The sequence below is a fragment of the Culex pipiens genome, chromosome 2, assembly GCF_016801865.2.
Source record: "Culex pipiens pallens isolate TS chromosome 2, TS_CPP_V2, whole genome shotgun sequence".
In the NCBI taxonomy this organism is placed as follows: Eukaryota; Metazoa; Arthropoda; class Insecta; order Diptera; family Culicidae; genus Culex; species Culex pipiens.
Genome location: NC_068938.1, coordinates 67292736 through 67806456, shown reverse-complemented (window position 1 = coordinate 67806456; position 513721 = coordinate 67292736). Strand labels below are relative to the sequence as shown.

Genomic DNA, 513721 nt, shown 5'->3' with positions numbered 1-513721 from the left:
GCACAGAACGCGCTTCCACCACTTAAATCCCACACAAATCCCCGCCTTCCCAGCTAAGCTTTCACAGTAACGGAGCTCGGCGCGCTCATCAACACCCCGCGGAATCCCGGTTCGGCCCGCTTTCTCGCGTGCGCCTGTTTCTACCCTAATCCAATTATTAGAAATTTATAAACCCCCGTCCCGAAACCGCTTTAGGCCCAATTACCGGACCCAATATCCCGCCGCGGTTTTGCAAGATTTATTTGTTGTTTCCCGGTTCAAAGCGCGCGCGCTCAAAGAGTTGGAGGACGAATCTTTCTCATCTCTCTGGAAGCTTCATGCACTGATAATCATCACACTTGGCGCCGTGCCGTGTGTGGGGTTTCGGGAAAACCTGAACGCCGTCGGGTTGTAATCCAATCCAGAAGTGAACAGCGAAGCGAACTTTTGGTGGATGAAGTTCGAGGGGAAGCGATATCGCGTGGCCAATCCGTTTGGCTCTTTTGGGGTAGTTACGGTCCAGACGGTGTGATGCCAGACGGTAGATGCAAGGTTTCGATGTTTTGGGGGATGTGGGGTTGAGTGGAGATGACGGTAGAACTCTGGATTGAGTTCCGTTTGTGGATTGGACTTTGATATAGATGAATCTTCTTGGTATGAGATCCTTCATATAAAATAGAAGATTTTACTGAGGGTACTAGCAATGTAATACCTTGATGATGCTTCTTGGAATGTGATCCTTCTTATGAAATTAATAGGTTTCACTGTAGATACTTGGAAATGTAGTACTTCAATGATCATCCAGGTACATGATCCTTCATATAAAATTAAAACATCTTTCATATACGAAGATTCAAGAAATCTAATACTTAAATGTAAGTCGTGGTATTCAAATGGACCTTCAAATACGAACAGAAGATTCTAGGAATCTTAAACTATAATGATGCTTCTTGGTATTTGGTCTCTCAAATACGATTACAAGAATTGACTGAATATACTAGGAATGTAATACTCCAATGATCTTTCTTGTTACTTAGTCCTTCGTATGGGATAAGAAGATCCGCTCGACCCCACAGTTCCCAGCAAATACAACTGCTTCAGTTGCAATTGACCAGCTAACCGCAGGCAATCGTCCTACCAAGAGGTAGTCCTCGCCGCTATCAGATCAAATGTCCTATCCGAATTCCGGTGTCCTTTCGAACAGGTCGGTCCTCCTCCGTCGTGCTCCAGATTCATTTCCAGTAATTAGGTGTCATATCCGGACACGAGACCGCCGGGTCATCGGAAAATTACTTCCGACGACGAGTTTACTTTGGGGCAAACAGCCCGTGGATGATGCAATTGCGCAGGGCATTGGCCTACGACACCCGGAGGGTAATTAAAATTTATGACTTTCCGATTCTAGGGGTGCGGTTTGTTGCCACACGACTTTCGAGTGTTGTCAACGGTGTTGTAGGGTTGGCCCCAGATAGTGACGCGTCTTTTGAAGTGACTACATGCTTTAAATAGAACTGTTTTAGTTTATGATTATTGCTGAAGATCTACAGTACTAAGTCGTATCGAGTTCGATTCTTCAACAAATTACAGATTTGGGAGGTCCAGTCTCTGACCATCCGTCACCAGCTTAATATGTGCATACTAAACGACAATTCCCTGCGATGCATGTCTAGATACACAAAGTTTATACTTTTCAATTACGACCACTTCGTCAATCAAGATTTTCTCCAGCCAACAACCATTGCATACATAATCCGACTCACAATTCCACCACCATTTGATAATTGAATTCGAAATTCTCGTCCTGCTCAGCTCAGAAGAGAGGCTTATCAACGGGCGATGTTGTGGCTCGATGAATACCAAAATCTGGCCAAATAATCGCCCCAGCAATTATGTCATCCCACGAAGTTTGTATCGCCGGACGATGATCGATTTTGCAATTGGTTGATCGAATAGCGAGAATACTGTGAGTCATTTCGCCGAAAGGACGTTCCGTCGAGTAGGGCATTTCTTCGAATAGAGTTTTATCCTTCATTGGACCGACATCAACTGTGAAGACCTTTTCGTCGAAATGTTGTTCTATTGAGTTGGTCGTTTCGCCGAATGGTCATTTCAACGAATTAATTTGTTATTTCAACAAAGGTTTTCGTTGCCTAGGTCTTTTCGCCGAATCAATTACATCGGCAAAAAGATCCATTTGGCTAAAATGATATTTTCGACGAAATGGCCTAGCAAATAGGTCGAAAATAGGCACATAAACCCCATCCAAAAACCCGCGTGGTCGACCGCGTTTAACGGTGATTTTGGTCAGCAGTTCTGTTGCTGTTGTTGTTGGCCCCCCGATTGGCAGTGAAGTCACGCAGCGTCGATTCGTCGTTGATTCGTCGCAGGCCTCTGGTCATTCTCTCTGGCTCGCAATGTACGCATTGCGCGATTTTCATAAACAGAGTTTTTATTCCACGTTGTCGTCGTCAGCTTGGGCAGTCAAACCGAAAAAAAACGGCAACACAAAGTTGGACGACATGTTTGTCACTCTGCATTATTACGATGTGGTACCAGCGAGGAAGTTATGTTGGGGATGGACTGGAAACAAACTACACGAGAGGTCACGCGATATGTCAAAGGAATGCCACACGTAGATACCGTTAAATTAAGTTGTGCACTGAAGACGCGCGGATTAACCACACGGTCTGCGTATTGAGGGGGGTTTTATGGGGCTGGACGGAGGTTTCAGGGTTAGCTTGGACAACTTCATTAGTGCAGCTGATGTCGAAATTTTCGGTGGATTGTGCCACGGAAGTTTCAAGTTTTTGTTGCGTTTTGAAGAAAAAAAACATGTTTCATTATAGTAAAACTCCGGAATCCAGTCAACTGGTTTTTTATGTTTACTTATTGTTGGTTTTCAAAATCAATTTTCGATTTTTTTTAATTTTGTGAAAATTTGTCAATTGATTCCTTTTGTCTTAATAAATCATTTCGCAACATTGATTTTTTTTCAATACGAATTTAGGGTTTGTTCAAATCAAAAAGCTACACAGCAAAAAAATTATTCTGTTGCGTGTAAAAAGCCTGGGTGTAAAATAGATTTTGCATTATTTTATGAAATTTCATGTAATATTACATATTTCTGAAATATGTAGCCATTTTGAAAAGTTGGTGTTGATTTATAAATAATTGAAAATATTGTTTTCGAAAAGATCGGAAAATTTCACGAATGTTTCATATTTTAACATTGTAAATCGAACCATTAGTTGCTAAGATATCGACGTTAGAAAATGGTGGGTTGTTTTGGTGAGACTTGGAAAACATCAATTTTCATGTTTTTAAACCTTTGCATGGCAATATCTCAGCAACTAAGGGTCGTATCAACAAAGTTCAAAAAAGCAAAATATAGAGAATTTTCTCAGCTTTTCAAAAATATTTTTAAAGTGGGCAAACATGTGCACTTATTTAAAAAAAACTGCGACTATTTTCAAAAATGTTACCTAAAAATTGCTATAACTTGTAAACGGTAAGTGCACCAAAATTTCACTAAAGTACTTTTTGATTGCAAATTTGGTATTACATCGAAAAATGAAGTTGACATTTTTATGAGACCAATATTTCGATTTTTTGAAAATATCAGTATTGATTTAAAAAATCATAACTCGGTCAAAGATTTTTTGCACAACCTGGAAATTTCTGATTTCTGATTTGATGTCCCCTAAAACACATAACAAAATATTGTTTTTTTTTTTTTGCAAAACAAGTTTTAGAGACAAAAAGTAAAATTAAAAATCACCAACAAAAATTTTACCGTGTATCATGTTTTTTCTTTGCTAACCTTATCCATACCTACAACTTTGCCCAAGACACCAAATCAATCAAAAAAATCCTTCAAAAGATACAGATTTTTGAATTTTCATACATCATTTTTGTATGGACAGCCTCTCATGCTCATGCTCATATATCATGTTTTAAGGACAGCTTCCAAATCTGTATGGAAAATTATATGGACAAACCAATCATGCAAAATGTCTCTTCTAGGCATACCGAAAGCACCAAAAAAGTTTCAGCCGGATTAAAAAATACAAAAATTAATACAAAAAAAACGATTTCGTAGAGAATTGCACATCTGGGAATGGGTACCTCTTTTTTGTGTAATTTTACTGCTAAAAATATGTTAATTCAAAACTATTCTAGTGTTTCGGCGCTTTTTCAGTTTAAATTGAGGTTATATTACACCATAGAGAGTAATTTTTGATTAAGTAAAATGTTTAAATTTTACACCATAGCTCATGTATTTAAAAAAAAGTCCACCCTCGTGTACTTTGATAACAGTCAGGAAAATTCGAAAAATAATATTAGCCTTTATTTAACTTTTAAAAATAATTTAAAAAAAACGTCACAGACTTTGATAGCTTTTGATAAAAACTTTTTTTTTATGATGAGGCAATGTTAAAAGCTAATTACTACATATTTTACACAAAATTTTTATTTTTTGAAAATACTCAAAATTACACAGAATCATGGTAATATTACATCTGGGAAAGGATACATCTTTTATGTCAGAAAAAAGGTGTAATTTTACTACTGGAAATATGTAATTTTACCACTTTTCTGGTGTAATGTCACTTTTTCAGTCTAAATTGAGGTAAAATTACATCATAAAAGAGGTAATATTCAACCTTCCAAAATTACAGCTTCCAAATTTACATTATTTTTACTGTGTAGTCTGCAATATGAGTTCAACCCTATGTGAAATTTTGTATTGATTTTTGAGGTAGTACAATTTTTAGTAGTTAATACTATTTTTTACATTTTTATTTCTTGAAAATAGTCGAAATTTATTTTTTTGCAATGTGGCGGTTTTAGGGAAAGAAAATTTTAGATTTCACCTGCTGTGTTTTTTTAAAATACTAGAAATTTCATAATTTGCAACATGAGTTTCAATCGATTTTCCACAAATTTTTCAGCAATTTATAGATTTCCATTGAATTACAATTTTTATTTTGGGTGGGAAAACAACTGTTTTTACAATTTGTAGTGTGAAATACATTTTTTTTACAAATTACCGTATTTTTTGGAAATACTCGAAATTTTAAATTTGCAAAATGGGTTTTGAATGAAAATAAATTTTGTATAGATTCCACTGTTTTGAAATTTTAGTGTAAAATACTTAAATTTTCACACAATACCGTATATTTCAAAAAAAAAACCAACGTGATGTTTTGTGTAGATTTCCACAGCATTAAATTTTTTTGTGAAAAAACCACAAAGTACTGTATTTTTTTGGAAAAAAGAAACTCACCTATTCATTATGTGCAATCAATCGGCATCAAATGATTAAAAAATATGAAAAGATTTTCCATGTTTTGCAATTTTATGTGTGAAAATCTTCACTCTTCTGATATTACTGAATTAAAAAAAAATCACTATTTATTACATAGGTTTCATACAAGGACACGAAATTTCAACATATTTTAAATTCTCAAATCCAATAAATCATCGAATTTCTTGAAAATACTGACATTTTTTAAAATACCGCATTTTTACATAAATTTTAGCATCCAGAAAATAATAATTCGAGATTACTTTTTCTAAACAACCAATGCGCCATGGGTTTCCTATGCACATAGGATCTTTTGAAAAAAGAGAAAATCTTTACCAAATTTCGCGTCGTTAAATTAATATCCATAATGAAAATTATGAAAATTTGAGTTTTAAAAAGTACGATAATTTCTGGAAATTTTAGTATTTAATGTTAACAGTAATTTACAAAAACTCTGAGAAAAAGTAAAAACCATTCCTGGATATTTATGGCACATTTTGAAGTGCCTTAGAAGACCTATCAAATGTATCAATGAATTTCATCAAGTTTTACCAAAATATGACCAATTTTAATAAATTTATTGACCAATTTTGATAGGATTTCACAACTGCGAGTTGCCTTAGGACCAAAGAGAGAGTTTTCCGGATACCATAAACCCCAAAAACAATAGCAAAATAGCACTCACCAAAAGTGGGTCTCGGCGGCTCGCCCTCCGCTCCTTCCTCCCCCCGCTGCAGCGACCACAGCGTCCTCAGCCACCGGTTCAGCTCCTCCTCGCTGTCAAACACAATGCTAAAGCAATCGTCGCGCGTGTACAGCGCGATCACGTGCTTCTTCGGGTCGTGCCCCTTGTTGATGTTGAAGCAGTTGCGCAGAATGATGCTGCGCTTCGCATGCACCGAGCTGTTCTTCACCCACGACTGCTTGAACTTCTTCTCACTGTCAAAGTACTCGAGCCGGGCGCTCTTGTTCGGCAGATCGTCGTACACCACAAAGTATTTTTTCTTGTTCGTCTTGAGCTTCCGGTGGTACCCGTGCAGCACCACGTTCAACTCGGCCGGAATGCCACCGGTGGAACCGGTTCCACCCGGAGCAACGCCAGCTCCGCCGTTCGACGACATGCTGCGGGCAAACGGAAGCAACCTCTTGGCGCTGCTAACGCCGGAAGCGAGCGCACTCTGGTGCTGCTGGTTCTGGCTTTGGTTCGGCGTACCCGGATTGTTGTTGTTGTTGATGGCGTTGCAGTTGTTGTTGTTGCTGGAACTTGACGAGGTCGCTGGTGAGGTGATGATAAGGTTGTTGTTGTTGCTGTTTGCGTTGCTAGTGAGTGTGGACATCGCGGCGGCAATTTTCCGCCACGGTGGCCCATGAGAACTGTTTGAATGTGACCGAGATGGCGGCGGCTTTTCCGAAGACGACGTCTTGATGGTCTGCAAAAGTAGAAGAGAGAGGAAAAGTACTTGATTACTCATTTGCCACACACAAACAGTCTAATTTCATCATACGATAGCGTTTGAATAATACGAGAGTGTGTGTCATTGACCTGAAAACCAAAGAAACAGACGGCGTGAAAATGCGATTAGTGGGTGTGAGGAGCAAAAGTATCATCATCGTATAAATAACGCAAAAAAGTAATTGAATCATACCGCGCACCATTACTAAGGAGAGCAACAGCTTAAGTCGCGCCAGACTACACGAAATTCTGCACGGTCGCACGGGCGTACTACAATGATGGGCCGTGGTGGACTGTGAGGTCTGGGTCTGGTCAGGGAGATTCACATGCACATATTTATGCTCTAGACAGTGCAGATTTGTAGGTCAACATTGTTTTGCGATTGTCTGAGAATGTTGAGGAATGAAAGGAATAGGACTTGTTTTGTCATTAACAATATTATTTTTTGTAAAATAAGCATTTTCAAATTTTGCTGGTCCAAATAACCTTCCAACAGTTTATCAAATCTAGAACCTTACGTTTCCTACCAGAGCAATTATCTACGAACTCGATATTTTTTATTTAATTTTATTTTTTGTATTTCTTTAATCCGGCTGAAACTTTTTTGGTGCCTTCGGTATGCCCAAAGAAGCCATTTTGCATCATTAGTTTGTCCATATAATTTTGCATACAAATTTGGCAGCTGTCCATAAAAAAATGATATATGAAAATTCAAAAATCTGTATCTTTTGAAGGAATTTTTTCACCGATTTGGTGTCTTCGGCAAAGTTGTATGTATGGATATGGACTACACTGTAAAAAATGATACACGCTAAAAAAATTTTTGGTGATTTATTATTTCACTTTTTGTCACTAAAACTTGATTTGCAAAAACAAAACACTTTTTTTTATATATGTTTTAGGGGACATAAAATGCCAACTTTTCAGAAATTTCCAGGTTGTGCAAAATTTGTTTGACCATGTAATGAATTTTTGAATCAATACTGATTTTTTTTCTTAAAGTCGAATTATTGGTCGCAAAAATTTGACAACTTCATTTTTCGATGTAAATTCGAATTTGCAATCAAAAAGTACTTCAGTGAAATTTTGATAAAGTGCACCGTTTTCAAGTTATAGCCATTTTTAGGTAACTTTTTTGAAAAAAGTCACAGTCATTAATTTTTTTTAACTAAGTGCCCATGTTTGCCCACCTTTGAAAAAAAAAATTTAAAAGCTGAGAAAATTCTCTAAATTTTGTTTTTTTTTACTTTGTTGATTCGACTTTAAGTTGCTAAGATATTGCCATGCATAGATTTAAAAACATGAAAATTGATGTTTTTTAAGTCTCACCCAAAAAATCCACAATTTTCTAATGTTGATATCTCAGCAACTAAAGGTCCGATTTTCAATGTTAAAACATGAAATATTCTTGAAATTTTACGATCTTTTCGAAAAAAAAATATTCTAAATTTTTTTTTTAAATCAAGACTAACATTTCAAAAGGGAGTAATATTGAATGTTTGGCCCTTTCGAAATGTAATGTTGATTTAAAAAAAAATCAAATATTTTTTTCGAAAAGGTCGGAAAATTTTACAAATGTTTTATATTTTAACTTTGAAAGTCGAACCATTAGTTGCTATGATATCGACAATAAGAATTGAAGGGTTGTTTGGTTGAGATTTAAACTTAAATTTTGTTTGTTTTTTTTTTTTTTTGTATAAATGTTTCTTTTTCTTAAAGGTGATGACGCGGTTTCGGACCTGCCGTAACAAGGCGGAGCAATTTCTGGCCCTTGGGGAGCTGACGATCAAGCACATCTACAAAGGATAAAATACTGTGATTTATTTATAAGCTTTTTATCTTTCTTTCACCTTTACTTTGCAATTTTAGCAAGTTTTTTTTAAATTTTTCTTGCTCTTGATCCAAAATGGATTATGATGTAACACACAGTTGAAAGTAACTCCAAAACTCTGTTAAGTACCTCATCAGAACTTTTTGTATCTTGATTATTCTCCAATAAAACCGAATTGAATTGAATATTCTTGAAGCCGCTTTATCTCAGCAACTAGTGATCCAATCTTCGATGTCTCTTAGACAAATTTATAGCAAATTTTCTGAACATTGAAAAAAAAATATATTTTCAGGAATGAACAATCATGGACACTATTTTATAAAAAATAAAAAAAAACTGGAATTTATCGGACAAAATTTAACTTTGAATGGCTATATTTTGAAAACTGTGCATTTAATCAAAAAAAAAAAGTGAAGTACTTTTCGATTGCAAATTCAATTTTACATAAAAAAAAATGAGACCAAAAAAATTTAAGTACAAGATTTCAATTTTTCACCAAAATCGCTATTTAAAAAACATAACGCGTCGGCAAAAATTTAAGTCCATACTTCAGAATTAAAAATGCGGGGTTTTGTACCCTTAAACCTCTGAAAAATTTCAAAAATTCAAAAATACAGATTTTCAGAAATTGAATTTTGTATGTATGTATGTATGTATTTGAACCCCCGTCTTGGCAGGACTTGGCCATGACCACAGTATATTTCAACTGAGACGGTTCGGTTAGTAACCAACATATATCTAAAGAACCTTTGAAGCGAATACCTTTCTCTGGCTAACGATTTCTTCTGAAATTGTACAGACATAGATCGGTAATGCAGATGACTTGGGCCAGGCAATCCACGACTCCCTCGTCCAGTTCATGAGTATATGAGATGGCCCTGGGATGTTTTAAAATTTAGACGGTGTTAGTAGTTATATAATGGTTTGATATGTTATACCTTGTGACATTATTTCGCGACTACGGATAAATTCAGTTCTAGAGCATTAAACTCCATGATGACCGTTTGGTTAGCGTCCCAGACCATCAATCCAAAGGTGTGAGTTCGAATCCCACCTGATTCTTAAAGGTTTTTTGTTTATATTCAAAGTTCAATTCCTGATTCCAATTTCAAGGGAACCGACCGAGATTTGATCCCTGAACCTTCTGCTTTGCAGGCAGAAGCCGCAACCATTAAGCCATGGAGCCAGTTCAGATTTTCAGAAATTGAATTTTTGTGAAAAAAAATAAATAAAAAATCATCAATTTTATTTCCGAGTGCATATTTTTCTACTACTATTTTACCTGCAACTTTGCCGAAGACAGCTGCCAAAAATGTATGAAGATTTGTCTGGGTTGACCAATGACACGAAATGGCTTTTTTTTTTGTGATAGGGAAGGCCCCCACAAAGTATGAGCCGAATATACAAATGCAGAAAACAAAAATGACCAAAATCGGCAGATTTCGTAGAGAATTGCTCAATTTAAACATTTTCAGAGAAGACTTAACAAAAATGTAATGATTTTATCATTTCGGTCCAAATAACCTTCAACCCCTTAACTGACCATAATCCTTCCTTTTATCAAATCTAGAACCTTACGTTTCCCACCAGCGATTTAGAACCCTTTCAAAGCAAAAACGCCGCCGTGGCATGCAGTGGCGCAATACTGAAAATTACAAATTTACATGTCATGTTGCAGTGCAGTGCTTGTTAAAATCCCATCATTTCGCCCCTAACGTCGTCCGGCTCGAGAAAGTGAACGCCGCGCGCTATCGTGTATGTTGTAATAACATGTAAATCAAGTCGCCCCCGGCTGTAATGGTTGTGAAAAAGGGGTCCTGAAACCTCCCGGTCGTGACCGTCTTTTTGTCAGGTACTTTGCATTTTTTGTTTCACCACTTCACCGCGACGATTGTGACAATCGTTACCGGCACGCGACAGGATGGAATTTTCCGTAAGCTTTCGGGGAGTTGTTTCAATGTGGGTCATTTAATTTGAAGTCATCATTCGGCGAATCGACCTTTTCGGCGAAATGACCCCCTCGCAGCTGGATTTGTGTGGACAGCTGTCCACGACCGACTTCTTCGCCTTGGAAGAAGCCGTTGAAGAACGCGCCGGGCTGACCACCTGCATCCGGCGTATACGGAGTTCACCTCAGGTTAATTGAATGCGACTTTGCGCGTTGCGTTACGTGTGTGTTTGCTGAAGAAAACGGGAACACAAACAGACTTGGTGGTGGTGGTGGTGGGGGCCAGCGAACTTTGGGAAAAAAGGGACACCCCCCTGGATTGGCGGACTCCGTAATTGGTAGCTACACCGGGCTGACAGGCGGCTGCCGCAGCAGGTCGTGACACATACCGAAATCAACGGTGTGGAACCGCCGTGTGTGTAAGTGGTGGCGCAGTGTCGTTGTTTTTGTTGTTGATATCTGTTTTGAATTAGTGGAGGGTTTTATGCGTAAACAAAACGTAAGAATGGTGCGAAGTTGCTTTGCATTGAAGGGAAATTAGAAGGTTCAGTGGAGTAAGCAATTGGGATTGAAATTTTTATGATGTAACACTTTTGCGCATCATTTAACATTTGAATTGAAATGCAATTCGATGTAAATTTGCAACAAATTACAACAAAAAACTTTTCAAAAATAATTTAGACAAGGTAATGTATTAGTTAAGTAACTCTGTAAAGATTTTTCAATTGATTATTAAATAACACGGCGGTCTACACAGCAAACAAATTCGAATGTCTTAAATATAACATTTTTATCATGTAATTTTACATCTCTTTAGACTGAAAGTGCCATTACATTACAACGGAATTGTGGTAAGTTAACATATTTTTAGAAGGAAAATTAAACATTTTTTCTGACACCAAAGACGTACTCATTCCCAGATTTATCGCCATGATTTTTATAACTGTGAACAGCAAAAAATACATCTTTTGTAAAAAAAAACCTCTCTTTTGTTGGAATGTTACGATAGCCTCAACAAAAACAATTAGCCCTCTTCAGTTATTTTTTTTTTTGACATTTTTGTTTTTCCGTTGTTTAATAGGTCATTTAGAGCAACTTTACACAGGAAACAAAATCATGGTAAAAATACATCTGGGAATCTTTTATGTTAGAAAAATGTATAATTTTACTTCTGAAAATGTGTTTTTTTTTCACTTTTCTGGTGTAATGCCACTTTTTTCAGTCTAAGTTGAGGTAAAATTACATTAAAACTATAAAAAGAAAATTAAACCTCCTTGATTTTTATATTTTTTTACTGTGTTGTTCTACGAAAAACTCTTGTTTTATGGTGCTCTAAGTTCATTTCTATGCAACATTTTAAAACGATTTTTATTTGTAGTATGGAGCTTGTTTTACAACCATTTTTCCTATTCCGTGTTTTTTTCCCAAATGATTTTTTAATTTTTTGTTTGTTACTTTTTAGTTAAAAAAAGGTTTATTTATAAGAGTTTAAATTTGCGGTCTAATTTTACTTCAAATTATTTGAAAAAAAAAATGCAAAACGTAAATTTACACATAATTCGAGGCAATATTACCATGATTTTTTAAATTGTGTATCTTAAAGTTGTATTTGTTGTCTAATAAAAGAATGTTCTCAGAATATTACCTAGAATTGTGTGTAAATTTAATTCTTACGTGTGTAATTGCATTTGCTTACATAAATTGTATTCATTTTATTTGTTCCATGTAAATTGGTGGTTTATTACTTCAAATAATAGGTAAGATTAAACTATTATTTTTCGATTTTTGAAGATTAAACTTTTTCTCTGTGTTTTTTAAAAGGTTAAATATGATACGTTGAACAAAAATGGATGGATAAATAATGTCTCTTTTAGGATATATGTTTACCTTAATGTAATTGGAATAAAAAAAACAAATACATCAAACCTTTTATAAATTTACAGATTTTCAGAGGTACACTTCACAGTGGTCCAGATCGCAAAATTCAGTGGAAAATTGATTTTCTGAATAATGATGAAGTTTTAGAGCTTTGGAGTCTTGAGAAGAGTTGTTGCAAATGGAAAGAGGCAACTTTTTGTTTGGTTGAAACTTAGGGTGGTTCGCGATTAGGGTGATTTTGAAAATCTAACTTTTCAGGAATATTTTTGGGATTTTTTTGTCATCTAGAAAGTTGTTGAATTTGCCAATCCAAGCATAAACATTTTATCTCGCAACCTACGCCTCCTACGACCAAATTTAGAGAAAGGATTTTAGCAAACCTTCAAAAATCAGGTTTATTTATGTAGCAATTCAGGGTTAAGTTTTACAGAAAATTGAAGTTCGGGACACTTTCAGAGCTCTAAAAAACAGACATTTATTATTTTTTGACATGTCAATTTGGACTTAAGGGTAAAAGGTTACAGCCATTTTATGGTAAAAAAGAAGAAAAATTTAAACTTGAATATATCTAAACTTTTTTTTTGGATAAGGTCTAATAAACAAATGTAAACATTGAGTTTATCCCGCTTACTCCGATGGGATTTGACAAAAAGTGCAAAAATTATACGCTCAATGTTTACATTTGTTTGTAGGACCTTATAAAAAAAAAGTCGAGATATAGAAAAGGCGCAGGTCTACATTATTATTTATAAATAATAATAATGTACATTCATTCAGTAAAATATATTATTGTGTGTTCAATCACAATCGTTGACTTTTCACCCCAATTTTAACGATCTGGACCACTGTATACTGATTTGACGCCAGGTATCCGGTTATGGAACGAAAAAATCAAAGCCTGCTATCAGAATGGACTGACGAATTTATCAAAATTGAGGACAACTAGTGAGTCGACACACATTTTTTCTGACACAAACTCTGGCAACAATTTCCCATGTAATATTGCCATAATTTTATATCAAGTATTTGTTACCTAAAACAAGTAAAAGCATTAAACCCAAGTTTTTTTTTAAATAATCAGAGTTCTCTTTTCCAATGCTACGTAAAAATAAAAATTGGTTTTTGGTGAGTAAATTATGAAACAAATTCTGCTTTTCACCACCTACATTTAAGGTCACCTCAAGTAATAAAAATATACCTTAAAAAATTAGCCACAATTTCTCATCGGCTATACAAATTATGGCGAAACTATACTGTTATAAAATTCAAGCAAAATTTGCCTAAAACCATCAACAATCATATTTACCGACCCATATATTCCGAGACCCCACACACACACACATGCAACGCATTCGCATTGTTGTCGCAAAACTTTTCCACACTCTCGCGGAAACGGATACCGTCCGGACCGGCGAAACCCCGGCCAACTTTTCCCATATAAAATTACCACCATAAATGTTTTGCCTTCCTCCGCGCGCGCGTTGGTTTGATTTGCGACGAGCAAAACAAGCGCATCCGAGCCAAAACAACCCCCACCCGCTTTTCCTGCGCCCATCAACTGCACCCTAGTAGTCAGTAGTACTATCTATAGGTTGACACACCGAACCACCCAAAGTGCAGTGATTCACGTGAAAAGCGCGCGCGCTTTGGTGACGAAGAAGTGGCCCGACCCTTTTCCCGAACCTTCTTCAACATCACGAGTAGTCTCTTTCAGCTCGAGGAGGAGGAGGAGGAAAACACTCGCAACTGCTGCGGTTGAAAATAAATTGAAAACAAAGTTTTGCGCCACTTGAGAATGTTCCTCAGGTTTGTTGCAAACAGGGGAAGTTCTCTGGGAATTCGATGATCATTTAAAGCAAAAAAGGCTATTTGTTGACATTGAGCCAGCGTAGCATAGTGGTAGCGTGCATGACAGTCTATCAAAGAGCTACGGTTCAATTCTCGAAAATTATCACATTTTTTGAGTCAAAATCTCTCCAGAGAACCACCCTTCTTCTCGACAACCAACTACTACAGCCACGGTGAAAGCTAGTAGACTCAAAAATAGGGCCACTTGGGCCAATTCGGGCCAAGAACCGACAAGTTCCGCAGAGCACACACACACAGGTCCTTGAGAACAGCACCACAATAAGCGCGCGCTGCTGAACCACTGAAACTTGTTGCGACTTGGCGTCGTCCAATTTCGCCCGAATGGAAACAAATCTTCAACGAATAGCTCGGGCCAAATTTTGCAAGGTTTCGCACGCACCGGCGCGCGGGCTTTGTCCGCGGATGGCACACGTGGCGAGGTGCGTGAGTTGCGAAAAAACGAAGCCGAGATGCGCGTCAAAGGTCTCTGCTAGACTAAGCAGGGGTGGTAAGAGGTTGTGAATTTAAATTCCTGAACCATTTGTTTTCAACATTAAACATTTTCGATTATTTTGGTGATTTTTTTTTTTTTTGGGCTGGAAATCCAGATATTCCAAATTTTGCCACCACCTTAGTTTAATTGAGGTTTTATGGTAGCATCTTAATTGCTTTATAGTTTTATTTAGGCGTTCACCGCAACCAATAAGCCAGAGCTAATTAGTAGGTTCTAGCATGGTTTTAAGGTTTGGACATAAAACCTTATGACAACAAAAGCCAAATGGCTTTCAATAAGGTTTTATGAAAGTTTTAAGAGAGTCTTGAAAACCCAACGGCAATGTCATGCCAAACGGTTTCATCACATGCTTCTTTAAAACCAAAGCTGTCAATTGCCATTAGGCATGCAAAAAGCTTACTTAAAACCATAAGCTTCTAAAAAGACATTTAACGCGGCAAATCAGCAATGGAAATTGATTGACCGCCATCTTGGTTAAAAAAATAGAAAAGTAATAAAAAATAAAATTTGTTTAAAACACACATTTCTGCTGAATTTCTGATATAATTAGCATAGCGTTAGAAGTTTTAATTTAATTTGTAAATTTTTCAAAAAGAATAGCAATAAAATATTTTTTTCATTAAAAACTGTAATAACAAAAGAGTTATTTCTCCACGCCTATCAATTAAATTTCAACCGCAGCTGAATTTGAGCCACAAATTGTAAGAAATAAGCTTTCTAATTATTTTAATTACCTACAATATCTATTATTTATCATCGCTAATTTTGCAAACCATCACCATTATCATTTGGCAAGAAGAAGTCTTATTTTTTGCCAGAATAAATACTATTTGGCATAAGACGTTTGAAGACGTATGAAATGTAATTTTTCCATAAGTCCTGACTAGATTTGACAAAGGTTTTATTAAGGCTTTGAGAAGGTTGTTAGGATTCAGTTGTTAAGCCTTGAACTCCTTTCTAGGTTTCATAAATAGGCCGTTACAACCTTTTGCGGAGGTCCTTTTGGGGTTTAAGAGGGGTTTATCGGGGTTCTGGGGAGTTTGTTACGACTCAGTGGTTTTAATGTAGGTTTTGGCTGATAGGTTTTATAGCGGTTGTAACAGCTAAGATAAAGCCTAAAATGTTACTTGGACGGTTAAGTTCTAATAAACAAAATATTTTTTTTTGGCTTTTCGGTGTTTTTGAAACCACCTTGCGTCATGAATATTCAAAAACACTCAAATAGAAAGTTAACCCTCTTCTGTTCAATTTTTTTTTGAAATTTTTTAATTTTCCCGTGTTTAGGAGGTCATTTTAAGCAACTTTTGTTGTACGAAAAACTTCACTTCTCTTGTTTAATGTTTTTCTTGTTTCATTTTTAGTTTTTTAATTTGCATTTATCTTGTTTAGTTTATGATTGTTTTTGGTAGTTCTCGGCCTATTCTACCATCTCCTATCATAACATTTTACCTATCTAATTTTTTCATGTTTTTACAGTCACTTTTTCAATTTTTGCTTGTTTTTAAAATTTTCTGCTATAAAATGGCAAAAAAATACTTCTTTTTACTTAAAATAAAGGAAATGTTAGTAAAAAAACACAGCCAAAGTTGACCCCTAAAAAAAGTACATTTTTAAAAACATTGGCAAAGTCACATAAAAAAAGTAAAACTTCCAAACCAAATTTTCTAATATTTTAACAGTTCTTCTTTCCAATGCTTTTTAAAGATCATAAAATTGGTTGAAAAATAGATTTTTGGCGGTTTTTTTTATCGAAGCCCGTCTGAAGGCGGGGTTGGGTTGTAGAGGGTTAAAAAGTTTATTGAACCTTTTCAAATAAAAGCTCCAGCATGTGAAACAAAGTCCCAGCACTGAAAATTTTATTATATTTCGGTTTTTCATTTTCATTTTTCGCTTAGAGGCGTAATCTGGTACATGACAAAAATTATCGCATAATATTTTCACATAATATAGGGGAAATGTTAGTAAGAAACAAAGCCAAAGTTGACCCCAGAAAAAAAAACATTTTTTTAAACATTGGCAAAGTCACATAAAACAATTAAAACTTCCAACCTTATAATTTTCTTTAATTTTAAGAATTCTCCTTATCAATGGTTTTTAATGATCAAAAATTGGTTTAAACATGGATTTTCGGCGAAATTTTAGATCGAAGCCCTCCTAGAGACGGGGTTGGGTTGTAGAGGGTTAAGAGTAAAGAGTAAAGAGGGTTAAGAATAAATAGTAAAGAGTAAAGAGTAAAGAGTAAAGAGTAAAGAGTAAAGAGTAAAGAGTAAAGAGTAAATAGTAAAGAGTAAAGAGTAAAGAGTAAAGAGTAAAGAGTAAAGAGTAAAGAGTAAAGAGTAAAGAGTAAAGAGTAAAGAGTAAAGAGTAAAGAGTAAAGAGTAAAGAGTAAAGAGTTAAGAGTTAAAAATTAAAAAATCAAAGTTAAGAGTGAAGAGTTAAGAATTAAAAGTTAAGAGTTTAACGTTAAAAGTTAGTTAAGTTAGTTTTTTTTTAATTTTTTTTAGTTTTTACATAATTTAGACATCCCTGACCCCTTTATGCGTAAAAGTAGCGAAGCCCCCACTTTTCGCTGAATCACCCCGGTCGATTGTGCGTAGCGTCGGAGACCTTCAAGCGCTCCCTCAACATTATTAGCGGATCAATTTTTGCGCAGGCCAAAGTGGCTCCGTGGGCTTTGTGTGCCCCTCAATGGAGATTTCGGCGCGATTTCTCTCGCTGCCGGAGGTTACACCGCATGGCAGCCACATTTCGCAACGTTTCTTGTGCTCTTTTCAATGGGATTTAAATTGAACGCGGCCAAAACAATGAGCGCGGTGCGTAGAAGTGCGTACTCTCCGAGGTCCATTTAAATTTGGCGAGCTTTTTTTTTTTTGCTGGTGTGTGCTTTTGTTGGAGTGCTCTGGCCGGAAATGGGCTGAAAACGGACTGGCTGGTCAAGGTTGGTTCAGTGGTGTGGGAAAAGTTTGGAGCGCGGATATCGTTGAGAGGTTCACTGAAGTGGGTTACGAAACTTGGTGCGTAAGTGGACTGTGGGTATACCGTTAGAAAAATATTGATGAATGGACTGCTCCGTCGAACGTCGAAATATAAAGATCCAACCAAGGCGTTTGACCTGTTTAAATTAGCTCAAAACAACAGTTTATGATTAACTCCTCAAGATACGAACCCACAAACAACCTCTCCGAATCCAAGAAACTGCGAAATGGCTTCCACGCGTAACCAATTAGGAATCAATTGCCAAACAGAACCGGTCCGCGCGATCGTTCGACCGTGACGACCAAGTCGTCGAATTAATATCCCAGAAAATGACATATCGTTAAAGCCTCGGCGCGGTCCACAGCGCGCTTATCAACCCCGTAGTAGTTCATCACTCCAACCCCATTAACGGCCACCGTACCTCACCCGTCCAATTAGATCGTTGAGCTTCCACTTGCCGAACTCATCTAAGAGGTGTGCTTTAAAATTCCAAACCACACCCCTCATCCTCGATACCTCCCCGCGCGCACTAATGAACTACGCACGTCTTTGGTTCAATGAGCAGAACCGAAATGATTTAATTCAATCTTCGAACCGGACTCCAGCCACCGTGACCTCCGAAAGCACCGAGACTTCCGAGCAAGACATTTCCCCCCCTCCTAACATTTATGGCGTGTTTAGAATTTGTGATAAGCGCTTATTAATTCGGTTGTGGTTCATAAATTTTGACCAGCCCCCCCGTTTCACTCCTCTAGCTTTCGGGCAGAACTCCAAGTCGTAGCTCTGCGGCCGGTTTGAAACAGAAAAAAAACCCCACAGAAAAAAGTGGTTAGCATTTAGCGCAAACGACGAATCGATGGAAATAAACCAATTTTAGTGTCGTTTTGCGTCCAGAGATCCCAGGAACCTGGAGGTCGCACCGGGACATCAAAACATCAAGCCACCTGAGCGGTGTGTGTTTACCAACAAAGACATCACACAAAAGCAGCTGTCGACTGGAAGCCGGAACCGGTTTTTCCACCCGGGAAAGGTCATCGTACGACGACCTTTGTATTTTGGCTTGTTTTCGGCGCGGCGAGGATTTGTTTAGCGACAGTGGTTTTATCTCACGCCACGTTTGGTCTTATCGCAGATAGCACCGGCGGTGGTGCGACGAATGTTTTCACGCGCGGATTTGAGTTGCGAGGTGGGTTTGAGATAAGCTGGGAGAGGACTGCAGCGTTTAGATTTTGGGCACATTAGTTAATCTTGAAGTGTTTTGGTATGTTATAGAGCTGCTGCTTAATCTTTAAGAAGATCAGAGATAGTCTACGATGCTCTCTGGGTATACTCCGAGATCAAGACTTGCAGACCTTTTAATTTTTACGGAAGTTAGGACGTAACTACCGAGAGTCTCCAGATGACCTGGTTCGTCCCAGCAATATGAAACATATCCCAGATGCAGGGTTGTTACGGAGAAGTCGAAAAAAAAATCCGCGCGAAATCCGCGCCATATAAAGAAACATATTTTCGCAACAAAAATACCGAAGAAATTCGTAATAATTTCATTTTTCATGAAAAAAATAAAGTAAATATTTGAGAACAAAAGTTAAACTCGTTTTATGTTTAAGGGCTACTTTGAAAGAAACGAAAACATCACAAACGTTTAAATTAAGATGTATTCAATAAATACAATTTTGAATCCAAATTCTAAGACATAATTTTGGCAAAAAAGAGATCAAATATATAAATAAAACATTTAGAAATTTATTTATAAAACGAAATAAAATGTATTCAAAAATTTTGACAAATTAAAAACAATCATAAAATACATAAACCCACTCCAAACAATTTAACAGTTTAAAAATTTAACAATTCAACAACTTAACAACTTAAAAACTTAACAATTTAACAGTTTAACATTTTAACATTTTAACATTTTAACATTTTGACATTTTAACATTTTAACATTTTAACATTTTAACATTTTAACATTTTAACATTTTAACATTTTAACATTTTAACATTTTAACATTTTAACATTTTAACATTTTAACATTTTAACATTTTAACATTTTAACATTTTAACATTTTAACATTTTAACATTTTAACATTTTAACATTTTAACATTTTAACATTTTAACATTTTAACATTTTAACATTTTAACATTTTAACATTTTAACATTTTAACATTTTAACATTTTAACATTTTAACATTTTAACAACTTAACATTTTAACATTTTAACATTTTAACATTTTAACATTTTAACATTTTAACATTTTAACATTTTAACATTTTAACATTTTAACATTTTAACATTTTAACATTTTAACATTTTAACATTTTAACATTTTAACATTTTAACATTTTAACATTTTAACATTTTAACATTTTAACATTTTAACATTTTAACATTTTAACATTTTAACATTTTAACATTTTAACATTTTAACATTTTAACATTTTAACATTTTAACATTTTAACATTTTAACATTTTAACATTTTAACATTTTAACATTTTAACATTTTAACATTTTAACATTTTAACATTTTAACATTTTAACATTTTAACATTTTAACATTTTAACATTTTAACATTTTAACATTTTAACATTTTAACATTTTAACATTTTAACATTTTAACATTTTAACATTTTAACATTTTAACATTTTAACATTTTAACAATTTAACAATTTAACAATTTAACAATTTAACCATTTAACAATTTAACAATTTAACAATTTAACAATTTAACAATTTAACAATTTAACAATTTAACAATCTAACAATTTAACAATTTAAGAATTTAACTATTTAACAATTTAACAATTTAACAATTTAACAATTTAACAATTAAACAATTTAACAATTTTACAAATTAACAAACTAACAAATTGACAAATTATCAAATGAATAAATTAACAAATTGCCAAATTACCAAATTAACAAATTAACAAATTAACAAATTACAAAATTAAAAAAATTAACAAAATAACAAATTAACAAATTAACAAATTTAAAAATTAACAAATTAACAAATTAACAAATTAACAAATTAACAAATTAACAAATTAACAAATTAACAAATTAACAAATTAACAAATTAACAAATTAACAAATTAACAAATTAACAAATAAACAAACTAACAAGCTAACAAATTAACAAATTAATAAATTAACAAATTAACAAATTAACAAATTAACAAATTAACAAATTAACAAATTAACAAATTAACAAATTAACAAATTAACAAATTAACAAATTAACAAATTAACAAATTAACAAATTAACAAATTAACAAATTAACAAATTAACAAATTAACAAATTAACAAATTAACAAATTAACAAATTAACAAATTAACAAATTAACAAATTAACAAATTAACAAATTAACAAATTAACAAATTAACAAATTAACAAATTAACAAATTAACAAATTAACAAATTAACAAATTAACAAATTAACAAATTAACAAATTAACAAATTAACAAATTAACAATTTAACAAATTAACAAATTAACAAATTAACAAAGTAACAAAGTAACAAATTAACAAATTAACAAATTTACAAATAAAAATATTAACAAATGAACAAATTAACAAATTAACAAACTAACAAACTAACAAATTAACAAATTAACAATTTAACAAATAAACAAATTAACAAATTAACAAATTAACATATTAACAAATTAACAAATTAACAAATAAACAAATAAACAAATAAACAAATAAACAAATAAACAAATAAACAAATAAACAAATTAACAAATTAACAAATTAACAAATTAACAAATTAACAAATTAACAAATTAACAAATTAACAAATTAACAAATTAACAAATTAACAAATTAACAAATTAACAAATTAACAAATTAACAAATTAACAAATTAACAAATTAACAAATTAACCAATTAACAAATTAACAAATGAACAAATTAACAAATTAATTAATTAAAAATTAGCAAATGAAGCATATAAGAAATTAAATGTTTGTTTTTTTGATTATTTTTAATGTTCAATTTTTTGAATTTTAAAATTTTGACCTTTTAAATTTTTGAATTCCCTTATTTTTGGAGTTTTTAATTTCAGATTTTTAAATTTTGCATTTAGAAATTTCAGATTTAAAACAAATTAATCTAAGTTTTTAATTTTTTTAAAAATAAAAAGCTATAAAAATCCCAATAATCATTTCTGTTACATCCAATGCAATTTCTATCTTCGGGAAAAGTTTTAAATATGAATCACTAGAATAAAAGTTGAATGTATCCAGTATAAAATAAACAATAAATAAGGTTAAATAACATGACTCGAAACTCAAAACAAAATCAATATTCTGATCCGTTAAGGCCGATGCAAATATTTAAAAAAGTTTTTGTCCCTCGGCCCTGACCGAGGTCAAGGGGGGGGCAAAAAAATAAAAAAATATAAAAATTTAAATAACTAGCCATAGTCTTCACAATTAAATGAAAAAAGTGTTTTAAAATGCATTTTACACTAGTTCAGTTGTTTTGCAATCATTAGTTTTCAAAAAATCTAAGACCTGACAAAAACAAAAATTGTATCGAAAAAAAAGATTTTGCATCGAAAATTTTCAAAAAATCTTAAGATTTTTTAATAAACCCAAACATGCTAAAAATGATTTTAAATGCAGAAGAATGTATTTTAATTTGATTTCAGTTGGTTGCACTTGAATTTTCATTGAAATTTTGAAGTTTATTGTAAAAATATTTTTTTGCCCCCTGATTTTTCGGGCCAATTTTGAAGGGGGGGGTGACAAAAACTTTTAAAAATATTTGTACCAGCCTAAGCAGATGTTAAAAAATCATTTGGATGTAGTAATAAATTTATTAAAGAAATCCTCAACAATACATTTTGAAAAATAAACGCTTTATGAAGATTATTTTGACGTTTCTTATTAGGAAAATACAAACATTTTCGGAAAACAATTCAATTTTGTTGCAGTAACAACACTTCTAAGATACAAATGATTCGAATTCCCTATAGCTTGGAAGTTATTTTATCTCTCTCAATTAATGTATTTATCAAAATTGCCATCCGCGCGATCCGCGCCGTCCGTAACAACCCTGCAGATGCTCTCTTCAACTATGCGAGTATGCTCCAAGTTCCAAAACTGCCAACCTCTAACTAGTTACGGAGGTAGACACAAAGACCTTAAATCCCGGATGTTTCAGATTACCTAGAATATACTCAGAGATCTCTAGTACAGTCGAATTCTTTACCTCTGGTGTAGTTAAATCAGTTTTGTTGAAGTTGCTAATTTAGCACACCAAGTAACAAGGAACAAGCTATCAAAACAGCATTCCAATCCGTACTCGACACATTAGTATACAATACGACCTTTATCTTACGGCATGGTTCTGCACAAATGGCACTACTTTTTATTTGTGCCACTAACCTCGACGACTAACGATAATGGGACGGGGGGTGCCCACTTCTTCCCAGTAAGACCCGTCGTCCAGTCCAGCCGTTCTCAGTTATTCAACCAACTCCCGGACTAATAAAGCGCTGAGTTACCGCGTTTCCGTAATCTGCCGCATTTGTTTATGCGTTCGACTTTGGTGTCTACCAGCACCCCTCTAATGACTAATTTTGCGCCTTCGTCCAAGGTCTTCTGACCATTATTGCCGCTGCGCGGTCATTAGTCGGCTGGCAGGTAAGTTACGATGTTTTTCGCTAGTTGGCGCAACCGCTAGAGAGAAAGACCGACGGCGCTGTGTTTGTTTTGACGCGTCTGTGACGCACAATCCGCGTGGTCCGACACTTACAAGTGTTACAATTCGGTGGAGACGTCTGTCAAGGCGTTGTCACCGTCACGTAGGTTTTGAAGGTACCGGCGCCGCCACCGATTGACAGTCGGTTCGAACTAGTCCAAGGATTTGGACACTGCGGGAGATATCGGATTACGCGCGGATTACGTTTGACATTTCACCGCTGAAGTGAGTACTTCGGTGAAACGCCATTCGACGAAACGACCCAGAACCTAGTTACCCAGATCGAACGGGATTAGCGGTGGCGCCACCGCGGCCACGACGAATCCGAACCCATTTGGAACGGTCAGCCGGAGGGCGCCAACGGGGACAAATCGTGATTAGCCCCGCGTGGTCAACCAGTCCAAGCCGGACTAGAGCTTATCGCGAGGGTGTTTTGCACGCCGCTGTAGTAGAACCCGCGCGCAGCAACTGGGGCCCGATGCATTAGACGTGGTCATGGCGTGCGATTATCAGCGTGAAGCGGCTGATTGTCGCGCGTTGTTTTGTTTTCTGGACGGATGAAGTTCGCGAACGAAACAAGCGCCGGCTGGTTCGCAGCTGATAAGGTCGGTGCGGTCATGTGATGGTCGCCACCGGGCGTTTTGCCACATAGTTATTGCGGGAACACAGGATTAGCGTTAAGGGCTAAGGGAGAGGTTTGGAGTTTTTTACACGAACAGCGATTTCTCGTAACAGGTTCCTTTTTTCGCGAAACCGGCCTGACAACTTGTAGACAACATTCTTACGTATCAGCTGCCCAAATATGAGCTTGATTGGTCTAATCTAGCCTTAGTTATTGTCTTTTTAGTAAATGGATTGAATAAATTAAGGACTAAGGGAATGGTTTGAAGTTTTTCAGTATACTTTAATTTTATCAAAAACGGTAATTTTTTTTCGCAAAATCGGCCTGACAACTTGTAGAAATCATTCTTACGCATCTACTACCCAAATATGAGCCTGATTGGTTTTGTCTAGCTTCAGATCTTATCTTTTCAGTGACAAGATTTTCAACAAAAGTCCAGATAACAGTCAATCTAAATATACAAATCTCGTTGATTCAAGGATCAACCACTACACAGAAATTCGATTCCCAACTTATCACCGTACACAACTTAGCCATAAAAGTCGCCTTGTACGGTTCGCAGCCAACCAACCAGCCAAATAGAGATCAAAAACTGTATCAGCAAACCGGCCAAGTAAACAAGTCAAAACGATAAAGCAACAACTTTATTCCATTCAGACAATCGTTCGAACGTCATTTGGAACCGCCCTCCCCTCTTCTCTTCCACCACGCTCCCAAGGGGGTTTGCGGAGCAGGTATTTATGCAAATGTGCCACCATCACACCATATCTACCGCGGAGTGGTGGTGGTGTTGTTGTGGAAAAGTTCAGAGCTCCGATGACGATGATGATGGCTCTCGTCGAACTCAGTCAAATTGTCTACGACCTCGGGGTGAAGCAAAAAAAAAAGTCGCTCGAGGTGTGGTCCTCCCCAGATGACAAGTTGTTTAGTCTGGGCCCGGAGCAGACCAATAAATTATCGTGTTTTCATTGTCGACTGCAGCGCAGGACACAGCACAGAAATATGGTTATTTTTGTTTCATATCGCCATCAGGGTTGATACCGACAACTCCACCGAGTTCTTGTAATGGCAAGTCATTGATCTGGGGGGAGGCTGCTTCTGAGGGTGGTTTCCAGCGGTACCCATAATTCAGCCATCAATCAGGTGCGATTGTGCTGAACAAACTGAACAACAACCACACGATCGACGATCGTCATTCAGGTTTTGTGCGATGTTTAACCAATTTTGCTTTGGTCCGAGTGTTCTTGTTTTGATCCGGCCAACCGAATTCGCTGTGTTGCGGTATGGCCACCGCTCGGACACGGATCTTTATCGATGCTAATGTGTCCGGGATCCGCAAAAAAAAAACGTGGCGGCGCGGAATGTGGTTTGAGGTACATTCCGAGCGATCCGGTTTTGGGACGGCGGGCGTGTAATTACGGTGCGCGATGTCGCCTCAAAGTTCGATTTTTTTCGATGTCCCCATAATTGGATAGCTATTGATCAATAGTGTACATGGTAGTTTTTATGTAGAGGAACTCAGCTTCAGAATCCTTGCTCCATATGAAGAAGTGTTTAAAAATTATTATTCCAGACACAGTATCAACAATTCCGATATTCAGATATAGGGGAATTATACCCATTTTAATCACTCTAAGCCATTCGACCGATTCTCATCACTTTTGCCGTTTTCCGCTATTAAATCAAAATTTTCAGGTGTATCAACAATGGAGAGTTGCTTGCTCACTTTTATTTGAACTATTTATTACTTTGGAACAGTCAAAAACACTTTATGGACGCTCTAATTCATTATCGAAGTGCTGATAGGCCGATAATAGAAATAGGCTGAGAAAGGGTATAGTTCCCCTACATTCGGATCTTCAGATGTGTCCGGATCTGTACTGGATATTCATAGAATCCGTGTTGAATTCAAATCAGCATCAATCTTAATCTTAAGTCAGACACATTTCAATCAGATTGATTGGACACTCAACCATCCTGATATTTCATTATTCAGTCACATGTATATTCAAAATTATTTGGATATTGAGATATCTGGATTTCAGGTGTGTCTTTAGATAAGTGTTCAATTCTAATATTTTTCCGGACACTTGGACAGCTGTTGATAATCGTAGGATTCCTAGATTAATAAGAATCAGTATCTTTTATATGGATTCTTAGATAAAAATTCTCATACTCAGATGTATTTAGTTCAATATCGATATTCAACCAAATATTCAAGAATCTATGCTCCAAATTCATGTAGTATATATCAGTAGCTGATATTTGGAGACACTTGGACAGCATCAAATAATAATCTTTAAAAGTACGAGAAACTCTTCCGGAATAAAGCTAAATATATAATATTTTCAGTTGCATCTGATTTTCCGACATCCGAATCTCCTATCTACCGGGCAGCTATCAAACAAGTACTGAAACACGCATAGGCATTGGGATGGTGTAAGCTTCGGTGACCCATTTCTACGCAGGACTGGCCGGGCGCGAGGTACCTCAGCTGAACCGACAAGCCCCACCCTAAACAACGTTTGAATCGATTGGATTCAAACGTTATTCAGAACTTCCGGACTCTTGCCAAACAGCATTCCTATTTACAATCATAGCTCACCAAGCCGCGATGGCCTAGTGGTTAGAATTTTCGCCTACTAATCCAAAGGACGGGGGATCGAACCCCGGCTCGAGCGACTTTGATTTTTCGTTTATGTTCAGATTTTTAGGTACATTCCAGACTCGATTATCCAAATCCTCGATTGTCCGATGTTTCGATTATCTGAAGGTTTGTATGAGGCTTCGGATAATCGAAACATGGACTTTTTTTCCTGGTTTTCGTTTTCTTGTGTTTAAAATCGAATTTTAGTTCTGCGACCCCATTTTAGTCAAATTTGAATAATTGATTGCTTATGTAACAAAATGTGTTTTTCAATATCTCATCATCGTTGGCCGCCATCTTGGATTCTAAATCATTTTTTCAATCTAATCTAATCTAATCAGACCCTAGCGCAGCCAATCTTTCGAAGGGATCCTGGAGAGTGCCTTAGGTTAGATGACGCCTAGCACTCTTCTTGTCATTTATTAACATTTGTAGTGCGCCATTGCATTAGAATGCATTGAAACATCACAAACGTTAAAGCGGCCAGGCCTACTGCGTAAAGCCGTATCACAGAGATGACTCGTAATTGGGTTGAGTTTGAGCACTGAGTGTTCGAACAACAACACAATTCTGAATCGACAGGGGAGGAAGAAGCGTGGGGACACACCACCATACGCTCCGAGATTTTGGTTGTATTCGTTGGGAGCACCATGCTAAGAAGGTTTGGTACTCCGGGACCCTCTGGGATGGGACATTGTATTTCCACGAATGCCCTGGACACTATTTGCCGTGGTTATAGCGCCACAACTCGCTCTGGATTCTAAATCATTTTTTCAAGGATCTAAACTAGACAATCAAAGAATAAGACAAAGAATTTTTTTTTCGTGATTCGATTACCCGGAGTAAAATTGTTCGAGGCCTTCTAATAATCGTGACCGTATTGAAAGAAAAATGCATTTTGAAATTTAATATGCATTTATCAATTCAAATTTGACCAAAATGGAGTCGCAGAACTCGAATTTCCGAAGGGCTTCGGATAATCGAGTCTGGACTGTATTTCTGTTTCCTTAACTTTATATATATTTCTGACCTTCAATCTTTGGAATTCCTAGATGTACACGGAAAAAAGTCAATTAATGAAATCAAGAATTGTGTTCATAAAGAGAAACACGAAGGAAAATTTTCACGATTATAGTGCAAATGCACCATACTCATGAATAAGATCTTTCGTGGTTCACGCATTCATGAACAACAATTGTCGATAACGGGAATTGTTTTTTTAAGTTTTTTTTTTTTTTCGGTGTATACGAATCATATCAAAGAGTTCAACTTTACGACTTCCGTATTTTGCCGGTATTCGAAATTAAGACATTCCTACACTCGGACAGCTTAAGGTGAAACGGGAAGGGAAGGTTATTGACAACAAGATTCGAGTTTTTGGAAGCACTTTAAAAGGAAAATGCCGTAACTTACGCTGAATAGGCCGATAGCAAGCAATCTGTCAAGTTCAGAAATTGATATAAGTTGAACCAAAGTTTTCCAAGAATTGGCGTTCCGTTTCACCTTAAGGATTGGAATACCTAGACGTTTAAATATCTTGAATCGCGAGAAGTTTTGATATATCTGATGTTAGGGTTACTAAATTTCCATATACAGCTATCAACCAAGACTTGAAGATACAGATTATAGAGAGTTGTCAATATCTCATTCTTAAAAGTAATTTCATATAAAATCTTCTCTACATGATCTCATGACAGAGTCCCATGAGCAGTAGACCAAGGTGGTCTTCCGAAGTGGATCCTTGGCTTTGTTATTACTCCTCACCATACCAACTCACGATGCAAGCAACCGTTCTCGCCACTTGTTCCATACACACAGAAACAAAAACCATGCAAATGATAGGCCCCACCAAAACGCAACAACAACAACAACAATTTAATCCCCTTGCCGAACAAGTCTCCTTCCACCAAAATATCGCACGAGTGCGAGTGAAACGCGAGCAACATTCGCGCGCGCTCTCTCTCTCTCACTCACGCCGCGGTCAGTTCGCGATGTTTTTTTTTCGGGTTGATGTTTCACAACAACAACAAAAAACCCGGCTTGAAACAGGCATGGGCTTGATGGTGGTGGTGGTGCTCGACGACGATGCGCGAATTTAGACAAAAATGTCAATGAACGGCGCCAAGGTTAGGCCCCGCGTCGCTTGTGTGCTACTTGATAAACAAATTAATAGTCATTCTAGAAACACACAAAATTCAGCGGCAGAGCTTCAGCCTTGAGGAAGTCGGTTCGAGGGTGAAGTAGGGAAATGAGGGGGAGGAAATCGAGCGGCATCTCAACACGCACGCATTTTTTCGGCGTTTTGGTGCGAGGTACGAATACAAGGAAGGAAATTTGGGAATGTGTGTATGTAGATTTGGGCAAAACTGAACACAAAACACACACTGAGAGATTGCTGAACGTTGCCGGTTGATAACGGAGAAGGTAGTGTTTTGATTGAGAAATGATGAAGAAATGAAGTTCTCCGTAAGGCTTGTTGTCAAATTACTAAAATGAACAGAATACTAAGTAACAACTGAATCGCTGACGTTTCCAAATTCTACAGTAGCATGATTATGATCAATAACGGCGCCTACCTTGTCCAATTGTAGATCTCAAGAAATTGGTAAAAATGTTAGTATCTCTATTCTACCCACTTTATCGAACTTCATTCAACTCGTTACTCACATTAAGGTTAACAATGTTCCCAAATTGGCTCTCCCAAAATCGATTGGTTGATCCAATGATCCTAATTCGTCCCGTATCCTTCACATTCTCAGAAGGTTATCATTTCGGCGGAAGTGACCTCCACACATCCACCCGAACAGAGGGGGCCGTAAATTTCGCTATCAATTCACCCCCAAAAAAAAGGTCAATCTTTATTTATAGGGAAAGCCGGCAATGTTCCGGAAAAATAGCTTATTTGGCGCCCAGACACCTCTCCTTTTGATGAACCTTCGCGCGCGGCTTCCTGGAAGGTATCGATGGCGAAAATCTGCACTCTTTTTTTCGGTTGGGGTCGCGGCGCAACTTTCGATTAGGGCCAAAACTCATCGAACAATCGAAAATCGAAAGGTCGCCGCGGAACTCAACCGTGGCCGATTGACGACCATAAACGCAACGCTACGCGCCTTCACGCCAAACTTAATCAAAGTAATTAGCGCCCAGGATATTGACACTTTGAAGTGGTTCGTGACCACGGATCTTGCTGGCCGCTCGTGTGCATCCACCGGTGCTAATTGGGCAATGAAGCTTTGGATTAGGTTTTGGACGCGAGCGTACAGGAAGTGCTACTGCTCGCAACGGCGGGGGGGGGGGGATTTTCTTAGGAATGCACCATGAGATGGTTTATGGCTTAGTTGAAGATTAAAGTTGAAGTTTTAGGGAAGTAAAACATGTAAACGAAACGAAACTATTGGCACTACGCCCCCCGGGGCATGGCCTTCCTCTAACGTGGGATTTCTGCTCCAGCGCCTCTGACGAGACAGGAGAAACCGGGACCGACGTTTTACTTCACCATCCGATAGAAGCTCAGTGGATAAGGCGGGAATCGAACCCGCGTCTCATAGCATCATCGGGATCGGCAGCCGAAGCCGCTACCCCTGCGCCACGAGACCCACAGTAAAACATGTGTGCACCATGAATCTACAAACTTTGTGGAGACCCTCTGTATGACCAAAGAAGCCATAATTTTTTCAAAAGCAATAATTTTTGAAGAAAAAAATAGGAGAAAGATTGACTTCAGTTTTTCATGTAAAATTCAATTTGCAATCGAGAAGAACTTTTTCTTATTTAGTGTTTAAAAATAGGAACATGTTTGATTTAAAAAAAAACGTCCATCTTTGTCCATTTTTGCAAATATTCTATTTCAATTAAATTTTTCTAGATTTTAAAATATGAATAATGTTTCAAAAGTCCCTAAATAGGGTTTTTTTTATCTTTTCAAATATTAGACTTGATTTTAAACCTTTGAAAATATTTTTTTCGGAGAATTCGAATCTTGACCTACCGTCTTCTAAAAAATAAGGTCTACTTGGATAACACTCAGAAAATCCCTATTTCATAAATTTTCATTCTTTGCAAGACTATATATCTCAGCAACTATTTGTCCGAATTTCGAAAGTACTAACAAAAATAGGAAAATCCTTAGCTATTCATTTTTTTCAGAAATTAATACAGACGGACACAATTTAAAAAAAAAACCAGAAAATTCCTTTTTTTATCTGAAAATGGTTACAACTTGAAAATTATGCCCTTCACCAAAAACATATTTTTTTTTAAATGCTAAGTACTTTTCAAACAATTTTGATTTTACATTAAAGGGTGACGTCAGAACTTTTTCTGTGTTAGATTCCAAGTTTATTTTCAAAAAAAAAAAAACAAATTTTCAAAAAAAAAATCATTGCTCGGCTCAAAATTTTTGCCCTATTTCCCTATGGCTCAATAATCTCATATCAAAAAAATTTAAAAGTAAAAAAAATGGGTAATTTATTGCGAAAAAAAGAGTTAAGGCCGATGCAAATATTTAAAAAAGTTTTTGTCCCTCGGCCCTGGCCGAGGTCAAGGGGGGGGGCTAAAAAATAAAAAAATAAAAAAAAAATTAAATAACAAGCCATAGTCTTCACATTTAAATGAAAAAAGTGTTTTAAAATGCATTTTACACTAGTTCAGTTGTTTTGCAATCATTAGTTTTCAAAAAATCTAAGATCTGACAAAAACAAAAATTGTATCGAAAAAAATGATTTTGCATCGAAAATTTTCCAAAAATCTTAAGATTTTTTAATAAACCCAAACATGCTAGCCGGGACCGTGGTGTAGGGGTAAGCGTGATTGCCTCTCACCCAGTCGGCCTGGGTTCGATCCCAGACGGTCCCGGTGGCATTTTTCGAGACGAGATTTGTCTGATCACGCCTTCCGTCGGAAGGGAAGTAAATGTTGGTCCCGGACTAACCTAAAAAAAAGGTTAGGTCGTTAGCTCACTTCAGGTGTAGGAGTCGTCTCCCTGGGTCCTGCCTCGGTGGAGTCGCTGGTAGGCAGTTGGACTAATAATCCAAAGGTCGTCAGTTCGAATCCCGGGGTGGATGGAAGCTAAGGTGTAAAAAGAGGTTTGCAATTGCCTCAACAATCAAGCCTTCGAACACCTAGTTTCGAGTAGGAATCTCGCAATCGAGAACGCCAAGGCAATGCTGTAGAGCGAATAATTTGATTTGATTTTGAAACATGCTAAAAATGATTTTAAACGCAGGAGAATGTATTTTAATTTGATTTCAGCTGGTTGCACTTGAATTTTCATTGAAATTTTGAAGTTTATTGCAAAAATATTTTTTTTGCCCCCTGATTTTTCGGGCCAATTTTGAAGGGGGGGGGGGTGACAAAAACTTTTAAAAATATTTGTACCAGCCTAATTTGAATAAAGTCCTCATAAATAATAACGACTTTGCCGAAGACACCAAATCGATCAGAAATTCTTCCAAAGAAGAACATATTTCCAATGTATTCGAAAGAACTGATTTTAAATTCCCGAACAAAAAATTGCTTTATTTTAGTCAATCAATGTAAGATGAATAGGGCTAGTGATTTTTAACGGCAAAAAAATCGAAATTTTGCGGCATGCCAATTACAAAACATTTGAATTTCACGGCAATTTCACGGTACTCTAAAAACTGCCCAAAATAAATGTAAAAATGAGATCTTTTTTTTTTTGAAATTTTGTTGGAGAATTTCCGTCAGTTAAAGTTATGATTCAGCAAATTTAATTTAATTTCATTGAGATAAGAAGTAGTAAAACAAGTGTTATAAAACTAACAATATATAAAACATTATTTGTTTTCCTAGGTTCAACAATAGAGGAATTCAAGCATTTGAATAAATTTTAGGCAAAACTCATAAAAGCAGTTGATATTTGCAGAAAATTATAATACATAGCAAATGCTCAACAAATAACTTTTTTGTGTGTTTTCTTTCATTGTAGTGTTAAATAATGTTCTTTTACAATCTTTTTGGAATTTTGAGGAAAAAATAAAATTAGCTGGAAATCAATTTCTGCGTTTCATACAATATTCTAATGAAAAATATCTTTAAATAATAGTTCTAAATCTGACAAGCAATATTTGTTTAGTTTGGAAACAACATCCGAAATGGTTGTTAAAAATCTTGTACAGTATTTGAAATAAAATAAATAATGCTTATTTCACGGTGCTTACACAATTTCACGGCCAGGGGCAAATTTCACGGATTACGCGGCTTCCGCGAAATCGCAAAAAATCACTAGTCCTAAGATGAATTATTCAACACAAATAATGTAAATGTCCACTGAATCTAATGTAAAAATACACCTGGAGAAAAATCAGCTCCCAAAATTGTGAACAATCGTTCATGGAATTCGGAACCACGAACAAAGTGTTCAAACTGATTTTTCTCCGTGCATCATTATGATTTATTTTGGTACATGATAAATAATGTAAATTTACATGATTTTTTTTAATTTTAATTTTTTACTTATTTTAGATGATTATGTCCATTAGGTAGTAGGATTTTTTTTTAATAAAAACAATTTACTTCAAGACTTTTGCACATTTTCATGTATAGAAGCAACTCAACTGTAGATATTTGACTCTACACTTTCTAGGGACCGCGTGGGTCAACGATAGCGGGAACCGTGGCAAATGGACGGAACGCCAGCTCCGATTCTCAGGGCCCAACCGGGGCACCCTCTCCTAGAACGCCAAGAACCAACCGAAACAACAACAGTCATCGTCGCGCCAAAAGCAGGCCAGCGCGAAATGCACACAGAAAACGCGAACCAAGAAATGTAAATTTATGTCTGTCTGTTTCCTGAGATTATTTTTATAAATAGGTGTATAATTTTTATTTTTTTTGCTCGCTTGGCTTTCGGATTCGGTTTCTCAGGAGCAGGACCGGACGCGCGGGAATCGGTGGTGGTGGCGAGAAGTGTAGATTTGATATATGCTATCGCCGGCCGCCGCCGCCGCCGACTCTCTGACAGAGCCGGGAACCGAGACGAAAGGTGGTTTGTTTACTTCTTGGGAAGTTTTTTTTTTTTTTTGCTTTATTTGTTATGTTTTTGGCGGTGGTCGGCGGTTTCTTCGTCGGGAGAGGTTAGCGATAATTGACTCGTGCATAAGAGGGCAAAAACAACAACTTAAGGGGAGGGACGGAGGATGTTTTGGTAGTCCGCGATCTTCTGTCTGGGTCGTGGGGACCGCCGCCAAGATCCGTGCGGTCCCCTTAGAGAAGTATATGATTTATAGTGGTAGAGTGTTGTCAAAATGAAGCAGCAGCAAAAAAATGCTCTGAACCCAAACAACAACAAGAGCGCTCGACGGCCACCGACGATGACGGCATTGAAATCGCTTGCAGACTTCGTGGTAATCCATCGCGGGAGTATGCGAAAGTTTGGTGCGCGATTTTGGAGACCTTTTTGGGGCGAAAACCGGACGGCAGGTAGTCGCGTCGTAGACGCCCAGATCTTGACCAACTTTGCGATGCTTTGGGATCGTGAGAGTTGCAAAATCTTGCGGATTTGGCGACAGACTACCTGGGGTAGTGTATATCGCGTCAGAAACTGACCAGTTGAGCTCTGTAGGCAGCGATTTCTCCGCCCCGGCCAAAAGGCGTGGTTGTGGTGCGTTATCTGGTTTAAGATTTATTGTCGGCTGGCTGGGGTCGGACAGAGTTGGACAAGGTTTTAGCACGCACTCTTTTGAAGCAGGAAGTGAACGTGGCAAATCGAAACAAATGGCCAGAGCTTGACTTTTGGATCGGTTGCTGGGAGCTTGTAGGTCGAATGTTGTTTGATATTTCCGCATTAATCGTCACGATCAAAATTTAGTAAAAAAGTTTGAAAAAGTAATTTTTTCAAGCCTATTTTCGGTATTTAAAAGGAGTTGGCAAAAGATCTCATACAGATAAATTTTAAGAAATGTTTCAGATCTTTTGCCAACTCCTTTTGAATATCAAAAGTAGGATTAAAAAAGACTTTTTTTTCTAAATTTAGATCGTAGAAGATTATGAAGCTTTGAATATAATATTTCTTTAATTATTTAAAGTTAGTATAAGTATGGAGTGTTGAAACATAAACATTTTTCTAGAAAATAAAGAAGCATTCCAATAGTTTGCTAAATATTGGTAAATTCAGATAACTATTTTTATTTTATTTTATTCCTTCATACGTATTAACGGACTACAGCAAAATAAAAATAATAGTGACTAGTGTCCATTTATTAGTACTGGCCTGAAGGAAAACCACAATAAAAAAGAAAACAATAATAAAAAACCTCAATAGATCTGAAAATCCAAATTGGCTACCTTTTATCAGCTGGCTAATTCAAAGTTACTAAATAACCTTTAGAGTTTAGCAACAATAAAATATGATCAAAAATAAAAATTAGACAAAATTTAAGAAAAATATATACAAAAACAAATAAACAGAATAAACTAAAAAACTAAAATATGTTTTAAGTGACAAAAAAAGACAATAAAAAGAGTCACAAAAGTTGCGAAATGAGAGTTAATTAGGTGACACTGAGAAAAACTAATTTTTCACAAAATTTAAACTTTAAGAGGCCGTATCTCTGAACATTTGTTGATTAATTTCACCTGAAGCTTTACCCAGTAATTTCGATTATTTTCCAAAAATCATTTCTTTTCTCTAAAAAAAAGATCAAATTTTTCCCAAAAAACCCTAACTTTGGTACAAGATTTTGCACCATCTTTAGCCGCAAAAGATGCCTTTTCAGTCCCCTAAATTAGGTAATTGCATTTTATTAAGTTTCAAATTATTGACTAAAATTGAATACTTGTAAAATCGATTGCAACTATTCACAAAGATTGTATAATGCCTAATTAAGCATTTTCAATTAAAAAAAAAAAGCATTTAAGTATTTCAACAAATTTGTAATTTGTGACCACAGATCGGTAAAAGACGTTTAAATTTTGTAAACAATATATTTTTATGAATTCATTGATATTAAGCAAATTTTTGATGGTAGCATAACTGCATTTTGCGATACTATTTGTTTCAAAATTTCGAAAATCTGGCTTTAACTTTGATTTTTTTGACCGACATCTACAAGAGCCGATGAATAAAAACTATAAATAAAATTTATACCTGCCTTATAAACACAAAAAAATCAAAGTTAAAAAAATAGGAAATTCTATTTTCAATGTTAAAAAGTCAAATTAAACAAGTTAACTGTTAAATTACATCAGTAAGCTTTAGCATGTATAACATTTCATTTGTAATTCCTTTGGTAACTCACACATTTTTGGTACAATTACATGACAAGAGAAAGATTCACACCTTATAATTTTCAACGTTCAAAATTTAAACATGTTTTTATTTGATGCCCAAAATCTAATAGAGCCATTTCTATATAAATTGAATAAACTGCAGGGTGATCACTCAAATCGCATTTTCAAATTCCCTTCTTTTCCAAAAAGCTCAAATAATAGGCATTTCTTATCTGAGAACGATTTCAAACAAAAAACTCTGTACAAGAAAAGTCATATCAACCACCGAAAAAAAAAATTGTAATAAATTTGAAAAAATCCAACTATTGCCAATTTTTGTAAACACAGAAACTGAACCACAAATAACTTTTTCAATTTTAGATTTTATATCGAAAACTGAAAACCAAGCATTATCTATAGAAGGTAATTTACCCATACTCACAAAAAAAGTTCAAGGGCAACATTGGAAAAAATATATTTGAAATAACTTGATAAATTTAGCTAAACAATTAAAAATATTTATAAAAAAAACCATTGCCAAACTCAAGTTAAAATCTGTTATCAAATATTCAATCTACCTATGTGACAAAATGAAAAAGAATCATCACTCTAAGCTGGGTCTTAGTCTCTATTTTTATTTTAGTTTTTCATTAACCTTACCCTTGTTGATAAAAACAAAAATTATTAGAAATCATATTCATATAAAATATTACATTTAGAGTAAGTAACTAAAGCAGAATTGAGTGAATTTAATTTGAAAATGGTACAAAATATTACAAAATTATTGAAGAGTTAAAATAATTTTTCAAACAGGTATGCTTGGAATTCCCGACTTTTCCCGACTTTTTGACAAAAAAATTTATAAATTCCCAACTTTTTCACGACTTTCCCGATATCCCGACTTGATTGACCACCCTAAATAAATCCATATTTATAACTTATTTTTTCCTGCCATTCTCGAATGACGTAACGATCTATTTTTCATCGCCAAAAATAACAGAACTGAAAAGTAAATTTAAGCACCTATTTGAGTGCTGAAAAGTTCAACTTTTCAGCACTATAAAACCTAAAAAACAACTTTTCAGCACTTGTATTAAAACGTAATACTTTTCGATACTGTTTTGGAGTAAAACCTCGTTGGATAACTGAACGACTCGCGGCGAAAAAAAAACTTCTTTTTACAACTTGTGGCATAAACTACATTTTCATGATGTACTAACAGCAAAATCACCAGCTCCTTTCAAACAGGATCCTTATGACCAATAAACCCTCAAGAAAACCAAACTTCCCCTCCTGAAAAAAACAAAGAACCATTCCTAGAATCCTCAACTTACGTAATTCTCTGAAATTGAGTAATCAGAACAAACACGACCTCCGCCGGACGGCGCTGCTACTGTTGCCCCTTCTCTGCTGGAAAACACAACTGCCAAAACTGCTGTTTCGAAAGCTCAGCTCGAAACCTCGTCGTCGAACATGCACACACGTGTGGACCCCACCGATTAAAACGTCGACTTCTGGTGTAATGCGACCGCCCACTTAATTAGGTTTCTTCTATTCAATTTCCAATTTATTAGCGCGGATCACGTAACAACGACTCGGAAGGGGGGTGGCGGCTTGTTTTGGGACACTTTTTTCAGTGCTGCCAATAAAATTGGATTCCTGGTTATTCTTCTTTCTTTTCCTAGTGTAAGGCTTTCCTGGGCACACTGGGAAAAATGTGTAGCGAATATAATCTTACGCAATCGTGTTTCGACCTTCTCGTTGAAGTGGATTAATACACTTTTATTTATTTTCTTCGATTTTTCCTCTCTGCTTTATTTTATTACCTCTATTTTGCTTCTTCTTAACTTTTTATAAATTGGTTTGCTACGCACCAACGCACTTTTTTTTCTTCTCTCGCTTGCCCAAGCCACAAATCACACTCTCTAGAGGGCTTACACAACGCCAATAAAAGCACTACACCTTCGATAAAACATCAAGCCATCTCCACACACAAGTACTGGCCAAGCTCCTGCAATCCCAACTACACTGAGCTTATTTCACACGTCAACTTCTTCGCTGTGTCACCCGGATTTTGCTTATCTTTCCTTTTTTGCTGCTTTATTTTTTATTTGTTCACACTTTTTGCTCCTTTTAGCTACCCTCTTTTAAATTTTACACATATTTTAACCCCCACAAACAACACAAGGAACAACTTTCCTTCAATCTTCCTTTTTTTTATGCTTTCTTTGAGGTTAAGTTATTTATTTTTTCCAGGCTCCTTATGGAATGGATGTGCTCCGCTCTTACGTACTCACATACAATCTTTCCAACTTTTTTTTCACTTCTTTTTCCTTCCTCAAGAAGAAGTTTGGACTTCAACTTTCGACAACACCAAAACAACGCCGCGGTTCTGAGGGCTGCTGTGTACTTTAATAAATCTTTTTTTTTTTTCTTACACCCTTCACTTTTTCACCTGCTGCAGTCCCACTATCAGTCGGTGAGGTTGTTTTCAAACTGGAATTTCAATTATTTTTAAGTTTTTTGCTTCTGCTGTTTTTATTTTTCGGGGCAAGTTTCATATCTGAAAGAAAAAAAGTGGGTGAAATTTTGTTCGCCCGCCGCTGTCAACCGGAATGTGAAAGGGTGAGGAACTTGCCGATCGAGTGTGTGCGATCGTGTTGAAATGTCGTTAATTTGTCGAATAATTTTTGAGCCGGGTAATTGCGCGCGAAAGTAGATCAACGCATTAATTGGGTGGGTTCGAAGCATTTTGATTAGTGGCGATCGAGGTTGGGACGAGGCCGTGTAATGAATACTTTAATGAAAGCAATACTTAAAGCTTTTTTTTTCATTAATATAAGCTAATGCTCAAAACATTGATTAACTCATATGAAAAGAGTATGAAATCAATTCATGAGCAAAAATCAAGACAAAAATATAAAAGAAATCGTCAACTTCCCACCTTTTTGCTTGCTATGAAGTGTTTTTTTTATCCTTTGAAGTTAAGCTTTCATAAAACAATGATCATGAGAAGAAGAAAAACCTTTTGAAAATGCATGGATTTTTTTTTCAACTTTTACCCTCACCACAGTAAAAAAAAATATTTCAATTTAGAAGGTTGAAAAAAGTGATGGTTGAGTAATTACATCTTTTTAGATGCAATTTTACCACAATTTATGTAAAATAAAGATGTAAATTTACATATTTTTAAAGGCTATATTACACATTTTTTGACACAAAATCTCTTAACATTTTCAAATGCAATTTTCATAAAGACAAGTTTCAAAGAAGAGAAGGGGTTAAATTTAAATTTACCCATGAAAATGTGTTATTTTACAACTTTTCTGGTGTAATGTCACGTTTTCAGTATGAATTGAGGTAAATTACATAATTAAAGAGGTAATATTCAACCTTCCAAAATTTACACAATTTTTTACTGTGTTTTTATTACAGTCGTCAAGGAACTGAATTTAATTTTGATGGTTGATTAATTTTTTGGTTGAATGTTGCTTTTTTCGATAGAACCCTACCTGAATTTATGTGAGATAAGTTAAATTACACATTAAAAAAACGTAAATTTACACAATTTTTGAGACCATAATAAACACTATTGCTGGCAAAAAATCTGTCCACATTCTCCGATGTAACAATTCAGGATTTTTTGTTGTGTATTGGGTCTATTGAACAGCTTCCAATCATTATAATTTGCGGGTATTGTACGTTTTATATTTTGATTTTATTTTTCGAATATTTAAAAAAGGAAAACCAAAACCTAAATATTCTGAAGATTCTTAATTGTCCAATGCCCTTTGAAAATCAAAAACTGATAACAAAATAAATGTTGACATTTTTTGGATTTACCTACTTTTTGAAAAAAAAATCCGGAGAACTAATCTCAATAAAACAATTTAAATTTTTGGGAAAATAGATCTTCACATATCATTTTTCAACTGGCTATTGTAATTGTTTTTTTTATTTTCAAATTATTTTTATTAACATTTAAAACTTCAAAAAGGAACCCAAATTTTGAAGAGATCTGTTTTTTAAAAAGATCCGTTAATTCATTATTCTAAGAAAGACATAATTTAAAAATCTTGAAAATTGAATAGACTGAAATAATAAAAATAATTCGCAAAAATAGTCCAATAGTTCAGCTTAAAAAACTGTTCAAATTTAGTTTTATGTTGAAGGAGTATTTTTTTCTAAAATAATTTTTAATATGTTGAAAAATATATAATTTATCGGGCAAATAACGATAACTTCTAACAGCACACTTAAAAAATATTTCTCCTACGTAATAAAAAATTAATAAAAGTTAAAAATAATCGAAAAATGGAATAGTTTTTTTTTGTTCAAATTTTTGATATTGATATTATATTAATATTTTGCATATTCCAAAAATCTTATCTCAGGTCCAAGGGTCCTGATTGCTCAAAATCAACCACTCCATTCGCGAGCACAAATAGCAGGCGACGCGATACTGCCCTGATGAATTCCTACTGTTTGTCACTTTCACACCATTCGCTTCGAGAGTGTTCGCTCTTCAAATCTCATTCTCTCTCTGATCGGCTCAGTCTCCGAACGGCTCAGACAGGCCGAACGTCACCGATCACGCTGAACTGAAAACATTTTTTCTCTGATGCGCTGCCTTTATCTCATTGATTTGGGTGGCCTAAAATCAATGTTATCAATTAAATTGTGCATTTATTTTGATTTCATAACATTATAGACACCATTCAAAGAAACTTCCACCAAGAAAAAATCAAATTGATGGCAAACTGAGGGCGTGAAGACAAAAAGACTGCCGCGCTGGCATTTTGTGGGAATGGCTCTTTGCTGAGCATGGTAGTGTGTGAGTGCGCTGAGTGAACAGTTCGGGCCATTCGCTGGTTGCTTGCGAGTATCATTCGCTCATGAATGCTAGCGGGTTAGAATAGGCGACGATTGGATAGGCGATGAATGAGTGGTTTCTGTTCATTGAACCGAAAATCAGGACCCTTGCTCAGGTCCAATATTAACCAGAGAAACAGATCGGAAACATTCAATAAAAAAATTGAGCCTAAAAAAATACCCCAGATTCAATTTTCGAATTAAAAAAAATAAGCTTTGTTTTTTATTAAAAATTAAAGAAACATTCTAATGCACTCAACATGTTTTTATTTTTATTGCTCAGGGGACAACAATAAACAACGTGGTTACTTTTTGGGAATTCTATTCACCCCCAAACAAATCAAAAATATACAAATAAAATATAAAAAAATCCAAAAAATTCAAATAATTCAAAAATTGCAAAAAAAATAAAATTTCTCTCAAAGTCAAAACTCATTTCAAATTATTACTATAACAAGTTTTGCGATTACTATTTTTTCTGTGAAAAAAATTAAAGTGAAAAGGATTCAATAAAAAAAATAACACACTTGCATTAGTTTCAAAATGATTTATTTTCTGATCTATTTATTTTAAGCAAAAACAATTTTTGGGGTAAACTGTATATAAAAATTTAACTTAAATTCAAAATATTTTGAAACAGACCACAACATGCAAAAATCGTTTATCAAAGCAGGAAACTGCATTTGAAATTGTTTTCAGTTGGTTGCACATCAATTTCCACAAATAATATTTTGTTTGCCCTCTGATTTTTCGGGCCAATATTGGAGGGGATGATATTGATGGGGACATTCACTTTGAAAATATTATCATTAAATCTGCATTAACATAATAAATATATTTTGTCTAATTTTATCTGAAATTAATAATTTCCACTCCGAAAACTGAACGGACTACAAAATTCTTCAAAATTATAAAAAAATATTTATTATCAAAATAATTTACCTATAAAAGCTTTAACTTCTTAACAAAAGTCAAAACTTAATTGATTTGGATTTTTGATGAGCAATTTTAAATTGATTATTACTTGAAACAGGATTGATAATTATTTGTAACAGGATTTAAATGTATTTTGTTATTATATCCTAAAAACGAGAACTTTTTAAGATTCTAAAAACAAAATCTATTATTATTTTACGCAAAATTAGTGCTTGTTTCGAAATTGATTGTAAAATTCCAAACATTTCAAGCCGTTTAACGATTTGAAACAGCCTCTTGAAAGCCAATAAAAATCAAAACATTAAAATTATTCCATCATTCGCGCAACCCACCCCACAGACACACACGCAACATTCCACCGTCCACAAGTCTCCCATTCACCACATTCACTTTTTTTTCCAGCCGATTGGTTGGTTCGATTGGAGGAACCCGCTACTTTGCGCGAACAGATTCAATTGCAGACACGATTTCAACGACGACGACGACAACAACCACGACTACCGGCACACACACACACACGACTGTCTTTCGTACTTTGCGCCTAGGTTTCGCAAAGTTTGTTTTTCTTCTTTTCTTCTATCTTTTGCTCCTATCACGCACATACTTCGTGTGGATTCGTGGCGAATAAAACAACAACAAAAACAATAACAACGACAGCAAAACGACGACACATTCAAGTCCAATCTGACGGGTGGGCAGTTTTTTTTCGTTCGTTAATTTCTTCTTGTCTTCTTGCTGCTTTTACTTTTTTTTCTGATAGTCACCCGATGTACATTCAACACCCCGCGGCAGCACATTCGCGATAATTCGCGAAAAAACCAACCCGCGGAGGCATCATGAGCAATTACCCCGAAAAAAAATCCGCTACCCACCACCACCACCAACACAAGCTTTCGCGATCAAAACATAACACACTCAAGCGCGCATAGCGATCGCACGCACGCGTTAAGTAGATTGTGCCCGCGCGCACACACACTTGCACTCTTGGCGATCTACCGGCACGATCGCGCCGATCGAAACCCGATAGTGCACGACGATCGGCGATGATCGTTGTTTGGGTGTGTGTGCGGCGGTGATCGCGCGAGGAATCGCTGGGACGAGCAGCAGCAGCAGCGGTGCCAGATTAATGGAGTTTTCAACGGTTTTGTTATCATTATGGATTATTTTTAATTAAAAAATAATAATTTAAAATGTATTGTTGAAATAAATTTCATTTTGATGAAGACATATCGACATAAGCGTAATTCACGAATATATGAAAAAAATCAAAAGTGTTTAATTTCGAGCGCATCAACCGAAATGTTCAATATGGCCCAAAAACTAGCCTTCGAAATTTGAGCTCATTTGGTTGGTCAATTCCTAGGGCTTTGGGTGTTCTATAAAGTTGTTCCCGGATTAAAACCTATCAGAAACTTAGGATTAGGAAAATTTTATAGGGTTTTGGAAAACTAAATGCTGTTCAGTATCTTGCGCATCATGATTCATTATCATATTGATTTGCACCTTTTTTTTGCGTTAAAACGGAACGGGACGCCAGTTCTTCGAAAACATCTGTTCAACTTGAATCAATTTCCTAACTCGACAGTGAAAAACAGAACTGAATTGTACATTTTAAGCTCAACTTTCAAAGTTCAAATGTAAAAAAGTATCACAAAACGCTTTATAAATTATTTCAGTTATGCTATTACAAAAAAAAATGCATAATATCAAATATTAAAGAGATTCAAAAGCCTTTTCTTTTTGAATAAAAATTCATAAATAAACGCTATGCAATGTGTTCTTGAAAATTTAGAATCAAAGTTTTTTTTTCAATTTAAATATCAATTTTTAGCCATAATTATGTAATAATTATATATCTCCCTGATTTTTTTTTTTTGGAGAACTATGAAATAACATTTATAATGGCCGTATTTCGATCAGGCATTTTTTTGGACAAAGGACAAATGTTTCAACAAGTCTATGTTATTAACTATAATTTAAAAAAAAAATTGGAGAAATACGCGCATTTTTTATAAAATGACTTTGAATTCGTCCAACAAGGATTACCAAAAAATACAACGTGTGCTGAAAAAATCAAGATTTGCGACGAGTTGATCCAATTCAAAGGGAAATTTCAGGAATTTTAAACAATGTTGAACATCCATGTGTTAAGTAAATTCACCGATCAAAACAAAAAATATTGAAAAATGTTACTTTTTGCAATTCCGTCATGAAACTACTTACTTTCACTGTCATTCTTGAACGATGAAATAGCCTACTTTTCTGTACCAAAAATAACAGAATCGAATAGCAACACTTTTCAAAATAAATGCTGAAAAGTTCTACTTTTCAGCACTGAAATGGGTGCTGAAAAGTTGAACTTTTCAGCACTTGTTTCGAAAAGTAACACTTTTCAATTTTTTTTTTGATTTAAACGATTTATTGACAAAATACATGAAAATTTGACTTAAAATTTCACTCAATGAGTGTTTTTCGGAATTGCAAAAAATGTTGTATGGAACTCGTTGCAAAACTTGATTTTTTCAGCACTCTTCGTATTTATCCAACTCGGTGAACCTCGTTGGATAAATGTACGACTCGTGCTGAAAAAATCCTCTTTTTGCAACTTGTTGCATAAACTACTATTTCAATACTTGTGTTAAAAAGTAGAACTTTTCAGCACTTGTATTGAAGGGAATTAATTTTCAATTATGTTATTTTTGGTAGTTAAAAGTAGGCCGTTTCGTCACTCGAGAATGTTAGGAAAAGTAAGTAGTTTCACGACGGAATTGCAAAAAAGTATTTTCAGTACTGTTTACTTTGACGATGAAAATTAGACCGTTTCATCATTCGGGAAAGATAGGAAAAGTAAGTAGTATCACAACGCAAAATGATAGTTATTTTATATCGACTGCAAAAAGAAAATTTTCTGTTTTTACTTTTTAAAGCTAAAAAATCATTATTTTTTTTGAGTTCAAAAGTTGTTTAAAAATTTATTTTTACTACAGATTGTATAAAATAAAAGTCATGGTAAAATCGAATTTAAAATAAAACTAAAATTCAATTAATTTAAATTCAAATACAAATACAAATTTTCAAGCTAAAACTCAAATTTAGCAAAAAACAACATCATTTAAAATAATTTCTACAGTTATTTCTAAATCGATTCGGCAAAAATGTGTAGTTTTGAATTTCATGTGGACAAAATGATTATTCCTTTATGCAGAAAATTAAAGAAAAAATAAAAAAAGGTGTCAAAACATGGAAATTTATTTGCTAAAACATTCGAAATCAAAAACAATCTATTTAAAATTTTCTTTTTGAACGATTTTTTTTTAATTTTTAATTTAAATCAAACTCGGCCCTTCAAAAATTTTGGATATTTCGAATAGCAGATAGAGAACAAACATAGATTTTGATTATTGAATATTGTTGGAAGTCTTTAAGTTAATTTATTTTATCGATTGTAACAACCAAATAATTACTATTTTTCCATGAAATTTAGAATAAAAATTGTTTCACACCGACTTTGTTGAAAGCAGAGGGAAGAATTTTAAAAAGTATGTTATTGCTAATTAATTGTTTATTTTGAAATAAATGCAAAGTAATTTAATTAAAAATCAATTATGGATTGCCATAATGAATTATTTTAGGTGCAAAATAGACGGAGAAACGAGGAAGCCCGTTTACCTTAAATTTAATTATCTGGACATTTTTGTGTTGGCATGAATATTTACAATTAAAAGTATTATTTTCAATCAATAATCTGAGTAAAATACACAACTTTTGTAACCTAACAGACCAATGCAAAAGTGCTTTTATGCTCTCATATCTTTAAACTTCAGGGTTATTTTTCCTTTTTTTAACATTAGGCATGAAATTATAATTTCTGTTGCGCCCCCAACACACTTCAATCTCAACCAGGGCCGAGTGACAAAAAAGTAAAACTTGTACTAGCCTAATTATGCAAAAAAAAACTATTAAAACTTGTCATTCCAGGTATACAGAAATACAAAGAAATTTCGCAAAATATTTAGATTTGACAAATACATAAATATTCAGAAAATGGAACAAATTGAATATCTTCATGAAAATATGTTTCATAACCAATTTCAAGGCTGATTTTCTATATATCGATTTTACAAGTTTTTTCAGTGATCATTTTAATCAATAAATTATTATACTATTAAAAAAAAACATTATTTAAATGATTGATTTCCAGACTAATTTTCTTTATCAGAAACACACAAAAAACGTATATTGAATACAAGAATATAAATTGTTGAATCGATACAAATTTTGAAAAAAATGACTGAAAATCTCATTTCTACTGTATGTTATTTTTGATTTAAGGTTCACTTGTTTGTTGATGCAAACCTTGAAGCTTGATCACTGATAAAAACATTTTTTCTTGGTGATCACTGTTGAATACAAGAAGTTTTATGACAAAAATCTCCCGGTAAATACATAATAATCATTGATTTTGAGTGGTGTTGCCTTTGCTAAAAGCCACTGATTTAGATACATGATAATAAACTTGAATTGTTAAAACAACACGCTACCACAAATCAATCTGATAACAAATCCAATCAAAACCGTTCAATTACTTCTCCGACCCACAAACATTCACAATCACCCCACACATAATCTGGCAATGCTGCTGCACCGCACCGAGAAGATTCACAGGTCCCGTTTTCTTCTGGTCTCTGTTCCGTTTTTGCTTCACATATTCTTCTTCGCCTTCTCCTTCCTCGTTTCTTCACCGTCGATTTGTTTTGTTTTCTTCTTTCCGCGCAACTTCCGCTAGCTCACACCACCACAACAGAGGCCGAAGATCGGCGATTGATTGCTGTTGTTTTTGTTGTTGTTGCTCTTCTTCGCCGGTCTTCGGTTAGTCGTCGTCGCCGTCGGCTATCGCTTTACTAACAACACTCACTAATGATAATTTCCCCCCCGAAAAAGAATAACGACAACCGCAATTATCGCGCTACTACTAACCAACAATAGTATATTGTACGACACAACACCCGCCGCCGACAACAAGCCGCGTTGCCGGAAATCCGGAAAATCCCGGCGAAACGTACCGACGTTTGTGTGTGTGTTTGACGTGGAAAAATCGCGCGCGCGAATCGACCCACACACAAAAACCCCGAAGAGAAAAACCGACACACAACACGTCAATCGGAGAGGCGGTAACTAACTAAAAACAAGAATTAAATTTGTTACGAATTAGAGGTGTCCGCGGGAATTTCATCGCGAGCACTCTCCCGTGAGCGAGTGAGCGGTGAGTATTCGCTCGCGAAACCGCGAGCACAATCAACAAAAACAGAGAATTTTTCAAACGGGAGAGTGAGAGCGAATCTCGCGAGAAAAAAAAGAGCATCACAAGGAGCGAAAAAACGTAAATATCAGCGTAAAAATGCCGAACACAATCAAAACAAACGAGGCCGCGCTCGTACAGCTGTATGTGTGCGTCTGTATGTGTCCGCAGATCGATTACGCGAAAGGATCGCAAAGTTGTTTTGCGGAGTGTGCGCGCATCAATAATATTTATTGGGTTCGAATCCAGTCGCGTACGGGGCAAAGCAAAAAAAAACAATCGTCTCCACCACGAAACGAGTTCGTTTCTTCGTCGTCGGGTGGAGAATGTGGCAATAAAAACAAACTACGTAATACATATTTCGCGGCACGAAGCATTCCTGCGAGAAAAAAGCACTCAACAGAGAGAGTGAGCATATTGATTCAAGAGTTTTCAAGAGTATCTCTCTCGCGCGCGCTCTCTCCCCCTTTTTATTGTTGGATAATTTGCGATTGATGCTCAGCGGCAGCGGCAGTGAGTAGTTTTGGGGTGGAAATTGGAAATTGTGTGTTTGGAATGCAAAGTGTGTGTATGTGTGTGCGCGAATCGGCCACGAAAGAGAAATCTCGAAGCATAACGAGAGTGTGGTGCACAGCAGAGCAGCGAGCGCTCGCGAACGTTTGAAGAAGAAAAAGAAGCAACGTTCGTACACCGTTCGTCACGAACGGGGTTCCCGATGAGGGGGAGATAACATGACATCGAACATTGGGATAATGATTGCAATATTTTAAACACTCATTGAAAAACTTGTATAATTGATTTTGAATGGTTTAGAATATATTGTATAACGTGTATACATCTTTTTACCGATTCGAATATCAGGACCACAGATCGGAAAAAGACTTGAATCTTCAGATAACATAATATGTTAATTATTTCATTGATATTTAGCAAATTTGTTTTTTCGAATTTTTTTATATGTTTTAGGGGACTAAAAACACATTTTCTGAGCTATATTCCATGATGCTGAAAAAACTGTTTAACAAACAATGTTGGTGATTTTCCTTGGAATAATTTTTATGTTTTCATAATAAAAAATGTACAAGTTCATTAATTTTTTCCTTAAGTTTCAAGTCTTTTTATAAATTTTGTTTAAAGACTTTACGAATTTCTCTTTTGAAACAAAGTAAACTTTAGTCTATCCTTTGAATTAGATTTTAGAAACATGGAACAACACCTAAATGAAAATATATTGTTTGAAGGTTTTGGGTTGGGATTTATCATTCTGCTTTTATAATTCTGAGAAATTTGGTTAACTTTCTTTCCCGTTCCAAATATATTTTTAAGGATCGGTTTTTTACATGAAAAAAAACATCTGTAAACAAAATTTGAGTTGAGTGTAGGAATGTTAATCATTGGATAACTGATTTTTTATCACAAGCCTATTTGAGATTGTTAATCTAAGCTTTGTCATTTTTTTCACTACATTAAAATTAAGATTTTTAAAGACAAAAGCATTAAACTGATATTGATAAATGTCGAAATTTTGTAAGACTTAAAAAAAGAATATGTCCTTTACCCATTTGAATTTCTTTGAGAGGTTTTTATTTATCCTTATAAAAAAAATCATAAAGTTTAAGTTTTCCTAAAGTTTTAGGCATCGTCCTTTTTAAAGATTCTTTGAAGCTTCTTGATATCAAGAATACAATTTGAGCAAGTTGGATCAAATATTGCGTCGAAACCAATTTCAGCACTAGCACCTGCCGGTTTTTTGCCTTTCTTACTGAAGAAAGGTATAGGTTTTTTTTATATTCCTCATCAGAAATTATAATTTAAAAAAAAATGTCCAACCCAATATCGCTTCCGAAAACTCCAACCTGGCCCGCAAGGCCAAAAGGTTGGGCACCCCTGGTATAGGAGACATGATTTTTTGAAAAATATCGAATTCGCAAAGTTATAGCTACTTATAGGATTTTTTTCATATTATCCTTAATTTTTTTGCATTTTTAAAATACTTCTTGAAAGAAAAACACCCCTGGAAAAAATATGAAATGGTGAGAAAATTTACAACAGTTTTCTCTCTGGAACTTTGAAAATCGAGCAATTAGTTTCTGAGATACAGCCTCACAAAGAATTCGAATCCATGAAAACTTTTTTTTTTTTCTATTTGTCACCTAATTAGCTTGTAATTTTCAACTAACGATATCTTGGAAACTAATGGTCCGATTTTCAATGTTAAAAATAAAACATTTGTGAAATTTTCAGATCTCCTCAATGAAAAAAAATCAAGATTGCCTTTCAAAAGGTCTTGAAAAACAGTATTTTCCTAATTAAAGGGGTTACATATATGTAGAAAATAAAAAAAAACTCATATTACAGAAAATTTAATAAATATCCACCATAAACATGATTTTCAATCACTCCCGAAAGTTTCGTGAAGATATTTCATGATACAACTGAGTAAGAGACAATTTAAGCAAAAAAAATTGCCATGCGCAAACCTGACTGTCAAACTTTGTGAGCGTTTTTCTCTAAACACAGTGTTGATTTACGGGTGCCACGATATCTCGAGATAGGATGGATAAAATTGGCTGAAATTTGAGGTGAAGATTCTCTAGATGTATCCCGTGTGCATGGCGATGCCCGATTTTAGAAATTAGCTCTTTAAAAAATACAAAAATCTATATCTGGCAATTTTTTATAGGAAAAACAGTAAAATATTTTTATATTTTCATATTTTATTAAAATCATCCTTTTGAAAATCGGCCTTTGTCATGCACACGGAACCGGTTGAACGAGTCTTCACCAAAATTCTGAGCCGATTTGGTCAAAGCAGTGTTGAGATATCGTGGCACCCGTTTTTTGAAACCGCTAACTTCAAATAGCTATATCTCGGCGAAGATACTACCAAATATCTTCAAATTTATGTTGGTAATAGTTCAAAATGTTTGTTTTGATGCTCCGGAAACAGATTTAAAAAAAATGTTGAGTGTGTGCTCATACCAATCCTTGACATTTTTGCTGATTAACATGTATGAAACCCCTTAATAGCCTAGTTTTTTTTAATGTTATGAAATGGATTTTTTTTTGAATATCATGAAAAAAGTAAACAAACCATTTCGTTACAACATTAACCATTATAAGCCTACAAAAAAGCACCGAACATAAGAGGGGGCCACAAGAAATTAACACCACATAAAGCAACTCGGCCTCTATTCATGCTCATCCCATTCAGAATCCGTACGTTTTTTTCTCCCTTCGACACCCTTCATTGGATCCTTTCTTTTCTTCCGCCACATCATTTGAATAGTTTCAAATTAGGGATATTTTCCCCCTCTTCCATCTTTGCTATAGTGGTGGCAAATAAGAAATAACTATCACCATTATTTGGTTATTTTTATGTTTTTTGCTGCCATCTAGGGGGACCCTCATTGTTGTCCAAGCAGATTCAACGCGGAACGCGGAAATGACTGTCTTCCAGGAAGGACAACAACAGAAAATCGAGCTTTTATTGTTGGATGATCCCTTTTTTTTTGTTCGCGCGACTGTTTGTTTCAGAAAAAAAACGCAATACCGAATCAAAACAAAAGGGATGCCCGGCTCATTCGGTTTGAAAAACTCGCGAAACCCATTGTTGGGTGATTTTCTTGAAACCGGGAGAGAAAAAAATACGGCAACTAAATAGGAAAAAGAAATGGCGTCTTTGGTCATTCTCGGAATTGGTTTTTAATTGGATTACGGACCAGTGGCTAGGCGAGAAAAAAAAACGGAAGAAAAGACGCTCACGAGTGATGGGTTTGTGGTGTTGTTGACTCATCAAATATCTAGGTTATTGCGTATTATTTACTTTTTTTGCTCCGCTGGAAGGATTATTTCGAAAACTCTCTTCCGCGGATTAACAGATGGCGCGAATCTCACAGCATTAAAACAGTGAAATATATTTATTGAAATCATTTGTAGCGCAATGGAGAACCTGCAAAAAACTATTCATCGGATTTAAATGTATTCTTCTAATAAATAATTAAATTGAATTATGCTTAATTCCATCAACAAAAAAACACAGAATTTGAATATATTTAGAATTTGTTCAGTTCAATTTATATATTCATATATTGTAAAAAAGAAGATATAAATTGAATTGAGCAAAACTAAATTTAATCCCTCTGTATTTTTGCTGCATATTTAAGGATAATTCAGAACAATTTAATTTTGATGAATAAAAGTTGAAAAATTGTTTTTTTTTTCATTTGCAGAAAAATATCAATTTTTGATTTCACCTAAAAAAAAACAAACAGTAATTGTCAAAAGAGCACGAAAATTCAGTAAATTCTTTGATATTTTTTTATTTAGTAATTTATTTATTTTATTTTTAATATATTGCAAATTTTGACAGTAGAGCAGTTGTCTACAAAATGAACCCTCTTTTAAATCTTAATTTTTATGCATTTTAAAAACCAGCTGAAACTTGTTGAGTACCTTGAGTATGCCAAAAGGAGCCATTTCGCATCATCAGTTTGTCCATTTGATTTTCCAAACAAATTTCGTATCTGTCCATACAATGGTAAGTTGGGTATCAAAAAAAAAAATTTAAAGGAATCTTTTGATCGATTCGGTGACTTCGGCAAATTTGTGTATATGGATGATGACTACACCGAAAAAAAATTATACACGGAAAAAAATTATAGACGAAAAAAAAATGTTAACTTTTAACTTAAAAAACAGCAAATTTCACAAAATATTCATTTTTAACATTGAAAACCGAACCATAATTTCCCAAGATATCGATGATAAAAAAAGGGCTTATTGAACAACAAAAGCAAAATGTAAAGAATTTAAAGCAACTTTAATGGTTAGGTTCAGTGATGGCTTGACTGCTATTTTTTTCAAATGTTAGCCCGTTGCAAATATTTTTCAAAGTTTATGTCACCCCCCCTCCTCTTCAAAGTCAGCCTGAATGATCAGGGGTCAAAAAAAAATATTTTTCGTAAAACTTCAAAAAAATTATGAATATTCAAGTTTTATTAACTGAAAACCAGTTAAAAAGCATTTTCCTGCATTTATAATCATATTTAACATTTTAAATTTTCATGAAAAAAAAATGTCCGTCAATGCATTTTGAAAACCGTCATGTAGTTTGAAAACTAATGATTGGAAAGCAACTGGATGCGAGTAAAATGAATTTAAAAACACTGTTTTCATTCAAATGTTGAAACCTTGGCTTGTAATTTATATTTTTATATTTATTTTTTGGCTTCTACGCCCCCCTTCCCCTCTCGACATTGGTCAAGGCCGAGGGACATAAACTTCAAAAAATATTTGCAACGGCCTTATATGCATTACTTTGTTACGTACAAAATATAAAAAAAAATATCTGAGATTTTTTTGTCGAGAAATACTACAAGAATGCATGCTACACAACCATAAAAATTGCCTCTTGAGTGATTGTGATAAAGATTAACATTGACACACAAAAGTATACATGACAAAAAGCGAATCAATATCATGTAAAAATTATGATAAATATCATGTAGATCTTATCTTACGTAAAATTGTAATGCGTTAAATTGCACAATCTGGTTTCGATTTTTTTATATATTTAACCCTCTAACGTCCTAAGTGTTTTCTATCAAATTGTTATTTTTGAAAACTGTTTACCGAATTGAATTAATTCTTCTTCACAATCTTTATTTGGATATTCAATGGTACCATTTAATGTTTTATCCAATATGTAATGATGAACCAGCCTGCTGCTGTCAGCCCCTCTTCCCCTCTCCCCCCTCCCTCAATTTGAAAAAAAGTATAACTTCAAGAAAATAAACCAAACAAAAAATGTTTTATTTGCATTCAATTATATCTTAATTTATGATGCCCAAAAAATAAGCAAGTGCTATTCCTTGTTTTGAAAGTTTTAAGATTTTTTAAAATAAACCTCAAGATTCGTTTTTCGAGATTTCGTCACACTGAAATAAAAAAAAAAGTACCGAATCTGGTACTTTTTTTTTATTTCAGTGTTGGTTAGTTCAATAAGATGACAAATTCAATTAAGGCCGTTGCAAATATTTTTCAAAGTTTATGTCGCCCCCCCCCTTCAAAATCGGTCCGAAAAATCAGGGGGCAAAAAAAATATTTTTTCAAAAAACTTCAAAATTTTAAAGGAAATAGAAGTCTAACCAACTGAAAACAATTAGAAATGCATTTTCCTGCATTCAAAATCATATTAAGCATGTCTGGGATCAATCAAAAATATTTTCAATTTTTGTGAAAATCCGCAAAAAGTCTCTTCAATACTTGCATATTTTGAACACTAATGATTGCAAAACAACTGGGCAGGTGTAAAATGTATTTTAAAACACTTGTTTCATTCAAATGTTGAGACCTGCCCCCCCCCCCCCCCCCTCGACCCGGACCAGGGTCGAGGGACATAAACTTCAAAAAATATTTGCAACGGCCTAAATGAAATCTAATAATTTCTTTAATTTATAAAAAAAAAAAAAACATTACAATGTATTTTCAGAAAAAGTTAATTGATTGCTTAAATTTAGAGAATTTGTGAATTTCCTGCAAAACGGGCAATATATTTTTACGGGAAAACCCTGAATTCACGGAATTTTCATCCAGGGACAAAAAATTGGCCGATCTAAGGGAATTTTCTCAGCCTTTCGATTTTGTTTTCACAGGTGGACAAACATGGGAACTGTTATTAAAAAATGGAAGACTGCGACTTGTTCCAAAAAAAGTGTCCAACAAATTAAAAAATAAATAAAAATAGTGTTTTTTTAAATCGTTTTTTAATCAGCAAATTTTTATAATCGTATATAATTTTTTTAGGTGTTGTCCTTATGCGTACCTATAACTTTGCCGAAAACGCCAAAACGATCAAAAAAAATTGTCGACTCATTTGATCTTTAGTTCCTTTAGTGAGATCATAAAAAAAACCCCAAAAAATCAAACAAACCGCAACATATAGTTAGTTTTTTTTTTTTTTTTTTTGGGATGGTGGTCCAGCCGCACATCGTTGATGTTGAAACCTCTAAACTGGGCCCTCGTCCTGTCACGTCCGTCAGTAGTCTTGTCGTACATTACAACTAGAATCAGATCTGCCAATGAATTAGTACACTTCGACCAAATAAACACTGACGCTGTATGGATCTGACTCTAGAATAAATGCACAGTTGAGTGTTATTCATAAGTCCAAAATGTTCAATTATTCATTTAAGTCCAAATATTCATTTGCTAACTACTTTGGATTGAAAATCTAAACTTTAATCTAAAAACCTCTAAACTTAATGTTCAAAAGTAAACGTTCCTTTAACTGTTGTAGTACTACTTCTATCAAAAACAATTAAAATGTATGAACTGATATACAAATAGGATAGAAATCGCGATTTGAAAAAGAAATGACCATTTACGTCAAAAGATCCGTAGTTCCTCGATTCGCAACAATGGTCGATACAACCATAATCCGAAAACCGTTAGTTCAACAGATCAACGAATTTTGTCCGATATCATTACATTATTGATTGATCGAGACTCTATGGACAATTTGACATAAAAGAATGCCTAGTATTCTACATCAATCAAAGTTTATTGACAGCATTACTCTTACTTAACAATTGCAACTAAATTTATCATCAAATAGATTTGGAAACGATACAGATTTATTTTAAATGCTAATGCTAAGCAACAAATCAATTGTACTATCCTGAAGTCCCAACCTAAATCCCACATTGTGATAGTGAAAAAGTCACAGAAGCAGCGGTGTCTTGTGCAATTGTGATATTTTCACTATCGGAGAACTACCTAGTTCACGAAGACAGCTTATCGGTCAACGCTTAAGCCCTGGGGCTGCGACAAAGCGAGTTCTCGTAGCATGAAGTGGTGTCCATAGTGCTTATAAAAAATAATGTATACCCAAATTTCAACTAATGCACTAGGATCAAATCATGCCCCTTGACTTTACAAGGCCCAGGGAAATCGCAACATATAGTTAGTTGCAATCAAAAACAAACTGCCATTGAATTAAACAAGAATTGCCTTTTTTGAGAAAGTTCATGGCTGCATTATGTCTACTTCCAAAGACATACAAAACTTCCAAACTGATTTCCTTTTCCTGCACCAAAACTAATCACACTTTTCACAATCCACTTTTCACTAAAATTTTTCCCAGCCTCTTGTTTTTTTTCCTTGTTCTACGCAGCACTTGCAGCCATCCCTCAGCTCAGACACAAACATAAATCCCCCAGGAAAATCCTTTCTTCCTGCCATCACTTCCCGCAACACGTGCCAGTTCATCCCTGCCCATCTCCCAACTTCACCAAATCCCCCAGAACTCTTGCTCTGTCTCAAGGTCAACGCTACGCGGCCATCATCTCCCGGCGGTGTGCGCGCTTTATTGTGAGGCCCCAAGCCTTGCAAACATCATCCTGCCGACTACGACGCCGAAGTCTGTCTGTAGTACATATCCTGGCGAACATAAAGGACGCTCGGCGCGACGACGCAGGGAACAAGCCACGAAAGAGAGAGGAGCACCAGTTGAGTCCCCTCCCTAACAAACAAGGCAACGTCGTCGTCTTGTTCAGTTTAATTGCGTTTTAATGTTTGCGGAACTATCTTGGCGAAATTGCCGGGCTATAAAAACAAGTCGCGAACAAAATGGGTCTTCACGCTTCCAGCACGGTAATTGGAGGTCGTAACTCGACGTTCTTCAGGTATTGCACTAAACCGGGAATTAAAACCGGGAGGTTCCTCTCACTTGCAGCATCCACGTAGGACTGACCCAGAAAAGCTGAAGTCCTGGTACGGCCGAACTCATTCAGTTCTGGGTCGTCAATCAACACCCAACTCTCCCCCACCCTCCAAGCAAACTCTCTCACCTATGTACAAAACTCCGCTGCAGCAAGGATTGTCGCGTCTGTGGTCAGGACCGAACCGGCCATGTACAACAACTCCCGCCGTCGTCCTTTGTTCACACGTGTGCGCGGCACTTGGGGGTGGTTTGTGAGGGATGCAGCAAGTTCAATACCAGCATAAAATTCGAGTGCATCTCGGTGTGAAAGGGTTCGGCTTATTTACCGAGCATTTCGGAGTACACAAAATGTGCAGTGTGGCAACAGTAGCAGCGTCGTTTGAAGTTCAGGAATGCGTAGTACGGTCCTAACGAGGTGTGTTTGAGCGAGTACATGAATATCACCGGATTTCGGGCAAAATACGCACCTGAAAAATGAAGAGGGAAAAAACAACGAGTTAAAATTGAGGTAGTCTTTGTTGAGAAAGGGTAAATACGGGAAATCCACGTCGTTGTGAGCAATCCGAATAAAAATAGTATTATTCAATTTTTTTGTCATCCTTTTGTAAAAACAATTGGGTAATTCTCCGCCAACTCACACAGCAGTTGCCCCGATCCTTCTCCGATTTGCGTGAAACTTTGTCCTAAGGGGTAATGTTTGTCCAGGATCACGAATCCGAGCACCATTTTTCGATATCTCGTGAGGTAAGGACGGTACGGTACCTATCCATTTTTGAACGTTCGAAAAAAAACATGTTTTCCAATAATTTTCAATCTGAATTGGTGATGATTCGGAAATCTGGTAAAATGGACATTTATGTAAAATTGGAATTGCCTGATTTGACGGCGTACTCAGAATTCCGAAAAACGTATTTTTCATCGAAAAAAACACAAAAATATTTTCAAAAATTCTGCCATTTACTGTTACTCAACGAATTGAATTTGTAGAACATGTTATTTTATGGAAAATTTAATATACTTTTCGAATCTGCAATAATCCAGACAGGTATTTGTTTTATTAGGAGCAAAATTATTGATTTTAAAATTTAGTTTTTTTTTTGTAAATTTGCAGAGTAATTTTTTAAAGTGTAACACATAAGGGGTTTGCTTGTAACCGTCACGAGTTATCAATAATTTATAAAAAAAAAGTTTAAAAAAGTTAGTTTTAACGTTTTTTTTGTTTTGTCGCTCGTGTCTGTCGCGGGTGACCTTGAACGGCCATGATCAACGACAACAAAATATTTCAAAACTTTGTACATCAACTGTTTTGTAACTGTCTGCTCTATAACAATGTAAAACATTGTTACACTCTAAAAACTAACCCACCAAAGTTAGAAAAAACACGAAATTTAAAAATGAAAATTTTTGTTCTGAATGAAAAATATAGGTTATTGCAGATTTTTAAAGTACATTAAATTTCTCATAAAATGAAATGAAATGGGTGCTGACAAGTTCGACTTTTCAGTACGTGTATCGTTAACGTTTTGATGTTAACGAAAAATCGACTAAACATTGGCATAACTCAACCAATCGGGATGATTCTTGTTTCCAGTGATTTGTAAGAGTGTCTATATGATCCTATAATTTTGTAGAACTCGATTTGATTTGATTGTTCTGTTTTCGGCAGCATTCTTCCCAGCTCGAAAATCAAAAATGACTGTGTACTAGGGTGACAAGAAAAATTGAAAATTTTGGGAAATCTGAAGAGATACCCCCTGGATCGATTCTTTAGGCAATAATAAGTTACTGTGCCAATTTTGAGCCAAATCGGTTAAGGTTAAGGGGTCGCTTTTTATCGTTGAAGTTTATATGGGGAAAATCGCTAAAATGTATGGGGGAAAACATCGCTTCAGGATTTTGGCAGCAGGTGGCGCAGGTCTCGCCCAAAATTGTCCAAGTGTGAGATTCTTGTAGGAAATTTAATTTCCTACAACTTTGTCGAAGGGTGCAAGAAGATCCGAGTTGATCCTGATGAGTTATTAGCAATGCGATGAAAAGAAATTGGCTTATATACTTGAAAGAATATAAGGGGTATATAAGAAGTATATAGAAAAATACTTTTTACTAGAAATATCAACAAAAATCAGGATCAACTCGGATCGTTTTGCACCCTTCGACAAAGTTGTAGGAAATTAAATTTCCTACAAGAATCTCACACTTGGACAATTTTGGGCGAGACCCGCGCCACCTGGCAGAAAAATACTAAAACGATGTTTTTCTGCATACATTTTTGCGATTTTTCCCATATAAATTTCAACGTTAAAAAGCGACCCCGTAACATTAACCGATTTGGCTCAAAATTTGCACAGATTCTTATTATTGCCTAAGGAATCGAATCAGAGGGTATCCCTGATGTCGAATTTTTTTATTGTCACCCTACTGTGTACTCGAAGAAAGTATGGTCCTATCTTGCTCCTGGTAAAAGATATAGCTTATTGAAAACTGGCCTAAAACTCGATTTATATACATTATAGACCAGTTTTGAGCACCCTGTATCTTTTGCCAGGAGCAAGACAGGACCATAATTTCCTCGATTTGAACACTATTTTAATAGCTTATCAAATAGCAGAAAAAAGAAAATTACAAAAATCAAATAATAATAGTTTTCCCATTTAAATTCCCATAAATTGAAATGCTTTACAGAAAGCCGATTCTGGTCAGATCACTCCCTAAATTTAGGAGGTTCTTTTAAGGCCTGATCGTAACCAGAAAATGTCCGTTTCTGCATATCAAGCCACAATTTTTGCGACTTAAAAGCTCATAGTTTAATTTATAATTCAGGGCTGTGGAGTCGGAGTCGGAGCCAGAAACGGAGTCGGAGTCGGTGGAGTCGGGTCTTGTTGGGGACCTGGAGTCGGAGTCGGAGTCGTCAAAACTCGAACAGCTGGAGTCGGAGCCGAAAATTTCTGATAACCCGGAGTTGGAGTCGGAGTTATCTTAAATTCAATAAAAATTATGATTTTTTATTGTTTAGTATTTGCTATAAAACAGCTTCATTTACAAAAATTTTTATATTTTTTTTGTTTTTCAAGTCGCTTAATCTGCGTTGCCATTTTTCATTTTTTAGAGATCTATGATCAAACCTGTTAACCCACTCTTACCGAAGTATGTAGTATCCTAACTGAAAAAATAATAAACAATACTGGTTTTCTAGTCAGAAATATTTAATTGATTCTTGACTGTTTCTTTTGCCTATATTTATGTACACTTTCAAAAAAAGTTACGAGGTACATAATAAGATAAAAAAATAATAATCACTTTTATGGAAATTGGAAAAAATCACTAACAGTATAACACTTCCAACAAATAATTGACGATTGTAACAATCTATTACTTTTAACTCAACATGCGCATCCTTAGGCAAACTATTTTGATATTGTTGCAAATTATCGTTGAACAAATCTTAAGATTTCAGGATAGGATAGGATTTCAAGATAAAACAAAAATAATACAAAATGATAAGATTTTAATGTTACACACTGCATGTACAATTTTTGTAAACACAAAAAAAGTTGCAACCGACGGGATTCATACCCAGCACCAACAGTGAGGACTGGCGCCTTAGCCCGCTCAGCCATCAGACCGATGAAGAATGGAGAGGATACACGCATATATGAGCTTGACATTTCGGTCAAGTAGGTTTCCCATAGGGACGTGGCGTTACATCGTGCTGCCATCTGGTTTTTTTAAGTGCAAGAGTGTAAAAGTGCTGAGTCATCGTCTAAAAATAGACGGCGTCCTATCTCGCCCAGCAAAATGAAGTCGATAAAGTAGTCGGTTTCGGTGAGAAAAAGTGGAAAACGTGGTCTAAAAATAGCGACGCCATCCCCCTATACTGATGGGTTACATATGTCAGGGTGTAATATTACATATTACATTTCATGAAATAACGCAACATTTATTTTACACCCAGGCCTTTTACACGCAGCTGGATTACTACTTTTTTTGCTGTGTAAATGTAATTGGATATTCTAACAATGGATTTGGCAAGAGAAGTAAAAATTAAAAAAAAAACCTTCGAGATTTGCTAAGGAAAAGAAAAGAAATAGAAAAACCTTGAAACTAAATCACAGTTTGTTTTGTCTGTTGACGTCGAAAAACTTCGCTGCACAAGGCAGCTTATCCGTTGTAGTTGTACTTCATCATCAGCTCACTAAGAGCTTGGAATTGATCTGCCTTGTTCCGGCAGGCACGAAAACGCGTAAGAATCTCTCCAGCAAGAGCGAAAAACACGGGAAGCGTGAAGTGTTCATCACCGGTAACTTCAGCTCGTCCCGGGGAGTACCGGCCCCAGAAGCGGCTACTCTAGCGTACGAAACTCCCCAACTGGGAGGGAACGCTGGTTTGGACACGCCTCGTTTTAAATATATAGACAATTTAAAAAATATAAATAAGTCTAAAATTTTAGGTAAAACATTTTCTAGGTCACGGATATTTGAAAAGGACCCCTTAAGCGTCCTTACCACGAAGATTTTTTTAGATACATTGATTTGTAATAATAATCTTCTTCATGGCTGATGTCCATGTACGTCTTAAAAATCAATGGAGCTTTAAAATATAGTTTCGTTTAAAATTGTTGTTTAAAAAACAAGGTAACTTTGATATTGATTTGCAAATTTAATTTATAAGTTTAATCGATCATTAAGGCCAGCTTTCTTTAAAGAATCATTCAAAAAATAACAATTTAATATTTTAGCTTAAGTTTAATGTCAATTTGAGGTTAAGTAAATACATCCAAATTTTCTTAACAATTTTTTTTCTAAAAATACCTTCAAAACTAGAGATATTTACTTATTTTGGTTTCATTAACGTATAAAACTTGTAAAACTAGAAAAAAAATTTCCGAATTTTCACTCAGAGAGTTTTTATCAATAGTTAACTAATTTTGAAACATTTAAAAATGTGTGGAGTCAGAGGCGGAGTCGGAGCCAACATTTTTTTGAAAGCTGGAGTCGGAGTCGGCTAGAGTTGGTAGGCCGGAGTTGGAGTCGGTTGTAGCTGAAAGCCGGAGCCGGAGTCGGAGTCAGCTAATCTCAGAAAGCCGGAGTCGGAGTCGTTTGAAATATGGCCCGACTCCGCAGCTCTGGTTTATATAAATAATTTTAGAAAAGACTCAAAAAATCAAAAATTTTGATAAGTTTTAAAGAAAACCATCTAGAACAGTTCTTCTACAGACATAGATTTATCACAACTAACAGTTACTATTTGCACAAGAATTCATCATCAATCTTGTAGAATTCACTACCAGTGAGTGTCTTGGTCACACAAAATTCTCCCATCTTGTCCCATGGTTTTCCAAGAGGATTACTTCAAGTGCTCTTTCAAGCACTTGCATAGAATGTTGCGTTTTTGATACCTATATAAGCCTTTCGATAGTGGACAACGGTTAGTAGTTGATCACATTACTCCAGTAAAGTCAAGTCAATCCATAACCATGGCTAAAATTATTGTACTAACGGTTTGTGCCCTTATTGGATTAACTTCTGGTAAGTTTAAGCTTTGAATAACTGCAATTCCCCGAAGTTGTACTAAAACCCTGCTTTATTCCCTAAAGGTGCCAGCCTGTCTCGAGTGTTCAAAATCGTCGGTGGCTTCCAGGTCGAAATCGCCGACTTTCCCTACCAGGTGTCGCTGCAGCGCAACAGCCGTCACCACTGCGGGGGATCCATCATCGACGCGGGCTGGATCCTGACGGCAGCCCACTGTACGGCGAATAAAGACGCCACCATCTACGGGGTCCGCGTGGGTTCGTCGGAACATGCCACCGGCGGACAGTTGGTTTCGGTGAAGGCGGTTCACAGGCATCCGGAGTACAACAGTGGCAACTTTGAGTTTGATTTTAGTCTGGTGGAGCTGGGTGAGGCTGTGGAGTTTGGCGAAGGTGTTCAACCGATCGATCTGGTTGAGGTTGAACCTTCCGATGAGGAGTTGTCTTTGGTGTCTGGATGGGGTGATACGAGATCGTTGGAAGAATCTCGAGATTTTCTACGAGCTGTGGTGGTTCCGATGGTGAACCGTACCGAGTGTGCTGAAGCTAATAAGGATATTTTGCCGGTGACGGAGAGTATGATCTGTGCGGGATATGTCGAGGAAGGTGGTAAGGATGCCTGCCAGGGGGATAGTGGTGGTCCACTGGTTGTGGATGGGCAGCTGGCGGGAGTTGTGTCCTGGGGAAATGACTGCGCTAAGCCCGGATATCCGGGAGTGTACTCGAATGTAGCGTACGTCAGGGATTGGATCCGGGAAGTTGCTAGCGTTTAAGATTTGATGTAGTTTATAGAAACAATAAAATTAATTTTGAATTTTTTTACAAGCTATTTCAATATTCTGTTTTAAATTCCTTCATTGCTCCGAATAACCCCATAAATCCACTCTCAACCACGACAGCTTCAAATCTACGCACATATCTGGCCATGGCCAGTGGCTCTCTAAACTGGAAGTTGCTCCTTCAAATGGCCGAGAAACGCCACCACCACAGCTGACTGTTCGAAATAGCTGAAATAGTTTATCGCATTCCTGAGGCGTTCAATCATGATTGGCGGCTGCTGCCGTGGCTTGATCTGGTCTAAGGTGACAGGTATGGTAGTAAAATTAGTATAACACCACACATTTAGGGCTGTTAGCTTTAGTGACCAATAATTAAGTTTCATGTTGCAAAACTGGTTCTTTTGCAGTATACTTATTATTTTGATAATTAAGATAATCAAAGAATCCTGGTTTTGCTGCAATTTAAAAAATACCAATGACCTGTATTATTTTTTTCCCTTTAATTTTGAACTTTTTTTTTGCTGAACTTCGCCAATCCCGCTATTGAGCAAAATTTTTCTAATGCGCAATTTTTGGCCTCCGATTCCTGCCTGCCCAAAATCACCTCAACACAAGCAAACCGGTACAACTTGTAATGTGTTTGCGCACAAACACGCAAATAACGCACCGCCGATGGTGTTGGTGTTTTCCAGGTGGGCGGCCACCACGGGGTGTTGTTTTTGCTGGGGGGAGAGTTGTTGCTTGCCAATTCGATACAACATTGTTTATCCACCACCCCGCCAAACTTGTGTGTGTCGGATGCAAACAACGTACGCAAGCAGGCACGCACGCCCACGCCGCACATTGTTGTAAGGTCGCACCGCCAAAATTACACCGGGTTTTATGAATGACGCGACTTTGCAATCGATTGAGGGAGGAATAAGGTGGGGGAACAGTTAGATATGAGGTCAGGGATAAAACCGCTCTGAAAATAATCCAGATTTTTGCTGCTGCAAAAAAAAATACACTGAACGAGATATTTTTGAAAAAAAAACCTCACTCGTTAAAATTCATTTCCAAATAATTCAAAACAAATTGACTCATAAAATCTGTATGTAATTGTCTGTAGACATACGTCATACATGAACACAGTGAAGAGTAATTTAGACGGAGAGGAGTTAATTAGTTGAGTGAGCTGTGATCGTTTTAGCATTTTGTTTACTATTAGTTCGTACATTAGCTATCCCAGTGAAGCTTGTTAATTGTTGTTATTTTTAGACATTCGAACAAATGTTTACATTACAGTTTGTGCACTCAGCATGCTTAAAATAGACTGGGTTGTAAACAGAAGTCTAAAATTAAAATCAAAAACTGAAATTGTCTGTTGATTTGAGAGCCCGTAATTTCAACCGTTTGATTATGCTAACATATCGATACTCGTGGTAGATTTTTGATTGAGACGAAAAGCAAACAAAGCTATTGACATTGCAATTTTTTAAAAACTCGTATGGAAACAAACAATATTTTACTTGTTTCGATAGTAAAACTCAATATAGTCCGTAAACCTCGATTATCCGTAAAGTTCGATTATCCGAAGGTTTGTATAAGACTTCGGATAGTCGAATCACGAACAAAAAAAAATTTTCGATTTTTTTTTCTTACTTTAAACATCAAATTCGAGTTCTGCAAGCCCATTTTAGTTAAATATATTTCATCATCTCCATTTTTGCCGCCATCTTGATTTGAAACATGCCAAATCACTTTAGAATAGTTTAAGGGCCATGCTTCAGTATCAACAATCAAAAATAAGACAACGCAAAACTTTTTTTTGGTAATTTGGTATTCCAAAGTGAAATTTTTCCAGGACTTCGGATAATCGAGTTTGGACTGTACTAAACTACTAAACAATGTAAAACTTAGGATAGTTTAAGAAGTTTAATGTTGTACAACTCGTTTGAAGTGGCAAAAGTGGTACCGTCAGTGGGGGTGACTATGGGTCAAAAAACGATACACCTCTCGTATTTTCTTAATAACAAAAACAATTTAAAGAACATCGAAAATCTTTCAACGTAGATTTGTTCTTAGATAGTTTACTAACATTTTCCCAAAATATGGTGGATTTTGATGAACACTACCTTAAATGCCAATTGTTTGAAAATTGACCCAATCTCACCCCTTAGAGGGGGTGACATTGGGTCAAATGAAACTAAAATGATGCTCAAATACAAAGACATGGTAAAAACAAGTCATCCAACAGTGTTTCTTGTTCGAGGGAATCGTATTGACACGCTACAATGTTTGAAGTGGAGATTTTCAAATATTTGGATAGTTTTCGAGCAATTATAACAAAAATATTAGAAAAATGATTTTACGAGAGGTCAATTTGGGCAAAAACGTACCCCAACTTTAGACAGTTGCCAAAATGACAGGATTTGTTCTAGGAACGAGATTTTTTCAGCGAAGTCATCTTAAGATGTCCCCTACACAACCATTTCAACAGAATTCATTTTCATTGAGAAGAACCTGAGAAATGGTAAAATCCGTAAAAAAACACTTTGACCCAATCTCACCCCCCAAACCCAATGTCACCCCCACTGACGGTACATTAAAAGAATAAAAAAAAAACAAAAATACATATTTTTCATGCCTGGTCAAATCCAAGACAAGTATTAAGAGCACTATTTAACTTCAAATTTTGACATCACTTTAAAGATTTAAATCTGTTACTGAATAACTCTAGGAAAAACTACAGAGCTGTATTTCTTAATGCAAAAAAAAATATCAAAATGCTTTTTGCATAATTTTATTAGAAGGCTAGATATTTTTTAAATATAATTATGCAGGATTGCCATACAATATTTTTCTGAACAGTCGAAAAAGATGTTGTTTTATATGTGAGCAATTCTCTGAGATTTCGGTCATTCGATTTTTTTTGTATTTTTTAATCCGGCTGAAACTTTTTTGGTGCCTTCGGTATGCCCAAAGAAGCCATTTTGCATCATTAGTTTGTCCATATAATTTTCCATACAAATTTGGTAGCTGTCCATACAAAAATGATATGTGAAAATTCAAAAATCTGTATCTTTTGAAGGAATTTTTTGATCGATTTGGTGTCTTCAGCAAAGTTGTAGGTATGGATATGGACTACACTGAAAAAAAATGATACACGGTAAAAAAAATTTGGTGATTTTTTTATTTAACTTTTTGTCACTAAAACTTGATTTGCAAAAAAACACTATTTTTAATTTTTTTTATTTTTTGATATGTTTTAGAGGACATAAAATGCCAACTTATCAGGAATTTCCAGAATGGGCAAAAAATCTTTGACCGAGTTATGATTTTTTGAATCAATACAGATTTTTAAAAAAAATTGAAATATTGGTCGCAAAAATTTTTCAACTTCATTTTTCGATGTAAAATCGAATTTGCAATCAAAAAGTACTTTAGTGAATTTTTGATAAAGTGCACCGTTTTCAAGTTATAGTCATTTTTAGGTAACTTTTTTGAAAATAGTCGCAGTTTTTCATTTTTTAAAAATAGTGCCCATGTTTGCCCACCTTTGAAAAATATATTTTTGAAAAGCTGAGAAAATTCTCTATATTTTGCTTCTTCGGACTTTGTTGGTACGACTCTTAGTTGCTGAGATATTGCCATGCAAAGGTTAAAAAACAGGAAAATTGATGTTTTCTAAGTCTCACCCAAACAACTCACCATTTTCTAATGTCGATATTTCAGCAACTATAGGTCCGATTTACAATGTTAAAAGATGAAACATTCGTGAAATTTTCCGATCTTTTCGAAAAAAATATTTTCAAAAATTTAAAATCAAGACTAACATTTCAAACGGGCCAAACATTCAATATTACGCCCATTAGAAATGTTAGTCTTGATTTTAAATGTTTGAAAATATTTTTTTCGAAAAGATCGGAAAATTTCACGAATGTTTCATGTTTTAACATTGTAAATCGGACCTATAGTTGCTGAGATATCGACATTAGAAAATGTTGGGTTGTTTGGGTGAGACTTAGAAAACATCAATTTTCCTGTTTTTTAGCCTTTGCATAGCAATATCTCAGCAACTATGGGTCGCATCAACAAAGTCCGAAGAAGCAAAATATAGAGAATTTTCTCAGCTTTTCAAAAATATTTTTTTCAAAGGTGGGCAAACATGGGCACTATTTAAAAAAAATGAAAAACTGCGACTATTTTCAAAAAAGTTACCTAAAAATGACTATAACTTGAAAACGGTGCACTTTATCAAAAATTCACTAAAGTACTTTTTGATTGCAAATTCGATTTTACATCGAAAAATGAAGTTGAAAAAATTTTGCGACCAATATTTCAATTTTTTTTAAAAATCTGTGTTGATTCAAAAAATCATAACTCGGTCAAAGATTTTTTGCCCATTCTGGAAATTTCTGATAAGTTGGCATTTTATGTCCTCTAAAACATATCAAAAAATAAAAAAAATTAAAAATAGTGTTTTTTTGCAAATCAAGTTTTAGTGACAAAAAGTTAAATAAAAAAATCACCAAATTTTTTTTACCGTGTATCATTTTTTTTCAGTGTAGTCCATATCCATACCTACAACTTTGCTGAAGACACCAAATCGATCAAAAAATTCCTTCAAAAGATACAGATTTTTGAATTTTCACATATCATTTTTGTATGGACAGCTACCAAATTTGTATGGAAAATTATATGGACAAACTAATGATGCAAAATGGCTTCTTTGGGCATACCGAAGGCACCAAAAAAGTTTCAGCCGGATTAAAAAATACAAAAATTAAAATTAAAGAAAAAAGACCAATTCCGTAGAGAACTGCTCATGTTATAGGTCGGAAATGTTTAAAATGATTGTTTACACAGCCAAAACATGATGCTAATATTACATCTAGAAATAGTGACAGACATTCTCAATTTTACAAGGTATTTGCAATGAAAATTAAAGTTGTACACAGTAAAAAAAATGTGTAATTTTTGGCAGGTGTACAATTTTAAGGTTTATTATTACCTTTTTCATGATGTAATATTACCTAAATTTAGACTGAAAACATGACATTATGCACAGCAAAAAAAAGTTGAATTTTGGAAGGTTGAAAATTTGGTAGGTTGAATATTCCCTCTTTTTTGAGTAATATTACATGAAAAATGTGTAAAAATGTGAGCCTGATGAATATTCATCAAAAACTGAAGGCTATTCATCAATTCCTGATGTAAAATTACACATTTTTTTCGACACAAAATCTGTCATCATTTCCTGATGAATATTACCATCATTTTTTTTTCTGTGTACCGGAAAAGATGTAAGTTTAAACATTTTCCATCGTAAAATAAAAAAAAATCTGACATAAAGGATGTTCTCTTTCTCAGATTAATATTATCCAGGTTTTTTTCACTGTGCAGTCAATAATTACGTTTTTGGGAAATTTTTAAAGAGGGAGGGGATAAGTATCAGTTATAGCATTAAAAACGGAACCTAAAGTATCAAAGATCTCGCGATTTGAAAAAAAAATGAAAGTAAATAAGATGACACTGACACAAAAGAAAATTATAGGAAATTTACCCAGTTTTTCAAACAGAATGTTGCTTTTCCTTCATGGCGTATTTTTGATGTACAAAAACTGAACATTTTTCAAAACAAATCATCTTAAAAAGCCAATACGTTACTTGAAAACGATGCACTTTAACGAAAAATGTGCGCTGTCAATTTTGATTGCAAATTAGCAACAATTTTTTTAATTTTTTGACAATATTTTCAAAAATCATCATTTAATCAAAATATACTCGGTACTAGATTTTTAATTATTTTTTTTTCTGTATCGCAAAATATACCTTTTTGTCCCCTTAAACATATTAAAAAAATAAAAAATTGAAAAAAATACTTATTTTGGGGATCCTTATTTTAGTGATAAGAATAAAAATAATAAAAAAAATCGGGAGATTTAATAACCTGCAATTTTTATAAATCCCTTCTCAAGATATAAAGTTTGGAATATTCACATGACCATTTTGATCATTTTTTTATTGACCAGCCTAATAATCAAAAATGGCTTATTTTGACAGTTGGAATGCATGGACAAAGTTTCATCCATTTTAAAAGAGATTCAAAAAAATCGTTGAAAAAAAAACCTAAATGCCAACACCTTAAAAACATCACGTTTTTCGCGCCCATTTCTGTCACCTGAAACCAGAAACCAAACCCGGTCGCACGACGACCCAGCCCCAGACGAAAACAAACCATTACGCAACGCGCGCGCGGTGGAATTCATTCACAATTATCGAACCGGAAGTCGACTCTTGTTGCGGTTCTGCAGCAGCAGCAGCCCCATTACCAGTACAACATGCAGCCAGCAGACTACGATAACACGACGGCGACGACGACGATAAAGACAAACAGAGAGAGAAAGAAAGAGAGGTGAGAGATGTCGCTGAGTTCGACCCTGGCTTCCTGTTGTTGTTTTTGAACAAGTTGGGGATGCTCACTCTCTTGAAATTCCTTCGATTTTTTTTTGCGTGTGTGTATTTGTGGCATGGCAAATGTATGACGCAGTTGAAATTATGAGAAGAAAAACATTACCCCCGGAGTCTCTAGATTGGTGAGTGCTCCACCACACCAATACTACCACAGAGCTTAAAATGAGCTCCCCCTTTTTGCTCCACTCACCAACACAGCGGAACCCTCCTACACGACCTAGTCAAAACAAGAAATTTTGTTCTGCGCGGGAATCAAAACAACGACGTAATAGCCACCATCGCACAAATACACCCGCAAGTGGGGAGCTCTCGCACGACCACTGTCGCAATACCGTTAAGGCGCAGCACTGCTGCGTGAGTGGCGCGCTCTTAAGGGACAGGTGCAAAACAAACCCCCCGCCCGTGCCCTCATCCCTTAACCGACCAACCCCCCCTTTTCAGCTTGCGTGTGTGTGTGTGTGTGTTCAGGGTGTAGTACTCCACCCAAAAACATAACTCGAACTGCTGAAGAAGCGAGAAAAAAAATAGTTTGTGGAAAAGGTATTCAGACGTACACACAAACACTAGGATACATACAGAAGCACAACCCGACGCGGCTGACCTTGTTTGTCTGCTTGCTGTTCCTTGGCCAGCGATGTATCGTCGGTGAAAGAGAGACTGTTGTGTTGTGTGCAATTTGTGTGATGGTTTTTTGAACACGCGGTCGATTCTTGGGGTTTGTTTTTGAGGGTTTATCGGCATGAGGTGAGGAATCAAAATGTGCAGCTAAATAAACTCTGATAAAAATATTTTTGTTTTGTTAAAAGAAAGGTTAAAAAACTAGATACTCGATTACTCGAAGCCTCCATTAGCCGAAGTTTTGATTATCTGGAGTTCGAAGGATTCTGAGACTTAGGATAGTCGAATAATGAGCAAAATGTTGTTTTCGTTTTTTTTTTGTTTTCTCACCTTTAACATAAAATTTGAGTTTGCGACCTTTTTATCAAATTTAAACAGTTGATTGCCTATTAAATTACAAAATGCATTTTTCCAATATTTCATCATCGCCATTTTGGCCGCCATCTTGGATTTAAAAATTCTAAATCACTTGACCGTAGTTCATGGGTACTTGAGCTCGACAATAACAAAATATGACAACGAAAAAAATGTTCTTTTTGTGATTCGATTATCCGAAGTAAAATTTTCCGAGGCATTCGGAAAATTGAGTCTGGACTGTACAAATATTTCAAAATCGATAAAATATGATATGTTACTGATATTTTTCTAAAATGGCGGTTATGAAAAAAATTGTAAATAATTTAAAATTTTACAATAAAAAGAGGGTTAACCCTTTCAGACCATAGGTCGTCAAATTGTCCCAAAAATGTTTAATTTTTTTAACCAGCCTTTAATTTTCGTACGGTTCTCATTTTCTTATTTTACCTAAAATATTTTTTTTTCGAAATTTTAGCCTAAAAGGATTAAATCCCACTCAAATATTACTTAATTTTCAAATTCCGATATCTCAGGAAATAGGTAATGGTTGAATTTCCCATATCTATCCAATATCTAAATGAATTTAAAAAGTCGATATTTTGATACTTAGCCAAAATTCTGAAAAAAAAATCAGATGCAATGAGCAAAAGAAGAATTTATTTATTTATTTTTTTGTCTGAAAAAGTAGTTTGTTGAAAAGTTTACGTACCTTAAACCCTAAACAAAATAACGTAATTTTTTACTAACTTGGATTTTCAGAATTTGAAATATAACAACGCAAGATTTCGTAAAGATTTTCATCACATTGTAGTTTTTAGTGTAAAAAACTTAAATTTGCACACTTAAATTTTTTGTGTTTGAAAATATTCAATTTTATATTTTTTGGCATTTTTGTTTTTCAAATACTAAAATTTCCACGTATTTTTGACAAAAATTAAATTTTGATGATTTCAAATCTGGAGTTTTTTTTTAAAAAAAAAGCTCCAATTAACCAAATTTTCAGTTTTTGCTTTTTGTAAATTTGAAGAAAGAAATAAGCATTTTCAAAATATTAAGATATTTTGTGAAAATTTGTATTTTAAGCTTCAAAATCCGAATTAATAAAAATCTATGCAAATTTTATGCATCCCATATTGAAAATTAAGAAAATATTAGTATTTAAAAAAAATACGGTATTTTGTGGTAATTGGACTAATTTATAAAGCAATTCCAGCTCAGATCAGGATTTTTTCTGATACTTTTGTACCCGACCCTCTCCGATTTCTATGAAACTTTGTAGACTTGTTATCCTAGGTTTATATAAGCCATTTTTGTGTATATGGAGCCAACTGTACTCGAAAATAACATTTAAGAAGGGCGTAAGTTATTTTTTAAGGGCGTAAATATTTTTGTATTTTGTAATTTAAAAAAATACTGTATCTCGAAGCCGTTGCATCGTATCAAAAAGTGATCAAAGACAAACTTGTAGGAAATTACAAAAAATACACTGAAATAAAAATACACACCATTTCTATGAGATTTTAAAAGTTAAATTTTAAGGTGATGTCGCGATTTTTTTTTCGTTCAAAATTTTTGAGGAAATACCCTAAGATGTTACAAAAAGACTCACGAAAAATGCAGGATGGTATGTCGTAAAATCGCGATAACTCGTGATGTTTATAAGCAAACCCCTTATGTTTAAATATCAAAATTTTTGTAATTGTCTGCTCTACAACTTTGTAGAACATTGCCTAAAAAATAACCCTGCAAAGTTGAAAAAACATGAAATTTTAAAATGAAAAATTTTGTTCCAAATGAAAAATGACCTTTCTGGGTCAATTTAGATTCGAAAACTACATTAAATTTCCTTTAAAATGACATGTTCCAACATTTTTTAAAGTTCAGTAACGGAAAATGGGTTTTTAAAACTCTTTTAGTGTTTTTTTCGATGAAAAATACGTTTTTTCGAAATTCAGAGTACACCATCAAATCGGGCGTCCAATTTTACATAAAAAGTTCCTTTGACATCAAATTTATATCTCATCACCGTTTCAGGCTGCAAATTATTGAAAACATGTCTTTTTTGCATGTTCAATAATGAAAGAGGTCCCTCCGTCACGAGATATCAAAAAACGGACCTCGGACCTCGGAAAGTTTCACGCAAATCGAAGAGGAGTCGGGGCAACTTTTCCCGATTTCGTGTGAGTTGGTAGAGAATTACCCATAGAATAAATACAAGAACCCTCAGACGTAAAACATAATTCTTAGTTATAACTTTTCATAATAGCATAAACTTATTAAAAACTGTTCTATTTAAGCGAGTTCAAACAAACTTTTCCACAACCCTCCCACAGTAGATCGAAGCATCGCCTCGCAGTACTTTTAATTATTGAACTCTCCATCTCTCTCCGCTCCCGCTGCAGATATTTCGATTTCCAGACAAAGAAAGCCATCGAGACAGCCATTTTTCGTTCAAATTCCCCAGAGTCGGTTGATCATCAGAGGGAAAACCCGGTGGGGTTCGAGTCCTGAGGTGGGCGGGCAGAACTTTCGTACTTTTTATTTCGTCTAGCCTGCATCAATCGCTGAGGATGCTGCTGCGACGCAATTGCAGCCTTGTGCAGCTTTTATATATGCACAATCCTAGAACAGAATATAATGTGCAATCTCGTCGTCTATTCTCGGTGGTCGTCACGGTGATGCACCCACACACCATCATCTGCAGGTCGTAGTTGCACTTTTATGTGTACGAGTCTCGCTCGGTAAATATGTGATCCTGACCCAATTTCTACCGAGAGGAGCAGCTCTCGCCTCACCGTTATCTCGGGCGCAGTTTCACCTATGTGCAGTATTGTGCAGCAGCAGTTGCAGTTGAGATATTGATTGCCGAGTCCGATTTTTTGCTGCTCATTTTGCTCACACAAAAGTGCACAATGCATCACGCGGGTTGAATCCGAGGGGGGAGGTGGTCCAGAGTAGGAGGGGGAATGCACACGTGTCGGGGTTGGCCCCATTTTGCATTCGCTACAATTTCCGACATCCATTAAGGACTCCCTCGGTTTGAAGGGTTAGTAAAGCGGGGGGGGAGGTGAAAGTTAATAGTCGTAGTAAATAGTAAATATCCTGATCGGAAGGTGTATCTACGCGGCAACAACAACAGCAACGATACTGTGTGCTGTGCTTTTGTGGAAATTCTCGGAAACTTTCATTGACTGGCGTCGTGTGCTATCTGGAACGGATGTAGAGAGTGGTTTATCTTGTATCGCGCTGTACTGTTGCATAATGCGTCGGTACAATGATAAATTATTCCTCGGCAAAGTGATTTCCTTAAACTGATTTGCGGGAAATTTAGAAATCGGTTACGTGCTTTGCTTGAAGTAAATTTATTAAAATTAGAACCAAAATGTATTTAAAAATGAGGAGTAATGACAACCAAGAAAAAAAACATATTAAAGTTAGTTTGAATTATTTAAAATGATTATTTTGCAATTTTTATATACTGTTGTTTTTTTTTAACATTTTAAGGCCGTTGCAAATTTTTTTTTAAGTTTATGTCCTTCGACTCTGATCAAAGTCGAAAAGCGGAAAGGGGGGGATAAAATTTAAAAAAAGTAAAAAAAAAAAAATTACAGGTCACAGTGTCAACATTTGAATAAAAAAAGTGTTTTTAAATGCATTATACACCTGTCCAGTTGTTTTGCAATCATTAATTACCTAAATTTCTATGTATTGAGAAAATTTTATTTTTGCGAGAAAAAAAAGTTTTTGAGGTGATGTACATTGTAATTTCATAAAAGTTCAAAATATTTTTAAACGAGCCCAAACATGCTAAATATTATCATCGAAGCAAAAAAGGGCATTTTCGATTGTTCTCAGTTGCTTAGATTTCTATCAATTTCGAAGCAAAGAGTTTCACACAATGCTTTATAAAAAATAATGTAGGTATTTATTAAAATATTTATGTACGTATTTTTTTGATCTATGGTCCCTCACTCAAAATGTGCAAGAAGTCCAAAATGTCACATTTGACTTAAAATGCAAGAATAAATGTTACACAATATATTTTAAATACTTAAAAATCAACTGTACAAGTTTTTTTCAATGAAAAATTTTAATTTTCAGCAATAATTATTTTTTGCCCCCCAATGTTAAACAATGAAACTATTATAAAATGTTATGCTCTTTCCTAGAAAAATAAACAAACAAATATTTTTTAGAATCAAAAAATTATTTCGAAAGGACTAAAACATTTTTTTTTTTTTTTATGTTGGGCTAAATTTTAAATTTTGAAATTAGTTTTATAGAAAGGAGGAAAAATTACAAAAGTTTCATTTTTTAGCAATGAAAATTGCACAAATAGTATCCGAGATATCGCGAGTTAAAAAATTAGGACTAAAACGATGAAACAGAGAAAAACTCGTTTTCACAAATTTAAATTTTAAAGGGTTGTACCTCAGCAACTAGATGTCCGATAAAAAAAAATCAAAATGGATAATTAAAGGAAGTTTGCTAAGCTTTTCAAGAATATTTTTTGCATAAAGGCTTTAAAGTATTTTTATAAGCTGAATAAACTGTTTTTTTTTGATAAATTTTACTTTAAAATGTCCAGATATCTTAAAAAAAATGGTGCGCTTTATCCAAAAATATGTAATGTCACTTTTGATTGCCAACCCGGGCAGACGGTAACAACAAAATTCATGCCATTTCAATAACAAATACTGTTAAAATAACAGAAAGTGTTATGGAATCTTCTTGTAAAATCAATTTTTGCATAAGGGTTTAATAACAGTTTATGTTATCATAACAACTTTTGTCGGATTAGTTTTTTTTTTTTTTTTTTTAGGAGGGTGGTCCAGCCGCACATCGTTGATGTTGAAACCTCTAAACTGGGCCCTCGTCCTGTCACGTCTGTCAGCAGTCTTGTCGTTCATTACAACTAGAATCAGATCTGCCAATGAATTAGTACACTTCGACCAAATAAACACTGACGCTGTATGGATCTGACTCTAGAACAAATTCACAGTTGTGTGTTATTCATAAGTCCAACTTATTCAATTATTCATTTAAGTCCAAATATTCATTTGCTAACTGCTTTGGATTGAAAATCTAAATTTTAATCTAAAATCCTCTAAACTTAATGTTCAAAACTAAACGTTCCTTTATCTGTTGTAGAACTACTTCTATCAAAAAACTATAAAAATTTGTGAACTGATATACATTTAGGATAGAAATCGCGATTTGAAAAAGAAATGACCATTTACGTCAAAAGATCCGTAGTTCCTCGATTCGCAACAATGGTCAATACAACCATAATCCGAAAACCGTTAGTTCAACAGATCAACGAATTTTGTCCGATATCATTACATTATTGATTGATCGAGACTCTATGGACAATTTTTCATAAAAGAATGCCTAGTATTCTACATGAATAAAAGTTTATTGACAGCATTACTCTAACTTAACAATTGCAACTAAATTTAACATCAAAAAGATTAGGAAAGCATACAGATTTATTTTAAATGCTAATGCTAAGCAACAAATCAATTGTACTATCCTGAAGTCCCAACCTAAATCCCACATTGTGATGGTGAAAAAGTCACAGAAGCAGCGGTGTCTTGTGCAATTGTGATATTTTCACTATCGGAGAACTACCTAGTTCACGAAGACAGCTTATCGGTCAACGCTTAAGCTCTGGGGCTGCGCCAAAGCGAGTTCTCGTAGCATGAAGTGGTGTCCATAGTGCTTATAAAAAAGAATTTATACCCAAATTTTAACTAATGCACTAGGATCAAATCATGCCCCTTGACTTTACAAGGCCCAGGGAAAAAAATTAATTTTTTTTTAAATTAAAAAAAGCACGACATGTAATCTGCATAATTTATGTAACGGCGTAATTTTATATTTAAGGGTGCACAGTAACCAAGGAAGTTGTTGTCTTCTTTTACCAAAATTTTCAAACTTACGGACCCAATCCTGCAAAAATCTCTTAGTAAAAATGGTCAAACTTTGTTGTAAATTACTATGAAGACAGTAATTTAGGGGATGAATAAAAAATTATATCGAAAGTTCCCGTAGTATTGAAGATACTAAAATGTCTGTAACAGAAATCTGGGTGCAAAAGCTATGGTTGATGTGTACCGTTAAATTAAGTTTGACGAATAAATCGTTGAGAGCCAGAATTTCACAACACTTGAAAGAAAAAAAAAATTATAAAAAATTTTAAGCATTCGGAAAATTGAATTGCAATCATTATTTTCAAAAAATGTAAGATTGAAAAAAAAAACATTTAAGCGAACAAAACTCTTGTTCATCCAAAATTAACTAAAATTCCAATTATTTTTGAAAAATCAAGAATATGCTCAATTAGAGGTGGGCAAAAAAGAGCGAGCCGCTCAATGCGCCGGTTCACTAAAAAGAGCAAACGAACCATGGTTAAAAAAAGAGCCGTGGTTCTTTTTGAAACTCTTTCAATTTTTGAACCTGTGCCTTTTCAAGATTATAAACTCTAATTCATTGAATTTCCAACAATTTGTACTGTTTATTTTATTTTTGAGAATTGAAAATGTAATTTCAAATATTTCAATGCTTTTAAATTAATGTCAAATTTGTCAAAATTGTCCCACGGTGCTCTCTTTCAAGTTATTTTAGATAAAAAAGGCTAACTAAAGCGGGGCTTATTCAACTTTTAAGAACTGAATCGACATGCTTCATTAGCGGGTAGTCTATTGCAACTTCTACATAAATTTACATTAAAAGACTCCTCATAGCACATGTGCCAATATTTGAACAACACATACATGTTTTAAAACCAAAATTTTCAGTTTTTCAAGTTTTCTTGGAAATTACTTAAAAGTTAAGCTGACTGAATTTCCAAAAAAAAACCTTTTACAAATTTAAATACATATAAATTTGAGGTTTTCAAATGCAAGGAAAATTTCTTAGTTCCTAGTTTTTAAAAATCAAATATAATAGCATAAAACACGATGCTTTGAAATAGCCTTTTCATCCAAATTTTGAAAAAGAGCAAAAGAGCCATTCAAAAGAGCCGCTCATTTTAAAGAGCGAGCGAAAAAGAGCGGCTCCTAAAAAAGAGCGGTTTTGCCCACCTCTACTCAAAATGATTCCAAACGTAGAGGAATGCATTTATTATCGATTTCAGCTGATTGCACTTAAATTTCCATTGATATTTTGAAGTTTTTTGCCATGATTTTCGAGCCAATTATTAATAATGGGGGGTGGGGAGGGTAGCGAAAAAAGCTTTGCAAAATACTTGCACCAGCCTTATTCCTCCGATTTTCAACATGTTGTGTGCCTTAATCCTGAAAGCCTGAATTTCCAAAAATGTTTGATGGAAGTTTTGACGATATTTACTAGTTTCACTCACTTTGAAACATGTGAAACTGTGTCCTAAAATGGGGATCAAAACATTAATAAATCATAAGTTTTTTATCAACAAAAAATAAAATAAAATGGCACAAAAAAGTTTAAAATAAACTTAAATTATGAAAAATATAAAATCACATTACAAGTGTTCAACGGGCCAATTTACATGCTTATTCAAAATGGGTCCGCGGGCCACAAAAAATCAACTCGCGGGCCACGTTTGGCTCGCGGGCCATACTTTGGTCACCCCTGGTATAAGTAATCCATAAAAATTTACAGGTTATGCAGCACCAACTTTTAATGGACTGACCAAAATGTATGAAAACATTGAAGTTGATTAAAAATATTGTTAAGCCATTACATACATTTTTCAAAGTTAATGTCACCCCTTACAAATTATATTTGAAAAAAAAATGCGCAGCGGCCTAAAACAATTTCAATGTTTGTCTTTCTGGAATATTGGGACATCGACAAAATAGATGGTTTTTTGTATTATTTCAACTTTCCATGCTTAAAAAGAAAATTCAGCTCTATATTGGAATCGCAAAGACCACACCCGACACGGAAGCTCATCCAAATCTCAGCTAAAATGACCCGTACCGAATCCACCGCACCGTTAAACCCCTACACTGCAAAACCATCATCATCCTATAATACCTACAACAACACTCCAGGCCGGCCGAGCCATCTTCTCATGAAACAACAACAACACCGACGACGGAGCATAACGGCACACAACGGGGTCGACCACAAAAAGGATATTTGGATTTCCGGTTTGACCAACCAACCCACCTCCCGTTCAGAAACCACCTACCCCCCTTTGTATATGTGTTTGTACATGTTTTTTTTGTTCGTCCTGGGCGGTGTGTACGCAAACTTTCGTAATTGAAAATAACGCTTATTAGTGCGGTGTTCTGCTCTCAGCCCGTGTGTGTGTGTGTGGTTGATACAAACTAACGTTCGTGGTGGAGGAGAAGGGGGACGGTCCTTAAGGGACGTACCGGCGTAAAGGGAAGTCATATTTTCTTCCGCCGGATGTAGGTGGAGTAGTAGTACTGATACTACTGGTTGGCTGCTGCGGCAGGACCAGGTCGTCGTATTCCGTTTGCGCTCCATTTGATCGATACAATTGAATCAACGGTCCATTATCTCGTATTAGTAGGGCGGCGAATGTGGGCGCGCTCGGATGCGGATGTAATTGGTTCGTAGGGTTCTTTGAAAGAAAAGCAGATTTTTTCGTGAGGTTTCGTGATGGGTTAATGTTTTTTTCGTTTTCTAAATTTTGAAATCTTATCTAAATCGCTGCAGATTTTTACTTCAGAGTAATTCCAGCTCAAAACAGGTTATTTAAGGCACTTTTTTTATCAAACTCTCTCCGATTTCAATAAAACTATCTAGCCATACTGTCCTACGATTATATAAGCCATTTTTGTTGCATTCGAGAATGTTATTTAAGCAGGGCGTATGTTATTTAAATATTTTTAAATTTCTTAATTCATATATTTAATAATTTCGCAGTACACCCAAACGATGGTCGCCTCATTTTGCTACAAATCTGATTGTATTGCAGAAAAAATCTAAGCAGAACGAGGTTGGAACTATTAACTTCTTGGTTGTTGATCCGACACACTACCACCGCGCCTTGATGAAATGTGAGAGACAGAGAACCAACATATTCTTCTCTCTGAAGTGTTGCTCGGAGACGCGCCAGCATTATATGTATTGGTGAGAACTGCAGATCGCTGACATGTTAACAAACAGGCAAAATTGATATACGGGCTTGCTGCAAAATCTGCTATAAAAGGTAGCATTTTTTGTAGCAAATCCACTATGACAGATTCTGATATATATTTTTCCTGTGGGTGTATCAATCATCGTATCAAAGAGTGGTTAAAAAAACAAACTTGTAGGAAATCTGAGGGCCTTAAAGTTCACTGAAAGGAAAAAAAAACGCGCAGCTTCATTCAGATTTTTTGATTAAAAAAAAGACAAAAAGTCTCACAAAAAAATGCAGAACTGAGCACCCATACTGAAAAAAATACAAACATCATTCATAAAAAATCAGATTTTTTTTAGGTTAGGTTGTCTTAACCTCACCATTTTGAAAACCCGCTCATGGAAATCGATTCTCTAGACAATTTTACACAAAAAATATAATATTTTTTTATATTTTGGAGCTTTGGTGTCTTGAGAAGAGTTGTTGGAAATGGGAAGAGGCAACTTTTGTCTTGGTTGAAAATTAGAGTGGTTCACGATTTGGGTGTTTTGATAATCTAACTTTCCAGGAATATTTTTGAGATTTTTGTTGTCTTCTAGAAAGTTGTTGGGCTTTCCAATACAAGCAACTTTTTCGAAGACACCAGAATTTTATTTCGCCTTCTACGACCAAATTTAGAGAAAGCATCTAAAAACTTTAATAAAATCAGCTTTGAAAATGCTTTGAGCCATTTTAGATCTCTATACAGCAATTCCATTTGAAAAGAGCCAAAACAAAAAACAAATGATCTCCGATCGGGCACAATTTTATCTAGGGGTTCCTTGGCCAAAATAATTAGTCCTGTATCTTTTTGTTTGGCCATTAGGGTGACCTACATCGTGCTAGGGTGGTTCAAAAAATGGCAATTTTCATATTTTTTCTAAAAAAAACACTTTTTCCAAAAAATCATATCTCTGCGTCATTTTATTCACTTTTAGCTGCCTTAGACGCAAAAGAAAGGTGATAAGTTTGGCTATTTGGGAAAAAATAGTAAGAAGTTTCAAAAATCTGGCTAAACATTTGAAAAAGTCGTATGAAAATTTAAAATGGCGTTTTGACCGTGTCTGGACCAAAGAGCCTATGTCTGAAAATATTTTTATCGGATTCCTCGAAAAATGTTACATAACATATCAAAAAAATGGCGATGTAGAACCGTACGTTTTTGAGATATGATTTTTTGAAAATAAAAACTGAGTTTTTTGACGCACCACGCGCAAAAACAGGAAAAACGACAAAAAAACAACTTTTTCCACTAAAACTGCGATAATTTAAAATTTCAGCGATGACCTATACATGTTTGGGTATCAAAAGTTGCGTCTTTCAATTACGAAAAAATAACACTCCTAATTTAAAAATGTCTCATTTTCAATGAAAAAGTGTAGGTATGAGACCACCCTAATGAAGTTCAAAAAAATTCCAGTTATATGTTTTTCTACGTAATTTTTCCACTAAATCTGAATCTTCCCTCAGAATTGAGCCAAAGTATAAAAATAACGAGTTTTGGTTGTATATTGGGATTCTATGGGAAATAAGGAAGGTCATATTTAGAGTGATTTCATAACTTTTCCTGAAAAAAACCTCTAATGGTGATTCGTACATTCTCAAATAGATGGCTCAGGAACGAATTTTGATTAATTCACATTCAGAGGAACATAAAATTCTTCTAAATTTCTGAGTAACCTACTTCTATGAAGACCACGAAGCAACAAATGGCACTCTGTAGTCACCAATTTACCAGATTTCAATTCTCAGCGGAAACATTCAATTACAGAGTCACCAACTGGGCCTTTCCTTCCCGATAATGCGTATCATTACGTAACCGGTTCGTAAATGGAGGACAAAATTAAAGGGGACAACAACATTAACCCATACCTTGAAAATCGTTAAAGTTTGTTAAATTTCCCCAAATTACGCCCCTATGGTACCTCGATTCCACTCGGAGCCATGTTTTAATCTACTCCACCGTCCAACAAAAACCAAACACTAAATGGCCCAAAATGAAAATAACTAAATAACATTATTTTCCACTACCGTCCTGGTCGGCTTTGAAGGAGGAGGACGGAAAATCCTTCCCCGAAAGAATTTTACGCTTCATCAGAGTAATTTTAATCCCGGGAGAGTATGAAAGGGGGGGGGGCGAAGATTTTATCTAGCTCTCCAAGAATGGCATCCACCGGAATGGTAGTGATAGCCTCGGTCTCTCTACACACAACGTTTTTTTTTTTTTTTAGTTCCTCGGGTGTACATTTATGTAAGAGCAAACGACTAAATTTAGGAGCGACCGTCGTGGCCAGGTAAAACCCGGTAGATTCCTTGCCGAAACTTTTCCGTTTGCCCGCCGGCTGTGGGACTCCTGCTCGGCGCTAGACTGACTTTTTTTGAGCTGCTACTGGCTGGGTGAAATTTTCCCCCGCTAGATTCACTTTAAAGTGTGGAAAAGGTAGATTTTACCTTCTCTCTAGAGCCAAGGCAAACATCGTCCTCGTCGTCGCTCTGATGATGATAATGAAAATCATGAAAATGGTGCAAAAAAACGCGCGGCAACAGTTTGCCGGGGACTTCCTTTGGGATTTGCTCTTACACGACGTGGAGTGGATTACGGCTTTAACTTTTAAGGTTCTGGCTTTAAAGAGTTTAGCAAGAGATTGAAAAAGACACCTACCTTTGAAGTATTCTCGAGCCGACCTAACTTTTGAATGTCAACACCACAAAACAACTACCACGCACTCAGCTCAAATCTTGTAACATTCTTAACCACAAGTAAATTTAGCTACTTTTACTTTTTATTTTCCCCGGTTGATCTTATGAACACTCTTTCACAAACACTTTACACCCTTAACACTTATGCTTTCTTCACATAAATCTAGCTTACGGAAAATATACACACTCTATCTTTTTCTTAACCGCTACTGCAAGGAATTTTCGTTGTTTGAGGTTGATCGAGCTGCTGCGTTGGCAAATTGCGTTTACTACTGTTGTTGAAGTTGTTCAGTTTTGTGGTCACATTCCCCTGCTTTGACGGGATCGCCAAATTCCAGATGAACACGTTTTTCGAGTCGGATTCTTTGTTCAATAATACTACTGGTTACTAATTGTCTTTTACTGATGAATCTGAAATGGAAACAAACATTATTGCGTTAGTTTACATTAGATTTAGAAAGGGTTGCTAACCCTTTTGAAGAAGATAAAAAGGCACATTTTTTCAACAGTGATACTATGTTAAGGCTGGTACAAATTTTATATTAAGTTTTTGTCCATGGCGAAATTTGAAGCCTTAATTTGAAAAAGGTGATATGTAGTATTACAAAATGCTTAAAACATCATCACAGTTACGATACTTTAAAAAATTTGCAAAATATCAATAAACTAGTATTTTTTTTCATGGGGTATGGATACCCTATTTGCCAAAGTCAGGATGAAAATTTTATAAGAGATTTTTTAGCGATTTTTTAGTCTAATAATTTCACGTTTAGTTTTTTTTCCAAAAGACGAGCAAATTTTTATGAGATTAAATAGCTAATCAAACTCATATAGATTTAGTAATCTTTTTGGTATATTCAAATCTTAAAAAAAAGAAAATTTTTATGTTATTCAAAATATTTAACTCATCTTTTAAAAATCTTCAAATCTTATTTTAAACAAGGATAAATATCTATGAATTTCATACCCTTTCTTAAAAATTTACACTTCTATTTACAATCATCAAAAAAAAAATTAATCTTCATTTTTTTTCAAGAAAAACTCTGTAAAAAGTCATAAACTAAAAAAAAAAAACAAAGCAGAAAACAAAAAACCAAATGCAATTACCACAAAACATAAAACAAAAACAAACACAAAACTCAGACTCACGAGCGCTACCGAGAGCGGCGGAGAGTTGCTCTCAGCAGCTCGGATTTCAAGAGAGAGAGAGAAATGTTTCACGCGAGAGCGCTAGAATTCCAACACTGATTTACAATTGATTTAACATGTTTTTTTCTTTAATGGAAATTTAAATTTAGTTTATTTTTTTTGCTCCCAATTTTTGAAAGGTTTTTTTTAATTAAATTATTTTAACAATATCAGAAACACAAAATGAAATAAAATTGTGTTGACATTTCAAACTAGAGGTGAGCAAAAAAAAGAGCGAGCCGCTCAAAGAGCCGAATCACTAAAAAGAGCGAACGAACCGTGGCTCACAAAAAAAAGAACCACGGTTCTTTTTTAAACACCGGTCTTTTGAAAGAACCGTTTCAACATGGCATGATTTTTGTTATAAATTTATATATTTAATGAATTTCAAAAAAAAATTAATCTCAAAAGTAAATGGTTTTCTAATTCAGAAAAACAACATGAAAAAAACTTTACATTGTACAATTCTAGAGTTTTTTTAACCTTCGGGAAGTCGCGTGTTTTCGCCTTTCTTACAAGTACCCTTACAAACTGTGTACAAAGTACACGTACGCGACCTCCGGTGGGTTAAAAAGGACCAATAAGCTGTTGTCTTTCATATGTTTATAGGACCTTTTCAAAAACAACTCCAGAATTGATTGTACATTAAAGTATTACCCGAATACAAATTTGAGCATTTCAAATTGCATAATTTGTAAAATATTACCAAAAATCTACTAAATAGTTTAGAGATTTTGGAAAAAAAATAAATCCTTTTGTCCGATTAAACTTTAGCACTCATAAACTTTATAGAATAAATCAGAATGTAGAAAAGATTTTCAGAATATTTTCTCCAAATAAAATATCAGCATTAGTTCAATTCTTGCAGAGATACACACAATTTTAAAATTAATAGCAATTTTTCCAGCATCTTAGATTTAAGTTTCGATGCCATTCAATTACTTGAATGAACCAAGACGAATGGTTTTCAAGGGCATCTTCTCGCTTTCAGTTTTAATTTTTTTTATCAAATAATTTATTAAAGTCCAATAAGAAATAACTTATAAAATCACACGATTTAAAAAAAAACCTTTTCATCCAAATTTTGAAAAAGAGCAAAAGAGCCGTTGAAAAAAGCTGTTTTTTTAATGAGCGAACGAAAATGAGCGGCTCTTAAAAAGAGCGGTTTTGCCCACCTCTATTTCAAACCCCAATCTTGATAGTTTTTTTTTCAGAACTGTTTTTGAACAAAAAAAAACTTTCCTATTTTTACACACATTTTTTCGTTTTGCCCTTGAATGAGTTTCGTTGGTACACGAAGAAAAATGAGTATTGAAAATAGTGAACAAGCGTTCATAAAAATGGGAAACACAAGCAAAATGTTCAAACTCCATGGTGCGTTTTTGAAAAACGTATCATGAAATTTAAATACTTTTTTCCGTGGTTTCTAATGTCAGGAACTCTTGTTCACGGTTTTGGGAACTCACTTGGATCATTAAGGCGTATCAGATAGAATTTTGATATTTGAACAGTTTTCTACGAAATCGGTCTTTTTTTAGAAATTTATTTTTTGTATTTTTTAATCCGACTGAAACTTTTTTGGTGCCTACGGTATGCCCAAACAAGCCATTTAGCATCATATGTTTGTCCATATTATTTTCCATACAAATTTGGCAGCTGTCCATACAAAAACGACGTATGAAAATTCAAAAATCTGTATCTTTTGAAGGAATTTTTTGATCAATTTGGTGTCTTCGGCAAAGTTGTAGGTATGGACTACACTGGACTACACTGGAAAAAAAAATGATACACGGTAAAAAAAAAATTGGTGATTTTTTTATTTAACTTTTTATCACTAAAACTTGATTTGATATGTTTTAGAGGACATGAAATGCCAACTTTTCAGAAATTTCCAGGTTGTGCAAAAAATCTTTGACCGAGTTATGATTTTTTTAATCAATACTGATTTTTTCAAAAAATCAAAATATTGGTCGCAAAAATGTTTCAACTTCATTTTTCGATGTAAAATCAAATTTGCAATCAAAAAGTACTCAAGTGAAATTTTGATAAAGTGCACCGTTTTCAAGTTATAGCCATTTTTAGGTAACTTTTTTGAAAATAGTCGCAGTTTTTCATTTTTTTAAATTAGTGCACATGTTTGCCCACTCTTGAAAAAAATATTTTTGAAAAGCTGAGAAAATTCTCTATATTTTGCTTTTTTGAACTTTGTTGATACGACCTTTAGTTGCTGAGATATTGCCATGCAAAGGTTTAAAAACATGAAAATTGATGTTTTCCAAGTCTCACCCAAACAACCCACCATTTTCTAACGTCGATATCTCAGCAACTAATGGTCCGATTTACAATGTTAAAATATGAAACATTCGTAAAATTTTCCGATCTTTTCGAAAAAAAATATTTTCAAAATTTTGAAATCAAGACTAACATTTCGAAAGGGCCAAATATCCAATATTACGCCCTTTTAAAATGTTAGTCTTGGTTTAAAAATTTCCAGTACAGTACAAATTCCAGTTCAAATATCGTATGCATTGATTATCCTCGAGAATTTGACCAAAAAAATGTTGCTAAACAAGTTTTAATTTAATTTGAAAATTGATTAAAGTTTCGATTTATTAGACAATATTTTTGATGGTTTTCAGTGAATCAAAACTATTGAAGACATTGTTTTATATCTTCCTGAAAAAGAATGTAATTTGAACTTTACTCAAAAAAGTATATCCTTTTCTAATTTATGCAGTAAAGAAGTCAAAGCAACGGACTGAACAAAAAAAATAAAGCAAAAAGTTTAACTAATAAAGATTTATCTTTTCCAGCAACCCACTATACACCCACTTTCATATCTTTCATTTACGCATTTACTATAGTTACTACAACACAACATTGTAGTGGCGGCACGTTACAACTCTTCGTATACGCGCGCTCACCTTCTCGTCACACTCGTTGGCGAGAAGATTGTAAACAAGAACAGGTTCATCACACCAAGCCGAGCCTGCCTACCCGGCCGCACAGGGAGAATGCAGTTATTACCTACTTCCTGATGTGCATTCTTACCCTTTTAAAAGAGGTGTGCCGATGCGTACGCGTACGATGTGCGTAAATTGCACTTTTCTTTGTGCTTGGAGAAGGTATTGTGCACTGCGGCAAACTTTTCCAAAACTAAAAAAAGTAGATTTTTCGAACATCGATTTCTCATCTAGGATTTTAGGAAATGCACAATCAATTTGCATAACATACTCAGCAACCTCTCAATTGTCAAATATCCAGTGCAGATAACTAATCGATACCTAATCCAGATCTAATAAAACTGGTCCAGCTCGCTTCAGTCCGCCTGGTAGATACAGGAGAGGACACAACACATTGCATTCATTAGCAGCATGCCCGACTTGGTTTCGGGGTCCAGAGTCCAACGTGCAGTACGTTGGGCTAGGTCATGTGTAAATTCACCGTCGTCGTAGTCGCAGTCGTTCTGTTCTGCGCTGTGTGTACACTTGCCGAACCAAGCCAAAGGGAGGGCGGAAGGGGGTTGGGTACCAACTCTACACACAACAAACATGCATTTTGCATTTTGCAGTCTGTTGTAGTTTGTAGTAATAGGCCGAACGAAAAAAGAAGCAGGGGAAGGGAGGTCGATGCAGTGGGGGAAGGTGGTGCAGACTGCAGCTAGACATGCAGGTCGACGCCGACGATGACGACGATGACTACGGCGTAGTAGTTTTCGTGTTTATTTTTGTTTCGTGTGCAGCAGCCACCCACCCACCGCCAACTCACCCACCTCCGGCCGTAAAAAGCACTTTAGAAGGGAAAAAACAGAGACGCGAGCGCGTCGTCGAGAATGCACCGGAATGTGCATGTGCATCGTACCGCAATGTATCGAAGAATCGTTGACCGCGCGCGTGTTTCGAAAAAGAAAATAGCGACCAGAAAACGCAAACACCTTAATCGAATTAGGGTATGTACGAGTGTGGGTTTGTATGGATCACTTTTTTTCTCAAGAAGACAAATATTGTAAAGTTCTTGCGCATTAACCGGAATCTCATATAATATATTTACTCCAGAAATTCACTTGAAAATTGGATAAGGGTTTATTCCAATCTTGACCTTCTAGACCCACCTTCACGTATCCATATCGACTCAGATTCAAATTCTGAGAAAATGTCTGTATGAGTGGACGCCAGACGGATGACGCAGAAATTTTGTTGTCACTCGATTTTCTCGGAAAGTATTGAAGTCTCGTGATTTTTTTTTTATTTTTTTTTTTTTTTTGAAAGTCATACATTTCCCGAGCAGACGAAAATAACCTAGGCATTTTTTGATATTATAAAGTACTAGGCCAATAACATTTTATGTTATTTATAACAAGATTTGGTATTCGTCGTTATGATTTTTTTTTTTGTTACATATTAGACTGTTATAGTAATAACAGACTAATAACATTTTTTGTTATTCTTCGAGCAAATCTTTGTTATTATTTTTTTGTTATTTTAACAACTAATCCGATCATCCCAATAACTTTTAACGGTATTCTTCGATAACACAAAATGTTATTCCCAAGTTGTTTTGGCTTTCAACCAACATCAGACCAATAACAAATTTTGTTATGATAACATAAACTGTTATTTAACTCTTATGCAAGAATTGATGTTTTGAGAAGATGCCATAACACATTATGTTAATTTAACAGTATTTGTTTTTGAAATTGCATGAATTTTGTTATTACCGTCTGCACGGGTTAAGCAAAATACTTCAATAGTTACGATACCAAACAATTTTAGTATACTGTTGACTTTCAGGTAATCACAACAGTTGCGGTTCGAAAGTCGTAAATCAAAACTTTAACATTCATGCGCATGAAAGAGAAAAAGAAAACCTCAAAAATAAATATCCAGGAAACTCAGCTTTTCTATAAAAACAAAACCCTTATCGTGAACCATCCTTATTTCTTCATCCTAAATCTGGTAGATTATGGTTTATCTTTATTCTGTCGGGCGCTTGAAAAATCTGGCATTTTCATATTTATCTAGCAACCTGGCAACACTGGTCAAAACCACTGGAAAAAATATGTTTACCTTTAAAACACAATTTACAAAAAAAAGTTATTGGAAGCTTTATGATTCGATTTATATAAAATACTTCTAAAAAAGCAAAGCAATCCACTTTAATGACCCCCGGGTCTTTTGTGGGCTCTGTTGCAAGTTTCTACTCATTTCTAGGCGTTCGAAGGTTATGTGTGGTAAGTCACTCAAAACTTCTTTTACGCTAATGGACCGACGTTTTACTTCCCCATCCGATAGAAGGCGTGATCAGGCAAATTTCGTCTCGAAAAATGCCACCGGGTCCGCCTGGGATTGAACTCAGGCCATACTGGGGTGAGAGGCTACCACGCTAACCACTGCGCCACCGGACCCGGCATGCTTCTATTGAGATTAAAAAAAATTAAAGAATTTCGCTATTTTTCAAGAGATTTTTTGTTTATTTGATTCATTTTATTGTCCATGGATTCCGATCCGAAAATTGATTTTATTTATATTTTTTAATTAGGTTCAAACTTTGTGGCGTCCTTCCCTATGCCCGAAGGAGGCATTTTGTGACATTGACTGTCCATTCGGGTGCCCAGAAAAAATGACCTTCTGCTCCACAAGCGGAAAACGGTTTATTGAGTTATTTTGAACATATGTGCCAATTTTGAGCGATATTGGTCGCCGGGAACCGTGGTGTAGGGGTAAGCGTGGTTGCCTCTCACCCAGTCGGCCTGGGTTCGATCCCAGACGGTCCCGGTGGCATTTTTCGAGACGAGATTTGTCTGATCACGCCTTCCATCGGACGGGAAGTAAATGTTGGCCCGGACTAACCTAAAAAGGTTAGGTCGTTAGCTCAGTCCAGGTGTAGGAGTCGTCTCCCTGGGTCCTGTCTCGGTGAAGTCGCTGGTAGACAGTTGGACTAACAATCCAAAGGTCGTCAGTTCGAATCCCGGGGTGGATGGAAGCTAAGGTGTAAAAAGAGGTTTGCAATTGCCTCAATAATCAAGCCTTCGAACACTTAGTTTCAAGTTGGAATCTCGCAATCGAGAACGCCAAGGCAATGCTGTAGAGCGAATAATTTGATTTTTTTTTTTTTTGTTGAGGATAGCCCATTAATAACCGAGCCTGAAGCTGGTGAAAAAAATGTTTTTCATACAAAAATATCTTTTTTAAATCACTAATAACTTTTCAGGATCCAGTTTTACAGCTGTGGTATGTTATACAAAGTTGTAGTGCATTAAATTTTCAATGAGAATCTCACTTTTGGGAATGTTTGGATGGAAGTAGCGCATCGTGCAGACCGAACCGTAAGAAAATTGACTTTTCCATACAATATTTCGATTTATTCCATACAAACTTCACCTTTGAGTATCAAATGGGTAAATGTTACCCGATTTTGCTTATTTTTAGCCCAGAACTTAAAATAGCCCAAGGAACAATATTCAGCTTGTTGAGCGATGTTGTTGTTGTTGATTTTATTAGGGGAACTTTAACCCTATGGGTCATTCGAAATTGTTGAGCGAGGTTTTGAGAAAAAGTCCTGTATTTTGGGCACCCTACTGTCCATTAGGGTGACAAGAAAAATGAAAATTTTGGAAAATCGTAGGAGATACCCCCTGGCTCGATTCTTTAGGTAAAAATAAGTAACTGTGAAAATGTTGAGCCAAATCGGTTTAGGGGTAAGGGTTGCTTTTTATCGATGAAGTTTGTATGAGAAATTTCTAAAAAAAATTATGGTATGTATGTATGTATGTATGTAATGTATGTGTGTAATGTATGTATGGTGAGATTCTTATGTCAAATTTTATGACAAACAACTTTGTCGAAGACTGCAAAACGATCCGATTCGATTAATTTTGCCTAAGAAATTAAATCAGATATCATCCATGATATCGTTTTTTTTTTTCTTGTCACCCAACTGTCCATACAAAAATGGTACGTAAATATTCAAAAATCTGTAACTTTTGAAGGAACACAGAAAAAAAAATGCCGGTCACAGAAATTCAATTTGCCAAGATCTGTATTTTTATTTTTTGATTTTTTCCATATGTTTTACGGGACAAATAGCGCAACTATGGTTTTTTTTTTTTTGGAAGGTCAAATAAACCAAATTTTAAGTTTTTGCTTTTTGGGTGTTTTTTAATACCCCTGACTCAAGGCGGTTTCAAAAACACCCAAAAAGCAAAAACTGAAAATTTGGTTTATTGGACCTTTTTTAAAAAAAAACTCCAGAACTTTTGATCCATATAAAAGTATAGACTTAAAAATTTGCCGTCGAGTTATAATTTTTTGAAAAATTTTGTTTTTTGGAAAAAAGCTAAAGTGAAAAAAACATTTGTAATGAAATTAGTAATGTGTAATTTAAATGTAAAATACAGACTATTTGATAAAGTGCACCATTTTCAAGATATAGCCACATAAAGATTAATTTTAACTGAAAAATTCCCGGTTTTCTACTTTTCAAATAGTGTACCGGATTGTCTAATCCAGAAAAAAAAAATTCAAAAAATTCAGAGAATTTCCAAAATTGCCTAACAGACATCGAAGATTGGACCTCTCTGGTTTCTAAAATTCAGCAAATAAAAGTAAAAAAGAAAATTGAAGTCTCAGCAAGACATTCCCACATTATCTAATGCCAATATCTTAACAACTAATGGTCCAATTTTTAATGTTGAAAAATGAAAGATTTGTGAAATTTTATGATCCTTTTGAAAAAAAATATATGAAAAAAAATATATTGAAAATTTTGGAATTCAGACTAACATTTCAAAAAGGCCACGACCTTTTCAATAAAAATAATAACAAAATGGTTTCTTTTGACAAAGTGAATTTATGGACAAAGTTTCAATCTAAAAAAAAAATAAGAAAATTTGACGTAGAGAGTTCTTTACTTACTATTTTATATCCAACTTACAAATACTTTAAATAAAAAGTAACCGTAAAACAACACTCCCAATAGAACTGTTTGAATCGGTTTTAAGTTATTGAATACAAATTTTTAAACTGTTTTTTTTTTAATTAGATATATGATTCAAAACATCGTCCCAAGCCCCACTCGCTAAAGTACAAAATGTTCCAGATCGTTTAATCGGTGCATGTGCAATAAAGGTAAGGCAGCACAGGCAAAGGTACTCCTCGTCGTCGTCGGTCGCAGCAAACCGTGAGTTACTATTACATGGTCTCGCCGTCATTGCATTGGCCTCCCCAGACGATGACGATGACGGCGGGGCGGTTACTGATAAGTGGTGCCCCTCAGCGAGAGAGAGAGGCAGAAACATGCAACGTTTTCATTAGCTCTCCTACTGCACAAATTGAAGGTGGGCAGGTGGGGGGTGTGGGGGTGGGGGATTGCATTTATGAATGGTTTTACGCTATACGATGATCCGGGGGACTTTGAGCTGCATTTTGCGCTTTTTGATGGGGCTTCATTTGGCTGTCCCGTGCACTGTGGGGTAGGTTTTAATCCAGTCTTTGGAAATTTAAGGGGAATTGGGTTCTTTTACTATTTCTGCCAAGTAAATAGACCAAATGTCACAATAAAAATAAATATGAAATAATATGACTTTTAATCCTCAAAACAATGAATAAATGTATTTTCAAGCAACATTATACAAAAATTAGAAAAAAAAAATTAAGCATAATGTTCAAATTGTTACAAAAATAAGACTGTCCTACAAAACTCCAAAAATTCATGAACAAGTTTCCCCCAATATCCTCTAAAACTGCAATAACGATGCACTTCGGTGCACTGCACTTCCCTTTTTTGCTTTAAATGAATAAATTTATGCACTCTTGGGTCGTTTAATGCTTCTTTAGAAAATTCTATATGAAGAAATAAAACGGTTATTAATTTCCAATCTACCATTATTTCTTCTTCTTTTTTCTTGCTCCAGCCCTTCCTCTGGATTAATTACGTTGTAGAATCATCAAACCACAACACAAAAAAAAACGCAATCAACGAGCCGTAGCCAATATGTAAACAAACACCAATCGTCGTCTCTGGGTGCAGTGTTGTTTAAAAACTTCTTTTCCATTTTCTGCAAACGTCGTTACGTCGTGTTTTGCATAACAGCCTCACTCTCTCTATCTCTCCCCTCGTTGGGCGCCATTAATTGTGTGTATTTTTGTGGTCACATTCCTGGAATGCCCTCAACCCACCTTCTCTCTTCGGTGGGTGGTGAGTTCCAACAGTCCCCCACTTTGGAGTTGTTTGGGTTGGCGGAGCCCAAAACAGAGAGTGTCAATAGTGGTAGTAGTACTAGTGTTGTGGTAAACGAGCAGTGGCACCAATACACTGGAACATCCGCACCCAAACAGTCCCCTACCACCAATACTAGCGCACGGAGATTCCGCGGTATCGCGTGGCGCGCGCACTCGCACTTGGAATTTTCCTCCGGGTGTACGACGGCGGCGAGCAAAACATTGGAGCTGAAGGGGAGTAATCCACCGTAAAGGGTGCGACGTCTAAACATTACTTTTAATAGTTAACTTTTAAACCTACCTTCATCCACCATTAATTACCAATAGCTTAAAGGACCTTTGAAAAAAAAAACTCTAGATAGGGGAAATATACCCTTTCTAATCAAACACCTATCTTCGTCATATGAAGAGTTTGATGCTCGATTAAAGCTCCAAAAATACTATTTAGGCTATAAACTTACCAGCAACAGCACCGCCTCGAGTAAGCACGCAAATTTATGCCATTTACTGGCCAAAAAGATCAAATTTAATGCACTTTTGATCATAATTTCTATTTTGCGAGACCATTTCTCATCATTTTGGTGGCACACACATCCACACGCAAGATGAGAGGTTAACTGCTTAACGAAAGTCGCCATCAATATCTTTTCACTTGCGCTAACGATTTCAAAGCGCTTAAGATATAAAATTGCTTCCAACTACCGGCAACATGTTCTTTTGCACATTAGTTAGTCACTCACTTGAAAAATAATCCCGAAACATGTAAATAATTAGCAAGCGCCATCAAAAAAACAAACGCGCCAAGTCTTTTGACGTTTGACTTTTGACGACCCATTCCAATCGAAGGCTGAAGAAAACCGAGCGAGAAGCGAAGGCAAATAAAGAACAAAGGGTGGCCACCAACACCACCAGCAGCGCCTGTTGGAGTGAGCCAGTGATGCCAGGAAATTTTCTCTATAAATGCTGCTTTTTGTGAATGTTCGCTTAAAATTTCATCAATTTTGGCAGCCTAAGCAGACCCAAAAGAGCGCGGTTAAAAAAAAGAACTAAGCTGAAAATAGGAAAATGGGCGTGGCCCAATGAACTCGACTGATTAGAATGAATTGGGATTTTTTTTAATGCTTGTAAAAGGAATAGCATAACTTTTAATAAAAGTGAAAATAAACAGAAATGTTCACAAAAAGTTGCTCTACTCGTTGGTGTACTTGGTTTTAGTAAATTTCAAGGAACACTCCAGATTATCCAGCATCATTCAAACACGACCGCTTATTAGGCTTAAAATGGGTATATTACCCCTAGTTTTTGAATGAATTGGTTAAAACCCAACACGAACACGCAATAACAAATCTTTTAAATTTTGGTTATGTTTTTAAAAGATTCATATTGTTTATATTTTAGAACATAAAAATAATTCAAGTTGATAAATTCATATTTTTTCAAACATTTTTTTACTATCCACTCCCATTTCCGTCACTAGTAAATTTTTGCTTTCCAGATTTTCCCATATTTAATTTTGAATTATGTCCTGGAAACTCTAGTCATACACTATAGCTCAAAAGTTGTCACTTTTTGTCCGCTAAAACATATAAACAAATGAAAAAAATTGTATACCTATTTTTTGTTGTCCTGGGCAATACCTTCAACTTTGCCGAAGACACCGAATCCATCAGAAAATTCCCTCCCAAGATTTAGATACAGGTTTTATTCTTTTTTTTTTGCCTTATTTGAACCAAAGTTTCATCCAAATCCAAATCTTGCATGATTATTTTTTCAGAGAAGTATTATTTTAAAAACCTCTTAAGCTATTAGGTTGTGTTCCAGTTCCAGTCCACTATTGAGAATGTTACAGAATTTATTACACCGTCACTGGAAATTTCAATTTTTTTTCAAGCTCGGAAAATTTCGAAAATATGAAATTTTGAGATTTTCGGAAATATGAAATTTTAAGATTTTTTTGGTGTATGTAAACCCTTTGACTTTTTATCACTAAAAGTTGGATTCCTGAAAACGTTTATCGATTTTTTATAAATTTTAAAATCTGGTTCCGGATCTAGTTGAAGAAAAATAAAGGTTTTTCAAAAATATAGTAAAAACCAGCAATTTTTTTAATCCTTTTCAAAACCCAAATCGCATTTTAAAAATACTTCTTGATGGAAAAGTACCTCCAATAATATAGTTTTGCAAAGCTGAGATAATTTCCTATAATGTTGTCTCTGAGACTTTGAAAATCGGGCAATTAATTTTTGAGAGCCTAACCAAGAAATCGAATCGATGAAAATTAGTTTTTCTACAAGTGTCACCTAATTGTAATTTTCAACTGACGATATCTTGAAAACTATTGTTTCGATTCTCAATGTTAAAAATGAAACCTTTGTGAAATTTTCTTATCTTTTCGAAAAAAAATTAAAATATTAAAATTAAGCATCAAGCAAAATTTGAGAAAGTCTATGAACAGACATTTTTCCTTATTTCATAGAATATGAAATAAGGAAAAATCGAGCCAAACATTTCATTAGGGCACAAAACCAAAAACCGCGATTCGAGAAAATCGCTTGCAAAAAGTGGACAGCTTGTTTCAATTCCTATTTAAAAAAAGAAGCTTGACTGATGGTATTTTTACTTATGATACGATAAAACACATCATTATCCTCAACTCTGCTTGAATGCTTCTTCATTTTTGTTGATTTTCGCAATAAAACTCATAATTTAAAAAAATCTCGTTATTAGGCCCTTTTAACTTTCTAACTGTTGTTCATAATGGGCCCTTTCTAGATGCAATTTCGAAGAGAATTGAAAGGGCACTAAAGCGCTGTCATCCGATTGTTGTGTTGAGTGATGTTTATGGGACCTTTTGTTCAGTTAGAAATAATGAGGAATTCAGCGAACATTATGTTAATTGGTGAAGTTTTGTGATCGAATGGTGAGAATAAGGCATGTGAAACATAAAAATTCTTCAAAGGTGTACTGAACAGCATCCGCGGGACCGTATTAAATATTGTGTTTCGACGAAGTTTTTTTCTGCAGATATCTTTGGTGAAACGTAAACCAAACGTTGTTTTGAAGTGAATTAGTGTTAAGAATGTATGAAAAGTTCACTTCATAACATAGAAAGTTCCTCAACTACGAAAAACTAACAAAAAAGAAAAGGGCATAATTCTAGAGTTTTTTTTGAAAAGGTCCTATAAACAAAATTTTAATTTTTTGCTTTTTGAGTGTTTTTAGAACCGCCTTGAGTCAGGGGTATTCAAAAACACCCAAAAAGCAAAAAGTGAAAATTGTGTTTATAGGACCTTTTCAAAAAAAACTCGAGAATTGAACTTTTTTTCTGGTTCGGAGTGAAAATTGTTATGTGCCCTTTTGAGTTTTTGATTTTTTCAATAGGAAATTGTTTGTTATCAATCTGATTCTTGGAGGGCATGTAGGGAGTGTACTAATGAATGGAATAGTGGAATAATCCCGAATGTTTACGTTTTGGTTTTGTGCCCTAATGAAATGTTTGGCTCGAAATGTCTGTTCGCAGACCACTTTTTTTTTTAATTTTCGATGTTTTCATTGAAAAGATCAGAAAATTTCTAAAGAGTTTCAGTTTTTTCAACATTGAATATCGAAACAATAGTTTCGAAGATATAGTCAGTCGAAAATGGCAATTACAAAAACTCATTTTCATCAATTTTAGTTCTTTATGAAGCTGTATCTCAGAAACTAATTGTTCGATTCACAAAGTCTCGGAGAGAAAATCTTAGAAAACGCTTTTTGTAATTTTCACATAGGGAATGTATGGACAATGTTTCATCCAAATAAAAAAATACAAATTTAAAAATCGAGAAATAAATTTGCGAAAACCTGGAGATTTCCTCACTTTACAATTTTTGATATTTTGAAAGTATTGAAATGTTTTTCTTAACACTTTAAGACCCAATAACGCCTTTAAACGGACTTCGTGCTCAAATGTTACCAACAAAAAAAAATTCAAACCAATTTTTAAACTTTTAAAAAGTCTACGGTCAAAGCACATTCATCTTGTATCGACCGCACTAATCTGCCTGAAATTTTTAGGGGTTGTTTGTACATATAAAACTAGCATCTGGCCATGAACATATAAATGAATGAAGAAAAACATAAAACAAAAGATATAATGTTTTTTTAGAGCAAAAAAATGCACAAAAAAACATCATTAACACATGAAAATATAAAACTTTAGTGGTAGCGTTGTATCTTTACCGATAGAAGTTACATATCGGACTTGTTAGGACTAACTCCAAACCAGCACCATTTGTTCAAAATGGAGCAGACCAGTCAAAAACTTTCAAAAATGTTTTGCAAATAGCTTAGTGTAATTGACGTACTTTATAAGTCTAGGCTAGAGTTAAAATCGAAATCAAACTATGCAGAAACCTTTTAAGAGTAGGGAAATGTGCTCGATTAAACACTTTTCTCAACCGTCCACAAGAACAGTTCCCTCTGAGTATTGCGAAGCACTTCTTCGCTGAGCAAACTAGTCCACTTTCTGGGCTAGCTGGTTAAGGCCCACACAAACGCTGCGAAGCCACCAGCAATAAAAATAATAACATTGCGCAATATAACATACAATTGCTTGAATTTCAAAGTTCAAATATGAAATTCAGTAAAACATTGTCACAAATAAGTTGTTTACAGTAACAAACTTCAATAAAACAAAATCCAACCGAATAACCACGCACTTTTCTGCTCCACTTCGAGCAGGCAAAAAAAAAAAGTGCCCAACATTCTCCCATGAATTCCAAATCAGTCAAAATGGTTCATTTCCTCGTTCAACTCCGTATTTCGGCTGTACATTGCGTGTTGATTTTTTCTCTTCGAGCTTCGCTTTCGACATCATTCTGAGGCTCGATCTTGAACTGCTTTTCCCTCGCTCGCTGGGTTGAGGCCACTCCAAATTTTACGATTTTCCCAGAAACGCAATTACAAGGCTTTTTTTCGGCCGTCGTCTTTTAGTGATGCTTTTTTTCTCTCTTTTTGAGGGGCCTAAGCATGAGATAACTCGTATGGACGCGCGTTTGATTACATAAAGTACTTCTATAGGGGGAACGCTTGAACTTACCTTTTCCAAGTTCTCTTTTTTTGTTGCTAAATCCAGATGGACAGTTTCTTTTCCCCACACAGTCACTATTCGGTGGAGGTCCTCCGCCGAGGACGTCCCAATTCACAGGCTCGGACTTGGCCACAATTCCACAAACACAGGGTAGCACACAATCACACACACACGAATATACGAGGTTGCCTCTTTTTGTGCTGCTTGCTTCTTCTGCTAGATTGGATCAAAACAAAAATAGCCATTCATTTCCCGGAACGAAAACAACAACACCGACTTGGGCGGCAACGGCGAACGACGACAACGACGACGGCAAAGGGCTTGTTTTGAAGCTTGCAGAATGGTGATACGCACGGAGGAGGGTGCACAGGGTGGCGACTTATTTTCACGTTATACTTTTTTTTTATATTACACAGAAAAAAAAGTTGAATTTTGGAAGGTTGATAATTTGTTGGGTTGAATATTACCTCTTTGTTGAGTAATATTACATAAAAAAATGTGTGAAAATGTAAATTTGATGAAAATTACACTCTTTTTTTGACACAAAATCTGTCATCATTTTCTGATGAATAATACCATCATTTTTTTCTGTGTATTTCAACAACATATTCCCCGATCCTCTAATCTAATCTAACCCTAGCGCAGCCATCCTTTTGCAAGCATCTTAGGAAAGGTTGAGGTAATTATTATTTTATAAACGGCCAGGCCAACTGCGTAAAGTTGACCGCGAAGATGATTCGTTGAAACAAAATTCTAGACTTATTGTTATTAGGCTGGTACAAATTTTATTTAAAGTTTTTGTCGCCCCACCCTTCAAAATTGGCCCGAAAAATCGGGTGGCAAAAATATATTTTTTCAAAAAACTTAAAAATTTCAAAGGAAATTTAAGTGCAATCAGCTGAAATCAATTTAAAATGCATTCCCTTGCGTTTAGAATCATTTTTAGCATATTTGGGTTGATTTAAAGAAAATTGAACTTTTGAAAAGTTTCGATCTTTAGTATCGCAAAAAGTTATATTTCGTTGAAATTTTTGTTTTCGTCAAATCTTACCTATTTTGAAAATTAATGATTGCAAAACAACTGAACTAGGGTAAAATGCATTTTAAAAAACTTTTTGCATTCAATGTTGAGACTATGGCTTTTTATTTCAATTTTTATATTTTTTTGAAACATTTTTGGTGCCTTTGGTATGCCCAAAAAAGCCATTTTGATCATTAGTTTGTCCATATAACTTTCCATACAAATTTGGCAGCTGTCCATACAAAAATGATGTATGAAAATTCAAAAATCTGTATCTTTTAAAGGATTTTTTTGATCGATTTGGTAAAGTTGTAGGTATGGATAAGAACAACACTGAAAAAAATTATACACGATAAAAAAAATTAGGGTGATTTTAATTTAACTTTTTGTCACTAAAACTTGATTTGCAAAAAAAACACTATTTTAATTTTTTTATTATATTTTATATGTTTTAGGGAACATCATATGCCAACTTTTCAGAAATTTACAGGTTGTGCAAAAAATCTTTGACCGAGTTATGAGTTTTTCAATCAATACTGATTTTTTTTTAAATCGAAATATTGGTAGCAAATTTTTTTCAAATTCATTTTTCGATGATTTTTAGGTAACTTTTTTGAAAATCGTAGCAGTTTTTCATTTTTTTAGATTAGTGCACATGTTTGCCCACTTTTGAAAAAAATATTTTTGAAAAGCTAAGAAAATTCTCTATATTTTGCTTTTTTGAACTTTGTTGATACGACCCTTAGTTGCTGAGATATTGACATGCAAAGGTTTAAAAACAGAAAAATTGATGTTTTCTTAGTCTTACCCAAAAAAAACTCACCATTTTCTAACGTCGATATCTCAGCAACTAACCGATTAACAATGTTAAAATATGAAACACTCGTGAAATTTTCCGATCTTTTCGAAAACAATATTTTTAATTTCCGTACTGTTTGATACATAAGTAGTCTCGGATTTATTTGTTCTCATTTTCAAAAATTAGCTGTTCTTTTATTTTGAAAACAGAATTCATTCAAATTTCTCAACCTTCTTTCAAACATGAAAAAAATGATTTTTTAAAGAATTTTCTCGAGATTTGGGGTTGTGTCGATCATTAGTTGTTCGTGTTTTTTTTTTGTAAGAGGTTTTTCAAAAACTTTTGTTCGTTTAAGTTTTTCTTCGAACATAAATAGTTCTTTGCTAATAAAATTAGCTTTGAATTATGTTAAACTTGAGAAACTTTTGAAAATTATATTATTTGTGAGGCTCGATTTTATGAAATCAAAAATCATCTTTACAAAAAAATCTCAGGGATTTTTCATCATTGCGGTAATAGAACCTGAAAAGTTTAAAAATCGTTGTGTGTTTGTGAGTTGTATTTCTTTCTCCAAAGGAAATAGTTATTTGAGTCCTTTAATTATTTTTGCTTTGTTAAAAAAAGATCATTCAAGATTGATTTCTGTGACGTAATATTATGTTGTGAAAAATTTAATCATCAATATGGAAACTATTAAAATTTCAAAAAAAGAACTTTACGGATCAGCCAAAAAAAATCTGTGATTTTTATGCAATGGATAAACAAGTTTCACTCTTCTAAATGAGTCGACACCCTGCGATTTTGGAAAATAATAACAAATTAGTTGGATTCTTATTAGAATTTTATAAATGGAATTTCATTACAATCATAACAGTTTATTACAAAACATGAAAAGAAACTAATATTTTTCACTTGGAATGCTTTTTAAATATTGAGAAGTTTCTGCAGCCAAATTAGATTTATTTTTACTCTAAATACTGGAAGAGTGACGGTGACCTTCTTAAAAGAAGTTTTTATTATTTCAACAATTATTGTTTTTTTAACAGCTGAAGTTTTACATTATTTTGCGCAATAACAAAAACATTACCAATCGCACTGCTTCTACACTGCTGACAGCTTGCTCTTCGAGGTTCAAAACATTGCCACAAACCAGGCCAGGCCACCCATATTTTTTTCTTCCTCCCTGCTTCCAAGAGGGCAAAATCAAAACAAACCCGTTCCGTCACCATCGACGTCGACGTCGTCGTTTCGCAATCCACACTATCCAGTGGAAAACAATAATCTGGCCACTAACAATAGCACGGCCAACACACAATCAAAACAAATTTCACCTTTTTTTTACTTCAAAGCAAAACCCCTCACTCTTCTCTTGTTTTTCACACTCAACTTTTTTTATTTTCTTTGCTTTCCTCGACTTTTTTTTCGGAAAAATGCGCCAATCACGCAAAAACAAGCACAAATCGCACCCAAATTCACAGAAAATCACCGCGAAACGCGCGAACCGCACCGCGACCGCCGGCGGTGACCGCAAACGAACCGGAAGGTGGCCAACTGGAGCCGGAAGTGACCCCGGGAACCATGTGTTTTGATAAATCCGTCGAGCAGTACGAGTTCTACGACGACGAGTTAAATGCGTCCATCTTGACTTTGCACCCAGAGAAACGTGAGTGAGTGATGGTGGTAGTGGTGTGCTGGTGGTGTGTGTGTGACGTCGACGCAAATTGATGACAAAAGTAGGGATGTCTGATAGCGATGCGAAAAGGCACTCAAAACTAACAAACAAAGGGTGCATCCTGCTCGTTTTGTTAGTTTACACATTATTGGCCCATTTACATTGTTTTGCTTTAAAGGAGTTCATATTTACATTAGGAACCAGCAGGATAGACTCTTTTTTTTACACTGACATTGGCCTATTTACATTGTTTTCGTTGACTTTTAGGTGACACATCTTCTTAGATCTATTTACATTGATATGCTTGATTTCTAGAGTTTTTTTTTTTTTTTGAATAGGTCCCATAAACATATCTAGAGTTTTTTTTTAAAGGACCTATAAGCTATTTTCTTTCATATGTTTTTAGGTCCTTTTAAAAAAAAACTCTAAATATGAAACACAATAGCTTATAGGACCTTTTAAAAAACTCTAGATTTTTATTTTGATTTTTTGAAAGTGATTTTTGTTTTTTTTAAGTCCCTTTTCGCATCTCTATTAGACATCTCTACTACAAAAGTGAGTGCCATCCGCGCCTGAGATGAGTGACCGAGTGCTGACATGGGGGCAGCGCTGCCAAACAATTTGTTTTTCAGTGAGACTTGTGCACGCTTGTGCGAGTAGTGCTTATTTTGGGTGAAAATTTCCAAACAAAATGCCAAATTGAATACACTCAAACTCGATGGTTTGACACCAACTGGTGTCAAACGAACGGTGTCACTTTTTAGTTTGACACCCCTTTTACACGGAGTTTACACACACTATTAAACGTTTGTTTCGATAGTTTGCGTAAGCGCCGTGTAAAAAGTGACAGTTCGTCACTTTTTAGTTTGACTCTGACCAACCGACGGGGTATAAACTAAAATAGTGTCAAACGAAAAAGTGACCTACCACCAAGGGTTGAGTGTACACTGAAACCCGATGGTTTGACACTAACTGCTGTCAAATCAGTTTGATACCCATTTTACACGTAGCTCAACACACACAACAATGTGTTTGTTTTAATATTCACGTGAGCTCCGTGTAAAAAATGACAGTTCGGCACTCTGTAGTTTGACTTTGTCGAACCATCGGGGTACAAACCAAAAAGTCTCAAACGAAAAAGTGACAATCCACCGGCTTGAGTATATTCAAAAAAGGATTTTCTCTTGAATTTTGTTATCGCTTTGGTGTCTTGGGAAAATTTGTAGGTCATGGTCATGGTCTTTTATCACTTTCAAAAACATTTTTTTGATTTATTTTAATTTTGTTTTGTTTAAAATTGTATTGTAATTGTTTTTGTCGGTAGCATATAAATACTCTTATATCCCTTATATTATATAACCTAGAAAAAAATGGTCGTTGCAAGTTTTTTTTAAATTTCAATTTTCTCAACACAGCAATATATTTTTAAAAATCAATGAGGCACGAACGAGGGCACGAATAAATTTATTTATATAACGAAGTTTGGATTCAAATCTCCTTTACAAAAAAAAACAACAATTATTTGCAGTTGTGCACTTTTTTTTCAAACATTTTACAAAATATTTTAAAATGACTTTGAACTTAAACAAAACTTAAAAAGTGTATTACTATTGAATAGTTTTCAATTCGTTATTCAAAAAAAAAATGTTTGAAATAATGAAGTTTATGAAAAAATATGTTTTGCTGTTTTCTTGACCCATTTTGAGATTTTTATTTGCAGCAATCTTTATTTTCAGTACGTTAATTTGCTTTTATATGCTTTTTCAAACAAAACCTGATTACTGAAAAGTTTTTCTGAAAAAAAAATATTAGTTTTACTGTACTCATTTATTAAAAACGTTACTTAATCCACCCTTAGGTGGTTGGCGCCTTCCTCACATTTAAAGGGTGCTATCCAAAATAGACACAAAATGGCGGTGTTTTTCAGTGTTTTATCAATTTGACTCATTATTCATACCACTAGATTGGGTAGTCAGATCTTCATATTGCAGGGCACTTATGTGCTTACAACTTATGATAGGGTAGTCCGATCTTCAGTCCAATTCGTGCTCGTTGAAAAGATTTTTTAATTACCTATCCAAAGATAGGTCGCATGAATGTTATGAGATGAGATGAGATGATCATGAGACCTGGCCTCCAAAAAGTGCGTAAATAACACTTCAGTGCTTATAACTTTTGATAGGGTTGTCAGATCTTCAATGTCTTGGACGCGTTTAAAAGGTCTTTTGATTCCCTATCCAACGATAGGTTGCATGAGAGATCCGGACAACGTTTTCATCAAAATATCTGAGATCCGGCCTCCAAAAGGTGCATAAATAACACTTAAGTGCTTATAACTTTTGATAGGGTTGTCAGATCTTCAATGTCTTGGACGCGTTGGAAAGGTATTTTAAATTTTTTCTAGCATGACGGGTTTTCTTACAAAAACCACCCTTTTTACAATATTCCGAACTTTAGTCAAAATGGTTTTTTTAGCATAACTTTTGAAGTACTTAACTAAACTAAAATTTTTAATAGCGACTTATGGGACCCCAAGACGGATCGAATGAGACCAAAACGGTCCAAATCGGTTCAGCCAGTGCCGAGATAATCCAGTGCAAATTTTTTTGATGAACATCCCACCACACACACAGACATTTGCTCAGAATTTGATTCTGAGTCGATATGTATACATTAAGGTGGGTCTAGGAGGTCAAATTAAGAATTTCGTTTTTCGAGTGATTTTATAGCCTTTCCTCAGTAAAGTGAGGAAGGCAAAAATCAATTTAATCAAGATCCTCAGAATGACCTTTAAATTTAGTATTTTTGTTTATATTTAGACACCAATCCAAGTATTTATTATTTATTTTGCAGCGCAATTTTTCAGTTTATCAAATTCAAGCCTAAAAAATTAAAACATAAAAAAATTACAAAGTTTTATTGTAATAGCGAAGAAAAAACAACTAAATGTTTGTTATTAAATATTTGTTATAACATTTTAAAATGTGATCTAAAACTATATTTTTTAATTTAGACACAAAATTTCATAAACAGCTTTAAGGGCCGGTCATAGAACTTTTTTGAAACGTCGTCGCGGGCCGGATGAAATGGCTTCACAGGCCGGACGTTGGGCAGGCCTGATGTAGCCCATCAGTGTGGGAAACTTACTTGACCGAAATATCAGGCTAATATAGGCGTTCATCCTTTCCAATTTTCATCGGTCTGATGGCCGAGCAGGCTTAGGCGCCAGTCCTCTTTGGTGGTGCTGGGTTTGAATCCCGTAGGTTGCAACTTAATATATGTGTAAAAAATTGGTTCATGCCATGTGTCATACTAAGTGTCTTTTTCACATGCATTTCACCATGCTTTTTCATGCGAAATATTTTTTTACAATTTCTTTTTTTTTTTTTGAAGTGCAGACCTTTACGGCTAATTGTCGAAAGACAATTGAGAGGCTGTGACTAGAATCTTGTCTAAAACGAGGTAAGTTGAACAATGAGTTTAATTCATTAGATGATTCACTATCTTATCATACAAGCATTGAAGTTGGATGATTGTAGGATGCTGTGCAATGATATTGTTTTATAAGGATAAGTTTACTTATTATAAGTCAAAATTAAATCAATTTTCACCTAAAATCACTCTACTAAGTTTCAAATACTAAACCTGCAAGTACAGAGTGGATTCGCTTAAATTTCGCTAGTTTGAGTGTCTGATAATTCAAATTCACTCAAACGTCAACATCAGTTGTCAAACTGACTTTTAAATTTCAACCCCATTGTAAGTCGATTCCTGAGCAAGTGGTTTAGAGCATTTGACAGCTGTCAGTTTATTTTTTATTTTTTGATTCGCTATTTCTAGTACAGTTTTTTTCGAATTAGCGAATCTACCCTGTACGGTACAATAAATTGAAATGAACGGCGTCATAGAAGGATTATCTTGAAACTAGTGGAATGCCCACTGTCGATAGTTGATTGAAATTCCCAATTATGTACACACGTTTGAGATTACTACTTCAAGTGACACTTGATTAAACTTGTGAGTCCAATAACAATTCATAAATCCACTTCCAGCATGCTCTTGAAATTGCAAAAAAAAATGCTACCATGAATAATAATAAAAAAAAAATCATTGGTTATTTCTTTGGTTTTAATATTCCCGAAAAAAAACATAAAAAAGTTATTTTGATTTGAATTTAAGACGCCTTTCATTCCAAAAGTCCGATAGAAATGTTCTTTGGAATTATTATTTTTTTACTTGTGTCCCGTTGGTAAAAAGTGACGAACTGTCACTTTTTACACAGAACTCACACTTACTATCAAACCAATCGAAAAAGGATGTCAAATTAAAAAGTGACCCAGTTCGTTTGACAACAATTGGTGTCCAACTATTGGGGTTTCAGTGTATATGCAAAGTAATCAGATTCCTTCCTTAAAACAAAATTTTAAAAAAATCTCGACTTTTCTAAAATCAATCAAATTGAAATACACATGATTTTAAGTCACAACAAATTATAAAAAATCTTCAAAACGATTTTTGTGAATTTCGCTGTGAAACAAACAATAAGTTATCTTAATGCAGCAGTAAATTTTACGTTTAAAATATTTTTTTACGATCAAATTGTTCGCTCTACAACATTGCCTTGACGTTCTCGATTGCGGAATTCCTACTCGAAACTAGAGGGCTTTTGTTAATTTGATTAGGTTAACCGCGGTGGATTTTCTTGAAATAATTCGAACTGTCAAAAATCCACCAAAGCATCTACCACATTGATCGCACAAAAATCTGTGGTAGAAAAGTATCCACCGGTAAATGCTTTGGTGGATTTTTGACAGTTCGAATTATTTCAAGAAAATCCACCGCGGTTAACCAAATCAAATTAACAAAAGCCCTTAGGTGTCCGAAGGCTTGACTGTAAAGCGGTATACGCACTTCGGAAGGAACCGGTCAAGAAAAAAAATCAAATGGGCAGCAGCGGCAGCGAAAGCAAGCCAGAGAGGGTGAAGAAAAGCTCCATGAAATCGCTCTCTCTCCTTTGTTCTGCTGTTCGTAAATCTGTTTCTTGACCCCTTTCCTTCCGATCAGCATACTAGCCTTAAACCTCCATTGCAAACCTCTATTTAAAAAAAAATAAATAAATAATAAGAGTTTTAATGCTAAGTTTTTTCCTATTTTTTATGTACGGCCCGTGATTCTGCGGAAAATAAATCGATTGGCCCTCAATACTCATTTGGCTGAGGATCGTAAAACGAAGTTTCACAAAAATTAAAGATGGGTCTTGTGAGTTGGAGGTTCCCAATGATTGTAAACTAAATAAAAATATTTTAAAAAACTAAAATTAACCCTCTACTGCCCAATAGCTTTTTTTTAATTTTAATTTTTCCCATGTTTAGGAGGTCATTTAGAGCAACTTTTGTTCTACGAAAAATTTTACTTCCCTTTTTTATGTTTTTCTTGTTTTATTTTTAGTGTTTCAATTTGCATTTATCTTGTTAATTTTATGTTTGTTTTTGGTAGTATTTGGCTTATTCTAACACACCATTCTAATGGCACCATTATCATTTAAATGGTAAAAAAAATGCGTAGAGGCATAGTCTGGGACACTGCATTACTACATAATTCTTTTCACTTAAAATATAGGAAATGTTAGTAAAAAACACAGCAAGTTGACCCCTAAAACATGGCATTGGTAAAAACAATGACAAAGTCACATAAAACAAATAAAATTTCAACCCGGAAAGTTTTCTAAAATTTTAAGAGTTCTTTTTTCAATGCTTTTTAAAGGTCAAAAATTGGTTGAAAATTGATTTTTGGCGATTTTTTCAAATCGAAGCCCGTCTAAAAGCGGGGTTGGGTTGTAGAGGGCTAAAAAAAATCATTATGAATTTATTTGAATATTTTGGTTGACATATTCAGATTTTGGAATCCATAATTGATTTGTTTTTTTGTTTTATCTTGTGTGCAACCATCGATCTATACTTTTAGAACTTCAATATCCTTTTAAACAAAACGTGTCGGCACTCTCCAATTTTTTCCATCATAACCGATGGATTCCCGATTGGAATTACCTCAAGTATGTACTCGAACAAATATTGCACGCAATTTGGCTCCCTATAAAAGCCATCCGGTTATCAGTACCGAACCATCATTCGATCAACTTCCTCTCGTCCGGTAAACCGAATCCAACGCAATGGCCAAGTTATTAGTGTTGACCACCTGTGCCCTTCTGGGCTTAACATCTGGTAAGTTTTAATATCTTTATAAATTTATTATTTTTTTTAAATTCATAAATCTTGTTTCCAATTCCAGGTGCCTCCCTCAAGTCCACCTTGATGCCGAGCTTTTCTCGCGCAGGGAAAATCGTCGGAGGGTTCCAGATCGACGTCGTCGACGTCCCGTACCAGGTGTCGCTGCAGCGCAATAACCGTCACCACTGCGGCGGATCGATTATCGACGAGAGATGGGTGCTGACGGCGGCCCACTGTACGGAGAATACCAACGCCGGTATCTACAGTGTGCGCGTCGGTTCGTCGGAACACGCCACCGGAGGGCAGCTGGTCCCGGTGAAGGCCGTCCACAACCATCCGGACTATGATCGCGAGGTCACCGAGTTTGACTTTTGCTTGCTGGAGTTGGGCGAGCGTTTGGAGTATGGCCACCGCGTTCAACCGGTTGATCTGGTGCGGGACGAACCGGCTGACGAGAGTCAGTCGCTGGTTTCCGGCTGGGGAGACACGAGATCGTTGGAGGAATCCACCGATATCCTGAGGGGTGTTTTAGTTCCGTTGGTGAACCGCGAGGAATGTGCCGAAGCTTACCAGAAGCTTGGTATGTCGGTTACGGAGAGCATGATCTGCGCTGGATTCGCCAAGGAAGGAGGCAAGGACGCCTGCCAAGGAGACAGCGGTGGTCCCCTGGTCGTGGACGGTCAACTGGCTGGAGTAGTTTCCTGGGGAAAGGGTTGCGCTGAACCTGGATATCCGGGAATTTACTCCAACGTAGCGTACGTCCGCGATTGGATCAAAAAGGTGGCCAAGGTTTAAAACCCCAATAAAGTCTTAAAATTTAAATCAATTTGTTTGAATTTCTCATCCGAAATGCGGCAACCCGCGCGAAATGAGCCTTAATTTATGCTTTCCGTACTGCACATTTGCTTTGAGTCACTCAAAAAGCTCCCACGAGGGTTCTCATTTCTTCCCCCGCGACGACGTCGAACTCACGTACACACTCTTGCCATTTAAGGGATGTTTTTTGGTTAACTCGTGGAAAAGGAGGGACTGGGGAAAACTCAGTATGACGCCCATTTTAACGGCTAAAGGGGACGGAAGAAACCGTTGGAGAGGGAAAATTTGAAAAATGGGTTCTTTTATAACGATTATGAATCTCCTACTCACTTTTTAAATGAAATCACGAGGAATGTGACAAAGCGAGAAATAAAAAAAAACTACGAAAAAAAACCAGAGTTTTATTTTTAAAAAAAAGCTCCTATAAACATATGAAAGCAATAGCTTATAGGACCTTTGAATAAAAATTAAAAAAAAAACTCTATAAATGATCAAATTTTTATAATCGATTTAAGCTGTTTAGAGTACATTTATAAACAAATGTAAACAAGGGGTAAACCTGTGTCATATTTTATAACCTTAAAAAATGTAATAATGTGTATGCATAAAATGCTGAAATTAGTATGACCCAATCTCACCCCCAAAACCTTATGTCACTCCTGATGACTAGAGCGTTCAATTTCCCGGGGTTACATATTTCCCGGGAAACGAGAAACTTTCAACAGATTTCCCAAGAATTCCCGGGAAATTTTTAAATTATCGTAAATTATTCTGAATCTGCTTCTGGTGAACATTTTTCAGCAAAATTATATAGAAAAGCATGTTTTTTGGTCAAAATAAGTATTAGGATCAATTAATGGCTTGACTGCTTGTAAAATCATACAACTTTCAGCAAGTGTATTAATTTTCTAATTTGATATGCTGAGTTTCAAATCGTACCAAATTAAAAAAATGTTATTCGTATTTTTTGTTGAGAAGTATATATTTTTTAAATCAAAATGTTTGGACAGTGTAGAATATCCATGCTCAACAACGAGAATATGTTTAAGAATAACATTGACAAATGAAGTTGATTATAAAAAAATCATAAAAAATTATGTCTTTCATGGCAAATAACTTTTTCAAGAATAAGTCTTGCTGGTTTCAGCATATGAATAAACAGATAATTATTGAATTTACCCTAAAAATCTAACTTCTCGTGCAACACTATTTCATGAAGTCACAACTTTAAGTTTTAAAATATTTAAAGCGAGTTTTATTTAAATATACTTGCATTCTTTTGGCACCTTTAATATGATAAGAAGTTGTTTTTTAATGATTTTTATATGATTTCTTAAATGGTTTTTGTTACATGCATGGTATTCCATGGTATGATTATGATTGGTTTACAGTTGATTAGACCATTACAATTTTGAAGTTTTTTTTTTATAAAAAAAATGTTTTGCTTCTTGATTTGTTGGGTTAATTTTGCAAAAAGGGGTCCTTATTTTATTGTCACAATTCAACCATCTGACAAGTTGGCATTAATCTCTTTCTTTTTTGTTTAATCATTTTATTTCTTCCATTCCATTAAATTATGTCTCAATTTTAGCTAAGAATGATTTGTTGAAAATAGTTGTAATGTTCATCAAACCATTCTTAACTTATTCAGTTTTAATTCTGGTATGCAATAATGTATTTTTTACGAAGATCAATTAGAAAATAACTAAAAGAAAAGTTGATCTCAGACAACAACACTTGAGTTTGAAACTATAGGACAGCAGGGTGCTTAGCCGAAAAGTAAGTCGATTTCGAAAATTTAAGCTTAATTTAAAAAAAAACTCAAAAATAAATAAAATTTTGAGGTAAAATAACCAAAAAATCATGACCTACCCAAACCGGATACGCGACGCAGTATCCTCTCCTCCGAGGACGCCCGATTAAAAACGCAATAAAAATATTCCCGTTTCCGCACATCCTTTTCCCGATCGTATACATGTACAAGCCTCCGCACACAATGAAACCTCTTTTTTTCTATTAAGTAAAAGAGGTTAGTGCAAAAATTGCGTCTCAGCATTTTTTTTTGCCACAGACCACAACGCGGTCGCGTCACCAAAGTGCCATAATTCGTCTGTACATATTGCATACATTTGGGTGCCTTACACACTGACAGGCGCGCCCGAAAGTATGCCCGTGTTGGTGCGAGGACTTTCCGCCTAGCGTTATGCTATCCGCGTAAAGGTATGCTTCCAGGCGTTGCGTTGTGTTTGTGGGTGTGTGTGCGTTTTGTAAGAGATGGACCGTAAAATGTTTCTTTCTCTTCTTTTTTTAAGGACGACATTCGGCCGGATGTTGGTTGATGTTGTGACGGGACGAAGCGACGAGTGGCAACATTATCTAGGACAAATCGCGTATAAATAGCGCACGCCGATCAATCGATACTAATTAATTTCCCATTTGTCACACTCCGGTGGGCTTGGGTGGTCAGTGTTAGGTTTTTTAGGATGTTAATTTGTCGACACTCAGGTGTCACAGATGAAGTGACCTACTTGAAGCAGCTGGGATTGAAGTAATTTGGTAGGAAATTCTACTAAAATATAGGCATATAATATTTCAAACTGTAACAAAAATGACTATTTTGCGGGCACTCTGGGGCTTATTGAGCTTAATTGAACGGAACAGTACACAGCAAAAAATCCGAAGGTAAAATCGCATGCACATCTCCTTCGTCAAAAAAGACACTTAATATTACACACACTAAAAAAAGTTGCAATCGAAGGGATTCAAACCCAGCACCAACAGTAAGGACTGGCGCCTAAGCCCGGATAAACGCATATATGAGCTTGAGATTTCGGTCAAGTAGGTTTCCCATACTGATGGACTACATATTTCAGGGTGTAATATTACATAGAATTTCATAAAATAATGCAAAATTTATTTTACACCCAGGCCGATTAGCCTTTGTGTTTTGATTGGGATATAACCCGCAAAAAGATTTTTTTTAAATGGCGATTTTAGAAGCACTTTGGCCAATAATACAATTAATTTCAACATCGTGTAAGCCAGATACTTGCGCTTAGGCCTATTGCCAAGAAAAAAAACCTGTACAGAGCACCAGAGTGCTCAAAACTTCAATGTTATACAGTCCAAACTCGAAGTTTCGATTATCCGAAGTTCGATTATCCGAAGGTTTGTATTGAACTTTAAATAATAGAATCAGGAACAAAAAAAAAATGTTTCGTTTTTTTTGTTTTTAACATCAAATTTATGTTCTGCGACCCCATTTTAGTCAAAGTCAAGTCAAGTCGATGGCCTATAAAATAGCAAAATGCATTTTTTTTTTCAATATTTCGTCAACGACATATTGGCCGCCATCTTGGATTTAAAAATTTTAAATCACTTTAGCGTAGTTTAGAGGTCATACTAAAGCTCGACAATCAAAAATAAGTTTTTTTTTCGTGAATCGATTATCCCAAGTCATTTTTTTCCGAGGCCTTCGGATAATCGAGTCTGGACTGTGTATGAATTTTAACCTGTAAATTGCAGTTTTTCGATTTTTTTTAAATAGTGCCCATGAGTGACTCTATTTAACTCAATGATATGAACAAAATTGCATCAAAATGACTTTTTCATTCATTAGTGTTAACATATTTATGTTCAAAATGCTTTTTGGCACGTTTTCTACCATCTTTTATTTAACAAAAAAGTTACGGAATACAGTCCAAACTCGATTATTCAAAACCTCGATTATCCGAAGGTTTGTATGGGACTTCGGATAATCTAATCACAAACAAAAAACATATGTTTTTCGTTTTTTTCTATTTTCTTGTTTTTAACATCAAATTCGAATTATGTGACCCAATTTTAGTCACATTTTTTTTTTTTTTTTTTTTTTTTTTTCTTGGATGGCCCACCTCTAACCCATACACAGTTTTTGTAGCATGGAAGGTTTACGAGCAGATATCTTTCGATAATTCGTCGTTCGTGTTTTGAGAGTGTCCTTTAATCTTAACTCTACTTCCGTGTATGCCCATCCTTATCTCTCGTATCTTATCTCAAGGCGCTCTTACAAATCCTATGTCGAGTCTTTTATTAATCAGATTGCAGCACTTTATCCATTTAGGGTATTGGAACCATTTGCTATTCCACACGCATATGAGCACATAGGGTTAAACCGCGCCCAGATTCGCGTTACTTTTGATCAGGTTTATCATATGCGGCCCAAAGTGATCCCATGCGAATGCGTACCGATAATGAAGATGGCCGACTGTCATAACGTGCTCTTCCTCACAGTACCATCGTGGGTCACTTCTACTCCAACGGCCGTTGCCGTACAAACTCCTTGCAGCTCCGTTTGAACTCGTTTATATTGCTCGTCATCTTTGCTGCCTCTGGAAGCTGGTTGTAAAGTTTAAAACCTTTGTAAAACAGCGAGTTCTGCGTACACGCCTTCCTCCAAATCTGCAATCTGATATCGTCAGCTCCTCTAGTGTCGTGCTCATGGATATCCCTTCCGCATACCATGGCTTCCGTCAAGTATTGTGGTGCCATCCTTTCCTTCACACGAAAAACAAAGACTAGTGTGTTGTATTCAATCCGTTGCTTCACCGACATCCACTGCAGACATTCCAGCATGCTCCGTCTCGGTGTCAGTCTATCACATCTAAGGATGAGCCGCATGATTTTGCTCTGGAGAACTTGCATCCTCTTCAGTTGCCGTTGTGTTGCCAAGAACAAGATCGATGAGCAGTAGTCGAAGTGCGGTGCGATCAGCGAGTTGTACAACTGAACCTTTGTCTCTGCTGTCAAGTAACGATTAATCCGGCACAAGACGCCAAACTTCCGCGCTGCCTTCCGAATGGTGTAGTCAATGTGCTCGTTGAAATTCAGCTTTTCATCCAGCATGACCCCGAGGTATTTCATTGTAGTTACCCGCTCCACGTTTCCACCATCCATCTGTACACTCCTTCTACACTCGTTGGTCTGCCGTGTCGTCACCACCATGCACTTTGTCTTCGCAATGTTCAGCTGCAGCTTCTTCCACTTCAACCATTCTGAGAACCGGCCCAACTCTTCGTTCATGACATCAAAACATTCATCAAAACTGTCACCAACCACAAACAGGACCGTGTCATCGGCGAACAGGTTCACCTGTACTCTCTTTAGCGCTTGTTTGATGTCGTTTATGTAGAGGATAAATAATAGTGGCCCTAGCACGCTTCCTTGCGGTACACCGAGGTCCACTGCTGTTTCCGCTGAGACTGCGTCGTTGTACTTCGTGACCTGCTTCCGGTTTTCTAGGTAACTGCCGAACCATTTCAAGACCGTTCCGCGAATCCCGCTTTTCCTCAGCACACTTAACAACTTAGTCCGGTCAATGGTTTCGAACGCCCGCTTCAAGTCTACGAAGACTGACAGAACAATGTTTCCTTTTTCGATACACTGCTTCCACTTCAGCAACAGGAGATTCAAAGCCGACTCGCACGAATGATGCTTTCGGAAGCCGGATTGCTCTTTCAGCAGAACACCCGTTCGGTCTATGAACGCCGCAAGTTGTTCCTTCACGATCGTTTCCATTACCTTCTCATACAGCGGCAGCATGTTGATAGGTCTGTGATCTTCAGGTTTCTTGGATTTTGAAATTTTCGGGATGGGAATTACCAAGGTCTTTTTCCATGCGTCCGGGAATTCACCTCGTGACAGCGATTTGTTGACGATGTCCAGTAAGTCCACAGCAACAACGTCCAAAGCGTCCACCATTACCCGTTTCGTGACGTTTTCAACCCCAGCACAGTCCTTCAGTGATCGTACCGTTTCCTTAAGCTTGCTCATTGTTATTGGGTGAAACTCACACAACAGCTCCTCCGGTTCCGTCCTTCCTTCCTCCGGCGTAAACGTCGTTGCTGGAATCCCTGCATTTATCTCCTCCACACTCCGCACAAAGAAGTTATTGAGAAGCCTTGCCGTTTCCGCATCCCCCCGTGGCTTTCCAAACACTATCTCCATCGGCGGCTGTCCGCCTGGCTGGATCAGCGATTTCAAACACCGCCAAAGCTTCTTTGAATCTCCGCCGCAGCTCCTTATGTCTTCGTTGACCGATGAGTTCTTTGATGTGCGGATTTGTTTAACGTAGCGGTTTCTGCTAATCTTATACATATCCCAGTCCGTGGCCGCCTTGGTGACTTTATACTTCCGGTAGGCGTTATCTCTCAATGTTTTCAGCGTTCTAAGGTGATCACCGTACCAGTCGTTCGGGTTTGCACGTTCGTCAACGCGGACGTCAACGAGGCTTCCAACTGCTGCTACCATTACTGTATCAAACTGCTCTCCCGCTTCGTTCACTGATACCGTTGGATCCGATCGACTCCGGTTTGAACGCAGGGCCTCTTGCAGCTTCGCTTTAGAATACCGACTCCAGCTAAGACGTGTCTTTTTCCGCTCGGCGAGATGTACGCTGCTTATTGTGGTGCTGATACTGATGGTTTCGTGGTCGGATATTTTAAGCTCCTCTAAAACACGTGCATTTCCACCCTCCACGTTTGTGAACACGAGGTCAATCATTGTGCTGCTACTCGGCCCGACGCGGGTCGGTTCTGTAACTAACTGCTTCATCCCCAAAGCCTCCGTGACGTTTTTCAGTTCTCGTGAATAACCTTGCTCGTTCCACCGAATGTTGAAGTCTCCGGCGAATACGTTTGCTCGTTCGTCCACAAAAACGCCCCTGAGCCACGTTTCTAGGCTGTCGACGAAAGTAGCGTCGCTGCTGCTCGGTGAGTGGTAGACTCCTCCATAGATACCGTTCAGGGTTGGGCTCTTGATGTCGATTGCGAGGAACCAGTTGTCACCAGCCACGAAATTTGATATCGTCTCAAAATCAATCCGATCATCCACGTACATTGAGACTCCTCCCGTGTGAGCTGACCTGGACAAACAATCACTTCTCCTGTAGTTCTCAATCTCGTACTCGTCAAGATCATGTTGTGAAGTCAAGTGCGTTTCTGTCAATATCACCAGTTTCGGCTTGTTCTGCTCGATTATCACCCTAAGCTCGTCAAAGTGTGTCCTCATGCCCGCTACGTTCATATACAGTATTTCTCCTACGTGTTGTGGTTGCTACAGTGTATAGTCAACAAGCTTATTTCGCCTTCCCTGCTGCTTCCTGTACACCGGACACTCACTGCTCCACACTGCATGGTTCACGTCGATGTCAGCATTCCTCTCCTTCCTTAGCTTCTCACAATTTGAACACTTTTCACTCTCCGCCTTACAATCCTTCAACTCGTGCGCTCCACTGCAGATCGGACAGGTGATAACGGCGGCTTTACAGTCGGCTCCTTTGTGGTTAAACCCGTTGCACTTGAAGCACCTAAGTACCTGTAGTCCATCGAAGACACGACAACGCTTCCAGCCGCAGTTCACTTTTCCAGCGTCCAATACCTTAAAGTAGGTTTCTGCGTCTAACTCAACTATTGCGTTGTTGTTGTCGTAGCTCCACTTTTCGTTTCGATAGCTCCTGCACAGTTTGAAGTGTTTCAGGCTGGCAAACGAATCGTTGTGGTCCATCAACGTCTCACGCAGTTCGTCCTCCTCCAACTCATCAGGCATGCCGATAATCTTGATGGTCGGTTTCAAGGTATCCCGAAGTCGTACGTCGTACCGTTCTCCAAGCTGCTTCTTGACGTTCTCCTGCAGTACCTGAACGGAAGCCTCATCCTTCAATGCAACAACAACTTCGCCATTTTTGTTTGTGTAAACACGCTGGACGTTCAGATTTTTGGAACTGACATTTTTCTGCACTTCCATCCGGGCGTTCTCAACCTCAACTCCTTCCTTTGGCTTGATAACAACGATCGGATCCGGCTTCTTGCTTTGTTTCTCTTTCTGCTCCTCTTCCGTCATCACAACTCTCTGCTGCACCACCTTCGCAAAGCTCGTTTTTGGAGTAACGAACTCTGTCACTGTGTCTCCCGCTTCTCCTTCTTTTCTTTTCTTCGATTCACCGTCCTCCGCTTCTTCAGCTTTCCTTTTCTTCGACTCTGATCGAGTCTGAACACGGTTTCCGGTTCCTTTCTTGTTGTCACTCACTGTTGAAGTCTTTTTGTCACGCACTAATTCCTCACGCACGATTTTCCGCACAGCCGATTCAAAGTTTTTCACCAGCCCTCTGGCACCACTGTAAACGTCTAGAACGTTTGACAGTCACCAAAACCTCGAAGAGCCCACGCATTAGTATGTGTGAAGAGCCCACCATAAACAATGCATTGGATAGAGAATGTGCATTAGTATGTGTGAAGAGCCCACCATCAACAAAGCTTTGGATGAAGTAGTATTGGTGTATTCTGATTGTTTACATCAAAATAGGGAAATGGCGAACGCTAAAGAGGTTAACCAAAAATAATATTTTTGTGTAAATTTATTACAAAATTCGGTTGAAGTGGTCACGCGAGTGGGTCTCGTGGCGCAGGGGTAGCGGCTTCGGCTGCCGATCCCGATGATGCTATGAGACGCGGGTTCGATTCCCGCCTTATCCACTGAGCTTCTATCGGATGGTGAAGTAAAACGTCGGTCCCGGTTTCTCCTGTCTCGTCAGAGGCGCTGGAGCAGAAATCCCACGTTAGAGGAAGGCCATGCCCCGGGGGGCGTAGTGCCAATAGTTTCGTTTCGGTCACGCGAGTGGTCCTGTTTATCTACGGCAGATTTCCGGACATATTATGTGTGTGTATGAGGCCGGAGTCGAAGGAGCTCTTGAATCGGATGGCGGAATGAGCAGCCGGAGAAGCAGAACTAGTTTTAACCAATTTAAAGCAAAAATCCGATTCGACCGGAAAAATCTGGGACCGGGGATCGAAAATTTCCACTTGGAAGTAACATTCATTAAAGAGTCCTGGACATGCAGCAAGGGTAACGTGTAAAAAAAACATAATTTAAAAAACGTCTCTGCACCTTGTTTATTTTTCAAATTCTGACAGTAGACACCGTGGTTTTCTTCTTTGTTTTCTTGATGTTCGTTATCGAATATTTTGGTTTCATAAACATGGCGGCAGTGACAGAGGGCTGCATCACACACAAGGACAGAATTCGGTAGCTTCGACAGCACCTCGATTTTTTCTGCCGTCTCGCGAGGCAAGCAGTCTACGTGTATTGGCCGTCGACACTTGCCAAAACAATGCACACACTGGACTGTATCGTCAACAGGCAGAGAGCACTGCGCGCACGGACCATTCTTCCCTCCACCCTTCCCTTCGCCCGTATCCATCGCGGCGGGTATTGTGCCGGGGAGACAAACAAACACAGAATTATGGAGAGGGATACTTAGCTTCGGAGTTTTGGCAGATTTATCCCGTCGAAAATCCTTGGCTAGTCACCGTCCTGCGACTTAACTCCAGTGTCCACTTGCACGATGCAGCTTCTTCGACAGGTATTAAATAATTTTGGTCTTCACACTGAACTATGACACACTTAAAAAGACACTTATATCGCGGGTCATTTAAAATGCAACCGTTCAATTGAATACAACAACACATTTTAATGTTTGATTGCCTTTTAAATTAAAAAAAATGCATATTTTTAGTATTTTATTATCGCCATTTTGACCGACATCTTTTGTTTTAAAATTCTAAATCACATATTTAAGCTCAACAATAAAAAAAAACAATTTTTTTTTCGTGATTCTATTATCCGATGTTTTGATTATCCGAAGTGAAATTTTGCCAATGCTTCGGATAATCGAGTCTGGACTCCCAGTCACGAAATATTCTAGCAGTGCTGGTTTTGCTAGAATGCTGTAAGAATATCCAGCTCTGTGAGCACTCTGCTAGAATCCTGCTAGAACGTCGTGACTGGGCTGTAGTGCCTGTAGTGCTTAAAATGTTTCTTAGGGAGCATTCTTTTATTACGTAACGCAGTTGGGGGGTCGGAGGCCGTGTTACGCTCCATACAAAATTTTTAAAAATTGTATGGAAATTTTGTTACGGGGGGAGGGGGCGGCAGGGGGTTGTAAAACCCGATTTTTGCGTTACGTAATAAAAGAACGCTCCCTTAGTAGAAATTTAAGCTAATAACTTTTCAGCAAAATATCAAAAAAATAAGATATCTTCGGGAAAGTTGTTCTAAATTTAACGAAGGTTCCACATCTGAGAATTCGTCGCTAACATTTCAATAAGCGCTATGTCTCACGCAAAGCCTATGTTTATGTCGCTTTTTGAAATGTTAGCGACGAATTGATAAAGATTGGACGACTATTGCGCCGTCCACAGATAAAAAACTGAAACAGTTGCTTTTCTCCATACATTTCACAGTACAGAATTGGCACAAGCCACAATTACCTTGCAATAACCATGTTCTGGGAGCTAGGTGGAAGATTGACAAGTGTCTAATTAGTAAAACAATCAATAATTGACCAACAGTGACGATTCAAGGTGCCTCGGGAAAGATGCTTGTGGGGAACCTCGGAACGGCGGACGAATAAAACGACCGGAATTAACTTTACTAAACTTGGTTTATTTTGCAACGATCCGAATAGCGCGATAGGAAATGCTAGAGTGACGTTTGTTGGTTTTTGCTACCAAGGTGTAGCAACAATGAGGTGGGCACTACACGACGCGTGGGAACCACCACAGGGCTCCCCCCAGTTACACGAGGAATCGGACACGATGTCCCGAAGGTGTAACTTTAGTTTTGGCGTCTTCGTCTGGGCTTTGGTCGTGGTACTCGGTGGAGTTGAATGCTGGTTTGATCCTGTCGATGGCTATGCGCTTCTCCTTGCCACCGATGCGGACATCGAAGAACTTGCTGCTTCGGTTGACGACCTCGTAAGGTCCCTCGTACGGTTGCTGCAACGGCCGCTTGACGTGGTCAACTCGAACGAACACAAAGTCGCAAGTGGTCAGGTCCTTCGGCACAAATACCTTGGGCTTTGCGTGGTTGCTACCGCCAACAGGTGCGAGTTGTTGGAGAGTTTGCTTAAGCGAACGGACGAACTCCGAGCGGTCCACTTCCCCTCGCGCCGGCGCTTCGAAAAACTCACCAGGCAGCTTCAGCGTTTGACCGTACACCATTTCGGCAGAGGTGCATTTCATGTCCTCCCGGAAGGACGATCGAAGCCCCAAGAGAATCAACGGAAGTTTGTCGCTCCAGTGTTTCGAGTCCACACACATGATAGCAGCTTTCATCGTCCTGTGGAAGCGCTCGACCATGCCGTTCGCCTGAGGGTGATACGCTGTTGTCCGAATGCGTTTAATTCCCAAGAGCTGGCTCAGTTCCCGGAACAGTTCGGATTCGAACTGTCGACCTTGATCGGTTGTTATGGTTTCCGGAATGCCAAAGCGAGATATCCATCCAGTGAGCAGTGCTTGAGCAACGGTTTCTGCTGTCATGTCGACCAACGGGACAGCCTCTGGCCATCTTGTGAATCTATCGATCATTGTCAGGACGTAGCGGTTTCCGTTGGATGTCGGGAGTGGTCCGACAAGATCGATGTGCACGTGTTGGAATCTGCTCTTGGGAATGGCGAAGCTCTGCAGCGGCGAAGATGTGTGTCGATGGACCTTTGAACGCTGACAGCCATCGCAAGACTGCACGTACTTCCGCACGTCCTTGTGCATCGACGGCCAGACGAATCGATCACCCAGCAGTTTGCGGCTTCCTCGGACTCCTGGATGGGACACCTTGTGCAGCGTGTCGAGAATCATACAGCGAAGTTTCTCGGGGATGTAAGGGCGGACTCGACCTTCTGGGGATACATCACAGTAGATTTGCGCTTGTGTACCCGGTAGCGGCTTCGGCTCCAACTTGAGGGATGAACGACCATCGTTGAGCAGCCGCTTCAGCTCTTCATCGTTGATCTGTTCCGCTGCAACCTCCTCAAAGTTCACCGAACTGGGAAACGCGATGGTTGCCACACGAGACAGGGCGTCTGCGACTTCGTTCTTGCTACCGCTGACGTGCTGGACATCCGAAGTGAACTGAGAAATGTACCGAAGGTACCGTTCCTCGTGTGGTAGGTGGTTGTTGCTTGTAGATCCCAGTGCTTGAGTCAGCGGCCGATGATCGGTGAAGATGGTGAACGATCGCCCTTCGACCAAGTACCTGAAGTACTGCACAGCCAGCTTCATTGCGGTTAGTTCTCTTCCGAAGGTTGAATATCTGGTTTGCGCTTCAGAGAACTTCTGCGAGAAGAAGCCAAGAGGAGCCCATCGGCCGTGTTCAAACTGCTGCAGCACGGCGCCGGCCGACGTGTTCGACGCATCGACCATCAAACTCAGCCGTTTTGTTGGGTCCGGGTAGTGCAGGAGGGCTGCGCTGGCGATGCTCTGCTTGCAGTTGACGAAGGCAGCCCGTGCTTCGTCACACCACTCGAGTTTTCTTGTGTCGTTCTTGCGGTTTCCAGGTATGAGCTTTCGCAGGGCAGCTTGTTCATCTGTGGCGTGAGGAAGGAACCGTTTGTAGCCGTTGATCAGAGCGAGAAACCGACGGAGTTCCTTGACGGTACCTGGCAGTTTGTAGTCTTGAAGCGCTTGAACTCGTTCGGGTAGAGGTCGCAGCCCATCCTTGTTCACGAGATACCCGAGGAACTCAACTTCACGCTGCGCGAACCGGCATTTAGCAGGGTTGATGACCAGACCATTTTTGTGCAGACGTTCCAGGACGCACCGAATGTGATCGCGATGTTGATCTTCGTTGGCTGAGGCGATGCAAATATCGTCAACAAAAACGGTCACAAAATCAAGATCCCCAAAAATCTTGTGCATGAAGCGTTGGAACGTCTGCGACGCGTTACATAATCCGAACTGCATTCTTGTAAATTCGAACAGCCCGAAGGGCGTGATCACCGCAGTCTTCGGGATGTCGCACGGTTCTACGGGAATTTGGTGGTAGGCCCGCTCCAAATCCAAGGTGGTGAATATGGACTTACCGTGTAACGCGTTGAGAAGGTCATGGATGTGTGGAACTGGGTATCGGTCCGGCACCGTCACGGCATTCAGACGTCGGTAGTCGCCGACGAATCTCCAAGCTCCGTTCTTCTTCAACACGCAGTGCAGTGGGCTGGCCCAGGAGCTGCTCGAGTGACGGCATATTCCCAGTTCAAGCATCGTCTCGAATTCTTGTTTGGCCGCCTGCAGTTTATCTGGAGGAAGTCGACGGCTCTTACAGGACAGCGGGGGACCTTTAGTCTGGATGTGGTGAGTGACATCGTGTTGAACTTCCGAGCGAATCGTGGACGGAAGTGTCACATCGCGGAATTCATCCAGCAGATCCTTGAACGGATGATCAGCGAGCACCGTCGTCACGTTGTACACCGTCGGCGTTGCCAATCCAGCGATTGAGTGAAGCTTGGTGGTCGAGTCGACTAGTCGACGCCTTTTTAGGTCGACGACGATCCCAAAATGCGCTAGAAAGTCAGCTCCGATTATGGGTGCACTCACATCAGCGATCACAAAATTCCAACTGAATCTACGGCGCAGACCCAGGTCGGTTGTGACGAAGCGTTGTCCAAAAGTCCGAATGACCGTTCCGTTAGCAGCGTGCAACTGCCACTGGGTTGAACTGCCTTGTTTTTCCTTGGTTGTGGCCGGGACAATAGAAAGGTCCGACCCGGTATCGATCAGGAAGCGCGTGTTTGCGGTCCGATCGAAGATGATAAGACGGCTGCTACTCGATTTCGTTCCCATCTCCGCCGTCTCGAGTGAGAAGGAATCTAGTTTTTTGAGCTGTATCGGCAGGGGGAACGGCACTGTTGGGCCGCGTCTCGGAACTTGCGATGGTACCAGCAAATCTCTTGCGAGGACGACTGCGAAGCGCTGCGGCGCCGCGACGGGGAGCGAGATCTTCCTCGGTTCGGATTTGCTTCTAATCGTCGCAGTTGGCTGCTTAGGGCGGCAATTTGAGCTTCCAGGTCCTGTACGCTTGTTGGAGCAGCTTGTTGCGTCGCAGCCACCTGCGGACCGGCGACGTCGATCATCTTGTCGGCCATGGCAGCGAGCTCGTCGAGCTTGGCGTTGGACACCGCGAGGACCGTTCGAATGTTGACTGGCATCCGCTGCAGGAAGAGCATCCTCATCAATCCAGCGCTCACGTTCAGGCCCGTGGATAGATCTTGCATTTTGGCAAGAAGATGCGACGGACGGGCGTCTCCGAGATCGCAGGAATTGAGCAGCTTCTCGAACTTTTCCTCGGCCGACAACTCGAAGTGGGCGATCAGGCGCGCCTTGACCGCCGGGTATTTGTTCTCTGCTGGGGGGTTCGCGACGATGTCGGAAATGTGTCGCAGAACTGTTTGGTCCACCTTGGAGATAATGTGGTAGTACATCGTTTGGTCGGAAGTTACACCAGCGAGCGCGAACTGGGCCTCCGCTTAAGCGAACCACATGAGCGGGTCCGTCTTCCAAAACTCCGGCAATTTCACGGCGACAGCGGCGACAGAAGTCGGAGACGCTGGAAGCGAGACGTTCGAACCGGGAAGCGTCATTTTTGCATCCAAGATGGCGGACGGCAGCAGAGTTTCCACGAAGAAAAACGCGTTTTTTTCGGTATTTTGCGCAACGAAGAAATTGATTTCCGTTACATTCGCGACGGTGGTCACCAGTGTGGGGAACCTCGGAACGGCGGACGAATAAAACGACCGGAATTAACTTAACTAAACTTGGTTTATTTTGCAACGATCCGAATAGCGCGATAGGAAGTGCTAGAGTGACGTTTGTTGGTTTTTGCTACCAAGGTGTAGCAACAATGAGGTGGGCACTACACGACTCGTGGGAACCACCACATGCTAAAAGCGGAGACTAAAAACGAATGAGAGTTGGAATAGAAAGATATTGCAAGCTGTAAAATAGATAAAAGGAAATGCAAAAGGTTAGTATTAAAACATAATTTACACATTGAAACGCTTTTTGGTATTTGTCGTGAAAGAGTAATTAAAACAACTATTTTATATAAAAGTAAATTTAAATTCATTTTATTTTTATTCAGTACTCAGTTTGTAACAGTAAAGAGAATATAAATCTGTATATTTGTACAATGGTACACAAGAGAGCCCTTATTGTTCCGTTTTGTAACAAACGTCTAACGTTGTCACCTTGATTTGATCATTTTTCAACGTATTTTTTTTTCTTTTTCGGCCGTTTCGGCTCTTTACAACATGGTATCGGTACGGTACCGATTTATTTATTACTTGGTTTCAGTTGAAAACGCCTCTTGGAAGCTGTAATTGAATGTCAAAGTGCTGATATGCCAACAATAGGCTTCTAGCGGATTCCTAACGCCTAATGTCTAGTGTGGAATTCATTGGTATTGCGTAATTGAGCTTCTGTAACGAGCCACAGTCTTGAAAGTAAAACAACAAAATGTGTAGTGTGTGTGTGTGTTTGTATTACCGTGGGAGATTCCATCACACGAAAGGAAAAACAAAACGATCTTCTCATAAACTGAACAAAAAAAATCAGAACTTGTCCAAGAAGTAACAATCGATGGTAATGGTAACATAAAATGAAAAAAGTGAAAATAGTGATAACTGGTAAGCAACGAATAACAAAATCTGCCCACTCTCTACAGGTAGAACAGCTTATCGTTCAGCACCTCGTCCGGATTGCGCTTCACGGATTGGCCAATCAGGTAGGCCATCTTGTGGGCGTACTGACAGCAGGCCGGCACGCGCACACTTCCGGGCCAGTTGTAGTACAGGTAGCACAGCTTGTAGCTCAACCGCTGCAGCACGTCCGGGCTGTAGTCGGGCTGGTTGTGCACCACGATGTAGTGCGTCGGCGAAACGCTGCCCTGCCGCACGGACTGCGGCACCAGGAAGTAATCAAAGTGGTTGCGCCGCGTCACCGTGTGGTCCAGCACCGTGCCCGGGTTCGGGTTGTCCAGGTTCGATTGGCCGTCAATCTGTAAGGAACAACAACTTGGTCATAAGTGAAGAAATCGAATCTTCGAGAGGGAAAACTCACCCGGAACATTCGGGTGTTGATGCGCTTCTGAACCACGATGAAGGCCAGCTCCGGACAGTAGTTTGGTTCGACCAGCTTGCACGCCTCCATCAGCTGCGGGATCTCGTATTCGGAGCACATTCGCAGCTGACCGTCGCCGACGCCGTCTCTGGTGGTGGGAATTTTTTTTTTTGTTAATTTTAAATTTGTTTAGATTTTTGTTTTCCATTTGTTTTCAATTATGCAATGTCTTTGAGAATACTTTCCCGAATAGCAATTTTGCATCTATAGTTCGTCAATGCAAATCTTCATATTGTGGTTTCGGTAAAAAATCGATTTTTTGCGGCGACTTCTCCGACACTACGCTTCGCAAACTTATCAACTTCATTTCTGAGTGTAACGATATGTTGTGCTGAAACGTCACTGACAACATTTTGTCGCTCTGGCACCAAATCGAAACGAGCGATTTCAACTCTCGCCGCACTTTTTCTCTCCGCATTTTTTTTGCAAAATAAATAGCATCAGTGCTTGCGTGTTGCCGTCGGATGTTTTGGATGATAATGATGGGCATTTTTGAAGATAAAAATAGTACATATTTTATTTGTTTTTTTATTAAATAAACAAAAAAAATGTTTCATCCCTCGACAAAAAATTTCGCCAATCAAAACAACATGGAGGAATCATAACAAACTTGGCTACACTCTGTTCGGGTAATACCAAATAAAGCTTGGCAGAAAAAGGCGGAGAGAAAAAGTGCGGCGAGAGTGGAAATCGCTCGATTCGGTTTAGTGCCAGAGCGACAATACAATTTCAATATTTCAATTAACAAATTGTAGTAAAGTGTATTTTACAACTTTACAGTTGTTTTGCAATAATTAGTTTCAAAAAATGTATGTTCCGGCGATACAAAATTAGGCGAAAAAAAAACTTTCGACGGTGCTGACACTGACATTTCACTAAAAATACAACATGCTGCGAATCAAAACAATACCTTCTACATTCACAAGTTACTTTCCATTCTCACATTGGCGCGCCCCTTTGTTTAGCCGTCGCGATTCTGACCCTACGCTGGTCAAAGCATTACGAGCCGTTTCCACAAGCTAGGTCACAATTTTTCATCATGTGAAGGTTAGAAAATAGGACACTTGCAAGGAACCAAGATGTTCTCTACATGTGTGTTAACCGAAAAGGTATCGACCCTTGGCCTGCGTGTGATTTTTGGGTCTTTTCAATCATTTTTTTTAAGAATAAAGCCTTACATTTGAAAATCATTAAAATAATTGTTTAAGCCCTTTTAAAATATTAGTCTTGAACCTAAAACTTTGAAATAATATTATTTAAAAAAGCAGGAAATTTGTCAAAAGTTTATTTTTTTAAACATTGAAAATCGAACCAATAATTTCAAAGATATCGTCGGTTGAAAAATGAAGCAATTCTCAACCAAAGACGGAAATTGATTTTATTTGTATTTTTTTATTTGGCTCAAACTTTGTGGGGACCTTCCCTATGACCAAAGAAGCTATTTTGTGTCATTGGTTCACCCATACAAGTCTCCATCCAATTATGGCAGCTCTCCATACAAAAATGGTACGTAAATATTTAAAAATCTGTTAGTTTTGAGTGAATTTTCTGATCAATCTTCGGCAAAGTTGTAGGTATTGTTGAGGACTATTGAGAAAAAATAGGTTCAAGGAAAAAAATGCTGATTTTTTGTTAATTTTTTTTTTTACAAAAACTCAATTTCCCAAAATGCGTATTTTTTTATTTTCGAGATTTTTTGATATGTTTTTGGGGACAAACACCCGAAACTTTTGAGCCATAGACAAGTAAGGTCAAAAAATCTGCCGCCGAGCTATGATTTTTTGAAAAAATAGTGATATTTGGGAAACGAAATCTCATGCAAAATTTGTTTGTACCTAATTTTTTCTATACATAATTGAATTTGCAATCGAATGTTAAAACATGAAACATTCGTGAAATTTTCTGATCTTTCCGAAAACTATATTTTGAAAATTTTTGAATCAAGACATACATTTTAAAAGGGTCAAACATTCAATATTACGCCCTTTTGAAATGTTAGTAAAAGTAAATTTTTCCCTGTTCCTGAGGGGAACACCCGTGAACAGTATCGGGGCCGGCATTTACAAAGCGGTTTCAGTGACAGTTTATTAATCAACTTAATGTTAACATGTTAAGGTTAATGTTTACATTCCATAGGTTGTCTTCCTAAGATGTCGCGATAAGGTCCAGTTTGTGACGGTACTACCTTCCCTTTACTAAGCAATCGAATCCAGAAGGGAAAAGATCACCAGTTGTGTTGGTCCGAGCCGGGATTTGAACCCCGATCTATCGCTTACGAGGCGGAAGCGTTACCACTGGGCTACGTGGCTCGGTGACTTAAAATCAAAGAGCGCTTAAAACATGACTTCAAAGAATTTAGAAAAATATCTAGGAAAACGCTTAAAAAAATTAAGTTCCCTTCTAAATTTTGTAAATTTTGATATTGATTTTTATAATCAATGCTGATGTATCCAGTTTTCAGTATTTAACTGTTTTAATTTTTTTCAATGAAAAATTTAGATTGATAAGATTCCATGTTTTACAACTAACTTTATGCGAAATGTTCGAAGAGACAAATTCTTTAAATTCTTTAATTTGATTTTTTTTTTTTTTTGGGAGGGTGGTCCAGCCGCACATCGTTGATGTTGAAACCTCTAAACTGGGCCCTCGTTCTGTCACGTCCGTCAGTAGTCTTGTCGTACATTACAACTAGAATCAGATCTAGCAATGAATTAGTACACTTCGACCAAATAAACACTGACGCTGTATGGATCTGACTCTAGAATAAATGCACAGTTGTGTGTTATTCATAAGTCCAACTTATTCAATTATTCATTTAAGTCCAAATATTCATTTGCGGATAACTACCTAACTTGAATTGAATACAAGATTTAAAGTAACCTATCCGAAAGCTACTCTTATCTCAAATCTCCGAAATTTTAATTAATAGCCAAAAACAACGTTTCTTTTAAAACCTGTCTGGAGTCTTTTAAAAAACAAAAAAAAAAAAAAAAGAATAACAGTTCATATTTTACAAGTCGTGAATTGAAAAAGAGACGACCATTTGATCGTCAGAATTCCAGTAGATCCTCGATTCGCAACAATGGTCGATACAATCATAATCCGACAACCGTTAGTTCAACAGATCAACGAACTTAGTCCGATATCATTTCACTATTGATTGATCGAGACTCTACGGAAATTTTGACAAATCATATGCTACTTGAATGAAAATCACCGATTCTGATAGAATTACTAAATTCCTTGTTACTAATTTTGTCCCTAAATAACTAAAAGCAAAGTATTAAAAGTTGATATTTATAGTTAAAATCCTAAATTCTACAAAAACTAAATTTTTAAAAACCCGCATCCTAACCTGACACCAACATTAAGATAGGGAAAAATCACATATGTAGCGGTTCATTGTACAAATCGAGCCTAACATTTCATTAGGGCACAAAACCAAAAACCGCGATTCGAGAAAATCGCTGGCAAAAAGTGGACAACTTGTTTCAATTCCTATTTAAAAAGAAAGCTTGACTGGTGGTATTTTTACTGATGATACGATAAAACACATCATTATCCTCAACTCTGCTTTAATGCTTTAATGGGCCCTTTTAACTTTCCAACTGTTGTTCATAATGGGCCCTTTCTTAATGCAATTTCGAAAAGAACTGAAAGGGCACTAAAGCGCTGTCACCTGATTGTTGTTTTTAATGATGTTTATGGGCCTTTTTGTTTAGTTAGAAATAATGAGGAATTCAGCGGAAATTTTGATAATTTGTGAAGTTTTGTGATCTAATGGTGTAGATAATGTATGTGAAACATAAAAATTCTTCAAAAGTGTACTGAACAGCAGCCGCAGGCCGTATTAAATATTGTATTTCGACGAAGTTTTTTTCTGCAGAAATCCTTGGTGAAACGTAAACCAAACTTTGTTTTGAAGTGAATTAGTGTTAAGAATGTATGAAAAGTTCACTTTATAACATAGAAAGTTCCTTAACCACGAAAAACTAACGAAAAAGAAAAGGGCACAATTGAACTTTTTTTCTGGTTTGGAGTGAACATTGTTATGTGCCCTTTTGTTTTTTTGATTTTTTCAATAGGAAATTGTTTGCTATCAATCTGATTCTTGGAGGGCATGTAGGGTGTGTTTTAATGAATGGAATAGTGGAATAATCCCAAATGTTTACGTTTTGGTTTTGTGCCCTAATGAAATGTTTGGCTCGAAATGTGATATTTCCACTATCGGAGAACCTCCTTGTCTCGATGACAGCTTACCGGCCATCGATTAAGCCCTGAGACTGCGCCAAAGTGGGTTCTCGCAGCATGAAGTGGTGTCCATGCGTAAAAATGGAAGCTTCAGCAATATACTGAACACTTCGATTTTAATTCCACATCGAATCAAATCATACTCTTTGCCAAACAAGTATCAAACCTATGACACTCATTATGACAAAGCCCAGGGTTAAATTCTTTAATTTGAAAATTGACTTTTTGACAAAAAATCACGAATTCCAGATTTTTCCCCGATTTTTTGTGGATTTTGGCGAATTCCCGACTATTTCCCGATTTCTCGATTTGAGTGGCCCTGGCCACCCTACGCTGCCTTCTTGTTTCACCTCGAAATTTGAAAAAATCGAGCAAGATTTCCCAAAAAAAAAAAAACACACATTTTTAATAACTCGGCCGCAACACTTTTGTCCATACTTTTCTATTGCTCAATAGTGGCATTTTTTTATGAAAGTCCCACACAAAGTTTGATCCAAATAAAAAAAATCACGAAATCGCCGATTTCGTAGAGAATTGCACTTGCAAAATTTCTGCTGTTGACATAGAAAACGCAAGCTTGATAAAAAAAAACAGAAATTTAAATCTAGAAAAGCAAATTGCTAAAATAATTTAATCTAGAAAATAACTCAAATTTTTCAAGAAAGCGAAGGATCTTCAAAAATAATTAATTTAAATCTTAACTTAAATTAATCATTTTCACGAAGTTTAAGCGATTTTTCCCCTTCGTAGAACTAACTTATTACAAAAACTCACCTGAAGATGATAATCTTCTGCGGCAGCACCCCGTTCAGCTTCTCGTACGCGCGCAGCGACTTCTCCAGCGAGGCACACAACCCGTTCATAAACTCCTCCTTCTTGCTCTGGATGCAGGCGCGCGAGTACCAACGCGTGTACTCCCCGTTCAGCGACGCCACAAACGCCGACACCGAGTTGCTCTTCTGCTTCGGATCGTGGTAGGTGTCGATTCCGGCGATCATCACGTTCTGGAAGGGGATCTTGATGCTCCACAGCGTTCCGCCCAGTTTGCAGTTCATCTGGAGTAGGATCTTCTGGACGATAGCGCGGTTTTTGGCCTCGTTGGCGAGCGTTCGCGCGTTGATGACCTGGGACGGGACGGGGATTTCCGAGCAGCAGATTCGCTTGATGGCGGCGTACCGGTCGTCGCGGGACGTCGGGCAGATGATGACGACGATTTGGGTGTCTTGGCGGATTTTGGTGCGCAGGAGTTGCACGTACAGTTCGGTTTTGTCGGTGGGCAGGACTTCGATGGCGGGGGTGTCCACTTCGATTCCCATGGGGCGACAGCTGCGCTGCACGCAGTCCATGAAGGACTTGGCGATCTTCATGTCCTTGTTGGTGTGCACGAGCAGCCACTTGCGGATTGGGATGGCGCTGAGCATGTTGCTGCTCGTGACGGCTCGGTTGAAGTCGCCGGCCTTGCCGACGCCGACCTGGGCGTTGCCAAAGATGACTTTTTCCTCCTCGAAGGCGCGGCCCTTCATGACGAGCGGTTCCATGTCCAGCTTGAGGCCCCAGACTTCGAGAATTTCGCGCGCCTCCTTGTTTTGGTTGACGTTGTAGCAAAACTGGCGCATACTGTTGAGTCGTTGGTTCGGGGAGACCCGCGTGAAGGCCGCAATGTCACGCATCACCTTGAAGTCGTTGCGCATCTCGTCGGTGAGTCCGGTCAGGTAGCTAATCTCCGGAATAAGGCACATCATCAGCTCCTGCGGTTTGTCCTGGCCGGCGATGCGACGCTCCTTGCGGTGAATCAGCAGCGGCTGTTTCAGATCGTGGATTGTGATGTTGTACTGTTGCTTGTAGTACTCGACGTACGAGATTTGCTGCTGCCGGTTGCTGGACATGAACGTCATCGTCGGGTTCTGGTCGAAGATGATGTCGTCGATGCGGTACGTTTTGTTATTGTACCGGGTCAGGATGACGGCCCCGAGCAGTGACTTGGTGACGAGGTTCTTCCAGTCGCTTGGATTGCTTTTGGCGATTGTACGGATGTGGTCCAGCACGGTGGTCTGCAGCAGAACGCGATGCGAAACGTCCAGGTTCAGCATCAACCCACCTTCGTACTCATCGACGGCGCTCACGTAACCCGGCCAGATTTCCAGCCGATGCTGTGGGATGAGCTTCGGCGCCGACGGATCGAAGTTCTTCCGACCCATCTCTATCATCTTAAGCACCTTCATAATGCGCTGGAAGAGAATGTTGTAGAACTGGATGTTCTCCGACATTCGTTGCTTCCGTTTGTACATCAACCGAATCGTGACCGTGTGCCCGTCGACTTCGTTTTCCGACTGCAGAATTGTTTCCACGTTGGGCAACTTCTTCGGCAGGAACAGCTTAACCCCGTCAAACGTCTTGGCGTTCCCGATCACCTCTCGATGCTGGTTGATGTACTTCGATCGCGCCACCTTCGAATCTACTTCCGGGTTGAAGCGCACCTCGTACTCGTACAGACCACGATCCGGATCGCACGCAATCCTAATGTAGTTGGTCATGAGCTGAACCGGAGTGCCCTTCGTTCCCATCCGCTTCACCGGTTCCCGCTCCACCGTCTGCACCGTTTCGGCGATCGTAATCTGAGACATTTGCTCCGTCAGTTGAGTCTTGCTCTCGTCGCTCACGCTCGGCTCGTCCGCTCGAGTGTTCATCAACTGCTGCATGAACCGACCACGACCCGCCCCCAGAATCGACACGGCCGGCGCCGACGAAATCGTACTCGCCGAATCATCCGCCACCGTCGGAACCGACCGCCCGGACTCCAACGGCTGCTTCAACAGTCCCTGAATAAACTGGGCCCGACCACGCCCCGAAAGGGTCGGCCCAACGTTCGACGACACAACACTTGCCTGATTGTCCGACTCCGACGAGTCCAACCCGCTCGTTCCGATCGTCGGAACGCTGCCAGCCTGCTGGCCACGGCCGATGATTTTGCGCTGCGAGTTCGGTGTCGTCTCCGGCGTGCGCGTCTGGAAGCCGGTGTCGGCCGAAGCTTCCGCACTGGTCCCGCCGGAACCTCGGTCTTCCGACGAGCTGGACTGGCTCAGCAGCGTCCGCACCAGGTTCAACCGGGAAGACATCGCTGCGCAGATTCAGTGGCACTGGGGGAAGGGAGCGAAAAGGTTTGTTTTGATTTGAAAACAAAGGTGACGTCAACCGCATGTTTTGCAAAAAATCCAAGAAGGCGATCACTTCCACCGATTTGTCTCAATTTTCACCCCCAAAATTCACAAAATCCAACAAATCTTACCTTAAAAACTATTCGAGCGGTGGTTCCTTCTCGAATATTCGTCAGAAATGGTAAAATTTCATCCAAAGTCTTGTTTTTTCACGAAAAAACTTTTAGACTCCTTCGCGATGAAAGAAGTTCAACAACTCAAAGGAAAGCAGCGCAGCGTTGCCAGTCGGTGACAAATTTGTGCGGGTGCGAGGGTTTGTGTGTGTTGGTGAGTTCCACCCGAGGAAGGGGCACTCAATTTGCACGTTCACCGAAAGTTGATCAAAATGAAGAGAGAAAAGAAAAACTGACGCACAGTGGGGCAAAGTATGAATAAAAGCATGAATTTTTTATTTATAATTTTTTATCGATTTCGACGCCAACATTTCAAAAAGCATTATGTATTTACAAACCATGCGTTTTGAGAAAAACGCATTTGAATGTTGAGCATCCATTTTCAATTCCCATTTTATTGCGCGTATTGAGAAAATATCAGTTTTGGTGATTTTCTTGTAGGGGTCTCAAAGATACGAGCGCAAGCGTTTTTTCAATTGATCGCAGCAATCGTTTAGATTTTTACTTTTTATTGCTGTCAGTTCAGCTCAACTTTTATGCTCAATTTTGTTCGTGTTGATAGCGATCATTTCAGTTGGTAAGCGTTTTAAAATGAAAATCAAATTTACTATTTAATAAGTAACTTCTTTTTTCTATTGCAGGGATTATGTTTGATTTAAATTTGAATTTGATTATCCAGCCTCATGCCTCTTCGCAACAATGGGAGCCCCTAATAATGTAACACAGTTAGGGGGAGGGGGTAGGGGTCGAAGACTTTGTTAGGCTTTGGAAATCGGATGTGGCCACTGGGAAACATGGGAACCGGTCCAGGAGACGAAATTATACACTTAAGACACTCTCCATTCAAATTTAAGAAGTTTTATGCGTCGCATGACCACGCTGTTTCCTAAATACGGTTCTTGATGTGGCCTCCGAAGATCTTGGAAGCTGTTTTAATGGTCTATTCTTGCGGCATTTTGAATTATTATTGGTTAAAAAAATTGAATTAGTTTTCGTATGAATGAAAAAATAAAAAAAATAAATAAATAAAGTCAACAAAATAACTCGTACTTCGGTTTGTGAGATGGGATTTTTTTTATCATATTCTGTTTCTGTTTCTGAGTAAAAAACGAAGCTTTTGATGGTTTGCATGGAACCATGTTTCTGCGAATTTTTGGGTCCATTTTCCCCATCGTATTGCGCCTCTTAGCGCCCTAAAAAAACGACTGGCCTTCAAACAGGTCTTCAAGGAGGGTCCCGTTAGGGCATGAGTATTCCTGGGTAGCCGGTTCACCAACGAGGGGGAAGCCTGCCCGACGGAGCCAACAACGCTCGCTGTGCCTCCATCCGACCTGGTACGAAGACCACCAGTCGGCCTCGAAGGTCTCATAATCCGGCACCGGTACGTAGGCCACCAACTAAGCCGGCCGCGAAGGTCGTGGAGCCGCAGATTCCGTCTCCAAAAACCAAAAATCAGTCAACTGCAGCTAAAACCAACAAGCAATCGAAAGCCAGCACCATAAGTTCCAACTATTTTTTTCAGATTGACAATCAACATGATTTTATAATTTTCGTCTTGGCCTACTTTTTTGCCTTCTCTACAGGTTTTCCCATTGCGACGATATCTTTCTGCGGCGATTAATTAGAGCGCAGGATTCTAATTTTTCTCGAAATTATTAATAATATAAAAGCAAAATAAGATGTTCTAATGATAACAAACGATGAAAAACGTTGCTTTTATTGATACTTGATCATCCAAATTCAATAAAACATTATTTCCGTCGTTTTATTTGAGAAAAACAAACATAACTCCTTTTGCAATCCCCAACGTCTATATCACCCTGCTGTCATTGAGGGGGACGCTTTGTTATGATTCGTTTTTCTTCGCCGAATGTACATGGCGCTTTGTTCATGATGATTTTTTTTCGTCACGAGGTTTATGTAGTCTTTTGTTTGACAGGTTGACAGGGCTATATAAACAGGGACTGCTGATGGCAGAGATTTTGTTTATGTTACTTTATTTAAAATCATGATTAAACAGACTTTACTGAAGTAACTTTTGCTCATTTTTGGTGGAAAGGTAGCTTATTAGGAGTACTTTCAGAATATGCAATAACCCGGAAAGTGTCAAAATGTACATGATGCCTTTTGAAATGTTACCGTCGATTTAGCATATCGAGAAATTGATTGCCGTATTTCATTTAATTTATCAAGAGTAAAAATTATCAATTCTTGTTACTATTGAAATTTGATATCAATATTTTACTGGTATTTTTGTATTCCTTTAGCATGAGCAGATCAGCACAAACAAAACAAGTAAATACTAAATAGAATATCTCAAAATTGAAAAAAGACTTTTAGCCAATTGAATTTACCTCAAAAATCAAGATCAATGGAATCAATATGGCGGACCTTCCCATGTTCCCACAATCGAGAAATTAAAAGTGAGAGTGTGTGCAACATGGAGTTAAACTTTCTGTGCAGTTGCTGTGAAGGTCTCCATGGCACTTCGAAAAGTTTAACTCCATGTTGCACGCACACACTCTCACTTTTAATTTCTCGATAGAGCTTTATGACGTTTCGCGTACGCACACTAGTGCACCATTTGATTTTGCTGGCTGACACAATTTAACCTCACTTTATTTTCGTGTACGTACACGCAATACATACGTACGTAGATTGCTCTATCGATAAATTAAAAGTGAGAGTGTGTGCGTGCAACATGGAGTTAATCTTTTCAAAGTGCCATGGAAATCTTCACAGCAACTTCACAGAAAGTTTAACTCCATGTTGCACACACTCTCACTTTTAATTTCTCGATATCTCGAGATTGGATGGACCAAATTGGCTGAAATTCGGGGTGAAGTCTCTCAAGGCCTATACCGTGTGCATAACGAAACTCGATTTTGAGATTTTGGTTTTTTTCAAAAAATAAATAAAAATTAAAATTACGATATTCTATGTGAAAAGCATTGAATTTTTTTTTTCGTTTTTTTTTCAAATAAACTATTTCAAAACAGGCCTTTGTCATGCAACCAGTACCGGTTTAAGAGTCTGTACCAAAATGTTGAGCCGATTTGTTCAAATCAGTGTTGATATATCGTGGCACCCGTTTTTTTAACTTAAAAAAAAACTATATCTCGACAATAATGCAACCAAATGTCTTTAAATTTATTTTAGTTAAAATGTATAATTTTTTGCCCTGAAAACAGATTTAAAAAAAGTTTAAGCGTATGTTCATACCAACTCTATACATTTTTTCCGATTTACTTGTATGTAACCTCTTAAATCAAGGTTTATATTCAAAACTTTTGCTTAATTTCCATGAAGTCCCTTTTTGTATTGTATGATTGTACCTAACTTACCTTCTACTGCCCACTTTTTTTAAACAAATTATTATTTTTCATTCGAGTAAATTTAAGAAACTTCTGTTTAAAAAAAAAAAACTTTAATTCTCTTGTTTTATAGATCTGTATATATTTTTAATATTTGAATATTCATTTATATCCAAGGCTTTACCTAAATACTTTTTTTTAAACAAAAATGAGCAAACAAAATCTATACGAAATCGGCTGATTTCGACCACTTTTTTGTATTTTATGTTTTGGCTTCCCTATAACCAAAGAAGCCATTTTTGCCTTCCTCACCTTACTGAGGAAAGGCTATAAAATCACTCGAAAAATGAACTTCTTAATTTGACCTCGTAGACCCACCTTCACGTATACCTATCGACTCAGAATCAAATTCTGAGCAAATGTCTGTGTGTGTGTGTGTAGGGATGTAGGTCTGTGCACCAAAAAATATGCACTCGATTATCTCAGCACTGGCTTAACCGATTTGGACCGTTTTGGTCTCATTCGATTCGTCTTGGGGTCCCATAAGTCCCTATTGAAAATTATGAAGTTTAGTAAAGTACTTCAAAAGTTATGCTAAAAAAACGATTTTGGCGTATGTCCGGAAGATTGTAAAAAGGGTGGTTTTTGTAAGAAACCCTGTCATGTTATACATTTTCAGAAAGGTATTAAAAAGACCTTTCCAATGAGCCCAAAACATTGAAGATCTGATAACCCTATCAAAAGTTATTAGCACTTAAGTGTTATTTATACACTTTTTGGAGGCCGGATCTCAGATATTTCAATGAAAATGATGTCCGGGTCCATCATGCGACCCATTGTTAGTTAGATAATCGAAAGACCTTTCAAATGAGCCTAAAACATCAAGGATCTGACAATCCTATCAAAAGTTATTGACACTTAAGTGTTATTTATACACTTTTTGGAGGCCGGATCTCAGATATTTCAGTAAAAATGATGTCCGGGTCCATCATGCGACCCATCGTTAGTTAGATAATCGAAAAACCTTTCAAATGAGCCTAAAACATCAAGGATCTGACAATCCTATCAAAAGTTATTGGCACTTAAGTGTTATTTATACACTTTTTGGAGGCCGGATCTCAGATATTTCAGTAAAAATGATGTCCGGGTCCATCATGCGACCCATCGTTAGTTAGATAACCGAAAGACCTTTCAAATGAGCCTAAAACATCAAGGATCTGACAACCCTATTAAAAGTTATTGGCACTTAAGTGTTATTTATACACTTTTTAGAGGTTTGATTTCAGATATTGTGATAAAAATATTGTCTGAATCTTCCATGCGAACTATCGTTGGATAGGTTTTTTTTATCAGACCTTGCCGATGAGCCAGAAATATTGATGGTCTGCGAGCCATATCAAAAGAAATGAGTAATAAAGTTGATTTGTTAAACATGTTAAGGGGGAATGTTGCTATTTTTACTGAATGTATTGACTTTATGAATATGAGGAAGGCACCAACCACCTAAAGGTGGATTAAGTAACGTTTTTGTCATTGGTTCACAAATTTTCGTGTTGGCCGTGTGGATCAATCGGACCGCGCACTGGACTAACAATCCAGAGGTCACCGGTTCGAATCCCGCGGCGGGCGCTCTAAAATTCTTTGTGTAAATATGGGTATCCGGCGCCGTCGCTCCGTGCCATACTTTCATACACTTAGGAGCCCAGGGCGGCGAAGTCCTTGTAGATAAAAAGGAAGACACTAGTGGTTGGTACTAGCAATGGTGGCCGACAGCTATAAAGTCAACTTCGTTTTTTTTTTTCACAAATTTTCATACAATTTTGGCAGCTGTCAATACAAAAATGGTATGTAAATATTCGAAAATCGCTTTTGATGGAATTTTGTGATCGATTTGGTGTCTTCGGCAAAGTTGTAGGAAGCAATAGGTAAGTACACGAACTTTTTTTGACGATTTTCAAATTAACTTTTCCTCACTTACCTTACTGAGAAAAAGGCTATAAAATCACTCGAAAAATTAACTTCTTAGCTTGAACACCTAGACCCACCTTCACGTATACATATCGACTCAGGAACACAATCTGAGAAAATGTCTTTGTTTGTGGTGGGATGTTGATAAAAGAATTGACACTCGATTATCTCGGCACTGGCTGAACCGATTTTGTCCGTTTTGGACTCTTTCGATCCGTCTGGGACCCCAAGTCGCTATTGAAAATTATAAAGTTTAGCTAAGTACTTCACAAGTTTTGTTAAAAAACTATTTTGGCTAAAGTTTCAAATATTGTAAAAAGGAAGATTTTTGTAAGAAAATCCGTTATGTTATACATTTTTAAAAAGATAACTAAAATACCAATGAGTCCAAAATATTAAAGATCTGCCAACCCTATCAAAGTCAGCACTTAAGTGTTATTTATACACTTTTTTGCTGCCGGATCTCAGATATTTTGATGAAAACGTTGTCCGGATCTATGATACAACCTATTTTTTTTCTTCATAAAATTATTTTTATTAGGTCCTTTTCGGTGCTGGGACCTGGTTAGGACCGAGTCGGCTGATACAACCTATCGCGGGATGGGTAATCAAAAAACCTTTCTAACGCGTCCAAATACACTCAGCCTCCGGTGTTTGGTCACTTATTCGTTTGACGCTTTTTTTTAGGTTGGTAACCCGTTGGTTGGTGAAAGTAAAAAGTGACGAACTCTCACTTTTTACACGGTGCTCACGCACACTATCAAAATAAACGTTTGGTAGTGTGTGTAAAAGGGGTGTCAAACTAAGAAGTGACCCGTTTGTTTGACTACAGCTGGTGTCAAACCATCAGGGTTTGAGTGTAGTGTAGATCTGACAACTCTATCGGAAGATCACTTCATAATTTTTAGAGATGAATCTTAAATGTTTTGATGAAAATGACTTTTGAGAGTTTTTTAATTCGACTACTGGCGAATTAGCCAGCATTGCATATAGCGGAAATTCTTATTAGCGAATTTCGAATTAAAGAATCTACTCTGTAAAAATGTCCTAAAACAAATCAGGAAAGTGGTCAACTGCCGTTTAAAGGGAAGAGACTAAGTCGGTTGAATCACTTACCTTACTTTGTGCACAGTTTGTATAAGGATGTTTGTAAGGGAGATCGAAAAATGCGACTTTCCGAAGGTTAAAAGCAATCCAGGCGAGGAATAAATTAAATATTTACTGTTTTCAAATTGAAACCACGTGTTTCTTATGTCAATACTGGAAGAACACTAACGGTGGTAAATGTATCGCAAGAGAACACAAAGAAAGTCGAATCGAAAGTGAGATACCTTTTGTTTGAAAAAATCTATTGTTTTCAAAAGAACAAAACAAAACTGAACCATACTGCTACCATTGCGGTCAATAGGTCAGTTGTGGATGGCGATGAGTACGAGGAGGTGGACACGTTGGTGTACTTTAGACCGCTTAAGACCGCACCAGAAACATTCGGTTTCGTCTCCACGCTGGAACTGTAACGCTGCTCGAAGCTGACGATTTACAAAACACTGATTCGACCTGATTGTCCTCTACACTGGAGGAACAGAGACGATGTGACAGCAGAACAATCGTGCCCTTGGAGTTTTCGAACGGAAATTGCTACGAACGATCTTCGGCGGAATGTTGAAGACTGCGCTTGGAGATTTAATTTTTTTTAATTTTTAAAAGAAGTTGGATTTTTCGGATAGTGACAAACTAATAACATCAGCTTTCGCTTGAGAATGTGTTTACGTTTTATTCTTGTTACCTTCATTTCTTTCTGATTCACAATCAGCTAAAAATAGTTAATGGATTTTACTCGCTTGTCCTCGCGCGCACACGCACCTTCTTTGATTTTCATCCAAGTTTTTTTCTTTCATGAATTTTCCTTTTCCTTCACTGTTATGCGTCTCTAATTATATACATTTTTACAAAAACGGGTCAAATTACACAATTATAACAAAAAAGTGGATTTGTTCTTTCTTTCTGTTTTTTTTTACATTGGGCAAGAAACAATAAAACGGTGAATCGAGAGAAGCACGGAAGCAAGATTGGCGATTAGTTTTTAAACTTGTGTGTTTTCCTTTTTAGCGCCATTGTTAATGTTTTTTCCTTGTTTTAAGATTGGTTGGGTTTAGTGAAATTACAATTCTCTTCTTCTTCTTCTCGCTAAGTGGTAGACAAAAAAACAACAGATTAAAATATAGCACGGATACAAGTGTGTGGGTTTCACTGATTCTTTCTTCTTCTTTTGCTTCTATGTAGGAGGATAAATAGTGTAGCTTAATAAAATGGTTTAAAAACTTTTCTTTCTCTCTATACGATTAGGAAGACATTCTGATCTCTCACGCAGCTGTCTCACTCGACCCCTCCCCCCTCATTTGCTGGACCCTCCAAGCGGGAGGGAGGGACACCCTTTTCTCTCATCTTTCTCCCTTTTGCATTAGTGGCGATTTTTGCTGTTTCTAGTTATTTAGCGCGACGCTTTTTAAAATATTCGAATAAACGTTGCCCACGGAACATTCACAGGCTAAAATCTAGCGTTGCAAAGGGTTAGGACAAGGCAGGCCAGCCCTGACCCCTTCCAACTTGTCCTTAAAATGAAACTTTATGAAGAAACTCCTTTTTTTTCGGGAGGAAATCCGCCGTTGCTGCCTGCATGGTTCTGCGTGTGTGTGCAATTATCCTAAAACTCCTCGTCCCACCCGGACAGATCGTCCGGCGGTGGACCGTCCGGATCGGCCGGGTAGTCGTCAAAGTTGGCCGTGTCGACGACGCTCTGCACCTTGGGCAGGATCGGCGGCGGAAGGGTACGGTTCCGGAGGCCCTCCCAGTAGAACCCGTCGAACCACCTAAAAGAAGTTTTTTTATTGTAAATCCGTAATTTTCAAACTCTCAAAAAAAAAGTCTCACTTGTGCTTCTGAATTTCGCTGATGCCGCCCCGCTGGTAGCCGAGCCGCTCCGTCGGGTTGTCCCGGCACAGCTTCTTGATGAGGGCGCTCGCGTTCCGGGTGATGTTGCGCGGGAACTCGATCGCGTCGATGCCCTTCAGGATGATGTTGTACGTGCGCATCGGGTCGGCGCCGGTGAACGGAGGGGTGCCTGGGAAGGTGCAGAAAAGGCAAGCATGATTAATGTTGTACAGAGAAAGAATTAACACTCGGTCATCCAATGCCCGCTGGCCGGCAGCGAAATTCTGGGAAAGTACACTTTGTATCAGGCAGAGTAAAAGTTATACAGGAAATTTTATTTTCTACAAGTTTGACCAACAGTGCAAATTATCTGAGCTGATTCTTCTATCAGCCATAATCTTATCGACGATAATTCATATAAAATATCTTATAAATATTGACTTATTGAAACCAAATCCTGTTAAACTTTTGTGCAGTCCCAAAGATGATATTTTTTTTTAGATAATGTTGTAAGATTCAATGTATAAGTATAAATACTAAACAATTTTCACAAAATACTGTATTTTTCATAATTTGCAAAATGCTAACGATGCATAATTTTGTATGCATTTTAAATTTATTACAGTTTTTTGTTTGTTAAATACTAAATTTTTCACAAAATACCGTACTTTATTAACGACTCAAAATTTCAAATTTGAATAATGGGTATCGATGCGATGTGAATGCGATTTTTTGTAAGCATTTATATTGTTTTAGAGTTTTTGGAATAACATAAAAAAAAAATATAAATTACTCAAATTTTCGTAATTTACAATATGCAGCATGATGCGAAATGCATTTTCCCTTTATTAGAGTTCTTTAATTGTAAAATACTCATTTGTTTTCAAAAAAGTACCGTATAAAATATCAAATTCAGATAATTTACAACATCAAGCTATGAAATTTCTTTTTATGAGTTTTTTTTTGCAAATAAAAAACCAAAATTTCATCAAGACACAGTAATTAAAAAAATAATGTTAGTTTTTTTTATGAAATATTAAGTTATAAGGCCGTTGCAAATATTTTTCAAAGTTTATGTCACCCCCCCCCCCCCCCCCCTTCAAAAATGGTCTGAAAAATCAGGGGGCAAACATTTTTTTTTCTCCAAAAAACTTCAAAATTTCAGAAGTCTAATCAACTGAAAACAATCTAAAATGCATTTTTCTGCATTGATAACCATATTTAGCATGTTTGGGCTTGTTTAAAAATGTTTTGAATTTTTATGAAATTCCAATGTACAGCACCGCAAAAATTTTATTTTTCGCAGAAAATATTTTTTCGTGAATACTTAGAAATATTGGAAACTAATGATGGCAAAACAACTGGACAGGTGTAGAATGCATTTTAAAACACTTTTTTCATTAAAATGTTGAAACTATGGCTCGCAATTTCATTTTTTTATTTTTTCGACTTTAGTCAGAGTCGAGGGACATTAACTTCAAAAAATATTTGCAACGGCCATATATTTTGCTAAAATTTTAGTATTTAAAAAAAATCTAAAAAGAAGAAAATGTTTACAAAACTTCGCATTGTTTGATATTGCAAATTAAAAAAAAAATAGTTTTTTTTTCATATTATAAGGTATTTTGTGAAAATTTTAAAATGGTTTACAAACACTCCAAAACAGTAAAAATGCACATCGAATTTAGCATCGATTAATATTGCAAATTATGAATATTTTAATATTTATATCGAACACTGTATTTTGAAAGAAATAAGTTTTTTGAAAGAATAAATAAATACAGTACTTGTTCGGTAACTGGTCTGAGAACGTAGCCCAGTCACCGAATGGTGCTCGCTAACTGGGCTGAACGAAAAATAACGAGGGGACCACCGATGCATAATATTTTGCAAATAAAATATAAAATAAATTTTACTCACATTTATTTACAATGCTTACTTTTCATATTTCTCTAATTGTGACTTGAAATTACATAAAAGTTTGAAAAAAGTTTTTTTTTATTATTGAACATGCTTTTGCATCCATTAACCCCTCGGTCATTTCGGTTTGTTTTGGTTTTTTGACGTTTGTCTGCCTTTTAACTGGGCTAAGGCCCAGTTATCGAGCACCCAGTTAAAAAGCAACCCAGTTAAACAACGCCCAGTTACAACTATTCTAGAGTTTTTTTTTATTAGGTCCTATAAACATATGAAAGACAATAGTTTATTGGTCCTTTTAAAAAAAAAAACTCTAGTATTGTAAATATTTTTCAAGCTACAAAAACTAAGGAAAACTTTTAAAAATATGTGTACCTTATTAGGCTGGAAAATGAATTACAACATTTGAAATCGTTTGATACTCATACTACAACATTTTAAATTCGAGTATTTGCATAAAATACGGTATTTCGTGAAAATTATAATATTTTATTCAAAAATCTATAAAACAACAAAAATGCCTATCGTATTTTGAATTTTGAAATGCTCATGATAAATTTATAAAAAAATAGTCTTTTTCAAATAAATACGTTTAAAAAAAAATCGTTTTTTTAATAAAAATTTGAGTATTTTAATAAAATACGGTATTTTGTGAAAATTATGGGTAATTTACCAAAACAATACCTTTCAAAAAATAAAAATGCATACTAAATTTCGCATCGATTGAACCCCCATTAAAAATTTTATTTTCATGAAAAACGGTGTTTTGTGGAAATTTTGGTATTTAAGAATAACAACTTTAATAAAGTACTTAAAATACATTGTTAAGGGGTTACATACATGCACAAAATTTTAAAAAAAAATTTTACGGTAAATTTGTTAAATACATTTTAAAGAGAGCAACGGACGATTAAAGCTTGAAATTTTCCATCGGAAAAGCGAACTGTCAAACTCTCAGAGCGTTTTTCTCAAAACAATGATTTTAAATATTTACGGGTGGCACGATATCCAATATTGGAATTTTGGTGTATGTAACCCCCTAACGTTTATTTTTGTATGTTTGAACTAATAGGACACTTTTAGACTTTATGTAAATTTTGAATTTTTGGACCACAGTTTGGAAAAAAGACATAAATTTTAGAAAAAAAATTCCATAAATTTATTGAAATTTTGCTCTACACTGTTGAAGGCTGGACTTGAAATTTGAAAGTTAGTTTTTTTTTGCCAAAGTCAAACAACTTTTTTCCATGTTAAAAAAAGATCTTTAATTGAAAATTGGCAACACTGTCATATAAATTTTTATCAACCCCACTGAGAATTTTGGCTCGAGCCTCGAGTCGATCTGGCTAGAGATCGAGCCTGAATCAAGTCGAGGCTCGAGCCAAAGTTTTCAGTGAGACGTTGAAACGTAGCTAAAAAGATGCCATTTTTGTTATAACAACTACACTGCCGTTCTACGCATAATTGTCCCATGTCAGTTTTGGACGATTTTAACTTTATGACATTTTTAAGTCCAGTTTGATTTGTACTTTAAGAAAAACACATAAAATCTGGTACTTTGTTTGGAAACTCATTAAAAACAACACCAAGTCTGTTTGTCCCATCGTTAAACTTCTACGCATAATTGTCCCACCAAGTATTTTCTAACATGGAATTATTAGTTTTACTAAGCATTATGTTTTGTTTACCTGTTGTATAGCAAGAGAATCAAAAATAAGGGTGATAAACTGCTAACTGGGGCGATTAGGGACACATAGGGCGAATAGGAACCCACGGGACAATTATGCGTAGAAACACAGAAATCGGTCGAAAAATTTCAATCGCGTTTTTCTCAGTTGCACTTTTTTGAACATGGGACAATTATGCGTAGAACGGCAGTACAGCTTTGCTGAATTGATGTCTCAAAAAGATTTTTTTTTTCCAAAAATACAGATTCTCAAATATTTCAACAGCTTTTTTAATGGAAAGCTGCCAAAATTGTCTACTTTGCTCTTAGCAAAGGTACGCACAAAGTTTTATTCAAATCAATAAATACAAAAAAAAAATTTAAAAAAGTTGCTTGTTTATGGGAAAATAGCTCATACGGCCTTTTAAAGAATTTAGATTACTAACTAGTCCTCATTTTTTAATCGACGATTCTTGGAAACTATTGATCCAATTTTCAATGTAAAAAGATCCTTTGAAAAATTTTCTCCTGAAAAAATATTTTTATATTTTCAAAATCACGACTAACATTTCCAAAGGACTTAAACACAATATGTTTCCCTTTTTTAAATGCAAAGATGGCACCACTTTTCACATCAAAAAATTAAACAAAAAATCGAGAAAGGGACTTTTGTTCAAAACCTTGCTTCGCAAGCTGAATATTGTCCCTGGTCAATTTTATTCCTTTTGAGCAAATTTGGTCAACATTTACCCAATAAAGTTTTAATAGGATTTATTTTTTAAATATGGAGAAACTAGTTTGTCTACGATGTTATCAGCAGGTGAGTTTTTCATAGAAAATCTAATGCTTTGTCCAACATTACAAAGCTGGACAACTTGATCCTGACAAGTTATTAGCGATTTAAAAAGTTATTTTTGAAGGACATTTAATTTTTCGCCAGCAACAGACCAAACACAGCTGAACATAGAAAATATAACATAGAATCGTTGGAAATTACAACCCACCTGTGAGCAGCTCAAACATCAGCACTCCCAGCGACCAGTAGTCGGCGCTGATGTCATGGCCTCGGTTGAGAATCACTTCCGGTGCGACGTACTCGGGCGTGCCGCAGAAGGTCCAGGTTTTTCGCCCTGAAAACGAGTAAATTTATGCGTTACTACCTAGAAGTTTTCGGATCAAGATTAATCTTCCATACCAGACTGCAGCTTCTTGGCGAAGCCAAAGTCCACCAGCTTGACGTAGCCGGACACGTCCAGCAGCAGGTTCTCCGGCTTCAGATCGCGGTAGATGATGTTGCGCGAGTGCAGATAGTCGAACGCCTCGACCACGCACGCCGTGTAGAAGCGCGTCGTCCCGTCGTCAAAGTGGCCCCGATCGCGCAGGATCGTCCACAGCTCGCCACCCAGGCAGCTCTCCATCAGCATGTACAGATACTTGCGATCCTTGAACGTCTTGAACAGCTTCACGATGAAGTCGCTGTTGGCCTGTTTCAGAAAAAAACGAGAGTTTAGTTGCGGTGATCGTTGATGATCTTTCCAGGGTGATCGTACCTCGCTCATGATCTCCTTCTCGGACATGATGTGCTGCTGCTGGCGGGTTTCCACGATCTGAGACTTTTTCATCTGCTTCAGCGCGAACGATCGCGCTTTTTCTTGGGCCAGCTGAACCAACTCGACACGGCCGAAACCGCCCACGCCGAGGGTGGCGATCACGCGCAGGTCGGACAGTCGTACGTCGCGGAACTCCTCGTAGATCCTGGCAAGAAACAAGAATTCAGGTTATGATCGTGGAAATGGTGATCGTGGCAGAAATGACATGAACAGAATACTTACGAACTCCTCAAGAATTAAGATTGCTTGGAATTGGATGAAAGGTATGATCGGATCGTTCTTAAAGTCTACGTCGGAGCACCACGATCTACTTACTTCTTTCTCTCGCTGACGGCGTCATCATTGTAGCGGTTCTTGATCTCGTCCAGGTTCGAGATCAGCTGGTTGAACGTGTCCCGATCGATGACCAGACAGGTCACGCCCTCCGGCGAGTCACAGATGATGTTGGCCGTTCGAAGATCATCCCTGAAATCAACGAAAGGCATCTTCAATCTCTACCAAACCCAAAATCAATTCAAGACCTTACCCTTGCAGTGCCTTCTCGCCGAAAAAGTCGCCCTTGCCCAGAGTTCGGATGAACTTTTCCTCGTGGGTGGTGTCCTGGCGGATGGTGACGCGCACCTGCCCCTTCGAGATGATGAAGAACGTGTCGCCGCGGGCGCCCTGCCGGATGATGTAGTCGCCCTTCTGGTAGTAGCACTCCTCCAGGACGTCGGAAATCTTGCACAGCGTGTCCTCCGGCAGGTTCTTGAAGATGGGAACGCTGTGAAGAAATAAGAAAACGAATGGATTTCAATAAGTAAAATTTGATTTGTAGTTGTTATTATCTTCGTAAAATAAAAACAAAGTTTTAAATTTATTCAATTGTTGAATTGCTTTTGATTTATTTGAAACATGATTTGATTTAATGTGATAACCATTCTTTATGTCCATATTAATATTTTTTGATAAACAAGCCAATGTAATTCGAGAGTTGTTAATTCAGAAGTTATGAAAATATTAAAACAAATTCTGTACCGTAATCTGGGGTGAATCGGGACTACAGTCTGAATAGGGACAGCAGTTTTTAGAGCACTTTAAGCTTTTAAATTTGGAAATGGGTGTACACATTTTGTTGGCCTGAGTCTGTTCTAACCGAAACCAACCAGAAAAATCAAAATACTGTGCTCCAACATGGTTAAAACTGCTGTCCCAATTCGCCCCATGTGTCCCGATTGACCCCAGTTTACGGTACCTAAAGTAGGGGTTTTTATGAACTACTTAAATCTAAAAATATCTAAGCAAATATCCCTAATTTGATCGACTTCCTATTCCCCGAATTCCCGAAACGGACTTTGTTTGTATTTTTTATTTGGTTCAAACTTTTTGGGGGCCTTCCTTATGACCAAAGAAGCCAGTTTGTGTTATTGGTTCACCCATAGTCTTCATACAATTTTTAATATTTTAGGGGACAAAAACTCGCAACTTTTGTGCCATAGAGAATATGAGCAAGTAAAAATGCTTGTTGGAAGAAAATATGTTTTTTGGAAAAATAATTAAATCCTGTGCTATTTTTTTACTATGGTTATTATTGTAAAATCTTATTTGCAAGAAAAGTATTTTACACAAATTTCAATAAACTGCACCGTTTTCGGGATATGGCTTTATACTAAAAATTTGTAGTTTGTTATTTTTTTAAATTGTGTTTATGAGTAAAACATTTCGAAAAATATTTTTTTTTGGGAAGTTCGGAAAATTTCCGAAAATTTCGCCTAGAAAATATTGAAGAGTGAACCTCTGGTTTCTGATACAAGGCGGATAAAAAAAGTAAAATTGAAGTTTTTTTAAAGTCCCATCCAGCGATTGAAGAATCAGTATCAAAAGAAAATCTTTTGCCGCTCATCATGAGAAAAAATCGGAAGGGAAAGGGAACATGGCTCTCCTCTCTTGCGCACGAAAAATCGGTTAAAAGAAACTCAAAAAATCATCAACTTGATTATTCGGTGGAACATCAAGATAAAATGCAAGAAAAAATGCCCAATTTGAACCAGTTCACCTAAAAATCCTTCAAGTGTGTAAAGGCAACTTTTTCCACGAGAATCAGTGCATGACGTCGGTGGCCACTGTTTTAAGGTCCATGTAAAACGAGTAGTCGTGCTCCCAAAATGCCACTTGAAACATCAAACAAAACTAAAAATATGAAACCGGTGTTAACACAAAAAAAAACTCCCCGAGAGGCGGTGAAAACCTACCCGCTGCTACTCTGGCGGCACTTTCGCCTTCAAAATCAACCTGTTATTACATCAACAAAAATAAAAACCTACTTTTACTCCTTTTTGTGTGCGTGCTTCCGATATTCCGATGTTTTTAAACATTGATTAATTTTTTTATTTTGAAATTAATTCGTTTTAAATATTATATTCATTTTTAAGGGATTTTTCTTCTTCTGTCAGATAGGACTTTTCGGCGGCCATAAATCAAGTGGACATTAAGTAGCAATCAGTTCGCGTTGTGCTCAGCTTATAATCCATCTTGGCATGCGTAGACAACCAGGCGCAAGTAGAGTCGAGATGCGCTCCCAGCGAAAAGTGGTCCCTAATCGGTGTGGCCATTCACTTTTTTCCTCCGGACCAAAATTTTAATCGCTTCTGGTTTTTGTACGAAAATTGTCCCATCATTATTTATCTTTCTCTAATGTGGAAGTCGAGCATTTCTCTACCTGCAAAACTTTGTATCGAGAAACCAGTTCGAATCTCCCTTTTAAAGTAGTTGGAGAGTCGTTAGAGTCATTAGAGCTGAATGTTCCGAAAGGGTTGAGTCTTGGGCCAGCAATGAATGATTGCAAATTGTAAGTTACGTCGCGCGAATGAGGCGTTAATTTCTGCGTGCTGTGGCCGGCCGGCAGGCGGAATGTAGGAAGAAGAAGGCTTGCCCACTAGTTTTTTACGTGGAGGAACGCGGCTTAGATTAGTCATTAGTTAATACAAGGAGGAGAATTTTAAATGCCAACTTGAAAAGTGAATGTAATTTATGGGGTGAACAAAAGTTACGAACCAGGAAGAGATATTTGGTGAGGCTGGTGTGGGAGCTGCTAGGATGTTATTTAAATCAAAACAAGTTTTATTTATTATATTTGAGGGTTTCATGATGAGATTTCATCATTTGTTTTTTGATTTTTTTTTAATTTTCATAATTTTACCATTTTTTTTGTATTTTTGTATTTTTGTATTTTTGTATTTTTGTATTTTTGTATTTTTGTATTTTTGTATTTTTGTATTTTTGTATTTTTGTATTTTTGTATTTTTGTATTTTTGTATTTTTGTATTTTTGTATTTTTGTATTTTTGTATTTTTGTATTTTTGTATTTTTGTATTTTTGTATTTTTGTATTTTTGTATTTTTGTATTTTTGTATTTTTGTATTTTTGTATTTTTGTATTTTTGTATTTTTGTATTTTTGTATTTTTGTATTTTTGTATTTTTGTATTTTTGTATTTTTGTATTTTTGTATTTTTGTATTTTTGTACCGCTATTTTTTTTATACAATGATCACGATTTGCTCAATCCGTTTTCACACATCATCAGACCATCTGTTACCTTGAAAGTCTCAGTACAGTTGTAAACGACCCTCCATAAATCTTGCCATATAAATTTCATGAGCCCTATTGGCGGGCACAATTGTGCCATAAAACTGTATTTTACCACTCAATAACACACACACCAGTTGCTAAAATGTCTTCACCACCTCTTGCAACGCGATCCGTTTTGGGCCCGCAGAATTATCATCGCTCGATGATCTTCGCCAGACAACCACGAAACAGTTGGCACCACACTTCTTCACACTCATTGTGGCCGCCGCAGCGATTGTTTTGTGAATTGTATTCGCGCATGATCGCACCTCAATTACAATCTGCTTAATTCAATTACGGTTTCACCAACACCACTCTGAAGCCTCGTTGATCGGGCAAGGAATGTGAAGCACTACACTCAGTGGTGTTGCTAAAAAGCGAGCGAGTATGAACAGAAAAAAAACTTGAGATTCGATCAGATTTGAACCGAAGCTCTTTGATTGGAAGTCAATCACTTTATCGCTGGACCACAGTTGCTTGTTGTTGATTGAATGGATTGAATCGTTTCTTCTGATCAGTTACAAGAATGCTGAGCGCATTAAGCTCGCATTGAATGTTCGAAATGCTTGGATTCTTTGTTTTAATTTAACAGTCACATTCGTTGTTAAAGATATTTTGTTTGGGTGTAGTTTCAAATTTCTTAAGTTTTGAACATATTTTTTCTTAAGTTTTGAGCATAATTTTTTGTCGGAAACTGAGTATAATACCTCTTTTCACGACCATTATCTAGATTTGCACTCGAAACGCCTTGACGAGAGTCGAAGAACTCAAAAAAGAAGATGAAGTGTGGTACCATAATGTACCCAGGCTCAGGTCGGCCAAGAATCGGCCAGATCACCATCGATCTTGGGGCGGCTTGATTGATCATGGCGAAACACTCTCGTAGTGGAGTGGTGGTCATTCTCTCCTTCTTCAAGTCATACAAAAAAAAATACTGGGGTTGAGCAAACCACTGAAAATCGGGTGATTGACACCGATTGATACCATTTTCCCAACGAGATTGCTGATTTTATGAAGTACCCCCTCAATGCAATGACAAAACGGTATCTGTTTCGCGAATTATGCCCCAGCTGTGTTGGGCCAAGCTCATTAGCACCAACGAGCTGAAGAAACCACAGCAAATAATGATAGCAAACATTATTTTGCCGCGCGTTTTCTGGGTTTTTTTTTTACTTGTTTGGCGCCTTAAGTACGTGAGAATTGCCGTTGTTCGACGGGGTGGTCATTATGATTGATTTGCCGATGATTACTGACTCGGGGTGTAATGAACTCGACAAAGCTGGCAGTTTAATTGATCAACGATGAGCTGGTGAATACTAAACAATGATCGTTTGTTGACCTGGTTTGATTTGAACAATTTTCAATGTTGGAATTCCTTTTTTTCAAGTAAGATGAGCTTAGAACCTCTAATTCTGCGACTGTAAACAACGAGAACCCGCGAATTGAAGATACCGTTCCACATGATTTGCCTTTCGATTCGACGAAAATGTATTTCAAATGCATATCTAGCGATGTACGTAATGGTATTTTCAGCAGACATTACCTTTCAAATATACATCATTAGACCTTACTAAGTAATAAAAACAATTGTTAGCTTTAGAGCGTCCAATTTCCCGTCCCGGGAAAAAAAATCCCAGGAATTCCCGGGATTTCCCGGAAAAAAAATCCCGTTTCCCGGAAAATTTGTAAATTTCCCGGGAATTCCCGAAATGCAAGCGGAAGTACAAATTTTCCTGTCTGTTTGGCAACATTTTTTTTTGAAATTATACAAAAAATAATTATTTCAAAACTGATTTATTTTATTCATTTCAATCTACTATTCATATTGAACTAATAAATTTCATGTTAAGGTTTAATTCAGATAGTATTTATTTTTGAAGCATTCATAACTAGGGATATTGTTTGCTTGCATGTTAGGCAACAAAAATTACGCTATTCCGGAATGAATATTAACTTTTTTATTTCTGACAACCTATTTTAACGTTTCTTTTTGTAATATAATTTAAAAATAAGATATTTACCTCTTCCAGCCAAGATTAAATTTGAGATTTGTTCAATAATTTTTATTACCTTTACCAAATTGGATTGATATAATTTTTTTTCTAAAAAAGGGTTGTGCGAGACAAATTTGTTTAAAAGTATTCGAGAAATGACAGTTTGAAGTTATACATTTATGAAGTACGTGAGCTACCAAGGGCGTAAGTAATATGGAAAAATATCGATAAATTTCTACCAGTTGTACACAATGAAAATTATTACACTTAACTAAAATCATACCATAAATGAAACCATGAAAAATCGTTAGAAAACAACTTCGTATAATATGAAATTTACCCAAAGAATGCAACCATATTTTAAAAACTCGCTTCATATATTTGAAAACTTTGAGTTGTGATTTCATAAAATAGTATTTCAAGTAAAAAAGCGCTACAAATTAGATTTTTAAGGCAAATTCAATTATTATCTATTTATTCACATCGTGAAAATACTTGTTCTGGTATAAGTTATTTGCCATGATTAACATTATTTCTGCATGATTTGGAGCATAGATTTTCACTGTTCAAACACTAAGATTAAAAAAATACTTCTCAACAAAAAATACTAATTATATTTTTTTTGTTTAGTACGATTTAAAAATAGAAAATATACATATTTTCTCAAAGTTGGATGATTTTTTACAAGCAGTCAAGCCATTAATTGATCCTCACACTTATTTGAGCATTAAAGTTGCTTTTCTATACAATTGTGTTGCAAAATATTGATCAGAAACAAGATCAGAATAATTTTTCGTTAAATTTCAGATTTCCCGGGAATTCCCGGGATTCCCGTTTCCCGGGAATTTTGTAACCCCGGGAAATTTGACGCTCTAGTTAGCTTCATTCAGTATTGCTGTATTATCAACATCATCTCTTGAATTGAAAAAAAAGTTCTGTGTGATAGGCTTTTCCCAAATCCCACTCATCTTTAGGAACAGTTTAAAAATCGTACTCTGACAGTAGCTCATAGTAAACCGTTTAACGAAATTTATCATGGTGAATATTGCACTTAATTTCTCGTTTTACAATCGACCAATTATGACTGATGATCGAGAAAATCTCAATATGAAAATTCAAAGATTTATATATTTTTTTAAGCATTAGCAGTAGCATTTGGAAGACGCCCCGCCACCGGAAGGCTCCACAACGCTTATCCCACTGTTTGGTGTGGTTGTATTAGACACTCATCCGGAACAATAGTCCAACACGGGAGATACCATGTCTTCATCTTTTGATGAATGTGTAATACTACCCAGGTCATAAGGGGGTCCTGGCCGGGTCCAAACTATCCTCAGTAATGGGAAGGATCGTTAGTAAACACCTACCTAAAGTGCGCTTAGTGGTATAGATGTTAATAGGAGAGGTAGAAACCTAGGATACACCTCGAAAGGCGTTGCGGGTTGGTTGTAACAGTATTCCTAATTCCAGTCTAGGCTCACTAAGTCGCCATGGCCTAGTGGTTAGCATTTTTGCTTACCAATCCAAAAGACGGGGGTTCGAACCCCGCCTCTAGCGACTTTGATTTTTCGTTCATATTCAGCATTTCAAGTATTTCTATGTCCTTAACTTTCTCGATGGGAGCAGATGGGAATCGAACCCAGAACCATTTGCTTACAAAGTAAACGCCGTGACCATTCAGCCACAGCTGCTCCTATTTAACAATTTTTAAAGCATTGAAAAATTGTAAGATTTCTAAAATTTCACCAAATTACATATTAAAAAAACATCAAGAAAATTAAAAAAAAATCAAAACTTTTATAAATTAAAAAAAATTTAAATTATTTTCATTTTAAGGCAATTTCAAAAATATTTTGTTTTAAAAATTAAATGCTATGCTATGCTATCCTGAAATTGGAAAAAAATAAAGGCAAAACAATGTTTGATGCCATTGAGGAGCGTTCTTTTAAAACGTAACGCAAAGAAATGGAACTTCGACCCATCCCTTCCCCCCCAACTGCATTACGTAATAAACGAACGCTCCCTGGAATGTTTTTAATTTTCATAAAACTTTAAAATTTTTAAAGGATATAAAATTCCTTTAATTAAAAAAAAAAATGTTGATGTTTTAAAAATTTCTGATGCTTCTAAAAAAATTTATATTCTAAAATTCAAAAAAAGAATTAATGTTTTTAAAATTTTCTAAATGTTAAAGATTTCTTGAAATTCATAATTTAATTCAATATTAAAGTTTTTGAAAACTTAAAATGTTAAAAAACGAAAATTTATGATAATATACTGAATTTGTTTATGTTTTTGAAATGTTTGATGATTTTAAAATGTTTCATGTATCCTATTTTTTAAATTTTTGAAGCTTTTAAATTTTTTAAATGTTTCAAAAAATTTAAATTTTGATTTTTTTTTTAACTTTTGGAGCTTTTGATTTTTATTTACTTTTTCACATTTTAATTTTTTTGATATTTTTATGTTTTTAAATTTTTTAATGATTTGAAATATTTGAAATTCTTGATGTATGGAAAATGTTTGATTCCCAAAATTTTAAAACTATAAATTTTGTAAAAAGGTTAAATTTCTTATAAGTTTTAAAATTTTGATTTTTTTCTATTTTTTTGATGTTACAAAAACTTAAAATATTGTTAAAATTCATGATGTCTTAAAATTGTTCATGGTTTTAAAGTAGGGTACTAAAGCCAGCATGTAAATTTTTATATGAAACGGTAAAAAAAAACGAATAAAAAGCATTTGTCGTCACTTTTTTTTTCATTTTAATGCAAACAAATAAATTTACAAGGCAACATTTTTTCGATGCATCAACTACGGTCCCCTTGGAACGAGCTGTCAAGAACGAAGTTATTTTTCTCAATTGATTTAAAAAACCAATTTTAAATCCTTTGCGGTCGTACATAGGGTCATTGTACTCAGAAAAAGCTTTTTTGTTGTGAACAATAATATCACAAATTTAAGCTTAATTTTAGGACCCAATTTTCGAGAAGTTTTTTATTTCTCTACATTTAATATATTTATATTTTTTCATGTTTTTGAAATTTGCATTGCTTTATTTAAATTTTTGAAATTGCTGTAACAAATTTCGATCGTTATTTCTTGATCCACGATCGATATTTCTCGATTTGAAAATTTCTATCGTAATTTTTCGATTGTAAGTAGCAATTTGTCGAAGGTATATCGAGATTTGACGATGATAGATCGTAATCTTTCTAGAAGTTTGTTTGTTTACAATCGCAGATTCGCCCTGTTGAAGTTTTACTACGGAAATATAAATTTTTAATTTGGAAATCTAGCCGACTTAAAAACATATTTGCAGAATAACACTCTTCCGTGGAATCTTCATCGCCATCGTTACGCTACCTCATTCATATGCAACAGAATAAGCCAATTTGACAACTCTAATAGCTACTATTAACGTTCCATAAATCATCCACCTATCTTCACACCCAAGCCACCACATATTTACTGTGTGAGAGTTCTGCCTCGCCAGCTGAATTGTTGCTGCTGCTGCTCCACTTAAACGCCACATTCCACCACAAAGTATTTTTTCGATTCACCTTTCTTCTCAACTCTAAAACCAGTGCGAAGTTCACTAGTCTCGTGTGAATCGCTTTGAAAACCTCCTATGCTCTTATGCTAAAAACAATGATGATGCATCGTCGAAGCATTGCAAAAGTTATGAAGAGTAGCACTTAATACATCGTACTTGTTGCATCACTTACTTACTTGCAGCAGCGGTATCTCGGCGAGGCTCATCTGCTTTTGATTTATTCAATACCAGAGGTCGGAGATACCGGTACGCAGATAAGTGCCACCACACGCCACCAGTTAATATCTATTACGGCAGGTCTAGACGAAGATCTTCGTACGGCGTCGTCGGTAGCACAGCGAGTTAGCTAATCTAGACGACCCGGTACGCACGTGTAGACGCTCGTAGGGTAGTTTGTCAATTGTTGATACTTGATCGCTTCCGTTGACACCTTATACCTTGAAGTATGCAAGTCAGGTCGACGAGCACACTTCTCAATGAGTAGTGAATTGAATGGGCAAATTTTCAAACAACGCTGAAGTATCGGAGATGGCACACTAAAACAAACCAGCTGGTAATAATTATTGTGAACGCAAACATTGTAAGATGACCGATGACTTAATGCTTTGCAAACAATAGATTTGAGTGCGTTAACAGGCTGCGAACTCTACAGTGATAACACCTCAAATCACTCGTTAAAGTCACGATAACATCTGAATCGCTAATCTCGGCTATCATAATGAATACAAACAGCTGCAAAGTGGCACTCAGTCATGGATGAATTCATACTTTTGTCATATCCGAAGATCTTCACACTGTTCAAGACACCCGCAAAAGCTCTTGAATGAAGTCATTGCTCGTCCAAATGACCCACAACTTCCGTCAGCATCAAACTGGCTTGAAGGTGGGCATATCGCTACCATTAACCTCCCACAATTCTAACTCTAGCCGCACGCGAAAAGATCATAAAACTGCCAAAAAAATCTGATCTTCGCGCGGCATCCTCCACTTTGGAGTTTCCGTTTTGTTGACTCATAACGTAATTGGCCGAACCGGAATACAATCCCCCTTGCTCTTGAGAGAATCTAAGAGTATATCTAAGGTAGTGCCCCCAAAAAACAAAGCCTAAGGTCAAAGTGCCCGTAACTGCTGAGTTTGCTAGACGGTGCGACGACTTAGGAAGGCGAATCACAACGGCGTTATGAGTGGATATTAACGGCCGAAAATCACATGGTCAAGGTCTTGTGGAGTGTACTTTAAGCAATCAGCAGGTTTGCGTACATAATGATGTGGCAGACGTGATCGGGTTGAAAAAGATACTTTGGCTGGGATAGGGTAGTGAACATCAAAATGATTAACGCATTAATTGAGTTGATATCCCAGTAACACCTTGATAATATGTTTGAATTAATAGAACTAAAATAAAGTGTGTAGCAATTGATTTTTTATATTTTTTTCGTGATTGTCTTTCGAAAGATATATTTTGTACTGTACATTGAAATAGTACGTTCTTTCTACATTTTAATTCTAAGTTCGTGGGATTTGCTTTCAAAACAATATGTGTTCACAACACATTAGCAATTTCACACAGTCAGTTCTCACTGAGTCCAGGAATGTCTTTCATGAAATAATTCTCCTGCATAGAAATCAGCAACTTTAATTTGCTCCGATTCTTCCATCATCTTTAGAAAGCCATAAAACCGAGATGAATGGCCTGAACGGCGTAAGTTCTTCTACTTATTTTTCTAGCGGAACTCTCGGATCATTGCGAATCGGATTGTTCTCGCGGGGTCTGGGGCCGTCCATTGGTTCTGGGAATGTGCGACCACATGCTTTCATTTTCACCCCCTTCCCCGGGGGGAGCAATTTATTATGACGGTGCTATGGGAACCTCGATGTGTTGTGGGAAACTTGCACACTGCAATTGTTTCTTTTTTTTTCAACTCAAAAGCTCAACCATTTGGAGATCAATTACCCCGCGGGTCGAGTCGCGCCGCTTGATGTTCACAATAAAAGAGGGGCTTTGATACGCAAATTATAGGCTTTTATCGAAGTTATTACAAGTTTTTATTTTATTTTCTGCGTGTTTTTCGCAGCCTAATTAGAGCCGTTTCTCTTTATGGATCCTAATTGGAGCTAATCAGCCGTTTGCTTCAGATGAGTAGGAAGTTGGATAAATAGCGGTAGAAACAAGCCGAAAAAAATACAAAACAACCGGATCAACCAGCGAGTTACATGTCACACAGATTGGTGATATATGAAAATCCGATTACGCAACGGATGAGTTCGTGAAAGTTGCCTCCTCGAATGACCACGGTCGATGGCACCTGCCTTAAAAAAAGATAATGACGAGCGCACCACTCTCTGGGATGACCTTCGAAGGTGATTAAACTGATGATGAGCGGGAAAAGCGGAGCGAAATCAGCTTTTTATTGGCAGTAGGAGTAATTATATCACTGTTTTTGCAATCAAGCTGTTTTTTTGCCTGCTAACTACTATTTCTTGATTAAAGTCACTCTCACTCTTGCGAATGAAAGTTAAATTTTTAGAAACCTCTAAACAAAAATTGGAACTGAACGAAAAGTAAAAGTTTAAAATTATTATATATTTATTTTACTAAATGGGTCATTCCATCTCAACTGTGCACGAAAAAGTGCAAATTTGAAAACTACCCTCTCCGATCCTGCTCAAATTTGGCAGAGCTGTTGATACTATCAAAACATGCAAGAATCCCGAATTTCATCCAAATCGGACCACCCCCTCCATTTTTGTACCTCCCCAAAAAATCGACTTTTTGGCGATTTTTGACCAAACCTCCTAGTTTCAAACGGCGATAGCGATATCGTGCACTTATTGTTCAGTGTTACTAACAAGATTAATTGCATTTTCCTGCTCGCTCCGTCGGAATCCAATTCTGCCCTTTACTGTGTGTCGTTATTGCTCTGTCCTGTGGGTTAGCACTGAAATTCACTTCATTCATTTTTTTTGAGCAGATAAACATTCGCGATTAAACTCCAGTTTCCTAAAGTGTTATACAGTTAATTTTTGCCCAATTTGATTGAGATTATTTATGATGAAATATTATTTCAATAAATGACCAGGTAGCAGTTCGACGTCGTCGTGCTATCTTGTCGCACCCGCCATTTCGACGTTCCGGGAAAAACGCGTTTTAATGTTTGACCTTGAATAAACAAAAACTAGAGCACGCAATGTAGACAATAACAAACACGTTTTGTTTGGCTGACCATTCTGTGCATTGTCCTGAAGTTTGGTTGAAGTTGATTGCTGGAGTCCCGAGTTATAATTACAAATGTTTACGGTAGTCTAACTTGTACGTGCGTCAAGCGCGTTCTGACTTGGAATCCCTTTGGCCAATTGTCACACTTGCATCAATTTTCAGGAAGTGACAAGATAGCACGACAAGATTGAAACTACTTTCATATGAAAAGTGACAAAAAAATTCGAAGCTTTTTTGATTTTCATTGAATATCTCAGGATTGAAATCGAATTTTGGGGATCTGTAAAGGTCAAAAGGTGAGGCATTGTGAGCTGCACAAAATGGCGTTCTTATCTCAATTTGGCCCAAAATGCACGTACGACAAGTTAGCACGACGGCGACGAGTTATTGATCAGCCCACCTGTGTGCTTCTAGCAGATGCGGCGAATGAAGCTGATGTAGGTAATCTCGAAAACACAAAACTTTAAAATCCGATATCTCTGGAACGAAACATATTCATTTCTGTCGATAACTGATTCTTATGTAAAATTGGCCGGGGAACACGATGGTGAGGTCAAATAAAAAAAAATAAGCTGGGGTGTTTTGAGATACGGCCGTTTAAAGTTTTCAATTGCGCAATACAGGTAGAAAAAATAAATTAATCAACATTTTGATCACGGAAATGGATTCTACGTCCAATTTCCTTCAAAATTGAGTCTAAGACTGACTCTCTAAGATTTGTGGTTCCTGAGTTATCGTTGTTTGAAACTAGGAGGTTTGCTCAAAAATCGCCAAAAAGTCGATTTTTTGGGGAGGTACAAAAATGGAGGGGGTGGTCCAATTTCGATGAAATTCGGGATTCTTGCATGTTTTGATAGTATCAACAGCCCTGCCAAATTTGAGCAGGATCGGAGAGGGTAATTTTCAAATGCTGTTCCGCTTCAGATGGAATGACCCTAATGAAATATCCACTTCACAAAGATTTAAAAGATTTATTTATATTCAGGGATTCCACGTCAAACCAACAGGAACCAGATCAAAAGTGCTTCGATTTGGCTCAAATTTCGCATGGGAGGTCCTTGGCCAAAATATTTAGACCCGTATTTTTTCGATTAGCGATTAGGGTGGTCCTATCCGAAATAGGGTAGCTAGCCATGTTTCAAAAGAAGTTGCGCTTTTAATACAGAAAAAAAATTATATAGAACTTGCATCGGTCTAACTTGAAAATGGTGCACGATATCAAAATTCATGTTAAGAGCGAGTTTTTTACCAATGTGTAACAGGTCGTATCGAAGTGCTCCGATTTGGATGAAACTTTCAGCGTTTGTTTGTCTATTCATGAAAGAACTCATGCCAAATATGAGCCCTCTACGACAAAGGGAAGTGGGTTAAAACGGGCTTTGAAGTTTGAAGTCGAAAAAACATAAAAAAATCTTAAAATTTCTCGCATTTCCGTAAAACTTCATCAATTCCAACTCTCTAAGATGCATTCGAAAGGTCTTTTGAAGCACTTCAAAACGTGTCATAGACATCCAGGACTGGTTTATTTTTTTCTTATAGCTTTTGCAAATTACTGTTAAAAATTGATTTTTTTAAAACCTCAATATCTTTTTGCAACCTCCAACACCCATACTCCCACAGGTCAAAAGAAAGGTAATGTCATGGACTATAAGCCTACGGTATTAACTTTTTGGCCAGTCGCAGTTTTTCTCATAGTTTTTCGATTTTTCTATAACAAACATTTTACAACGTTAGTTACTGCCCTGTAGGCCGCCATAGCGGCTTTTTTGTCTCAATTTTGTCATATTCGGAATCCTCGTAAAATTTCACGAATGTTAGAAGTATTGGAAAAATGTTTTTTTTTTATGTTTTTTCGACCTCAAACTTTCAAATCGGAGCACCTCGATACGACCTCTAGAACAAACCGAGCAATATTTACAAATACTGCCTCTTAAGTTCTTTTCGATTGCAAAAAATGGCTTTTTTTTTGTTGGAAAAAATGACTTTTTTCCACAGTTTTCGAAAATCATGAAATGGCAACACTGTCAAATGAATTTCGACCAACTTGTGCCATTCCTCAAAAGATAACCTTTTTTGTCATAAAGAAATATAAAAAAGAGAATTCCCAAGAATTCTTATTTTTCACAATATTTTTTTGTGTGTCAAAATATAAAAATTAGTATTTTTTTCAAGAGTGTTATTTTTTTCTGGTAAGTCTTGAGCAAAGCAACCTACAACTTTGCCGATTGATCAGAAAATCCGTTTCAAGATACAGATTTTTGAAAATTTTAACAGTCTTTTGTTTGGACAGCTGCCAACTTTGCATGGATACTTGTATGGACGAACTGATGATGCAAAATATCTTGTTTGGTCATAGAAAAGGTACACACAAATATTCATTTAAATAAAAAAAATACAAAAAAACTATAAATTTGCTCATTCTTGGGAGAATTGCTAAGAACCTGCTATGGAAGAATCTTCATCAAAAGAAAATCTTTTGACGCTCATCAAGAGAAAAAATCGGAAGAGTACCTGGCCCTCATCTTTCGCGCACGGAAAATTGGTAAAATGAAACTGAAAAAATCATCACCGGGATTTTTCGGCGGAACATCTATTTCACTACTAAACTTGCAGGTGTAATGTCACACGTCCAAAAATTATCTGTAACTATTCGTAGATGAACAATGTTTGTAAACAAATCAATTTAAGTGGTACCAACAATGAAATTCACAAAAAATCTTCAACAGATTGATTTTTCGAAAAGTTCGGGAGCGATTTTCTTTTGCGTGTTTCGTCTCCTCTCTCTTTCGCGGTTAAAGAAAGTTCGCAAGCGAAAAAGATTTTTTTGCCTCTTTTCCATGCTTAAAAAAAACAATAAAGAAATTTGTAGATTTGTTCACCAACATTACAATTTTTTTACATAATATATGCTCAAATTTATAATAAAAATCAATTCAATGGATTTTTAATTTTACAGTTGATTTTGCCATTTTGTCCCCTAGTTTTTTGTTTCTCCGTTTTTAGAGTTAATCACAATATTGGAGAGCTGAACAAATTAAGTATAACCATGGCATGAATAATTTTAATCGCAAAAAAAATGATGCCCAAAAAAACTAGAACAAAAGCTCACCTCTTGAGGAAGTCGGAGTACTCGGCCTGGCGGATCAGCCCGGTGCGCATCATGATCGTCTGGAAGCATTGCCGCTCGACGGCCCACAGCTTGCAGTCGGTGGCCGCGGTGATGGTCGCCGTCCGCTGGCAGTGGTACAGGATGGCCAGCTCGCCGAGCACCTTGGCCCCGGACAGCGTCGACAGGTACTTGCCCTCGCGGGACACCTCGACGCGGCCCTCTGGATTTGGGGGAAAAAAGGAAAAGGCGAATTAAAATTGATGACTACATCAAAGATTAGATCGATGAGGAAGCAGATGATTGACATGGGCTGGGGCGGTGATGTTTTATTGAATAATAAACATTTGGAAGAACAACATAATCTCCGGAATTGATTCAGGAAATGACCGCTCACGAAGTAGGTGACCGCGGATTGGCCACACCGACCGGTTGTCGGAAGCTGATTGAGTTGTTAGTAGATTGTTTTATTTAAATAATTAAGCTATAGAAAAATACAAAATAATGATGAAATTTCGTAAAAAGATCAGCTATAATTTAAAAAAATATAAAGTAAATATAAAAAATATAATATAACTACTTTTTGTGAAAATTTCATTAACGAAGAACTTAACTTAAGGCTCTGGAAGGCATCATTCCAGATCGACCATTTGGCAGCCATGTTTGTTTTAGAAAAACACTCGAATCTTGATTCAGAATGTTTCAATCAAAAAATGGTTTTCTTTGTGTTGTTTGTAGAAGCATTTTACATATAGTGATTATTTTTTCATATCAATTTACTATTTCTGGACCCTGAATTCAGAACCATTATTGACAGTCATTGCCACAAGAGTGAAGGGCACCTTCTACGACCTTAAGATAAAATTAATCGATTAGTAGAATTTAAATAATTTATGATTGTTATTTCATAACTTTAAATGGATTATGAAATAGTAGTTTATGCAACCTCCTTTTTGCGATTTGTCATGCCATCATCACTTGAGTGCAAAATGTCACACACACGTAATGTTATGGAATGAAGCGCGCTAAACTCCACCAAAAGGTTCCAACTTCTCCTCTCTTTACATCAAAACTGACAAACTTGCAGTTGATAAACTTTACGCGATTACGTAATGACGCCGGGCACGTATGTTTATCTTTTTTCTTAAAACGTTGTCGTTACTTGCTCACACACACACACGTGATGGTCTATTAAGTTTGCTTATAAATGTGCGAACTTAATTTGGCACAACCTGCCACGCCATGACGAACGACTCTGAGGAAGTTTTCTGCACCAAAGCCGTCGCCGCCGCCGTCACAGTGTCAAGTCACAGAGACCCAAGGTAAGGGTAGAATAATGGCAACGCGTTATGTCTGTCGGTTGACATTTACGGAGCACTGACGGGAGGTGGCGTCTTGGGCAGTTCACGGTTCGCTGAGTAGTACTCTTGGTAGCTGTTGTGGTATCGTGTCGCATTATCACTTTTACGAGAGTTTTCAAATCAACTGTTGATTGTAGCAATTTTTGTATTAAATGTCTACAATTTAAGAAAATTTGTGAAATTTTAAGGAAGTACTACCAAAAATACTACCAAGAGTTTTTTTTTATGTAAGGTCCTGCAGATTATGGAATTCCCCATGTATATATGATCTTTTCAAATAAAACTCTAGAAATTGAATTAAAATTCACATGAGCTAAGAAAGCACACCCACAACAAGCCACTAGGTCCAAGACCGGTGGAGGTGACCGGGCCTGGAGGAAATGTCTATTATGTCTACGCGCGATGATGGCTATGATGGGCGTATCGCACCTCCCGCCTGAAGGCGTTTGTCATTTTTAGCGAGACTTAAGTGGTGGCGAATGTATGTCAAAGATGTCCTTCGTGGTACTCAGCGCGGTGGATCGTTGATCACATCACTAGGAAATGAATTAATTAATGGCGTTTGTATAATCGAGTACAATGGCAACATGTTGCCATTGATAGTGATTCTGAAAAAAGGGTTACTTAAAATGATTACAGGGTTCAACAAATATTTATGTTCGAATTTGTTGGCAAACCTCAATTTTATTTATATTTATTTTATTTTTATTCTTTTTATAAAGTGAAAAACAAGAAATATTTTTTTATTAAATATTTTTACAATAGGCATTTTGAGGCTAATATTTTCAAATAATATTTTTTTTTATTAAACATTCACTTCATAAAGAAAAAGCACACAAGCAAAAAAAAATTAATATTTTGTTGATAGAACTGCTCGTTACAGGTAACCCAAAAGGGTTTAGTTTTTTAGAAAAATGAGTTTTTCTTAGTGTCATATAATTAGACTAGGGTGGTTCAAATAATGAAATCTTGAAAATTCCGGACTCGATTGTCACAAGGCCTCGGAAAAAATTCACTTCGACTAATAGAATCAGGAAAAAAAATGTTTGTTGTTGTCTTATTTTTAACACTGGAACGCCCAACGCATGTCCAACTTACACGGACGCCCAAGCCTCCCAAAAAAGGTGGAACGGTAACTTCAACTCGCTGGTTCTCGGGCATGATGACAAGAATGACAGATTTGATCAAATTAAGTTCTGCAAAGTTCAAGAAATATCTAGACATCCTAACAAATCACTGGAAAGAAGAATCATCTTGATTGGTTGAGTTATGGCCGAGAACCAGCGAGTTGAAGTTACCGTTCCAACTTTTTTGGAGCCTTGGGCGTTGGAATGTTAATTGTTGAGCTTGAATATGACTCCAAACATGCTCTAAAGTTATTTAGAATTTTAAAATCCAAGATGGCGGTGTTCAAATACAGAGCAAATGTATATGTAGAGCGTCCAATTTCCCGACCCGGGAAAAATTTCCCGGGAATTCCCGGGATTTAAAAAAAAATATTTCCCGTTTTCCTGGAAATTTGTAAATTTCCCGGGAATTCCTGAAATTCAAGTGGAAGTATACACTTTACTAACTAACTTTTGCATTTCAAGGTTTATTTCAGTTAAGGTTTATTTCTGAAGCATTCACAACTGTAAATTATTCTTGCTTGTTTATTAGGCAACACAATGAAAATGAACTATTTTTGGAGACTTTTTTGACAAAAAATGTTGTTATATAATTGTAAAATGAGATATAAAACCCCTTGAGGCCAACATCCACATTGAAATTTGTTAACCATGCCATGACCAAATTGGATGAAAAATGAATTGATATCATTACATTTTTTGGAGGGGGTTTTGCAAGAAGAATTTGGTTAATAGTATTCGGGAAATTAATGTTTGACTTTATAACGCAAATGAGCTAAGAGCGTTAATATGAAAAACATGTATCTTTTCATTAAACCCCCCCCCCCCCCCCCAGCATGGATTTTACTCACTCTCCAAACACTTTGACTAAAATAAATACTTCTCAACAAAAAATACTAATGATATTTTTTTAATTGACAGCATATAGAATTAGAAAATTTAAATATTTTCTCAAAGTTTATGATTTTTTACAAGCAGTTAATTGATTCTCTTACTCATTTTAACCATTAAAGTAGCTGTTTTATACAGTTTTGTTGCAAAATATTAATCAGATGCAGGATCACAGTAACTTTTGATAAATTTTAAATTTCCAGGGAATTCACGGGATTTTCCGGGAATTATGTAAACCCGGGAAATTTGACGCTCTATGTATATGGTATGCTAAAAGCATTGTTGCGATTTTGAGCGCTCACCCGCTCATGAGCGAGCATTTTTCGCTCATTCGTAAGGAGGAGCGCTACGCGAGCTGGCTCACATTTGCTCCTGCTCACGTTTGCTCAAAAAAAATATGAGCGAAAATGCTCATTGCTCGCGCTCGCGCTTATTTTTGCTCATTGAGCAAAATGAGCGGTCTTTTTGTTACCTGTAATAACATTTTTTTTTTTCAGCGAGCTTTGCTGCTGTTTTTTTATTGAGGCTGGAATAGGATAATCTCAATAATATTGGGTGAAGATATTTTTTATAAATTTTGTTTTGAAGCCACTTTGAAGCTTGTTTAGGAGTCAGAGTTTTGATGACAAATTAGGATTTTCATCGTTATCTGAAGAAATAATCCGATTTATAAAAATAAAATTGATAAAAGAGTAACACGTGAAGGTCAACTATTAAATAAAACTGATAGCATCTTTTTTTAAATCGTGAACCCCATCTTGTTTAATCAATTATTTGTAAATAATTATGCATAACTAATGTCAAATCTGTGTCTTAGATGAATTTCAATAAACTTTCTTATTTATAGAAATCTATTCCAAACAAGTAAATAAATAAATGAACAATTAGTCTGCCCACAAGCCCACAATTATGTTTTTATATTAAAAAAAATCAATTGTCTTCCTGTTAACAGCTTATTTAAGACCTAAAAATGCCGTCTTTAAAGTTTAGTCTAATTATGAAAGTTAAAATAATAAGCTAAAAAGAGTATCTGGAATTCTAAGCAAATGTGTCTTGATTGCAAATCAGCTATTTTTCATTGACCGGGAATTTAATGAAAACTAGTATTTTTAATTATAAAACTCTAAAAAATACTATTCTGACAACATTAGATGAGTACATGCCCCTTTTTCGTGATGAAATTATCTCAGGAATGTGAAATGAGCTTCAAAAGTGGCAATCCAATTGGCCTGTGCGAGATTCACCAACAATACTAAATATCTACCTACTTTGCTGATGAGCGCTCATTGAGCGCGAGCGCATGCGATGAGCATGAGCGAGCACGAGCTACCTGATAAGTCCTCATGCTCATGAATGAGCGAGCACGGATTTTAGCTCGCTCGCTCATTCGCAACCCTAGCTAAAAGGCATTCAACAACTCCAATTTTAATGCAAGAAAATAAAAAAAGCTCATTTAATTTTTTGTTAATGATTTGATTATTAAAAGTCCTATACAAACCATCGGATAATTGAACTTCGGATATTCGAAACTTCGGAAAACTGGCCTGTATTGGTTGAATTCTTATTATTGAAAAATTAAACTTTTTTGAAAATTTCTGCTGTTTTCAATAAAAATAATTATTATTTTAAATTAAGACTTACATTTGAAAAAGTCCAAAATCAGTATTTAGAAATGTTGATATTGATTTTGAAATGATTGTATTTGAAAAGAACAGCAAATTCCACAAAAGTTTCATATTTTAACATGCAAAACGATCCAATATTTTCCTAAATAGTGTCATTTGAAAAATAAGGTATCACTGAGAAAAAAAATTCATTTGCACAAAATTTCAATTTTGGGAGGCTGTATCTCAGCAACCAGCAAATTGATCAATGTAGTCTTAGAAAGGAAAATTTTAGGATTTGTTCTCAGCTATTCGAAAATATTTTTTGCTGGTGGTTTTTCCTCATGAAATATTTTAAAAATTCAACAAAATGTACGAAATGTATTTTTCAATAACCTGAACCAAGAAACCCGTGCAATTTATCAAGAGGGTTTGAAAGTCAAATTTCAAATTTGTTTTGCAACTATGAAAAAAGTTTAAATTTGGTGTGACCATATGATCGATATTTTCAAAATATAAATGATTTTTGTATTTTTTTAGGAGAGTCATACCATCCTGCATTTTTCGTGAGTCTTTTTGTAACATCTTAGGCTATTTCTTCAAAAATGTTGACAAAAAAAATCGTGACGTCACCTTTAAATTTAACTTTTAGGCTTAAAAATCTAAAAATCTCATAAAAGTGGTGTGTATTTTTATTTCAGTGTATTTTTTCAGAAAGTCCATCCAATTTCCTTCAAGTTTGTCTTTGACCACTTTTTGATACGATGCAACGGATTCGAGATACAGTAATTTTTAAATTACAAAATTCAAAAATATTTAAATAACTTACGCCCTTCTCAAATGTTATTTTCGAGTACAAGTGGCTCCATATACACAAAAATGGCTTATATAGGCCTAGGATAACATGTGTACAAAGTTTCATTGAAATCGGCGAGGGTCGAGTACAAAAGTACCAGAAAAATTCCCGATTTGAGCTGGAATTGCTCTATAATAGAATCTTTCGATTTTTTCACATTTAACAATCAGCATTCCTTCCAAATGATTTCCATTAATTTAACGCAACAACAAAACACAACCCAGCTAAAATAATAAATAGTCCTACCTTACCGACTGTCAAAACACGGAAACATTGCGCAAAACGTCCAAACGTGAGAAGCGCCCATAAACAAGTCGCGCGAAAAATTCCACCCCAACCCCATCGAGCTCAATCGCGGACCACCCGCAAAGGGGGGAAGCCGCTTCCACTGGTCACCTGGCAATAACCATTCGTCCACGTGTAATAAATCGCTTCAAGTGTCGAAAGCCCACTTCTACTGAACAGTCAGGTTGGTTGGTTGTTTACGATTTACGCTCAATTTGCGCTATTTACTCATCAACAATTACAACATCTCTTCCTCTTTTTTTCGTTTCTTTCGTCCAAGTCGAAACTTCACAAACTGTAAAATTAAATTGAAGGCAATTTCTCTTCGACAAACCTTAAACGAGGGGGGCTTCTTCAAAGCCCCGTGGCCGGCGTTCCAAATTTTCCGGTTGCCCAAGATTTGGTTTGCGTTTATTTTGCTTTTTTTTGAACGAACGCGCATAAATTTTGCCCATCATTAAGTAGGTATTGCAAGTGTGCCACTAATAAGTGCAAATTTGTTGTTTTGATGGGGAAAACATGCCAAACCGATGACGACCGGCACACGATGCAATTGGTGTTGTGATTGCAAATTGGGGAAATTACAGAATTGTGTTTACTTCCATTACGGTGTGTTGTAAAAACAGTGGAGAAAATGGAAACAACACTAGTTGTGGTGATTTACGTAATCTAATTATTTATTTGGTTTTGTAATGCTTTCGGATGAAAGTGGTCTGACTTATATGTTTTTCAAACAATTGAAATATGATATAGTTACAGTTCGAGTTTTGCTTTCATTTCTAGATTTGATTTTAGAAATTCAGGTGAAGATCAGATTATTTACAAAAATACTATTTATTGGAGAATTCTAAAACCCTTTTTCCGCATTTGTTGATAGTTAATATTTTGAGCCCCAAAAAAAATGCCAATTCCAGCCAATTCAAAAATTGAAAACAAAAATTGAAAAAAAAGGTAAAACAAATTTAAATTCAACTAAAAGAATTTATATTCCAACTATCAATATCTAACATAAAAGTTTTCACTGTTAATATAATTTTGCATACCTCGTCAAGTAACATCCATAAAGAGGTATCCAATTACAAAAAATCTCCACAGCCCCCCATACACAGAAAAAAAAGTTGAATTTTGAAATGTTGAAAATTTGGTAGGTTGAATATTAACTCTAAAAAAATGTGTAAAAAGGTGAACCTGATGAATATTCATCAAAAACTGATGAAAATTCATCATTTTCTGGGGTAAAATTAATCATTTTTTTTGCCACCAAATCTGTCACCATTTCTGATGAATATTACCATCATTTTTTTTTCTGTGTATAATCCAACCGTTTAACACCGCGAGCGAGGTCGTTCCAAATGCTTGGGCTCTTACGTTCCGGGCGTTCCCTTTATGGGTTGTACTCAATTCAGTCTTGAGTCGAGAGGTGGTGATAATCCAGTTGTAACGCGTTTAAATTGTTGTTTTAAGATTTAAACAAAAAAAATAAACGACTGGCTCTCGTTCGCAACAAATAGAAAAAAAATATCTACTTTAAAGCGAAACTTAGACCGGGTTGGAGAGTTCGGTTGCCAATCGGTTTCAGTTTCGGCATTTTAGGAGAGGCAAATACTTAACTATACGCTAGGTGCCCCGGGGGTGGTCATTAAAGTTAATCGCCATGGTTAAACTTTTCCGCTGAGCTTCTGAGCTACGACGAAGCGGTTCCAACGTGCATCAGCTAATTACAGTGTAAACAAAGTAAATTTTAGCAAAGCAGGTGCCGCTGCTGCACCAAAAAAACCGTTGCGTTGGTTTGCATAAAATTGCTGGAATTACATCGTAACGGATGTTTTTTGACAGGAAGGTCGTCGTCCCACTAACTCATTTGGTTTGAAAACGTTTTAACTGCGCCAGTCACCCACATTTATGGTTTACATCTTTTATGAATCATTGCACTCTGTTGAACACAGTTGGTTAAGGTAATATTTCTTGACAAAAGCATTCTTTAAAGCTCACTCAATTAGCATTCATCGGTAGGCAAAGCCACAAAGAGTGAACAAAAAAACCGTTTCTCGCTTCTAGTCAGAAAACCTTTACGGCATATTAATGCGATGATGACAAGTGTTTGTGAGTGTCAGTCAGGGAATAACACAGTCAGTGCACTGCGAAGGATCTAGCAAGATGTATGATTCGCATAATATTAGTTGAGAGCTCTACCCGAGATGGTGGTAAAGGTATTCAATTATAACTGTCAGTAACAGAAGGCAAATGGAATTGAATCGTCAAGTTTGTGAATCATGCTTTGAAATGTTGTTTCAAGTTATGGTGCTACAAGTGTCACAATAGATGTCGTTAGTTTTTGTAAGTATCTCTTTGTTGATCGGGAAAAAATATGTCACTCAATTTTTGGAACATAGCTATGTTTTATAAAAAACAAAAGTATATTTTTTGTTGGGTTAGCAATTCTCAAAATTTAGATTATTAATCATACTAAAAGTTTCTTTGATTTTTTTTTCTTCAAAGGTTAAAAGTGCTACTAGGACATGATTCTGAGAAGTTAAAAAAAAATTGTAACTTGCATATCAATTGGTTTATCTTTACCGATTCAGCTCAAAATTGCGTTTCCTCAGTTTACCACCTTTTTGTCAAACACCCATGTTCATTAGTAAGTAAAAGTAAATCTTTCCCAGTTCCTGAGGGGAACACCCTTGAAGAGTATCAGGGCCGGCATTTACAAAGCGGATTCAGTGGCAGTTTCATTCTCAACTTAATGTTAACATGTTAAGGTTAATGTTAACATTCCATAGGTCGCCTCCCTAAGGTGTCGTGATAAGGTCCAGTTTGTGACGATACACTACCTTCCCTTTACTAAGCAATCGATTCCAGAAGGGAAAAGATGACGTGATCATGTTTATTAGGGTATTCAAAAAATACTGCTTGGATCCAAATAAAAAAAAAGTTCTTTGTTTTTTTTACCGTGGGCAGTTGCTAGTATTTTTGAACATCTTTGTTTTATATAGAAAGCATAAGCATAAGCATAGGTGCCCACCCGCAGTTGCTACTCCGTTATTGACCAGGACCTCCAGAAGTTACATCCACGAGCCGTGGAAGATGAGTGGGTGCTATCTTTCCTCGCTTCGCAACTTCTCAAAGGCCCCTATCATGCTGATCAATACCGGCGCCGGCCACGACCAGTGGTAGAGTCACGGGGAAGTGGATGGGAATGTTAGTCCGATACTTGAGTGATAGAGACCGCCCAATCGACTGCATCTCCGACAAAGTATCACATTAGTTTTGAGGGGGTTAGTAGATGGGTATGAGGTCAGGATTCACGAGTGGCAGTGATGTGACCATGAGCATTTTGTTTATCGGTTTAAAAATTTAAATCTTAGGCAGCCGGCTGCGGAAAGATAAATTATTGATTAGTTAGAAAGTTTTTTAAATCGAACGCGTGCCAACCGAGCAGTAGTGCTATGGGCTGGACTTATCAGTATATATTTACTAATTGTACAATTTAGATAACGCGTGCAAATTTCAAAATTAGTAAATAAAAAACGCTTTACTCTTCATAAATTCGATAGTTTGATGAGTTAATACTAGAACTGCCAGTTGGAATAAATTATTACGATCCACGATTATCAACAAAAAGAAAACAGGACACTACGTAACCGATTCTAATGAAATTAAAACAATAACTTAAACGAACTAACTAACATCTTTGTTTTATATAGAAATGTAAAAAATGCCGAATCTTTATGCTTAATTTTCAGAAAATTAAAGCAAAAAATATTTAAAACAACACCCAGAATTGAGCATCGTCATACGAGAGGATAAAGAGCACGGTTCGGTAGTAAAACGGTACTGTGTGCGGACGGAGAGGATAAATCCCGAAATTACAGAGAGTACTTTACTCATGGGATCATTTTCCAAAAAATGTCACCTATCAAAAAAAAAAAAAAGTACCGGTACCGAGACTCGAACCCAAGACCTTCGGCTTATTGAACCGTGCCTTTGCCGTATGGGCCACCATAGGGGGATGGCGTCGCTATTTTTAGACCACGTTTTCCACTTTTTCTCATCGAAACCGACTACTTTATCGACTTCATTTTGCTGGGCGAGATAGGACGCCGTCTATTTTTAGACGATGACTCAGCACTTTTCCACTCTTGCACTTAAAAAAACCAGATGGCAGCACGATGTAACGCCACGTCCCTATGGTTCGGTGACTAAGTGGCGGTCATTTGTCCATATAAGCCACTCAATAGGATGAACTGTTTTAATGAACGAATGAACACGCGAGAGGTTTTTACTCTCGCAAAATAGTACTTTCCTCACGTTTCTTTTCGGGAGGACTATCCCCTCGGTCTTTAACTTTGGGTGAATGATTGATGAAAAAGGTCTAATGCAAAAAGGTCAAAAGAACAAAAGTTCTTAGGGACAAAAGGTTGAAAGTGGCCAACATTTTGAATGGCCAAAAGTCCGAAAATGACAAAAAAATATTAAACTTGGTCATTTTTTTTTTTAATATTTTCGAAGCATTTTTGTGAGTTCAACAAATGAACAGTTCTTTTAAATGTTTTCTGATTTAAAAAGTTATATGGAAGCATTTTGAAATAATTTCGTATTATAAATGTATTTTTGAATAGTTTATTAAACAAGATGCGTTTTTTTTTATTTTAGCAATTCTTCATTTCAATTTACATTTTTCTTTATCAGTTATTGTTTTGTGAGTTTTTTTTTATTATTTTTTTCAAAAATCAGCAGTTCCCAAAACAGTTTTTGAGACAAAATCCTGAATTTGAGCATATTTCAAATAAAGTCATAATCTTAGAATAAAGTTGTATGAAATTCTGTATTTTGAGAAGGGATTTTTGATCGATTTGGTGTTCTCGGCAAAGTTGAAGGCTATGATTATTAGGGTTATGATCTTCTGAGCGTGGTGCAAAATCTGGTTTGGGAGACACGATTTTTTGAAAAAATGTTTTTTTGAAAGTATCAAAAACTTGGAAAAAATACATTTTTGCCTGCCTGATATAACTGGGTTTAAGCAAAATCGATTCGAATACTTTGTGAGGCAGTAACTATTTGCTAAACTATTTTCAAAGTTCCAGGAGAATTGTAGTAAATCTCAAAAATATTTTTTTCGCATTGCATTTCGTGCAGGAAGTATTATCAAAATACAAAAAAAAACAAAATTATTGAATTCTTTTTTATTTTAGAGCAGCTATAACTTTAAAATGGTACATTTTATCCAAAAAAAAATGTATTTTTTTCGAATTTGCAATTGCAAATTTGTTTTTGCTTTGAAAAAATGTTTTTTTTTGTTCGGGTTTTTGATTTTAATTAGAAAACACGAATTTTTCAAATACTCATTTTTTTCTGTGTGGACAATGTCTCATCCAAATAAAAAAAATAACGAAAAGTCGATTTGCTAAATCGTAGAGAACCACTAAGCTGTAAAATTTCTGATGCTCAAACTTCAGGAGTCCTCATTTTTGATTCAAAGATTTAAAATCATCCACTCATCCCCAATCAGATTGCTTGAACCGTCAAGCCGCAACCAATCGTGAGCTATCACGATTCGCAAGCAGCCAGCATTTGGTTCGATCACTTCTCACAGCTGATCAGAGTGAGTGAGAGAGAGATAAAGTGCAGAAGAGAGAGTATGCAGTAGCGATTAAGTGGCAGTGACAAACGGTAGGAATTTATCAGAGTAGACTTGCGTCGCGTCTGATTAGTGCTCGCGAGTGAAGGAGTGGATTTTGAACAACAATTTTTGCTTGATTTCAATTAAAAAGGAAGGAGTAAAATTTGATGTTTCAAAAATTATCATTTTAGCCATTGCAACAATAATTAGAAGTTTTTTCTGTTTTAAATGCGCTGCATTATTTTTTAAGCTTAAAATATACATTGATATATTAATTTTTGCAGCCAAAAGCTTTAATAAACATAAGCATTGAAATTAAAATCAATATCAACCTTGTATGAAACCACGAAATCAAATGAACCTCTTGACAATGTTCTTACATTATTTCCGTGCAATCCCATCAACCGTTTCACCACCCTTCATTAACTCATTAACCTTTGTCAGTATGCACATTGCATATTAATTAACTTAAGCAGAAGGTTTAAACTACGTGTGTACTTGTTCCATCAAGTGTGTGCGTTTGATGTCGTGTTGCACCGATGCACTAGACATTGAAATAACAAAAAGGCTGTAATGAGTACACAAACCTGAAGATATGTTGTAATCGCGCCACTTGGTATGTGGTAAAGTGTTGCCAGTTGGCCATTTTTCGCCAAGGGGTTGACCATTTGTGAGGGTATTATAATAAAAAAAATGTGGACCGTTGTGGACTTCGTACTCATTAAACAGGTCGACATGCAAATTGGGTACTTGAGTGTCATCAGTTAGCCTCAAATGGAGATCGATTGCCTCCCGTCCAGGTGAGGTTATGTAAACTGATGGCTCCGCGTATTAGTGCGCACGATAATCGTCTCGATGGACATAATATCGATGATGCTTGGAGTTGATTGATGCTCGTTGATGGATATTAGCCGCAGAAGGCCACAAACCACATACTTTATCTGCGTCGACGAGATTCAGTAGCCACGCGTTGGTTACCCTATATATCTCGCAAGTACAGGAAGCTACGGCAACTGTAAAGCCAAAGCCGCAAACGGTGCAGTCGTCTAACCAGTCATAAATTTGCTCAGGCAACACATAAATACCCTGATCACCCAGTTGTGGTTGGCGACCGCCGCGGCCGTAGACTGATTGTTGTCAACACCGAATTGGCTCGAGCGCGATGTAAAAGTGAGCCATAAAATTAGAAGTCGCAGACACTTTGCCACAAATCCAAACAAACCGCAAACGGCATCTCTTCCGCGTACTTCTCCAAGTCGAAGGGGGAGCTATTGATTTGCAGAAGTTCCTGCTGGTCGTCGGTCGGCCTGTTGAGCTACACAAGGAAACCAATAACTAGATCTTGATCTGACGTGACTTGACGGTTTGGATCACCGATTCACCAATAGGTACCGCAACAAGGTATGGGCTCCGTTGGTGGTTACCGGTGAAGGAGATTGTTTCAGGAATTTAGGTTTCTGGTCTTGGATTGAGTACCTACAGTGTTTTTTTCTTCTTCAAATTGTGGCTGCTATTTGGAGCGTCCTCCTCTGAATTGTGAAGGGTGCAAACTACAACCACACACACTCACGAGCTTAAACTAATTTGGTACGAATAGCGGCGCAAACTTGAGTGGGTTTTGTGTACTAAATTGGCTCCAATTTTAAGCTGCTTGAAATTGAACGATGTGGTTTGAAGAAGAAGCGCCTCAGGGAGTCGGTGCCATGCTCTATTTTGTACAGGTGCAATTTGGTGGTTGTGAACGGTACTGAACTTTGGTTTTTCTTAAACAAATTAAAGGTTAACTTTGCCAGAGTTTACTGTGTTGAAACTAGTTCTAAAATTTGAACCCTTTGCTTCCCAGAGTCGCCAAAATGGCACTTCAATTCATCCTCTAACAGAAAGATGGAAAAAAACTAGAGAAAATGAAATAAAATCATCAATAAATCAGAAAAGGAGTAAAACAGATGCAAAAAAGACCTATGATTATACTAGTATGTAAATCACTTCTCTGACGGATTGTTGTTAAACGTTTCGCTTCAAAGAATGCAGTCACCTACACTCTCACACCGTTATCAGTAGAAGGTTAGAAGCTTGTGCAATGTTTGCAATGTAATTCGAACTGTCGATCGAGCAAGATGAGGGTGCCGTTCTGGTAGGTTTTATTTCAAAATAATTTTACAAATTTGTTACAAGAATTTTCCCCCTGTTTAGGTTTCTGCTGTTGTGCTTCCAGTCATCTCTTGCTACCGAAATCATCTACAAAAACCACTCATGTGTACCGTCCACGTACTCCAAGATGTGTATCCTGGAGAATTTTCACTACGTTGAGGAAGAAACGCACGTGATCCATAGCTTTCCCGCGAACCTTCATTACGTCCGAATCACCCGCGAAACTCGATCCGTTAAAGGTCCGGTAAGGATCTTCGATGTCAACGCCAAGTTACACACAATGCTTGGCCGACCTGCAATCCTGGAAATGCAAGGACATGCCATGTGGCACTTTGAACTACCTCGAGCACTTCAACAGGGAATTTTCCCAAAATTATACATCCCGAACTTGACGGTGGAACCCGGGACGGAATAAACTTGGAAGTGCTGCTCCTAGGCGATAATTACATCAATAGCATAGATCCAACCACGTTCCAGAATCTCACAAAGCTGAGAATTCTAAACTTAGGTCACAACTACCTCACCAAGGTCGCCCTGAACATCTACCCGAAAAGCCTAACCCAGCTGAATCTGTTCAGCTGCAAAATCAAGTCCCTCAACTACGGCCATCTGTACTACCCCGCGATGGAGGTGCTCAACATCGAGCAAAACAAGCTGACGTCGATCGATGGTTCAGCGTTGATGCTCGCCATGCCAAAACTTAAAATGATACGAATCGGTTGGAACCTTTTCGAACGGGAAGAACTCCAGGAAGCATTCGAGCAGTTCCGGCGGCACAACATCAGCATCCGTGACGAAGCGGACGAGGTAGCTTGCTACTTCAACGAGCAGGTCGTCGAAGGAGTTTGCATTGCGGACCACGAGCCACCGAGGGGTCTCATGCGGGAGATTCTGATGACCGTGGTGGTGATTGTGGTTGCGATTGCGTTGGGGGCGACGCTGCGGTGGGGGTTTATTTCAATGAAGGCCAGTGTGTGAGATAAGACGAGTGCTTGTTTTGTGAATTTATGGAAAATAAACAATGATTTTCATGGAAATGAAATGTGAGTTAAGATTACATTCCTAGAATGAGTATCATAGACCTAAATAAGTTTAAAGTTAACCCTCAAGCCCAATTTCGATTTGTTATATTTTGAGCGAGCAACTTTTGTTTAAAGATTCCTTTGTGGACCATCATTCAGAAAGGTACTCCTGGATTTTAGCTCCTGAAAAGTGCTTAAAAAGTGCAAAAATGCCTCAGGGCAAGAAAAAGAGGCGGTCCTCACCAGCAGGATCGGCAGATTTGAAGAAGCTAAAGAATGCCGAAGCGCTACCTGCAAAGCCAGGCAGTTTGAGCAAGGACGCTCAAAATTCGTCTGGAAACCAGTTTGCTACCCTCCCTGTGGACGTGAGCGAGAAGGAAGAATTTGAACGACGGGAAAAGTTGCCACCCATTTTTGTGAAAACATCGTCATCGGATTCGGTGCGAAAGTGGCTGACCGGGTTTATCAAATCTGGTGCTTTACGAGCTTCCATTCGCTTGTGTGCTGATGGACTCAAAATTCTGGTACCTACCAGAAAGGATTACAACTACGTTCGGGATTTCCTGAACAACACAAAGATTGAATACTACAGCCATGACGATCCAGGTAAACGCCCCATGAAACAGGTCCTCCGTGGCTTGTACGACATGGATGTGAGTGTGCTGAAAGAAGAGCTCAAAACTCTTAAGTTGAACGTGATCGAAGTCTTCAAGATGACGAGACACAACAAGGACATCAAGTATCGTGATCAACTGTACCTGGTTCATCTCGAGAGAGGATCGACAACGCCGTCTGAGCTGAAAGCAGTTCGGGCTATTTTCAACATCATCGTGACTTGGGAACGTTATCGTCCAGTGCACCGTGACGTGACACAGTGTTCGAACTGCTTGCAGTTTGGACATGGTGGAAGGAACTGTTTCATCAAGAGTCGTTGTGCAACCTGCGGAGGTGAGCACAAAACACAAGCTTGCGAAACAATCAACGAGAACATCGAAGCCAAATGCTTCAATTGCGGCGGCGACCATTCTACCAAGAATCAAAGCTGCCCAAAACGAGCTGAGTTTGTAAAAATTCGGCAGCAAGCGACGACGAGGCACCAACCAAATCGTCGCAAAACACCACCAGCATACACGGACGTGGATTTTCCTGCTTTGGCGTCACCTGGAACGGGATCTGTTCGAGTGGTTCCAAATCTGCAGCCATTGCCGTTGAATCAGCGGCAAAGAGTTGCAGAGCATACAACACCTCCAGGCTTCAGTCAGCAACCGAGGGAAAACCAACCAACATCAACGGGTGAAGGCAGTAGTGACCTGTTTTCACCACAAGAACTTCTGAACATTTTCATCGAGATGACAACAACTCTGCGTGGGTGCAAAACTCGCCAGGAACAAGTAAGAACTCTTGGAGCATTCATCTTAAAATACAGTTCGTAGTTTACTCGTTCTAATGATTTTGAATATTTCAATGAATTTATTTTTTTAGTTTTAGGTTAGGATTAGCTGTTAAAGTGATTTTTTTTTCTTTTTTACCCAAATGTATTCAATTCAATGCAATAATGTAAAACAATTTGAAGCAAATAAATAAATGTGATCAGTTAATAATAAAACGAAAAATACAACAAAGATGAAGAGCATTAGGCCATACCACTTAGCATGTAAAAGAAATGTTATTATTATAAGAATGTTCAATAAAGACATATTTAATTTCAAAAAAAAAAAAAAAAACTTTTGTTTAAAGAAAAATTTTACTTCTCATGTTTTCCTTGTTTAATATTTGGTATTTAAATTTGCATTTATCTTGTTTAGTATTTGTTTGTTTTTGATTGTATTTGACTTATTCCAGCAAATCAATACCTATTGCCTTTTTAGTTTATATTTTTCATATTTTTACAGTGCCTTTAATTTTTGTTGTCTGTTTGCATGGATTTAGATTTCAAATGATCAATAAAAATATTCTTTGGATTGTCAAGATCTATTTTTAATACGTTTTAGTCGACTAAATGTACCAACTTTTGGCGGACGTTTTTATTTTGGCCAAGTTATAGCAAAAAAAAAATCCAAACATTAACTTTTTAGGCGTTATTGGAAATTTGAATTTTTTAAAGAGATTACAAAATTATGTTCAATTGAATTATGAGGGCTAATTGAGAATAACTTTAAAATTTGTATTTTTCCTCATTTTCATTCTTTGCAAGGCCACAATTCTACAACCAAAGGGATCAAACGGATCGTTGATAAACAGAAATGAAAATAATATTATAGAATTAAATAAATGATACACTTATTTATTAGCTACTATCAAACCTGACGACTAATTTAAGTATTTTTAATTTTTCGTAAATATAAAAACTTCAAAAGAATAAATCACTTTTCGCCGATTAAAGATTTTGAACAAAAGTTTCCCTGACTCAGAGCAGACTCTTGGGTGAAAAGGCGTCATTCATAGATTACGTACACAGAAAAAAATCATGATAATATTACGTCTGGGAAGGGGTACATCTTTTATGTCACAAAAAATGTGTAATTTTACCTCTGAATATGTGTCATTTTACCACTTTTCTGGTGTAAAATCACTTTTTAGGTCTAAATTGAGGTAAAACTACTTGTAGAGCGTCCGATTTCCTGGGGTTACAAAATTCCTGGGAAACACAAATTTCCCGGGAAATCCGGGAAATTAATAAAAAAAATATTCTGATCCTGTGTCTGATTAATATTTTGCAACAGAATTGTATAGAACAGCAACTTTAATGGTCAAAATGAGTGTGAGGAATGGCTTGACTGCTTGTAAAAAATCATGCAATACTAAGAAAATATATAAATTTTCTAATTGTTTATGCTGTCTTTCAAATCGTACCAAATCAAAGAAAATATTGCTACTTTCGGTTGAGAAGTGTTTTTTTATCAATGTATTTGGACAGTGAAAATCTATGCTCCACAACAATAAAATTGCTTTTAAACTTGTCTCAGTTACCATAAAGTTGAAATGGAAAATAATCAAGCAGAAATAATGTTTTTCATAGCAAATAACTTATTCAAAAAAAAAAAAACTAAAAATCAAATTTCTAGCGCTATTTAACTTGAAACACTAATTCATGAAATAACAACTCAAAGTTTTAAAATATTTGAAGCGAGTTTTTGAAATATGGTTGCATTCTTTGGGTAAATTTCAAATGATACGAAGTTTTAATGATTTTTCATGGTTCAATTTATGGTATAATTTTAGTTATTAGGTTACATGGCCTAATAAATTAATAAGATAAAAAAATTTAACTCTCTTATACCCTTAGTATCTCACGTGCTTCATAAATTTATAACTTCAAACAGTAATTTCTCGAATACTTTAAAAAAACAACCCTTTTTGAAAAAATGAATTGTATCAATTCAATTTTCATTCAATTTGGTCAGATAAAACAAAAATGGTAAACAAACCTCAGTTTTCATCTTGGCCGGAAGAGGTGAATATCTTGTTTTCAAATGATATAACAAAAAATTCGTTAAAATAGCGTAATTTTTGTCGCCCAATATATGAGCTTAGTTCTGAATGCTTCAAAAATAAATATTATCTGAATTAAACCTTGACATGAAATTTACAGACAAGCTGATCAGTTCAATGTGAACAGTAGATTGAATTGAATAAAATCAAATCAGGTTCTCTAATTATTATTTTATGTATAAATTCAAAACATTGGTGCCAATTAGGTAGGAAAATGTATACTTTCGCTTGTTTTTCGGGAATTATTTTTTTCCGGGGAATCCCGGGAATTCCCGGGTTTTTTTTCCCAGGACGGGAAATTGGACGCTATAATAACATCATAAAAGAGGTTATATTCAACCTTCCAAAATTACACCTTCCAAATTTACACAATTTTTATTGTTTAGGGTGGAGAAGTCAACAATGAGAAACTTTTAGTTTTTCACTTTAAATGGTGTGTATTTTTTCATCAGCATTTTAAAATGATTTTTCATAGCAATTTGTGTCTTTTAAAGGGTTCTAACATTGATCAAAATATGAGATAGATCCGAGATTTAAAGCCAAAGTTATTCAACTGTCTCAGTGTACACTAACTTGACAGGAGCAATGAGACAGGTTAGGAACAATGAGACACTCAACGGAAATCAACACTTCTCTAGCAAAACATCATGTTTTTGTATTGTTTCGTTGCAGGTGCTTTTTGTTAAATTTTGACCGATTTATGCGTGACATAATTTATGGATGACGCCTCATCATGGTAACAAACAATCTAATGGGAATGCGTTAATCTTTTATGTCAGCAAAAATGTGTAATTTACATCTGAAAGTTCGTAAATTTACCGCTGTTCTATAGTAAACAATTTTTTCAGCATAAATTGAGATAATATTACATCATAAAAGAGGTAATATCAATCCGTTAAATTTAACACTTTCCAAATCTACACAACTTTTCACTGTGTACTTTATGGATAACGCCTTAGCGTAGAAGTTCATTTAAGTTTTATGAAAATAACTTTTAGACCAGCCGTGTCACTTTATCAAAATTTCACTTAATAACTTTTTGGTTGTCAATTCTGTTTTAAAGTTCAAAGATGAATTCCTATTTTTTTTAACATTTCAAATTCATGTAAAATGTAAAAAGGGAAAAAATTCAGTCTGGTAATTTTATCAAAAAACTCTATTTTGGGATAAAAATATAAAAAGGGATTTTTCCGGTGTACCAACCATAACCAATATATGCATAACATTTTTGTAAGGATACGACCTTAATGGGAATGGAGACTTGTACAAAGAAACCAATGATGCACAATAACTTAATTGAGGTTTAGGAATCGATGGACAAGTATCATACGAATAAAAAAAAACAATGAAAAGTTGATTAGGGAAAATTTAGAGCATTTCAAGTTAAAAAATAATTTAATCAATTTAAAGTTTTTGTTAAGATTTTTGATAAAATTATTTTGAAAAGTATAAAATAACATATACAATTATTCGTGCTCAGTTCATAATTCATCTTATATTATTAGGCCAATTTGGCAAATTTAATTAATTACCTGTAACCAATTCTTCCATTTATTATTTCTTAAAACATTGACAAAGAGTTAGGTGTAACAGGCAGCGATTAATGGCTAATTTAATCTTAGTTGTCGGATTTTCAATACTGTCAAAGACAGATGTAACAATCCACAAAACGCATAACATTATGAAAAATATTCCTGCAAAAAAATTAAATGATTGAACATGAAATTTTCGAAAAAAAAGCACATGCTAGTTAGGTTATTAGTAGAGCTTTTAAGGAAAACTATGTTAAAGTTCGACAAAACTAGCTGAATGTTTGAAAATTTAATTTTCTAATTTGAATGTCTCGGGACCAAACTGACGATTTTTTGAACCACCCTATTTCGGATAGGAGCATTCAATCGCTAAACACAAAAAAATACGGGTCTTATTATTTTGGCCAAGGAATTCCCATGCCAAATTTGAGCCAAATGGGAGAAATTTAAATTTGGAGACTTCTTGTTTGACTTGGAATCGCCAATAATTTTGTTTACAGACTTGAGGTAGACCTGACAGGAAGAAAGTCGATTCAGAGACATCCAAGGCCAACATTTCTGGATTTTGGTTTGGAAATTTGGTATTTTTCCGATTGCCTCTTATTATAAGTGGTTCGTTTGAATAACTTTGAATGTAACTGCATTTTAAATCAGTCATCGTTTTCTTTTAAAATTAATTGGAATTCTATTTCAAAAATTACTTAAAATAAATCAGGATAATTCCTCCCAGTCACTTATTACAATATTTAAATCCATAACAGCGAGTAAAAACTTTTAAAATGTATTTTAATTTGATTTTTTAAACCTGTATTATTTGATTCAGCATTAAACTGAAAGCTTTTTGTAGCAAAAATATTTCTAAATGATGAAAAACTTCGTATATTCCTTCAAGCTATCAATTTGTCTTCATTACCATCGACAAACTGTTAAAAAAAACCCGCCACTCATAAAAACGTTAATCTCTCCTTTTCTCCTCCCTGCTCAAGGGCACACTCACACACTCACCTTTCTCCGTACCCTTGAAAATGAGTGTGGCCCACTTAAAGGCTCAGTGTCTCGTTTTTTGTTGTTGTTGTTGCTCTCTTCAAGTTCGCGCCTTTCGGCAGCAGAAACAGAAAGCGAAATTAAATTAAGTCACTCTGCCGCAGCAAGCGACGAACCCCCGACCGACACTCATTAAACAATTTTCGCTTTCGCTAATTGGTAATCGCGCGCGCTCTCAAATGTGCGGCAGCGGCAATAAATGAACGCGTATTCGTCATTAATTCGGCGAGGTGTTGATTGTTTGGTTGTTGAGGATAAGTTTTTTTTTCCACTTTTCCACAGAAACACATTCGATGTGTTTACTTACAAAAAGCTCTGCCATAAAAGCTCCGTTTTAGCCGAAGCTTGCAATTACCTGAAAAGAGAGGAAAAGGAGAAAATTGGGTTATTAACAAAAGCACTGTATTTTGTTCAGGATCAAACAATTATTTTGGCGGACACCAAATCGAAACGATTTTTGGCGTTTCAACGGATCGTGAGTGTGCGCGATTTAGCGAAAGTTGAACAAATTTCGCGCGATGAGTTGGACTTGTTTGCTGATGGATTAAATCAAACAGCACTTTTCGAATGCATGATGAATTATTTGAAATTGAGACTAATGGTTGGAATTAGTTGGTGTGTTTGAGATGTTTTAGTTAGCGAGTTTTTAAGGATAAATCAATCTTGGATAAATGCCAAATTGGCACGGAAGATGTTTGGTTTTATTGTATTTTGAGACAATAAAATTTTATGTTATTTATAACAGGATTTGTTATTCGTCGTTATGATTTTTCTGTCATTGGAATGTTATTGTAATAACAGACTAATAACATTTTAAGTTATTCTTCGAACAAATCTTTGTTATTATTTTTTGTTATTTTAACAACTAATCCGATCATCCCAATAACAACTGGAGTTATTCTTCCATAACAAAAAATGTTATTCCCAAGTTGTTTTGGCTTTCAACCGATATCAGACCAATAACAAATTTTGTTATGATAACCATAAACTGTTATTAAACTCTTATGCAAAAATTGATTTTTTAAGAAGATTCCATAACATTTCTGTTATTTTAACAGTTTTTGTTATTGAAATGACATGAATTTTGTTATTACTCGGGAATATCAAATATTTCTAACTCTATATCGTGCTTTTAGAACGTGCCTAGACTGGCAGAATCCCTTCACTTTCCATAAATCAAAGCGTGAAATGTCACTGCATTCCATTTTTTATATTCTGAAAGCACAAGACACACCGCTAATGACTGCCTCTATGCAAATTACGTCAACACCCTACACCCTACAAATAGTATACACAAACATTTCTTTCGTCACACCACCAGAAGGTAACACATACACAACCTCCTTGTATTGATTAGACCTCGTAGAATTATCAAGACCCCTTCACCCATCCGCTACTGGCCCAGTTTGCTGCCATAACTCAACTCTCACTCATAAAACCCATTCAATGTTTGCCCCCATTCTTAATGGCTATACCCTCGTCGTGTGGTCAGCTTGGAGGTTATTGGTTCATTCATGCACCTATCATTAATTTCCCTCCAATACACATGCGCAAGCAAACACGCTTCTGATCTAATGCATGCAACTCAAGGGTTGAGCTTTTTTTGTTTGCTGTGAAAAAGAACAACAACAAAAAAGGTGGTCAAGAACGCCAAGGTCTTCCCCCTCTGATTTCAGTGAGTTGTTGGATCGGAAACCAATTCACCTTTTTGCGTGAAAATTGGTCCGGTGGCCCTGCACACCGGACGGTGATTTTTGCCTAATTATGCGATGTCCGGTTCTTGGTGCACTTATTTGCGAAAAAACGCGAAAAAAGAATCGTCGAACAAATTGCGGCCAAGATAGCTGAAAAGAGTTGGGGCAAAATAGACTCAGCTGTAACAAAAATTTTACGATATTTAGCTAAGTCACATTTTTAATGAAACTATCAAGGAAAATTTTGAAAGATACCAAAATTTATAACATAAAAGTATCAAACTGTGTCCATTTCACCCCACCGATCCCACCCCACCGATCCCACCCCCTTTCTGAACCGGTTCCCTCTATCGGACGGAAGTGTCGAAGCGTGCTCGTCGAAGAACTTGATTGGAGTGCCCTTTTGGCGTTTCGGAGACGGAATGGAATCGGCCGAATCCGGATTGGGGGACGGGGAGGGAACTGTCATTTGCAATGCTGGCGACTCTCATTGCATGCAGGCAGTCTGTGGCGCCCAGCAATAAGACTCTCGATGAGGTAAAGTAGGAAAAAAGGTTGCATAAATTATCTATAGTGTTTGCACAAAACTTTCCCCTTTTTTCCTGTTGAAGTGATGTCTGATGGAGTGCAGTGTGATAATACCTTGTGTTTAAATCGAAATTGTTTGTTTGTTTGATATTAAACGATATTTCAAAAAAATAGTTAAAAATTAGCACAAAGACAACAATTAGTTTTGGGATTTTTTTAAAATACAATATAACATAAATTTAAAAATGCTGAGCAATATTGAAAACCTCATTTAATGCACAGAAACTGTGCTCATTGCAATAGATTTTGTTAAGAAAAATCCTCTCCAAATTCAGTATATTTTATTTGCTTTTTGTATTTTTTTGTTGGAATTAAATTTTGCAGGGACATTCTCTTTGATCTATGAAGTCATTTTGCATCGTTAAATCTTTCTTACAATTATTCTACAAATTTGAGAACTCATATAAAATTTGCATGGATCACAGTAAAAAATAATGTAAAATTGGAAGGTGTAATTTAGAAATGTTGAATATAACCTCTTTTATGATGTAATTTTACCTCAATTTAGACTGAAAAAGTGACATTACAACAGAAAAGTGGTAAAATTACACATTTTCAGAGGTAAAATTACGCACTTTTTGTGACATAAAAAATTTACCCCTTCCCAGATGTAATATAACAATGAATTTTTTTTATGTTTACTAAAAATTGTTTAGGGGACTAAAAAGACATCTTTTAAACCATTGTTCGGTGCAAAAACGGTTATAGGAAATATGTATTTTTGGACTGTTTTTTTTAAGCATAAATATGGCCATAAAGTATCACATTTCAAAGCAAAACGAATTTGCAATCAAAAAGTTCTTTCCATTTGATAAAATTGACCGATTTCAACAAATTGCTGCTTTTAGTTATGAATTCCGTTTTTTTAGATTTTTTAAATTAAAAAATATTTTTTGAGAAAATAGTACCTACAAAAAAGTATGTATGTAAAGCAGAGAAAATTTCCTAAAAATTTCGCTCTGGAACTTTGAAATTCGGGAAATCGCTTTCTGAGATACAGCCTCACTACAAAATCGAATCGATGAAAATGAATTTCTCTATGTTTCACCCAAATAGCCTATAATTTTTAATTGAAGATATATTGGAAACTATTGGTCCGATTTTCAATGTTTAAAATTTAAACTTTGGCGAACTTATCTTTTCAATAAAAATAATTTAAAAATTTAAAAATCAAACTTATTTTCAGAAAATGTATTATTTCGTAAGTTATAAAACGTCCATTATGAAAGGGTGGTTTTCTCTTGAATGATTACTCCAAAGTGTTGGGTTTGACTGTCCAAAACGTTCTGATTTTATTGTGATCGAAAAGTCCCCCAGAGCCTCACACACGAGGTGCTGAGGTTTTGCTTACTGAGCATTAATTGAGCTACTTGTTTTAATCGCGGCGAGGTAAACGAAGTTTAGTTTTGTTCGCAGTTCGGGTTTCTGTTGTCGGCTGTGCTGACGATGTTGGTAGCGTCGATCAATTATGCGGAAAGCAATTTCCGTAACTCGTATTTTAGACCATGTTTTTTTTTATAGTTGTATGGAAAAGATCAGTCAATTTCGTAAAAGTTTTAATTATTAACACTGGAACGCCCAACGCATGTCCAACTTACACGGACGCCCAAGCCTCCCAAAAAAGTTGGAACGGTAACTTCAACTCGCTGGTTCTCGGGCATAACTCAACCAATCGGGGAGATTCTTGTTTCCAGTGATTTGTAAGAATGTCTAGATGATCCTAAAATTTTGCAGAACTTGATTTGAACAAATCTGTAATTTCTGCGACCGAAAACATCGTTCCAACTTTTTTAAAACAACAGCCTCCGCGGAATTTTTGGCAAATTTTTTTTTACACGCGAAAAAAAAAGTTGGAACGATGTTTTTGATCGCAAAAATTACAGATTTGATCAAATTGAGTTCTGCAAAGTTCTAGGATCATCTAGACATCCTAACAAATCACTGGAAAAAAGAATTGTCTTGATTGGGTGAGTTATGCTCGAGAACCAGCGAGTTGAAGTTACCGTTCCAACTTTTTTGGAGCCTTGGGCGTTGGAATGTTAACATTGAAAATCGAATCAATTGTTTCAAAATATTGTCAATTAGGCTAATTAGGTGACATTTAGAAAAAAACATTCTCATCGATTTGATTTTTTTGTGAGGTAAGGTAAGGGTAAGGTGAGGTTGTATATCTGAGAGACTAATTTTGCTTTTTAAAAAATGATTTTTCATATTTTATTTTTGTCCAGATTTTTGGTATTGGCTTTGATATTGACATGTACAAGTTTTTCTGCACGAACAAATAATGGTTAAACAACTGAAAGTTTATGTTATGATTATGATAGTTAAATAATGATAATATTTTCCATAACATCCTAATAGATGGAGTCAATCAAATAGTAAACAAATTACAAATAACAAAGGACAATTGCCTACACCAATATCAAATCAATTGCAGTAATGACAGCAACCGGCGAAAATTCGCAAACTTTCTACAAAATCACTACCAATCACTCGCAGTGACGCAAATGAATCGCACACAAAACAACCCTCCATTCGGACTAACGTAATTTCACACAACTCTTCTGAGGCAAAACCCCGAAACCAAATATGCAATTACACCTCATTTGTGCGTTGCTTGCCGGTGGCGTGCAAATCGAAAAATTCCTGCCCAAAAATCATCGCAGCATGATTCACGCACGCGCGCCGATCTGACCTTGCCCGCCACCACTTCCACGATGTTGAAGCTTTCCCTTGCGCGTTCGATGAAAATCAATCAACTGCATCAGCAGAGCAGCAAGCAGAAGAGTGAAAAATGCTAAACGCAAAACCAATCGATTAATGAGCGTGTGCACACGCGGATTGTCCGCGCCGCCGCCGAGGAGGAGGTCTTTCGTTTTTGCAGCACTGCAACAATTGGCGAAATCTTTGGGAAATCAGGTGATTTTTGGAAATTCACAAATAAAAGAAAACCATTTAAAAATAGCTTTAAAAAAAAAGAAAAAAAAATTTAGAAGGCAATTTTTCATATTAAAGAAAAAACAAACAGAATTCTTGAAAAAATAAAACGGGTTTTAAACCGTTTAGTCAATAAATTAAATATTTTAAGTTTTAACTTTTCCGCAGAGAATCCAATCTTGCAGGCAAATCCTCCACAAAAAGGGGCAAAAGTTTCGCTTTCATTCACTTTGCCTAGGCGCTTGCAATTTCAGTTCAAAGTCTTTGATTGACCCCGATTTGTGTGTGTGTTGTTGAGTTGTTGAACATCTGACAAGCTGAATGGAAAATGCAGCCTGGCAGACTCTTCACTGTTTCTTCTTCCTTCATTAGAAAAACCAACAAACTGTGGGTGGTGAAGAGGGGGAGGGGAGGCTGGGAAATCGCGGGCGCGCTTCATATTCCGCTGTTCGATTGCATAAAAACAAATCAAAGCGCGAAGAAAGAGGCAATGCGTTTGCAGTTTGAGTGTTGGTTTTGTAAAACCAACACAAGCCAGTCCGATGAAGTGCAATGTGTGCGCACAAGAAGCATGAAAATGAAAACAAATTCGAAAACAAAAGTGATGGGCAAATGATTTGAGACAGCCTTTTTATTGAGAACTAATAGATGTGTTAAAAGTTGACTGCGCAATTAATGATTTAGTCTTCAGTTGTCTATATTTGAAGTTAAGCAACTGTTTTTTTTATTCAATTCAGTTCAAATAGTGTTTATTCCTGCTACAGGATACTACATTTGCAAGTAAGAGATATGGATAAGATATTAGCAGAGAAACTGTTAAGTCTCTGCAGGGATGTTATGTAAATTTAGCTTCAAGAATTTTTTTTCAGAATTTTGAGTACGCCATCAAATCAGGCGTCCAATTTTACATAAAAGTCTCTTTGACACCAAATTTCCATCTCATCACCGTTTTAGGCTGCAAATAATTGAAAAACACCTCTTTTTTCGCATGTTCAAAAATAGAAGGGGTCGTACCGCCCCTCCGTCATGAGATATAAAAAAAAGGACCTCGGATTCGTGATCAGGGACAAAAGTTACTCCTTAGGACAAAGTTTCACGCAAATCGAAGAGGGGTTGGGGCAACTTTTCCCAATTTCGTGTGAGTTGGTAGAGAATCACCCAGCTTTTAAAACACAAATTGAGTTTGTAATCACTAAACCAAACACTGTAAAGAAATACAATATGGATGAAGATAAATTTAAATAAAATTGAAGTCAAATTGAAGTCAAATGAACATTAAGTCCCTCCCTTTTAAAAAAACATAATTCAAATATTTAAATGTTCAACATCAAAGCATACATATAAATTTTGTTTCCTTCAAATGAAAACTACTGATCAAACAATATTGCAAAATGTTCGCAACCTGTAAAATGAATCTTATCGAATTTATGTGATATTCTAAATTTAACAAACTTTTAATGAAAAATAGTAAAATTAAAATAAACCAAAACATAAACGTTTGAAAATAGTTTATGCAACAAGTTGCAAAATGAAAATGTTTACAGCACGAGTCGGAAATTTATCCAAAGAGGCTTTTTGCTTACTACAATACTAGGAAAATTAGATAAAATCACATAGGAGTAATTCGGGTTTGATTGGCAGAATCTATTTCCATCCAATATGCAGATTCACACCATTTTTTTTTGAAAATCTTTTTAGAGGGTGCTCCTTTCCTGTTCCATTTTTCAAGTTAGTGAAGTTTTTGGCTAGAAAGCCAAATTAGAATTTGAAATGTCTTACTGGCCAAATTAGGAAAATAGCATGGTTTTTACTTTTAAAGTCCATTTCAAATTTTATCTTTTAAAATGAGGGGACAATACAAATAATTTCTGACTAATATTAAAATTTTCGTTTAAAAAGCTTGTTAAAAATATTATGTTGATACATAATTCAGAATACTTTGTATAATTGTTTGCTCTGTTAAAGATTAGATAAAAAAAATCACCCATGACCTATCCCTTTTTCTTGTTTTCAAGTCCTTTTTTATTTAAAAGGTATTTCATTTTTTCTGTAATTATCACTGGATTTGCACTGAATTTCGTCTCTAAAAATAAGTAAGTTAAAATAAGATAAATAATACAAAAAAGCAATTAAACTTTTGATTTTGATTTGAAAAAAAAAAATGCAGTTATGTTTTTATTTAATTGATTCTAAATATTATTTTTTAGGTAGCAAACCAACGTTATAAATAAAACAATTCAAGTAGCAACATAATTTAGTCAAAATATTCCATTTATCAGAAGGAGAAACTTTGGAGGAATCTGGTAAATGTTATAGATTATGTAAAGACTTTGTTAATTAAACATCCACCGGTTAGCGACAGTCGTTTTTGATTGGTTCTCGATCAATTTACAAATTATTTATTTCAAATGTTTAAATTTGTTTATTAGCATATCCTTAAGTTACGCTGATAGACAAAAATATATTATAGACATCGATATCTTAATTCTTAAGAAAAATCCAAGGGGTTTCCTGCATCGTGTCAGACTGGTCACTAATCCGGAATTACTTGGAATTTGAGCAAGTAATTCTGTAATCCCGGATTTACTGAGTAATTCCAGAGTAATCCTGGTAATTCCTACTAATCCCAGTAATCCGGGTAATTCCCTGATTCTTGTTTGTGAAAACATACTTCAGAAAATAATAAAATAATAAAAAATAACTGTTAAAAAGATAATTTCGATAAACCTTTTATAATTCTATTTATTGCCTATTAATTTTCATGTATGAAACCAAAGTTACAGCTAGTACGGGATCATTCGGATTTTGAGTTAGTAATTCAGTAATTCCAGAATTACCCCGCAATTCTGCAGTAATTCCTGTAATTCTGGAATTACCTAGTAATTCCGTAGTAATTCGAGTAATTCCATAGTTACTCAGTAATTGGTGTATTTCCCATTAATTCAAGTAACTACTAGTAATTCTTTAAAGGTAAATCGGCAGAATGCATTTTGCTTTTCCTTGATGCTTTTTATGGTTGTAAGAAGTACAGAACGGATTCGAAATGTCCGCCAATTTATATGCTCTCTAATTCAAATGTATTCGGATGAAAAACACTCAAACGTCAAAATCAGTTGTCAAACTGACGTTGATGTTTACCACATTATTCGATGATTTCCAAGTAGGGCGTCCAATTTTCCCGGGTTTTGAGTTTACCGGAAAACTGAAAAAATAAATTTTTGAAAACGTAATAAAATCTATGTTTTCTTTATATAAGTTATGTTTTTAAAATCAAACTATTAGCTCAATACTATTAAAATCAATCTAAACAGGGATAGCACTTTTAGATAGTTTTGAAGATTTTTTTTGTTCTTTGTTGTGCTTTGAATTTTAAATGCACTCAAACGCCAAAATCAGTTTTCAAAATGATGTTGATATTTACCCAATTGTTCGATGATTTCCAAGCAGGACGTCAAATTTTCCCAGGTTTTGAATTTCCCGGAAAACGGGAAAAATATTTATTCACGGGAAGTTTTTAGTTTTTGAAAAAGTCATAAAATCTATGTTTTCTTTATATTTGTTATGTTTTTCAAGCTTTAAATTTATAGAATTAGCTCAATACTATTAATATCAATCGAAACAAGGATAGCAGTTTTTAGATAGCTTAACATTCCAACGCCCAAGGCTTAAAAAAGTTGGAACGGTAACTTCAACTCGCTGGTTCTCGAGCATTACTCAACCAATCAAGATGATTCTTCTTTCCAGTGATTTGTTAGATGTTTAGATGATTATAGAACTTTGCAGAACTTAATTCGATCAAATCTGTAATTTTTGCGATCAAAAACATCGTTCCAACTTTTTTTTTCGCGTGTAAAAAAAAATCGCCAAAAATTCCGCGGCGGCAGTCGTTTTAAAAAAGGTGGAACGATGTTTTTGATCGCAAAAATTACAGATTTGATCTAATTAAGTTCTGCACAATTTTAGGATCATCTAGACATTCTTACAAATCACTGGAAACAAGAATCCGTCCCGATTGGTTGAGTAATGCCCGAGAACCAGTGAGTTGAAGTTACTGTTCCTCCTTTTTTGGGAGGCTTGGGCGTCTGTGTAAGTTGGACATGCGTTGGGCGTTCCAGTGTTAAACAAATTTTTGCTGTTCTCTGTTGTGCTTTGAATTTTATATGCACCACATTTCTAATTCAAATTAAATAAGTATCTTATAAATATTTATTTTTTATTTATTTCTATATGACATGAATAAAACAGCTTGAAAATTGATTTAAGATGTCTAAAAACAAAAATGACAACAAATAAAATGGTACCAATTTATGTAAAATTTTAGAAAAGTTTAAACTTATTAATTGTAATACTAATGTAATTTCCAGGCCAGATTATGATTTTTGTTTAATTCCGGAAATTCCCCGTACAACATATAAAAATCCCGGGAATTTTGTGCCGGGAATTCCCGGGATGGACGTACTATTGCCAAGCACGTGGTTTTGTGCATTTGACAGCTGTCATTCGATCCAATTCTCAATATGCTGGAAGCTAGGCAGTAATTCCAAGTTATTTTTATAAATTTGAGCAATTCTGCGTGGTTTCTGGAAATCCCAAGTAATTCTGGGAAATCAAAGTAATTCATGACATTTTGCCAGTAATCCTGGTAATTCCATTTAGACTGGTCAGTAATCCTTGATGCTGGAAACCCCTTGGAAAAATCAATGAACTCGAAAAAAAGTAAACTATATTATCAATTAAAACAAGATCTCAAAGAAAATTATCCAAGGTATTTAAAATCAAATATTTTAATTTCATTCATCAAAATTTGATTATTTGCGCCTAATGTTGGCATATCGGCACTTCGGCGTTCGAATAAAGCTTTTAAAATGTTTTTTTTTTTTAAATAAATCTAGTGATAAATGGCATAAGAGGAAATGAGCAAGCAAATTTCTATCAAACGTTTTGCAAAATAGTTTGTTCATATAGTGATTGAATAATTCACATTCTCAGATATTAACACTAAAATGCTCGGGTAGTCATTCAAACCCCATATTTGTCCCCCCCCTGAAAGTTAAAAATATAGACAAATCTGGATCTTTTGCATCCGGAAGCATCCAAATTGGTCAATTCTACCAAAAGTTATAAGATTTTCAAGAAAAAAATAGGGGTCAAATGACTACCCGAGCATTTGAGTGTTAATAAAACAGCCACATTTCCGCTTGTAAGCGAAGAAAGTTGGAAAAGTATTTTGTACTTGTAAATGTGGCAATCCTTAATTGATTTTTTAGAGGCGATATCATTTTGAAAAATATTATAAGAAAGTACATTGCCGGAGTTTTTTTTAAAGGTCGAATAAACCAAATTTCCAGTTTTTGCTTTTTGGGTGTTTTTTAATACCCCTGACTCAAGGCGGTTTCAAAAACACCCAAAAAGCAAAAACTGGAAATTTGGTTTATTGGACCATTTAAAAAAAAAACTTCAGATTTGATTTTCGGTAGCATCAATTTCGTAAAATCTTTCGTACAAAGCAAACCAATTTCGATGCCGTGTACATCACAACACGACCATTAAACACACCGAACCCCACGCACGCGCGCTCACACACATTGGCGAGGCACTCGACAAACTGCTTCTAGTCATGCGCCGCGATTTGTTTTGCGTGCTTTAATGCTATTGGAAAGCTCCACCCCCGCGCACGTGAAATTGAAACTTTGCCAACGTTTCATAATTTGTGGCGCTATTTTTTAACTCTCCGTGTTATACTTTGTTTTGGTTTAAAGTAACGCTAAATTAGTTTTGTTACGTTTAATCATTTGTAAACTTTTTACGTATTAAATTTATACTCAACAAACTACAAACAAGTCATCAAGACTTCAAAACTTCAAAACAAGAAGATAAAAAACTCTCTTCTAGGAAGCAGATCTAATTTTGAAATTCAATATGCCATTTTTTCTCAAAAGTTAGTCATAAATAATGCACAACAAAACACGAATGACTCATCGCTGGTGGTGCAGTCTTGCAAACAGCAAATCACAGATATTGGAAGACAAGAGGCGTTCGCTTCCGAAGAAGGAGGAGTAACAACTTGACCTCGTTCGACCACAAACCGGTAGCTCTGCTCCTTCCGAGAAGGATGATGATTCATTTTGGTTTCGGTTTGAGATTTTGGATGAATCAGATTTAAATTTTGAAATCATTTTCATCTTTGCAGATATTTTGGCTACAATTAGAAGTTTGACGGAATGCAAAAAAAGCAAACAAATGTTTTTTTTATGATTTTAAAATTGAAGTAAATTTATTTAGCTCAGTTTTCAAAATTGTCCAACTCGATTGAATTGAAAATTCCCAAATTGAAAGGTAGCTGAGGGGTGTATTTCCCTTGCGGCTATTTCTTTATTTTTCGAAAAAATAAAACTGGGCGGAGTTGCTGCCGGTCGCCGCCGCCGGTTCGTCTTGGTGTAATTTTCAAATTACTGGAAATAATCACCGTACTTGAATTGGCGGCGGTAGCCGGCAGCCTGGAAGGAAAAAGGCTTGGCTAATATGTTTGAGCTAGTGTCTGCGCTGAGAGTGGAGCTGTTGCAGCAGCAGCAGCTTCGAATGCACGCTGAAATTATGCAATTTTTCAATAATGATCACCTCCCTAACCAATTAATGTGTGTTGTTTTGGGTTGGCAACGCCGCAGTGTGATCAATTTCTTAGCAGGGGGTCAATAAATTAAGGGTTATTTGGCTTCATTTGTTGCAATTTCATGACGTGATGTGAACTTAATTCAAAATAATAATTTATTAACACGTAACTTGACAATCCTGGTCATTTCGCTGTTAAATCCTCGAAATAACGCATCTTGATCCTACACCCAAACGAAAGATTTCTGACAATTCATGTCCTGTACCATTCATAGCATTTATTGACAAACAATGCGCTCGCCTAATCTTATTCGCAGCGTTGGCTTGCTGGCGAGAGAACACTAAAGCAACGTTTGGTTGCTACTAAAAGTTAGGGGAGAGTGGGGAGACTTGATCCCTGGGGACACTTGATCCCAAGCCTGTATCTCGACAGCATGTGGGTAAAACAAATAGCTTTGTTCTAGAAAGTTGTGCGAATTTGACTAAAACTCATTGTAGAAAACAAAGAAAAAAATTAAAAAACGTTAAGATTGAGTTACACACATTTTTCTAAAAAGTGCTGCAAAAAACTTCCAAGAGATCTTTTTTCTTTGTTTTGATAAGTATAGAAAACACTCAAAAATTATCCAAAAAAATATTTTCATACATGAATTGTTTGATAAACATATCAACTCCAAAACCCTTACGCATTTGACGTTAAATTTATCGTCATTCTATTTTTACAATCAATTGTTTAAAAAAGTGCGTTTAGGGAGACTTGATCCCTGCATTTTTACAGTCACTGGAATCAGCCTCAAGATTAAATAATTGGGCTGGGTTTTCGTATATAGTTTCCTTTAGTATAGTTGTACATAACTTACTGCAGTTTGAACCATTTTTGAAAATTTTTGTAAACAAAAATTTTCAGCTTTTGTAAACATGCTCAATTTTGGTCTAAAAAAGAAAATTTTAAGTTTTAAAATATTTTGCATGCTAAACTTGTTATATTTTGAACACAAACGTACAGGTTAAATGTGAAATTGCTGTAACTTATAGAAAAATTAGAAGTTTGGATGAATAAGAAACATTTTGCTTAAGATTTCTTCAAAATGTTGAAAGGGGGATCAAATTACCCCCAACATTTTGAAAAAGCCAGTTTAAAATATTTTTTTAAAACGCTTGGCATGATTCGAAGGGTTTATCTGATGAAATACCCTTATCAGCTAAACATAGTTGAATGTTTAAGCTTTCAATTCATGTAAAAAGTTCATAGTTTTGTGAGAAATTGACAGAGTTATGTGCGATACAAAAAAAAGGGATCAAGTCTCCCCACTCTCCCCTATACTGGAGCGTTTGGTACGGTATGTCCACGCATTCTTCCTCCCCTGTAAATTCTGTGCAATATGGCTGGCCGCTTTGTTTGGTATACTTTTTCAGGTTTTGCTTGTTAGATTGTTGTTGAAATCAAAATAAAGCGGCCAGCCCCATTGCGCAGTGTTTACCGCAGAGAGGACTTTGAGAACGGATCACATTTCACAGAATCCACAGGGGAGGAAGAATGCGTGGACATACCGCAACAAACTCTGAGCCACAAGCAAGCCATCGTAGTACTGTTCAAAGGACAGATTTTTTTTTTGTTTTGATTTGTGATGTCGGAGCAAGTGACAACCTTGTCTGAGCGTTTTATTTGCCATTTTGGTGTAAAACTGTAGGTGTTCAAAGTAAACTGCACACAGCTTTGATTGCCGCCAATAAATCATATGGCAAAAGGGATAAATTATACACCTTTCACTTTATTTGCCACCCTTGCTCGCTTGTCTGCTGAAGGCAAGGCAGTTATGGTTTTATGACGCCGTTTTTTTGCTGCTCAGAAACCCATCTTGGGTCGACTAATCGAGTCTGCTCTTTTTTGTGTTCGTCTCGGTTATAACCTTTCTTCAAGGTAACCCGTTTTTGCAGCGATTTTCCGGTTCATTCGGGTTTAATTTGATCGGCTACGGAGAAGACTTGGATGTTTCTATTAATATCGAACAACTGAATTAAGTTGCAACGTTCGCCATAAAACTCAAAGGGCGCGATCGAATCTAATTATTGTTCACAACCAGCTATAAAAGTGGTTTATTTGCAGAAGAAAGTGGTTCTTCAAGGTAAGCTTTCCAACAACTGATCAATTGATTAGCCGGAGTTGAAGGAAAGCTGGAAAAACTCGACCCTTCTTTGTCACGCGTCACTTTTCCCTGTAAAAAATTGACAACAACTGAAAACGGACGGACACACCTTTCTACTCGATCACCTTGGCCCTTGACGGTTGATATGGGTTGCTTCGATCACGGCCTACTCTACACGAACACAGTCAGTATGCCATTCCCTGTACCTTAAACAACAACTACGGCGGCGGCGGTTCGTAAATCTAGCATTAGCTCGCATTTTAATCAAGCTGTGCAAATCTTGGAAAGTGGGTCTAGCGACTTTGTGTTTGTGCTTAGAGTAAAACACGATTAAAAAGTCAACCGCTTTGTGACAGACCTTTAAGTTGTAGGAGTAGAGATTGTTGTGGTGTTTACAAGAGGTGTACGATCGATTGAAAGGTTTGGAATTAAGGGTAGGACAGGGTAGACTTGGAAGTAATGAACTTCAAAGCACTCAATAATTAAGGTATGGGCGAGGAACAAGGGTTGCTTGTTAGTCTTTACTTTTCTTGATTTGTGATATCTTGTCGCACGTCACTTTTTGACGTTACAAGAAAAACGGGTTTCAATGTTTACCTTGAATAAACAAAAAATAGAGCACGCAATGTAAACAATAACAAACACGTTTTGTTTGGCAGACTTTTGTGCATTGGAGGATGCACGAAGTGGTTTGTTTACGTTTTTTGGCACCCTCAGCAAACGTCAAACCATACAAAATTGCTGCCGGATCTTTTCCGGGAGAGATCCGGACAAATATCCGCCAGCCATTTGTACTGATTTGACATTTGCTGATGGTGCCCAAAAGTTTGGTAATGTTACTGCTTGCAAAAGACATTTGTCCCGAAGTTTGATTGAATTTGGTTTGGATTTTCGGTTCAAAGATCAGAAACCACTCACTCATCGCCGAGCGAATGTTTGCCGACTGGAACTCGCAACCATTCGCGAGCAAACATATCTCTCAGGCTGCCAGCGACTTGTTCAATCTCTTCACCTAGTGACACTCATATTTCGTGAATATCTTTGCCCACTCCGTCCGTCGACCCGAGTAACACACGAATATGTTCAGAGAGGAGAGAATCTAACAAAATACCAGCTCGGCGCCGTTATTGGCCTACACTACTTGTTAAATGTGTCTTTGATGATTTGTTATCAACAAAATTGCAAAACATTTTTGATAACATTGATTTTAAGCAGATTAATAAATGAATAAATGAACCATTCGCTGTACTACCCGAATAGAGTGAGAGCGAGAGCAAAGAGAGAGTATTCAGTAGCGATCGGTGTGGAAGTGACAAACGGTAGGAAACGGCTAGAGCAGTTTTTCGTCGCGAACGATTTGTGGTGTCGCGAGTGAATGATTCTTTCAAGAACAATCAGGACCCTTGCACGGAGTTTCTACAGTTTTTGTTGATTATTTCAGGATGAAAATCGACTTTCAGGGATCTGTACTGCCCATGTTCGCATAAATGTCCCATATGCAAAAACAGCAAGCTGAGAAAAATGCATTTGAAGTTTGTCCCATACATAAGGCTACGTGTTAAGTTTTCACGAAAAAAACTCGATTTCCTCCTGATTTCTAGAACAAAGTACTGGATGTTGAACCAAACTGCATCAATAACTCGAAATCGATGAAAATGCATATGGGACATTTATGCGATCAGGGGCAGTGTAAAGGTCAACAGGTGAGGCATTGAAACCACAAAAAAATGCGTTTTAGCTCAATTTGGCAATAGAAATGCAACAAGATAGCACGATTACGACTATATGCTATCTTTGATTAACAGGAAATTTTGGAAATACCTTGAATTGACTGCCATTACTGTTGCCACAAGCTTACCTGGAAGAAGAAAAAAGTAAAAAGAAACATTAATTGAGTTGACCAGTTATAATCGCAACAACATAACATCGAATATGAACGACCTTAATTAACATGTGGAGCACGCTTTCAACACATTTGCTCGAAATTGATTTCGGCGAAATGTCATTCCATTGCAACCGATTTTTATTGCTGCTCATTGCAAAAAGTCAACTTCGCCAACCTTGTGCCGCTACGCGTTGTGTGTGGCCAGCTCGCTTCTTTGGAAGGCATAAAACACCATCTCAGATTAAAGCTCGTACTAAAGTGGCTTAATTTCATCTCAATTTGCCACTTTAACTGGCACAAATCTCCGCGTCGGAAGTCGCTAGACAAAAAGAAGCAAGTAATGTGTGCAATTGAACAAAGCAACAAAAAAATCCTTCAACTGTGAAATTTGACGGAGAGAGATCCCGGCAGGGAGGTGTTTAACCGGGGTCTCGAAAGTAAAAGTATCATCTGTGATTTTTTTTTCTTTCTTCGATGTTATTATTGCTCAGACTACCGCTGTTAAGAGAAAACGCACGTGTACGTGAGGAAATCAAGTGTAGGAGCAAAAACAACGTGTAGTTGCAGGTGAAAAAAAGGAAACTTGAAGAAGCAAAAAGTAACATTCATAAGCACCCCTCGGAGAGAGATTTTTTGGTGAGGAGAAAAAAAGGAAACTTTGAACAGTTTGATGGAATTTGACCGACTGGGGGGTCAAATCATTATACTGAATTAAAAAAAAAATCTTGTTTTTATTAGATATGCCGGAAATCAATTCAAATTTTAAGGCCACGTGGTTTATATTCGATCCCTTATGAGTTCTTGCCTTCTCGTTGGCCGCCAGCTTCTCTGCCATTCTGAAAAGGGGTAATTGGGAGCAACATAAAACAAGTCTATACTTTCCCATAATTTCACTGCCGGCCATGTCATTTATGTAGAGAATACGACCAACAGGAAACTAATAACAAACAAAAACATTCGTGGCAGAATTGATGTTGATAACAAAAAGGTTCTTTTGCAGACTTTTTCATTCTTTAAGGTGTTTTGGCATCACTGCAATTGTTTACGAGAGAAAATGTTGACGTTCACTGAAGATCAGATTTACACCAAAAAGCGTTGAATCCAACCATTTTCGCACAAGACCACGCTTCAACCATCGCGCCGTGTAAACAGCCCGGAACACATTGGCTGGATTCTGGCCAAAAACGCATCCAATGTGTAACTTTTGATTTGGCGGTAGCCGCCTGGTGGCAAAAATTGAAACCTTTTGGATAGCGGGAATATTGTGCTGCCACCTGTTGTTGAATAGATATAACTTGTTTTCTTTATGTTTTCATCAAAAAAAGATTAAATTTCAAAACATTTATTTAAACAAAATATTGGTGCTGAATTATTACAAATTATAACACACTTGTGAACACTTCGGACGCTATCAGTATCCGAAGCGAGACGCACGTAGCCAACCCTATAACACGGCCAGCTGGTTCGTCGTCGTATGATTTGATGAAGGCACAGTGCAGATTCTGGAGGGTACGGCCATTTGACGCGGAAGGAATCTACTGTGCTGGCAGCACATCCGCAGCATTCAGCAACATGGCTCCGGTTGTCGTGGTCGGCATTGTTGTATCGAGAAAGTCAAACACCTGGTTTGGTACCGGACAATCAAGTAATTAATGTCCATACAGCTGGCCACCAGGGCCACGTTGGCCAGGATTAGGATCATGGCCAGGTACCAGAACGCCAACAGCGACTGCTTGTTGTGCTCAGCGTTGAGAGCGCCACGAGCAGGTACCCTGAGGCGATCCGTACGCGAGCACTAGCAGGCAACCTCGGATCTGAAAGTAACAGAAAATATTGAAATTTTTTATAAGAACAAAATCAACTCAAACCTACCTCGCTCCCGAATTGTCCCGCCTCGGATTAGTTCTCCGAAGCTTCCGGTTCTTCCTTGTCGTTGGCGTCGTCTGTCCTTTTGATCGCGTCGGTCTACTCGTCATCGCAGATCGGATCAGACACTTCATTCGACTGGACGGGGTGGCCCGGTGCTCCCACGAATCGCGATTCCGCACTCGAGGACGGCGGAAGGTGCCACCTACGGGCCAGGGAACGGCACTTTCCCACCGCTCGAGCTGCTGCTGCTGTGGTGGTCTGATCATGATGCCGGCACAGGCTCGATATTGTTGCTGCGGAGGTGGTACTTATTCGGGCGGTCCGTACGTCGGACATCCGTTCTAGACGGGCTGCGGCTGCGCAGAAGTGAGTTGCGCGTCTGTTTGCTACGACGGCGGCGGAGGTTTAACTTTGTCATTACGAATGGTGCGTTGCATGATCGGTAAAGGACGAGCAACAGGTTGGGGGTCGTTGGCTGGAGCTGCAATTTCCGGTCGGTTCGGGCTGCTGTGTAAAGAAGCGAATTAACAAAAAGTGCGACATTTTCAAGAACAACATCTAACTTACTGTGCGTTCTCAAGTCGCAACGGGCTTCCGACGGTGATGTGGCGCCGCTGGCCGGCGCTGGAACCACAACTATATGTCCGGCGGGTCTTATTCTCTTGGTACTCTCTTGGCTGCTCGTTGTTGTGCTGCAGCGACCGGGACGGTTGCTTTGCGGTCTTCAGAATGTGGAAGCTGGAGCGGACGCTTCGTTCCTGTAGAAGAAAGGCACATCTTTCAAAAACCATCTCAATGACCCCAAGTGAACTAACCATTTTCTCGCGGGCGGCCGGATCAACCCGCACAATCAACTCGAACTCGATTTCGTCCGCCCACTAGAATAGCTGTTTGATGGCGAACCGCGCACGGCCTTCCCAGCTCCAACAGGTCTCTGGGCGATCGTTCCGGTGGCGATGGCAGGACCACGTCACGACCAAACAGAAGCACGTCCTCGATCTTGTTGTTGCTCGCGGCCAATTACGATGAGTTGTTCAGCGTCTAGAAGATCGTGCGACCTCCGAGACTGCCAGATTTGCGCTGGTCCATCTTCAGTGAAATTCCTTCTTATCCGATTGTGACGTTTTCTTCCTCGACGGTGGTGTACAAACTGAGTTGAGCACCAACTGGCGGCATCGAAAAATTTCTTATCGTAGATTGAGCTGCAAGCGATTAGTTCGCCAACAATCCGTGGTCACCGTTGTAATGGGATCTGTTTGTTGTCAGCTTTCGACGTAGTGGCCACCAAAGCGATCGTTCTCGCCGGTTCGCCGTCCTCGGCTGAACTATTCCGTGTTTACTTGGTGCATGTTTTGCGAGCACCGCTCTGCAGCTCTTCCTCGTCAACGTCGTCGCTCTTCCTGGCCAAGTCGTCGTCGTCGTCGAGTGCGGTTTTCCTTTCATAACAAACTTTGGTGCGTTTCAGAGATCATGGTCCTGGTTATTCCGTTCGGCATAACATTGCAACTCAGCCCGGATCATGATTCAGCCTCGTCCGTCATCGTGGCCATGCTTGTGTTGTAGGCCGTTTCTCCAACAGATGTTGCCGTGCTGGACGGCCGTGCGCCAGATGTCACGACACTTGTATAGTATTTATCTATGAGAGGTGGGGAGGGTAGAGAAATTACCAACTTTTTAAAAATCGCGCTAATAAAGCAAGCCGAATTTTTTTTCGGAGGAAAAACTCACCGAGTTCCGCTTCATTTAGTTTAATGATTCCATCCCATCCGGTTACACGTAATGTGTCCAAAACTGCCTCAGATCGACGATCTTCACAGAAAGTCCTGCGTAATGGGCGGATTCTCATTCGGAAGTCCGGGCAGATTGTGCTGGAACCTGACGTCAGCTTCGACGGCCTCTCTCGCATTCCTGAAAAAAAAAACAAAAATAAATCAAATCCCTTCCAAGCCAATCCAGTTTAGCGAACCTACCTTCACCGTATCTTTCATATGTGCGGTTGACCTGCGAGATTCGGGAACCGGAGCAGTCCTGGTGTGCCGCAGAGAAGTTCTCCTCCTCGGAGGGTTGAGTCATAGTTAGATCGCGACCAAGAAATTGGGACTGGGACAGCGGACGGTCCGAGTGTCGTTGGAATTGTGCAGTTAGCCCTGGAAATAGCTCTTTTTGTTGTGTCCCGACCCGTCCCAGGGCGACCCTGTTTGAGATAGCCGGCTGGTAGGACTCGGGACGAGAAATGAGCGCGAGCTGCACAGGGACCGGCCCCGGCGGGAACACTTTGTTGGTTGACGGGTTCTGGAGAAAAAAATAGCAGCAAAGTTTTAAAGAATTAACTGGGCCGTTAACAAAATGACTTTTCAGTCAAATTAAATGCCAAACATGCAAAATACTCACATAACAAAGAAATAACTGGGGAATTTGCTGCTTTATGATGACACGTGTTTTTTTTTAGATCTGACGTCTAAGTCCCAGACAAGTGGCGACACCCAACGGCAACTTCAGTGAAGCTGGCAAAATAAAAATTTACACATTGGATGGCTTTTTGAGCAAAAACCAGCTCAATGTGTAGAATCGGCACATCGATTTCAGAACAACGCGGTGTACACATTCGATGTGTCAGATCGACACATTTTGGTTGTAACTTTTATCTTCAGTGTTTATTCGCGATTAAAAGCTCAAAAATTCCGGCAGATGGCGCAAAGCATCGAAGAATGACGATTCAAATTTTCGCTGTGCGGTTACATAGGGGAACTATACCCTTTCTCAGCCTATTTCTATTATCGGCCTATCAGCACTTTGATCATGAATTACAGCTTTCATAAAGTGTTTTTGACTGTTCCAAAGTAATATATAGCACAAATAAAAGTGAGCAAGCAACTCTCCATTGTTGATACATCTGAAAATGTTGATTTAATAGCGGTAAATGGCAAAAGTGATGACAATTGGTCGAATGGCTTAGAGTGATTAGAATGGGTATATTTCCCCTAGGAAAGCAAACTTAAAATTGATTTTACAGCTCTTAGAACAACTTTTGAGAAAAAATTCAAGCAGTGCGAGTGTAAACTTTTTGCCCTCTATCAATTAACGCAATAAAAATAATTTTGAAAAAAAATAATTTTGAAAAAATAATATGGTTTAAAATGATAGAGCATCAAAAGTTAACAAAGTATCAGCTCGAATTTTTGAATTTTAACGGTTTACTACAATTTAGGTACTCTAAGGTCAAATTTGGGCACCCATCACACAACTCTGCATCAACCTTTATCGCCCACACGTAACCGTTGGTGAATTTGGCAATCTAGGACACCCTCGGGGACCTTTCTAACCCAGTTGTGACCCAAGCACACACACTTTTTTCGTCATTCCTTGCCGTTGTCACATGGCTTTCGGGCCCAATTAGTGCCGTAAACGCGGTTTCGCTTCTGCACCCGCCGGTAGATACCTATTAAATTGTGCCACCACACAGTTGGGACCCTCTGGCCATCTATCAATTTGAGGTTCGTCGCCGTTGTGCTAGCTTGTCATAAATGGATTTTGAGTGTATGCTTCAAAAAACCCAAATCAACGATTGAGTCAAAAGAGCACGAACACCACAAACTCTCCAGGTTGTTTGACCGTTTTGCAAACATGCCGCCAATTTGGCCAAACAGTACTATCTTCTATCGGCGGGGCCAAGACAACGCGCCGCCATCAGCGACGGTGACGATGATCGGTCAAACAGGGCACCACGCGAATGGCCAAAATGTCGTAATCAAAGTGCCTTACGGCGATTTCGCCCCGGCTTGTACAAGTTAATATAATATATAAACATGGCACGTAACGTTGGACGATCTTTAGTGAGGGGCGGGCGAATTTAGCGACATTTTGGACATCTTGAACATGCCGTTGACGTTGTCGCCGCTGGGAAACTATCCAGGGATTGATTGTGTAGTTTGGACCCGTAGAATGGTGATGCGATTTGCGAATACGTAATGATCCGTGTTTATTACTTTGAGTTTCCAACACAAAAACCAGTTCTGAAACAAACTTTCTCCCTTAAGATCCACCCACAAGGGACTTCCGACATCGAAATGGCTACAATCAACTTCGGTAATGTTTATGCCACGTTCCACGGGGTAGCATAATATCAGCATAAAACACACTCTCAAGTATAAACCGGGCTGGGGTGCAGCCGGTTATCGATTACGCAAAAAACTTGGAAGTCAGAGTGCCGGTTGCATCGAGTGTAGGGCTCCACGGGATGTTGGCGAAAGTACGCAATCTAGCGGGGCTCATGAAAGGGAGGCTTATGATATCATAAGTCATATGAACATGCATGATGAAGAAGCTGTGTTCACCCACATGAAAAAATTTGTCAAATCAAATAAAAAAAAAACTTTTTATAACAGATTTTGCAACAAGCTATATTAATTTGTTCATGTGTAAATGTTTGCGATCTGTGATCCTCACCAATATATCTTATCTTATGACCCGTTTTCGAGTAACTGGTCAGAAAGCAGAATATTGTTATATTCTGTCCCTCTCATGTGTCATCAAGCGCTCCATGGCAATCAAGTAATTGGGATGTGCGACCAAACGTCGATAGGACAAAAGATCCAATGTGGAGAAAGGGAAACGAAATCTGAAATATTTTTGTTAATTTTCTAACATCGAATACATATGTTTAAAAATGTGCTGAAATTGGCAGACATCGAAAATATGCTTATAAAATGTATTTTCTCACAGCTAATTCGTATTTTTGTGAATTTTTCTATTCTTTCAATAACGAGCAGTAATTTCAAATAAATAGCATAATTTGCAAACTATTTGCTTGAGAGTATTGTTATTCCTTAAAACATAATTTTTGTAATAATATTGATTGTGAGTAATTTCATTCTAGTGACTTTTCCATTCTTTCAAACCGAATGCAATAAAAAAGAAATCGTCGAATTTCTTGAATAGTTTTGTCATACTTTTGTATATATTTTTTAATATTTTTCAAAATAACCTGTTTTTGACTTATATTCAATTCAATTTGTGATATTATTAGAATTTAGCAGTTCTGTTCCAGGATGTCACATTTGCAATTCAGAGATTTGGAGAACCTTTCAACGGAGATCAGGGATGCAGGGAGGGTACATATTTCTACGTTTATATTTTGCTAGCTAGGTGCTCTTTTGACGCTATATTTTTGTGAGTTTTCCCATTATTTCAAATATAAGCAGTTTTTAAAAAAAAGTATTGCTCCTTCTAACATATTTTATTCCACCATTCAGTTTTTTTTTTGCAATATTTGTTTTCATTCTTTAAAAAAATGTAAGTTTAGGTATTTCATTCCTTCAAACAAGATCAATTCTTTCAAAATAAAGTTGCACATTAAAATAATTTGTGATTTTTTTAATTTATTAAGAACAAACTATTCTTGATTGTTGAAATAGTTTTGTGAGTTGTTCCATTCTTGCAAACATGAGTAGTTGTTTAAATGAAGTCGTACTTATACAATATTTTGTGAGTTTATCCATTCTACAAAAATAAACTATTCTAGATTTTTTGTGACATTTTCTATTTTTCAAACATAAGCAATTAAAAAATGAGAAAAAGTCTGACTTCTTAAATTATTTTTCTAGCCTTCTTAAATCAGCTTTTGATGGTTTTAGTTTGGGATGGGATAAACAAAAAGAAACCTGTTGTCAAAATGAACGCTTCTGTTAATCTAAACCAGATCTTTCACAGTTGGATAAAATGGAATGAATTGTAATTTCAATTTGAAAAAAAATCTGTTATTTTAATTTGGGACCATCCATAAATCACCTGGACACTTTTTAGAAAATCTCAAACCCTCCCCCCTCTCAAACTTTCCACGTGGTTTATGGATGCCCCTTTTTGCAAATTGTAAATTGCACCTAAAGTTGACTTATCATCAATTTCAGTTCGAATACAGTTATGAAAAGTGCTTTGTGGTGAAATCATGCAATGAACAGCTAAATAGATCAAATTCTTACATCAAATTCTCCAAAGTAAGTAACAGAGTTAAGTAAAAGTTGGAAATTAGAATAAATAGCGATCTATTGTGTAAGAAAAAAATTAAGGAAAGGTCCTATAAACAAAATTTTGATTTTTGCTTTTTGGGTTGTTTAGAATACCCCTGACTGAAGTCGATTATAAAACCACACAAAATGCAAAAAATAAAAAGTGTGTTTATAGAACTTTAAAAAAATACTCTATATTTCATTGTTTTCACAAGCAATTAGTTCTAGAAGTAAAATCAAACACTGTTTGTAAACAAAAAATCAAACAAAGAAAAAGTCAATCGCACCGAGTTGAATCACAACATCAAGAAGAATTTAAAAAGTTTTAAGCTACCTTGATGACAGACTGCTTGATGATTATATTCGATTCAAAATATTCTTTCAAATGACAAAAGAAATACAAGCCAAAATGATCAAAATAGAAGTGTTATTAACTGAAAACCGTTCAAAATGACATTTCATAGCTGTTTTTAATATTCATACATTTAGGCTCATTTTAAAATATTTGTTTAAAGGTAAACAAAATATTTTGAATTACTTTTGACTTTTGTCCTTTCGATCTTTTGGCATTCGACCTTTGTAGACCTTTCGAGCTGTCTATCGACATTTTGTCGTACATTCAAGAAATTGATGGTTCAATCCTAGTTCTGTCAAAAAAATCTGCGTTTATGTTAATTTTGAATTTTTGGACCACGGATTGGAAGAAGACATACATTTTCGAGGGAAAAAATATTTTCAAAAATTCATTGATGATTTTGTGATAGTTTTTGATGCATCTCCCTTGGACGAAAATGAAAGATGATTTGCTGAGCTTTCACGGAAAAATAGTTGAAAAGTTTGAAAACGATTGCCATTTATGGTAGAGTCCATCAAATTACTCCATATTTTGGGAAAATTTTAGTAAACTATTTAAGAACAATTCTACGACAAAAGATTTTCGATGTAACAGGAGCGCAACCGTTCCTGCAGCTGGACAGCGTACGGTTCCAGTGGATAATTCTGCGTTCCCTCCTGGATGGTGACGCTCTTTTGCCAGCGTGGTCGCTTCTGGTAGTGGCAATGCGGCGCAGCAAGAAGTCACCGGTGAAGATCTCTTCACTCTGCCAGAGTTCTTTACTCTCGCAGGTGAGATGATGACGCGGTTCCGGACCTGCCGTAATAAGGCGGAGCAATTTATGGCGCTCGGCGAACTCATGATTAAGTACATCTACAATAGATAACTTTTGACTGTGATCTAGTTTTAAGCCTTCCTTCTCTCTATCCCTTTCCTTAGCAATTTAGTAAGTTTTTTTTTAATTTTTCTTACTTTTGATTATGCCTTATTTAACATTTCTTATTGCTCAAAAATGATTCATGATGCAAAACACAGCTGAAATGAACTTAAAAACTCTGTAATGTACGTAAAACTAACTTATTGTAACTTGATTATTCACCAATAAAACTGAATTGAATTGAAAGATTTTCGATGTTATTTAAATTGTTTTTGTTAATAAGAAATTACGGTTTATCGTTTTTGAACCATAGTCACCCACACTGACGGTACCAAAAGTTTCATCTTTCAAATACAAAAGTAAACAAATTTTCGTTTTTCCGTCATAAATAATTAAAAATTGAAAGAAGTCTTTTCTCACCGTAATTTTGAGCTCATATAACTGCAAATTCAACATCAAATAATCCGTAACTTATATAACACTCTACTACGATAGGAGATTCTAGTCCCCACAACCACCAACTTTGCCTATTCCCAGTACGAAACCCAACTCTTCATCATCCCAAATCACGCACATTCAACTTTTACCGACCGCTCGTGAGATTTCCCATTTGCAATTAATCAAAATTGATGCATGATTCGCTGCTCATTATCCTCTCTTCTTGAAGCCGCAGAAAAACAAAAACACATTCACCACCCCCTCAGCATCTCTCCTCTTCGGGGGGGCTCATCTTTTCCTCGACTATCGTCGATGGGAAATCAATTTCCATGAGGCTGCACGATCAATGCAATGGTGGACGCTGGTCGCAGCATAAAATAATGTAATATGATCGAAGATGTTTGGCGGGAGGTGACTTAACGCCTGCGAGGACGTAACCACCGCGATCGATGATGGATTGGACAAACGAAAGTAAAAGTAGGCAATTCGCGCAACCGAGGGGCCGGTCGGAGTGCAGTTCAGGGACATTGAAAAGTAAAAGGATTCTTCGCGATGCAGCTAGAGAGGGGTTTGTTTTCCGCAAATGAGGAGATATTTTAGTGAAGAAGAGACTTGGAGGCACGATTTCTGGTTGATTGTGTATTGATTTCGATGCATTTGAAAAAAAATAATAGCTTCATCTTGTAACAACTTTATCTACGTAACTTTGATTCATTACTCTAAAAATAAAATAGTGACACAATTACCCTATCCACTGCTCGCACTCTTCAGTATGATTTATGACCCAGCATCCCATTAGGGTGAATATTAATGAACCAGTTCTTCGCGTACAGCTGGGCATACTACAGTGTTGCAACCTGGACCGGAATCCGCCGCGACAAACCTGGCCCATAATCGTTTTTACCTTTATTTGTTTGTTACTCTTCCCTAATGTACATCCACCCATCTCGAGTAACTTTTTGCTGCCGTAAAAAAAACTTGTAACAAGCTCCCACTTTTGTTCGTACACCACAAGCTGATGAAAACGACATCCGCTTCTTGGCGACAGTTTTTTTTTGTCATCTCTCTATTCCGTCGCTCCAATCAGCACGTGGTCGTTGAAAGCGAAAAAAAAGGTAGAGACATGTTGTACCTTCTTATCGCATTGTTGAACATCGGACACCTCCGTGACGTCTGGTTGTTCCGTCTATCAACTTGTCACGCGACGTTCTGCCAATCTATCTGGTTGAACCCCAAACCTGAAGATGACCTGCCTCAAATTACCGCATCCAAGCACATCGGAAGAAGAAAAAGTCCCAACGAGGTTGGAATTGCATAATCGCGCTGCACCTCGGACTCATCTCTACGAGGCACGTGACGTGACAAAAACTGCACACGCTACACAGAAAAAAAAAATCCGGTAAATTTACATCATTTATGATGTACCAAAAGTGCACGTCATTAATGATGCTTATTTACATCAACTTCAACTGAAATTTACATGCCTTCCGACGTAAACGCAACGAACAGTCAACCATTCGAAAACTTGTAAATTTCCGATGAAAATGATGTAAATTTACCAAAGCAAAAAAAATTTTACTCCGTTGAATTTTAAATCCGATGTAAATTTCAAATGCTTCTATGGCCAAATGTGGTTTTTTTATCCTTTCTGATCAAATCAAGCACTTGACTTCATTCAAAGAGTACTTATTTTTGATCATAAAAGACAAAAGTGAATGATTCTAAACTACATTGGGCTAAGAGCTTGAAAAGTAGTATCAGATTTTAAATTCAACGGAGTAATATAAAAGTATAGGAAAAAAGCTTATCAAACTGTGAATTTATCTCTGCGAGATTGACTTAAAATGAAAAAAAAATGCAATACTTACAGCTGATGTAGTCAAGATGATATTAACCCTACAGTAATCATCAGATCCAAATCTCATACGTGCGGGATCTTTCTCAGTGGCTTGTGCCGGAGGCCGTACATCGACACGCTTCTGGTCCTTGTGCCGTAGGGCAAGATGCCCATCATGTTTGGCGCGCTCTTCACCGTATCGATAAATTCATCCATCTGAGGAAGGCGGAAACGGATGGCAGCTAGTGGTTGTTGGTTTGAAGCACGAAACCGTCGAGTTTCGATTCGGCAACACGTATTAGACGGAGGTGGCAGCAGCCAGGATCTACAACAAAATACAATATTAATTACGTTTGATGTCGTTCAACAATTCGTCCCACCTGAATAAATGAGACCAACAGCGTCATAGTGCCTCCAGCATCGTGAAGGTTTCGTCGGTGGTAACCAAATCCAGACTCGTTTGAGCATCTTGGTCCTATATAACGGTTCGGTGCCGTGTGCTCCTCAGCCGATCGGTCATTGAGCACTCCATCGCCATCACTGCATAAAAAAAGACATTTAAAAAATAAATAAATAGCAAATCTAAAAGGATTTTACCTTGATCAACAGTTTGCGGACTTTCCATTAGTGGCCGCGTACTGCGGCGAGGTAAATTTTCACGAATCGGCCACGTTCAGGTTGACAGAGCTAGTTCCGGACAGATCGTCTTTATCTGAGGCGTGCACCTTTGTGCCGTGATCCAGCAAAAGCTATATTATCAGGAAACGGTTATACTCGATGCAACATCGGCCGTCACCGGAATGTGGGTTATCCGTCGTGTCCAAATCACCTTCCTTGGCCGCAACAGGCCGCAACCAGCGTGAGACCCTCCAAAGTTTGCACTCGATCTTATTTTTTATTATTTTTGTTTACTTTGATGGTAACCATCCAGCTTCAGACGTTTAGTTGGAGTTGCGTGTAATCAAAATTGGGTATTGCAAGGGGCTACTTTTTCTAGAGAAACACTATCGTACATAAACTACGTGGCCTTCAAATTTGAAATCGGCACTTTAAAAAAATCGATATTTTTATTAATTTATTGATTTTTTTTACAATTTTAAGAGTAGTATGACTGTTACAATGTATTCAGCATTTTTTGATACTTTTTGTTTAAAAATAAAAATAAAATTAGCCTCCTCGACCCTTATAACCCGACCATGGCCGAGAGACAAAAAGTTTAATTTAAATTTGTACCAAACAGGTTTTTTGCAATTTTGAAAATTGAGGGAACTCCCTGAGAAAAAATAACTTTATTTTGAGTCTTAGCTTGAGTATGTTACTCACGTTTAGAGTACATAATGAAAGCAACCAAACTAAGTTTGAGTCAACAGTGTACAAACACTCCTGAGCGTGCAGCTGTCAAATTCGCTCTTTCTGTCCTGCTTGCACCATGAATGACAAAGAAGGAAGATTCCACTAAACGTTGACAGCTCAGTCATAATCATTTGCCGCGATCAGTTGAAACTGCTTATCAATCTGCAAAAAAATAATGCTGAATTCGGGAAAAGTAGCAGCAAATCGTCCTTTTTCTGATTCGTGCCGTGCTAGAAACGCCAGATCAAAATGCAGTTGCACGTTCGTGGACTGAACACTCACGTCCTAGAGGTCGGACCCCGGGAAACCATCCAAGATGTACCAAGGTAAAGCTCGCCGCCCTGGAGTGCATCGAGGAACCGGCCCAGCTGGTGCTGTCCTGCGAGGGCATGCTGCTCGCCCACGACTCGCTCGTGTCCACCCCCGGCTCGGCCGAACTCGACCTGACCGTGCCGCTGCTCGGTGGTAAGGTACACGGTTCGCTGGCCCGTGCCGGCAATGTCGGGCCAAACGCCGAAGGTCGAGAAGAAGGAAAAGAAAAAGAAGACCGGCCGTGCCAAGCGCCGCATCCAGTACAACCGCAACTTTGCCAACGTGGTGCAGGCCTTCGGTCGCGCGGTCCGAACGCCAACTCGACGTAAGCAGCTCTGTGTGTGAGTGTGGGTGGGATTTGTGGCTTGTTTGATTCCTTGCGAAGGTGAAGGAAGAAAAGGCGAGAATAAAATGAAGAAATGAAACGCCCTTTTGGAGGTAAATGAAAATAGAAATAATTTGCTTACCAAATAATAATTGTCGGCGAAAATCACAGGGTATTTGTATCGCGTCAATCTCTCCAGACTACGGAGGTCTGGCAAGGCGTTGTCCCAGTCCCCCTTGCCCCGCACCACACGGGCCACGACAACTCAGCAGCTGCGGTGCGGCTAGAGGAGGCGAAGACCGACGAAGGGTGAACAGGTGTCGTGAGGAAGCGGTAGACACGGTGGCACAATCCGCCGTAATGCTGGGACTATGTGGAGGAAGCGGAATGACGAGAACCGGAATCGGAAGTCTGGCGGAGCATCACCGTATCGAGCCACCGCGGGAAAGAGCATGAGCAATCGCGTAGACAGCACAGTGAGTAAAAAAAAGATGATAAAGGCAGGTGCATCTAGGTCTAGGGAAGAAATTGGGTGTAAATTATACGACAAGTACGGGGAACCCGGTTGACAGTTATCTGGTTCCGAACACCGCTTTTGAGCAACTGGGTAAAACTGGACTTTTTAATTGTGAACTAATGTAACAACTCAAGCAAAACATTGTGGATTTGTAAACAAATAGTACATCTTATCCCTTCAGTGGATGTTTACTTTAAGAATGAGCTCTTTGTTTACAGATCCACATTGGTCCATTCACAATGTTTAGCTTGAACTATTGATGTTTAATGCTTACCAATGTTGTTATTTAGCAATCAACTTTATTCAGAAACCGCTCTCCGGATTCTCCGCGGAGTACGGCCACAACATCCGCTGACCATTGTTTGCCGACTGTCGTGAAAATCGTTTTGCCACTAATGACATTTATCTAGTTTGTTTGGACTAAAATAGAGCGTTTTACCGTTTCATTTGATACGAAAACACTTTCACTGAACTTCGCACCAAGCGCACCAAGCATTAACAACAAATGAACTGATTTGTTTTTGTGAGCTGTCACTCGCAAAACAATTGAACTTTAAATTTACATGTTTTTCAAATTTTAAATTCCACAAATATACATCATAAGTGCATTTACATGCTTTTCAACTTTCAAATTTGTGACGAGCAAAAAACAAAAGTTCCACTTGAATGAAGTTCAAGCATTACGTTGAATCTGACTTTACATGAAGGCTCTTTAAATGCAATACATCTATTTACAATGAATTTCAAAATTACATTGAGCATGTTTACGTTCAAAACAAGGTTTCAGTGTCGGGTAAATTTACATTTTTTTTTCTGTGTAGATCCCCTAGACGTAACTTTCACTTTTATACGGCGAGATAACTCCCAGACGACGACGGGGGCAGGCAGGTTACAAAATTCAAATCGGAAACCAATTACCATCTCTCTGGTTGACGACTCCAACTTGGGGACTCATCGTTGGTATTCCTCGGACGACTTCGTCGTCGTCGAGCAGGTCCAAACATTAAAAATGCCAAAAACAGGCTTCCTCATACATAAACCGTCGTCGTTGGTCACATGCCGAATGAAAACGGAAGATGCCATCCTTCCGAGATGTACGACTCCCTACGGCGCATCATTTTGGCAAGGCCGGGTCCAACACGGAAAAGCGTGTTTTGTCATTACCTAAATGGCGCGCGCGATAATCTTACTCTTCGTCACTTTTCGCTGGGAAATCGCGCGCGCGGAATGATGTAAACACACGAAGTCGAGGTATTCCGCGAAGTTGGCAAGAAGAAAGTGTCACAATTAACGGCTGCCGTCGACGACACGTCTTCAATGGGGACTTAAGTAGCTGCGAAGAGGCTGCTAATGTGGTGATGATTTGCAAGTTGGGATTTGCCGGGTTATGCCCGGCGGAGTTACTAGGAAGAGGTTAGTCGGTTGAACTTGCGTAACGGTTGACGTTGATGCATTGCATTTGTTGTAACTCACAATCGGGACAAGTTTTGCATCCAGTTTGAACAACCTGCAGGTCGTGGGGATATCTCTGGACAAATACTATTGAAAACCCAGTACATTTCAGAAGTAGACCCCAATGATCTTAATGTTACCAAGAGGTTTTGAGGATATCTCTTGATTTTGATATCACTAGAGTAAACTTGGTAGAATCATGTTAAACTATGCGACAGACTCTAAGATCTTTATTCCAGGATACCTTGGGTGAACCAGAACATCCCAATATAGTGGACTATAGAGTTCATAGTGTTAGCAAAAGGTTGTGGGGACAGCTCTGAATATATAGCATGATCGTAAACTTGATGCCCGCCCGTGTGGATCAATCGGACCGCGCACTGGACTCACAATCCAGAGGTTGCCGGTTCGAATCCCGCGGCGGGCGCTCTAAAATTCTTTGTGTAAATATGGGTATTCGGCGCCGTCGCTCCGTGCACTAGCAATGGTGGCCGACAGCTATAAAGTCAACTTCGTTTTTTTCGTAAACTTGATAGAATTGGGTTGTTACGAAGTTCTGGATTCCAAAACACTTTGGATAACCTAGAATATACGAAAAGTGGACCTTAAAGGTCATAGTGTTACCAAAGATAATGGTAACACTAGTAGATATGTACCAATATCGAAAACAACACTAACCAATCATACCACATTCCTAAAGTTCAGTTTAGGAGTTGAAACGTAAAACTGAATTACATGGAGAATTGAGTATTAAACCAAAGATCCAACAACTCTACAAAGATCACTCAACCACCTGCGAATTCATCGAAACGCCCCCCCGCAGAGCTGGTTGACCTCCAGATCCCCCATACAAATAAACAAAGAATTCCAACTCCGCTTGATCCTTCACATCTACAACAGGATGTCAATACGCTAGCACCACCACCAACTCCGATCTCTGCCAATCAATTCCGAACCCCCAACTTATGCGATGCCCGCGATAAGGGTCCACCGCATCCAATTAGGTGAACTTTCCATATTGGTGCCGCGCGCAGTCCGATTCGTGCAACGAGACTAAGGCCAAAACCGGTCCGAACCAAAACAAAACCACGCTGATAAAACGTCGACGACATGCAACCTCTTTAAAGGTAACGCGCGACCAATATGACATAAGCGAGTTCAGGCCGAGGCTATAAATTTCCGATTTCCATCTTGGCAATGCAAGGGGGTTTCGAGCGAAAAAACGTTCAGCGACTCGAGTTGAGGATAATCGTTGCGCGCAGGATGGCCTCTCAGAACCAGAATCGCACAGCGATCACGGAAGTGTCAATGACTTTGGGTGCGTTAAACCGAGAAGAGCGTTGAACTTTGCGAATTTGAGGGTTAGCTCGGGGGTAACGAGTCGTTAAGTTTACAATTGGGTCTTTACGGGTTTGTCACGATTTGTTGTAGAAGCAAATTGTACTCGTTTTGATCACCTAGGTCTTGGATTGGGTAGAGTTCTTGCATGATTTTCGTACCTACGGGCAACCTGGTACTTGTACACAGGAGATGCAAATCGATCATCTGTCATCCTTCAAGAAGTCGCGTTTCTGGGCATTCCTCACAAATGATTCACTGGCGCGACTGCCGAAAGGTTAATTAATAGCATCATAACACAACACAAGGTATGATAGATTTGGGAACCCTGAACATGATGCCGGTAAAAAGATTGCTGAAGATAATTCTAAGCATTTATACCCAAATTAACAATGTTGTTTATCGGCAGAGAATTCATTAAAAATTAATTCTGTCGATTGGAGCGTGTTCAGGGAGTCCAAATCCATCATACCTTGATAAAACTGAAATATTTACTGACATTAACTTCATAAATGTCGAGTTGTGTAATCTGTACACTCACGTGAATAAGTTTGTTTGAAAGAATGGTAATACCACAAATACTGACGCTTAGATGGGGATTCTTAACGATTGTAGGGACACTTCGCATAGACGCCCTTGTTTCCAACAAGAGAATCATAATTTTAAATGACAGCTTGTTGTCCGTCACACAACTCAAGTAACAACAAGCAGATTTCAGATCTTACCTTCATTCTCGTTGTCGTACACCTCTTCAAGATTTCCATAAATCGGTTCGGCGTTCAGGTTGCCCGTACGTCGCTTCCGGGCGTACGTATGCACGCCCGGAACGATGTTCTGGTGAACAACGGCGGCAGCAGCAGCCGCAACGCTACTACTGCTAGTTGGGATTCGTGGCGCCGGAAGTGGTGGCGGAACGGGACGTTCCTCGGGTGTCGGAACGAGGAACGAATCGGCGGAATCCGAGCTCGAAGAGCTACCCTGCTGGCGACGGTTCGAGCGGGAGCGACTTCGGAACAGCTTCTTGAAGGAGGAGGAGGAGGAAGCTGAGGAGTTGGATTTGGAGGATGAGGGGGAAGATTGGGATTGGTAGGGGGAGGGAGGTTCCGAGTCGCGGTAGCTGAAGCTGTCGTATTCGGACGTTTCGGAGGAGTCCTTGTTGAAGTGGTTTTTAAGGAGGGCGCGGGGGAACTTGGTTCCGGCGGAGATGGTGTTGTACAGCATCTTGCCGAAGCCGACCTTTTTGTTCTTTTTGGAACGGTCCGAGTCGGTGGATCGTGGGAGTAGGTCCGCCGGGATGTCGTCCAGGATGGGACGTCCCTTGACGCTCTTGTTGCGGGACAGGGTGGCGGTCGCTTTCGGGATATTCCGGAAGGACTTGTCGTCCTCGCGGTAGATTTGCGAGCAGAGATCGCTGGAGGAGCGGTAGCCGGTCATGCGATCGCCGATCGAGAGATTGCTTTCGCTGTCGTCACTGCCGCGCCGAAAGTCCGGAAAGGTCGAGATCGACTCGAGAGACTTAGAATTTTTACTATCACAGTAGGGGGCGCCGCTAGGTTTATATCTAGAGTTGGTTTTGGTTGGTGCGGCGTTGGCAGGAAATCCGTAGCTTCGTTGGTGATCGGAGAACTCGTCGATCGGCTTCTGTTGGCGGACTTTCTCTTTCAAGCGCTGAAAGACGTCCCGACGGTCCAGCGTCCTGGGGCGGTACATGTCGGTGGACCCGCCCGGCTGGACCGCTACCGTGTTGGATCGCTTGAGGGCGACCCCTTTGGGGGCACCCGGCGACGGTCCACGGAAGCTCTCCGACGAGGCGATGTTGGCGTACATGCGGTACTCTTTGGATGCTGGCGAATGCTGTGGTAGCTGATGCTGCAGCCGGTAACCATTGTGACCTGGCACTGCTATAGGAGGCAGTGGCCTGTGCGTGTTGGCGAACGGTTTCCGGGAGCTGTGAGGTCGTATCGTGTCCAAATTCTCCTCCGAGTAGCTGGGTTCCTTCAGCTCGTCCCACTCCGGAAACTGGCGGTTCCGGATGCGGCGTATCGTGGACGGTCGGTAGCCATTCAAGGCCTTCAGTACAGTGCTGCTACGCTTCAGCGCTTGCGCATCATCCTCATCCTCGTCGGGCAGACCCTCGTCGTCCTCGTCCAGCTCCCGGAACGGCGTCAACTTGCCCGTGTCCTCCCGGGTCCCCGGAAGCACGTGGTGACTCTCGATCAACGAGTTCATACTCGACTGCACCTTGTCCCAGTTGGCCTCGTACAGCGCCCCCATCGCACTGTTCTGCTCCAGCGAGAGGCTCGCCTCGATCGCCCTGCCCGGATGATGTTTGATACGCATTTTCGTTTCGTTTCTTCGTTATCTTCTCACTCACTCTCTTTCACTCTCCCAAAAAACAAAAAAAAAACTCTTCTCAAAATCAATGTTGTCACTTTGCGGTCTTCATCGTGTAATTCCTCTTCCAATTCTTAATCACGACCAGCGTCTATTGCAGCCCATTTTGTTCGGAATGCCGTTGACTCCGCAATATCTGCTGCTGCTTCTTGCAAAATTTGCTCATCGATTTTTCGTTTCGTTCACGCGCACAGTTCGCGTAACACTGAATCGATCTTTTCACGCTCGCTGACTAAATCGGCTAGACAATGGAAACACAGCACAAACACCATCAATAAACGACACGAAGAATTCACAACAAACACGCGCACATACTGCTGCTGCTGACTTCTTCTCTATTGTTGTTGCCCCACACACAGCATTTCTAATTAATTCCACGCGTTGTTTTACGTGGAGAGAGAGGCGCTCGGATCAAGTTTCTTCCAGTAAAACAAAAAAAAAGATCTAACCTAACCTAACATTTCGCAGAGTTGCGCAGAAGCTTCTGTTGTTTTTGTTTTTTTTCGACTTTTTTTGCAAATTGATTGATCCGAAACGGTGAAGTGATTTTCATTAATTAGCCGGTTCAGTTCTTCCAGCAGAGTGTTTGGAAGAGGTGGACGGTAATTGGTGAGCATGGTGTGAAGCTGGGAGCCAAGTTTTTTTTGTTGCTGTTTATCGTTGAGTGACTTTAGAATGCGGCAGTCGATTGGTGGATTGGTAGAATGTTATCTGGACAGGTTTTGAATTGGCCGGTTGGACATGTTTATTAGGTGAAGGGGTGTCGAGATTCTCTTGTGTGGTGTTTGATGACTTTGTTTAGAATGTTTCGGTCTATTTTTGTACTCACAAAATTATGGAATAAACATAAAACAAACACATTGATATTTTTTTGGTAAAAAATATTTTTCAAGCATTACACTAATTTTTAACTATTTATTATATTTTTTGAAATATTTTACAAATTGAATTGCTATAAGGAGAAAAAAGAGTTCAAATCCCATGGTACATTTTTGAAAAACGTACTACTGCTGGTTTTATCAACATTTCCAGAAAGTCGGGAAAAGTCTGGAATTAGCCAAATTCAGCGAAAAATCGATGAAAAATTGGGAATTTCTGATTTAATATAAGACACATTCCGCCGTGACGTTGCAACGCTTTGACTTTTCTTTTTTCAGTATTTCGGCTGTAACTCAAAAAATAAATTGAAAAGGTACATATGTTATTACAGATTCGGAAAGTACATTAAATTTCCTACAAGAAACAATGTTGAAACATTATTTTAAGCGAATATTCTGTTTTTGAGAGGGGAATATGTAGCGTGACGTTGCAACGCGTGACTTTTTCTCAATCCTGACCCAATTCATGTTTTGCCACAAACTCTGCTCTGTTAAACGGCAAATTTCGAATGCAATCACTAGTTTTGAGAAAAAATCAAACCTCGATTTTTAAAGACCGCTTACATTTCGTGACGTTGCAACGCTCTGTTTTTGAAAACAGGATTTTCGTTGCGTTGCAACGTCACGAAATTTTAATTTCAAAATAAATCATAGTTTTTGTTAGTTTGAACAACTGTAGGTTAAGATTTTATTATAAGACATTAACAGACAGTACAAGGACATGTGAATTGATTGTCCCGCCTACGTTAGACCCCCCCCCCCCCTCTATACCGCTTTCACAGTTGCAGTGCGATTTACGAAGTTTTCCAAAGCGTTTTCAATGTAAAAAGAAATATTTATATTATTCCATTATCACGAAGGACACCCCCCCCCCTCTCCCCTCCTCTATTCATGTAATGGAGCGTCCATGCATTACGTAACGGCATAATGTCAAGGGGAGGGGGGGTGTTCGAGGATTTACACAAAAAATGTATCGGCAATGTATTACCAGGGGGTGGAGGGGGTCTAAACATATAAATGTTTTGTTACGTAATGCAAGAACGCTCCCTTAATATTTTAATGGTTTTGGGCTATTTACAAAACACGTGGAAGTTTTAGAAGGGAGGTGAAAAGCTTCAAGTTTTCAGGAGGGCTGAAATTTATAAATAAAGTGCCCATATCGTTTGTTGATGGCCCCTAAGGGGTGATCTGCAAACAACGTAACTTATTTTGTTGACTTTTGTGCTTTTTAAATTAAATTTGAGGAAATAATAAAACTGTTTACCTGCGCAACATAACATTTTGAATTGCGAACAACTAAACGTTGCATACAACTTATTTAGGTAAGGGTTCGTCCAACAACAAAGTGACAAAAGTTTGTAAAAAAAAACGAACCACTGTAAATTGGCCTACATAAGGGTGTGGAATAAAAAAATCGTTGCATTGTATTAGAATGAACCCTCACGTAAACGTTTATCATAAAGGGGCCATCCAGTATCTACGTGATTCCTTTTTGAAAGTTTTAGAATCCTCCCTCCCCCTCCTTGTGAACATCGATTTATTTAGATTTGTTCAACAAGTTTCATAAAATACCTACTTTTATTCGAGTTGCATACAAACTTAAGTAACGGAATTTGTGAATGACCCATGTACAATTCTTCTGTAAATATGCTCGGAAACATTATATAAAAAATATATAATATTTAGTATCCTTTTATTTTCAAAAACCAACTACGCATACACCTTTTTTGCCTAATATGATTTAAAATTTCGTGACGTTGCAACGCAAACTTAAACCTGTTGTAACTTTGGATCTAGACAACCAATTTAGTCGCTCTAGGTTGCATTTGAAAGCTCTTTCCAAGTAAAAAGAGCATCCGAATTATCAAAATGATTGAATGTTTAGTTTTCTGTTGGCATAAACAACTGTCCCTTTTTCGTGACGTTGCAACGCAATAAAATGGTAAACTTACACTAATTTGAAAAAATACTTAACTTAAGATTAACTGCAGATCCATGACATTTCCGTTTAGTACATCTAAAAACCTACAAAATGCTATAAAAAGGATAACACAGTCCAACAAGATTTTGTCTCTGAGACGAGTATATGTGTTCCTAGTAGATTTTTGCCTGCTGAATCCGAATCCGGGTCCAGAATTGCTCCAAATGGTCCCAATTTTGAGATACACCCGTTTGAAATGTTAGTTTAGGCCAAAATAAGCTACTTTGTCGACTATTTTACAAAAGAAATATTGAATAAACAAATAAACCAATACATGTATCTTAAAGTTCACGTTTTCCCCTTTCTGGAACACCCCTGGTTTTCAAAATTTGATTGTTTCTACGCATATTTATATCCATTTTAAAATTATATTTTCAGTTGGTTCTCATTCAAGTTTTTCCAACTTGCATGCAAGTCAAATTCTAATTTTAAAATGGCTATAAATATGCGTAGAAACAATCAAATTTTAAAAACCAGGGATGTTTCAGAAAGGGAAGAACGTGAACTTTAAGATACATGTATTGGTTTATTTGTTTATTCAATAGTTCTTTTGTAAAATAGTCGACAAAGTAGCTAATTTTGGCCTAAACTAACATTTCAAACGGGTGTATCTCAAAATTGGGACCATTTGGAGCAATTCTGGACCCGGATTCGGATTCAGCAGGCAAAAATCTACTAGGAACACATATTCTCGTCTCAGAGACAAGAAACATTTGATTTTTTGTTGAACTGTGTAATTTTTGGATTTTATTTCGCTGAAAACTAGGAGTTTTCAGAAAAATGTTTTAAAACGATGATTTTATCACAAATTGATGCATAACTTAACCAACCTGTACATAATGATATTCAAAAGATCAATTAATGAAAACCATGATTTTTGAAGCTTCAAGTAGTCTAGAATCGAGTAAAAATATCCAAATAGGTCATATACGCTTTTCAAAATTTCATCCTAAGGTTTACATTGCCGGAGAATGTGTCATTAATAGTTGGAAATCCAAAGCATACTTCTTTGAAAATTATTTTTGGTTCATATTGGTTTTTAAAGATATAGAATAACTTTTAAATCAATGTTCCTCATTTCGTTTTGAGCACTTCACAATTTGAGATTCTTTAGTTTTCAATGGTGCACATCAACCAGATGTACCTAAGTTGTTGTTACAAGCATTTTACTCAAGGGTCCTGATTGCTCCAAAAATACTCTGTTACTCATGATCACAAATCGAACGCGACAAAAACTGTTCTGACCGTTTCCTATCGTTTGTCACTTCCACACCAATCGCTACTGAATACTCTCTCTTTGCTCTCCCTCTCACTACAATCGGGTAGTACAGCGAATGGCTCAGAGAGGCTGATTGCGCTTTGTCGCTCAACACAGAAAAAAATCAATTCCCGTAATCGTGAATTAAGTTCACGAATGTGAGATCCACGAAGGAATTTATTCATGAGTATGGTGCATTTGCACCATAAACGTGAATATATTCCTTCGTGGTTCTCATAATCGTGAACTGACTTCACGGTTTCGAGAATTGATTTTTTTCTGTGAAAGTTGACTCATTTTGATCATTTTTAAACTACTTAATATCAATGTTATCAAAACTGTTTTGCAATTTTATTGATAAAACAACATCAAAGACACATTTGACAGCAATTTCCACAATGCCATATATAAATTAACGACAAACTGTAGTAGCACAGACCAAGTGAGCGTCTCGATGGTATTTTGTGACTCGGACGGAGTAAGTAAAGAACTTCACGAAGTATATTTGTAGCGCTGGGTGAAGCTATTGACCAAGACACCGGCAGCTAGCGAGTCATGTTAGCTCGCGAATGGTTGCGCACTTCATTTAGCGTTCGTTTATGAGTGCGTGATTTCTGATCTTTGAACCGAAAATCAAGACCCTTGGTTATAAGTGACATTCCAGTTTGACAGATTTACTGTTACTGATTTCTCAGCAATGTTTTCGTTCATTGCCGAATTTCAGCAAAAGTGATGATTATTGAATCACATTCAGTTGTTTATTCTACTGAAATGGCAATCCAAAATGTGTTGTGTCATGTTATGTACAATCTCACGTGACTAAAAAGAACAAATGAATTAAAAAAAGATGTTTAAAGTGTCTTGTTAAAGATTGGTGAACAAAATGTATAGTTGACATAAGAATAATAAAAATAAAGTACAAGTGCTGATTTCTGTTTTTTTAACAAAAAATATGCAATGTTGTTTCACCTTTTTAAACATTCTGTTAATTTTAAGTTTTTGCTGCATGAGCATCAAACAATTAATTATTACTCATACAGTTTTTTTTTCTATTTCCAGTCACTTTCAAGCAGGGTTACCAGGTCAAAATTTCAAAAGCTGGCAAAGTATCGATAAAAAAATCTGGAAAAATCTGGCAGAAGAAAATCTAATAGTTTTTAATGGTAAAGGGGAAGGAATATATTAATAGAAAAGTTTGTAGAAGTTAGATTTACGGCCACAAAATTGATGAATTGCCATTTTCTTTTAGAAAAAAACATTCTAAATTTTTCGATTTTCATTTAAATTCGTTCATTTTAATCAAAAAGTTGTTCAAAATGGCCATAAAGTGAAAAATCTAGCAAAATCTGTCAATATCTGGCACAGAGAAGGATGGATCTTTCTTCTGGCTGACACTTGAAAAATCTGGCATTCCCAGATTTATCAGGCAACCTGGCAACCCTGCTTTCAGGCGCAGTCACTTTTCTTTTCTAAAAATACATCACAGAAGGAAAACCTCCCAGATAAAAGTAAAAATTTAAGAAAAAAGTCTGGCCAATGCAAATTTTAATTGAAGTTAATGATTCCCTCTCCTTCGAAATTTTCCCAAAAAAAAAACGGGCAAAAAATACTTATACTAAAACACTAAATTTCCAAGGCTGTAGCTAGTAAAAGATTGTAAACTATTTAGAATACGTTGTATAACGTTTATTTTGCAATTACAGTAAAATTTTGATATTTAAGACCACAGAACGGATGAAATCGTGCAACCTTAAAAATTAAAATATTTGCATGTATTTTATGCAATTTTCTATTTTTGTGGTGGTAGAAAAACTAATATAATTGTAATTGATTGTTTATTTGTGACGAGAGCCTGTTAGTTTACAACTTTTTATCAGGTTAAGGAGGTAACTTTAAGATAGAAAACGGAGATAAATAAACCAACCAAATGGTTCCAAATAATGTATAAAAATTTTTAGTGATACTTTATTAAATTTAGTTTCTGCCCCCCATCTTCGACCTCGATCAGAACCGTGAGATGAAAACTTTTAATGAAATTTGTACTATCCTTAGTAGTTTTACAAAGAAAAAGAAAACAGATCAGGTCTCATCTTTAGTTGAAGAGTTCCTAATCGTCCCAAATTGGTTCAATCCGTTACAATTAAAGCCACTTTGTGCATCTTCAGTACCCTTTCCATCACATAATTAAGAACCAATCAGCTCCGGTTGAACACCGCGTAAATCTCCCATTTGACCGAGTTTCTAACGGGCTTCCTCGCGCCGCCTATCGACGGACATCAGCTGCGCCGTGTCGAAATCCCTTCAAACTATTTCACTCCATCCCCAGTTCACCTTGTCGGTCCAGCTTGGCCAGACCCATTAATGTGATGTTTTCATAATTTCAAGTCGATTTGCATTAATCGCCCGTTCCGCCGCTTCCGTCCCGTTCTCTCTTCAAAGTCCGTGCGCGTCTTGAGCGTTCGCGCTCAAATTCCTCAAGCTTAAGCCACATTTTTTTCGCAAATTTCGCGCCCAGTCACGGCGTGTTCTATTCGGTGGCCCCAAAATGAGACGACGAGGGGCTTGCCAATGCTGGCAAGCCTTTGTTGACATTCAAGCGTTCGACGATATCGCGAGGTTCTCCGCTACCTTGAACCAATCGCGGCTGCAGATAGGACACGTTGTGCTTGCGCTGTCTTGCAGCCAGGGTTTGACGGTAGCCGTGCAGTCGCGCTTTGTTCTTCGTCAGTCAAGTGATAAAACGGACAAGTCCGTGATATCTGGAGCGCATCTTGGCGCGCAGCGCATTGTTCCACACACGGTCGTAACTTTCAAACTGGATAACATTATCCGTATGAGGGGGGTTCGTCAAGTGGTCAAACTTTCTCCCTTAAAAGGAACCATAAAACATTTGCGAGGTTTCCCAAATCGGGCGGTTCGCTGAATTCGGCGACCTAACCTCAATGTGTCGCTGTGGAGTCAACGACGTGACAAAGTCTGCACCCATCAAGTAACAATTTAAAAGCTGATGTGGTAATTGAACAGAGTCTCCGCAAACAGGTGCGGCGCCACCGCATTCCAAAACGTTAAGGTTAAGGGATGAGTGACGCGCACGCGGCCCATCAAAAACTGAACGAATGACAGAGCTTCATGGCTGTTTGATTCGGATTGCATCAATTTATATTGATGACTGGTCGATAAAGCGGCGTACAAGTCCCATTAATAATAGTAATCAACGGTCACCACTATAATTGGCCGCGTGCGATTGTCTTTTGCGTCATGCTCAAGGTACCTCCTGAGTACACCTCCGCTAGGTTTTCAGGTTCAAGTTCGTGCGTTACGTGCGAATTATGAGTCCATGTTTTATGGTTTTGGACGTGGAATTCATCGCGTGTTGACATTGAAGGCTGGTTTTGGGGAAGCGAGGTTTAACTAAAAGCCTCTGTAAGTTAGTCAAATTTTAAATAAAACGATCCGATAACCGAGAATCGCTCAGACATGCTACCTTCACCAAGCGGTCAATACCTCTCGAAAACGTCTGTATCTGGATCTGGCCTTAACATTTCCTTTGCACGCGATTCTCCCTAAAAACGCATGCTAAATGCACCCCAATGAGAGATCCCAGACATCAAATACCACTTGATATTTCAGGTCGACTAGTTCAAGACAACGCAACGCAACTGAGCTATTCTCTGAGATTTCGTTCATTCATTTTTTTTGTATTTTTTTATCCGGCTGAAACTTTTTTGGTGCTTTCAGTATGCCCAATGAATCCATTTTGCATCATCAGTTTGTCCATATAATTTTCCATACAAATTTAATAGCTGTCCATACAAAAATGATATATGAAAATTCAAAAATCTGTATCTTTTGAAGGAATTTTTTGATCGATTTGGTGTCTTCCGCAAAGTTGTAAGTATGGGTATGGACTACACTGAAAAAAAAAATGATACACGGTAAACAATGTTTTGGCGATTTTTTATTTAACTTTTTGGCACTTAAACTTGATTTGCAAAAAAAAAACACTATTTTTATTGTTTTTATTTTTTGAAATGTTTAAGGTGACATAAAATGCCAACTTTTCAGAAATTTCCAGAATGTGGAAAAAATCTTTGACCGAGTTATGAATTTTTGATTCAATTGTTTTTCAAAAAATCGAAATGCTGGTCCCAACAAAATTTTCAACTTCATATTTCGATGTAAAATTGAATTTGCAATCAAACAAAACTTTAGTTAGATAAATTGAACCGTTTTCAAGTTTTAGTCATTTTTAGGTAACTTTTTTGAAAATAGTCGGAGCTATTCATTTTTTTAAATTAGAGCTGATGTTTGCCCAATTTAAAAAAAAAAAAAAAAATTGATAAGCTGAGAAAATTCTCTTTTTTGATTTTTTTTTTTGAATTTTTGAATTTTGTTGATACGACCCTTAGTTGCTGAGATATTGCCATGCAAAGGTTTAAAAACAGGAAAATTGATGTTTCCTAAGTCTCACCCCAAAAAAAAAAACACACAATTTTCTAACGTCGATATCTCAGCAACTTATGGTCTGATTTTCAATGTTAAAATATGAAACATTCGTGAAATTTGCCGATCTTTCCGAAAACTAACATTTCATAAAGGCGTAATATTGAATGTTTGACCCTTTTTTAATATAAGTCTTGATTCAAAAATGAATTTATTTTGAGTTCGGAAAGATCGGAAAATTTTACGAATGTTTCATAATTTAACATTGAAAATCGGACCATTAGTTGCTGAGATATCGAAATCAGAAAACTATGGGTTGATAGGGTGAGACTAAGAAAACATAAATTTTCATGTTTTTAAACCTTTGCATGGCAATATCTCAACAACTAAAGGTCGTATCAACAAAGTTGAAAAAAAAAGCAAAATATAGAGAATTTTTTCAGCTCTTCAAAAATCTTTTTTTAAAAAGTAGACGATCTCAAAAATCTCAATCTTGAATCTTAAAAAATGAATAGCTGCGACTTTTTTCAAAAAAGATACCTGAAAATGGAAATAACTTGAAAACGGTGCACTTTATCAAAATTTCACTTGAGTAATTTTTGATTTCAAATTTGATTTTACATCGAAAAATGAAGTTGAAAAATTTTTGCGACCAAAATTTCGATTTTTTTTAAATTCAGTATTGATTCAAAAAATCAGAACTCGGTCAAAGATTTTTTGCACATTCTGGAAATTTCTGAAAAGTTGGCATTTGACCGATTCTTAGCACTTGTTTACCAAACAGTCATTTTTTCAAGTTGAACTTTGGATGGTTCTGATAATTTAATGTTTTCCAACTATTTGAACAACACAAAAAACATATTTCCACACCAAAGTTCCTATTCTAAACATATCTGTGAGCAAAAGTTGTAAAATGTATAAACGCTGGTTTTTTTTAATTTTCCCAACTTTTTTTAAATAATTCCTCAAATTAATGGATGGAATGCAGATATTTCATCATTCTAAACGGAATTTTATAGTAAAATGACTCTTTTATACGCCCTCTTATTGACAAGAGCAGATTCTGTAGGTATAAAATTATACAGGACATTTAAAAAGGGGGTATATGGAAGCGTTGTCCCGTCACGAAAAATGACAATTGTTTAAATTGCAATAGTTCGTGAAATCGGATTTGCATCATATTTTGGATTTTCTTCGTACTCGAAAAACCCTTTGAAATGCTTATTAGAAATCGGAAATTGGTCAAAAGGAACCAGAGTTACGACTGACGCAAGTTTGCGTTGTCCCGTCACGCCAATTTTTTGGTCAAGGTACGAATTCAAAAAAAGGTGCTCATTTGTCGTGTCTAGAAGCAAATCGTGTAACAGGCCAGTTTTTGATCGATCTAGACTAAATCGACACTCTTAAATCCAAATTTTCCTGAGTCTCAAAGGGAAGCGAGGTATTCAAGATGGCGTCTAATATGGCGGCTGAATGGAAAAACCACCATGAAAGGATTTTCTAGCTTCGCCATATTGGCCGACATCTTGGATTGCACATTCCCTGAGTACTCTGGAGTATTTTATGGCTCATATTCGAGTTCAGCGACCCCAAATTAGTTAAATTTGACCCGTTGATTGCCTGTTACAACCCTGAGAAAAAAAAAACAAACTTTCTAGCTTCGCCATATGGCCGCCATTTTGGAATGTGCAATTCCTGCACATTCCCTGAGTATTTTGGAATATTCTAGGGCTCATATTCGAGTTCAGCAAACCTTTGATCAATTTGACCTGTTCATTGCCAGTTACATTTCTTTATAAAATATCGAATAATCTAGCACCGCCATATTGGCCGCCATCTTGGATTTCACATTCCCTGAATACTTTGGAGTATTCTAGGAGTCATATTCGAGCTCAGCGACCCTAAGTTAGTTAAAGTTGACTAGTCAGTAGAGATTTTCACAATTGCTTCATTTCGTGACGGGACAACGCGAGCAAAACCCTCCTTTGCAAAATATTTGCGTTGTCCCGTCACGAAAAGTACCTGTCAAATCAACAAAATTTGACGAAATTGGGTGATCCAGGAAGCAAAATCTTCGTTTTTCATTTTAGAAACAACTGTAGAAAAAGGTTTTTCCAAAAACTTACTAGGAGAGCAGAGTTCTTCACTTTTGTGTATCAAAAATCAAAATGATCCAATTGTACACAGAAAAAAAAATCATGGTAAAATTACATCTGGGAAGGGGTACATTTTTTATGTCAGAAAAAATGTGTAATTTTACCTCTGAAAATGTGTAATTTTACCACTATTCTGTTGTAATGTCACTTTTTCAGTCTAAATTGAGGTAAAATTCCATCATAAAAGAGGTAATATTCAACCTTCCAAAATTACACCTTCCAAATTTACACAATTTTTTTCTGTGTACGATGTTGTCCCGTCACGCTACATTTGTATCTCACTTGACTCAAACTTTGTGTTTTAAAATGTTTGCTGGAGTGAATCTTATTGTAAATTTAATGTACTTTCCAAATTTGTATAAATATTGGTACCTTTTCCCACAGATTTTAAAGTTATTAGCAAAAAAACTGAAATCATATGCGTACAAACGTTGTCCTGTCACGAAAGAATCGGTCATTTGATGTCCCTTAAAACATATATAAAAAAATAATGCTTTTTTTTTGCAAATCAAGTTTAAGTGACAAAAAGTTAAATTAAAAATCACCAACACATTTTTTTACCGTGTATCATTTTTTTTCAGTGTATTCCTTATCCATACCTACAACTTTGCTGAAAACACCAAATCGATCAAAAATTCCTTCAAAAGATACAGATTTTTGAATTTTCATAAGTCATTTTTGTATGGACAGCTGCCAAATTTGTATGGATAATTATATGGACAAATTAATGATGCAAAATGGCTTCTTTGGGCATACCGAGGGCACCAAATAAGTTTCAGCCGGATAAAAAATACAAAAAATAAAAACAAAAAAAAGACATATTTCGTAGAAAATTGCTCAACTGTCAGAGTTCTTCCATTTGAGTGCCCCAACAGAGATTCACCCTTTCGATTTCATCTCAATCCGGAGTTTGGAGGTGCACCAGCTGCTGCAGTGCAGCTGCGCCACTAAATAATTCCGATCCAGGTCAAGCTGGCCGCGTCTTCCAGCTGTGTGGCTTTGTTGTTCTCCTCCTCCTGCTCCCAATCATTGAGTTCAATCTCCGGTCCAGAAATGCAAATCCCAAAGGGTCAAAAGGGTGCCAATTGAGCTGATAAGAAGATTACGGCGGCTGGGAAGTTCCGCGTAGGCCAAGCGTCACGTGGCAGACCTCGGCTATTCCAATTTTGAAGAGTCCTCGAAGCGCGAGCGCACGAGTGCGAAATTGTTGCATTCCAAGTTGAGTGGCAATTAGGGTTTGCTACAGCGGCGACTTGGAATTCCACTCGTTCTCGAGTGAGAATCTCTTGATCATTATGGAGGTGGTTTCATCTGCTTGACGCCTGGTTGAGCTGATTCAGTTGTGCAAATGCTGCAGAAGAATGTTGTGGTCGTCGACTATTTGTCAACAAGTGGTCAATAGAAATCGATTGAAGATGCTGTGTACAGTTATTGAGATTCAATAGTGAATAGCTACGATACAGTTACCTTCAATAAATTGATCAATGTCCGGTAACAGTCAGAAGTGAGAAAATTCAATTTCCATGAAAAGTTTGACAGCTTTTCTGACATTGAGGTACAGAAGACGAAGTTCTGACAAAATAATGGATACCAGCGATTGAAGGATTATCATCAAAAGAGTTTCACTGAGTACTCATTGAGAGATAAATTTCGCAGATAGAACGTCATTCTCTCTTTAGCTCGTTTTTCAAACTCAAAAGCTGATATTCTGATATTAGAAGTAACCCCAGCCACAGAGAGTTAAAGTGCCCGTTCGAGCACTTTTAAATCATTCACCCTCATCGTTGTCGTCGTCGCGTTGTGTTTGAATTAGCCGAGAGCGTGATTTCGATTATTCCGCTGACATTTGAAACCGCGAACCAAACCCCGGGTTTGCTCACAGAACCTGTTTGGTTGTGGTTTAGTGTGCGGCTCTAGTTGGTATGAAATCTATTTCGTCTTACTAGACTGGGTTGATCAGGTTTTGCCGAGTGCAAAAACAAATTCAACAAAAAGCCGAGTTGTTTTTCAGCTGGAAATTGCCTAAGATGCGTGCTAATCAAATTTTAAACAACAACAAAATTAATGCACGTCACTCAAACTTTAGGGAAATCCCCTTTGTTGAAGAAGATTCAGGCCACCTAGTTGAGTCGGTTCACGTTACAAGCTCTGTGCAGTTATGCTGTTTAAGCGTTAAAACAAAATCCGAAAATCCAATCTCGATGACCAGATGTTGTTTTCGGGTTAGGCTTCATCATCTTTCTTTAGCTGCGAAAAATAATAGGTGCAATCGATGTTTAGTGACTTGGAAAATGTTAAGTCTTCACAGGTTGAAGTGGAGCTTGTCGTGAGCGGGTTTTTGATGAACTTCGATTAGTTTATGAACATCCGAGGTGCGGTACTCACGACTTAAAGATATACTAGACCACTTTTAAAAACATTGACATGAGATGAAAAAGCTATTCAAATATCACATTCTTTCATGTCAATTACAGAGCGATTTTCTACAATCCTCCAAAATCAATGAAGAACGGTGAAATCAACACGATTTAATCGGTATGATTTCAAACTTCATTTCTCAACAAAGCGAAACACAATATCATCGTGAAACGAAAGCGTCCAACACTCCAAAACAAACTTAATTCAAATGCACTCCTCTGTCCACTTGAAACAATATTGCACCGCAAACAATGTGTACTCTCTACTACATTTCAGACGACCTCCTCTAGATCAGCGGTTTCGGCCGTCGCTCATCGTCCTCATTAGCATCTCTATTCTCAATTGGCCATCGAAAGATTGTTGCCCACATGTCGTTGTTTGCAAACACATACACACAATGAACCACATAGAGCCATAAAACAAAAATACGACACTCTTGATTCAATGATGTTGAAAATGTTGCAAGAATGCACACTATAAATCATTGCAGCAAAGTGCATGAAAAAGTGTTGGAAAATATGCATCTTGCACGCGAAATGGCTAATAAAAAGCAATCGACACCTGCGCAACCTTCACACATGATTTTACCAAGAAGTAATTATTGTCTGTTAGATTACACTCTTTAATTCTTGAAAATTTAGGAGGAGTATAACTAGAATACATACATCATCATTGGTTTTTGCATGCTGGTAATACAAAACGGGCATGTAAATGATCGAAAATATATTTTATGTATCTTGAGAAAGGATTCCTGATCGGTTTGGTGTCTTCGGCAAAGTTGTAGGTTATGTTTAGGAAATATCAGAAAAATATAGATAAACCGGAAAAAGCCGTTTTTTTATTTTACTTATAATTTAATACTCAAAATAAGTATTTTTAAATTGTCGGTTATTTTTGTGTTGCCGGACTAAAAAAGACAGCTTTTGTACTTGAAATTTCAAAATCAGAAAATACTTTTTTTGTGAATTCAACGTTTATTGATAAAACGAAATATCCTACCCCATCCTAATCACAACCTACTTAGCCGAATACACCTAATCGCTTTTCAGCATATATATTTTGTATAACAAATTTCGGTTCGTTTGATACCCATATCGAAAATTTGGAAAATTTGAGTATTTTCGAAAAAAATACGGTATTTTGTAAAAAATTTAGTACTTTAAAAAAAAACCTAAATGAAGTGAAAAAGCATACAAAATTCCACTTTGCTTGATACCCATATTGCAAATTTTGAAAATTTTATTATTTTCGAAGCAAATTCGGTATTATGTGATTTTTTGGTTTTTTATAACAAAAAAAACTAAAAAAAACCTAATGAAGGGAAAAAGCATACAACATTTCGCTTTGTTTGATATCCCTATTGAAATTTAAGAAAATTTGAGTAGTTAAAAAAAAACGGTATTTTGTGAACAATTTTGAGTATTTATACCAGGGGTGACCAAAGTATGGCCCGCAGGCCAAACGTGGCCCGCGAGGTGGTTATTTGTGGCCCGCGGACTTATTTTGAATGATCATGTCTACTTGTTATGTGATCTTATACTTTTCCAAATTTAAGGTTTTTTTTTACTTTTTTATGCTAACCTTTTTTATTTTTTGTTAATAAAAAACTAATGATTTATCAATATTTTGACCCCCATTTTGGGACACAAATATTTCGTTCAAAAATCTTAATAATTTAAACAATTTCACACGTTTCAATGAGTGGAACTAGTAAATATCGTTAAAACTTTCATCAAACATTTTTGGAAATATTTATAAAATTTAATACCAAATAAAACACATTCAAATTTGACTTAGGCAGAAATCTTTAATAATTGCAAAAATATAAGAATTCTATATTGATTTGAAAATCATGATGACTTCCATCTGATTCAGCCAGACAAAATGTTGAAATCGGAGGAATAAGGCTGTTGCAAATATTTTACACTGCTTTTGTCGATCAACCCTCCCCTCCACCCATTATAAAAAAATGGCTCGAAATATTAGGGGCAATAATACTTCTTCAAAAAACTTCATAAAATCATTGAAAATTTAATTTCAGTCAGTTGAAATCAATTAGAATCATTTTAGCATGTTCGGGTTTATGAAAAATTAATATGAATTTTAGTGATTTTTTTATAAATAAATGTTTGTTCGCTAAAATGTTTTTTTGTCGAATTTAGGTACTAAACAAATGATTTTGATTTGATTTGATTTGATGTGATAACCAATTGGGCCACAAGGATGACCTATGTAGCGGTTGCCTAGAATTACAGTGGCTCAGACTTAAAGGGAGCATCTTCAAATTACTGCCGTATGAAGGGCCAAAAGGGGTTGTTTGGACGCGAACAAGCAAAATCACTCACGGTGTTCTCAGGGGGAGAGAATCTCCTTCCGAGGTACTAAACAAATGATTGTTATTTAACTTTACGGGTGAATAAAACATGTTCTAGCATTTTTTCATTGAAATGTTGAAATTCTGACTCTAAACGATATTTCATGAGCCACATTTAATTTATACATAAAATTACGTCGTTGCATTAACTATTTAGACATGTACACCATTTTTGAAATCCAAAAACAAAATTTTACAATGTTATTGAAAACTCAAGTACATTCAGTTCTTTTCTATTATTTGTTTTCTAAAAAATTACTTATATTTTCTAGTATTTTCTTGTCTTTGAAATTAAATTATCCTAACTTATTTTTTTATATCAATTTCCTATTTTGCAAATTTGGCCCGCAAGCTCATTTGAGCTTCAAATTTGGCCCGGCCTCCAAAAACACTCCTGATTTATACTCTTAGTGAAAGCATTGAAAATTTAACATGATTTGGAAGAATTAAGTCGATTTTAGAAAGATTTGAAAAATGAGTTATCGTCCATTATCGGTGATAAGATTATCGCCAATAGAATTATCGAAATAACAATAACGTTAGATTATAGTTATCGATGAAGATGATCCAAAATAAGGTTAAAATTTTAAGTTTGGACTAATTTTTAAATGTTCTGAATTTTTCATTTTACTGTCAATAATCTCGCTAAACGTTTAATTTGGCAACAAAAATAGTGTGCGTAAAAAAAATTATGTGTTAACATATCGCGAACGTGCGGTTTTGTTATCAAATAACACCGTCTTCATTGTTGTCAACAGGATTTTCTTAATTTTGATTAAAAAAAAAATAATAACAGGAAACTTTGCTGAACAAAAGTAGCTTGGGCAAATAAAAGAAAAAACTTAATGTTGCCAAGAAAAGTATAAAAAAGCAATCTTCCATTGTCCGAAACATAAATCATTGGTAAAGATTTGCATCACAATTTCAGAAATAACTTCATGATGCAATTCCTTTCCTTTTTCCCCTCCAACTAAGCCTGCAAACTGCACTCACGTGTGTGTGCGTGCGATCGCCACTGGCGCAAACTTTGTTGCAACTTAGTTTTGACCACCCTTTAGCTTTACGTGACTGTGGTTTTAGTCCGACACCCTCCGCTAATTGGACGTTTTGCTTTGCAAAATAAGTTTGATTTTTGTAGGCGCGCGCGCGTGCCGACGGGGGCAAAACCACGTGCCCATGAGCATAATTTGCGTTATTTAAGTTTGCCCGGTTGCGGAATTGAGGAAGGTTGCTAACCATTTAGAGTTTTTTGACAAAGAACTTTGTCCTAAGGGCACTGTCTACGGGTGTCAATCCAAAATTTCGCGAAGCGAAAGTGTAACGATTTCTGTAATTGTTTGAACGCTTATATCTTCCACCCAATTCAAGCAATCTGCATGCTTTATCCACCAAACGAAAGGGGAAGTCTTAAATTGCAAGTAGACTACCTCACAAAGTTGATGAAACTTTGTTAAAATATTCAAAAGTTAAGATGAAAATAAAAAATGAATGCAGGAAAAATCCCGGCTGCTGATTGGCTGAGAGCACATTACAAATTTTGCCTTGCCTCCTGCTTTCGTGAAACTGTCACGCGAGAATGTTGCACCACTGTTGCCACATTTCATGCGAACTATTTAAGCTAGCACTTAGCCTCAGAAAATTTCAGTGCCTTCCGTGGTTTCATCAAAGACGGATCCACGGTGGTAATTTTATTGCTCACACACACACACACGCACACATTGAAAGACACAGTTTGTGCACTACATTGGGAGGAATTCTGTTCTAATGAAGATTGTTATGACGGTCACCCGAAAACCAGAATGATTTAGGGCAATGGAATTGGGACCAATCTGGTAGGACATTGGCCACACCCGGAGTGGCCAGTGCCTTGGGGAAGGTTCTACCGGGGGGACATCAATCGAACCATACGACTTGGGGCAATATGGGTATCAAAATTCATGGTTTTTAAAACTGGTAATGAAAATGGCCATTTTAACCGGATTGACCACACCCGGAGTGGATAGTGCCCTCGGGAAGGTTCTACCGGGGAGACATTAATCGAACCATACGTCTTGGGGCAATATGGGTATAAAAATTCATAGTTTTTGAAACTGGTAATGAAAATTGCCATTTTGGCAGGATTGGCCACACCCGGAGTGGCCACACTCGGAGTGGCCAGTGCCCTCGGGAAGGTTTTACCGGGGGGACATTAATCGAACCATAAGACTTGGGGCAATATTGGTATAAAAATTCATGGTTTTTGAAACTGTTAATGAAAATGGCCATTTAAACCGGATTGACCACACCCGGAGTGGCCAGTGCCCTCGGGAAGGTTCTACCGGGGGACAATAATCGAACCATACGACTTGGGGCAATATGGGTATCAAAATTCATGGTTTTTGAAACTGTTAATGAAAATGGCCATTTTAACCGGATTGACCACACCCGGAGTGGCCAGTGCCCTCGGGAAGGTTCTACCGGGGGACATTAATCGAACCATACGACTTGGGGCAATATGGGTATCAAAATTCATGGTTTTTGAAACTGGTAATGAAAATTGCCATTTTGACCGGATTTGCCACACCCGGAGTGGCCACACCCGGAGTGGCCAGTGCCCTCGGGAAGGTTCTACCGGGGGGACATTAATCGAACCATAAGACTTGGGACAATATTGGTATCAAAATTCATGGTTTTTGAAACTGTTAATGAAAATGGCCATTTTAACCGGATTGAGCACACCCGGAGTGGCCAGTGCCCTGGGGAAGGTTCTACCAGGGGGACATTAATCGAACCATGCGACTTGATGCAATATGGGTATCAATCAGCATACCCATATTACCCCTAGTCGTATAGTTCGGTAAATGTCCCCCCGGTAGGACCTTCCTCCAAGGCAATGGCCACTCCGGTTGAGGCCAATCCCGTCAAAATGGTCATTTTCATTACAAGTTTCAAAAACCATGATTTTTGATACCCATATTGCCCCAAGTCGTATGGTTCGATTAATGCCCCCCCTGTAGAACCTTCCGCAGGGCAATGGCCACTCCGGGTGTGGCCAATCCGGCCAAAATGGCCATTTTCATTACCAGTATCAAAAACCATGAATTTTGATACCCATATTGCCCCAAGTCGCATGGTTCGATAAATGTCTTCCCGGGAGAACCTCCCTGAGGGCACCGGCCACTCCAGGTTGTGGCCAATCCTGTCAAAATGGCCATTTTCATTACCAGTATCAAAAACCATGAATTTTGATACCCATATTGCCCCAAGTCGCATGGTTCGATAAAAGTCCCCGGTAGAACCTTCCCTCAGGGCAATGGCCACTCCGGGTGTGGCCAATCCTGCCAAAATGGCCATTTTCATTACCAGTATCAAAAACCATGAATTTTGATACCCATATTGCCCCAAGTCGCATGGTTCGATAAATGTCTTCCCGGGAGAACCTCCCTGAGGGCACCGGCCACTCCAGGTTGTGGCCAATCCTGTCAAAATGGCCATTTTCATTACCAGTATCAAAAACCATGAATTTTGATACCCATATTGCCCCAAGTCGCATGGTTCGATAAATGTCCCCCCGGTAGAACCTTCCCCAGAGCACTGGCCACTCCGGGTGTGGCCAATATCCTACCAGATTGGTCCCAACCCCATTGCCCTAAATCATTCTGGTTTTCGGGTGACCGTCCAACAATCTTTATAAGAACAGAATTCCTCTCAAGTTGGTGCACAACCTGTGTCTATCAATGTGTGGATGTGTGTGTCTGAGCAATAAAATTACCACCGTGGATCCGTCTTTGATGAAACCACGGAAGGCACTGAAATTTTCTGAGGCTATCTGTTAGCTTAAATAGTTCGCATGAAATGTGGCAACATGGTGCAAATTTTGCCTTGCCTCCTGCTTTCGTGAAACTGTCACGCGAGAATGTTGCACCACTGTTGCCACATTTCATGCGAACTATTTAAGCTAGCACTTAGCCTCAGAAAATTTCAGTGCCTTCCGTGGTTTCATCAAAGACGGATCCACGGTGGTAATTTTATTGCTCACACACACACACGCACACATTGAAAGACACAGTTTGTGCACTACATTGGGAGGAATTCTGTTCTAATGAAGATTGTTATGATGGTCACCGGACAACCAGAATGATTTGGGGCAATGGGGTTGGGACCAATCTGGTAGGACATTGGCCACACCCGGAGTGACCAGTGCCTTGGGGAAGGTTCTACCGGGGGGACATTTATCGAACCATGCGACTTGGGGCAATATGGGTATCAAAATTCATGGTTTTTGATACTGGTAATGAAAATGGCCATTTTGGCAGGATTGGCCACACCCGGAGTGGCCATTGCCCTGAGGGAAAGTTCAACCGGGGACTTTTATCGAACCATGCGACTTGGGCCAATATGGGTATCAAAATTCATGGTTTTTGATACTGGTAATGAAAATGGCCATTTTGACAGGATTGGCCACAACCTGGAGTGGCCGGTGCCCTCAGGGAGGTTCTCCCGGGAAGACATTTATCGAACCATGCGACTTGGGGCAATATGGGTATCAAAATTCATGGTTTTTGATACTGGTAATGAAAATGGCCATTTTGACAGGATTGGCCACAACCTGGAGTGGCCGGTGCCCTCAGGGAGGTTCTCCCGGGAAGACATTTATCGAACCATGCGACTTGGGGCAATATGGGTATCAAAATTCATGGTTTTTGATACTGGTAATGAAAATGGCCATTTTGGCAGGATTGGCCACACCCGGAGTGGCCATTGCCCTGAGGGAAGGTTCTACCGGGGACTTTTATCGAACCATGCGACTTGGGGCAATATGGGTATCAAAATTCATGGTTTTTGATACTGGTAATGAAAATGGCCATTTTGACAGGATTGGCCACAACCTGGAGTGGCCGGTGCCCTCAGGGAGGTTCTCCCAGGAAGACATTTATCGAACCATGCGACTTGAGGCAATATGGGTATCAAAATTCATGGTTTTTGATACTGGTAATGAAAACGGCCATTTTGGCAGGATTGGCCACACCCGGAGTGGCCATTGCCCTGAGGGAAGGTTCAACCGGGGACTTTTATCGAACCATGCGACTTGGGGCAATATTGGTATCAAAATTCATGGTTTTGATACTGGTAATGAAAATGGCCATTTTGACAGGATTGGCCATTGCCCTGAGGGAAGGTTCTACCGGGGACATTTATCGAACCATGTGACCTGGGGCAATGTCATTTTTGAGACTGAAATGAAATTTGCCATTTCGATAGTGGTTGTAAGGTCCATGATTTCCGGATGCCGTTTTTTCTGGGGGGGGATAGACATTTTCCGAACCATACTTGTTTTGGCAATAGTTTCGTTTTCTGGCAATTTATTTTCACAGAGATGGCAATGATTGAAGACATTAAATTAGTATTAATTATTAAGGATTAAATAAATTGGGTCCTAAAACGAAGCTTAGATTGCTGATATTATTGTTTACAGCGATAAACCTTTTTTTTCTGAGTACAATAACCCTTTGTACGACCACAAAGAGTTTAAAATGGATATTTAAATCAATTTTGAAAAATTAATCTCGCGGTCCTTCTTGACAGAAAAGCTCCTACTTGACAGCTCGTTCCAAGGGAACCACAGTTGATCCATCGAAAAAATGTTGTCTTGTCAAAAAAAAATTGCATTAAAATGAAAAAAAGTGATCAGAAATGGTTTTTAATCGTGTTTTTAACCGTTGTACATAAAAATTGACATAGGGTTTTAGTATCCAATTGGCAAAGAATTAAAAAAATATGAATAACAATAGAATGATTTTTTAGAGTTTTGTACAAAGTTCTTTGTCTTATTGGTCATGTAGAACATAACCACCTGCACCTTTTTTAGTTTAGCTAATTAATGCACTTTTGTGTAAGAGAAGCGCTCGCACAAAAAGGTCCAAGTTTTCGACACACGTTCTGCGGCCGAGCAAATCAACCGTTTCGAAGAGGGTAACGCTTTGCGGTGGTGTCACAATGCACCCCCAATTGACCGCATATCCGTTCAATTGAAGTGGCTCCCAAAGTGCGACCTTCTTTCAACGGATTGAAACGGAAATTGGGTGGAAGGGTGCCCTAAGTGATCAGCGCAATAACACACTTTGCCCAAATCAGGTCTGAATCACCTGAGAGAGCGCACGAACTTGATCGATTTAACGCATGACTTAGCGGGATCGGAGCCGAAGCCGGTTGACTTGGGTTGACTTTTGCACAGAACGTGTCGGCGTTTGCCTTCCACAGTTAGGTTAGCTCACCTCACAGAGCTTACACCAACTGAGAGTTTAGCATGAAATTGCGTCTCCAAGATGGATGTATTACGATAAAAAAATCTGACAGAAAATTATTTTGCATAATTTGCAGAGGGCTACTTATTAGCAATTTTCTATTACCCTTAATACCCTTTAACAGTGTTCCCAGTTTTTCAGAATGTCTTTCAAATATTCATCTTATAATATTTTTAATTTGTTGTTTTATTGGTTACGATAGCCTGTTAGTATAAACTGTGTACCAATTCGTGGATTTAATAAATTTTATTCAAAAGAATATGGGTCATTCCAGGTCAAACTTGGAGGGAACGTCCCAAGTTTGGTGCTGATTGGACCATCCCTCTATTTTTGGCACCGCCCTCTTTGTTGAAAATTTTCTAAAAAAAACTTTTTTTCTTTTAATCATAACTTGAGCAAAAGAATTTCTACAGGTTGCATTTTATAGAAAATTGTCCAAGGAATTCGATTAAAAGAAAATTTTAACCCTAAAATGCCCCCTTATATTATATTTTAACGTTTTGAGTATAAAAATTCTGTTTTGACTGATTCCTTATATTTTTATTTGTTTTATTTTATCACCATCGTGTTCCCCATACTATTTTACATAGTAATCAATGTAAACCTCAAACTAAAATGAACTATTGGTGAGAAACAGCGATCTCACTGAAAAAAGTTTGATGTTGCGCAGCACTCTGTCCTATGAATTCAAATCCAAAATTACACCATGTACTTCCGAGTGCAGCGCAAAATCATTTTTTTTCAGTAAAATCGCTGTATCTCGCCAATAGTTCATTTTAGTTTGAGGTCAACATTGAATTTTATGGAAAATTGTCTGGGGAACACGATGGTGATAAAATAAAATAAATAAAAATATAAGAAATTGGTCAAAACTGAATTTTAATGTTTTAAACGTTAAAATATAATATTAGGGGCATTTAAAGGTTAAAGTTTTATTTTTAACGAATTCCTTGGACAATTTTCTATAAAGTACAACCTTTTGCTCAAATAGTTACAAAGTTGTGATTAAAAGAAAAAAAAGTTTTTTAAAAAAATGTCAAAAAAGAGGGCGGTACCAAAAAATAGAGGAATGGTCCAATCAGCACCAAACTTGGGATTTCTGTTAACCTCTGTTAACAATCAATAGATGAACGTTCCCTACAAGTTTGGTCCAAATCGGTGAAGGTCGAGTCCAAAAGTGCACCCAGTTGACCTAGAATGACTCATATTTTTGTTAAAACAAATTTCTTGCAAACAAATCCGTATTTCCTGTGAGTTTTTCGATTAAAAAAAAACCAAAACAAGGTCTGATTTTTTTTAAATGTTGAAAAGTTTCCTATGTTTTTTTAAATCTATCTTTGATGGTCTGTAATAATTCATAAACAAATTTGACTTTAAAAATGATTTATTTTTTAAGTTAATGCCCCTTGCAAAACTGTCTCCAAAAATCCAGGGCTATTTTATTCAGAAAAAAAACCCTAAATTTTTATGAAAATAGAAGTGAAATTGACTGAAATCGTTCAAAACACCTTTTTAATAGCTGATTTGCAATATTTATGCATATAGGCTCAACTTTCGATCTTTTGTCCATTCGACTTTTGGCATTCGACCTTTTGTCATCCTTTGGAATAACTTTTCAAATAAAATTGATGTTTTATCATTTGATAGTTGTCGTCTTGTCAAATAAGAAAGATATCATTTTTAACAAAAAAAAAACAAATTTATACATTGGGTTACCATGGTAACTATCAAGCTACATGGTGTCTAACCATTAACATTTTGTCGAATAAGTTTAAAAAAAATACTCTCAAAGAAAGTTAATCTCACAGGCATAACATTACATATGTCTGGTTGATATTTAAGTAAACAAACAAAAACCTACTGCAAAGTGATAAAAACAAGCATAATGAGTCGTTCGGACACCTCAGCCGATCCCTTCCACGATAATCCCAAGTCAAGTGTCCTACAGATAACATCTACACCAACTCCAATCCACTCATCTCATCATGACTGTCCCTGACAGCAGTCACTTACACTGCACGGCCCGCACTTCACAAACAACAACAACTCTCTTCAAGCCATGCAGTAATTCAACTCCCAAAGGGCAAAACCTCAACCGCGTCCAGCTTTGCACGTCACTTCGGTAGCCTTGACTTCGGTGTCGTCTAGCTTCCAGCTCCTTCCTCCGTTCACCGTAGACCTCCTCTTCCAACAACTTCTTCTTCGTCTACGCGACGCAGTCTTCGCACTTTCAAACTCCAGGCCTTATCTTCGGCTCTGTTGTCTTCCTTTCCAAACCTGGGATACCTTCGGCAGAGCCACAATCACTGCTTCGCGACTTGGAGCTATCGCGGACTTGAAGGTTTCACTAGTACTGTTACTATAATTGTCGATTAACTTTCACACTGCGTAGCCGTTTGAAGAAGTCGTCGAAGACGATCGGTTGTTGTTTTCCCTAAACAAGCCATCCGTGTAGACAAAACAGCGGATCTTCACAGCGTTGCGGTGTGCCAAATGTGACACCGATTTCTTTATACTGGAAGAAACTTGATCCGAGCGATACCCATTGATCACCATGGGTTTGATTTTCTCCCAAATCAGGTTTTCCTTCGAAACTTACACTCGGAGATAGCGCAAAAAAGGGAAAACACCGCTCGAAATTGGGGGTTGATTTACATAATAAGGGGGTCTCTTTCAAGGGGTGCGGAGAAACTCCACGCGATCCCGCCGAAAAGGCCTTGAAGAGGTCGGACTCGATCGCTCCTGTTACCATAAATTAACGACAATCCGAAGCGAACAACCGAATAAAACAGGAATCCCGCGCCGTCTGACTCTACCGCACAAGTCTTTGTGTCAGACGTCTGAACACTACCTTGAGGTGTCTTGCACACACGCGTACGCGATCAGACAGCCGATCTTGTCTGCGGAGTCTGCTACACCCGCGCGACTTGACGACAACACGAAACTTGCACCAAAAAAAGGAGTCCGCTCGCGGAGATTCAACGACCCTAATCCGACGGAGTTCCGCACTCAACTGCGGGTGCGCGCGATCACAACAAAACATCAACAAAACAAGATCCAACGTGTGTTCGCACTTCGCAGACGACGAAGCAGGCTCTGAGAGAGCGGAGAGAGTGAGCGCAAACAGCTGTTTTGTGCAGCGAAGCGGGCTCCGCACGTGGTTTGAGGTCGGAACGAGCTCAAACGAGAGTGAGAGTTTTGTTTTTTTCGGAGAAGTTCGGACTCCCGAAGGTGAGGGAGAGGCTGTCGGTCAGTTGCATTTCGAACACGCGAATCGTGACGGAGTTTGACGGCGCAAAAGGGAGCATGTGGACATGGGTTTTCGTTCAAGCATGATAAGACTCCGGAGCTGGGTCGTGTCGGAATGGGTTCGGCGGGGAAAACGCTTTCCGAATTGTGTTTTGTTCGGCTTAAATTGTTCGATTAGGGCGGAAAACAGGCGTGTGCGTGTTTGGAAAATTTGTTTCGATTGCTGCATTTTTTCATGCGATTGTGGAGTTTTGTTAGCTCATTGATTTTTTTTTATTTTGGCATAAATTAATTCGATTAGTTTTGACATGTTAACATTAATTCAGTTCGTTTAAGTTAATTAATGGGTCAATATAATGAAGTTGCAATCAGTTCACATGACCTTGATTTACTTTAACTGGAATGTGCTTCAGAAAATAAATAAATCAAGCAAAATAACATAAATGGGCCATGTGACACTTCAAATATCGTGAGATTATCCAGATATTTACTCAACAACTCGTGGCTCGTGTCTTCGACAAGATCCTACACGGAAAAAAGTAAATTCTCGATGAATTTCTCATGAATAAATTGAATAAAATTCACGAACCGAATTCACGATTACGGGAATTGTTTTTTTCTGTGTAAATGGAAAACTATTTTTATTACCAAAAATGCTTTGCGGGTGAATTTTTTGATAAATGCTGTTATTTTAATGCACTGATCTAAGGAAATTGTTGAATATCATAGGATTAGTACTTCCATCCCGGGAATTCCTGGGACAATATTACACCGGCATCTGGAGCAAATTAGGACGAAAGAAACAATTTAAGACAGGAGTCAAAGCTAAACATAAACATTTGCAAAATTTTACATAGATTGGTATCTGGGTGATGAATAGAGAGAATGCGTAACGTGATTATCGAATGATCCCACTTTGTTTACATCTACAAAGTAGGAGGCTGTTCAAGCACAAGCATGACTTTTTTCTTACTATTAAATGAGCTGTTTTATAATCAATAGTATATATGTCTTATTTTGTCTAGTTTTTGACATTTTTGGATGGAAAATTGTGTGTTTTCAAGTTTGGATCGGTTAGAAGAGGTTTTTCTTTTTTACGGATGACGAAGAACTGCGGCGAAGGGTGTCATTCTGCGATGTCCCAGATAAATTCCATGGCTGATTTAAGAATCCCACAGCTCTTCCTGGTCCAGCGAAAAAACATCGCTAAATCTAGCGAAGCTGATCCAACAATCAGAGAAGATTATCACTAAACCAGGTTTTCAAACAAAATCAAACAATAAATATAGCTTTTAGGTGGATACAGCCATTCATAATTATTAAAAATGACCATCTCGTTTTCTTTTTTATGATTTGTTGACTTCATCTCCAAGTCCTCAGAAGCCACACATTTTTCATTCTTGCAAAAAAAAAAACAACGATAATAATACTCTCTACTTTTGGCGAACAGTCAATTGGTTCCACTTTGACAGTTCAAAATTGAGGCCGTTATGCGAACCACTATTCTGCACCCAGATTGGTATCATTTTATTTATTTTCATTTCTTGTATTTTAAAGACAGATTCAAAGAAATGTTTAAACTTTTGTGGTCATGTCAAATAAAAAACATAATTATAGAAAGATGTTATAACGAAACTTTTTTAATTTTAATCACATTTAATTAAAATTGTGGTTCATTTAAAATCCCAAAAACAATAAATAACAAAAAAATATAATTATTATTGCATAAGCTTTTACAAAAATCTGCTGTCCTTGTTTAGCTTGAAGTGTAGATCATCAATCAACGGTAATGAGCGAATTCTATGATTTTAAGTTAAAAAAAAAAACATAACAAATATAATGGAACAAAGATTTTATGACTGTTCCAATTTTACAAACATTAATCATACGGCACTTCATACGCAGGATACTGGATTTTGAAGGTTACTATTGTTTTATGTTTTATGTTTTATGTTTTATGTTTTATGTTTTATGTTTTATGTTTTATGTTTTATGTTTTATGTTTTATGTTTTATGTTTTATGTTTTATGTTTTATGTTTTATGTTTTATGTTTTATGTTTTATGTTTTATGTTTTATGTTTTATGTTTTATGTTTTATGTTTTATGTTTTATGTTTTATGTTTTATGTTTTATGTTTTATGTTTTATGTTTTATGTTTTATGTTTTATGTTTTATGTTTTATGTTTTATGTTTTATGTTTTATGTTTTATTTTTTATGTTTTATGTTTTATGTTTTATGTTTTATGTTTTATGTTTTATGTTTTATGTTTTATGTTTTATGTTTTATGTTTTATGTTTTATGTTTTATGTTTTATGTTTTATGTTTTATGTTTTATGTTTTATGTTTTATGTTTTATGTTTTATGTTTTATGTTTTATGTTTTATGTTTTATGTTTTATGTTTTATTTTTTATGTTTTATGTTTTATGTTTTATGTTTTATGTTTTATGTTTTATGTTTTATGTTTTATGTTTTATGTTTTATGTTTTATGTTTTATGTTTTATGTTTTATGTTTTATGTTTTATGTTTTATGGTTTATGTTTTATGTTTTATGTTTTATGTTTTATGTTTTATGTTTTATGTTTTATGTTTTATGTTTTATGTTTTATGTTTTATGTTTTATGTTTTATGTTTTATGTTTTATGTTTTATTTTTTATGTTTTATGTTTTATGTTTTATGTTTTATGTTTTATGTTTTATGTTTTATGTTTTATGTTTTATGTTTTATGTTTTATGTTTTATGTTTTATGTTTTATGTTTTATGTTTTATGTTTTATGTTTTATGTTTTATGTTTTATGTTTTATGTTTTATGTTTTATGTTTTATGTTTTATGTTTTATGTTTTATGTTTTATGTTTTATGTTTTTAGTTTTTAGTTTTTAGTTTTTAGTTTTTAGTTTTTAGTTTTTAGTTTTTAGTTTTTAGTTTTTAGTTTTTAGTTTTTAGTTTTTAGTTTTTAGTTTTTAGTTTTTAGTTTTTAGTTTTTAGTTTTTAGTTTTTAGTTTTTAGTTTTTAGTTTTTAGTTTTTAGTTTTTAGTTTTTAGTTTTTAGTTTTTAGTTTTTAGTTTTTAGTTTTTAGTTTTTAGTTTTTAGTTTTTAGTTTTTAGTTTTTAGTTTTTAGTTTTGAGTTTTTAGTTTTTAGTTTTTAGTTTTTAGTTTTTAGTTTTTAGTTTTTAGTTTTTAGTTTTTAGTTTTTAGTTTTTAGTTTTTAGTTTTTAGTTTTTAGTTTTTAGTTTTTAGTTTTTAGTTTTTAGTTTTTAGTTTTTAGTTTTTAGTTTTTAGTTTTTAGTTTTTAGTTTTTAGTTTTTAGTTTTTAGTTTTTAGTTTTTAGTTTTTAGTTTTTAGTTTTTAGTTTTTAGTTTTTAGTTTTTAGTTTTTAGTTTTTAGTTTTTAGTTTTTAGTTTTTAGTTTTTAGTTTTTAGTTTTTAGTTTTTAGTTTTTTAGTTTTTAGTTTTTAGTTTTTAGTTTTTAGTTTTTAGTTTTTAGTTTTTAGTTTTTAGTTTTTAGTTTTTAGTTTTTAGTTTTTAGTTTTTAGTTTTTAGTTTTTAGTTTTTAGTTTTTAGTTTTTAGTTTTTAGTTTTTAGTTTTTAGTTTTTAGTTTTTAGTTTTTAGTTTTTAGTTTTTAGTTTTTAGTTTTTAGTTTTTAGTTTTTAGTTTTTAGTTTTTAGTTTTTAGTTTTTAGTTTTTAGTTTTTAGTTTTTAGTTTTTAGTTTTTAGTTTTTAGTTTTTAGTTTTTAGTTTTTAGTTTTTAGTTTTTAGTTTTTAGTTTTTAGTTTTTAGTTTTTAGTTTTTAGTTTTTAGTTTTTAGTTTTTAGTTTTTAGTTTTTAGTTTTAAGTTTTTTATTTTTTTAGAAACTAAAATCGTTTAAAAACACCAATCATGTTTTATTTAAAAAGATCATTTGCATCCCCAACCAAAACTCATCTTCGCGAATACCTTGAAATTTGCGCATTCTTTCAACAACTAAAACACGTTCTAATTTTACGGATAACCACTGCTCGCGCGCACGAACCAAGTTCGATAGAAATCCATGTCGCCGCTCATTCAAATCAAAACCATCGTCGAACAAAACTTGGTGATTCGATTCTTCCATTTCCTGCGACCTTCCAAACCGGCCAGTTCTTTTAGGTTGTTCTTTTTTCCTCAATCTGCCAGGTAAAATAGAGTGGAAGGACTCTTACACAATGGGAAGAACAACTTTGGACGCGACTCAAAGGTGCTTCCAGGCTCAAGGACGTGCGCGAGACTTCGATGAAGCGACGAACCGCTCTCTAGATTGGTTTCCCATGCAAATCAAGAAGTAATCACACCAGAAAATGGACAAATTGGCTGTGAGCAAAAATAATCAAAGTCACTAATGTAGTATTTCGCGAACCTCCAAAAAGTCAGAGGCCACAGCTCAGAACTCTGCCCAGATCGCGCCACAATGCATTCATGTTTTTAAGTGCGGTACAAGAAGTCTACAGTGAGTGAGAAGAAATCTACGCTGGACAACCTTCAAAAGTCCAAGCTCTTCGTGCTGTGCGTCGTTCCCAAGCAGTTCAATGCGCGTATGATTACTGTCTCTATTTCTGTACATCGAAACATGAACGATTCGCTGAAAAGTGAATGGATTCGTGGCGTTGTGTGCGAGGGAGGGTCTTGGAACGAAAAAGGTGCAGGTGGTTATGTTACACATGACCAGTATGACAAAGAACTTAGCAGAAAAGCTTTTAAAATTAAGTAATTTTGTTGAATTATGCGAAATGATTGATGATTGCGAAATGCGAAATGATTGAAATGATTTCCCAGGGTTGACCAAGCGGGCTTATATTGGCTTAGAATGGAGACGGATGTCCCGCCCCTTTGCGCCGGTTATCCCATTCCTACGTCATTCGCTTTTTGATGCACTGGTGGGAATGGGAAGTCGTAAAGGCAGCATTTTTGCCAACGATTTTCATTCCATCGTCATCGTTCGAACCGACAACATCGTAGCAGCAGCAGCAGCAGCGGAAAAAAATCAACGACTGGAGGAAATCAAGAGCGAGCTCCAAGAAGAAGAGCGTGTGCGTGAAATTGCTGCCAAAACGACGTCGAAGGAGAAAAACAAGGCCTACTTGGATGGACGCTCGAGAAGATGGCCACAAAAATCAACTTCTGCTGCAATTTAACAAAATGGCGCTTTTCAGCGCCAACGAAAAATTCACGAAAGAGTTATTGTTTCAAATGATTCATGCACTGCTTTTGGTGCAGTTTTAAAGCTTTTGACGCTTGGCGTTTAAATTAATTTAAATATTTCCTCCAAAATTTTCATTTTAAAATAATTTAACGAATATTAGCAATTTTCGCTTGCAAGTGTCCACGGTCAATCGATAGCAGTTGGCCTTGAACAAGCAAGCGCGTGCTTTGACCCACGCAAAAAATCTTTCCGCTCTCTGATTGGCTGTTTTGTTTTGCCGTGGAGTCGTGAAGGCAGCATTTTTGCCAACGATTTTCATTCCATCGTCATCGTTCGAACCGACAACATCGTAGCAGCAGCAGCAGCAGCGGAAAAAAATCAACGACTGGAGGAAATCAAGAGCGAGCTCCGAGAAGAAGAGCGTGTGCGTGAAATTGCTGCCAAAACGACGTCGAAGGAGAAAAACAAGGCCGACTTGGATGGACGCTCGAGAAGATGGCCACAAAAATCAACTTCTGCTGCAATTTAACAAAATGGCGCTTTTCAGCGCCAACGAAAAATTCACGAAAGAGTTATTGTTTCAAATGATTCATGCACTGCTTTTGGTGCAGTTTTAAAGCTTTTGACGCTTGGCGTTTAAATTAATTTAAATATTTCCTCCAAAATTTTCATTTTAAATTTTTTTTACGAATATTAGCAATTTTCGCTTGCATGTGTCCACGGTCAATCGACCGCAGTTGGCCTTGAACAAGCAAGCGCGTGCTTTGACCCACGCAAAAAATCTTTCCGCTCTCTGATTGGCTGTTTTGTTTTGCCGTGGAGTCGTGAAGGCAGCATTTTTGCCAACGATTTTCATTCCATCGTCATCGTTCGAACCGACAACATCGTAGCAGCAGCAGCAGCAGCGGAAAAAAAATCAACGACTGGAGGAAATCAAGAGCGAGCTCCGAGAAGAAGAGCGCGTGCGTGAAATTGCTGCCAAAACGACGTCGAAGGAGAAAAACAAGGCCGACTTGGATGGACGCTCGAGAAGATGGCCACAAAAATCTACTTCTGCTGCAATTTAACAAAATGGCGCTTTTCAGCGCCAACGAAAAATTCACGAAAGAGTTATTGTTTCAAATGATTCATGCACTGCTTTTGGTGCAGTTTTAAAGCTTTTGACGCTTGGCGTTTAAATTAATTTAAATATTTCCTCCAAAATTTTCATTTTAAAATAATTTAACGAATATTAACAATTTTCGCTTGCAAGTGTCCACGGTCAATCGATCGCAGTTGGCCTTGGCCACGCAAAAAATCTTTCCGCTCTCTGATTGGCTGTTTTGTTTTGCCGTGGAGTCGTGAAGGCAGCATTTTTGCCAACGAATTTCATTCCATCGTCATCGTTCGAACCGACAACATCGTAGCAGCAGCAGCAGCAGCGGAAAAAAAATCAACGACTGGAGGAAATCAAGAGCGAGCTCCGAGAAGTAGAAACACGCCAGCGTGTGCGTGAAATTGCTGCCAAAACGACGTCGAAGGAGAAAAACAAGGCCGACTTGGATGGACGCTCGAGAAGATGGCCACAAAAATCAACTTCTGCTGCAATTTAACAAAATGGCGCTTTTCAGCGCCAACCAAAAATTCACGAAAGAGTTATTGTTTCGAATGATTCATGCACTACTTTTGGTGCAGTTTTAAAGCTTTTGACGCTTGGCGTTTAAATTAATTTAAATATTTCCTCCAAAATTTTCATTTTAAAATAATTTAACGAATATTAACAATTTTCGCTTGCAAGTGTCCACGGTCAATCGATCGCAGTTGGCCTTGAACAAGCAAGCGCGTGCTTTGACCCACGCAAAAAATCTTTCCACTCTCTGATTGGCTGTTTTGTTTTGCCGTGGAGTCGTGAAGGCAGCATTTTTGCCAACGATTTTCATTCCATCGTCATCGTTCGAACCGACAACATCGTAGCAGCAGCAGCAGCAGCAGCGGAAAAAATCAACGACTGGAGGAAATCAAGAGCGAGCTCCGAGAAGAAGAGCGTGTGCGTGAAATTGCTGCCAAAACGACGTCGAAGGAGAAAAACAAGGCCGACTTGGATGGACGCTCGAGAAGATGGCCACAAAAATCAACTTCTGCTGCAATTTAACAAAATGGCGCTTTTCAGCGCCAACGAAAAATTCACGAGAGAGTTATTGTTTCGAATGATTCATGCACTGCTTTTGGTGCAGTTTTAAAGCTTTTGACGCTTGGCGTTTAAATTAATTAAAATATTTCCTCCAATATTTTCATTTTAAAAAAATTTAACGAATATTAGCAATTTTCGCTTGCAAGTGTCCACGGTCAATCGATCGCAGTTGGCCTTGATTAAGCAAGCGCGTGCTTCGACCTACGCAAAAAATTTTTCCACTCTCTGATTGGCTGTTTTGTTTTGCCGTGGAGTCGTGAAGGCAGCATTTTTGCCAACGATTTTCATTCCATCGTCATCGTTCGAACCGACAACATCGTAGCAGCAGCAGCAGCAGCGGAAAAAAAATGAACGACTGGAGGAAATCAAGAGCGAGCTCCGAGAAGAAGAAACACGCCAGCGTGTGCGTGAAATTGCTGCCAAAACGACGTCGAATGAGAAAAACAAGGCCTACTTGGATGGACGCTCGAGAAGATGGTCACAAAAATCAACTTCTGCTGCAATTTAACAAAATGGCGCTTTTCAGCGCCAACGAAAAAATCACGAAAGAGTTATTGTTTCGAATGATTCATGCACTGCTTTTGGTGCAGTTTTAAAGCTTTTGACGCTTGGCGTTTAAATTAATTTAAATATTTCCTCCAAAATTTTCATTTAAAAAAAATTAACGAATATTAGCAATTTTCGCTTGCAAGTGTCCACGGTCAATCGATCGCAGTTGGCCTTGGCCACGCAAAAAATCTTTCCGCTCTCTGATTGGCTGTTTTGTTTTGCCGTGGAGTCGTGAAGGCAGCATTTTTGCCAACGATTTTCATTCCATCGTCATCGTTCGAACCGACAACATCGTAGCAGCAGCAGCAGCAGCGGAAAAAAAAAATCAACGACTGGAGGAAATCAAGAGCGAGCTCCGAGAAGAAGAAACACGCCAGCGTGTGCGTGAAATTGCTGCCAAAACGACGTCGAAGGAGAAAAACAAGGCCGACTTGGATGGACGCTCGAGAAGATGGTCACAAAAATCAACTTCTGCTGCAATTTAACAAAATGGCGCTTTTCAGCGCCAACGAAAAAATCACGAAAGAGTTATTGTTTCGAATGATTCATGCACTACTTTTGGTGCAGTTTTAAAGCTTTTGACGCTTGGCGTTTAAATTAATTTAAATATTTCCTCCAAAATTTTCATTTTAAAAAAATTTAACGAATATTAGCAATTTTCGCTTGCAAGTGTCCACGGTCAATCGATCGCAGTTGGCCTTGAACAAGCAAGCGCGTGCTTTGACCCACGCAAAAAATCTTTCCGCTCTCTGATTGGCTGTTTTGTTTTGCCGTGGAGTCGTGAAGGCAGCATTTTTGCCAACGATTTTCATTCCATCGTCATCGTTCGAACCGACAACATCGTAGCAGCAGCAGCAGCAGCGGAAAAAAAATCAACGACTGGAGGAAATCAAGAGCGAGCTCCGAGAAGAAGAGCGCGTGCGTGAAATTGCTGCCAAAACGACGTCGAAGGAGAAAAACAAGGCCGACTTGGATGGACGCTCGAGAAGATGGCCACAAAAATCTACTTCTGCTGCAATTTAACAAAATGGCGCTTTTCAGCGCCAACGAAAAATTCACGAAAGAGTTATTGTTTCAAATGATTCATGCACTGCTTTTGGTGCAGTTTTAAAGCTTTTGACGCTTGGCGTTTAAATTAATTTAAATATTTCCTCCAAAATTTTCATTTTAAAATAATTTAACGAATATTAACAATTTTCGCTTGCAAGTGTCCACGGTCAATCGATCGCAGTTGGCCTTGGCCACGCAAAAAATCTTTCCGCTCTCTGATTGGCTGTTTTGTTTTGCCGTGGAGTCGTGAAGGCAGCATTTTTGCCAACGATTTTCATTCCATCGTCATCGTTCGAACCGACAACATCGTAGCAGCAGCAGCAGCAGCGGAAAAAAAATCAACGACTGGAGGAAATCAAGAGCGAGCTCCGAGAAGAAGAAACACGCCAGCGTGTGCGTGAAATTGCTGCCAAAACGACGTCGAAGGAGAAAAACAAGGCCGACTTGGATGGACGCTCGAGAAGATGGTCACAAAAATCAACTTCTGCTGCAATTTAACAAAATGGCGCTTTTCAGCGCCAACGAAAAAATCACGAAAGAGTTATTGTTTCGAATGATTCATGCACTACTTTTGGTGCAGTTTTAAAGCTTTTGACGCTTGGCGTTTAAATTAATTTAAATATTTCCTCCAAAATTTTCATTTTCAATTTTTTTTACGAATATTAGCAATTTTCGCTTGCATGTGTCCACGGTCAATCGACCGCAGTTGGCCTTGAACAAGCAAGCGCGTGCTTTGACCCACGCAAAAAATCTTTCCGCTCTCTGATTGGCTGTTTTGTTTTGCCGTGGAGTCGTGAAGGCAGCATTTTTGCCAACGATTTTCATTCCATCGTCATCGTTCGAACCGACAACATCGTAGCAGCAGCAGCAGCAGCGGAAAAAAAATCAACGACTGGAGGAAATCAAGAGCGAGCTCCGAGAAGAAGAGCGCGTGCGTGAAATTGCTGCCAAAACGACGTCGAAGGAGAAAAACAAGGCCGACTTGGATGGACGCTCGAGAAGATGGCCACAAAAATCTACTTCTGCTGCAATTTAACAAAATGGCGCTTTTCAGCGCCAACGAAAAATTCACGAAAGAGTTATTGTTTCAAATGATTCATGCACTGCTTTTGGTGCAGTTTTAAAGCTTTTGACGCTTGGCGTTTAAATTAATTTAAATATTTCCTCCAAAATTTTCATTTTAAAATAATTTAACGAATATTAACAATTTTCGCTTGCAAGTGTCCACGGTCAATCGATCGCAGTTGGCCTTGGCCACGCAAAAAATCTTTCCGCTCTCTGATTGGCTGTTTTGTTTTGCCGTGGAGTCGTGAAGGCAGCATTTTTGCCAACGATTTTCATTCCATCGTCATCGTTCGAACCGACAACATCGTAGCAGCAGCAGCAGCAGCGGAAAAAAAATCAACGACTGGAGGAAATCAAGAGCGAGCTCCGAGAAGTAGAAACACGCCAGCGTGTGCGTGAAATTGCTGCCAAAACGACGTCGAAGGAGAAAAACAAGGCCGACTTGGATGGACGCTCGAGAAGATGGCCACAAAAATCAACTTCTGCTGCAATTTAACAAAATGGCGCTTTTCAGCGCCAACCAAAAATTCACGAAAGAGTTATTGTTTCGAATGATTCATGCACTACTTTTGGTGCAGTTTTAAAGCTTTTGACGCTTGGCGTTTAAATTAATTTAAATATTTCCTCCAAAATTTTCATTTTAAAATAATTTAACGAATATTAACAATTTTCGCTTGCAAGTGTCCACGGTCAATCGATCGCAGTTGGCCTTGAACAAGCAAGCGCGTGCTTTGACCCACGCAAAAAATCTTTCCACTCTCTGATTGGCTGTTTTGTTTTGCCGTGGAGTCGTGAAGGCAGCATTTTTGCCAACGATTTTCATTCCATCGTCATCGTTCGAACCGACAACATCGTAGCAGCAGCAGCAGCAGCAGCGGAAAAAATCAACGACTGGAGGAAATCAAGAGCGAGCTCCGAGAAGAAGAGCGTGTGCGTGAAATTGCTGCCAAAACGACGTCGAAGGAGAAAAACAAGGCCGACTTGGATGGACGCTCGAGAAGATGGCCACAAAAATCAACTTCTGCTGCAATTTAACAAAATGGCGCTTTTCAGCGCCAACGAAAAATTCACGAAAGAGTTATTGTTTCGAATGATTCATGCACTGCTTTTGGTGCAGTTTTAAAGCTTTTGACGCTTGGCGTTTAAATTAATTAAAATATTTCCTCCAATATTTTCATTTTAAAAAAATTTAACGAATATTAGCAATTTTCGCTTGCAAGTGTCCACGGTCAATCGATCGCAGTTGGCCTTGATTAAGCAAGCGCGTGCTTCGACCTACGCAAAAAATTTTTCCACTCTCTGATTGGCTGTTTTGTTTTGCCGTGGAGTCGTGAAGGCAGCATTTTTGCCAACGATTTTCATTCCATCGTCATCGTTCGAACCGACAACATCGTAGCAGCAGCAGCAGCAGCGGAAAAAAAATGAACGACTGGAGGAAATCAAGAGCGAGCTCCGAGAAGAAGAAACACGCCAGCGTGTGCGTGAAATTGCTGCCAAAACGACGTCGAAGGAGAAAAACAAGGCCTACTTGGATGGACGCTCGAGAAGATGGTCACAAAAATCAACTTCTGCTGCAATTTAACAAAATGGCGCTTTTCAGCGCCAACGAAAAAATCACGAAAGAGTTATTGTTTCGAATGATTCATGCACTGCTTTTGGTGCAGTTTTAAAGCTTTTGACGCTTGGCGTTTAAATTAATTTAAATATTTCCTCCAAAATTTTCATTTAAAAAAAATTAACGAATATTAGCAATTTTCGCTTGCAAGTGTCCACGGTCAATCGATCGCAGTTGGCCTTGGCCACGCAAAAAATCTTTCCGCTCTCTGATTGGCTGTTTTGTTTTGCCGTGGAGTCGTGAAGGCAGCATTTTTGCCAACGATTTTCATTCCATCGTCATCGTTCGAACCGACAACATCGTAGCAGCAGCAGCAGCAGCGGAAAAAAATCAACGACTGGAGGAAATCAAGAGCGAGCTCCGAGAAGAAGAAACACGCCAGCGTGTGCGTGAAATTGCTGCCAAAACGACGTCGAAGGAGAAAAACAAGGCCTACTTGGATGGACGCTCGAGAAGATGGTCACAAAAATCAACTTCTGCTGCAATTTAACAAAATGGCGCTTTTCAGCGCCAACGAAAAAATCACGAAAGAGTTATTGTTTCGAATGATTCATGCACTGCTTTTGGTGCAGTTTTAAAGCTTTTGACGCTTGGCGTTTAAATTAATTTAAATATTTCCTCCAAAATTTTCATTTAAAAAAAATTAACGAATATTAGCAATTTTCGCTTGCAAGTGTCCACGGTCAATCGATCGCAGTTGGCCTTGAACAAGCAAGCGCGTGCTTTGACCCACGCAAAAAATCTTTCCGCTCTCTGATTGGCTGTTTTGTTTTGCCGTGGAGTCGTGAAGGCAGCATTTTTGCCAACGATTTTCATTCCATCGTCATCGTTCGAACCGACAACATCGTAGCAGCAGCAGCAGCAGCAGCGGAAAAAATCAACGACTGGAGGAAATCAAGAGCGAGCTCCGAGAAGAAGAGCGTGTGCGTGAAATTGCTGCCAAAACGACGTCGAAGGAGAAAAACAAGGCCGACTTGGATGGACGCTCGAGAAGATGGCCACAAAAATCAACTTCTGCTGCAATTTAACAAAATGGCGCTTTTCAGCGCCAACGAAAAATTCACGAAAGAGTTATTGTTTCGAATGATTCATGCACTGCTTTTGGTGCAGTTTTAAAGCTTTTGACGCTTGGCGTTTAAATTAATTAAAATATTTCCTCCAATATTTTCATTTTAAAAAAATTTAACGAATATTAGCAATTTTCGCTTGCAAGTGTCCACGGTCAATCGATCGCAGTTGGCCTTGATTAAGCAAGCGCGTGCTTCGACCTACGCAAAAAATTTTTCCACTCTCTGATTGGCTGTTTTGTTTTGCCGTGGAGTCGTGAAGGCAGCATTTTTGCCAACGATTTTCATTCCATCGTCATCGTTCGAACCGACAACATCGTAGCAGCAGCAGCAGCAGCGGAAAAAAAATGAACGACTGGAGGAAATCAAGAGCGAGCTCCGAGAAGAAGAAACACGCCAGCGTGTGCGTGAAATTGCTGCCAAAACGACGTCGAAGGAGAAAAACAAGGCCTACTTGGATGGACGCTCGAGAAGATGGTCACAAAAATCAACTTCTGCTGCAATTTAACAAAATGGCGCTTTTCAGCGCCAACGAAAAAATCACGAAAGAGTTATTGTTTCGAATGATTCATGCACTGCTTTTGGTGCAGTTTTAAAGCTTTTGACGCTTGGCGTTTAAATTAATTTAAATATTTCCTCCAAAATTTTCATTTTAAAAAAATTTAACGAATATTAGCAATTTTCGCTTGCAAGTGTCCACGGTCAATCGATCGCAGTTGGCCTTGAACAAGCAAGCGCGTGCTTCGACCTACGCAAAAAATTCTTTCCACTCTCTGATTGGCTGTTTTGTTTTGCCGTGGAGTCGTGAAGGCAGCATTTTTGCCAACGATTTTCATTCCATCGTCATCGTTCGAACCGACAACATCGTAGCAGCAGCAGCAGCAGCAGCAGCAGCGGAAAAAATCAACGACTGGAGGAAATCAAGAGCGAGCTCCGAGAAGAAGAAACACGCCAGCGTGTGCGTGAAATTGCTGCCAAAACGACGTCGAAGGAGAAAAACAAGGCCTACTTGGATGGACGCTCGAGAAGATGGTCACAAAAATCAACTTCTGCTGCAATTTAACAAAATGGCGCTTTTCAGCGCCAACGAAAAAATCACGAAAGAGTTATTGTTTCGAATGATTCATGCACTGCTTTTGGTGCAGTTTTAAAGCTTTTGACGCTTGGCGTTTAAATTAATTTAAATATTTCCTCCAAAATTTTCATTTAAAAAAAATTAACGAATATTAGCAATTTTCGCTTGCAAGTGTCCACGGTCAATCGATCGCAGTTGGCCTTGAACAAGCAAGCGCGTGCTTTGACCCACGCAAAAAATCTTTCCGCTCTCTGATTGGCTGTTTTGTTTTGCCGTGGAGTCGTGAAGGCAGCATTTTTGCCAACGATTTTCATTCCATCGCCATCGTTCGAACCGACAACATCGTAGCAGCAGCAGCAGCAGCGGAAAAAAATCAACGACTGGAGGAAATCAAGAGCGAGCTCCGAGAAGAAGAGCGTGTGCGTGAAATTGCTGCCAAAACGACGTCGAAGGAGAAAAACAAGGCCGACTTGGATGGACGCTCGAGAAGATGGCCACAAAAATCTACTTCTGCTGCAATTTAACAAAATGGCGCTTTTCAGCGCCAACGAAAAATTCACGAAAGAGTTATTGTTTCAAATGATTCATGCACTGCTTTTGGTGCAGTTTTAAAGCTTTTGACGCTTGGCGTTTAAATTAATTTAAATATTTCCTCCAAAATTTTCATTTTAAAATAATTTAACGAATATTAACAATTTTCGCTTGCAAGTGTCCACGGTCAATCGATCGCAGTTGGCCTTGGCCACGCAAAAAATCTTTCCGCTCTCTGATTGGCTGTTTTGTTTTGCCGTGGAGTCGTGAAGGCAGCATTTTTGCCAACGATTTTCATTCCATCGTCATCGTTCGAACCGACAACATCGTAGCAGCAGCAGCAGCAGCAGCGGAAAAAAAATCAACGACTGGAGGAAATCAAGAGCGAGCTCCGAGAAGAAGAGCGCGTGCGTGAAATTGCTGCCAAAACGACGTCGAAGGAGAAAAACAAGGCCGACTTGGATGGACGCTCGAGAAGATGGCCACAAAAATCTACTTCTGCTGCAATTTAACAAAATGGCGCTTTTCAGCGCCAACGAAAAATTCACGAAAGAGTTATTGTTTCAAATGATTCATGCACTGCTTTTGGTGCAGTTTTAAAGCTTTTGACGCTTGGCGTTTAAATTAATTTAAATATTTCCTCCAAAATTTTCATTTTAAAATAATTTAACGAATATTAACAATTTTCGCTTGCAAGTGTCCACGGTCAATCGATCGCAGTTGGCCTTGGCCACGCAAAAAATCTTTCCGCTCTCTGATTGGCTGTTTTGTTTTGCCGTGGAGTCGTGAAGGCAGCATTTTTGCCAACGATTTTCATTCCATCGTCATCGTTCGAACCGACAACATCGTAGCAGCAGCAGCAGCAGCGGAAAAAAAATCAACGACTGGAGGAAATCAAGAGCGAGCTCCGAGAAGTAGAAACACGCCAGCGTGTGCGTGAAATTGCTGCCAAAACGACGTCGAAGGAGAAAAACAAGGCCGACTTGGATGGACGCTCGAGAAGATGGCCACAAAAATCTACTTCTGCTGCAATTTAACAAAATGGCGCTTTTCAGCGCCAACGAAAAATTCACGAAAGAGTTATTGTTTCAAATGATTCATGCACTGCTTTTGGTGCAGTTTTAAAGCTTTTGACGCTTGGCGTTTAAATTAATTTAAATATTTCCTCCAAAATTTTCATTTAAAAAAAATTAACGAATATTAGCAATTTTCGCTTGCAAGTGTCCACGGTCAATCGATCGCAGTTGGCCTTGAACAAGCAAGCGCGTGCTTCGACCTACGCAAAAAATTTTTCCACTCTCTGATTGGCTGTTTTGTTTTGCCGTGGAGTCGTGAAGGCAGCATTTTTGCCAACGATTTTCATTCCATCGTCATCGTTCGAACCGACAACATCGTAGCAGCAGCAGCAGCAGCGGAAAAAAAATGAACGACTGGAGGAAATCAAGAGCGAGCTCCGAGAAGAAGAAACACGCCAGCGTGTGCGTGAAATTGCTGCCAAAACGACGTCGAAGGAGAAAAACAAGGCCTACTTGGATGGACGCTCGAGAAGATGGTCACAAAAATCAACTTCTGCTGCAATTTAACAAAATGGCGCTTTTCAGCGCCAACGAAAAAATCACGAAAGAGTTATTGTTTCGAATGATTCATGCACTGCTTTTGGTGCAGTTTTAAAGCTTTTGACGCTTGGCGTTTAAATTAATTTAAATATTTCCTCCAAAATTTTCATTTAAAAAAAATTAACGAATATTAGCAATTTTCGCTTGCAAGTGTCCACGGTCAATCGATCGCAGTTGGCCTTGGCCACGCAAAAAATCTTTCCGCTCTCTGATTGGCTGTTTTGTTTTGCCGTGGAGTCGTGAAGGCAGCATTTTTGCCAACGATTTTCATTCCATCGTCATCGTTCGAACCGACAACATCGTAGCAGCAGCAGCAGCAGCGGAAAAAAATCAACGACTGGAGGAAATCAAGAGCGAGCTCCGAGAAGAAGAAACACGCCAGCGTGTGCGTGAAATTGCTGCCAAAACGACGTCGAAGGAGAAAAACAAGGCCTACTTGGATGGACGCTCGAGAAGATGGTCACAAAAATCAACTTCTGCTGCAATTTAACAAAATGGCGCTTTTCAGCGCCAACGAAAAAATCACGAAAGAGTTATTGTTTCGAATGATTCATGCACTGCTTTTGGTGCAGTTTTAAAGCTTTTGACGCTTGGCGTTTAAATTAATTTAAATATTTCCTCCAAAATTTTCATTTAAAAAAAATTAACGAATATTAGCAATTTTCGCTTGCAAGTGTCCACGGTCAATCGATCGCAGTTGGCCTTGAACAAGCAAGCGCGTGCTTTGACCCACGCAAAAAATCTTTCCGCTCTCTGATTGGCTGTTTTGTTTTGCCGTGGAGTCGTGAAGGCAGCATTTTTGCCAACGATTTTCATTCCATCGTCATCGTTCGAACCGACAACATCGTAGCAGCAGCAGCAGCAGCGGAAAAAAAAATCAACGACTGGAGGAAATCAAGAGCGAGCTCCGAGAAGAAGAAACACGCCAGCGTGTGCGTGAAATTGCTGCCAAAACGACGTCGAAGGAGAAAAACAAGGCCGACTTGGATGGACGCTCGAGAAGATGGTCACAAAAATCAACTTCTGCTGCAATTTAACAAAATGGCGCTTTTCAGCGCCAACGAAAAAATCACGAAAGAGTTATTGTTTCGAATGATTCATGCACTACTTTTGGTGCAGTTTTAAAGCTTTTGACGCTTGGCGTTTAAATTAATTTAAATATTTCCTCCAAAATTTTCATTTTAAAAAAATTTAACGAATATTAGCAATTTTCGCTTGCAAGTGTCCACGGTCAATCGATCGCAGTTGGCCTTGAACAAGCAAGCGCGTGCTTTGACCCACGCAAAAAATCTTTCCGCTCTCTGATTGGCTGTTTTGTTTTGCCGTGGAGTCGTGAAGGCAGCATTTTTGCCAACGATTTTCATTCCATCGTCATCGTTCGAACCGACAACATCGTAGCAGCAGCAGCAGCAGCGGAAAAAAAATCAACGACTGGAGGAAATCAAGAGCGAGCTCCGAGAAGAAGAGCGCGTGCGTGAAATTGCTGCCAAAACGACGTCGAAGGAGAAAAACAAGGCCGACTTGGATGGACGCTCGAGAAGATGGCCACAAAAATCTACTTCTGCTGCAATTTAACAAAATGGCGCTTTTCAGCGCCAACGAAAAATTCACGAAAGAGTTATTGTTTCAAATGATTCATGCACTGCTTTTGGTGCAGTTTTAAAGCTTTTGACGCTTGGCGTTTAAATTAATTTAAATATTTCCTCCAAAATTTTCATTTTAAAATAATTTAACGAATATTAACAATTTTCGCTTGCAAGTGTCCACGGTCAATCGATCGCAGTTGGCCTTGGCCACGCAAAAAATCTTTCCGCTCTCTGATTGGCTGTTTTGTTTTGCCGTGGAGTCGTGAAGGCAGCATTTTTGCCAACGATTTTCATTCCATCGTCATCGTTCGAACCGACAACATCGTAGCAGCAGCAGCAGCAGCGGAAAAAAAATCAACGACTGGAGGAAATCAAGAGCGAGCTCCGAGAAGTAGAAACACGCCAGCGTGTGCGTGAAATTGCTGCCAAAACGACGTCGAAGGAGAAAAACAAGGCCGACTTGGATGGACGCTCGAGAAGATGGCCACAAAAATCAACTTCTGCTGCAATTTAACAAAATGGCGCTTTTCAGCGCCAACCAAAAATTCACGAAAGAGTTATTGTTTCGAATGATTCATGCACTACTTTTGGTGCAGTTTTAAAGCTTTTGACGCTTGGCGTTTAAATTAATTTAAATATTTCCTCCAAAATTTTCATTTTAAAATAATTTAACGAATATTAACAATTTTCGCTTGCAAGTGTCCACGGTCAATCGATCGCAGTTGGCCTTGAACAAGCAAGCGCGTGCTTTGACCCACGCAAAAAATCTTTCCACTCTCTGATTGGCTGTTTTGTTTTGCCGTGGAGTCGTGAAGGCAGCATTTTTGCCAACGATTTTCATTCCATCGTCATCGTTCGAACCGACAACATCGTAGCAGCAGCAGCAGCAGCAGCGGAAAAAATCAACGACTGGAGGAAATCAAGAGCGAGCTCCGAGAAGAAGAGCGTGTGCGTGAAATTGCTGCCAAAACGACGTCGAAGGAGAAAAACAAGGCCGACTTGGATGGACGCTCGAGAAGATGGCCACAAAAATCAACTTCTGCTGCAATTTAACAAAATGGCGCTTTTCAGCGCCAACGAAAAATTCACGAAAGAGTTATTGTTTCGAATGATTCATGCACTGCTTTTGGTGCAGTTTTAAAGCTTTTGACGCTTGGCGTTTAAATTAATTAAAATATTTCCTCCAATATTTTCATTTTAAAAAAATTTAACGAATATTAGCAATTTTCGCTTGCAAGTGTCCACGGTCAATCGATCGCAGTTGGCCTTGATTAAGCAAGCGCGTGCTTCGACCTACGCAAAAAATTTTTCCACTCTCTGATTGGCTGTTTTGTTTTGCCGTGGAGTCGTGAAGGCAGCATTTTTGCCAACGATTTTCATTCCATCGTCATCGTTCGAACCGACAACATCGTAGCAGCAGCAGCAGCAGCGGAAAAAAAATGAACGACTGGAGGAAATCAAGAGCGAGCTCCGAGAAGAAGAAACACGCCAGCGTGTGCGTGAAATTGCTGCCAAAACGACGTCGAAGGAGAAAAACAAGGCCTACTTGGATGGACGCTCGAGAAGATGGTCACAAAAATCAACTTCTGCTGCAATTTAACAAAATGGCGCTTTTCAGCGCCAACGAAAAAATCACGAAAGAGTTATTGTTTCGAATGATTCATGCACTGCTTTTGGTGCAGTTTTAAAGCTTTTGACGCTTGGCGTTTAAATTAATTTAAATATTTCCTCCAAAATTTTCATTTAAAAAAAATTAACGAATATTAGCAATTTTCGCTTGCAAGTGTCCACGGTCAATCGATCGCAGTTGGCCTTGGCCACGCAAAAAATCTTTCCGCTCTCTGATTGGCTGTTTTGTTTTGCCGTGGAGTCGTGAAGGCAGCATTTTTGCCAACGATTTTCATTCCATCGTCATCGTTCGAACCGACAACATCGTAGCAGCAGCAGCAGCAGCGGAAAAAAATCAACGACTGGAGGAAATCAAGAGCGAGCTCCGAGAAGAAGAAACACGCCAGCGTGTGCGTGAAATTGCTGCCAAAACGACGTCGAAGGAGAAAAACAAGGCCTACTTGGATGGACGCTCGAGAAGATGGTCACAAAAATCAACTTCTGCTGCAATTTAACAAAATGGCGCTTTTCAGCGCCAACGAAAAAATCACGAAAGAGTTATTGTTTCGAATGATTCATGCACTGCTTTTGGTGCAGTTTTAAAGCTTTTGACGCTTGGCGTTTAAATTAATTTAAATATTTCCTCCAAAATTTTCATTTAAAAAAAATTAACGAATATTAGCAATTTTCGCTTGCAAGTGTCCACGGTCAATCGATCGCAGTTGGCCTTGAACAAGCAAGCGCGTGCTTTGACCCACGCAAAAAATCTTTCCGCTCTCTGATTGGCTGTTTTGTTTTGCCGTGGAGTCGTGAAGGCAGCATTTTTGCCAACGATTTTCATTCCATCGTCATCGTTCGAACCGACAACATCGTAGCAGCAGCAGCAGCAGCAGCGGAAAAAATCAACGACTGGAGGAAATCAAGAGCGAGCTCCGAGAAGAAGAGCGTGTGCGTGAAATTGCTGCCAAAACGACGTCGAAGGAGAAAAACAAGGCCGACTTGGATGGACGCTCGAGAAGATGGCCACAAAAATCAACTTCTGCTGCAATTTAACAAAATGGCGCTTTTCAGCGCCAACGAAAAATTCACGAAAGAGTTATTGTTTCGAATGATTCATGCACTGCTTTTGGTGCAGTTTTAAAGCTTTTGACGCTTGGCGTTTAAATTAATTAAAATATTTCCTCCAATATTTTCATTTTAAAAAAATTTAACGAATATTAGCAATTTTCGCTTGCAAGTGTCCACGGTCAATCGATCGCAGTTGGCCTTGATTAAGCAAGCGCGTGCTTCGACCTACGCAAAAAATTTTTCCACTCTCTGATTGGCTGTTTTGTTTTGCCGTGGAGTCGTGAAGGCAGCATTTTTGCCAACGATTTTCATTCCATCGTCATCGTTCGAACCGACAACATCGTAGCAGCAGCAGCAGCAGCGGAAAAAAAATGAACGACTGGAGGAAATCAAGAGCGAGCTCCGAGAAGAAGAAACACGCCAGCGTGTGCGTGAAATTGCTGCCAAAACGACGTCGAAGGAGAAAAACAAGGCCTACTTGGATGGACGCTCGAGAAGATGGTCACAAAAATCAACTTCTGCTGCAATTTAACAAAATGGCGCTTTTCAGCGCCAACGAAAAAATCACGAAAGAGTTATTGTTTCGAATGATTCATGCACTGCTTTTGGTGCAGTTTTAAAGCTTTTGACGCTTGGCGTTTAAATTAATTTAAATATTTCCTCCAAAATTTTCATTTTAAAAAAATTTAACGAATATTAGCAATTTTCGCTTGCAAGTGTCCACGGTCAATCGATCGCAGTTGGCCTTGAACAAGCAAGCGCGTGCTTCGACCTACGCAAAAAATTCTTTCCACTCTCTGATTGGCTGTTTTGTTTTGCCGTGGAGTCGTGAAGGCAGCATTTTTGCCAACGATTTTCATTCCATCGTCATCGTTCGAACCGACAACATCGTAGCAGCAGCAGCAGCAGCAGCAGCAGCGGAAAAAATCAACGACTGGAGGAAATCAAGAGCGAGCTCCGAGAAGAAGAAACACGCCAGCGTGTGCGTGAAATTGCTGCCAAAACGACGTCGAAGGAGAAAAACAAGGCCTACTTGGATGGACGCTCGAGAAGATGGTCACAAAAATCAACTTCTGCTGCAATTTAACAAAATGGCGCTTTTCAGCGCCAACGAAAAAATCACGAAAGAGTTATTGTTTCGAATGATTCATGCACTGCTTTTGGTGCAGTTTTAAAGCTTTTGACGCTTGGCGTTTAAATTAATTTAAATATTTCCTCCAAAATTTTCATTTAAAAAAAATTAACGAATATTAGCAATTTTCGCTTGCAAGTGTCCACGGTCAATCGATCGCAGTTGGCCTTGAACAAGCAAGCGCGTGCTTTGACCCACGCAAAAAATCTTTCCGCTCTCTGATTGGCTGTTTTGTTTTGCCGTGGAGTCGTGAAGGCAGCATTTTTGCCAACGATTTTCATTCCATCGCCATCGTTCGAACCGACAACATCGTAGCAGCAGCAGCAGCAGCGGAAAAAAATCAACGACTGGAGGAAATCAAGAGCGAGCTCCGAGAAGAAGAGCGTGTGCGTGAAATTGCTGCCAAAACGACGTCGAAGGAGAAAAACAAGGCCGACTTGGATGGACGCTCGAGAAGATGGCCACAAAAATCTACTTCTGCTGCAATTTAACAAAATGGCGCTTTTCAGCGCCAACGAAAAATTCACGAAAGAGTTATTGTTTCAAATGATTCATGCACTGCTTTTGGTGCAGTTTTAAAGCTTTTGACGCTTGGCGTTTAAATTAATTTAAATATTTCCTCCAAAATTTTCATTTTAAAATAATTTAACGAATATTAACAATTTTCGCTTGCAAGTGTCCACGGTCAATCGATCGCAGTTGGCCTTGGCCACGCAAAAAATCTTTCCGCTCTCTGATTGGCTGTTTTGTTTTGCCGTGGAGTCGTGAAGGCAGCATTTTTGCCAACGATTTTCATTCCATCGTCATCGTTCGAACCGACAACATCGTAGCAGCAGCAGCAGCAGCGGAAAAAAAATCAACGACTGGAGGAAATCAAGAGCGAGCTCCGAGAAGAAGAGCGCGTGCGTGAAATTGCTGCCAAAACGACGTCGAAGGAGAAAAACAAGGCCGACTTGGATGGACGCTCGAGAAGATGGCCACAAAAATCTACTTCTGCTGCAATTTAACAAAATGGCGCTTTTCAGCGCCAACGAAAAATTCACGAAAGAGTTATTGTTTCAAATGATTCATGCACTGCTTTTGGTGCAGTTTTAAAGCTTTTGACGCTTGGCGTTTAAATTAATTTAAATATTTCCTCCAAAATTTTCATTTTAAAATAATTTAACGAATATTAACAATTTTCGCTTGCAAGTGTCCACGGTCAATCGATCGCAGTTGGCCTTGGCCACGCAAAAAATCTTTCCGCTCTCTGATTGGCTGTTTTGTTTTGCCGTGGAGTCGTGAAGGCAGCATTTTTGCCAACGATTTTCATTCCATCGTCATCGTTCGAACCGACAACATCGTAGCAGCAGCAGCAGCAGCGGAAAAAAAATCAACGACTGGAGGAAATCAAGAGCGAGCTCCGAGAAGTAGAAACACGCCAGCGTGTGCGTGAAATTGCTGCCAAAACGACGTCGAAGGAGAAAAACAAGGCCGACTTGGATGGACGCTCGAGAAGATGGTCACAAAAATCAACTTCTGCTGCAATTTAACAAAATGGCGCTTTTCAGCGCCAACGAAAAAATCACGAAAGAGTTATTGTTTCGAATGATTCATGCACTGCTTTTGGTGCAGTTTTAAAGCTTTTGACGCTTGGCGTTTAAATTAATTTAAATATTTCCTCCAAAATTTTCATTTAAAAAAAATTAACGAATATTAGCAATTTTCGCTTGCAAGTGTCCACGGTCAATCGATCGCAGTTGGCCTTGAACAAGCAAGCGCGTGCTTTGACCCACGCAAAAAATCTTTCCGCTCTCTGATTGGCTGTTTTGTTTTGCCGTGGAGTCGTGAAGGCAGCATTTTTGCCAACGATTTTCATTCCATCGTCATCGTTCGAACCGACAACATCGTAGCAGCAGCAGCAGCAGCAGCGGAAAAAATCAACGACTGGAGGAAATCAAGAGCGAGCTCCGAGAAGAAGAGCGTGTGCGTGAAATTGCTGCCAAAACGACGTCGAAGGAGAAAAACAAGGCCGACTTGGATGGACGCTCGAGAAGATGGCCACAAAAATCAACTTCTGCTGCAATTTAACAAAATGGCGCTTTTCAGCGCCAACGAAAAATTCACGAAAGAGTTATTGTTTCGAATGATTCATGCACTGCTTTTGGTGCAGTTTTAAAGCTTTTGACGCTTGGCGTTTAAATTAATTAAAATATTTCCTCCAATATTTTCATTTTAAAAAAATTTAACGAATATTAGCAATTTTCGCTTGCAAGTGTCCACGGTCAATCGATCGCAGTTGGCCTTGATTAAGCAAGCGCGTGCTTCGACCTACGCAAAAAATTTTTCCACTCTCTGATTGGCTGTTTTGTTTTGCCGTGGAGTCGTGAAGGCAGCATTTTTGCCAACGATTTTCATTCCATCGTCATCGTTCGAACCGACAACATCGTAGCAGCAGCAGCAGCAGCGGAAAAAAAATGAACGACTGGAGGAAATCAAGAGCGAGCTCCGAGAAGAAGAAACACGCCAGCGTGTGCGTGAAATTGCTGCCAAAACGACGTCGAAGGAGAAAAACAAGGCCTACTTGGATGGACGCTCGAGAAGATGGTCACAAAAATCAACTTCTGCTGCAATTTAACAAAATGGCGCTTTTCAGCGCCAACGAAAAAATCACGAAAGAGTTATTGTTTCGAATGATTCATGCACTGCTTTTGGTGCAGTTTTAAAGCTTTTGACGCTTGGCGTTTAAATTAATTTAAATATTTCCTCCAAAATTTTCATTTTAAAAAAATTTAACGAATATTAGCAATTTTCGCTTGCAAGTGTCCACGGTCAATCGATCGCAGTTGGCCTTGAACAAGCAAGCGCGTGCTTCGACCTACGCAAAAAATTCTTTCCACTCTCTGATTGGCTGTTTTGTTTTGCCGTGGAGTCGTGAAGGCAGCATTTTTGCCAACGATTTTCATTCCATCGTCATCGTTCGAACCGACAACATCGTAGCAGCAGCAGCAGCAGCAGCAGCAGCGGAAAAAATCAACGACTGGAGGAAATCAAGAGCGAGCTCCGAGAAGAAGAAACACGCCAGCGTGTGCGTGAAATTGCTGCCAAAACGACGTCGAAGGAGAAAAACAAGGCCTACTTGGATGGACGCTCGAGAAGATGGTCACAAAAATCAACTTCTGCTGCAATTTAACAAAATGGCGCTTTTCAGCGCCAACGAAAAAATCACGAAAGAGTTTTTGTTTCGAATGATTCATGCACTGCTTTTGGTGCAGTTTTAAAGCTTTTGACGCTTGGCGTTTAAATTAATTTAAATATTTCCTCCAAAATTTTCATTTAAAAAAAATTAACGAATATTAGCAATTTTCGCTTGCAAGTGTCCACGGTCAATCGATCGCAGTTGGCCTTGAACAAGCAAGCGCGTGCTTTGACCCACGCAAAAAATCTTTCCGCTCTCTGATTGGCTGTTTTGTTTTGCCGTGGAGTCGTGAAGGCAGCATTTTTGCCAACGATTTTCATTCCATCGCCATCGTTCGAACCGACAACATCGTAGCAGCAGCAGCAGCAGCGGAAAAAAATCAACGACTGGAGGAAATCAAGAGCGAGCTCCGAGAAGAAGAGCGTGTGCGTGAAATTGCTGCCAAAACGACGTCGAAGGAGAAAAACAAGGCCGACTTGGATGGACGCTCGAGAAGATGGCCACAAAAATCAACTTCTGCTGCAATTTAACAAAATGGCGCTTTTCAGCGCCAACGAAAAATTCACGAAAGAGTTATTGTTTCAAATGATTCATGCACTGCTTTTGGTGCAGTTTTAAAGCTTTTGACGCTTGGCGTTTAAATTAATTTAAATATTTCCTCCAAAATTTTCATTTTAAATTTTTTTTACGAATATTAGCAATTTTCGCTTGCATGTGTCCACGGTCAATCGACCGCAGTTGGCCTTGAACAAGCAAGCGCGTGCTTTGACCCACGCAAAAAATCTTTCCGCTCTCTGATTGGCTGTTTTGTTTTGCCGTGGAGTCGTGAAGGCAGCATTTTTGCCAACGATTTTCATTCCATCGTCATCGTCAACGATCGCAGTTGAGCCTTGAACAATTGCTCAAAATCATATGGTTCGGTAAATGTCCTCCCGGGAGAACCTCCCTAAGGGTACCGGCCACTCCAGGTTGTGGCCAATACTGTCAAAATGGTATTTTTCATAACCAGTATTTAAAAACATGAATTTTGATACCCATATTGCCAAAAATCGTATGGTTCGCTTAATGTCCTCCCGAGAGAACCTCCCTGAGGGCACCAGCCACTCCAGGTTGTGGCCAATACTGTCAAAATGGCCATTTTCATTACCAGTATTGAAAACCAAGAAGTTTGATACCCATATTGCCCAAAATCGTATGGTTCTGTTAATGTCCTCCCGGGAGAACCTCCCTGAGGGCACCGGCCACTCCAGGTTGTGGCCAATACTGTCAAAATGGCCATTTTCATCACCAGTATCAAAATCCAAGAAGTTTGATACCCATATTGTCCCCTCTCGTATGGCCTTCCATCGGAACACCCCTGAGGGTTCTGGCCACTCCGGGTCTTGTGGCCAGAATATTCCGGCTGGCCTGCCTCCGCTTGGGCTGCTCCTTGCTCCAGGCCAGCTGCTTTTCGGCCAACTGCTTCTGGGCCTCCAGGCCATCTGCTTCCAGGTCCAGGTTGTTGTTTACTCCTCGGCGTCCAACGATAGAATGATTTCCCTAGGCTGATCGAGTGGGGTTTATATTGGCTCGAAAATTCCACGCAACAGTGCCTTGTTGCGTTGCAGACCCCTTCCCCAGTACCAAGCATGCAACATTTTCGTAACGCGCGACATTTTTCGTTTTTCTGGATTGACACCTCACCAGAATAGAGCCCTTAGGACAAAGTTCTTTGTCAAAACATCACAGATCTATCGATTTTGAGAAACACAACTACCGAAGGTGTCTTTCTAGTACGGCATGCAAGCGTGAATAAACTGTAAAAAAAAATCATGGTAATATAACATTTGTGTAAAATTACATTGAAAGGATGTAAATTTGCATAATTTTTAACTGTGTAGTTCGGAAGCAACTCATTAGCAAAATTTGTGCTTGTCTATAGGCTTGGCGGCTCGTACCAATCGGTAAAGTTCCGACCATGTTGCGCCGACATTTAAGTCATGTTCAGGGGAGACGCAACATCAGCATGTTTGCATGCTTTTTTATGCTGCCTCATCGTAATGGCACCGGCCTCGCCTGGTTTCCGCAATAATTTGCATTTTTGGTTTTATCATTGATTCAATGTTGAAGATATCACAAGGCAAGGTATTGGTCAGTCTAGCGTAAAATGAATTGAGCTGTTTTGTGTTGTGCGGTCATAAATTTCATTTGATGCCATTAGACCCTGGGGAGTGAGGCGGGTGGGTGGAATCCGAGAAAGATGGCAGATTAATCAGCTATCGAGAAGATATCGCGTTACGTAATGAGAAACACCAGGCGCCGGTAGACGGAGTGCCACGTGGACTGGAAACTTGAGATGCTTGCCAGGTGATACGGATTAGGTTAATTAGCTGTTCAGCAATTTATATTATTACTTATCCTTCGGCATTTTAGCTTTGTTGATGTTTGCGGTGAGTCGCGAATTTTAATATTCGATTATTGCGATATTGAATTTAAATTTAATTCATATTCAAAGTAAAAAACTGTCAACTATATTTTGCAAACAATCTTAAATTAAAATATTTCCCACGAGTTATGCAACTCAAGAATGCATCTCCACTAAAAATAACTACCTCGCCGCAGCTAATGCCAACAGTCAAGTTCCAAATCAAACCAAATTGAATAATAACCCGTGCGAAGGATCGGAAGCCTCCATTAGCCAGCAAACTATCCAACATCATACGGCGAACGCTTCCTGGTGGCATTTGCAGCATCCCCTTCACCGTAGAGATCTATTCAATAGCTGTACGGCTGCAAAAGCTCAAGTTCATAGAAAGCGAAAAATCCTCTCTCGTAACAAATGGTTCTATCGGCGCTTTTCATCACTCACATTTTTCACCAATCCTTCGACTTTGGTTGGTTTCTTCGCAAAGATCGCGCTTGATGTATCGCGCTGTAGATGATCATCTCACGATTCTATTGGCTTAAGGTTAGACAAACGTTACTGCCAACAACGGTTGAGTCATTTAGCATCCAGTGTTAATTTATGAACCACACGGAGCTTTCTTCACTTCCTCTTCGCTAACTGCGAAAAGCAAACTGTCTTGGGACGTCAAAAATGAAAAGAAAAATGCAGCGAGGAAGGTGCGAGGTGTAAGCTTTGCAAACAAGACGATAAAATAATCGTCAACCATTACTTAAGCACCAAGATAGCATCAACTTAGTCACGACCGAGAGCTACCCAACGCGATACACTCTGCGAGTTGTACCCACATCACTAACTGTTTAAACCCCCAAAGGTAGACAACCCACCTTGCAGAAAAGCTAGCTTTCGAGCTTGCCATCCACAAACGTAGAGCTTTTTTCGCACTCACCTTCCATAACGTAGACTATGCTGCCCACATCGCCCTCCTTGATGATCAAGCTGCCGGCGCCGTACTGTACCGGGTACATGCAGTCCACGATCTCGCGGATCTGCGTCATCTCCAGGTTCTTCATGAAGTCATTGTCCAGGATGGCGGATTTGATAATTTCGCGGGATCTGTGGCGGAGAAAATTGACTTATTAGTACAAACTTAATTATTTTTTTTTTAAATAAATCAGTAGTAAGTAGCAAACGTCAAGACTGATATTTAAATGAAGAGCAGTTCCAGAGAGAAGGGAAATACTCTTTGGCTGTTCTCCAGTATTTCACAACAAATAAACTTTTTCAATTTATTCATTATTTTATTTGGATGAAACTTTGTCAATCGATTCCTTAGGTCCAAATAAGTCATTTTGCATCATTAGTTTTTTCATAAAAGTCTAAAAAAAAGTGCCAGCTTTATTTGAGCTTTGGGGAATGACGGAGTTTAGTTTTCTCCATGTTGTAATTAAAAATAAAGAGATTTTGGAAAGTATTGGAATTTTAGCCGAAAAAGCTATCAAAAATCGTTCTTGTATTTAAAATTTGATTTGGAATCAAAAAGCACTACTTTGAATTTTACTTTGAACCGTTTTCGAGTTTAAGTCATTTTTAAGTTAAATTTGTTTTTGAAAATTGTCTATTTCATTTTTTTGAAAGCTGATCAAATTCTCTACCATTTTCTTTTATGGAGATTGCAGATTCAACCTTCGGTTGCTAAGATATAGTCTTGCAAAGAATTAAAATTACGAAAAAAATAGTTTTTTCAGATGCTACCCATTCCGCTATCAACCTTTTTAAGTAACAATTTTCAGATTTTTATAATCACGACTTACATTTCAAATGGGTTAAAACTGCATAATTTTACCCTTTTGAAATGAATGTCGTTTTTTTAATTTGTAAGTATTTATTACAAAGGGTTAACTTTTTAACTTTTTAAAATTTACATATTTTTCACTTTTAAACATTACAATTCTAATTAATTTTACAAATATTTTGTATTTCTTTCATCTAAATTGATTTTATAATCTTTAAAAATTTTCTGTAAGTTTTTTGAAAACTTTTTCTTACTCTTGTCTATTCTATAGTTATAAGTAATAATTTTTCGATTGAATTATGATGTAAAACACAGCTGCAAGGAACACCAAAACTCTGTTATGTACCTAAATGAACTCATTGTAACTAGATTATTCACAAATAAAACCGAATTGAAAAAAAAAATAATCATGAAAATTTCAATGTTGTCATCGTTTGAAAATATGACTATTTTTGTTTTGGAAAATTAATCTTAGAAAACTGAATAGCAAATAAATTTGGTTACTTATTACCCAAATTTGCGTTTGAAGTTAGTTTTTTTTTAGTTTTCACAATTTGTTCACAATTCTTTTGCTAGTTAGAATGATTTTTTTTTGGTAATTTGTAAATGCAAGAAAAATCAAACAAAACAATTAATAAGTCATACATTAAAAAACATATATATTGTTTCGTCACTGTTATTTTCTAAATATATTTAGAAAATAACAGTGACGAAACAAAATGAAATAAAAAGTAATGTCAGGGTGGTCACTTATCCGGAACTTCAAATAATAGGATTTTCTCACAAAAAAAAACTGAATTTACGAGCCACGGTTTTAACATTTGAATGAAAAAAGAGTTTAAAAATGCATTATACACCTGTCCAGTTGTTTTGCAATCATTAGTTTCTAAAATACCTAAGTATTGACGAAAATTTATTTTTTACCAAAAATAAAGTTTTTGCGGTGCTGTACATTGGAATTTCATAAAAAAAATTAAAATATTTTAAATCCAGCCCAAACATACTAAATATGATTATCAATGCAGAAAAGTGCGTTTTAGATTAATTTCAATTTATTTGACTTTTAAATTCATTAAAATTTTGAAGTTTTTTAATATTTTGTTTGCCCCTGATTTTTTGGACTAATTTTGAAGAGGGGGAGGGGGTTGGGTGGCAACAGAAACTTTGAAAAATATTTGCAACGGCTCAACAACCACCAAAAATAATTTCTTAATATATTTAAAAAAAACTATTAACAATTTTAATAAAAATAGATAAATAACAATAAATTTAAAAAAACTACTTGAACAAACTAAAATAATAAAATAACATTTTAATTCATTTCAAACGTAGCCAAACATTAAGTTTCTGTTTCTTAATTGCAAACAGTTAAAAATAAGAAATTTTTTTAGATTTTTTTGAAAGTAATCTGATGGCAGTTTTCAAATCAGTCAAAATATCGCGAATATGTTCATGCAAATACATATATTCATCATGTTTTCTTTGTAATGTTGTGTTTTTGATATTTAATTCTTAAAATACATTTTGGATTTTCAATTAAACATTGTTTAAATATTTTCAATTTTATTTCAATGGAAAATCCAGTTTAATAAAAACTTTTCCTCTAACCTAATGCGACAGTTTTCAAGACACTTATTCTTGAAATTCTGGAGTCTTTTTGATCATTTTCACAAATTATTATTTTTTAGTTAGGCCGTTGCAAATATTTTTCAAAGTTTATTGCGCCCTCCCCCCTTCAAAATTAGTCTGAAAAATCAGGGGGCAAAAAAAATAATTTCCAAAAAACTTCAATATTTCCATGAAGTCTAATCAACTGAAAACAATCTGAAATGCATTTTTCTGCATTGATAATCATATTTAGCATGTTTGGGCTTGTTTAAAAAAGTTTTGTTTTTTTTTGAAATTACAATGTACAGCACCGCAAAAAAATATTTTTCGCAAAAAATAAAATTTTCGTGAATACTTAGATATTTTGGAAACTAATCATGTCAAAACAACTGGACAGGTGTATAATGCATTTTAGAACACTTTTTTCATTAAAATGTTGAAACCATGGCTCGTAATTTCAATTTTTATACTTTTTTATTTTGTTGCTTCCCCTCGACTTTGGTCAGAGTCGAGGGACATTAACTTAAAAAATATTTGCAACGGCCTTATTTTCAAAAAGCAAATTTTTTTTTCAATAGCCTTTCATTGAACACGAGAAAAATTAGTATTGTATTTGCTAGTCAGATTTTTCCGTTAAATAAAAATAACTCTTTTTTACATTTTTAAGACCAAACCCATAAAATGTTAAAAAGCTAGGGTGCCCAAAGTTTTTGAATGAAGCTCACATCAGCTGACTGACTGACAAAAAATAGTATTTATAAATAACATGTATTTTAATAGTAGTTTATGCAACAAGTTGCAAAAAAAGGATTTTTTCAGCACGAGTCGTACATTTATCCAACGAGGTTCACCGAGTTGGATAAATACGACAAGTGCTGAACAAATCAAGTTTTGCAACGAGTTCCTTACAACATTTTTTGCAATTCCGAGAAACACCCATTGAGTTAAACTTTAAGTCAAATTTTAATGTATTTTGTCAATAAAACGTTTACATCAAAAAAATGTTGAAAAGTGCTACTTTTCGAAACAAGTGCTGAAAAGTTCAACTTTTCAGCACCCATTTCAGTGCTGAAAAGTAGAACTTTTCAGCATTTATTTTGAAAAGTGTTACTATTCGATTCTGTTATTTTTGGTACAGAAAAGTAGGCTTTTTCGTCGTTCAAGAATGACAGGAAAAGTAAGTAGTTTCAGGACGGAATTGCAAAAAGAAATTTTCGTCATTTTAATATGTAGTCAAGATCAGAAAATTACATTTTTCCAACAGTTAGGTTTAAAACGCTCCTTAAGTTTGTAGTTTAATTTTATTGAAAAGTGAACAAAACACCACAAAATTATCAATTTTCAACAAAAAATTCAAACTCTAGAATTTTTCCCGAATTTTTCGCGGATTTTGGCAAATTCCAGACTTATAAACAAAACTTAAAAAAATATTTTCGAGACAAAAAATAAAGATTTTGCTCTCTTAAATATTGTTTTTTTTATTTGTCAAGTGTTGAATTAAATGGAAAATGATATGTACTTGAAGAATCTGCAGTAACCTACAGAAACATTTTTTTCGGTTAGTGCACAATTTTTCATGCCGAAATTTCATGTTTTGCTGAAAAATCAATTTCAATTTACATTAAATTCTTGTTTCACTACGCTAACCAGAATGCAAACATCTCGTAGAACAAGTCTACGAAGAGGAAATTCGTGGGCGATTGGTTTAGTATTCATTCATAAGAGGTATTAGCTTTTCTCACGCTCTTTACAGTGAGCCTTCGTGTAGAACTGTGCTTGATGGACATCTTAAAAAGTTGTTTTTTTTAATCATGCAATTTCAATGAAAAAATTATTGGATTTTGACGATTATATATAAACAGTTTTGAATCTAATCAAAACGAAGCCTCACTGTGAAAATTTGCTAATCACGTTCCGTCGCGCCAACAGGTGAAGGTCCTTCTGGTATCGCAAATATTAAACTATTCATCGAGTTGGGGCTCGTTTGATATGCGGTATACCTTCGAGCCGTTAGATAGGCGATCCTGTTAGACGTGCAGAGACCCCCAGCCAACTTGAGGATGTGGGCCGTGCCAACTTTGCGATAAGCGTAATGGGTATTGAAATTGAAGAATGTTTAGCTGAAAGCTTGACAATGCTTTGAAATTGGCGTATTATTGGAAATATTGAAGGTTGGATTTAATGCACGACTCTAAAATTGTTTTCAAGTCAATAGCAGATCTTGGCATCATGCCAGGGGTGACGACCCGCTAGTGCAAGATTAAAATATCATCGGATTACAACTTTCAGATCGTGTAATTTTAAGTCGCGTGAGTGTCGCGAGCGTGCGCCGATGTTAATTACATTGTTTGCATTTAACGCAACCACGCGCACACAAATTAAATATCGATTAGTTTAATCGCTTCCCAGACGACGCTCAGGACAAACCAGGCCAACTTGTGTCGTGCTTGGAATCCACACGGATTGTCACGGATAGCCGTAAAAGGTCTGATTATGATGAGTGGGCTGAACCATTGAGAGGTCCCCGACTTGTAATTGCAGCTTAGAATTAATATTACGACAGCTATTACCTCTTTGCATGAAGGTATGGCGAGAAAGGAATGCCGGAGTTCTCACCGGTGTGTGACGGGTCAATGGAAACAAATTGATTAGAAACATTCGTTTGTCACGCGATGAACAACCACGCCACTTCATCAATATCCGTGCACGATTAAAATTCAAGATCTTCAATTTAACATCAACTTTAAATAAACAAATTCTAACCTATTGATCGTTTTATTAATTGTTCAAATAGTTCGTTAAAAAAAACTCTGTTGTTATTTCTTTAAAAATATTTTTACACAAAATTAAAAAAAAAATCCAAAATACGTGTCTAATTTCAATCAAATTGGCTATCATTTTTTTCAACGTTCAACAAATAAAAACCAAATAAAGCCCTAAACAAGGTCACAAACCATTCAGCGTTACATTGCCCTAACCTTCTCACCAACTCGATGATCCTGTCTGCTCCCACGACCCACAGAGTTGGGGCGCGAAACAATCAATCATAAAATTAGCAATCATTAGCACCCCGGTGCGAGATCTGGCATGGCGTGGTACAAGAACAAGAACATTTTCACAACTCCGTGACATCTACTTCACACCATCTGTCTGTCTGGAGATCTCGTCGACGGCGAAAGCCCACACAACTCCCAGACGACGACGGACCGTCTGTACCTTCCAGCTATAGAACTCCGCGGAGGCCCAAGTTGACTCAGGTCGCGGCCCAAGTCGCGCGATCCCATTCTTCACCTTTTTATGGCTCTCGTGCGCATTTTACAACCATAAAATCTGCCCCCGTATTTGTAGTGCACTCAGTTGCATAGAGAATCAACGAAGACCTCGAAAAAAATCAAAACTTTTAAATAGGCAACTGAGTGTAACCCCACACGCGACATGACTGTAACAACACCTTTGGACCTCAATGTATCAAATAGGAGGGGTTTGACAACCCCGGCGCGCGGTGCTGTCATCTGGAGGAGGAGGAGTCGCTGGTGATCGAGCATGTTACGCGAATTGCATTTTGCTAATTCATATTCATACACTTTGGCGAGCGCATTTGCATGCCCCTCGTCGCGGACTCAACTCCAGCACCGGCAGTCGCGACTTGTCACCGTAAAATAGCCCTAACATTTTCATTAGCCAAAGCACACATACGAACTTTCATACACAGACAAACACGCTGGACTTGATGTTCATAAGATAATTTGAAACGGCGTTCAAATTGTTGGATTTTTTGTAAAATTAAACAGTTATCCTGCAACTCTTCAAACCGACATTTGTAAAATTGTACTGTAATTGCATACCAAATTGTATCCAAGCCACACAATTTTTGACAGATCTCACCTCAAATCTCACCGTGTCTTGTCGTGGAAAATGTGGGCGATAAAACATCATTGTTATTAACCCTGTGAGCCCCAACCAGCAGCTAATCGCTCGGTGGAAAACATCACGGTCGTAAAATTCATCATTCGGGCACATTTCCATAAACCCACGTGGGCCCACTCACAGGGATCACAGCAAACGATTAGCGGCAAGTGTTTCATTTGCCTATGAATCGCTACCACACTCATCTATAATCGTTAAAATGTCGTAAAGCAGCGTTTTGCCTTTTTGCAGATCATTTGTCGGTATGATTTAGTGGCGGCAGATTTTACTTTCATTTGATTGTTGGCATTTAAATGCAGGGAAAAAGAATGTTTTGCCCTGCATGTGTCATCCAAAAGTGTTGAGAAAGGGTTACATTTTTTATTCTTTGAAACTTTTTAAGTTATTGATATTCTACAAAAAACATTGTCTAGTTTAAAATACAAATTAAAAATTTACACTGGAATTTAAAATCAAAAAATGGAACATGATGTTATTTGATGCTGAAATGGTTTTAAAAGCATTATCAAAACACTCAAAGTGCGGGATTCGGACATTTGCTTGTTTACATGTTTAATCAAGTCTAATTTTAGGGGATTTCAGATTCTTTTTCAATAAATCAAAAATTCTTAGCATGTTTAGTATTTTTTTTAAAGTTTATGTCGCCTCCCTTCAAATTGGTCTGAAAAAAAAGGGGGCAAAAAAAATATTTTTCAAAAAAACTTCAAAATTTCCATGAAAATAGAAGTCTAATTAACAAAAAACAATCTAAAATGCATTTTTCTGCATTGATAATCATATTTAGCATGTTTGGGCTTGTTTAAAAATGTTTTGAATTTTTATGAAATTCCAATGTACAGCACCGCAAAAATTATATTTTTCGCAAAAAATAAAATTTCCGTCAATACTTAGATATTTTGGAAACTAATGATGCATCACACAACTGGACAGGTGTATAATGCATTTTAAAACACTTTTTCATTAAAATGTTAAAACCATGGCTCGTAATTTCAATTTTTATACTTTTTTTTGCAACGGCCTCACTATTAAAATCAATCGTAAACATGCACAAAACAAGCATTGATAACTTAAAATATACACATTTTTTGGTGAATCGAAGCAACATTGGAAGATGCACTTAATTTGTTTATTAAATTGACTGCACATTTCCACACATAAATCAAGTAGTAAACTTGGTTCAATAGCTAAACAGTCCAGACTCGATTATCCGAAGGCCTTGGCGAAATTAAACTTCAGATAATTGAAACTTCGGATGATCGGATCAAAGAATTTTTTTTGCTGTAATTTTTTTACTCTAAAGTGATTTAGAATTTTTGAATTTAAGATAGTGTCAAAATGGTGGTGCTGACATATTGAAAATAAGCATTTCGTAATTTTACTGTAACTATTAAAATTCGACTAAAATGGGGTCGCTGAACTCGAATTTAATGTTTAAAGTAATACAAATAAAAAAAAAACGAAATCTTTTTTTTGTTTGTGATTCGATTATCCGAAGTCCCATACAAACCTTCGTATAACCGAAACTTCGGATAATGTAGTCTGGACTGTATTACCATAATAATGTTAATCTGACTTTTTAACTAACAACAATGTATTGCTAAATTCATAAAAAAATATGTCTAATTTCTGTAGATGATGTAACTATTTCAAATTTCGAAACATATTTTAAAAAATTTTTTAAAAAAACTGTAAAAGAAATCATTATGCTAACTGAATTCACAAATTTCTGCAAATGTACAATTTTTTTGTTATAATAATTGGGGAAGTTCACGTATCTTTGGCTGATTAAGGATACGGTTCTATTTTCATCCATGTGCAAAATTTTTGATAGAAACCTGCTTGCTCACTTTCTATATGCTATTCATTACTTGATTTCAGTTGGAAATGTGTTTAGGTGCACGACGAAAATAAATGATGAATAAATGTGAAATAAAATTTTATAAAATTGGAAGAAAAAAAAATCTATGGAAATATTTTTTCAATTATATGTAAAAGAAAACAGATTTCAAAATGTTGATTTATCAAAAATAATGTTTTCACATAATTGGGTTGAGTAGTAAATTTTAAATAGTCCTGGTTCAAATTGATGCGATTTTTTTTTATTCAGGAGGCTGTTTAAATCCATATCCTGTCCCATTTTCAGCAGATTTAAGATTCTTGGATCAAAAATTCGCTTTATTTTTTCTTAATATACCGTTATCAGGGGTGACATTGGGTCTGGGGGTGAGATTGGGTCATATAAAAATCATACAAAAATGAGGAAATTTGTATGACCCAATGTCACCCCTTTTCAATTGAAATAACAAGTTCAAAAAATCTTTCTTCTTTTTTGAGAATTTGTAATTTAAACTATGAAACAAATTATCAATAAACTAATGCAAAATTATGAAGAAAAACTAACTACAAAATAAATCAAATGTGAACATAAATCAAGTAGTAAACTTAGTCCAATAGCTTTATTACCATAATAATGTTTACCTATCCATTTTACGAACAAACTAAAAATTATTGATTTCTGAATTCATTTAAAATGTATGTGGGTAATTCTCTACCAACTCACACGAAATCGGGAAAAGTTGCCCCGACCCCTCTTCGATTTGCGTGAAACTTTGTCCTTAGGGGTAACTTTTGTCCCTGATCACGAGTCCGAGGTCCATTTTTTGATATCTCGGGACGGAGGGACGGTACGACCCCTTTCATTTTTGAACAAGCGAGAAAAGAGGTGTTTTTCAATAATTTGCAGCCTGAAACGAAATTTGGTGTCAAAGAGACTTTTATTTAAAATTAGACGCCCGATTTGATGGCGTACTCAGAATTCCGAAAAAAACGTATTTTTCATCGAAAAAAACACTAAAAAAGTTTTAAAAACTTTGCCATTTTCCGTTACTTGACTGTAAAAAAATTTGAACATGTAATTTTAATGGAAATTTAATGTACTTTACGAATCTACATTGACTTAGAAGGGTAATTTTTTCATTTAGAACAAAATTTTTCATTTTAAAATTTCGTGTTTTTTCTAACTTTGCAGGGTTATTTTTTAGAGTGTAATAATGTTCTACAAAGTTGTAGAGCAGACAATTATAAAAATTTTGATATATATACATAAGGGGTTTGCTCATAAACATCACGAGTTATTGCGATTTTACGAAAAAAAGATTTGAAAAAGTTACATTTTGCATTTCTCTTTGTTTCGTCGTCCGTGTCTGTCGCGAGGTACGATGAACGGTCATGATCAATGACGACCAACTTTTTCAAATTTTTTTTTCGTAAAATCGCGATAACTCGTGACACAAAATCTGTCACCATTACCTGTTGAATATTACCATTACCATTTTTTCTGTGTACGTAACGCAGTTGGGGGGCGGGGTCTAAGGTTTTATTTTTTTAAGTTGTATGGAAATTTTGATACGTATGAGGGGGAATATTCATCAGGGAATTGTGACAGATTTTGTGTCAAAATAAATAAATGTGTAATATTACATAAAGAACTGGAAAATTTTCATCAGTTGTTGGTGATTTTTCATTAAGTACACATTTTTACAAAGTTTCTAGGCAATAATATTGCTCAATAAAAAATTTCAACCTTCAAAAATTCAACTTTTTTTTCGGTGCAGTTCGATAAAAATAAATTATTTGCTACATGCCAAATGGCAGTTTTGACAGATTAGAGCTGCTGAAATCAAGCAAATGTCTCGCTGACAAGTGGGACGACACGTGCGGGATTAAAACTGTCTGTCTTTTGCATGCTACAGTCCAACCCACAATTTTAACACAAGCCGCAGACTGGTGGAAAACTAGACTCAGTCAGATAGTTGAAATGTCGCGGCCACCTCCAATGTGCCCTGCAGCTGATTGATTGCTGGCTGGCGGTGCTTATTGCTGCAGTTTTAGGTTTTAAGAGGGCGCTTCGGGCGCCTAGACTGCGACTGCTAATTGAACCATTCTACGACTTAACGGGCGTGCGTTATGGAAATTTGTTATTAAAAGCACACCTGAATGTTTATGGGACGGCCGGTTGAAACCGATTGCGATCAGCGTTATTGGGGCTTAATTAATGGTCGACGACCGGCGGTTGACTGAAGTGTGATCGCTGTTGGCATTTGAGAAACTGACGTTACATTTTTGAGTCAAATTCTAAACCTAAATCAACTCGAGGGTTTCGGACAAGTTAAATTTTAACGATTAGTGTAATAACGCATTTGTTAGTAATGATGCTTCTCCAAAAACCTCCCAAAATAGCATCAGCTGGACCACACGCGGCCGATCTCTCTAAGTATAGCTTACAGTGACGTCTTCGGGATCTTGATCAGGTCGCCCTGCATGCCGGCCAGCGACGACAGCGGTTCCGCGCTGATGGCCTGCCGCTTCATGCGTGGCTCGGCGTTGACCGGCGGCAGCACCCGGGTGTTCTCGACGCCCGGCGACCACGCGTCGAACGTGTCCTCCGAGCAGCGCTTCTCGATGAGGGCCTTCGTAATGGGGCGCACCTTAAACGAGCGGGTTTTGGGTGGGTTAGTTTTTGGAAAAGGGGGTTTTCTACGGTGTCCCAAAATACGATTTTTCCATATAGTTGTCGGTAGAAATTAAAAATATTTGATGAATTTCTCGAATGACTATTTATAAATAAAATTTCGTATTTTGGAACAAAAAGAAAGACAAAGAGTACTACTCACCACCTGTCTAAACTTGTCGATTTCATTCTGCAGCTCATCGATCCGATCGTCCTTACTGAGCGACTCCTTCTGCACGTAGATCAGATTGTTCGACAGCCGAATCACCTTCTGGTTGAGCTCCCTGATCTGCAGGTCCTTTTCCTTCACCTCCTTCTGCAGCTTCTGCAGCAGATCCTCCAAGTTCCCCGTCCCATTCTCGTCCGCCTTTCCACCACCATTAAGCTTAAAGTTCGGCGGCACCGACAGGTCGCTCTTGTTGCTCTGGTAGTACTCCTTCAGCTTGCGGTACTCGTTGTTCAGGTACCGGATGCTGATGTCCCGGTCACGTACGTCCTTCTCCAGGTCCACCAGTTGCTCATTCTTCTCACGCAGCGTTTCGTACACCTCGCGGAGTTCACGCCGCAGCGATAGGACCGTGTCCTCGATGGCCCGGTGGTCAACCTTGACTTGGCTGCCATTGTTTTTACCGGTGGGGGTGCCATTCTTGCTGCCGGCCAGACCCGCCGTGGCTGACTTTGAAGAGGCCATCTTGGGGCCGCCCGAAGAGGGTTTGCGCTACTGGGTGAGGTGAAATCGATGACTGGTCTTTAACTTTTTTTGCGGAGATGTCACTTGGCTTGATCACAGTTCAGCAATCTTCGGCGAACAAGACGTGAATATTTATCCCTTACTGGGGCGGCACATTATAACTTCATTAACATGCGACGACATTGGGCTTTGCGTTTCTTCGATTTTATTGCTGTTTTTTCTGATTTCACTGTTTTTTCTGTTCTTCTTTGCACTTATCACTTCATTTTCAACGAGATCTGCTGTTGAGGATATTAATTATTGATGAGCAGTTTGTAGAAGGTTGAGCTTTGCGGTCCCCTCTGGATCTACCCGTACTGACATCAAAGGATATTGTCAAAAAATATATTTGAAAATGTACTTAAGTTCTATTAACCAGCAGTAACATTTTCAACCAAGGATCAACTATACGAAAAAGCCATTGGATGTGTAATTTTCTACTCAAAGATTTCAGCACAGTGACAGATGATGAGTAGTTTCGTATTTACCCTTAATCATGTACCTGTCAAAGCGAGGTAACCTTCCCATAAATTCAGCAGTTATTTTACTTCAATCAGATAAAGAGCTACAAAAAACTTGAAATAATGACAACATCGAACATCGGACGCTGACATTAAGCTTTTTCGGAAACTGCTTAAGCCAGTTGTAACGAATATCTCTGATGTATCAAGTACTACTTCTGTTTGTCTCTGGTAACACTGGATCACCCCAGTACTTGTCGTCCACATATCAAATTTCAGCTATCTTTCTCGCCGGATCGCAACTGTCCGCTTCAATCCGATCAGCCGTCGAGCAGCACCTTTCGAAAATCGCCCCCAGAGAAGCCCGGGTTGATCATGTTCCTCCAAAAACGGTGCCGCAAGAGTGACACCTTCGCAACAATAAAGTACACCTTTTAATCTACATTTTACGCTAATTACACGCTTTGGGTCCGGTTTTGGGCCCCCAGGCGGCAGGTGAAAATTTTGGGTTTATTTTTATGGGATTCGCACAGCAAATTGTGCGGCTGTCATTGCGGCCGAGATTCCTCGTAATCCGTCGTGGAACTGCGCGTGGGTTGCTTTTTGCGCAGGTTTTATTCTGGGAGTGACAGTGACTTTGACAATGATTGCCGAGCAAATTGAAATAAGTCAGTGATCAACCCATCACGTGCGTTTTTGGACAGTGGAAGTTGTCGGTTTGTTCATAAATTTTAACAGTTTTGGACAGTCGCTAGTGAAAGTAAGTTGAAATTTACCAGTGAAAAAAAACTTTGAGGTGGTTGAAAGGACCAACCACATTGATATGAAAAAAAATATTATCCAAAATTATCACATCTGGAACCGAATTTTGTAAAATACTTGAGTACCCATATTTTAAAATTAACGTAGCACATCTATAAATTGTATGACTCATCTAGGAGTAAGACCCATCTAACATTAGGCCGCACGAAGGATCCAGATAACATTTTCATCTAAATAAATAGATCTGGTATAAATATCTTTTGATCACACATTTGTCCTACGTTAAATTTTGTATTTTTTCAGTTATAATGACCAAATTACTGCATTGATTATATAAATTGGAAAATATAAACAAAATTGATTTCTTGTTTTATTGTTTTTTCGTTTCTTTTCGTTAGGCCGTTGCAAATATTTTTCAAAGGTTATGTCCCTTCTAAAATGGTCCAAAAAATCAGAGGGCAAAAAATATTTTTCTAAAAAATCATGAAAATTTCAATGGAAATAGAAGTCTAATCAACTGAAAACAATCTAAAATGCCATATTCTGCATTGATAATCATTTTTAGCATGTTTGGGCCCGTTTTAAAATATTTTGAGCTTTTGTGGAATTTCAATGTTTTTTCTCGCAAAAAATTAAAAAATTGTCAATACTTAGAATTTTTTGAAACTTTTGATAGCAAAACCACTGGACAGATGTGTAATGCATTTCAAAACACTTTTTTCAACCGTGGCCTGTTATTTCAATTTTTTAACTATTTTTGTCAAAAGATGTCATTTTGAATCACTAGGTTTTCATAAAAAGGTTTCATACAAAATTGTTTTCAATGTTAAAAAAATAAACTTTTGTGAAATTTTCGAAAATTTTCGAAATTTTAAATCTATATCAATATTTGAAAATGTCAAACATAGGTGTTTTCAGCCCTTTCAGGAGGTGACTCTTGATTTTAATAATTCGAAATTATGTTTAAAGTATTTTCACGAGGTGGAAAATTAGGGCGAATTAGGAGATATGAAAAAAACTATTTTTTCACAAAATTTAAAATTTATCAGCTTATACAACAATGACAAAACTTGAAAATTGTAGGAAACTCTTCCTTACTTTTTGTAGCGGTTCTATTCCTTAATACAGTATTTTTAAATTGCAAAAAACTGAATATTTTTCGAAAGTTTTCATCTTTAAATGCCTTTACCTTGAAAATTGAGCACTTTATCAAACAAGTAATAAAGTCGCTGTAAAATGAAAAATTTACTTTGCATCTACAAATGATTTTTTTTAGCTTGTTTGAAAATATTTTATTTTTTTACAGAAATTTATTTTTTTCCAATTTTTTTCGGTCTAGATTTTGCACTTTAGATGTATTTTTAGTCCCAAAATAAAAAAATAAAAGTCGAAATCTAAAAATACATTGTTAAAGGAATTAAACTTTTAGTGAATTAAAGCAAAAATTGAAAAAAATCGGGATTTCTGTTCAATTTACCTATTTTTTCTGAACAGTCCCAACCAAAACCTTCAACTTAGCCGAAGAAACCAAATCGTTCTGAAAATCCCCTCTCAAGATAATAATGTTCGAACATTTATGTCGACATGTCGATTTTGTATGCACATGCCTCAAAGTTGTATGGATATTTGTATGGAGAAACTATTGATGCTAGATGGCTTTTTTGACAAAGAGAATGTATTGACAAAGTTTAGTCCAAATAAACAAAATAAAAAAGGTATGCGAAAACTCATGAGTTGAGTGTCTAAGGCTCGGGGCGGAAGCAAAAAACATATTATTTTTTAAATTTCAATCGCATTTTCTAAATTTAGAAAAAGAAATTATCACAAAATGCTTTTCTATATTATTACAGTAATATTACTAACAAAAGATTTGCAATATATCAATTAGCTTATCAAAAAAAATTCTTTAGTTTTATGTCTGTTTCCAAAAAAACTAAATTTGCAAATAGTCCAAAAGTACCTATTTTGCTAAAAAAAAAACAGAAAAAAGATAAATAATTTATTTTTTTTTACAATCAATGAAAATTTCAATTTTAAATCAATAACAGGCAAAAACTTCAAATAAAATTTTCCACAGCCTAAGGCCGATGCAAATATTTTCTAAAGTTGCAAAAGATAGAAAAAAAAATTATAAACATTTAAACAACAGCCAGAATTTCAACATTTCAATGCAAAAAGGCAAAGAAAATGCAGGGGGGGAGGGTGCTGAGATTGAACTTCAGCTTGTCATTTAAATTACGGGGTTTAAATGTCGCTAGAAAAAAAGTATTAGAAATTATATGCCAATTTATCAGGTATAGCAGAAAAAAAAAACTTTCAAGCATTTTCCAAAGATAAAAACATCTCAAAAAATTAGGGGGCTAAAGATTTCCAGTTCCAGTTAAAAAAAAAAAAATCAAGTGCAGTAACTGAAACTATTTAGAGTATATTTACCTACAATTTATATGTGATGCGTCATGTTACATTGAAATAGTTTTTTTTTTTCATAATTTTGTGTAAACCCTGGACTTAAAATTTAAAAATATCTGCAGTGACCTAAGGAGTTCTAACAATGTTAATATTAGAGATTTTATTTATTACAATTGACAGAAACAGTTTCAACATAATTATACCTACACAAATCGTAATTGGAAGAAATGAGACAAGCACACTTTTAACTCTATCGCTCTTTCTTAAAAATCCAATTATATTTATTTTATATGCAAGGGTATTTTTTTAAATTAAAATTTTCATCAAACATTTTTCCTAGACCGCTTCAGCTTTTAAAGAACCCTAGCTTACCTGCAGTGCCAAAAGTTTATGCACTCCTGATATAGACAGTCAGTCTTGGTTTCAAAACGCTAATATGATTTTTTTTGACATTTTAGAATTGAAAAGTTTTATTACAATTTTGGCTTGTTAGGACATCGGCAACTATGAGCCTACGTTTCTGAGTTGCTTATGTTTCAATGGAATTTTCTTTTCTACGAAAAGCTTTTTGCAGCATAAGTTATACAAATTTGATTACATTCATTTTTAGTACACAATAGATCAAATATTCAAAAAAGGTTTACTTATCTAGGAGTGATGAGTTCTTTTGATCACAAATTTTATTTTGTGACGTACTGGTTTAAAGATCAAGATGTTTAGATCCTAACCTCAATAATATTTACTAACGTCTTTTATGCCCATTAATCTTGGGAAAATTTCAAGGAAGAAACGCATTTCAAACTGAAAAAAATCAGCAAAATTTTACGACGCAGACAATTTTCATAATTTATGGAGTGCTTTCCTCGCACAAATGATTTAAATAATCATCTCGTCACCGTTGAGATGCTCCAAATTTCGCGGATATTTTTCCACTTGAAAGGCCAAACGCTGCGCGGCTCGCTAAACGTTTACATCGTTCCGCAACGATTTAGAATCGCCACTTTGTGCGGCAGAGAGTGAGTAGCGTACGATTGATGGTGTTGTTTGCTTTAATCACAGCTATATTTCAGCCACACCTTCAAACAAATTCTCAGAAAGATTCAAATATGAATTTTATTGGAGAAAAAATTTAAACAATAATTAGTAGATTTTACTTTTTGAACCTACTGTCAACTAATCACATTGAAAATATTTTTTTTTTAAACAGTTGATTTTACTCAATTTTACTGTGCAGCACTCTCTGTTTTTTCACCCACAAGTCAGCGCAAGATTAATTGCGTTTTTCGCGGGCCATCTGTGATCCGGTGTGAAATTTCGAATTTGGCGCGATATTTTCTTTATTTGCGTTTTGAGGGGAGGGGGTGAAAAACGGGATAAAGACGGTGTGTTTATGTTTACTTTAATTCGAAGCGTCAGCGGATGAAAATCTTGGCAGCACATCACACGGTGGCCACCGGGTGGTGACGAAAGGTGTTTATGTCCGGCCACCCCAGGGAAGCATTTGCTGTTTTGAAGTCGAGTCGGATGACAGATTTTGATAGTCTAGATGTTAATTTTTATTGCATAGAATGTAATTGAATAATTTTGTTTTGACATTAACGTAAATTATAGGCGTAATTGTAGGTTTTCTGGACTTTTGACCGAAATTCAGGGTTACTAAACTTGCTAAGCTTACAAAAATTTTGAATAAGTGTTTATAAAATTTTCCGATGAATCATGATTATTTTCATTTCCTGCTAATTTGACGACCTTCACGAAACTCGACACTTCGACAGGATACCTTGTGGGCAAAAAAATAAAAAGAACACAAAAATTTCAATTTACTGCACCACCGGAAATGGGTCGGAAACCTTCACGCTATTAAGAACTTAATTTTAACGACCCGCTCAATTTCCTTTGGCACGACACCCGATCTCGGTCGTATGTGATCTTTGCGCAGATTTATCCAGCGGAAAATGGTAATATAATTTTGGCCGTCCCCAAAGCTGCCATAAATCGTGTCACAAATAGCAAACCCCTCACTTCAAAACTGTCCAAAAAGTGACTGGCTTCGCTTCGTCATCTGGGACAAAATAATTGGGTAAATCTGTTTTGGCAGGTCGTTCTGCGCCAAAAAAACACCCCGACCGATCCTTGAAACAATAATCCACAAACAATCCCCGGCAAGCAAAAAACACAGAGTCTGCCACGACCCATAACGAGAACTAATTTCCTCCGAAACTGAGAGTGAAAACCCACGTCAACTTCAAGAGTGGAGCTCAAGACACGCCAACATTATAATTAATGGGCTACCCGATGCGGTACGAACGCACAGTACTGTTCATCAACAACACCCCCTCCCCTCTCTGCTGGAGACGTTCCGTAACGGGGTTGACCCCGGTGCGAAACCTTAGAAAGATCACTTTCAGCGCAGCTACCGTACTTGATCAACACTATTGGCAGAATCAGCAAGCCTCAGCGGGTGACTAATCCGCGGAGCCGGGGACCTTGAGGTGATCGATTCTTTACTCGTCTAAACCTTAGGCTTGCAAAAAAACGAGTTCTGTGCGAGCGACCCTGTTTTGTGGTCCCGCGCAATAATCGGATTACCCAAGGAGTCAGCCCTGACTTATCAACGGCACGGTACCGGCGATTGATGGACTGACAGTTTTAGTGCTACTGACAGCTGATGAATGTTTAATCAATACGGGCGCTCGGGCGAGGTGACGGAGTGCGGCGGAGCGAATTGTTGTAAGCTGTCAGTCAGCTGAAGAATTGTCAACAATTCGCTTGTACTAGAAAGTGTACGTCAGTATTAAAAAAAAAACTATTGATACATTAGGTATTTTTTTATCTTCATACGAATTTAAGTTTTTTCGAAACTGCCCATCATTAAAAAATTGCTTTTGTCCAATTTTGTCAAAATCTAAATTTTTGCTCCACGTTGTAGAAGAACGTGGGAAAGACCTCAGCAGCAGCGGTTTGCTGATGATTGGAAATGTATTCCACTCCGCATCTTTTCCCCTAAATTTTGAATTTTATCCTGGATGTCCAACTTGGTAACAACGTTTTGATTTTTAATGTTTAGTTTCATTTTCCCCCTAAATGATTATTTATTGCCCATTTTACATTTACACACCTCATCATAACTGATCTGGAGCATTTGGTACGGTATGTCCACACATCGTTCCTCCCCTGTGAAATGTGACCCATTTACAGATCTGTATCTGCGGTTAATGCAACGCAGTAGGCCTTGCTACATCAATTTTTGCAATACATTTGCGGGGTTCCTTGAAAAGGACGAGGACTTGGGGTGTAATATAATCACAAGTTCATCCAGGATGCTTGTATTCGATTTTAGATTAGATTAGGTTGGATGCATCTTCTGTAACTTAAATTTTATTCAAATTGTCTTAAGTTTTCCTATAGGACAAATTTGATAAAGATATGTCACAACAGACGAATCTTATTTTTTTTTTGCTTTTTCAAAATCGAAAATAGGTTGAAAAATTGTTATCCAACCCCTTAGACTTGTTTTTTAAATGTTGATTTTACACGTTCCGTGTGACTTTGCCAATGTTATGAATTAAAAAAATGTTTTAGATCAACTTTGACCGTTTTCAAATATAATCACATATCTACAATGTTTGTTTATACCCCAAACTTTGTTTTGACGCAATTTGTTTGCAACTTATAAAATAATCGATTCCATTTTAAGGCAAAAATGTGAAAAAAAACAAACAAACAAAAAAATATGAAAAAGCGACTGAAAAATTAAAAAAAAAACAAAACAAAACGGTTAAACACTATCATTTAAAACAAAAACTGGATAAATCAAAGAAAAATATTATAAATGGGTAATTCTCTACCAACTCACACGAAATCGGGAAAGGTTGCCCCGACCCCTCTTCGATTTGCGTGAAACTTTGTCCTAAGGGGTAACTTTTGTCCCTGATCACGAATCCGAGGTCCGTTTTTTGATATCTCGTGACGGAGGGGCGGTTCGACCCCTTCCATTTTTGAACATGCGAAAAAAGAGGTGTTTTTCAATAATTTTCAGCCTGAAACGGTGATGAGATAGAAATTTGGTGTCAAAGGGACTTTTATGTAAAATTAGACGCCCGATTTGATGGCGTACTCAGAATTCCGAAAAAACGTATTTTTCATCGAAAAAAACACTAAAAAGTTTTAAAAATTTTCCCATTTTCAGTAACTCGACTGTAAAATTTTTTGGAACATGTCATTTAATGGGAAATTTAATGTACTTTTCGAATCTACATTGACCCAGAAGGGTCATTTTTTCATTTAGAACAAAATTTTTCATTTTAAAATTTCGTGTTTTTTCTAACTTTGCAGGGTTATTTTTTAGAGTGTAACAATGTTCTACAAAATTGTAGAGCAGACTATAACAAAAATTTTGATATATAGACATAAGGGGTTTGCTTATAAACATCACGAGTTATCGCGATTTTACGAAAAAAAAGTTTTGAAAAAGTTACTTTTTGCGTTTCTCTTTGTTTCGTCGTCCGTGTCTGTCGCGGGTGACCATGAACGGCCATGACCGATGACGACCAACTTTTTCAAAACTTTTTTTTCGTAAAATCGCGATAACTCGTGATGTTTATAAGCAAACCCCTTATGTCTATATATCAAAAATTTTGTTATAGTCTGTTCTACAACTTTGTAGAACATTGTTACACTCTAAAAAATAACCCTGCAAAGTTAGAAAAAACACGAAATTTTAAAATGAAAAATTTTGTTCTAAATGAAAAAATTACCCTTCTGGGTCAATGTAGATTCGAAAAGTACATTAAATTTCCCATTAAATAACATGTTCCAAAAAATGTTACAGTCAAGTAACGGAAAATGGGAAAATTTTTAAAACTTTTTTATGGTGTTTTTTTTTGATGAAAAATACGTTTTTTCGGAATTCTGAGTACGCCATCAAATCGGGCGTCTAATTTTACATAAAAGTCCCTTTGACAACAAATTTCTATCTCATCACCGTTTCAGGCTGCAAATTATTGAAAAACACCTCTTTTTTCGCATGTTCAAAAATGGAAGGGGTCGTACCGCCCCTCCGTCACGAGATATCAAAAAACGGTTCTCGGATTTGCGATCAGGGACAAAAGTTACCCCTTAGGACAAAGTTTCACGCAAATCGAAGAGGGGTCGGGGCAACTGCTGTGTGAGTTGGCGGAGAATTACCCTGAAACAAAAATACACGCCACATCTATGACATTTTTTGATTTTTAAGTCTAAAACTTAAATTTAAAGGTGATGTCACGATTTTTTTTCGTTCAAAATTTTTGAGGAAATAGCCTAAAATTTTACCAAAAGACTGACGAAAAATGCAGGATGGTATGTCTCTCCTAAAAAAATACAAAAATCATTTACTAAAACAGTTTTTTTGAAAAGTGGTCTAAACGTCAAATTTTTTAAAAACCGGTAGTGGCAATCGATTCTCTAGCCAATCTATATATATAAAAAATTTCGACGGTTTTGTTCGAACGCGAATCAGTTCAATACGGAGCGTCGGATCAAGGCGCTCTTTGTTGCGTTGGGTTCGTAAAAGCCCAAAGAAGGTTCTTACGCCAAGAAATTTCCACTTTGGCCACTCTGGAACCGATTCCGGAAAATCTGCAGATTGTATGGAAAAAGTTGCGTAAAATCTAATTTTGATCATAGGAGGCTGAACAAGGAAAAAGCTAAAAACGTCAACAAACGAAAAAAGGAAAAGACGAAGTTTTTCGGGTACGGCTTGTTTTACATAAAAGTCTCCATATTGACTATTGTCCTATGTCCAATCCTTGGGAAGATACAGCGGTTTTAAAAATAAAAATGTTGAAAAAACGGGTTTTTTTTTGGTGGTTTTTGGCAATTTCTATATGACAGACTTGGTTTTTCAGTCTCGTAAATATTTTTACCGGAAAGCTCGTCCAATTTCCCATAAGTTTGTTTTTGACAGCATTTCAATTGGATGTAAGGGCTTACAGATATAACTACATTGCTAATAACTGAAAATAGAATATTTTTTTCAGTGTGGTAGAAACCTGGATAGTAAATTTGCTTACGTAAATATAAAAACGAGTCAAATCAAAAAGCTGTTACAGGCAAACTTATGGGAAATTCTCAAAAATTTTGAACGAAAAAAATCGTGACATCACCTTTAAATTTAAATTTAGGCTTAAAAATCAAAAAATCTCACAGATAAGGCGTGTATTTTTGTTTTAGTGTATTTTTTTCAGAAAGCCCGTCCAATTTTCTACAAGTTTGTCTTTGACCACTTTTTGATACGACGTAACGGCTTCGAGATACAGTAATTTTTAAATTACAAAATACAAAAATATTTAAATACCTTACGCCCTTCTTAAATGTTATTTTCGAGTATTATTTGCTCCATATACACAAAAATGGCTTATATAGGCCTAGGATAACATGTGTACAAAGTTTCATTGAAATCGGAGAGGGTCGGGTACAAAAGTACCAGAAAAAATCCTGATTTGAGCTGGAATTGCTCTATAAAATTATCGATTTAAATCGCATTTTATACTGAATTCGAAGCACGAATCACAAGTTTTCCTATTTTACATAAAATTTGTTCAACTGAAATTGCCTATAAATTTTGAGATTTTTTTTAATTGTGTTTCAAATACACATATTATTTATTATTTACAAACTTTTTTAACCTTCTCCTAGAGGAAAATTGTTTTCCGATTAAAAATCATGTTCATTGAGAAAATCATGACACTTTGAGAAGTTTAAAATAATGACTTTCATCAACAGTTTCTTAACTATAGTTAACTAACTTTTTAAACTTGTCAAAATTTTATGAAAAGTTCTTCTTGAGGTACTTTGAACACTTCTATACCACGGTCAGTATGTTTCTAAACCATTCCTTACGTATTTTAATTGTAGGTACTCTTCATCTTGCGGAAAAATCGCAAACCTATCAAAGTCACCCCGGCAATCAAAGTCACCCCGTTTTACGGTACCTATAATGTTTGTTTATACCCTAATTTGTTTGCAACTTATAAAATAATCGATTCCATTTAAAGGTAAAAATGTGACAAATAAAGAAAAAAGTGAAAAAGTGACTAAAAAAATTAAAAACAAAAAACATAATGAGTAATTGGGGTTTATAGAACAGGCATAACACTTTCAATGAAAACAAAAACTGGATAAATCTTAGAAAAATATTATAAATAAACGAAGAAAAACTTTAAACAAGAACAATTTTCGTAAAATAATTGAGGGTAGAATATTTCTATAATATTTGTTCAAAAGAACTATCAATATTATTCACTCGGAAAACAGGGTGTTTAAAGCTCCTTAAAATATGTGTATCATTTAAAAAGTTATATTCACATTGAATAATAAATTTACCTCGACCAATTTTAATTAAAATTGTCCCCAGCTGTTTCCATGTCCAAAAAAACTCTTCCCCCATGGATTCTCAGAATCTGCAGGTAATCCCACTAATTGCATGTGAACCCAAATCGGATTTCACCTCCCCTCGAGCACAAAACCCCCCTGCTGGGTTCGAAATTAATCTGCGCGGATGTTCTTTCACCGCGCCTGCACGACAACTTGCTCGGCGAAACAAATTGCCCCAATTATCATTATCTCGTGAGTTGCATCGGGCCGGAATTGCATTCTCGAAATAGTTGCAAGACCGAAGTCTGTTTGGCGATAAATTTCCCCGCGTGTTTGTCGCAAAGTCGCCGCGTGTTCGGGAGATTATTTCGACATCAAAACATGTCATCATTATTTTGAACACAGTTTTTTTCTGGTGCTCTCGTTGATGTTCGACAAATCGGCACGGCGCATGCAAGATTTTCTTTTTTTTCGCAAACTGGTTCAAAGAGTCACGTGGCGCAGTGTGGGTGGAAGTGGCAGGAAGCATAAACAAATCTGATTTTGGGAAAATGGAGCATCTTTGCGAGAAATTTTCTCATTATTTTTGACACTGTGAAAATTTAGTCAGTTTTTCTATTTGCTTCCAAATGAGTTACTCTTTCACAGTTTCAATTAAAATCATGTCATAAAAGTTTGAATTTCTGAAACATGAAAACAAAATATTTAAAACAAGATTCCCACGGTTTCGTCACCACGTGACGTTTCAATGAACATTTTCATAAGAGCGAAGATCATCACTTCTTCGTTTCCTTTTTATTTCAACGAAAGGAAATTAACAAAAAATATGAACCAAGTCGCTAAAAATAAGCTCACTGTTTACGATTATGTGTGCATCAACACGGTCTGTCAGTACACAAAAGTACTCAGCCAGCCAGTTGGCCGGCCGGCCGGCTTGATGCCACAGAATGAAAAATGAAAAATCAGTGAAAATCTCGTAAACGAAAGTGAAAATAGATTTGTTTTGTTGATGGTTGGTTTTTGGTTAGACCGATCGAAACTTGTACTTGTTTAGTGAGTAATGATTGATTTTTCGCAAAAGGAATTTTCAAGTTCTTGCTCCCAAACAGGTGTTCAATTGCCGAATTGCCCTTCCTCACCTTCGATCGTTACTTTCAAGCAAATGTTTTGGCGAACTTCCCAACTCATCGTTCATCGCAGTCCTACGGGGGGATCAGCAATACGTTACAAATGTGACTTGTTTGAACTGCCTCTGCCTCTGTGTCAGTCAGCCAGTCAGGGTTTTGTGTTTAATTAGTTTCTGTCGTTTGCCAAACTTTGTTGATTTTGCTGTAGGACTTTGTTTAGGAGTGGTTATTTTTGAACGATGCCGCAGCATCAGAATGAGCGATGGTTTTTGGTGGCGAGGTCTTTGAACTTTGCGAGCGACGAAACACAATGACTTCACAGTCAGAACAAGTTTATCGCACTGTTTGTGTTGATGTATTAGGTTTCGCAGAGCTAATGGTGAAACGCAGATACGATTGTTTATGATTAATTTCTTCGTGTTCGCACTCGTTCGTCACTCGAACAATTCTCACAATGATCGATGATCAAAGCTAATACAATGGAATATTTATAATATTACATTCGGGAATGTTGACAGATTTTGTGTCGAAAAATTGAACAATTACCTCTAAAAATTAGAAAATTTACACATTTTTTTATGTCGTTTTTACTTATTCTATATGAGTTTATATAAAATACATCGAAAAGAGGTATCATTTAATCATCATTTCTACAAACATCCAAATGGAAACATAATTTCTGGATTTTTTTTCAAGAAGTCCAATAATAAACAAATTGTTTGCTAATGGGTGTTTTTAAAGCAATTGTTTGTTAAAACAATTTTTTTTATTTACATTTTATATTCAAGTTATATTTGCAGTTTTTTTTATATTTATATTTTATTGCAAAGAACTCATAACTATGTTATCGATTGATGACTTCTATAATCTGATAAACAATTGGTTTGAATCTGGCAATCATATTTTAAACGTTTATATAACTTTGCATTTTACACAATTTTCTGTTTATTGTGTAATTTCTTGGTTCAAAACAGTTCTCAACTCTTGAAAACACATTAAACAATCTAAGAGAGGATTAAAACTTAAGCCATATACATAAAAAATAAATGAAAAGTATAATGTTTAGTATACAGCAACTCCTTATGAAAGTTTAAAAACAAAATTTAATTCGAACGTTGTTGCGAAAAATGTTTCAATAATCACAGACTACTGTGTCAGAAAATCGTGCTGAGTGGTCATATTCTTGGTGGCCAACAAGTTTGAACCTTTTGAAAAACTCTTCCACTGAACTCTTCCAGTCGGATAAATATAACAAGTGTTGACAGAATCGAGTTTGCAACAAATTCCATACATTTTTTTTTGCAATTCGGATATATACCTAATATATCCGAATTGCAAAAAAAAAAATGTATGGAATTTGTTGCAAACTCGATTCTGTCAACACTTGTTATATTTATCCGACTCAGCAGAACCTGAACTGAAATGAACACAAAGTTGCTGAAGCTTATCATAAATTTGATCAATAAAACCAAACAATAAAAAGTATGTTTTTTGGAATATTGAATGTTTGATCCTTTTGAAATGTTTGTCTTGATTCCAAAATTTTAATGTTTTTAAAAAAGATCATTATATTTCACAAATGTTTCATTTTTCAACATTGAAAATTGGACCATTTTTTAATTCTTTATTTTTTTTAATCATTAGTTGCTGAGGTATAGGTATTAGGAAATGTGGAAATATTTGGATTAGACTTAAATAACATAAATTTTCTGGTTTATGTTTCTTTAATTCGCTGTATTTCAGCAACCAGGGGTCCAGTCTTCAATATCTTTTAGGTAATTTTATTACACTTTTAAGAAATAAAAATTTTCAGGAATGGACCATCATGGACCATTAAAAATTGAAAAACATGAATTATTCAGTTAAAATTGAACTATAAGTGGCTATATCTTTAAAACGGGACTAGAGTGTCCAATTTCCCTGGGTTACAAAATTCCAGGGAAACGGGAAACTTCAACAAATATCTCGGGAAATATGAAATTTATCGAAAATTGATCTGATCCTTGTTCTGAATATTATTTTGCAATAATTATCAATGGTAAAAATAAGTGTGAGGATCAATTATAAATTTTATAAATTTATTAGCTTTTTTCCGACCAAATATGAAAAAAAATTATAAGTATTTTTTTGTTAAGAAGTAGCTATTATTCTTTCACTGTGTTGGGACAGTGAGTAATATGAATCCATGCTCCAAAACTATAACATTGCTTTTAAATTTGTCTCTGTGACTAGCTTGAGAGAATATAATAAAGATTAACACTTGTAGCCCCAATGGGTCAAAAAAGTTGGAAATGCAATTTCACCGACTCATACAACTCTTGGAAAAAAAGTTGGAAATGCCTTTTTTATTGTAACTTAGAGTAGACGCATCTGTTTTGCATCTACCTTGTTGTAGGTGATTTTTGACATCCTTCCGGATCGAATGCAACAAGAATAATGAGATACAGCCGGATGAAGTTGCATTTCCAACTTTTTTGACCCCCTTGGAGCTTCGCGTAAGTTTTGACCCCGTTGGTGCTACAAGTGTTAATATTGATGATCAAGTTGAAATGAAAAAAAAACAATAATAAAGAGAATATGTTTATGTGAAAAATATTTTTTTTCAGAACAAATCTTACTGGTTTGAACTCATGAATAAATAGATAAGCATTAAATTTGTCTTAAAAATAGCTTATTTCACTTGAAATGCCATTTTTAGCAATCACAACTTAAATATTTGGAGCGAGTTTTTGAAATATTTTTGGGCAACTATTTTATATAACAAAAAGTAGTTTTCCTATGATTTTTCAATGATGTAGCTTGATAAATGACATCTGTTAATAAAAATTTAAGCAAAAAAGTAGTTTAGTAGTTTCATATTTAAACCTCTTATGCCCTTAGCAGCTCTAGTTCTCTATAAATTTTCAACTCTGAACTGTTATTTCTCGATCACTTTTAAACAAATTAATCTGTGGAGGGATACTTTACTTTCAAATGGTATAACAACAAATTTTCCTTTAAAAACATTCAAATTTGAAATTGGTAAATTTTTCAATTGAATTTACTGTTATTTACTTCAGCTTGAATTTCGAGAATTCCCGAGAAGTTTACAAATTTCCTGGGCAACGGAAAATATTTTTTTCGGGAAATCCCGGGATTTTCTTCCTGGGACGGGAAATTGAACGCTCTTACGGGACACTTTATCAAGAGATCTGTTAAGTATTTTTCGATTTACTTGAATTTTGAATTTACTCAAGTCAATATTCAATTTTCTGAAGTCAACATTAAATTAACTGAAGTTTAAAAATAATTACTAAAACTTCTTATTAAAAAAAACACATTTTTCAGAAAATCATGCTTCTCAATGGTTAAAAAAATGTGGATTTTGGGAAATTGAATTAAAAAAGCTTAATTTAAAAATTGGAATTTTTCCGTATACCTATTTTTTCCTGAATAGTTCCCATAAATACCTACAACTTTGCAGAAGACACCAAATCGATCAGAAAATTCCTTTAAAGTTACAGACTTTCGAATATTAACGTACCTTTTTTGTATGAACAGCTGCCAAAAGAGTAAGAAGACTTGTATGGGTGAACCAATGACACAAAATGGCTTCTTTGGTCATAGGGAAGGACCCCACAAAGTTTGAGCCCAATAACAAATATAAGTAAAATCCATTTCCAGGTTTGGTGGAGAATTGCTCATATGAACTATGCCTATTTATGTTAACTTCTGTAATCTTGCAAATGGATTTAAAAAATAAAAATAAGATCCCTTCCATAACTCAACCCCGGTGGTTTTCAATCCAACTGCTTGTTGAATAGGCTTCATAGTATAAAAAATTAAGCAAGATCAATGATTTTCAAAAGTTGCTCAAAATAACCTCCTGAACAAGGAAACATAAAATATTAAAAAACGTCAAATTTGTAAAATTCTTTAAAATCTTTCTATCCATATCTTCCAAGAGATAAAATCGCAAATTGCACAATTCAATTCGCTGCTGACGTTAAAACTGCTGCTGCTGCGTATGTGTCAATAGGGTGTAATATCAAAATCGATTTTCCAGCACAGAAATTTTTTAGTTCCTTTTGGGGTCCTAAACAACTCTCCAAAGTTTGGGAACGATTGGTTTAGTCCTCACTTTGCGCAAAGCGATTCAATTTTCCATATAAATTTGTATGGGAAAACCCATTTTTTTGGATTTTGATATTTATAAAATCCACGTTTCACGCTGTACTAAAACCGGATTCATTTTCGGATGCTCTTGAAGGTGCTCTACAACTTTCCCGAAGAGTGTATGGTGCTAGTTTGTCCCTGAAAGAAGATACAGCGTCCTCAAAACTCGTCTAAAACGTGATTTTCGAGCAAATAACACGTTTTAGACGAGTTTTGAACACGCTGTATCTTTTTTTAGGAGCAAGTTAGCACCATACTCTCTTCGGGAAAGTTGTAGAGCACCTTCCAGAGCATCCGAATATGAATCCGGTTTTAGTACAGCGTGAAACGTGGATTTTATAAATATCAAAATAAAAAAAAATGGTTTTTCCCATACAAATTTATATGGAAAATTGAAATGCTTTGCGCAAAGTGAGGACTAAACCAATCGTTCCCAAACTTTGGGGAGTTGTTTAGGACCCCAAAAGGAACTGAAAACTTGCTGTGCTGGAAAATCGATTTTGATATTACACCCTAATGAACCATGTCTATTTAAATTATCTTCTGCAATCGTGAAAAATAATTTAAAAAAAGAAATCAAATCTAAAATATTGACCCTTCATAACTGAAATGAAATTTAAATGCATGTAAAAATGCATATGAAAATACTAGAAATAAAAGAAGAAAAACATAGAACAAGAGACGCAAGAAAAATATGGGACAAAAGTTGCTCACAATAATTTCCTGAACAAGGAAAAAAATATAAATTAACTGTAAAAACTTTGTGTAACTTTGAGTAAAAAGCGTAAAATTTGTAAAATCGCAAATTGCACAATTCAATTTGCTGCTGACGTTAAAACTGCTCTGCTGCGTATGTGTCAACCTGGCCTGCCAGCAATACATCACCCGGAGAATGCACCTGTCCGGTGCGCATGACTTGTTGTGATGTATGCTCTCCTCGCTGATGCATTCTCGCAACTGTTTCTTCACCAGCGCAGAACTAGTTTTAATCTGTTGCCTAGAATCGCGCGCGAGCTAGTTACCCTTAAGCAGTGAGTAACAGCTGGACCAGTTTTTGTCCTCCCCAAATTCGTTCTGACTTGGTTCTGAGTCATGCTGAACGCCGGCTTTGACTGACGCTGAATGCGTGATGCGTTGATTGACAATATGTTTTATGAAAGTTGAAACTGACCATTTGTGAGGCACGACGAGTTGCTCTCGCCATATTGCCGCTGCTAAGTTGAAGTGCCTTATTGGTGGCTTGGCTCAGAATAGAATCACTCAGCATAATCTGAAACTTCAAGTGGTTGGATTTGCTCAAGTGACTTGAACGATATTTGTTTTTCACGATCAAAGGTATAATTAGTTTGAGTTATGGATTTTCAAATGACTCAAATGTCATTTCGCAAAATTGCCTTTCAGATCATTTGAACAAACAATCAATTATGGCGTCAAATTTCTCAATTATGTTGTCCACCCTGAATCGTTACAATCCGAATCCATGTGTAAGGTACCTGTTTTCCAAACAGTGTTTACAACCCGCTATAACAAAAAACTTGTCAAGGCAGTCAATTACCACTTTCCGGGCAAAATTCATTAATCTTGGCCAAACCCCGCTCGCGGTTGACATTTTCGATAGGCAATCTCTGGCTAGTTTTTCGCCACTTTGATCTTCCTATTAGATGCCGCAAAATTAATTCGATCCAACCCTGAAATCTACTTCGCGCCTGAGTTCCATTAATATTTGTGTCAAATTCACCTGAGGGATTATAAAATACAAGTTTTTTTTGGCACGTTTCAAATTGACGCCATAAACCGCAGAACAGTAAAACTTCGATGGTTTGATAGTGAATTTACAAAATAAAATTAAAAATTTCAAACTATTGGGATTCTACTGTACCTCCACAAGTAATTCTTCTGAGCTGGTTTAAAAACTTCAAGGATCCCACCAGATCTCCCCTTAGATTGCAGAATGATTTGTACCATCATTACGGGCCCACAGCTAGTCACCTTAATCCCATTTTTGGAGCCGCCTTTGAGGTCCGGTGCCGGGAGGTTAAAAAATAGGTTCCCAAAAGTGCATCTGCTGCAATTGCGCGTGATTCAAGGCGGCGTACAAGCCGAAAACAATGACGGGATGTGTTCATTAAAGTAATGGTCGGCCATTTTTTAAAACTCCAACGATAAAAATTGCGCTCCAGGGCGGCGGAAATCACCCGCGTGTGCAGACAAAATATAAGTTGAATTTGCAGTCGTGGAAAAAGGAACAAATTAAATGGGCAAGGTTAATGGTAAAAGTTATGACTGTTAATTTTCATGAATTTAACCATTTTTGTCGGAAAGGTGTGCAAAAATCAAAAAAATCAAACCATCCACATTAACGACCCCCGGGTCTTTTGTGGTCTCTATTGCAAGTTTCTGCTCGAACCTAGGAGTCCGAATGCTTGAATGGGGAGAGCACCCAAACCTCTTTCTACTCCAAGGAACCTTCCATCCCAGTGTTTGAACTGACGACCTTTGGATTGCGAGTCCAACCGCCGCCAGCGATTCCACCGGAGTAGGCTTGGTTTGGTGTGTTGTTTGTACTTATGGCATGGAGACGACTCCTACACCTGGAATGACTTAACGGCCTAACAACCAAGGCCGGGACCGACATTTTACTTCCTCATCCGATGGAAGGTTGGAGCAGATGGGAATCGAACCCAGAATCATCCGCTTACAAAGCGGACAGCGTAACCATTCGGCCACGCACTGCCACTGTGTGCTGGGAACTTAAATAAATCTGAAGGTGAGTCATTTAAAAATATCTACCTTACCCTTTTATTTGGTTTTTTGTAATTTTTTTGGATATTTTTTTCTAAAGAAATTACTCAAAATCTTGGGTTTATCCAACAACCCTCAACCGAAGCTGACCAATCCCCGTAATTACCGCGCGCGACACTCGTGTGCCCTGCAACAAACACCGTCATCAGCGTCACGCCAACCATTAGCCGCGGTTCTAATTGATATAATCTCATTTGCGGTAATTTCTCACGCCACTCCAGGCGTTAGTCGTGTTGGCCTGCTCCATTGACGATCTCGTTATAGATGGTCCCCAGCCTCACACGCACTTTTGCACTGAACAAAATTCAAACATTGAATTTCACTCAAGATTCGTTAAATTTTGCGTGAAATTCATGTAAATTTACATGGTTTTGAATTTTGGCATTTTCCACAGTATTTTTCACTGTGCCGCACTCCGCGGTATTCCGAAGGGTCATTATCGTATCTCCTGCCAGCCAGGGTTGTGACAGACAACATACCAACCTGTGGTCCACAAGTCTCGTGCCGCACAGCGCGCTTGCAATAGCTCAATTTGCAAGCTTTCGACACCTGGAGGAATTTGGTGGACCGCCACCACCTTAGGCCTAAGGCTGAATATTGCTCGAATCTTGACCTTCTATCGTAATTGGAACGTTTTAAAATTTAGTGTCCAAGTGCTTCCCCGCGCACTAATTGGACACTCGATAAAGTGTTTGAAAGAGGAATTGTACACTCAGTTGCATTAAAAAGCCGAGTTAAACTCAAATGAAATTGGAATCAATTTTGCCGCAAACAGCTAGTAAAAACTCTTCGTATGACAGTAAGCAAGAGAGTAACTCTCTTTTCTCTCGTTCCCTTTACTTTACTCTCTTTTCACTTCAGAGAGCACAACAGGCATAAAGAGAAATCTCCGCAAACTCACTCAGTAGTTGCCCCAATCTCGTGACGGAGGGGCGGTACGACCCCTTCCATTTTTGAACATGCGAAAAAAGAGGTGTTTTTCAATAATTTGCAGCTTGAAACGGTGATGAGATAGAAATTTGGTGTCAAAAGGACTTTTATGTAAAATTGTATTGTACGCCCGATTTGATGGCGTACTCAGAATACCGAAAAAACGTGTTTTTCATCGGAAAAAACACTAAAAAAGTTTTAAAAACTCTGCTAATTTCCGTCAACTGTAAAAAAATATGGAACATGTCATTATAAGGTAAATTTAATGTACTTTTCGAATCTTCATTGACATTTAGAACAAATTTTTTCATTTAAAAATTTCATGTTATTTTTAACTTTGCAGGGTTATTTTTTAGAGTGTAACAAGGTTCTACAAAATTGTAGAGCAGACAATTACAAAAAAATTGATATATAAACATAAGGGGTTTGATTAAAAACATTACGAGTAATCGCGATTTTACGAAAAAAAGTTTTGAAAAAGTTGGTCGTCCTTGATCATGGCCGTTCATGGTCACTCGCGACAAACACGGACAACAAAACAAAGAGAAACGCAAAAAGTAACCTTTTCAAAACTTTTTTTTCGTAAAATCGCGATATCTCGTGATGTTTTTAAGCAAACCCCTTATGTTCATATTAACAATTTTTGTAATTGTCTGCTCTGCAACTTTTTAGAACATTGTTACACTCTAAAAAATAGCCCTACAAAGTTAGAAAAAACACGAAATTTTAAAATGAAAAATGTTGTTCAAAATGAAAAAATGACCCTTCTGGGTCCATGTAGATTCGAAAAGTACATTAAATTTACCTTAAAATGACAAGTTCCAATTTTTTTTACAGTCGAGTAACGGAAAATGGCAGAGTTTTTAAAACTTTTTTAGTGTTTTTTTTTTCGATGAAAAACATGTTTTTTTTCGGAATTCTGAGTACGCCCGATTCCATGTGAGTTGGTAGAGAGTTACCCAAAGAGAAATGAGAATTACTCTTTTGCTCACTGTCATGTACACGGAGAAAAATCAGATCCCAACATTGCGAACATGTGTTCATGAAATTCGGAACCACGAAGAAAGTGTTCAAATTGCAAGTAACATGGAATTTGAACACTTTGTTCGTGGTTCTGAATTTTATCAACGCTTGTTCACGATTCAGGGAACCAATTTTTCTCCGTGTACTTGGACGAAAAAGCGTGTTATGTCAAAATTATTTGTTTTGTTTGATATTTTATTCAAAAAAAAAAAAAATTGGGCTTTTCAAGATATCTTTTCAAGTTTTTATTATAATAAGCATGCCGGCTACTCAAATTACTAAAACATCTGTAACGACCTGATACAACTTCATAACTCGTTCAGGGCAAACATTACGTCGAGCTCCATTCGAGCGAAAATAATCGTAAAAGTTTACGAACTTGATCGCATTTTGAGTGGCATTCGCGGGCGGGATTAGCGAAATGGCATCATTTTCACGAAAATAAAAAAAGTGTACCCAGATCAACAGCTTTTATAGACTGGAACTGGTCCATCTCGAGCTCGAGTTTTGCTTACGAGCCGTTTTAATGGTTTGTTGCCACTTTTTATGGGCGTTTCGCTACAAATTGATGATTTGAAATTGTGGTCAATTTCATATGACTTTGGTTGGTGGAGTGGAAAGATCATTTATTTGCGTTTAGCTGAAGATTAGATTGCATTAAAATATGTTGGAAGGCTAGAGTAGATGTCAATTAATTTTAATAAAAACTATCACAATGAACCCATCAAAAGATTAAAATTTGAATTGGTGAAATTGAAACTTCTCCAAAAACATCGACATTTGCCTGTCATTTCCCTTATATCTCACAAAAGAAACAAGAGAGGCCTGTCTCTTTTGATTTTTCCTCTCATTTTTTGCTCAGTGAAATTATAACGCGATCACAATGTAATTTCATACAATCTGATATTAAAATCAACTACAGTTTTGACATTTGTTCCAAAGAACGATCAAAACTCATTACGATCAAGGTGAGATTCTACACATGGCACAACATTGCTGATCTCTGTCCCGCCCAGCGCGCTCCAGGCTCTCCACGAAACATATTTATTAAAATAGTTAGAAGAGCCTGCAAAAATGCTTTATGTATGCTAAGTATAGCCCTCCGCGTTGATTTATAGCGCTTTATGCGCAACTCTAAAACAAACTAAATAACTAAATTGTCTGTTATGCAATCGCAATTTGTTCGACAAATTCCTCTGGAAAAGCAGCCCCTCGTTGACGAAGGTCGCCGGAGACCCCCCGAAGCTGACGAGGGGGCCGCACCGCACTAGATTGTCGCGTCTATTCCATTGGAAACCATGCAGCCGTCAGGCGTTAATTATGCCGATGAAATATGGCCGTTTCCCAGTTTTTTTGCTCTCTTGCCAATCGATAAGCTCAAACTAAGCGCACGAGTTACTTGGATTAGGGAACTTCTCACACATTTATCTCTAAAAAAATTGAGATTTCAGCTAATATAAAATATTTATTCGATATCCCAGTAGAAACAGTTCTTGCAATGTCTCGTGTTCCAAATTTCGTCTCCTTCTCGTTACAGAGGCTCCCTAACACAAGTCCACGAACCAAGAGACAGTTCGTCTTAATTCATGCTAATTTATTCCCGCGGCTCAGACGACGTCATTCTTACGCCGCGACCGCTTAATTGTCACTTGTCTGGTGGTGGAGTCCAAAGACTTCAAACGGTGGTGGACCAATAATCCAATTTAGGCCCAGCTCCAAAACAAACATTGTACGCACTACACAACGAGTATCTTTTTACCTATAGAGTGTGGTGGCTATTTAATGTGTGGGGACTTGTTTGAAAAGTAATATTTAGTTTGAAGCAAACATGGAAGTCGTGGGACGCATCCGTCAAATATTTGCGTTCACTTTAGCCGTGGTGGTGATACTTTGTATGCGCAACTCAGCTTTTTTTTTCAAAGTTCTTCAGAAATTTATACAAATATCGAGATATGAAACAATTTGTTAAGAGAGGAATCATTCGATAAACCATTTTAAAAATAAAACAGTTATTGTAGCACCCAGAACTGGGCATCAGCATTTGAGAGGATAAAGAGCACGATTCGGTAGTAAAATGGTACAGTCATCCCTCTTATTCGGAACAGTTTACAGATCGACCAATGTTCAAAAAATTATAGAATATCGTTAATTTAACTTAATGATTCGCTTTTAACTTCATTTGAAGGCTTTTCTTGCAATGTTTCGAATGCTGTATCGAACAACTGCAAATTTTAACTTTTATATCAAGTTTTTGAAGAAAAACTTTGACCCATGAAATCCACAAATTCGGAACACTTTTTTCATACGGATGTAAACAAACTTTGGATCTCTCCAGGAGTACATATTTGTAACATAATAATGACTTCACACACTTAAACCAATGAAACTCAAGCTTAGTGATGTTTTATACAGGGTCTGATAACTTTTTTTTTGTCAAAATAATAGTTAAATTCAGGTGTTCCACAATTGTGGGAGGCACAATAACATCCCACAATTATGGAACAGGCAATTTGGAGGCAGTGTTTTGCTACTCAGTATGAAAGAGTCTTGAAATGAAGTTTTTTGGTAGAAAAGTTCTACTTTTACTAGTGAAATAGCAAGAGAATGTCCAAATGAAGGTCCTAAAAATAGTAGGGTCGACAAACAAGTTCCAGTGAACGAATGAACACGTGAAAGGACTATACTCTCGCAAAATAGCACTTTCCTCACGTTTCTTTTCGTGAGGACTATCCCCTCGTTCTTTAACTTTGGGTGAAGCTATGATGGAAATTGCATCTCAATCTAACTCCAAGGAAGTTGGATATTTGAAACAGTTTCAGAAAATCTAGAAACAGTGCCCAGAATTTTCGATTTTAAATGAAAAGGCCTCAAATGAGTGAAAACGAACAACCATCAAATATTTTCTAAAACTATTGGCAATTTTGTCAATACAATATTTTGGCTTCTACTGAATTTCCAGATTTCAATTTTGACATGACAAAAATGTGCCCTACTGGTTTTCGTTTCTAAAACTGAAACATTCTACAAATTATAAAAAAATAAAATAATTTACTCTAACGAACATTACAAAAAACAATCGTCTACTTTTAATTGTAGGATTTGACCTCCATCCCATCCAGCAATGGCTTTTGAAAAATGTTCAATGATTGGCCATTTAGACTGATCATGAGAAAATGAATGTATAAATGGAGTGTCAAAATTTAAATAAAAACATTTATTTGGTTTTTATGCTCTAGCATTCCAATGTTGCTAAGTTAACATATTATTTGAAATTCGCTTTTGTTTTTTTTATAAATTATTCATATTTATAATCTAAACTCTCCAGAAAAAAAAATCCAATTAGTAAAAAGTGCAACTTATGAAAAGTTTGGATAATAGTGAAAAATCTTAATTTAAATTGCTGTCAGTTTTACTTTGTTTACTAGAAGTGTTTTTACCAACAAAATTGATATTTGTTACAGAATGAGAAAGCAAAAAAAAAATGCATTTTTTCAGCACTACATTCCAGGGATAATCTCTGGCTTGAAAAAAGTTTCAAATATATAAGAAAAATCTCAAAACCTGAAATAAAAATTCTCAAAAATATTCTTGAAAAATTAAAATATGTCTCATATTTTTTTCTAAAGCTTCAACGTTTTATAGAAAGTCTAAGAACAATGAATTTAAAACTGTTCAATGAATTAATATTAATATTTCTATGCTACAATTAATTTATTTCGGAAACTTGACCTTTTTGATATTTTTTTTATTAAGAAGATATGCGTAAATCATGTTTTTAACCAGTTTTGAACGCATTTTTACAGAAACAATTATCAATCTGTTTTGAACTTTAAAAAGGTCAAAGTACAAAAAGATAAGGTACTTTCGCATACTCAAACGCTTTGCTAAGCCGAAGTTTATCCAAATAAAATTAAACTGTGGAGTTTTTTTGGGCATTATTTTCATTTATTTTCATTCACCTTTAATTAAAAAAAAAAACCTTACTTAATCCACCTTTAGGTGATTGGTGCCTTCCTCGCATATTTTTATCAAAATATCTGAGATCCGGACTCAAACATGTTTATTAAAAACACTAAAGTACTTATAACTTTTGATAGGGTTGTCAGATCTTCAATCTTTTGGGCTTGTTGGAAAGGTTTTTTGATTACCTTTTCTCAAATATTTTGATTCATCAAAATATTTGAGATCCGGCCTCAAAAAAGTGTTTAAATAACACTTAAGTGCTCATAACTCTTGATGGGATTGTCAGATCTTTCATCTTTTGAACGCGTTGGAAAGATCTTTCAAATAACAATATATAGCATGATGGGGGGCGTTCTTACAAAAACCACCCTTTTTTACAATATTTCAAACTCTAGCCAAATCGTTTTTTTTAGCATAACTTTTGAAGTACTTTTCTAAACTTCATAATATTAACTAAGGTCTTGTGGGAACCCAAGACGGATCGAATGAGATTAAAACGGTCCAAATCGTTCCAGCAAGTCCGGAGATAATCGTGTGCATAGTTTTCGGTGCACAGACTCACATCCAGACACACGCACAAGCATTTGTTCAGATTTTGATTATGAGTCGATAGGTATACGTGAAGGTGGGTCTACGAGGTCAAATAAAGAAGTTCATTTTTCGGGTGATTTTATAGCCTTTCCTCATTGAGGTGAGGAAGGCAAAAACGGAATTAGGACCCATTTATGCTGCGAAAAAAAAAAGTCCAGCCCTAACATTTTATTCCATCTAAATTCTGTCAACTCCGTTAACCCATAAACGTTTTTAGCAACCCAATAACAATAACGCACCACATAAGCGGCTGTTCCCTTTAAGACATAATTCGCCGGAATCCGAACGCCGAAAAAAAAATCGTGCCCAAACCCCTCGCGGCCATCGCCGGCCTTGAGGTGGAACCAAAACAAAAACTCGACCCAAATTAGTGGAACTTCTCACTGCCTTTTGGCTTCTGTCCGCTGTCATTGACATTAAGCTGTTTTAGGGAGCGGACTGTTTCAGCCTAATAAGTGAGTCATGACGGGGCGATTTTGATCAGCAGCTGAAACTTGAGGAACCGTTTCACGCGCCAGAATCAAGAACTTTGCCGGACCACGATCTGGTCATTTGTATGCAAAACTGCTACGCTAGCTTAAAGGACTACCTCACACTACTAGAGTTTGTGTGTGTTACGTCTTTTAGTGGTGGTGATTTCCTTGAATTTTGATTAAACGAATTTTAATTCGGCTCTGAGTGGAACGACGCTTGCAGTTTCATTCACGAATACTATCAAAATCTCACCTAGTTCCTTACTGGAGACGCTGGGTCTACCTGGACGAAACACACCCACTCAATGGATTCAACTCACTCAAAGTTTATGTCGACCTGTAATCACACACCAATATAAGCGAGAAAATAAAGTGTATCACGCCAGCTTTGCGACGAAAAGTCTACCGAGGATCACTTTTCAGTAGTGGTGCAGGCGATTGCTGTAGATCGGCCGTTGGCGTGCGTAATTAGCATTTCTTCCCTGAGTCGATAACGAGATCGGGTTTCACCGTTCGCCATTCACTACAACCGCATCGGTATAGTGTCTCGTGAATGTGACTTAAGCCGAAGTTATGCGACCGTTGATACCGGTTACAACAGAAGCAGCAGGAGGTGCTAGACTAAATCGATTTAAAGGATTTCAGATAAATTGGGTAGATAGGCAAGTCGAAACTTATCTTAGTAAGCTTATTTATTGGGGTAATCGGTTAAGCACCTTTATGGCTTTTAATTTGTATCTAAATTTAGTTGCAAGCCAACAAGATATTTAAAAATAAAACATTATTCAGACAGATTAGCCAATCCTGAATATTTAACACCTGTAAAATTTGTATAGTAACAATAAAAGATGAGAATATATAAAGAGATGTAAAATATCAAAACATTTTCTATCTCGATAATAGAACAAAAAAAAACAAGACAATAAATTCCTAAATAATTGAGACTCTAATCAAATTAATATAAATTTATTTATGCTTAGCACATGGTTTCCAGGGATTTGATACTAAAATTATTTAAGGGCAAAACTTTTCACAAAGTTGATTTTTTTGAACATTGAGAATCGAACAAACAGTTTCCGAGGCATTGGTCAATAGGAAAATTGAGTCAAATTGGATGACACTGAGAAAAAAAAGCATTTTTCCAAATTTAAACTTCAAAAGGCTGTATTTCTGCAACCAGCTGTTCGCTCAAATTAAGCCCTATAAAAAATTTTGGAAATTTTGTGAGCTTTTGCGAAAAAAATATTTGCTTGCACGTTTTTCCTTCATAATAATATTTTTTTTCAGATTGGATTAAAAAATGCATGAGAACAGTTTTCATGCAGATTTGCAGCAACATGGAGCGACCACCGTTAGAGTGTATCCAAACCAATCAAAAAGTAAACCAAAAGTAAACCAAAAGTAAACAAAAACTGGTATTATTTTCCGTGAACAATTGTTTTTGTTTTGAAAAAGAACCATTGAAAAAACCAAATGAACATTATTTTTTCCTAATTCCAAATGGACAATGTTTTAAGTTGTTTTTTAACTGAATAAAAAAAATGCATTTCGAAAGTCGATTTGATAAAACGTACACCCACAATAGAAAGCCGAGAGTATTACATTTCCACAATCTAATGCATAAACAAACCTTTCGCGGATGAACGACCACGATATTGTGTTCATTTGTATATTGAAATGGTTCGTCCTATAGTCTCGATATCGATATCACTTTCTTTTTGTTATGTGAACTTTTTTGAAGATGAACCCATGAGAATAATTAACCCATCAGAAATGAACTTTGGTTCATTTTTTGTTTTCTAACTTCCTTTCGAAATCTTAAAAAGAAATTTGAAATCTAGAATATTATGAATTCCTTTGAGCAACTCTCTACCAAAACCGGAAATGGATTTTATTTGTATTTTTTTTTATTTGGCTCAAACTTTGTGGGGGCCTTCCCTATGACCAAAGAAGCTTTTTGTGTCACCCATACAAGTCTCCATACAATTTTGGTTGCTGTCCATACAAAAATGGTACGCAAATATTTAAACAGCATTTACTTTTGAGTGAATTAGTGTCTTCGGCAAAGTTATAGGTATTGTTGAGGACTATTGAGAAAAAATAGGTACACGGAAAACAAATTGACTATTTTTTAACAACTTTTGAAGCATAGAGAAGGTCAAAAAAATCTGCCGCTGAGTTATAATTTTTTGAAAAAATAGTGATTTCTTGATAAAAAAAACTCAAAAAAAAATTTGACGTATTTTTTTATGTAAAATTGAATTTGCAATCGAAAAGTACTTTACAGATTTTTGTATAAAGGGCCCCGTTTTCAAGCCACCGAAAGTTTAATTTTAGCTATTTTTCAGTTTTTTTAAATAGTGACCATCCCTGAAAATATATTTTTTTAAAGTTCAGAAAATTTGTTATAACATTGTCTCGGAGACATTGAAGATTGGACCTCAGGTTGCTGAGATACAGCGGCTCAAAGAAAAAGAAACAGGAAAATTGTCTTGAAAATTGTAGTTTTTGAAGTCTCACCCAAACAATCCTCCATTTTCTTATGTCGATATCTCAGCAACTAATGGTCCGATTTTCAATGTTAAAACATGAAACATTAGTGAAATTGTCCGATCTTTTCGAAAACAATATTTTGATTTTTTTAAATCAAGACTAACATTTCAAACGGGCGTTATATTGAATGTTTGGACCTTTTAAAATGTTAATCTTGATTCAAAAATTTAAAAATATTGTTATCGAAAAGATTAGAAAATTTTACGAATGTTTAATTATTTAACATTGAAAATCGGACAATTAGTTGCTAAGATATGGACTTTAGAAAAAAGTGGGTTGTTTGGGTGAGACTTATTTCACCATGACATCAATTAATCAAATTTCGTGGGAATTTCACGGGACTAAGGAAAAACTAAAATATCAGAAATGGTCTAATTTTTAAGATAAAACAAGATTTTAAAGGCTAAATCGTTTAACATTGAAAACCTAGTTTGAATCTTCAATATTCTTTTGGAATTCTACCTATATAATAAAATTTTTGTCTAATTGTTATTATACGGAATTTACCTACACAGCAAAAAATTGTGTAATTTTGGAAGGTGTAATTTTAGAAGGTTGAATATTACCTTTTTTATGATGTAATTTTACCTCAATTAAGACTGAAAAAGTGACATTACACCAGAATAGTGGTAAAATTACACATTTTCAGAGGTAAAATTACACATTTTTTCTGACATAAAAGATGTACTCCTTCCCAGATGTAATATTACCATGATTCTTTTTTCTGTGTAGCACATTACACATTATCATTAGTTTAAAAAACATGAGTTGTCACGAAAAAAAAAGTGAAAATCACTCTTTGTTGAACTGTACATGGAAATTTCACTAATATTCAAAATGATTTCAAACGAACCCAGTTGTGCTACAAGTAACAATAAAAACCTGTAGGAAAAATTATTTCCAGTTAATTGCAGTTCTATTATACAAAACATTTCAACGTATTTTTAAAATAAACTAATTTTGTCCCTGAAGATGAAAAGAAAACTAAATATGAAATGTGATTTTTTTTATATTAAGCAAAGGTATCTTTATGCATTTTTACAGTAACATCAGAGGCGTACTAAGGCCGGGTGTCACCCGGGGCGGGCTGCCCGGTGTCACCCCTCACCCCCCCCCCCTTCTCACACCCCCCTTTCTAGGTTTAATCCCACCAAACTTATGTCACCTTTTTTTTTCTTACAAACTGGAATTCTAAATAATATTCTGCAATGAGCAAAAATCTTGAAATATAAAAATAACAAATATTTTTAATAATGAAAATTAAACTTTTTATATTAAAGCAAAGACTTTTTCAAAAAGTGTTTATAATTTGATTTCTTTCTCATATGCAAATACACGTATTATAATTATCGAAATAATTATATCGAAGAACTAGTTCAAAAAAGAAGATATCATTCAGCTCGGCGATTTTCCTTATAAATAACAGATTTTTTTAAAATGAAAAATATTCAGAAAATATGTTGTGTCATCAAATACACAATACATTATTTTTATCGTTTGATAGTGTTTACACAGAATATTCTTTTCATCAAAATCAAAATCATTTTTCTTAAAATTTAGAAAGATTAAAAATTCATACGCTCAATAAAAATATTTGAATTTAATTAATTTTTTAAGTAAAACGTTATGCTTTTTAAATGATGCATTTATTTTCAGAAAATTGTTCGATACGAGATTGAAAAATTCGTAAATTTTGAATGCTGATTTAAATTCAAATATTTATTTTGAAAAAAAAATGCGCGGTATTTGTATTCTCTAAAAATTTTGTTATGATAAATATTTGTTTAATAATTATAAGACATGACATTTGTTCAAGCTTTATAAATCTTTTTCCAAAGGGAACAAATTTAATAAAGCAAACTGATTTGATTTAATATATATAATGTATATCCGTAATTAAAAAACCATCTATTCCATATTTTCCAAAATCTTTGGATGCTAAAATAATTGTCAGTTTAAACTTAAAAAGAATTAGAATAAATTAAAGCTAAGCAAAATATTTTAAGCGGTTAAGGGTAGGATATTTTGAAACGTAAATTTCCCGTTATTTTTTTTAGACAAGACACTTTTAAGTTTTTTTTCTAAGAACCAGTGGCGTACTAAGGGGGGGGGCGGCGGGGGCGGCCCGCCCCGGGTGTCACCCATCTTGGGGTGACACCCGAGCTGATGGGGTAACACCTGACTCGGACGAAGAAAAAAATATAATTGACCTAAAATGTGTTCATAAAAAAATCATCAAGTATCTAACTAATATAAACAAAACATACAAGTTAAATTTTCTGAAACATTCATTTTAGATGGGGGTGACACGCAAAAGTAACACTCATGTTTTAGAATATGTTTACATAGTATGTACATAGCCGGGACCGTGGTGTAGGGGTAAGCGTGATTGCCTCTCACCCAGTCGGCCTGGGTTCGATCCCAGACGGTCCCGGTGGCATTTTTCGAGACGAGATTTGTCTGATCACGCCTTCCGTCGAACGGGAAGTAAATGTTGGCCCCGGACTAACCTTAAATAAAAGGTTAGGTCGTTAGCTCAGTCCAGGTGTAGCAGTCGTCTCCCTGGGTCCTGTCTCGGTGGAGTCGCTTGTAGGCAGTTGGACTAACAATCCAAAGGTCGTCAGTTCGAATCCCGGGGCAGATGGAAGCTAAGGTGTAAAAAGAGGTTTGCAATTGCCTCAACAATCAAGCCTTCGGACACTTAGTTTCGAGTAGGAATCTCGCAATCGAGAACGCCAAGGCAAAGCTGTAGAGCGAATAATTTGATTTTGATTTTTTTACATAGTATACTTATAATAATGAAGTTAAGTATTCACAGTTAGTAAAAGTGCATGTTTATATGAAGACTGAAGACTTCAAAAATTTAATTTTCAGGTGTGACACCCGATCATCAAATAAAGAAATTTTGATTAAGATACTAATATGTAAGGGGTGTCACCCCTATATTATAAATGTACAAGCTTATAAAAAGAGTTAAATGGAAAATGTTTTCTCATAAAAATGTTCTTGTGACAAACCACTCTTGAGTTTGATTTTTTTTAATTTTCTCGGAATGTGGGTTTATTTTTGTTTTCTTCGGCAATGTATCAATTGAAAGCAAAAATAATAAAAAATATTTTGAATTGAAAAATAATAAAACAACTGTTTGCTATCAAAACTGGAAGCTAATAAAAGGGTGCAGAAAACGGCAAATTATTTTCATGACAATCAGAGATGGAGTAGTCGCCAAAAAAACTTTTTCGCTTGCGAACTTTCATCACCTGGAGCCGAAACACGCAAGAGAAAATTGCCCTTGAACTTAAAAAAAATAATCAATTGAAGATTTTTTTGTGAGTTTGATTGTTAGCAACATTTATATTATTTTATATCGTTTTACTTACATACATTGTTACTCTACGAAATGAGACAAGCCATTTTTCGACGTATGAAGTTACATCTGAAAGTGTAGTAATGAAATCGGTGTTTCACCGAACGGACTGATGTTTTTTTGGTTACACTTACCGATCTTTCGTGCACGATTAAGAAGAGCCATGTTCCTTTTCGATTTTTTTTTATTTGAACATGTACTTTTATTCATGTATTCAACTATTTTATATAAAAATCACCGTAATTCTTTTAGGAAGGTCAAAGTATAACCTAACAGTAGATACAGTTTCAACCGCAGATCCGTTTGAAAATGTGTTTAACATTTTGAACAATATTTGATTATATTTATTATTCTTTAGTAAAACTTCACATTTTGCACAACCTTTGATATGATTTTTAGATTTAATTCAATGTTTTAAATTTTAATATTTAACAAGATTTACGTTCGTCTCAATCCCTTTTCATAAATTTCCGTCTAGTAAAATTTCCTGTGCAAAAAATAATTGTTATTCAATTCGATACTTTAATTCAATTAAGTTTAAGGTTTGTTTCACCGAATTTTTGGAAAGTAATCTATTTTTCAGTTTTACAAATATGTTTGTACAGAAATCCCATTTTTAAAGAAACATTTTATTTACTACTCTTTTCAATTTGAATGAGTATTGAAACATACATTTAAACAACAAAATCTTAAAAAAATAAATTTAATCAAAAATTACATCAGAGAAATTTATGTTTTGCAAAACAATGCATATTATGATGTTTTTCGAAATTCAGTGTTTAATTGCAGAAAAAAATCCAAATATTTTTTTTTCTAAATCTAAACGATCTGACTGGAAGAAAACACACGCTTTTCAATAAATAAATATTCCAGCTAAATCTTTACTAGGCAATAATAAGAGATACAAAACAATCTTAACGTTACCATTGTTTTCTTTTTCATTAAATTGACAGAGAATATTTAAAATTGAAAATTCTTAAAAAATATATTTAATTGGATTCTTGAGTATTTTTTGTACCAAATTTTATCATTTCATAATTATTAATAAAAGATAAAAAAAGATAAGGAATAAACATACAAATTATATGAAATATAATTTTATCATCTTTTTTTTTGTTATTCGGGTAGTAGAATTTTACATGAAAATAATAATTTTGATGGGAAATTTAACGACAATTTCAAATAGGTACGAAAAATCCGAATTCGTTTCCTAAACAACATTTATTAGGATTATGATTTTTTTTTGTTTATAATGATTAAAATTTGTCACTCCTACTTGTTAGATAGTATTGATTTCAGATAGATACACATGATTCGAGATATTATTTGCAAAATATAGATTTAAAAATATCGCCATTTGTTAGGTTAATTTAAATTTGTTTATTGTTTATTATTTTCAGTGTTGCAAATGAGTGATAAAAAAGCTATCAATAGATTATCTCTGCACCAAAAATATCCGAGAGTATAGCGGCCGTCACTATAGCTTGTGAGATCTCTTCTTGTGTCTCGTGATTCCCAGCGATGTCATTCTCTCTCTCTATCACTCTTCCCCTTTTCCTCGACCATGCGCTCTCACCGCTGAGTCTCTCAATATCTCCGAAAACTGCAATGAGAAAACGCGAGATGGCGATTAGGAGCCGACCACGCATGACGTCCCGTTAAACTGCGTCTGCGAAATTGGTTTTGTGGCGGCTTTTGTGGTTAAACGCTGTTGCGGTAGGATGATCGTGGAAGCGGGAATAAGAGAGAAAACGAAAATGTCAATCGCGAGTGGGTAAATACGAAAACGTGTTCGGCTATGTTCGGCGCTGAGAGTTTCAATGAAGAGAGAAGAGCAGTTGTATTTGAGGCATGAATATTCAGGCGAGATAATTGTAGTTGCTGAGAGCTGATATTTTGATATTTTAACAACCCTGATTATTTTTGTTTCAATGAAATTGTTTTATCGAACTTTCCTTCGACCGAGCACTAACGGCCACGTTTTAAATTTTATTTTAAAAATTGTCAGGCAGATCCGAATGGGTCCACAGAACTATGATTTTGAAATTAATAAAATTTACTTTTTGAATATACTTAGAATCTATGTTTCAACAAAGGAAATATTTTTTTTCCATTATCTTCCCTTCACTTATATTTTTTAGTTTTTAACGTTTAATAAATCTTTTTGGAAAATGTGCTAATGCTTATTCAATATTTTCAGAATACTCATAAATATATTAGGTATTAAAATGTAACTGTAGTAACTGTCTCATTTTTTTTTATTAAATTTCATATTTTTTATTATTTTTGTTTATAAAAGCACTTATTCATCATTTTCCTAAACAACTTCATAAGAAGAATCCTAAATGGGCCGGATTCCACAGTAATCTTAAGACCAGCCCGCAAGACCAACGTGCAAGTCTCTATATAATTTTAGCAACTGTCCATACAAAAATTGTAAGTTAGAGTAAGACTCGGCAAGAGTGCCCAACAACCTTTTCAAACCCTATTATAATTGAAATAAACAAAAAAAAAGCATCCATGCCAAAAACGTTGGATATTTGAACAAATATCTTAAATTATGATCAATTAAAAATATAAATAAACGAAACATTAAACTACTTGTCACAAAAACCAGTTTGATATTTTCACATGCAATTTAGTTGAAAACAGCACCGTAAATCAAAAAAGGTAGAGTAATCGGCAATTACATTAAAATACAGAATGCGCAATCTTTGCTAGTATTGTTGCCGTTCTTCTAGATTATATGAAAATCCTTGTATTCGATTTTTTTTTTGTTTTAGATTAAAGTAAATTTAAGTTAATCAAAAACACATTTTTTGATTTTATGAAAGAGATAGTCAAAAAAATTAATGGCGGTATGATACAAAATGCGATTTTAAAAAAATATTAGGATGTTCTCATAGCACTTTCAAAAGCTGTTTTTTTTTGTTTTTATTTTCAAAATAATTATATAGTAAACTTAACTATTGTTCACGCGGCGGGCGCTCTAAAAATCTTTGTGTAAATATGGGTATTCGGCGCCGTCGCTCCGTGCCATACTTTCATACACTTAGGAGCCCAGGGTGGCGAAGTCCTTGTAGATAAAAGGAAGACACTAGTGGTTGGTACTAGCAATGGTGGCCGACAGCTATAAAGTCAACTTCGTTTTTTCGTTAACTATTGTAAAGTTTTTAGAAATTTACTAAAAGGCATTATTTTAAAGTTTAAGGCAATAAAGGACCAATGCAATTTTTTTAAAGCAGTCCCAAGTATGTACATTTTTGTTGATTTGAATAGAAATGAACTTACTTAAGATTTTGGGAATTTTAAAATTCAAAATAGCAAAGGTATTTTCATGTTTTTTTCAAATACCTTTCATTTTTCACTAGAAGTTTTTTCTCAATGTTTTTTGTCAGAAAGGTTATATCTCAACTATTATTTGTCTGATTTTTTCAAATTCTGCAAGAAGTGTTTCCATAAATGGGCACTCTCTTGAAAAATGAAAAAAATACTTATTTTTCTGAAATTAAATAAATAAAATGAATTAAGTTGTTTGACATGCGTTGGGTGTTCCAGTGTTAAAATAAAGCTTTAAATATTAAATATATATATATATTTGTTCATTTGAAAATCAGATTTTTTATAATATTAAAAATACAAATACAAAGATGCGTGAGTTGACTCCATTCTTTTTGTGAGTGTTTTCAAGTCAAGGCAATATTGATATATTGACAAATATTGAAATGTGAATCTACCTCTACCTTCAGTCTTAAGAACAAAAATAAGGTTCTATAATGTTTCAGCAAAATTAAACCAAATATGAATGAAACTAATTAACGCTTTTCAAGGAACATTCAAGGCAAAATGTCTCAAGTATTTGGATTCAGTGTTAACCAGTTTTTTTTTTTTTAATTTCTGATGTTTTGATTGATGGAAAAACATGCATCAAAAATATTTGCACAATAAAAAAATAACATTTCAATTCTCATTTAAAGACATCACCGAGTTTTTAATCTTTCCGGAATCAATTTTTAATTTATAACATAATTAAAAATAAACTTTTAAATGTGTATTTTAAAAAATTAAACCATTTTATGATTTTTGAACAAACTGTTTTTTTTTTAAATAAACAAATATATTTAAAGCAAAAAAATAAAAATTAAATTATTGGTTGAAATAAAATTCATTGATAGTTGAAAAATTTACCCTTTTTGTGTTTTTCCGTTTTTAATATTTTGAAAACTTAATAGAAAATTATTGAGCATTTTTATTTGATTAACAAATTTTCAATTTGAAGTTTTATGTTAACACTGGAACACCCAACGCATGTCAAACTTACACGGACGCCCAACGGCAACTTCTACTCGCTGGTTCTTGTGCATAATTCAATCAATTTGGACGATTCTTTTTTTCTTTTTTGATTTTGAGCGCAATTTGAGCGTTTAAAAAAATCGCTCAAAATTCCGCGGGGCAAAAAACAAACTTGGAATGATGTTTTCGATCGCAAAGAATACAGATTTTATCAAACTTATTGTTGATCAATTGTTGGAATGTTTAAAAAAAACTAGTGAAATGTCAGTCCAAAAATGTTTTTTTTATCTGCAGTTCTTAGAAAAAAAACTTAAAAGTGTCTTGTCTAAAAAAAATAACGGGAAATTTACGTTTCAAAATATCCTACCCTTAACCGCTTAAAATATTTTGCTTAGCTTTAATTTATTCTAATTCTTTTTAAGTTTAAACTGACAATTATTTTAGCATCCAAAGATTTTGGAAAATATGGAATAGATGGTTTTTTAATTACGGATATACATTATATATATTAAATCAAATCAGTTTGCTTTATTAAATTTGTTCCCTTTGGAAAAAGATTTATAAAGCTTGAACAAATGTCATGTCTTATAATTATTAAACAAATATTTATCATAACAAAATTTTTAGAGAATACTAATACCGCGCATTTTTTTTTTCAAAATAAATATTTGAATTTAAATCAGCATTCAAAATTTACGAATTTTTCAATCTCGTATCGAACAATTTTCTGAAAATAAATGCATCATTTAAAAAGCATAACGTTTTACTTAAAAAATTAATGAAATTAAAATATTTTTATTGAGCGTATGAATTTTTAATCTTTCTAAATTTTAAGGAAAATGATTTTGATTTTGATGAAAAGAATATTCTGTGTAAACACTATCAAACGATAAAAATAATGTATTGTGTATTTGATGACACAACATATTTTCTGAATATTTTTCATTTTAAAAAAATCTGTTATTTATAAGGAAAATCGCCGAGCTGAATGATATCTTCTTTTTTGAACTAGTTCTTCGATATAATTATTTCGATAATTATAATACGTGTATTTGCATATGAGAAAGAAATCAAATTATAAACACTTTTTGAAAAAGTCTTTGCTTTAATATAAAAAGTTTAATTTTCATTATTAAAAATATTTGTTATTTTTATATTTCAAGATTTTTGCTCATTGCAGAATATTATTTAGAATTCCAGTTTGTAAGAAAAAAAAAGGTGACATAAGTTTGGTGGGATTAAACCTAGAAAGGGGGGTGTGAGAAGGGGGGGGGGGGTGAGGGGTGACACCGGGCAGCCCGCCCCGGGTGACACCCGGCCTTAGTACGCCTCTGCTAAGAACTGCAGATAAAAAAAACATTTTTGGACTTTCTTGAATTGAAATTTTTGACACCAGATAAACTGACATTTCACTAGTTTTTTTTAAACATTCCAACAATTGATCAACAATAAGTTTGATAAAATCTGTATTCTTTGCGATCGAAAACATCATTCCAAGTTTGTTTTTTGCCCCGCGGAATTTTGAGCGATTTTTTTAAACGCTCAAATTGCGCTCAAAATCAAAAAAGAAAAAAAGAATCGTCCAAATTGATTGAATTATGCACAAGAACCAGCGAGTAGAAGTTGCCGTTGGGCGTCCGTGTAAGTTTGACATGCGTTGGGTGTTCCAGTGTTAACATAAAACTTCAAATTGAAAATTTGTTAATCAAATAAAAATGCTCAATAATTTTCTATTAAGTTTTCAAAATATTAAAAACGGAAAAACACAAAAAGGGTAAATTTTTCAACTATCAATGAATTTTATTTCAACCAATAATTTAATTTTTATTTTTTTGCTTTAAATATATTTGTTTATTTAAAAAAAAAACAGTTTGTTCAAAAATCATAAAATGGTTTAATTTTTTAAAATACACATTTAAAAGTTTATTTTTAATTATGTTATAAATTAAAAATTGATTCCGGAAAGATTAAAAACTCGGTGATGTCTTTAAATGAGAATTGAAATGTTATTTTTTTATTGTGCAAATATTTTTGATGCATGTTTTTCCATCAATCAAAACATCAGAAATTAAAAAAAAAAACTGGTTAACACTGAATCCAAATACTTGAGACATTTTGCCTTGAATGTTCCTTGAAAAGCGTTAATTAGTTTCATTCATATTTGGTTTAATTTTGCTGAAACATTATAGAACCTTATTTTTGTTCTTAAGACTGAAGGTAGAGGTAGATTCACATTTCAATATTTGTCAATATATCAATATTGCCTTGACTTGAAAACACTCACAAAAAGAATGGAGTCAACTCACGCATCTTTGTATTTGTATTTTTAATATTATAAAAAATCTGATTTTCAAATGAACAAATATATATATATATTTAATATTTAAAGCTTTATTTTAACACTGGAACACCCAACGCATGTCAAACAACTTAATTCATTTTATTTATTTAATTTCAGAAAAATAAGTATTTTTTTCATTTTTCAAGAGAGTGCCCATTTATGGAAACACTTCTTGCAGAATTTGAAAAAATCAGACAAATAATAGTTGAGATATAACCTTTCTGACAAAAAACATTGAGAAAAAACTTCTAGTGAAAAATGAAAGGTATTTGAAAAAAACATGAAAATACCTTTGCTATTTTGAATTTTAAAATTCCCAAAATCTTAAGTAAGTTCATTTCTATTCAAATCAACAAAAATGTACATACTTGGGACTGCTTTAAAAAAATTGCATTGGTCCTTTATTGCCTTAAACTTTAAAATAATGCCTTTTAGTAAATTTCTAAAAACTTTACAATAGTTAACGAAAAAACGAAGTTGACTTTATAGCTGTCGGCCACCATTGCTAGTACCAACCACTAGTGTCTTCCTTTTATCTACAAGGACTTCGCCACCCTGGGCTCCTAAGTGTATGAAAGTATGGCACGGAGCGACGGCGCCGAATACCCATATTTACACAAAGATTTTTAGAGCGCCCGCCGCGTGAACAATAGTTAAGTTTACTATATAATTATTTTGAAAATAAAAACAAAAAAAAACAGCTTTTGAAAGTGCTATGAGAACATCCTAATATTTTTTTAAAATCGCATTTTGTATCATACCGCCATTAATTTTTTTGACTATCTCTTTCATAAAATCAAAAAATGTGTTTTTGATTAACTTAAATTTACTTTAATCTAAAACAAAAAAAAAATCGAATACAAGGATTTTCATATAATCTAGAAGAACGGCAACAATACTAGCAAAGATTGCGCATTCTGTATTTTAATGTAATTGCCGATTACTCTACCTTTTTTGATTTACGGTGCTGTTTTCAACTAAATTGCATGTGAAAATATCAAACTGGTTTTTGTGACAAGTAGTTTAATGTTTCGTTTATTTATATTTTTAATTGATCATAATTTAAGATATTTGTTCAAATATCCAACGTTTTTGGCATGGATGCTTTTTTTTTGTTTATTTCAATTATAATAGGGTTTGAAAAGGTTGTTGGGCACTCTTGCCGAGTCTTACTCTAACTTACAATTTTTGTATGGACAGTTGCTAAAATTATATAGAGACTTGCACGTTGGTCTTGCGGGCTGGTCTTAAGATTACTGTGGAATCCGGCCCATTTAGGATTCTTCTTATGAAGTTGTTTAGGAAAATGATGAATAAGTGCTTTTATAAACAAAAATAATAAAAAATATGAAATTTAATAAAAAAAAATGAGACAGTTACTACAGTTACATTTTAATACCTAATATATTTATGAGTATTCGGAAAATATTGAATAAGCATTAGCACATTTTCCAAAAAGATTTATTAAACGTTAAAAACTAAAAAATATAAGTGAAGGGAAGATAATGGAAAAAAAATATTTCCTTTGTTGAAACATAGATTCTAACTATATTCAAAAAGTAAATTTTATTAATTTCAAAATCATAGTTCTGTGGACCCATTCGGATCTGCCTGACAATTTTTAAAATAAAATTTAAAACGTGGCCGTTAGTGCTCGGTCGAAGGAAAGTTCGATAAAACAATTTCATTGAAACAAAAATAATAAACAATAAACAAATTTAAATTAACCTAACAAATGGCGATATTTTTAAATCTATATTTTGCAAATAATATCTCGAATCATGTGTATCTATCTGAAATCAATACTATCTAACAAGTAGGAGTTACAAATTTTAATCATTATAAACAAAAAAAAATCATAATCCTAATAAATGTTGTTTAGGAAACGAATTCGGATTTTTCGTACCTATTTGAAATTGTCGTTAAATTTCCCATCAAAATTATTATTTTCATGTAAAATTCTACTACCCGAATAACAAAAAAAAAGATGATAAAATTATATTTCATATAATTTGTATGTTTATTCCTTATCTTTTTTTATCTTTTATTAATAATTATGAAATGATAAAATTTGGTACAAAAAATACTCAAGAATCCAATTAAATATATTTTTTAAGAATTTTCAATTTTAAATATTCTCTGTCAATTTAATGAAAAAGAAAACAATGGTAACGTTAAGATTGTTTTGTATCTCTTATTATTGCCTAGTAAAGATTTAGCTGGAATATTTATTTATTGAAAAGCGTGTGTTTTCTTCCAGTCAGATCGTTTAGATTTAGAAAAAAAAATATTTGGATTTTTTTCTGCAATTAAACACTGAATTTCGAAAAACATCATAATATGCATTGTTTTGCAAAACATAAATTTCTCTGATGTAATTTTTGATTAAATTTATTTTTTTAAGATTTTGTTGTTTAAATGTATGTTTCAATACTCATTCAAATTGAAAAGAGTAGTAAATAAAATGTTTCTTTAAAAATGGGATTTCTGTACAAACATATTTGTAAAACTGAAAAATAGATTACTTTCCAAAAATTCGGTGAAACAAACCTTAAACTTAATTGAATTAAAGTATCGAATTGAATAACAATTATTTTTTGCACAGGAAATTTTACTAGACGGAAATTTATGAAAAGGGATTGAGACGAACGTAAATCTTGTTAAATATTAAAATTTAAAACATTGAATTAAATCTAAAAATCATATCAAAGGTTGTGCAAAATGTGAAGTTTTACTAAAGAATAATAAATATAATCAAATATTGTTCAAAATGTTAAACACATTTTCAAACGGATCTGCGGTTGAAACTGTATCTACTGTTAGGTTATACTTTGACCTTCCTAAAAGAATTACGGTGATTTTTATATAAAATAGTTGAATACATGAATAAAAGTACATGTTCAAATAAAAAAAAATCGAAAAGGAACATGGCTCTTCTTAATCGTGCACGAAAGATCGGTAAGTGTAACCAAAAAAACATCAGTCCGTTCGGTGAAACACCGATTTCATTACTACACTTTCAGATGTAACTTCATACGTCGAAAAATGGCTTGTCTCATTTCGTAGAGTAACAATGTATGTAAGTAAAACGATATAAAATAATATAAATGTTGCTAACAATCAAACTCACAAAAAAATCTTCAATTGATTATTTTTTTTAAGTTCAAGGGCAATTTTCTCTTGCGTGTTTCGGCTCCAGGTGATGAAAGTTCGCAAGCGAAAAAGTTTTTTTGGCGACTACTCCATCTCTGATTGTCATGAAAATAATTTGCCGTTTTCTGCACCCTTTTATTAGCTTCCAGTTTTGATAGCAAACAGTTGTTTTATTATTTTTCAATTCAAAATATTTTTTATTATTTTTGCTTTCAATTGATACATTGCCGAAGAAAACAAAAATAAACCCACATTCCGAGAAAATTAAAAAAAATCAAACTCAAGAGTGGTTTGTCACAAGAACATTTTTATGAGAAAACATTTTCCATTTAACTCTTTTTATAAGCTTGTACATTTATAATATAGGGGTGACACCCCTTACATATTAGTATCTTAATCAAAATTTCTTTATTTGATGATCGGGTGTCACACCTGAAAATTAAATTTTTGAAGTCTTCAGTCTTCATATAAACATGCACTTTTACTAACTGTGAATACTTAACTTCATTATTATAAGTATACTATGTAAAAAAATCAAAATCAAATTATTCGCTCTACAGCTTTGCCTTGGCGTTCTCGATTGCGAGATTCCTACTCGAAACTAAGTGTCCGAAGGCTTGATTGTTGAGGCAATTGCAAACCTCTTTTTACACCTTAGCTTCCATCTGCCCCGGGATTCGAACTGACGACCTTTGGATTGTTAGTCCAACTGCCTACAAGCGACTCCACCGAGACAGGACCCAGGGAGACGACTGCTACACCTGGACTGAGCTAACGACCTAACCTTTTATTTAAGGTTAGTCCGGGGCCAACATTTACTTCCCGTTCGACGGAAGGCGTGATCAGACAAATCTCGTCTCGAAAAATGCCACCGGGACCGTCTGGGATCGAACCCAGGCCGACTGGGTGAGAGGCAATCACGCTTACCCCTACACCACGGTCCCGGCTATGTACATACTATGTAAACATATTCTAAAACATGAGTGTTACTTTTGCGTGTCACCCCCATCTAAAATGAATGTTTCAGAAAATTTAACTTGTATGTTTTGTTTATATTAGTTAGATACTTGATGATTTTTTTATGAACACATTTTAGGTCAATTATATTTTTTTCTTCGTCCGAGTCAGGTGTTACCCCATCAGCTCGGGTGTCACCCCAAGATGGGTGACACCCGGGGCGGGCCGCCCCCGCCGCCCCCCCCTTAGTACGCCACTGAGTAACATGCTACTGTGAAAAAATGCAAAACATCAATAAAGCCTTAAATACCCCGGAGTATATTTCTAATTTTGGTTCCAAAACTTAAAATGAAAAAAAAATATAAGTGTGCCATCACAATTTTAAACGGTAAAATGAACAAAATACAATGTTCACAGTTGATTGTTCCAATGAAAATTTATATTTTTAGCTTAGCTCCATATTTATTGATTTACGAAAATCCGATATTTAACGGAAAATTGCAATTTTTGAATAGTGAAGTTATAAGAATAAGATTGAAAGTATACAAAATTAGGTACATTTAGAAATGAATTATTCGAAAATAAACTGGGAAAAACCATCGAAAATATAGAAAAACATTTTTTTGTATTGGTCCATGAAACAAAAAAAAAACGAAGTATTTTGCAATAGCATAAACTTTTGAAAAATTGAACTTTTTGTAAAGACATTTTTTTCTGATATTGTTCAAAGATTTTTTGATTTCTTTTTGTTCCTGCTGTGAATTCAAATTGAAATTTCTTGTTGTTAATTCTAGAAAAGCTTTGCAAGCACCCAACAATTCTTCTCAAATATTTTTTTCCTTTTGAGAATCGATTCAGATCTCAATCTTTCGCAAATTATCTCTTTTTCAAACACGCTATTTTCATACAATCGTTCACTTGACCAGTCAAACCAGCTTAATCTAAGCTCTTTTCAGCAGTGATTGATCAGCTCTAGGCTCTAAGTTTCCAAAAAACAACAATACCCGGCACGTAGAAAAGCTTTCCGGCGATTTATCTTATCACCACACCTCTAAATTCCACTCCACGAATTGTCCCGCGTAAACTGATGGGAGTTTATCGCCGGCGTGACCTACTTAACAAGCTCCAATCGGTACTTAGAACCGGTACAACACCAGGTAGCTCTAGTTATGTTTGTCAAAACCCTCAAGCACGTGCTTCTCCGTGAGGTGACAAAAAGGAAGCTAAAATTAGCCGAGTTTGCGCGCCCACTTGAGTACGTTTCGCGCGTTACTCTCACTCTGGTGATAGTGATTGATTGATGGAAGGACGCTGAAATCTCCCCCCTCAGACAAGCTACGGTCCATTGTTGGATGGTAATGATCTGGGGCTTTTGACGGCTGATGACGGGCCTGATGATAATTATCAATCGAGTGAGTTCACCAGTAGCTGAACATGCCACATTTCCCATTCAAAACAAGCTGGTCAATATCCGGCTGTCGTTGCAAAATCTTAGTAGTTTGATGTAAAGTCGAGTGATCTCTTGGCACTAATGAGTTTTGAACTAAAACTTTGTTGTGAATCAACTCTGATCCAAAATTCCCCTGTGTCAAGCGAGCACCACCCCAACTAGCCGAACATGATCAAGTGCTACGGTCTACCGGAAAGCCGACAGCTCGAAACATGGTTCGGCGACACCACCAGCTTGCGCGCACCGGTCACTAATTATTACTTCAACGAATATTAACGATCGATCGACCGGTCTTCGTCGACCGTCATCGGGAGGAAACCGGCCATGACAGAGACCGACCGGGCCCAGCCAAAAAATCAAAATTAATCGATTCCGACGGACCGCCAACGGCGGCAGCAACCCTTCCGATATCCCAGATGTCAGTACTTCAGCTCAAGCGGGTAGATCCGTAGGGGACAGTGACAAAGTTGACGCGTTGTTGCGGTCGCGATGTCGACTTTTTGGTCGACGTTAACACATACACGAACACACACACTTAATGCTGCAGGTTGTAGAGCACGGACAGCCCAGTTCTCGACGAAGGTGATTGAAGGTTCACCAGCAGGCACCGCACATGACACACTCAAACTACGCACTCTTGGCTAGGCTGCTTGCAGATCATTGTTCACGACGGGCGACCTTGGCCTCTACCCGAGGCGATGTTCACGGAAGCACCTTGTCGGAGATTCCCACCAACACTTCCCACGAGGTCACTTCCCTCCTAAACACCCGAAAAAGCTTCACAACCTTCCAAAAAGAACCGCACGTAACTGAACACCTTGAGAAACGTAAAGTCGACTTGGACTATGAGTTGACCATAAAAAAAAAACAAAAACACTCAGCAGCACTGTAGACCAAGTCGAGGCGCGCGCGCACGACCGACGAACGACTGCTCTGCGTAATGACTGCGTGTTCTCGGGACGAAATCTTGTTTTGAACTGAACTGTCGATGGGGCCCGTCGTCGACGTCGGGACTAAAAAATTAAGCAAAAAAAAAAGGCGAGCGCCAAAATCATTGAGCGCGGCTTTGGTATTAAAAGGACTAGGGTAAGGTGGGCTATTTATGGAACAAAAGTAGAGTTATTAAGATTCATCATCACGTTTAAATTAACGATAGCTAGATAAGTAGATTAGAATCTCTGAGTAATTTTTCAATCAAACGAATAAACATATTTTGAAATCTTCAACATCAAGCATAACATCTCAAAATGACTAAAACATTAACTTTGAAAAAATTTCAACAAGAAAATTTCAATGAAAATAGTAGTGTGATCAACTGTAGTGAGTCCATCCCGAAAATTCCCAGGACAAAATTCTCGGGACTATTCTTAAACCAGGAATTCCCGAATCTCGGGATTTTTTTTATATTTTATCACAGGTTTTCAGAAATTTAAAAAAAAGTAATACAATTTGGTCTGGAACACAATTGAATACTTAGTAATATCAGCATGAATTTGGCATATATGGGAAAATTTATTTCAATATTTTCTTTGCTATTATTAATGATTTCAAATTGATTTTTTTGTTTTATAATTTCAGGACAATGTATCGAATTAAGACAGCTATTTAAACCTTTTTTTTACATAATTTTTTGATTTTTTTTATTTGTTTCGGTTAAAACATGAACAGAATAAAACAATAAGCCCACCGATTTCCATTTTTTTTACTCTAAAACTTCCTACTGTAATTTAGACTGTAGTCCCGATGTTTCACAGTTGGCGGTACTGACATCAAAATCATTTGTAAAATATGTGTTGCATAAAATATCAAATTCTAAAAATTCTTTTTTAGACATTTCAAAAACATTGTATTGTACCTCTAGCCATATAAAAAAGAAACTTATATAATTTTAATTACACTGGTTAAAAATTGTGGTTCATTTTAAATTCGAAGCAGCGCAACTTAATCACCGAACCCTGGTGGCCGATAGGGCAAAGGTACGGATCACCATGCCGAAGGTTGGGTTCTTGGGTTCGAGTCTCGGTATCGGCACTTTTTGTTTTGAAAGATGAACTTTTTTGGAAAATGAACCCATGAGTATAGTATTCTCGGTAACCATTTTACTACCAAACCGTGCTCTTTATCCTCTCGTATGCCGATATCCAGTTCTGGGTGTATAAACTGATATCTTTGTTAGATTGTAGTTTAGATTATCACCAAATAATAGTATTGAGCAAATTCTATGATTTTAAGCTTGAAAGTCATATTAAATATACTGAAAACATGGATTTTATGACTTTTTCAAAAATATCCCGAGATTCCGGGAATTCCCAGGATTTCAAAAATATTTCTCCCGTTTCCAGGGAAATTCAAAACACGAGAAAATTGGACGCCCTAATCAACTTACAACAGTTTGATAAACTTTTTCCTACATTGTTTTCCATTTTAAAGTACATCGTCAGTGGGGGTGACCATGGGTCAAAAAACGAAACACCTCTAGTCATTTCTAAATAACGGAAACAATTTGAATTTCATCGAAAAAATTACCGTCTGATTGTTTTTAGATAGTTTACTAACATTTTTTTACAGTTTGGTGGAATTTGTTGAACTCTACCTTAAATGCCAAATGATTGAAAATTTACCAAATCCCTTAGAGGCGTTTACATTGGGTCAAATGACACTAAAATAATGCTCAAATCTAAAGTAAGGATCTAACTGTATTAATTGTGTGAGGGAATCGCAATTTAAATAAAAAATAAAAGGTTGATATTTGGAGCGCGTCATTTTTGGCCAAAAATTAACCTTAAAATTTAGACGGCTGCCAAAATGATAAGTATTGTTCTAGGAACAAGATTTTTTCAGCTAAGTCATATTGTTCTCGCTCTACAGCATTTCCTTGACGCTCTCTTTTCCAAACCTCTTTTTACACCTAGCTCCCATCCACCCCGGGATTCGAACTGACGACATGTGGAGTCCAACTGCCTACCAGCGACTCGGACTGAGCTAACGACCTAAACTCTAGGTTAGACTGGGGTCAAATCTCGTCTCGAAAAATACTACCGATCGAACCCAGTTCAACTGTGATGTCCCCCTACACAACCCTTTATGTTTTATTGTAAAGAACCTGATAAATGGCAAATCCGTTAAAAATCACCGTGACTCAATCTTTCTCCCATATCGAATGTAACCCGCACTGACGGTACTTGAACTCATTTTCATTTTTTTTATTTTTGACAGGAATGCACATGATGCAATCATGATGTCCCGCTCGTGTGGATCAATCGCACCGCGCACTGGACTCTCAATCCAGAGGTCGCCAGTTCGAATCCCGCGGCGGGCGCTCTAAAATTCTTTGTGTAAATATGGGTATTCGGCGCCGTCGCTCCGTGCCATACTTTCATACACTTAGGAGCCCAGGGCGGCGAAGTCCCTGTAGATTAAAAAGGAAGACACTAGTGGTTGGTACTAGCAATGGTGGCCGACAGCTATAAAGTCAACTTCGTTTTCGTTCGCACATGATGCAGATTGATTCTTGTTTAATGCATTTCATTATTCTTTTTTAGTTGTTATTGAATATTGATATTGAAATCTTAACTTCAAAGTCTCAGTATTTATTTTGTATTAGGGTAAAGCTCAACTAGAGACGAGGACGCAAAACAGTTAATTTATTTTCTACAGTGAATTGTTGTTGTTGTTACTTTACTAAGGGTGTTACTTTATGTTACTTTACTAAGGGTCCTGATATTAATTCATGCGTTAGTAACAAAGTGTAAATTTGATAATAAAAAATTCCATTCAAAAATAGTGTACTTATCAAAAATGCTTGATCAAAATTGGCTTAAATCAGTTTTCTTATGAGCATTGAACGATTTTTCGAAGAATTCTCCGAGAATGTCAGTAAACTTGGTCCTTTCTGTCCCAAACATCTTAAATATCTTCACAAGTATTCGGTTACTACAGTTATAGTAAGTCAGATTCACATTCAATTGAAGCCATTGGAAATTTTATTTCAAGTTTCGGTTACTCCTTTCCACTTCAAAATTTCCCCAAAATGTCAGGAGGCAACAAAAACTAATTAGAATTTTAATTTTCATTGAAAAAACTTTTGAAATCGATTTTAAACTACTCAGAATACACTGTGTTGGCACACTAAAAACGTCAAGATTGTAATTTTTTATCAGTTAAATCAGATCTAGAACTTCAGCATGATTCTAAACATCTTCTAGTGAGTTCTTTGCATTACTTTGGTTTGCAAAAAATATTTTCATAAATTCATTGATATTTTACTATTTGCTGATAGTAGAATAACTGTAATGATTTTGTGACACTTTTTGTTTTAATAATTCGAAAATTGAGCTTTAATTTGAAAAAAAAATCAGAGCCGAAGGACAAAACTATGAATGAAATTTGTACCACGCTTATAAAATGAAAAAAAGATTAATTTTTTGGTTGTTGTAAAATTTTAAATATTGTGGCTTCATAATATTTTAAAAATACTATTACGCTTGATAAAAAAACCAAAATAAGAGGACAAAAGCAATGCTCTTTTGTTGAAACTGTTTTTTGAAAATCAAGATACAAATCATATTGTTACCGAAATAATGTATCTAATTTAGTTGATTTGAAATGATTCGAAAAAATTTGTTAAAAGTTGCAAGCAAGCTGATTTCAAATAAGTTGATAAAACGAAGCAAGTCAGTGCAAATAACAGCACCACCTACCCTACAATCGCGACTTGAAACTTGAATTATGTCACGACAAGCCAGAGAGAGCGAGCTCGGCTCGGCGCGAGGAGAACTTGTGGTTGGTCTCTCGACGATCTTGTCTCTGCGTCGTGTCGGCTATGTTGTTCGCTCGTGGTTTAAAATCCTCAGGAGAATTTAAGGAGAGAACAAGTTGTTCGTAAAAACAAACACACACACATTTTCGCGATCGATGAATGAGAGGAATATTGTTTCTGATTGATGGCGATCGGACGTCGGATGTCGGAACCGAACGCAGACTTCGGACGCGATTTGCGTAAAAGTGTGAGTGGCTTGTTGTGCGTGTTTAGGTGCGTGCATTGGCTACTAATCGATCATAGAAAAGTGCTGTGGATATTCGATATTATTATGATGGAGGGGCTTATGAAATGGGCGTTAGAAACTAATGGTTTGTTGTTGAAAAGGTATTGGCGATAGAGTCGTTATTGTGGACAATGCATTTGTATAATACAGTAACGACTTTTGAAGAACCGAAAAACATTAAATTATTCAATCGGATATTTATCAACACGATTGCAAAACAAGTTAAACTGTAATAAATTGAAGATAAAAACATTTCCAAATCATGATATTTACGAGCTGTCAGAAAAGTCTGTGACTTGTGGTATAAGCTGCCATCGATATGGAATCCGGGCGTCGATTGAAATATTACGAGTCGCTGAAGATTTCAACGAAAAGGCAGCAGCGGCGTTCATATTTGGAAGTGCTCTCGGAAGATAAGTGAAAAATATTGATTGTTTGCTGCAAATAACGCAAATAAGTACGTTGTTTACGATGAAGATCGATTTTGGAGGCTTGTGCTTGTGCTTTTGAAGCAAAAATCAAATATTTTTTATCTTCAAAATAAATTGCAAACAATTGGCTGCAAACTGACTTTCGTGCAAAGATCGAAATCATGCACATCAGAAAATCACAAGACTTCGAAGTTTGGACAGAGAGGCCAAACAAATCAATTGATCAATTGATTGGCGTTTAGTGACTTTTTTAATAAATTGCTTTATTTGTTGCTCCAAATTCAGGTCAAACTGGTTTGTGTCGGTAAGTAAAAGTATCGTTATTTCAAATGAATATTTTTCCAAAGTTTCTTAGAATTTAGATTGATCAAGTAATATCTCGAATAGATCGTGACCAGAAGCTTATGACAGTTGAAATTTGGGTCAACTTTTGCTTTGACAGTCATTATGCAACTCAAATTTAGAAAAAAAATTACTCCAGATAATGTGACAAGCTCTCGCGTTTTTCAATTTAGGATTATGAGGTACACGCTACATCATTACCTCTACTAGTCGTAGGCGAATGTTTTAAGCTAAAAAAAAATAAAGAGTCGAGCAGGTCCAGCGACGAAAAATCGTGCAGAAATGAGACGAGTACTCTGAGCCGCGGCGGCCGTCCGCGTTGACTGACAGGTGATTTACATTAGCTTAAGGAGCGTGTTTGATTTCAGGATTTTGGTCGTGCTCGGCGGGTTTTAACTCGATCGAGAGGAACATGTTTTTTTTCTCTTCGTAAAGTGAATTTTACCGTTGTTAAATGCAAGTTTCGGAAAAGTCATAAAATCTGCATAAATAAATATTTGAAAATTTCAAACTGATGCTCATCCAGCAAATTTGCAAATCCATTTGGCTTCGTCAACATTGAGTCGGCAATTGATCTCGATTTTCCCCTACCCCCAAAAACAAGTCAGGATTGACGTATTTGTCCCCACAATATTGGCGATGACGTCCACGGGATGCAATTAAGAGACCCGGCTCGAACCAGTTTCTTCCGGGGCCGGCGGGCAAACATAGGCCGGTGCTGGGTGTGTGTGGCTAATTGAATAATTGATATTTGGTTCGTGACTGAAATCGGGAGAATCGAAAGGGTTGAAATAAAAACTAAATCGAGCTTGACGTGTGACTGCTACTTACATACTGATGGTGAAGAACAAGAGAGCGTAAATAGTGACGATCGTTGCACTTACCTGTGAAATGAGAAGAAAATAATAGATTTAGTAATTAACATGGGAATGGAATGCAAACAAGATGCAATTGATGATATAAGATATTTGTAGCAATTACGTTTGTCTAGCAAATTAGTACCTGAATAATTTAAAATGACCTTGTTTCAAAAGCTTTATAATATGGATAAACTAGTTGAAATACACAGCAAAAAAAAAAAACAGTTGGTTGAAAATTTTATGACATCATATTACCTCTTTTTTGATATAATGTAAAAATTGTAATCACACTCTATGTGTAAATTTATTCATTTTAAGAGGTGCTATTCTGCATTTTTTTCTGAATTGAAATCTGTCAACATTCACTGACGTAACCTTGATTTTTTTAATGTGTATTAAAAATTGACTAAAAAGAAATTCTTTTAAAAAAATATAAAATAATAGTTTTCATAGAACGATTGGCAATATTCAAAACATGGAAGTTCACACACAGTAAAAAAAAGTGTGTAAATTTGGAAGGTTGAAAATTACCTCTTTTATGATGTAATTTTCAAGGTTGTTAATCGATAAAATTATCATTGATAATATTATCGTATGACGTTAACGATAATGATTATCGTCGGGATAATCTATCGTTATCGTTATTTCTACAATTCTATCGACGATAATCTTGTGTCAAGTGTCCACGTGGTTTATGGATGGTCCCTTCACAAAATACCGTATTTCTTCGAATTTTTTTCACAATTTGCAATATGGGAATGATACGAAGCGAAATTTTGAATGCTTTTCCAATTTATTTGAGTTTTTTTCCGAAAAATACTAAAATATTTCCAAAATACCGTATTTTGTCGGAAATACTCAAATTTTCAAAATTTGCAATATCAAACGAACTGAAATTACGTATGCTTTTTCAATTTATTAGAGTTTTTTTTGGAAAATAATTTATACTACAAAGTTACATTACACAAAAAGGTGGTAAAATTACACCCTTTCAGAGTTAAAATTACACATTTTTTCGACATGACGGATGTACCCCTTCCCAAATGTAACAATGCCATGATTTTTTTTACTGTGCAGTAGAATTGTCCAAAATATCGAAAATTGAGTGTTAGAGTGATTTGACTGAAAACTCTTGTTATGCTTTATCTAGAAATGACACTTTGAATAAACTGCTTGTACAGTAAAAAAATTAAATCTAGAGCAATTCTCTACAAAATCGGCCGATTTCGACCATTTTTATGTTTTGTATTTTTTTTATTTAGCTCAAACTTTGTGGGGGCTTTCCATATGACCAAAGAAGCTCTTTTGTGTCATTGGTTCACCCATACAAGTCTCCATACAATTTTGGCTGCTCTCCATACAAAAATGGTACGTAAATATTGAAACAGCTGTAACTTTTGAGTGAATTTTCTGATCAAGTCTTCGGCAAAGTTGTAGGTATTGTTGAGGACTATAAAAAAAAAAAATAGGTACACGGAAAAAAAGTTGCAGATTGTTAATCAACTTTTTTTTTCACAAAAATTCAATTTCCCAAAGTAAGTATTTTTGATTTTCGAGATTTTTTGAAATGTTTTAGGGGACAAAAACCCGCAACTTTTGAGCCATACAGAAACATGGTCAAAAAATCTGCCGCTAAGTTATGATTTTTTGAAAAAATGCTGATTTTTGGAAAAAAAATCGAAATTTTATGCAAAAACAAATTTGACGTAATTTACAGATGTAAAATTGAATTTCCAATCGAAAAGTACTCTACAATTTTTTTGATAAAGGGCTCTGTTTTCAAGATATAGCCACCAAAAGTGAAGTTTTTCGATTTTTAAAAATAGTGACCATGAGTGATCATTTCTAAAAATATATTTATTTTGAAAAATTCAGAAAATTTGCGATAAAATTGTCTAAGAGTCATTGAAGATTGGACCTCGGGTTGCTAAGATACAGCCACTTTGAGAAAAAGAAACACGAAAATTGAAGTTTTCTAAGTCCCACCCAAACAACCCACCATTTTCTAATGTCGATATCTCAGCAACTAATATGTAGTCCGATTTCAATGTTAAAACATGAAACATTCGCGAAATTTTCCGATCTTTTCGAAAAAAAAATTAAAATAAATTAAATCAAGACTAGCATTTTAAATGGGCATAATATTCAATGTTTGGCCCCCAATTAAACATTTTTTCTAACTTAAAAGATGTACCCCTTCCCAGATGCAATATTACCATGATTTTTCTTAAAGTGTTCTCTACAAATTGAATCGGATCCATCATCTATCAAATATAAGAAAATTCCTCTTACTCCCAGAAATGTAGACTGAACAACATCATAATTTTAGTAGGCATCTACAATTTTGATATTATTTCAAACTGAAGTATTGAAATTGAACCATCCATGAGTTTTTTTAACCCTGCTCTACTACTGTCCGACACTCCAAAAACGTTCAATCGTTTTTCAGCGCTGCCCGAGTTGAAAATGAGTTGGCAATAAAATCTGCGAATTTATCGATATTCGAAGTAAGCAGACTAAAACAGTCTACATGTCAGTCGTATATTCTGATCTGGTTAAAGTTAAATATTTGTGGCGTGGTGTTCCGACTTTGTACTCTTCTTCAACTCCTGGAGGCTATCCGCAAAGACAAAGAAGGCCAACCCTCTTGCATCACCATCTTTTATTTTAACCAAGCTTCCAGATCATCGCTCGGACCCCAAATCAAGCCCCCTCGTAATTCAAGCTGAAGTCCCCCTGTCACAACAGCAAGTCCCCCCCTCGCCCCAGGCAATTGCTGTGAAATCAGAAAATCACCATGATTCTCCACCATCAGAGAGATGTCCTCTCGGCGGCGGCAATTATAATCCGGTATCCCCAGGACGAGAGTTACAATTTCGTCGGAGGTCGCTCAAGGAGATCACACGCGTTGTTGGCCGACGCCGCCGGTTCCCGCACTCAAAGGGAGCCGATAATTTATGTGGCCAGAATTGGCCAGGGCCCCTGTCGTTGGGCACCTCGTGAATTGCTGGATTTAACTGGGCAGCTTGCGGTTGGGGCTGGTTTTTTGGACTGTGCGATGCAATCTACCCCCGTTCAGTGAATTATAGCTTTATTTCGTGTGCCCACAGGTGATTAAAGTGCACCGCGGTCAACCTGCGAACTTGCTGGGGGGATCTGAGGTCTTGGCAGGGTACCTCTTTATTTATGAACTGTCCGGCCAAATCGTCGTCGTCCAAGACGGAGGACTCTTCGCCCCGGTTCGCTCCAGTTGTTCGGATGAATATGTGGCATACCATACAGCTCCTCACGGGGGGAGTGATAATAATGAGGGTTGTTAAGTTTTATGTAGTGTACATTTTTGATTGAATACGTTCGTAAACATTGGTTTAATTGTGGGAATTATTTATTGCGAGCCTTTTCTTTCCTTCTTTAATAACCATAAATGAGAGAAATATTGTGTAACCCATCACGGGGCGACACGGTTCTCGACATTCTTTGGAAGCTTAATTATTGCCTTTTTGTGCAAGGACAATCTTATGTGGCTTTGAAATATGACGCAATAAAATTATATAAAAAAGAAATCTGCAAAATATGCATAATTTAAATAAGAGAACTGACCAATACGCCTTGTAGTTTAAATACATAGCAAAAAATCCGATGGTAAAATTACACACAAAATTTTGCAAACTAAAAAAAAAGTTGCAACCGACGGGATTATAACCAAACACCAACAGTGAGGACTGGCGCTTTATTCCGCTCGACCATTGGAACGATGCAGAAAGGATAGGATAAATGCATATATGAGCTTGACATTTCGGTCAAGTAGGTTTCCTATACTGATGGACTACATATTTCAGGGTGTAATATTACATAGAATTTCATAAAATAATGCACAAATTATTTTACCCTGAGGATTTTTACACGCAGCTGGATTACTACTTTTATTGATGTGGCACCTATTCCGGATTATTCCAGATATGCTAGCCAAAACTAACTGTTCATAATTCATATGAACCCATAGAAACCCAGAATATGATTAAAATCAGTAAAATATTCGACTCAATTCTGAGTGCTGATTCCGATTAAAAGTGCAAAATTACATGGAAAAAAAAGTTGGACAATTTTTAAACTTTGTTAGCGCATTTTTTTTTCTTGAAAATTCGATATTTTGAAACATATATCTCGAGTTTAAAGAAAAAATACCCTCTCCTGAACTTTTTCACTATTTGTAGTGGTTTCAACCACTACAACCTGGTGCACACATAGGGGCAGGGGAGGCAGAATGGACCATGGGGGCAGAACGGACCACCCTTGGTTTTGGGCTTTAGAATGGATTTAGACCAACTGTAAGGCAACAGTCTTATAAAGGACGTCAAATAGCATCACCATACCGAAAACGACGTTTGAATTCATTGTATTTTTCGAATTATGAGCAAAACACGGCGTGTTTTCTAGAACAACCTTATCAGGAAAAAATAGTCATCGCTACTTTCAAATATGTCTTATAGGAAATTTTCTCAGCTTTCCAATGCTTCTAAGAGTGAAATGTTTCATCGAGAAATTTCTGAGATATCTTTATTTTAAGTTTTTTGTTTAAAAATCCTTCATCATTTATTGAAAACTTTTTAAAAACAATTCAGAAAATTAGTCAAATGATGTGTTTTATGTGTCATTTACTCATCAAAATAGGCAAAATAAGACAAGAAACAAATTTGTAGAATGTTGCAAATCGCTAAACATTTTTAAAATTATATTTTAAATGAGTTTTGAACTTGTGGAGTTTATTCAGTAATTAGAATTATAAAACCGTATTTAAATGAAAATTTTACTACAATTAATAGATTATTACATAATTTTGTAAACATATATCACTTGTCTGCTTTAATTTGGCTGATACTACCAATTTTTTACAGGTGTGAGATTGTTATTGCATTTTTATGAATAAATATGATATTTCCTTATTTTTATCTCCAGGATTTAACCATTAACCAGTAACATAGATACAAAACATGATTTTAAATCGGAAATGTACTACAAATTACTGTTGCATGCTTCAAAAGTCATATTTTCATAGGTTTAAAGTAAATATATATATTTTTTAATTTTTTTTCTGTTGAATGTATCATTTAAAATTTTGTGTTTCAACTGAGAATGTTGAAAACACCTTCATAAACATTTTTTTGGTTGAAACAAAAATAAAATATTAATTTTAACAAAATATCAAACAGAAGCCTCCATTACAAGCTATTTGAACAAAACTCAAGATACTTGTAAAACGTTCTTAAAACAGATAAGGCTTCTAAAACATTGCTGATTACTTGATCATTTCATAAAAAAACTAAAAAAACCTTTCATACTCATGAAAAGTATTTCTCCTGAAACTCAACACAGTAATTTGTAGTTCAATTTCGAGTAAATAACATGTTTTGGTATCCATGCAACTGGTTATGTTTGTTTAAGGAAATATGATATTTATTCATAAAAACCTATACTCTTAACAATCTCAAACCTGCAAAAATTTCGATTATACATATCAGCTAAATCCAAACTAAATCAGAGCAGACGGCTGATATTTTTACACATTTTTTTGTAATAATCTATTAATTCTTGTTAACATATAATTAAATACGGATTTCTGATTTTTATTTCTGAGTAAATTCCGCATATTCAGAAACTCAATTAAATCTTAATTTTTAAAATATTTAGTAATTTTCAGCTTTTTACAAAGTTGTTTCTTGTTTAATTTTGCACATTTTCATGAGTAAATGACACATAAAACACGTAATTTGACAAGTTTCCTAAACTGTTATTTAAAAGTTTCCAATAAAGGATGAAGGATTTTAAAACAAAGAACTTAAAATAAAGATATCTCAGAAATTTCTCGATGAAACATTTCGCTCTTAGAAGCATTGGAAAGCTGAGAAAATTTCCTATAAGACACATTTGAAAGTAGCAATGACTATTTTTTCTCCTTAAGGTTGCCCAGAAAACACACCGTGAAAATGTAAATTTATTGACAAAACCACGCAAATGTTGTTTATTTCGAGGTTCTTAAATAAGCTTTCTAAAAAGTTAGATTGTTTGAAAAAGTTTGCTCAATGCTTATAACGTTACTAGATGCTACTGTGTTAAAGTTAAAATCCACTTGGGGGCAGAATGGACCACCCTTTTCCTGCCTTATAAAAACAATCAAAAGTTAAAAAATTTGAGCTAAATGGATTATTTTACTCCTGGTAGCTTCACAAATCACGTTTAATGCAACAAAAGTTGATTTTTTAGTTGTTTCGACGCTTAGTTGCAAAAATAGTGTATTTTTTCTACATATTTACACGATGTTCAAAAATCTTTGTATCTAAGTATACAACATTAAAGGGAACATTCCAAAGCATAAGCCTACTACAATGGATTCATAAATTTTTAGGTTTTTCTATGGTTTTTGGTGCATTTCCCTTAGGCGGTCCATTTGGCTTTCAAAATTTCACTTTTTCTACCGTCAAATGCTAAAAAGTAAAAGTTCATGCATTCCCTCGAGTGCAAAAACAGCAAGCTGAGAAAAACGCATGACATGTTTATCCCACACATGAGATGAGGTGAGGTGTTTAAAAAAAATAATCAATACCAACATTTCAAAAGGCCCTTTTAAGATGTTAGTCTTGATTTTTTTAAATATTGTTTTCAAAAAGATCGGAAAATTTCACGAATGTTTAATGTTTTAACATTGAAAATCGGACCATAAGTTGCTGGGATATTGTAATTTAGAAAATGGTGGATTGATTGGGTGAGACTTAAAAAACTTAAATTTTCATTTTTCTTTTCCTTTAAGCCGCTGTATCTCAGCAACCAGAGGTCCAATCTTCAATGTCTCTTAGACAATTTTATAGCAAATTTTCTGAACTTAAAAAAAAACTATTTTTAGAAAGGGTCACTTATGGTCACTATTTTTTTAAATCGCAAAACTGCAAATATTTCGTTAAAATCAAACTTTCGGTGACTATATCTTGAAAACGGGGCCCGGGGTACTTTTCGATTTCAAATTCAATTTTACATTAAAAAATAGGTAATTTTTTTTTGTATTTAATTTTGATTTTTTCCGGAAATCACAATTTTTTACAAAATTCATAACTTGGCGGCAGATTTTTTAACTATAATTCTCTATGGCTATGCCGGGTCCGGTGGTTTAGTGGTAGAGTGGTACCCCAGTAAGGCCTGGGTTCAATCCCAGACGGACCCCTGAAACATATCAAAAATCTCGAAAATCAAAAAAAAATACGTATTTTGGGGAATTGAGTTTTTGTGAACAAAAAAGTTTATCAAAAAATCGGCAAAAAAATTTCCGTGTACTTATTTTTTTCTCAATAGTCCTCAACAAAACCTACAACTTTGCCGAAGACACCAAATTGATCAGAAAATTAACTCAAAAGTAACAGAGTTTTGAATATTTACGTACCATTTTTGTATGGACAGCTGCCAAAATTATATGGAGACTTGTATGGGTGACACAAAATAGCTTCTTTGGTCATAAAGAAGGTCCCCACAAAGTTTGAGCCAAATAAAAAATTACAAAAAATAAAAAAAGATCGAAATCGGCCGATTTCGTAGATAATTGTCTATTTCAATATTTTTTGACCCTCCCCTTGACTATAGTCAGAGAAAGGGAAATAAACTTCGAAAAAAATTAGCATAGGCCTAAAAATTGCAAATTACACCTACAGTTTTTCAAAAATATTTACGAAAAGCAGAATTTCAATTCAATTCATGTTTATTTTTTATGCTGATCAAAATACAATTTGCAGAAAGCAGAATTTTTTTTCTAATACAAAAGTAGAAATTCATTTATCTCATTTACTAAAAGGGTTTTTATTGAAAAGTTTTACTAATAAAAACATCAGCAATTGAAATTTATTTTATAACGTTTTTAAGCCGTGATAAAGGACTGTCATGATGAAACGAAGTTCTACTATAGCCGTAGTGGCGTCCAAGAAATAGCTGCAAGAATCAACTTGAATAGTTGTCAACACTTTATTTCATTTTTGATTTTCAGAAAACTATTTTTCATGTTAGCTTGCACATTTTGTTTCCAGGTGGTTATCAGTATGTGTTTGAATTTATTATTTTAAAAATTTGACGACTTTTGAATTGCCGATCGACCGAGCCACTCAGCTGGTTATCAATTCTGATTAAATGTAAAGTTTTAAATAAGCAATTAAAAATTTGCACTCAATTCCGTGAAACGTAAGCCCAACCAATTCTCACCCTCATCACCATAAACTAGCCCGATTTCGTGAAAAGTGCCCATAAAGTTTTCGAGCTGCGCCATCGAGGGCAACACCAAAAAAAAAAGCTCTGCTCCTCCTCAGGCTCCTCCCCAAATCCAAGTCCGGTCAAGGCGAGAAACTTTATAAATTTTGCCCCCAACCAGAACCGGGGCGTGCGCGCAATGGTCCATAAAAATGCACCTTATTCGCGGAAAGAAATTATTGAAACTTGCCAATTTATTCGCTTCGAGTTGAGGGGAGGGCGATAAATTTCGGAAATAAATGAAATCATAAAGGCGAAAATAAAAATTATCCGGCTAAATTATGGGATCACGGGAATAAAAATAAAAATTTGCTCCGCGGTGACCAAAATAAGTGCTGCTCAAAGGACTCACCGAATGGTGAAGGGTTTTTGCGCTCTTATCGTTCAAAATTTACGAACTAGCCAGACTCACTGGAGGCTAGAGCGCTGTTTGGCTCCCGGGGGGAAAACGCCAAGCTTTAAAGCTGAATCACGACGGTAAGGTGTCCTCGCGGGATCTACCGTTTAGGTCGTTTGTAGGGGAGGTTGGGGAAATTTTTCACTGGAGATATTTTTAACTATTAAAAAATCAAAATTTAACTATTTAAATTAATGGTTTTGCCACATTAAAAATACGTAAAATAACTAGAAAATACAGAAAAAACAGACAGAGGTCATGGAAGTAAAGAAAGGACTTCCAACCTCCCCTAAACCTGACATGCACTTGGGAGTCGATTTTGACGTCTTAATTAGCCCCCATGTGGTTATGTGAGCGCGTACTCCAACCAGTACAGCAATGGATTAAGAGCGGCAGCTCAGCTCAGGACGATTTACTTTAATTGAAGTTATGTTGCACTTGTCCGAACTACTGGCAAGGTTAAAGTTTTTTTATGTTCTGCACACGCAGTGGTGCTCTTTTAAATGGGCAGGTTTTTGTGAACTCTGCATCGTAAACTAGCAAACTTTAATGGGTAATGCCAATGTTGAATGTTGATCTTTTGAAAAGTTTTTTTTTCGGAATGGGACGGAATTTGTATGCGGGGAAGTTTTATGGATATAGGCTAATTTTGCGGTTGAATTGATTAAATGGACGCGTTTTGAGAGCAGGTATGTGAATTTATTAGTTGTGATGGAAAGCTGGTTATGTTAATTTTGAGGTTATGGTTTGCTGACTATATTTTTATTAATCTGGAAATAAGATGTTCTCAGTTACTCTATAAGATATGTTTTCCTACTTTAAACAGTCAACGATATTTAACACTGATCCCGATACAATTCGCACGCGTTCGGTGTGATAATGTCTCCCGGTCGCACGACACGAAATTAAAATATCAAAAAGCCACACCCAAGAGATAACGTCAAAACTTAATTACAGTCCCCTTCTCGCCAAGACCGTTTTATGACGGCTTGCGATAATTCGAGAAAAATAAAGACCTCTCAAAACCGACTAACCAGCGCCAGCGCTCGATGTGTTAATAAATAACAGGTTTTTCCAACGCGAAACCCATGTGAAATTAACGTGTCAAAGGTTCTTGTTGTGGTTGATTTTTCCTCCGCTTGGGGCAACCTGTCGACCTGTGGTAATAATGATACATGCCAACTGCAGGTTTCCTTTCCTAGTTGTGTGCACGCGGCGGTGACCCCTTCTCGGACGCGATTCCCATCGATCGCAGATGAAGATATTGATTCGACACGCAGTCCTTTTTGAAACACTGCTGCAATTGTGTACAATTGGTAATGAACTGCTTGCGCAACTGTTTTTGTTGACCGATTTCTCCGACGTGAACTACAAGCTTAATGAAGACCTAATCAAGTTTGGGGACGACTTCAACGTGTCAAGTGGTGTGGTTTTGTGCCACATCTGCAACTGCGACAACCCTGGTCATCAGGTCACACGCTGCGGTTTCCGAAGAGGTGGCCACAGATGGCCACAATGTCCCCATTTGGGAGGTACTCCGGAGCGGTAAGGATGCGGATCACGTCCATTAAATTATTGTCCATTGCTTAATGAGAGGTATATCGAATTACGAGTCGAGTCGAGACGCGTTTTTCTTCACTTTTTTTTCTCTTGTCGTGAAGATCCCTTTTTGGGACCTCCGGAGGGCACACGACGGCGCGGACGACGCCTAAAGTTAAGTGAAATTTAATTGCCGGTTTTCCTGGCGCAACTGCGCACGTCTCCGAGGGTGATGAAGTATCGGGAAATTTATGACCCGCCGTGGTTCGTGGTGACGAATTATAGCTTATTAACGTCCGAAATCGGGGAGGGCAGGCTTTATTGTGTGATTAATATATCACCAAGGTTGGCGATACCTCAAGCGATTAATTAAAGCCATCAACCTCATAAACTATTTGCGCAAACAGACCGTCTAGAAATTGATCCGCTTAACCGGGCGATCACATTCTAGATCAATTAAAAGCTAATTCATTCAATGATACAAACCCAACTTGTCGTCTCGCCGCGAGACCTGCAATGCAATTCAATATCCATTCAGTTAGATAGAGTTGCTGCGAACCAATTCATTCAAGATTCAAGCGCGTGTGCAGCAACATCAGTGCAACACACACATTAAATATACGTTTGTCGCAAGAAGACACCACCCCTCTGCAGAGCGCAACGTAGTTGAAGTGCAGTGCCATCTGTTAGACGCTAGGGAAAGTTAAGCGTTTGTTGCGTTGCGTCAGCGTTGGCGATGACTGTGATGATGTCATGCGACAGAAGCAGTGGAAATTGTAGTTACCAGTACTTTGATGGTCTTGTTGCAAAGTTAGAGTGGAAAATCAAAGTACAAACCTGAAATCTAGATTAAATTTTCAAAAGGTCCTATCTGCATAGGAAACCCATGAGGGATAGGTTGTTTTGAAAATTTAATCTAGAAATGAGAGTAAAAAATAAAAGATTTGTTAGAAATTTGGTGTATGTGTTTTGACAGGCTTCTTAAAATTAAGACCTTTTGATAAGCAGAATTGAGTGATTCGACAGAAACGTGCACGCATCCTGGTGGCGAGTAGAAGCACTACGCGACGATGTTCGGAATGACAGCGTGCTTGGAAATATTAATTTTTTTGCAGTTTTTGATTTTTATTTCATTTAAATATTTTTTTAACATCGATGAAAGTTATTGTAAAGTGTGGCAATTGCAAAAACGAATCGAATGATGTATAAATCATAGGGGCTGAGTTAATTTTTCATGCTTTTTTCCTCGAATTTACCAAAAAGCTCTTTTGAAAAATTGATTTAAATAAGATTTAATTGATTGATAATGCTCCTTATGTGTGTATTATTGATAGAACAGACTATTAGAGTCATATTACAGCATAATTACAATAATTTTCTTAAAAAATGACCAGTTATTCGAATTTTTCCAAAAAAATCCAAAAAAACACCATAAAGCTTTTTTAAGATCAATATTTTGGTCAAACAGGAATAAAAGTAATGTTTTAACACTTTTACATTACATTTGATAATTACTTTCAACTTTTGCAACATATAACTCAAGTTATCCAAAATATCGATTATCTTTTTAGAAAAATCGTCTAAATAAAATACCACTCAAAATTAATCGCTACAATTCACCACGCATTATGATCGTTAGCGAAATTGCCACACTTTGCCATAACCCACTTTTCCTAAAATGTTTGATTTTTCATTATAAACGCATTTTTTCCCTTAAAACTGCTCAAAATGTATGGGGGCTGTCATTCCGAACACCGCTGGAACAACAGCGAACCTAGCGGAAAAAATGTCGTCGAATTCTTCAATACGATTTCACGGGTTTTAAACGCAATGGTAGATTTGCAAGAAAGTGATAGCTTCCATTTAAGGCTCTGGAAGGCATCATTTGGCGGCCATGTTTGTTTTAGAAAAACATTCAAATCTCGGATTTGTTTTCAAAAGGACGTAAGAGCCATTGGTAACCTAGGACCTTTTTGCATCGGTATTCGACCTACTTACGAAACACCAATTTTAAAAATGCGGGTGTGGGGGAGCGTCATCCGGACACTCGTGCTTTCACCCGTTTCGATTTTTGTATGTTTTTGTGGGTGCTAGTTGGGTAATTTTCGTATAATATTTGGGTATGGCTGAGGCAAGGGGGCGCTTTCAGGCTTTTGGTTTTCTCTACCCTGGTAGATCGTGAGTCTGTTTGGATTTGTATAAGATAATGGTTTCTGGGGGGGGGTGGGGTGGGGGGGTAGTATGGGTTGGGTTTCGTAGCCGGGTGGTGGGGCTGGGCTTGGACGTTGGGCGGCTCCAGTTTCCGATGTCCTGCTTGGCCTGGACCATCAGGGAAACAGTCCAGGGCCCCTAGAGTATAGGACACCGTCGTACGGCTTTAACCTTGCGGTACCCCATTATTTTGTTTTGGGCCAATCCTAGCCTGCAGTGTTGGGTGTGCGTGGGGGGGTTGTTGATGGGTTATATCTTATTGTCGGGCGGGTGGGTTTGTGGATGAAAAGTCAGGCCTATAATGGTTGTCCTGGGGGCAGTTGTCTTTCTGGGCGGTGAGGCAGTTTGATGGGTTATTACGGGTAAAGCAATGTGATCTGTTAAGCTATTCAAATTAAAGAAGTGAAAGTTTTTCATAAACCTTAAATGCATTATGAAATAAGCTAATTTATTTAATTGCGCAGCACAAATACAACTTCATAATTAGTTTTTTTGGTTAGGAAAAAAAAAACAATAAAACCGCGGCACGAAAAATAAATACAATATTTTTTAATTTCTTCCCCGGAAAAAATACAACGGATAATCGAATCTTGAGATAATCGAATCAAGACATTTTTCCGCTGTCTAATATTTGATTGTTGAACTTAAATATGACCCCTAGACTACGCTAAATGATTAAGAATTTTTAATTCCAAGATGGCGATGATGTGATATTGAAATAATCGCATTTTGTTTTTTAATATCAAAATATTAAATTTGACTAAAATGGGGTCTCAGAACTCGAATTTATGTTAAAAACAAGGAATTAAAAAAAATAACGAAAAAACATTTTGTTCGTGATTCGATTATCCGAAGTCCCACACAAACCTCCAGATAATCGAACTTCGGATAATCGAAACTTCGGATAATCGAGTCTCCAGATAATTTTTCAACAAATCAATTTCAATAATATGTTAAAGCCTGATTGATGGTTTTTCAACCTATGCAATACTTTTTTATAAATTTTGCTAAATTATCAATTAAATAGCAATGTTTTAAGTAACTAAGCTGCAATTGATAGCCGTAGTAAAAAATGAGAGGAACAAATAAAATATTATGGTTATATAAGGTAAGAAAGCATACTGAGCTTGGTAAAAAAAATGTTCAAAAAACATCAAGAGATACTAATTAAGAAACTTATAATAGTTTCAAAAGTAATATAACTGATTAATAAAACATGATTGATTTGGTTATAATCATTGTGGAATTTCATCAATTATTGAAATATTGATAAATTGGATTTTTTGAATACTCCAAATTGTCATAATTTTCTCAATGAAAACGAGTTCGAATCGAGAAACGGACTGCTTCATCAGATTTTTGGACAATAAGACCTTAAGAACTGTTGAAATTAGTTTTTAATTAAAACGTTTTAAGTGTTATTGTAACAACATTTGAAATATTAGCAATTTTAAGGCATTTTCAACAGAACAAGTTTTTAGTAAAAGCGGTTTTTTAATTATGTTACAAACTTAGTTTTGAATGGAACTTAAATTTAAAGCATTTGATAAATCAAATATGGAATCATCAAGTTACATAATATCCAATTTATTTGGATTTTATTTAAAGTAAACAAACTTAGTCGTTCGAACTTTAAACTGTGCATTTTTCAAATGAAACATTTAAGTGACTATCAAAGTTACCCCACACAGTTAAAAAAAATATAGTAATATTTATTACTTCTGAGAGTGATAAACTTGTATCAAAAAATTGTAATTTGGCATCGGGAACTGGTGAAATTTTGATCACTTTTTTTTAATTTCCAATTTTTAAAGGTAAAATTACTCAATAAATAGGTAATATTCAACAAATCAAATTTCAACTTATGAACATTATTTTTTACTGTGCAAGGTATTCTTTTTATTTTTTTTCCTTAAATACGTGCCCAAAAAGCGTTATTTTGGTCTAATTTTACAGGGACAACCATCGACCAATGACTCTCCTATTTTTTTAATTAAAATCACAAAATCGAAGGATCGACAAGTCGTCAGGTCGCTTTTACGTTGCGCGATGTACGCTGCACGTGAAGGTTGGTCTGCTGTTTTTTGTTAACATTTAATGCTACACGCAAAACTGCCAATGCGAATTTTCTGACCATTGGCACCAAATTCTTGAACATTGGATGGTCATAAACGATCATGCGCATTCGATGTTCAAAGCGCGTTGACCATCCGATGTTCAAAATGCTTTTTGGCAATTTGACAACTCGTTTCAATGTGTGCGTGCCATCGCACGCAATTTTTTGATGTTTCCCCTATTCACCACTGGCGGCGCCACTGTTCGTTGCAGCTTCCAGATTAGTTCCGCTTTTTGCCACCAGGTGGATTTATTCGATACCCCAGGACGCAAACCAAATATCACCAGAGAATATTTATCAAAACAGACCATTTCTGTTGCCGTTAAACCAAAATTCAAACTAAATCAATCAAAATTAACATAAAATCACGATCGAATTAGTTTATTTTTTGATTTTACAGAACAAATTGGCTGTTTCGATAAATATTTCTCCTAAGAGAGAAAATAAGTTATCGAAAACACACAGCACCTTTTTTTATTCGTTATAAATTAATACATCAATTTTCTTTTAATTTTATAAAAAGTTACTCAACCTTTTACAATGTTTCTCAGTTGTTTGGTCATCCCTACGACACCACGAGTCACGAGCCTGTTGGCGGCAGTTTCAGATCACGCAGGATCAGCTTGCGCTTGCAGTCGATCAAGTTGGCTGCGATTTTCGTGTCTTTGAGCCGGTGATTTCCTCGAGGACCCTAGCTTCGGTATTGTCGCCGGTTCCCCGAATCGGCGACGACTTGAACCTCCTGAGGGCGCTGGAGTTTGCATCGACGGACCAGCAACACACACGCACGCGCACACACTACTTCATGTGCTCGTAGTTCGTCTGGGTCAATCGTCGTAACCATGCTTTTAGGCAAAACCCGGACCCCAGCATGGATCCGTTCGGCCAGGTTCGCGATCGTAGCTGTTGAAGGTGTGACAATGCATACCGCGCTCGGGAAGGTTCGCATGAGCGGTGATCCGACGGCTGTGCCGCAATCGTTAGTTGGAGCGCAGCGATAATCGTTGCCGGCCAGGACGGCGAATTCTGAATAGGCTTCTAGAGCGACGCCTCGGTGAAGGACTGCGAAAGCGGTGATAGATCGGCTGTGAACTGGACTTGCATTCACTCGGTGGAGGTGAGGAGACTGCCGACGGCAAAAGGGCTTCGACGTCGGTAAGACGAACTTGCTCGATACGATTCAGGTCCAGTCGTCGCGAGTAGTGGTCAACGGACTAACGTGGTTATCAACGCCGGGTGGATTCCCTTTGGATTCACTCGTAGAAATGTTTGGCTCCGAGTTCATGCTGAAAATCAATTATGTCATTAAAGTTTTATCGGGGAAAATACATTCAATCTTACCAAGAATATGCCCCGGGGATGCAGCTCGTGATCGTGAATACATCAAGATCGTATCTTGTTTTCGCACAGCACGCAGTGGCATAGCTCGGCACGCTTCAATCTGGTGCATTCAACTCCACCAAGTACTCCAAACCCACCTTCGGTCCCTCCTTGAAACGGTCAATGGTGATCTGCAACTCGGTTTAATTTCGTTCTCCAAAGTCCGGATTCCGATGGAAGAGATCCGGCCGGTCCCGTTTGCGATCGGCTGTTGAAATTACGTCGTCGCGATCCGCGCTCGGGACGAGGGGTTGCGCGAGCGGTGATCCCGACAGCTGAGCGGATCAAGAAGACTTTTGCCGTACGGAGGATTCAGACTTGATGTTCATCCGGTCGTGGAGGGTCAGCTGCTTGGGCGAATCAGCATCACTCGGGACTGGCAGGAGTTACCTTCGTCGCGATTGAAGGGGAAACGGAGCGCTCGTCAAAGTGCTTTTCGAACAGCACCTCTTGCAGGTCCTTGACCTTGTTGCTGTTGTTATCGCACACTTTGTGCAAGTTTGGCAACACCTGGCCGGGGCGATCCACGATCGCTTCGCACATTAGAATGACGCTCGCGGCCTTGGTGTCGTTCAACACCTCCGCACCAACTCGTAGCTCGGGTTGCATTTCATGGCGCAACATGGCGACTGATTTTGTTATCCATGCAGGTGGAACAGGTTCGCCGGCGCAAAATGCAATTGACCTGTTGATAAAAAGAAGTTATTTTTCAAATTACACTCATTTAACTTGGACACATACACTTGTTTGTCAGAGCGGTAATCTTCCGGGACGTGTTTTCATCGGTTCTGGTGCTTCCGGCCGGTAATGTGCGTCAACAACTTGACCATCATACCCAAGTGTACGTGAAGTGGTCATCCGTGCAACCTGCAGCTTAAAAATGCACCCCTCCGGCTGCGGAATAAGAACAAAAAAGCAATTTTTCTTCAAAAGATTATTTTTTCACTTGCACAGTTGAGTTGAGACAACAATTTTGACTTCACTTCAAAATACCACACTTTTACTGGTTCGTTCCTGTACTCCAGAATAATGTGGACAGATGACCTACCCGGAACCTGCTTGCCAGTTCCGCTCAGATTCTAAATCTTCTTCACGCGTACCTTTTGTTTGACAGCAAGCACTTTAAATCTCACAACTTGGCACACGGCACATCCATACACATAGAGAACAGGAACCACTTTTGGCTTAGCAAACGGCGATAGTTCCGGTGATCCCGCGGAACTCCGTAAATCCCAACCGACCGATGCGAGAAGGAAAAATAACAACGGGAAAAATGTGAAACGTCAAGCTGGTCCAACAAGAAGAGTCGGCTATTTTAAAAAGGATGAAGAAGAGTTTTTTCGCTTGGCAGTGGCGGAAAGCAAACATAACGCATACTAAGATAAAAAGTAAATCGTATGATCGAGAGTGTGGCTGTGTTTGTGATTTGTTAAACGCTTTGAACATCTGATGTTCAGAGTTTTGAACATCGGATGGGTTAAGGCGAGTGAGCATCCAATTAGGTTTTACGCCGACTCGATTTGGAGGTTAGAAAGGAGTGCACTGTTTACATGGACTTAGCACAGTTCGATGCGGTCGTCGATTTTGTTCGGGAAAATTCGTCGACAATCGACGAAGACCATGTAAACAGTGCACGCGAGCTGTCAAATGACGTCACGGTGTAAAACCTAATGGTCACCGGAATATCTTTGCGTGTAGTTCTTTTGTTTTCCTCTGTTGTGCTGGTGTAGGTGGATAAATTAAGGTCTTTATACATATCGATTAAGATATATTCTAGAAACAAGGTTGGAAATCACTGACCTACAACTTTCTTGAAGACACCAAATCGATCAGAAAAAACTCATCTCAGAGTATAGATTGTCTAAGACCTTCAAAGAACTTTAGAATGTACAGCCCGAAAATGCTGAGCTGCGTTGGTTCTTGGAAATAAGTGGAATGTTGCTTTGGGTGTTTGAAAACTGCGGTCTACTAAATAAGCTTTTCTTTAAAAAAAATGATATTCCCAACGCTGCTTCGTTCGCCAAACACCGAAGCTGATTTAATTTAATTAATCATGTGGCTGCGTTAGGTTCCCAGCACGCATGCACATCGTGCATCCTCCAACAGTGCGAAATCCAAATCAAATCTTCAGGTATGGAGAGAAGCTTGGCCTCCATTACTGATGCTGATCACGGATTGGTCAGCCCGACGGAGACCCCGCGGAGCAGTGCGTGGTCCCATCGTTTGACTTGGCGTTCATTCAGCTGGTTTTTGCCTTTTAACTCTTGCGCAAAGAGAGCAACAGGTGGTAATTCTACGCTGACAGGATGTGGGTTTCTAATAATGATTGATCGGGGGCTGGGCGAAATGAGGCTGGTTTGGTGAAAATAAACGCTTTTGCAATGGAGTGCCTAATGGGAAATACTTTTCATGATCGTCATGCCTTCCAAGCTAGAATGCATTTTTCAATCCTGAAAACAAACACCCGATCATCAATAAATAACGAACTAAACCGACGACATGCCCTTCCATCGGCGACAACATAGGAGGGACGTTTTAAAGCAATTGGCTCAATTTACTGATCTCAGCTTTAGCTGATCGGTTCGCAAAAATTGGAATGCTTCCAAGCGGCTTAAGTACCATTCAATCTGCTTATGCTCAATAACGTCCCGGCCATTCACTACCAAGTGAAGTGGAAGTTTTCGATCTTGATGGCTAATAAAATAATCTGTCCGATTAAGTGCGCCGGGCAGTAAATCATACTCGCCGGACGCCTCAACGACGTCGGTCGATCGGTAGCAGAACGACTACTTGAGTGTATCTCTGGTGGAAAATCTTGGAAAGTTGTGGACCAGAAGCCGGGCCGGCCACGCGTTGTGCACCGTGCATTGTAATTTAAGCCGATTGCGCGCTAAACTTAAGATCAGGGGGTGGTGATTTTAAGTTGTGGAGTTCATGAAGTCTCATCGGACGCAATTACAGCCGACATGCGATAGGCTTGTAGCGATACAAAGCCGGTGTGGTTAGGGTGGCGGCTGCGGTAAACGGTCTAATGAAAAGAAAATCTGAATGAATAAATCTAAATCAAGTCCACGGTATTTAACATGTTAATTAGAGGCTATGTTAAAGGGTGTCAGTGTAGCGCGGGCACGAGATGATGAATTGCTCGTGGTGAGCATTAGTGCGTAGATTGGAATGCAAATCACGGCTTCACGATGAACATTTACAGATCGTTCAAGGTTCGACAATCTTGCGTGCAGCGCGGAGATCAAGCGTGTTCCTTATTGGATCGCAAGTAAAAACTGGCTAACCTTTACTGCATCTGGACCCCCAGCAGCTCACGTTCTTGGTGGTCAACTTCGGGGAAAACGGAGCAGCGTTAAACAGCGAGAACATGATCCGGATAATAATCACTCAATAATTACTACTATCAATGCTAACAAACGTGTTCCAGAGCGCGCGCCCGCGCGGAGATTACACGATACGGAAAATCGGCTCAATTAAAGGTATCGATAATTACGTGCCCACGGGGACCTGTCCACTGGACACCAACGACTTGTACTGTCAAAAAAAAAACCTCCCAGAACAGGATTCAAAAGCAGTGCACGATCGCTCCGCAAACTTTGGAGGTTGTGCCCCACCAAAGTGCATTAAAAATTTAATTAAAATGTTGTCTATTCAGCGCGCGAGGTCGTAAATATTGGCCCAGCTGGTCATAACTCAACTGGGCCGAACTGCCCCGCGAGTCTATCGCGGGTCCTGTAAATCTGCATTAGTGCAGCCATTCATTTTGACCCGCGAAACAATCGGCTAATCTAAATCTCTGCGCCACCGCACGGGGCCCTTGCAGAACTGCAGTGCGCGTTGCAGCGTGCTCGGTAGATGCAGTTAATGGTATTAGTTATAGCTGTGACACTCGAAAGAGAGTTTTCTAACATCGAGTGCCCGACGATGATTTCATATTAAATGAATAATTATAGGATGACACCAATAACTTTGAACAAATTGTGTGATGATTTTTGTTTTGTCTTAAGAATATCTGAACATTACTACCGTCATCTGGGGCGAATCGGGACACATGGGGCGAATTGTGACAGCAGTTTAAGCAATTCTGGAACTCAATATTTTGCTTTTTTTTGAAGTGGTTTCGGTTAGACCAGATTCAGAGCAACAAATTGTGTTCATTCATTCCCAAATTTGAAACTTTTAAGTGCTCCAAAACGTGTTGTACATTCAGACTGTAGTCTCGATTCGCCCAAGTTGACGGTACTTCAAATGTCACACATTGCTTTGAAAAAAAAAATGCATTCCTGATGAACCAAACTATTTCAAAGAGTATTTTATTTTTCGACTTCTTTGGCAATTTCAAAACGTAAGTTTATTTTTTATTTAAAATCAAATTTGCAATCAAAAAATATTTTCGCCACTCAATTGTATAATTGAAAACATAAAAAAACATCAAAACATTTTATTATTTAAATGAAAAAAAGTGTTTTAAAATGCATTATACTTCTGTCTAGTTGTTGTAAAATATTTTTTTTGTATATTTTTTTTAAATCAAACATTCATTCGAAAAAAAAATTCGTGACTCAATTTTATACTTAAAAATTAATAAATCTAGATTAAATTTTCAAAACAACCTATCCCTCATGGGTTTCCTATGCAGATAGGACCTTTTGAAAATTTAATCTAGAAATCATAATTTAAAAAATTACCATTTCTGAAAATATTTCTAGAGCAAAATTTTCCAATCTTTCAAATGAAAATATTTTAAAAAAATATAAGGCAACCCTCACATTTGAAAATGCCCACAATCACTTTTTTCGATCACAATAATTGTTATTCTAAATTTGGAAATTGATTTAATCAAACGATTGGATTTTTTTTACATTTACATTGGTACAGTTACTTGTGTTGTTGTGATGAAGAATTGGTCAAATCTTCAATGTATTTGAATAGAGCATCCAATTCCCCGGGGTTACAAAATTCCCGGAAAACGGTAAATTTTAAATTTATTGAAAACAAGCCTTACCCGACAAACTTCGTTCTGCCTTTTTTCGTTTGTTGACGTTTTTAACTTTTTTACTTATTTAGCCTCCTGTGATCAAAATTTGATTTTACGTAACTTTTGCCATACAATCTGCTGATTTTCCGGAATCGGTTCCAGAGTGGCCAAACTTTTTGGCGTAAAAACCTTCCTTGGACTTATACGAACCCAACGCAACAAAGAGCACCTCGATCCGACATTCCGTATTGAATTGATTCGCGTTCGAACAAAACCGTCGAAATTTTTTATATATATAGATTGTTCTGATCCTGGTTCTGTTTAATATTTTGCAATTGTATAGAATAGCAATTTAAATGGTCAAAACAAGTGTGAGGTTCAATTAACGCCATGACTACTTGTGAAAAATAAAAACAATCACAAGAAAATATATAAATTTTCCAAATTTATAAGCAATCGAATTAAACAGTTCAAAATATTACTATGATTAGTTTTTTTTTGTTGAAAAGTAGATAGGTATCAATTTTTTAATCAGTATGAGAGAATATGATAAAGAATAATTGAATAATTGATAATTAAGTTGAGGTGAAAAAAATTATGCAGTAAATATGTTTTTCATGGCTACAAAGTGAAAATATGTTTTTCATGACAAATATTGTTTACCAATTTTTTTCATAACAAATCTTACTTTTTTATGGTTTATTTTGTGGGCACATTCTATTTAATACGAAGTAGTTTTATTCAATGATTTTTCAATGATTGAGCCTAATAAATTACTTCGGTTAAAAGAATTTTTATAGAAAAAATGTAGTTTAGTAGTTTTATATTTAAACCTCTTACGCCCTTGATAGATCTAGTGATGTATAAATTTTCAACTTCAAACTGTAATTTCTCGAAAACTTTAACCTACTTACAAACAAATTAACCTAATTTTTCTAGCATGACCCTGCAAAAGACATTTAATGTTACCAAACAAAGCGTAAAAAACCAAATTTTCAAATGATATAAACATATTTTTTGTTTAAAAAGCTTACCAAAATAAAATAGTTTATTTTCATTCCATAATACCGTAAGCTTTGTTGCCCAACAAATAAACAAGAACTATTCCCAGAATTGAGAATGCTACAGAAATTAATATCATCTGAAATGAATCTTGATATGAAATTTTCAGACTATCGGATAAGTTCAATAAGAACAGTAAATTTAATTTAAAAAAATTGATTTCTTTCATTATATTTTTGTAAATTAAAAAAAAAAACAAAAAAGTTAAGAAAATGTATTTTTTTTAGTTTTGTTTAAACTTCGGATTTTTTTTTTTATTTTTTGTAAATTTCCCGGGAAACGGGATTTTTTTTTGGAAGATCCCGGGACGGAAATTTGGGCGCTCTATATTTGAAGCCAATTTATATAGGGGCAGGGGGGGCAGAATGGACCAGGGGGGCAGAATGGGCCACCCTTGGTTTTAGGCTTTAGAATGGATTTAGACCAATTGTAAGGCAAGGGTCTTATAAAGGACGTCAAATAACTTCACCATACCAAAAACGACGTTTGAATTCATTGTATTTTTCGAATTATGAGCAAAAATGTAAATTTATTAGAAAAACCACGCAAATGTTGTTTATTTCGAGGTTTTTAAATAAGCTTTCTGAAAAGTTGGATTGTTTGAAAAAGTTTGCTCAATGCTTATAACGTTACTAGATGCTACTACCAAGGTATACAAACAACAACGGAACCTTAAAATCATTTAGAGGCTTGGTGGTGGAAGTGTTAAATTAAAATCCACTTGGGGGCAGAATGGACCACCCTTTTTCTGCCTTATAAAAACAATCAAAAGTTAAAAAAATTGAGCTAAATGGATTATTTCACTCCTGGTAGCTTCACAAATCACGTTTAATGCAACAAAAGTTGATTTTTTAGTTGTTTCGACGCTTAGTTGTAAAAATAGTGTCTTTTTTCGACATATTTACACTATTTTCAAAAATCTTTGTTTTTTTAAGTTACTATTTTTATAAAAGTGATCAAATTTCATGGAAACTATAATGGAAAGGTCCCTCAAGTAATTTCTTATCACCCTTCAACGTTGTATTAGAAGAAATGGCTTGTTTTCTAAGGTGGCCCATTCTGCCCCGCAGGGTGGTCCATTCTGCCCCGCACCCTGGAAAGTTAGTCGAAAAAACTTTTTTTTTTAAAGTGGCTCAAAAACAGTTTTAAGTAAAAAATTTTCATCAACCAAGTATACAACATTGAAGGGAACATTCCAAAGCATAAGCCTACTACACTGGATTCATAAATTTTTATGTTTTTCTATGGTTTTTGGTGCATTTCCCTTAGGCGGTCCATTCTGCCCCCCCTGCCCCTATATATAATTTTCTGAAAATATTTTTATTATATTCTAGCATTTTTATATGGCTGCCCCAAAAGGTAAGAAGACTCTAGCAGACGAGCCAACCAACGACACAAAATGTTTCATTTATTTATTAAAAAAGTGCATAAAAAGTTTCAACCTTTTCAAAATCACAGCAAACAAAAAAAAAATTCCGAAGTCTCAGAGAAATTGCTCATTCATTGAATTATCTGATTTTTTGAAAATATAAAAAAAATCTTGGAATTATATTTGAATATGACCTTACTTATTTCAGGGTGTAATAATATTACATAAAATTTAATAAAATAATGTGAATTTATTTTCCACCCATGCCTTTTACACGCAGCTGAATTACTACTTTTTTGCTGTGCATATCGATTCTATCAGATGGTACAAAAAAGACTGTAGAATTTTACAAAGTTAAGGTTAAAACTAGTGAATATATGCGCAACAAAAGAAAGATTGTTTCTCCAAATTTCTTGAACACAATTTCTAGTTTTAATAAGAAGTTGAAATTTTTACGTTTCAATGAAATTTAATTGTTTTGATAAAATGATCTGAGTTTGGTGATCATTTTGTGAAAAAAGAATTATTACATAGTGTGATAAATACTACAGTCCAGACTTAATTATCCATAGTTAAATCAGATAATTGAGTCGAAAGTGAAATCATAACAATACCTTTTCATCAATCAAATTAAAAATATAAATAAATTGTCACATATTTTCACAAATCTTTCCTGTTAAAATTGTCGTGTGGAATGGATTTGAAACCCTGATTGACGTCGAATGTTACAGTTCTCTCGATTGGGTGTACCGCGTCAGTCGCGTTGACCTGCACCATTCAAAACAAACTCGCAGATATTAGCACAGTGAACGGACCCCACCACCACCGCCAGGGTATAAGTAAAAGTTATTGATGTAGCAGCGGACGTTAAACAGTTGTTAATTGCTACAAGTGCACCACCAAGTGCGCGCATAATGTAGTTTTATGATTATTAGGTCCAGTTCAAACGTGCGCGCAATACACTCGCCGGGGATCTACGAAAATAAGGATCGTTTAGAGTGGAGATCACGGTCCTCCTGCTGTATAGTTGGTACGGCGGTGATAAATGTGTAAACATCCATAACGAGACGCGCATTACAGGGGAGGGGTTGTTTGGAAGTTGGATGTAGTTCAAAACAAACGCCAGGCAACGCAGAACGTCAATACAAAGTGGGTTCTGTACTTGGCGGACGTCGCGACGCCATAAGGGCTTTCGCGCCAACTTTATGGCCAAGTTGTACGTTGCACGTATGACGTTGTCACTGGCGGTGTTGATCGTCATTTATCTTACTGCGCTGTCGATTCGGATCAATCAGGTATCACCGAAGCCGGTGAGATGAATCTCTGCATCGAATTTGTTTTGATTTAATTTGTTAGACCCTCCCAAGTCCCATATCTTGGCATGGTGACCCCGTTACTACCCAAAATACCATAGACTTCAACTTTTGAGTCCTTCAATAAAATGGGTACCTTGTTGACCATTTCCAAAGACCGGTCAATTCCCAGGAGAAAAATCAAAACTGACATTTGTTGCAGAATTCGCTCAACGTCTCTATACTCGCGCTGCTCGCTCAAAGATTGCCTAGGGGGCTTAAAATAAGCCGAGAGAACTTGTTGCTCGCCATACACAACATTATTACTTAACACTTTAGGAATCTGCGGCAAGCGCGATAAGATAAAATCCGCGCGCGCAAACCGCGTCGTCGAACCGCGACTTGGCGACTTATGATAGCAATTCATCATACGTCGTCTGCGATCTTACGGGGACGTCTGTCAACGCGCGCGCCGCGAAATCAAACGGAGTGGTGGAAGCCGCGGGAAAATGGATTCGCATAAATGTACATTTTAACACGTTCGAACCCCGCCAAGATAACGCTGGGCCAAACCTATAGGTTGGACTAGATGACGCCGCCGCCGGTGACCGATATGTTGCACGTTATGTTGTTTTATGGGCATGGGCATTAGCAAGTGCATATTTTTGTGTCGCAGCACTCACTAAGTAATTCCCCTCAGCCCCGACTTAAATGGTGCGTGCGTGCGATTGTGTAATCTGGTACGTTTTCACCTGTTGTCGTACCCGTAAGTGATCGCGACTCGGTGAGAGATTTAATTGAGGAACTGCAGCGACAGCGTGACTACACCCAAATCATAGATCTTTGACATCCAAAGGAATTACTCTCAACATGACTTTGCAGCTGAGAAGTTCAACGACACAGTTGCGTTTGTTTGCTGCGTGGTTGTCATTGCAGTTCGCGCACTTTACCCGGGAGTAGCGCATATCCCATGTAAAGTGCGTTAATTGTGATCGCAATCACACAGCAAACTAACGCGATTCCGAACGTGATCTCCGCGGAACGTGCCTGGCGCTATGCATCAATGTCTTGGCAAACGTCCTAATTGCCACGATGACTGATTTGCATTCTGCTTTAAAAATAGTCAAATTTTCTTGTTGTGTCACTTGCGTGCATAAGAAATTGAACACTTTGTTTCGACAGTTTCGCGAATATGTCCGCTGCCAAGTGAGCAGTTCTCTAGGATTTCGGTCAATCGATTTTTTTTGTATTGTTTAATCCGACTGAAACTTTTTTGGTGGCTTTGGTATGCCCAAAGAAGTCATTTTGCTTCATTAGTTTGTTCATATAATTTTCCATACAAATTTGGCAGCTGTCCATACAAAAATGATGTTTGAAAATTCAAAAATCTGTATCTTTTGAAGGAATTTTTTGATCGATTTGGTGTCTTCGGCAAAGTTGTAGGTATGGATATGGACTACACTGGAAAAAATGATACACGGTAAAAAAAATTTGGTGATTTTTTTATTTAATATTGAATGTTTAGCCCTTTTGAAATGTTAGTCTTGATTTAAAAATTTTAAAAATATTGTTTTCGAAAAGATCGGAAAATTTCACAAATGTTTCATATATTAACATTGAAAATCGGACCATTAGTTGCTGACATATCGACATTTAAAAATGGTGGGCTGTTTGGGTGAGACTTAGAAATCATCAATTTTCCTGTTTTTAAACCTTTGCATTGCAATATCTTAGCAACTAAAGATCGTATCAACAAAGTCCGAAGAAGCAAAATATAGAGAATTTTCTCAGCTTTTCAAAAATATTTTTTCCAAAAGTGTGCAATCATGTGCACTAATTTAAAAAAATGAAAAACTGCGACTATTTTCAAAAAAGTTACCTAAATATGGATTTATCTTGAAAACGGTGCACTTTATCAAAATTTTACTACAGTACTTTTCGATTGCAAATTTGATTTTACATCGAAAAATGAAGTTGAAAAATTTTTGCGACCAATATTTCGATTTTTTGAAAAAATCAATATTGATTAAAAAAATCATAACTCGCTCAAAGATTTTTTGCAAAACCTGAAAATTTCTGAAAAGTTGGCATTTTATGTCCTCTAAAACATATCAAAAAATAAAAAAAATTAAAAATTGTGTTTTTTTGCATATCAAGTTTTAGTGTTAAAAAGTTAAATAAAAAAATCACCAAATTTTTTTTACCGTGTATCATTTTTTTCCAATGTAGTCCATATCCATACCTACAACTTTGATTTTTTTTTAAAGATTTTTGAATTTTCACATATCATTTTTGTATGGACAGCTGCCAAATTTGTATGGAAAATTATATGGACAGAATAATGATGCAAAATGGCTTCTTTGGGCATACCGAAGGCACCAAAAAAGTTTCAGTCGGATTAAAAAATACAAAAATTAAAATTGAAGAAAAAAGACCGATTTCGTAGAGAATTGCTCAAGTGGCTTAATTAATTGAGCAACATTGCGATCTTTCAATAAATTAACCCTCTTCTAATAGTCCATGTGGCGGCAAGTGTCACCGGCGATCGCACCACGCTCAGTAGCTGTTTAAGTTGGCTTCGATCCAACGGCCGTTTGATCGATGATGGTCATAACCATAACTTTGGTCCCGCGAGGTGACAGATTCCTCTCTCTCCTTCTCTAATCGGTATTCTATCGCGGTAGCAGTGTTGCCAACTCGCCAAGGTCGCACACGTTTGAAGTGCGCTGAATTATGTAGTCGATTCCAAAAGGGTGCCCCCCGGTGAAGGTCCAAGGGGTGCAGCGTTGCATAAATTGCGCGAATAAAAACAAAAGAAGCAAATGCATTTGCACCGACATTGGTTGAACACCACGTTCATGGTTGCAAATTGCATGCAGTTCACATTTTGATTATTGCACTTAATCATATTACGGTCTTGAGACCCCCATGGGGGGCGGTGACTGAAACTGCCCGACGACCATGGCTGCGGACCTCGACGTGTTTTCATCGTGGCCGGGGTGATAAAAGTGGTGCAAATTATCGTTAAAATGGCAAATAAATAAAATCTAATCATAAAACTCATTTTAGGCGTTCCGCCGCGAGACACGCGAGTTCACCTGTCTTGCCGAGCAAATTGTACACCCAAACCAAACTTAGCTGGCATTCAGCGATGACCAAGCAGCTTTCAGCTACTGCCAATTTGCCCGTACCCATTGTGTCCCATTAAAGTTAGGTTAAACCCAAGATTCAAGCCACGTGTCCCCCCATCTCCCGACGACCTCGCAAATGTTTCCGTTTCAACGGGTGATGATCGCCTGTGATCGCACAACTCCAGGCAGATCAAACGATGCGATCACCCCTTGCCAGCTTGATGAGTAAACAGAAACGATCGCGATCCTCAAAGCATCAAGTGTAAACAAACAACCAAGCTGGGCAGGCCATCGCCATTAGAGGCTCTCCATCATCGTCGTCTTTGTTACACTTTGAGACCGGGGCGGGCTTGTTGATTCCTGGCCAAGGCCAAATGTGTTGATGTTTTTCGATTTTCCTCGATTGAGAGGGTGCGGCTATTTTTAGCTGACGCGGGGCCTGGAGAGTGTCCACACAAGTTGGTGCATAAATCAATCGATTTGCACATTAGGTTTGTGGCGCGGTCATCGCGCGGTTCTAAATTGATTGATCAACTTATGGCAATCAGTATGCTGACGGGGATCGATGCCACAATTTCCATTATTCTATTTTTTATTCGAATTTTATAAATATTTAACTTTAATTTTATTAGAATTTTAAACAAACTGTTGTATAATGTATTTTTGATTTTATCTTTTGTATTTTTGTATTTTTGTATTTTTGTATTTTTGTATTTTTGTATTTTTGTATTTTTGTATTTTTGTATTTTTGTATTTTTGTATTTTTGTATTTTTGTATTTTTGTATTTTTGTATTTTTGTATTTTTGTATTTTTGTATTTTTGTATTTTTGTATTTTTGTATTTTTGTATTTTTGTATTTTTGTATTTTGTATTTTTGTATTTTTGTATTTTTGTATTTTTGTATTTTTGTATTTTTGTATTTTTGTATTTTTGTATTTTTGTATTTTTGTATTTTTGTATTTTTGTATTTTTGTATTTTTGTATTTTTGTATTTTTGGATTTTTGTATTTTTGTATTTTTGTATTTTTGTATTTTTGTATTTTTGTATTTTTGTATTTTTGTATTTTTGTATTTTTGTATTTTTGTATTTTGGTATTTTTGTATTTTTGTATTTTTGTATTTTTGTATTTTTGTATTTTTGTATTTTTGTATTTTTGTATTTTTGTATTTTTGTATTTTTGTATTTTTGTATTTTTGTATTTTTGTATTTTTGTATTTTTGTATTTTTGTATTTTTGTATTTTTGTATTTTTGTATTTTTGTATTTTTGTATTTTTGTATTTTTGTATTTTTGTATTTTTGTATTTTTGTATTTATGTATTTTTGTATTTTTGTATTTTTGTATTTTTGTATTTTTGTATTTTTGTATTTTTGTATTTTTGTATTTTTGTATTTTTGTATTTTTGTATTTTTGTATTTTTGTATTTTTGTATTTTTGTATTTTTGTATTTTTGTATTTTTATTTCCAAGTCAGGTAACCACCCTGGACGCAATCTTCCGTTGGAAGTGTGCACGATCGATGAACGCCTCCCTCGCCGTTCTAAGATCAATAAAAACAGTTGACATTACCAGCGGGGAGATCGGGGACGGGAAAGGCTATTTTTAGACCGCCTCCAAGGTGAAACCCATTAGCATCCGCGAGCATTCGCTGGGAGAGCCTGATTGGAGGGGCGTGAACCGTGCCATTACTGATACTCATTGCGAATCTATTACAATGCTGTGTGATTTGATTGGAAGTTAGCACACAAGGCGATTGCCACGTGGTAGATTGTTTGAACGGCCCGAGGACGCAGGTTCATAAAATTAAGATTTCTGCTCATAACTCAACGACAGCTGACATCATCTTCCGAACCAATTCTGCAGCAGCAAACTCCGCCAAGTCATGAATAATTCAAAGAGTTTTCCGCGTAATAGAAACCTTTTTGTGTACAAAACTCAATTAGCCGATACATGCGCGCACCCCTCCGCAGACAGGTGCCCTCAAGATTGACAGCTCAGCTACTAAGGTAGGCCGGCTAGAGTCCTATTACGAGAGCCTGTTTCCGTCAGTCAGTCCGTCTACGCATAAGCAGAGTCCGGTGCGCAGAGTGTGACGCATGCTAATCTATACAACAAACACGAGCTCAATGCGAATCTCGCAGGTAGTCGAAGCTTGTTTACATTGCAAAATTGTGATCACTTTCTGTACTTTATTTTTATTTTGCTCGTCATTGCGAGCTGCGTGAGCGAAACGCGTAGTGGAAATTGTGAGGAACTCTGGTGAGCAGGGTAGGTTGAAAGATTTTGAATTTTGTGAGCATTTAGTGGCTTGATGTGGCTCCATAACAGAATAACAAATTGATAAGGTATGTCCACGCATCCTTCTCCCCTGTTGATTCTGTGAAATGTGATCCATTCCAAGAATCTGTCTCTGCAGTCAATGCAAGGCAGTAGGCCTAGCGGCTTTAAGTTTTGTTCGCGATTTCTCGGATGATCGAGTTCTAAAAACAGCAATCGATACTGTTCTAAACAAAACTAATTTCCACACATTATACCTTCCAGTGGATATTGCTTGCAATTCTCATATCACCTTCGCAACCTGCCTTGTACTCATTTGAAACTCACACACAATCACACAAATAAAAACACGTACACTTTCATTCGGAAGACAGTGCCGCAAATTGGCACACTAAAGTCTAGTCTAGTCATGTCTGCTGCCTCTTTTCGGTGTCGTACCCCACTAGGATTTTATCCCCCTTGCGCCATTAGCGATTTTCCCTGTGCCACTATTATGCTGTCATCGGTGTGCCCTAATGAAATGACTCGATGCATGCAAATGATAGCACACACGCATAATTTATTGCCCCTTATCAAATGGATATTCCGAGCGTCAAACTAGACACTGCACCCGAGGCACTCTTGTACTAAACTTGTTTGTATTTGTGCGTAAGTGCCCTGTCGATTGAAAGCTTCTTTTTAACCTAAAACAAATTCATCAACAGCCGGCTACCTTCTTGATGTGGTTTGCACGATTTGCCACTCACACAGTTTTACTAAAATGCAAATTCGAGCTAGCTAAGTAGCACTAGATAGTGTTACCTGTTACTAGTTTGAAGAAGAAGGGGTAGGGAAGGTAAAACAAGAAGTGCGTTTAATCGGCAACAATTAAATATCTATCTATTACAGACCGGCATGCCGGAGCACACCCGCGTCGGCGTTGGAGTTGGTAGCTGAATTCATGAATTCGAATGTTGCTAAAACGTGTACTAGACTTTTAGGAGGTAACTTTGAGAAATGTCTAAACGCTAAAATTATTCAAACATCAGAAACGATCCATTTGATCAACCCTTTTCAAATGTTACCACCAAGTCCCGCTCCAAACACCTGAATTTCAAGCATTAGTTCGGAGGTAGAACCTGAGGAGCCTCGCGCGGTATGCGGATAAAACGTGACTAATAAAACACCCGCAGGTTGAGGAGCTTTGGCGGTGGATGTCTGCCACGATCGTTGCCAATATTGTCAAATGGGGGTATTTTGCTAGATTAATTGACTTGATGGGTGTAGATTAATCTGCTATGGCTGCACTTTGGCATTGCTGCCTTATATGGGCAATTTGATAGAGTATTTTGTAATCCAAGTGTAGAATGTAAAAATGTCATTTAGTATTTGAGGAAAGATTTTAAGTCTCTAAAACTGGTATTTAAACGCATTATTCAGCAAAAGAAATAAATAAATGAAAAGAAAAATAACAAAAAAAACCTTTATTTTTGCATCATTTTTCGTCCAAACAAATCATACAATTAAAGCAGCTATCCATACAAAAATTCTATCAAAATATCAAAATATTGATACCGTTAACCGAAGTGACATTGAAAGCATATCAATTTATATAATTTTTTTTTTCAACTGGTAAGGCTTGATTTTTCATAACAATGTCCAATCACTATTTTTGGGAAAAAAAAAAGTTAAATCAGTGATACATTGACAAGTAGGAGCGTTGAAAATCTAAATTATAAATTCTGAATTAGCAACCATAAATATTAAATATCAAAACACTTTAATAAAACTCTTGAATTTTCATGTTCCCATAAATTTTACAAGTCACCACGATTATTAAAAAAACTTCAAATCTTCTCAAAACTACGTATTTACGAAAAATACCCAATTTTTTTATTTTGTATTACAATATGGGCATCAAATGATAAGAAATTTTTCAAACATTTAAAAGTGTTGTTTTTTTTATAATACTCAAAATTTGCCCAACAGACATTTTCAGATTTTTACATAAATTATCGGGATTTTCTCAAATCTTTCGGAAGTAATAATACTTTTTTAATACTTTAAAAGTCACAAAACTAGGTTTTTTTCAAACTCAAAATTTCAGTTATTTCAATTTGGGTATCAAATTACACACAATTTTGTTCAAAAAAATACATAACTACGCATAACATAATAATATTTAAAAAGTATATAAAATTTTGTTTTTTTTTTTTGTTCCGACAAAAAATAATATTTTTCGTAAAAAAAACTAAACATTTTTGTTATTAAAATTTGGATATCAAATGATCGTAAATTTTTAACACATTTCGATAAGAAAAAATACTGAATTTATTATTTTTTTACAATACGGGTATCAAATGAGCGAATATTTCATACATTACGAAAGTCATATCATACAATTTTGTAAAATAAATATAAAACTACGTATTACAGTTCAGACTCGATAATCCGAAATTTTTCCGAGGCCTTCGAATAATCGAGTCTGGACCGTATCAATAAAAGTACTTAAAAGTTTAGTTTTTGCAATATGGGGTACCAAATGATCGGGAATGTTTGAAATTTTTCGACAAAAAATAATATTTATCAAAAAATATTGAAAAAAATAGTTTTTTTGTTATCAAATTACATGGATTTTTGTATACACATTGAAAGTTATATTTTTAAAAATACTCAATACTTTCGCAAAACTAAGTATTTTGTAGCATGTAAAAACTTAAATTATTACATCTTTAGCAAAATATGTTGTTTTGAGAAAATTTGGAGTATCTAATCTAATCTAACCCTAGCAAATTTTATTTGATACCAATATTATTTCAGCAGTGAGTATTGAAAAACAAGTATTATTACCAAGATTATTACTACCAAAATGTGAGAAAATTACCGATTATTTGATAAAATTTAGTAAAAAACTGTTTTAGAATAACACTTACTAAATTTTTTTTTTGTAGATAACGTGCCTTTTTTGCCTGTAAAAGCCGACCAAGATTGACCATCCTTTAAGGTGAAATCGGATCAAAAAATATTAGGGATTCTTCTTCTTATTCTTCTTCTTCATAATCATCATTAAAATCATCAATCATTTGCAGTACGTTTGTGTTGGTAAAACCGTCACACACACCATCACTATCCTGGCAATGATTACAAACTAAGATCAAACACAATTCTGTTTGTTTTGTTTGATGATAAATGTAAACATTTCCCAAAAGATGAATTTATCCAGTAGTGTTCTTCCAAAAATACAATTGAAATTATTTAAGCGTTAAGAAGATAAATAATGGAAAAGATCAGAAAACTCTTTGTAAATATGCTTTAAAAATATTGAAGATTTTGCCAATCTGGATGCTGAGATACACAGTAAAAAAATGTGTTAATTTTGAAGGTGTAAAAAGTGACATTACACCAAAAAAGTGGTAAAATTACACAGTTTTTGGACTTTTAGGGATACAATTTTGAATTTTGAAGATATTTTTATACGAAAGCTCGGAAAACTTTGCTACACTTAAATTTTTGTCATTGGAAATTGGACTCAAATTTCCTAAGTTACTAAAACGTAAAAACGAACCGTTTTCATGCTGATTTACGCATTTATAAATAACAATGGCCTAGTTTCCGAATTTTAGCTGTCGGTCGGTCTAAATCAAAATTTTCAACTGACAAAAACAGAAACAGACAAAACTATCAATCCATCTCCCACTGAGATGTTTCAAAGTGATGAAACTATTTTTTTCCAAAAATAAACACAAACAATCGATTACAAGTGTATCAAAATAAACATCTCACACTGGACCATCAACTGGGTTGCATCACTTCCCGCGTGAAATCGCCACTACTGGGTCAGTCCGCCGCCACCACATTCGGCGTCGATCAAAAGGGTTCACCAGAGCTACGAGAGACCGGGAGGGGTTCGCTGCTGCATTTAATCAGCGTTGATCGCTGAAATCAATTTCATTTAATTAGTCTGTTATTTTGCACCAGTTGGTTAGACAGCTGGTCTCAGGGTGGTTCCGAGTTGTGGGATAAAATGAAATTCATGATTTGGACGGATCATGCAAAGTTGTCATGTAATTTTCGAGAGATTTCTACGTTTTCAAAACAAGCGTGAACCACCCTAACCAACTAGTGTTTTTGTGATCTTTTTTCCTGCGCGATCCAGTTTCAACCACCGCCAGTCAGCGGGATCTCGTCAAATATTGAACCAAGCCCCAAAGACAAACGACCAAACTAATTAGGACTCATGGGGCTACCGACCACAGCTGAGGGCAGGACCGTTGAGTTGATTTGTGACCAAAGGGACGACACTCCTTCGCTGGTCAGTTTAGAGAGAACTTGTTGAGGTTGTGCTATCCCTTCTCACTGCATAACGATTACAGTTTTTGATGCCTTCCAAGCTACGATGCTATGGAGAGGACTTGTACTATCGCTTTGATGTTATACTCGTCATCGTGCCTTCCGAGCTGCGACGCGATTGGAAAGTTCAATAATTTATTTATTTTTTAAAGTGAACTTTGCGGAATTATCCACCGGCGTGCCCACAGATCCGCGATGTTGAAGAGAGGACTTCTTTATGCGATTGAGTTGGTCTAATTCTACGAAATTCCTCAATTTGTTGCAAAAAAGCAAGTAAAAATAAATCAACTTCTTCAGGGGTTAAACTCAACCAAATGAGACAAGACAGCATTACACCAACGAATTGCGTTTGCTACAAGGTCCCCTTGGAAACAGTGCGCCAAATCGCTGAAACAGCATGCCACAGAGTGGTTTCTCGAGAATTCGGATCATAAAACACCGCGAGAACCCGTACGCAGAGTGTCACAATCGGTTTAGCTTGACGTATGGACCGTTTGTGCAGAATGGAACGATCGCCGCATAAATTCCTTTTCGCGTCATATATTACGACCGTCAGGGACCTATTTCGCGAGAGCCAGCTTCCAACAGTGTAGACATCGCACGTTAGGATCTTTTGAGCAGATATTGGCTGATCTGATTTCGCACGACAACGTTTCGTTACGCAGAAGTAGGTGAGTCTCCCCAGATTTGCTGTAGCTGCTGTTGTTCTACGCGTGTTTTGAGTTATGCAGAACAAGACACTTTGATTATAGCGTGTAAGTTGAGTACATTTTTAGCACCTAGTCGAGGTGTGGAAGCGTGTTTTGACGAGTGTTACTTGTTTTGTAGTTTTTTAGAAAGAACCATAACAGTATTCATTGCATATGAATTCCCAATGACGTTCCATAATTCTACAAATTGCACCTTAATCCCAGGCCTCAAGCCAACAACGTAACCACTTAATTTGATCGTGCCAACTGTACGAACGTCCAAATGTCTACCAGTCAGCAGAAGCTTACTCGCATTGAGACGTCACGACAACGGATGCCTCATCGCGCTACCTCCTGCCTTAAAACCCATCAAAATCTGCGCCACTTGGCAAATTGCACTCTCGTGTGAACTTTAAAGACGCCGCACGACGGTGCAAATTGGCACCAATTATGAAATACACACCGGTGTGCGGTTGTCGTGCGCCAATCGACGGATGACAGAACCGGAACCTGGCACAGGCCCGCATGTGACTGTCACGTTTCCTTAAACAACTGGGACCGATTGATGGCTTGACTCACTTGCCATTTCGGACAAAAAGGTCACCAGCTCCGTGTAACGTGCTCGAGGTCAACTTCCGTAACATACATCCCGCAAGGTCCCGGGTCCAACTTTCGAAAGATCTCTCCGCCAAGATCTGTCAAAAGTGACCGAAAAGCGCGCGCGCGCTCGCAAATTTAAACGGATTAAATTATAAAAAAGGTCTTCGTAAAAATAAAAGTCTTGGACCACGCGCCGCGCACGCTGATTGACAGGTCCAGCTCGTCAAAGTGGCCAATCGATGCCGACCCCAGTCGGAGAACCAAGTCGCTTCTGGAATCAATCACTTGTTTGCAGCGCGAGAATTGCGAATGGACCTGTTTTCGACCTAACTGTACCTATTTTCAATTTCCAAAAATAGGACGCAAATAGGTCCACTTCCTCTAGAACCGCAGGTGAAACGACTTCTTCCACTTTTGGCGCGCGCTGCGTGTGTGACAGAAGCAGGTCGAGTTGGTCGACTGTCTTTTTTTTTTTGCGCGAATTGGTTTTAAAAGGCACCAAGCTGAGAAGGTGGTTTGTTGGTAGCATAAACAAGGCGCCTAAAGGCTGGCTTTCAAAAATAGACTCAACGGCGCTGATTTGGGTGCTAATCTGATGAAGGATGGTGTCGGGAGCGATTTTGGACGGAGTTGATTAGATGATTTGGACCGTTGGGACTGATGAAAGTGAGACTTCTGTGAATGAAATTAGTAACTCTTTAAAACTTGTAGGGAAATTATGTTGAAAGAAAAAACATAAAAATGATGATGTTCAATTTTTGTTTTGAACAAATCAAACAATTTTACGAGTATTTTCAAAGAATTGGCGTTGAGAATCTGATCAGCAGTTTTTTTTCCCCAATCTTTTAATCCTTTATTGGCAAAGTTGAAAAATCGCATGAAAAATAAAAATATGAAGATTTAAAACTTTGACCTATTTTACTTTTTGACAGGAATAATCATATTCATGTAATTTTGATTTTATAGTTATTTTCGAATAGAAATTAAAAATTATAGAACTTGTTAAAGATGAAAATATAAATATTGTTTTTATTTCGAAAAACCCAAAACTGAAAGAAGATCGTTTTTCATGAATTGCTTAAAAAAGTATTTCTATTTCATCCGAAGTTTATTTTAATCATTGTATAAAAACATTAATATTAGAAAAATTAAATATTTTAAATATTTATGCCATTTTCAGTTTGTTGTTTAACGATGTTTATTGAATGTTGGTATATTTGGTTTGCAATTTTGGTCAATATATAAAATGTTATCCCTTTTAAGTGAAATTCAAAATTAAACTTTGACCAAGACTTGAAATAAGCAAGTCTTCCAAGAGTGAGCCAATTTTATGAACATTTTGTTGTTGTTTTTTATATATAGAGCAATTCCAGCTCAAATCAGGAATTTTTCTGGTACTTTTGTACCCGACCCTCTCCGATTTCAATGAAACTTTTTAGACATGTTATCCTAGGCCTATATAAGCCATTTTTGTGTATATGGAGCCAATAGTACTCGAAAATAACATTTGAGAAGGGCGTAAGGTATTTAAATATTTTTGTATTTTGCAATTTAAAAATTACTGTATCTCGAAGCCATTGCGTCGTATCAAAAAGTGGTCAAACACAAACTTGTAGGAAATTTGACGGGCTTTCCGAAAAAAATACACTGAAAGAAAAATACACGCCATTTCTATGAGATTTTTTGATTTTTGAGTTTAAAACTTAAATTTAAAGGTGTTGTCACGATTTTTTTTCGTTCAAAATTTTTGAGGAAATAGCCTAAGATGTTACCAAAAGACTGACGAAAAATGCAGGATGGTATGTCTCTCCTAAAAAAATACAAAAATCATTTACTAAAACTGTTTTTTTGAAAAGTGGTCTGGCTCCATATACACAAAAATGGCTTATATAGGCCTAGGATAACATGTCTAAAAAGTTTCATTGAAATCGGAGAGGGTCGGGTACAAAAGTACCAGAAAAATTCCTGATTTGAGCTGGAATTGCTCTATATTGGTGAAACTATGTGAACATTGCTTGACCAAAGAGGCCATTTTGTAGCTTTAGTTCGTCTATACAAATATTTTTGCAACTCCGACACCAGTCAACATAAAAATGCTATCAAAGTATAAAAAAAATATATATCTTGGGAAACAATTTTCTGATCGATATGATGGCTTCACCAAAGTTTTACGTTATAATGAAGTGAATTTTCTTATTATAAATTAAATTCAAAGCATAATATGCATCGTTTCTATTTTATTGTTCACCTGCTCCGGACAATGATTTGCTGAGATAAAGCATTGCAATTGCAAAGAATTGAATTTAAGCAAATATACATTTTCTAAATATTTTCCTATTTGCCTTAATTTTTCAATTGACGATAGCTCGACAACTATTGCTCCTATTTTCACTATAAAAATGTAATCTTTGTTCAATTTCATGATTTTTCGAACAATTTTTAAATTTTATTAGGTGAATTACTTAGATAGTTTTAAAATTAAATGTTAGGCTTGATTTGAAATTTTAAAAATAATAGAATTCGAAAAATTTAAAAAACAAATTACAAGGATTTTATTTTGTAATATTCGAAATTGAACCGATAGCTGCCAAGCAATCAATTTATTAATAAATAAAGGATGCTGAAAAAAAACTTACAATTGTTTTTATCCATTTCAATTCTTTGCATATCTTTATCTAAGCAACAATAAAAAAAAAATGAATTTCAGATTCCAAAAATAAAATTTATATAGCTATCTGAAAAAAAAAAATAGTTTCCGAAACGGACATTGTTAAACATTATTTTATTAAAGTACTAACAATACTTCGAAAACCAATATAATTTTACACAAAAAAAAAATATTTCGGAAATTTGTTTAATTAGGTACACTATCAGTACATTACATTGTTTTTAAAAAATTGTATCTCCGTAAAAAAAACTGATGCTGCTTTTCTCAAGCTCAAAATAATTTGATATGTCAGAACATACAATCCTCACCTTTTGTGAAAAAAAACTATTTAAAAATGAGTAATTTTAGGAGCAGCTGCCAACATTTTATGGAGACTTGTATGGAAAAAAAACTATGATGCAATGCTCCTTATTGCTCATAGGATAAAGTTTCACTACAATAGCAAAAAAAATATAAAATTTATTATTTCAGGAGATTGGCCGTTTTTGTTGAGAATAGCATATGGTTCGAGTTAGTTTGCAATAGATCGTAATGGATGTGCGATAAAAGGTCGAAAGACATAAGGTCGAATGAACACAAGGTCGAATGTCAAAAGGTCGAAAGACATAAGGTCGCAAGTTGACAAAAGGTCGAATGGACAAAACGTCGAAAAAACAATAGGTCGAATGTGAAAAAAATTAACAAACTTAACTTAACTTCTATGAAAATCTTGAAAAAAATATTTTTTATCTGTTAGTTTATCCTTTGATTATCCATCCATTAAGTAATGATCTTTTTTTTTCAAATAAACAAAATTACTTCCAAACCATTTTTTTTTTTAAGATTTCCATTATTTCAAACATGAGCAATATTTCCAAAAAAAAATCGACTTCTAAAATATTTGTTAAGGCCCCCGTCTCGTGACTCGCGCGCGCGTGGTTTATCATTTTTCATATTTGTTATATTATCGTTTTTGTCTGCCTGTGTGGATCAATCGGACCGCGCACTGGACACACAATCCAGAGGTCGCCGGTTCGAATCCCGAGGCAGACGCAAAAAAATCTAAGTGTTAATATAGGTATTCGGTGCCCTCTCCCCGTGCCATACCTTCACACTTAGGAGACCCGGGAGGCGGAGTCTTGTCGCAAAAAGAACGATACACGCCTGTGGATCCGTTGACGAAACCGCAAGGTTTAAGAGGGCCACATTATAAGGTGTTACGTCGATTCCGTTTTCCGTTTTATATTATCGTTTTTAAAAATCCAAACACATCACGATTTAGAGAATTTTCTCAGCTTTCTAACTACGGGTTCATTTTTCAAAAAAAAGTGAGTTTTTCTTCTCCATCGGTGCTTTTTAGTAAAATAGTTTTTCAAAATTCTGGGGTATTTCAAAATTTATCGCGATGACCTATACTTTTTTATACACCAAAATGTTCGTTGGAATGTGGGCAACATATGTCGTGAACATTGTTATAATTTTTGACCAAAATATATTGCCGTTTTTTAGTAAAACTATAGCGCGCCATCACCATATTTTGAAAATATTGAAAAAGCTGGTTTTTACCTTGGAAGGCAAAAATCTCGAAATTCAAAGCGATGACCTATACTTTTTATCGATGGAGAATGTTTAGAAATATCCTAGAATCAATTTGTAGTACTTTAAAAAATATTTGAGTGCATAAAAATATTTATTTGGGCTAAATATTGAGAAAAATCTATTTTTTTCAAAGAAACTCAAATATATTCCAAGTATTTCGCCAATATCTCAAAATTCAAAGCGATGACCTATACTTTTTATGGATGGAAAATGTTCAGAAATATTCTAGAATCAATTTGTAGTACTTTGAAAAATATTTTAGTACATACAAATATTTATTTTGGGCTAAATATTTAGAAAAATCTATTTTTTTCATAGAAACTCAAATATATTCCAAGTATTTCGCCAGTATTACAAATTTCAAAGCGATGACCTATACTTTTATCGATGGAAAATTTTCAGAAATATTCTAGAATCAATTTGTAGTACTTTGAAAAATATTTTAGTACATAAAAATATTTATTTTGGGCTAAATATTTAGAAAAATCTATTTTTTTCATAGAAACTCAAATATATTCCAAGTATTTCGCCAGTATTACAAAATTCAAAGCGATGACCTATACTTTTATCGATGGATTTGTATTTATTTTATTTTTGGATTGTATTTATTTTATTTTTGAAAACAACATTTTCTTGTTTGTCGTAATATTTTTGTGAGTTTTTCCATTCTTTTAAACATGGCCAGTTCGTTTAAAAAAGGTCGACTTCTATATTATTTTTTAAGTTTTTTTTAAATTAAAAAACGGAATCGACGTAACACCTTATAATGTGGCCCTCTTAAACCTTGCGGTTTCGTCAACGGATCCACAGGCGTGTATCGTTCTTTTTGCGACAAGACTCCGCCTCCCGGGTCTCCTAAGTGTGAAGGTATGGCACGGGGAGAGGGCACCGAATACCTATATTAACACTTAGATTTTTTTGCGTCTGCCTCGGGATTCGAACCGGCGACCTCTGGATTGTGTGTCCAGTGCGCGGTCCGATTGATCCACACAGGCAGACAACCTATTATTGATATTCAAAATATTTTTGTGAGTTTTTCCATTCTTCCAAAAAAATCAAATTTAAATAGTTTCGAAGAAAGAAAAAGTTTTGCTTCTAAAATATTGTTCCAAGTTTTCTATCCTTTTTAATCTATCTTTCGTGGTCACAATAGATCATAGGAAAAAGCTGACTTCGAAAATATAGCTGTATATGTAAAAAACATCAATCGTATTTACTTATATGTTTTTCTTCAAGATCGGAAAAATTCCTTGAAATAACGGTTTCCAATAAAAACCTTTTAGAAAGAACACAAACAGCAAAATCAGGTGTATTAGTGTTAATAAAATTACGTCCAATATTCGATATCTAGGGAAAACCTTTTTTTCATTGTTGATGTCGATTAAACATAAGTTATTTTCTTGGTTTTTTCGAGCAAAAATATTTTCAAAAATTTAAAATTACGCTCACCTTTGGAAAAGGTTCTTTTAAAGTGATTTTTGATCCTTTTCAAATGACAGAATTGATTTTAAAATTTAAAAATATTATGACTTGAAGGGTCAGGAGATTAACACATTTTTCACTTTTAAAATTGAAAACCAGTAGACACTCAGCTAACCTATTTTTTCGTTTGTTATTCTCCCAGAGGCTGATACTCGTCAGTCCAATCTTGAATTAAAAAACATTGTAAATTTTACGATCATTTCGAAAAATCTATTTTCAGAGTGGTCATGACTTTTTTGGGTTCATATTTTTATTTAATATTAGGTCCTGAATTTGTTAAATGGTAAGATTTCTATGTTTAAATGCAAAACTAAATTAAAATATTTTAAATAATATATATAAGAAAACAAATTCGCATATTCCAAAAACAAAAAATAAACGATCGACTCACCTGTCTTCCTTGTCGTACTTCGGGAACGCCACGTGCATCAGCTCCAGCACCGAAATGTCCCGCTGCGGTTCGGCGGAAATACCCTGCGCACGCTGCCGCTGAGCTCCCCCACCGGTTCCCAACTTCCTCCCCCCGGGGGACGCCCCGGTCGCTCCACCACTGGACCTGAACACACTCTGGAACTTGTCCAGATGACTTCGCAACTCGGCGACCTCATCGTGCTTCAGCCGGAGGCAATCCTCCAACTCGCGGATCCGGATGTCCCGGGCCTGGATCACTTTGAGGAGTTCCTGCTCGCGCGGCGTTAGAGCGAGCGTGGCCGGATCGTTGATGTACAGGTTTTGCTGCAGGTCGCCCTGCAGTAGCACCATCTGTTTGAGGCTCGCCACGCCGAACGGTTCCGGAACCGTCCCGGCGGCGATTGTGGCCCCGGCTGCGGCCAGGTTGTTGTTGAAGGTATCATTTTGCTGTTGCTGGTTGACGTTGCTGGATTCGACGTTGTTGTTTTCGTTCATCGTGTTGTCCGGCGCGGACCGGGTTGACGCGACGACACTTGACGGCGACTTGGCGACCGAGACTTGAGACTCAACGACGTTCGGATCGAGGTCTTTTCCCGCGGAACCGTAGCAAGCAACTGCCGACGACGGCGGCGACGCCGCGAAACCGACGCCCAGCCCGTTGGTCGGGGCGGCAAAGTTTGCGTAGCGGAGGAGGCGCGCGAGGGCCGGCCCGTCGAGTGCGGTTGCGCCGCACAGGACCGTCTGCGTCTCCTGCTCGACCGCGGCCGCGGCCGGGTGCCGCCGTGACGCGAAGCACAGCCCGTCAAAACACACGCGCATCCACACTATCTTGGCCGGTGCGAACCCTGGCGGGTGGCATAAAAATAAATATATCTGGAAAAGGGGGGAAAAAGGAGAAAAAACAGAGACCAAGTTAGATCATATGGGAAAGCGAAAGAGTGTGTGTGTTTGTGTGTTTGAGGATTTTCCGCGAAGAGGTGAGCGGAATTAGAATCGGAAGCCATCAATTATTTTCGCACTCGCGGTTATTTTCTTACATTAGAGGGTTCTAGAGTGGTTTGACTTTGAAAATTTGGTAATAAATCATGATAATTTGGATAGCTAGGGGTTTCGAAGCAATATGGTTATTTTTTGAACATGGTATTTTTTTCAATTTTTATTGTGCAAAAAACGAAAGCCTTTCGTAATATTTTGAACATTTGATCAATTCAAATTTCTTGGGTAAGGTTTTCTGATCGATTTGATGTCTTCGGCAAATAATAGACAGACATAATAGATGTACAGATTTGTCTGGGTTTTCATAGAAATTTGAGCTTAAGAAGATTTTATATTTTTCATTTTTGAAATTCCATTAACCGAACATTTTATAATATAAAATTTTAATTATTGGCTAGATGTTTTAATAATGCTGCCCAAACATTTTACAGTCGACTCTCCGGATGTCAATATTCAAGGAACCATCGAATATTTTTTTATTTTTTTATTTGTTTTAAGGGACAAAACCCCGCAACTTTTGTGCCATAGAAAAGAACGTACAAAAAATGTGCTGTCCAGTTATGTTTATTATTAATTGGTGTTATTTTTTGTAAAAATAGAAATCTCACTCCATTTTTGTGATAATGTGTAGAAGAGCAAACGTTTTTAAAAATTAAACTGGCAAAACTGTAGCGATTTTTGTAGTGTGCCTTTTAAAAGTCCAGTTTTACGATGTTGTCCCGTCACGCTACATTTTCATTTGAGGGGAAGCACAGGTACTATATGATTACTTCTGCATGATATTTCTTTGTAAGAAAATCAATTATCTATCCAAATATGTAATAACATTGGGGGGTTTCTTCTTTTATTTTACCACTACAGCCAAAACGCTGAAAAAAACTTGGGATTTTTTTGAAAAGGAGCCGAAGAATCGGTCAATTTGGAATCGAAAAGAAGAAATTTTGGCAAGTTACGCAGTTTCCACATGATTTTTGATTTTAACTTATGAGCAATTCTCTGAGATTTCGGTCATTCGATTTTTTTGAATTTTTTAATCCAGCTGAAACTTTTTTGGTGTCTTTGGTATGCACAAAGATTTCCAAAAATGTGCAAAAATTTGCAGAATGTGCAAAAATTCTTTGACCGAGTTTTAAATTTTTGAATCACTACTGATTTTTTCAAAAGATCGAAGAATTGGTCGTAATTTTTTTTCAACTTAATTTTTCGATCTTAAATTGTACTTACAATCAAAAAGTCCTTTAGTGAAATTTTGATAAAGTGCACCGTTTTCAAGTTTTATCAATTTATAGGTAACTTTTTTGAGAATAGTCAAAGTTATTCATTTTTTAAAATTAGTTCCCATGTTTTCCCACTTTTGAAAAATAAAATTTGAAAAGCTGAGAAAATTCTTTATATTTTTACATTCAATATAACGCCATTTGGAAATGTTATTCTTGATTTAAAAAAAATGAAAATATTGTTTTCGAAAAGGTCGGAAAATTTTACGAATGTTTCATATTTTTACATTTGAAATCGGACCTTTAGTTGCTGAGATGTCGACATTAGTAAATGATGGGTTGCTTGGGTGAGACTTAGAAAACATCTATTTTCTTGCTTTTTAATCTCTGCATGGCAATATCTCAGCAACTTCAGGTCGTATCAACAAAGTTCAAAAAAGAAAAATATAAAAAAATATTTTTTTTTCAAAAGTGGGCAAACGTGGGCACTAATTTAAAAAATAAATAACTGCGACTATTTTCAAAAAAGTTACCTTAAAATGGTTACCCGAGCAGACGGAAATAACTTGGGAATAACCTTTTTGATATTTGAAAATATAAGGCCAATAAAATTTTATGTTATTTTTATCAAGATTTGTTATTCGTAGTTATTAAATTTTTGTTATTGGATTGTTATTTTAATAACAGACATATAACACTTTTAGTTATTCTTCGAACAAATCTTTGTTATTATTTTTTGTAATTTTAACAACTAATCCGATCATCCCAATAACAATAGGCTGTATTCTCCTATAATGAAAAATGTTATTTCTCAGTTGTTTTGGCTTTCAACCAATATCAGACCAATAACAAATTATGTTATGTAAACATAGACTGTTATTAAACTCTTATGCAAAAATGTATTTTTTCAAGAAGATTCCATAACACTTTCTGTTATTTTTACAGTATTTGTTATTGAAATGGCATGAATTTTGTTATTACCGTCTGCCCGGGTAATTACGACGAGTGTTGAAAAAATCAAGATTTTGCAACGAGTTTTTTACGACATTATTTGCAATTCCAAAAAACGCTTTTTGAAGGAAATTTAATGAAAATAATCCATGTGTTTGGTAATTTTTTTTTTTTCGGTGCTTGTGCTGAAAACTTGAACTTTTCAGAATTGGTTTTGAATGGTATTATTTCTCCATTCTGAAATTTTTGGCAGAGAAAAGTAGGCCGTTTCGTCGCTCGAGAATGGCAGGAAAAGTAAGTAGTTTCACGACGGATTTGCAAAAATATATATTTTTTTGTTGTTTAGAAATTTTGTGACATCAAATATATTTAATTATATTAACAGTTTTTGGAAGTTTACAACCATTTTGTAAAGAATTTCAAAGGTTAGTTTTTAAGGCTAAGGTTTTGTGCAAAAATCACATTCTTATAACTGAATTCGTTTTTAGTTAAAGTTTAATTATGAATATTGTATTGCGTATTTTAAATATTTATCCCAATTCTCAATAAAACCCCCAAGATCATTGCTTCAAATCACATGAAATTCTGCAGACCTCGTAAAGTGACACATTTCTGCTCATTGCTCCAAAAAGCAGCAAAGTGCCAGTACACTTCGGGGGGCCTCCACTTTAGCGACAAATATGGAAATCTGGATCAAATCGACCACAGTTGTTTTGCTCGATAGAGCGGGGCCTGCCTCCTGACTTGTGCTTTTAGTTTTAGCAGCCGTGAATCATAAAGTTGTTTTTCTTGCATCGGGGCGAAATTAATCTTTTTAGGATTTTCTGGGTCCAATAATCGCGCGATTTGAGCCCGGCGGGGCAAATCAAAACAAATAAAATGCTAAATTGGCAAGTTTTTAGCACTACTAAGAGGGCCCTAATAAACTCCGTTTATGACTAAGCAAATCGAGGGTGAAATCGGCGGTGGTTTTGCCAATCAGATGGCTGAATAGAGCGAGGAAGGATTACTAGAGCCAGGGGGCAATAAATGACGGTTTATTGATTGGTAGTAGTCTAGTAGTAAATTGAGCACTATTTTAAAGCAAACGCAAAAATTTATGACTTGTTTATCCTTAAAAAAAATCCTTAAATTTTTTTTTTTAACGATTCAAATTTCTCCACGCTAGTTTACGCAAGGGAGCTTAAATAGTCAAAACATTGGTCGATTTGAAACACTGAAATGATTTGTTTCATTTTCGCGTTAATTCCGGCATACCAAAATACATCAATAAAATGTGGGATAGCAGGGAGCGGATTGCTTACACAGCTGGTAGAGCAAAAAGTTTGTTTTGATTTCGATGTTTCCGCTTACTTTTCAGGTCAAGTATTTTCACTGGAAATAAAACAGATCATCTGGAATATTTTTTTCGAGGGTTTGCAAAATGAAATCAATTTATTTCACCTGATGTGATAGAAAATCCTAAAATAACTTTTCATATTGAAGACTTTACCACTTTTGCCCATGATGTTTTAATAAATTTCATGTTTTCATTTTAAATTTCCAAATATTGGCAATTAAATGTTATATTTAATTAAATTCCCAATGAAAAATATAGGGAAACTGCAAGACAAAACTTTGAAAAATGTTTGTTATGAATAATTAAAAATGATTCTAAATAATAAAAAAAGTAAATTAACTTTACTTATAAATCTAAGCAGAAAGAGTAATCTAAAGCTTGCGGGCATCGATTTTCTTCCTCTCTCAATTATAAAATAATCGTAATCAATTAAACATTTATGTACAAATAATCATGTAGGCCCTCGAGCCTTCTGTTACTAGCTAGTTCTGCGGTGTGACGACGTCGGCCGTCGATCGGGCTTCAACAACGGTAGCACCCAATGTGGCATGTCCACCTGTCCAGTGCTACTGTGCACTTCAACGTGTGTTGCACAGTGGAATTTTGGGTGGTCAAAAATTTTCAGGATTTTTTTTTATTATTAAAGAAAAAATATTAAAAATTCCTTTAAAATCTGTTTAATTTTTTGATATTTAGCCAGAATAAAAATTGCTAAAAAATTTAACTACATTCTTACTTTTAGTCCTCAGTCGAATCTTAAGACGCTTGTAACGCGTAGCTCAACCTGTTGAAAGGGAAACATCGATACCACTGGCGTTCGTCGTCGTCGCTCAGCGCGATCATGAATGTTTAATTACGGCGGCGTCAACGAGGGACGAATTAATCACTCAGGAAATGCCGCCGCGCGATTGCAGTAAAGTGCGCGGGGTGTAATAAAAATATTGTTAAATGTTTGCGAAATTTCAATAACGAAGAAAAAAACGCATTACCTACCCCCCTTAAGAGCATTTAAGGTGGGACTTGGTCTAGTTTTAGCGCACTATGTGGTGTGTAGGTCGTCGAGGTCTTTTCTGAGCTCTGAATTGATCTTTAGGTGGAAGGTAGGGCGCCACTACGTCGATAAATCGATCGATAGATTGATGGCTGGGCGATCGAGATGAATGGTAGCCTGGATTTTGCACAGATAAGGGGCAGGATTTATGGATTTAATTTATTGCACTAAGCAAGTCTAACCTATGTTTTGCAAATTGTTAATTTGCAACATAAGCAGGAAAATTTAAATCATCACACAAAAAAGTTTGGGGAAAATAATAAAACATATTAATCATTGTATTTAAGACTTAACCAATTAGATTATCACGACTAAACTAAGTGGATTCCCCCCTTTTATGAAACATTGTAGCAACGCTTAATGTACCTCCAGCGGATATTGCACATCATTTCGGCGTGACGACTTTGCTAAAACTGAAAGAAAAATGTTTAAGGCACCGGATGACGCCGCCACATCCAAGTCGCAACGTCCCACGACTTGCGGGTCAATTATAATCTCATTACTTTCGCGGACTGTCAGATAAACGGCTGGAAGTTATTTTTAAACCTCGGGAAGGCATTTCTCATTTCGTTTGCGTTACTTTTTTATTTCGCACATGTTTATGCAAGCCAATCGAAAAACAACTCGGAGGTGATTGATAGACCTCGTCAGTGAACCTTGAGAAATTGGCGAAAATTGGCACAGTGAGTCACACAAAAAATATGGTTTATTGCCTTTTAAAATGTAACACATTCAGTCGATACTGTCTTTACAAATTAAAAGTCATAATTGGAGTCAACTTAACCAAGAACTGATAAGCGTTCACAAGTCACACAGTGTAGCTGCTGCTTCAAGGTATGTTCTACAACAGTACAAACACTGTGTCGTTAAGTTGTTTGCTGTAGTCACACATTTTCAGCAAATTGTGTTCCCTGTCACGGCTAATTTGTGTCAATGCGCGGAGGATAAACCTTTTCGGCAGACAGCTGCCTCGAACAAATCATTCGAATTAGAGGTAACATATTTAGGTCGTTGCTGTACTCGCTGTCTGTTCCGGCTTGCGAATTATTACCAATGTTACAAAGGTTACGTGCTGTACCTCGCTGTCTGCTGTGGCCAGAATCGAGGGAAGAAATGTATTCACAACCATCAACCTGTTGATCGCTGTTGATGAACGGGTGCTCTCCGCTAGTTGGACACCTAACTTGATCGCAACTTAAAAGCGGTCCAACTAGAGCCGAGCAAGTTGTACGACATAAAACGGATAGGTTGTGGCCATAAATCAAATTCCGCGTATCTTGGCCAGAGCCGAAGAAAGGTGCGTGCGTACTTTTGCTGCTTTTTCACCTTTTTATCGATCGTTGCTAATGATTGTAATTAATCTGTGGCAAACGGAATCGAACGCCCCGAGAGATCATAGGCTTTAGCGCTCGCCGTTGAAAGATAAACGAATGTTACGATCGATGAGCGTGCTCTCCGAACCCGAACATGGGTAAATAACAAGGGAAATGCGTAATAATACCTTTCTCTGGTATCAATACCAAATTTTGGTATTCCTGGACCCTTTTAAATTTGTCTTAAGGATTATGCAAGAGCAAAATGTGCTATCATACCAATTAAAGGTATTGTTTTGATATTGCAAAATTGCAGAATTTGTCAATGGTCGAACACCACATATTGGTATTATTTTGGTATTAAAGTGTTTTATCAAACTATGAAACTCTGAAACTATGGAAAAATGTTGACCAATTTTGACAAAATAATTAATTTTGCGCTAAAATGATGTCTCAAAGCGAATGCTTTCATTGAAAACCGGAAATTTAAAAACTTGATTTTAAACATTTTTGATATACCCCCTGAAGAAATGACTTGACATTGTGGAAAAATTTCTAAGTCAGGATGCCACATTTGGTATTGAAAGGTTTCATCAAATTCCTCTGAAACTATGGGATTTTTTTTATAAATTTTGATGAGATAATTAATTTTGCGCTAAAATGACTTGAAACCCAAAAATGTTAAAGCTGATTTTCATTTTTTTTTATATACCCACTAAGATTTTTTTTTTAAACGTTGAAATTTCTCTAAGTTGGGATAACCAAATACTTTGAAAAACGAGTTAATCGACAGATTATAGAATTTTGGTGAATTTCAATCCAGTTTCATTTTAATAACACTTATTTTTCAATCTTGTTATTTTTTAGAATCTTCAAGAACTTCAAGCACAGGCCGTTCATCAATGACAAATGCATTCAATGTGGTGAAGAATATCACTAAGAACAACATGGAATCATCAGGTGAGTAGATTTGGCTGTTGCATATGGATCATTTCCGTTTTTTCACTAACTGCAACTGCTGCACTAAAAATGGTATGAAAATACCAAATTTTGGTATTACTTGTACAAATACCAGCAACCAAAATGTGCTCTTGGTTGCCCAGTAATAGATGGTAAAATACCATGAAATCATACCAAAATCATGTATTTGGAAGACCACAGAAATACCAAAATCTGATTTTCCAAGGGCGCGGGAATACCTAAAAATAAAACCATGGCAATACCAAGTTTTGGTATTCAAGCAATGTTCAAAAATCCAGAAGACCTCAACTTGGTATTGAAATGGTTTTATTTTGTGGTATTATTTTACCCTTGGAATAACATGGTTTGGTATTGTTGTGCCCTTCCACATACTAGACTTTGGTATGATTTCATGGTATTTTACCATCTATTACTGGTAGAGGGTGACGAGCGGGAATTCCCGGGAAAAATTTCCCGGGAAATCGACCATTTTTGGACCTCTCGATTCCCGGGAAATTTGGTCGAGACTCCCGGGAAATTTTAAACTTATAAGTGTTGAAGCAAAATTATATAAACTTATCAGAAAATTATTTGAAAACAATCAAAATTGTTTGGAACATTGGATGTTCAATGTTCGACGTTCAAGTTCGAATTAACCAATGATTCTTTTCTCCTTTTTAACTTGTCAAAAATTCCATTAATTATAATTGAGAGGAGCCAAAAAAAAATTGAACCCCAAAATTTATCTTAAAGCATACTTAGTATTTACACTCCAGAAATGAAATCTAAAGGGTTTTAATATTATGTTTTTTTATTATTTCTAAAAGGGAAAAGTTTTTTCAAGATAAGATCAATTTCCATGTCCTCTCTCGAGCATAACAATCCTCATATCTTGTTTTTTATTTTAATTCTATGTACCTTAGTTAATTTCACTGTATTGTGGTAATTTCCTTTTTTGATGTCGATAAGTTCACCTCAATATTAAACTATATTGTGATTAAACGCCGATTGTGAACATAAAGATTTTGCTGATAACTGTAAATATTTCTTCAATGAATATTTACAGTTGACCTTAAAAAAGAACACAAGTTTTAATTGTTGTTTTGATTCGTTATGTATCATATACTGCAAAAAAAAAAAAACTGGAAAATGAAAGATTATCTATGTTTTTACTTCATACAAATCTAATAAGAAGTTCATGAAACAAGTTTGAAACATATCACTCAGTGCGAATTAAGGTTTGTGAATATTTTAAACTACTATAGTAAACTATATAGTTCCCCGAAATAATGCTTAAATTTACGATTGAGCATGAATTAATTGTAACTGAAATTCATTGAAAAGAATCGAATTTATTACTTTTCTTTTAAATTTTGCCACCATTGGCATAGCCAAAAAAAAAACTCCCGGGTCCCGGGAATTCCCGGGAAATGGCCAAATTCAACTCTCGATTCCCGGGAAATTGAAAATCTCGAGAATCGTCACCCTCTAATTACTGGGCAACCAAGGGCACATTTTGGTCCCTGTTATTTGCCCAAGTAATACCAAAATTTGGTATTCCCGTGTTATTTACCCCTGCTCGGGAAACGAGTGTGCAATTGGGGTGACATTTGACAAACGGCGTTTTCGTAACACGACACGTTAGTGGGTTTGGTCACCACTTTTTTCAATTTTGTAGGCAGGTTAGAGCAATGAATGTTTGAAATAGATTGGTTCTTGGTAGAACAAAGAAAGGTTTACTCTAATTTTTTGATTTTTTTTACGTTCAGAGAAAAACGCGTTTTAATAGTTGATCATGAATAAACAAAAACGTGAGCTTGCAATGTAAACAATAACAAACACGTTTTGTTTGGTTGGCCATATTGTGCATTGTCCTAAAGTTTGGTTGAATTTGGTTGCTGGAGTCCCGAGTTATTATTCAATATGTTTACAGTAGTCGGGCATGTACGAGTGTCAAACTGCTTCTGACTAAATTCCCTTGGGTCAGTTGACGCACTTGTAGCAATTTTCAGTGTGTGTCAAAATAGCACGTCAAGATTGAAACTTCTTGCATATGAGAGGTGTCAACAAAGCAGGAAGATTTTTGGGTATTTATTGAATATCTCAGGATTGAAATCAAATTTTGGGGATCTGTGAAGGTCAAAAGGTGAGGCATTGCGAGCAGAACAAAATGGCGTTCTTGACTCAACTGAACTCTAAATGAACTCAATGAATTCTAAATTACTTACAATCGATTATACAAGCTGGTTTCTAGAAAATTTCTATTTGAAGCAAATAAAATATTTTGTGCACCCCTGATTGTTGTAAATTTTGAACATAATTTATTTAAAAAAAAAAAACTCTTAAAACAGTTAAAAAATTAACTCATATTTAATAATTTATGCCAATGAGTTTCAAACGAATCAATCGTGTGCGTGTTCTAAACAAATCGCGAATCAGTTTTCACACTTTTAGCAACCTGCTAATTATGGTCTTAAGGTGTGGCAAAGCTGATAATTACCGTATCCGACTATCAGTGCATCGAAATGGTAACGCTTGGTTAGGGAAAAAACCGAAGGGTTTTTTTTGTAGGTTCCAATAGCTGCTAACTAGCAGAACAAAGTATTTCAACCCGATTTTATTAGATAAGAATTTGAATGGCGTTGATGGGAATATGTTTAAGGGGTTGTGCACCTGCTTTGGGCGATGTGTTTATTTAAGCCTCAAGCACTGCCAACTACCTTACCTTCAACATTTCAAAAGTGTGAATTTTCCATATCACCTCCGTCGACGCGAGAATTCCATTCAACGGAAAAAAGTGAACGCAATCCAATTAGCGTCAAATTTAGCGTGTTTTTTTCAGTGATTCGGAGTCATAGTCAGAGTTTATCACACTTCCACCATAAAAGCGCGCAAAGCAGTTTCGTTTTCGTTTGTTGATTCAGGTCATGCTGCACCGCGCGACATTCAAATCGAATGAACACTGCTAGTCGACAGGTGTCTCGGCTGTTATCAACGGCAACGCAACGTGACTCATAATTGACTGGGGAAAAATACGATTCTCTACAGCTTTAGAAGATGATGAGCTGTCGAGAGTGAGATTTGTGACTGGGCATTTGTTATGTATTTTTTTTTGTTGTCAAGAATTTGTTACTTTTCTTATTCCATTTATTAAATTGTAGTTCCAATAAGGCCAATATCAATTTTATTTCTGGTGTTTGTCCCACTCCCCACCTTCCCAATTTCCCCAATAAATCAGGAGGCCAAAAAAATTATTGCTTACAAATTTAATTTTCCATTAAAAAAAAACTCGTAATTTAAAATGATTTTTAATTTTTTTTTATTTAAAAATTAAATTTGTTTAAGCCTGAATTCAATCAAGGCTACAGGAATAAATCTCAATATTATTTCTATTGAAAAAGAAGAAAATTTTAGAAATAATCACAGAAGCATACACTTTAACATTGTAAATTCCGGATTATTGATAGTTAAAAATTGTGGATAATAAGCTGAAAACTTTTTTTTTCTTATAACTTAAAATGTAAGAGGCTGTATCTCTGGACCCAGCTGTCCGATCAAAAGTGTCTATTAAGATAATTGATAGCTTTTCAAATATATTCTTGCAGGGGTTCTCTTTCACCAAAAAATATTTTTGAATGCAAAATAATGATTTCAATAAATGCTACATGTTAAGTAATTTTTATTGCACATGAGGTTGTGCCACGGCGTGTTTTCTAGAACAACCTTTTCAGGAAAAAATAGTCATCGCTACTTTCAAATGTGTCTTATAGGAAATTTTCTCAGCTTTCCAATGCTTCTGAGAGCGAAATGTTTCATCGAGAAATATCTGAGATATCTTTATTTTAACGGTACACATCAACCATAGTTTTTGCACCCAGATTTCTGTTACAGATATTTTAGTATTTTTGGAACTACGGGAACTATCGATATATTTTTTTATTCATCCCCTAAATTACTGTCTTCGTAGTTATTTACAACAAAGTTTGACTATTTTACAATCAGATTCTTGCAGGATTGGGTCCGTAAGTTTGACAATTTTGGAATAAGAAGACAACAACCTTTTTGGTTGCTGTGCTCCCTTAAGTTTTTGTTTTAAAATCCTTCATCATTTATTGGAAACTTTTTAATATCAGTACAGGAAACTAGTCAAATGATGTGTTTTATGTGTCATTTACTCATCAAAATGTGCAAAATAAGACAAGAAACAAATTTGTAGAAGGTTGCAAATCGCTAAACATTTTGAACATTACATTTTAACTGAGGTTTTGAATTTTTAGGATTTATTCAGTAATTAAAAGCATAAAATCGTATTCAAATTAAAATTTTACTAGAATTAATAGATTATTGCATAATTTTTGTGTACAAATATCACGTGTCTGCTCTGATTTAGCTGATACACCAAAAAAGTTGCAGGTGTGAGATTGTTAAGGGTATTATTGGATTTTTATGAATAAATATGATATTTCCTTAAACAAATATGAACCAAGATTATTGATACAAAAACATAATATTTACTCGAAATTGAATTACAAATAACTGTTGCAAGTTTCAAAAGTCATATTTGCATGAGTATAAAGTAAGAATAAAATTTTATAATATGTTTTACTGTTGAAAATGCATTTGAAAGTAGCTACAAAATTCGTGTGTTTCAACTGAGAATGTTGAAAACACCTTCACAAACATTTTTTTTAGGTGAAACATAAATAAAATATTAATTAAAAAAAAATCAAGCAATATCTTCCATTATAAGCTATTTGAACAAAACTCAAACTGTAAAACGTTTTAAAAAAATAAGACTTCTATAACACCGCTGACATCATTCCATGCAAAAATAAACTAAAAAAAATCTTTAACTCATGAAAAGTATTTCTCCTGAAACTCTCCACAGTAATTTGATGTTCAATTTCGAGTAAATAACATATTTTTATATTCATGCAACTGGTGTGTTTGGTTAGGGAAATATGACATGTATTCATAAAAATCTAATTACCCTTAACAATCTCACACCTGCCAACATTTCGGTTATATCAGCTAAATCCAAGCTAAAGCAGAGCAGACGGCTGATATTTTTACACAAAAATTGTGCAATAATCTATTAATTTTTGTAAACATATATTTTAATACGGTTTTATGATTTTAATTTCTGAATAAATCCCACATATTCAAAAACTCGGTTAAAACTTAATTTTTAAAATGTTCAGCGATTTGCAACCTTTAACAAAGTTGTTTCTTGTCTTATTTTGCACATTTTGATGAGAAAGTGACACATAAAACACATCATTTGACAAGTTTCCTGAACTGTTATTAAAAAGTTTCCAATTAATGATGAAGGAACTTAAAACAAAAAACTTAAAATAAAGATATCTCAGGAATTTCCCGATGAAACATTTCGCTCTTAGAAGCATTGGAAAGCTGAGAAAATTTCGAAAAAACACGCCATGGTGCAACTACAAATGAATTTTAAAATTTGGTATTACCATTAAACAATAAAAATTAATTAAAAAAAATCGTTTGTTGGGAGTTTATCTTATAGTGTTAAAAAAAAATCAAATGAAAATATAGGAATTTTTGGAGTACTTTTTTCTGAAAAATTCTTTTCAAAAGCTACAGAATATCTCGAAAAATTTGTAAAATTCTAGAGGCTTACTCTAAATTTAATAATCTTATTTTACTAAATTCATTTGAAACAGAAATGTTCTCTGAGATTTTGGTCAAACGATTTTTTGTATTTTTTAATCAGGCTGAAACTTTTTTGGTGCCTTCGGTATGCCCAAAAAAGCCATTTTGCAGCATTAGTTTGTCCGTATAATTTTCCATACAAATTTGGCAGCTGTCCATACAAAAATGATATATGAATATTCAAAAATCTATATCACTTGAAGGAATTTTTTGATCGATTTGGTTGGCCAAGTTGTAGGTATGGACTGCACTGAAAAAAATGATACAGTGGACTCTCTCGTTGTCAATATTGAAGGGACCGTCGAGAGCGGGAGTTATCAAATTATAGAACGAAAAATCAAAGCAATCTATTTGAAGGGACTGACAAAATTATTGACAGCTGGAGAAATATTGGTATCGAGAAGATCGACAACCAGAGAGTCCACTGTACATGGTAAAAAATAGGTGATTTTTAATTTCACTTTTTGCACTTAAACTTGATTTTCAAAATAAAAACATTATTTTTATTTTATGATATGTTTTGAGGGCCATCAAATGCCGACTTCTCAGGAATTCAGAAATCTTTGACATACATTTCTAAAGGGTCAAACATTCAATATTACGCCCTTTTGAAATGTTAGTCTTGATTTAAAAAAAATCGGAAATTTCACGGATGATTCATATTTTAACATTGAAAATCGGACCATGAATTGCTGAGATATCGTCATTAGAAAATGGTGGGTTGTTTGGATGAGACTTAGAAAACACAAATTTTTCTGTGCCTTTGCATGGCAATATCTCAGAAACTATGTGTCGTATCAACAAAGTTTAAAAGAAAAATGTAAAGAATTTTCTCACCTTTTCAAAAATATTTTTTCAAAATTGTGCAAGCATGAACACTAGTTTTAAAAATGAATAACTTTTTAAAGAAGTTACTTAAAATAGCTATAACTTGAAAACGGTTCACTTTATCAAAATTTCACTAGAGTACTTTTTGATTGCAAATTCGATTTTACATTGAAAAACTAAGGTGACAATTTTTTGTGACCAATATTTCGATTTTTGAAAAAACAGCATTGATTAAAAAATTCATAACTCAGTCAAAAAGTTTTTGCACATTCTGAAAATTTCTGATAAGTTGGCATTTGATGTCTCCTGAAATATATCAGGAAATAAAAAAAAATAAAAATAGTGTTTTTTTGCAAATCAAGTTTTAGTGACAAAAAGTGAAATAAAAAATCACCAAAAAAAATTTAACTTGTATCATTCTTTTACAGTGTAATCCTTTTCCATACCTACAACTTTGCCGAATACACCAAATCGGTTAAAAATTCCATCAAAAGATACAGATTTTTGAATTTTCATATATCATTTTTGTTTTTTTTTTGTGTACAAACTAATGATGCAAAATGGCTTCTTTGGGCATACCGGTAGCACCAAAAAAGTTTCAGTCGGATTAAAAAATACAAAAAATTAAAATTAAAAAAAAACCATTTCGTAGAGAATTGCTCAACTTTCTTTTCATGTTATTTCATAGATTTTGATTTTCTATTGGCTTAAATTTTGGTTTAATTTATTTTCCTGTTCTGTTGTTGTTTTACCATATTTGGAAGATTGAAGAAGGCTGGTTTTTAGAAGCTTATTTAGTATTTGAAAGTCCTTTCCAATGATGAAACGATATTAAAACTCTTCCTACTGAACCAAAATTATGAGCACTTGGCACTTTTGATGAAATTTGGAATGAAATTTTCCACAATTTGTCACTTCACACAAAACAAAATTCTTATAAAACCCAGCCATCAATTAAAAGTACTCTATCATCAAACGCTACAAACAACGTAACTTAAACAAACCATTCGCTCTTATCAGCGGAATCTGCCAGCCAGCCACTTCAAACAGCCGGTCCCGGTGTTCTGGAAGCTCCGTGACCACTTGAACCGACGAAGCTGGCTATCGTCGCTTCTTTTTCTGTCCTGGATTAAGGTGACAACTATTTGCCAATTAGTAATTGGATCTATTTTTAGATTGCGAAATTAAAAATAATAAAAAAAGATGTAAATTTATCACAAAGGTTGTTGACATCTCCAACGAAATTGGCACGCAACTTCATAAAAATCCATAAAAAACGGCGTCATCATTCCACACTTCAAAGTGTATGATCATCGTTCCAGTCAGCAAACTTAATTGAATCAACTAGGCCAATAAATATCTGATATGACTGTGAGCACTGTGTGCACTATCGATCGCGTGCTGTCTCCGCCAATCACCAATCGTCCATATCCTCCTACGTTCTGGCATGATTCCGATAGATGCGTTGGAATTTCGCACGACTCGGCACTTGGCACGTGCGCCAACCACACTGCGAAAACCTTCCAAGATTTGGGTCAATTGATTGTTGAACGCAGATTCACTTGAAAGTCCAGATATTGCTTCGAAACCCATTGTCTTCCGGTATCACGAACGAATCTTCTTGGCAGGGGCTTAAAAAATGCCTCTCTAGCACTAAATTCAGCAATATTAGCACTTGTGCAGCACTATTGCAGCCTTATATGGCACTATAGGGCTAATTTCTGTTTTTACTTCCTCTACAACCCGCTAGAACGTGCACTAAATTCCCACCAGTAATCCAACCAAATAATCAGAGAGACTGTACGTACCGTTTCCCAAAAGAGACACTCCCCGACGCGGTGTAACGTGAAGGAGCGTGAAAAACGCACTGAAATCGGTGGGCTGTTTTTAACAATATTTTATTGGGTTCCCCCGGCGATTCGTCGATTGCTCGATTCTCGATGAGTTCCAACAGCGACTTTGACTTCGACGACACCCTTTCCCGCGGGTTGACCGAGGCTGGGCGAGAGGCGGCACTCAATTTTTAATTGAAAACGTATTGTGTTGCACACAACACACGCCCGACCACTATCGGACTGACTCGTTGATGAGTTGGTGGGACCGCGATCAACCAGTTTCACACACTACTCCGAGAGCTACTATCAACGGCAAATAACAACAAAAGCCGCAAACACGCGACTTTGAACACTTTTGGGTGGTCGACTTGGTCGATTCTTCAAAAAATTGCACCGAAAATGATTCGCTAAAACACTCACTAAATTCTTCGTTCTTCGCAGCGCGTATTTCCCTCAATTTTCCCCCAAACGACGAGTTCTTCCTGGGAGCACTTTGCACTGTTTTTGTTGATTTGATGCACCACTCGGTTATTGGCTTTGTATCAAGTTTTTTGTTGTTGCTGCTGCTGCGTTTATATTTAAGTATTTATACTTGGCTTAATCGGCACTAAATTGTGGCACTGTGTTGAGTCGATACTGATGCGTCTGTTGCTGCTGCTGCTGTGTTGGTGTTGATATGCAAATTACTCGCGACTCGCGACTCGCTACTCAAATACACACTCTCATACACGTTTGAAGACAGTGGTGCCAGTTTTTTGATTTTTGAATTTGATTTGAAATTAAAAAATGCCGCAACAATTTATATAAAACGACAAAAACTTATCATTCTTCATCACCGAAATATTTCTCCGGCGAGAGTGGGAAGTGGTGAAAACAATTTTAATTTCTCATCCGAGCTCTGAAATGAATCTCAATGACGAAATATTTATTTATTTTTTTTTTTTGCATTTTTTTACAAAAAATCAACTGAAAATGTTCTCTCTTGTTTGAAATATTGAAAAAATCAATGCCATAAATGAATTTTGTGTTGAATTTCGATCATACTTATACATTTACAAAAAAGTCGCATGAAACTTTATGCGACTTTTTTTTAAATGCATAAGTATGATTGAAATTCAACCCAAAATTAATTTATGGCATTGATTTTTTCAATATTTCAAACAAGAGAGAACATTTTCTTTTCAGTCAGACTTTATTAAGGTATGATTCTTTTATCACTGAACAAATCCATAAATTTACCTATTAGGTAGTTGAGTAAAAAAGGCACATTTTGTAGACCATGATAGTGGTGGTGGTGGTGGTGAGTAAAATGACTACAAAATAGTTTTGCTCCACACAATTCAAGATCAGTTTGTCTTGACCCTGTTAACATTGATATATACAAAAAATAATGCAATTTGCATGATTTATTGAAAATGAATTTATCGTTAAAAACCATTTTAAATTTTGGCTAAATCTTGTTATATCTTATTTTGTTAAATCTCTGCAGATGCCGATTTGAATATTTTTTCAGTGTATTATTTACTTTTTTAAGACAAATAAAACCTTATAATCTATTAAAGAAATCATAAAATAAGAAACAGCCATAAAAGAAAATTTACTAACTGTACACAACAAAAAAAAACATGTTTCGAATTAAAAATTTGCAAATGTAAATTTACTACTTTTTGATTTAATTTTACCCTGATAAATGTGTAAATAATTGAGCTACCTGCAAAATAGCAGAACATTTCCAGAGTCTTTTTTTTTTAAAGGTCCTATAAACTTTTGTTTTTTTTTTATGTTTATAGGACCTATTCAAAAAAAAACTCTAGATTTCACCACGTTTGCGTAATTTTTCTTTTTTAATTTTCTGATGTAAATTTCAGATATACAATGTTATTTAACATCAGAAACTGGTTTTATATTAGAAAATTCATTTCTTAAACATTAATTTTAGTAAAATGACATAAAAAAGTGGTAATTTCAAATCACTAAATTTTCGTTAAGGCCGTTGCAAATATCTTTTGAAGTTTATGCCCCTCGACTCTGACCAAGGTCGAGGAAAGGGGCTAACAAAATTTCAAAAAATATAAAAATTTATATGACAAGCCATGTTTTTAACAATTGAATGGGTGCCCAGAATCAGCCTCTGCTCCAGAAGCAGAAAATGATTTTTGGGTTGTTTTGTTACGTAACAGAGTTGGAGGGAGGGGGGGGGGTCGAGGATTGTGTTACGCTTCAGACAAAATTTATAAAATTTGTTTGAAAATTTTTCTTCGGGGGGGAAGGAGGGGGTTAAAATTCCACTCTTCTGCGTTTTTTATTTATTTATTTATTTATTTATTTATTTATTTATTTATTTAGTAACACCGTCTTTGATACAAAGAATAACCACAGACTAAATTTAATCTCGTAACGTAATAAAAGAACGCTCCCATTAATCCATTGATATCCGAGCATGAAGTTGGTGAAAAAATATGTTTCCCGGGCAGACGGTAATAACAAAATTCATGCCATTTCAATAACAAATACTGTTAAAATAACATAAAGTGTTATGGAATATTCTTGCAAAATCCATTTTTGCATAAGGGTTTAATAACAGTTTATAATATCATAACAAAATTTCTAGTCTAATATTGATTGAAAGCCAAAACAACTTTGGAACAACATTTTTTGTTATGGAAGAATACCTCCAACTGTTATTGGGATGATCGGATTAGTTGTTAAAATAACAAAAAATAATAACAAAGATTTGTTCGAAGAATAACTAAAAATGTTATTAGTCTGTTATTACAATAACAATCCAATAACAAAAATATCATAACGACGAATAACAAATCTTGTTATAAATAACATAACATGTTATTAGCCTAGTATTTTCAAATATCAAAAAAAAATATTTCCAAGTTATTTCCGTCTGCTCGGGTTCATACAAAAATGACTTTTTTAAATCGCTGATAACTTTTTAAGACCGAGTTTTACAGCTATGGTACAAAGTAACATACAAACTTTACCTTCGAGTATCAATGGGTAAATTTTGACTGATTTTTTAAATTTCTCAAGGAACATTTTTCAGCTTGCAGCTTCACCACATTATTTTTCGAAGTTTTGCAATCATACATTTTAAGAAATTCAAGTAATGAGGAAAATGTTTGTTTCTGGAAAAAAATCATCGTCATCGAAATTTCAAGAAAATTCAAAATATTTTTAAACGAGCCTGTTATGCTCAATATAATTATCAACACAGGAAAATTCATTTAAAATAGTTTCCAATTGTTTACACCACGTCTATTTCCATAAAAATTTTGAAGTTTTTTTTACGACTTTTAAACATCATATAAATCCGCATAGTTCAAAGTTAAAAAAAAAGTTATGGTTAAATTTTTAATGATTCGACAAAAACAAAAACTAAATATTTTTGCTTTTTAAGCGCCTTTAAATCCTCCTTGAATAAGAGGTAAACACTAAAATATAAAAAAATGTGTATTGGGCTTTTCTAAATCAAAAGGAATCACAATTTTTCTGGCAAAATGATGAGAAAAATGTTAAAAATTTCTTTAAGGAACATCAACACTAGAGATGCATCAAAAGTTTATTTTTTGAATAATCGTCTGGCAACAATGTCCTGAGAAAATGTTACTTTAGTTGAGTTTATAAAAATAAAAATCATTGTCGGAAATTTTAACAATAGAATTAAAAGAAACTGAACTGAATGTCTGCTTTTCTAAAAAAAAGGTGCTTTGACAAAACAATGATTTTTTGCTTTTAAGGGGTTTTTGAAACCGCCTTGAGTCAGGGATATTAAAAAAACCCCCAAAGAGCAAAAAATTCAAATTTTGTTCATAGGAACTTAAAAAAAAAACCTAGATGTGATCATTGTCTAAAAAAAATACAGTCTTAACTCGATTATCTGAAGATTGAATCATCCGATGTTTCTATTGTCCGAAGGTTTTCAAAGAAGCTCTGGATTATCTAATCACTAAATACCATTAAATTCGTGTTATCAAATGCTAGTGGTCGTTTGTCTGTTAAATTAACAAATGATATTCTATATATTTTATGGCCACAATATTGGCTCCTATTAAAGATTTCATATTCCCAGATCACTTTGGAGTATTTAAAGGACCATTTTTTGTTATTCGATCATTCTAACTGAAATTTATTCGAATCTGAATTAACCCCTCCCTATTATTATTAATAAACCTACATGTTTTATAACGGTTCTGAAAACTTCTTTTTTGACCTACTTAAAACCTAAAATGTTACTAGAATAGCCCAGGTTGACTCCTCAAAATATATTTTTTAGGTATGTTGCAACTTCCTGTCGATTAATTTGTGAGAAGTTTATATTCAAATCAAAATATATTTAAATAAGTGGCAAAATTTTCATAATTTATACAATTGAAGAACTACATTTTTTTCAGAAACACTGCACGCATTATCTTCACGTGCGCTCGCCGTCTTTGAAAACATTCAAAACAGCTGATGTGCTCACTGCTTGCAAATATTGGCACCACCACAATCAAGCTTCCTACGCACACCCTCAAACCATCGCTCTCACTCACACTCGAACAGCAGAGATCAGCTCCAGCACACCAATACATCAAAGCGAAGTTTCAACAAATTCACCACCCTCTCTCGCGTTGATCGCGCACAGGCCTTCACAAACACTATAATCAGCTCGTAAATTCACCACCGGCACGACCACTTGTTGCGCTCATTCCGATACCGGCTGGTTTCAGAAGGTGGTGATGAATGAACGTGATCATAAACATCTAGCTACCAGTTGGTACACAGAAATTGGCACTTGATCAACGAACTGCGATCGAGTTGTTTGACTTTCGCTTTGATGTTTGCTTCCTTGATTAGAGGTAGATTAGCGTCTTTGGTTGGTCCGAGGTGGATCCGGTATCAGTTGATCCCAAGCTGTGTGACCTCTTGGTTGCGCAGACTTCAAGGTCAACCATAAGTAAGAGTTGATCCACCTGCGTTCAACGGTGGTGAACCGATTGCATGATCACTGACTCGCTGCGCTGATCTCTGCTGTTCTTCCCCCCGTACACTTCTCAGATTAGACAGACAAACCTCGCTACGATCAAGTCTTCTCCTTGACCTAATTCACTAATCAGATTCTTCTCCGCGAGACTTGACTTGGTTTCGGCCGAACTTCGGATTCTTTTGAACACACTGACTGCTGTTTGACTAGACTGTTTCCGTTTCTTCTTCAACTCACTGACGTTTCTTCACGTTTGGTTTGATGATCTTGCCGATCTTGCTTCTTCTCGGTAGATTTTTATGGCTTTCACTGACTTGACTGTTGACAACAACCGTGCTATTTTCATCCACAATTCTGGGAATTTCTTCGATCAACACTTATCTCAATTTGGCACTGGGCTTCTCTTCTGTAGTTTCTTCTTTCTCGTACAACCTTTTGGAACCTTATGAAACGATCAACACTCGACTATAGGAAGGTCACCGGTGACTCCCAACAACAACCGCGGCGATGTCTGACGACGACTGATAAAGCTTCGCTGAATATCTCGCTCTCTTCACGGCAAGTCTGCTGTGCTTCTACTGCTGCTTCGTTGAGTCGTGTTGTCGTTGCCGAGTCGGGGATGGACACTCTGCAAATGAAAAAAAAAAGAAGCAAAATACACAACATCAGTACAACGGTAGTGAGGAGGAGGAGAGTGGTGTATTTTTAGAATCGCTTGGTTTCGTCGTCGTCCACTGTTGTTGAAAGACATCATCAACGGCGAACTCGACAACGCCACCGGTGGGACGCGATTTGGGCCCCCTCTATAATCTGCTTTTTGAGGAATGCCTTAATAAAGAGCGCAGAAGGTGGATTGTGACGAAATTGTTGAGGTTTGTTTGTAGATATGCGTGCTAAGTGGATGATTTGAAGTTGCTACGATATGACCGGTGCAAGTGAACGAGGAATGTCAGTGGAGATATTTTTGGAGAACGATCGTTGAGTGTCAAAGTGATCTCATTAGATGTTATCTATGCAAATAAAATGGTGATGATTTCGAATTTTTGTAAAAAATTTCAAAGATCATAATTTTTAAAAACTGTGGAAAAAGGGAAAAATATATTGTTGACTTCCAGAGGTTTTTTCGAAAAGGCCCTAAAACCAGATATGGATTTATTAATATTTTTGAAATGGCTCAAACTTTTTGGGAGTCTTCCTATGACCAAAGAAGTCATTTTGTGTTAGAGTCCAGACTCGATTATCCGAAGCCTCAATTATCCGAAGTTTCGATTATCCGAAGTTCGATTACCCGAAGGTTAATACGGGACTTCGGATAATCGAATCACAAACAAAAAAAAATCAAAATTTTCATTTTTTTTTTCTTACTTTTAACTTCAAATTCGAGTTCTGCGACCCCATTTCAGCCAAATTTGAATGGATGATGGATGCCTATAAAATTATAAAATATATTTGATGCCTATAAATGAAAAAAAAAAATATATTTTTTCAACATTTCATCACTGCCATTTTGGATAAAAAAAATGTAAATCACTTTAGAGTAGTTTTAAAGCTCAATAATCAAAAATAAGAGAACGGAAAAAAATGTTTTTTCTTCACTCGATTTTCCGAAGTTTCGATAAACCGAAGTGAAATTTTACCAAGGCGTTCGGATAATTGAGTTTGGACAGTATTGGATCACCCATACAAGGCTCAATACAATTTTGGCAGCTGTATATACAAAAATGGTACGTACATTTTCAAAAATCTTTATCTTTTGAAGAAATTTTCTGATCGGTTTGGTGTCTTCGGCAAAGTTGTAGATATTGATGAGGACTATCCAGAAAAATAGTTTGTACAAGTAAAATTAATGTTGAAATTAACTTTTTTTTTAAACAAAAAATCCATTTCTCAAAATTTAAATTAAAAAAAATATTTAGGGGACAAAACACCGCATTTTTTAAAGCTAAGGAAAAATTGTTTTTTGAAAAATAATTTATTTTTTTAAACTTCTGTTTTTAATGTGAATCAAATTTGCAATCAAAAAGTACCTAACAGATTTTTTGAATTTCTAGATAAAGCCACTAAAAGTTAATTAAAAGACATTTGTGAAAATTTCTGTTAAATTCGAGAAAAATATTTTTAAAATTTTGGAATTAAGACTAACATTTCAAAAAGTACAAAAATTTTATGTGTCAATATTAGGTCCAGACATGGAAACTATTTTAAAAATAAAAAATAAAATGATTTTTGAAGTTAAAATTAAACTTTTTGTGGATATATCATGCAAACGATGCATTTTGTCAAAAAATCTGTAATTTTTTTATGAAAATTTGATTTTAAAATAAAACATTAAGTCGATTTTTTTTTCTAAATTTATATAATTTTGTCCTCTAAAACATAAAATTAAGAACTTTGGATTTTGGGAAAATGATTTTTCGTAAAAAAAAAGTTTAATGAAAAGTCGGCAAAAATGTTATGTGTACCATTTTTTTCTAAATAGTCTTCATCAATACCTACAACTACAACCATGTTTGTATGGACGTCTGCCAAATTTTTTTTTTTCAAAAAGTCTGCATTTGCACTGCAAATAAAAAATAAAAACATACAAAATCGGCCGATTTTTTAGAGAACAGCTCTGATGTAAAATTAAATTTGCAATCGAAAAGAACTTAACGTAATTTCGATATTGTATTATATTATTAGTGCCACTAAAAACTGATTTTTTTTTAATAAAACATCTAAAAATATTAGCCCGGGCACTATTTAAAAAATCAGACAGCTTCAAATGTATCGCAAATTACAAATTTTTGATGGTTTTGTTTAGAAAACATTCAATTTTATCAAAATATCTGTAAATTATTTTCCGATTCCAAATTCATGTTCACATTTTAAGATGTGACATATTTTACGGCCATCATGATCAACGACCACCAACATTCAAAAACTTTTTTATCGATAACTTGTGATGGTTACAAGCAAAATTATGTTAACAAATCAAAATTTTTGAAATTGTCTGCTCTTTGTTGAACATTGTTACATACATTCTAAAAAAATTATTTGCAAAGGTACAAAAAACACGAAATATAAAAAAAAAATTTGTTCCTAATGCAAAAATGACCTTTCTGGGTTATTGCAGACTAGAAAAGTATGATAGAGTAGTCATCAATGAGACACGGGGAACAATGATAAAATTGCTCTCACAAGACGTAGTTTCAATCAGTCATGCTCATATTTGGGGGAAAGGTGTGCCTACTAGATACACGTCTGCCATAATAGTGGCTTTGGTTATGGAAGCTCCCTTGCAAAGTTATTCATACATGTTTGATTCTGGGGTGTAAAAGTAAATTATGACTAAAAATTACATTTTCGCTCATAGGCTGCCATTAACACAAAAACTAATATTTCTCCAAATTTCTTTCGTCATTTCACAGGGCATGAGTTGGGCTACAATGTCCTTTTATTAGGTTTGACCAAAATTTAGAATATACCCAGAATCCAGGGCTGTCTCATTGTTCCCCACTCTTTTCGACCCATGGGTAACAATGAGACACTTTGATTTTTCTTCATTAAACTTTTCAAAATCTATGGAAATCTTTCAAAACATGAATTGGAAGTGATTTTTGGCATATTTATTGAGTTTGAACTTCATTTAACCAAAAATATAAAGTTATTTGGTAAAATATATGGAATTACAAAATTTAAATACTTTTTAGTATAACTTTTGTTAATTAAAGTTTCATGTTGGCCAAATTGTTCTAAAATGTTCAAGGCAAGTCACCTGTAATGGAACAATATAAAAAATGATGTTTTACTCGAAAAGTATTGATTTTTGTAGAGTGTCTCATTGTTCCCCAGCTGTCTCATTGTTCCTGCCAAGTGCGTCTACAATGAGACAGTTGAATAACTCTGGCTGTAGACGTCAGATCGATCTCATATTTTGGTCAATGTTAGAACAAACTAAAAGAAAGCAAATGCAACAAAAAGCTCTTTAAAACATGCTAATGAAAAAAATACAAAAATCGTTGAAGTTTAAAAACCAAAAGTGTCTCATTGATGACTACCCTACCCTACATAAAGTTTCCCATAAAATGACATGTCTCAATATATTTTACAGTTGAGTATCGAAAAAAGGCAGAATTTTTGAAACCATTTTTGTATTTTTTTCGATGAAAAATACGTTTTTTTCGGAATTCTGAATATCATCAAACCTTTCTTCCAATTTTACATAAAAGTCCCTTTGACACAAAATTTCCCTCACATCACAATTTGAGGCTGCAAATTATTGAAAAATAAGTCTTTTTTTGAATGTTCAAAAATGTTCCGTCACTAAATATCGATAATTAGAGTTCGGATTCGTGATCAGGGACAAAAATTACCTCTTAGGACAAAGTATCACGCAAATCGAAGAGGGGTCGGGGCAACTTTTCCTGATTTCGTGTGATTTGGCAGAGAATTACTAGTATAGTATACCATCATTGTAAAAAATGGGATTATTCAACACTATATATCAATTTCAAAACAGGTTTCAAAACACGTGTAGAGATGATCACAAGATCGAGATGAGCTTCATTTACAAGTGTTTATTTCCTCAGCCAAACATCCACGTGCCGAAATAATTAACATGAGAAAAATTCCTGTTAACACAAAGCGTTTGCTTGCATCTTTGTTGTAAAACGCAAATTAACATTGCCACAAATGTTCTATAGTCGCTTTCTAATGCAATTTCTTTTGTAATCGATAGTTTTAATTAAACTTTTTGTTGAAATACATTATTTTGGAATGTTTAGTTCTATATCAGATACTTTAGCACGTTTAAGTGATCTTGAAAAGTCTTGACTGACTTATTCAAATAATTATATAATTATATAATTAAAAGTATCCCTCACGTCTTAATCCATATTAATTCAACCAGCAATAAACATCCATCAAACCCTTGTAAATCACCGTTAATTGGCGAACCTGTCCGGCTTTGCCTGATTTCAATCCAAACAATAAAATTAGCTCAAAGATGCCGCCACGCCGTCGTTTAATTCGCGCCCATTGCTTAAGATATATGAATTTATCATATGGAAAAAGTGTAACAACAGCGAATCACGCAATCTCATTCAATTCACATTACCGATTTTTAACGACTCTAACGTGGATTGACACCGTAAATTTGAGTGCACGTGCTCGTGCATTTTGATGGTGAATTTGACAGCAAATTTTATATTTTTTTTCAAATATTTTTATTATTGGAAATTAGTGTTGGATTTTTTTTCGCAGTTTCTAATTGATCTGTCTCATTCCGGTCACGATACCAAGAGTGCCATGAAATAATCAATAATCAAACCTCAGTTAAACCGGAATGTTTCGCACGGATATTTTCCCCTTATCAGAGTATCCAACTCTTAAAAGGTGTAACCAATCAGCGCTGGATATTCGACAAAGTAAAAAAAGTAAAGGTAAATCTTTCTCCAAAAATAAGCATATAAAAAATCAGCTCCCTGGTTCATTTTCCACTTATATTTTGACAAAATTTGATAAAATTATACAATTGTCTCATACAAAATTAAATAAATTTCTTTTTTTATAATTTTCTTACTGTGATGGCAAAAAGCGATCCAGCAAGCTGCACTGCGAGCGTCATTCATCCGGTACTGAGAGCGATTACTGGAACCGCTATTTTTACTACTTTTTCTCATATCTTGACGCCACCGGTTGACATTTTTTTTATCGGGAGTTCACGGTACAAACCGGCCGGTTCTACGGTGGTGTTGTGATAACTAGATGCAGTTGTGTTCTCTTGTTTCAATTTTAGAGTAATTTCCTTTTTTTTCGAAAATGACCTTTTGTAATGTGCATAATTTTACCTTGAAATTATAATATGATGTTTTTTTTTTAACCAGATGCAGTTTAGAACTTTCCCAGTTTTCATATGAAATTGAATAAAAAATCTTATTGAAATAGTTTTTGCGGTTGTCAAGTATGATTATCATTGCAGAAAAATGCATTTTAGATTGTTTTCAGTGGATTAGACTTTTATTTCCACCAATATTTAAAAGTTTTTCGATTTTTGAATTTTTTGATCAACACTGGCACAACAAACCACAACGCCACACGACTGTCAACCCTTCCAGATAACACAGCACCGGAGACGCGGAACGATCAAGCAAAATGTGGAACAGGTAAATACGGGCGCGCGAGGAGGCTTATCAGGCTCAAGAAATGGCACGTGTCAATTTTCTGAAACGGCTCCATTCGAGACTGACTGACTCGACACCACGCAAAAACAAACAAACTGTTTCAATATCTGGATGGGCAGCAGAAAAAAAATGGAAACAAATTCAAATTCCGCTTGGTAAATAAACTCTTCTCGCCGCACATTCAGCGAATAAATAAACTTCCGCCACACGGACAAAGTCTGGGCCGCAGGATAGTTATTAATAGAATTAATGGCAACCAGTCAGCGATGGAAGAGACAGTGTGGCCAGTTCGATGGAATTGATTAATTCCAACAAGATGAAGAAAAGCGTGGACAACACAGTGGCAAAACCAGTTACGTTACTTTGTTGCAGTTTCTAAGCGCATGTGTTGCATCTTTGTGGTGCATTGATTGATTGATGACACCTGTCGAGATATTAATTGACTTTGGACATGCTAATCACGTTGGTTGTTTAATGCCATTAAACTGGTTACGGTAAGGAAAGGATGAAGAATATATCAATAGAAGATAATTAGTTTTCGGAATATCATATAACAAGTGTCAAAAAAATGTACAACATTGAACATTTTCAATTCATTAATAAATAACTGAACAATCAACAACAACAAAGGAACCATAAAACAAATAGTTAACACTCCAACTCCCAAGCCCTCAACAGGTTGGAACGGTAACTTCAACTCGTTTGTTCTCAGGCATAACTCAATCAATCGGGATAATTATTTTTCCTAGTGATTTGTTAGGATGTCTAGCTGATCCTAGAATTTTGCAAAACTCAATTTGATCAAATCTGTTTTTTTTTTGCAATCAAAAGCATCAATCAATTTTTTTTTTCGCGCGTAAAAAAATCGTCAAAAATTCCACGGAGGCAATCATTTGGAAAATTTTGGAACGATGTTTTCGGTCGCAGTAATGACAGATGTGGGTCTCGTGGCGCAGGGGTAGCGGCTTCGGCTGCCGATCCCGATGATGCTATGAGACGCGGGTTCGATTCCCGCCTTATCCACTGAGCTTCTATCGGATGGTGAAGTAAAACGTCGGTCCCGGTTTCTCCTGTCTCGTCAGAGGCGCTGGAGCAGAAATCCCACGTTAGAGGAAGGCCATGCCCCGGGGGGCGTAGTGCCAATAGTTTCGACAATGACAGATTTATTTAAATCAAGTTCTTCTAAATTTTAGGATCATCTAAACATCCTTAAAAATCACTGGAAAAAATAATTGTCTTGATTGGTTGAGTTATGCCTGAGAACAAGCGAGTTGAAGTTACCGTTCCAACTTTTTTTGGGTGGCTCGGGCGTCCGCGTAAGTTGGGCGTTCCAGAAATAAGAAGTTCGTTCGAAGTGTGGAAAATATTTTGATGAAGCGTGTTGGATCCGGCCGCGACCCGTCTTAACGCGGTCCACACCACAAGGACCAGACGATTACGGACAGAAACAAACAAATTAAAACAAGGTTCTTTACTAGAACTAACAAACGAACGACTACATTTATTCACGAACAACGAAAGAATCAACAAAACATAACAACACTTTAAAATGACAGATCACATATATGCGCTGTCACGGCATCAACCAGTGACAGCTATGCTGCAACTGGAGAGCCCAGCGGCGCGCAGAGTGCACGAATAGACTCGGCTTTCTGGTGTACACTCTCGCAGTGTTGCCGTCCACAACATCTCCCCTCTAAATTCCGAAGGTCAACTTCCGGACTCGACTCGGGTTCTCCGGACCAGGAAGAACAGCGAGGAGATCTGACCCGTTCGGGAAACGGTGCACAAAAACTATGCAGCAATGGTTCATGCTTCGACGGACTAGCGCCACAAACTTCCATCTCGTTCTTGGGCGCAGACGAGGTCGGTGAGAGCGAAACAGCTTTATCATTCTCGCTCTCCGTATGGCTCTTTTGTGGTGTAGGACGAATCTCGGCACATCCCGGCTTATAAACACCGCAGGAACTTGGCCGAAGACGACTTCTTCTCTGCTGGCGAACTTCAACTTCTCAGTAACGAACATTCCGACGGATTGTCGACGACTGCTGCTTGCTGCTTGACCGCAAAACTCATCTTGGAGCGACGAGCTACTCCCAGTCCACGGTTCATCGGTGATCACGGTGACGATGCGCGCGGTTTCTGCCAGGCGTCGAGGAAATCCGTTCGCCTCGACCTGCGACCGTTCCAGCTGCATGCTTACCGTGTCTTCTTCTTCCTGCCTCCCCCTCTCAGTTGCAAACGGCTCCATACAGCTGCACTCCATGCCGAGCTGTGCCGTATCTACTTCCGGGGAGCAAGGATCGATCTTCCCAACGTGCTGCGGAGCGAGAAGTCGCTCACACTCGAACCGCAGCTCTCCACCTTCTTCAGGTACCAAGTCGTAACGGCTCGTTGATTCCACCGGCAAGGTCTCCAAACCTCCGGTCAACGCCAAACTAGACACGCACCAATCGAAGAATATCTCCTGCAGAGACACCATCATCTGCGAGAAGTCGTCGTTCTGCTGCTGAATCAGCTGCACCATGGCCAAATTGTGCTGCTGCATAATTTCCTGCAGCTCGATATCACCGCTCATCACCTGCACTGCCGCTGCATTCTCGGGTGATGACGGGCAAGGGAGAGGAGTTTTGCACCACTGCCGGGCCGGGAAAACTGGTTGCCGCTGCGACTGTTGAGCCGGGACTCCATCAAGCTCACCATTTTGTTGCTGCTGATGAGTCCGCTGCATGTCGCCATCGCGCTCCAGACCGTTTTCCGCCATGGTCGATTTCACCTCCTCAAAACGCGCGGGTGCCGGGACGAGCGAACGATTTTGCTCTCCGGCCAAATCCGGCTAAAATCCTCGTCGCCACTGTTAGATCCGGCCGCGACCCGTCTTAACGCGGTCCACACCACAAGGACCAGACGATTACGGACAGAAACAAACAAATTAAAACAAGGTTCTTTACTAGAACTAACAAACGAACGACTACATTTATTCACGAACAACGAAAGAATCAACAAAACATAACAACACTTTAAAATGACAGATCACATATATGCGCTGTCACGGCATCAACCAGTGACAGCTATGCTGCAACTGGAGAGCCCAGCGGCGCGCAGAGTGCACGAATAGACTCGGCTTTCTGGTGTACACTCTCGCAGTGTTGCCGTCCACAACAAAGCGGAAGCCCTGTCGAGAATTAAAGTAATCTTCTATTTTCTACTTTTAGATTCGAATTGTCTTATTAACACCTAAATTCAAAAGTTTCCCATTTTTCTTGAGTTTGGGAGTTGAGGTGTAAGGGAGCAATACACAAGTTTTTTAATCTGTTTTGAAATACAATTGAAAATTGGGCAACATATTATTGGGATATCTGTAAACTAAAAAAAAAAGAAAAGAAAACTAAACTAAACTCCTTTGTAAGGGACGTCGTTTGGACCTCACCAATCTGCCTGAAGCGGTGTCATCTAGTGTCCTTGGAAACGAACTTGATTTTCAATACATGTGAATCGAAGATTTTTTTTAACTTTCATTTTTTAAAGGGTTAAAATGGATGAAAATAAACATTTTTGTGCATGTTTCTACTGTGAAATTGTCTCAGGAACACGAATATGATAAAATTATCACCAGAAAATGGGATCTAAGGGGTCCTCCGAGCAAAAATTTACAACCAAAAAATTCCCTAAAAGAAAAGTGTCTCTTTAATACGTTAAACTGCCTTACCCAAAGCGTTCTCAGTCTCAGATGGTGTCCCCTACAAGCTGCGAGTCGAACCGAGATGATATCTGGATGGAACACTTTTTATTTGAGTTTGAAAAATATGCTATTTTTTCCACTAAAATGCCAATAACTCCCGTTAGATCTAACCAAATGCTTCTCCCTGCATTTTGTTACATTTTTCAAGCCCTTTCAGATGCATTTTGAATTTTGAAATAGCCTGAATTTTACCTGAGTTATAGCCTTTTAAAGATTTTTGACGCTTTTGAACCTTCAAACTTTGTGTTCCGATTTGCCCCACTTCCCGTTGACCTAGAGTGCTCATATTTTGGCCAGATGCTAGTTTCATATGTACAAACAACTCCTAAAATTCAGTGTTGAAATGCATTATTGCCCTGTTAAGTTGTTTTGCAATCATTAGTTTCCAATATATTCAAGTATTGGCGAAAATTTTTATGTTAGCGAATTTTTTTTTTGCGGTGCTGTACAATGGAATTTTATAAAAAAAAAATCAAAATATTTTTTATCCAGCCTAAACATGCTAAATATGATTATCAATGCCGAAAATGCATTTTAGATATTTTTCTGTTGATTTGACTTCTGTTTTACTTTACATGTTTAAGTGCTTTGAAAAAAATATTTTTTTGTCCCCTGATATAGTTGTGACCAATTTTGAAGGGACCGACATAAACTTTAAAAAATATTTGCATGCATAAATAAATGTTATACAATGTGTTTACAATCGATTTTTCAAAATTTTACAATTTAAAATTAAATTCGAAGCATTTTTTTTTTTTGCTTTTTCGGGAAAATTCTAAGGAGGGGGGAAAAACTTGAAACTAAAATTTGCAATGGCCTTAATAACATAAAAAACGATTAAATTTATGGTTGTGGCCAAGGGAGGAGGAGAGGAAAAAAACAGATTGTAAAGTTTCAATTATAATTTTCTAAATTTTAAAACAAAAAGTATTACAAACTAGGAGTTGCGTTCGGGAAGTTGAACGGTGCGGGTCGCGGTCATCACGCCAGAATTTCGTTGCCGTTTCCGTCTTTGTTGTCCCCCCGATTGCGTTTGTTTTTCTATCTGGGCGGTTTCGCGGAGTTTGACAGTTGCGTTCTTGAAGTTGAACGGTGCGGGTCGTGGTCATCACGCCAGAATTTCGTTGCCTTTTCCGTCTTTGTTGTCCCCCCGATTGCGTTTGTTTTTCCATCCGGGCGGTTTTGCGTTTTCGCTTTTTCGAATATTATTTGGTTTTATCTTTCCACAGCCGGCTGTCTAAGATTGAATCATTTAATCTAAATCAACACCAAATAACCGGGAATAGTCTCATCCGCATCATCCGACTGTTTGCCTTGAGAATTCATAATCCGTCACACTATCAAACAAAATTTACTGATTATTGGGTCGCATCATCATCCTCTATGATGAATCCTTTACCCACTAACAAAATCCCAAGTAGAAGTAGTTTTTCCGGCACACGTGGGGGTGTGGATATCGTATAGAACCCACCCTTGGTAGCAACCTGTGCTTACTAACATTCCCGTCCCAATCCCCCGAGATCTACAAACTGACATGGCGGGCGCCGTTGGTGGCCAACGACTGTTACCTATTTGCTCCAGATCTAGTTTTGATGATCTTGATGTTTTATCTTTTCAGCGCATTCATACATGCTGTTGATAAGGGAAACACCATTAGATCATTGAAGCGTATGACCGGTTGTATTGATAGAATATTACGGTCCTGTTCAGCAACGGAGAAGGACAACCATGGGTGGTCTCTCATGCTCATGCTCATGCTCATTTAAAACAAAAAGTATTACAAACTCTTTTTTCTGTCAAATTGCAAAATTTCAATGAATTTATGATCATAAAAATTGTTAATGGACATCTTCATGGGATCTGTGGTCTCGGAAAACATTTTTTTAAGCCTGAAAGCGCCCGATTTGATTATAACTACAAAAATAGACTCAAATAGCTTACAAATCGATATTTTGGAAAAAAACAAATCGAAGAAATTGCATTTGCCAAATTTAAATAAAATTGATCATAAAAACTTTTACTCTCCAAGCAAACCCTATGATGAAACCAATAGCTTTTTCAAATTGAGTATTTTTTTGTAAAAATGTTAAGAGTTTGAGAAGGATCTAATTTGAATAAAGAGGAGAACAATTTCTACACATTTAGGTTGTCTTAATTTCAGGATGATATTCAGGAAATGTATTCCAATTAGCAATGTAAGAATTTTCTTCGAATGATTTTCAGTGATACTTTTTTCTTTCGCGATATATTTTTTCGGAAATAATTCAGAGTTTAGTATTTGATAGATGTGCCGATTCGACTTTCAAAAATATCCTTTATGAATGTATTTTTTACGTATTTCAAATTGAACTCTTAAATTTTTCAAAACTAAAAGTGTTTGTTTTTAATAGCATGTATAGTTCTTTAAATCTCTTTTCTATAAAACTTAACCCTGTATTTCTTATTTCGAAAAACTGATTTTTGATGGTTTGCTCTAATGGGTTTGGCATTTTTTTTTTCATAGAATCGTAGATTACCCGAAATATTCCTGACAAGTCAATTTTTTAAACCCCTAATAAACCATCTTAACATTCGATAAAGTCAGAGCCGTCCCCTTCCCATTTTAACAACTCTTATGAATACACCACAGCTCAAAATACAGACAAGCTTTTTCAAGAATCAAATCTCCCATCAATTTTGAGATTTGGGCCACTTAACAACATTCAAATAAATCTATCTATATATATAAAAAATTTCGACTGTTTTGTTCGAACGCGAATCAGTTCAATACGGAACGTCGGATCGAGGTGCTCTTTGTTGCGTTGGGTTCGTATAAGTCCAACGAAGGTTTATACGCTAACTAATTGACACTTTGGCCACTCTGGAACCGATTCCGGAGCATCAGCGAATTGTATGGCGAAAGTTACGTAAAATCAAATTTTGATCACAGGAGGCTGAATAAGTAAAAAAGCAAAAAACGTCAACAAACGAAAAAAAAAGACAGAACGAAGTTTGTCGGGTAAGGCTTGTATAGGAAAAAAAAACATAAAAATATGATTCACTCTTTGATGACCTTTTCAGAGTACATATCTGGCCATTTTCACTCACCTTTGAAATGTTCGATGCTTGTTACTCGTTGCAAATGTTAATCCAGAAATGCAAAGTACCACCGACGGCTCTTCTTTTTTTTGTTTTATTCAAAATTGATATTGCACCAAAAATTGACTTTACACGTACACGGTCAAATATTAACTTGCATTTATCACTTTTCAATTCTTATTCAAATATATCCACACTTTGTTTCACCAATACACCTGACAACAGATATTAATTTTTCACTTCTGCTGACCACCACGATGTCACGAGAAAACTTTTCACGTTTTGTTCTGCTTCACAACCTGCAACAGCTTCAGCTAGTTAAATAGCGTGAAAATGGTTGAAGCGAAAAATAGTAAACAACTCACTAAACAGACGACGAGATGACCCAACCGAATGTGTGTCTGTGTGTTTGTCCATCGCTATCGAGTCACTTTATTTACAGTCCACCAGCGTCCAAACAATAAAGTTTTGAGCGAGAGAAAACACGCAAAATGTACAATTTAATGCATCGCACACACCATCGCCACCGCGTGTTGACACATGACCGTTTTGTCAGCGCGACTAAATTGCCAATACAAGTACGAGCGAAAACGAGACACAGTGCAACCGCGATAGTTTGACCACTTTTAAGTGACTCGTTTGTTACGGGTAAAAAGTGTCAAACCAACACCGTTCCACTGTGGATCGAAAAAGTACACGCTATCACGCGACCACCGCGCGAACGATAATGACGCTTGCCATAATGCCATAATGGCGGCACCACTTCTAACCTATTAGAGGGAATTATGTGTGTTAGGATTTCGTAACTCGCGCTCCTCGCTTGAAGTGTATGTCTACCAAAGTTCAATTTGAAGTATCTCGACAATGACAACAACAACAACGACCGCTATAAATAAACTAGTACAACAGGCCCGCTGCTTATCTTTCGGAACTATAATGACACTGATTTCGTTTTATTGCAGCAAAGCTGACAGTTTTATTCCGCGTGGGGCAGACGTGCATGTTGTGATGATGTCTAGCGTACTTTCTGAAGGGGTCCTAACTGCACCAAAGCCAAAAGCACATAGGTGGGAATGAAACAGTACTTTAGATATGTAAGTCGATGTAGCCATGATAATATTGACCTAGGAGTCATTCATGTGCATAACAAACGGAGGTTAGTTGGTATCTGATGCAATAAATCAGCTGGGAAGCGGGCTGTCAATAAGGTTCTGCATGGTTATGAGCTTTGCTGCAGTTATGAATTTACAATTGGTGTTGAATGAAGCCAATGCCAAAGATTGTTTTAAATCTTGGATTTGAGCGTGCTTAGGACGCCCAAATCTATCATACCTTGACGAAACTGAAGCGTTTACTGTAATGAAATCAACTTAAAAAGTCTTATTCTCATTTTTTGCAAACAAAAGATATCACAAAATGCTGATTTTTGTATCCTTCAAGTATTATTTATCTTCAAAATTCAAAAATTCAAAATTATCGACGTTTCTTGTTCTCACAATACACCCAAAACTAGGCAGCGCTCGTCCGAGAGAATAATAGCCTCGATTCGAGAGAATAGTGATACCATTTACGGACAGCACGAGATGAGCGTGAGAATTATTCCCTCGAAGTTCATTTGCAAAACAAGTGTATCCGTCAAAAAAAACATAAAAAGTGTCTACTACGGGAATCGAACCAGAGAGAAGCTATTGCTCCAAAAAGACTCAGTCACTCGCGAGCACAAATCGGCGCGACGTATAACTGCTCTGATTTATTCCTACCTTTTGTCACTACCACGCCAATCGCTACTGAATACTCTCTCTTTGCTCTCGCTCTCACTCCATTCAGGTAGTACAGCGAATGGTTCAGAGAGACCGATTGCGTTATGCCGCTCAAAGCTGACTCAATACAGTTTGCGATCGGCTTTGTTTTGATCGTTTATGAAACTGCTTAAATTCAACGTTATCAAAATTTTTTTGCAATTTAAAACGATTGACGTAGCCGCTGGCAGCTAGCGAGTCGTGTTCACTAGCGAGTGGTTATGACCTGCAATCGGCAAAGATTCGTTCAGCGATGAGTGAGTTATTATTGATCTTTGAACCAAAGATCAGGACCCTTGCATTTGACAATTCCAAAATTTGTCTAATTTTGTGCTGCTGAACACAAATGATTTCAGAACACAAATGATCACGGATATAAATATCTCAGTTGAGCAATTCTCTACCAAAACCGGAAATGGATTTTATTTGTATTTTTTTATTTGGCTCAAACTTTGTGGGGACCTTCCCTATGACCAAATAAGCTATTTTGTGTCATTGGTTCACCCATATAAGTCTCCATACAATTTTGGCTGCTGTCCATACAAAAATGGTATGTAAATATTCAAACAGCTGTAACTTTTGAGTGAATTTTCTGATCAATTTGGTGTCTTCGGCAAAGTTGTAGGTATTGTTGAGGACAATTGAGAAAAAAATAGGTACACGGAAAAAAGATTGCAGATTTTTTTATTAACTTTCTTTCACTAAAACTCAATTTCCTAAAATACGTATTTTTTTATTTTCGAGATTTTTTTATATGTTTTAGGGGACAAAAAATCCGCAACTTTTGAGCCATAGAAAGCATGGTCAAAAAATCTGCCGCCGAGTTATGATTTTTTGAAAAAATAGTGATTTTTGGAAAAAATGGAAATTTTATGCAAAAACAAATTTGACGTTATTTTTTAATGTAAAATTGAATTTTCAATCGAATATAGATATAGCCACCGAAAGTTTCATTTTAGCCAAATATTTGCAGTTTTTCGATTTTTAAAAATAGTGAACATGAGTGACCATTTCTAAAAATGTATTCATTCAGAAAATTTGCTGTTAAATTGTCTAAGAGACATTGAAGATTGGACCTCGGGTTGCTGAGATACAGCCACTTTAAGAAAAAGAAACACGAAAATTGAAGTTTTTTAAGTCTCACCAAAACAACTCACCATTTTCTAATGTCGATATCTCAGCAACTAATGGTCCGATTTTCAATGTTTAAACATGAAACATTCGTGAAATTTTCCGATCTTTTCGAAAAACTATTTTGAAAAAAGTTAAATCAAGACTAGCATTTTAAATGGGCGTAATATTCAATGTTTGGCCTTGGTTTGGTGAGTAAAAACCTCACACTCGATCACCAACATACAATTGTGTTCATTTATTTGTTGATACGGTTCATCCCATTGAGTGAATAATTATTGCAAAATGACCATCACACAAACGAACCGCGGTGGCCGATGCGGCAAAGGCACGGTTCTCTAAGTCAAAGTCTCTAGATTGAATCTCGTTGAATGTTTTTTTGCTGAATTATTTTGAACCACTGAAACTGAAATAATGTGGGGTCGAAAAAAAACTTATATGACTTTTAAAATTCTCTTCAGAGATCTAGGGAAAGTTCAGGAATTTGCACTTGATTTAAATTTAAATTCGGAAAGCAAACCAATCAAAAACATAATAGCACGTGTGTTTTCCTCTTCATTTTAGCTGCTCGTGTCCACTCCTGTATGAAGATCCCCACACGTGCGTGCACTCTTTCCCAGCGAAAGAGAGAGTATCAAACAAAAAACCCAGCTCAGCTAATTTATGCGAAGACGACTCCGCTACGAAAGCCAAAACTTTTGTTATGATAGATTTTTAACACTCAGTGGAATTCTTCGCAAACACTTTTGCATAAACAGTAAACACTTTCCCATCACGACCCTTGTTTATCCAAACATGTGTTTCCTATTATTATTATTCACTGCGCCCGTTTTTGCTGTTGTTTTTATCGTTGTTGTTGTTGTCATTATTGGCCCCCCTTTGGTATGCGTTAATCTGCGCGCCGCGAACGACTATCAACCAACAACAAAAAGAAGACACACTCGCGGCCTGCTACGCGACGCGACGGCGCGACGGCCATGTGGTGGTGAGGTGTGTGTGTGAGTACGAATCTGCTTTCTGGAAGATGATGCTGCGATGTTTCTTCTGCACAGAAGTGTGACACACATTCGGGTCGTCGTCGTCTCTGTGATGAAATAATATGCCGAAGGTTTCCGGAATTTCACTTTCGAAAGCACACGACGCGACACGGCTCGACGCGCGATCACACGAAGCGATGACAGTTTTCCGCGCAAATGTGAGCGCTTTCCGCGTTTTTCCAGCCTATTTATCGACTTTTTCAAGGGTTGGCAGCACCGATGGGGCCCGAACGCGACACGAACCGGGCCGAAGTGGGGCGGAAAATGGACGCACTAAAACATATGTTGTAGATAAAAACAAAAACTATGCTCAAACTAACTCTAAAGTATTTGTGCAAAATGTCTCCTGCTGAGGTGCAGCTGCAAATCTCACACGAGCTGCGGCTGGAAAGTGCGACCCTGCCGAAGAGGACGCGAAATCGCGAGAAACAGAGGAATAAAAGTCAGCTTAAAACTGCGACACGACGACCACTAACTAATCGCGCGGCACGGACGGCGGAAAAACACCACGCGCGCGGGTTCGCGAGAGAAGTGTGATATGTTGCGGACGGGAGAGAGAGCGAGTTCTGATGGTACGCACACTCATGTGGAAGCAAGCCGCTGAGCCGCGCTGTCCGATAGTGTGTTGCGATGCGCAGTTGAACAATATTGGTGTTGAATGAAAAGAATACACGTTGGGAGAATTCCATCAATGAAGTTGAGATGATCGAATTCTAATAATGATTTTAAACATTTAATAAAATTTTATAAGGCTTTCGACGAAAGGGGAGGGTGGTTAAGAGAAACAAATAAATTAAATTCAAGCATAACTTAAAATTTATTAACAAAACCTGTTTAAAAAATTCATGGATCTTTCAATTGTTTTTCAAGATATCAAAGAATTTCACTTGAAGTCTTCAGCAAAGCTTGTTGTAGATCATGATAAGAACATTGCAAAAATAGATATCCTCTAAAAATACTAATTTTTAAAACAGAGCAGATTTGCATTTGCCTTTCAATTCGAATGCTCGCTAAATCGAACGTATTGGAAGCGTCAAAATGAGTTGTCCAGGCTCGACTATCCTAAGCCTTGATTATCCGAAAGTTTTATAGGAACTTCGGATATTCAAAACTTCGAATTAATGCTAACAAATAAAATTTTGGCGGAATTCTGTGCTTTATAAAATATATATCGGGATTTTTTAATCCAACCCAACATTCGATAATGAACCCTTTCAACAATTTATTCTTGATTGTAAAACTTTTGAATAATTTGTATTGAAAAGTGCAGACATTTTCACAAACTTTTAACTCAACAACATTAAAATTCGAACCAATAGTTTTCAAGTTTTCACGATTAGAAAAATTGAGTTAATTAAATGACACTGAGAAAAACTCATATATCGCAAAATTTAAACTTTATCTCAGCAACCAGTAGTACGATTTATGAAAAAAAAACCAGTAGTACGATCAACATAGTCAAAAAAGAAAAATGGAAGGAAATTTTGGAGTTTGCTTTCACTTCGTGAAATATTTTTATCTTGCAAAATACTAAATAGTATCCCAAAAATATCAAATTAAAATGCTTATAAATAAAATAGTGAAAATAGTACACTTCGGTGTTGCAAATGAGTAATAAAAAAACTATCATTTGATTATCTCTGCACCAAAAACATCAGAGAATATAGCGACCGTCACTAAAGCTTCTGAGATCTCTACTTGTGTCTCGTGATGCGAGTTAAAACTGTAAAACTGAGCTTGGGAAATTAGTTTTGTGACGGCTTTTGTGGTTGAACGTTGTTACGATGGGATGATCGTGAAAGCGGGAATGAGATAGAAAAGGAAAATGTCAAACACAAAAACGTGTTCGGCTATGATCGGCGCTGAGAGTATCAATACGGGGTTGTATTTTGGGCATGAATATTCTGGCGTGATAATTGTAGTTGCTGAGAGCTGATAGTTTGATATTTTAACAACACTGGTACACTTTATCAAAAACAATGTCATTTTCAATTGCCATTTAAATTTTACATAAAAACATGATTTTAAAATGTAGTTTGGCATAATTTTTCTTCCAAAAATCATTTTTTTTTTCAATTATTTTTATTGTCTCTTTTCATGTTTGCGCGTTCGTTGTCCGATGAGTTTTTTTTTTGTTTTGTAACCTTTTTAGGCTGATGCAAATATGCAAAAAGTGTTTTAAAATGCATTTTATTTTGCAATCAAAAACAAAACAAAAATTTTAGCAAAAAATAAACTTTTTGCGATACTAAAAATCGCGATAAGGCCGTTGCAAATATTTTTCAAAGCTTATGAAGTAAAACGTCGGTCCCGGTTTCTCCTGTCTCGTCAGAGGCGCTGGAGCAGAAATCCCACGTTAGAGGAAGGCCATGCCCCGGGGGGCGTAGTGCCAATAGTTTCGTTTTTTCGTCACCCCCCCCCCCTTCAAAGTTGGCCTGAATAATCAGGGGGCAAAAAAAATATTTCGAAAAATTTCAAAATTTTAATAAAAATGAATGTTTAATTAACTGAAAACTAGTAAAAATGCATTTTCCCGTGTTTATAATCATATTTAGCATGTTTAAACTCCTTTGAAAACATTTTAAATTTTCATGAAATACCCAGCCCCACAAAAAAAATTGAGAAAAAAATATTCCGTCAATGCCTCGATATTTTCAAAACTAATGATTGGAAAGCAACTGGGGTATTTTAACCATTAGTGGACCCTCTAGTAGAGCCGAAGCACATATTTCACAAATTTTCTATATTTTAAGCACTTTTTCATAACCCTTTGTACAAAATAATGGAATCTGGAGTGTTTTGAACAATTTTGAGTATTTGTTTCATCAGTTTTTTTGTTTTTGAGCAGAAAAATAGCCATTTGAAAAAAAAGTTATTTTTTGCCTGTTATGGACCCCCTTTTCCTATAGTGGACCCGGGTCCATAATCCGATTGTGGACCCTGGTCCACTATAGGCAAACTGTTATTTTTATACCAAATTTAACCGATATTTGATGTTTTGATGCATGGTGTAGGTCTAATCATAGATATAATGAATAAAAGTTGGATTTTGCTCACTTTTCATCATGAACAAATATGTTTTGTTAACAAATTTGGCTTTAAACAACAAAAAAACCTAACAGACATTTAAACACATTTATTTCCGTAAAGGATCAGAGTAAACGTTTCAAAAACCACTGTAATCATACAAATAGTTTAAAAAAGTAATTTTGATGCATTTTTTTCCATATTAATTACATAAATGATTGACCGAAACAAAAAAATAGTTTTGTTTACAGTTGCTGATAAAAACACGCATGTTTATTTAAAAATAATGTTTTGTTATTGATTTATTATTATAAAATATCATTTCAAACTGCAACTATGATGCTTTAGTTAAGTACCATTAACTAAAGTTTTGATTAATTATAAATTCTTTCGGCTTCAGCATATTGGTACTTTTAACATAAAAACAGCTATATTTATACTCATAATTGAAAAAATATGCGTTTAAGTTGATTACAACAAGTTTGGATTTTCGTTGTCCTATATTGGACCCCCCTAATTTTTGCTCGAAAATGAGCAGTTCTTCGTTTTATTTTAGTAAAGTTTCTTAAACTTACATTATTTCGACCTGCTGAAGTTGAATAACACTACTCGACAAAACAAAACTTGTGTCAACGGATTCACGATATCTCATCCGTTCCTGAGAGAAAAGGCATCCCCGAATCCGATGCAATCGACAGAATTTGATTTTATGTCCACGCGGACTGATGAAAAGTTGGTACATTTTGACAAAGAACTTTGTCCTAAGGTTTCTATACGTGGTGTCAATCCAAAATTTTCGCGAAGCGAAAACGTTACGTGACGAATTCCCCTCTCGGCAAATTTCCCCTCTTTTTGGTGCACGCTGGTTGGATGAACGAACGTTTCCCAATCAGTCGATCGAGAGACGTGAGATTGATGTATCTAAAATCTCCCCCACTCCACCTCATAATTTTCGGATCGTCGACGAGCCAACAAAACTCGGCTCGGTCGGTCCCGAAAATTCATTCTATTGCTGGACGACGACGAGGACACATCAGAAGTAGACGGCCTGGTGGCCCGGTAGCAGACGGCCTGGAGGTCCGGGAGCAGATGGCTTGGAGGCAAGGACCAGCTAAGACATGCCGGTCGCGTGAGTCGATCATTGGAACTGGCCACCACCTGGAGTGGCCGGAGGCCCCGCGGATGTTCCGATGGGGGGACATTTGCCGGACCGTAAGAGTTGGGGCAATATGGGTATCAAACTTTATGGTTTTTGATACCGGACATGAAATTTGACATTTTGGCAGTAGTGGCCACAATCCGGAGTAGCCGGAGGCCCCGCGGATGTTCCGATGGGGGGACATTTGCCGGACCGTAAGAGTTGGGGCAATATGGGTATCAAACTTAATGGTTTTTGATACTGGGCATGAAATTTGACATTTCGGCAGTAGTGGCCACAATCCGGAGTGGCCGGAGGCCCCGCGGATGTTCCGATGGGGGGACATTTGCCGGACCGTAAGAGTTGGGGCAATATGGGTATCAAACTTATTGGTTTTTGATACCGGACATGAAATTTGACATTTTGGCAGTAGTGGCCACAATCCGGAGTGGCCGGAGGCCCCGCGGATGTTCCGATGGGGGGACATTTGCCGGACCGTAAGAGTTGGGGCAATATGGGTATCAAACTTTATGGTTTTTGATACCGGACATGAAATTTGACATTTTGGCAGTAGTGGCCACAATCCGGAGTGGCCGGAGGCCCCGCGGATGTTCCGATGGGGGGACATTTGCCGGACCGTAAGAGTTGGGGCAATATGGGTATCAAACTTAATGGTTTTTGATACTGGGCATGAAATTTGACATTTCGGCAGTAGTGGCCACAATCCGGAGTGGCCGGAGGCCCCGCGGATGTTCCGATGGGGGGACATTTGCCGGACCGTAAGAGTTGGGGCAATATGGGTATCAAACTTATTGGTTTTTGATACCGGACATGAAATTTGACATTTTGGCAGTAGTGGCCACAATCCGGAGTGGCCGGAGGCCCCGCGGATGTTCCGATGGGGGGACATTTGCCGGACCGTAAGAGTTGGGGCAATATGGGTATCAAACTTTATGGTTTTTGATACCGGACATGAAATTTGACATTTTGGCAGTAGTGGCCACAATCCGGAGTGGCCGGAGGCCCCGCGGATGTTCCGATGGGGGGACATTTGCCGGACCGTAAGAGTTGGGGCAATATGGGTATCAAACTTTATGGTTTTTGATACTGGGCATGAAATTTGACATTTCGGCAGTAGTGGCCACAATCCGGAGTGGCCGGAGGCCCCGCGGATGTTCCGATGGGGGGACATTTGCCGGACCGTAAGAGTTGGGGCAATATGGGTATCAAACTTATTGGTTTTTGATACCGGACATGAAATTTGACATTTTGGCAGTAGTGGCCACAATCCGGAGTGGCCGGAGGCCCCGCGGATGTTCCGATGGGGGGACATTTGCCGGACCGTAAGAGTTGGGGCAATATGGGTATCAAACTTTATGGTTTTTGATACCGGACATGAAATTTGACATTTTGGCAGTAGTGGCCACAATCCGGAGTGGCCGGAGGCCCCGCGGATGTTCCGATGGGGGGACATTTGCCGGACCGTAAGAGTTGGGGCAATATGGGTATCAAACTTTATGGTTTTTGATACCGGACATGAAATTTGACATTTTGGCAGTAGTGGCCACAATCCGGAGTGGCCGGAGGCCCCGCGGATGTTCCGATGGGGGGACATTTGCCGGACCGTAAGAGTTGGGGCAATATGGGTATCAAACTTAATGGTTTTTGATACTGGGCATGAAATTTGACATTTCGGCAGTAGTGGCCACAATCCGGAGTGGCCGGAGGCCCCGCGGATGTTCCGATGGGGGGACATTTGCCGGACCGTAAGAGTTGGGGCAATATGGGTATCAAACTTATTGGTTTTTGATACCGGACATGAAATTTGACATTTTGGCAGTAGTGGCCACAATCCGGAGTGGCCGGAGGCCCCGCGGATGTTCCGATGGGGGGACATTTGCCGGACCGTAAGAGTTGGGGCAATATGGGTATCAAACTTTATGGTTTTTGATACCGGACATGAAATTTGACATTTTGGCAGTAGTGGCCACAATCCGGAGTGGCCGGAGGCCCCGCGGATGTTCCGATGGGGGGACATTTGCCGGACCGTAAGAGTTGGGGCAATATGGGTATCAAACTTAATGGTTTTTGATACCGGACATGAAATTTGACATTTTGGCAGTAGTGGCCACAATCCGGAGTGGCCGGAGGCCCCGCGGATGTTCCGATGGGGGGACATTTGCCGGACCGTAAGAGTTGGGGCAATATGGGTATCAAACTTAATGGTTTTTGATACTGGACATAAAAAGTTGCATTTGGCCATTATCTGAAATTAAGAAGTTAAAATATGCTAATGCTAAGCAGTGAAAATATATTGCTTATTAGGCAGGAAGTAATAAATAGACTACTGCGATGCACATTTTTTTGTGCCACTGTGAAAATCTGTTTCTGGAAATTTAGAATAACTATCTCGTAATCATTAAGAGCCCTGTAAAGCGTAGTTTTTAATGTCTGCTGTTCAAATTTCCTTTACTGCCGCCGATTGCTTGCAACAGCCTTGCAAAAACATTCCCGCATCTTGGTAACTTTCGAGTGGTGAAGGAAAGTAAATTGATTTCACTTCGATTTCTATTTCAGCTCCATTTGCAATTTCCGTCCCCTTAGTTCGATAGGACGATTATTATAAGGGGGGAATTTGGACCGGACATTCTAATCGAAAATTTCAACAATCATCTTGCAAAGTTCTTTGTCATACTGGTCATGTGTAACATAACCACCTGCACCTTTTTTAACATAAAAAATCGAACAATTTAAAAAAAAACCATGCGTCTCCTCCCAATTATATGAGCCATCTACAAGAATATGGAAGCGCCTGGTGCATAGCCATTTCCTTTAAGCACAACGGAAACAACCAATACAAATGTATAAAAAAGTTGTCAAGTTCTCGGGGGGTCCACAGCTAGCATTTTTTGTACGATTATAAAAAATAAATATTAAAAGTTTAAAATTAATTTATTTAAAAAACATATTTTTTGATTTATTTGTTTACTAAAATTTTATGTATCTCAAAGATCTATGGGTACTTCGGGATGTCCATGGTCATCCAAGGACTGCCTGGAGTTAATATCTACGAGTCTACCGCCGTAACAAGCAAGAGGTCGTCGGTTTTTGACCCCGGATCATGTGCGTATAGCATCAGTGCATATGGTAGACTACTGTATGAATGTGTTGGGATGTCCATGGTCATCCAAGGACTCCCTGGAGTTAAGATCTACGAGTCTACCGCCGTAACAAGCAAGAGGTCGTCGGATTTTGACCCCGAATCTTGTGTGTTTAGCATCAGTGAATATGGTAGACTACTATATGAATGTGTTGGGATGTTCATGGGCATCCGAGGACTCCCTGGAGTTAAGATCTACGAGTCTACCGCCGTAACAAGCAAGAGGTCGTCGGATTTTGACCCCAGATCATGTGCGTATAGCATCAGTGCATATGGTAGACTACTATATGAATGTGTTGGGATGTCCATGGTCATCCAAGGACTCCCTGGAGTTAAGATCTACGAGTCTACCGCCGTAACAAGCAAGAGGTCGTCGGATTTTGACCCCGGATCATGTGCGTATAGCATCAGTGAATATGGTAGACTACTATATGAATGTGTTGGGATGTCCATGGTCATCCAAGGACTCCCTGGAGTTAAGATCTACGAGTCTACCGCCGTAACAAGCAAGAGGTCGTCGGATTTTGACCCCGAATCTTGTGTGTTTAGCATCAGTGCATATGGTAGACTACTATATGAATGTGTTGGGATGTTCATGGGCATCCGAGGACTCCCTGGAGTTAAGATCTACGAGTCTACTGCCGTAACAAGCAAGAGGTCGTTGGATTTTGACCACGGATCATGTGCGTATAGCATCAGTGCATATGGTAGACTACTGTATGAATGTGTTGGGATGTTCATGGTCATCCAAGGACTCCCTGGAGTTAAGATCTACGAGTCTACCGCCGTAACAAGCAAGAGGTCGTCGGATTTTGACCCCGGATCATGTGCGTATAGCATCAGTGAATATGGTAGACTACTATATGAATGTGTTGGGATGTCCATGGTCATCCAAGGACTCCCTGGAGTTAAGATCTACGAGTCTACCGCCGTAACAAGCAAGAGGTCGTCGGATTTTGACCCCGAATCTTGTGTGTTTAGCATCAGTGAATATGGTAGACTACTATATGAATGTGTTGGGATGTTCATGGGCATCCGAGGACTCCCTGGAGTTAAGATCTACGAGTCTACCGCCGTAACAAGCAAGAGGTCGTCGGATTTTGACCCCGGATCATGTGCGTATAGCATCAGTGCATATGGTAGACTACTATATGAATGTGTTGGGATGTCCATGGTCATCCAAGGACTCCCTGGAGTTAAGATCTACGAGTCTACCGCCGTAACAAGCAAGAGGTCGTCGGATTTTGACCCCGAATCTTGTGTGTTTAGCATCAGTGCATATGGTAGACTACTATATGAATGTGTTGGGATGTTCATGGGCATCCGAGGACTCCCTGGAGTTAAGATCTACGAGTCTACCGCCGTAACAAGCAAGAGGTCGTCGGATTTTGACCCCGGATCATGTGCGTATAGCATCAGTGCATATGGTAGACTACTATATGAATGTGTTGGGATGTCCATGGTCATCCAAGGACTCCCTGGAGTTAAGATCTACGAGTCTACCGCCGTAACAAGCAAGAGGTCGTCGGATTTTGACCCCGAATCTTGTGTGTTTAGCATCAGTGCATATGGTAGACTACTATATGAATGTGTTGGGATGTTCATGGTCATCCAAGGACTCCCTGGAGTTAAGATCTACGAGTCTACCGCCGTAACAAGCAAGAGGTCGTCGGATTTTGACCCCGGATCTTGTGTGTTTAGCATCAGTGAATATGGTAGACTACTATATGAATGTGTTGGGATGTTCATGGGCATCCGAGGACTCCCTGGAGTTAAGATCTACGAGTCTACCGCCGTAACAAGCAAGAGGTCGTCGGATTTTGACCCCGGATCATGTGCGTATAGCATCAGTGCATATGGTAGACTACTATATGAATGTGTTGGGATGTCCATGGTCATCCAAGGACTCCCTGGAGTTAAGATCTACGAGTCTACCGCCGTAACAAGCAAGAGGTCGTCGGATTTTGACCCCGAATCTTGTGTGTTTAGCATCAGTGCATATGGTAGACTACTATATGAATGTGTTGGGATGTTCATGGGCATCCGAGGACTCCCTGGAGTTAAGATCTACGAGTCTACCGCCGTAACAAGCAAGAGGTCGTTGGATTTTGACCACGGATCATGTGCGTATAGCATCAGTGCATATGGTAGACTACTGTATGAATGTGTTGGGATATTCATGGTCATCCAAGGACTCCCTGGAGTTAAGATCTACGAGTCTACCGCCGTAACAAGCAAGAGGTCGTCGGATTTTGACCCCGAATCTTGTGCGTATAGCTTCAGTGGATATGGTAGACTACTATATGAATGTAATGGGATGTCCATGGTCATCCGAGGACTCCCTGGAGTTAAGATCTACGAGTCTACCGCCGTAACAAGCAAGAGGTTGTCGGATTTTGACCCCGAATCTTGTGTGTATAGCATCAGTGCATATGGTAGACTACTGTATGAATGTGTTGGGATGTTCATGGTCATCCGAGGACTCCCTGGAGTTAAGATCTACGAGTCTACCGCCGTAACAAGCAAGAGGTCGTCGCATTTTGACCCCGGATCATGTGCGTATAGCATCAGTGCATATGGTAGACTACTATATGAATGTGTTGGGATGTTCATGGTCATCCAAGGACTCCCTGGAGTTAAGATCTACGAGTCTACCGCCGTAACAAGCAAGGACAATATGGGTAAATATTCAGAAGAGCAAGGAGAACGCTTTCATCAAGACATGAAAGATTTTGAAAAAAAATATCAAGGGCATTACGATGCAAATATGATGGCGGATTATGTCTGGAGTAAATGTGTAAAAAATAGTGGTATTGAATACAAACGAAAGGCTTGACGAGATCAATCAATCAATCGATGTTAAGTAATCGAAATATTCAATTGTGAACGATGAACAAAAATCCTTGCTTACCACTTAAGCCAAACGGCGACCTATTGTTTGTTACGGCGGTAGACTCGTAGATCTTAACTCCAGGGAGTCCTCGGATGACCATGAACATCCCAACACATTCATACAGTAGTCTACCATATGCACTGATGCTATACACACAAGATTCGGGGTCAAAATCCGACAACCTCTTGCTTGTTACGGCGGTAGACTCGTAGATCTTAACTCCAGGGAGTCCTCGGATGACCATGGACATCCCATTACATTCATATAGTAGTCTACCATATCCACTGAAGCTATACGCACAAGATTCGGGGTCAAAATCCGACGACCTCTTGCTTGTTACGGCGGTAGACTCGTAGATCTTAACTCCAGGGAGTCCTTGGATGACCATGGACATCCCAACACATTCATATAGTAGTCTACCATATGCACTGATGCTATACGCACATGATCCGTGGTCAAAATCCAACGACCTCTTGCTTGTTACGGCGGTAGACTCGTAGATCTTAACTCCAGGGAGTCCTCGGATGCCCATGAACATCCCAACACATTCATATAGTAGTCTACCATATGCACTGATGCTAAACACACAAGATTCGGGGTCAAAATCCGACGACCTCTTGCTTGTTACGGCGGTAGACTCGTAGATCTTAACTCCAGGGAGTCCTTGGATGACCATGGACATCCCAACACATTCATATAGTAGTCTACCATATGCACTGATGCTATACGCACATGATCCGGGGTCAAAATCCGACGACCTCTTGCTTGTTACGGCGGTAGACTCGTAGATCTTAACTCCAGGGAGTCCTCGGATGCCCATGAACATCCCAACACATTCATATAGTAGTCTACCATATTCACTGATGCTAAACACACAAGATCCGGGGTCAAAATCCGACGACCTCTTGCTTGTTACGGCGGTAGACTCGTAGATCTTAACTCCAGGGAGTCCTTGGATGACCATGGACATCCCAACACATTCATATAGTAGTCTACCATATGCACTGATGCTATACGCACATGATCCGGGGTCAAAATCCGACGACCTCTTGCTTGTTACGGCGGTAGACTCGTAGAACTTAACTCCAGGGAGTCCTTGGATGACCATGGACATCCCAACACATTCATATAGTAGTCTACCATATGCACTGATGCTAAACACACAAGATTCGGGGTCAAAATCCGACGACCTCTTGCTTGTTACGGCGGTAGACTCGTAGATCTTAACTCCAGGGAGTCCTTGGATGACCATGGACATCCCAACACATTCATATAGTAGTCTACCATATGCACTGATGCTATACGCACATGATCTGGGGTCAAAATCCGACGACCTCTTGCTTGTTACGGCGGTAGACTCGTAGATCTTAACTCCAGGGAGTCCTTGGATGACCATGAACATCCCAACACATTCATACAGTAGTCTACCATATGCACTGATGCTATACGCACATGATCTGGGGTCAAAATCCGACGACCTCTTGCTTGTTACGGCGGTAGACTCGTAGATCTTAACTCCAGGGAGTCCTTGGATGACCATGAACATCCCAACACATTTATACAGTAGTCTACCATATGCACTGATGCTATACGCACATGATCCGTGGTCAAATTCCAACGACCTCTTGCTTGTTACGGCGGTAGACTCGTAGATCTTAACTCCAGGGAGTCCTCGGATGCCCATGAACATCCCAACACATTCATATAGTAGTCTACCATATGCACTAATGCTATACGCACATGATTCGGGGTCAAAATCCGACAACCTCTTGCTTGTTACAGCGGTAGACTCGTAGATCTTAACTCCAGGGAGTCCTCGGATGACCATGGACATCCCATTACATTCATATAGTAGTCTACCATATCCACTGAAGCTATACGCACATGATCTGGGGTCAAAATCCGACGACCTCTTGCTTGTTACGGCGGTAGACTCGTAGATCTTAACTCCAGGGAGTCCTTGGATGACCATGAACATCCCAACACATTCATATAGTAGTCTACTATATGCACTGATGCTATACGCACATGATCCGAGGTCAAAATCCAACGACCTCTTGCTTGTTACGGCGGTAGACTCGTAGATCTTAACTCCAGGGAGTCCTTGGATGACCATGAACATCCCAACACATTCATACAGTAGTCTACCATATGCACTGATGCTATACGCACATGATCCGGGGTCAAAAACCGACGACCTCTTGCTTGTTACGGCGGTAGACTCGTAGATATTAACTCCAGGCAGTCCTTGGATGACCATGGACATCCCGAAGTACCCATAGATCTTTGAGATACATAAAATTTTAGTAAACAAATAAATCAAAAAATATGTTTTTTAAATAAATTAATTTTAAACTTTTAATATTTATTTTTTATAATCGTACAAAAAATGCTAGCTGTGGACCCCCCGAGAACTTGACAACTTTTTTATACATTTGTATTGGTTGTTTCCGTTGTGCTTAAAGGAAATGGCTATGCACCAGGCGCTTCCATATTCTTGTAGATGGCTCATATAATTGGGAGGAGACGCATGGTTTTTTTTAAATTGTTCGATTTTTTATGTTAAAAAATGTACCAACTTTTCATCAGTCCGCGTGGACATAAAATCAAATTCTGTCGATTGCATCGGATTCGGGGATGCCTTTTCTCTCAGGAACGGATGAGATATCGTGAATCCGTTGACACAAGTTTTGTTTTGTCGAGTAGTGTAATCAGTCAAAAAATGATTGGATAGTTTATTCAATCATAAAATATAAATGCAGTTTTGTTGTGAAAATGCTAGTCTCCATGGCTGATTTCAGATGTCGAACTCAAAACACTTATTTTGGCTGAAAGGACACGTCAATGTCAGCCAACATTGTTTTAAATGATGCTGAACTTGCCAAATAAAAGATTTGTAGACAAAAACACGCTTGAAATTGTGATTTTATTGAATTTTTCATCAAAAACCCTTCAGAGGGTCCACTATAGGAAAGGGGTCCACTAGCCTGTCCCATTTTGAGGTCATGTCGAGGAATTTCAGGTGCTCACTTCTTAAATGATAGATTATGATGTTAGGAACAATGTTTTCTTAGACAAGAAAAAATAATAAAATACTTTCTCGCACCCCCTAGTCGATTTACTGAAAAAAGTCACTTTTTTGAACAAATTTTCTAAAATCGCTTGGAATCAATACAAAAACTGTTTCGATCAGGTGTGTATTATCTTCAAACGATAGGTTTTTGTCCATAGATTAAGATGCACTATCAATATTGGACCAAAATTTAAGTTTTTGGACTCTCCCAGGCGGACTTGTGTCGAAAAAATTGCATTTTTTCGAAACTTTTTTCAGAAATGTTCATTTAATTTAGGGTAGCCTATTTTTCCCAGTGAAACCAATACATGCAGCTTATAGGAAATTTCATGGCGAACATTTTTCCCTCTGAGAAAATCCAATTTCGACACTCCAGAGCCGAGATATTTGAGTTTTAGTGAGGAAAAAAGTGCCAATTTTCAAAATTTCTCAGAATTCAGAAGCAAGGCCTACTAATTACACGATGTAGCAAGCAAATGTCTCAAAGGTCAGGGTATGCTTTCTTATAGTAATTTTTGCCGCTGAATCCGAATCTGAAATCAAATTTCGTGTAAACAGTGATGTTTTGGAGCTACACCCTTTTGGAATGTTATTTGCGTGTTTAAGAGGCAGTTTTTGTAAATATTGCTCGGTTTGTTCTAGAGGTCGTATCGAGGTGCTCCGATTTGGATGAAACTTTCAGCGTTTGTTTGTCTATACATGAGATGAACTCATGCCAAATATGAGCCCTCTACGACAAAGGGAAGTGGGGTAAAACGGGCATTGAAGTTTGATGTCCAAAAAACATAAAAAATCTTAAAATTGCTCTCATTTCCGTAAAACTTCACCAATTCCAACTCTCTTAGATGCATTCAAAAGGTCTTTTGAAGCACTTCAAAATCCAGAAATCCAGGATTGGTTTAAACTTTTCTCATAGCTTTTGTTTTTTTTAAAAAACCTCAATATCTTTTTGCAACAGCCAGCAACACCCATACTCTTTTAGATCAAAAGTTAGGGAATTTCATGGACTATAAGCCTAATAACTTTTTGGCCAATCGCAGTTTTTCTCATAGTTTTTCGATTTTTCTTTAACAAACATTTTACAAAGTTAGTTATTGTCCTGTAGGCATCCAAAGCGGCACTTTTTAGTCTCACTTTTGTCATATTCCAAATCCTCGGAAAATTCAAACTTCAATGCCCGTTTTACCCCACTTCCCTTTGTCGTAGAGGGCTCATATTTGGCATGAGTTCATCTCATGTATAGACAAACAAACGCTGAAAGTTTCATCCAAATCGGAGCACCTCGATACGACCTCTAGAACAAACCGAGCAATATTTACAAAAACTGCCTCTTAAACACGCAAATAACATTCCAAAAGGGTGTAGCTCCAAAACATCACTGTTTACACGAAATTTGATTTCAGATTCGGATTCAGCGGCAAAAATTACTATAAGAAAGCATACCCTGACCTTTGAGACATTTGCTTGCTACATCGTGTAATTAGTAGGCCTTGCTTCTGAATTCTGAGAAATTTTGAAAATTGGCACTTTTTTCCTCACTAAAACTCAAATATCTCGGCTCTGGAGTGTCGAAATTGGATTTTCTCAGAGGGAAAAATGTTCGCCATGAAATTTCCTATAAGCTGCATGTATTGGTTTTACTGGGAAAAATAGGCTACCCTAAATTAAATGAACATTTCTGAAAAAAGTTTCGAAAAAATGCAATTTTTTCGACACAAATCCGCCTGGGAGAGTCCAAAAACTTAAATTTTGGTCCAATATTGATAGTGCATCTTAATCTATAGACAAAAACCTATCGTTTGAAGATAATACACACCTGATCGAAACAGTTTTTGTATTGATTCCAAGCGATTTTAGAAAATTTGTTCAAAAAAGTGACTTTTTTCAGTAAATCGACTAGGGGGTGCGAGAAAGTATTTTATTATTTTTTCTTGTCTAAGAAAACATTGTTCCTAACATCATAATCTATCATTTAAGAAGTGAGCACCTGAAATTCCTCGACATGACCTTAAAATGGGACAGGCTAGGGTCCACTAATGTATAACTGGGCGCCTGTAAAATGCATTTTAAAACACTTTTTTCATCCAAATGTTAAAACCTAGGCTTGAAATTTAAATTTTTATATTTGTTTATTATTTGACCCCCCCCCCCCCCTCCTCGACTTTGGTCAGAGCCGAGTGACATAAACTTCAAAAATATTTGTAACGGCCTTACTCGTAATTATAACAAGCATACCCCTTATGTACATCGATTATTTTGTACATTGTTACACATTGAAAAATAATCCTGCAAAAAAAGTACACAAAATAGGGGATTAATCACTCTAAGCCGTTCGACCAATTCTAATCACTTTTGCCGTTTTCCGCTATTAAATCAACATTTTCAGATTATCAACAATGGAGAGTTCTTTGCTCACTTTTATTTGAGCTATTTATTACTTTGGAACAGTCAAAACACTTTATGAAAGCCGTATTTCATGATCAATGTGCTGATAGGCCGATAATAGAAATAGGCTGAAAAAGGGTATGGTTCCCTTACGGAATCTAAGAAGTTTTTTTTTCCTAAATGAGAAAATAACTTACAAACTACATTGCATGACATTGACATTTTTTCGGAATTTTGAGTGCGCAATTTAATCGCATAAAAGTTCCTTTAACACCAAAGTTCCAAAATAATTCCAGGTTGAAAATTATTTAAAACATTTCTTTTTTTGAATGCTCAAAAATAAAATGAGATTTTCCGTGATGAGACATCTAAAAAAACAATTTTAGTAAGTTTTACCTTATTTTTTCTTAATCTTGATTATGCCGGAGTTTACAGCAATAATTGCTCCAAATTGGATCATAATTTAGCACACAGCTGAATAGAACTCCAAAACTTATTATATAATTCATATGAACTAATTGTTACTTCAATGTATGTATATCCTAAAGCTTTTGATAATTCGACTGTAACATTTCAAAAGGCATCATGTACATTTTGACACTTTCTGGGTTATTGTATATTCTGAAAGTACTTCTAATAAGCTACCTCTCCACCAAAAATGAGCAAAAGTTACTTCAGTAAAGTCTGTTTAATCATGATTTTAAATAAAGTAACATAAACAAAATCTCTGCCATCAGCAGTCTCTGTTTATATAGCCCTGTCAACCTGTCAAACAAAAGGCTACATAAACCTCGTGACGAAAAAAAAGCAACAAGAAAAAAGCGCCATGTACATTCGGCGAAGAAAAACGAATCATAACAAAGCGCCCCCCTCAGTGACAGCAGGGTGATATCGACGTTGGTGATTTCAAAAGAAGTTATGTTTGTTTTTCTCAAATAAAATTACGGAAATAATGTTTTATTGAATATGGATGATCAAGTATCAACAAAAGCAACGTTTTTCATCGTTTGTTATCATTAGAACATCTTATTTTGCTTTTATATAAAAATGGTAATTGAAAATGGATGCTCAACATTCAAATGCGTTTTTCTCAAAACGCATGGTTTGTACATGATGCTTTTTGAAATGTTGGCGTCGAATTTGTCATCAAATACACTGAATTAAAAAAAAATAGTACCAAATTCCTTTAATCTAGGGGACCATCCATAAACCACATGGACACTTTTTTGGGAATCTGCTACCCCCGGTCTTGGACAAGGAGCAAAAATTCCTAGAATTTAAAAATTTGGTACTTTTATTTTTTTTTCAGTGTATAAACCTAAAAAACTTGAACTTTGAAAACTGTTTTATTACTTCTTTTAATGTCTTCGGTATTATTTGATAATTACCAATTTTTCCATCGAGAACAGAACACTGATGAAGTCTGCAAGTAGTAGACGAAATACGTATCTGTCAAGATATTAAAAATATATAGCGGAATTAAAAGGAACAACTCGTCTCTTTGTGTTCACAATTTTTCCAGTTTTCAATTTTAGAAATCATCCCTACTGCCAGAAGCAAATCTGCCATCTAACCCAAACGTTTGTGGTCGTGTGCTCTGGTCTATACTCAATTTCCATTCACAATTTCATCACGGCTACACAACACATCGACACGTGGATCCGCGAGAATCTATTCTGCGCGCTCACCTCGCCGCGATTAAACTCACACAACTTCGCGGCAAATCTCTTCTCTCTTCATACAGCCCGATACTTTGTGTGTTCAAAGAACGAGCTGAGAATGGATATGAATTCTTAAGAAGCAACTTCGGTAACAGAAGTAACACAAAAAAAACCTTCTGCGATCAGCGAATCTATTTTTAAACTTGTTCGCCGAAGTGGCGGCATGGTAACGGGTTCCATCAATTATTTGGAGCCGTTTTGGGGCACAGAACAAAAAACTTCAGAAGTTTACATCAAAATTTAAAAATAAAATTAAATTTATTTCGGTTTAAAATTTGTAAATAAAACAAATTTTCAGCATTTTTTTACTGTGTTTCAATATCTCTGGACGGTGTGCGGAGCAGGAAGCCTTCCTGGCGCGGGGCCGGTGTAACCTTGAAAGTGGACGCTAGAACGAATACGAAGGCTGTTGATCGCGATCGACACTTTTGTGGGTGTGTAATTTCACGCTTCCTCGGCTATAGAGTTATCTACGTGCGCATGTATTGCGTGTACGTACACGAAAAAGATTGAGGTTAAATTTTGTCCGGCCAGCAAAATCAAATGGTGCGCTAGTGTGTGTACGCGAAACGTCATAAAGCTCTATTAATAGATCACAGTAAATGGACGGCCAGCAGTGGCGAGAGAGAGAGAGAGTGTGTGACGGTTGGATAGAGCTCTGACTCAGAGAATTCTTCTGTTAGGAGGTTTTGTTGCTGTTGTTTCAGAGTGTGCGATTCGCTTTCGCTTATCGAACGGTTTGTTTGGAAACAAATCCATAATTTATGGACGCAATTATGCGCGAGGTTGGAATACATTAAAAAGGGTGACGGCGAGGTTGGGCTTAATTGACGGGGATGGGCGCTGTTTTGTTAGAGCTTCGGAGAATATTGATGTCATAGGTCTTGAGATTATGTTTGTTTATATCTTCTCCGTACGTTTTCTCGCTCTTGATTATTATACACATTATTGCTATGTATGTATTTTTAATGCCTACGAAAAATATTAAGAAAGTTAAATTATCAGAGGAAAATAAAACATAAAAATTGCATCGAAAAATCTTCATTTTTTTTAATGTTGCCCAAAAAAAGAATAAGCGAATTACGCAAAAGAAAATCATTCCAAACTTTTCGAAAAGAAAATCAATCAGTCCAGATTGCAAAATAAAGTGGAAATTGTGAAGTTTTCGAGTTTTGGTGTCTTTTGAAGAATTGTTGCAAATGAGAAGGGGCAACTTTTGGTTTGGTAAAAAATAGGGTGATTCATGATCAGGGTGATTTTGAAAATCTGACTTTGCGAGAATATTTTTGGGATTTTTTTGTGTTCTAAAAAGTTGTTGGATTTGCCAATCCAAGCAACTTTGTCCAAACCAAAATTTTATCTCGCAATCTACGCCTTCTACGACCAAATTTAAAGAAAGCATCTGAGCAAACCTTCAAAAAACAGTTTTTTGAGTGTAGCAATTCAAGGTTATGTTTTAGAAAAAAAGATGTTCGGGTGCACGTTTAGATATCTAAAAAATGAAGATTTTTATTTCCTGACTCTATTTGGACTTAAGGATCAAAAGTTTCAGCCATTTAGGCCGTTGCAAATATTATTTGAAGTTTATGTCCCTCGGCTCTGATCATGAAAATTTAAATTGGTTTCAAAGGAATTCTAACATGCAAAATATGATTATAAACGCAGGAAAATGCATTTTAACTGGTTTTCGGTTGATTAAACGTTGATTTTCGTTAAAATTTTGAAGTTTTTCGATAGAAATTTTTTTACCCCCGATTATTCTGGTTGACTTTGAAGAGGGGGGGGGCGACAAAAACTTTGAAAAATATTTGCAGAGGCCTTAAAGGTAAAAAAAAGATGCTTTTAAACTTGAATATCTCGAAAAGGCGCAGGTCAATTTTTAAGCGCCAGGTTGCGTTCAAAAGGGGAGATCTAGTACTAAAATCGTAGTGCTACAAAAATCTCAGGGGTATTATTCTTTAAACTCACGATATCTTCATTTGATGTATAATTTTCAAGGGAAAAGTGTATGTGAATCACCCTAACGAAATTCGAAAATTGTCTAACTATATGTTTGTTCATTTAATTTTGCCCGCTGAATCTGATCTGCCCTCCGAATTGAGTGTCAAAATATCGATTTATGGTCATATTTTAGGTTTATATGATAATTTTACATTGGAATCTCAGTCTCGAATATTAGGTGCACAGTAAAAAAATGGTAATATTACATCAGGGAATGAGCACATCCTTTATGTCAGGAATAAAAAGTGTAATTTTACTTCTAAAATGTGTAAATTACCACTGTTTTGCTTAAATGCCACTTTTTAAGTCTAAATCAAGGTGCTCTATCACTGAACGGGATTGCTCGATATTCGATAGAACTTTCTGTCAGCGATTATTTCCCAAAACGATATTTGATCGCTGACACACAACGCCTATCATGATCGTCATTGCTTGGCGACGGTCGGTGAACGTGAACACGAAGACGAAACGAACGAAAAACGAGCACCACTCAAGCAGCCGCCCGAACGAAACTACGTGCTCTTTCTCTTTCTCTCGTTTTTTGTCTCTCTCTTCCTAGTGTATGCTGCGTGGTGACAGAAGTCATATGATTGCTATCATTGGAGAGATGATTGGATTCTCGGTAGAATGTCAAACGACCGCTTTCCTGGAGGGAAGTCAATGATTGTGTGAGTGACTTTGTGTAGCACTCATTCCTTTGTGTGTGAAACGAACGAAAGTAGAATGTAAAATCAGGTTGTCGTGATGAAGACGATTGGAGTGTTCTGTCAGCTATCACAAAGTCAAAAGTTCGTAAGCACTGAATAATGCATCATAAAAAGGTGTGACATAAGATGTAATATTACCACGAGTTTGACTGAAAAGTGACATTACAAAAAAAAGTGGTTAAGTTAAACATTTTAAGAGGTAAATTTATACATAAAATAAATCTCATTCCTAGATGTAATATTGCCATGATTTTTTCCTGTGTGGCGGCAACTTTTGTACTGCTTCCAATGACCAATTTTAAAATGGCAGAGATCCTGGCGGCCCAATTCCGAAGTCATTGGGCATTATCTGGCTCCGCCTAAACATAGAGCATCAAGAACCATACAAGTAAGGATGTCTAGATGATTTTAGAATTTTGTCGAAGTCGATTTGACTTCAATTTTTTTAAGGATTGTCTTTGTGGAAATTCGGTTGATTTTTTACTACTCGCAAAACGAAAATGGAACGATGTTTTCGTTCGCAGAAATTACAGATTTGATCAAATCGAGTTCTGCACAGTTCTAAAATCATCCAAATATCCTTACAAGTTTTTGAAAAAAAAGAATCGTCTTGATAGCCGAGATCAAGCGAGGTTAAGTCACCGTTCCGACTTTTTTGGGGACTTGGGTGTTGGAATGTTAATTAATTGTTAACGGATTATAAAAGTTAAAAAATCATTTATTTTTGAAATTTGTATTATTTTTTACACGCAGTCAAGCCATTAATTGTTCACACTCTCCTGATTTGACCTTTAAAGTTGCGGTCCTATTTTTTTTAATAATAACCATGATAAAAAAACCAAAATAATAAATTTCAAATTTCCCGAGTATTTCTGGTATTTTCCTGTAAATTTAATTAAAATGTACCACTTTTTATACAGAAAGTATATACAGTGTAATTAAAAGAAACAATTCGTATTTAGACAAATCTTCATTCACTGTTATCATTCTTAAACTTTCGAACATCGAAAGCTTAATTTAAAACTTTTGTTTCGAAAAAGCTCCCATAACCCTGAATGTATACCTCAATGTACACAAACAAACACTACCAAACCCAACCTCCCCTCCAAAACAAAAGCTTTTTCTCTGCACCAACACAAGCATCATCCAACGCAATTATGTTTAAACCACGCCCCTCTCACCAACACCAACTTGCGACAGCTTGCCTTGTTTCCTCCACTCACAGGCAACGTCGACCATTGCTGATTTCCGTCACGGACTTCATTCCACTGCTGGCCATCGTTGACGGTGGATGTTGCGCCAAGAGGCAGCCATTGGCGATTCTGCGAACTTGTCGACCGACTGTTGTTGGAGCTTTTCGTTCTTGGGATGGGGGGTTCATAGGGAAGTGTGGGGGTTGGTACTGAATTTCCCCCCATTCTCAACACTAATGGAATAAATGGAAGGCACATTAGGAGAGAAAAAATGCGAAAAGTGATTGTTTGACTGTGGCTTTTCCTTTTTTGGTTCTTCGAGCTTTGTGGGGTTGGGTGGAAGAGGGATGCTTAGGAGATGATTTTCTTTCTGAATGTGGGGTGGGGGTAGTTTGTGGGGATTGGTGGAAGAGCTTTCCTACGAGTTTTGTTTCTTTTTTTCAGACACAGGATGGATTGTTACAAATGAGATTGGACTGTGTAGGGGCCTCGGGAGTTTCTTGATACTGTTCTAAAAAAATATTTTTGTAGCGATACTGTGCAGGACATTGAGCGTTGATGAGAACTTACTATTATAAACTATAAAATAAAACTATTATAATTGGGTAATTCTCTACCAACTCACACGAAATCGGGAAAAGTTGCCCCGACCCCTCTTCGATTTGCGTGAAACTTTGTCCTAAGGGGTAACTTTTGTCCCTGATCAAGAATCCGAGGTCCGTTTTTTGATATCTCGTGACGGAGGGGCGGTACGACCCCTTCCATTTTTGAACATGCGAAAAAAGAGGTGTTTTTCAATAATTTGCAGCCTGAAACGGTGATGAGATAGAAATTTGGTGTCAAAGGGACTTTTATGTAAAATTAGACGCCCGATTTGATGGCGTACTCAGAATTCCGAAAAAACGTATTTTTCATCGAAAAAAACACTAAAAAAGTTTTAAAAATTCTCCCATTTTCCGTTACTCGACTGTAAAAAATTTTGGAACATGTCATTTTATGGGAAATTTAATGTACTTTTCGAATCTACATTGTCCCAGAAGGGTCATTTTTTCATTTAGAACAAAAATTTTCATTTTAAAATTTCGTGTTTTTTCTAACTTTGCAGGGTTATTTTTTAGAGTGTAACAATGTTCTACAAAGTTGTAGAACAGACAATTATAAAAATTTTGATATATAGACATAAGGGGTTTGCTTATAAACATCACAAGTTATCGCGATTTTACGAAAAAAAGTTTTGAAAAAGTTACTTTTTGCGTTTCTCTTTGTTTCGTCGTCCGTGTCTGTCGCGGGTGACCATGAACGGCCATGATCGATGACGACCAACTTTTTTAAAACTTTTTTTCGTAAAATCGTGATAACTTGTGATGTTTATAAGCAAACCCCTTATGTATGTATATCAAAATTTTTGTAATTGTCTGCTCTACAACTTTGTAGAACACTGTTACACTCTAAAAAATAACCCTGCAAAGTTAGAAAAAACACGAAATTTTAAAATGAAAAATTTTGTTCTAAATGAAAAAATGACCCTTCTGGGACATTGTAGATTCGAAAAGTACATTAAATTTCCCATAAAATGACATGTTCCAAAATTTTTTACAGTCGAGTAACGGAAAATGGGAGAATTTTTAAAACTTTTTTAGTGTTTTTTTCGATGAAAAATACGTTTTTTCGGAATTCTGAGTACGCCATCAAATCGGGCGTCTAATTTTACATAAAAGTCCCTTTGACACCAAATTTCTATCTCATCACCGTTTCAGGCTGCAAATTATTGAAAAACACCTCTTTTTTCGCATGTGCAAAAATGGAAGGGGTCGTACCGCCCCTCCGTCACGAGATATCAAAAAACGGACCTCGGATTCGTGATCAGGGACAAAAGTTACCCCTTAGGACAAAGTTTCACGCAAATCGAAGAGGGGTCGGGGCAACTGCTGTGTGAGTTGGCGGAGAATTACCCAATTATAAAATAAAACCAGAGAGCCACCAAATTGCAAAATTGAAAAAAAAATGGGGAAAATGGATCAAATTATTTACATTTGATATCTGTTCCAACGCGCATGTTGAAGGGAATTCAAAGCATTTTTTTTTTCGAAGATAATCAGGTAAATCACTGTTTCTAATGTTTAACTGATTTGACTGTAAATAAGAAAAATCAGCATTTATTACCAAAATTTCCAATAACTTTCACAATAACTAACAAAAACCGCTGTGAAGATTAAAAAATAAAGCTTTTCTTTTTAAAGGTCCCGGTTAGGAAATTTTCGAATATTGGAAAGACAAAGTTTGATCAAACATTTGGACAAGATTTTAAATAATTTTTTTTTAATAGATCAGAAAATTTCTCGAAAGTTAAATTTATGATTGAACGTAGGTTAAATGTTTGGTGACATATCAGTATTCAAATATTTCACATTAAGTGCGTCCATCCCAGAAATTCCCGGGACAAAAATCCCGGGATTTTTCCAAAACCGGGAATTCCCGAATCCCGGGATTTTTTATATTTTTCAAAATTTGGTTTGGAAATTCAGGGGTTTTTTTGTGGAAATAAAAACGATTAAACAACGATAAACAACGATTAAAAAAAATTAAATAAAATATTAAGCATATATCCAGGGTTTTTTAAAAGGTCCTAAAAGCTTTTGTGTTTCACATGTTTATAGAACCTATTCAACTCTAGACATCAGCATTAATTTGACTTAGAAAGGAAAATTGTTTAAAATTTATCGATTCTGAAAATGCCTAGCGCATTAAATATTTTCTAAATAATTTGATATTTAAAAAAAATACTATTAATGATTTGAAATTAAACAAATAATAACATTTTAAATTATTTTTCATGAAACATCTTTGGCTAATCAAGACGAATGTATCAAATCAAGACACCTGTTTAGTGTTTTTTTGCATAATGTTTTGATTATTTTTTTTATTGATTTCGATTCAAACAGGAATAGAAGAAAACAATTAGTACACCGATCTCCAAATTAATTGCTCTAAAATCTCCTGAACCTATGTAGACTGTAGTACCGATTTTTCTCAGTTGGCGGTAGTGATTTGAGATAATTTGTAAAATATTCTTGATATATAACATGAATTTCTAAACTTATTTAAAATTAAACATTGGAACCTATAATTTTGTTTGTTATTTTAGACATTGAATTTTTTTTAAATAATTCTAGTTATGGCAGAAAAAAATAATTAAAAATATGTATTTATAAGAGATTAATTTCATTTAAATCACATTAGATAAGAAATTATATTAGAAACCTAAGCACAACAAAGAACAAACAAAAAAAATTGCAAGCTCTTATAAAACTGCTATTCTTTGTTTAGATTGAAGAGTATATTATCCTGGGAAATTTGGACGCCCTATTCACATTCATTGATATGATTTTTTGCATTTGTTTTGATTTTGATTTTAGGAAGGCTTTCTAAGACAATTTTTTATCGTCCAATAAATCAAACGTTTCTTTTTTGCTTATTGTATGCTTTTCGCAACAGCTTTTAGTAAGGGGTATTCAAAAAGCAAAAAGATGACAATACAAACCTTTTCATTAAAAAAGAAACTCAAAAAATTTGTGATAAAATTTAGGTTAATTTCGCCAAAAATCTCGGTCTCGCGCGGGCAGCAGAAGTGTAACAAAAGAAGCGTGAAGGCATCGTCGTCGTCGCCAACGCTGTTTTCGGGTATTGTGTTGTGTTGTGTGTACAGGAACGTGTACTGCAAGCACGACCTCTACAAAGCGAGGCCGGTGTCGTCGTCGTCGTCTGTGATGCGGGAACTGTGTGTAGAAGAGAAAGCGCAAAGTAGTGCACAGTGGGTCCAATCGGAACCGGCGGTGGAAAAAAATAATTAAAAAAAAAGTGATTAAGTTTTTGGGAAAAAAAAGGTGAAGGTGGTTATGTTACACATGACCAGTATGACAAAGAACTTTGCAAGATGATTGTTGAAATTTTCGATTAGAATGTCCGGTCCAAATTCCCCCCTTATAATAACCGTCCTATCGAACTAAGGGGACGGAAATGCAAGTGGAGCTGAAATAGAAATCGAAGTGAAATCAATTTACTTTCCTTCACCACTCGAAAGTTACCAAGATGCGGGAATGTTTTTGCAAGGCTGTTGCAAGCAATCGGCGGCAGTAAAGGAAATTTGAACAGCAGACATTAAAAACTACCCTTTACAGGGCTCTTAATGATTACGAGATAGTTATTCTAAATTTCCAGAAACAGATTTTCACAGTGGCACAAAAAAATGTGCATTGCAGTAGTCTATTTATTACTTCCTGCCTAATAAGCAATATATTTTAACTGCTTAGCATTAGCATATTTTAACTGCTTAATTTCAGATAATGGCCAAATGCAACTTTTTATGTCCAGTATCAAAAATCATTAAGTTTGATACCCATATTGCCCCAACTCTTACGGTCCGGCAAATGTCCCCTCATCGGAACATCCCCGGGGCCTCCGGCCACTTCGGATTGTGGCCACTACTGCCAAAATGTCAAATTTCATGTCCGGTATCAAAAACCATTAGGTTTGATACCCATATTGCCCCAACTCTTACGGTCCAGCAAATGTCCCCCCATCGGAACATCCGCGGGGCCTCCGGCCACTCCGGATTGTGGCCACTACTGCCGAAATGTCAAATTTAATGTCCGGTATCAAAAACCATTAGGTTTGATACCCATATTGCCCCAACTCTTACGGTTCGGCAAATGTCCCCCCATCGGAACATCCGCGGGGTCTCCGGCCACTCCGGATTGTGGCCACTACTGCCGAAATGTCAAATTTAATGTCCGGTATCAAAAACCATTAGGTTTGATACCCATATTGCCCCAACTCTTACGGTTCGGCAAATGTCCCCCCATCGGAACATCCGCGGGGTCTCCGGCCACTCCGGATTGTGGCCACTACTGCCAAAATGTCAAATTTCATGTCCGGTATCAAAAACCATTAGGTTTGATACCCATATTGCCCCAACTCTTACGGTTCGGCAAATGTCCCCCCATCGGAACATCCGCGGGGTCTCCGGCCACTCCGGATTGTGGCCACTACTGCCAAAATGTCAAATTTCATGTCCGGTATCAAAAACCATTAGGTTTGATACCCATATTGCCCCAACTCTTACGGTCCAGCAAATGTCCCCCCATCGGAACATCCGCGGGGCCTCCGGCCACTCCGGATTGTGGCCACTACTGCCGAAATGTCAAATTTCATGTTCAGTATCAAATACCATAAAGTTTGATACCCATATTGCCCCAACTCTTACGGTTCGGCAAATGTCCCCCCATTGGAACATCCGCGGGGCCTCCGGCCACTCCGGATTGTGGCCACTACTGCCGAAATGTAAAATTTCATGCCCAGTATCAAAAACCATAAAGTTTGATACCCATATTGCCCCAACTCTTACGGTCCGGCAAATGTCCCCCCATCGGAACATCCGCGGGGCCTCCGGCCACTCCGGATTGTGGCCACTACTGCCGAAATGTAAAATTTCATATCCAGTATCAAAAACCATAAAGTTTGATACCCATATTGCCCCAACTCTTACGGTCCGGCAAATGTCCCCCCATCGGAACATCCGCGGGGCCTCCGGCCACTCCGGATTGTGGCCACTACTGCCGAAATGTAAAATTTCATGCCCAGTATCAAAAACCATAAAGTTTGATACCCATATTGCCCCAACTCTTACGGTCCGGCAAATGTCCCCCCATCGGAACATCCGCGGGGCCTCCGGCCACTCCGGATTGTGGCCACTACTGCCGAAATGTAAAATTTCATATCCAGTATCAAAAACCATAAAGTTTGATACCCATATTGCCCCAACTCTTACGGTCCGGCAAATGTCCCCCCATCGGAACATCCGCGGGGCCTCCGGCCCCTCCGGATTGTGACCACTACTGCCGAAATGTCAAATTTCATATCCAGTATCAAAAACCATAAAGTTTGATACCCATATTGCCCCAACTCTTACGGTCCGGCAAATGTCCCCCCATCGGAACATCCGCGGGGCCTCCGGCCACTCCGGATTGTGGCCACTACTGCCGAAATGTCAAATTTCATGTTCAGTATCAAATACCATAAAGTTTGATACCCATATTGCCCCAACTCTTACGGTTCGGCAAATGTCCCCCCATTGGAACATCCGCGGGGCCTCCGGCCACTCCGGATTGTGGCCACTACTGCCGAAATGTAAAATTTCATGCCCAGTATCAAAAACCATAAAGTTTGATACCCATATTGCCCCAACTCTTACGGTCCGGCAAATGTCCCCCCATCGGAACATCCGCGGGGCCTCCGGCCACTCCGGATTGTGGCCACTACTGCCGAAATGTAAAATTTCATATCCAGTATCAAAAACCATAAAGTTTGATACCCATATTGCCCCAACTCTTACGGTCCGGCAAATGTCCCCCCATCGGAACATCCGTGGGGCCTCCGGCCACTCCGGATTGTGGCCACTACTGCCGAAATGTAAAATTTCATGCCCAGTATCAAAAACCATAAAGTTTGATACCCATATTGCCCCAACTCTTACGGTCCGGCAAATGTCCCCCCATCGGAACATCCGCGGGGCCTCCGGCCACTCCGGATTGTGGCCACTACTGCCGAAATGTAAAATTTCATATCCAGTTTCAAAAACCATAAAGTTTGATACCCATATTGCCCCAACTCTTACGGTCCGGCAAATGTCCCCCCATCGGAACATCCGCGGGGCCTCCGGCCCCTCCGGATTGTGACCACTACTGCCGAAATGTCAAATTTCATATCCAGTATCAAAAACCATAAAGTTTGATACCCATATTGCCCCAACTCTTACGGTCCGGCAAATGTCCCCCCATCGGAACATCCGCGGGGCCTCCGGCCACTCCGGATTGTGGCCACTACTGCCGAAATGTCAAATTTCATGTTCAGTATCAAATACCATAAAGTTTGATACCCATATTGCCCCAACTCTTACGGTTCGGCAAATGTCCCCCCATTGGAACATCCGCGGGGCCTCCGGCCACTCCGGATTGTGGCCACTACTGCCGAAATGTAAAATTTCATGCCCAGTATCAAAAACCATAAAGTTTGATACCCATATTGCCCCAACTCTTACGGTCCGGCAAATGTCCCCCCATCGGAACATCCGCGGGGCCTCCGGCCACTCCGGATTGTGGCCACTACTGCCGAAATATCAAATTTAATGTCCGGTATCAAAAACCATTAGGTTTGATACCCATATTGCCCCAACTCTTACGGTTCGGCAAATGTCCCCCCATCGGAACATCCGCGGGGTCTCCGGCCACTCCGGATTGTGGCCACTACTGCCAAAATGTCAAATTTCATGTCCGGTATCAAAAACCATTAGGTTTGATACCCATATTGCCCCAACTCTTACGGTTCGGCAAATGTCCCCCCATCGGAACATCCGCGGGGCCTCCGGCCACTCCGGATTGTGGCCACTACTGCCGAAATGTAAAATTTCATGCCCAGTATCAAAAACCATAAAGTTTGATACCCATATTGCCCCAACTCTTACGGTCCGGCAAATGTCCCCCCATCGGAACATCCGCGGGGCCTCCGGCCACTCCGGATTGTGGCCACTACTGCCGAAATGTCAAATTTCATGTTCAGTATCAAATACCATAAAGTTTGATACCCATATTGCCCCAACTCTTACGGTCCGGCAAATGTCCCCCCATCGGAACATCCGCGGGGCCTCCGGCCACTCCGGATTGTGGCCACTACTGCCGAAATGTCAAATTTCATGTTCAGTATCAAATACCATAAAGTTTGATACCCATATTGCCCCAACTCTTACGGTTCGGCAAATGTCCCCCCATTGGAACATCCGCGGGGCCTCCGGCCACTCCGGATTGTGGCCACTACTGCCGAAATGTCAAATTTCATGCCCAGTATCAAAAACCATAAAGTTTGATACCCATATTGCCCCAACTCTTACGGTCCGGCAAATGTCCCCCCATCGGAACATCCGCGGGGCCTCCGGCCACTCCGGATTGTGGCCACTACTGCCGAAATGTCAAATTTCATGCCCAGTATCAAAAACCATAAAGTTTGATACCCATATTGCCCCAACTCTTACGGTCCGGCAAATGTCCCCCCATCGGAACATCCGCGGGGCCTCCGGCCACTCCGGATTGTGGCCACTACTGCCGAAATATCAAATTTAATGTCCTGTATCAAAAACCATTAGGTTTGATACCCATATTGCCCCAACTCTTACGGTTCGGCAAATGTCCCCCCATCGGAACATCCGCGGGGTCTCCGGCCACTCCGGATTGTGGCCACTACTGCCAAAATGTCAAATTTCATGTCCGGTATCAAAAACCATTAGGTTTGATACCCATATTGCCCCAACTCTTACGGTTCGGCAAATGTCCCCCCATCGGAACATCCGCGGGGCCTCCGGCCACTCCGGATTGTGGCCACTACTGCCGAAATGTAAAATTTCATGCCCAGTATCAAAAACCATAAAGTTTGATACCCATATTGCCCCAACTCTTACGGTCCGGCAAATGTCCCCCCATCGGAACATCCGCGGGGCCTCCGGCCACTCCGGATTGTGGCCACTACTGCCGAAATGTCAAATTTCATGTTCAGTATCAAATACCATAAAGTTTGATACCCATATTGCCCCAACTCTTACGGTCCGGCAAATGTCCCCCCATCGGAACATCCGCGGGGCCTCCGGCCACTCCGGATTGTGGCCACTACTGCCGAAATGTCAAATTTCATGTTCAGTATCAAATACCATAAAGTTTGATACCCATATTGCCCCAACTCTTACGGTTCGGCAAATGTCCCCCCATTGGAACATCCGCGGGGCCTCCGGCCACTCCGGATTGTGGCCACTACTGCCGAAATGTCAAATTTCATGCCCAGTATCAAAAACCATAAAGTTTGATACCCATATTGCCCCAACTCTTACGGTCCGGCAAATGTCCCCCCATCGGAACATCCGCGGGGCCTCCGGCCACTCCGGATTGTGGCCACTACTGCCGAAATGTCAAATTTCATGCCCAGTATCAAAAACCATAAAGTTTGATACCCATATTGCCCCAACTCTTACGGTTCAGCAAATGTCCCCCCATTGGAACATCCGCGGGGCCTCCGGCCACTCCGGATTGTGGCCACTACTGCCGAAATGTCAAATTTCATGCCCAGTATCAAAAACCATAAAGTTTGATACCCATATTGCCCCAACTCTTACGGTCCGGCAAATGTCCCCCCATCGGAACATCCGCGGGGCCTCCGGCCACTCCGGATTGTGGCCACTACTGCCGAAATGTCAAATTTCATGCCCAGTATCAAAAACCATAAAGTTTGATACCCATATTGCCCCAACTCTTACGGTCCGGCAAATGTCCCCCCATCGGAACATCCGCGGGGCCTCCGGCCACTCCGGATTGTGGCCACTACTGCCGAAATATCAAATTTCATGTCCGGTATCAAAAACCATTAAGTTTGATACCCATATTGCCCCAACTCTTACGGTCCGGCAAATGTCCCCCCATCGGAACATCCGCGGGGCCTCCGGCCACTCCGGATTGTGACCACTACTGCCGAAATGTCAAATTTCATATCCAGTATCAAAAACCATAAAGTTTGATACCCATATTGCCCCAACTCTTACGGTCCGGCAAATGTCCCCCCATCGGAACATCCGCGGGGCCTCCGGCCACTCCGGATTGTACCCACTACTGCCGAAATGTCAAATTTCATATCCAGTATCAAAAACCATAAAGTTTGATACCCATATTGCCCCAACTCTTACGGTCCGGCAAATGTCCCCCCATCGGAACATCCGCGGGGTCTCCGGCCACTCCGGATTGTGGCCACTACTGCCGAAATGTCAAATTTCATATCCAGTATCAAAAACCATAAAGTTTGATACCCATATTGCCCCAACTCTTACGGTCCGGCAAATGTCCCCCCATCGGAACATCCGCGGGGCCTCCGGCCACTCCGGATTGTACCCACTACTGCCGAAATGTCAAATTTCATATCCAGTATCAAAAACCATAAAGTTTGATACCCATATTGCCCCAACTCTTACGGTCCGGCAAATGTCCCCCCATCGGAACATCCGCGGGGTCTCCGGCCACTCCGGATTGTGGCCACTACTGCCGAAATGTCAAATTTCATATCCAGTATCAAAAACCATAAAGTTTGATACCCATATTGCCCCAACTCTTACGGTCCGGCAAATGTCCCCCCATCGGAACATCCGCGGGGCCTCCGGCCACTCCGGATTGTACCCACTACTGCCGAAATGTCAAATTTCATATCCAGTATCAAAATCCCTAAAGTTTGATACCCATATTGCCCCAACTCTTACGGTCCGGCAAATGTCCCCCCATCGGAACATCCGCGGGGCCTCCGGCCACTCCGGATTGTACCCACTACTGCCGAAATGTCAAATTTCATATCCAGTATCAAAAACCATAAAGTTTGATACCCATATTGCCCCAACTCTTACGGTCCGGCAAATGTCCCCCCATCGGAACATCCGCGGGGTCTCCGGCCACTCCAGGTGGTGGCAAGTTCCAATGATCGACTCACGCGACCGGCATGTCTTAGCTGGTCCTTGCCTCCAAGCCATCTGCTCCCGGACCTCCAGGCCGTCTGCTACCGGGCCACCAGGCCATCTGCTTCTGATGTGTCCTCGTCGTCGTCCAGCAATAGAATGAATTTTCGGGACCGACCGAGCCGAGTTTTGTTGGCTCGTCGACGATCCGAAAATTATGAGGTGGAGTGGGGGAGATTTTAGATACATCAATCTCACGTCTCTCGATCGACTGATTGGGAAACGTTCGTTCATCCAACCAGCGTGCACCAAAAAGAGGGGAAATTTGCCGAGAGGGGAATTCGTCACGTAACGTTTTCGCTTCGCGAAAATTTTGGATTGACACCACGTATAGAAACCTTAGGACAAAGTTCTTTGTCAAAAATTAAATAAAATAACAAAGAAGTTGGCGGAAGAGTCCATCGTACCACGTACGCGCCTAAAGCACCCCCCCCCCCCCTCCCTACCCCACCAAGCGTCTGTTCCCCAGGTTAGGGGCGGCCTGGAATTGTGAGTTGTTGATCCCGTTCTCGCCACGTGAGCGTCTGTTCCCCACGTTAGGGGCGGCTCACCAAAGCGGTAAGTGTCGCCAACGACCCCCCCCCCCCCTCGAGCGTCTGTTCCCCAGGTTAGGGGCGGCTCGAAAACCAGGTGTTCAGCCTCTTACCCCCTCATGAGCGTCTGTTCCCCATGTTAGGGGCGGCTCATTGCAGGTTATAGTTGGCTGACCCCCCCCCCCCTCCGAGCGTCTGTTCCCCAGGTTAGGGGCGGCTCGAAACAGCGTCTGTACCCCAGGTTAGGGGCGGCTGAGTGAAAGTCCCTGTGTCGGCGTGGGACTCTAAACAGTACCGGCACGATGGTCCTCCGGCGAGACAGGGGGTTGGTGCAGGCCACACGAACCCGCCGTAAAACACCAGTGCAGGAAGCACACGATGCGAGCCGGACCAATCGGCACGGAACTGGACTTCTTACGAGGTCCCACGATTGGAAGCTTGGGACGTGGAATTGCAGGTCTCTCAGATTTGACGGGAGTATCCGCATACTCTCCGACATATTGAGGGTCCGCAAGTTCAGCATCGTAGCGTTGCAGGAGGTTTGCTGGATAGGCGCGGAGGAGGTACGAGAGTACAAAAGATTGGGTTGTAGAATCTACCAGAGCCGCGGCAAGAAAAAGAGGCTCGGGACAGCCTTTATAGTGTTGGGTGAAATGCTCGATCGCGTGATTGGGTGGACCCCGGTCACCGACCGAATGTGCGTGTTGAGGATTAAGGGCCGTTTCTTCAACATCAGCATCATAAACGTGCACAGCCCGCATTCAGGAAGCGAAGATGACGACAAGGACGCATTTTACGAGCAGCTGAACTGGACGTACAACAGCTGCCCAAAACATGACGTCAAAATCGTCATCGGAGATTTTAACGCTCAGGTTGGCCAGGAGGAGGAATTCAGACCGGTGATAGGAAAGTTCAGCGCCCACGTACGCACGAACGAAAACGGCCTGCGACTGATCGATTTCGCCACCTCCAAAAATATGGCCGTACGAAGTACCTGCTTCCAGCATAACCTCCGAGACAAGTACACCTGGAGATCGCCACAAGGAACGGAATCGCAGATCGACCACGTCGTAATCGACGGTAGACACTTCTCCGACATCATCGACGTCAGGACCTATCGCGGCGCCAACGTCGACTCGGACCACTATCTGGTGATGGTGAAAATGCGCCAACGACTTTCCCTGGCGAAAAGCGTTCGGTACCGCCGCCCTCCGCGGTTGGATCTGGAGCGGCTTAAGTTACCGGAAGTCGCATCCCGGTACGCGCATTCGCTGGAGGCTGCGTTGCCAGGGGAGGGTGAGCTGTTGGAAACTCCCCTCGAGGACTGCTGGAGGAACGTCAAGGCAGCCATCACCAACGCAGCGGAAAGCACCATCGGATTTGTGGAACGAGGACGACGGAACGATTGGTTCGACGAGCAGTGTCGAGCGATTTTGGAGGAGAAGAATGCAGCACGGAGGGCAATGCTGCAGTACAATCTCCGTGATTACGAGGAGGCGTATGGACAGAAGTGAAGGCAGCAGCACCAGCTCTTCCGGGAGAAAGTGCGCCACCACGAAGAGTTGGAATTCGAGGACATGGAGCAGCTGCATCGCTCAAACGAGACGCGCAAGTTCTACAAAAAACTCAACGGATCCCGCCAAGGCTTCACGCCGCGAGTCGAAATGTGCCGGGATAAAGATGGAGTGATATTGACGGACGAGCGCGAGGTGATCGACAGGTGGAAGCAACACTTCGATGAACACCTGAATGGCGCAGAAACAGAGGCAGGGGTCCAAGACGGCAGAAGAGAGAACTACATCGGTGCGGCAGGAGAAGGTGAGGAGCCAGCTCCCACGTTGAGGGAAGTTAAGGATGCCATCAAGAAGCTGAAGAACAACAAAGCGGCTGGGAAGGATGGTATCGGTGCGGAACTCATCAAGATGGGCCCGGAGAAGCTGGTATTCTGTTTGCACAGTATGATAGTCAGGATCTGGGAGTCAGAACAGCTACCGGAGGAGTGGAAAGAAGGAGTGATATGCCCGATCTACAAAAAGGGGGACAAGTTAGATTGTGAGAACTACCGTGCCATCACAATACTCAACGCGGCCTACAAAGTGTTCTCCCAGATCCTCTTCAGCCGTCTTTCGCCGATAGCAGAGGATTTTGTTGGAAGCTATCAAGCCGGATTCGTCGTGGGGAGATCGACGACCGACCAGATCTTCACTGTGCGACAAATCCTCCAAAAGTGTCGCGAGTACCAAGTCCCCACGCACCACCTATTCATCGACTTCAAAGCCGCGTACGACTCAGTCGATCGCGAAGAGCTATGGAAAATTATGGACGAGAACGGCTTTCCCGGGAAGCTGATAAGACTGACCAGAATGACGATGGATGGTGCTCGGTGCTGTGTGAAGATTTCGGGTGCGGAATCGGACTCGTTTCCTTCACTCGGGGGACTTCGGCAAGGCGATGGGATTTCTTGCCTCTGTTTCAATGTGGTACTGGAAGGTGTTATGAGACGAGCGGGCTTCAATATGCGGGGCACGATCTTCAGCAAGTCCAACCAATTCATCTGCTACGCCGACGATATGGACATTGTTGGCAGAACGCTCAAGGCGGTTGCTGATGCGTACACTGGCTTGAAGCGGGAAGCAGAAAAGGTTGGGCTAAGGGTGAATGTGGCGAAGACAAAGTACCTGCTGGCAGGAGGAACCGAGTCCCTTAGGGCTCGCATTGGACCGTGCGTTACAATCGACGGTGACGAATTCGAGGTGGTTGAGGAGTTTGTGTACCTCGGATCGTTGGTGACGTCGGACAACAGCTGCAGCAGGGAAATTCGGAGACGCATCATCGCTGGAAGTCGTGCTTATTTCGGTCTCCACAAGAGCCTAAGGTCCCGAAAATTCTCCCTACATACGAAGTGTTCCATCTACAAGTCGCTGATAAGACCGGTCGTCCTCTACGGGCACGAGACGTGGACAATGCTCGAGGAGGACCTACGAGCGCTAAGCGTCTTCGAACGTCGAGTGCTCAGGACCATCTTCGGCGGCGTATTTGAGAACGACGGATGGCGGCGGAGAATGAACCACGAGCTTGCGCAGCTCTACAACGAACCAAGCATCCGGAAGGTCGCGAAGGCTGGACGGTTGCAGTGGGCGGGTCATGTTGCTAGGATGCCGGAGCGACCCGAGCAATTGAGCCAGCGGAACCAGAGGATCAACCCTGCGAAGTTGGTGTTTGTGTCGGATCCGGTAGGAACAAGACGTAGGGGGGTGCAACGCGCGAGGTGGGTGGACCAAGTGGAGAACGATTTGGAGAGAGTGGGTGCCCCGCAAAACTGGAGACAAGCAGCCATGGACCGAGCTTGTTGGCGGAGAATCGTGCAGCAGGCCAAGCTAATGGTGTAGCGCCAACAAAAGTAAAAGTAAAGTTAGGTTAATTTGAAGAAAAATTTATTACATCTTGAAAACGATACAGTACGTTTTTCTGAGTTTAAATTAGATTTATTATAACAAACAATTATTTGTGCATAATTCCAATAATTTTCAAATCATTTCCTTTAAATAATATTTTCATAATATTATGCCAGCGGGGAGCAACATGTTTTTGTTTCCCAATTGAATTGAGAACAATTTTACACATAAAAAAGATCTAATTTGTTGGAGACTTATAGGGACGAAAAAAATATTAAATATGATGGCGTACTCAAAATTCCGAAAAAACTAATTTAATGGAAAAAAGACACTAAAAAGGACATTAAAACTCTGCCATTTTCCAATACTCAACTGTAAAAGTTTTTGGAACATTTTTAGGGAAATTTAATGTACTTCTCGAATTTAAATTAACCCAGAAGGGTCATTTTTTCATTTAGAACTACATTTTGCATTTTAGAATTTCGTGTTTTTTTCTAACATTGCAGGGTTGTTTTTTAGAGTGTAACAATGTTTTACAAAATTTTAGTGCAGACAATTACAAAAATTTTGATATACATAAAGGTTTTTCTTGTAACCATCACAAGTTATCGCGATTTTATGAAAAAAAAAGTTTTGAAAAAGTTACTTTTTGTGTTTCACTTTGTTTCGTTGTTCGTTTCTGTCGCGGGTGACGATGAACGTCAATGATCGCCGACGACCAACTTTAAAAAAAATCATAAAATTGCGATAGTTCGTGAAGCAAACTTCTTATGTTTATACATCACTCTAAGAATTAACCCTGCAAAAATAGAAAAAAACACGAAATTTCAGATGGGTTAATTACTTTAGAAATAGTTCTGAATTCAAAGTTCAAAGAAAAAATGATCTGGGATATCTTTTGGAATTGCTTTTGAACGTAATTTTGTCAGAAAAGTTTGTTAGAAAAGTGTAACAATATTACAATCGATGAATAAAAAATACAATAAAATCACAATTCTTCACTAAAAATCTCCCAAGAAACCCCTCAATCATTCCCCCGAGTCCTGGACCTCCTCCAATCCAGGAAATTCCCCTCCGACTCCGATTTTCCTAGCGAAAACCCCTGAAAGCCAGCAAAGAAATAAAATAAACCCAATTCAGCGTTATAAATGATTGTAATTTATCTGAGTGGAAATGGTCGGTTGGTTGGCTCGTCCACATCTTCATCCTCAGTGGAGTGGCATGGCGCATGCCTTTCAGGACCTCTTTTTTTTCCTCCACAAGGGCTGGTAGTCCAGGGAGGGGGGCGGCTAATAAATTTTCGGTGGTATTTTTTGCCGTTTTGTTATTGAATTTTGTAATGGATGCCCCCAGCAGCTCGAGTCGAGGTATATTTGCAGATGGATTGGGCTCCGCCGATATTTACGGGGTTGAGTTGTTTTGCCTCCCTGAACCACTCGAGGAAGAGAGGAAGAAAAAAAGGGGGTGGAAATGTCCGGAATGGATCCGGTTAAATGGAAATGCTTAATCAGAAGTGAGTTTTGCGGAAAAAGGGAGAAAAAAAAGAAAATAGCTAGAGATAGATATTCATTCAGCCTAGATGCGATATGTGCGTCGATTGTGGATATTGTGGGTGGGCTCCCGGGGTTTTATTAGGAGGCGTTTTATGAGTGGGAATGTTATTACGGCAATTTGGAGGGATAAATGAGGGCAATTTGCCCCGAATTCAAAACAGGTTTTATGGACGGGTTCGATGCGGGAAGGCACACTGCGGTAATGCCGTTTGTAATCAAGAAATGTTTTGCTCTTCGTGGAAATATATGAAATAAAGTGCTATTTCAAAGATCAATTTCAGGGAAATGTTTATGTTGATTTAAGAATGGCATTTTCTTTTCTCTGTTCCGGTTCTGATTCACTTGAACAAGTTAATAATGACCATCTGAAAACATTTGATTATCTAAAAAGTAATAGACTCTCTCAATCAATATTGAAAAATCTGATTAAGTTGTAAAAAGCGCACAAATAAAAAATAAAAAAGAGGACAATTTCCTCCAAATCACACAGTCGTTGCCCAGACCCCTCTTCAATTTCCGTGAAACGTTGCTCTAAGAGGTAATTTTGGTCTCATGACACATGAAATTCTACATTTTATTTAAATGAACTTTTTGATTCTGCAATAACACAGAGAGTTATTTTTTCATTTAGAACACATTCTTTGATTTTATAACAAATTTGGAAACTATTCAGAATTATTATTTAAAGTGTAACAGTATTCTGAAAAGTTGTAAAATAGACAAAAGCAAAAAAACTAGATGTATAAACACACAAGCTAACATTAATTCTTCAAGAGTTATCAAAATTTTTCGAAAAAATGATAAGTTTGACCATTTTTGTCTAGTTTCTTGAAGTTTTTTCCCCTATAACTCAATCGTGTACTTTTGGAAGTATTTTTTTAGAAAACTCAACAACAAAAAAAGATGTCATTTTAGACGTTTAGCTCTTGCATTGCTTGAATGTAGAGACTTATCTAAAATATAGAATTAAGCCGGATACTGCCGTTCACCACAAAAATATTTCTTCAAGGATCAAATCCTTTCATTCTAGCAATGCACGTGCCACAAAACATTCAAAACTTGCATAACTTTTCGAAAAATACTTTCGAAGGACACGATTGAGTTTAAGGAACTAAAAACTGGTAAAAAATGGTCAAATTCATCACTTTTTCAATAATATTTTTTGTAAAATTTTGATATCTCGTGAAGAATACTTGCAAACCCCTTTAGGTTTATAAATCAAAATTTTTGTTTTTGTCAGCTCTTCAATTTTGTAAATCATTGCTATTCTCTAAAAAACAACTCTGCAATGTTACAAAAACATGAAATTTTAAAATGCAAGATTTAGTTAAGATTGAAAAACACCTATTGCAGACATGGCAAAAAAAAATATTTTTTTTAACTCTTTTTAATGTAAAATATTTTTTCAGAACTATGCCATCAAGTTGGGCGTCTATTTTTACACATAAAATTTCGATCACTTCACGGTTCCAAGTTACAAACCACTGAAAAACATGCCAAACGAGATATTGAAAAATGGACCTCGGATTCATTGTTGTTTACATAATTGTTGGAGTTTAAACTATAAACACAATTTATGACAGGCTTATTATAAAACTTCAAAGCCAACATTATTTAAATTTATGTTTTTGCTCTGCCTTCTTAATTTTTTTTGTCTTATTCCGACATTTTGTACCTCGTCTAGAGTTTGAGTTGAGTTTAGTAGTTTTTGCGATTGTATGAATATTATTTTTAAAATTTGGTTTGTTTAGTATAAGAAAAAATATCATATTCGAAAAACAAATACCAATGAGGTATCCCAGAATAGAACACTAAATTCCAATTTGATGTTCTTCTCCTTCAACTACGATTCTCATCGCCAATTGCTTGCCCAATTGCCTTCGCAAAAAAAAACATTCCATAAAAAGCAATCAACTTATCCAATATATTAAGAAACACGCACGCAATCATCTCACCCTCCGGTGGAACCCCCCGATGTTGGCATGATCTTGGGCAATTTCGGCTTCATCTTCCACTCAAAAAGTACCTAAACTCATTTGAATTCATGCCGATGGCATCTTTCTCCTCACCATTTCCGGCGATCCCATTTTTATGCTGCACATTCAACATTCGACTCACCCCTCCCCCGCAAACCGGAAACCCTTTGCCTCTCCATTACAAACATACACAGAGAGAGCGAGAGGCCAAACTCATCAGACTTCCGGTCAGCACACTGCTGAGGGAGGCGAACACACGAATCTTGCTCATTTTGGTAAGAGCCCCGCAGCGCCTGGATCGTCATGTACACACATAAAGAATTCCTTGCTCCGTCGGAAAATCCAAGAGGAAAACTTTCACCCAAGAGAAATGGCTATAATTTAGTGTGTTAAACAATTTTCCGAGTAACGGAAACCCAAACTAAGGAAAATTCACTTGATTTATTTTTATTATATTTTAACGTTGTAGATACGATTTCTTATCCGCCTTTCGAAGGAGTAAAGTGCCGAGACTGTGTGTTTGCAGTAAAAAAATACGGGGAGGAGAATCGCTTTGGCCAAGACCTGGACTTGGATAAATGGACCTGCACATGGCCATGCGAGGGGGGAGGACACGTACGGCACGATGGTTCGTGTGGCCAGGAAGTCGTTGATGATGGTATCGTACTTCCTCTTTCGCCCCATGTCGGACCATGCATTGTGAATGGGACAGTGGCACGGAAAGAAAATTGTTATATAACTGTTTGACAGTGTAAATTTTTGTTTTTAAAATCCATTAAGTGGCATGGGAATAGGACAAATAGCAATTATTGAAAAAATATATAATTAGTAAATTCAAAAAAAAAAACATCCACTTTAACGACCCCAGGTCTTTTGTGGTCTCGGTTTCTGCTTGAACTAAGGAGTCCAAATGCTTGAATGGGGAGAGCACCCAAACTTCTTGCTACTCCAAGGAACCTTCCAACCCAGGGTTCGAACTGACGACCTTTGGATTGTGAGTCCAACCGCCTACTAGTGACTCCACCGAGTTAGGACCCAGGGAGATGACTCCTACTCCTCGACTGAGCTAACGACCTTACCTTTTTATGTTAGTCCGGGGCCAACATTTACTTCCCCGTCCGACGGAAGGCGTGATCAGGCAAATCTCGTCTCAGAATTTGCCACCGGGACCTTCTGGGATCAAACCCAGGTCGACTGGGTGAGAGGCAAACACGCTTACCCCTACACCACGGTCCCGGTACAATAATATGAAATTTTTATAAAGCTTGAAAAGTCTCTACTTGATACAAAATACAAAAATCAAAATTATATACCGTCATCTGGAGCGAAACAGGACACACGGGGTGAATTGGGACAGCTGTTTGAACCTTGTGACAGCACAATATTTGTATATTTTTGATTAGTTTCGCATAGAACAGACACAGAACATCAAAAATAGTGCATCATTTTCCAGATTTTAAGCTTTTAAGTGCTTTAAAATCTGCTGCCCCTATTATTACTAGAATCCAGTTTTTTTTTTTTCTAATTTCTAAATATTAATTATAGTCAATTCATATTTTTTCCCCATTGCCCTCCCACGCCCCACTACCCCCCCCTCCAACTCCCAGCGTATATAGAGATAGACCACCCCCATATGCTTGTTCGCGCGAGTAGATATCGCGCGATCTATAGTCACAGACAAACACACCACACCCTCTCAGCTCATACGAGTGTGGCAGTGTGTTAATATACACACCAACTCCACCCACCCCCCACTCCACCCAGCTCGCACTCATATACTCTCTCAACATCTACAGAAATAGCGTGACGTGCGAGATTACATTAGAGCGAGTAGAGAGAACCCCCTCCTAAGAGAGAGGAGTGAGTATGGAGGGAATTAATTGGGGTGATTGATGGGTTTTGGTTGTTATGTGGGGAATGTTGGTTGTTTAATTTTTTTGGGGGTGGGGCTTGTCGTGTGCCCACATAGCTCCAACACAACAACCCCCCGCCAACCTACCTGCACCCACACCCTCTCCTCCTCACCACCAAGCCCCTCCACCACCTCACCCCCTCACATACAAACACACCCTCTCCCCCAACACTTGAACACATCCCTCACAACTCCACCCCCCCCCGCGGGTTTGAAATTATAAGATGAGGGGGGGTTTGAAGTGTGGGGTTTTATGAAGATGATATGTTTTATAGGTTGGGTAATCTTTTTGGGTTTTATGGGATAAGGTTTGTTGGGAATTAGGGTATAAAAGAGATGACTTTAATTATTGTGTGGGGGGTGGGAGGGTTGGAGTAGTTGGTGTGTAAGTTTTGAGTTGTTGGTGGGTAGTGATGTGGGTTAAGTTTTTGAATGGAAAGTTATTTGATGGAGTATAGGGGAGAGATGTTATTTTGGGTGGAAGGGTTTGGAAAATTTATTTGGATTTTTTTTGGGTAAGTGGGATTATGATGAGGGGTGATGGGGGGTTGTGAATGTTGAGTTGAAATATTGATGTGATGTTGATATATGATGTGGTAAAGTGTAATTTGTAATGATTGGATGATGTAAAGGTTTTATGTGGGTGTGTATTATGAAGTTGTTTGTTAGGGAGTATGGGAATTACGTGGGAATGATTTGGTTGCCACTAGATCAAATTTGTTATGTTACTAAGTGTTCGAATCATGACGTTATATGGAATTGAACGATAGCTGTGAGAAAACGTTTTGTAACCTGCATTCTTCAATTTTAAATCAAATGAAACACTTTTGGGCTTTCCAAATTTTTGAATCGTTTGCCAAAGGATTGAAAAACAACAAATGCTACAGATTTTAAGTCAAAATATGTGAAATTTAAAATCGAGAAATGACGAAATTTTCAACAGTTTCAATTGAATTATACATTTTAACACATTACACAAAATCAACTTTTTTTACTGAAAGTTTCATCTTAAGCGTCCCTTCAGATTTGATAATTTCAAATCCAAATGTCAAATGTTTTTTGATGAATTAACATAAATTTGATGTTTTTCAATTTAATTTCACTTGATTTCACCGGAAACCCGTAAAAATTTTACTGAGCTTATAAATAATCAAAAGGAGAAGTTAGTGGTTTGAACATATTTTTAGAGTTTCAAAACCAACGTAAAAAATGTAGAACAGGTATGTTATTTGCAATAAAATAAAACCTATTGTTAAAAATGGACATATTCCTCGATGGGCTAACGGGTTTGTATAATCTTTATCTTTTAAATCAAATAAAACATAAGAGATTTTTCTTGCAATTTGAAATATTTCATCAAGAAGCTTCACCAATTTCTTTCCGTTATTGTTGCACGTATCACAGTGTCTTACATTATTGGAAGGTTGAATCTTTGAAAGTGGACGATTCTTTTTAAACCAAGACATAACAGTGCTGTTAGAACATCATTCTACTTAGTTTTGACATTAGATGGTAAAAATAAATATAATAACATAAAATAATTTTATTTGTTATATTTGCTAGTTTTTCAGGTTTTTGAAAAACCTATTATACATTCAAATTTTGATTTAAGACACCAAATCATGGCATTCAGCTTTGTATGATTGTATTTGTATATTTTGAATAAATCTTTAACTTTCTTTTCGTTTTCATTTTCTTAAGTTGTGATTTTGCCTTCCTCACTGAGGTAAGGCTATAATCCTGCTCTAAAAATGAACTTCGTATAAAAACATCGTAGACCCACCTTCATGTATACATATCGACTCAGAATCGAAAACTGAACAAATGTCTGTGTGTATGTGTGTGTGTGTATGTGTGTGTGTATGTGTGTGTGTATGTATGTATGTGACCAACAAACTAGCTCATGTTTCTCGGCACTGGCTGAACCGATTTGACCCGAACTTGTTGCATTCGAATTGGTTTAGGGTCCCATAGATCGAGTTTTATACAGATTGAAGTTTCGATAAGTAGTTCAAAAGTTATGTATAAAAATGTGTTTTCACATATATTTGGATCTCGCTTAACTGTATGTAAACTATGTCCGGGTCCATCATCCGACCCATCGTTGGTTAGGTTATCAAAAGACCTTTCCAACGAGTCCAAAACATTGAAGATCTGGCAACCCTGTCTCGAGATATGGCCACTTAAGTGACATTTATGTACTTTTCTGAAGCCGGATCTCACTTAAATGTATGTAAACTTTTTCCGGATCCATCATCCGACCCATCGTTGGTTAGGTTATCAAAACACCTTTCCAACGAATCCAAAACATTGAAGATCTGGCAACCCTGTCTCGAGATATGGCCACTTAAGTGATAGCGATGTACTTTTTGGAAGCCGGATCTAAAAAATAGATGAAACTTGTGTACAGCCATTGTTGTGAGGAAGGCTCCAACCACATAGGTGGATTAAGTTAGTTTTTCACTTCGAATAACACTATTTTTATTAACCGCAAATAATCAACTTCAAAACCAAAGCACATTAATTTCGTTTAGCCTCCAAATATCACGTCAATTTCGTAAGGATTTAAACTAAGCCTTTGAAAAGTGGATCCAGACATCGCAAACTTCTTCGCAAAATTTCCAACAAAAGGGGACAAAGAAAGCAGAATCCTCCCCCCACGCGGTGGGAGTTCAACGACGTTGTTATCCTTTGCCCTTTATTTCAATTACCAGATTATATTTATCTGTCCGAGCGAACTCGGAACGGACCATCAGCCGAAACGGAAAAGAAATTGAACAGATTAACACGGGGCTGTGTGTTGGACGTTCGGCGAAAAGTTCGTAAGACATTTGGGATCCATATCCGGTGGAAGGACGTTTCGCAAAGGAAGGGAGCGTAAAATTGTAATTTGACACCCAATTGATGGGTTTATTGAAGAAGTGATCGAAGTTTATTTAATTTTGAGTGAAACAGGGTTCCATTAGAATAATGTTGGAAATGAACACTGAACAAGTGTCTACTTTTTTTTGTTCGTTTTTTTTTTTGTCAAAAGAGTTATTCAGTTAAATTTCTTAAAAGTTTGACTTAACAAAGTAATTTGAAAACATTGAAGTGCTATCTAAATAAAAAAAACATATGAATGCATTTTCATGTATCTAAAATTTTCCTTACATCACAAATCACTTTTTTCAAAAAGGTTAATTTTTTATTGATTGTATGAATTCAAAACACATTACCAAACTCACCTTTCCAGCCACTCATCACAACCTTAACCTTTTCTCAGAATCCCGGTAGGAAGGGCTCCATAATTTCCCAGTAACTTTTCCGAAGTTATATTGATAAATCAAAGCAAAATCTCGTTCGCGTTCACTTTACCAGAGAGAGTGGTACGAGGTGGTGTATATTCCAAAGGTAAGCAAACATAACTTTGTGGAAGAGGTGAGTGCGTGCGTGGGTGGTTGGTGGCGGTCTGTTTGTGTTTGTACTTATTGAATTAATAATTTTGCTCCGCTCATTTGGCTCCTAACAAAGTTAGAGCGCTGCTGACGCTCGGCAGGGTGGTTCCGTGAGTTTGTAATCCGAAACCGGAGCAGGTAAGCAGGGGGAAGGGTGTGGTTTCTGAATCCTAAAAGTTCTCCCTTCCCTCACTTCTGACAAGATTTCCCCGGACGCAATCGTTGCTGCTAAAATGTTTCTGCTAATTTGATTTCACTCAAAAGCATCCGGATTTTCTTTGGTCCTTTTGGTCCTTTTCCACCACCAAGTTGGAGAGTGGCTGGACAGAAAATCGATAAAGTGTGCTTCCTCGTCTTCCTTCTCCAAAGGGACTCGGATTTTAATCCTCTCTGGCCAGCACCGAAGTTGAAAGTCGAAACTGACCAGGAACTCTAGGGCAAGTCGGAGGAAACAGGGAGGGAAATTCAATTAAACAAATCACTAGAGCTGACCAAAGATTACTGAAAGTTTAATGAGTGTCTATCAACACCCTGTTCACAGCTCCCCGGTCGGCGATTGGAAGTTCACAAGTTGTCCATTAGCAGTCCTCCCAAAGAACTTGACCAGAAGATCTGGGACACCCTGCAGAAGAAGCAGGTGTCGAGGCGTCAGGTGCGGATAAATCGAATTACTATCGGATAGATTTATCACCTTAGGTGCATTCAATTAATTTGCCTCATGCATAGATAACGCACTTTGCCGAAAACTTAATTCATTTACCTTTACCACACACACTCAATATCGATTTCCTACATCCAGAAAAGTGTCACGACTCATCCCAGTGCTTCCGAAGTGATAGGCAAATGCATTTATCACACTTACCGGAAATTCGACGGTTCGGCAGTGACTTTTCATCGATCAACCAGCTGCTGGCTGGCTGCTGAAAACACTTCCAGTGGGACACGTGACGCAGCGTTCATAAATCTTGTCGTTTTGGTGAAAGAAAAAAGTTTTTGTTTCTCTTTTTCTTCGATGAACATCTGATGCACCCACTGAATATATTGATTGATTACAATGAATCTCATTTTTTGGGAGATGATTATATCCCTATTGATGACACAAATCGGGTTGAACAGATTGGATCATTTATCAAAATTATGTGAATCAAATATATTGAGAAATTTTCTCAGCTTTCTAAAACAAACTAACCCAGGGTACGAGTTTGACCAGTTTGAATAACTCAAAAAAATGAAGTTTTAGAGTCGCTTATAAAATAAACAAATAATGAATATTTATGATAATCACGATGATTAATTATTCATAACAAAGGTTTAGTAGGAATTGACATTTTTAATGTATTTTTTTAATTACAAATGGAAATAAATGGAAACACTGCTTCAAATATCTCATTTCATTACATATTTCAAATGTTTCAAGATTAAAAAAATGAAAATTTGGGATACATTTTTTTGTCAATTGTAAAATGATCAAACTTTGAGATAAAAATTTGATAATTATTGAGGTGATTTTTTGTGGCCCGCGGGCTTATTTTGAATGACCATGTAAAATGGCCCTTTGACTAATCTGTAAGGTAATTTGTTATTCTTCAAAATTAAGGTTTAGTTCAAGTTATTTTTTCATTTTTTTTTTTAATTTTATATTACGATTATGAGTTATCCATATTTCATTTCGATTTTACGATACATTTTTTTTGTGGTTTAGTTGAGCATTTTTGCAAAATGCTTATTTGATTAAAGTAGAAAACTATAAAGATAGCCAAAATATAGGCATTCCTTTTTAATTCAAAAATCATAATGTCATTTGGTTATGAATCTGAGTGCATAACATCTGATTCAAATAAAAAAAAACATATTGAAATGTTTTTTTTTTAATTAGAGAAAGAAATGTTGAAAAATCATTTTGCTATGATTTATCATTATAGCTGCACTTTATTTCAAAATAAAGCTACGTTTGTTTTTCAATTTATGTGTTACCATTTTTAAATAAACTATATATAAAAAATATCGTGGAAAATTCAAGTAAAATCAATTTCAATTTTTCAATTTTATCATCTCTGTGAAAATGTGATTGTTTTTTGCCACCAAATGTTCAACAATATCTCGAACTGTACCAGACCATGCTATTTAAAATTCTAAGAAAAATATTGTATTTTCTGATTCAATTTTGGCATAAAAATTGCAATAAACAGCTTACAAATACTATTTTTGTCCTTTTTTATTTTGATGACTAATAATTTTAAACCTGTTGATTGGAAGCTTTTTTGAACAAAACAGTTTAAAATACATAAACTACAAAACACAAAAAAAAATCCTGAAATTTCCAAAAATTGGCCCGAAGCCCCATGTGAGCTTCAAATTTGGCCCGGCATTTAAAAACTTTGAGCACCCCTGGATTAAGCTTAGTGCACTGATTCGATCATCTGAATATCCCTTATTCGGTAGTCCAAAAAAACACTCATGTATCGTTGATCAGTTGTCAAACTGATGTTTCAACCCAATTGTTCAATGAATGTCGTGTATAGAGGAAAGTGGGGCAAGAGGAACAATCGCAAAACAATATGAGGAATTGTTACTAGCAATGCAATTAGTTAATTCTACTACCACATAACCGCCAAAACGACGTAAACGCCACAGGACACAAGATTGAATGGTATTTTTTTCAAATCCTTTGTTTTCTTAAAACTTTTAGAAAGTCAAAAATAACACTTAGGGTTCGTTTTTAAGTTCCTTTAATCAAAATTCAATTTTTCCTAGATCAGTAGTGTCTCTACCAATAATTTGCACCTACTATAAAGTATGATTTATAATTTGTTGATAGCTTTTGAAAATTCTTGTTCAGGTGGGGCAAGTGTAAGTTTGGAAAAAAATACGAATTGCATACATATTTTATTAGGAAATAAAAACATAAAAGTACGTAAAAACTGATAAACAATTGTTAAAATAAATTGTCCAAACAAAATATAGTGATATTATGAAAATTTACTACTTATCATTTAAATTGTAAGAAACGTTTCAAATATATTCTGATTTGATGTGTCTATGTGATAATTAGGGCTAGTGATTTTTCGCGATTTCGCCGATTCCACGTAATCCGTGAAATTTGCCACTGGCCGTGAAACTTAGTACATACCGTGAAATGCCACGAAATTTTATTAGACAAAATAATTTTTAGAGCAGTAAAGCATTGATTTTTGCCTTCCTCACCTCACTGAGGCAAGGCTATAAAATCACTCAAAAATTGAACTTTTTAAATAAGTCTCCCAGATATACCTTTACGTATACATATCGACTCAGAATCAAATTCTGAGCAAATGTCTGTGCGTGTGGATGGACGTAGAATTTTTTTTCTCACTCACTTTTCTCGGAACTGGCTCGACCGATTTTGTCCGGATCTATGTTTTTGGATTTGCCTTCAGGTTCTTTAAGTCTTTTTTAAATTTCATCCGGCTTGGTGCAGTACTTTAAAAGATATGTTCGAAAAACTGTTTTGGTTGATACTAAAAAGGGTCATTATTTACATAATTTGAAAGCTCCGGCGGATAGCTGTCGGAACTTTACGCTCAGTGCACGCACACAAACACTGCAGTGCTTTCAAATGGTTCATTAAATTTATCATACCTAGATGGCAGCACTCAGATGTATAGTGTCTTTACTAAGTAAGCGTTAGCCAAAGCTTTCGTAGTGTGTGGTTGCAAGGCTTTTAGAAGGAAGGCAGCAACCACCTTCCGGTGGATTAAGTAACGTTTTTTTTTATTCGTACACTTTACAAGTTTCCAAATAATAAAAAAATTGCAAGGCAAACTCAGAACAGTTTTTTTTATATTTTAAATATTCTTAGATGAATTAAATGCAAATCTCCAAAAATTTTGTTTGAATCCGCAAGTTCTAAAAGAATGTCAAAAAAGTTATTCAAAACTACAGTAAAAGCAACAGTAAAAAAAAGTTAGCTATATTATTTTTTAATCTTTGTAAAATTAGTTAAAATATGGATGAACAAGTTGCATATAACGTGAGATGAATAAGAAAAAGAATTGTTATATTTTGATCATAAATGAAGGTTTTTCGTCAATTGGTTCAAATACAATACAAATTTAAATAAAATTTACTTAGCATTTTGTATGGTATCATAATTTTCTGAAGGTATCAATAAATATAAAAATGCTGCAAATGAAATTTGCCTCAACTTTGTTTAAATGTAAAAGTTTTCTTTTGCTGAAATTTATGAAAATAAACATTTTTTTATAACATTTATTTTTCTGATTCTATTTTTATGATTTGAGTCGTTTTTGAGATATTTTAGCAAAATAAATTTCTAAAATCTCAGTAAAGTAAAAAAAGCTAAACCATAGTTTATCAGACAAAAATTCTGCTTGATTTCAAAAAAACTAACCAATATTTTTTTAAGATAAATAATACGTGTGATGGGGTTTTATTTGTATCTTAAACTACGGCTTACTTTTTAGACATTTTTCGTTACATAATTATGTAAAAAATAAACATTTTTATGTTTATTTTGAGCAAATTTTAGAGTTCCGTGAAAATGCCGTGAAATCCGTGGTTTCAAAAACTTACATGCCGCGTAATTTCGATTTTTTGCCGTGAAAAATACCTAGCTCTAGTGATAACAGTTCAATTGTTAGCAAATTAACATGTTTTTTCAAGCATTGTTCGTCTTGCCCTAACGGGTTGTACGTCTTACCCCACCAGGTAAGTAGAACGTACGAAAAATCAATTATTTTAAAATCATTTTTTTACCTTCCTCACCTTACTGAGGAAAGGCTATAAAATCACTCGAAAAATGAACTCCTCAATTAGACCTCCTAGACCCACCTTCATGTATACCTTTCAACTCAGAATCAAATTCTGAGCAAATGTCTGTGTGTGTGGTGGGATGTTGATAAAAAAAATTGTCACTCGATTATCTCGAGACTGGCTGAACCGATTTTGTCCATTTTGGCCTCATTCGATCCGTCTTGGGATCCCATAAGTCGCTATTAAAAATTATGCAGTTTAGTTAAGTACTTGAAAAGTTATGCTAAAAAAACAATTTTGACTAAAGTTCGGAAGATTGTAAAAAGGGTGGTTTTTGTAAGAAAACCTGTCATGTTATACATTTTTAGAAAGACCTTTGAAAGACCTTTCCAACGCGTCCAAAACATTGAAAATCTGATAACTCTATCAAAAGTTATAAACACTTAAGTGTCATTTATGCACTTTTTGGAGGCCGGATCTCAGATATTTTGATGAAAACGTTGTCCGGATCTCTCATGCGACATATCGTTGGATAGGTAATCAAAAGACCTTTTCAACAAGCACAAATTGGATTGGGGATCTGGCTACCCTATTATAAGGTGTAAGCATATAAGTGCCCTGCAATATGAAGACTATCCAATCTAGTGGTATGAATAATGAGTCAAATTGATAAAACACTGAAAAACATCGCCCTTTTGTCTCTATTTTGGATAGCACCCTTTAAATGTGAGGAAGGCATCAACCACCCTAGGGTGGATTAAGTTACGTTTTTTACTATAAAATAGGATTTTTTAGAAACTTGCTCTATCAAAGTCTAAGTCAAGTCCCGAAATAACATGATTATCAAAAAATCTGACTGAGCTATTTGCGTTTTTGCCCCAACTTCTCCTATATCTATTTTTTTTTTTGCTGAGCCTTACCAACCATTTATATAAGAATACAAATATGAGCACTAAACAGTACTGATCATAAAAAAACACGCATGAGTTTTTTTATTTTGAAAATTTCCAAAATAGTATGAAAACTTGAATGTGCAATCCAATGATGCAAAATGGCTTCTTTGGTCATCGGATAGCCTCCTGGAAAGTTATAGTTAAATCAAAAATACAAATGAAATCCATTTCCGGTTCATGCGAAGAATTGTTTTAAGTAAAATTTTGTACTACAGAATGATTAAAACATTTCTAACAGTTTTCCTAACTTTGTTAACGATATTTCTGAAACTATTGATTCGGTTTTCAATTTTTAAATATAAAATCAATTGAAGTAAAACTACGTATTTTTTTAATCAAGCTTGATATTTTAAAACGTCTTTAATATGTGTTTCCAACCCTATCAAATTATTAGGCTTGGTATTATAAAAAAAATGAAAGGAGCAGAAAATTGATAACTTTTTCACCATTCATTACTTGAAATATGAGGGTTGGTTTGGTGAAACCACACTCAGACTCCGTGGTGACACTGAAAACAACTCATTTTTCATCAATTTAAAACTTTATGAGGATTTATCTCGGCAACCAGCAGGTCTGATCAATAAAGTTCTCAAAGAAAAATTGTTAACAATTTTCTTCAATTTTCAAAAATATTTTTATATTATTTTATCATTTATTTCAATTTAATCAAAATAGTTACAATTGTTACTTAACATTCTTTGTTTGAAAACTCTCATTGGCTTTTTTAAACTGTTTTGCTGAAATTTAAATCTCATTTTCGATCGCAAATTTGATTTTGTTCAGTATTCTTCCAACAAACTGTTTTTACACAGCTCAAAATCTATACTGTATAATAAGCCAAACATCCAGTGCAATTTATAATTCATCAGATCTCTACCAGGAGTAAATGAATTTGGATTTCCATCCGAGTCCACATTAGGAAAATTAAATCCAATTTGGCAAAAGTAGTGTTTCTGAAATTTGTGCCGTCCCACTCTGAACATATCTCAGGCGATGAACATCCTTATTCAAATTTAACCTCACCCTCCTTCCTCCCCCCTCAAAGCAATTGAAATTCCAACAAACTTTGCGGATTGTTTCATCTAATTGAGAGAAAGGGGGCCTCCACTCGGTTGCTGAAGCAGCTCGCTCTTGAGGCTGTCAGACAACTTTCGGCACCGCAGCACACACATTTCCACCACACGACCTGCTCTCATATTCATGAATGCTGTTGCGTGCTTTTTTCTCATTTTTACCCAGATGAAATAAAATTTCATCATTACCAAAAATTTTATACAATTTGCATGACACCATCCCCCCCACTCCAACTGACAGCCCTGCCCAAGTGTTACAGCCATGACATTATGCTTCATTTTCTTGTGCTTTTTGCTCGTCCTTTTCCACGTTCCCCAGCAGCACACAGCCAGCTCCAAGTGGGTGGTACGTGAATATGTGTGGCAAGATGATGATGATGATGTTTTGGCCGGGAGCACTTTTTACCTCCCTCCCACTCTCCTCCCAAAGAAAGGGAAGAAACAAGCAAAAGATCATGCTCAGTCTGGTGGAATCTTTTTTCCACCATGAAATTAGGAAAATGAAAGCGATTTTAAGTGAAATGTGAGGTCAGAACGGAATTATCAACGTTTTTTACGGTTTCCCTCATTATGCTCGCTTTTGTGTCTGGCGGGTGGTGGGATAGAGCGAGGTTCGTGGGGTGCAGTGATGCCAGATGTGTTGATTTTTCATCTATGGAAAAAATAGTATTTTATTAACCTGTTATCATAAGTTTTATTGGTTACACTATTATTTGATCATGTCCAAGCGTTCCGTTTAACACGCATTTTAGGGTTTGACCTTGAATAACCAAAATAAAGAGTTATGTGCATTGCCCTGAAGTTTGGTTGAATTTGGTTGTCGGAGTCCCGCGTTATAATTGAAAATGAAACATCCCCTGGCTTAATTCCCTTGGGTCAGTCATGGGATTTTCCCAAAACCGGGAAATCCCGAATCCCGGGATTTTTTTATAATTTGTCCCAGGATTTCCCGAAATTGAAAAAAAAAAACATTTTTGGTTTGGAAATTCGTTGTGGATTTAGTTGTGGAAATAAATGAACAGTTGAATACTTAGTAATCGTTAAGAATGTCAAAGTATTAAAATTTGTATACGGTATCTACCAGCATAAATTTGGCTTATTAGGGTAAATTGTTTAAATTTTTGTTTACTGATCCGCAAAATGCCTAGTGCTTTAAATGTTTTCTATTTTATTTTATAATTTTTTTGAAAATGGGTATTATATTTACGTATATTTATGGCTTTAAATTAAAAAAAATCATGTTGAATTACTCTTAATCAAACACCGGCATCTGGGGCAAATCAGGACAAATGTAATGAATGAATACAACTATTTAAGCCAAATTTTCTGCATAATATATTGAATGACTTCGGTTAAAACAGAAAAAAAAACAAAACAATTGGTAAAACGATTTCAAAATCTATTATTGTTCTAAAATCTCCTGTATCTATTCAGACTGCAGTCCCAACTTTCCCTAGTTGGCGGTAGCAACTTGAAAATAGTTTGTAAAATATAAGAGCGTTCAATTTCCCGTCCCGGGAAAAAATATTTACCGTTTTCCGGGAAATTTGTAAATTTCCCGGGAATTCCCGAAATAAATGCGGAAGTATACATTTTCCTACCTTTTATCGCACCAATGTTTTGAAATTATACAAAAAATAATAATTACAGAACCTGATTTGATTTTATTCACTTCAATGTACTGTCATATTGAACTAATTTAACTATTTTAACAAATTTTTTGTTATATCATTTGAAAATAAGATATTTACCTCTTCCGGCCAAGATCAAAATTGAAATTTTTGTTTACCTTGACCAAATTGGATGAAAACTGAATTGATATAATACAATTTTTAAAAAGGGTTATGAGCAATTCTCTACAAAATCGGTCTTTTTTCTTCAATTTTAATTTTTGTATTTTTTAATCCGACTGAAACTTTTTTGGTGTCTTCGGTATGCCCAAAGAAGCCATTTTGAATCATTAGTTTGTCCATATAATTTTCCATACAAATTTGGCAGCTGTCCATACAAAAACGATGTATGAAAATTCAAAAATCTGTATCTTTTGAAGGAATTTTTTGATCGATTTGGTGTCTTCGGCAAAGTTGTAGGCATGGATACGGACTACACTGGAAAAAAATGATACACGGTGAAAAAAATTTGGTGATTTTTTTATTCAACTTTTTATCACTAAAACTTGATTTGCAAAAAAACACTATTTTTAATTTTTTTATTTTTTGATATGTTTTATAGGACATAAAATGCCAACTTTTCAGAAATTTCCAGGTGGTGCAAAAAATCATTGACCGAGTTATGAATTTTTTAATCAATACTGATTTTTTCCAAAAATCGAAATTTTGGTCGCAAAAATTTTTCAACTTTATTTTTCGAAGTCAAATTGAATTTGCAATCAAAAAGTACTTTAGTAAAATTTTGATAAAGTGCACCGTTTTCAAGTTATAGCCATTTTTATGTAACTTTTATCAAAATAGTCGCAGTTTTTCATTTTTTTAAATTAGTGCACATGTTTGCCCACTTTTGAAAAAAATATTTTTGAAAAGCTGAGAAAATTCTCTATATTTTGCTTCTTCGGACTTTGTTGATAAGACCTTTAGTTGCTGAGATATTGCAGTGCAAAGGTTTAAAAACAGGAAAATTGATGTTTTCTAAGTCTCACCCAAACAGCCCACCATTTTTCAATGTCGATATCTTAGCAACTAATCGTCCGATTTTCAATGTCAAAACATGAAACATTTGTGAAATTTTCCGATGTTTTCGAAAACAATATTCTCAAAATTTTCAAATCAAGACTAACATTTTAAAAGGGCGTAATATTGAATGTTTGGCCCTTTTGAAATGTTAGTCTTGATTTGAAAATTTTTAAAATATTGTTTTCGAAAAGATCGGAAAATTTCACAAATGTTTCATGTTTTGACATTGAAAATCGGACGATTAGTTGCTAAGATATCGAAATTGAAAAATGGTGGGTTGTTTGGGTGAGACTTAGAAAACATCAATTTTCCTGTTTTTAAACCTTGGCATGGCAATATCTCAGCAACTAATGGTCTTATCAACAAAGTCCGAAGAAGCAAAATATAGAGAATTTTCTCAGCTTTTCAAAAATATTTTTATTCAAAAGTGGGCAAACATGTGCACTAATTTAAAAAAATGAAAAACTGCGACTATTTTGAAAAAAGTTACATTAAAATGGCTATAACTTGAAAACGGTGCACTTTATCAAAATTTCAAATTCAATTTTACATCGTAAAATAAAGTTGAAAAATTTTTGCGACCAAAATTTCGATTTTTTGAAAAAATCAGTATTGATTAAAAAAAACATAACTAAGTCAATGATTTTTTGCACAACCTGGAAATTTCTGATAAGATGGCATTTTATGTCCTCTAAAACATATCAAAAAATAAAATAAAATAAAATAAAAATAGTGTTTTTTGCAAATCAAGTTTTAGTGATAAAAAGTTAAATAAAAAAATCACCAAATTTTTTTGACCGTGTATCATTTTTTTCCATTGTAGTTCGTATCCATACCTACAACTTTGCCGAAGACACCAAATCGATCAAAAAATTCCTTCAAGGGATACAGATTTTTGAATTTTTATACATCATTTTTGTATGTACAGCTGCCAAATTTGTATGGACAATTAAAAGGACAAACTAATGATGCAAAATGGCTTCTTTGGGCATACCGAAGGCACCAAAAAAGTTTCAGTCGAATTAAAAAGTACAAAAAAAATCGAATGACCGAAATCCTAGAGAACGCTCTTGTGACAGAAGAGCAGTTCTCTCAGATTTCGGTCATTCGATTTTTTTGTATTTTTTAATCCGACTGAAACTTTTTTAATGCCTTCGGTATGCCCAAAGAAGCCATTGTGCATCATTAGTTTGTCCATACCATTTAAAAAAAAATTGGCAGCTGGCCATACAAAAATGATGTATGAAAATTCAAAAATCTGTATCTTTGAAGGAATTTTTTGATCGATTTTACCCATTTTTTGTGACAGTAAATGAATAAGAGTGAGAGAGAATGAGTGAATGTGTGAGTGAATGAATCAGTAAGTTAGTGGGTAAGAGAGTGAACCAGTGAGAAAGAAATGAACACGGAGTTTGGTACACCCTTACCCAAAAATCTTGACTTTTTGAGTTCCAAATCCCACTTTTCATACGATTTTTCCGTTCAACCCATATAACCATTTTTATGGTTGTAGTACCTGAACTCAAAAAATCGTATGAAAAGTGGGATTTGGAACTCAAAAAATCATGATTTTTTGTAAGGGTGTAGTGGGTAAGCGAGTGAACGACTGAGTGTGTTAGTAATAGAGGAGAAAATCGTGACGTCAGAAATGAACTCAAATCACTCAAAGTTCATTTTGTGAGTGACTTTAACATTTTGGCCTAGTTTGACAGCTACCTCGTTCCCAGGTTTTCTGTGGGAGAGAAAAGGAGGCGAACACTTTATGAAAATCATATCTGTCAAAATTCCTAGCCTAAAAATTTTGTCGCGAGTAGCTTTTCTCCTCTATAAAGGAGAAAAGCTCGGAACTTAACCTCAAAGGTAAATAACCAAATGAACTTTTTTGACAGGTGTCAGTGCCGGGACTTTGCATTAAAAATTAAAATTTTGTTCCGGCTGTTCCGTTTTGCATGGACACTAACACACGGTTAGGAGCACGACAAGGACACGGCCACAGGAATGTCCAGGAACAGGCACCTACACGGCCAGGGACACGAAAACGGTCAGAAGCACGGGCACGAACACGGGCAGAAGCAGGGACAAGCACACGGGCACTAATACGGAAAAAAAACTCGTGTTATGACGTTTCGCGCAATCGGAAGCAAATTCAAATTCAAAAAAATGTTAAGTCCCGATTTGACACCTGTCAAACCACTCAAATGGCACTCACAAAATGAATACTGAGTTCTTTGATTTCATTTGCTACGTCACAGTTTTCTTGCCTATAGAGGAGAAAATCTTTCGAAAGGATCCTGGAGAGTGCCTTAGGCTAGATTACGCCCGGTCTCTTCTTGTCTTTTTTTAACATACCATGCTAAGAAGTTTTGGTACTCCGGGACCTTCGAGGATGAGACATTGAATTTCCACAAATGCCCAGGACATTATTTGCCGTAGTTACAGCGCAACAACTCGCTCTAAATTAACTCAAATAACTTAAAATTCATTTTGTGACTGATGACTATTGATTCATTAACCCTTCCGTTTCAGTTTAACGAGAGGCTTGTTATATTGCTACACCCAAAGTTAAAGAACGAGAGGATAGTCCTCACGAAAAGAAACGTGAGGAAAGTGCTATTTTGCGAGAGTATAGTCCTCTCGCGTGTTCATTCGTTCATTGGAACAGTTCATCCTATTGAGTGGCTTATATGGACACATGATCGCCACTTTGTCACCGAACCATGGTGGCCCATATGGCAAAGGCACGGTTCAATATGCCGAAGGTCTTGGGTTCGAGTCTCGGTACCGGTACTTTTTTTTTTGACAGATGAACTTTTTTTGAAGATGAACCCATGAGTAAAGTACTCTTGGTAGTTTTGGGATTTATCCTCTCAGTCCGCACACAGTACCATTTTACTACCGAATCGTGCTCTTTATCCTCTCGTATGCCGATGTCCAGTTCTGGGTGTATAAATATGAAATTGAAAAAGCGAAAATTCAAAAAAAAAAAGATAATTTTCAAACTTTTAAAGAACAAAAGTCACAAATTCCTAAAGAAATAATTGCTGCTATGATCCTTTCCTCTTTTTATTTTGGCACCCAAAATAAAACACTTAAAAACGAAAAAAATGGAAAACGAAAATAGTAGAATAAAATTCCAAGAAAAACATAAATAAAATCGAAATCCTAAATATCATAACATGCATTCCCTTCAAAAACTAAAGAATATTTCAAAACTTATTTTTTACAATTCTTCTGTTCCAAACTATGAAAAAAAATATAAATAACTCAATCTGCCAACCCTGCCTCCGTTCGTTGCTCCCCTCACAAAAAAAACAACAACATTTTTTATTGTCTTGGTGTTATTTTGCACGGTTCGCGAGAAAATTCGCGCATTTATCCTTACCACATACACAAACACATAAACACCAGTGCTATTGCCTTGCTGCTTGAGGACTCTCACTCACACCCGGCCAGCGAGAGTGCCAAGGTGGCATACATTTTTAATACCATAAGTGAAATAAAATTCAGTTTACCCGATGCTAATGCATTTCTTTGAGCTTGTTTTTATTTCCATCCCCTCCCTTCCCCTTTCACTCTCCTGCCCCATCCTTGGCTTGGCTGGCACATTTTTTACGATTATGGATTATGCGAACATTTTCACAGGTCCCACAAGTCCTAGCCATTTTCCAAACGAATTTTCCAACGGTTCCGGTTGATGCAATAAACATCAAGCCTAAGCAAATTTGATCCAATGGAATTTTCGGAAAAGTTCTTTTCTCATTCTTATTTTTGCGCTTCAGAAAATTGATTCCCAAACCGGCTCCGAAAACGGCCAAATCAAATTTTCCTTCTCCCAGCTCGCGGGCCCAGGAAATCCCTTTCGTTTCAATTAGCTTTATTGTTCGCTGATGAATTTTGATTTCCTCGAGGATTTTCCCCATCCATTCACTTTTCGCGATGGATCTTGAGAAGTTCTGACCCTTGGCGCGAAGGGGGAGTTTGGGGGAAAAAATTAAAATGTTTCTCAAATGAATTATTTCGTTGGCGTTTCGCGCAAGGCGGAAAGGATTTCTTAGCGGATTAAAAAAGAGAAGAAAAATAGAAGCAAAATCAATGGAATTATCATAAAATTTACTTAAAAGTGGCACAGAGCCGGGCATGGTTCTTGAATGCGGACTTTGGTCTAGAGTGGAATGGGGAAATTTTCCTGCAGGGTATGATTAAGACATGAGAATGAAAAAAAACTGGCGAAAGAGGAAAAGAGCACGTCAAATTTGAATAATTTATATAATTTTTCTTTGGAAGCTTTCTCTGGATTGCATTTTCTTTCCCGGCTCTCTCGGGAAGATAAGTCAGCGAAAAAAAAAGTCTCTTCAGTGTCCGTGGGCGGCGATTTTATTTTGGTATTTTTTAATCCGACTGAAACTTTTTTGGTGCCTTCGGTATGCCCAAAGAAACCATTTTGCATCATTAGTTTGTCCATATAATTTTCCATACAAATTTGGCAGCTGTCCATACAAAAATGATGTATGAAAATTCAAAAATTTGTATCTTTTGAAGGATTTTTTGATCGATTTGGTGTCTTCGGTAAAGTTGTAGGTATGGATAAAGACTACACTGAAAAAATGATACGCGGTGAAAATTTTTTAATGATTTTTTATATACCTTTTTGTCACTAAAACTTGATTTGCAAAAAAAACACTATTTTTATTTTTTTTATATATGTTTTAGGGGACATCAAAAGCTAACTTTTCAGAAATTTCCAGGTTGTGCTTAAAACGTTGACCGAGTTATGATTGTTTTAATCCATACTGATTTTAAAAGAAATCGAAATATTGGTCGCAAAAATTTTTCAACTCCATTTTCCGATGTAAAAACAAATTTGGAACCAAAAAGTACTTAAGTGAAATTTTGATAAAATGCACCGTTTTCAAGTTAATGCCATTTACCTATTTTTACCTAACTTTTTTTAAAAAAGCCAAAGTTTTTATTTTTTTTTAAATTAGTGCACATGTTTGCCCACCTTTGAAAAAAACATTTTTGAAAAGTTGAGAAAATTCTCTCTAATATCGTCGCCATCGTGCTAACTTGTCGTACGTGCATTTTGGGCCAAATTGAGTTAAGAACGCCATTTTGTGCAGCTCACAATGCCTCACCTTTTGACCTTCACAGATCCCCAAAATTCGATTTCAATCCTGAGATATTCACCAAAAACCGAAAAAAACTCCGTGCATTTTTGTCACTTTACATATGAAAGTAGTTTCAATCTTGTCGTGCTATCTTGTCACTCCCTGAAAATCGATGTAAGTGTGACAATTGGCCAAAGGGATTTCAGGTCAGGATGCGTTTGACGCACGTACAAGTCAGACTACCGTAAACATTTGTAATTATAACTCGAGACTCCAGCAACCAAATACAACCAAACTTCGGGACAATGCACAGAATGGTCAGCCAAACAAAACGTGTTTGTTATTGTTTACATTGCGTGCTCTAGTTTTTGTTTATTCAAGGTCAAACATTAAAACGCGTTTTTCTCGGAAAGTCGAAATGGCGGGTGCGACATGATAGCACGACGACGTCGATATAACTTTGGTGTCTTCAACAAAGGTGCTTGGGTTGGCATGACCGTCAACTTTCTACACGGAAAAAAGTGAATTCTTCAAATCGTGAATTGTGTTCATGAATTCAAGAATCACGAAGGAATATATTCACGTTTACAGTGCAAATGCACCATGCTCATGAATTAATTCTTTCGTGGTTCTTAAATTCATGAACACAATTCACGATTACGGGAATTGATATTTTTGTGTGTAGCAGAAAAAAAAATCCAATTATATTCTTGTAAATACAGATTCAAAAAATCACCCTTATTGTGAAATACTCTTATTTTCTACTAATTCACTTATTTGCAACTCGAATCTTCTTGCACTCTTCGACAAATTTGCAGAGAATTTCCTACAAGGATTGCTCACTTGGACAATTTTGGTCGAAACCTGCGTAAATTGAAATACTAAAATTTGTATTCCGGTTATACTTTAATATACAATCAGTTGTACAATGACAAGTTTTTTTCAGTTCATTAAGATTCATTTCATCATTTACTTTTGGGATTAATTTTTACAAGCTTTGAAATATTTGAAACTGCATTTTCAATTCCCAAAAACAAATTTAGTACTAAACTTTTTTGGAAATTCAATAAATTACGTTTATAACAAAAATCATGCCATCTTGAAACGGTTCTTCCAAAAGACCGGAGTTTAAAAAAGAACCGCGGTTCTTTTTTTTAGAGCCACGGTTCGTTCGCTCTTTTCAGTGAACCGGCTCTTTGAGCGGTTCGCTCTTTTTTGCCCACCTCTAATTTATACGAATTTTCCCATGCAAACTTAATCTTAACCCTTCGCCGAGCTACCGTGGCCGTAAGGTTACGGGTTTCGCCTTGTAAGCGGAAGGTGATGGGTTCAATTTCTGTCTGGCTCGGCAAAATCAGTTCCCTTGAAAGAGTAATTCTACTCACTGGGAATTCGACTAGTGGAGTGCTGGATTGCCAATCCAGAGGTCGTGAGTTCGACTCTCGTACCGGGTTGATGATTAAATAAATAAAAACCCTTAACCGATTTGGCTCAAAATTAGCACAGTAACTTATTTTTGCCTGAAAAATCGAACCAGAGGTTATCACTCGAGTTTTTCCAAAATCTAAAATATTTCTGGCCCCCCTACTGTGCAACGTTGATGCCTTGGAAGAAGAGCATGGCAAAAGTGTTTGTATGTACTGTTTGACATAATTTTAAAGAAATTCGTTAAACGGTTAATCTTATCCTAAACTTGTTAATATTATCGATAAGCTACACAGAAAAAATGATGGTAATATTCATCAGGGAATGGTGACAGATTTTGTGTAAAAATAATGTTACATCAGAAACTGATGAGTTATCATCAGTTTCTGGTGAATTTTCTTCATGTTCACATTTTTACACATTTTTTAGGTAATATTACTTAAAAAAGAGATAATATTCAATCAACCAAGTTCTCAACAAAACATATTTTTCGCTGTGTACCGCCCTTTTTGTAGTTTTGCTTTCTCAGTAACTTTGAACTCAACCTTATTAGGTTTGTATGGATTTGTGATCTAAATAGTTCTATAAGTTATGAAAAATGTTTTAAAACATTTTGAAACAGCATTTTGACGATGACATGACATGGATCAAGTCTCCCCAGTCTCCCTTACTAAATCGAATAATTAAGAAAAAAATAGGTAGATTAAGTTGTAGTTGTTGATAAATGTAGAGAAATATGTAGAGAAAATATATACTTTTTTAACCAACAATTTTCCCCCAACCATGTCCATCCAATCAATGCGACCACCCATCATTTAGTGAAAGTGTCCTTAATGACTTCCGGCAAACCGCAGGCGGTTCTGCGTTGATAGACCACCAAAGGACTCCCGCTGGGCTAGATTCAGCCAACCCTCAATCAACAATCGTGCTCGCTCATAGAGTTGTAACGAAATCACTGCATTAAAAAACGTTAAGTAGCGCGAAATAAAGAAGCCACCACAGGATGCTCGACGGAGGTCGGATAAAGAACATAACTCTAAATCTGTTTTGAATAGTAAATGGAGCATACCAAACCAAACCAAACTGAAAGTATGACAGGAGGGGGTGAGTTTGCAACATTCTGGCATTAGGTTCGAGGCCGACTCACTACTCGAAAAAAGGGAGTGAAAAAAAACGCACACCCTTCTCTTTGTTTGCTTGTAATCGAAAATTGCCTGCAACGATTTACCCTCTGCCGGGAGGGGAAAAGGACTATTTTTTATGTTGTTGATTTTTTTTTCTTCTTCTTTTCAGATTACATCCGAGAGTCACCACAAATATGCTTTTCTTTCCTGTTGGTGCTGCAATTCATGCGTTATACGCCTGTCTGGTTGTTTTTTTTTTAGAGAGAGTGAAAACATTATTAAGAAAAAATATCTCTATTTAGGGTGCGAGAACATCGTTGGGGGAAACGAGAACAAAAATTCCTCTGACAACATAAAACATCAAGTGAGATCAACATAATAGAGTGGCTAACACTATGCCAACAATAGCGGCTCACCAAAGAGGTTTTGCGTGGAAAAGTCTGGAAATAATATTAATTGTTTATTTATTATATGACATTCCAGATTTAAACTTGTGGGGTGGAGTAGAACTGCAATAGTTTTTTTTTATAAATATGTATTGCAAATATTTACATATAAAAACTTTAAACATTCCTTAACAATTTTAAACAATTCAAAACTCTCTCCCAAAGCAAACTTTCTCCACCGGACAAAAATAAACTAATTAACGCCAATTAAAATTCATCGAATAAAGCGAAATAGCCCTAATTGATATGTCAAACAGTAACTCGATCATCGCAGGCTGGCTGGCGCGTTCCTCTCGACCAGTTTTAATAAATTGTCCACTGCTGAGTGAGGCAGCAGCGCGAACGCCCTCATGACTGGAAGGCCAAAACACAATCAAAGTGCCACCATCGCCATCATAACTTGGTGCCACACGCTTCGTTGTTGAGTTCAGTGGGGAAGAGCGTCGCGATGGGACTCAAATTCATCTACGGCTCATCAACGCCATCCCGATCCGGTGGATAGTGGGTTGGAAGTGGTAAAAAAAGGTAAAAATAGCTCAACACAAACATATCTAGAGATTTTTTAAGGTCCTATAAACTATTGTGTTTCATATGTTTATGGGACCTATGGGTAATTCTCTACCAACTCACACTAAATCGGGAAAAATTTTCCTGACACCTCTTCGATTTGCGTGAAACTTTGTCAAAAGGGGTAACTTTTGTCCTTGATCACGAATCCGAGGTCCATTTTTTTATATCTCATGACGGAGGGGCGGTTCGTCCCCTTTCAATTTTTGACTTTTGTGCAAAATTAGATGGCGTACTCAGAATTCCGAAAAAACGTATTTTTTAATCTATATTGACCCAGAAGGGTCATTTTTCATTTAGAACAAAACATTTCATTTTAATATTTCGTGTTTTTTTTCTGACTTTGCAGGGATATTTTTTACAGGGTAACATTGTTCTACGAAGTTGTAGAGCAGAAAATTACAAGAATTTCGTTTCGCTTTGTTTCGTCGTCCGTGTCTGTCGCGGGTGACTGACCATGAACGGGCAACGATGACCAAATTTTTCAAAAAAAAAACGTAAAATAAGCAAACCCCTAATATTTATAAAACATTTTTTGTAATTGTCTGCTCTACAACTTTGTAGAACATTGTTACACTCTAAGAAATAATCCTACAAAGTTAGAAAAAAACACGAAATATTAAAATGAAAATTTTTGTTCTAAATGAAAAAATTACCCTTCTGGGTCAATGTAGATTCGAAAAGTCATTAAATTACCTTTAAAAAGACACGCTCTAAAAAAATTTACAGTTGAGTAACGGAAAATGGCAGAGTTTTTAAAACGTTTCTAGTGTTTTTTTTTTCGATAAAAAATACGTTTTTACGGAACCTTTGACACCAAATTTCTATCTCATCACCGTTTCAGGCTGAAAATTATTGAAAAACATGTCTTTTTCGCATGTTCAAAAATTGAAAGGGGTCGTACCGCCCCTCCGTCATGAGATATCAAAAATGGACCTAGGATTCGTGATCAGGGATAAAAGTCACCTCTTACCCCTTAGGACAAAGTTTCACGCAAATCGAAGAGGGGTCGGGGCAACTGCTGTGTGAGTTGGGGGAGAATTACCCCTATTCAAAAAAAAATCTAGATTCAATTCAAGCCTAAAAAGAACAAAAATGCATAATTAATTTCGTTTTGTATATAAAAATATTCAAAAAAGCTGACGTTGTCTTTTTTTGACTACTCTGGATGAAAATATTACATATTTAAATTAAATGTTCAGACTATTCGAAAATTGCAAATGTTAATGGCTCAATATTTCAACTTTTAGCTGTAATTTAACAGACAAAAATATGGAGACTTTACTAGAAAAGCATAAGTATAAGTAATATAAAGGGCTAGTAATTTTTCGCGATTTCACGGAAGCCGCGTAATTCGTGAAATTTGCCCTTAGCCGTGAAATCTGAAAAATTGCTTCTCAGTGTTTGAAAATTAGATTTTTGAAATAAAACATGGTTGCATGGTTAATTTAGATCTCATTTTTGAAGATATTGATCATAAGATATCTCTATCGAAATGCTGATTTTCACATGCCACAGCAAAATGACATTTAATTGTAACATGCTATGATTAACACAAAGTGAAATTAAATAAATGAAAACACAAAACAGCTTGAGCTTTTTTATTTTTGTTTATCTTTGTTAAATTTAGTAAAATAACGATTGACTAGTTAAATTGTATAAAGTGAGTAAAAAATCAAAATTATTTGAATATTTAAAGTAGAAATTAAGTTTTTTTAATGTTTTTTTTTTGTTATAATAAATACTAAATGATTGATCAAACTCATTCGAAATAATCAAATATTATAGTACTTCTATTGATGAATTAAGAATAAGTTTAGTTTGGAGAGACTTTAGCGAATTATTTTAATAATAAAATTGTAAAGAATTCAAATATTTTGTAATAAGCATGCCGTGAAGTTTTAATTTATGAGCCGTGAAAAATCACTCAGCACTAGTCATATGGAGACTTTACTAGAAAAAAGGAAAAATCAAACAAAATATTATTGTCTACACTTTATTTTTTCAATTCTGCAATCTTTGAAAACGATGAGTCTCAATCTGAACGAAAATTTAAAATAAGTGAAAATAAAATTAATTGAATTCATTTATTTGGTCTTTTTTATTAACATTGCATTACAACTATTCTGAATTTTCAAAGGTAGGTCTCACATAATTTTGGTAACATTTTTATAACATGCCTCTCAAAGTATGCACACTGATGTTAACGCGTTCCAAATTTGTATGACGAGTAAATTAATTCTATTAACAACAATTATGATTAATTACAATACTTGGGAGCTGATAGTATTTCTTCAAAGTAGCATATCGCAGGCATGTGAGCATATGGGTACCGACGTGCAGAAAAATAATAAAATCTAATTTTAATAATTTAAATACCGCTCGAAGCTAGTCCGTCCCATATTTAATTTCGTCAGTTTTGAGGTAATGATGCAGTTTGGTTAGAAATCATGTAAACTATCGGAAAAACCAATAAAATTTAGTATTTTGTTCTAGAAAACCGGAGAAAATCCACTTTTTCGTGAAATTTACATATGAGACTAACCCGATTAGAGCAGCAGTACTTATGTCAATTAAAGTTCTACTAAATAAAACAAAAAATACAAAAAAATATGCCAAACTTTGAAAAATCATTTGTAAAATCATAAAAACCAGTTGGAAAAAAGACGTTTCAAACAGACTGAAATTATTTTTAATAGACTTTTTTCTAAGTGTATCAAAAACAAGCATATTCAAAATTCAAATTTATTAAAATGCACAACAGCCCAATACGATCAGCGATTGCACTCAACAGTCAAGCATCCATGACCTCATCCTCGCAGCACAATGATCCAAATTGTCCTCGAATATCGCTCCGAATCCTAACGTGTGGCCCTCCCGGTGGGACGTTCGAGCAATTAACGTCAATATTGAGGCGCATGTTTTTGCACAACATTGCGCCCCCTTTTCGCTTTTACGGTGACCTGCTGCTGCTGCTGTTTCGCCTGTGTGACAATCGTGGCCTTTATACGACCACTTGCTGGGCTGAAACGGAACGAGAGAGCGCGGGGTTGGAAAAACAATTTTCACACAAAGACAGTGTAGATCGGAGAGGGGACCGATTTTGGAACTCCCAGCTAATGATGAGCATGATTTGGCGGCGTTTATTCAACGGTTGCAATCCGTTTTGTTTCGTTTTGTCACGTGACACGTGCCGGGCGTAATTTTGTTTTCGCCCTCCCAGGGATATCGATTTCAGTGGAAATGGCTTTCGGAAGGATGTCAACCAAGCTAAGAACGTCTCAATTGCTTTGTTTACGGAGATGTATTTGTTTTGGTCTACGCATTACAAGATCATTGGAATACGTATTATTATCTAATAGTGTTGAAAAATGTTGGGTCAATCTCACTCAATTAACTTTGCTCAAGCCATCTTCATCCGTAATCCTCCAAATTACCTTCCAGAAATATGAAATTAAGACGTGTAATATCACCGTTGATTGAATTTTATATCATGCTAATCCCCCTCTCGCCAGCCTCGAACAAGTAAAATGAAATTGAAAACGGTGCCGTGTAAGGAAGCCTTCTTTGTCTTTCCCAAGAAATACAAGTTCTCAAAACACCCATAAACCATGCCTCTCGAGCAAGCAAACACCCAAAATAAACACCCACCACAACCTCTTGTTCGACGTCGACCAGGACGAAAATTGAAAATTTTCCGCCACCACGGAGCGGGCGCAAACACGAACCCACACACACATACAGTCACACTCTCCAAAGTACAATTAAAATTTCAACAATAAATTTGGTCGAAATATAATTACCGAGGCGTGGTATTGCAAATTAAATTCTTCATCATCTTTCTCGCTTCTGCCAAGGGTGGGTGAAACAAAGCAAAATTATGGTACATTTTCATCACTCAAAAACGCTGGGTGGGTGGTTGGCGGAAAATTGCGAGGTGGTTAGTGGGTTGAAACACAAACAGACACACTGCTGTGGTGCTGGTGCTTGATTCGAAAATTATCCCGGCGGGCATCATCGGGACTGCGCATGGAAAAGGGGTTCCACAGGGACCGGGGATTTGCGGATCTCTCCGACTGGATGATGAAGTTGGAGTGTGCGCGGCGGCGGTGTGATGTAATATAACAACTTAATCCAATACAAAAGTTTTGGTTTCGATGCGATGCGATACAGCGGGAGTCGTACTGTCCGGGGAACTGTGCTGGAGATCTAGTTCTGGTTGCTTGGGTATTAGATTTTATACGGATTTTTTTTCCGATCTGTGATGTCGAATATATGAATGTTTAAATCATCATTCCTTTATAATAAGACATTCTTCATCCTCGTCTTTTATTGTTCCATTTTGAATTGTGAAAATCACACAAAAATTACTTAAAAACAATTATTGAATTATTCATGTTCAACAGAGGTAATTTTCAGATCTTTTTAAATCGACCTTCTCCGATATCAATGAAACTATGTAGACGTGTTGTCTTAAGCGCATATAAACCATTTATAGGTAAACAGACTGATTTATTTGAATGAAAACAGCGCTACATGCATAGTTCCTTCAAAAGTTCACCATAATATATAGTAAATCCATGAAAAAAATACATAAAATTTGAAATAACAAGCCTAAATCTCAACATTTTAATGCAAAACCAGTTCTAAAATGCATTGTACACATGTTCAGATGTTTTGCAATAATAAGTTTTCAAACAAAGTGAAATTTGATGAAAAGAAAATTTTTGGCATTTTATCAGAAAACTTGTGAACTACTTTTCGATAGCTTTTCAATGTTTTTTTTTTGATTTTAGAAGCAAGGGGTTTCCAGCATCGTGTCAGACTGGTCACTAATCCGGAATTACTTGGAATTTGAGCAAGTAATTCTGTAATTCCGGATTTACTGAGTAATTCCAGAGTAATCCTGGCAATTCCTAATAATCCCAGTAATCCTGGTAATTCCATGATTCTTGTTTGTGAAAACATACTTCAGAAAATAATAAAATAATAAAAAATAACTGTTTAAAAGATAATTTCGATAAACCTTTTATAATTCTATTTATTGCCTATTAATTTTCATGTATGAAACCAAAGTTACAGCTAGTACGGGATCATTCGGATTTTGAGTAAGTAATTCAGTAATTCCAGAATTTCTCCGCAATTCTGCAGTAATTCCTATAATTGTGGAATTACCTAGTAATTCCGTAGTAATTCGAGTAATTCCATAGTTACTCAGTAGTTCGTGTATTTCCCATTAATTCAAGTAACTACTAGTAATTCTTAAAAGGTAAATCGGCAGAATGCATTTTGCTTTTCCTTGATGCTTTTTATGGTTGTAAGAAGTACAGAGCGGATTCGAAATGTCCGCCAATTTGGATGCTCTCTAATTCAAATGTATTCGGATGAAAAACACTCAAACGTCAAAATAAGTTGTCAAACTGACGTTGATGTTTACCACATTATTCGATGATTTCCAAGTAGGGCGTCCAATTTTCCAGGGTTTTGAGTATACCGGAAAACGGAAAAAATATATTTTTTATCCCGGGAAATTTTTGAAAACGTCATGAAATCTATGTTTTCTTTATATTAGTTATGTTTTTAAAATCAAACTATTAGCACAATACTATTAAAATCAATCTAAACAGGGATAGCACTTTTAGATAGTTTTGAAGATTTTTTTTGTTCTTTGTTGTGCTTTAAATTTAAAATGCACTCGAACGCCAAAATCAGTTTTCAAAATGATGTTGATATTTACCCACTTGTTCGAGGATTTCCAAGCAGGACGTCTAATTTTCCCAGGTTTTGAGTTTCCCGGAAAACGGGAAAAATATTTATTTATTCCCGGGAATTTTTTACTTTTTGAAAAAGTAATAAAATCTATGTTTTCTTTATATTTATTATGTTTTTCAAGCTTTAAATTTATAGAATTAGCTCAATACTATTAATATCAATCTAAACAAGGATAGCAGTTTTTAGATAGCTTAACATTCCAACGCCCAAGGCTCCAAAAAAGTTGGAACGGTAACTTCAACTCGCTGGTTCTCGGGCATAACTCAACCAATCAAGATGATTCTTCTTTCCAGTGATTTGTAAGAATGTCTAGATCCTAAAATTGTGCAGAACTTAATTCGATCAAATCTGTAATTTTTGCGATCAAAAACATCGTTCCAACTTTTTTTTTTCGCTTGTAAAAAAAATCCCCAAAAATTCAGCGGCGGCAGTCGTTTTAAAAAAGGTGGAACGTTGTTTTTGATCGCAAAAATTACAGAATTGATCGAATTAAGTTCTGCACAATTTTAGGATCTAGACATTCTTACAAATCACTGGAAACAAGAATTGTCCCGATTGGTTGAGTAATGCCCGAGAACCAGTGAGTTGAAGTTACTGTTCCTTCTTTTTTGGGAGGCTTGGGCGTCTGTGTAAGTTGGACATGCGTTGGGCGTTCCAGTGTTAAACAAATTTTTGCTGTTCTCTGTTGTGCTTTGAATTTTATATGCACCACATTTCTAATTCAAATTGAATAAGTATCTTATAAATAATTATTTTTTATTTATTTCTATATGACATGAATGAAACAGCTTGAAAATTGGTTTAAGATGTCTAAAACAAAAATGACAACAAATAAAATGGTACCAATTTATGTAAATTTTAGAAAAGTTTAAACTTATTAATTGTAATACTAATGTAATTTCCAGGCCAAATTATGATTTTTGTTTAATTTCGGGAATTCCCCGTACAACATATAAAAATCCCGGGAATTTTGTGCCGGGAATTCCCGGGATGGACGTACTATTGCCAAGCACGTGGTTTTGTGAATTTGACAGCTGTCATTCGATCCAATTCTCAATATGCTGGAAGCTAGGCAGTAATTCCAAGTTATTTTTATAAATTTGAGCAATTCTGCGTGGTTTCTGGATATCCCAAGTAATTCTGGGAAATCAAAGTAATTCATGACATATTGCCAGTAATCCTGGTAATTCCATTTAGACTGGTCAGTAATCCATGATGCTGGAAACCCCTTGTTTAGAAGTTTTCCAAAAACCGATTCGATTTAAAAAAAACGTTACTTAATCCACCCTTAGATGGTTGGCGCCTTCCTCACATTTAAAGGGTGCTATCCAAAATGCAAAAAGTGCGTAAATAACACTTAAGTGGTTATAACTTTTGATAGGGTAGTCAGATCTTCAATGTTTTGGACGCGTTAGAAAGGTCTTTTGAATACCCATCCTACGATAGGTCGCATGAGAGATCCGAACAACGTTTCCATCAAAATATCTGAGATGCGGCCTACAAAAAGTGCATAAATAACTCTGAAGTGTTTTGATAGGGTTGTCAGATCTTCAATGTTTTGGAAGCGTTGGAAAGCACTTTTGAATACCTATCCAACGATAGGTCGCATGAGAGATCCAGACAACGTTTTCATCAACATATCTGAGATCCGGCCTCCAAAAGCGTATAAATGACACTTAAGTGCTTACAACTTTTGATAGGTTTGTCAGATCTACAATGTCTTGGACGCGTTTTGATCAACATCCCACCACACACACAGACATTTGCTCATAATTTGATTCTGAGTCGATAGGTATACATGAAGGTGGGTCTAGGATGTCAAATTAAGAAGTTTAATTTCCAAGTAATTTTATAGCCTTTCCTCAGTAAGGTGAGGAAGGCAAAAACATATCTCCTAAACCAAATTTTGCTCCATCACGTAATATGGCTCAAAAGATGTCTGTTTTAGTCCCCTAAAACAAATCATTAAATTTTTGGGAATTCCACTTTTAGGTCATTATGCCTAAATAAAATAGGAATCGGATTTTTTTTTTCGCGTACCCATTTATTTCTGAAAAATTCTCATCATGATCTACAACTTTGCTGAAGACACCAGATCGATAAGAAAATCCCTTCTAAAAATACATAATTTCATATAGTTTTATACCCATTTTGTATGACCAGCCCCATAAAAATGTATGGAGACTTAATCGAAAAAAATGGTACAAAAAATAAATTCAATTCACATAGGCAAAGTTTCGTCCATAATCCAGAGAGAAGGTTTCTAAGGTCAAAGTAAGGTAATGGGTCAATTCACAATTATTACTTTCAAATTAATATAGAATACTTATATTTTTGCATTTATTACAGATTTCAAATTTGAACGTTTATATATCTAAAAAAAATGATGAAAGTTTTGAAGATATTTACTAGCTTCACTCACATCGAAACTGGTGAAATTGTTTTAATTATTAAGATTTTTGAATAAAATATTTGTGTCCTTAAATGCATAAATCATCAAAGAAATAAGCATGAAAAAACCTTAATTTTGAAAAAGAATAAAATAACTTTACAAGTGGTCAAAGAGCCATTTTACATGATCATTCAAAATGAGTCCGCGGGGCACAAAAAACACTTCACAATTTGTCGTGCTATCTTGACGCACCCGCAATTTCGATGTTCCGAGAAAAACTAGTTTTGATGTTTGACAAAAACTAGAGCACGCAATGTTAACAATAACAAACACGTTTTGTTTGGTTAACCATTATTTGCATTGTCCCAAAGTTTAGTTGAATTTGGTTGCCGGAGTCCCGAGTTATAATTACAAATGTTTACGGTAGACGGGCATGTACGTGTGTCAAACGCGTTCTGACCTGAAATCCCTTTGGCCAGTTGTAACACTTCCATCAATTGTGTCAAGGGGTGTGTCAAGATAGCACGACAATATTGAAACTTCTTTCATATGAAAAGTGACAACAATGCACGGTTTTTGTTGAATATCTCAGGATTAAAATGGAATTTTGGGGATATGTGATGGTCAAAAGGTAAGGCATTGAGAGCTGCACAAAATCATAAAATTGCGTTCTTAACTTAATTTGGCCCAAAAAAAAAAAAGAAAAATCTAACTTAATCCACCTATGTGGTTGGTGCCTTCCTCACTCTTTTCCAACAATGGGTGATATGTAATATGATGGGTTTGGACACAAAATTGATCCAAAAAACACACATATCACTCAAGGGCTCATAAGTGGCATTATAAGTGGTCAGAACTCGAGACAGGGTTGCCAGATCTTTAATGTTTTGGACTCGTTGGAAAGGTCTTTCAATTACCTAACCAACGATGGGTCGGATGATGGATCCGGACATCGTTTACATACATTTAAGTGAGATCCGGCTTCAAAAAAGTACATAAATATCACTTAAGTGGTTATAACTCGAGACAGGGTTGCCAGATCTTCAATGTTGTAGATTCGTTGGAAAGGTCTTTCAATTACCTAACCAACGATGTGTCGGATGATGGATCCGGACATTGTTTACATACATTTAAATGAGATCCGGCTACAAAAAAAGTACATAAATATCACTTAAGTGGTTATAACTCGAGACAGGGTTGCCAGATCTTCAATGTTGTACATTCGTTGGAAAGGTCTTTCAATTACCTAACCAACGATGGGTCGGATGATGGATCCGGACATTGTTTACATACATTTTAATGAGATACGGCTACAAAAAAAGTACATAAATATCACTTAAGTGGTTATAACTCGAGACAGAGTTGCCAGATCTTCAATGTTGTAGATTCGTTGGAAAGGTCTCTCGATTACCTAATCAACGATGGGTCGGCAGATGGATCCGGACATCGTTTACATGCATTTAAGTGAGATCCGGCTTCAAAAAAGAACTTAAATATCACTTAAGTGGTCATAACTCGAGACAGGGTTGCCAGATGTTCAATTATGTGGACTCGTTCGAAAGGTCTCTCGATTATCTAACCAACGATGTGTCGGATGATGGATCCGGACATTGTTTACATACATTTTAATGAGATACGGCTACAAAAAAAGTACATAAATATCACTTAAGTGGTTATAACTCGAGACAGGGTTGCCAGATCTTCAATGTTGTAGATTCGTTGGAAAGGTCTTTCAATTACCTAACCAACGATGTGTCGGATGATGGATCCGGACATTGTTTACATACATTTTAATGAGATACGGCTACAAAAAAAGTACATAAATATCACTTAAGTGGTTATAACTCGAGACAGGGTTGCCAGATCTTCAATGTTGTAGATTCGTTGGAAAGGTCTTTCAATTACCTAACCAACGATGTGTCGGATGATGGATCCGGACATTGTTTACATACATTTAAATGAGATCCGGCTACAAAAAAAGTACATAAATATCACTTAAGTGGTTATAACTCGAGACAGGGTTGCCAGATCTTCAATGTTGTACATTCGTTGGAAAGGTCTTTTAATTACCTAACCAACGATGGGTCGGATGATGGATCCGGACATTGTTTACATACATTTTAATGAGATACGGCTACAAAAAAAGTACATAAATATCACTTAAGTGGTTATAACTCGAGACAGAGTTGCCAGATCTTCAATGTTGTAGATTCGTTGGAAAGGTCTCTCGATTACCTAATCAACGATGGGTCGGCAGATGGATCCGGACATTGTTTACATACATTTTAATGAGATACGGCTACAAAAAAAGTACATAAATATCACTTAAGTGGTCATAACTCGAGACAGGGTTGCCAGATGTTCAATTATGTGGACTCGTTCGAAAGGTCTCTCGATTATCTAACCAACGATGTGTCGGATGATGGATCCGGACATTGTTTACATACATTTTAATGAGATACGGCTACAAAAAAAGTACATAAATATCACTTAAGTGGTTATAACTCGAGACAGGGTTGCCAGATCTTCAATGTTGTACATTCGTTGGAAAGGTCTTTTAATTACCTAACCAACGATGGGTCGGATGATGGATCCGGACATTGTTTACATACATTTTAATGAGATACGGCTACAAAAAAAGTACATAAATATCACTTAAGTGGTTATAACTCGAGACAGGGTTGCCAGATCTTCAATGTTGTAGATTCGTTGGAAAGGTCTTTCAATTACCTAACCAACGATGTGTCGGATGATGGATCCGGACATTGTTTACATACATTTAAATGAGATCCGGCTACAAAAAAAGTACATAAATATCACTTAAGTGGTTATAACTCGAGACAGGGTTGCCAGATCTTCAATGTTGTACATTCGTTGGAAAGGTCTTTCAATTACCTAACCAACGATGGGTCGGATGATGGATCCGGACATTGTTTACATACATTTTAATGAGATACGGCTACAAAAAAAGTACATAAATATCACTTAAGTGGTTATAACTCGAGACAGAGTTGCCAGATCTTCAATGTTGTAGATTCGTTGGAAAGGTCTCTCGATTACCTAATCAACGATGGGTCGGCAGATGGATCCGGACATCGTTTACATGCATTTAAGTGAGATCCGGCTTCAAAAAAGAACTTAAATATCACTTAAGTGGTCATAACTCGAGACAGGGTTGCCAGATGTTCAATTATGTGGACTCGTTCGAAAGGTCTCTCGATTATCTAACCAACGATGTGTCGGATGATGGATCCGGACATTGTTTACATACATTTAAATGAGATCCGGCTACAAAACAGTACATAAATATCACTTAAGTGGTTATAACTCGAGACAGGGTTGCCAGATCTTCAAAGTTGTGGACTCGTTGAAAAGGTCTTTCAATTACCTAAATAACGATGTATAACATGATGATGTTTGGTTCAGTTTACTGCCATTTATTCATCTTCCGAAAATATGCGAAAACACATTTTTATACATAACTTTTGAACTACTTATCGAAACTTCAAACAATTCAATAGCACCGTATGGGACCCTAAACCAAGTCGAATGCGACTGGTTTGGTCAAAATCGGTTCAGCCAGTGCTGAGAAAACTGTGTGACATTATTGGTCACATACACACACACATACACACACACATACCCACACACATACACACACACATACACACACACATACACACACACATACACACACACACATACATACAGACATTTGTTCAGTTTTCGATTCTGAGTCGATATGTATACATCAAGGTGGGTTTTCGAGCTTTTAAAAAAAGTTCAATTTTAGAGCAGGATTATAGCCTTACCTCAGTGAGGAAGGCAAAAAAAGAAATGTGGAAAGAAGGAAACAACATTCTACAGGTAACCCGAGCAGACGGAAATAACTTGGGAAGGTCAGTTTTTGATATTGTGAGAAGATCGAAATATGTTATTGGGATGATCGGATTAGTTGTTAAAATAACAAAAATCAATAACAAAGATTTGTTCGAAGAATAACTTAAACTGTTATTATGTTGTTATTGCAATAACAAACCAATAACACAGAAGGAATCATGAAGGAATAACAAGATTTGTTATTTTGTGCGGAGAGGCGGAGCAGCATAATAACAAAAAATGTTATTGAACTGGTATGTCTCCATAACAAAAAAAAGTTATTGTTTTGGTTTATTTGTTATTTGCAAATAAACCTGCAGTTACCATTACTCCTCTGTACTAGTCAGGGCTGCAGAGTCGGGTACCTCCAAGCGACTTTGAATCCATACTTTGAAGACAACTCCGACCCTGGATGCAGGATATGACGTCAACGACGACTTCAGCTCTCCAAAAATACCCGAATTCACAGATTCCGACTCCAAGTAAAAGTTGCTGAAAATTTGCTGAATCCGATGCAATCTCCAAAGTCTCACTCCAGCTCGAACTTCAACGTCAGCTCCGACTTCGTGGCTCTGTGAAAATAATAACAGTTTTTGTTATTCACACATCAAAAATTCTCAATAAATAAATCAATTCCGTTAGTGAATATAACAAAATTTAAAAAAATGAACTCTCAAAAGTTAATTTTATCGAATCAATTTTAGTTTGAAACCCCATTTCATGGTGAAATAAATGACCCCGATAAAATTGGTCAAAATTATTTCATAGTTCTAGCCAATTTTAGTAAAATCCATTAGGGGGTATATCAAATAATTAAAAAAAATCAACTTTCAAAATTTCAACTTTTTAGAATAATTTGAGCTTAAGGACCCCATTTCATGGCCAAAATAATGACCTCAACGAAATTGGTCAAAATTATCCCATAGTTCTAGCCAATTTTAGCAAAGTCTCTTAGGGGGTATATCAAATAATAAAAAAAAATCAACTTTCAAAATTTCAACTTTTTAAAATAATTTTAGCTTAAGGACCCCATTTCATGGCCAAAATAATGACCTCGACGAAATTGGTCAAAATAATCCCATAGTTCTAGCCAATTTTAGCAAAGTCCCTTAGGGAGTATATCAAATAATTAAAAAAATCAACTTTCAAAATTTCAACTTTTTAGAATAATTTTAGCTTAAGGACCCCATTTCATGGCCAAAATAATGACCCCGACGAAATTAGACAAAATTATTTCAAAGATCTAAACATATTTAATAAAAGAAAAAATAATAACAGATTGTGTTATGGACACTTCGAAACTTTTACATTTGTGCGATTTATGGTAATTTTATTTCTAAGTCAGTATACCGAACGAATAACAAATTTTGTTATTAGGAGAGTTTTTGAAATGTATATCATTTCGTCTTATTAGCGTGTTATTAAACATTTTCAATATAATATCACTTCAATACCAAATTTTGTTATTTTATCAGAAACTGTTATTGTTTTTTCTTCTTGAAGTTGAGCTTCAGGATAAAATAATAACACTTTTTGTTATTTTAACAGGATTTGTTTTTGAAATATTATTAATTTTGTTATTACCGTCTGCCCGGGAAAGGATGCATTGTTTTTTATCGAAAGATCGAAAAATATTATTCTCTCTAAATATTTTGAGCATCAATATTTATAAAAAAAAAAAAACATATAAACACATACCTTAAAATGGATTTTCTTTTGAAAATATTTGAATTCTAAATTGTTCAATCCTCAACATATCACTGAACATAATAAGCAAACAACGCACAGATGTAGCCAAACATCGCGAAAATTGAATAAACCAATCCAAAGTGACACCCCAGCCCTCCAGCTCACCCGGACTAATGTAGCAAAACTCAAGCACCTTCCCATCCGGGCTGTTATAAATAAGTAAACAATTCATTTGCATACTTTTCTTTGTCTTTTTTTATTTGCAATCTTCCATTTCCGAGGGGTGGGCGAAAATGCTTGCCTGTGCATCTCGGAGGTCCTTTTTTCGCACTTTACATATGTATGCAAACTCGTTTATTCACGAGTAAAAGACACACCAGCTCACTTCCTCCAGTTGGAGAAACCCTTTCAGTCCTGCTTTCCATAATGCTGTTTGAATGGGTTGAGGAAAAATGGGGAAGGGGAGAAGGGGGTGAAAAATGGAGCGAATTTCGCACCCTTTGTTTTATGTTTTATGAATGCGGAATTTGTATGCTTTCCACTTTGGGAAATTGTGCGACAAGATCAAGAAGCGTTTCGTGACGTTTGATGACGGCTGAGGGAGGACAGAACGGCGATGCTGGGAAAGGTTTTGGGGTCTATGTTGTTTTATTATTTTTTTTTGTGTGTTAATACTTGATATCAGCAGCACCGATTTCTCACTGAGAATTGAGAATTTTCCTAACATCTTCATTTATGAAGCTTCAGTTTCATAAAAATGAAAAGCGCAAATCTAATATCTTGAAATCCGATACTCAAGAAACAGGTTCCAACGATTGCCCTTTTGCTTTCTCCGGTACAACTTTTCAGAGACACGTGTCCGATCTGTATCATCCTTTAATAAAATTATAGTGGCATAATTGCTTTACAAACTTCCCGTGCCAAGTGGAACGAGATAAATTTAGGGCACGCGTGTGCTCGTCACGAAATTTGACACCTCGTTGAACGGACACTTCCCCAGAGGGAATTGACGTACTGTTTGATTCGTACTGAATACAACGGTCATTTTCTGCTGATGAAGGTCGATTTCAGTTTGGAGTAACAAGTCTTTCTCACAATTTGTTTTATTCTAATTGCACAAAACCACTTGCCGGAACGAAAAGTTCCAAATTGTCTGCATTGCACCAAAAGTCCATGCAAAATTTCTTACAAACAAGCACACAAAACACTTCTCGCACAGTCCAAACACTTGAATTGCTACACATGCACCTCTTGTCCAACTCCCCCTCGAGCCCGGGTTCACAAATCCAGACGAAAATCTTGGAAAAGGAAAATTAAATAAACACGGCAGAAACTCACTCCGTGGTAGCATAAATGAATCGTTTTAACTCTGCCCCGAGACCACCCAGCAGAACACAGAGACGAGTCCTTTTTTCTCTTCTTGGGGTGTCAAGATTGCTGCAAAACCAACTCGAGAGGGCGTCGTCGTCGTCATCTCGGGCAAGTACTCTGCCGTGAATTGTTCTGTACACATGTTTACCCCCCAGCAAACGGGGATTTCGCTCGTCGTCGTTCTTGCAAAGAATTAGTCTCGTTTTTCAGCTTGCAGGCCAAATTAAGACCCCGGACGGGGGTGCGCTTTGTTCCTGGCGCATTCGCTGCAGCAGAACGCTTCTCTTCACTTTGTGTCAATCATTAAAAATTTACAGTCACTTCGAGTTTACAGTCGTTATAAAGGCCTTTGAAATGTATCATTGGATAGAGGTTTGTTTTGTTTAAAACAATCTATGAAATTGGTTTTATTACACAACCCGACATTTTTGAAGTTGATGTAAGAAAACGATTCATTTTCGTCAAGGTATGATAGATTTAAACTTCCTGAACACGCTCAAAGCGATAGAATTGAATTTTAGTGATTTCTTGACTAATAAATAAAATTTTAAATTTCAGCAAAAATAATGTTATATATTGGCAGAGAATTAACATAAATTCGATTCTGTCAATTGTACTGTGTTCAAGAAGCCCTTGATCAAACTGAAGAATTGTGTTTGGACGTTTTCTTAAATTCGTCGCCATCGTGCTAACTTGTCGTACGTGCATTTTGGGCCAAATTGAGTTAAGAACGCCATATTGTGCAGCTCACAATGCCTCACCTTTTGACCGTCACAGATCCCCAAAATTCGATTTCAATCCTGAGATATTCAACAAAAAGCGAAAAAAACTCCGTGCATTTTTGTCACTTTATATACGAAAGTTGTTTCAATCTTTTCAATCTTGTCGTGCTATCTTGTCACTCCATGAAAATTGATGTAAGTGCGACAAAAGGCCAAAGGGATTTCAGGCCAGGAAAGTCAGGATGCGTTTGTCGCACGTACAAGCTAGACTACCGTAAACATTTGTAATTATAACTCGGGACTCCAGCAACCAACTTCAACCAAACTTTGGGACAATGCACAGAATGGTCAGCCAAACAAAACGTGTTTGTTATTGTTTACATTGCGTGCTCTCGTTTTTGTATATTCAAGGTCAAACATTAAAACGCGTTTTTCTCGGAACGTCGAAATGGCGGGTGCGACAAGATAGCACGACGACGTCGAAATGAGCAATTCCAGCTCAAATCAGGATTTTTTTGATACTTTTGTAACGTCATGATTCGAATTCCCGGACGCTTCGAAACCCGGACACTTCATTTTGTTTTATCAATTATTTGGATATAAGTTCGCATTATGAATGCCAAAACTGTGTTATTTGATGAACTCCAACATCAACTTTCATTTAAAGTTTGTTTGAACGCTGTAGTTAATGCCAAAACAATTAAATAAAGTAAAATTATAAGTTTACCAAAAATGTGAAACATTTCAACGGAAATATTTCATAGGCGTCCGAAGCACCGGGAAGGCAAAGCAGAAATTTATGTTTTTGATTTTCTTAAATTCTAGCCATTTTTTATATAAACTATCGATTGTTTTGATGTTAACAGAAAAGTGCACAACACTACTATGAGATTTTTCATTTTTTAAGTTTAAAAGTTAAATTTTAAGGTGATGTCACGTTTTTGTTTTGTTCATTTTTTTTTAGGAAATAGCCTGAGATGTGACAAAAAGACTCACGAAAAATGCAGGATGGTATGTCTATCCAACATAATAAACAAAAATCATTTACAAAAACTGTTTTTTAAGAGTAGTCTGAACGTCAAAATTTCTAAAAACCGATAATGGGAATCGATTCTCCAGACAATTTTAACTAAAAGTCTGTGATTAAAATGGGTACATTTCCCCTATTAACATTTGAACAGAAAAAGGGATTGAAAATGCATTTAACACTAGTTCAGTTGTTTTGCAATCATTAGTTTTGAGCATTTCTCTACCAAAACCGGAGATGGATTTTACTTGCTGTTTTTTTTAATTGGCTCAAACTTTGAGGGGGCCTTCCCTATGACCAAAGAAGCTATTTTGTGTCATTGATTCACCCATACAAGTCTCCATACAATTTTGACAGCTGTCCATACAAAAATGGTACGTAAATATTCAAACAGCTGTAACTTTTGAGTGAATTTTCTGATCAATTTGGTGTCTTCGACAATGTTGTAGGTATTGTTGAGGATTATTGAGAAAAAATAGGTACAAGGATAAAAAAATTGCAGATTTTTTAATCAACTTTTTTCACAAAAACTCAATTTCCCAAAATACGTATTTTTTGATTTTCGAGACTTTAGGTATGTTTTAGGGGACAAAAACCCGCAACTTTTGAGCCATAGAGAAACATGGCCAAAAGCCGTGAAATTTTCGATCTTTTCGAAAAAAATATTTTGAAAAAAATATTTTAAAAAAAATTAAAACAAGACTAGCATTTTTAATGGGCGTAATATTAAATATTTGGCCCTTTCAAAATGTTAGTCCTGATTTAAAAATTTTCAAAATATTGTTTTCGAAAAGATCGGAAAATTTCACGAATGTTTCATGAAAATCGGACCATTAGTTGCTGAGATATCGACATTAGAAAATGGTGGGTTGTTTGGGTAAGACTTAGAAAACTTTAATTTTCATGTTTCTTTTTCTTAAAGCCGCTGTATCTCAGCAACCCGAGGTCCAATCTTCAATGTCTGTTAAACAATTTTATAGCGAATTTTCTTAACTCTTCAAAAAAAATTTTAGGAATGGGCAATCATGGTCACTATTTTTAGAAATCGAAAAACTTTAAATTTTTCTCTAAAATCAAACTTCTGGTGGCTATATCTTGAAAACAGAGCCCTTTATCAAAAAATCTGAAAAGTATCTTTCGGTTGTAAATTCAATTTTACATCAAAGAAATACGAAACAATACCTACAACTTTGCCCAAGACATCAAATTGATCAGAAAGTTCACTCAAAAGTAACAGCTGCTTGAATATTTACGTACCATTTTTGTATGGACAGCTGCCATGGTCAGCTAATTGTATGAAGGCTTGTATAGATGAACCAATTACACGAAATAGCTTAGTTGGTAAAAGAAAAGACCCCCACAAAGTTTGAGCCAAATCAAATAATACAAAAAATAAAAATGGTCGAAATCGGCCGATTTCGTAGAGAGTTGCTCATTTAAACAAATGTGAGATTTGACGAAAACAAAAAGTTATGCGGAAAAATAAATTTTTGCGGTACTGTACTTCGACATTTTTATTAAGGGGTTACATACATGTAGAAAATCACAAAATTTTATATTACAGAAAATTTATTAAATCAACTTCAAAGATGATTTTCAAACACTCCTGAAAGTTTCATGAAGGAATTTCATGATTTAACTGAGTAAGAGACGATTTAAGCTCAGAGTTTTGCCATGCGCAAAGCAAACTGTCTAACTTTCTGAGCGTTTTTCTCTGAACACCAAGTTAATTTACGGGTGCCACGATATCTCGAGATGGGACGGACCAAATTGGCTGAAATTTTGGGTGAAGACTCCCAAGACATATTCCGTGTGCATGACGAAGCCCGATTTTGAAATTTTGAATTTTCAAAAAATACAAAAATCAAAAACTGGCGATTTTTTATATGAAAAACAGAAAAATATTTTTATCTTTTTTAAAATAAACTTTTTGAAAATCGGCCTTCGTCATGCACACGAGACCGGTTTAACGAGTCTTCACCAAAATTTTGAGCCGATTTGGTCGAAGCAATGTTGAGGCACCCGTTTTTTGAAACTGCTAACTTCAAATAGCTATATCTCGGCAAAGCTACAACCAAATGTCTTCAAATTTGTTTTGTTAATACATGAAAAGTAATATTTTTTGCCCTGAAAACAGATTTTAAAAAAGTTTAAGTGTGTGCTCAAACCCACCTCTGACATTTTTGCCGATTTACATGTATGTAACCCCTTAAATTCAAAAGATTTTTTGATAAACCCAGTACTAAAATTTTAGGGGGGTGACAAAAACTTTTCAAAATATTTGTACCAGCCTAAACCATTTTCACATTTGGCCCGTAAACTCATGTGAGCTTTAAATTTGGCCCACCATTCAAAAACTTTTGGAACCCCTGGTTTAAATAAACTCCTTTCTAAAGTGTACAAGGTCCTAAGTCACTAGTAGATGATGGAAGGGAGGGTTTGGACTCAAAGTTGTATTAAACTAGATTTTACAACTAATTTTTATGTCGATTTTGCTACAACTAACCTTTATTGCTCAGACACATCCGAACCACACTCAAACAGCTTGCCACCACACAACAATAGCCAAATAATGGACACATAAACGGCTTACGTCAATTGCTGATCCCTTCTCAAAAAGCCAAGTCCGAAGAAAAACATAACCACAATAGGACATACGGCGATCGGCTTTCCACGTAATCTGCCAAAGGGTACTTGTCCCGAATCGACTGGTTTCCCTTCACTTTCTAAATTTCAACCCCTCTTTCCAACAGCGCGTAACACACCATATGTAATGAACAAATGTGCGGCGAGAGCAGGAATCACCTTGGTTTAGAGTGAGGGAATAAAATAACCCCTTTAGCGTACAAACCCCTTGCTGGTACGATAGTTCCACCGACAGGACTTGATCCGATCTGTGATCCCTTGCTAGCTCTTTCATTTATTTATTTAATCCTATTTTGGCCTCGCACTTCCTCCTATTTTTTGCTGTCGGAGTAGGCTCTTCGCGCGAAGTCCTCGAGAGTTTTGTCGAGTACGCACTTCCGCGTGCAATTTGGCAGGTTGCGTTACCGTAAAGATTTGTTGATTTGAAAAAAAATTCAAATTTTTCATAGCATTCAAATGCTTTTTTGAAAAAAATGATAAAAAAAATACACCAACATTCCAAACTATATTAACCACCCAGTCCTGCACATCTTGATCGAAAATAATAACAGTTATTACTTACAATCACAATCATGTCCCATTACCAGCGGGGAGGGGAGAGGAAGAAGAAGAAAATCAACTAAGCGCCCAGCATAAAACATAATCAAGGCGTGCTAATATCATAAGCATCATCACTGCCAACATCATCAACCATCGTATCGTATCGTCGTTAGGTCTCTCCGCTGCATCTGCTGGGGCAGAGCGGCGCAGGGATTAGGGCGATGATAATGGAAATAATAATCGAGTAATACATAATAATTATCAGTTAAGGCTACTGGTCGGTGGTGGTGGTGTGATGACATTAGAATGAAGTTTGCTGGTGGAGTGTTTTCATTTGGGTGCTGCTGGCCAGGGGGTGAATCAAATCTTTTTGATGTTGCGACAAATTGATTGTTAGGGTCGATGGTTTTGGGTTGTAGTCGGTGGAACGAGGATTCACGATTAGCAGATTTATTTATTTTGTTATAGCTTGTTTTTCTAAATTTAAAATTGATTGTCGTAGTATCTTAGCTTGTGTCCTATTGTGTGGCAAATTTGGAGCAAAAGACAATCGAGTCACAATGATAATTCAAAAAAAACATTGTTATGTCTCAGTGTCGCATAAGCTAGAAAAACCTGAGGAGTTTTGAGAATCAGGACACAGTTGCTCTCATGCTTACTGTCTTCATTATTTTCATAGGAATCCATTCTGCCTAATCTAAACGAAATTAATCTGACCTAATAATTCAATCTCATTCTGAGCAACGCATTTTTTATTGGTTTCCTAAGATTCTAAGCAACTCTTTTCTTAATAAACCTTCAAATTTTATTTTTTGTTTTTTTTTTTTAATCTGTCTGAAACTATTTGGGTGCCTTCCGTATGCCCAAAGAAGCTCTTTTGAAGAGAGCTTCCAATTTACCGTCCCGAGAATTCTTGGGATTCCCCGTCAATTCCCGATATTCAAACGGAAGTATACTTTTTCTTAACTTTTTGACACCAATGTTCTGAAAATCAACATAAAAGATAATTATTGAACCTAATTTGATTTTATGTTAAAACAATCTACTGTTCATATTGAACTAGGTAATTAGTTCATCTGGAAATTTAGGCCGTTGCAAATATTTTTTAGAGTTAATCATTTACATTACATTTATTTACACCCCTTGGGCACTATGCACATTTTGTGATGAAACATGTAAAAAAATTAAAGTTTGACAGGAACCTAGCACTACGTTTTGTTCAGAAACTCATGCCAAACATTTTGCTATAAAAAGCTCATGAAAAGATGATTTCTATAAAAAGTTATATGACAAATACTATTACGAAAATAAAAAAAGGTGCATAAAAAGTTTGTACACCTTTCGAAAAATTAACATAAATAATGTTATTTGTTGACAAATCACCATAAATCCAATCTCCCAACTCCAAATAGGCATCCTTGACTGATTAAAAAATAATTTGGATTGAATATAAAGTTTACTAACTACTTAGTATAAAAGTTTATATAACTCTGGAAATTCTATATAAAACTTATTTAAACTTAATTTTGCAAACTTTTAATTCAAATAAATGTCAATATATTACCATAGAATTGCTAAATAAACATTTTGGAGTGGGTATAACACCGTTTTGGGAGTATTTGTATCGATAGAATAGATGTTTCGTTGGAATTCCGTACCAACCCGGAATTAAGTCGTAGGAAAATCCGCCGGCATCCGAACCGGTCCACGATTCACAAGTCAACCTATGTGGAATCGGAAAGGGCATAAAATTTCCGATCTTTTGATACCCATACATCTAGGTTTTCTTTAAAACCTACGTTTTTAAATACCTGGGCAAAAAGTAAGTTTGATCCACGAGAACAAAAATTACAAAATTCCTTACATTTATGGCAGGTTGCTCAAACGAAACCATAACAACGTTTTTGCTTAGGTATTTAAAAACGTGGGTTTTATAGAAAACCTGGATGTATGGGTATCAAAAGATCGGAAATTTTATGCCCTTTCTGATGCCAAATAGGTTGACTTGTGAATTGTGGCGGATTTTCCGACGACGTAATTCCGGGTTGGTACGAAATTCCAACGAAAAATCTATTCTATCGATACAAATACTCCCAAAACGGTGTTATACCCACTCCAAAATGTTTATTTAGCAATTCTATGGTAAAAACGGAATCGACGTAACACCTTATAATGTGGCCCTCTTAAACCTTGCGGTTTCGTCAACGGATCCACAGGCGTGTATCGTTCTTTTTGCGACAAGACTCCGCCTCCCGGGTCTCCTAAGTGTGAAGGTATGGGCACGGGGAGAGGGCACCGAATACCTATATTTACACTTAGAATTTTTTGCGTCCGCCCCGGGATTCGAACCGGCGACCTCTGGATTGTGAGTCCAGTGCGCGGTCCGATTGATCCACACAGGCAGACATTCTATGGTAATATATTGACATTTATTTGAATTAAAAGTTTCGAAAATTAAGTTTAGATAAGTTTTATATAGAATTTCCAGAGTTATATAAACTTATATACTAAGTAGTTAGTAAACTTTATATTCAATCCAAATTATTTTTTTAATCAGTCAAGGATGCCTATTTGGAGTTGGGAGACTGGATTTATGGTGATTTGTCAACAAATAACATTATTTATGTTAATTTTTCGAAAGGTGTACAAACTTTTTTTGCACCTTTTTTTTATTTTCGTAATAGTATTTATCATATAACTTTTTATAGAAATCATCTTTTCATGAGCTTTTTGTAGCAAAATGTTTGGCATGAGTTTCTGAACAAAACGTAGTACAGTTAAACCTCGCATATGCACCTCATATGGGGGTTTCTTATGCGAAGCACGCATATGCGAGGTACAGGGCTTATGGGATTTTGGCTATATGGGAGACATGGGCTATATTTTTATAAAAAATCATCTAAACTATACAAATTTATAGTGTTTTGGAATCGTTATGAAGTCAGCTTTACAGCTACACCAAATTTACATGGTTTACGATGTTCTAGGTCATCCAAAACTTCGTCAAGTTAAGGCCTATGTGTTCAACGCCGTACAAGTATGAGGTAGGCGATTTGACTGTGGTTTTTGACCACAGATCATATCCGGATAGCCTCAGGGAGGTTCAGGGACTAGTCTACCGATATGTGGTGATGTTCTGGGTCTTCTGTAGAGTCCCGGGAGGTACGACCGATGGGTCTACCGCCGTAACACGGCAGAGGTCGGTGGTTTTTGACCTCAGATCATATCCAGATAGCCTCAGGGAGGTTCAGGGACTAGTCTACCGATATGTGGAAATGTTCTGGGTCTTCTGTGGAGTCCCGGGAGCTACGCCTGAAGGGTCTACCGCCGTAACAAGGCAGAGGTCGATGGTTTTTGACCTTAGATCATATCCAGATAGACTCAGGGAGGTTCAGGGACTAGTCTACCGATATGTGGTGATGTTCTGGGTCTTTTGTTGAGTCCCGGGAGGTACGACCGATGGGTCTACCGCTGTAACACGGCAGAGGTCGGTGGTTTTTGACCTCAGATCATATCCAGATAGCCTCAGGGAGGTTCAGGGACTAGTCTACCGATATGTGGAAATGTTCTGGGTCTTCTGTGGAGTCCCGGGAGCTACGCCTGAAGGGTCTACCGCCGTAACAAGGCAGAGGTCGATGGTTTTTGACCTTAGATCATATCCAGATAGACTCAGGGAGGTTCAGGGACTAGTCTACCGATATGTGGTGATGTTCTGGGTCTTCTGTAGAGTCCCGGGAGCTACGTCCGATGGGTCTACCGACGTAACACGGCAGAGGTCAGTGGTTTTTGACCTCAGATCATATCCGGATAGCCTCAGGGAGGTTCAGGGACTAGTCTACCGATATGTGGTGATGTTCTGGGTCTCCTGTAGAGTCCCGGGAGTCACGGCCGATGGCTCTACCACCGCAACAAGATAAAGGTCGGAGGTTTTCGACCTAAGTTTATATTCGGATAGCCTCAGGGAGGTTAAGGGACTAGTCTACCGATTTGTGGTAATGTGCTGGGTCTTCTGTAGAGTCCCGGGAGCTACGGTCAATGGGTCTACCGCCGTAACAAGGCAGAAGTCGGTGGATTTTGACCTCAGATCATATCCGGATAGCCCTGGGAGGTTCAGGGACTTGTCTACCGATATGTGGTGATGTTCTGGGTCTTCTGTAGAGTCCCGGGAGGGGGACTCAGGGAGGTTCAGGGACTCAGGGACCCCTTGCCTTGTTACGGTGGTAGACCAATCGGCCGTAGCTCCCAGGACTCTACAGAAGATCCAGCACATTACCACATATCGGTAGACTACCCAAGTAACATTTTTTTCCAGGAGTTCTACAAGAGCTCTTCAAGATAGCTACAGCATAGCATTTTGGACCGCGGTAGGATAAAACTCACTTCAAGTACTCTTCCAAACTCCTGAAGAAGTTTTGAAGAGAATTTTATCCTACCGCGGTCCAAACTGCTATGCTGTAGCTATTTTGAAGAGCTCTTGGAGAACTCCTGGAAAAAATGTTACTTGGGTAGTTACTGAATCTCCCTGAGGTTATCTGATTATGATCTGAGGTCAAAATCTACCGACCTCTGCCGTGTTACGGCTGTAGACCCATTGACCGTAGCTCCCGGGACTCTACAGAAGACCCAGAACATTACCACACATCGGTAGACTAGTCCCTGAACCACCCTGAGGCTATCTGAATATGATCTGAGGTCAAAAACTTCCGACCTCTATCTTGTTACGGTGGTAGAGCCATCGGCCGTTACTACTGGGACTCTACAGAAGACCCAGCACATTACCACAAATCGGTAGACTAGTCCCTTAACCTATCTGAGGCTATCCGAATATAAATTGATGTCGAAAACCTCCGACCTCTATCTTGTTGTTGTGGTAGAGCCATTGGCCGTTACTCCTGGGACTCTACAGAAGACCCAAAAAATGACCACACATCGGTAGACTAGTCCCTGAACCACCCTGAGGCTATCTGAATATGATCTGAGGTCAAAAACTTCTGACCTCTATCATGTTACGGTGGTAGACCCATCGGCCGTGACTCCCGGGACTCTACAGGAGACCCAGAACGTCACCACATATCGGTAGACTAGTCTCTGAACCTCCCTGAGGCTATCCGGATATGATCTGAGGTCAAAAACCACTGACCTCTGCCATGTTACGTCGGTAGACCCATCGGACGTAGCTCCCGGGACTCTACAGAAGACCCAGAACATCACCACATATCGGTAGACTAGTCCCTGAACCTCCCTGAGGCTATCTGGATATGATCTGAGGTCAAAAACCACCGACCTCTGCCGTGTTACGGCGGTAGACCCATCGGTCGTACCTCCCGGGACTCTACAGAAGACCCAGAACATCACCACATATCGGTAGACTAGTCCCTGAACCTCCCTGAGTCTATCTGGATATGATCTAAGGTCAAAAACCATCGACCTCTGCCTTGTTACGGCGGTAGACCCTTCAGGCGTAGCTCCCGGGACTCCACAGAAGACCCAGAACATTTCCACATATCGGTAGACTAGTCCCTGAACCTCCCTGAGGCTATCTGGATATGATCTGAGGTCAAAAACCACCGACCTCTGCCGTGTTACGGCGGTAGACCCATCGGTCGTAACTACCGGGACTCTACAGAAGACCCAGAACATCACCACATACCGGTAGACTAGTCCCTGAACCTCCCTAAGGCTATCCGGATATGATCTGTGGTCAAAAACCACAGTCAAATCGCCTACCTCATACTTGTACGGCGTTGAACACATAGGCCTTAACTTGACGATGTTTCGGATGATCTAGAACATCGTAAACCATGTAAATTTGGTGTAGCTGTATACCTGACTTTATAACGATTCCAAAACACTATAAATTTGTATAGTTTAGATGATTTTTTATAAAAATATAGCCTATGTCTCCCATATAGCCAAAATCCCATAAGCCCTGAACCTCGCATATGCAACTCTTGCGACAAAACCGAATCAGGTGGAATGACTCGTATATGCAAAGTTGCATATGCGAGGCGCTCTTATACGAGGTTTAACTGTACTAGGTTCCTGTCAAACTTTATTTTTTTACATGTTTCATCACAAAATGTGCATATTGCCCAAGGGGTGTAAATACTTTTTTTACATACTGTACATGATTTTTACAAGCAGGGTAATTCTACTAACCCACACAAAAGTTGCCCAAACCCTCTTCGATTTGCGTGAAACTTTGTCCTAAAGGGTAACTTTTGTCCCTGATCACGAATCCGAGGTCCGTTTTTGATACCTCGTGACGGAGGGGCGGTATGACCCCTTTCATTATTGAGTATGCGAAAAAAGAGGTGTTTTTCAATAATTTGAAATAAAAATTTGGTTTCAAAGGGACTTTTATGTAAAATAAGACGCCAAATCGATGTCATACTCAGAATTCCGAAGAAAACGTATTTTCATCGAAAAAAAAACACTAAAAAAGTTTTAAAACTCTGCCACCGTTACTTGAGTGTAAAATTTTTTTGGAAGTTTTCATTTTAAGGGAAATTTAATGTACTTTTTGAATCTACATCCAGAAGGGTATTTTTTTCTCATTTAGAACAAAATTTTTCATTTTAAAATTTCGTGTTTTTCTAACATAACAGGGTTATTTTTAAGAGTGTAACAATGTTCTACAAAGTTGTAGAACAGACAATAATAAAAATTTTGATATACAAACATTAGAAATTTGCTTATAAACATCATGAGTTATCGCAATTTTATGAAAAAAAGTTTTGAAAATGTTGGTCGTCGTTGATCATGGCCGTTCATGGTCGCAGACATTGACGACAAACCAAAAAGAAACGCAAAAAGTAAATATTTTTTTCAAAACTTTTTTTTTGAATTTTCAACTTTTTTAAAAATAAACTTTTTGAAAATCGGCCTTCGTCATGCACATAGGACCACTTTAATGAGTCTTCACCAAAATTTTGAGCCAATTTGGTCAAGGCAGTGTTGAGATATCGAGGCACCCGTTTTTTGAAAATGCTAACTTCATATAGCTGTATCTCGGCAATGATACAACCAAATGTCTTCAAATTTATTTTGATGAAAGTTGAAAATGTATATTTTAATGTCCTGAAAACAGATTTTAAAAAAAGTTTAAGTTTGTGCTCAAACCAACCTCTGACATTTTTGCCGATTTACATGTATGTAACCCTAGGGTGCGTCACAAAAGCAAAAAGTTGAGCTAGACCGCATAGGCGGGCAGAATATCATAGCTTCATGTCCACAGAAGCTCTCCTGAAAATTTCAGCCAATTTGGTCAAGAATCCGAGGTGCCCACTCGATTTCAATTTTGTATTGGATATTGGACCCGTTAGTATGGGGAAAACGACACTTTTTGCATTTTATTGTCCTGAAAATTCAAAATTGAACCAAATAACTTTCTGGGCGAGCTGTTTATAGATTTTTATATGGGGAACAACTTTGTAGAACATCGCGAAACGATCTGAGCTGATCTGGCTTAGTTATAAGTGGTTTAAGCCAAAAGTTTTTCCCAGGGTCGAACTTAGGATTTAGGTATAGCCTTTTTATCTATATGGTAACTGTGATCAGAAAAAATAGTCTGACAGGTGATGGATTTTTGTTGACAACATTTTCTTTGCAAATTCCAATGGAAGAAGAGTTGAGGTGAGATTTTTCCAAGGCTTTTCTTTAAACTTTGACCAGATTGGTATCTTTTTAGTTCCTTCTGGTGTTCCGAGGTGGATCGGCACGCTGACCAAGGAGATGGTCCACCAGATCGAGGTCCTGGAGGCCGTGTTGGGTAAATTTTAGATGCCTAACGTTGCGGCTGCCACAGGTGGATGCAGTTTAGTAGCAGCAAGATCAGTGTTTTATAGAAACCTAAACTCCCATGCTCGAGAAAAATGGGAGAATATATATGGAATTTAGGTGTCAAGGCAAATATTTTGAATAAATACTTTAAATCTATGATTATTAGTATTGTTTTTGAAAAAGTTTGTAATCTCATAGCGATTGATTGCACCAGATGTTCGTTCTGGCTCAACACTATCTTGCAAGAGTTGAACGTATTGTTCTCTCGTTTTGGTTATCTGCCCCAATATTCGCCCCAAACATCATCAGCATTTAAAAACCCTTGAACCCTACCGGTCAAAAACCTGAACTTGTTGATCGGTACTGATAACCCTGAGGGCAAACAAATCTGATAAAAACAATCACATGCGCTAACACCACCTGTAGGTGGCAGTTCAACGCAAAACAGGTAACGTCGCGAAATTTAGTCCTACAAATTTCGCACCGGCAAGGATTTTCAAAGTGTTAAAAAGAGCACGAGTTCAACAAGTGAAACTTTTCTTCGCCTGTTTGAGCTGAGTCCCTGTGAAGTAGTAAATTTATGCTAATTAAAAATTGGTGTGTCTAGAACGCAGCTTTGAGACTGAAGATCGGGACGGAATGATTTCGCGGTAACCTGAATAAAGTGGTCACGTTTGAACAATAATTTTAATTACAATTATTGTTTATCATAAGGCCGGATTGCGGTCTGCTCCTCTAATAAGCGCCTTGGGCGCGTGCATTGATGCAGTGAACAAGAGTATCGATTAAGATCGGCCCTAACTTTTTTCTTCATACATACATGTCATACATCTACAAAATGGCGGCGGCTGGAGCAAACACTATAATATTTATTTTATTTGAACCCGAAAAATTTTCTAAGATTAAAATACACTATCTTTGTCGCCACACCGACAGAAAACGTTGTCCGGATGTATTGGATTTTAAAATAGTACATTCAGGCAAATCTTCGCTTCTGTCCGCCACAACCGTCGAAACTGCTGCACTGCATCCACCTGTGGCAGCCGCAACGGTAGGCATCTAAAATTTGCCCAACACGGCCTCCAGGACCTCGATCTGGTGGACCATCTCCTTGGTCAGCGTGCCGATCCACCTCGGAACACCAGAAGGAACTAAAAAGATACCAATCTGGTCAAAGTTTAAAGAAAAGCCTTGGAAAAATCTCACCTCAACTCTTCTTCCATTGGAATTTGCAAAGAAAATGTTGTCAACAAAAATCCATCACCTGTCAGACTATTTTTTCTGATCACAGCTACCATATAGATAAAAAGGCTATACCTAAATCCTAAGTTCGACCCTGGGAAAAACTTTTGGCTTAAATCACTTATAACTAAGCCAGATCAGCTCAGATCGTTTCGCGATGTTCTACAAAGTTGTTCCCCATATAAAAATCTATAAATAGCTCGCCCAGAAAGTTATTTGGTTCAATTTTGAATTTTCAGTACAATAAAATGCAAAAAGTGTCGTTTTCCCCATACTAACGGGTCCAATATCCAATACAAAATTGAAATCGAGTGGGCTCCTCGGATTCTTGACCAAATTGGCTGAAATTTTCAGGAGAGCTTCTGTGGACATGAAGCTATGATATTCTGCCCGCCTATGCGGTCTAGCTCAACTTTTTGCTTTTGTGACGCACCCTAATGTAACCCCTTAAGGATTTTGAACAGCCTGAAGAAAAAAACAAATACTAACTATAAATTGAAGCAGGTTCGTTCCATATGGATATATATCATGTTGAGAAGTACACGATCAAAGTTGTCAAACATTTTTCAGCTATTTAAAAAATAGGTTTTAAATCAGTAGGTACGGACGGACTTGCTACGAGTGGCAGTCAAGTCCTCAGCTATGTTCACCGCTCAATTAAAACAATTCTCATTATCACTCGCTCTGCTGCGATATTCACACAGATGGTGTTCGCCGTAGATTTAATTGTACCCCTCTCAAACCCTTTTAATATACGTTGCGCAGAATCCCGGACTCCCAGCCGCAACTGCTACTGCGGAGTCTGCAAAATAAAATAATAACGATAATTGGAATAAAAGTTTTCATTATACACCTCACAGCACCGCCGGGATAAAACCAACCTGCAGAGAGCGCACACAACATATCCTTTTCCGGAAGCAGACTATACACTACAAGGTGTGACTGAGCCCCAGGTGCGATTTCGTTCGGTCCCTCCCCCCTTTCCCGTACTATGGTGAAAAGTTTTCCCTCGACAAGTGATAAATAAAATGGAAAATCTAGCGTCGGCTGGCTGGCCACAATCCAACCCAGCGCCGCCGTTTGTACTTCCTGTGGACTGTGCAAGTCTCCGCTTCCAGGATGATAATTTATAATTAATTACCAAAAGTAATTACGTACAATTGCTGCTCATTTTTTATTCAGATAAGCCCGAGCCAACCAACAACGCGGTATCATCCGGTTTGAAAAATGGATGCTTTGTAATTCGTTTGATTGTATTTTGGTTTTGCGAAATAATCCACTCCTGGCGAAGGCCTCCAGGATTCTGTGTCCGGTTGGTCAACGCTGCCACCCCCTCACACAGGGTGACTAAAATGAGGACTTTGGGGACAGTTTTTTTTTTTTTGCACCCATTTCCAGTGTACTGTTTGTTGCGCAGAGTTGCGGTTAATTTTTAATCAACGAATTGCAACCATAAATCTGAATTAAATTTTCATCCTTTTTTCTAGTTGTTTTTTTTTTTGTATTTTGAACAGTTTCCTGGATTTGGCGGTGGGATTGGTGGTTGTTGTGGTGTAAAAATGACACAGGAAGTGCAATTATAAATAAAAATTGCACTGCAAAATTAATTGCAAGTGTGCATACGGAAAACACTCATTTAGCAGCCATTTCAATCGAGCTGCTTTTCAATTAAAATTGATACATTTAGAGAAAGTAACACAGTTACTCAGTAAGGAAATTAAAAACCAAACTAACTCTTTGTTTTTTTACTTTTCCAATAGGACGTAAAAAGAAAAAGATTATGGCTAACTTAAAATTCAAATTTTGGATCAAAATGTATTTTACAATTTTTTAAAAATTGCAACACTCCTGAAGATATCCATAGAAAATATATGATAATTTAAGATATTTCAAGAATTAATGAACGATTTCAAGAATTGTTAACGAAAAATCAATGGTGTTTTCAATTGTGCGCAATAAATCCACAAAAGGTGACTTCCACATATCCTATCATGGAACAACATTTTAATCTCATTCTAAGCGGAAATAGTCAAAGACGTGTTTTGCATCAATTGACTCCGCAAAACAGCATCAAAAGGTTACATCCGAAATCCGTTTAGATAATGAAGGGTATAAGTCGTCGTAATCGGTCCGTATTTGACGCTACATTAGACTATAACCGACTGTTGTTGCGCGACTGTCTTTGTCAGTTTGTGTTGTTGCTGGCGGACGAACCCGACCAGAAATCATTGCATTTATGCAAATCCATCAAATTGCATATAAAACACAGCGTCAACGACTGGCGGCGGCGGCGGCGGCGACAATGCAAAGTGAATAATAGAAACGACCGCCACTCCGACAAAACTGCAACTGCAAAGCCAAAAGGTACTGAATTTCTCCATGAATGGGGTTGGTTACGCTAAAACAACAACTGGCGACTAAGCTGGAGCGGGTGGCTTGATTAGAAGGAAAAATAAAATTTGCATCAATAAATGCACTTGAGCCGACATTCAGAGAAGAGACCCCTCTCGCTGCGTGTGTGCCCCGTGCCGATTTGGTTAGTTAGAGAGGGGTGTTTTGATTGTTTTTTTTTGTTTCTTGTTTCTTGTTTCTTGTTTCTTGTTTCTTGTTTCTTGTTTCTTGTTTCTTGTTTCTTGTTTCTTGTTTCTTGTTTCTTGTTTCTTGTTTCTTGTTTCTTGTTTCTTGTTTCTTGTTTCTTGTTTCTTGTTTCTTGTTTCTTGTTTCTTGTTTCTTGTTTCTTGTTTCTTGTTTCTTGTTTCTTGTTTCTTGTTTCTTGTTTCTTGTTTCTTGTTTCTTGTTTCTTGTTTCTTGTTTCTTGTTTCTTGTTTCTTGTTTCTTGTTTCTTGTTTCTTGTTTCTTGTTTCTTGTTTCTTGTTTCTTGTTTCTTGTTTCTTGTTCTACAATTGTTTTAACAAAAAATTAAAAAGGTTTGTTTCAATTGAAACGTCGTAGAATCTTTTGAGCAACCCTAGCTAAAATACCGGTTTCAGTGATGCAAAATGATCCCGGGCGGCCGTATGATGTTGTCATGCCGCAGCTCCACCACAGGACAGGAAAGGGTTGTAGCGATATCTATGCAACTGCGCGATCGGCTGGCAACACGGGCTAGACGAAAATAGAATCAGAGGATGTTAAAACTGCTGTAATTGAATCGGATAATGTGCAACCTTAAGTACCCTAATGCGACTCAATTGGGTAATAAATAAAGTAAATTAAACACACCGGCTTATCAGGAGCGACAGGCCGGTCGTTGCAGATGCAGATCGGTTGCATTTTGCAGCATCAGTCAGCCAGTCAGCCGGTCAGAGCAGATCATATCAGATCAGACCCGGGCAGCGGAACCGGGCGATTGTTGAGCGTTGAGCCAGGCGTACATCATCATCAGCATCGGGGTAATTGATAGAAACATTACTTCCCGAGCTGCTTAGCTGAATTATGATGCGCTTTGTAGCAGTGCAAAGTGGGACGGAATTGCTTTGACATTGGAACGTGCCAGGAGTCGGATTTGGGTCAATATTGTTGCTGATTTATTGGATTTTGTGAAACCTTGCGTTTATGCGATGATTGCAAGATTTGTATCATCTTCAAGCTTGGATGTTTGAAATAATTCTAAAATGCGATTCTCGACGAAATCGGAAAGGGTATAGTTTGATTTTGTTAATTGGCCTAAATTTTCTGAGGTTCTTCTCTTCAAAAAACGGTTGCCACGATATCTCAACACTGATTTGACCATATAGGCTCAACATTTCTGTGAAGTCTCGTTAAACCAGTCCATGGCGAAGGCCGTATTTAAAAAAATGGATATGTTTTATATTTTTCATATAAAAAAATCACAAGTTTTTGATTTTTTTAAATGCTATATTTCAAAATCGGTCATCGTCATGCACACGGGATATGCCTTGTAAGTCTTCACCCCGAATTTCAGCCGATTTGGCTCATCCCATCTCGAGATATCGTGGTACCCGTAAATTAACTCGGAGAAAATCGCTGACAAAGTTTGACAGCCCGCTTTGCGCATGGCAAAATTTTGAGCTTAAATCGTCTCTTACTCAGTTTAATCATAAAATATATTCATGAAACATTCAGGAGTGATTGAAAATCATTTCTTAAGTTGATTTAATATATTTTCAGTAATTTGAAATTTTATGATTTTCTACATGTATGTAGACCCCTTAAAAATATTTATTCTTGAAGTTGTCTGATATTTTCGAATATTTTATAAAGTATATATTAGGCCGATACAGAGGGTAATGATTCTCGGGAAAACGAGAGCTGAATTTTGCATTTCCCGGGATATCCAGAGACCCGGGAATTTCAATTTTTATGCAAAATTATTGATATGTTGACAAACAATTTGAAGAAATATTACTGATTTATAACATTAGCATAAATTTAATAACATTAAGACAAAGTTATTCAACACAATGTTAGTTTATTATCGAGATTTTAAAAGATTGTAGAATGATTCCTGCTTGCTGATAATGTTTTACAAATCCGAGAGTACAAGTTCAATTCAATGGCTTGTTTGTATTAAGAACCTAAAAAAAATTCTATCGAATTTAAGTTGTCTAAGAACTGGTGTCTCGTTTCACCTTAATGAATCTTTCTGTGTCGTAGTAGACATCAAATTGTTATTTTGGTACTTGATTTTTGCCAAAAAATTAAATATTTGGAGTTACAGGGAAAACTAAACATTTCAAATTTACCAAGAGTTCACTTTTCTTTACTTCAATAATTAATCTTATCATAATTCCAGGGAGTCTCGCCGAAATTTTCCGGGAATCGAGAGGCTCAAAAATGGCTCAGTTCTCGGGAAATTTGACCCGGGAATGCTCATGCACTCGTTACCTTTTAGGCCCATACGAATAATCAGCTTGATTAAACTCAAATATGCCCTTTTCAAACGTTCGTTTATTTATTTTTTCGTGTAAACAAGCAAATATTCTGTTCATTTTCTCGACTTTGAAAAAAATAAGACTAGTCCTTGTTATAATTACCTGTCAGTTTTCGTAAATGAACAATGTATATAAACAAAGCGAAATCTATTTATTAAAGTGGTGCTATAACAATTACATTCAAATTATGAAGATAATGAGATACTGAGAAAGTGCATTTGGAAATAACGTAAATTTAAAATTTTCAAAAATAAAAATCTGTACCAGATTTTGAAAGATTTTTCTATGTCTGACAATTCTGAACAACTTTTTGTTTCAAATGATCGATCGAAATTTTATTCACATGAAGAAAAAAAAAAGTTCCCAAAATCGTGACCAAGCTTTCATAAAAATCAGAATTGAAAAACGTACCATGCAATTTGTACACTTTATTCGTGGTTCCGATTTTCATATTTGCGTAAGATTGAAAATTCATTCCGTGTCATTCATCCTGAGTCATTTTTTTAATCTAAAATGAAATCTACCGTTTGATGTTTTTAAAACCTTGAAATGATAAACCGTTTACTAAAGGAAAATAACATTTACCGCTGTAAAACCGCTACACACGGTTTCATTAAAAACCTTTTCAAAGTTCTTTGCAATTCGCTATCTTGCAAGAATCTTTCAAAGCCGCCAAGATAATTGATTATGTAGACCTCATCACATCAGCAGCCATCATCATTCCGAAATCACGTTTTCAATTATTTTGAAGAGCATGCTCCCCATTCAGTTTCATAATTATTTCTAACCGATTTTCCAGGTTGTATTTGCTCAAAGTACTATAAAATTCCGTTTGACACTGAGATGAGTTTTTCTGCTGCTGGAAATGCATTTCTCAACTCGTGCCTCCTGTTCTTTGCCGGCGGAACTTCAAATAGATGCAACGGGACAGATACGGGACCACACCTATTTGCGATAAGGACCATTGCCGTCGGGAGGAACTTTTTGTTCAAGATCCTCTTCTGAAAAGGTACCCATTAGTTTCCATTTGCACATTCGGATTGCATTTCGCAACTGGACAGCAAATATTTGCTGGTCACTTTCCGTTTAGAAAATCCCATCTGATAAGAACAATTGGGAGTAATCTGGTCCCGGTTATCGTTTCGGCCAGATCGACGCCCCTGGACACTGGACACGGACATTGAGTTATGTTCTGACAGAGATGGCAAGACCTCGTCGGAAGCTGGATTAAATTGCATGACACATAAATTGCTTAACCGAATCAATTTAATTTCTAAATTTAAAAACCAAGCAATTTAATATATTAACTTATAATGGACCTCTCACTCACACTCACTCACACCAATCACCGACAGCACATAAGAGCAAGATGCCACTCACACGCGATTTCTTCATCTCTTTGCTTTTTTTGCTCTATGTACCATGCGTCCCCACACCACCTCCATCTCGATTTCCTCTTCTCAGTCTCAAGTGGACGCGCCAAAGGAAAATCCTATCATTTAATTTTCCTCACGCTCCACTCACACTCACACAGCAGCAGCAGCGGCCGGAAACTTTGCACGAGCGAATCCCAGGGACAATTGAATGAAAACAATTTAGTCGCAATCTTCAATTTAACTACACACAAACACTCGCACGCACACACTTCTTGAAAAGGAAATTTCATAGCATGCCTTGGTAGTGTTGGTGAAGTTTTCCTTCCAGCGACCGACGAACGTCGTCTCAAGACGTCTCGAGTGCAGTAAGTTTGCTCGAGAGTGTGAGTGAGAGAGAGCGTGAGAGAGCAAACGAGAGCGAACGAGAAAGTGGGAAAATCTTGAGAACAAAACGCAAAACCTTGAGCAAACGTACGACGACAATGGAAGCGAAACAACAAAGAAATGCAACTTTTTGGATTGCCTTGTGAAGAATGAGTGGTAGGGGAAAACGGGGTGTGAGTGTGTGCGAGAGTGATGGGCGGAGCCTAAATGTGCTTTTGTGGTGTTGTTATTCTTTCTTTCTTTTTTCGTCGTCGCTCGTTATTGTATCGAATGGATGGAGGATGCTGAAGCCGTATGATAAAGGGGATGGGAAAGGAATGGTTTCAGGTTTTGATTTGGGAGAAAATTGTAATTTGATTTTGGACGTGATACTTTGGATTATTACTTTTCAATCACAATTTGGCTGTGGGAAATCGATTAGCAAAATTGATGATTCCCTTTATAAAATACAGACTACTGCCAGTAGGGGTGACATTGGGTCATTGGGTCAAAGTGATTTTTACGGATTTTACTATTTCTCAGGTTCTTCTCAATGAAACTAAATCCTGTTAAAAGGGTTGTGTAGGGGACATCTTAAGATGACTTCGCTGAAAAAATCTCGTTCCTAGAACAAATCCTGTTATTTTGGTAGCTGTCTAAAGTTGAGGTACGTTTTTGGCCAAAAATGACCTCTAGAAAAATATTTTTATAATATTTGTGTTGGATTTGCTCGAAAACTACTCAAATGTTTAAAAATCTCTACTTCAAACATTGTAGCATGTCAATACGATTCCCTGGAACAACAAACACTATTGGATGACTTGTTTTTACCATATCATTTTATTTGAGCATCATTTTAGTTTCATTTGATCCGATGTCACCCCCGTCTAAGGGATGAAATTGAATCAATTTTCAAACTATTGGAATTTAAGGTAGTGTTCATCAAAATCCACCATATTTTGAGAAAATGTTAGTAAACTATCTAACAACAAATCCACGTTGAAAGATTTTCGATGTTATTCAAATTGTTTTCGTTATGAAGAAATTACGAGAGGTGAATCGTTTTTTGACCCATAGTCACCCCCACTGACGATATGTTTTTATGCAATGGAATAGTTAATGTTGATGATTGAAATATCCTTTGAAAACTAAGGATTCATTAAAAGTGCTTCCCACATTTTCTTGTATATGGCATCAAAAAACTTTTATTTCTATATTAAAATTATTACTGTTATTTTGGTCCCAATTTTTTTGGGAGACTTCATCAACATGAAGCCTGAAATTTTTGGTTACAAACCTTCATGAAATAACAAATTCATTTTTTTCCATTTTTTTCTGTATTTCCATTGAATTAAAATTTTAGCCCGTTGCAATTTTTCTGGCCAAAAACAAGGGGGGGGAGGCTAAAGCAAAATATGAATATTTAAATTACAAGCCATGGTATTACCTGCATGGCTTGTATTTTAAATATTCATATTATGTTTTTGCCCCCCCCCCCCCCTTGTTTTTGGCCAGAAAAATTGCAACGGGCTAAAAAACTAATTTAATTCAATGGAAATACAGAAAAAATGGAAAAAAATCGAATTTGTTATCTCATGAAGGATTTTAATAAAAAAGTGTTTTGCAATGCATTTATCACCTGTATTTCCTTTAAAAAAAATAAATTTTGCCCCTAATTTTTCGGGCCGATTTTGGAAAGGGTTGGTGACATAAACATTGAAAGATATTTGGTGACATAAACATTGAAAAATAACGGCCTTATCAAAAATTTAAAAAAAAACTATTATTATTGAAAAAAAAAAACAAAACATTACCATGAGAGTTTATTTTAAAAAATCATTTAACTACTATTACCATCTGTTTGATTTTTTTTGTTTTTCATTATTGACTTAAACATTTATATTAAAAAAATATCTGAACCATCAACGCTTCAGAAAATCCTAATTTGAACTGTAGGGTCAAAAAGTTGGACTCCGCTGCGCTAGAATTTAAGAAGGATGTAAAATGTTGTACCAAAGATACGACTTTTTGAAACAGGCGACTTTTGAAAAACAAAATACGAAATTTTGTCAAGCAAAAGTTTGAAAATCATTTTCTGATACTAAATCGAATTTATCATTCACTCTATTTTTTTTTCTTTTCTATTACTTTTTTATAAGGAACACCGTTTTCAAGTCATAGGCATTGTCAGATATTTTTAATCGATAAAAGTTTTTATAATTTGACAAATTAATAATACAGAGGCATAATTTTGAAAGGTTAACAATCTTTCATGAAAAATTTTGTGTCACATTTTTTAAATTTTACATGAGGGGTTAATAAAATATTCATCAGTTGCAGTTGAATGTCACTTTTCAGCACATTACTTAAATAATATTTAACAAAAAAAAAGAGAATTTTGCAAAACATCCCAACCAATCCATAAAGCAACCTTGAAAATTATTTTATGAAATGCTGAGAAAATTTCGATCAACTTTAATTTTTGACTTTATTCATCGGACTAGTTTAATAGCCTCTTAAAGTTAAAATTATCTAAAATGTATGGGTTGTTTTCAACTGGTATGATTGTTACGAGTTATTTGTGGCTTTCTCGGTCAAAAAACAGATCAAACGATTTTGTTGTATAAAATTGCCCGAAATATTAGTTTTTCTCAGTGTAATCTCATTAGCCCTTATTTCCAACTCGCAATATCATGAAAACTTTTGGTTCGATTTTCTATGATAAATAACGTAAATTCGTAAAATTGTCTGCTCGTTTCAATAAAAATAATTTTGAAATTTTAGAATTAAGATTATTTTTTTCAAGGGGCTAGAACAATCATTTTGACATTTTTTTTAATGTTGGGCTTGACTTTCTCAGACTTTGCAGGTTGAAAAACGACACTGAGAAAAACTAACTACACGGATAGAAATCTTGTAAGCATACCCGGTAACTCTATGTTTTAAAATTCGTAAACATTGAAATGTTGCCAAAATCATCATCATTTTTTCAATTTAGATGTAAATGTTTCAGAATCAACAACATTGTTGTTCGCAGTCGGATAGAAATGTTGACGATGTTCGAAACATTTCAATGTTTACAAATTTGAAAACATAGAGTTACCGGATATGCGTACAAGATTTCTATCCGTGTATCCAGCAGTACGATCAACAAAGTCCAAAAATTTAATTGCTGGAAATTTTCTCAACCCATCAACCCATCATTTTTTCGCCGCCATCTTGGATTAAAAAATGTAAATCACTTTAGCGTAGTTCAGGGGTCATACTTAAGCTCGACAATCAAAAAAAAGACAGCGAAAATTTTTTTTTTCCTGATTTGATTATCCGAAGTGAAATTTTTCCGAGGCCTTCGGATAATCGAGTCTGGACTGTAGTCTTAATAATACCCTGCAACTATGCCGACGAAATCATAATGATCAGAAAATCATATTGATCCGTTATCAAGATTCAAATTGTTGAATATTCAAATTCTAATTGTACGGAAAAATTAATGGTGCAAAATGGCTACTTTTGACATAATGATTACGTGGACAAATCTTCATCCAATTAAAAAGTCCCAATTAAAATCTAAAAAAAGTGAAAATATAGAGAATGACTCATTTATTTTATTAATTTAATCAATTTTGATTGAGATTTATTTCAAATTTAATTATAGAGATCTCGAGAAAGCATTCAAAAATTCCATTATTAACATTGTTTATGCATCAGCAGATCCAAACCAGCATGAATCATAAGCTATGCCAGTTTACATTACTCCGTAGAACACCAACTTAAAATTCCATCTTACTGCTCACCACCGCAAGCAATCATCTCCCGTTACAATTGTCTCTCACACACTGCAACCATGCCGAACACGCTCCGCACAAATAAATAATATAATTGATTCATTAAAAGTTTACCACCGAAACCTCATAAATACTGTAAACGAATCTTGCCAGTTCTCCATGTTGCCCCAACACAAACTCCCCACCACACTCATACACACACAGAGAAGTAAGAGGAACCACGTGCTACACCAAGAATCGCGTAAAACAGAGAGGGGAGTTGCTCAACTGCGCAAGCTCGCCGTTTTCGAAAGCTCGCTCTCTCCAAATCAGATTTCTGCACCCCTTGGTTTTCCCTGCAAAACAGAAGGGTGGAGGTGGCGGTGGTGCCAGCAAACTCATTACAGGATCATATTTTGATTAAATTCTCTCCCAATTCTTTGTGCGGCGTGTCTCCTTTGCTCTTCGTTCTGAGTTCCTCTCTATCTCACTCTAACCGCTGTACCAGCTGAGCTGATCTCGCAC

General features: G+C 37.0%; 8 protein-coding genes, 2 long non-coding RNA genes and 1 pseudogene across 20 annotated transcripts in view; 5 read left to right on the top strand and 6 right to left on the bottom strand.

Moving 5' to 3' along the window:
- Window positions 1–46970, bottom strand: part of LOC120414058 (insulin receptor substrate 1) — a 303617-nt gene extending 256647 nt beyond the window's left edge. For 2 of the 5 annotated variants that reach the window (XM_052708149.1, XM_039575075.2), the window contains exons 1-3: window positions 46746–46967; window positions 37295–38523; window positions 5973–6717 (exon numbers count right to left, since the gene is read on the bottom strand). In XM_052708149.1, the coding sequence (XP_052564109.1) occupies window positions 5973–6624 (652 nt within the window). In that variant the 5' untranslated portion in view covers window positions 6625–6717; window positions 37295–38523; window positions 46746–46967. Of the gene's footprint in view, window positions 1–5972; window positions 6718–37294; window positions 38524–46745 lie in introns of all 5 variants that reach the window. The other 3 variants (XM_052708147.1, XM_052708148.1, XM_039575078.2) reach the window with 3 other exon arrangements.
- Window positions 46971–61208: 14238 nt separating this feature from the next.
- Window positions 61209–62139, top strand: LOC128092944 (trypsin 3A1-like). The gene is made up of 2 exons (XM_052708152.1): window positions 61209–61317; window positions 61386–62139. Exons 1-2 carry the CDS (start codon window positions 61266–61268, stop codon window positions 62090–62092), a joined length of 759 nt encoding a protein of 252 aa, XP_052564112.1. The 5' UTR covers window positions 61209–61265; the 3' UTR covers window positions 62093–62139.
- A 44239-nt stretch (window positions 62140–106378) lies between these two features.
- On the top strand, window positions 106379–107365 carry LOC120414088 (trypsin-2). The gene is made up of 2 exons (XM_039575110.2): window positions 106379–106537; window positions 106605–107365. The coding sequence occupies exons 1-2, from the start codon at window positions 106486–106488 to the stop codon at window positions 107336–107338; spliced, it is 786 nt and encodes a 261-aa protein (XP_039431044.2). The 5' UTR covers window positions 106379–106485; the 3' UTR covers window positions 107339–107365.
- Window positions 107366–121034: 13669 nt separating this feature from the next.
- LOC120414089 (uncharacterized) lies at window positions 121035–121646 on the bottom strand. The gene has a single exon (XM_039575112.1). The coding sequence runs from the start codon at window positions 121644–121646 to the stop codon at window positions 121035–121037; it is 612 nt and encodes a 203-aa protein (XP_039431046.1).
- A 1040-nt stretch (window positions 121647–122686) lies between these two features.
- LOC120414077 (protein argonaute-3) lies at window positions 122687–137458 on the bottom strand. Of its 2 annotated transcripts, none has more exons than XM_039575099.2 (4): window positions 137320–137458; window positions 128368–130730; window positions 123283–123430; window positions 122687–123220 (listed from the first exon to the last, which is right to left on the bottom strand). In XM_039575099.2, the coding sequence occupies exons 2-4, from the start codon at window positions 130707–130709 to the stop codon at window positions 122882–122884; spliced, it is 2829 nt and encodes a 942-aa protein (XP_039431033.1). In that variant the 5' UTR covers window positions 130710–130730; window positions 137320–137458; the 3' UTR covers window positions 122687–122881. The 2 variants fall into 2 exon arrangements, with proteins under 2 accessions (XP_039431033.1, XP_039431032.1); XM_039575098.2 differs by lacking the exon at window positions 137320–137458 and adding an exon at window positions 130880–131034.
- A 493-nt stretch (window positions 137459–137951) lies between these two features.
- On the bottom strand, window positions 137952–389223 carry LOC120414069 (cGMP-dependent protein kinase, isozyme 2 forms cD4/T1/T3A/T3B). 3 transcript variants are annotated; one of them, XM_039575092.2, is made up of 12 exons: window positions 324857–325262; window positions 279603–280411; window positions 279214–279416; window positions 268549–268715; window positions 159810–160029; window positions 144854–145090; window positions 144643–144792; window positions 144268–144472; window positions 143913–144201; window positions 143722–143847; window positions 139135–139324; window positions 137952–139073 (listed from the first exon to the last, which is right to left on the bottom strand). In XM_039575092.2, the coding sequence occupies exons 2-12, from the start codon at window positions 280128–280130 to the stop codon at window positions 138908–138910; spliced, it is 2481 nt and encodes an 826-aa protein (XP_039431026.1). In that variant the 5' UTR covers window positions 280131–280411; window positions 324857–325262; the 3' UTR covers window positions 137952–138907. The 3 variants fall into 3 exon arrangements, with proteins under 3 accessions (XP_039431026.1, XP_039431025.1, XP_039431024.1); XM_039575091.2 differs by lacking the exons at window positions 279214–279416; window positions 279603–280411; window positions 324857–325262 and adding exons at window positions 372789–373681; window positions 388951–389223; XM_039575090.2 differs by lacking the exons at window positions 268549–268715; window positions 279214–279416; window positions 279603–280411; window positions 324857–325262 and adding exons at window positions 214037–215946; window positions 240097–240455.
- LOC128093006 (uncharacterized) lies at window positions 172942–174712 on the top strand. Of its 2 annotated transcripts, none has more exons than XM_052708362.1 (2): window positions 172942–173687; window positions 173747–174331. In XM_052708362.1, the coding sequence occupies exons 1-2, from the start codon at window positions 173671–173673 to the stop codon at window positions 174117–174119; spliced, it is 390 nt and encodes a 129-aa protein (XP_052564322.1). In that variant the 5' UTR covers window positions 172942–173670; the 3' UTR covers window positions 174120–174331. The 2 variants fall into 2 exon arrangements, with proteins under 2 accessions (XP_052564322.1, XP_052564323.1); XM_052708363.1 differs by having other exon boundaries at window positions 173451–173687; window positions 173747–174712.
- Window positions 197754–201145, bottom strand: LOC120414072 (uncharacterized). Of its 2 annotated transcripts, XR_005605025.2 has the most exons (7): window positions 200915–201145; window positions 200494–200815; window positions 200252–200431; window positions 199339–200159; window positions 199091–199281; window positions 198527–199030; window positions 197754–198468 (listed from the first exon to the last, which is right to left on the bottom strand). It is a non-coding gene; the product is annotated as an uncharacterized LOC120414072 (long non-coding RNA). The 2 variants fall into 2 exon arrangements; XR_005605024.2 differs by having other exon boundaries at window positions 197755–198468; window positions 200494–201142.
- Window positions 207603–210789, top strand: LOC128093005 (FAU ubiquitin-like and ribosomal protein S30; annotated as a pseudogene).
- Window positions 345555–348394, bottom strand: LOC120414073 (uncharacterized). Of its 2 annotated transcripts, none has more exons than XR_005605026.2 (3): window positions 347678–348394; window positions 346898–347621; window positions 345555–346842 (listed from the first exon to the last, which is right to left on the bottom strand). It is a non-coding gene; the product is annotated as an uncharacterized LOC120414073 (long non-coding RNA). The 2 variants fall into 2 exon arrangements; XR_008212167.1 differs by having other exon boundaries at window positions 346898–347830; window positions 348037–348394.
- A 54404-nt stretch (window positions 389224–443627) lies between the features above and the next one.
- On the top strand, window positions 443628–444839 carry LOC120414090 (craniofacial development protein 2-like). Its single transcript, XM_039575113.1, has one exon. It carries the CDS (start codon window positions 443628–443630, stop codon window positions 444837–444839), a length of 1212 nt encoding a protein of 403 aa, XP_039431047.1.
- The last annotated feature ends 68882 nt before the right edge of the window (window positions 444840–513721 follow it).

Bases quoted from the DNA above. Each gene is read 5' to 3' on its own strand.
- LOC120414090 (XM_039575113.1), top strand. From the start codon at position 443,628: ATGGTCCTCCGGCGAGACAGGGGGTTGGTGCAGGCCACACGAACCCGC.
- LOC120414088 (XM_039575110.2), top strand. From the start codon at position 106,486: ATGGCCAAGTTATTAGTGTTGACCACCTGTGCCCTTCTGGGCTTAACA. The intron at 106,538-106,604 runs GTAAGTTTTAAT...TTCCAATTCCAG, and splicing joins CCTTCTGGGCTTAACATCTG to GTGCCTCCCTCAAGTCCACC.
- LOC120414077 (XM_039575099.2), bottom strand. From the start codon at position 130,709: ATGTCTTCCCGGTTGAACCTGGTGCGGACGCTGCTGAGCCAGTCCAGC. The intron at 123,431-128,367 runs GTGAGTTTTTGT...TCCCACCACCAG, and splicing joins CAGAAGATTATCATCTTCAG to AGACGGCGTCGGCGACGGTC. The intron at 123,221-123,282 runs GTGAGTTTTCCC...TGTTCCTTACAG, and splicing joins TCAACACCCGAATGTTCCGG to ATTGACGGCCAATCGAACCT.
- LOC120414089 (XM_039575112.1), bottom strand. From the start codon at position 121,646: ATGTACTACCACATTATCTCCAAGGTGGACCAAACAGTTCTGCGACAC.
- LOC128092944 (XM_052708152.1), top strand. From the start codon at position 61,266: ATGGCTAAAATTATTGTACTAACGGTTTGTGCCCTTATTGGATTAACT. The intron at 61,318-61,385 runs GTAAGTTTAAGC...TATTCCCTAAAG, and splicing joins CCTTATTGGATTAACTTCTG to GTGCCAGCCTGTCTCGAGTG.
- LOC120414069 (XM_039575090.2), bottom strand. From the start codon at position 215,651: ATGCGTATCAAACATCATCCGGGCAGGGCGATCGAGGCGAGCCTCTCG. The intron at 144,793-144,853 runs GTAAGGTCTTGA...CGTTGATTTCAG, and splicing joins GGCGAGAAGGCACTGCAAGG to GGATGATCTTCGAACGGCCA. The intron at 139,074-139,134 runs GTGAGACTTTTT...AACTTCTTTTAG, and splicing joins AGCGAAATTCAGAAGCACAA to GTGGTTCGACGGGTTCTACT.